Genomic DNA, 576,716 nt, shown 5'->3' on the forward strand with positions numbered 1-576,716 from the left:
GGCTTTGTACTGGAATCTCAAGCTTGATCTGATAATGATATGACCATCTATAGGGTCTGCACTCCCTTAGTAGCGTGGCTGAGGATGTAGTCCAGATGACGTCTAAGGTATGGACTTATCTTGAGTGGAGGTCTTCACAATTTGTTCCAACCCCAACATGGCCATCGCCTCTCCAAACCCACTGGCCATGTGATCTCTTGGCGTCAAATCCCAGTGGTAAATAAACTCCCCTAATATGAGAATCTGTTGATATTTTGAGCAGAGGTCACTTCATGGAACAGGTTGTAAAACAGCGGGGTTGACTATGGAGGATGATATACCACCACCACTATCAGGCAGGATGAGTTAAGCCCAAACTTGACACTAGGACCTCTGCCCAACCAAGGCTCTCCTCCACTATCTTCTCAGTGGTCAAGACCCTGCGGCAGAATACTGCAACCCCTTCCCCTCTTTTGTTCCTTTGCCGATTATAGGTCAAGACATCAGGGGGAAGGGAGGCCACTAAATCAGGGCCTGAAGCATTCTCTAGCCATGTCTCTGTTAACAGCAGGATATTGGGTTTCTCCTCCTGAAGAGGTGAGAAAATTTCAAAATGGTGTTTTTGAAGGGACAGAGGGGCATATTACCAACAACTAGCGATAATTATCGCTATGTTGGGTTAGCGGCGATATTTTTATCGCTTATGAGCCTTGCTATTATCAAGGTTTATCTCCTAAGCGATAAAAATCGGCTGAAATGCATGAATATCGCTGAAAAGTCAGCGATATTCATGCATTACCGAGCTAATGCTCTTAGCCATGTTATCCACCTATCATTGGATAACATAGCTAAGAACTGCTCAGGGGCAGGTGTTAGCTTTTGGAGATATTCGCGCTTAGCGCGAATATCTCTAAAAGTTGGTAATAGGAGATAGTGATGTTAGCGACTGTTTTCAGTCGCTAACATCTTGGCACGCCCACTTTGCATGTCATTAGAGATAAATATCACTGACATGCAAAGCGGGGCCCAAGATGGTCGCTATCTCCTACTAGCTGTAGCTAACTGGTGTTAGCGACAGCTAGGTAATAGGGAGATAATTTTATCTCTGCTTTCTTGGCTTTTAAAGCAAAAAAGCGGAGATAAACCCCCTTGATAATATGCCCCTGAGTATTTAGCAGAGAGGCCCTTAGGCAAAGGAGGTCATCCGACCCCATATCATTGGCCCTGTGGATCTGCATAGCACTTCTCTGTAGTTCCCCCCTGTCAGTTAGCAAGTTGTATGAGAGAATCTTCTCTAATAGTAGTTTAGAGAGCGCTAATTTAGATGGATAATTTAGTTGAAGGAGATCTTCCATTGAGTGCGTCCAGTTTTGACCAGGGTCCCCGGCCCTGGACCCGGCTGGGTGCAGACTGGCGCAGACTGGCTTGACTTAGGGGTGCCTTTGATGGGCCATCTGCGCACGTCCGTGCAGTGCGCTGGTTTATATGAATATGGGTGGCTCAGTAGAGCGCATCAGAGGGAAAGTGACATCGCTCAGTGCACCGACTACGGAGATTGCCGAGGGTCCTACCAAACTGGCAGTCACCTCTCCCAGGTGAGTTTTGCCCCAAGTTAAACACAGATGTATATGCATTCAAATTCAACAACACTGATAAAAAATATCACGTAGCAGCAGTTTTCAAGTAGTGACCAGCAGCAAGTCACTACTCACACACCGCCAGCCAAACGCCAATCTACGCACACCACCAGACAAGCACCAGACCACGCACACAGCCAGCCGAGTGCCAGTCCACGCACACCACCAGCCGAGTGCCGTTCCACGTACATCACTAGCCAAGCACCAGTCCACACACACACCACCAGCCAAATGGCAGTCCACGCACACCACCAGCCAACTGCCGGTCCACGCATACTGCCAGCCAAGCACCAATCCATACACACCACCAGCCAAGCGCCAGTCCACGCACACTGCCAGTCAAGCACCAGTCCACGCACACCACCAGCCAAGCGTAAGCCTACACCACGCCATCACATTTATGATTTTTTTATACAAAAAAGAAAACCCAAACAAATTGCAAATAGATACAAATCTACTAACACAAAATCTGAAATACATTGCACAAATGCCAACCTTGAAACTGAGCAAAAGAAAAATAAAACAATAGAGACCAGGCAGTTCACTTTACCACTCATGGGTGCTCCCAAAAATTATTTTACATGTGGTACATTCTAAAACAAGCAAGCACACACAGTGCAGGGTTAGAAGACACTCGGGGCTGTACATACGAGCCTCTTTCCGCACACCTCTTTGCCTACCAACTTCACATCTCCTACTGGGAAAGTCTTTTAAGGATGTGGGAGGAGTGTGATTAGGAAAGTGGCGATCTTTCAATCTAGCCACATATTCCACCATTCCAACTCTAGGAACACTTGCCTGTTCCACTACAACAAGGCTGCCTATTACAGACTCCTGAAACTTAGCAAAAGTCATCTTTCACTCGGGACAACAATCCTTGAATACAACAAAAGCATTAAAGGTTGCCAAGTGAAAAAGACGGATAGCCAACTTCTTATACCAAAGGTAAGCCTTACGAAGAGCAGTGTAAGCTTCTAACCTCTGATCTACTCTATCAACACCACCCATGTGCCTATTATACTCTAAAATGCACACAGGTTTCCGCGCTTCAGCAACCTGACCCCAAACAGTCACAGGTGAAGTGCTTTCATCATGGATGGTAGTCAGCATAGTTAGAAGTTCCACACAACCCAACACACTGCACTGTCCCAGCACAAGCTTTAGACAAACAAGTTCTTTTGGAAAACCTTAATGGTTAGAGCGGATTGTGCCACAAGCACCAGTGTCCACTTTGGGCAATTCCTTGAACAACTGCACACCATTGTGAAAGTTGTCTGCATATAAATGATGACCTTAGTTAAAACGTCCTCTACCAAGTCCCTACACAATTTTCTCAGTCACTCCAAAAGTGGACAGACAACCAGGGGTGTTAATCCTGGAATCCTTACCGGTGTACACCCTGAAATTAGAGACATACCCAGTCCTACTGTGACGCAGCATATACATCATAATTACATAGTGCTCCCTCTTACTAGGAATGTATTGCCTAAAAACCAGGCAGCCCTTGAAAAAGACCAAAGACTCATCCACTGCTAATTCTTTCCCTGGAGCATAGATCTCAGAAAGTCAATCTACAAAGTGATCACTGACAGGCCAAATCTTAAAAAGAACAGTCACAATCAGGGTGAGCTCGTGACAACGCTATACCATTATCGACAAAATGCAGCATCCGAAGCAGAAGCAAATACCTATCATGACTCATGACTGCCGGAAATATAGTCATTGCCATCGAGGGACTAGTAGACCAATATGAAGACATTGATGGCTTCCTTAGCAAGCCCATCAAAAAGTTAAACCCAAGAGCTTCTTCATCTCTTCCAGATTTCTGGGAGTCGACCGGGTAGCTCTTGAGTGGGGCCTAAGGCTAGCATTGTTGTCCCTCAAAAACTGTTCGGCATACAAATTAGTCTGATCAACAATCTCTGGCAAACAAATATCGCCCATAAACAACTGAAAAAATTTATCAGCAAAACATTTTCCATATTTACTCTACACCCTCGAACACCAGTAAAGTCTGCCAATGCTGACTGCACCATACCTGGGGCAACCCAGTGATCAGCACTTCCAATGGGAAGCCTTGCAGCCCCAGGCTGCAGTCCAGATGCCTCTTGTTGCACTATAGGCACATCAATGTCCTCCTCTAAAACAGGCACTTCATCCGCACTGAGAGTAGCTTCAACCGCACAGAGAGTAGCTTAATCATCTGATGATTCCTTTCAGACAGAAAACTCACTGCCTTAATCTTCCACTCCCTCCTCTGCCTCAGATGCAGAGTCAGTCTCTGAACCATGGTCAGAGGAAGACTCAAAAAGCATACCAACAACCTGCTGGCCAGTAATCCTGCGGCTAACCATTATCCTTACTAAGAAAGGAGACTGCACAAACAAGTCAACTGCAACCAACACTGTGCAAAATAGGTAAGTAAAAGAAATGTGTGTCTTTATCACATTTAAGGGGGGGGGGGAACTGCACTCCCATACCGATAGCGAACCAAGCTCCATCACCATGCAAATCTGATCCACCATATTGCTAAAAAAGTAAATGATGCGCATTTCGTATCCGACGGGTTCGTGACACCGCGTCCTGCAGAACATAATATACGCACGAAGTCTCCCCAGCTGCTACTTTGGAATCCGGCGGGTATGCAGCACCAAGCCACACGTTACGCGTTACGTCATGTACGTATGGGGTCGTACCCTCTGCGCGTAGGGCCTTGCGACGAGTGCATACCACCAGGCCCTGTGTTACGTCACAGATGTATGTTGTCACACCGGGTAAGCCATTCCCTCTTTTTTTTTGCCTATATAAACAGTATATGACAGCAAGCGATAATCTAAAATATTTAATACATTTATGTATTTCTAACTGTAATAAACTTATATTATGATAAATATATTTTCCCAAAATCGCGTCGGGTGCGTACTCCTTGCATGCTCGTTGCGCGATTGCCATGTGACCTTAAAAAAAAGCATTTGGTTGCTTCATAACATTTCCTATTGTAACAGGTGGACGACCCCACCCATTTTAGTCATTCTCTCAACAGCGTTTGATGAGAGACACCACTTCACCTCAAACAGCTTTTTTGAAAAGTTTTTTTTCTGTGTACACATATCTTATACTAGACACAACATGCAACCAGGATCTTGATCAATATTCATGGTCTGTACATTAAGCCTTCCACGTGTGATGGCCATGCATCTCAAACGTTACATCAAAAAACAAATGTGTGTTACACAATGCCCCTGGTGTGTGTGTGTGCATATTATTGTGATGCCTTATAGCCTGGGTATTGGTGGCTCCAAGGAGTATCATTAGCCATGGTCAGAGTGCACATCCTAGATCACATGTGACAAACAGTAATGTGTAGATTTCTATTTCTGTACGCTCTATTGTCAGGCTTTACCAATTTAGTAGTGTATCATATGTGAGACTTTCAGATTCACGTTTGACATACATTGCTTTGTAGTGTAGTTCCTATTTTCCCAATAGGCCCTGCGCATTGGAATAACATAAACAGCAGTGTAGACGTAGAAGTGCGGTCTTCCAGGTCTCTACTGACTATGCTAAACTTAATTGGGTTTGTTACCAACTAGCTCAGAGGTCACTGGCAACTTTCTTGACTGAATAGGAAGTGATCAGCTCCCCTGGCTCAGACAAGAAGGGAATCAGTTTTCCAACAACCGCATAAACATGAAAACTTTGCTCCTTAGAATAAGAGTCAATCTCTAGAGTCGTGTGAAACAATAGACAGCTATTTCACTCAGTCAGTTGTGCAGAATTACTTTCACCAGTTATGCAGAGAATAGAGAGACAGGCGTTTTCAATAAAAGGTATTATTTATTGAACAGTCTTTCTTCTCATGCAAGAGAAATGAATTGCCACAATTGCAAGACTTATTATTATAAAAAGTGCGTACAGTAAAATGAGGATTGAGAAATAATACTGTAAAAGCATTGATATGGTTTCTTAGCCATACAATGGTTAAAATGAATAAAATATATACATTCATATATACATTTAGCTAACGTACTCAACTGGTGCTTCCAACTACGCCTACACCAGTGTACCTGACCTAGGCCTAATACTTGGGAGAGAGTAAGTAAGTAGCAGTTTTAGTTAAGTTGGTTTTGCCAAGGTTTGCTTCAAGAATTCTCTCTAAGCGTTTAGGCAACACCATACCTCTGGAATAGAATGTTGGAGGTCCTGTATCTCCTTTCAGGACTCGATATCCCAGTCACTCGCAAGAGTAGGCTGGAAACGCCGGAGCTGGATTTTCTAGGCAGGAGAAAAGACAGCGTCTCTCTCAGCGCGTCAAGGAGGAGGAGGGGCAGCGTCCGTCGGCTGCTTGCATCTGCTGGGCTCTGCAAGGGACAGCTGTTCTGCTCCTGTATTCACCACACCATCGATATCGTCGATGTCACGCTTGCTTAAGGCAACGTTGGTAATATTTATACCTGAAAGGTGCCTTGTTTGACATACGTTTTTGGACATAAGACGTCAATAAAGATGTCACTAGGAAGTGATCGTCCTTTCAGTGCTCATTAGAGTTCTATTACTAATCAAAACATAGCAAGCGGGGCTTTCCCAGGTTGCTGAGTTTTATCTTGTTGAAGAACTCGGAGTGTAATCTAGGAATCTAAGATAGTGGCTTCTGCTGTGTCATCTACTGTAATGAGCTGCAGAGGCGAGTTTCAGAAATATGGCTGAAATATGGCTCTGATCGTTTATGCCATTATAGGGGTATGAATGGATTATAGCCGTATAGGGGCATAAGGTCACAGTATTGATCGGGGTCCTAGATTAGAACACGACACGGTACACCCACTCCACGAATTTATGTCCATCAAATTGCTAAAAACTAAGCATGGGCGGAAAATCCGTTCCGCTCGCGGATTTTGCGGATTTTCGGGAAATTCGCAATCCGCGAGATTTGCGAATCTCCCGCAAAATCCGCAAATCCGCAAGCAGCGGATTTTGCTCGCACTGCTCGCACTGTTCGCGTGAGTTCGTGCCCCGCGAATAAGTGCAAAATTGCAGAAATACGATTTTAGCAAAACTGAAAGTAACTACTTACCAGGTTCAAAAGTTCAGGCTCATCATTAGTAGCCATTTCCTGTAGTGCTTCCTGAGGGGCCCCTCCAGAGTTCAGTTGCCAGTTGAAACTATTATGTGACCCTGCTCTGAACCTCAGAATAGTTACACATATGCCACAAAGGTCCTGAATTACAGCTAAGGGAGACAAGCAGGAGCCAGGCTGGAAGTTAAAATCCATTAATCAGCCCCTAATTCATTATTGTCAGTTGGGGCAGGGCAGGTGTTGTAACTAATTTTGCAACAATGAAAGCACTTAGCAAGTGCAAAAGATCACTAATCAGGGCGCACTAAGGAAGCAGGTGCCAGCTAAAAAAATATTCTGTGACACATTAATCAGCCCCAAATTAATTCAGGTCACTTGAGGCAGGGAAGGTGTGCTTTGCTTTGCCGAAAATAATGTACACTGGACAACCAGAGGGTGTGGTGATGAAACAGAGGGTGGCATGGGTGGGCCAGAGGGTGGCATGAGTAGTCAGAGAGTGGCAGTGGTGACAGAGAGTGGCAGTGATGAAGAAGAGTGTCCCAAACAGGCTGGACACGTAGAAACAACAAGTTCGCAAAACTTGCGACCCGACAGGTAAGTTCGCAAATTGTGAAATTGTAAAAACCTCGCGAACTGGCAGAAACACGGGCGAGATCCGCAAAATTCGCCCATGCTTACTAAAAACTAAAGCAATAAGATGCATGTGTAATATTACTCACCCCAAAATACATATTTGCATTTGAAATGGCGTATTTGAAATACATGGAAATATAGGTACTGTCGTCTTTAAGCATAGAAATCATTCAAAATTATAGTATATGTAATCAGTGAACGATTTTGCGAAAAAATTACACATGAAATATTTCTTTATACAGAAAAGAAGGGCGAGATAATTTCATCACATATAAATGCAATTGCTGTAACGTGACTAGAGGCTGATGTAAAGTTATTATGTCTCTAGATCTACCTAAAAATAGAAGTTCTGTTCTTTATGAATAGTTCAACTTTAAGGAAAGGTTTTCGTGCCAGAAAAAAGGTAAATATTTTGAAAAATTGTTCATGGTGAACGGGGGAATAGACTTCCAATGCTTTTCAATAGTTTTTGTTGATCAAAACTGAAGGCCGAATTCAGAGTTCATGGGAACGCTGTGTGTCGGAATGCTTTTCAAAAATTATTGTTGATGTTCAGGGGAGAACATCATATCAGACAGGCTCTCAAAGAATTGGTCTACAAAATCAGGTGACAGTTCGACCAAGTTCGATAATGCTGTAACTTGGCAGGTGTGAGAATGATTGCTATCATCGGTGTCTGGATCAGCAATGCTCACAGAAGGTCATACCTGGGTGAAGTTGCTTTTATTTCTCGCTCCACTGACACCACCTAGTCGTAGCATAGGAGTCTCAACGAATGCTGTCATCAGGATTGGTAGCCGCTGGGGACAACACAATGCGTGAGCCATTACATGACTTAGCAAAGTATCGGTATCCATTGGTACTGCTGATGGAAGTGCAAGGCAGGTGTCCAACACGCATTCATCTCCGCATAGCATACATCGAAGCACAGGTAAGATGCAGGTCTGCCATATAGGTCTGGATGAAAGAAACCAGGTCATGTTCAGATCACTCAGCCTGGCCAATCCTAGGACTCTAGTTATTCGGTCCCGGTAGCGTAATGCTAGGATCGTTTCTTCCATCCCTGCCGGAGTCATATCTGTATTTAGGCTTGCCATATCGGAGCAGGAGGGTCAAAAATAAAATGCCTGCTACAAGTCCCAAAATCAGGGGTATGCCGCCAAAGACTGAATGGACAAAATTAGGAATGATTCCTAGAATTGCTTTGAATGGTGTTAACAGTCCCGAAAAAATGGTCTTAAATACGCCTGGGATGCCTATGGCACTTGACATATTTAGAATTTCGCTAAGCATTTCTGGGAAATGCACGGGCCAATTTGTTGATAAAAGGTCATGTATCTCCGAAGCCGTCCTTGCAACTTGGAGATCATACGTCTCTTTTGATGACCTGATGGGCACTGTTGTCTGCAAAAGCACAGACTTCATTCTGCTTAAAGTATCAATTCGTATAGAAGAGACATTCAAACAAGGCCATATGGGAGTCTCGGAGTCTCCAGGGCCGTTTGGAAACAATGCTTGCATACAGCATTTGACCATGGAAGTTACTTGTACGAGGTATGCTTTCCCTGGCAAAAGGCCACAACAGCTGTGATCCGTTATTAGAATGTAACTCCTGTTTGAGAGTTGCTTAAAGAAAGGCTCTATCTGCGTTGCAGGTGTGACATATTGGTGGCATGAAAGGTTGTTTGAATTTCCTTCACAGGCCCCGTGTAAATTAATACCTTGGCACAAAAGTATAACGCTTAGTGAATGTTTGCAGTTTTCACCACCAAGAAATACATTTTTGTTGCTGTCACTATAGCATGTGTGTGTGTATGGTAATTTCCATGCTGACTTAATGTACCCTTTACCCAATCGTTCATACTGGCCAGTCGGTATGTATTCAAGGCAGTTTTAAAATGGGAAAGTTGTTATCGGAATTGTGATAATCCCGTGTATTATCCATTCAATGACAGGACTTTCTGACATTGTCAATGGTAATCTCTCAAGTTTTTCGATGCTCAGTATTGTATAGTCTGCTCCTTTCTGTGCCAAGCTGATTTGTTTATCAGTAAGGTTAAAGATGGAAAACAATGACGTTGTGTTGACTACACGCCAAAGCAAATAGCCTGAATGAAGATTTTGCAGCGTCCAGCCTAACTGTACAATAGAACGCAATTGTGACTGGCCATGCTGTAACATTAGCAAGTCTTTGTCTATTATATCTATGGCAGATTATACAATACTGTCCAGTGAATATATTCTGGAGGACAGACTCATTAACCCATTGTCCACAACAGAAAGTGATTTTTCCAAATGAATACGATCAATTTCTTGTATTTTTTCAGCTGTTTCAGTTTGTGTTACTTTCCAAGCCTCGTTGTAAGCCGCATATATACTGGTCGCTATGAAACGCTTTTGACGCTGTTTGCGTGGTCCCAGAATGAAATCGCGCAAATCAGCACCATCTTTAAGTAAAGATAACTGTTGCTTAATTTCTGCCAGTGTGGATGTTTCTAGCCATTCGAGGAATAGTTTCCCTACACTGTATGTTGTTACTATCCCTGGATGTTTTCTCTGGGAGTATCTAGGGTCTGGTCTGGTCATTGTTAACCCCTGTGTTTTATTCAGGAATCTATCTTGACAGTTATTCGTGTCAGTAGGCCAGATTAACCACTTTTTTCCAATCAGGATGTGTTCTGTTTAGATCTAAAATTTTAGATACGTCTATTTCAATAGCTGTGGTTGCATTATCAGGTATTGGTTTCGGAATAGACGGTTTGTTAAGGTCTTTAATCTTAGCTAGGCCAAGACAGGATGTTTGATGAATTGTGTCATTTAAGAACATTATTTGTTCTGGGATCATGCAGGCTCGAAATAATGCTTCTAGGCCTTGTACCTGCCAATCTTTTGTACCCCAGATTGTTTTTGTTTCAATGTTATTTTTCCAGAAATCAAAACCAAATGTCATAATTTTTTCATAAAATGCTTCTGAATATATCAATTTAGTATTTGTCAGCATTGTTTTCAACCCTGTTTTATCCAACAGTTTATAATAAAACGTTTCTGCATCACTGGTGTTAAACCCTGAGAAGTACTGGAATTTCTCATAGAATGTTTTAGAACTGCTTTTAGGTGGAGTTGCACAATGTTCCCATTGGTTATACTTTAAAACATTTCTAGGTTGTGCAGATTTATGTAAGTAATGGTCTCCGTAATGTGAGAAGCAATGCATTTGTTCATAATTAGACGAACCTTGTAAATAATCATGTTCTGTAAATCTCGCTGCCAACACTAAATCAGACCTTTGAAGAAGGACAAGGGGAACCCAGTAAATGGCTCAGGACCATGGGTATCAAGTATTTTTAAAGGAGACAAGTGGTCCTTAGCATATTAGAATAAGAGTAAACAAAGATATTATATAGACCACAATGGGCTGCTATATAGTTCACAGTCCCTTGTCCAGCCGGACAGGGAGTTTTTTTATTGATCTGGTAGATTGTTTAATGTAACGATACAACACATAACCAAAACAATAGGGTTACAGTAGGGCACAGTCCTTTATGAGTAATCCATACATGTGACCCCACTGTATTATTGTGTGTATGATTAACTTTAGGATACACTGTTAATTTAAATTCATATCAGTGACCTGCAAGCTCACTCTGTTTGCCTGATATTTCTTTCACTTACTGTCCTTTTCACTTCTTCCTATGTATGGCACAGGACTGTGCCCTACTGTAACCCTATTGTTTTGGTTATGTGTTGTATCGTTACATTAAACAATCTACCAGATCAATAAAAAACTCCCTGTCCGGCTGGACAAGGGACTGTGAACTATATAGCAGCCCATTGTTGTCTATATAATATCTTTGTTTACTCTTATTCTAATATGCTAAGGACCACTTGTCTCCTTTAAAAAAAACACTAAATCAGACATCATATTATTAATACTTTCAAAATCCCAATCATCAGAAAATGTACTTGGTTTTACAAAGTCACTTAAGGAAACCTTGAACTGGTGAGGATATTTCAGGATTTCGACCGGACCATATATTTCATAGTCAGTTTTGTCCCATACTACCCCGCCGGGTATTGGAATGGCTGTGACATTTACTCTTGATAGTTCTCTTTTCTTCACGTGGGATGATCTGTGTGGTTTCAGGACTAAGTTGATGTTCTGACTTGCTGTGTCCATTGAATTGTAATAATCTTTCCTAAAATTAAAACTAAAATTAGGCATAGTAGGAGTATAAGTACCCCTGAGATTATCCAATGCTCAATCAATGGTGCATCCAGATATACTTCTTTGATTTGATGAAAGAGTTGTGTTGCTTTTTCTTTAAAAGTCTTTGTTTCTGGCATCACTTCGGGGTCGTTTTGATCTTCCCAAAAGTTGTCGAAATTGATGAAGTAGCCAGAGGCAGTTCTGTCAATTGCTGGAATTGTTTTCTCAATTTGTCTTTCGGTAGCACATTCTGATGCCACATCATTGTAGACTGGTGTTTCTTGACGAACTGATTCAATCTGTGTTCCAAAGGGCACGAGTTCCATGGCATTATTGCATAGTCCCTCTCTGTGCACTGCAGGTTTATCCAATGTGATTAGTCTTTCAGTTTGAACCTCTTGGATTGTTGCAAATTTGGGTATTCTGTTGTTTCTTGGGAGTCCACGGGGCCTACTGTTGATTATAGGCCACATGCTTGTGGTTTTACCAGGTCGATTGATACAACTCTGTTCTCCTTTTTACCAGCAAGGGGCGGTAGTACTACTGATCTTGTTCCGTTGATTGCCAAGACAGGTACTGCTTTTCTGTAAGAAGGCCCAAATTCCTTCTTCACCGCTATTTTTTCTCTGACTAGATCCCCAATTTTTGGAATCCAGACAGGCCTTGCTGGGGCTGGTGGTGCCTCTTCAGTGGTAGTCGGCTGTTGCTTTAACTTTATGTTGCTTAAGGATTTTCTTGTTTCATTCAAGTCCTGTAAAACAGCCAAACGATCTTTGATGTAAAATTCTTTATTCTTATCTTCTACCACTGATACCTGACTATCTAAGTCCTGAATGTGAATTCTAGTTCCGAACAATAGTTCGTATGAGCTGAAACCTTTTAGAGAATTTCTTGGTAAATTGTTTAGACTGAGTTGGACACTTATTAAATGTTTGACCCACCCATCACCCGAACCTAATACCTTCGCTGTTATAGATCGCTTTATGTCTCGGTTTTTTCTTTCCACTACACTGTTCCCTTCGGGGTGTGATGGACAAGAGTATCGCAACCCAATGCCCATACTGGCCATGCTCGAGAGCTGAAAGCAGAACCCTGGTCAGAATGGAACATGGCAATTGCGTAAGTGCCGATAAAGACTCGCAGATCTTTTATAACCGTTCTGGCGTCAGCCAAGCCCTGGGGCCACATTTTTTATCGTCAGTTTTAGTCTAAGTGATTAATACGACGCTGCATGGCATGTAGACAGCATTACCCTGTCTATAAACGGTAACTGGGCAACAGACTTGACCGGTTAATTACTGCGATCCCTGTCACAGTCGGGACAGTTCTTTACATATATTTGATGTTGCACGCTCATCCCCGGCCACCAGTATACTGACTGTAATTCAGTCAGAGATTTCTTCATCTGTATGTGCTTTGGACCTTCACCCATGTGTGCGTCTGCTATTAATAACTTTGTCCGGTTCATGTTTGGAATTACCCTATCCCCCACTCCAGGGATTCGAGCAAAAGGAACGGAGTTTGCATCAATTACGTATGCATATTTGAGTGGATAGTTCACGGGTAGTGCTGCACAGCTGCCCTTTGAGGATGTTTTTACTGCCAGCATGGTTTCCCCGTCTATGTATTTTTATGAACGCTTTTTTGTGGCTACGGAAGCCGGTTTAGTTGCTTCCGTTATGGCTGTATTAGCCAATGAATTCCCTGCAACGTGAACGCCATCACGTTGATGACTCAGAGTGTGTATCACATGAGTCTTTTGTAGTTCTTTCTGTAAAAGAACTACCTGTTTCCAAAGCATTTTATGCTTGATTGTGGCACCTGTGTCATCTTTGTAATCATTTTGAACCCAGCTCTGTAACTTATTGTTGTAAGAGTTGACGCAAAAATGCGAATCGCACACAATTAGTGTCGGGAATTCACGTTCTGCATTTTCAAGCGCCATCTTTTAAGATCTTATTTCAGCTCGCTGAGCCGAACAGTTTCTCACTGATTCAGTTTTTGTTATTTTCGGTCTGAATTTACCGCACAGCCAGCGACCTTTAACAATCGCACAGGCTGCATCGTAGGATTTGTTTTCTATGTTGTAGTGCTGTACAAATCTGTCTGTGTAGATTATACAGGAGTATTGTTGGAGAGGCAGAATTTCTGTTGGCAGAGGATATTCTTGTTCATATTTTAAATCATTCAGTTTTTCGAATTGTGGAGCAAAATAGTATTTCACGTCGTCCTCAGCAAGAGAATTTTCCCACTGTATCCATTTCGGATCCAGTGACACTGAAGGCAGGTTTACTGGGCTGAATAGTGCCTCGAAGGCAGATTCTGCTGTGAGGACATTGATCCTTTTGCCGTGTGCTAGTTCTCGTTCATTAGTTATTGCAGGTAGTACTGCTTTCACAGTATTTTCTGTGAGACTGAATGTTTTTTCTGCTTGTGTGTACAAGTGAGATTTGTAAGCTATTGGTACCTTTTCTCCCTCATTAGAGGTCAGGTACGTGAATCCGCATCTTCCTGGGATGACTCGGATAACAAGGTTGCGTGTGTTGTCAGGTGTTTCGAATTTTGTTTTTGCTAACATGTCTGTTTGCAATGATCTCAAAATTTCTGTGTGTTTTTGAGTCCAGTTGATTGGTTTAAAATCAGGTTTAATTAGTTCGTAGAAAGGTTTAACCCTCTCCGCATAATTTAGAATGTAAGTTCTTCCGAAATTCAGGAAGCCTAGAATCGATTGTAGGTTCTTCAGCGTTTTTGGTACTTGGAGTACAGCGCACTTCTCTAAGAAGTTGTCCGCTAGGCTTTTCCCTTCACTTGATAATTCGTATCCTAAAAATAATACTGTCAGATGGGCAATTCGGGACTTTTTATAGTTGAATTTGTAACCCTCTGCTGCGAACCCAAGTATTATGGTGTTCACTCTTTTCAAGTGAGTCTCCAAGTCGTCGTCTGTTAGATAGATGTCATCGACATAAGATAATGCCTCATCATCATATATTTGTAGTAACTCTGTTACTCTGGCTGAGAATAGTCCTGGGCTGTTCTTGAATCCCTGGGAGAGCCTACAGAAATTTTCTGTGACCCCATTACTGAGAAAGCGGTCAAGTATCTGCTTTCTGGTGCAATATTTTGACGAAAGAAACCATTAGATATGTCTAATGTCGTTTTATATTTTTTACGAACTATGTTATTCATCAGTGCAGCACTATGCGAATTTTGTACTGCAAATGTTTTGCAACATGAGTTTAGGTGTCTGTAGTCCAAGACTAGACGATATGAATTGTCCGGTTTGGAGACAGGAAACAAAGGATTGTTCATTTGAGAGGTGCATGTTTCAATCACCCCCTGGTATTCAAGTTGATCTAAAATCTCCCTGACTTGTTTTTTAGCTTTTTGCTTAATGGGATACTGCCATTGTGCAGTCGATGGACTTTTTAACTGGATTTTGTGAGGAGGAGAATCCTCATCCCATCCTACACGATTTTTATATAGTGCTGATGCCTGGGCTACTGCCCATTTCCTTGCATATATATATTTAGTGTGAATCGGAATGTGATTCGAGAAGGCAGGCATAATCATTTCTTCGCCACGAGGGCACTCCCTGACAAACTCTGGGGGCCAATCTTTTTCAGCTATGAGGATATCATAGCTTTTTGAGAGTTTATCCCAAAATAGACCCCTTATTTTCTAGTCTTATCTCCCTCTATACGCAGTGTTATTTCGTATATTTTATGAGGTTCGCTAACTCTGGTGTCGGCAGTTTCTACTTGAATGTATTCATTCGTGTCCACTGTCTCCAGATGACTCATCAGGATCTTGCGAGCTATGGTGATTTCTGCTGCACTGTCTAGCATTGTCTGTGCCCACTCCCCGTTTTTCAACTGTGTCCTCAGTATTCTCGGCATGTTCGATTACTACTGGCTACCTTCTTTCTTGGAAATTGTGATTTTTTACTTTGAGCAGGTTCCTTGTCTTTGGACTTGGTGTGCTCTCCTGGGTCTGACCATCCTCTTCTCTCCGATTTCTGCGAAAAAGATCGAGAGGGATGTGTATCAATACTTTGACATCTATCAGGCTTCTTCAAATTATCCCTCTTTCTAAGGTTATATCTTTTCTCAGAGGGCTCCCTCTGGGGAGACTGGTGTTCTCGAGTCGGAGTTCTTTCCCTCCGTCGAGGAGACCTTCCTCTGGACTGGAAAACTTTTCCTTGGGAGTAGATTGTTTATTTCCATCCCAGTTCTTTTTAGGAGTGTTTGACTTATTTTTAATAAATAATTTTTCAGGATTTTCGAGTAGGTGGGGTTTCACTGGTTTCTCACCCAAGCTGTCTCTACCTAATTCTTCATAACATTTTTCTATAATTCTGGCAAGCTCAATTTGTTGATCTGTTATATCTGTTTCCTTCAATTTCTGACGGATCGCCACAGACGCTGCTTCTCCTTTTATATTGGCTAGTAATATAGCCGAGACCTGCTTAAAGTCTTTCAGTAATTTCATACCAAGAGTTAAAGCAGGTTCTGGACCGAATTCATTCTGAATCTATTTTAGCACATCCGGTATTACCGCCATTGATGGAACACCGTGTGTTTTTGTGTAAATGGAAGCAAAGACTGTACCCCAAGTGTCACAGTCCTCCACGTGTGGTGCGACCCCCATTGGAAGGCAGATGGTCAGGATTCTGTGTTTCTCAATAGGGGTAGTATTCGGAAATACTGCCTCTATTTGAGTAATTTTCTGCGCTAGCCAGAAAGGAATTTGTTCCCGTTTTATGGGTGTTTTACCAAGACATGATTGTATGTTCTGTGGTGTAATTTTATTTGTGTTCCCCTGATGAGGGGTCAGCTGTGGGACATTAACAGCTGTTTGGACTGTAGCAGACCGCATTACATATTGGACTAATTGTCTATGTATTTTAATTAATGTTTTTAGCTGTGCTAACAGCTCTTCTTTTGACATTTTTGCAATGTCCGGATGTGGTGTGTAGCTGGCTAGAACTGGCCACGTTGCTCCTGGTCTACCTACTGGACCGAGCCTGGTTATATGATCATTGTGTTTTAGGGCGCCTTTAAACCAGAGCAGGTGCTCTTAGTATTTTAATGGGATTTCAATCTCCTTGAAAGGAGCGTACTCTTCCGGTGGACCCCCTATTTTGTAATAGTGGAACTCATTTGTTGCAGCGTTTGCCGCTGGAAATTTTATCCATGAATAGAATACCTCTGTCTGCCGATATTCATGTGCCTCTATCACAAAGACGACTGTGCCACCTTGTGTTGGTCAGTCCATTTTCTATAAGTTTTAACGTTATAGTTTTTCTTATGTTAACCGGGATGATTTTCGCATCCGGTGGGTAAATCCTGTTTCATCGGAACTCTGCTGAGTCGCATTTACTGCGGCATCAACGGTTCCATTCTCTAAGTCTGACATTGTATGAAATGCAGGTTTTTTGCAGAGCAGGTCTCCAAGGAGACAAAGATTAGGTGCACAATATTTTGGAACACTGTATCCATCAACGTTGAATAAACCAGAGCTTTACATAGGAATCTCTTCCTACTAAGTTCGGGCGGATTTTAACCTTTCACCCACTCCAGACGTCTATTGGAGTATTTACGGGAGAAAGGGGTCTGTGTGAAAAATGCACGACTGAGTTACTCTAACGTCTTGCGTTAGTTTTATCGCCTTACCAAACGTTGGGCGCCATGTAGTGTAGTTCCTATTTTCCCAATAGGCCTTGCGCATTGGAATAACATAAACAGCAGTGTAGACGTAGAAGTGCGGTCTTCCAGGTCTCTACTGACTATGCTAAACTTAATTGGGTTTGTTACCAACTAGCTCAGAGGTCACTGGAAACTTTCTTGACTGAATAGGAAGTGATCAGCTCCCCTGGCTCAGACAAGAAGGGATTCAGTTTTCCAACAACCACATAAACATGACAACTTTGCTCCTTAGAATAAGAGTCAATCGCTAGAGTCGTGTGAAACGATAGACAGCTATTTCACTCAGTCAGTTGTGCAGAATTGCTTTCACCAGTTATGCAGAGAATAGAGAGACGGGCGTTTTCAATAAAAGGTATTATTTATTGAACAGTCTTTCTTCTCATGCAAGAGAAATGAATTGCAAGACTTATTATTATAAAAAGTGCGTACAGTAAAATGAGGATTGCGAAATAATGCTGTAAAAGCATTGATATGGTTTGTTAGCCATACAATGGTTAAAATGAATAAAATATATACATTCATATATACATTTAGCTAACGTACTCAACTGGTGCTTCTAACTACGCCTACCCCAGTGTACCTGACCTAGGCCTAATACTTGGGAGGGAGTAAGTAAGTAGCAGTTTTAGTTACGTTGGTTTTGCCAAGGTTTGCTTCAAGAATTCTCTCTAAGGGTTTAGTCAACACCATACCTCTGGAATAGAATGTTGGAGGTCTTGTATCTCCTTTCAGGACTCGATATCCCAGTCACTCGCAAGAGTAGGCTGGAAACGCCGGAGCTGGATTTTCTCGGCAGGAGAAAAGACAGCGTCTCTCTCAGTGCGTCAAGGAGGAGGAGGGGCAGCGTCCGTGGGCTGCTTGCATCTGCTGGGCTCTGCAAGGGACAGCTGTTCTGCTCCTGTATTCACCACACCATCGTTATCGTTGATGTCGCGCTTGCTTAAGGCAACGTTGGTAATATTTATACCTGAAAGGTGCCTTGTTTGACGTAAGTTTTTGGACATAAGACGTCAATAAAGATGTCACTAGGAAGTGATCGTCCTTTCAGTGCTCATTAGAGTTCTATTACTAATCAAAACATAGCAAGCGGGGCTTTCCCAGGTTGCTGAGTTTTATCTTGTTGAAGAACTCGGAGTGTAATCTAGGAATCTAAGATAGTGGCTTCTGCTGTGTCATCTACTGTAATGAGCTGCAGAGGCGAGTTTCAGAAATATGGCTGAAATATGGCTCAGATCGTTTATGCCATTATAGGGGTATGAATGGATTATAGCCGTATAGGGGCATAAGGTCACAGTATTGATCGGGTTCCTAGATTAGAACGCGACAGCTTGACTATAATGAGCGTTATCACTGTGTATGACGTAGCCTCAGTGTTGAATCTCCCTCCATCCGAGCACATTCACATGTGTACGTTTGACGATAGCAACACTTTCAATAATACCGCACACTATTGACATGCATGTCTTCACAGATCCACAACCTTGACAACGTCATGTAATGTTCGCCGTTCAATCTTTTCGAACAGCATCTCATTAGAGATAGTTGCCGCCCTCCCCATACATGCTACATTAATATAAATTGCGCATTCTGGGACGTCAAAACTGCAAAAGAAACACATGTATCTACACTGCCTGGCCAGGCAGGAACTGAACAACGCCCAGATCGCCGGAACAATTATTCACACCCCTACGTTGGCCTTACGTACAAAATCCCAGCCCTCTTTGCATACGTATAAATAGGATAACAATGACGCCACATGTCCCAGTTCTTCCACACTGCCTAAGATGATATGGCCACATCCACCTCGCATATCACAATGCGTAATAAAAAAAGGGATCCATGAGGTGTACACCATCCTGACAATCAACACTGGTTCCAAATTGTGAACCCTACTGCCCGTCGTGGTCCCAAAGGGATTCATGAGGTGTACACCATCCTGCAATCAACAATACAACTGAATTGTGAACACTGCTGCCCATAGTGTTTGCACACACAACAATGACAGCAGGTGAGCAGTGGGGCCTGGGTGCACAGGGGCTGCAATTGAGTGCTGTGCTGCGGGGGGGGTGGGGTGCATCAGCCTGGGTGCGCAGGTGCGAACAAGCGATGTTGCCGTGCGTAATGATGTGATCTCATTCAGTCCCCGACCGGAGACCTACTCTCCTACCCTACAAAAGGACCCCGGACTCAGAGCTTGCACCGGCACATCGTTGGACACACCGATGGTGGCAGGTGAGCAGTGAAGCCTTGTTTCGCAGGACCTACAATTGAGCAAAGTGTGGGGGAAGGGGCTGGGGTGCATCAGCCTGGGTGCGCTAGTGCAAACAAGCAATATGGCCGTCCGTAATGATGTGATCTGACCTCATTCAGTCACATCTCTGTCTCATTTTAATGACCTGCTGGACCATACTATAAGCCTGAACCAGTGGGTAGATATAACCTACAAACACGTGTAGAGCGCGGTGGTGCGGGAGGGGTAGGGTGCATCAGCCTGGGTACGCAGGTTCGAACAAGTGATGTTGCCGTGCATAATGATATGATCTCTGACCTGATTCAGTCTCATCTCTGTCTCATTTTAAGGACCTTTTGGGCCGTACTATAGGCCTGAGCCAGTAGGCAGCACTGCCCTACAGACATGTGGCGTTGGCTTTTAGGGCACCGTAGTGACCTCATTACTAAGTGAACATGCACACAGGCTTCCACCACTGCATTACACGCGTGCATTATGCTTCTAGCATGCTCTCTGTTCCTTTGTATGTAAACATTAGCATAACATATTATTTACCCTTGCGCATTCTCGTGCACTCCAACTCCTCTTTGAACCACGATTACCACTAACAGTTGGTAGATCGTACTTCAAAAATGAAGGATGCACTCAACTGTTTTTTTCTATTAAACTTGAAATAAAACTTCAATTACCTCCAGATGTTTCCACCATTACATTTTTTCTCCATTTTCAGACACTGAATTGACCGAAAATGGGTGGTGCGGTGGGTGCTCACCCCGTCATGATGCCCTCTGCATTTTGATGGCTTCCATCGTGGTATCAAGACACCGCCCCTGACCGGAGACCTGCTCTTCCATCCTACAAAGGTACCCCAGACTCGGAGCTTGCACCAACACTTCAATGGACACACCAATGGTGACAGGTGAGCAGTGAAGCCTCGATGCGTAGGACCTATATTTGAGCACAGTGCAGGGGAAGGTGCTGGGGTGCAGCACCCTGGGTGCACAGGTGCAGACAAGCGATGTTCCTATAGCTAATAATGTCATCTCTGGCCTCATTCATATGTTTCATTTTAATCCCTCCCATGCTCGTGGCAGAACCGTTCCGTCACGAGCCTCGGGTGGGCTGTGCTGGTGACGGAACGGTTCCGTCACGGCCCGCTCGCCCCGCCTGCGCGGCACGAATTCCACGCCTGCGCTGAAGTTCTAATGGGCGGGCAGGTCCGTGACGGAACCGTTCCGTCACAAGCACACCTCACTTTAGGGCCGTGACGGAGCGGTTCCGTCACAAGCATGGGACCGCCGCACGGCCCGGCCCCCCTAGCGCTGCGGCGGAATAGCCGCCGCAGCGAAGGGGTTAAGGACTTGCTCTTCTTTTTCTGACAACACTTGTCTGTAGTTTATTATGAAAATCCTCTGTTTATAGGAGGTTTAGAGAGAAAACATTTGTAATTTTGCAGTGCACCTACCAAATATAAACCAATAGACTTACATAAATGAAGCCTGCGTGGTTCTACAACTGCAAGGGTTCTATGCGTGTATCACTTTATAACACCATGAGTACTGCCTGTGTGATTACAGAACCAACAAGGCACTGCCTAGCACCACCGTGACTTCAGGGACTGCCAAGGCCCACCCTGCATATTTAAGTAAAGTCCCGGAGGGTGGCGATCCCCGGACTTCAGTTGGCATCAAAGCCCCCCAAACAATTAGTAAACAATACCAGAGAAAGTGGTGATCTCCTATGCTACGAAACATCTCTGTGCCCTTCTGCACCTAATTTACATGTGACATTAAGATCCCCAGTCCTACAGCGACCCCGCAATATAATATTAGGATTAGCCACGGAACATTACCCACCAGGAGCCTAATTTAAATCAATGAGTGAGACCCCGCTTTTTTTTCCCCATTTTTACCATCCAGATCCGCTCTATTAAAGCGATACAAGGTTTTCCTCCTCTCGCTTGAACTAGTCAAACAAGGATTTGCTATCACAGGGTGGTAGCCATGCACCCGCCCTCTAATAGCAAACTGAAATTTCCCGCGGATGCCCACCCCGGGACATTGTATGAGCTGCACCTGAGAGGTCCGCTCCCTAGGACCATGAATCATTGGTTAGTATAAACGCATACTAACACTACTTACACAGGTGTAGTACAGCGACCAGAGTGTAGTGAAGAAGCGCAAAATTTAAAAATATAAATCCTACCAGAGGTCGGATGACATACTTCAATGAGCCGAAGACCCTGGGATAAGTAGAAACAGCTACACGAAGAAATCGGGTCTTCAGCACAATGCAAGCAACTTTGAAGTATTGTTGAGTGCTGCCTTCTTTTTACCTTCTCCTGTTCATGTCAAATTTATGTAGTAAAGATACAGACAGCAGTGGATCCGATAAGTAGATTTATTGCAGGAAAACAAGACACCTTAAACACCCACCAACAGGAGCAGACAGCAAGGCAACCGTTTTCTCCAGCACCGTGTACAAACTCCATAAGGTTCCCCTCATGACAGCCATACATTCTAACATTCAACAGCCAAAGGGTATTAAGTACAGGAAAAATTGGCGCACAAACAAAAATTTGCGTGTATATCAAATACAAATGACAACAATCACTGGTGCTGGCAGGGAGGGGAAACCCCAAGAACCCCTCAATTTAAATGTGAGAGATCACATCTAAGAGTTAAGAAACAAAATACCGCACACACAGATTAAGTACAAGCAAGTAGAGTGCTGCTTGATATGATTAACAGTAACAAAAGTCCCACGTAGGTTCAATGAAGTATATCTCCTTTTATTTGGTCGTCACATAAGTAGACATTCACAGCCAGCCGACACGTGTTTCGTTATAGGTCCATACAAATCTAGACACTATAACTCTTCAGGGCTGGAAAGATACAGAAAAATCGAGTGACCAATAATCACTATACTACCAAGGTTGTTTGTACTAAATGTGTCAACATCAATGTGACATATCCAAATATCAAAAGATAACACCCATAATGTGGAACCCAAGAATGAAATCAAATCAAATTTTAAACAAAATGTACTCATATTTCGTCAAGTCTCAACCAATGCATAGTAATTTAAACAGCAATAGTAAATACCAACGTCAATGAGATCGCACAAGAAAGGAAAGACACCCGTGCTAGCTTGGAAAGATAAATCACATATTCATGGTAAATATAACATGAATACCTACAGTATTAAATAAAGCAAATTGTAACGTTCGTACATGAGCATAATCAGATTATATTTATAACCTGCACTAAGGCAAGTGAAAGAAAACAAAACGTGATGAATCCAGCGCATGCAATCCCATAAGTGCAATGCGTTTATACAGAAAGATAAAAAGAGGATGATAAGAAACTACCTCAATGACTGGATCATTATCTGTGAGGGCTGTGTGTACAGAGGTAAGTAAACAAAAGAAAAAGAAAACACAGGGAAAGTAGGGTTAAGTAAGTCACAGATAGCTGTAATGAGACAGATCCCAAATAAAGGGGAAAAAAGGCTAAGCATAGTATTTTACCCCTAATCCGGTGATAATTCCAACCCGTCAGGGTAACCTATTAGTAGGAGGATGACGGCGTAGTAATTCTGTAAGATTAATTAGAGGCCCCAATTAGGCTTTAAAAGATATATTTTTTTATTTTGTTTATTGCTTTAGGCTGGGAAGTTAAAAACCACTAGTTGTCTAAAAGTTAATTTTCAGGCAAGAGCACAAATTAAACGTCAACATATTAAGTCCAGTAAGATCATTGCGGTTCTGTAAGCCCCAAATAGGCATAGGAAATTTTGCATAGGAAGTTAAAAACAATATGTAGTCTAAAGGCTAAATTCTCAGACAAGTACACAAATACACCAATTAAGCGCAGACATATCTTGTTCAGTAAGATCAAGGATGTATAAATTAGAGCACCCACTCTCATGGGGACTACAGAAGTGAGTCAAAAATCCAAAAGCGAAGTCATGTCGTTGCTAAAAACAGCCCAAATTATAGCGTTAAAATAACCTGTCACATGGTATTTAAACTAAAACGTCCTCCCTAACACCAGACTCCTAAAGGTAATCTCTTACCAGATGAAAAGGTTCAATTCACTCTGTCTTGAAGGGACGCCAAACTGCAATGAGTCTCAAATCGCAAGGTGAAGAAAATATCCCACAGTGCAGCACACGGGTACCTGTAGAGTCCAGAATCTTCAAGTAAGAAAAAGAGCGCAATCTGTTAATAGATCGGTCCCAAACCTAATAACTGTCCGTGTCAAAAATTAAACCTTTCATCTTGTATCCCTTTCGGTTTAATTTTTGAATCGGGACCTCATATATCCCCAGTTGCGCCGGTGGGACTCATCCCTTTCGCTCTAATTTTTGAAACGGAACCTCATATATTCCCACTTGCGCTGGTGGGACGCGTTACTTCGAAGTGACACTATAGTCCTTTTTCTATCTGGCCTTATCGTACTAAGGTTCGCAGTCTAGGCATCTTACGCTTGAGGTGATTATAACTGTACCTTCCGGGTTAGTGTTAGCTACTTCCGGTTCGGGGACGCGAACAATACCTAGGGTGATTCGACCCAGGTAAGATCGGCTTTCTGTTTTACTGCGGACTCCTATATTTGAATCCCCGTGACACTGCGTTATTGACATGGACAGTTCTTAGGTTTGGGACCGATCTATTAACAGATCGCGCTCTTTTTCTTACTTGTAGATTCTGGACTTTACACGTACCCGTGTGCTGCACTGTGGAATATTTTCTTCACCTTGCGATTTGGTACCATTGATTGGTTTTTAAAACAGACTCATTGCAGTTTGGCGTCCCTTCAAGACAGAGTGAATTGAACCTTTTCATCTGGTAAGAGATTACCTTTAGAAGTCTGGATGTTACGGAGGACGTTTTAGTTTAAATACCATGTGACAGGTTATTTTAACGCTATAATTTGGGCTGTGTTAGCAACGACATGACATCGCTTTTGGATTTTTGACTCACTTCTGTAGTCCCCAAGAGAGTGGGTGCTCTAACTTATACATTCTTTTTCTTACTGAACAAGATATGTCTGCGCTTAATTGGTGTATTTGTGTACTTGTCTGAGAATTTAGCCTTTAGACTACATATTGTTTTTAACTTCCTATGCAAAATTTCCTATGCCTATTTGGGGCTTACAGAACCACCATGATCTTACTGGACTTAATATGTTGACGTTTAATTTGTGCTCTTGCCTGAAAATTAACTTTTAGACAACTAGTGGTTTTTAACTTCCCAGCCTAAAGCAATAAACAAAATTAAAAAATATATCTTTTAAAGCGTAATTGGGGCCTCTAATTAATCTTACACCTTCATCCTCCTACTAATAGGTTACCCTGCTGGGTTGGAATTATCACCGGATTAGGGGTAAAATACTATGCTTAGCCTTTTTTCCCCTTTATTTGGGATCTGTCTCATTACAGCTGTCTGTGACTTACTTAACCCTACTTTCCCTGTGTATTCCTTTTCTTTTGTTTACTTACCTCTGTACACACAGCCCTCACAGATAATGATCCAGTCATTGAGGTAGTTTCTTATCATCCTCTTTTTATCTTTCTGTATAAACGCATTGCACTGATGGGATTGCATGCGGTGGATTCATCACGTTTTGTTTTCTTTCACTTGCCTTAGTGCAGGTTATAAATATAATCTGATTATGCTCATGTACGAACCTTGCAATTTGCTTTATTTAATACTCTAGGTATTCATGTTATATTTACCATGAATATGTGATTTATCTTTCCAAGCTAGCACGGGTGTCTTTCCTTTCTTGTGCGATCTCATTGACGTTGGTATTTACTATTGCTGTTTAAATTACTATGCATTGGTTGAGACTTGACGAAATATGAGTACATTTCGTTTAAAATGTGATTTTATTTCATTCTTGGGTTCCACATTATGGGTGTTATCTTTTGATATTAGGATATGTCACATTGATGTTGACACATTTATTACAAACTACCTTGGTAGTATAGTGATTATTGGTCACTCGTTTTTTTTGTATCTTTCTAGCCCTGAAGAGTTATAGTGTCTAGATTTGTATAGACCTATAACGAAACACGTGTCGGCTGGCTGTGAATGTCTACTTATGTGATGACCAAATAAAAGGAGATATACTTCATTGAACCTACGTGGGACTTTTGTTACTGTTAATCATATCAAGCAGCACTCTACTTGCTTGTACTTAATCTGTGTGCGCGGGATTTTGTTTCTATACATTCTAACATTACATGCTTACATTCTAGTAGAATTACATACTAACATTCTACTATGTCTTACATTGGAATACTACGCAGAGCACCTGACTTTACAGCAATGAGCTCATGGTTTCATCCAGTAGTCTTCAGACCGGTAGGGGTGAGTAGTTCGCTTCCCACTCCTTGTATTATATAAACGCAAACTAACACTACTTCCACAGGTATACTACAGCACCTAGAGCACATCACTTTACAGCAATGAGCTCCCAATTTAGGCTCACGCTTTAATCCCAGAGTCTTCAGACCAGTAGGAGAAAGTAGTTTGCTACCCACTCCCTATATACTATAAACGCATACTAACACTACTTACACAGTTATACTACAGTGGTTAATATCCTACAGCTACCAGAGCCCATCACTTTACAGCAATCAGCTCGGTTTGATCCCAGAGTCTTCACACCGGTAGGCGTGAGCACTTCACTTCCAGTATAGTATAAACGCACGGTAACAGTCAGTAGTTCCCTTCCCACTCCCTGTATAGTATAAACACCTACTAACACTACTTGCACACATATACTACAGCGCCCAGAGCCCATCCCTTTACAGCAATCAACTTGGTTTGATCCCTGATTCTTCACACCAGTAGGCGTGAGTACTTTGCTTCCGGTATAGTATAAACACACAGTAGCGGTCAGAAGTTTGCTTCCCATTCCCTGTATGGTATAAACGTGTACTAACACTACTTGCAAACATATGCTACAAACACCAGAGCACATCACTTTACAACAATGAGCTCACGGTTTAGGCTCTCTGTTTCATACCCGAGTGTAGCAGCATATCATCTCAGCACCATGTCACTCTGAGCAACACCGTACTTTCAAACCAGTAGGAGTGACTACTTTGCTTCACACGCCCCCACAGAGCTTAACTGGTAAACTAACGCCTAATGCGTATTATTCATTTTAAATGTATACACCAAATGTATTATACTCCTATCAAATTGCATAGAATGGGGCTTAGAGAATCGGATTGCTGTAACCGGTGCGATCAAGAGGCAGCCAACTTTCTTCATCTGGCCTGGGGGTGCGGGGCTGTCTTGCACTACTGGGTGGAAGTTTTACAGAGGTTACATGCCATGACAGGTACTACTTGGTTATGTTCCTCAATTGAAGGGTACTTTGGGCAGATTCACCAGAGTGGCCCTCGTGATGGCCAAGCGGAGAATGACGTTCACATGGGAGAGCAAACGCAGTCCACAGATTGAGGGGTGGGTCACGGAGTTGGTGTACTGTTGCGACAACTTGGAATTATTTGCAGTGGTATTACCATCATCATTGAGACCTAAATACATCTGGGAACCATTGAGGCAATATCTGCTAACAAAGGCCCAAATGGACGACACACCACCTGAGTGAACCCTTATGTTGACAAGTTATCTTAAGTGTGCAATTACGAATATGTGTTGAGACCTAGACAAGAGTTGCTAACAAATGATCAATCACTGAAGTTACAATCAATATTTGGTTTTACTTTTGTATTCTATTTTTTTAATGCACTGCCCTGCGTGGCAGATATTGTCTTGGTGGTAATGAAAATCCAATAAAGAGAATAAAAATTAAAAAACGAGCACATGTGCCATTGATCACGTGCCCCACCGGCCCAGTCAGTCCTTCTGCCTGCATCCAAGTCCCTGCCAAGGAACACTGACCAAGGCAGGGGATAGCCAAGTTAGGATAAAGAGTGCAGAATCCATGATGTATTATCACAATAACCACTGCCTAGGTAAAGTGTTTCTATTTACACTATATCTATATACAGTTATTTAAACCTGGCATGCATTTAGATATTTTAGACCTGTGTTCTACACCTAGCAATAGGCACTCGAGCATCTATCTACCTCTAGACCATTTGGCACCTGACCCAAGACCCGAATTCCTACTGAAACCATGCCCCCTTCTACCATCAACATACTCCTCTGGATTCTACAACTCTCTCTTCTCAGGGTATGCTGGCATTAGACACTAACACTTACCTCCTCGTCTACCTTATCTCAATTTCCATCATCATCTACTTAACAATACATTCCTGCTCCTACCAATGCTCATGAACCTTCTTGGTCCCGGAACAACCTCTTCTTGTCACGACCGTGTATCCTCGGGATCAGGGCGTTGCTATATAGGGGTCCACCTCCAGACTGCCCTATACTCTGAAATCAAAATACACAGAGCATAAGGTAATCAGGTGAGGGAAAAAAGACCAGGAAGGGACTGGAACGGGACGGGAGGCTGAAATGAGAAAAACCAAGAAAACAACAAGCATTAGTAACACATTGCTGCTAACTACTCTCAGTAAGTCTCGCTAGTACACCACCTACCACGGGCACTAGCTACAATCTCCTCTTCTCCCTCTCGGTAGGTAGTGTAAAAACCTTCTTCCACTGTGACCCACAAATCTGGAATGCAAGAAACAGGGTCAGCATTCAATAAGGCCTTTCCACACCCCAAACACTCCTCCAATGGTAAATACACTCACACACGCCTTCCAGCCTTCCTGGGTAGCACCAAATGATATTCCCCAATAGTGTACTTTCTTAAATCCAAAAGAAAAAATGAATGTGCACAAAAATAACTTGATTATCCTTTGAAAGTTCCGAGAATGTTCCAAAACAGAATACAGTCTTGTAATCACAATGTTCAATAATCCAAAAGTCTAAGCGTTATCATTCCAGGATGTTTTGCCATCAAGCTCCAAAATACTAGAGTGCGTCTTTTAACTAAGCGCTAGAGCTCACTAGTTCGTTAATTACGCATAAGTCACGGAATCCTTTCTCTTCAGGAGAAGTCCAATCCGTATCAGCTTCGAAGGACTCCGCTAACACCAGCCGGTGCTAGAACCACGCTCAACAGCCGTTGAACGCTCTAAAGGGAAGCTGCCACACCCCGCTCGTTCGTTCTCTCAGCCGAGAAAACAGAGGCTTGTCAGAATGCCATTTAGGGTCACAGCCGCTTCACCCCTCGTGCAACGCCGGAAACTTTCCAGCCGGAATTGAGGGGAAAAATCCAACCGCAACACAGCAGAGGCACACGGCAGCCGCTGCACGCCTTCTTTTCGTCGGTCAAGAACTCCGCCTTGGCTGACTCGCAACCAACGCGGGGAAAACACAAGTTCCAAAGCTCCGGTAACAGGTCAAAATCACGTACACAGCGCGCCAGCAGTCAGGTAACTTTATAGAAGATGACGCCTCCCCCCTGCTAAGCATTCTGGTATTCGTAGTTCTTTTCTTATGTACAACCCCTCTAAGGAGGCAACCCATCCGGAATCCTACTCATGACACTTCTGCCTGAAACAAGGTCAGGTATTTCGACAACACTTCTTTCATCAATCACTTTGAATCCTACACCTTGTTTCACCATCATACAACCAGTGACTCAACCCTCATAGACAAAGTAACTGTGGCCTCCTTCTCACTAGGACACTAACTGCCTCACCACCTCACACTCCCAAACAATTCCACCCTCAACAACTACCACTCCTTTTGAACCCGCTTCCTTGCCAAACCAAGGCCTAGATGTAGGTAATTTTATTTTACCACTTCTTAAATACCGAATTTTACTGATTCGGTATTTAACCCCTTCGATGCTGATGACGAGCTCAGCTCGTCATCAGCTACGGGTGACGTGTGAGGATGACGAGCTGAGCTCGTCATGTAACGCGGTTATTCGAAAACAGCCGCACAGCGCAAAAATAACCGCAGCAGCGATGCGGTTAAGAAGTGGTAAAATAGGGGGGGGGGATGTAGGTATTACAGAATCGGTATATTTACTGATTCTGTAAATACCGATTCGGTAATGCCCATTGATTCCTATGGGCATTGAAGCCCATACGAATCAATGGGCATTACCGAATCGGTATTTACCGATTCGGTAAATACCGATTCCAGCAAGGGTGCAGGGGGTGTCACTTTGACACCCTCTAGCACCCCAAATACAGGCATGTGTGTAATGTGGCACACAGACATGCCCTAAGGGCATGTCTGTCTGTCACATGGCATAGGTGTGCATGCACACATGTGCATGCACACCTGGATTCGGTATTTTACCACCCAATTGGTTTGGGTGGTAAAATACCGAATCTGAAAGGCCTTTGGGACTCAGAAGAGTCCCACCTACATCTTGAAGTTACCGAATCGGTAAAAATACAGATTCGGTATTTTGCCGATTCGGTAAATTTACCGAATCGGTAAAATTGGCCCCCTACATCCCAAAAACCCATTTACTGGTCGGTAACGGCCGAAATCGGCCATTACCGGCCGGTAAATGGCCATCTACATCTGGCCCCAAGTGACCCCACTCCCATCTCAAGCTCAATATCACACTCTTCTTCCATCATCAACCATTCCACTTCTGAGCATGTGCTCGCACCCATATGCTCACCACCTTGCCTCCTACTTGCCAGTGCTCCCTTCTGCGCCAAAAAGGAGGCACTGATGAGCCGCCCCACTTAGGACAGTATTCATATCCGATTCTCTTAAAGGATTTCCAGTCCATAGCACGTAAATGAAGCATAAGTAGTAGGAAATCCTATGCCAAGAAGTCCAAAAGGCCTTGGCTGAACCCCCACCCTGTGCAAGCAAGAGGTGTGGGATGATAGTAGTCAGCATGGTGGGAGGGGGTATCAGGCTGTGTTTCCAAGAAGTGTAGAGTGGTGAGAGAGATGCATCAGGGCAAACAATGGAGAGTGTTGGAAAAAATACTAAACTTCGCCTACTGACAGGGGGCTGGAACAAGGGCAAGTGGACTGCAGCAGAGCCCTCCTCCTCGCCCCCCTACCACCCTCCTTGGTCTATTTCTTTTTAGGAGTGTTTTTTTAATGGGTAGGTTACGTAGCTATGCAATGGTCTCTGGTATAAACAAAACAGGAAGAATTACTAATTTGACTGCTTTTGGTGTTGTAAAATACAGCAATTACCAGGGTTGAATTGGCCTCTCAGAACTTTCGCCCTAGATGCCACTGTACCTGTTGCACCATTGGTAGCTACTCCTCTGAAATGGGCCCTGGAAGAGAACTTATAATTACACTACATTTATGGGGAGAATGATAGAACTACCTCAACAGCAGGCAATATAGCAATACCAGAGGAATGGAATAGAGAACAGTGGGCAGGCAATGTGCTCCACCAGGAGTCACCTTTATGGAAGAAAATATTACTAAAGAGAGCAGTTAAATTAGAGGGGTTGCAACAATGGGATTTTATTGGAATTCCAGACTTGGTCGTAGTCATCGGTTACAGGGAAATAAAGACATTCCTACAACTGAAGGAGGAATTTGAGTTAGCACAGAGTCAACAATTCAAATATGTCCTGCTCAAACATGCCTTAGCCAACACAACTGAATTGTCAGGCCTGCCAGATGCTACCCTTAAGGAGTGGCCACAACAGGGGCCAGATCGTGCATTTTAGATCATTAATGACTAATATGCTGATCCGACTGGGGGGGTCTTAGGAGATGATGGAAGAAAGATATGGCGCCACGGGGGGATATCAACTGGGAGGTCGCCTTGTTGTATCCCCAGAAGTGGCGATAAAAACCAGTATAAGCATTATTCAAATTCAGATCCTACCCAGGGTATACTGTAATGAGGCAGGCTCTACTTTCAGAGGCTGGTCCCAATATACCGCTGCATAAAATGGTGGGTGCATTCCTTCGTCTCTGTTAGGACCTTGATGTTAAATAGATGTCCTGCTGTGTCTTTGGTGCACTTCTACATCCACCGTGGTAATCATAGTATGGCCCACTGGCTGTGAGCGGCCAGGCAGGCCTTCATTGCCTCCTGCAGACCTTTCAGGTAATGTACTTGTGCCCCCCCCCCCCACCCCGGAGAGAGAGAGTGGAGAGGGGGAGAGAAAGAGGGAGAGAGGGAGAGAGTGAAGATAGAGAGAGAGAGAGTGGAGAGAGAGAGAGTGGAGAGAGAGAGTGGATAGAGTGGAGATAGAGAGGAGAGAGAGTAGAGAGAGAGAGACTGACTGACTGAGAAACTGACTGAATGAGAGACTAACTGATAGAGATAGAGATTGAAAGAGAGACAGAGACTGACTGAGAAAGAGAGTTACTGACTGAGAGAGAGAGAGAGATTGATTGACAGAGAGAGAGACTAACTGACTGACACTGACTGACTGACAGAGAGAAAGAGACTGACTGACTGAGGTAGAGACTGACTGACTGAGGTGGAGAGAGACTTACAGAGAGAGATAGACTGACAGAGAGAGACTGACTGACTGAGAGAGACTGATAGAGAGCGAGAGACTGACAGAGAGAGCGAGAGACTGACTGACTGAGAGAGACTGACTGACAGAGAGAGAGATTTACAGAGAGAGAGACTGACTGACAGAGAGAGACTGAATAAGAGAGACTAAGAGAAATACTGACTAAGAGAGAGAGACTGACAGAAAGAGGGACTGACAGAAAGAGACTGACTGATAGAAAGAGAGAGACTAACTGACAGAGAGTGAGAGACTGACTGACAGAGAGAGAGACTGACTGCCTGAGACTTACTGAGAGAGAGACTGACTGACTGAGAGAGAGACTGACTAACAGAGAGAGAGAGAGACAGAGAGAGAGAGACTGGCAGAGAGAGAGTGAGACTGACAGACTGACAAAAAGAGAGAGACTGATTGACAGGGACTCACTGAGAGAGAGCCTGACTGACTTAGAGAGAGACAGAATAGCAGAAAAAGAGACTGACTAGCAAAGAGAGAGACAGAGAAAGATACTGACAGAGAGAGAGACTGACAGAGAGAGAGAGAGCGAGAGAGGGACTGACTGACAGTGAGAGACTGACTGACAGAGAAAGAGAGATTGACTGACCGAGAGACTGACTGACTGAGAGAGCGAGACTGACAGAGAGAGAGACTGACTGACTGAGCGAGAGAGAATGACTGACTGGGAGAGCGACTGACTGACAGAAAGAGAGAGACTGACTGACTGAGAGAGACTGACTGAGACTCACTTAGAGAGATACTGACTGAAAGAGAGACTGACTGAGACTGAGAGAGAGAGAGTGACAGAGAGAGACTGACCGACCGACTGAGAGAAAGAGAGAGAGACTGACAGAGAGAGAGAGAGAGAAAGAGAGAGAGACTGACTGACAGAGAGAGAGAGACTGACTGACTGACAGGGAGAGACTGACTGACAGAGAAAGATTGACTGAGAGAGAGACTAACTGACTGACCAAGATTGACAGAGAAAGAGAGATAGAAAGAGAGAGAGAGACTGTGTTGGAATTGGGATCAAAGTGGGTATGAAGCTATGCAATGCCTCTTAAGATTGCTATTGTCTGCTAATAAAAATGTATTATCAAAATGTGCTCTTTGTAGTTACATCTGCTTTTTAAATACAGCATTGTCGCATTGTCTGTTTTTAAAGTTTGATTTTTTTTACTTTAGCCCCGCCCCCCACACTGACCCCACCCCTACCAGGGCGGCTCTCGACAACAAACCACAGTGTAATTTTGGCCCCGACAGAAAGTTTGTGAGTACCCAGAGTCTATATCCTAAACGATGCAGACATGCCCAGAAGGAACTCACTCTTTCCTAATTGGAATTGATGGTGGTCGTTTGAGATGTAAAGCAGGAACCAAGAAGCATACAGCGACCTACCAAGGAGAGATGGTACACGGGCATGGATTAATGCTTGGAGGCAGAAAGCAAGGTTTACAGGGGCAGGGGCTGCCTTGTAGGTTTCTGAAAATAGGGGGTCCATAGCTGACACTCTTTGAACTTTAATAAAATAGATGAGTATGAGCTTTGACATTTCCAAATCATAGTCTGAGGTTGCCTATCCCAGTAATATGAAGCCTTCATCTAACTGGGATTGGCAACATTGGACTTTGATTAAGGACACTAACACATGACCTTGTCGACAGGCCAAGCAAGGTTCTTCATTCTCTTCGTTGACATGCTCTTGAGAAACATGTGGCTTGCACTCAGACAAACTGACAGATTTCTATTAGTGTGGGCTGATTTGAAGGACCCTCGTGTGGTTGTTTTAAAGTTTATAGATGTGAATGTTCCTTTGTCCTTGAAGATAGTGTAAAAATGGCCCTTGGTTGTTACATGATTCCAGTGGGTTTATACCGTCCTCCTCGTGTGATAGGTCTGCAGTGTCAAAAAGAACATCCCGTTAATCAATTGTGTGTCTTTTGCTTTCTCGCCCTAAGTGCACCGTGTATGCCCAGACATGGGTCCCAGCCTGACTATGCCACTGGATACAAGCTAACCTGGTTGATGAGGGGTGAAACCCCATAACTGGTCCTATGATGCTTGTTTTCGGTCCAGGGAGGACCTGGCTTGGCAGTTTGGAATGGACTGTTCTCATGAGGTGCAGGGTCAAGACTGCTTTGCATATGGCCAGATCTAAACTGGGGTGGCGTGGTGAGCAAAAGAATGATGGATTTAACCCAGAGCTCTTGACTGGGGGTGAATGTTTTGATTTGTTCTTCATTCAGTCCATCAATTGTGTGTCTTTTGCTTTCTCGCCCTAAGTGCACCGGGTATGCCCAGACGTGGGTTTGTGAAAGTTGAAGAAATTGATGTACATAGACAGCATTCATTTCCCTTCTTCTCCCACTCCTCTCCCTGTGAACACCATGAATGCCATAGACTATTGACCGTATCACTCCGCCAGTGGGAGCCCACACCTATATGCATATGCACAGCCATTCTGGGCACCATGGCCCTTTTTACCCATTGGAATCCCCGGCTTCCCTCCTGCGCGTATCTTGCACCCCCTCTCTCATGTATAGACCATGAAACCCTCTCCCTTTGCGCGACCCTGATGTGAAAGGCAGCCCTCCTGCTTGACCCAGGCATTCCCCATTTCCCTCTCGAAGAAGCATCCTTCGCCTCAGCTGACATAGCCCCCCAGCTGTATCTGACTGCCCCTGTTCTCTCATGTACAGGTCATAGGATCTCTCTCTCTCTCTGTGCGACTCTGACCCTGCGCGCACCCTGACCCCCTCCCTCTCCTCACATGGGCAAGTCATAAACCTTCTTCTTCTGCAAGACCCTGTCCTTGGGAGTCACGGCCGCGCCTGACCAACACCTCCTTCCCTTCCATGAATGCCCCTCTGTTGACAAGCCTTCCTTCAGCGCTCGATTGTCCACGCGGCATGAATACCACTCCTTTGATGACCCCTTCCCCCGAGCCCGGCTGACCACACAGGTCCGAAGCCATCGCCTAAGCCGGAAGATACCATTTACTGCCCCCTTATTGTATAAGGTCCCTCTCCTTCAAAGGACCCTCTATTGATCCAAGGCCTCCCCACCCCCTGTGATATGATCAGGCGCACACATCCTAAGACTCGGCAGAACACTCAACTGCGTGATGACCCCTCCCCTCTTATCAGCAGGTCAAGGGTCCCTATTGTGAACGCATGTGGGGTAGGATTGGCACGAGGATTATAGGGATGTCTCTTCCTTTGCGTCATACTGTCCTGATTGTACTCTCAAGTGTTTTGTAAGATATAAAAGCCAGAGTCTCAGCTCACTTGTTAGAGCACCTCCCGAAAGACACTGTGTTTCGTGTCCGAAATGACTGGCTCTCCTCATGAGAATTAAACTCTGTTCTTGATTCCTGCTTCCAGCGCCCGTCTCTTTATTTGGTAATTATTCAACATGGGAACTAAGAGGCGGTTTGCGCCAGCAGCCTGGGCATCGATAGAATTATGGGCTCATTTTCCACAATTGGCGCCCAACGTGCGGCCCATCAGTGACATAGGGTTCGGTAAGAAAGATCCAGACGAAGAAGTGAACGTCTAAAATGATCGGAGTATACCTGCCTTGAGAGGGCCCTAGCCCGGCTGCCGATCAAGAGAACTTCACCAATTCTGAAAGGACCTCTCTTGAGTGACCTATTGTCCTGACTGGAATCCCACAGGAATGCTACATGGAGTAAGAGAACAATCAGGCGCTGGAGGAGGAAGACGAAGAACTGTCCGTATGGTCCGGTCCGGGTAAGATTAAGTAGGGTGTTTTTACGCCTGATTGGTAGGGTGGTTCTATCCACCTGATTGATTGATTGATTGTATTGAAATCGGTATTTGTATACTGATATTGTATTGGTTGGTATTGGTTCATTTAGCTTTGAAGGCTACTTGACATATTGGTTCTCTTCTGGAGAACGAGACATTCTCTGTTTGCAAACAGCGACGAATAGGAACGTCGTCCCTCTTTGCAGATAGAGAAGGGTAGGTAATGCAGACTTTTGTCCCCGTTGTAATCCGTCATGCCTACTTTTCTCCCCACTGATTGTTTTGAAGTCGATTAATAATCGATTGTTGCTCTTTGAGATCTTCCCTGTCCACAAACAGAGACGAATAGGAATATTCTGTTCCCTTTATGGATAGCGAAGGGCAGGTAATGCAGACATTTGTCCCCGTTGTAATCCGTCATGCCTGTTTTTCTCCCCATTGATTGGTTGGTTGCCTGGACATTGTTGTCCCAGGAATTGTTTCGTTTGAGGTATTTTCTATTTGCAAACAACGTGAAATAGAAATATTCTGTCTAGTCTTTGCAAGTAGAAAAGGGTAGGTTATGCCCCTTTGTGAATTCGTCAGTCCTACCCACTCCCCACTGGTTGGTTATTGGGGGGTAGCTCGCATGGTCCGCCCAGGAGACTACCCTTATGGAGGACATATGCTCTCCACTCATGGGCCATTTAGTAGAAATAGACCGACTGGTCCGTCCAGGAGGCTACCCTAGTAAGTGGAAGTACATCGCTCGGTCTGTCCAGGATGATACCCTGATGAAGGAATATATGTTCCCCTTTCTTTTTTTTTTTTTGATCGATAATCTCGTTCCACCCCGGACCATTTATTGGAGGGAACTCGTCTGGTCCGTCCAGAAGTACCCCCTAGTGAAAAGGACACATAAAAATATGAAGTGATCACCGTTCCCTACTAACAGAAGACTTTAGCTCGAAACACGCTAAGGAAAAGAAAGAAACTAAAAAGAAATCAGGCTAAGTCAGTAACCCCCTGATGAGCTTTTGACTTCACCAAAAATAAGAAACATTAGAAATAGTTCGTAATAAGAAATGTAAAATGGCGAAAAGGTTTGACAGTAAAAATTGTCACGAGGTAGCTAGGCTTCACTGCCTGTTCCTGCTCCCAACATGTCTGCCTCATTGCCCGCCACGCCCAAATAACGGTCACACGAAATAGAAACAATTCAATAGGTACCTACCCCCATTCCGGAAGCTCCCGAAGTACAACAGGTCCGCGGTTACGCCCATCCGGAAGGCGAGGCCTCGAGGCACGAGGGGCTCGCCTGGCCACGGTCGGTAGGAGGTGATGTTGGGCAGGCGGTCCAAAGGATGACAAGGACCTCTCCATCTTTTCTCTTCTGCCGCCCTGCAGGCCGCGGGGAGAGAGGGGGCTGTCTTGCCTCGGCCACCGACCACCCCTCTCTCTCACCCGACCCGGCTTTCGTCGAAGGCCGAAGCCAAGGCGAGGATGACGGCATTTCTTTGTGCTATAATGGCCGCAACTACACCCAACGCGTGATAATTGCAAGTAGTCCCGCCACATGCCATCGCCTGCATAGTGACAAGTAGTCCTGCCACGTGTCCACCCCTGGACAGTTCCAGGTAGTCCCGCCACATGTCAAGAGAAAAGAGGGGGGGCTGTCTTGCCTCAGCCGCCGACCCCCCCCCCCCCCCATCTTCAATGGCTGGCACGGCCAATATCGAAGCGACGGAGCCGAGGAACGGCGCGGGGTCGCTGGAAGGGGGAGGCGGCGCGAACGAGCCTCCCCCACCTCCCTCCAGGTGGAGGCTTCCAGCGACACCCCAATGCTCTTACTTAAAGAGGGTCAACATCAAAAAGCGGTCTTCTGCCCAGGACGGGCACACGCTCCATATCGTCTCTCCTCGACCTTGAAGATTCTATAAGAGCCGGGGGGCTCCCGACCCCCCCTGCATGGGTGCCCCCGCCCCTTCACTGGGAACCACGACATCGGTGCAACTCCTGCCGGCGCCAGCCTCGGATTGGAAATGGCTAAAATGCAGCCACGGCACAGACTTGTTCAGTTCCGGAGGAACACCAGAATGACCCGGTAGGAAAATTGTTGCCGCCCTCCCCACTCTTTGACTAATGGTCCATATTTGTTAGACTGTTAACCACATAGCACAAAACTTTTTGAACTGCCAACGGAAGGTTCTGGGCCAACCATGCGAGACTAGAGATATTCTGACTGTGTTGGAACTCGCCTGACCCCACCCAAAATGGCGCCGACACAAAATGAGACGTTTTGAATAAACTTTGTTGCACCCTGATTGCGCAAGCTTTTTGCCCCGAGATATATATAACGTTTTGGATAATGAAAGTAGATATGAAGGATATTGAGTATGTGCTTGGACAATGAATTGACTTAGGGTGGGTACTGATTATGAGTTGGAAAATGAATTGGTGTAATTTAGGTAATGAATGAACATTGGATAATGAATTTATGAATTTATTAAAGATGAATTACTGACATGCATCATGTTTGCTCTGTAGGGGAGTTTAATACGATTTTATTGCACTGCCGCACTTTATGCAATGAACTGCCACCAGCTTTGTTCTTCCTATGTACAGTTCCAATCTGCTCCGTGGCCAGTCCACTGGGTTGTAGGCCTGTATTTATACATCAACACTTTTTATTAAAAGTATTTTGAAAACGAAAGCATAGTTGTAGCGGTTGCATTAATGAGTTTTGAATGTATTACTACTGTGAGCAACGAGAAAGTATGATGAAGGCTAAAGGTTAAAAAGGACCCGATATTTAGCAGCCACACTATGTGTCACAGGCAGCCGGAAAAGTGCTTTAGAAGCTTTACACGACACCACAGAAATACCACCTGACCGCCACCCTTGCACGCAACCTAAAGGGGTTACGACCAAGTAACTCATGTAGATACGCAGATCGTCAATGATTATCTATCTGACGTTACTGGTCCCTCTGGGCTTAAACGCCGTGATGGTAGAGAAATGCACTACGTGGAGATAGGTCGAGTATGTGGTAGGTAAAAACATTTCCGGATTACTGCATGCTGATGAGGTTTGAATATTGCCCCCCCCACCCCTTCTTTCTCCTCCCTTCTGCAGGTCACGTCGGAACCTTGGCTGATGTATGGAAGGACGATGACCGAACCGCCAATGAGAAGGGGAAGAAGGGAATATGAGCATGGTCCTTATGACAAATAAAAGTTTTTAAAAGACGTAGACTTAAACATGACTGTTCCTCCTTAGAACATAGCAACTGGGAGGATGGACTGACATAGAAACTGGACAGGTACTGAATGACGAAAAATTGACTAGAAACGACGCGTTAAATAATGTAACTGGACGTTTTGACTAGGTAGGGAAAGGACAAAGAAAAATATACGGGTAAGGGTTATCACGGCACCACCCGTCTGGGAAGTTAGAAATGTTGCTGGTGTTCAAAATGCACTGCCCCCCCTTTTTCGCACTCTTATAGATGTAGCCAAGCTGTCCGACTGTTCTCCCGATCAATACTTGCCGTTGCCTCAGCCCGGAGAACTTCCCACCAAAGGAAGGAACTGAAAAATGGTTTAAAATCCAACCATGGGTAAATAGCACGACCAGGCTAATTTCTGACCGACCAACGACTGAGGTGTAAGTATTGGCAATTGGGAACGCTGGCCGACATAACTGGCGAGAAGGAAAAAGAGGGAAGGGTAGAAAGAGCTAAGCACATAGATAAATAAGATAATAAAGATACGTAGGATATAATATGGATTTTGTTGGCCACCTGTTGTTTCCTGTCCTGTCGTGAATGTCTTATATATGTGTAATGCATGTGCCGTCTTCCCTGTCTGAGTTTGTGTGTGTGTAATGTACGGATTTATGTCTTTCCTCTGTCTGTATTTGCGTGTTACCTGACCTTTGCTGTTCTGTGTTGTGAGCGCACTAAATGACCTATTTTCGTACACGTCTCTCTCTCTCTCTCGCCACCCCCTTATCTCTCTCTCTCTCTCTCTCTCTCTCTCTCTCTCTCTCCCTCTCTCTCTCTCTCTCTACATGTCATACGTGTACTGAATGGCTCGTTTAGATTACGGACGACTCTCACTCTCTATGAGAGTCTCCCTATTTTCTCTCCCTCTTTTTGGTAAAATTGTGCCCCACCGGCACCAGCCTGATTTGATACTTATTGAACGCGGAGGTGTTCAGCGAAATTGACCAAAATAAAAATGATTGTACCTCGCCATATTACTACCTCTCCTTTCTACAAAAATAAATGAACTTGAATTGGCTGAAAAGGAAAGGACAGGTAAGACAGCTAAGGTCCCCCAAATCTGGCCATTCATAGGGGAACTGTATGTCAATGGCACCTTATGTCTGTTCTTCAGAGACGAACGCCAACGTCTAGATTGACACCCAATGCCCAGATTGCCCCACCCCTTCGCACCCAAGCGCGAGCGCCCGAAGTATACCCTCCCCATTTGATAGACCCCAGCTGCTGTCCCGGATATAAACATGATGACCATGAGTAGCTGTTGACCCTCGAGAAAACCTTGTTTTTCCCGACTCTCGACGATAGCGCCCCCGCCCTGTGTGAAAAGGTTAGCCAGTCCTGAAGGGAAATGCTCCGCAAATGTTGAATATGATGTAATGCACAGTTGATGGAAATATTATTTTGTCCTCACTTGAATTCTAAATGGGACGATGAATAAACCTGCCATAAACTCAGTAGGAATGCTGACACATGCACTGCTTGGTAATAGACCTCTGACTGTGACCGATGAGCATAAACTCTCAAATGCGTAGAATTGAGGGAGGAATTCACATGCGTAGATATCTTCTTCTGCCATTTCTCTAAAACGTTGTCTTGTACCTATTCAAAGATTCACGATCACCGAAGGAGGTGGGTCAGATGTGACATACAGCCTGGCTGCAGATCTTGGGACACGTATGACATCGACCAAAGGTGGAGCTGCAGAGCAACAAGATACGGGACGAGACCGCAATTTCAACGTGGAAAATGAAAAATGACGGGCCGCCTTGAAGCCCTCCGACTGCTAACCCACGTGTGCCTGGAGTCTCCGTCCGCCTTCTTTGGGCCCGATTGATGGGCCTGCCTGCTTGTTATCCTTTGCTCCCTTGGTCCCTTTTGTGTGTCCCAGGAACTCTGACCCAACTCCGCTCTCTCTCTCTCTCCTATCGACTATTTGAACCACATTCACCCTCTTTCCCACGTGACTTTTTGCCAAAGGAAAGAACTGCATTCATATGGGAATAGGGTGTTGCCACAGAACTATAGGTGCCGAGCATAAGGCGCCGCCAAACGGATTGTTTAGGGAACAGGACTGTGGTCTAACAGCAGAGGACTGACCGCACCCTGCAACGCGTAAGGATAGAACCGAGCTGGACCTATAGCTCCACCGCCGGTGCTCAACAGCGCCAACGAAAGTACCCGGATTAGAGCCTACCAGTGATGGCTCGCTGATAAAAAGACACTGTGACGAAGAAATCTTGTGTATTGAACTGAATTCCGCTCTCAACTACCTGGTCAAAACTGTTCATTGGTCACATTTTTAAGTTAGACAGATTTATGCTATGTAGTGTGTTTAATTGTCAGGAACACAACGAAATGCAATTTCCTATGTGCTGCATTCTGCCCATCACCTCGACTGTCTATGATTGTACGTCAAATGTTAGTATCGACAAAATGCTAATTCATCAGCGATGCCTGTCTATCTGTAAACCCATCGATTGCAAAAATGACTGCTGTTATGTAAAAAGGGGCGACTGTGAAAGTTGAAGAAATTGATGTACATAGACAGCATTCATGTCCCTTCTTCTCCCACTCCTCTCCCTGTGAACACCATGAATGCCATAGACTATTGACCGTATCACTCCGCCAGTGGGAGCCCACACCTATATGCATATGCACAGCCATTCTGGGCACCATGGCCCTTTTTACCCATTGGAATCCCCGGCTTCCCTCCTGCGCGTATCTTGCACCCCCTCTCTCATGTATAGACCATGAAACCCTCTCCCTTTGCGCGACCCTGATGTGAAAGGCAGCCCTCCTGCTTGACCCAGGCATTCCCCATTTCCCTCTCGAAGAAGCATCCTTCGCCTCAGCTGACATAGCCCCCCAGCTGTATCTGACTGCCCCTGTTCTCTCATGTACAGGTCATAGGATCTCTCTCTCTCTCTGTGCGACTCTGACCCTGCGCGCACCCTGACCCCCTCCCTCTCCTCACATGGGCAAGTCATAAACCTTCTTCTTCTGAAAGACCCTGTCCTTGGGAGTCACGGCCGCGCCTGACCAACACCTCCTTCCCTTCCATGAATGCCCCTCTGTTGACAAGCCTACCTTCAGCGCTCGATTGTCCACGCGGCATGAATACCACTCCTTTGATGACCCCTTCCCCCGAGCCCGGCTGACCACACAGGTCCGAAGCCATCGCCTAAGCCGGAAGATACCATTTACTGCCCCCTTATTGTATAAGGTCCCTCTCCTTCAAAGGACCCTCTATTGATCCAAGGCCTCCCCACCCCCTGTGATATGATCAGGCGCACACATCCTAAGACTCGGCAGAACACTCAACTGCGTGATGACCCCTCCCCTCTTATCAGCAGGTCAAGGGTCCCTATTGTGAACGCATGTGGGGTAGGATTGGCACGAGGATTATAGGGATGTCTCTTCCTTTGCGTCATACTGTCCTGATTGTACTCTCAAGTGTTTTGTAAGATATAAAAGCCAGAGTCTCAGCTCACTTGTTAGAGCACCTCCCGAAAGACACTGTGTTTCGTGTCCGAAATGACTGGCTCTCCTCATGAGAATTAAACTCTGTTCTTGATTCCTGCTTCCAGCGCCCGTCTCTTTATTTGGTAATTATTCAACATGGGAACTAAGAGGCGGTTTGCGCCAGCAGCCTGGGCATCGATAGAATTATGGGCTCATTTTCCACAGGTTCCCAGCTCTCCATGCCAGTGAATTTGAAGCTGGCCTGGCTGATGAAGGGTAAAACCCCGAAACCGGTCCTAGGAAGCTTTTTTCCGCTTCAGGGAGGACCTGGCATGCAGGTCGGGCTGGACTGTTCCCATGAGGCAAAGGGTCAAGACTGATTTGCATATGGCCAAGTCTAAACTGGGGAGGCATGGTGAGCAAAAGAATGATGGATTTAACCCAGTTCTCTTGACTGGGGGTGAATGTTTTGATTGGTTCTGCATTCCGTCCATCAGTTGTGTGTCTTAAGCACGTAATGTCGGCTCCTTTGTCTATCCTACGCCTACTCTCCCTCCTCCTTACTTATGTTTAGCCTTGTGGATCTACTGGGCAGAAAGTCCTATTCCTCTGGGTGTATTATTGTGTTACTAACAGTAAGAAGCCTACTAGGCTGTGTTCTTGCTGGGGTCTTCATCTCAACAATTAGGACTGGGCTCGGAAGGTAAGAGGCCTCTCTCTGCATCCTTTTGCCCCTCAAATCTCTTGTCTCACTTCTGGCTGACTGTATTAAGGTTCACACAAAATATTAAATACATCCCCAGAAAATTGGAAATCTCTCGTATTCGACAGCTACCATGCATAATACATGCGCTCCTAGGGAGGTACACAATATTTCGAATGATGTATTTTACTGGCGTGGCCTTTGATCAGGGTGATTCCACCAGCCCCCCTCGTCCCCCATGCTCGGTCTGAAGCTCTTCCCTGAACAGCCGCGTGGGGGATTTCATGATATTTGTACGCCTGCCACCTCACTGGCTGACGAATGCCAACACAATATGTCAAGTGCAACGTGCGGCTTGAATCCAAGACAACGGTCGTGCTGTCGAAAATGTAATAACGCTTGTTCCCGAGAATTTATTTTCCATAGTGGTAACCCAGCTGTGACCCATAAAGTAAGTGGAAATAATGCTACCGTTGCGAGGAAAACAGGCAGCACATTAAATGTATGTCAGCGGGAGTTTTTTTTTATATATTTCATTTCTATGTACTGCGATTTGTATAATTCGGTTCTCGTGCGATTTCACACTGGATGCAGGAACATTGCTCGTTGACTCAAGGACCAATTTTATAATTTTGCAGTGACCTCTATAATTTGTTGCTTAAACACGCACTAAAGTGTTTACGGATTAGACTGAAACACAATAACATGTATTCCCAAACATTCAGCCAGTTCTATTTTGGACTGGCTCTGATAACCCCTCTCCCATCTACAATGAAGGCTAAGGGGCTCCCGAGAATGACAATCAATTTTTCTCTTAACCACAGCTACATTTATAAAAATAAACAACCCACTGAGCAACAACATAGTTTATTCTTGACTAGTAAATTATGGCAAATCACAAGGGTCTTATTTCCTGCCTGGCTTCATCCTATTGGCAGGCCCAATTGCATGTCACAATTAGGCGACTTGCTTGAGTGGATGTATGCAGCCAGAAGAATAGAGTCTGGTAGATCTAGAAGTGTTATGTTGTTCTCTCAAATAAATGCAGGTTCAATATGTTTTTCCTGAATTTCAAGTCATCTATGTTTTCCAGAAGGATTGTAGGACATTTTCTATTCAGCATGTGCCTCCATCTGCAATTCAGTGTTTCTGAAACTTTAAAAAATGTTAGCAGGCTGCAGAAAAATCTACACGTGTACCCTGCAATGATCCTTCAAAGATATATAGTCCCTTCTTTCCAGAACTATCTATGAACTATGCAAAGGGTTTCCAAATTGAAAACAATCCAACACTGGCAAACAATGGAGTCTCTTTAGAATATGTTTGACAGCATCATCACAGCTGAAGCCTTTCGCTATGGCCTTAGGGGTATAACCTTAAATAAATATGAGTCCACCCTTGATAGTGTCACTAAATCTCTGGCTAATCAAGTCAAGGAAACCGGCTATGCTCCTGTCGCCAGGATCAACTTGAGGAAATCTCACAATGCCATTGTAAAATGGTCCAAGTACGGTCTGTTTCTGCTTCGCAAGATTAATCATCTTATTTCTGATAACAATGTTATGGTAGTGCACATCCTGGTTTGATATAAACATTGTGATTCTGTCTGGTCTACAAAGGGCATTTCTAGGTACTCTCTTGCCTGTTATCCCTGATGTCACCTGGTTAATTAAGGAAACTGCCTTCTGGGTGCGAGGCTATGTGTTTTGGTGGGCAGGTCACAGCACAGGGTTTCCTTTTGCCCACCACAGTTGGGTGTATCCCAGAGGTGAAGCCAAATGCCACATGCTTGCTATCATCTATTTGCCCTGTCCTATAAATTATGAAGCAAAGCATTCGCTTAGTCTATTTAAGTGGAGATGTAGCCATAAGCAGATATAAAGAGGGTGATGGAGAATCTAAAAGAAAGAGTTAGGAACATCAAGGACCTTGTAAAGTGGTGGACATCAGTAAGGGATTGAGAAAGGTCATAATAAACTGAATAGGAGTGAACACATGGGGGCATATTCTCAAGGAGTTATCGCCAAGTTGTTGGCCCTTTATCGCAGCCAAAGTCGCGATAACATTATTACCACATTCACAAGCAGGTGCTGCGATAGCAGCCACAAAAAACATCGCCACAGATGACCTCCGCAACTATCGCTAATGAGGTACAGAGTAGGTTTCCCCGTGCCAGAAGCTGTGACAACACCACTCAGCAACATTCTCAATGACCAGGCAGATCGGGGATACAACCACAAAACATGCGATAAGGCGTGTTAGCAGCAGGAAATTAACACCTGCTCTGACATGGTGTAAAGTCGGACCACAGCCTGCACCACAAAAGGGGGCCCAGCCCAAAGCCACACCTGAAGGGCAACAGATGCCATGGATCCACTGATCATGAAGCTGGGAGCCCCAACAGGACCACAACACCCACCGCCACAACCCCCAGGACCTCCCCTCCCCCGGCACTGCCCCCCTGGCCAAAGACATGCCACATCAACTACATGGAATCATGTACCAAATAATCCGCCTGATGTCGCACAATCACATTTGGTGACATGCATGTGTCGTCACACATTCACCTTCAAATTAACAAATGAAACTGTATTCAAATAAACACAGAACAGAAATGAAGACACATGGCGGCTCCCCTTGGGACAATCCGTAGGTCACAGCCTGCAAGACAAAAAGCATGATGAGAAGGTGTGTCTTGAGCACATCAAAGGACAGAGAGAGAGCGAAGGAGAGAGAGAGATACAGAGAGAGAAAGAGGGTGCGAGAAAAAGACATACAGAGAGAGGGAAAGACAGATAGACGGACAGAGCGGGGAGAGAGACACAGATAACAGAAGAGATGGACAGGGAGAGAGAGTGCCGACGCTGCGCACCCACACCGGTGTCAGCTCACCTGCTGACACTGGTGTGTCTCCCACCATGTGCCAGTATGTAGTGCAGTTCACCAGGTATTGTATTGTATTGTATATTGGATTTATATAGCGCTTATCACCCAGGGGTCTCTAAGCGCTTGCCTTGGGAACCCGTCCTGGCTTTTCCCTGTGAGATAGCCCCTACAGGGCATCCCCAAGGTGAAAGCCAGGCATCCCGCCGCGGGGGCCGTTGTGGAGATTAAGCAAGCTTAATGCCCAGAGTTGCAGAGTGTGAACCCATGATTAGGTCAGGCACCGAAGCGAGAATTATCGAGTCCGTGGACATTTGAGCTCAAGACCCTGCCGCGTCGGGGATTGAACCCTGGTCCCGGGTCTGACCTCTGCTTCAGGGTCTGCCTGCTCTAACCAGTGAGCCACACTTCTCCACATCAGAAACAGATCTGTCATCTGAAACTGAGTCCAGATACATGAATGGCAAAGTACAAACAATTGCACACAACATGATCGCCTGTCTGCCCCTGCGCACCCAGGCAGATGCACCACAGCCCCTCCCGCCACCCAGCGGTGCATGCCCACCCCTGTGCACCAATGCAGATGCGCAACAGCCCCTCCCGCCACCCAACGGTGCATGCCCGCCCCTGCGCACCCAGGCAGATGCACCGCAGCCCCTCCCACCACCCAGTGGTGCATGCCCGCCCCTGCGCACCCAGGCATATGCACCCCAGCCCGTCGCGCCACCAGGCCTCACTGCTCACCTAGCACCACAACTGTGTCACATTGAGGGCCCACCACGTGTTGGTGCAAGCCCCAAATCCGGGGCCCGGAACAAGGCACCCTCCACATCATGCAGCCCTGCTCTGCAGGCCACCAGGTCTCACATTTGAATCTGAGTCTTGATTTCGCCATGGCAGAGGACATAACACTGCACAGGGCAACATAGCAGTCCGCACCACTTCTCATCACTTGATGTGTCACTAACCCTGTGATCCGTGAGGTCATGCCACGTGGCGGTAAGCCCTCGCTGCCCACTGGCTCATGTCTACACTGTGGTCCAACAGGGCACACAAATCCTGAGCAGTCCGGACCGCCGGAATGGGGCATCATCACGGGCTGCACACCAGCTCAGCACTTAAGGTGCCCCTACCTCAGTGCACCAACAGTCACCGTCCCGTGGTGGTGTGCCTGTGCCAGAAGCAATGTATCCGGTTCCACCAAGTCTGTCCACCGCAAGTCATGGACCCTCTATGATTGAGTATCGTGGTGCAGACGCCATCTGGTCACCTTTGGCCCAGGGGAATGTGACGTTGCAGGGCCCTAGGTCCTAATGCATAAATGATAACCACACGATACACCCAGAGAGACAGTGGAAATGGCTTCAAGCACATGCGCCCAGCTTTTTTTATTGGCAGGGTCACATGTCCTGTGACACGTGTGCTGGATAGGTGTGGTGTGGGTGTAAACCAGCCATGAGGGATTGGCTGTGGCATGCTGACAACTAGACCTGTGACCAGCAGATCACTACCGGGAAGACCTGAGTCATGTAGCGTTGTCCTTCCCCCTGTGAGCGTAAGCTGAGTGGGATGGCGTGGCATATGCCAGTCCAGCGTAAGGGTGTGAACAATGACCCCGGGGCCCTGGGCATGGTTTTGTACTGGGCTGGACAAGGAAGTAACTCATGCGTGTGTCCCTGTTGTTGTGTCAGCGCCACTCGGACCACATTCGGCAATGTGTAACCCTGTGACCCCTGTTCTACGACATGAGCCACATGGATGTAAGGGAAGTCCAGTGAGCCTACATTCAGCCATACTTCCACACTTGAAAGACCTTAGACTTGACACATCTGTATGATTATGAATGTTTAATGCACATTCAGTGGAGTGTTGCGTCTGGAGGAGTACAGGGCCATGCAAACTCCACATGAAGATGTTGGCCCGCGGAGGGCCAGCCAATGTCCTTCAGGGAATGACAAGTCCAAAGGGAGAGGAAGAGTTCAGTCTGCAGTCAGATTGCTGTGTCATTGGCAATAAAACAGCATGTGGCAGTCCATTTCGAGGTCCAAGGTGAGTGTCACAGAGTGCATCTGGGGACAGTGGAAGGTGATGATGCAGAGGGCAGAAACAAGTTGAAGCCGGCCCTATGGTTGAGATGCTTGCTACTGCGTCCTTACCACAAGGGCAGATTCATCTGCATCTTCATCCTCTGCTGTGTCATGTGCCTCACGTGTGGGTGGTGGTGTTTTGTCTCCAACACTGTGTGGCAGTGACAATTCAGGGGGTGGAGATGTGGATGTAGTGATAGCAGCAGCATGCATCAGTGCCAGGCCTTGTGGCAACAATGCCATGAGGATGGTCCTGAGGTCATTGAGGAACCCAGCTACCACTCGCTGATGTGCAGCCTTGTCAGCCGCTCTATCCATATTCGCCCGCTCCATGGTCTCCATTAACCTCCGCATGTTTCCTAACTCCTGTGTGACATCACTAGAGCCACTCTGACTGGACAGTTGTTCTATTCTCTGAGTCAGGGCTCCAGCAATGTCAGCCATGGTCCATTTGAGAGCATGGAGCTGACTGTGGGTGTCCTTTAGGGACCCTGAGTGGTCTCTCATTGGAGTCAGACACCCACGTATCGCATCTAGTTTGTCTGCCATGCGGTCGAAGCCCATACACACCTGTTCAGCAGCTGGCACCCCAGCACACGGCATTGGGAGGCAGCCATGGTGGTGGGTGCTGCCTGCTGTGTGCTCTGTGCAGGGGGTGGGGTCTCCTCATAGCTGCTGGGCTGCCCTGCTCCTGGAAGAGGGCTGCGTAGGCTCTCCACAAGCTGTTGGAGGGCTTCGGAGTCGAAGCTGTGGTGGTCCTCTTCGTCATCAGAGAAGAGAGGGTCGGGCTGCTCTGCAGGAGGTGTTGATTCTCCCTCTGCAATGTGAAGGGGAGATACCGTTTAACAATGTGTCCACATGTATGTTGTCGCATTGTACACGTTTTCATACAGGCTGCTTGACTGTGTACATTGTGGCTGTTTGGGAAGAGCTGCCTATCTGATGGGGGGCAGTGAACATTTTGACGACAGATGTGTGTGTTTTTGTACTTGTACATTATCAACTCACATTTCCCTGCAATGTCATAAGTGATTGGCCAGTGTCTACACTGAAGCGGCACCAGTAGTGTCCTGTGTTCTATTGTAGGTGTTTTTGCGGTTTGTACCACATTGTTGTCAGTGTTGGTGTGATCTGCATTTTATGTGTGTCTGCTACATTTTGGGGGAGATGCCCCTGCAGCTCTAATTTTGCTACCCCTTAATCCTTTCATGCTGTGTGCCTTTGACTTCTGCGCTTTTACAGTGCTGAGATGTTGCATACTTGGGTACATTGGTCTCTTGGTGGGAGTAGGTAGTCTGGGGCATGGTTTGTCCACAGATGTGCTCTGCTTGATTGTTCATGTGTGCCATTGTGCCATCTCCCCCGTCCCCCCAGTCCCTGGTCGTTACTCACCCTGGTGCTGTTGTGTCTGGTCATGTTGAGCAGTGTCCGGTCCCCCGAATCCTGCCACCATCTCCCCACTGTTGACTGTGGACGCCATTTCCTCCATATCGTGCAGCTACTCCTGTGGCACAGGACTCCACCTCCAGTCTGCATTGCTGCCTTGCAGTTGTTGGCGAGTTTCAGCATGGTTTTGCACTTGACATCATTCCAGTGCCTCTCGACCTCTTCTATTGTCCTCTTCAGCACTCGCACTGCATTCACCTTGTCCACGATTGGCTGCCATAGACCATTTTTGGTTGCCAATGACACAGTGGAGGTGACAAACAGTTTTTGGTGTTGTTCCTCCACCTCCGTTATCAGGATCTTGTTTTCCTGCGGACTGAATCGCTTCTTCCTACTCTTCTTCTACTAGGTCTTCCCTGACCCCAAGGTCCCAGGCTGGTCTTCGGGGGGCTTGTGGGGTTCAGGCTGTCCTCCGTACTTGCTCCGGCAACGACCATAACACTTCACTGTTGTTAGGCATTTGTTTGTCTGTTTTTTCCTACTTTTATGGTGATTGATCCCGCTTGATGCGTGTGAATTGCAGGCCTGTCACTGATTTTCACTGATTTTTGCATCGCAATTGGCCTCATTGCAGCTTTTCTTGCATTAGTGTTTCGCATTTTTGTTGCGTGGCCTTGATTTTATTGCGGTCATTTCACATGTGATCTGGAGACTATCGCATGGTATCACCATGTTGCGAATACTTAGTTAAAACAGCATAATTTTCCCACGATGGACTGCGATGATGAGAGTTGCATTAAGTTACTTTTGCGATGGTTATCACATGTTCATGAGAATATACCCCATGATGTTTTATATGTGTGGTTCACAGGAAAAGGGATCATAGCAGATACCATACCTGGCAGCACTTCCAGAAGCAGTCAATCAGGCCTTGGACTGGTCCATGGGCAGGATCTTTACAGCATTTTCCAAAACCTGCCACTTGCTTTCCACTACTGGATTGCATAGGGGACTCCTATAAGGGGCAATAGACAAGAAACTTTGAAGGGGTATAGAGGCCATATTGTGAACCAGAGGATCTCTGACAGAACAGTACAAAAGGTTAAATGTGTGAACCAGGCACAAGGTCAACAACTTCTTCTAGCCAGGCATAAGTAGAGTGCCATAATCTAGTGTCAGTCATCCTGGAGTTTGGTGATTTTAATACCAGCATCCCAACATGATCACCAGATATAAAGCCTGGCTCAACAAGTGCCATATCTTGCATTCTCATACTTTTTAGTTTTATCCCAATTTTCATTCCCTTTACAGCACCATATGCACCCAAAGTGCATGGTCCCACAAAAGTGCTGTCTAAGCATACTGAATCTATTATTCCAATCCCGAATTCTCTGAACCACAAGGTGTCGAAAATAGACCTGTGCTTTCAGGGGCTATGATTTATTCAGCAGCTAGCAGTGTATCCCCATCCCCCCCAAAAACACACACACACACCCACGCACACAGGGAATCCGAAAATTTGCAGGCATCAGGCACATTTCTCTCTCTTTTTTAAAGAGTTTTATATACCACGAACTGGACCCAAAGATATCAGGTATCAGAGCACTTTACATGAACACCAGTTTCATTACAGATGGACACATTCATTTTTGTTAGGCATGGGGAGATTCAGTGATTTGCCTCAAATCACAGGATGTTGAGCGTCCTTGTCAAGACTCAAACCCGGTTTGCCAGCTTCGAGGTCGACTGCTCTAGCCCTAAGGGTACATCCGCTACCTCCCTTTTTTAATAACACCTCTCCTCAACTTTGAATCTCAACTCTTATTTGAAAAATACCCGTCCTTTCCCACTAGATCATATGGCAAATGCAGAACACTTGACCGCATAGCTACAAATTGCAGACTCTGGAGAAGAATGCTAATATTATGAGCCATTTTAGTATTCACAGGGCTGGTGGCTCTACTTACTACCTAATTTTCTCCAGTTTGGTTGAAATGTTGGGGTTTAGACAAAAGAAATAGAATCCAACTCAAATGGCAGGACATCTTTTAGACTTATTTTGATAGCTCCATGTTCATATTGATAATTTAATATTACTACTAGTGTCTTGATCTGACTCATGCAACGTCCCCTTCCAACATGAGTATCAATCTGAATCATAATATTCACAAAATAGCCAATAAACCCTTAATTGGATAGTTTGTGCCTATTGAGATTTGCTAAACAAAATTCACAACATTAATTGCGATACTGAGAAGTGCAAATCAAATAATTCCAGCTATAGAAGTCTTTAAGACAAATGAATTATGTGGCATCCAAATAACATTCTCTACCTCAGAACCTGCCCCTTAAAACAGCTCATCAAATGCAAATGTTGTTGGTTACCCAAAAGAGAACTAGAATTACCCTATTTCTTGTAGGAGAACCCAGAGCCCTTTTTAGTCATCACGTAAATGCTCCAATCAATTGCACTAAATCAGGGAATTCCACAGCTGATTTAACATTGCTAGATATTGATCTATCCACTGATGGGTAGTAACTATTTTAGTGATTGCTAGTGCCTTGATAGTAAGCTTCATGCATAAGTGTGTAATATCACCAATCCAACTGTGACCAAAAGAAGGAATTGGTCGATTGACACTTGAAAAATACAAATACTTGTGTCTTCCTAGGTGATAAATAAAAGGTAGACAATACAATGAGCACCAAAGTGCTACTTTATTTTGATGTGTGAAACAGCTGACAGTAAACACATGTAGGATCCCAAGGTTAGCTCGTGCTATCTTTTTAAGAGTTATAGCCATGTAGCTTTTAGTTCTATCCAACCCAATCCAAATGGCATCAAATGACCCATTATCACCTCAAACTGACAACATGAGTAGGGAATAATGTAGGCTAATTGAGGTCTCAGATCAAATAGTTGTATTTTAGGTGGAGTCAAAGCCAGGGCAAACCTTTCAGCCAGGGGTAATTACGGACCATACCTACAAATATTTGAGGAAGGAAGGCGATTTAATGCATATCAAACTCCCCACTCTAACCCTCAAATATTTTATAGAAGATGCTCTAAAATGGATAGAGATTGTCAATGTCTGCTGCCTCCAAAACATGCTCTATGTGGTCAGTGATGTCAAAAAATACCTAACGATTTTTCCACGTCATGGTGTATGGGAGTATCTTATGCGGCTGAAATTCTCAAGTGATTTCTTCTCGGTGATGAATGATGGCTTCCACTGTCTTCAACTTAGAATGCTCAAAGTAACAAAGGCTATAGAAATTCAATAGATGACTTTTACCATAATACTGGCTGTACACGATGAAGGAAATTGATGGTAACGTGTTATCAACAGAGTTTAAGTGGTTCTTGCTCCATGGCCGTTCATTGATAAACCTTGGAATCAAGAAGGTGAAGTCGGCCTCTGCTTCGTGGAAGCTGAAGTGCTCACCAAAATCCTTTGTTCAGCAAAGAGTCAGAGAGGTATATCCTGAGCTAAACAAGTACATCAGTAAGAGCAAACAAGTTTAAAAAAGATGAGCAATCTTCATATCTTCTTTCGTTTCAAGCTTTATTCTTCAACAGACACACTAGCCGCCGCCAACACGTGTTTCGTCTTGGTATGTTTAACCATGGTCTTCTTCAGGGCTAGAATATTATAACACACATAATCTAACCAACAAAGTTTGTAATACGTACATTTAAAAATTTGCTATTCATAATGGCTGATATACACATGAGTGGTACTCAGTTCTTATTATAATCGTGACTGAAAGCAACAAGAATTCCCAATAGCACACTTAGACAGTAAAAACAAAATCAGAAAATAATAATATTAATAGTATCCCATGATTACTATTCATGTCTGGAAACTTATAAATGAGAACTAATTAGGTTCGAGAAGGAAAGAAATAAACATGAAACAGAAGGATTCATTTCATGTGTAAAATACGTTCAGAAAACCCCATAAGTGAGATGAGTCCATACGTTAGGTGGTGAGAACAAGAGACCGCACCCGACACCATAGTGCATAGTCCTATGTCCTAAATATTGTCACATCCCAGCGCAAATATTGCTCAGTCACCCCTCTTTTTGTATTTCCCTTATTCACCAAAACAATTATGCGACTGCTGCCCTAATTCTTTTATATTTGAGAAAATGGGGAATATATGACTATTTAGAGCATGAAACAGAAAGCAACGCGTGGAAACTTGATCACTTTAATGGGATTTAAATTGTCATCCAATGGCAGATGAATAATATCCCATATTCTAAAAATGAATAGAGGACTCTTTTTTGCTGACATATATCCTAATTATTAAAGGATAATTTGACATCATGGTACTGAACAACTGAGCATTAGTATGACGGATTACAACTATTAGAGTTTATTGACAAATCTCTATGTTTTCCTGATTGATTTTATATTAAGAATGCTGTTCAATCATTTAAATGACAGGAAATTATTTTATTCCATTGACTTCGCCACATTAGTTTAGAAAATTGAGATATCATCAGCAATCATTGTAAAATGCTAAACTGAGTCACCTACCTGGTAAGGAATGATGGCCCTGCCCTTCGTTCCTAAATGAATGAAAAAGTGGCACAAAATAAACAGGAACAAATATTGTAAAAAGTCCACTTGATATTTTAATGCAATTTGGCAGGAAAACCGATTCTTCTTGACATCACATTGATAACAAAAGTTGCAAAAAACATTCTTCTGTAAAAGGAAGCGAAACAACCTTGTTTTTCGCTTTCAACATCATCAATTAAAGAACGTGGTGAAGATTAGAGTGCAAGTATCGGAATTCCTAATGATACAAATATGAAGCATCTTAAAAACATTAAATAGGCAACAAATAGCAATCATGCAAGCAAAGAACCATTGGGATTAGAAAAACTACAGACAATAGCCAATTGTCCAAGCAGTATTCCAAATATATATAAACAAAAATCCATTAAAACAGAGAGAGTAAATTGTAATTGGTCTTATTAACGCGTGAGTTCTTAGCAGGCCTTTTCAGCAAGAAAAATGTTTGTAATAAAGCAGCAAGGGGGACCATGCTACCGCAATTTTACCCATCCAACTTCACGTTTCAGATCAATCATTGTTCTGTTTTGCTATGCTATACACTAATGTTGTTATTCAAAGTGGAAAAGCAATAAGAGCCTCTGCTCTCAATATTACTTTTGACATGCTTTTCTGCATAGCAATTGAAAGTTTAAGCAAGTGGATTATTATTTGGGCTGGCTAATTGTCCACCTCAAAGTACCAGGCCACCACCTGCTAGACCTCACTCAAATTAAATAAAATTAATCTGTTCTCAATTCCTTGTAACTGTGCACAAAGCAGTCAGGCTTAAATCAAACTCATTCTGCAAAGTAAAGTATTTAAGCAGCAAGAAACATATAAAACAAACAAACTTCACCGCCAATTTTCAAAATATATATTTTTATTGTTTACACATGTACAGAGAGCATAGGCACATATAACCAACAAAGCTCCCCAGGTACAGGATGGATCATCACAATATTTAGATACAGATGGATACAATAGTGAAAAAAACAATCACAATAAAAAAAAACATAAGCAGCAAGCTGTTGTCATGAGAGTAATTGATGAGTCAAGAGAGGTACAGAGAGAGGATATCCTAGGTTCCAGGGCACACATTTGGTCATGAGTAGTACTTTAACTTCTTTCTTAAAAGAAACAGTTGAGGGGTTTAATCTGATTTCAGGGGGCAAGGAGGTCTAAATTCTCTGGACGATCCCAGAGAAAGCTCAGTTGTAGGTTTTGTTTTTAAAGAATCTCTGTGGTTTCAGCAGTAAGGTTCTGGAGCTTCTGGAGGATCTGCAGCTGCCAGAAAGTTCCAATTTCCGAGCAAAGTTTCTTGGGGTATTGAAGTGTGGGGCTTTATGGGTCATGCAGGTGATTTATAATCAAATTCTTGCCTCATAAGTAAGCCAGTTGAGGGATTTCAACTCAGGGTGATGTGCTTGTTTCTTTTTGATCCCATGATGATTCTTACAGCAGAGTTAAGGGAGGCCCTTAGAGGAGTCGTTTTAGATCTGAGCAGGCCGCAGAGGGTTGGACTTCTGCAGTCTAACCTGGGAATTACTGGGGCTTGCACCACTAATTTGAAGTCATTGGGGGGAGGAAGGGTTTTAATTATTTTCTTAAGATGTTCAATTAAAGAATCACTCCTTTTGTGGCAGCACTGATGTGCTTCTGCATGTTCAGGTTCTTGTTGAGATATAATCCCAGTGATCTCACTGAACCAATAACTTGGGGCAAGCAATTGAGGGCTGTTAGTTGTTTTAACCATTCCTCACTGATTTGTGACTGGTTGGATAGATTGATTAAGAGTAATTGGTTTTGAGAGTATTTATTTTGAGGTGGATGTCTGCCAGCCAGCTTTGAGTTTTCATGAGTAGTAAGGTGAGGGATCTGATGTCTTTGGGGAAGGAGACTTATAGGCATAATTGGGGGTCGTCAGCGTATATATGATAGTGGATGTTAGATGAACTCAGAATTTTGGTTAGAGGGTCCATGAACACGTTAAAGAGAGTGGGTGAGAGAGAGTAACCCTGTTGACCCCTAGTGTGACTGGAGCGGTCTAAGATCGGGACTGATTAACCTTGAATCTTTGAGTTTTGCTTTGGAGAAACAAGGAAAACCAGTTTAGGACATATCTTGATAAGCACATTCTGTGTTCCAGCAAGTCTAGTAAGGTATTGTGCCTAACCATATTGAATGCTGAAGCTAGTTCAATTGGAGGGTAGAGGGTATTTGAAGTGAATTTAGGGTTTAAGAGCTGCTAGAAGTTTGAGAATGAAGCACTCCTGCAAGGTTTTGAAAGAAGTACATGAAGCGTTGTTTTTGAGGATGTGTGCCAGGTGACATAAGGGCACAACAGTCAGGGAGGGGCAGAGGCTGGATTGTGGTAGGAGGGAACCATGCTCCAGAGCCATCATTCCTCAAGTTTTCTGTCTTCTCAAGGAAGAGGGAGGCAAATTCCTCACAGTTTGGTGATTGACCGGATCCAGCTGGGGAGGGTTGGGCGGGCCAATTGATTGTAGTTTAATGAGTTCAAATAGTTTTTTTGTTCTCTTTCTGGCTTGATCTAGCTGGTTTCCAAATAAATTCGATTTTGAGCTTCTGATGCATTTGTAATATGAGTTCCTCAGTGTTTTCAAGTGCTTGAGGTGTTCAAGGGACAGAGAGGATCTCCACCATCATTTGGTTAGTCTCAGGTTACATCTGTTTGTATTGAGGCTAGCATTGTTCCATTGTCTTGAGTCTTTGGTGGACCATATTTTTAGGTGTAGTGGTGCAGTGGAATCTATACTAGTCTTCATGAAACTTGTGTTAAAGTTTTTAAGATCCTGGATATCTGACATGTCTCTGAGAGGAGGCAGAATTTTATTACTGAGAGATGTCAATTCATGGAGGTTAATGTTTCACATGTTCCTTTTCCAGTTTTTTTTTATTACTTGAGCTGTATTTGTACTCACTGGTTGAGTAATGTGGAATGTGTTGCAGTGGTGGTCAGACCTGTCACAGGGGAGGATAAATTCAAGTTGAATGGAGTTGGTTTTAGCAATGAATAGATCTGGGGGTGCTCCCTTGTTGAGTGTGGGGCTGTTGCAGATTTGAATCAGGGCGAGGTCTGTGGTAAATATTTTACCGTATCATTTTTCCATATAATTACAAGTTCAAGAATAGCTCAATAAAATGAAAGGCAGAGTCCGGGGTGTCTGAGTCTTAAAGGGCTTTAATTCAGAATATGACTCGAGTCAATGGAGATCTATTCCATCAATACAAGGGTTCGGGCATGCAAGGGAAGATGTCAGGAAAGATGTCAACGATTTATTCACAGTATATGACATATATAGTAAAATGACACAATAGCATTGCATTACAGTAGGCGTGACTAGTGAAATGTATATGATAAGAACACATGTGCGTAGCAAAAAGGCGTGAACATGGGTGTGCACAGAGGCGTGAACTAGAAACGTCACAGAAAAGTGTCATAAGGGTGGATGCTTAGTGAATTCTTGCAGAGTCAGCTGAAACCTATGGCCAGGATGCGCGCGCAGCTACCATGACGTGTGATTGACGTATGCCTGGAGGAAACTAAGAGTCTGACTTTTAACACTAGTAGAAGAGACATAAGTCTGGCATGTCAGATCGACCTGTTCCTAAAACATATCTGATATCTTGTGTTTGGAGGATGTTTATACTGGAGGAAAAGGTCTTTCGGGCAGAGGCTATTCTATACTGTATGTATGCGTGTCTAGGTGCAGATGCGCGGAGCCAGGGCCTACCATGGTAACGGGGGCAATGAATTACATGAGGAGGACAGGAAGGCTTTACCCTTTACTCTGCAGCCGGGGTGCTGTTTACTTATTTTACTAGACAGGAATGTGTTTTCGAGGAGGCTGAGCTGGCTACGCTGATATCTTGAAGGCAAAATATTGTTTTTTGGCAGGCAGAGCAGGCCGAGCCGGGCACCGCTCGCTTGGCAGGAAGTAAGGCAGAGGTCAGGGATGCATGTCATCTCCACGTTGCAGCTCTCGGAGACAGAGACGGGAGAAAGTGTTTCAATGGCAGGAATCAGGGCCTAACTCGGCAGAGCCAGGAAAACATGAAAGTGCACCATGTAAAGACGGTGGCACGGCATACTTAGGAACTGAATTATCAATCCATTCATGGTGGATCTGATAGAGGACATGTTAACGTTGGACGCAAATGTATTTGCGTCTTCAAATTCGGTTGCGGAGGGAAGTTACATGCACTTTAACTCGTACATGGAGACGATGGGGTACTCGTTAGGGGACATAACTAACCATAAAAATTCCAATTACCTCATTCCCTCCTTGTCCCCTACGGACCCATTAGGATATATCTATTTTCATGAGACCATCTATTTGTTCGTATAACATCATTTGTTCTTCTTTCTTTAATCTGGCATGGGAACGTGAACTCGAGCGGGGAACACAAGCTGTGGCGCACAAGCCGCAAATCGCTGGTCCACATTGAAGACATAAACAGCAACTGAATACAATGGCCAATATAATCCCTAGGAATGACAATAGCTTCCATCCCCAGGCTGTTACTACACTCCAGAGCCAACCGGACCAAGTCCAGGAGCCTGGGTTCTGGTGTATCTGATGGGCAATTTCGTGGAGTCTGGTAATGGCCTTATAGACCGAAGGCGCGTTATTAGGAATAAACACGCAACAACTGGATCCGATGACTCTACAAGCCCCGCCCCTATCGGCCAGGATCACGTCAAGGACAAGGCGGTTCTGAAGAACAACAAGTCTTATAGCAGACTGCTCTTCTGTTAAGTTGCCCAAAGCTGAAGTAGTCTCATTCACTACTGCTTCGAGAATTCTGGTTAATTTGCGTATCAATTTACTATTGGACACTGTGCCTAAATAGGGAAAGAATCCTTTATTGAAATCTGTATATTGTTCCCATGCGGTTTCAGTATAATCAACTAATGGAAGGTCTCTTTTGTGCCTAACTAGATCGAGGCGGGAATTTCTGTGATAATCAGATGGGGCTAGAAAAACAGGTGGCAGTAGGAATGCAATGTAACACGTACCATCCCAGTCTAGAGGTAGACGTATATAAGCTGTATGACCACAAATGAAATAGGAATGTCGGGAAGCTTTGAATGTAGACTTTGCCTTTATCACTGAACTCGACCACAGTAGTACATTCACTATGACCTAGGTGTACTGAACCATTCTTTCTGACGCATAATACACCTTTAGTTGGTAAAACTGATATGGATGGCAAGTCTGGACTAGTTTCTGACTGAACATTTAAAATCATGAGGTTGAGTGTAAAATTGCCTAATCCATATACTTCATTTTCTAGGTCGGTCCCTGTCCTTTGGGGAAGACCCTCCTTGTCTGGGAAACATGCCTTATTCATAACTGTGTTCAGATTTCCCCATACCCAATTGCCCTGGAAAACTATGGAATCAGCATCTACAGAATTAATTAAACTAAACCATGCACCACAGGAACCATTGTGTGTAAACGGGTAAGGAAAGAGGGGCAGAGCTCCCTTGTAGTTATGATAGGGTGGGAGACGGCCACATATCCAACAGTTAGTAGCATTGTTGATCTGGTGAGAATGGTGTAACATACGAATGAATGTATTGTTGCGCAGCGCAAGTCGATAAGACAGTTCGTGTGGAGGTAGTTCACTAAACGTGTGTTCTGCAGTGTCATTAGAAAAAGAATGTGCAATCGGAAAATACAGGTACAACATCAAGCTGATGCCAATTAACGTAAGACTCAGAAAAAAAATTAATAATCAGGGTGCAGATGCACCTACTACGGAGATTTTTACAGTAACGATTTCTTTTCATTATCTCCTGTCTATCTCTCTCTCTATTTGGATCTAGCTTGTACATTGTCAGAAACTGCCTAACCGCTTCACCCAGGAGGGGACTTAAACAATTAAACTGTCTGACTTACTAGACCTCAGTTTTTGTCTGTACTCCTCTTGGGGAGTTTTCTCTCGAAAAGGGAGTTTTGTATCTGTCTTTGGTAAGTGAGAGTTCTGGGAGTCAGGGCTTGGCGAAAGTCCATGAAATTTTTTCATGTGACTGGAGTGTACCCAGCCCTTCCTCCCCTCTAGCTTTACTGCAGTCCGGGTTGTTAACAAAACAATCTTCGGCTCCTTCCAGCGGGGCTCCAAGGGACTCGTCCTATCGAAGTTCCGAACAACAACAGTATCCCCCAGGACCAGTACATGTGGCTTCACCTCGGTGTTGTCTGGGAAGGCTGCAGCAACCTGTGAATGACAAGATTGTAGTGCAGACATCAAGGAAGCAAGGTAATCTGTCAGCATAGTACTTTCGACATCGGTGATTTTTCTCGGCAGAGGCGTCCCCCACATATTAGGAGGTCTACTGAAGACCACCTCATACGGAGATAGCCCTGTCCTAGAATGGGCTACCATCCTCATATAAAACAGTGCAACTGGTAATGCTACTATCCAATCTACGCCTTTCTCTTTACACACTTTAGCAAGGCGAGTTTTCAGAGTCTGATTGTGGCGCTCCACGAGACCTGCTGCCTCTGGATGCCGGACACAGTGAAACTTCCACTGGTACCCCAGTAGAAGCGAGACCTGCTTCATCAATTCAGACGAGAATGGCTGACCGTTGTCTGAATACACGACACGGGGCAAACCGTATCGAGGGAAAAATTCACGAACCAGCTGCCTGGCAGTGGTCGGGGCAGTGTAATCTGGAACGGGATATGCTTCTGTCCATCGGGATAGGGCACATACGACTACGAGGACATACTTGAATCCCCGGCATCTGTCCATCTGGATGTAATCCATCTGGAGGACTTCAAAAGGATAGTCAGGAGGATTAAATCCACCTTGTTCTACGGGAATCCCTTTTCCTGGATTGAACTGACAACAGATCATGCAGGTACGCACTTTCTGTTTTGCTGCTGCTCGTAAATGCTTGTTGAACCAGAGATTCTGTAAACTGTCTAACATGGCTTTTTCACCTAAATGTGCTGGGCTATGTGCAGTGTTGATGATAACTTGAACCATAGAGTCGGGGAGGAACCATGTGGTTTTTCCCCTCGTCATCCAACCTTGATCTGTCTGGACCCCTCCTTGTTCAGCCCATTTCTTGATTTCGTCTGGAGTAGCATGTGTCTGTATGTCAATGACATCTAGTGTGGGGTCCCTAACTGTCATGCTGTGTGTCAGTGATGATACATCAGTCTTTGTCATATCAGTCGTCTGTGTATGAGTCTGTGCTGTATATTTCGCTGTCTGATCTGCAAAGTCGTTACCCTGGGAAATCTTGTCTGTTACTTTCGTATGTGCCTTGCACTTCATGACGGCTATGGCTGTAGGCAAATGTATTGCTTCTAACAGTGCTTGAATGAGGGGACCACGCTGGATTTTGGCTCCGTGAGAGGTCAGGAAACCTCTCTCTTGCCAGAGGACACCGAAGTCGTGAACGACTCCGAATGCATAACGTGAATCAGTGTATATATTTACTTTCTTGTTCTTGGCTAGTATGCAGGCTTGTGTCAGAGCAATGAGCTCTGCTGCTTGGGCTGACAGGGTGTCAATACGATGTGTTTCTATGACTTCAGTTTCAGTGGTCACTGCATATGCGGCCACTAGCTCTCCTGTACTTGTTCTCATGCATGAACCATCCACATAAAGTGTCAGGTCTGGGTCGGGTAAGGCCACATCTGTCAAGTCTTGTCTGGGTTTCGTAACTGTGTCAACTACATCTACGCAGTCATGTGGAGTAGGATCTGTTGTGCTTGATGGTAGAAGTGTAGCAGGATTCAGTGTATTACAACGTCTGATTTCTATGTGTGGTTGGAATAATGTCAGTTCATAACCTGTCAGTCGTGCTATAGTCAAGTGTTGGGTCTGTGTTCTGTTTAGGAGAACTTCTACAGAATGAGGAACCTGTACTGTCATTTGGTGTCCCAATACAATGGAATCACTTTGTCTGATTGCTAGAGCTGTTGCTGCAACTGATTTCAAGCACGCAGGCAAGGCCTGGGCTACTGGGTCTAATGTGCTCGAAAAATAAGCACACGGTCTGTGTTTGTCTGCTTGAAGCTGAGTGAGAACCGACAACGCTGTGCCATCGCGTTCTGTGACAAAAAGTGTAAAAGGTTTGCTGTAACATGGTGTCGCTAAAACTGGTGCTTGACATAAAGCTTTCTTTAATTCGTCAAAAGCTTCAGTATGTTCCTGAGTCCAGGGGAGGACAGCCGAAGACGCTGCCTCCTGTGTTGTCAACTGTATAAGTGGTTTGGCTAGAAATGCATATTGTGGAATCCATTGTCTGCAATAAGAAGTGAGTCCAATAAAAGCTCGTACTTCTTTCTGTGTCTTGGGTTGTGGAAGATGCGCAATTAACTGTATACGATCTGGTGTCAGCTGTCTCTCCTCTTTGGACAGCAAGTGCCCAAGGTACACAACTTGCTGGGCACAGAATTGCAGCTTCGAAGGAGACACCTTGTGTCCCTTGTCCGCCAAGAAAAACAATACTGTCAGTGAGGCTTGTTCACATTCTGGTTCACTTCGGGTGGTGATCAAGAGATCATCGACGCACTGTAATAGGGCAGTAGTGGGAGGCATGTGAATATCATCGAGTTGTCGTTTCAGTGCTTGGCTGTAGATGCTGGGGCTTTCTGTGAATCCTTGAGGTGCGCATGCAAATTTGAAGCTTCGGCCATTTAAACAGAATTCGAAAAGATACTGGCTTTCCGGATCAATAGGAACACTAAAGAAGGCATTCTTCAGATTGATTACAGTAAAGAACGTCGCCTCTGAATCAATAGCTGTCAATAAGGAAGAGATATCCGGGACCACAGGGTACTGTGGTACCACACATTTATTCAATTCGCGTAAATCAATAATCAGTCGATAAACTGGGGGTGCATTTGGATCAGTACGTTTAAGAATCGGAATGATAGGAGAATTACAAACATTGGAGTCGGTTTCTACAACCACTCCTTGTGCAATGAGCTCGTCAATGATTTTCAGTAAAGCCACTACAGCATCTGGTGGTAACTTGTATTGTCGGATACGTGGTAGTATAACTCCTGGCTTGAGTGTAACACGGTACGGTGTAATGTGCATACAACCTACATCAGTAGGGCCTTTCGCCCATAAATGTGCAGGAACGTTCTGTAACCTGGGATCAAAATCTCTCAACACATAATGGCCCTTGAAGTCACGAAGGAACAGCCTGACTCCTTCCGGAGAACAACAAATTACAGCTCCTAGGGCTTTCAGAGTTTTTATACCAAGCAAGTTTTCTGGACATGATTTCGTGAGCAATAAATCTGTGGTTCGGGACAATGGACCAACTGCAAGGGGTACTGGTTTCGATACTTCATTAACAATAGGCTTTCCTGAAAATCCAAGGGAAACGTTCTGTGAGCCTGAGAGGGGTGCCCCTGGAACCTCTTCGTGACTGATGGTTGTCCTGCTTGCCCCTGTGTCAATCAAAAACTTTCTATCTTTCCCTAATACCTGACTATGTACATAAGGACCCTCTTGATCTACAGGAACCTCTATAAGGGGCAAGCCAACCTCCCTCTCTAGGCTGTTTCATGTGTATTGCTGATAATCGGGGTAATCAGATTGGGCATACTGGTACATCTGCTGTGTGACATGCTGAGTCGCGGCAATGGGTTGGGGCTGTGGTACCGCTACAGTCTGTTGTGGAACATGCATAGGCTGTACGTTTTGTGGAACATGTTGTTGGACCTGATCCTGTCTGGGCGGACGTGGTCTCTCTTTGGTTTTGCCTGTGGCGATATTGTGTTTCAAAACTGCGCAATCGTTTACATAGTGACCTGGCTGTTTACAATAGTTGCATGTCCCTTTAACGGGAGCTGCTGAATTATTAGAATGTGTCGCGCCTTTCTTCTGACCATCTGCTGGAACTGACTGAGCAACTAACATTTTCATTTTCGTGTCTTTCATACGTCTCTGTTCGTGATCATGTTCCTCTCTAATTCTGTTCTGGTGATATTGTAACATTTGTAACATTTGGGCTGGCGTATTGGCCTGCCATGTACTCTCGACTTTCAGTACATGGTTCTTAACCTGGGGCAGGGAATTCTCGACTAATTTTGACACAAAAAGATGTGGGTATGACTCACTACTTGTTTTCAGGCCACTGTTAATAGTAAAACATTTCTCGAATCTGGAATAAAAATCACTAGTGTCTTCATCGGGTTTCTGTTTACAGGCTGAGATTGCATCCCAATCCTCCTTTTTAGTTGCTAACAGTCTAGGCAAAACCTGTACTAATAAACCTGGTAATGCTTTAGTTTTATCCCCAAGGCCTACACCTGGGGTTCGACCAGTCTCTTCGTTTTCTAATGCAGCCCAATCAATCTTTTTGTCTCCCACCTCCCATTCTTTTTCTTTGAGTTTCTCGTAAATACCGGCAGGCAGTAACACTTTCAATATTTTCATAATATCGGGATAGGTGTAGTCACCCATGAGTAACATGTCTTTTATTTCACGGTGGAAACCTGCAGGGTCTTTATCGTGACTGGGCACTATTTTCTTCATTTCCAATAATTCCATTTTAGTAATGGGCGTGTAAACGAACACACGTTCAAGGGTATTATCGTCCTTCCTGACTGGATGTACTTCACGTAAAGGATTCTGTTTGTCTAAGTGATATGGCTGCCTGACTGGGGGTGGAACGGAAACAAGATGTGGAGTCAAGAAAGTTCTATATTTGTGACGTTGTTCTAGAATCGTTTCAATTAAATCGGTACCTAGACCTCTCCATCTTCTCAGGAGTAAGTCTTGCAATAAACTGTATAACGGACCTGGATCAGATGCTTGGTTTTCATACTGTATAATTAGGTGTTGTGTCATGTATATACCAGCTAGTCGCTGTTCTTCGGGAGTAAGACTTAAAAACGTTTGCACTACTGAATCGTCTTTATATATGCTGTCATCCCCGGCCCACTGTACTGCGGACCGGGCTAGTTCCTGATCACGTAGGGTATTGAGTTCTTGATAACCTATCCTTTCTTTTAGTATTTTGTCAGTCATCTGGAATACGTGTTCAAGGGTACATCGCTCTGGTATCGGACAAAGGTAACGTTTCTTGTTTTCGAACGTTTCTTGTTTACGAATGGGTCTATCGAAGGGCCTATCAAAAGGATACGGTCTAGGGAGTTTCTCTCTACCCACATATGCCATCATTTTTCTACCTGCCTGTTGCGAGGTTTTTGCTGGATTCTCTGATTCTTCCTCCTGCGAGGAGTCCTGATCGTCTGATTCAAGTGGCTCTTCAGATTCTCGACGGGCATGTATTGCTATTATTTCTTTACGGATCTTTCTAACCATAGCATGTACACATTTCTCTTTATCATGTTTACCCTCAGCAATATTCTGGCTCCATTTGTTCAATCTATCCATCTCATCTTGTGGAAAACCTACCTGATCTTGTTCCCTTATTAAACAATTAACCAAAAAGCGCATGATTAAACCTTTGTTCTCAACTTTCTGACATGACATGGCTTCACCAACACACTCCGGTCTTTCTCCCGTTCTAATAAAATGATACAATTTGTCTAGATGATCTGGCATTTCTGGCAGTAAAACTAAATAATCGGTAACACGTCTTAAACGTAGGGATGCTAATAACATGGGTCCTGTTCGTCCTGGCACTGTATCATATCTGCAAACAGTAAGCTGTTCTTGAAGTTTTTCGGCTGGAGCTCCTTTAGGTGTTCGTGACATTGCGAAATCTCTCATTGTCATACGTTGTAACTGTGGCGGGGTACGGAAACCTCCTCTAGCACCTCCTGAGGTGGAGGCTTGAGCATAACCTGACTGTAGGGTCGGTATTTGTAACGGGACTGGACCCTGAACAAAAGGATTAAGTGGATGAATACCACCAGGGGGAACTACCGGGGAAGTGACAACAGGTGTCGGAAGTGGTGCGGGGACAGGTGGAGGATGTGGAGCAGGATGTGGTGCGGGTGGTGTTTGCTGTTGCGGACCTGGGGGTAGATGATCGTGGGGTAGGTTAACGTCAGCAGGCGGTACGGGTACATGGGCAGGTGCATTAGTATATGCGGGAGCTATATCGTCTAAATAGGAAGAAAGGAAAATGTCCGCTGCGGTTTTATGACGTGATTTAGTCGGAACCAATGGAGGGGGCAGATCTTTCGGTATTTCCGGGGTCGCCTTGGGCAGGCCCTCGGCCAGAACTAGATACAGTCCTGTCATAATGGCATTACTCTGTCTGTCGTGTTGTTCCATTCTAACTCGTTCTCCTTCTTCTATAAGTTCATTTTCTTTGGCTTTTTCAGAATCTTCTCTACTTTTCTCTGCTTTTCTGAACGCTTTCTCTGTCCGTCTATGTGATTCTTTACGCCACAATTCAATGGCATCTTTCTGTGATTGTCTAGCTTTCTTCTTCCACAACGCTTCTTCTACTCTCATGATGCACTCGGCATCCCATGTCCCTGTAACGGGCCATCTCTGATTCTCTGACAAGTCCTTTGTGTAATCCACCCATAAATCTAGATATAATATGGCATCTAAGCCGTGCTTGTGGTACATAAAATGCCCAGGAGTGTCCCTGGGTGGGATGGGAACTGCTTCTTCAAGAATCCCTTTCCTAGTCCCTATCTGTCGTAACTTCGAGAACAAAGGCATGACTGCCTCTAAAATGGACACGAAAACAATGAACACAATATAATATGCAAACAGTCACTCATACCACGACATTAAAACATTTCGAACATAAATTGACAACCCACTAATTCTATAATGAGAACAAAATCGAACCGTTGAATACAGGAATTACTTGATATACTGCTAAACAGTACAGATACACTGCTAAAACAGTGCAGACCGGGTCTGTGTACCCAGACCCGTCTTGACCGGATACAAATCAATGCACCCATCTTGATGCGTCCCCAGCAACGGTACTCATCGGGAAGCACGGAACGGAAGGCCTTGGATACTCGACTGGACTGACGTCACCGCTTCTGCTGCGCACTACGCATGCGCCTCGACACTACAGGTGGGCCTCTCGACACCTCGGAGCTGCTCTCTCGGCTGGGCTCTGGTCGGGATCCTCCGCACTCCTCACCGCCTCGTCTGGATGTCGATCGCAGTCTCCGTCACCTCCGTGGGCCTGAGGGAGATACAGGAAATCCTGCAGATGCGCATGGGGTCCGTCACGGCCGTGGCAGGGGGCTAGGCCTGCGACGCATCTCCGGCGCATGGGGTGGGGGAGGTGTCCCTGTTCAGGCGCCAAATTATGTGGTAAATATTTTACCGTATCATTTTTCCATATAATTACAAGTTCAAGAATAGCTCAATAAAATGAAAGGCAGAGTCCGGGGTGTCTGAGTCTTAAAGGGCTTTAATTCAGAAAATGACTCGAGTCAATGGAGATCTATTCCATCAATACAAGGGTTCGGGCATGCAAGGGAAGATGTCAGGAAAGATGTCAACGATTTATTCACAGTATATGACATATATAGTAAAATGACACAATAGCATTGCATTACAGTAGGCGTGACTAGTGAAATGCATATGATAAGAACACATGTGCGTAGCAAAAAGGCGTGAACATGGGTGTGCACAGAGGCGTGAACTAAAAACGTCACAGAAAAGTGTCATAAGTGGGTGGATGCTTAGTGAATTCTTGCAGAGTCAGCTGACACCTATGGCCAGGATGCGCGCGCAGCTACCATGACGTGTGATTGACGTATGCCTGGAGGAAACTAAGAGTCTGACTTTTAACACTAGTAGAAGAGACATAAGTCTGGCATGTCAGATCGACCTGTTCCTAAAACATATCTGATATCTTGTGTTTGGAGGATGTTTATACTGGAGGAAAAGGTCTTTCGGGCAGAGGCTATTCTATACTGTATGTATGCGTGTCTAGGTGCAGATGCGCGGAGCCAGGGCCTACCATGGTAACGGGGGCAATGAATTACATGAGGAGGACAGGAAGGCTTTACCCTTTACTCTGCAGCCGGGGTGCTGTTTACTTATTTTACTAGACAGGAATGTGTTTTCGAGGAGGCTGAGCTGGCTACGCTGATATCTTGAAGGCAAAATACTGTTTTTTGGCAGGCAGAGCAGGCCGAGCCGGGCACCGCTCGCTTGGCAGGAAGTAAGGCAGAGGTCAGGGATGCATGTCATCTCCACGTTGCAGCTCTCGGAGACAGAGACGGGAGAAAGTGTTTCAATGGCAGGAATCAGGGGCTAACTCGGCAGAGCCAGGAAAACATGAAAGTGCACCATGTAAAGACGGTGGCACGGCATACTTAGGAACTGAATTATCAATCCATTCATGGTGGATCTGATAGAGGACATGTTAACGTTGGACGCAAATGTATTTGCGTCTTCAAATTCGGTTGCGGAGGGAAGTTACATGCACTTTAACTCGTACATGGAGACGATGGGGTACTCGTTAGGGGACATAACTAACCATAAAAATTCCAATTACCTCAGGTCAGTAAGAAATGTTTTAAAGCTCTTCCTGCAGAGTCATTCAAATCATACCAGTGGAGGCTGAAGTCTCTGAGGAATATTTGGATATTGAATAAAATAAAACCAAAACAACAACATCTAATAAAAGGACCTGGAGACACCAATTTTCTAAGAATTAAAGTGAAAGTGCACCAAGAATTAATAAAGGGCCCAATGTAAGTCAATAGGCCAACCACGATGGACCCCAGCTAGAATACACCACATGGATTTGCACTGGTGAAAGTGGAAATCAAAAAATTTCTAAGTCCCACTTCAGAAATCAATGTCACTTTCTTGAAGACATTTTTTGAAATTTCTTTTAAGTCTCAATGCAGATTGGGACTTTTTCACATTGTGAGAAGAAATACCCTCTCTGTGTCGGATGCCACTTATACTGTGGCTGCTGCCGTGAAACTGAAAGCTGGATACCTGAAGCAGTTGGTCCTGCTGGTGCACTGGAGCATTTGAGATTTCTCACTGCAAATTTCCTAGGACCCAACTCAGAACTGGATTTAGTCATTTTTTCAGAAGTGCAGAGATCTCCTTGTGGGACAAATGTGAAATCCAATCCATCACTGTTGAACTGTTGGTTGGATGCTTTTTCCAGCAGGATGTGCAGAAGCTCTAGAGAAAAAGTTGAAAAAAGTTTTAAAATGTTCTTCTCATGTCAAAACAACTACAAGAGTACTCTTACGTCCCCAAGGCAAAGCCTCATCCAAATCCAGCTTTCACTGGGCCACTGTGATTCTTCACTCAAATGTCCTCTTTAGCTTTTTATGTTCCCTGGGCCATCCATGTGATCAACCTCATAATCCTTTGAACTGTTTTTTTCATTGAATTTAAAGCAAGTGGGAGGAGGTCCAACTTCTAACAAATCAGAGATGCAAAATGCAGCAGGTTCAGTCTGCTTGGTATCCTTTCACAATTACAGTAGTGTTCTGAGGAAGGTTGGGTGAGCATTAGGCTTTATAAGGTAAATCCCGCCTGTGGGTGGGGGACATCATGAGTCACTGGTGGTCCCTCTCTGACCAATAGAGTAAATGTTCTCAGGCAGACCTTCTTTTCCGGAATATCCTGCTTGCATTACTACAAACAAATCTAAAATGCAAAGTGTCAAGACAAATCTTAAATGGCCAAAGGTTTCAACCTCACTAACCATAAGCTCTGAGAGCCTGGGGACATGTAGAAGGTGTACTATGAATATTACCAGTGCCTTCCCACATCTAACACTAAAATTCAGTTTGAAGCTGTCCCTGGACTACAGCATAAAATGAGACAGAAGTCTAGTAAGACACAATAGGTCCTTCAGTAGCCCTGCAGGGGGACACAAGAACTGTGATCTGGGCCTGTTTGCTCCATTTCAAAGGCGAAAAGGTTTTTAAAGGGCCTCAGAAAACCTGTCACACAGGAGTTTATGCTGTTGTGCTAACAGGAGGGAGAGCAGCCCCCTCCCGAATTCAACTGAGCTCATAGGAGTCATCCCTTCCCATTCAGGTCAAGCTGTCAATCAAATTGGTCTACTGTGCAGCTAATGGAAGGAATTTCACAACCTCATTACAGGTAAGGCAGAGCTGGCCAGTAGCTGCAGTCTAAGACTAATTACCCTTTTAGAGCTCAGGTAAGTCAATATAACTTTTCTGAAAATAATTGTTACCTAATTAAAGTCTGATTCTACCAATGATTATCAGGTACATGCATCAAGCTAGGATTTTATGAGTCCTTAATTGCGAATATAAATGATTCTCAATTAAGGACTTGCTAAATACTATGCATGTAGGAATCGCTATAATAATAGCGATTCCTACACATTCCTTATTTACAACTCAAAAATAGCAAGTCGCAGATAAGGAATAGCTTTCCATTCATTCCTATGTGCCTACAGGCCCATTGGAATGAATGGGAAATTGCAAGCGCAATTTGCGAGTACCAATTGGTACTCGCAAATAGCTCATGCAATTTCAAGGGTGCAAGGGTTTCAAAAGGAAACCCTGTTACACCCCTTAAATTGATCTGTGCACAAATGTTGCGCACACACATGCCCCAAGGACATGTGTGTGTATAGTAAACAACTTTGAACAATGCACTTTAGCGCATTTTTCAAAGTTTTTGCAAATTACCACGAAGTTGAACTTCATGGTAACTTGCCCCCCCCCCCCCTAGTAGCGAAATTGCTACTTCAAAGTGGTTCTTGCTTTGCATTTAAGGAATCGCAAAATGCAATTCCTTAAATGCAATCTCAATTTGAGAACTCACAATTAATTGTGAATTTTCAAATTGCAAGGGCCTTGACCCTTGATGCATCGCAAAAGCTAATTTTGCAATCACAAACGACTGTTTTGTACAAATCGCACCGTTTGCGATCGCAAAAATCTTTGATGCATGTGCCAGTTAGAGTTTTAAAAACAGGAAAATTTCATGAACATTTTTGGCATTTGTTTCCTACTTGATAATGCAGGAATACTGATCTAATCTGCTTTACCAGCATTTCTTATGGGAACAGCTAAACTCAATACAGGGAAAATAGCTTTTGGGGATTTACGCACAATAGGTACATTCTAACATTAATTTAGGTATGTATAATTTCTGGGCACTGTAAAAGATTTTATGTGGTTATATTTTCTTGCATCATTAAGAATGTGCAGTGTTTTTTACATTTTATTACACATGTATAACCTCATGTAGTATTTTTTTTTTAAACAAATTCTCTATAATGTGAGAAAATGTTATTTCCTGATATGTTTTACCCACACCTCAACCATATATAAATGCAATCTTTTCCAAGAAGGATGTCTCCCCTGTCAGTAATGTTCCCCCCCTGCCCATGTCTTTCCTCACAATTTCTGCAGCACACTGTCAAGCTGAAATGTACTGGTTTATTTTCAATTTCATTGCTTATTCTGCTCTCGATTAAATTTCTCTGGTTCAGTCAAAACTTGAAACTCTAGTTTCAAGGTCCTTCCGGTGGTTCTCTGTGCCCTATTTATTCATATAAAACATTATCGTTAATGTATCTAGTTTCTTCTAGCATCTTCAGATGACAGTAGCATAGAGGGTGCTGAACAATTTTTCATGTAGTGGGATAGTGCTGGTGCATTGCAATTTTGCCCACCCTTTAAACTTTATAATTATATCACGTCTTTATAACAAGTACATGATATGAATGTGTAGTTAGCACATGATTCTTCTTTGGTCTACCAAAACTTATATAAATGTTGCACTTGACATTGTTACAAAAAGCGCACTTACTGTAGGGCTAGTGAATTTACTCAAACTGCATGTTTAACCATATCAAATGAGAAATCAATAAACCATCCTTACTTAGTAGACATGTACTCACTATAAAGATAACATTCAACTTTGATAATATGTCCCTTAATACATTGAATAATGTTTACTGTTTAGATATTTGAATAGAAACCATCCTTTTTTTGTAGAATGTGATTACTCTAGAAATGAGAATGCGTTTATGTATTGTGTGCACTAATGTTTCATATATTGCATTCAAATGTAGTTTTTAGACATACTGATACATATAGATTTAAGATTTGCTTGTATGCCCCATGTAATATGAATTTAATGTACTGACCGTTCATATTCATTTGTGTTTAAATGTGCACACACATATTAAGGGGTTAATTCTGATTCGGGAAACAAATCAGTACGACGATTCGTATTCGTAGCCGTTTCCGTACGAATCATACAAATCCGTCTGAATCTCGTAGTACGATACGTAGGAAAATGATACGTATGAATGTGTGTGAACCGTAAAAAAAGCAAGGGAAAATACGTACGATACAGTACCCTCACGGTGAACAGTACGAATCGTAAACATGCTGTACGACCGACAAGTACGATCCGGACCAGGGAACGAGAACGTGATTCGTACGAAAACATCGTATGAGCGATTCGTACGGAGAACCACACATTCACATACGCATCGTACCCCTGCAATATTTGGGGTATGCATCGTACCCCTATGCACCATACACCTACGCACCGTACACCCATGCACCGTACCACGATGTACCATCTCCCTACGCACCGTACCCCTACTCACCATACCCCTACAATCATGGGGTGCACTCATGTACCCGGGGGGGTCCGTTTCGCATGCGGTTCGAGTCGAATTATGCTTTTACTGATGTTTTAAACTCCCATAGAAAAAAAGTCGTACGGAGTGTTGTCGTAACGAATCGTACTTGGTGGTTCGTGAAAAGCTGCTTCAATCCGTACAGACGTCGCATACTGCGTGTTCCGAATGTGATGTTTACATATTTTTAAGTCGTATGGTCTTTCGTACGATTAGTTTGGAGATCTGCTTTGGGTTCGGATCGTACTTCATCGTACGTACGGGGACGTTGAAGGTGTACGATTTTTACGGGAAAAATGCTCCGTACCGTGATTCGTAGGGAATTTTACTGAATCGGAATCGACCCCTAAATATGCACCATTGAGTTAATACTTGAGTTATCTTTGATAGGCCTAATCAACGTGCTGTGTACTGGTTTCTATTTCTGATAGCATGACATTTCTTGTAGGTATTCACATGCATTATGGGTTGAAGAATATATACACTTCTGTACTAGTGATAGAGAGAAAGAGCCTGAGAAAAAGACCTTGGTGAAAGAACAAGGAGAGCCAAAGCATTAATTGAAAAGCTTAATCAGCAATTTTGTAATCTGGCCTGTGTGTGAGAAGACAATGTTGTTTCCATGTCCAGTGTGGGATACTTTGCAAATGTTGCAATCTACAACCTGAGAAGTGAAGAAAGAATTTAGAATCCTGATGTTGCGTGCAAAGGGGTGTTATCCAGGAAACTTTTGTGTTTTATAACTTAGGGTTCACAAATTTGGAGAGCAGATCCCTTCCGATTCCCTTACGAACCTTCCAGACCTCTAAGCTTTCCATGATTATTTTGCTGACTATGGCTTAGGCTTACTTTCTTGACCTAACAGGGCTCTTGACCTAGCTTCTGAAATACTGGCACCATCCTATTCATTTTTTTCTTGGCTTAGTTCTATTTTTCTTTATGGAATTCCTTGATTATTGAGCTCCTTTAGACTTTAGAACCACACTTTTGTCTTGGACTTTATTTCAGGTGATTTAGATTTACCCATGCAGAGACGAGAAAACCTAAGACTATTGTCTGAGCTTCAAATTCTTTTGGTAATGTTTTGTATTGCTATGACTGAACATCTTGTTTGTCTAAAATTGGTCCGCCTCAATTTGTTCCGGAAGTTGGGCTTTCCTTTTGTTATTTTGTGACTTTGTAGCAGAGTTATGTATCTTAACTTTGGGCCTGATTACGATGACAGTCAGACTGGCTTCTGTGGTCCTGTTGGAGGCTGTCCAATTGCCGTGGTCTTGTCAGAAGCAGTTAGTCTGACCGCCAGATTACGATGCATGCCACCTGTACTCCAACCGACCACTGAAAGACCGCAGACTCCACAGGCTATTTACGCCTGTGGGATGGCAGTCGGAGAAAAACAGTATCCATAGGACATTACAGGGATTTTTGGCTGCCTTACGGGTTATGAAGCGGGTTTCCAAGACCCGACCGGGGTGGTCCAACCTCCTGCCTCAAGTTGTCAGAAACAATGTATTTAGGATGCATTCTCAACCACATCTGCTTCTCCCTGACAGTCTCTTGCATGTATCCCTTTCTCCAGGTCCCCCTTACACGGTGGCAGCTGAACCTGAAGACTATGACCCTCTGGGTTCCAGAATGCAGGTAAGTTCTTAGGTGCCACGTATTCCCATTGAATGGACTGGGCACTCTCCAGCAGTGGGGTACATAGTGTGCAAGGCATATCCCCACATATGTCATGCACGCACTTTCAGCAACATATTCAGGGGTATATGCACCACCATAGAAGAGACCTCAATGTTAGCAGCTGTTGCATTGTAATATGGCTGGCAGGGGGAACTTTCCTGGCCGCGACTGTCAGAATCGGATCACGGCCACGACACTTCGGCTGGTCGGTCCAACCATCATCATAAGAAGGCCCTAATTTCTTAATTTGTTATAAACCTTCTTTACCCTAGTTACTGATTCTTGGTCATTTTTGTGTAGACAAATGGGTTACTCTGTTAATTGAAATTCATTGATGTAAATTTTAACTCTCATCACCTCCCAGGTGGAAAATAATTAGTCCATCGGAGGACCAATGGTGAGAAATGGACCTAGAATACACTGGATAAAATCTGGTAGCACATCAGATGGTTTTCCACTGACATGAGGGAGCTAGATTATCCTATTTAAAAATTTCCCAAGCCCAGTCCAAACTCCTAAACTCCCTCGATTTGGTTGAAGGATTGATTGAGTGCCAGCAGTTTGGTAACAAATTGTAGCAGTAGAGGAGTGTCAGTATTAATAGTGTTGTGCTTTGCAATTGCTTCTGCTTAGATTGCAGTATTTACAGTGGCTGTGTGGTGTTCTGCCGAGATGATTTATGTTGATGTGTGATTGTGGAGCATAATACAGAGAAGTTGAAGTGGTTATTGGGTCAGTAGTGGCCTAAGATGCTGGTATACATACCTACAAGGTTGGTGTTTAAGTGTAGAAGACACTTGGTGTAGTTGTGTTGTGGTGCTCGACATGAGACATCATCAACAGCATTATTGAGATAGGCAGTTTATCTTTTTGTGATTGTGAGGTGTAGTTCATATAGTTGATCTCAATGCACAGGGAAGAACTGTATTAAATTGAGTGAGATCCCACTGTTTGAGGTTTCATTTGAAGTTAATGTAAAGATAGGTTGGAAAGCATTCCTCCGAACTGTCTCTTGTCTCTGGTGTGTGTAAAAAGCTGACATTTTCTTTAGAATAGCAGACAGTAAGTTGTTGAAATTCCTTATATTTGTTTTGAGTAAATTGTTAAGAGAACGCACTTGTAAAAGTTGTGAAGGAGGGTGAGATGCTGCAAGGAGTGAGAATGGCGTAACAGTGTGCCGCTCTGATATAGGTCAGTTGGTGTAGATCAATGCTGGTATTGGTTGGAAACAACATAGAGAGTCGCACTGGGATTGGTTTTCATCGCTGAACAGAGAATTGTGCGTGTAAAATCATTTCCTGGTTATAACGAAAAGTCATTTGTGAATATTGCATATTCTGATTGAAAATGAAATTCTTAAAAAACTTACAAAGCCTAATGAAGGGAGATGGAACTTTGCCTATTAGAAAGGAGGAATAGGCACAATCTGAAGGTATGCAAGGTTATATTATGGTGATAGACGTGGGTCTTCACACATGTGTTTGGCTCGCACAATAACATAAGTACACTGAGAGAACATTGACACTTTCTTGTTTTTGCACATTTAATTTGAGAATTGTTGAATATTTGAGAAGGACGCTGTATGACATGAAACCGCCTCGTATACCTACATAATATGAAGCACTTAATACTTGGGAACATACAGCTCATCTAAAGCAGAGAGAGAGATTTCAAGGAAAGGTCAAGGAGGCCACACGCACTTGGGTGGATGCTAGATTGGATGCAGAACAGAAATCCTGGAGAACTGGCATGATCGAGAAAGAGGGGAAAGGTAAATGAAAGATGAGAAAAAGAAGAAAGAGACCAAAGACACAGGGAACATAGCTGAGGACAGTGATAGTGATTCAACTGAGTATTTTATAACAGATTATTATTAAACCACCCATCCCCATACAAAGTGACTTAGACTGGTGGAGCGAATATTGTACCTATAAGTGAGACTTTGATGTGCCTATGGCACCGCTAAATATGAATCCAAATTCAATGGGAGAGAATTTGGGAATGATGGTTCCTTCAAGTTTGTATGCTCTAAAAACCCCAGGTGCAATGACCATTCCTGTCACCATTAGCCCTTCAGTTTCTTTGTATAAGCATGGATCAGTTGGAAATACTACACATATTTTGCCTGTTCATACTCAAATGAACAATATAGCTAGAAATTCAATGGGCTCGACAAAGAGACCAATTCCTCAGACTCCTATGGTTCTGGCACAAGGGAATCCCCCACATGCTGCAAGTGCTGACCCTACATTAAATCAGACAGGGTTTTACCCAACTAGAAGATTCCCTCAGAGATCATTACATTTTTTCCTGCCTAGAATGAAGGAGCTACCAATGTGAATTACAGTACCACTAGGGAGAGATTTCTGTGGGAACACAAACTTCTGCCATGTCCCTTTTGAATTCACCACTGTGCTGAGTGTAAGTAGGGGTACCTATAGCGGAGAGATAATTCTTAATACCCCAGCAGAGCAACCAGGTCTGACTGCCCAGGAATTTGATGATTGGCTTAGAGGCATAGGCACTCCAACTGGAAGTGGAAATCCTGGAACTAGTGGAGGGAATATTCAGGTCCTGAAGAGAGAAGGGTTCCTGGATGTGGTTTAATTGAAAGTAGAATCAGACGAAATAATAATTGGAACTCTTGACATCTCACAATTAAATGCTTACCAGGATGATGAACTATTGTTCCTGTGTAAATATATTACCAGATGTGCAGACATGAATAATTATCTGAATTGGCTCACAGATACGGAGTTGATTTTCAGAAATCTAAAGCTTTATAAAGAGGTTTCCGCTTAAGTGTTAGTGAAAGAGATCTGGCAAACATGAGACCATCAGGAATGAAATCACAGATCAAGGGATTAATTGTCTGTTTGAAAGTGGAGTGAGTTAGAAAATTGGAAGGTAAATGGTTAAAGAAAAAGGAACCGAAGAAAGTCAGGTTACAACTGCGTCCATCTGGAACAGAGGAGGAAGGAAAGGAAATAAACATGCGTCCCTTGAGAGAAGTGCCTCGTAGAGGGTATGCCCATATACCTTGGAGCAGGACTGATCTTGCTTAATTTGGAAATGATTTTTTCAAAATTGAAAGAGAACCCTTTGGAATAGGACAGAGAGGTCAATCGATTTGTAAAAGTATCAAACATTCCATGGGATTAATTGAAAAACTTATTTGAGATTGTGGTTCCAGGTGACTTGTGGGTTGAATGCAAAGTTGCTGTGATTTGGCCTGAAGTGGAGTCAACAAGACATCCTGAATCACATGCACTGTCACCACTGGTAATGAAAAAGCATAATCAGGTGATTACATTTCTAAAATTAAAAATCACTCCTAGAGAGATTATTTGTGTCAAGATTGACAAAACGACCCAAGAGTCCAAACAGTCTGCACCCGCTCACTATGAAATACTGTTACAGGTATTTAAATAGTTCAGTGGGACAGAAACTATTGAGGTGAAGGATATGGGAAATTTTGTTCACAGATTTGTGTATGGATTGAAATTTGAGTTTAGTTGCATGATGCAGCATTTGATTTGCGGGCAGAGTAAGCCCATTGACAAGATATTGAGATACGCTAAACTTTGCAGTGACAAATTGGAAATGAAACACATGAACTTTAAGGAGATGTTAATTGTAGCACATTTAAAAGCTGTACAGCAAGCTCAGAATCAACAGTTCTTAAGGAATGCTGGTCCCATGCAGGAAGTGTATCAGCAGGGAGGTCCGATGATGCAACATGGTAATGGGACTCAACAGCAAGTTAGAGGATGAGGTGTCCTGATTGTTCCAAGAACAGGTCTTGATGTAGCAGCTTAGTAGAAGACAAATACCTACCACGTGTGCCTTAGGCTGGGGCATTGGAAACGCAAATGTTGATTTTATACTGTTGACATAGATAATGGGAATCAAGTTCAGAATGGTGGATTTGTGCAATCACCAGGAACTAATATGTTTCAGACACAGCAAGTAGCGAGGGTATTCAGACAAAATATCAAATAGAATATAAAGGTACAGAAATATTGAGTTTGAAATTTCGTGATGCACAAATATCCTGTGCAAAAAAATTGCAGACAAAATATATCAATTTTGAGGTAAGTAATATCGATGCTAAAAGTATCTAAGTTGTAAATATCTATGTTCTTAACATTGTTTACAAAATCATTGTTATCAATAGTTTTACCATTTATTTTCTGTAATTTAATATAGATTTAATTTTAGATGTTATAAATTATTTGTATAATTATTGATGATGTGTTTTATTGTAGTTTGTAAATTTATACTTGTTGTTAAATATAATTGAATTCTTCATTTGTATTTTTAGTGCAGTAGTGGTTTTTTTTTTCTGCAGTTTATTGGGGCACAGGGGGAAAGTAAATTCATTGTGATTAATAATTATTTATTAATTCATAATTAATTGATAATTAATTATGTTCATTATGTAATACATTTGTATTTAATTATGTTACATTTTAGGAGTGGGTTTTGGAGTTTTTAGGGGTATAAGGTGGGAAGTAATTTAATTATAATTATTATTAATTAATTTTGAATTATTATTAATTATTTAATTCACAATTAATGAAGTAAATTGTGTAAATAATTGATCTTTTCATTAACATTTTTGGAGTCCATTGTGTTTTTTTGTAGGGAATAAGGGTGTGAAGGAAATTAATTAATTAATAATTAGTGTTAATTATTAATGATTATTTACTTGATTATTAATTTTGTAAATTGTGCAATTATGTTTTTTAGAGTTACATATGCGGTGCGAGTTGTTGTGTTTGTATGGGTAAAGAGAAGAAAGTTCCTTAAATATGATTACTTTATAATTAATTAATTTTGATTAATTGTTTAACTGATAATTAATTATGTAAATTATGTAATTAAGATATTTCTTATAAGATATATTAGTCACACGTTGTTGGGTTTCTGGGGATAAAGGGTGAGTAGTTAATGAAACATGATTATTTTATTATTTGTTAATTACTATTGATAATTAATCATGTAAAATTTCTAATTATTATAATTTCAAGATATATTTTTGGTTTATGTTGTTTACTTTGTAAAGGTAGAGGGTAGGAAATTATTGAAGTAATAAACATGAAAATTGTTATTTATTATTTAACCCGTGTTATTTATTATGTTATGTGTTACTTTTGATATTGGATTGTATTGTATTGTATTGTAATTGCATTTATATAGCGCTTCCTACCCCTGACGAGGCGTCGCAGCGCTTTTTCGGCAGGTAGCACGCTACTCCGGGACCCACAGAGCATTAGTGTTGAATTAGTATAGTGAAACATGCAAGTACATTTTAAGTGGTGGATAGGTTAGTCAGTTATTTGGATTTGGAATGATAGCAGAAGGATAGAGTAGAACAAAGGTTTGTATTTATTTATCGCTCGCTTGTTGACGCATGCTTTTCAGGGAGCCTATAAAGGATTAGTGGTGAATTAATATGGTGAAATATGAGGTAATGTCAGTGGTGGATATTAGTCTGTTACTTGGAGTGAGAAGGATAGCGGATGGATAAAAGGGGAAGAAAGATTTGCATTCATATAGCACTTGTTACCTCTGATAGGTGTTGAAGCGCTTTTTTGGCGAGTAGCTCGCCACTCCGGAACCCATAAGGATTAGTGTTGAAAATTAGTATAGTATAAATATGAAGTAATTTGAGTAGTAGATATGTTAATCAGTTATTTGGGCAGTATAATAGTATAGTTGAATATGGAATATGGAATTTGAGAAGTGAAACATGTTAGTCTGTTAATTTTGATTGAAAAAGCATAGTGGAGGGATAAAAGGTTGAAGAATATATATATATATTTTTTAAGTCATGGCAGTAGGATGAGTAAAAAGGAGTTTTGGAGGGAAGGAGTCAGAGGGGAGAGTTTAGAAATGTTTGTTTTAGGGGATCGGTGTAGTAAAAAGAGGTGTCAGATGATGCAAGGAGGGGTAGAGCAGGAGAGAGTCTAGAAAAGGTTATTTTGACGATCATAGTAGTGGTATGGGGTTTGGGATAAATGAGAAAGTGGATGTAGAGGATATTTTGATAGATCTATAGGATGAGAGATAGGGTAGTGCATTAGAAGGAGTAGTAGAAAGACGTTTGAGATGAGTCAGAAAGGTTGGGCTAGAAGATATATTGAGCAAAGTATGGGCTGAGAAATAGGCTAGTGCATTGGAAATGCTAAATTAGAAGAAAGTGATAAATATATAGATCCATAAGTACATTGAAAGTATATAGATACATAAAAGAAGTAAGTATATTTAGATTAAATATATTGATAGAGGCACAGGATGAGAAATAGTGTGGTGCATTGGATATGCTTTTTCAGGAGAAAATTAACAGACACACAGATCCAAGTACATGGAAGGTACATAGATCTACAATGGAAGTATGTACATGCAGACCAAAAATGATTTTTATTTATTGATGAATATTATTATGTTTTTTATTTTTTTTCTTAACAACATAATTGTTTAACATGTTTTATAAAGTAATACACAAAGATAGGTACATATCTATGGTGAAAACAAATGCTTATATACAGAGGGATATGCTATAAATTTCTCTTTCCGTATGGTGCTTATGTGGGGAAGAGCCAGATCTTGAGTAGTTTTCTGAAGATAAGGTGGTTGTCGGTGGATCTTATGTTGGGGGGTAAAGATGCTTTTTATTTTAAATAACATTATATTTAGTGGTTGTTATGATATTGAAAATATAGTGCAGTGTTTTATTTATATTATTATTATTTGTTTTAATTTAAAATATGTTCTAAATATTGTAATAGGAAATTTATTTAATTGAAAAATATTTAGGTATTTTCAATTTAAATATTTATATTTGTTGTTATTTAATGTAGTTGTTAAAGTATTTTGTTTGAAGTGAACTACTCTCTTTCTACTGTTGCACAGACTGGAGTGGGAATAGGACATTTTACCCTCCGCCATCCAACCCTTTCCTTACTGTTGTACTGACTGTAGTGGGAATATTAAATGTTACTCCTCCGCAATCCAACATTTTCCATACAGTTGCACAGATGTTTCTTTGTAGGTAACATTATATTATTTGTAATTATTAATATTTGTAATATGAAATATATTTAAAAAAAATTGTATTTGTTATTTTGTTTACTCTTTTGTGTGTATTAAAAGTGGCAAGTTTCTTAGAATTCTTTTCAATGTATTTGTTACAGTTTGAAATGTATTGTGTGTATGTATATAAATACATATATATATATTTGTTTTCTTTTTAAAGTAAAAAAAATGTAAATTGTTACATTCATTTTATTTGTTATTTTAATAATAGTTTTAATGTATATATGTTTAAATGAACATACACATATATATGAGTTTTTTTTAAATATGTTCAAATATGTAATGTTTTCTATGTTAGTTTAACTATGTTCATATTAAAAAATTATATTTCTGTGTTTGATATTAGAGTGTAGCAATATTTTTCCTGATATTTTTGTTATTTACAATATATGTATAGGCTAATGATATTTTTGCACTCAATATCTTTGACACAATATTTATGTCTCACGATATTTCTGGGTCTGATATTTTGTCGTGAACTAGTACAGAGACAGAGTTCATAATCCCCATGTACCCTAAGCTCAGTTGATGCAGGTACCACAAGCCCCAATGCCACAACAAAACACAAATGTCCAGAGATTTATTTATTTTATTTTTTTGCAAAGTTTTATATAGAGCTGGCTAGACCCGGAGGTATAAGAGCGCTTTACATAAGGATCAGCAAGTAACAGGATACATAGTTACATCAGTTTGAATCAAAGAAACACAGAGGGAGAAGAAGGAGGGGGAGGGTAAGGAGACACGGACAGGGAGATGATGAAAACAATGTCAGACGACCGGCTGGGTAGGTGATGGCCAAGAGGCCAGACTCCTCTATATCTGCATAGGACAGCTCCACCGGGCACCGCCATGGTTGCTTGGGCTCCACTGTAGGTATCTACATGAGAATGAAATTCCCAATGTAAACATCAATCCTTTTGTGGATCAAGAAACATCTAATCAGTACTCTGTGATACAAGCACATGATGATTCCTGCTCAGACCTGTTGCTATGACGAGGCATGAGAGGGGAGGAGGATTGCGTACTTGGTGCAACCTTACAGGTAGATTGAGTTGTCCATTAGTGGATGGTGAGGTAAATGGGAATACCGTCTCATTCCTCAATGACACTGGTACTACCCGCTCTACTGTGAGCACTGCAGAGGGTCACAATCTACCCCTCTTGGGACAAGGAAACCAAGTTGTAGGAGATGCAAATAAACAAATAACTAATCAAGTTTTTGAAGTGGTACCTGTCAAAATAGGGTCCTTTGAGGAAAATCTCTGATTTGTGGTGTTGAATTCAAGTCCTGTCAATCTGCTTGGACAAAACCTCTTGGGCAAGCTGAATTCTTCCATTTATTGTATTCCAAATGGAATCGAGTTTCAAACTCATAATGAGGATATGGTCTTTCAACTTATCAGACAGAGATAAGACATTGGACTGTTCCCTATGTTGACAAAAGATGATATGCTCCTAGGGCTGAGAGATATAATGTCACCTGAAATTTGGAACTTTTCAGGGAAAGATTTTGGTCTCGTCAAAAGTGTTGAGCCAGGGCACATTAACATGAATTCCAATGCTGAGTTCCAAAAAATCCCCCAACACAATCTGAACCTGAAAATATTGCTAGGATTATTCCTGTGAGTGACTCAATGACTGAGCAAGGCATTCTGAAGGAGATTATGGGGAGTCCATGTAACCCAACCATCATCGGATTGCAGAAACCCAATGCAAAGTACTGCATCGTACAAGATTTAAGAAAGGTTAACTCTATTGTCATTCCTTGTTGTTCTGTGGTATTGAAATCATCTTATATTTTGTTTCAGATTCCATGTAATGCTGAGTGGTTTTCTGTCATTGAATTGTGACAAGCCTTCTTTTCTATACTATTGCATGAGGATAGCCAGTTTCTTTTCCCTTTCCATTTCGGAAGTCATGTTATGGCATGGTGCCAAGTCCCACAAGGGAATATAGAGTTCCCATCAGTTTTCAATCAGATACTCAAAATTAATCTGGAGTCTCTGGTGATGTCATATCACTCAGTCTCATTCCAGTACATTGATGACATATTGGTGGTATCAAATAAACAAGAGACTTGCAAAAGAGGCACAATTGCTCTGTTGAGCTACTTAGCTGTGAATGGACATAAAGTGTTCCTAACCAAATTGCAGTACTGAAAGAAAGAAGTCCTGTACCCAGGACATCACATTAAAAAAAAGAGCAAGGATGGTGTCTCAAGAGAGAATGTCTGTGATTCTGAAAACGAATCCGCCAACGACTGAGAAAGAAGTCAGAATGTTCTTGAGAATGGTGGGCTACTGTCAACAGTGGATACCTGTTAGACCTGGCACCATTGACATTGGTCTCCCTTTCATTTCTGCTGTTGCCTCAAGTATTTTTACTGGTGTTAGATGCATTGGGTACTGTGCCACTGCTGTCCAGTGCCACAGTGCAAGTGCTCCCTACTGTAAATTAATGTATTGATTAGTAATTCCATGATTGGCTTGTTTGGTTTACTTGTCAGACCCTAGTATAGTACACTGAGTGTGCCCAGGGATTGTAAATCCAAATGCTGCTGGTGGGCTTGCAGCACTGGTTGTGCCACCCACTGAACAGCATTGTAAAATGTGTCTAAGTTCTGCCATTGCAGAGCCTGTATGCAGTCTGGTACTGCCATGCTGACTGGGCAAGTGCACCTACTTGCCAGTCCCTAACCCTTCCCTTTTCTTCATATTAGACACCCCTATGGTAGGCCCAATGGCAGGGTGCATTGTAAGTATAAGGTAAGACAAGCCCTGATGTTTGTGGCATGTCCTAATAGTGAATTACAGCCATGTTCGTTTTCACTATTGCAAGGCAACCTGTTCTCCATAGGCCAGAATGGGCAGTTGGATTATTACATCTTATGATCCTAACTGACTCAGGAAACACAGTAGAAATTTGAGTTTAGTATGCCTGGACTCAGAATGATAAAATGCATCCTTTAGTGAAGTTGGTTTTAACATTCTTTGGTTGAAAATACCACTTTTAGAAAGAAGGTGTTTACTTGTCTAACTATCCAAAGCCTGCCTCTGCTAGGTTGTGTATTCATTGTTTGGAGTTTGAGTGACAGGGCTGGGGGATTCCAAGAGACAAAATGAGTCAGCCCAGTGGTGAATAGGGAGATCTGCATCTAGATGGGTGGGAGGAGTTGCACCTGGGACCTGAATAGGGCTATGCCTGCCTTCCACAATGCTGGCTCCACCTCCTGGGGTGCGGCTGATGTCTCTGTCCTGCACTGTGAAAGAAGAGAAGGAATGATGTCAACAAAGTGCTCCTGGGCTGTGCTTTCCCTTCACAATCCTGGCTCCACCTCCTGTGGGGTGTCTGATGTTTTTGCCCTACACTGTGAAAGGAAAGAAGGAGTCTTGTAAACAGAGTGCTTCGGAACTGGTTTGGACTGGGCAAAGGACCCTCTGCCCTGAGAGGACAGAGAATTTTGGGGTATAAATATTGGGAGTCTGATTCCAAGAAATTAGATCACTTTTGGACTACAAGAAGAAACATCTGCTGAGAAGAGGAACCTGAATAACCTGAGGAGAGACTATTCCTAAGCTGAAGTGCTGTTTAGGGGATTGGCCTGCAGTGGTTGCCTGACTGCCAAAGAGAGGAGAAAGAAGTTTGTGTGCTTTACTTTCAACTTGTGAAGGATCTCCAAAGGCTTGGAAAAGAGCTTGCCTCCTGATGAAGTCTCAGGGACAACAGACTTCACCCCCTAGCTCCCCAGGGTTCTTTGGAACTGCCTGCTGCTGTTTTGGGCCTTCTGAGGGACTGCGTGTCGCAAGGAGCTGGAAGCGCAACTCAACGAGGAAGAAGCGTGTCGCCGTCGCTGCCGGCGCATCTCTGAACAAGGGTGTCGCCGATGGAGCAGTCGTATTGCACCGCATCAAGAGAAGTGTCTTGCAACGAGGAAGAAGTGTGTTGCCGTCCCTGCTGCTGCCGTCGCCTTTCTGAACAAGGGTGTCGCCGTTGTAGCTGTCATATTGCACTGCATCGAGGAAAGCGCCTCGCATCCCCAGAGAAGCGTGCCTCCATCGGAGCTGCTGCCATCGCATTTCTGAACAAGGATGTCGCCGCTGTAGTTGTTGCATTGTGCGGAAGCTTTCTCGCAAACGTCGAGAAGAGTGTCGCAGCTGAAGCTGTTGCCGTCGCATCACTTAACAAGGGTGTCGCCGCTGCAGCTGATGCATCGAATCGAGACTTCTCGCATCATCGGAGAAGCGTGCCACATCTGGAAGATCTTCACATCTTTATTTATTTGCACCAGAACTTTGCCGCATTTCCATCGCTGCAACATTGCTTGTTGTGGAAGCGCAACGCAGCATAGGGTACATTGGCGCAAAGTGTCACTTCTTAAGAACTGAACAGAACTAAGTTAAATCCAATCCAATCCAAAAATCTTTATTTCAGCCATTTAGGCCATAAAAGATGCATAAAAAAACACAACGATATTAAAATCAGCATTGGAATGCATACAAAAACAAGTAACAACATTTCTTGACATTTAAAATAGGGTATATAAAGTGCATAAAAGAAGGAGCAACAACAATACATGTGATTGAGAATAAAATAGACAGTGTGATGGAAGGCATTATCAACGGGAGCAGAAGGTTGCAATGAGACAGTGGCGAAGGCATTCATCCTATGATGATTTAGCCTTAATCAACTTGGACCTAATGCGCCACATGGCGAAGAGATATTTTGAGACTGCGAAAACGATGTGGGGGGAGGAATCAGATTTCAGTATTCTGTAAGATGTTAAACAGTTCCTTATTGCCATGTTCCTACATAGGGGCACCAACCAGTATTTCCTTGGAGACTTGTAGGTGGGGCAAAAAAACAGAACATGGATTTCCTCCTCATCGCACAAATTACAGCCAGGGCATAGTTTGTCCCCTCCATTGGTCCATTTGCTAGTGAAGGATTTGATAGGTAGGGTGCCAAACCGCCACTGTATGAAAAGCTTCCTTGCCGTAATCGGGTAGATGAAGTCCATAAAAGTTTCAAACTTATAAGAATTTTTGGATTGAGTAAAACGATGAGTTAAGGTGCCGATGCTGGGTGCAGTCATGTGGGAGACAAGATTTTGTTCCTTGTATGCTTCCACAAGTCTTTTCCGAGGGACCTTGTAACAGCCTATTTCTGGGGCCACCCACAGCTCATTGAAACCAAGCCGGAACAATTCTTTTTTAACAAAGGCTAGCCAAGGGATCTTATCATTGTGGTTTAAATTCATGACATGCACAAGATCTTGCCTGTAGTGACTAAGCTCCTTTGTTGACCAGAGTCTATGCCAGAATCTTATAGGTTTGGATTCAAGGTTCTCCCTAATGGACGGTAAACCCAAATCTAGACGTAAGGGAAACAGAGGAGTTGCAGTTGGGAGGGCCAGAAGACGCCTCATGAAGTTATTTTCAACACGTACCAACTCAGTTGCAGCTTGGTGTCCCCATAATTCACTACCGTAAAGTGCAGCAGATTTCGCTTGTGTTTTGTACATCTCAACTGCAGAAGCTATAGGTTTGTATGATGAGGTGTTTGTAACCTTTAAAATAGCCCCTGAGAGTTGAGAAAGCCTTATTCGCGAGCTTGAGATCTGAGGTCCCCAGGAAAGGTTCTCTTGGAGGGTTACGCCCAGGTACTGAAATGTTTTGACCCTCTCTAGAACCGTGGAATTTAGGGATGGATTAGGTCTAGTTGTGGAGGAGGGGTTAAAGATCATGTACTTGGTCTTCCCTGCGTTGATCTCAAGGCCATACTGCCTGCAGAAAAGACCGAAACCATCAAGGATTCTCTGAATTCCCATGGGTGATTTGGAAAGCAGGAGGGTGTCATCAGCAAACATAATTGCCGGCACCCTCGTGCCTGCCAAGACCGGGGCGTCATTGTCCCTAACGTCAACTAAGTGTGAAATGACACTGTTCACGTAAAGACAGAAAAGAGTAGGGGCAAGGACGCATCCCTGCCTAACCCCCCGGGAAACAGGAAACCTTTTTGACAAAACTCCACCCCGCCCACATCGTACCTGGGCAAAGTTGCCCTGATGGAGTCTAATTATGGCCTGGAGTAGATTGGTGGGCACTCCCATCTCCTTCAGGACCTCCCAGAGTTTTTTCCGTGGTACCAAATCGAATGCTGACTTCAGGTCTACGAACACCATGTACAATCTCCCGCCCTCGATGGTCACCGATTTCCAGAAAAGGAGGACGAGGCGGAAGATTTGATCCATGGTGGACGTATTTTTCCGGAAGCCAGCCTGGAGGGGACTTAAGATTTCATTTTCCTCCATCCAGTCCAAGAGTTGGTCCAATAAGAGTCGGGAATAAATCTTTTGGGGGACGTCTATCAGGCTGATTGGCCTGTAGTTGGATGGGAGCAGAGGACAGCCCTTCTTAAAGATTGGGACTATCTCTGCCCCCAGCCAAGTACAGGGGATCGCCATTCCACGTGCAAGTGAATTGAAAAGAATGTGAAGATAAGGCGCCCAGATCTCTGGATGGGACCTAAAAAGGTCACCTGGTAATTTATCAAGGCCAGGGGCCTTGCCCAACGCTAGACCATCTATTGCGGTAACCACTTCCCCTAGCGTAAACTCCAAGGTGTCTCCAGGAAGGGAGAGGAGTGTTGCAACAACGGCATGAGTATTCTCTAGGGTATCTGCATAGAGTTTACTGAAATGTTCTTCCCATCAGTTTGGGTCAGTTTGGGCACTCCAATCAATGTTTATCTATGCGAATGAAGCCTCTCTTGTACGTTCCGTCAAAGACAATGCAAGTAATAATGCCTTGATACGGGGGTTAGTTGATATGATTAGAGATCGATGCGTATAACGCTATCCCTAAAGATGAGGTACGAGCATATGTCGGTTGGAATAAGACGACATATAGTGTTAGCTTGACTGGGAAAGAAAGGCAGCGAAGGTCTCCTCCTATTTGGATTATACCCCACAGAGGTCATCTGTGTTTGCAAGGTAATGGTCAGAATCCGTGAGCTCAGCTTGGTTAGAGTATGTGTGTTCACACATACGTTTATACGTCCCAGAAATCTCCTCCGTTTGTGCCAGCTGAAGGCAGGTAGTTTGTTTGTCACGATAGAGCATACACATGGTTGCCATCTGATTTTTCCGGCACATGTTACGTGGCATTTTTGCTTCCCCCTACATACACTGCTGTTTTCGATTACCATAAGACAATATATGGTAGAGGTATAATCGATGCGAAAGATACTGTCGCACAAGAAGCTGGAGACTTCTTCAAGGGTTTCCTACCGTTTTGGGGTCCTATGGCTAATAGTAGGAATATTCGTCAGCTTACGAGAGTGGTTGAGGCCACTATAAATGAGACTGCAGGTGCCCTTAGCAATTTTACAGCTGAGCTTCAAGCGGATCGCCTTATGACATTACAGAACCGTTTTGTTTTAGATAATATACTTGCAGATAGAGGTGGGGTATGCAAATTGATTAGATCTAGTTGCTGCGGTTTCATACCAGATAATGCCCGACAGTGTACCAAGCCATCTCTAGACTATATAAGATCTCTGAGTCTATTCATGTGGACGAAGGTAACTGGTCGTTGACGGGATGGTTATGGGAATCGCTGTCCAAATGGGGACGGAAGATTCTGATGTTCCTTGGTATGGCATTAGCTATCCTTTTCTCCTGTTGTTTATGCATCCAGTGTGGTCCCGCAATTTGTAGTCTTTGTGCTACGATCTGTGTGAGAAGACCAGTCCCGAGAGAAGTGAAGGATAATAAGATGATGTTTCAGCAACACCTTGATGACCTGATGAGAATAGATATAGACCTAGATTCAGATTGACATGAGTTTAGGTTATTGCCTACGTAATGGCAAAAGGAGGTTCTGTGGTTCTGTAATTCTCAAACCTGACTCCATTTTAGTTTTGCCCTCACGTAGGCCTGTGAAGTAGACCCAACGAATAAGTGGCCTGGCCTTCTGAGTTCGGGCATATATTAACTTGGGTTTTTCTGACTCTGAATGAACTGCAGAGAGAGTGACCCTTTTTCACCTGAAACTGACCTTTTGCAAAACCAGTTTCACTAGCTGATCGTTGTATGAGTTTTTCAATCACTGTTCAGGACCTCGTTAACCTTTAGTTTCCATGCACACATCTTATCCTAATCAATATCTAAATTGTTTCTTTCCTTCGACTTTCTTTTCTAAACATGGGTTTTTGCCATGCGTTGTGACTGCCATCTGGTGTTGCCTTTTACGTAGGCCTCAGAAGTTAGTCTACGAGCAAAGCAGTCTGACCTTTTGTGGGTCATGTATACATTAACTAAGGTTTTCTTCGTGCACTGGAGTTATTTTCAGAAGCTGGCATTTCACCTGGAATTGACCCTGCCAAGCCAATTTCCCTGCAAGATCGTTATCCACTTTCCCAATCACCATTCAAGACATTTGTTAACTTTTAAGTTTCTTTACGTTTCTGTTATCTGAAACTACTTTTCTTTATTGTTTCTTCATTTCATGGGTTACGCTTTCAATTAAGGGTTTGTCCGGGCCTTCCAGATTATTATTTAGATATGCCTAAATATTAACTTGTGGGTTGGGACACTGTAAAATGAGCTTTACTGTATGATGCTGTGTGATGTCATATATTTTCTATTGGTTGAATTTTGGTGCAGGGGCGTGCATTTTAAATGTACCTTTTTGTGTATAAATAGGGATGTCTCGCCTTAGTAAAATTGAGTAGTTTCTTGACTTGTACACCGTGTTGTATTGCTGGGATTTCTGATACTAGCTGCAGCTAATAAATTTTATCTCTGACGCCACCTAGAAGTATTCCGTGTCTCTGTGCACCAAGGCAAGGAACCCAGAGGACTTTGGGCGTGTCCCTGACGCTGATGGGTATTTGACATCCCAGTTCTTCACTACCAGATACTAGTCCAGATGCCGTGCCAGGCCTGACCGGCTTAACAGTTAAGGACAAGATCTAAGGGTGCAGTGTCATAATCTTGCAATTACCCCTCTGTTTGAAACCATAGTCAGAACAAATCTAAGTCTCAATGAGGAACCTCTGTTAGCTTTTGATCCATCCCCTGTAGCAATCTTGGAGCCTTATGCCCAACTGGCAATTTCAATTAATGGCATTTTGAGGGAATTGTTGGGTTAATGCCCAGTTGTACAACTTGGCTGATTTGACAAAACCTGTTGGTTAGCCAATAAGCAACTCAGGGACGCACTTAATATTAGGCCACCGTGACCCCTGGGATCCTATGGGCTTTGGGCCATTGTCAATGGTAGACAGCTTACCTTGGCTTCACCAGATAAAATAGGCTCCTCCATTAGACCCGAGCATTGGGTGACCCATTTCACAAAGGGTTTGTGCCTTTGGTACTGATGAATTCCCGACAGTGAATGAGGAAAGTCATTTGTACCCACTGGAGATTAGGTTTGCCCTTGAAGAGGTAAAGAAGGCAATCCAGTCCAGTCCATCCAATAAAGCTCCCAGTCCGGAAAGGATACCTGTAAGCCTCTATAAAGCTGAGACCTATTTTTGATCACCCGTTCTAACTAATTTACTTAATGCTGCTGGGCAGGTAGGACTTCCCTTGAATTGGAAATCAGCAGAAATAGTGCCCGTCTTTAAAAAATGGAATAGACAAGATCCTATATGCTACAGACCTATCTCCATGCTAAACTCCGTAGTGAAGGTGTTGGGCCTTATTATAATACAGAGCATGGAAACTTGGGCCCAATCTCACAACATTCCCAGCCCAATTCAGTATGGGTTCAGGGAAGATAAAGGCACTATGGAATAGTGTCTCAATCTAATGTTTTTTATCGGAAAATATGTAATAACAAAGCAAGGGAGCATTTGTCTTGCATTCATGGACTTGATCAGTGCCTTTGACCAGACGAATGAGTCAAAGCTATTTAATAACTTGATTAGGGCTGTCTATTTCATTGGTCAACTTCTTAAGGGCTCTGCACTTGGATGTAAATGCGTCAGTGAGATGCGAACTAGGTAAAATATGTTCAGAATCATTTGGCCTCCCTTAGGTGTCTGACAGTGATGTGAGCTGGCACCTATATTCTTTGATATTGTATGTTAATGGTTTGAATACTTACTTGGCCGCACATGGGAAAGATTTGCCCAAGTTAAGACAGCTCTTGTTCCTTCGCTACTCTACACAGATGATGCAGTGTTGATAGTCCGAACAGCCAATAGGCTCAAAATACTTGTTACCCTTTTTTTCAACTCCATTGGTGAGTTGGATGTGAATAGTAGCAAAACACAGTATATAGTGTGTGGGAGGAAATCCTCCCAAACCAGACTAATTTCCTCCATATAGGGGAATACAGTTACTAGGGTGCCTGATTTTCCCCGTTTAGGGATAACATTTGAGCAGCAGAACAATTGGCTCACATGTATATCCAAGCAGTGCTCCTGATTTTCCCTGGCTTGCATTGCCCTTTTTAGACTTTCAAAATTGATCAGCAATAGACCTATCTTACCTCTTTTGCAGATCTACAAAATGAAATGCCTTCCAGTACTTCTGTATGGTGCAGCCATTTGGGGATATTGGAATTGTAAGGTAATTCAGCAAGAATAAAATCGTTTTTGTAGGCAACTGTTGGGCTTTTCCCCTAATAGCTCATCGTTATTTATTCACAAGGAGCTGGGCCTTGAATATGTGGACGACTGTCCAAAATTGGCACCAGTGTTACTGTGGTTCTCAGTGAGGTGTGGCGAACACACAGGATTCAACAGGGATGTGATCGAGGACTGCCATGGGTTCGCATACGGTCTCAAAATACCATGGCTGCGTTGCATCAAGTCCCCTGCCAGTTTCTTAGGCTTCCCCGACTTGTTTCATACCCGTCTCTTCATAGCAAATTTGATAGGATAGCACAACCACTAAATCACTCTTACTTATGCAAAATGTTGGAGGCCAAGAGCCTTGCCTCCTTGCTGTAAGACATTAATGGTAAAGATCCCTCTTGATTAAATTTCAGTTGTGGTCTATAGGCTCACTTATTTGTTTTCCGCCCGGTCAGTTCCACCATAAAAGGATTGAGGTATGCCCTTGTGATGGCTGCTCTTAAAAGACACTGGAACACCCGGTGCTGTTTCGTACATTTTATGAGTTTTTACAACATAAGTAATTAATATCACTTTTAAAGTCTAGGGGATTGCAAGCTTTTTTATATTTACAGTTACTATTTGATCATGCAGTAATGATGGCTGTTTCCTCTTTTCTGAAGAGTGCACTACACTGGAACAAGATTATAAATTCATAATATTTTATTGTAAACTTGTGGGTTGCAGTTTAGGGTGCAACATGCTGGAATGTTTTAGAATCAATCAGTACTGTAGTATTGTCAGAATTATGATTTTCACATTGTAAATTCATGAATTGTGATTTTTTATGCTTTTTACTCTTCTCTTTTATGATTACGTCATATATTCGAAAAAATATTTATTCAATCATTCATTCCTTCAAATGATACTGAAACAACTTATGTGAATATGATGTTGAATATATGTATATGAAAAAAATTAAGAAATGTTAAAACAATGTTAAATAGTTAAAGACCTAGATAATGTACAACATTTAGTACTATTTAAATATGATTTAGACTGTTTATTTAATAATAAAAACACATCAATTATTAAATGCATCTATATATAAATGTTTATTTTTAATTAAAAATATTTTTAATTAAAAATATCTTTGTTTATAAATCTAAAAATATGTATTAAATAAACTTTGATAAAAAAATATAAATAAAAAAATGTGTTGCATGTCATTGTACGACAATGTCATTAGTAATGATATTTATTACAGATATACAACTATCACTTTTTATTTATCTTTCTAAACATCAACAATACTAATTATATTAAATAAACTACTCTCACTACATGGACATACAATTAAAAAAAATTAATTTCACACTAAAATGATTAGATTAAATAATCACACTCCAGCCAAAACCATTTTTAAGAAAGAGGTGGACACTGAAGGGGTAAAATGTAAGATTGCTACTACAACGTAAGCCATTTTGAAGAAAGTGTTTTGCACTAAAGGGGTGAGATTTACTATTCCCACTCCATTTTATTGCAATTTGGTAAGGTGTTGGACACTAAAAGGATGATGGTTACCTTTCCTACTCTACAATATCAACTATTTTGACAAATGTGTTGGAAACTAAAGGGGTGACATTTACCATTCCCACTCTAATCTAAAACAATTTGAGGAAATTATTGGACAATAAAGGAGTGACAGTTAGTATTCCTACTCTAATCAAAACCAATTTAGGGAATGTGTTTGACACTAAAAGGGCAAAATTTACTATATCCACTACAATCTAAAACATTTTATGCAAGGTGATGTACACTAAAATATATGTAAGCACAAGTAATTCTCCATAATCGCACAAACTTTTTGATCTATAAAATAAAATACAAATTCTTAAACACACATTAACACAAACTAAAAACCTATATATTTATTTTTAAACATTAACATATAAAATAATATATTTATCACTATTTAAAGTTAATATATTCCATTAATATTTACTAATATTTGTAAAATTTGAACCATAACATACAAACAATTCATATTGAATGCTTCAATTAGTCTTGGTAATTATTCAAACTACATTCTAGTCCATCAATTTTTTTTCCACTGTGCCACTCCAAAGCAAAACCAGCCATGAGAGATTCAGGTTTGGTTGTGCTGCAATCGGAACAGTCTAGCCCAACTATCAGGGCTATACCCCCCACACACATTGATGGGGACAAAAGCAATGATGAACTGAATTGCAGCCTAAGAGATTGACAACGCCAGATGCTAATTTAAGCATCTCTTCCTGAATTCTTTTGATTTGATTTTGCTTAGTATTATAGCCAGTTAATTCAGATTCAGAAAACCTCAATTTCTTAACATTCTGCATAGTATCCTCCTGGTCAGTCTTACAGCTCCCAGACTGCTAGGACAGCTTCCAGGAAGGAGGGGGGAGGGGATGTCAGATCACAAACAGAAATGGAAGGCAGACTTGAACACTGCCAGGGTTCCATCCCATTCCAGTATACTGTTTAGTAGTTTCTTAGGCAAGATGACCACTCTGTCCTTTGTGACCATGGGACTAAAGATGTCAGCTGTTCTGAATCTTGAGAAGCATTTCAAAGGTTTGTGTACAAGAGAAAGCAAAGTCCAAGTCCTCTGTTCTTCCAATGCAAACATGAGGTTCTATCATTTCATATCACCTCCATGTCAAGGCATGTTCTGAAGTGCTGGTGATTATGCTGCACCATAGAGAGGAGACAAAAGCGGAAAATCTACGTACTCAGGGCGCAGTAAGGAAACTGCAAAATAACCTAAGAAAAGTGATGAAACTATCTAATGATACAGTTGTCAGAGTAACAGAGACAGAAAATAGGATCTCACAAATAGAAGACTCAATGGTTCAGCAGAACTCTCAACTAAAATCAATGGAGGGTTTGAAGGAAGAGATCAATTGGAAACTCGTTGATTTAGAAAATAGGTCACGCAGGAACAATCTTCAAATCCTTGGTGTGCCGGAAGGGGAGGAAGATTCAAATCCGCGGCAATATGTGATAGAACTATTTTCAGAGGCCTTCCCGGAGTTAAATCATTGGAGATGGGAAACCGAAGTACAGAGGGCTCATAGATTTCCGTTTCGAAAAACTCGACAAGACTCTGTCCTCAAACCACGAGCTATCCTGATCTCCTTTAACAACTTCTTGGCTAGAGAAGCCCTCTATGATTTGGCCAGGCCTAATAGAAAACGCAAGGATAAAGGCGTGGAATTTTTTGTGCGCCCTGACTATTGTCATGTTACAGTTCAACTACATTGGCAGCTTCGTCAGCTCATCCCCTTATTCCAGGCTAAGGGAGCACAGGCATTTCTTCTATACCCTGCTAAACTCAAAATAATCCATAAAGAGCGCTCTTACTTTCTAACCTCAGAGAGAGCGGCCAATTTTGAAAAAGAAAAGGGTACTGTTATTCTTTAAAAAACAATGACTAAGTATGGACTATGCGGTTCTTTAAGCTTAACGTTCCGATGTTTTTCAATAAGAGTGCAATATAGTGCAAGTACGTTCTTGTGTTACAGGGGTTGGAGAAAATATAAACTATTTCTGTTTGTATTTGCGCTTATTGCCTTAACCAGGATCTGCAATTGATTGATATTGGCTGGTTGGCCATTTTTTTCTTTGTCCCTGTCTAGTATTCGGGATACTGGATTTAGACCAATTATGTTTTGGGATGGAACAATAATTATGGAGTAGAGCCGTATGACGGGAACCACTTAGCGCCTATCACATCATCAATGCGAGGGACTAATGAGTCCCTCTGCCCCGATAGCTTGGGGGAGTTGGAGGGGGTGGGAGGGTTCGGGTTGAGCTCGGGGAGGACGGGGGGGGAAATGGGGTTGCAAACAAAAGCAGAAAAACTCCTAATTTGGCCTTTAGAAAATTTCTTCTTGCTTTAATTTGTTCTCTTAATATCTATGATATGTTGAGATATATGACTTATTGTTGGACTGTATTGATGTATTTGTTATCCATCTTGACTCAACTTAGGTTCTACACTAGGGGGTAAACAAAAAAAGAGGGGGGACAAAAATAAACTTAGTTAAATGGAGAAAATATGAATTTGCTCATGAAATATCTGTGGGCTGAACAATAAAAAAACGGGGGGATTGCTGCACAAATTATACAGTCTATGAAACTTGATATCCTTTGTATTCAAGAATCGCATATCACGTGGAATGATAGACACCTATATAAAGATCTGGGTATGAATTTAGCTGTTTGTACTTCTCAAGGGACAACGACAAAAGGAGTGGCAATTCTATTGCGAAGAGGCTTGGGAACTCCGATCTGGAGTAAAGCAGATCAATATGGTAGATAGGCAATTGCAGAATTTAGTATTAGTAACACAGTTTGGACTGTCTGTGCTGTATATGCTCCAAATTCAGATGATCCATCTATATTGAACTTTTTAAATTTTGAATTAGCCAACTGGACTAGGTATGGGCGGAAAATCCGTTCCGCTCGCGGATTTTGCGGATTTTCGGGAAATTCGCAATCCGCGAGATTCGCGAATCTCACGCAAAATCCGCAAATCCGCGAGCAGCGGATTTTGCTCGCACTGCTCGCACTGTTCGCGTGAGTTCGCGCCCCGCGAATAAGTGCAAAATTGCAGAAATACGATCTTAGCAAAACTGAAAGTAACTACTTACCAGGTTCAAAAGTTCAGGCTCATCATTAGTAGCCATTTCCTGTAGTGCTTCCTGAGGGGCCCCTCCAGAGTTCAGTTGCCAGTTGAAACTATTATGTGACCCTGCTCTGAACCTCAGAATAGTTACACATATGCCACAAAGGTCCTGAATTACAGCTAAGGGAGACAAGCAGGAGCCAGGCTGGAAGTTAAAATCCATTAATCAGCCCCTAATTCATTATTGTCAGTTGGGGCAAGGCAGGTGTTGTAACTAATTTTGCAACAATGAAAGCACTTAGCAAGTGCAAAAGATCACTAATCAGGGCGCACTAAGGAAGCAGGTGCCAGCTAAAAAAATATTCTGTGACACATTAATCAGCCCCAAATTAATTCAGGTCAGGTGTGCTTTGCTTTGCCGAAAATAATGTACACTGGACAACCAGAGGGTGGCATGGGTGGGCCAGAGGGTGGCATGAGTAGTCAGAGAGTGGCAGTGGTGACAGAGAGTGGCAGTGATGAAGAAGAGTGTCCCAAACAGGCTGGACACGTAGAAACAACAAGTTCGCAAAACTTGCGACCCGACAGGTAAGTTCGCAAAATTGCAAAATTGTAAAAACCCTCGCGAACTGGCAGAAACACGGGCGAACACAAACAAAAAAAATCCGCAAATTCGCGGGAATTCGCGGATTTTGCGGATTGCGAGTTCGCAAATCCGCAAAATTCGCGAACGCGAGATCCGCAAAATTCGCCCATGCTTAAACTGGACTCCATCGTTAATATTATGTGGAGATCTAAATCTTCATCTAGACTCTAATTTGAATGTATGTGATACTTTTTGTTACCAAGGGCTTAAAAAGAAATCATTCAAGGCTCTACGCTCTTTGATATTGGATCATGGTATATTTGATGTAGCCTATGAAAAAAAATTATCATCACCTGGGTTTACTTTTTTTTTTTTCCCCTTAAAAAGTTTGTTCGCTTGGACTACTTTTTCATTAGGAAGGCATTTCTTTACGACACCAAATTCGATTTATATCCACGCATAATTTCGGATCATAACCCAATACTGATTGAAATTAAAACTAATATATCAATATCTCAAGTAAGGCCTTGGACTTTTCATCGTAAATTACTAGCCGATTTCGAATATGTAGATATGATGGCAAAATGGATAAAAGAATTCTTTAATATTAACAGAGCAACGGCTTCCGTTCAAATCGTCTGGGATTCCTTTAAATCAGGGATTAGGGGAGAGTCACTATCGTATGTTATTAAGAAACAAAAAATTATTTGTGAAAAGGTGGAACAAGGGTATAAAAATGTATTATTTTGGGAAAAGAAATTAGTAACAGCAAATGCCCAAAAGCAACTAAGATCAGATATTGAAACAAATCTAGCGATTCATAACGCCTGTTGCTATGAATCCTTCGCATCTAAATCAGCACAACAGATGGCAACCTTTAGATCTCAATCATATGAAATGGGTGAAAACGCAGGGAAAATCCTTGCAAAGAGAACCAGGCAAAAAGAATTGTTCAATACTATAAATTCAATACAGGATGAAACAGGACAGATACATATTAAACCTGAATCAATTCTGGAAGTTTTTCATCAATTCTATCTTAAGTTATATCAACATGATAATGACTCCTATTCATTAGAATTGTGTACGAATTTTGCCAGGGCAAATATCTTACCATCTCTGTCCAATGATCAAAAAGCATTTTTAGAATCAGAAATCACTTGGGAAGAAGTTGAAAATGCATTAATTTTGCTAGCAATAGGCAAAGCAACGGGAACTGACAATATTCCATTGGAATTTTACAAGATTTTTAGGAACATCATAAGACAAGATATGCTTACCACCTTTCTTGAGGCACAGAGAGGTTTACCACTGGAGTCCTGGGCCCAATCGGTAATCATGACATTTCTTAAAAAAGATAAGGACCCAGTTAACCCTTCATCTTATAGACCAATATCATTAATAAATGCCGATAGTAAGGTATATTCTAAAATACTAGCCACACGATTGTCAAAAATAATATCTTTAATTGTGTCCCGATGGCAACATGGGTTTATCCCAAATAGAGACACAGCAGACCATGTAAGGAGAATTATTGCCATGACGGACTGGGCAGAGGCCTCTAAGACAGCCATTGGGATCACCCTATTGGATGCCGAAAAAGCATTCGATAGGGTGGCAAGGCCCTATCTTTGGGATCTGCTGTCTATGAAGGGCTTTGGTCCAGGCATAATAACCGCAATTAAAGTTCTATATAAAAACCCGATGTCAGCTGTAAAATTGGAACTACTAAATCTGCTTTATTTCCTATCCAACAAGAAACCCATCAGGGATGCCCATCTTCACCTCTCCTTTTTGCCATCTATATTGACATTTTTCTCAATCAATTAAATCAAGATGAGAATATACTACCGGTTGAGTTAGGTGGCATCACTTATAGAGCTCTTGCCTATGCAGATGATCTAGTAGTAGTTTTCAGGATACAAATTAAACCTATCTAAAACACAAATTCTATTTGTAGGTCAAAACCCTCCACCTCTCAACAATGTAGTTTCCGAAGCAATTTATTTGGGGATCAAACTAAACACACCAATTTTGAAGATTCCAAGTTTAAATTACGTACGGATCCTGAAGAAAGCCAATTCAACCTTGGAAAGAATAGATCACCTACACTTATCGCTTCATGGCAGGAACAATGTGTTAAAGATGCTGATCCACCCAAAATTTATATACTTATTTAGAACAATCCCATTGGAATTCCCGTTAGTTTTTTTTTAAAGAATTTGAAAAAATGTCAGGAAGATTCTGATGGGGATATAAAGGCATTAGGAGAGCTTATATAAAGATGATCATATCAAGAGATAGAGGAGGTTGGGCTGTTCCACACTTTTTATTTCATTATTTAGCAGCCGTACTACAATACATATCCCCTCTGATTGCTGGCAAAAAAAAAACTATATCACTAGCACATTCTCCATCGATATACGAATTACTGTTAGGTACTGAAGCTAATAACCATCTCTTAAGAATAATAGAACCAAGCTATTATAAAAAAACAAAATTTAAGATTATATTGGCTGCATATAAAGCATGGAGAATCATAAAAAAATTGGTTGGGATTACAAAGATTGTAAGATACACTCCATTAAACTCACCACACTGTTTTCCCCCTATATTTAGAGATCAGGTGATGAAAAGGTGGAATCTTAAGGGTATTTGCTATCTATCTGATCTATATTCAGCTCATTCTACTTCTTTATCTACTTTCTCTGAACTACAGCACAAATTAAAACTCTCTCCTCATGACTATTTCAAATATTTACAGATCTATAGCTTTTTAAATTCCCTCTCTATTAATGATCGACAAGGTTTAAAAACGATTCTGGTAATAGATAGTCTGTATATCGAAAGAAAAATATGGGATTTCTATAATATATTTATGACCTACCTTTCGGATGATCTTTCTATGATTTATCATAAATTGGAGGAGAAATTAGGAATAAACCATCTGTTGATAAAAGAATCAATCAAGACAGCTAACTCCATATTGTTTTCGGGGCGATCACGAACTCAACAATATATGGCTATGTGTGATCTCTATTACACACCAGCCAAAGTTATGAAATGGGGGGTCACTGTTGGTATAAGTTGCAATCGTTGTACTCTGAGGGGAGCAGATGCAATACACATGTTTTTTTCTTGTACTAAATTAGCTAATATAATTTCAGAAATTCTGAAATTTATTGAAAGAATTACAGGAAAAACAATATTTCTCTCTCCTGATTTGATATTATTTGGTCTATCTACAGACTCTATAGAAATAGAACAACAATATTTGATATTTATTATGATGTCTGAATTTCGTGCATGTATCACTCAGGAATGGATAAACTCGGAACCGCCATTGTTTTGTATGTGGAGGGCTCGTCTATTAGCCAGACATAAATTTGAACTTGCTATCTATGCAACAAAAGGAAGAAAAAAGAAACAACTAGACATGAAAATCTGGACTCCAATACAACAATGGATCAATGGGGAAATGGTTTAAATATATATGTGATATAAGTTAAGTTAAATATTTATTGTTTACCCTCAGAAATTTATGTTATTTCGTTGCTTTATTTCTTTGTACCTATTGGAGAACGTGTACTTGTGTGTTCTGAATATGTGATATGTAATGAAACAATCTGCTTTGTTTGCAACAAAAAATGAATAAAATTTTTGGGGGAAAAATGAAGTGCTGGTGATTATAAACCTTATTATCGGGGTTACTAAAAGAAAGTTCACACTCAAAACAGCCTTCTCTTTCATTTCTTCCTGTCATTTTATTGTAAGCAATCCTGAACAACCTTGTATTACAGACCATTCTGGATGACAGGATCTAGTATGGGTGTGTAGGGCTCTAAATTACTGCTCAGTGACTTTTGTATAAAAATAAGTAAATTCATGTAAAGCAAACATTGTCTGTTTCTGAGGTTATGTTCCCTCTTGTTGTGAGTGGAAACAGATTGGCTGGAATCAAGCCCCCCTCAATGGCTGTCCTCACACTAAGGCCCTGTTCACAATAAACATGTGAAATAATAGGCCTGAGCCTATTCTTTATGATATAATCTGCTGTTCCTGCCATTCATATCTCCCACATTCCAGGGTAACTAGCCTTGTACATACATCTTACCTGTCGCCTTCCAGGGAACAGCTGGAAGCCAAACTCAGCTGTTCTTTCCCAGATATGTATTGCAGACTTGATTGCAGAATTAATCACTGCTAGTGGAGAAGGAGGAGTCTGGAATAACTGAATTAGATGCTGTCCAGGCTTTCGAGCAGCGAGAAGAACATTTTAATCCAAGTATTTTTTGCAAAACGTTTCACAGAAATCTATGCACATTACTGAATTCGATTTTTGATAAATATTATAAGATGTGTGGGTAAGTACTGTATCTATTTCTTAAGACAAGTTCTGAAGCTTATTGATAAATGCGTTTTTTCTCTTGGAACAAATCTATCTATTTCTATGGATTTAAAATTAAATCAAATTTGTATCATTCTAATGCAGGATAAACCAATTTAAATATTTGACTTGTCTTACTTTTGCACAGTTTTCCCTCATACCTTTTAGGCTTTAAGACAGTACTTATAGAGATGACTAAACTAACATAAGGTGTATGGTTTCTTTTATACATTTACACAACGAAGTCTTTTGACATCTGCTGGCTATCATTCTGGCTACAGCCTATGAGGCCTATATTGGCAGTCCCAAGCCGTGCTTTTTTAAGTCACACATGCAGTTCATGTAAGTCTAAACTGAAGCCTACATGTGGTATTTAACTCTTGTCCCACTGATGCACTTCTGCACCTTACTGTAGTCGCCTTGGCGGAAAGCTAAATGTGCCATTTGTGGTTAGATAATATTTCACTATGTTTATAGTTCAGAGTATATATAATAGGAACTGAGTAAACAAATCCTACACCATACAGTCCTATAAAAGCAAATAACACAGGGAGACTACACAACAACACCTTTTAACAAGGTATCAATGCCCTTTTATGTGTCAGAATAAACTTTCTGGCTCATAAAAGAGCTTTTTCGAGCAATTAGTGGGGAGGGTGAAATGGGCACACCCCTCCTATTTAGGAGTTTCAATGAACTGATTCAACGCTTTTGCTGCAATTATAGTCACAAACTATTCATCATACAGTGACACCACAAAATGTACGAAATTCAGATTCACAAAGGTGAAGCAGTCCTATGGAACAGCTTCTCCTTTGGGATTTATGTCAGATAGCTTCATGGAGAGCAGGTAGTGGCCCAGAGCACCATTGCCAGTTCCCCACCCTATTTGTTACCAAACATGATTTATTTATTTTTTTAAAGCCGCACCTTACCTTTAATGGACAGAGGCTGTGTTTTTTAAATGTAACCATTTGGGAAAGCAAAGGCAAAGATGGTGGTCAGCTGCCCTTTGTAGGCCACCATTCCTGTACCCAATGTCATTCACAGGGTGTCACAAATTGCTACCAGCCAAATTAACACAAGTTTAGCAGATTTATTGTGACTCTCTGAGAATGGGCAATTTGCGATGTGTTGTATTAGCACATAGATCACATTGCAAATTGCATACCCATTTGCAAACCAGTTGGCGTGCAATTTGCACATCTAGGTTGGTACTGGGTCTTTGTACATAAGGCCCGAGCTTTCTGCTGTTGCTCAAAACTAGCATGCTGAGGGCCTCATTTACAAGCCCATTGCGCCACCAACGCATCACTTTTTTCAACGCACCGGCGGCGCAAAAGTCTTGCTCATATTTACAAGGCCATGTAAAATCTCCCTATGTGACTATTCATGGCCTTGTAAATATGGGCCCCTTTCACGCATTGCGTGAAAGGGGCATTCCGTGGGTGTTGCTGTGGGTGTTCCCACGCAACATCCATGGAACCTGACACATTCACAGATTTACAACATTTTGCAAAGCTGGGAATGCATTAATTTCCTCCTCCTGGAGTGGCACAATAGGGAGAAATACTTGTATTCCTCCTCCTTTTTTCCTCTTTAATTGTGCAGCACACACAGAGAGAGGAAAATGCCATCAATGATTGTTTTTGTGTAGGAAGATGTCCTTTCCTGCATAAAGACAATAATTCCTGCATTGCAGGCACCCTTGCAGCATGACGCAGAGGTGCCTATGCTGGCGCATGGCAGCCAATTGTGCATCAGCACAGAGGAAATGGCATACATGTGTTCCATTGCTCTTAATACGACACATCCCTGTGCTTTTAAAATGATGCAGCTCAGGGCAGCAAAATGACATGTGGAACTGCGCTGCATCAGCAAAAGAGCCCTTAGTACACATATAGGGTAATGTTAGATCCAGGCCAGAACATTTACTTCTAGTGTAGCTCACTTGGACGTTCATTTTTCAATGCCTGACGAAACAAGCGCAAATGAATTGGAAAATCGTAACTCTAACTTTTCAGACACTGTGTCATTTTTCGCTGCTTCATTAGTTTGCTCGGTGCCCAAAAGGCTACTTCAAAGTACTATGCCAGAACACTAGTCACCAATGAAAAACACAAATAAAACCTTATTTTAACCCGTCTAAAGCTGAACAGCTGATTGGCTACTGCACTCTTTTATTGAATGTAACGCTTCAGAGCTGCATTGTATCGACTTAAGAGAGCCCTCTCATGCACACAAAATAGCGTGAAGGCAAAACCATTTAAAAAACAGGACATTCACTGCTGTGAAATCTCTGACAGCCCGCCTGACCGCTCTGTCTCGGCGTGTTTCAGTTGAGCCATGCGTGACATGGATGAAATTTCATTCCATTCAGTGGAAAGAATCTGAAATCCTACTGACATTTTCATGGTCTGTTCTCTGGATAATTTGCTCAGAGTTTCCGCAATTTAGCTTATAAACCTTTGAAGATAAGAAGAAGGCGCTGTGGAGAGAAACCCTGTGACTTTCCAATTTACTTTGCTGTGATATGAATACATCCGTAATGGGCTTGGAGTGTTAAAGGGCGGTAATTACAAAAACCATAGGTCATCTTGGAATGACCGTATGTTGGGTTCTAAGGTTGAGCAGTTGAAGTAGGAGAGATGGTGGGAAAGGCTGCTCTTCCTGGTTGGTACCTGTATGGAATAAAGATCCTGTTGAAACCCGTCAAGACTGGTGGATCTTCACTTATTTTAACACTGGTGACGAGCGCCTGAGAGGAGATAGGCATCTTTGGCCCCAACCTCTCCGGCACCTATTGCTTTTATTTTGGTTTTGCGACCTCCTTGCGGGGTACAATTCTTCCCTGCTTGTTTGCATAGTTTTTTCGGTCGATTTTCTCAACTTCCCATATGAATGCTGCCTCCCACAAGGATTTTTTTTATTGGGTATTCACAGTGCTTGGATTTTGGGTGGACTGGGTAACTGCCAGTTACCTTCTAACAGTCACTGTAGCTCAAGGGTAAAGTCATCATGGAACCTGGGTGACGTGTATCCATCATCACAACGCTGAATGGCAGAGGACTACAGCAGAAGGGAAATTAGAAATTCCAATAGACGCACAACTTCTGTGACTTTTGATGCCAGCAAAGTCCATCGCCTGCAAACACAGGACCTGAGCAACGTGGAGAGAACAAGCCTAAATTCCTGCAAAGAATTATGCAGAACAATGTTTGTCAGCTATTTTGTATCATTGTGCTACTTCACACTGAATTCCATTAGCGTTATGCTATTGTTATAGTGTTTCAAATGAAGTATCTGTTCCCTCATTTTCAAACAGCGATTCAACTCATCAGGTTTTTCAGCGGAAAGCCCCAACATGTGACATCTTGGGCGATCACAGTTGTATCCAGATTTCTATTGTGATTGCCACACCTTACTGTATGATTGCACAGTGATAGGAACATCTGGGACCTTTGTGCCTTACACCAGGCTGATTTTAAATTGATTGACCTAACTGAGTGAGCCTTAGCTTAATTTTCACCTCTGTCAATGCGCCGAAGAGCACACCGTTGTGCTAGTGCTGCCTTGCATTTATCTGTGCCACGCATCTTTTAGGCAATACATCCGTTGTTTGGAATGTTAAACTGTCAACATGACATCGAATTACGGGGCATATTACCAAGCAATGTATGTATGTATGTATGTATAGGCATTTATATAGCGCACTACTTACCCGGAGGGTCCCAAGTCGCTTCGACCGCTGCGAAACCCTTCCTGGCTTCCCTGAGAGATGGTCCCTTAATGGGTATCTCCAGGGTGAGACCAGGCATCCCCTGCGGTCTGGTGGGGCCGTTAGTGAAGATGAGGCAAGCTAATGCCCAGAGTTGCCGAGTGTGATCGCTGATCAGAGTGGGCACCGAGGCGAGAGAATTATCGAGTCCGCTGACCCTGGTCCAGAAACCTGCCGCGCCGGGAATCGAACCCTGGTCCCGGGCCGTCCTCTGTTCTCGGGTCTGCCGCCTCTAACCAGTGAGCCACACTACTTATCGCTATTGCTTGGTTAGAGACAAAAATTTACTGCAGAGCTGCGGCAATTTTTACCGCAAATAAACCTTGGTATTACCAAGGTTTATCGCAAATGCGATAAAAATCGCCGCAATGCATGAATATCGCTGAAAAGTCAGCGATATTCATGCATTACCGAGCTAATGCTCTTAGCCATGTTATCCACCTCCCATTGGATAACATGGCTAAGAACTTCTCAGGGCAGGTGTTAGCTTTTGGGGATATTCGCGCTTAGCGCGAATATCTCCAAAAGTTGGTAATAGGAGATAGTGATGTTAGCGACTGTTTTCAGTCGCTAACATCTTGGCACGCCCACTTTGCATGTCATTAGTGATAAATATCACTGACATGCAAAGTGGGGCCCAAGATGGTAGCTATCTCCTACTAGCTGTAGCTAACTGGTGTTAGCGACAGCTAGGTAATAGGGAGATAATTTTATCTCCTCTTTCTTGGCTTTTAAAGCCAAAAAAGCGGAGATAAGCCCCCTTGATAATATGCCCCTACATTCTTTCTCCCCCAGCTTTTCTCTTGGATAGGGGTGAACTAATAATTCCACGAAAGAGGGGGAAGAGACTTTTTGATTGGTATTTGGTTGCAATTGGGTAGAAAGAAGTTTACTGCAGCCAGGAAACAAGCAATTTTGCTTCACAATTGGGGGTTGGACAGTTGCAATGTTTATGACAGTTTGGAAACCATTACTGTTGACAATAGTGAAGGAGATGCTTATTATGTATTTGATATGTCAGTTCTTATATTGGGAAACATTTTGAGGCACAGATGAATGTTGTGTTGGAGTGCCATGCGTTTTATTCCCAGAACACAAGGGAAGAGTGAAAGTGTTGGGAATTTACAAACCTTAGCACGTACTTGTGAATTTGACCCTTTAACTGATTCCCTTATTAAGGATCAGTTACTAAGATGTACAAATAATGTAAGGTTCCAAGAGAAGTTGTTGGCCAAGAATCCCGATTTAAAAGTAGCTGTTGCCATTGTTGAGGGTATGGAGAGTAGGAACATTTTGGTCAGAGAGATGCAGGTGATTCCCTCCACATCCTTGGGTGATGCAAAGGTGTCTGCTGTGTGTGAAGTTGTAGACAAAGGTGCTGTGAAAGCTAAGATGGAGGGAGAGAAAGCTAAGAGTGAAATGAGACAGAATAGTGGTAGCAAAGAGGGCACGTTTTTGAGAATGAAATGCTAGTGTTGTGGTAATAGAGGTCATTCTGCAAACGGCATGAAATGTAATGCTGGGAATTCAGTGTGTCATAAAAAAACGACAAGAAGGGTCATTATGCCTGGATATGCAAAGGTGAGGGAAGTCAATTCCATAATGTGGATTTAGTAGAAGAGGATATGAGTAGAATGGTGCTGACCATAAAATTTGACGCTAGTGGAGTGGATGTGGATCCCTTGAAGATGCCAGAGTGTCATATCAAATTTGATTATAAGGATTTGTTGGTATAGTATAGTATGGTACAGTGGTGGGCAATAGGAATTGGGAGAGAGATTTTGATGGTGAGAGATTAAGCCTACTTCCATTTGGTATCAGTCCTGTGAGTTATGGGGAGATGAAAAATGGTGTGTTGGGTTATGCTCTTATGAGGATCATTTTTTAGGAAAAAGAAACTGTTGGCACAGTGCACATTGCAAAATGTGCAGGCAAGTTGTTGGGGAGGTGACACCATTATGACATGGGAATCCCAATGCTGCACATCCAATTGTGTTGGTCTCGCCGGAACTGGGAAATGAAGACATTGTCTCAAAAGTTCACGGGGTATTTCATGACAAGTTAGGCCTTCTTAAAAACTTTAAGCACAAGCTTGTTCTTAAAGGGATCTCATTTCCTTGTGTTCATAACATGAGGAAGTTCCCTAATCTTGTGCTTGAACTTCGGAAGTTTGAGATTGACAGGTTGTTGAAAGAAGAAATACTTGAGGAGATTAAATCCTCTGAGTAGCTTGCTCCAATTATTCCGGCACCTAAAGATGATGGGAAACACATTTGCAATTGTGTGAACCTTTGTGATCTTAACAAAAATATTTGGGTTGATCACCAGTCAATCCCAAATATTTCAGAGGCCCTGACCATGCTGGGAGAGGAGAACATTTTAGGCGTGGTAGATATTTTGTCTGCCTATCAACAATTCAAACTGCACAATGAGACTAGGCACCTAACTTCTTCTGTAACACCTTTGGGGCTTACCCTTTTGTGAGGATGCCTTTTGGGTGGTCATCCACCGTGGGTGCTTCCAGAGGATAATGAAGAAGGTGCTGGAGGGGGTCAACAACACACTTTTCTTTCTGGATGATATCATGATGTTGAGGAACATGATGGAACCCTGTTCGGGGTGTTGAAGTGGTTGGTTGGAGATGGTTTTATGTTAAAAAAGAGAAAATGCAAGTTCCGAGTCACATCTGTTTCGTATTTGGGCCACACTATATTGGCATAGGGAATCAAACATACAGCTGATGGTTGACTCCATTTTTAAGACAGCCGCACCATTGGACAAGAATCAAGTGAGATCTTTCCTTGGTCTGGCTGAGTTTTATTCTAAATTCATACCCAATTTCAGTGTTGGCCCAGCCCATTAGAATGGTATTGAAAAAGGCTGCAAAATTCGAATGATCATATGTCTGTAGCAGAGCTTTCGAATCCATCAAATTGATATCAGTGGTTTGCCTACTCTGGGGCATTTTCATACCACAAAAAGACTTTAAAACCTATCTAGAGTAAGAACTTGTAAATTTAGATTACGGGCATATAACAATAACCTAGTGATTTGATTCAAGAATGCATGATCGATATAATTCAAACAATGTCAAAATCTACTTTAGATTGTGGTCCAAGTTGCAAAATATTTGTCTTATATACAATTAAGAATAATACTAAAATATCATTCGAAAACTTTCCACTCAGCTATATAAACTCTTCTTTTGTGGTAAATCTGACAGATATTCATTTCTGAGACAATAAACAGTGAATCATGATTTTGATACAATGTAATGTTGCTAACAGCTAGACATGTTCACAATTTGACATGATTTTCACTATAGATATGAATGTTAGTGTAATGATTTTGATTAATCAATAGGTGGTAGCCATACAACAGTTTGTGGAAGGCCTAAAGAAGTAACTATTATGCACATTTTGGTGAAATGCCTTCATCAGGAAGCCATCATAAAGTAGCCCTGGTGAATTGTAGATCGTTGGTTAAACACGCCATTGACATCAGGCAGTCCCTTCGGGACAATAACTGGGACCTTCTTTTTCTCACTGAAACGTGGCTGAATAGTACCACTAACCCTACTGTTTCCCTTGCCATCCCAGAAGGTTATAATATTATCTGTTCCAATAGACCTAATGATAAACAGGGGGGGGGGGGAGGGTCGCTCTTATCCACAAATCCGAATGGACGGTCACAATCCCTCTATATGACCAAATAGATTGCATTGAGGGATTGCCTTTCAATATCAAACTATCCCCCTCCATCTCTTGCTCTGGAGTATTGATCTACCGTCCCCCTCACTCCAGTACGACCCATCTGCCAGTTCTGGCGGACTATATTGTTCAGACTAGCTCACACTATGCCAATTTTACTGCTCTGGGGGACTTCAATCTCCATGTGGATGATGAGTCCTGCCTCCATAGCAATAGTTTTATCTCTATGCTGGCGGCTTGCAGCTTAGCCCAAAAAGTTGATCTACCCACGCATAAAGCTGGACATATTCTGGACTTGATCTGTTCCAACTTGACAAATATCCAGGTAGCTAATCCAGTACCAGTCACATGGTCAGATCATTTTCTCATCCCCTTTAAGATTGATATACCTTATCCTGTTAGGCCCTCACTGCTTCCTAAGGCATCAGGAAGAAACTGGAGCCGCATCACCCTAGAATCACTCCAGGAACACCTAAAAAACTTGCAGCCTATCCCTGCCTCTGATCTTGATAGACGCAATGACAACCTGGATAGGCCAGGCCATGGAGGCATTGGCCCCACTGAAGCCTATTAAAACCTTCAGGGCTGCACCTTCTGCTCCTTGGTATTCCAACGAGCTTCGCCAGAAAAAAGCCTCGTGCAAAACCCTTGAACGTATTTAGAGGCAGAAGTATTCCTTGGAAAGCAAAGTTACCTACAAGATGGCCCTCAAGGAATACCGTAGACTGATTGTAGAGCACAAAAGAGACTATCTGGCCTCTCGAATCAACAAAGCCAATCATAGCTCCCGGGAGATTTTCAGCATTGTCAGATCCTTTACGGATCCCCACGCGCTGACCCGGAGTCAGCCTGCCACCCAGTCTTTTTGTGACAAACTATCGGAATGTTTTGAGGAAAAAATTGAGAGCATATATGCCTCCTTTCCCTCCTCCAACGATATAGAACAGGAGAAAGAGCATATTCTTCAGAATACACGGTCCCCTCTCCTCTTAGAATTCACAGCTATCTCTGAAGCTGACACCATTGTAGAATTACTTAATTGTAAATCTGGATCACCAAATGATCCCTGGCCGGCGAAGCAATACAAGAGATTGGCAGTGTTTCTTAATCCCTTTCTCAACCATATCTGGAATGACTCGTTGAGAACGGGTAGGTTCCCGGCCAAATGGAAGCACGCTTCCTTAGTTCCCATCCTGAAAAAGCCCAACTCGGATCCAGACAATCCGAGTAATTACAGGCCAATATCTCTTTTGCCTGCCCCAGCTAAAATCCTGGAAAAATTGGCTCATTTCCAACTTGCCAATTATATTGAATCTCATGGGCTTCTTCATGACTCTAGCATGGCTTCCGGTCTGGCCACAGCACGGAGTCAGCCCTTATTGAAATGGCTGACTCGGTGAGATGGACGCTAGACTGGGGGTCGAGGGCGGTGTTAGTGCTGCTGGACCTCTCAGCAGCATTTGACACCGTCTCTCACAAGACTCTGCTGAGGAGACTGGAGGATCTGGGTATAGGTGGCACTGTGCTGAAATGGATCTCTTCCTATTTAGCGGACCGCACACAGCAGGTTTACACCCCTCCTTTCACCTCCCCCACTAGACCACTTAAATGGGGTGTTCCTCAGGGCTCTTCTCTGAGCCCGCTCCTATTTAATGTCTATTTCCCCCCCCCTGGCCGATATGATTGCACGAACTGGGATCAAAACCACCTCCTACGCTGATGACATCCAGCTTCTTTTTACCTTTGATGAGCCTTCTGCCTCTGCATTCGACCCTTTGAAATCCTGCCTCAGGTATATCTCTAAGTGGATGAACTCTAATTCCTTAAAATTGAATGCAGGTAAAACGGAGATCCTGTTTTTTAATTCTCCGTCTCCTCTTGATTCCAGCCTCTGGTGGCCTGGAGACTTGAGTCAAGCCCCCATACCCAAAGACTCTGTAAAGAACCTGGGGGTCCATAGGGATAACCATCTTACTTTCAACACCCAGGTCCAATCAGTAGCAGCATCTTGTTTTTCTAAGATTAAAACAGTAAACAGGCTCATCAACTACCTGCCTTCTGACTGCCGTAAGACTGTGGTTCACACATTGATAACCTCCCACCTCGACTACGCCAATGCGCTGTACATAGGCATTACAGCTGGCTTATGTAAAAAACTCCAGACTGTTCAAAACGCTGTGGCACGTCTGGTGGAGAGAACTCCTCCCAGACAACAGATCTCTCCGCTTCTCCGCAGATTGCACTGGCTACCCATTGCCAAACGATGTGTATACAAGTCCATGACTCTAGCTCATAGAGCCTCCAAGAGCAAAGGACCAGCCCACTTGAAAAGTAGCTTACGTCCATACCAAAACGCCAGAACTCTGCGCTCCAACTCCCAATTTCTCCTTGCCACTCCTAGATTCAAAAGGACACGTGCAGGAGGGAAGACCTTTGAAGTCTGTGCTAGTCAGCACTGGAATAAACTCCTGATTGCCCTTCGTGCCTGCCAGACAGAAGCCGCATTTTGAAAATCCCTTAAGACCCATCTTTTCTGCCTATAATCCACCTCCCTCTCCTATAGCATCCCTGCTACCAAATTTACTAGCACCGGGACGCCCCGTTGGGGCAGCTGTGAGCTCTATAAATGACACAAATAAATAAATAAAATCTGTAGAGGAAGAGCAAATGAGGGAATAGTCTTAATTTGTAATATGCCTGCAAAGGATTAATGGATATGTCTTCATAAGTGATTCATTTTGTTTAAAAATAGTCAGTGTACTTACAACCAAGTTGACCGGCATAAGAAATGTTGTGTGCAATGGAAGATTATTTGTGACCATAAGACAGAGAAAATGGAAAGTCAAGGAATTAGTACCCAGTGCACAATTAGTGGATATTAATCACTGGAAAAAGTCAATATAGGTCAGACATGTGAGCCTTCATGCTGAAAATATGCTAAGCCCGTAGCATGCTGTTTCATAAGTAGAGGGCATAGAACACCATGGAAAAATAAGGGGATACCTGTATGTGAACACTGGTGATATGCATAGTGGCCCGATGCCACAAGCATGCCACGCACGAGTTAAGCCTGAAGATGAATATTGATATTGATATGCCCTTGCAAAGGAGATGACGAGAAATGTCAGTAGGCACACTGTAAAATACGATAAGTAGGAGGATGGCTTTGTCATTAAGTATAGGCAGCAAACTTCATAAGATATTGTGTGAACTGCCCCTTGCTGTGCTTCTTACTGAAGTAAGGTGCCTGACTTGCTCGTTTGTATGATGATGGACGTAGACGAAGCGTACTGGTTCTGCATATGAGGATAAGGGCCTCTCAATAAACAGTAGACTTAGCGAGTGAATGCCACAGCAAGAATGGTCCCTAGAGCAAAGTTAAAATCACAATGAGGCCACTGAACAAAATTGTTTGGTTGTTTGTTTGTATCAAGACTGTGGCTGCATGGCTGTATTGACTAGTTCTGTAAATGGTGATATGGGCTTCTTAGAATGTACCTGGGCTCGACATAAAGAAGTTCTTTAAAACGATTGCCAGCCGCTCATATGAGTGTTCTTCAGTGGTCTGCAATGCAAAGAATGTCGAAATGTAAAGACTGTCTATGCGAAGAGTGTAAGCCTCTGATGTTGTCCCTACTTGACTTACCGATAGACCGACTACAGAGGTTACAGTTATAGTGGGTGGTCCAGGGGTGTGGCCGCACTCTTGCGGCCCCGGCTTGAGTCAGGGGAGGAAATATCATTGTTGGGAGCATGGCCCAGAAGTAGAAGCAGGATATAATGACTAGGAAGGTGGACTCCATTTTGGAACAGATACAGCTTACTAATAAAGAATGAGTTGAATGAAATCTTGTTGGTATATAGAACGACAGACTAGATGTTTGAGATGGATAAGCTCCTATGATTACTACTTCCAAATCTGTTCATACGCATATTAATTGAACTATGATCAAGTAATGAAGTCAGAGTAAACCAATTGCACTGATAGTTATCAGAGGTATAGCATAATTATGGAAATGTGAAATATAAAAAAAATATAAACAGGGTCAATATAGATGATCTTACAGTTGAACGATCTTACAAAGAGATGGAATTAAAAGACCACAAGAACTTTATGTAAAATATGGAAAAAGATCCTAGAGAGTGAGGTATTCAAACTCTCTACTTAAGTGTAAGATGAACTTAAGTGGTACAGCAGAACTAATAAAAAGACCACAACAGTTGGAAAGTGCAATCGTAGCAGAAGAAAGAAAGTAAAAAATTAACCCTGAGATGTAAGGGGGGCTTATGTGTAGGCCCAAGGTGGAGGGACCAAGCTAAAGGGCCCGGCAAATTGAGATGAAAATAACTTTATTCTCAGAGGCTATCCCAAGAAATTAGTCTTGCAGAGAGATAGTGAGGTGCTCTTTGCATTATAAGTGCTGAGGGGTGCAGAGGAAAACTACTCTGCGATAGAGAGGGAGGCATTGGCATGTGAGCTTGGGCAATTAAAGAATGTAGGTTTTATCTGTGTTGAATACCATTTACTGTTCAGTCTGACCATATGCCAATGGCTCATGTCTTTTCCACTCACAAAAATGATGAGCTTACCTTTCGGATTAAAAAGTGGATGGAGAGTCTGAGTGAGTTTAATTTCCAGGTGGAGTAAATTCTGGGTTCAAATACTGTGGTTGCTGATTGCTTATCCCGGCTACTAATGGACGGGTGCTAGATAATGAGTTGTTGGAGGTAGAGGTTGATTTGTGAGAGTACCAACAGAAGAGTGAGTGGGAAGGTGCTAGAGAGATTAATAGCATTGTGAAGGAGCTCATCAAATTGTTTGTCAAGGGTTGGTCAGATTATAAAGCTCACTCAGGAGATTTGAGTGTGTTTTCGAATGTAGGGAATGAACTCAGTTGGACTGGTGGTGAATTTTACAGAAGCAACAAGTGGGTTCCGCCCACGGCGGTTAGAAGTAAAATAGTAAATCTTGCACAAGATGTTCACATGGCGAGAACCCTCACCAAATCCAGAGTGAGAGAGTGGTATTGGTGACCTGGTTTGGACAGACAAGTGGAGAGTGTTCTCAAAGACTGTGGTGAGTGAGTTAGAAGGGATAAAACCAAAGGGATAAAAGCAAAGTTGTTTCCCATGGTGGTTCCCATGGAACTTTGCAAAAAGTTGTTTTTAAGCTTTGCTGGCCCTTTCCATCTTTTCCCTCACTCTTATGGTGGATTACATGTCTAAGTGCATGGTGACGACGTGTGTGAGCTTTAGTGACACCAGGGTAGTGGTCAGCTTCTTGAGGGAGGAATTCTTTTGTGAGGGTGTGTCTCAGGAACATATAACAGACAATGGTGTTCAGTTAACATCTCATGATATGAAAGAGTTTTTAAGCAGTCTGTCCATCACACATTTAAAGATGGAGCTATATTCTCCACTAGCCAATGGTCTCGTGGAGCGGATAAACAGTGTGGTCAAGTCCTGGGTGCAGAGAGCGATTGTGACAAGCAGACCTTTAGAAAAGGTTCTGAATGAGGTGTGGTGAGTCCACCGGAATAGACCTAATTCAATCACATTCAAATCGCTGTTTTTCTAGGGAAGAGATCGTGCTGGCAATAGCAAGTTGAACATGGCATGGTTGTTTGAGAACGGTCAAAGGGTGTAACAGGTGCGAGGTGAAGAGTTGATTCAACTCAAAAGGATGGGTTGGTGGCTCAGAAAATCGAACCAGGGGGACTAAAAGCATTTTTATGATCTGAAGAACTACACTGAGGACAAAGTATGGGATGCTGGTAAAGAAGTTCTGGTTACGAAAGTTATGAAAAATGTCAGGTTCACCAATGAAGATGTTTGGAGCATGTCCCATTTGGTGAAATCTAATGCCCTTGATTCTAGGCTGTTGGGGACACAACTAGCCAGGGTTGTCAACATGACAGTGTAGCTGCTGACCCAGCATGCTGACACACTGGTAAGGGGCCGGTTAAACCAGAGTGGTGGTATGATTATGTGTGACCGTTATTTCTGACCAATTGAAAAGGGGGGGCTCTTGGCCCCCCCGCCCGCATGGCGGTGCGGCGACCGCCTCCTCCTCCGTGCTTCTCGGTGGTGGGGCGTGCCCTCCTGGGCGCGCCCCACCACCGATTGGTTGGCGCCCTCCCTGATCCGGATGGCATTGTAGGACATCCGGATCAGGGGGGGGGGCGCGTAAGGGGCTGGGTGGGGGGCGTAGCACCCCCCATCGGGCCCCTCATGGATAAAGAAGCGGGGAGCGCCCGGGAAACCCTCTTGTTCCCTGGACACCCCCCCCCCACATCGTGTCGTGCCCCGCGCTCGGGGCTTCTTGTTTGTGTAAATTTCTCTTTTTTGTTTTCCAGGTATCGACGGAGATCGCGGGAGAAGGTCGTCGCGATTGGTGCGTGCAGATGATATCGTGGTGTTTTTGCAAGAATTGGCGGCGGTACAGGAGCAAGACGTACGGCGCAAGGAGAGTCGGAGGGAGAGCCCAGACGAAGTTGAGAGCTGCTCGGCGTTCCCGGGAACACAACTAGCCAGGGTTGTCAACATGACAGTGTAGCTGCTGACCCAGCATGCTGACACACTGGTAAGGGGCCGGTTAAACCAGAGTGGTGGTATGATTATGTGTGACCGTTATTTCTGACCAATATGGTTATGACTGTTGGTTATACCAGCACCCATCATCCCAGATGTTGAGATTATCTGCAGTTTTCTTGTGTTCCCTAGCACATTTCAACATTTATGTTTTCCATCTTATTTGTTTTAGGAAGGGATATGTATTGTAATGGGCTTGGAGTGTTGGTGTTTTCAATTACCATAGGTCATCCTGGAATGACCATATTTAAGGGTTCTAAGGTTGAGCAGTTGAAGTAGGATAGATGGAGGGAAAGGCTGCTCTTCATGGCCGGTGCCTGAAAAAAATAAAAATTCTGATCAAACCCATCAAGACCGGTGGATATTTACTTTTTTTTTAACACATACAGTACTTCATACAGCCATGGTTTGCTAATGGAAAGGGGCGACCAATCGGTCCCCCCGAACGTATGGTCGAGTACCACGATCCCCCCGGGAAGCCATCTTGGGCGGGAGGCGAGTCTCGGCTGGTATGCCCGAAGCGGCGTAGCCGGGGCGCGCCTTTTTCCCGCCCTAGAGTGGGCTGGCCTAGACACCAACACGGCCGGCCACGCCCTTGGAGGCAGGCGGGGGCGGGTTCACGCCCACCCTGAAGATGGATAAAAGGAGCGGAAGCTAACAAAGCATCCTCTTGTTCCTGTGCTCTGAAGCTGCACCTCCCCGCTGCACGTGAGCTCGAGACGGAACGAAGAGCAATTTTGAGCGTTGTAATCCCTCTTTTTGTCTTACAGATATCCCGTCTAAGAATGCCCAAGAAGGTCGGAAAGCGCGTCGGTACCGATGAGATGCTCCGTATGCTCATGAAGGAGATAGCCGATCTGAAGAGGAAGGTTGAGGCTAAGGACGGGGAGGGAGGACCGAAACGGCCTTTACAGGGAACAATTCCCGGTGGAAAGAGCAAGAGGCCCAGAAGGGGAGCACTTGGGGGGGAGACCCCGGTTCCCGAAGCGCCACGAGAGGAGCCAACCCCGGCGCCAAAGGAGGGGAACCCAATCCCTGTGGTGGTCACCCCTGCGAACAGGGAGGATATTCCCCCCGAGTTAGCGGCGCAATTGGCAGCGTGGTTGGGAAACGATAGCGAGGGCGCCACGGCTGACGACGCCCGGGCAGTGATGAGACAACTGCGGGAATCTAGGGAGGCTGCGAAAACTCCATCTCCTGTTCCCCCGCAGGTCCCAGCGGTTGGAAGTACAGCAGGCCCAAGTTCGGCGACAAGCGTGGGGTCTACTTCAGGTAAGCGGCCATTGCCGATTGCGGGGGGGGACTCTGCACCTTCTCGAAAGGAGAAGATTGCCCAGCACGTCCCACTAGAAGTCAAGGAATTGATTTGGGCGGACAAATATGTAAACATGTTTTCATTGCTTACCGACCATTACGAGATCGAGCATGTAAAGAGTCAAAAGGAGCTCATGCATCCGAGTGTTTGGCGCGCTAAAATGGCCGCCTTTAAGGTTGATGAGACCATTGGTACTTGGGGCAGAGCATGGGGAATTTTTACTTCCATCATGGGGGAACGCAGACCTGAGTTGTTGACCGAGTTACCCATCTATCAGTCACGTATTATGGAGTATTCTGTGGCATATGGGGGCAATCAGTGGTTCTGCTATGATAATCTGTTTAGGAAAGCTAAGGAACACAACCCGTTGTTGTCCTGGGACTGTTACGACTCTGTGTCTTGGCAAAAAATGGAGAGTACAGGGATGTTGAAGGTGCCATTAGTAGGGAGTAACGGGGGGGAATCCTCCCGCCAAAACTCTGGGACGCCCTTTCGGACAGGTACAGGTAACGAGTCCCACACGAAGCCGAGTGGCAACACAGGTAAAAGGGGGATCTGTTGGAATTTTAACAGGGGCAAATATACCAGGCCCCAGGGGTCATGCAAATTCAGACATGAGTGTGGGGGATGCGGGCAGCCATCCCATCCTGAGTCCATGTGCAGAGCCAAAACGGGTGATAACGGTGGTAAGGGAGGCGCCAAACAGGTCTAATATAGTCCGAGGGGCGCCTTTACCGACCCCGATTGATACCATGGCAATGATTCCTTGGCTCAGCGAATACCCAGATTATGCTTCCACTGGGGTGTTGCGGAACGGGTTTTCATATGGTTTCCGCATCCCAGTGGGGGATTTTCAGGGGGTACCGGACTGTAAGAATCAAATGTCGGTCTTACAGCACACGGCGGTGGTGCAGGTAAAGATTAGGAAAGAGGTGACTCGAGGTCGTGTCGCCGGTCCATTCGATTTGCCGCCAGTTGCTAATTTTGTGTGTTCTCCTCTAGGGGTGGTTCCCAAGAAGGACCCGGGTGAGTTTCGGCTGATACACAATTTGTCAGCCCCACATGGTCTTTCCGTAAATGATGCGATAGATCCGGAAGTATGTTCGGTGCGGTACACATCTTTCGATGAGGCCGTTGCCATGTTGAATCGCCTGGGGCCCGGGACGCTGATGGCCAAATCGGACATCGAGTCAGCGTTCCGGTTGCTCCCGGTACACCCAGACGATCAGCGTCTCCTTGGTTTCCAGTTTCAGGGTCGCTATTACATGGATAAATGTATGCCAATGGGATGCTCGATTTCATGTGCCTATTTCGAGAAATTCAGTTGTTTTCTGCAGTGGGTGTTCACGAGGAAGACAGGTTTTCAACATGTTATGCACTATCTCGATGACTTTCTGTTTCTGGGGGCAGCCGGGGATGCTGAGTGTGGACAGGCCTTACATGAATTTTGTGTCCTAATGAATCAATTTGGTGTGCCATTGGCGCCAGGTAAGACGGTGGGTCCCTCGACCTTAATCGAGTTTCTGGGGATCGAGCTCGACTCAGTGGAAGGTTGTTTTCGTTTACCTAAAGAAAAGGTGTTAAGATTCAGGTTATCCCTTGAGACATGTATTCGTGCAACGAAGGTGAACTTGCATCAATTGCAACAGGTGGTGGGTCAGTTGAATTTTGCCCTAAGAGTAATGCCGATGGCGCGCCCCTTTTCTCGCTCGATTGCACAGTCCATGGTCGGCTTGAAGGAAGGACATCATCGTACGAGACTCTCGGCAGAGGTTCGCCAGGACATGCGCATTTGGATTGCATTCCTGGCGGATTTCAATGGTCGAATTGTCTGGAATAAACCAGCAGTGTCTTCCGAGGAGTTGGGACTATGGACAGACTCGGCGGGGAGTGTGGGTTTTGGCGCCATATTGGGTACACAATGGTCGGCTCAAAAATGGCCGCCATGGTGGCATGAGTGCGGGTTGACGAGTAACATTGCTTTTCTCGAACTATTCCCTATTCTGGTGGCCTTGAGAACATGGCCAGAAGGGTTTAGGGGTCACTCTGTGGTTTTCTGGTCTGATAACATGACCGTGGTTGAGTGTATCAATAGTCAGGCAGCACGTTGCAAATTGATTCTCCGACTACTCAAGGAAATTGTGTTGTTGTGCATGCAACTAAATGTACTGTTTAGGGCGCGGCACGTGCCGGGGGTGATGAACCAAGCGGCTGATGCGCTCTCTCGTTTCCGTATGCAGGCCTTCTGGGGTTTTCTGCCCACAGCGGACCCGGTGGCGGCACCCTTTCCCGAAGCTCTCTGGTCTCTCGGTGCCCCGAACTACAAGACCTCGTGGGAGAGAGTTTAGCACCCAGGACGAGGAAGGCATATGAAGGGGCGTTCCGTTCCTATTGGGCCTTTTTGGGTACTTCCGGGAGGGAGCTTTGGGGTCTGGAAGAGTCTGTTGTAAGATTCCTGCTCTCTTTACGTCACGCAGGCAAGTCAGTAGCTACGGCCCAGAGGCATCGGGCCGCCATTTCCTTCATGGCAAAGGCTCATGGGATCCAGGACCCGACAGCGTCTTTCGTTGTGCAGAAAGCGCTACGGGGGTGGCAACGCCTTGAGGGTCGCAGAGTAGACGATAGGCACCCGATAGGTTTGGATAGGTTGGCCCTGTTATTATCCGTGCTACCGGTAACATGTTCATCCCAGTACGAAGCAGTGTTGTTCCGAGCCGCATTTGCATTAGCATTCCATGGGGCTATGCGGGTAAGCGAATTAGTGGCAAAGAACAAGCAGGATACGATGGGGGGATTGTGCCGGGAACACATTCAGGTCAGAGAGGAGACGATGACGGTCTCGTTTGTAAAGTCCAAATCCGATCAGGATGCAATCGGGGACTGTTAATCATCCAGAGGATCCCCGGGTCCGCCATGTGCCCTGTTGGGTGCGTAGAAGCATATTTAGCGCAGAGGGTGGCAGCATGGGGGGGGACCTTGTTAAGACACGCTGACGCCACCCCACTGACGAGGTTTCAGTTTCAGCGGGTGCTTGCGATGTCGATTTCTGCCGCGGGCTTGAACCCCGGCGACTTTGGGACCCATTCCTTTCGGATAGGGGCTGCTACGGAAGCTACAGCCAGGGGTCTGAATGTTGATCAAATAAAACGTGTGGGGCGTTGGTCCTCGAATTGTTATAAGAGGTATGTACGGTTGCACATGTTGTGAAGCTGTAACGATGTACTCACGCTTCTTGTTTTTTGTTTGGTTTTCAGTTGCGCAAGCCTACGAGGCGGGGCGGACTGTCCAGTCGACCCAACACCGGGGGGCCAGCGGTCAGTCATTACCGGCTGTGAAAAAGGAGGTGTGGGTCGTGGGCCACTCATACGTGAGGCGTGCCGCGGACGTATTCAAAGCAGGTGACATGACTCACGTGGCTGGGGAATACGGGTACAGTGTGTCCTTCTACGGAAAGGGCGGGCTCTGTATTGACCAGTTTCAAGCATTTTTCGAGGTTTTGTTAGGGCGGACAAGGTCACCGCCGTCTGTAGTCATAGTACATCTTGGGGGCAATGATTTGGTGACCACTGGTAGACGACTTCTTCTTGAGGCGATGCTTTCCACGGTAAGTTGGTTAGCGAGAAGAGTTCCAGGGTGCACAATTGCATGGTCCCATATGATCCCACGGAAAGTGTGGCGGGGGGCTATTTCTGTTTCTGCACTGAATCATTCAGTAAGGAAAATTAATAATAAAATGAGTAGATTGTTTCGTTCAAGTACACTGCATTCTGTTTCGCATGGTTGTATTACAGGGGACAGTATGTATTTGGGGGACGGTGTTCATTTGTCCCGGGTGGGGAACGAATTACTCATAGGAGACTTCATAGCATGGTTAAGGAGTTTACAGCATGACCTTTAGGTCATGGGGAGGGGGTTTACGCTACCTTTTAGACACCTCACACGAGTCCTCGAACGACCGTTAAATGGCGTCGAGTTTATTTGGGCCCCCGTCAAGTACAAAGGGAAATTGGTAAATGCACTTGAGGTACGCCTCGGTGCGGTCGCCCCTCTCACAAGTGAGGGGGGTATTTCTGGTTTAGGGATCTGACACCGGTTACGACCTTGCCGTTGGCCCTTAACGTTAGGATGTACAATTTCAAGTCAAATGTTTTGTAGGATGTTAGTTCGGCTAGGAGAACCTTTGTATTAGAGATCTGTTAAGGTTAGCCAACATCGTAATGTGGAAATGAAATTGTACATTATATGAAACTGTTATTTTAATGTTTTCTTTTGTTTCATATTTTAATAAATACGGCCGGGAAGGGTGACTCCCTTCCCGCCTTCCAAAAGTTCAAGAACTGTTTCCGGTTTCCCAATTCTTGGGGATTGTGTTGAGAGGGGGTGGCGGGTATCTCGGCCATGGTTTGCTAATTACAACAGTTGAAAAAATGCTGTGATCTACATTAGGGTAGTTTAGTATTGCATTATAGCCTACTTCTGAGATCAACACCAATCATTAAAGGCTGTCTACAAAAGTAACAGTCGAGTTGCAGGTGAGGGCCTATAACAACGTAGAGCTCCATTAATGACTGCAGTGGCTCAGTAACAAAAGTGGCGGAGCAGCACATGGGAAAGTGGGGAAAACGCGGGGGAGAAAACTACAAAGAAATACCCTTTAAAACAAACTTACCTGCTGGCCACAGCCTCAATTCTCTCTCTGCACCTCTCCACTTAACTCACAGGAGTCCATGCGAGGCTCCTTGTCCCCTATGCCTGTCCAGATGCGGCTTTCATGCTGGTGATACTATTTACCAGCATGAAAGCAGTGCTGTTATTGGGCTGAGTAGGCTAGTATGACACTCAGTTAGGGCCTGGGAGTCTGTGATTGGTCAACAGCCAGCTGTGCTGCTCACGTTTGGCTGCAGAGATTTAAGTGCACATGCGGTTTTGGCCATCCTAAGACAGCCGGTCAGACCAACCTGCGCACGTGCAGCAGTGCTCACCACTCCTCCCCCCTGCTGCAGCTGCTGTCCACCAGGATGGCCCATCCCGCCGTGCCCTTGACTCTACTCATCAAGGAAAAATCAACTTATCATAACCTATGTTTATTATCATTTTATTTTTCATGTGCTCACTGCTGAAAGAGCTTAACAGAGGAGCCACTGCTGAATGATTGGTTTGTCTGAGAAAGAATGATTATTATGCAATTGCATCATTACACACAGGCAAGGTAGAATGTTATAAAATGAACAGGGATAAACAGAAAGACACATATTAGAGTCTTAAAACAACAGGTCCATATAAGTCACTATTTGCCCAGAGCCATTCTGTTATCCTCAGTAGGGCTGTGCCAAATTTGTGTCATTTTCTCTTGAATAAATTTGCAAAAGTGGAAAAATAATATAAAATTCCACTCATATCTTTGTGCCGATTTTGGATGTGATTGCATACTTCTGACTAAAAACTTGGATCAAAAAGGGGGCGTGGCATAGCCAGCTGCAAGATGGCTGCACTCTAAGTGGGGTCTGCCGGCCAAGCCCATCATCTACCAGAATCTTGCAGACCACCTCTCTTAAACCGCCTAGCTCCTGGTTATCCTGACTCACCTTGTCCTGGGGCACCGCCTGATACCTTTTTCGGTCCACCAGGCTGCTCTTGGGCCGAGTTTTGTTTCTGTGCCAGCTCCTCATGACCAGGCTTCTCTGCTGGTGCGGCCTGGCTTCCTGACTCTCCTCTGCTGCAGCACACCGCACCCGGACCGCCTCCCTCTGCTGCCTGGACGTGCCGGTGAGTGCTACCGCTGCTGGGGGCTTCTTGTGGTTGGTCAGGGGGCACGCAAGCTGCACTGTCTGTCCGGGACTAATTCACTACGCGGGCTCTGCTTTCCTATGTGCCAGCGCCCGCCGCGATGGCCCTTCTCAACCGGGTCGGGTGACGTGGGCAGCACGCCCCCCTCAACTCCCCGCTGCTGGTCACCTCCTGGTGATGTGCCCCCCGGCTCACTGACGGGCCCTTGCCGGGCTTCGGACCCAGCCATCCTGCTGCCTGCACGCCTTCGCTGCTTCGCAGCCGGCCAACGGTAGCTGCTCATCAGCTCTGAACACTGCCTACATTCCGACTCTGCGGTGCCGGCCCCCTTTTGCCTCCTCGTACTTGGGGCCGTACCCAAACTTTGCTTCAGCCCTCTGCTGGGTCCAGCGCCGACTGGGATTTTATCCTGGTGGGGGCCTCGGCCCTTGATGGCTTGATTTTGACCTGGACGGCCCTACTTCTTTCTGCATTCCACCTCCTGTGTATGCCTGCTGGGGCCTGTTTGCTGCCTGTCTCCTGCCGCTTGGGGTGAGCGCTTTTGCTGCGGGTGCTCCCACAGCTGGGTTGAGGGTATGCATGCCATACTGCGGGCCCCACTCCTAACCGCCAGTGCAGGATTGCCTTGCTGCTCCATAGCCCTCCGGCCCCATGGATTTGTCCCCGCGATGGAGGCAGCACGCCCTCTCTGCCTCCCTGCTGCCCAGTCCCCATGGCTGTGCTCTCCTCTGCGACAACCTCACCTGGACCAACACCGCTGCAGCCGCCCCCGCTGGGTTGCACCAGGTTCTGCTGACCTTTTGCTCTTGTTTGTTCGACCCACCAGGGCTGAGGTGCAATTATCTTGCACGCTCTTCTGTATGACCTCACAGTCCTAACCGAGACCTGCCATTGGCGGGGGCGTAACCTACTATTTCTCCTTGCACCCTATGACTTACCTGTCCGTCGCCAATGCCCCGTGGACCTCTTTGCCCTACCTGCCTTATTCATCAACTCCCACCTAGGAACAGCCCCCTCACACCCACGGACACTGCTACCTTGCCTCCCAGTCACGCTCTCCTCTCGCTCCCTTGGCTGCTTCTCTCTACTGGCTTTGCCTGCCATGGGTAAGACTGACCCCAAACAACCTAAAATCGCATTCGACCAGTGTCGACAGACGTGCAAGGACGGCGCAGTCACCGAAGGGGTGACTCAGCCACCCCCGCAGTGATGGCTTCCTCTCAAGAGGACCATCTCAAGCCCATCATGCTGGAGGTCAAGTCCGTAGTCTCGGGCATAACAGCCCAGCTGGAACAGCTGTCGTATCGTTTGGACGTGGTCAACTCTCAGGTGGACTCGCATGATACTCGCCTGCTGCACTTTAAAAGGAGGGTTTCTGATGCCGAAGACGCCGCCACTCATGATCAACAAAAGCTTCTTGAAATGGACAAGATACTGGAATTGATACATAATAAAAACGAGGATTTGGAGGCGCATTCCCGCAGAAGCAACCTCCGCATCACGGGTGTGCCAGAATCCACTAATATCTTGTGGATGGAAAACTTTGTGGAACAACTTGTAGGCGAACTGTTTGGCAACGTCCTTTCTCCTGTTTTTATCGTCGAGCGGGCCCACCGCTCCCTCGGCCCCCGCCCTGGCCCTGGACTGCCAGCTTGCCCAATCATTGCCAAAATCCTCAATTTCAGGGACTGTGACCCAATTCTTTGAAAGGCTAGGGAGAAAGGTGAGATCCGTCATCAGGGCAACTTCCTGTTGTTTTATTCCGATTACAACCTAACGTTACAGGCTGCCCCTGCAAGTTCGCATTTCTCTCTGCACCTACTCGAGGTTCCTCCCTCACGTACCACAGTCCTTGACACTACTTTCATTAATACAGCACCATGACGAACACCAACTTCTGGACCTGGAATGTCCGCGGTCTTAACGACCATCGGAAGGCACGCCTGGTCCACTCCCACCATATCAGACATGGGGTGGACATTTTTGTTTTTTACAAGAAACTCACCTACTGCCTGCGATTTCCTCTAGACCACTTTCCCGGCCCTGGGGTGAAATACACTTTTCCTTCTATTGTAATTCTTCTCAGGGGGTTTCCATCCTTATGCGCAGAGGGCTCCCTTGGCAGACTTCCCAGGTGAATATTGATCCTGGGGGGCATTTTGTGTTCCTCCATGGCACCCTTCAGGCCCTCCCTTCAGAGGCAAAATAATACAGTGCTTATGATACATCAACGATATCTGGCTCCTGTGGCAGGGGAGCCAGATAGAATTGACATTGTTCCTTGAATGGCTGAATGCCCGACTTGAGCACATTAAGTTTTCATTACAGTCTAGTAAAACTAAAATGGCTTTCCTAGACGTTGTGATCATGCCAGTAGCGAATCTGCTGAAAAGATCTCTCTATAAAAAAGAGACAGATAAAAATACAATTCTACACCACAAAAGTGCTCATCCCGGAAGCCTTAATGAGAACCTATGTACGGGCAGTTATTAAGAATAAGGAGGAACTGTACTGAGATTAGGGACTTTGAAGAACATGCAGCTACCTTTTGCAAAGAAATGACCAAAAGAAGCTACCCAAAAATACTATTAAAGCACTCTACAAAAAGAGCTCGGTTCACACCCCGAGAAAGTCTCCTTCAAGTGAAAGAGAAAAAAGACCTTGCTAGACTAGTGTAACAACATTTGGTTCAGACACAAATAACTTTAGACAAATCATACTCAAAAAATGGCACCTACTAGAGAATCTTGAATGCCCTTTTCTAAAACCAATATTCACTAGGATAAAAACCAGAGCATAGGACAACAAATAGTCCGTGCGGACATTTCCTTACCCAAACCAAAAAGTGACCTATTATCACAATGGAACTTAAAAACAGTTGAGGGCCATCACAAGTGTGGCAATTGTGTGGCCTGCAACAGTACTATAGATGGTACAGAATTTAACCATAATAGCATAAAATGGAAAAATTCTGACTTTATTAATTGTAAAACCAAAAATGTTGTCTAAGCAATAATATGCCCCTGCCAAAAAATCTACATAGGTAAGACAAACCAACAGGTAAATACCAGAATCACACAACACAGATCGCGAATAAAAAAGAAGGTTGCCACTGCTCCAATGGTCGAGCATTTCAATGAAAAAACCCATGGAGAGAATAATTTTAAATGGACTATTCTAGCAGTTATTAATGCAGCCAAACACTCGATTGACATTGAAAGTGCGTTGCTTCAAAAAGAGGCATATCTAATTTTGAAGTTCAATAGTGCCATTTCAGGATTGAACAGCATGACTGAGCTGACTAAAACATATAGACTTCATAGCCCACAATGCACTACGGTGGTATACTGTATGAGGCCTGCCTCAATTGGTTAACATTAATAGAACCACAAATCCCATAATTCCCAAACAAACCGTTAGAGGAGAACAAAATGTCTACTGACAAAAATGGCATCTTGGAATCCCACATGAAATGCGGTTAAACCGATATTGAGGTAAGCACAAGATGATAACAAGAGCAACGGACAGACTAGTAAGGGAATACAAATCAGAATAGGTAATTGGATTTACACATTACATTACAGAAAGCACGCACGCGTAACAAGAGAAACAATGTTACAAGGGAATATTTGGTAAATTAAGTCTATTCCACTGCAGATACACACACACTGGTACAGAAATATCCCAGCGGCACGAGCAGTCCAAGAAGAGATCGCTGCTTAAAGAGGTACTGGTAAATGTTAATATTTTAAAACGGGTGCACAAGGGAAACACAAATCTTATGCTAAAAGACCCCAACATATATACATGTCTTTCAGGGTGCGATATAAATGATAAAGCACAGAACAAAGAGGCAGTCCACTAGGTAGGACACAGTTATTGAAAATTCCCACGTCATTGAGACGCTCCGTATGAATATCACTGAGAAGCTTTTCCGTTTTCAAACAGAAAAGCTCCAAGCAAGAGACAACCTGCAGTACAGCCCCTGATCAATCGACACTTCTCAGGTACAATCGAAAGAATGATGACAAAGTGTTAGGAAATTCAAAGTAGTAAAGGAAGGAGCCCCTAAAATTTGTCGTTTATGTCACATATCCCCCACAGAAAATCGAAAAGCCCTGATGAGAATCCTGGTAGTGAATGCCTAGGATTAGAAACGCGTCTGCACACCATTTAAGCACAGAGGAATGACAATTTAAATTCCTGTCTGTGAATCAAGAATTGGTTTCTATTTTTCAAACTCTGAATGGTCTCCCTGTACAATTACGGATATCAGATATAGACATTAAAAGAAAATCTAGAATTATTAACGTATCCACCATAATTGGTGGTAAAAAGATGTTTTGATGTTTTGCCTATTTTTTGGTCTTGTGTGTAAAATTGTATTGTGATGTAATATGTATAGTACGTTTTATAATTCATGTGAATTTGAATGTTTATTTTTGAAAATGTTTGTATTTGTGTTTGTATAGGTAATCTAGATATGATTGGACAATTCTCTTTTTAATATTAAAATGTATCAATGAAAACTATAAAAGAAAAAAGTCAAAGGTATAAATTAAATACCAGTACAATACAAAAAAAGTGTGTTTGGCCATCAAATGAAAATTGGAAATGCTTCTAAAAAACATGAGGTATAGGCATACCCCCATTTTGTTCACATTTTCGGAAAGTGGCATTTTCCAACACACAATTTAAAAACCACCTCTACTAAAAGGTGTGCTATTAAATTCTGAATTCAGGGAGCCTAAATATTAAGTGTTACAGTACAGCTCCAATGATAGCCTATGGGAGAGATAGTCCTTGCAATTGTGAAAAACGAAATGCACAGTATTTCACTATCAGGACATGTAACACCCACTAGTACATGTTCTACCTTTAACATACACTGTATCCTGCTCATGGTGGTACCTTGAGCCTACCTTAGGTGTGACTTACATGTAAGAAAAGGGAAGGTTAGGGCTGGGCAAGTGGGTACATTTGCCAGGTCGACATGGCAGATAACACTGCACGCAGACACTGCAGTGGCAGGTCTGAGTCACATTTGAAAGGCTAATTGTGTGGGTGGTACAATCAGTGCTGCAGGCTAGCATTTGATGTACAGGCCATTGGCACACATAGTGTACTATACTAGGGGCTGAAAAGTAAATCAAATATGCCAATCATGGATAACCAATAATAATCACAATTTTCACAGGAAGCAATTGTACTTTGACACTGATCATCAGTGGCAAAGTGCTCAAAGCATCTAAGCAAGCAAAATGAAATCCAGCACGCAGTCAACAAAATGCTGGAGGTAGAGGCAAAAGGTCAGGGCCACCCCCACCAAGGATGCTAAGTCTAAAACATATTCATTGTGTTGTTTTTGTGTGAATGTCAAGCTACATATGTTTTTTACTTATATCTTATCCGCTAGATTACGGCATTAACATGTATGAATCTTATTTTTTAGTTGTTAAAAAATATGGGAGCATATTTAAAAAAAACATGCAAAGCAACGCAGCAAGCCAACTTGCTGTACTGCACTACTTGAAAGGAAGAGGGCAGGAATGGCCCATATTTAGGTAGATGATGGAGCACGCAGGTCACCTGACTATACATTTACCATACTCACCAGGGCCCATAATCAATAACACATTTACCCAGTCAGGTAACCATTGCGCTGACTACCAGATATTTTGTTCTACTAAGCCCTATACCATTGACTTACCAATCCTTGTCACTGGTATCTATAACCTATTGGATCAGGGAGTTAGTTTAAAGATAGTTAGATAAACAAATAGCATTTGCACTCATACAATGACCACAGACTCAGAAAGTTTTAAAACTCTTTAACTAAATTTCATCAATCGTCATGATCCAAAGATTAACAGCAATAACACTATCAATAATCAAAATCAGAAATAGTGTATAACTATGCAAAAGATATATTACGCCAATCATTTAGCAAAAGAATAATGGGAAGGTAAGAACAATGAACAATCTATTTAATTAAACGGACTTCGCACAATTTTCTAAAGGTAGGGAAAAGAAGGAGCATACTAATTTCACAGATTTACACAATTATCAAAGGTTGAGTAAAAATGGGAACATAATGTCTAATGACAAAACCAAGTTGACCATATAACTAAAAGGGAAGGTAAAAATGGAACACACTATTAAATCAAAATAACCAAGTTTAGTTACTTTAATGGGAGGGGAAAGAAAATGGAAACATCTATGTAATCATGAAAAAACATTTAGCATTCAGCTACAAGGAGGGTAAGAAGTGGAACAAGCTATTAAACAGCAAAAACATGAATTTATAATTTATCCAAAAGGAGGGGAAGAAAAAGGAACATATGCAAATGAAACTTTAGCAAAATTAGGGAGAGTAAAGAAAAGGATGCAAATTATACTGACAATTACCCACACAGATTTATATTTACCTAGAATGGTGTGAAGACCATGCCGGCCACGGGTCAGTTGAAAGGACAAAAGAACCCCAAAGGTTGCAGTGCCAGTAAGCCAGCAGGTGCAGATCAGAATCAGGACAGGAAAAATCAGATTTGGATCAGGACAGAACCACCAAAGTTTAAGACCAGCACCCGCAGTTCGGTTGCAACGCCTGCGCTACTCCCTCTCGCAAGCCAACAGTCAGAAACCCGATTGGGTTATCAATTCACCGACAAAGTGCTTCGCCAGCACCTCAGCTTCCCAGAACCCCGATTGGGTCAGCAAATCTTCTGACAGAGTGCTCCACAGCCCTATGCTCTTAATCACCTATTGAGTGCGTTGGGTCAGTGACAGGTCAGCTATTCGGACAAGTCGGACAAATTAACTGGCTAAACCTACTCTAGTTATACTATTTTTCAGGGCAGTGTAACACCCCCCAATGTTGCAAGTGTAAGGATCCCCAATTTCGATTGGACAAAGGAGGAGGACAGGTAATCACACCACCCCAAATTCTATTACTTCTGTGTTGAATATTAATTTCGGGCTCCTGCCCATCAATTTTACTTTCACATGACATCTGCATTTCACCTAACAATGGTTGTTCTATTGACAAATACATTGTAATAATTCTGAGTTCACAAGTGCCCTTTCCCAGGAGTATCTTCTAGACAGTCAGCTCCTTGGCTATAGTCCAGAGGTCACTGTTCCCGAGACTTGAGAACTTTGTGCAGCCTCAGTTTCAACAAAGATGGAGTACAGCGGTACAAGCCAGGCCCGTTTTCAAAGTGTAACATGAAATGGAAAAGAAACAGTTTTAGAACACAGAATAAATGAATACACTGTATACCATGTATTTCTACTCTATACCCATTACTTTATAAAAAACTATAGCATTAGGATTAGGCAGAACGAACAGCTTAGCAAAAGCAGCAGTGCAAGCTTCTCGCATGTGAGAACACAGAGCAGCCATATTAGCACTAGTGCACAGATGCGAGAAATTCCCTCCAAAGCTAAGAGTACGTCATGTCATGTGAGTATGACAGACGCACGCGCAGTAGAAACCCTCGCGTAGCAGCAGCCATATTAGATGCAAGCGTATTATGGTTAGTAAGACACATAAGCAAGCTTCACTCGAACACCCGATGTCGATGTAAACGGTGCAAAATTAGTAAAACAAACAGGTTGGTTACATAATTAGCGTTATTCAAGATTCATGAATACGAGCAAGTCGCTTCTCGTGCGAATCCTTGCTCCATCAAGATACGGAGCATTCCTCTCCTTTCTCTTTTATGCAACTTGCTCCAATACACAGGTAGCATGTTATGTATGTACAAGGATTCATAAACCTGGAAATGTGTCAGTATGCTACGCCACCCTACGGGTGGCAAAGCGAAGCGCAACGAGGAGAAATGTTTTCATTTCTCCTCGTTTTTTACCTATTTCAAAGCATGCTGCATTCTCCAGCACACATTGAAAGGGGAAAATGCCTGTAGTGACTGCTTTTGTGCAGGAAGGTGCCCCTTCCTGCACAAAAACAATCTCCACATGATTCAGGCATCCTTGCACCATGGTGCAGGGGTGCCTGCAGCTGTGCATGGCAGCTGTTTGTGCGCCAGCGCAGAGTGAAGCACAGAGATGCGACATATAGTTGTAAATATGTTGCATTCCTGTGCTCTGAAAGTGCTGCAGTGCGGCACAGCCAAAGGGCTTGCGGTGCCGCGCTTGCGTACCTTCTTGTAAATCTGCCCCTCAGTTTCACATCCCTTAGTGTTTGGTGCTTGCTGGTTGTGTATTGAGGTGTTCGTGGATTTTGGAGAGCTTTGTGGAGAATGTGCATTGTAAGTTGTGCGCAGTTTGTCTCTTATTTGTCTATGTGTGTTTCCTGTGTCTTATTTGTTTCTCAATAAGTGTCATTTTGAACAGTTTGTATTTATCTGTCTGTCTGTGAAAGTTTGGGATTTAATTATTTTAGGTGTGTTCAGTTGCATTAAATGTTGTTAATTTTTCTGTTCATAGTTATTGGAAGTGTCTGGGAAGGGTAGAGGGAGCCATTTTGAGGGGAGGGAGGTAGGAGCATTGATTTGGTTCATCGTCCACTACTTCCCTCAAATGTTTGGGGCTGGAGGCTGAGCGATCCAAGGCTAGTTTGTAAGAGAGATGTGTGAGTCAGTGAACACTCTTGTTCTGTGTCACATTCATGGAGTGCAGCATCGAGTAGCTGCAGCACCAATGGGCTGATGTTATTGACAGGGAGACCGATGTTTTGGACCTCCTTGGCCTTGAAATTGGAGGACCTGTAGGTATGCATGAGTTTTTTTCACGATATAAGGTAATACATTTGCTAGAATTGTTTGATTAAAAATACATTATGTTCATACACGATACCTTACAAGTAACTGATAGTATAACAGCGAGATAGTGACTGATTCCAGGACACGTTTAGTACATTGTGCCCTGGGAGTACAAATAATGTGTGTGGCATCGTGTTAAAGACCCTTGCCACAAAGGGTTACAGAATATGATTCAGATGCTTGTGCAACTCCTTATTTAATCACCATATTTGTGTACGTATTTGTTCATCATCCTATAATGAGAGGGTCTTCCCTCTATTCCATGTGTTCTAGGCCCGAGGGGGAAGAGGAAATGACTATGAGCAGTCATACATGCCTTGAGGATGTGCACTGAACATACACATACTAACATCTCCTGCATTTTGTCTGTACATTATACAGGCATACCTTTGGAGTGCTGAAAGGGACGTCACAAACGTTACCCTGCAGACAGGAGCAGTTATTGACCTGGCTGCAAGGGAGTCTCTTTCCCCTCCTTAAAGTAAAAGCATCTTGCCAGCTGCAGTGTGAAAATCTGTTTTACACTTAAGTAGTCACTCTTTATTTCTATGTGACTGGCCTGTCAAAATGCTATTTGAGTAGTCAGTCAAAATTGCTTTATTCGATCCATTAAAATCATAAAAGCATACAAAGATATGCAGTGTTCTATTTGAGTATTTTGCTGCCCTAGGGGTAATGATAATGTGTTTTTTAAAGGATACACTCCATCTGTTAGCACAAGACACACCTTGTAAGAAGTGTTCTGTGATGCAAACAGTCAAACTGTCAAATAGGAATATTTCTTACCCATAATGGCAAAAATAGGTAATTGTATTGTGATTACTCCTTCTATCACATGGCAATCAACAGGATTCATAAATAGGAGCTTTACTTCTAATCATAGACTGATCAGAATTTGCCCATATATAATGTGCATGTCCTGTAGACATTACCCCAACATTAACCCCTTCGCTGCGGTGGGAATTCCGCCGCAGCGCTAAGGGGGCGGGGGGGCCGAGCGGCGCTCGCATGCTTGTGATGGAGCTGCTCCGTCACAAGTCGCGGTTGAGCTGTGCTCATGACGGAGCGGGTCCGTCATGGCCCCACCCTCTCAATGGAACGTCCAGCGCAGGCGCGGAATTCGCGTCGCGCAGGCGCGCCTAGCGGGCCATGACGGAACCGCTCCATCATGAGCACTGCTCAACCGAGGCTCATGACGGAGCGGCTCCGTCATGAGCATAGAAGGGGTTAATGAAGACGTCAAAACCTAGTACTCTTACAACTTTGTGTTGTATGGCATAGTTACTAATGCCCATCAATACATGCAAATGAAAATAGTGAAATAGTAAAAACTAAGGGGCAGATTTATGAGGCCCTTGTGCCACGTTTACCCCGCTGTTGCGTCACGCAAGGCGGCGTAAACGTGGCGCAACCCTACGAACGATTTACAACGTGACGCATCTAGGCAGATGCTTTACATTGTAAAGCCCTGCGCCGCTTGTGGGCGTTCCGGCGCAGGGTGGGCGTTCCGGGGCAGGTGCGCCTCGCAAAAGTGGCTGAGTGAAATCTATGAGATTTCACTCAGTCACTTTTAAGCCAATGCTGCGTCAAAAGCCTGCGTCTGCTTGAAGCAGGCGTAGGTCTTGACGCAGCATTGTTAAAATGGGGCACCCCCGAGCCTTGCTGGAGCTGCGTCGCGCTTGCGACGCAACTCCAGCAATGCGCCACATTACCGGCACAGATGCGTGACGCATCTGTGCCGTTTTTGCACCATGGTGCGCCGCATTATAAATGCGGCGCACCATGGCTGGCGGAGCTGTGGCGCACTGTGGCGCATGTTAACTGGCGCATCCCTGGGGATGCGCCAGTTAACATAAATCTGCCCCTTAATATTTATATCCATTGACATGTTACCAATGTCACACATTGTTGTTGGAGATGAATATAGTGACTCTGCATGTTGTATATTCACCTAATATGTAACGTTTTACACATATATCTTTCAGATGGACACCATCCATTCGAATATGCCAAAGTAGGAAGTTTCTCTGACCCTAATGCTGAAGGTATGTGCCATGTTTACATTAGTAGATGAGTATCCTAAATTGTTATGTGCTGCTTGTGTGGAACTATCTATGGACTATAAGCTCCATAGCTAGTACACAGTGACTGCATGCTATGCATCAAGGGAAATATATGGGTGTAGGGCTGTGCTATAAGGTCAAACAAACAAATGTTATTTATACCAATGGCACCCCTGCAACATGTTGATTGGTTAGCCATCTTAGTGCAACGCAGCACAGTAAACATGTTTTAGAAGACATAAACATTAGTGCGTATATATGTTTATTTGTGAACATTTATGTTATAGTGTAGTGATATAACAGATAAATGCAATGTAACAATATCACCTACAAAGCTCCAACAATACATACAGTGTAATAAAAACTGACACAAGGGAAAGCCAAGGCTCATGACTGATATACCAAGCCACTCCAACCCACCTACAAAGTCTCAGTGATTTCTACAACCTTGCCACAACAAGATCTAAATTGTTTTGCCTTGAACTGTAGCACTGCCCAAGTGCAGTGGGCTCAGTGTGCTGTTGGTGTTTCAGTAGAGACCGTGCTTTTGGCCTTGCATTTAACTTTTCCCTGCAGAGTCGTTCCAGGAAAGGAGCAGTACTCTATCCTGGGTGATGCTAAGTGACACATTTGAGAAATTGTTGCTTTCCTGCCTCCAGTGCACGTGAAGCACGTTCTATCGTAAGTGACCTAGTGGGTACGGAGTATTCCTTAGACCCTGCAGAATCAGCAGCTCTACACCACACTGAAGCCAGTGCATATAACGCTGCATCATCTCTTGACTCCAGCGTGTGTAGTGCTGCATTGCCTCCCCACATCAACCCATGCGTAGGGCTTCAGCAATAGCATCACCACACCGAAGGCAGTTTCCCTGATGGGTTGTTTGATTGTACGGCACCCCAACAACATAGTCTACTGCCAGATTTACACCGAGCCAGGCTGTCTCAGAGGTCGCACTGCACCTCTCACAGCTCAGCACCTTCAGTTCAGAGGTACTTGCGGCATCACACTGTGTCCCACACCTCTGAGTACACACCAGTTGTTGAGTTTACTTGGACTCGGCTCGCAGTTTGAGGGAAGATCCTAAGCACCTCACCCCTTATTCGAGGCTGGGGTGAAGCTGACCTGGGCAATACCATGAAGACAATCCTTGTAAGAAATTGCTGAATTATCGTAGAGGTTCTAAAACGAGCCCTGCTGATTTTATAGCACAGTTTTGACATATACAAAAGTAAAGATCTCTTGACCTATTCATTAGATTTTTGTCTTTTTGGTCTTATTTTGTTAATATAAAAGTCTATTATTTTTCTAAGCCTTTGCGGAGTCTTTTTGTGTGCGTTATGTTGCTGTGTGTGTGTGTTGCACACATTCCTTACACATTGCCTCTGATTATAAACCTGACTACTCTTTGCTAGGCTACCAGAAGGTGAGCACAGGTTATCTTTGGTGTGTCACTTACTTGCCCTGAGTCGAGTGGTGGGTTCTGCCTGGCTTATGTGCATAGCCTAGCCAACCAGCAACCCCATTTCTAACAAACATGTACAGATGTCAGTAGAGTGTTACACGTTGGAATTGGTAAACATGGTGCAACTTACGTTGAAAGGCATTTGTTCCATTCAAATAAATGAATTATACTGCCTGTTAACCACCCACACTTGCAACATGCCACAAGTGTATATGTGTTGTCACTAGTGTATATGTGTTGTATATTGTGCCATCAACAGCTACATATGGGTCTTTCCACCACTCTCCTTTTTACACAGCACCCTGCAACTATGAATCTGGCTGTATTGCATTGGGTCGACCAATATTACCCCTGGCCCTTCAAATCAATCTGTAATACAAACAAGGTCACATAATAGTGTTTTGGGAAAGTTCAGTTCATGTGATGTATGCATGAGTTTGTCACTTATGACTAGATATTAGCAGTGGATGCAGCAGCAGTTGATACACCAAAGCGAATTTTAAGCTTGTTAGGATGGTCATATATTACACACAGGATTAGTGCATGTCCTTTGCAAAGTTTTTTCACTGGTGTATGTGTTGTGGTTTGAATAAACTAGTGCACCCATGTTGGTTTCCTCAAGAAAGTCAACATTTATGTGAGAGAACCTCTCGATTGTACATAGATGCTCTCTTCCAGTAGCAAATGATGACATTGAAGTGCTTATAGCATAAGGGCAGAAATGCATGTGGACTCATTCCATGATGTACACTTATTTGTAGATCAAGCTTCCCTTGCAGTATTCATCAAAACAATATTTTCGTTTTCCTCACATGTAGCCAATATGAATGCAGATGAAAGGAAAAAATATGCTTCGTGTAATAGAAAAGCCCTATAAAACAAAATCTGCAAAGTGTCTAACGCTTTTCAGGGGATGGGTCGTTTTTATGAAGAGGAGAAGGCAAAAGGCACATGGACCCAAAAAACACCACCCACAATGTCTTAAACATCCACTGGCATTATCACATCCCAGGGACAGAAACAAAGCACAAAGAAGAGAAGCCACATAACAGCTAGATACGTTGACTTAAAACTAATTGGAATGGCCAAAGGATCGAACTGGCAAAGATGCGTTATCTGAAGATGAACCAAGGGAGTTTGCAGCACATAAGTGTACAATTTGAGAAACCTAATATGTAAATGCGAAAAAATCATAGATGCTGCAGGAGGGTCTCTAAGACCTGGGGCACACAATAGTAGGCCTACTGCCTCGCACTCTTTTGAGCTCCCTCATTTCTTTCCTCTTTTTGTACAAAGCACATTTTTATATATAGGTTTTATGTGTACTGTCGATGTAGTATAGATATAGTGTGAGGCAGTTAGGTGTAAGTAGTATACATTTAGTATTGAATATTTATGTAGACTAATTAGTTCGTTGGAGGGGATTATGTTAAATGTGTATAAAAATATGAATAAAAACAACAAATATGTATTAATATTTATGTATTAATGTAGTATATGTGTAGGATATAGTATATGTAGGTCTTGAGTCTATTAATGTATTGTAAGTTGGGGGTGGAGGGCTGCTGTTTATTATGTCTTGTGTCTTAGATAGTTAAGCTTCATGTAGATAGTTATATAGAGGACAATCTAGATTAGAGTACGTAGTATAGTGTTAGCTTTAGATGGGTTAATTTTTCATACTGTGTGAAAGTTTGTGTCAATAAATGTACTTCAACTTTACATCGGTGGTTGGTATGTTTCTAGAAGGAAAAATAATATCCAGTTTATCATTGATGGAAAGGAACATTATTTCTAAGGATTTATACGTCGATTTGTGATGACTGATAAGTTTTCATGCAAGTCTGCAGACACATCATCACACTATGACATTTACTTCTATAGTACTTAAAGTGATGTATACTCACTGACTGTGATATTTGTTGTAGGTGAAATGTATTTACATAACTCAAATGTTAAACACATTTTTGCACACATTATTTAACCCCTCCCATGCTCATGACAGAGCCGCTCGGCCCTTCCCCCGCCCCCCCCTAGCGCTGCGGCGGAATCGCCACTGCAGCGAAGGGGTTAAGTATCACATTCAATAATGAAAAGTTGGCGGTAGAGGACGAAATCAAAAACCAAAATAAATGATGCATATCAAACAAATCCAAAATGAGGAGCTCTATAATGTGACTCCATGGCATTACCATTAGGTAAGAAGGATGCTGAATGACAAGAATAGATGGCCAAGAACAACTTTATGTCACCAATTGAAGACTGTTCTGGCTTTATAATAGGGTGTCATGATGATAAACACATACCAATAGAATGATTTAGCCAGAACACACTTATCAATGTTCACATGGATGATCAACTTTGTACTAAAAGAAACTGCACCTCTTCATCCTCTGATGGGTGTCCACCCTTCATTTGTTGTTGTGGCGGTGGAGTAGGAGGCTGAGGAGTAAAGGTTGTTGTTTCCACACCACAGACATCAGATTATTAGGACATATAGCCCATTTTCCGTATGACGTCAGTGAATGCCAGTAAGGCTGCATGATAATCCCTAGCAAGGGCTTCCTGGTTTTCCAACACATCAAGGACGTTGCTGTTGAGGGCAATACTTACTGATATGTAGGAGTCCATATTGGCTTCCAATCACTCCCCCAGTCTCAATTTCTCTTTATTCGATTCATGAATTCAAACCAAAAAGAACATATTCATAAAAACATTCAAAAGTCTTTTGTTAAAAAAAAGAAAATATTTAAAATACAGATAACAGACATAGAGGAACATTGCCAAAGTGGAGAGTACAAACAAGATAATAAACAGCATACTGATCATTAGCAAAAACAACTAGACTAGCATCAAATTTACATACAGCTTTTCAAAGAGGGCACAGGGGCAGACCAACGCTCTCTAAAAGTTACAATAAAAATCAAAACAGCTGCAGCAATAAGGTTTGTCTATGCCGAAGGGTACACTTCAGAAAATAAACCACTCCTAGGAATACATCCAGAGATGGGAGATTCTGTATGAATAGAAGGGCCTCAATGTGTCTGGTAACTGAGGCTCTTTTGAAAAGGGAGATAAGAAAACTTTTGGTAAAACAACAATAGAACCTACGAAAATTACAACATATGCCAACATTTGCAGGGAATGCTCATCTTAGGGACTGACCAACATACAGTTTTAATTATACTGGCCCAAAGGAAAAGAGAGCTGGCTCCTGTTGAGACCCAGTCTAAATATTACCAGTAATATCCTATCCCAGGTTTTAGGCACCAACTCCAAATATGGTTTCAAACCTAATGAGGTTTGGAACAACAGTTACTCCCACAAGCTCCAACAATACTCTTTTTTTCCCTTCTTAGGTCCCTAAACCTGAATCTGACCACATTTTTATCCCTGATTGAAATGTTAGCTGGCTGAAGAAATGTATCTGATCTGGCTAACATGTAGCAAATGCCCTTAATGTGTGTTATGTGCGTTATCCAGGGGATTCAAGAGCACTGATCACATGATAAGCAAACCAATATGATCATCTTGTTAAAAATATTTTCAGGGTTGCTCCAAATAGAACACCCTAACATCAACAGTGCCAAATTGATTTAATCACCAACGTAAGATAGACCTGTTCCTCGCGTAGAGCGTATGTCGGCTACCTTGGTGGGACAACTAGGATATGTCTGCAATCTGTATTCTCCTCATCCAGTAAGAACTAAGGGACCTATTAAGACATTTGCACGCGATCGCAACCTGGAAAACCGCCGGTCCCATTAGCATGACGGTGACGACCGCAGCAGTGAGATTTTCTGCCCGCCACATTTCCGCCTTTACCAGTCCGCACGTCTGCCTAGCGGGTGGAAGTGGACCGCTAAAATGGTGCCAGTGCAGGGTCAGGCTTTGAAGGCTTAATTATGATGCCGGCGGTAGCCAACCTTTCTGCAGCGGTGAGACCGCCATGGAAAGGCATGCAGAGAATGCCTCCGGGGGCCCATTAGCATGACAGTAATGACCGCAGCGGTGAGATGTGTAGGGGGGTATGGTGCTCTGGGGGGTACCCTCCACATGTCCCTGTACCAGGTGGCAGGCACTGTGTAGTGCCTGCCACTCAGTGCAGTGATATGCATGACATGCTCCTTTTCACATCGCAGAGGTGCTGGTGGCAGCAGCAACCGCCGCAATGTTAATGTCTGTGATCGTACCGCCGCGGTCGGATTTTGACTGCGGAGCATGCTAAACGGGCCGGCGGTTATGCCGTGGTCCTTGCGGGTGGTCTTTTCCTGTTGGTATGGCGGTTGGGCTGATATTCCGACCACCACCCTAATAGACCCTTCAATTTCTTTATGGCCCCACAAGTTAGGATGGATAGGCACCTCCTCTTGTAAATCTCAGCAATAGGCTTCTTACGGATTTTGGATACTAAATAATAAATAACCAATTGAACTGCATAATTTTAGTCTCCTCTGTCTCAAATGCAGGCCCCAAGACCCCTGGAAGTCAAGTATGACCTCCAGATAAGGAAAATTATGTGTTCTGGTAATGGGGATTTCCCACAACATGAGGATTTACACCTTCAAATTTTTGAGACCACAAGCCATAACAAAAGATTTAGCTGAGGTTCTAACCAGGTCTAGTCCATCCATAAAATTTGCAAAAGTATCTCAAAGAAGCTGGAGGCGATTATGTGTTCCAGACAGTAGCACAGTGGCATTCGTATACAGGAAGACAGGGATGATCTGCCCATTCACATTTAGCATATCCTTTCCCTTACTGACTAAAATAGAGTCCACATCATTAAATATACATAAATAACAAAACTGGCGCTAAAACGCAACCTTGCCAGACCCCATGGCCCAGAACAAAACTCTTGCTACTTTCGCCATCTGGCCTTAATCTGATAGTGCCATTCAGATATGTATGGAGAACTCTCAGAAAGGACACCAGATCGACATCTAACCCCTTTGATTTTATTACCTCCCAGAGTTTAGACCTGGCCACACTATCAAATGCGCATGCCAGATTCATAAATGCCAGATATACGTGACCAATTTTAATGAGGGTATGTTTGTTAATTAGCAGATGAATTTTGAGACCCTGCCCTTGGTTGCCTAAGCCTGTTCTAAAACCACATTGGACATTAGGGATAATACGATTTTCCGTAGACCAGGATATGATTCTGTCGAGAACCATCCCGCCAATTGTTATTTACCATAGAATCAAGGAGGGAGATAGGTCTATAGCAAATAGGGGAGGTCCTGATACAATTTTGAAAATTGGTAACAAAATTGTTGCACTCCAAGACTTCGGAATGCAACTCTTGCCTACAGCATTGGGAAAATTGATGATAACGGGTGTCCATAAACCCACCTCCAGTTTGTAGAGGTCCATAGAGACCCCAGCAGGTCCCTAGGATTTGAGCTTGGGGCTTTCTCCGATTGTCTCTGCAACTTGTTCTGTGGTAAATTCAATACCCAAAGGCTACATGGGCATATTTGAGTCAAGTGCCCTGCTAACAGGCTGAGTGGTACACCTGGCTAAAGTGCTTAACCCAAAGATCTGCACTAATATTCACACAAACAATATCAGTATCAGTTTGCTGAATTTTGCTATTGTTGACTGTGTTCTAAAACAGACTGGTATCTCTTGCCCTCTAGACCAAGCTTTTGCTCTCAATTCGGCCTTCCTCTTAGTAATTGCCAGCTAGTAGCACCTTTTGCTAGCAACAATAGCCAATGCATCCCTGGGGGCTGCTGTTAAACTGCTATAGAGACACCTCTGGGCCTCTCTGCTTGACATATCAAACAAAGAATGCACACATTTCTTATTGCAGGTTATAGGTTAAAGAAATAGGATGTAATTGTATGACCTTAGGTAACAAAGGTATCCAAGCTGCAATTTTATTTACCGATGAGTCTGAGACAATCAAAAAACAGGGTCAGATGTTTAGCACAAAGTCTGTGTTGGACTTCATTCAGGTTGGTGGACCTCCACACTAGACTAAGTCCCCCATTTCGTGGGAGTAAATTGGAGCCTCTCACAGCGATGTCCCAAGCATGGGTGCCTGGCATGCAAACATATTAGAGAGTGGATTATGGTCACTGAAAGGACCAGGGATAAATGTATAAATGTTTTGTCCTTGATTTGATCTGGCAAATTCCTGCCAGCAAAGCTATAATTGACGGTAACAAGCCAGCCCCGCCATAAAGGGGGAATTGAAAGACACCCAGGCGCAGCCTATTCAAATGTTTTGCCGAGGTTGTGCTTGAGCAGATAAGGAATTCATAATGTACCTCTGTACCCCTAATCCATTTCCCAGAGAGATAAGATTGGCATTAAAGCCCCATGCTAAAATGATATTCAGGCCTATGTGTCTGAATAGGTCAGACTAGATTCCAGCTCACCTACAAAATCAAAAAGAGATACAAAATGTGTCCAAGGACTGGATCGAGGAATTGATGGCTCCTAGTTGCTGTTCTTCATCCCTGGTGTGAGAGGTATAAGTATTTTGGTCTTTGTCCCTTAATATCATCACATTGGCAATCTCTGCTCAGGAGTCAGCTATTCCATGGAGACTTGAATGGGTGTTTCTTATAGCCCCTACCAAGCTCCTAATGCAGCTGAGGCACGTCTGGACTCCTTCAAGTGTGTCCAATATGTTCTCCATCCCCAACTTGACAGTTTACATCATACAGTGCTGGACCCCTACCACTCTCCTTTGAAGCATGACTTGGGGGTGATCAGAGTCCATGCTGCCAGTATGGTGAACAGCGGGATGATGCACAGTTTGGGTTGTAATGTCCAGCAGTTGATTGAAGGTGTATTTGTCCATAGGGGGCAATGTGAAGGCATGGCCAGTTTGATCATCAAAAGGCTACTCTACAGGATATGATGTAGGTTCCTTTGTAAGATGATGAGATAAACGTAACCATTCTTCATTTGCTGATAGGTATTTTAAAGAACAGACATCATTTATGACAGACTAACATAAGACAGTCACTTTATCATCAATATGTTAAATCATATCAATATGTTCAAATTGTAGTGTGTGCAATATATTACCCAAGTGCACTGTCATCACACCATCAATTTCAATGTTTACATTTTTGATTGTAAGATTTGACATCCTTGGTGTGTTTTCATAGAAAGATTTTCACTTACAGTCTCCTGTTGTTTTTACTTATTGTGCATGCTCTGAGGATTCAGCGAACTTTACCTGTGCTAAGCAATGATAACGTGCCTGTGCTCCCTCATTTCGACGTAGTTACATATGCTTACAATCAAATTTCAATTTATAATTAGGGTGTAAGTCTCTATAAAAGTAGTACTACATGTAACCAAGGCATGTCAATTACTTGCTGCTTGTGTCTATCCAGCACTCATACACTTATGTAGACCTTTACCCATGACTGTGGCCTATCAGTGCAGCCAGGGTGTGTATATTTACACAGCCATTTGGACTGGACATGATATGCCTCTTGGAAGGCCCACATTTCACTTTGTACTACATACAACACACCCCTGCGTTGTGCCAAAACAGGCCTGAAGGTAGGGTGCAGTCTATTTAAATCGTTCCACATGTACTTTAACATTTGATATGGTCTGGTTGTGAAAAAATGATTTTTGCATCTCCCTGAGGAAGACATTGGCTTACCATATGGCATATCATAAGTGTGAAATATAAACTGGGATAAAGTAGGAAAGTAGATTTGATTATGTAAGGAACTGAATGATAGAACACTAGGCAATGGAAACGTTGATTTTGGAGTGGCATATCTGTATTTACCACTTTTTTATGAATGGAACATTATGTTGTCCTGACCATTGCCTTATCTTATATCACATGTCCATGTGTAGCTTTGTGCTTGTCTTTGTGTTTTGTTCTCAGGAAGTGAGACAAAGGCCTATAGATGCTGGCATGACTGTCCAGCTCAGATTTCATAAGCTAGAGAAGGTATCACCTGGCACACTTGCACATCACATACACTCTGCCTGAGCTGAGTCACAAATGATTTGAGAACAGTGTTTTGTCACCCCAGACAAGCTTGGCCCAGGACAGCCTGGCCCAATAACAACAACACATCGGAGGAGGGGGGGGGGAATTCAAGTACTTTATCCTTTTATAAAGAGACAATATATAGGTACCTCATGCCCAACTGTTGATTCAATCTCTGGAGATGTGGAAGACTGAGAAACACTGCGGTGGTGCTTTGCAAGAAGGGCTACTACTCTGTTGCCCTGACAAACTGCTGCCAGCTTGAAAAAAGTGGACACGGTTCTTCAACCCTGAACCAACAGAGTGGCCTCAAAAGCTAGTTGGCTTGGCTCTTGATCAGGGCTTCAGGGACCGAAAGACCTCAGAAAACATTTCAAAAAGCACCTGGCCTGTGCCTGCTGTGAGTCATACTCCCACGTGGTCATACAACAAACCTGGACCTTGGAAAGTGAGCCTGCAATGCTAGGCCACCTATGCAATGCTAGGCCACCTATGGTCCAGTGCAGCAGAACCTACTCAGCTCAACATGTTTCCTCACATCCACATCTGAAACCCTGCAGCACAACACATACCCAGCACAGGGACTCCCTACACCCAGCAAACCTGGATTTAACTTAATACATACATTTGTGCAAGTCTCAATATTTCCTGCATTGGGCCCACACTCCTTTCCAGTAGTCCTATATTTTTGATTTAGTCGCAAACCCACACGACAAAATGACCACAGTTGTCATTTTTTGGCATTTCCCAATTATTTGGCAAGGAACTTTTAAGTTGCATGTCTCCGGTTCTCGACATTGGTTATTTACAACTTTTGTACTCAAATACCTGTTTGACTTTACTCTATTTATCAATATTGTTGTTTCATTGTTATTGTTTTGTGTTTTAATTGAATTACAGTTTGAAGAACTGCAAAAATACTTTACACGTTGCCCCTTTGGTTTATGACATGATACTACAGTGTCTGGCGTGGGACGGTTACTTGCGTTACATGTCATATGCCTAATCTCAAATTATACCAACATTTGACATGCAATCTGTTCAGGCTCACCCTTTATATCTCGTTGGTCCTCTATGTCAGCACCGTCCTGGCCCTCGACTCCAGCAAGCAACTCCATTGGAATGATGGACACCATCTGCTCCTTCAAAAATGTTAACTCCTCTTGGACATATGGTCCTCCTCCAGTCCTCATAGAAATCTTAAGGATCCTGGCTAGTTTTTCTTTGGTCTTGCATTTGTGGTCATGACAGTGCTTTTTACATGAAAGAAACAAGAATTGTTATGCAGTTCCAAGAGGGATAAAAGCATACCAATTCTTGTTGCTTTCAGTACTTGGGCATGTATACTGGACCTGTGTTAAAATAGCCCACCCCTGTCTCTCCCTCTCTCCCTATTTTCAAACAGTCCTTCTTGTTGTTGCCAGGCAATTGATCTTGTCATTATTGTTTGCGATAAAGCATCCTTTTTTGCAAATGGTAATTTTGAAGTGAAAACTATGCAAATGTTCTTCCTCAGTGAAATTGGTCTTCCTCTTCTTTTACCAGCTACTTCAGGTACATCTTGTGGATTGATGGTGTTGCAGTGTTCTGTTGCTCCTTCCATGGTGCAAAATTTACATAAGTACTACCGAGATTTGCATCGCGCATCATGACTTTTTCTATCTTTCAGCCATGCATTGAACTCCTGCCTGACACAATGTTGACTTGCAGCACGTAAAGGTGTCTCAGGGCATGCAATTCAACTTTGCATCACATTGGGTGAAGTTGCGTTATGGTGCACTGCTACCAAACAACAACTTTGTGTCCCACTGCATGACCCACTTCTGGGCCCTGTGCCATGATGCACCGCATGGTTAATATGGTGCATTCATGATAACGTAGCATTGCGTGATGAATTATAATTCTGGGCTTTAGTGTACAATATAATCCTCTATTTCAAAGGCAGGTGGAACCAGGGCACAACATGTCAATTTACCACTGCATTATTCATATCTGCATAGAACTGGTGGGTCGAAGCCTCACTCCTACCCCTTTTAGAGAAAGTTATCATGCTGCTATCATACTTCAACAACAGTGACACCCTCACAGCTAATTTTGCAACTTCTTCCTCTCTCATCATCACATATAGTACTTCAAACCCCCCAGCCTTCGCCACGGTTTTTCTGAGTTCACTCTCTCCCAAAAGTAAAATAAAACCTATCATTCAAGAAATCTTAGACTTCATCTGACATCTTAAACAAAAATGTTGGCAATATCAGCAGACATCCATTCACACTTTTTAAGTCCGCCACAAGCTTAAACATGCTATAATCACTTTTCTCATAAATCCAAATTATGATCCAGCATACTGCCTAATTAATTAACCTCGTCTCTGATTCGCTGGGATATCTTAACCTCAAAGGCAGGAGATTTTTCCATCGATACTAACAACTCCAATGAAGCATGCATGGATTTGAGCATCCCACACGATCTGCACTTTAGTTGCACTACTTGAGATATTCCTTATACACTTCTATCAAAATGTGACAGAAATGTGTCATGCAGCAATCTAAGCATCCTTTAAATTGAAATAATTTGTTTGTCAGGTGATCTAAAAGATCAACTCCTTCGAATGGTTGCATTTCTATTAATTCTATAAATAACCTTGTTCTATAACAGTAGTATGGAAAAAAATTTCAAATAAAGAACTCTATAAAATGCTCAGTAACAACCACAGGCCTCATTTATAATATTTTGATGAACAGCAGCGCAGCAAGCCTTCCTGTTGCACTGCCGTGTGTTAAAGGAAAAGGGCAAGAATGCTCTGTATTTGATTTGATTTAGAATTTGTAGAGCACAACAATTACGCAAGGCATTAAGGCGGCGCTATAGACAACCGTCCGGAGGAGGTCTGCTATACCTCAGATGCAAAAAGGGTCTAGAGAGGGTAAGACCAGGTCTTAAGAGCCTTCCTAGAAGGCAGGAACAGCGAAATAGCCCTAAGGCTTTGTGGAAGAGTGTTCCAGAGTCTGCTCACGGCCGTTGAGAATGCTCTGTCGCCCCATTTCTCCTTTGTAGTTCTTGGCACCATGAGCTGGAATTGATGTGATGAACAAACGTATCTGCCTGGGGTCTACCAACTATACATAACCTTTAATCTTGTTGGATATGGGAGATAGAGGTCTTTATGCACAATCCATAAAGATTTGAACACAATGTGCTTTCGGATTGGTAGCCAATGAAGGGCCTCCAATCCCATGGAGACCGACTGACACCTGGGGATATCTAGTATTATGCAAAAAGAACTACTGATGGACAGAATGCAGAGCAATGTCATACATTCACCTAAGTACAGAGATCTTGGCCTAAACCCATCGTTTTTTTGCTCACCATACCATTCCAGTTTGGACCTAGCCATATGCAAATCAGTCTTGACCCTGAGTCCAATGTGAACAGTCCAGCTCGAACTGCCAGGCCAGGTCCTCCCTGGACTGGAAACAAGCATCCTAGGACCGGTTTTGGGGTTTCACCCCTCTGAAGCCAGGATAGCTTGATTCCAGTGGCATGGAGAGCACGAGACTCACATCTGAGCATAATTGTCCCACTCGGGGTAACAAATGCAAAAAGAACTATTGATGGACAGAATGCAGAACAATGCCATACATTCACCCCAGTACAGAGATCTGGGCCTAAATCCATCGTTTTTTTGCTCATCATGCCATTCCAGGTTGGACCCAGCCATATGCAAATCAGTCTTGACCCTGCGCCAAATGGGAACAGTCCAGCCCGAACTGCCAGGCCAGGTCCTCCATGGACTGAAACAAGCATCTTAGGACCGGTTTTGTGGTTTCACCCCTCTTCAGCCAGGATAGCTTGATTGCAATGGCATGGAGAGCACGGGGCTCACGTCTGAGCATACCTGTCCCACTCAGGGTGACAAATTCAAAAAGAACATTTGATGGACAGAATGCAGAACAATGTCATAAATTCACCCCAGTACAGAAATCTGGATCTAAATCCGTCTTTTTTTGCTCACCATGCCATTCCAGTTTGGACCCAGCCATATGCAAATCAGTCTTGACCCTGTGCCCAATGGGAACAGTCCAGCCCGAACTGCCAGGCCAGGCCGGGTCCTCCCTGGGCTGGAAAAAATAAGCATCCTAGGACCAGTTTCGGGGTTTCACCCCTCTTCAGCCAGGATAGCTTGATTCCAGTGGCATGGAGAGCACGGGACTCACGTCTGAGCATACCCGCCCCACTCGGGGTGACAAATGCAAAAAATGATGATGGATTAAACCCAGATCAGTTGACTGGAGGTGAGTGCTTGAATTGTTCAAGACTCCATCCATCATCACCTTTGGTATTGCTTTGTTCGCCATAAGTTGGCAGGGTATGCCTAGACGTGGGTCCCTTGCTCACTTTGTCTCTGGATTCAAGCTAGCCTGGCTGATGATGGCTGATTTGCCAGAAACCGGTCCCAGGATGCTTGTTTCTGGACCAGGAAAGACATGGCTTGGCAGTTCATGCTGGACTGTTCCCATGAGGCACAGGGTCAGACTGATTTGCATATGGCCATGTTTGAACTGGGGTGGCGGAGTGAGCTAAAGAATGATGATGGATTAAACCCAGATCAGTTGACTGGGGGGGAGTGCTTGCATTGTTTAAGACTCAGTCCATCATCCCCTTTGGTATTGCTTTGATATCTAGTATTAGTCTGTCCAGTGCATTTTGTACTAGCTGGAGGCTGTGCTACATGTTCTTCTGTGAGTCCAGGTACAATGAGTTGCAATAGTCCAGTATGGACATTACCAGGGCAAGAGCAACCTGCTTATGGGCAGACTGCTAAATAAGCAGAAAGATTTTCATAAGCACCCTTATAATCCAGGTGCAGGTTTATAAGATATATCACCATTCTCTCCTTTTCCCATGCGCTGGCGCACTATGGGCTGCCGTGGCGTGCACCAATGCAGGCACCCTTGCGCCATGTTGCAACGGTGTCTGCATTCTAGGGGTGATTGTTTTTGTCCAGGAAGGAGCACCATCCTGCACAAAAACAATCATAAGAGGTGTAGTTTTCTTTCTCACGCATAGAAAAATGAAAAACAAGGAGAAATAAAGGTATTTTGCCTCATTGCGCCTCCCTTATCTGACGCATTTCAAGGTCTACTAAACCTTGTAAATCTGGGAATACGTCAGGTTCCATGGTTGTTGTGGGAATACCCAGAGCAACACCCAAGGAATGCACCTTTCAAGCAGAGTAATGCATGAAAAGGGGCCGTATTTACAAGACCTTACATGGCCTTGATAATATGGCCAGGCAAACTGCACCGCTGGTGCGTTGAAAAAAGTGGCGCACTGGTGGTGTAATGGGCTTGTAAATAAGCCCCAAACGTTCTTTGTGAGGTCTGCTTCTGCTGGGCTTTACACTTGTGGTGTTTTTTGGATATATGCAGTGGCATAGCAAACCCAACGGAGCCCCCCTGCACAGATCATGTGGGGGCCCCCCTATGCTTGGACACAGGCAGGAGATCTGGGGCCAGCCTCCTGTGCACAGTGCTAGAAGGGGTCCCCCAGCTGCTCGTGAGCCCCCTGCACTGTGAGGGCCGCAGGTGCTATTGTTACACTACTGGCTAGATGCACAGTTGGTTGAACTTTCTCCCCTTAATGTAACCCATTCAGAATTGCTTCATGCTTAGAAATTACTTAAGTGGTAGCTGCCGACCTGCACTGTTATCATTTGTTTTGCAGTGCTGGCTTGATGTTTTTTTGTACTCATATCACCTTTCGTACCATTCTGGTGGAGGGATTAGTCACTGCCACTCATAAGAAGCCTTGATCATTTGTACCCATTCAGGTCTTGTGTGACATGTTTTGTCAGCCTTTTTGCTGGGTGCTCACCCATGCAATTAGCATTGTGTAATCAATGGATTCACAGAGTTCCATTGCATAGTGCATTAGGTTGTGACATTCACGCTGATTTTCTGTAATAGGGGGCAGATTTACAATAACTGGCTCATCCCCAGGGATGCACCAGTTATTGTGCGCCGCAGCTCCGCCACCCTTGGTGCGCCGCATTTACAATGCGATTCAGAAAAGGGGGTGGTGATGGACAGAGTATATGAATTAAGCAGAACACTCATACCCAGTCAACAGATCAGAGCTTGATCCATCACCGTTTTTTAGCTCACTGCACCATCCCAGCTCAGAACCTGGCTACATGCAAATTAGTCTGTCCCTGGCCCAGTGTATCATGGGAACAGGGCAGACCAAACTACCAAGCCAATTCTTTTACTGGAAAGGAAACAAGCTTCCGGGGACCGGTTTCTGGCATTACAGCCGTCTTCGGCCCGGCTTGCTTGAATCCTGATGCTGCAGTGAGCAAGGGACTAATGTCTGAGCATACCCTGCTTGTTTCCTTCCCAGTGTAAGAATACATATAGCCAGGTTCTGAGCTGGGATGGTGCAGTGAGCTAAAAAACGGTGTTGGATTTAGCCCTGATCTCTTGACTGGGTGAGAGTATTCTGCTTAATTCAGAAACTCTGTCCATCACCACCCCTTGTTGTTACATATTTTGTCCACCATAAGCGTTGAAGGGTATACTCAGATGTGAGTCCCTTGCTCATTGCACCATCAGGATTCAAGAAAGCCGGGCCGAAGACGGCTGAAATGCAAGAAACCGGTCCCCGGAAGCTTGTTTCCTTCCCAGTGTAAGAATTGGCTTGGTAGTTTGGTTTTCCCTGTTCCCATCATGCACTGGGACAGGAACAGACTAATTTGCATTTAGCCAGGTTCTGAGCTGGGATGGTGCAGTGAGCTAAAAAACGGAGTTGGATCTAGCCCTGATCTCTTGACTGGGTGAGAGTATTCTGCTTGATTCAGAAACTCTGTCCATCACCACCCCTTGTTGTTAAATATTTTGTCCACCATAAGCGTGGAAGGGTATACTCAGATGTGAGTCCCTTGCTCATTGCACCATCAGGATTCAAGCAAGCCGGGCCGAAGACGGCTGAAATGCCAGAAACCGGTCCACGGAAGCTTGTTTCCTTCCGAGTGTAAGAATTGGCTTGGTAGTTTGGTTTTCCCTGTTCCCATCATGCACTGGGACAGGAACAGACTAATTTGCATATAGCCAGGTTCTGAGCTGGGATGGTGCAGTGAGCTAAAAAACGGTGTTGGATCTAGCCCTGATCTCTTGACTGGGTGAGAGTATTCTGCTTGATTCAGAAACTCTGTCCATCACCACCCCTTGTTGTTAAATATTTTGTCCACCATAAGCGTGGAAGGGTATACTCAGATGTGAGTCCCTTGCTCATTGCACCATCAGGATTCAAGAAAGCCGGGCCGAAGACGGCTGAAATGCAAGAAACCGGTCCCCGGAAGCTTGTTTCCTTCCCAGTGTAAGAATTGGCTTGGTAGTTTGGTTTTCCCTGTTCCCATCATGCACTGGGACAGGAACAGACTAATTTGCATTTAGCCAGGTTCTGAGCTGGGATGGTGCAGTGAGCTAAAAAACGGTGTTGGATCTAGCCCTGATCTCTTGACTGGGTGAGAGTATTCTGCTTGATTCAGAAACTCTGTCCATCACCACCCCTTGTTGTTAAATATTTTGTCCACCATAAACGTGGAAGGGTATACTCAGATGTGAGTCCCTTGCTCATTGCACCATCAGGATTCAAGCAAGCCGGGCCGAAGACGGCTGAAATGCCACAAACCGGTCCACGGAAGCTTGTTTCCTTCCGAGTGTAAGAATTGGCTTGGTAGTTTGTTTTTCCCTGTTCCCATCATGCACTGGGACAGGAACAGACTAATTTGCATATAGCCAGGTTCTGAGCTGGGATGGTGCAGTGAGCTAAAAAACGGTGTTGGATCTAGCCCTGATCTCTTGACTGGGTGAGAGTATTCTGCTTGATTCAGAAACTCTGTCCATCACCACCCCTTGTTGTTAAATATTTTGTCCACCATAAGCGTGGAAGGGTATACTCAGATGTGAGTCCCTTGCTCATTGCACCATCAGGATTCAAGCAAGCCGGGCCGAAGACGGCTGAAATGCCAGAAACCGGTCCCCGGAAGCTTGTTTCCTTCCCAGTGTAAGAATTGGCTTGGTAGTTTGGTTTTCCCTGTTCCCATCATGCACTGGGACAGGAACAGACTAATTTGCATATAGCCAGGTTCTGAGCTGGGATGGTGCAGTGAGCTAAAAAACGGTGTTGGATCTAGCCCTGATCTCTTGACTGGGTGAGACTATTCTGCTTAATTCAGAAACTCTGTCCATCACCACCCCTTGTTGTTAAATATTTTGTCCACCATAAGCGTGGAAGGGTATACTCAGATGTGAGTCCCTTGCTCATTGCACCATCAGGATTCAAGCAAGCCGGGCCGAAGATGGCTGAAATGCCAGAAACCGGTCCCCGGAAGCTTGTTTCCTTCCCAGTGTAAGAATTGGCTTGGTAGTTTGGTTTTCCCTGTTCCCATCATGCACTGGGACAGGAACAGACTAATTTGCATATAGCCAGGTTCTGAGCTGGGATGGTGCAGTGAGCTAAAAAACGGTGTTGGATCTAGCCCTGATCTCTTGACTGAGTGAGAGTATTCTGCTTAATTCGGAAATTCTGTCCATCACCACCCCTTGTTGTTAAATATTTTGTCCACCATAAGCGTGGAAGGGTATACTCAGATGTGAGTCCCTTGCTCATTGCACCATCAGGATTCAAGCAAGCCGGGCCGAAGACGGCTGAAATGCAAGAAACCGGTCCCCGGAAGCTTATTTCCTTCCCAGTGTAAGAATTGGCTTGGTAGTTTGGTTTTCCCTGTTCCCATCATGCACTGGGACAGGAACAGACTAATTTGCATATAGCCAGGTTCTGAGCTGGGATGGTGCAGTGAGCTAAAAAACGGTGTTGGATCTCGCCCTGATCTCTTGACTGGGTGAGAGTATTCTGCTTAATTCAGAAACTCTGTCCATCACCACCCCTTGTTGTTAAGCATTTGAAATGCGGCGCACAATGGGGCAAAACCGGCACAGATGCGTGACGCATCTGTGCCGTAAAGGTGGCGCATTGCTGGGGTTGCGTCGCAAGCGCGACGCAGCTCCAGCAAAGCTCGGGGGTGCCCTATCTTTCCAATGCTGTGTCAAGCCTTACGCCTGCTTCAAGCAGGCGCAGGGTTTTGATGCAGCATTGGCCTAAAAGTGACTGAGTGAAATCTTGTAGATTTCACTCAGCCACTTTTGCGAGGCGCACCTGCCCCGGAACGCCCACCCTGAGCCGGAACTTCCACATGTGGCGCAGGGCTTTACAACGTGACGCATCTGCCTAGATGCGTCACGTTGTAAATAGGTCGCAGGGATGCGCCACGTTTACGCCGCCGTTGCGTGACGCAAACGTGGCGCAAGTTCAACATAAATCTGCCCCTAGGTGTTTTACAGCGCAAACAGCACCAGGTCTAGTGCAAGAGGGTGCTGCTTCTTTCTGCTTCCTCAGCGTGATGGAAGGTTTTTCAATGCAAGCTGTGATGGCCATGCACAACCGTCCACCTTGAGAAAGTCTCTCCAGGAGGTTGCCTGGAGTAAGATTTTCCTTGCTCGCACTCATCAACTAAATGCTGGTGAGAGCGAGCGAGGAAACCATTCTGTTCTGCTACCCGGAGCAGTGTTTTTCATAACTCCATATGCTACGTGGAGTGCCTAGTGGGAAAATTGTACAAACATACTGAACAGAGCAAAAGTTCACATCTAGGCCTAATTATAGGTGGATGAGTGATCTTTGGTGTTAATCACTTTGTGAGTGCTAGCAAAATCTGCGCTTTTTTTTACACTGGAGCAACGACCATCAAGGCTAATTATGTATTTTAAACAGTCTTGCCAGCTCGTATACTGGGGAGGTGTTGGCTGGACCCAGTTCTTACAGATTTCCCTCCAGTCAAATGTATCTTATAGAACAGGAACTTACTTTGGTTTGACTTGAATGTCAATCTCTCCTTATCTTTTTTTTTCTAAGATCCTAAAGATAATAAAAGTGGAGCTTACCTCTAACATTTTCTGGAATATTCAGACATTGCCTTGGCCACATTTTGCCAATATTTTTACAGTATCTTGCAAGAGAGAAACATATGTATGTTGTCTGCCACATTATCTCTGCATTTGGAACTTCCATCATTCAGCCATATCCCAAATGTCACTAACTTCACAGGACTCTAAAGAACCTGTGGAGAGCAAAGAGGTGGTTTCTCGTTAAAGGCTGCACTTACACTGTAGTATATAAAGTAATAAGAGATACTTCCCACACGTTTTCTTGACCCCTTTTTGGCAAGTATCCATTCCATGTACTCATTTGGGCTTTCCAAGCCACGTCCACTACATCCACTAATCTCCAATACCACCTTGCCACCTCCGATTCCTTAGGTGTTATACTTTGCCACTTTAGTTTGCTCTGGGTCAATTCCTTTTTTTATAGTTTGGTGCACTTAAATCCATTTAACCCCTTCAATGCTCATAACGTGCTGAGCTCGTCATGAGGCACGGTTGAGCTGTGCTCATGACGAGCTGAGCTCATCATGAACAATGGGAATTCAGGGAATGCAGCACAGGAGGAAAATATCTCAAGTACCCAAGGTGTTAAGGAGTTGATGGTGATGGTATCTAGAGATCCTATTCAAGTTCTCCGACAGATCTTACCATGGCAATAATATTTCTCAATCCATCAGATGAGATGATCCCAAATCTAAATACTGGTTTACTTTAATGGACACAATAACTGATTCTTCATGCACTCGGATGTGCCTGTGGAGTCCCATATTGGGTTGAGCCTTGTATACTATGGGATTTCTAGTTTAGTTCTTATATCATACCATAGTTTAGCTCTGGACTGGAGTATCTTCAGCCATACTTTCTTGAAGAATTTCGATGCCCCGAACTTATTGAAAATGCATTTCCACCTCCCCCATCGACCTGCATTGCACAGAACATATTTTCAAGTATCAGCACAGCTATGTCCTTTATCAGCACTCAGCACATGTTTTAACTGAATTGCCCAACAATAATATTGTACTTCGGTCCTGTTAGACCTCCTTCCTCCCTTCCAGGTGATTCTGATTTCCTGTGATGCCAGCATGAAACTACTTATCTTGCCCTGTAGTTTCTCTACTTCCTTCTTATCAAAAGATAAAGGCATAATTAGGGGTGGGCGTAAAATTCGTTTCGCGGGCGAATTTGCGGATTTTCTGCGATTTCGCAATCCGCGAATCTCGCGAAATCGCGGTAAAATCCGCAAATCAGCGGGGACGAATTTTCAGCCAAGCAAGGGTTACAGCAGCAGGTCCAAAAGTTGAACCTAATTTCTTTGTAACCTTTTACAAAAGGGTTACAAACGAATTAACTTCAACTTGGACACCTGCTGCTAATTGCTTCCTGGCGCCTCGTTGCCTACTTGCAACTATTCTCTGACCTTGCTCTGACCCTTGAAGCAGGGTCAGAGAATAGTTACAAGTAGGCAACGAGGCACCTGTCCAAGGAATTAAACCTCATCAGGAAGCACTTACAGATATAAAAAACAGGAAGAAGGGAGAGGTTGGCAAATACACCCATTTTGAGTTGTCAGGAGGGGTTAAACTAAAAGAGACCTTTACAGCACAATTTTCATATGCATTTTGCTAAAAATAAAAAGCTGTATGTTCTGTAGGGGCAACTCAGGAATCTGGCCCTTCAGAGATCCGGCCTCTCTTTCTTTCTCTCGTTCTCTCTCTCCCTCTCTCTTTCCCTCTCTTTCTCTCTCTATCTATCTATCTATCTATCTATCTATCTATCTATCTATCTATCTATCTATCTATCTATCTATCTATCTATCTATCTCTATCTCTCCCACTCCCATAAAAGACTGCATGGGTAATTTCGCTATGCAAGGGGCTCGCGAAGACGCAAAAGCCCCGCGAACACGCAAAAAAACCAGCGAACAAGCAAAAAACCCCGCGAACACGCAAAAAAACAAAAATCTGTGAATTTTGCGGATCCCGAATTCGCAAATCCGCAATTTTGCGGATCGCGAATTCGCAAAATTCGCCCATGCTTACGCATAATATCCCATAAAAAATGTCATTTGGTCAAGTCTATCAGCTTGGCCAGGTTCACACTACCATAGATGGCTAGCAGTAAATTGTTTCAAAGTCTCATTGATTGTTCTGATACTGAAACCATTTTAAGGAGTTTAACCTCAGTGATCGCTTTCAGGTCTTGTAATAAAATTATTCCCTTTTAATGCATTTCCTTTTTGACTAACTCACTATTATGAGACATATTGGATGTCATAGTTTCGGTCTTTGATCAATTGACTGCGTAGCCGGATACTTGGCCAAAATCATACATTGCTTATTCAATGAAAGGTTCTGACCTATCTATGTCTGAAGTATAAATCATAAGGTCGTCCGCATACGAAGCATAGCTTTTTCTCAAACCCTTTATAGCAAATGGGACTATATCTTTATCATCTTTAAGTTGTTCGGCTAGTGTCTCCATATATATGTTGAAAAGCAACAAAGAAAGGGGAAACCATTGTCTAGTGCCTCAACTTATCTTCAATGTAGGTGAAAGATTTCCATTTACCAACACTTTGGCAATAGGTGTGTCATAAATTTGCTGGATTGTTCATAAAATCCCCTTTTGCAATCTGAAGCAAGCCAAAGTACCCATTAAAAATGTCAAACTCGCCCAACAAAGTCTTTCATTGCGTCAAATATAATGAGTTCTAGGGATAGATTGTGTGTTGTGGCCAGGTCTGTTGATCCTTATAAGGGTATAGTACAGCTCATATAAATGCCTCCCTGATATAAATCCTCTTGATCTTGATGGATCGAGGATTTACCACCCTCCTCAACCTGTTTGCTAAAATAATGGAAACATTATGTAGCAGTGCTGTCTTGATGATTTGCCAATACATTCCACATTATTCAATATGACAGTGGCCATCATTTTATGACATCAATTGTTTTCTGCATCGAGGTTATTTGGCATCTCTACTAGCAATCAGACCTTTGCTCAATCAGTAGCAAAGTTTTAACAATGAAATCGGCAAAAAAATGCAAAGTCCTTTTATTTTGTCGACAAAGCGAAACACATGGTTAACAGAAAACCATGTGATGAAGGGAGGGAATCAAGTGCCGGTACAGACATTTAGAAATGCAAATTTCATGAAATTGCCTCCGATTGTCAACTTTGTTTAAATCAATCATGGGAGAAGGCAGCACAAATACTTGTACAGGAGGAATGACTTTCAAGAAAAGCAAAATACCCTGCAAACTGATTTTAGTGAGTTTAGAATTTGCATCTGTACAAATTCTGTTTAGAAAGATGTAACTTTTTATGTTTCTTTTTGTATAATCATTGCAGGAATATATCATAATGTGTTTAAATAATGAAATGCAGAAATATGGTCTTTTACAGTAATTAGTAACGAAAACTCCTCTCTTAACCATGTTCTTCTCCTAGAGCTTCTCCAGCACACGGAAATGGTGTTCATTCAAAATGGCTGACAGGTTTATGTTCGGCAGAGGGTAGGATAGTAATTAGCCTTTCACATCCAATTTGTGAGCTATTCCTGTTTTTGTCTGAGTATAATACCCCCCCCCCACACACACACACTCTTTTATCTTTTGTGAAGGCAGGATATTCACCATCCTTATTAGGAAATAGATTTTTTTGTGTTAATATAGAACGTTAAAAAGTGACAATTCTGCAGACAACCATGTTCTCTTTAGAGATTCTGGGAAGAGATCATTGTACAGTGTCCTATTGCCTTTGCTATAGATGCCTTGACGGTAGTAATATTCACAAGCAAAACATACTCTGCGTCTTGTTTATCAGGCTATATAAAACTAAAACCAAATACATTGAGAAATTGAAATTCAACACATCGAATACTCTTTTCAAAGGATTTGGGAATATTTATTACCTAATGGCTCTTCAAACAAGAAGGTATTGCTAAGGTGTTGAATCCCAGCTTGTGCATGGATCAAGGTGCTCAATATAAAATACCTGGGACCCTACGTGTAGAGTGGTGATCCAAAGGCCTCATAAGGGCGGATAAGCTGCTGATGGATAGCCAAAATTAATACCACAGTTATGACACCTTACTCAGTAGTTATAGTCAGGATGGAGGATAACTGCTCCAGTCCCTTTGAGTTATGCCAGTCCCTTTTATGTATGCCTTCCACCCCGCTCAGATGCAGGGTTGGTTGGATGTCTGTCTATTTCATACGTATCAGCTGAGTGGCGCACTTCATTCTTTCACAAGTCGAAAAGAAACTTAAATGTAACTATTAAACAGACGATTGTTCCTGTTGTCAAGGTCACATACATCAGGCTTAATCAAGAGTTTGGTGCATGAGCCATTGTTTCTTGCCATGGAGGGATTGATCCATCTGTAAGACAAGTGGCTAAGTGACTGCTGTATTTAAGGTTTTGGCTGACAGACTGCCATCTGCCATGGCAGGGCAAGGTCCGCCATTCAGTCCTCAATCATTAGTTTCCACATCCTCCATTAACAGACCACTCTCTGTCAATGTTGGTATGCAGTAATTTATCTCCAAATGTAGATTTATCCTCCATCACAGTGAGATGGAAAGACCCACATTTCAGAGGACATCCATGGCAAATTGGGTTTACTGTGGCAGATGCATCAGTCAATGTTGACGGACACCTCTGCCAACATTCAACTGGTCAAAATTAACTCATCAACAACACCTGCAGCTTATACTGCGAAAGAGGGTACGGAAGCCACACAAAATATTTACCACTCACAATATGCAGCAGCATCTACACTACTGTTTGGAACCTTCCTAAAATACGACTGGCAACAGACAACTCGGAATCTCAGAAAATGAGCTAACTGTGATGGTAAATTATATAATTAGAGTTGAGCCCAGTTATTTGGTACACTGATGTGGACAAAAACCATGGGCCAGAGAAGAGAAATGTGGACCAAAATCACAGATAAGATGAATGGCAACTCAGTACCAAACACACACAGTGGAATGACCTGCAGGTGAAAGACCTTTCCTAACCTTCCAGGGCACACCAAATGCCCTGGCATTTATTGGTGAGGATCAAGGCTACTCAATCTCATGCCCATAGAGGAGAAGGTGTCGTCATACTCCTCAGTGAAGGGATCATTGAAATTCCAGGTGGAGTTGATACTAGTAAGTAGAAACAGTATAACCCTTATTCAAAATGTTCCTGAAGAGGAGCATCTTCCAAAAAGCAATGGATATTCTGTTGTAGGACAGTGCCTCTTTTGCCTGTTTACCCCATAAATATTTGCCAGATACCTCATGTCTACTTGACTGAGTGTGTGCTGGAATCCTGCTAACCAAACCACAGAGCATGTGTTCCTTTCCCAAAACTGTACCTTTATAACCCCAATTGGCACATCTCTGGTCACAGATAAGACCCTTGTCACCAAGGGCACTGTGACCAGGGGAGGCCTTTAAGGTCTACAGCACCTATTGTGTCAGCCGTAGAGACCCTGCACCATAACACCCACACACTTCTACTGCAGGCTGTCTCTTCTGGTGCATAGAGAAGTGAAGAGTCAACATGGCACACATCCCTGTATGCCATGCTTGCAGTCCACTGCCTGTGGCCTAGATAAGCCACCCCTCTAGCAGGGTGCCCTAGACCACAGGTGAGGGTACAGTGGCATGAGCCCTACAGTTTCTAACTCAATTTTTCGACATTATTAGTGCAGCAAACCCATAAAGAATATATGGTTCGGGAGTTGGTCAGTACAAACTCTACAGCTCCGTAATGGCTTTAGTGAAACCTAGGTAGTTTGGTAGCAAACGTCTCATCACACTAAACCCATACTGATGCCAGTGGGGAATTTATTATAAAATGCATTGGGAGGGCATCCCAGAGATGCCCCATGAATAACGACCAGCCCTGGTGTGGTTCCTGAATGTCTACCTGCCATTTGGCACTACCAGACAGGTTTCTGAGCCCCTGGGCAGAGGGCCTCTGCTCTCTGGGTCTAGAAACGAAGCCCATCCTCTGCAAAGATGTCATGCCTCCAACCCCAGGACGGGTTGGGCCCATGAAGGGGAAGCTTCAAAGGCCCACCACCTTTGTTAGCTGGCCATGCCTTTTTCTACCCACAGCAACTGGCTCCCACCAGTTCTGACCTCCAATTTGGTTGTGAGAATTGGTGGAAAAACCAAGTGAAGAAGAGAGGTGTGCCCACCATTGCGAACCCCACCCCTCAGGTGGGGGAGGCGAGGTGAAGCACACATCTCAGTCCGCTCCATCTTGAAGATGAGGGGACACAGCTAATCAGAGAGAGGCACATTGCACCCTCCCACTAGAGGGTGGCATAATAGGGTTGTAGTCACCTCAAGGAAGGGCCCCATAGGTCCCAGTCTGCACAACCCTGTAACACCCAAAGATTTAGGGGCATATTATCAAGGAAGGCGTTCAAATTATCACTGGTTTGGCGGCAGAAAACTGCCGCTAAAGCAGCGATAATGGGCTTGATAATATGCCCTGAAGAATTCCAATATAAGCCCATGTTCACACCAGAACATGAATTTCTATTGGAATTCTCAAGGGCATATTATCAAGCCCATTATTGCTGCTGTCGCTAAACCGGCGACCATTTTTAACGCCGACCTTGATAATATAACCTTTAGTATTTAGAGGTGACCCTGAACCTTGCCTACTCAGATTCGAGAAGAAGAAACAAGAAGGACTGAAGATCCAGGATGAACGAGGAAGAAGAGGACAACAATTGCTTTGGCCCCAGCCCTACTGGCCTGTCTCAACTCCAACCTTGCCCCCAGCAAAACCTCAGCACGTCCTGCAGCCAGCAGCCATCTAGAACCTGGATGACCTGCCTTGCCTTCACCAAAAAGACTGTCTTCTGTGAACACCAGATTTACCTGATCAAAGACTCCAAGACAGACCCAGGATCCAGCCAGCTCCATGGTTCTGAACCACTCTGTACCCAAGTTAGGGTTGCCCAAAACCACGAGGCAGTCTCTCCAGTGATCCTGACCTGGGATCTGGTGATCCCCGACCTACCTTGATCTTCTACCAGACACCTGCAGCCTCAACTTGAGGAGTCCTCCCGACCGTGACCGGAGCTGGTAAGAAAACCCGGCGCAAAGACACCTCTGCACCTGACACCTCATGGCCTTAGGTGGCCCATCCAATGGTGTCCAGGCATCTCTCAACAATCCAACTTACCTTTCTAGCTGGTCGTCTCCATCAGTAAATCTCCTCGACCGGGTCTGCAGCATTTTTTGAACCGGAGATCTCCATTGGAAGCAATAGGGATTCCGACGTCTCATTGGCCCCTGCATGCGGCTGTCTCCGTGCTGTTGTTGTTTTGCAGCTCCTGTGCCGATTGTTGGCCCCTGCAATGCTGATCTTATCCCCAGGAGCTGTGCTCACACAACCCTGTGGTGTGCTCGTGAGTAGCCCTTATTGAAGGCCCACTGGCCCCATTGTCTAACATTATGCCTCTACACGATGCACCCAGCCGCACTAGTGCCGCTGATGGTGCAAATCGATGGCATTCTTGAACCTTGGTTCTACCCCAGACTCCCAGAAATGTAAGTTGTTTACTTATTTGCAAACAGATAACATTCTTTATCTCCATAGGAACCCATGTTATTATTTTTCCTCTGAAATGTTCTGTGTTGCCCTGCTTTTTGTATGGAAGAAAAGCAACTGTGTTTTGATTTTTTTCAATTAATCTTTGTTAATGCTTTTACATATTTCATAGTTACATAGTCTGGTGAAGGTTGTTAAGAAGTGGTAAAATGAGATTACAAAATATATAATAAGATTGTGCTCGATCATGTTTCAACCTCCATTAAAAAAACACAGAATAAATATAAATCAAATATCACACAAAATTCATATTAATATATATTAATATACAGTACATTCCTGCTTGCATCGCGCTGCCTGTGGACCCAGCGCGTCATCACCCTCTGACCTCTGATCTTTGTTGTGCTCCCAGCCGGCAAGAACCTCGCCGGACCCGCTACGCGGGTCCCGCATCGCCCTCTGACTTAGGCGATTGTGCAGCGGACTCTCCTGGGAACACCTGCAGGCAACCGGCAGGGCTGCGAGCACCAGCAGGGACTCCAAGGACCAGGAGTCCCTGCTCGCCCTTCGAACCAGCTGGGCTGCTCTCCCTGCCAGCACCGCCCGCCCGCTTAGGAATAAAAATCGGCCGCACCTGGGACTCGCTGCATTCCTGCTTGCATCGCGCTGCCTGTGGACCCAGCGCGTCATCACCCTTTGACCTCTGATCTTTGTTGTGCTCCCAGCCGGCAAGAACCTCGCCGGACCCGCTACGCGGGTCCCGCATTGCCCTCTGACTTAGGCGATTGCGCAGCGGACTCTCCTGGGAACACCTGCAGGCAACCGGCAGGGCTGCGAGCACCAGCAGGGACTCCAAGGACCAGGAGTCCCTGCGCGCCCTTCGAACCAGCTGGGCTGCTCTCCCTGCCGGCACCGCCCGCCCGCTTAGGAATAAAAATCGGCCGCACCTGGGACTCGCTGCATTCCTGCTTGCATCGCGCTGCCTGTGGACCCAGCGCGTCATCACCCTCTGACCTCTGATGTTTGTTGTGCTCCCAGCCGGCAAGAACCTCGCCGGACCCGCTACGTGGGTCCCGCATCGCCCTCTGACTTAGGCGATTGCGCAGCGGACTCTCCTGGGAACACCTGCAGGCAACCGGCAGGGCTGCGAGCACCAGCAGGGACTCCAAGGACCAGGAGTCCCTGCGCGCCCTTCGAACCAGCTGGGCTGCTCTCCCTGCCGGCACCGCCCGCCCGCTGAGGAATAAAAATCGGCCGCACCTGGGACTCGCTGCATTCCTGCTTGCATCGCGCTGCCTGTGGACCCAGCGCGTCATCACCCTCTGACCTCTGATCTTTGTTGTTCTCCCAGCCGGCAAGAACCTCGCCGGACCCGCTACGCGGGTCCCGCATCGCCCTCTGACTTAGGCGATTGCGCAGGGGACTCTCCTGGGAACACCTGCAGGCAACCGGCAGGGCTGCGAGCACCAGCAGGGACTCCAAGGACCAGGAGTCCCTGCGCGCCCTTCGAACCAGCTGGGCTGCTCTCCCTGCCGGCACCGCCCGCCCGCTTAGGAATAAAAATCGGCCGCACCTGGGACTCACTGCATTCCTGCTTGCATCACGCTGCCTGTGGACCCAGCGCGTCATCGACCTCTGATCTTTGTTGTGCTCCCAGCCGGCAATAACCTCGCCGGACCCGCTACGTGGGTCACGCATCGCCCTCTGACTTAGACGATTGCGCAGCGGACTCTCCTGGGAACACCTGCAGGCAACCGGCAGGGCTGCGAGCACCAGCAGGGACTCCAAGGACCAGGAGTCCCTGCGCGCCCTTCGAACCAGCTGGGCTGCTCTCCCTGCCGGCACCGCCCGCCCGCTTAGGAATAAAAATCGGCCGCACCTGGGACTCGCTGCATTCCTGCTTGCATCGCGCTGCCTGTGGACCCAGCGTGTCATCACCCTCTGACCTCTGATCTTTGTTGTGCTCCCAGCCGGCAAGAACCTCGCCGGACCCGCTACGCGGGTCCCGCATCGCCCTCTGACTTAGGCGATTGCGCAGCGGACTCTCCTGGGAACACCTGCAGGCAACCGGCAGGGCTGCGAGCACCAGCAGGGACTCCAAGGACCAGGAGTCCCTGCGCGCCCATCGAACCAGCTGGGCTGCTCTCCCTGCCGGCACCGCCCACCCACTAGATTTCCCTCCACGGAGCTACTTAAAGGAGGCTCATACCCCGCAGCGCGGGAGTGCGCGGGAGGGCGCCGGGAGAAGCCCGGGACAAGGGCGAGTCCGTCTGTGGCCGTCAGGCGCCGACAGAGGCTGGGCTGGGCCTACTCTCTTCGCCCCTGCGGCCCCAAAACCGGACCTTCTTGCACGACTTTGTTTTTCTTATAGTGGTACGCCTATTTGAAACATAGGTTCGTGTTTTGTTATCACAGTGTCCCCTACCTGCTCACATAATCCGTGACTGCCAATTCTGCCCCCTGTTTCATTCGCCCACTGAGATGTCTACCTCTGAGGCAACTCAGGTGTTAGCTACGCCAGGGTCTCCTATTTTAGGACCACTGGATACATTTTTTGCTAAAATAAAGAGCAAAGTCGACAGGGAGCTCACACTTGCAGAGAAACGAGCAGGGCGACGTCTCTCCATCGAAAAGTTAAAGCTAAGACCTCCTCAGCCCCACGATGCAGCTATAACATCCCTAATGGATCTAACTACACCTATAGATCACACTAACACTTCTTCCCTTATAGAAGACATCCCCCTCATTTTTCAGACGAAATCCCCTGACCAGAAGGACATTATTATTATTTCCGACTCCATTCACTCCCAGGCAACTGACACTCAGACTATAGACTACACTCCGGTAGACGTGTACAAAGCCGAACCAGACTTCTGGGCTCCCCTGCTTACAAACGTGTTGAATAAGGGTAATCAAAAGGGGTTTATTGAAACCTGGTCGGACGCAATAGTGGTCCCCATTTTTAAAAAGGGTAGCCGAGACAACCCGACCTGCTACAGGCCAATATACCTACTATATGGTCTAATGAAGGTAGCAGGTAGGATTATTTTAAAGAGACTTCTAGAATGGGAGGAAGACCATAATGTTGTGTCACACCTCCAATATGGGTTTAGGAAAGGCATAGGGACCGCCGAGCAGTGTTTAAACTTGGCCCTTTTATGTGCTAAATATACTCAGGCTAGAGGTGGATCGCTTTTTATAACTTTCGTTGATTTAAGTTCCGCTTTTGATTGCGCGGACCACATGTTATTATGGTCCACGCTGGGCGAGATGGGCATTGACGCCCGTATAATCACCTTCATTAGAGAGCTGTACCACAACTGCGGGGCAAGAGTGAGATATGGCAAGCAGGGGGAATGTACCGATAAATTTGCCCTTTCAAGAGGGGTGAGACAAGGATGTATTTTGGCCCCAAGGCTATTTACAAATTACATAAACTCAGCAGGTCAATACCTTTCCCTCTTCTCAAATGATTACCCCATCGTGAAAGGCTCACCAGTGCCAATCCTCCTGTACGCCAACGATGCGGCCATAATGTCCCAGACTCAAGTGGGACTGCAGAGGGCGGTGACTAAATTTGCAGGTTATATGCAGGATAGAGGACTTAAAGTGAACATCTCCAAAACATATACTATGCCATGTACCAATACGCTTAAGAGGGCTCCCTGTAGTGTATTCCTGGATAAACAAAAAATAGTCACTATAGATAAGTTCTGCTACCTGGGAGTTCTGTTTGACAGGCAGTGCCATTGGAAACAGGCGATTGAAGCTAGGAAACTGGCTTTTATCCGCGCGATAGGCGCTCTGCGCGCTTTTTCCAACAGAGTTGGTGGCAAACCAATCAAAGAGTTGACCCAGATATATCGGGCTAAATGCGTTTCCACAGCCACCTATGGGGCGGGATTATGGGGCATCGAGAAGGATCAATCCCTGCAGGGCTGTGAAAATCAATTTATCTGCTATCTTTTGAGCGTACCTAAAACCACATCTTCATTTATGACGCATATCGAGACAGGAGTTAAACACCTGAGCAACATAATTAAGATGGCCCCTATTCTTTTATGGCACAAGGTATGGACTACAAGTGAAGCCAGTTTCAACAGGGACCTTTTAGAAGACTGCCTAGCCCTACATGGGGTTGCAAATTTCAGATGGCTATCATATGTAAGAACTTTACTTACCGAGATAGGTCACCCAGAATATTATGGTAACCCGAGATCTTTGGATGGTGTTTTAAGATCAGTTTTCAAAAAAACACTAACCACCCATCTGGAAACTTTGAGATGGAATTCTGAAAAACACAAACAAACCATCTTAAACTTTCAGGAAATCACCCCCAACGAAGGCTTGCAAATGTACCTAAATGTTGATCCTAGTCCGTATCACAGAATGCTTCTGTCCCGTTTACGCCTTGGGACTTTTTATCGCATGGTAACTTTACCTGACATGAACAATTGGTCAACCACTAAGCTGTTCTGCACATGCGACAATATCGCAGTGCAATCTAATTTGCATATAATGTTCTTTTGCACATTTTATTCTAACCCCAGAAAACTTTATTTGAAACCTCTACTAAAACGTTGGGGTATAAGAAATTGCAGGCCAGCTTTTTTAAGACTGTTAAGATTTGAGGATGAGCATGTGATCTTTGCGGTATCATGTGTTTTAAGATCTGTCATGAAGTTGCGGAAATCCATGTGGTAAAATATCCCTCCTTTGGGTCCCAGGTCGCTTATTGGGTCCCACGTCGCTCATTGTTGCAGATAGTAGATATTGCACTTTAAAATGTATAACAACTGAAATTCTTTTATCCGGTCGACTATCACATTTGTTTTTAATTGTATGTGCATATGTAAGCATTTATTAACTGTGATTATGATTTGATGTATGTGTTGTGCTTTTATGATTTTATATGAAAATCGAATAAAGCTATATTTACTTACTTACTACTTACAGTACAGTAACTAGAAAAGGTGAAAGTTCAATGAGAGCTACCTAATTTGCCCCAAACAATCCCTCTCATTTAATATTCCGTTCTGTTCCCGGGCCCAATCCAGGTGCTACTAGAGGATTCTATCACTCCAAATTCCAGCATTTTAGAGACCTTACTCTTAATGCTGGCTCTCACCTTATCTAACAACCTGTAAGATTTATTCTTAATAGAGAGGTTGGCCCCTGTGTCCACATCATGGGTAGATAGATGGGTAATCCTAGGAATAAAGGAGAACAGAGAGGAGTACTGTCCCAACACTGGGTGGCTGCTTAGAAGTTAGAGTGGAGGAAAGGATTACTCCCTCCGCAGACCCATCTTTCTCCTTGGAGACTAAAAAGTCAGGTAGAGAGCCAATCTGCTCCTCCTGCTCTTCTCCATCTGTCACCAACAGCATGTGCATTTGATATGGAGCACCCTGTGGGATTCCCTGGGGGTCTCGAAGCCCACCGGGTAGATGGCTGTACTCTGCCTCTCAATCACCTCATAGGGGCCACTACAACAGTACTGGAGGGCCCTGGGTTCCACAGGTTACAAAACCCACACTTTCTTCCCATGCTGCAATTTCACAGTGGTTGAATTTTGGTAATTCCGAAAGTCTGTGGTGCGCCACCTACAAGTCGCACAGCCCTATGCGCAGCATACACAAGAAACCAGTTTTATTCTTTTAATGCATTTTAATCCACTTTTAATCCATATTGTATTTCAAATTTCTTCTATACTTTCTCTATTCATATGAAAGGTAAAATGATTCCACTTTTTTTTTAATGCTAAAGAATTGCCCATCCCGCCTTATTCTCTGGCATGTAGGAATACCCAGTTCATCCAGGACAGCCACAACCGAATTCACCCATCAGGCGATTCTAAAATATTACCTTTCCCGAGGTGTTTGAAACAACGTGGGAGTAAATCCTGTTTTCCGCCTGGTGACCGCCTGCTGACCACTGCTCGCCGCTTCGCCATTGTGTGGAGCAACGGACCTGCCGACGCTGACTGCACTAGCCGGTTTTGAGGGAGACCAACATCAGAGGAGGCTGCAGGGGTAAGCGCGCAGGGACTCACTATCCCAGGAGTCCCTGCATGACCACGTGACATCGGTCAGCGCCCCCCTGCGTGCCCGCCCCCACCGGCAAACTGTTGAAAGCAACGCTGGGTCTTGGCTGTTTGTGACCCTTTCCCGAGGTGTTTGAAACAACGTGGGAGTAATTGCTGTTTTCCGCCTGGTGACCGCCTGCTGACCACTGCTCGCCGCTCCCGCTGCGCGGGAGCCGCTTCGCCATTGTGTGGAGCAACGGACCTGCCGACGCTGACTGCACTAGCCGGTTTTGAGGGAGACCAACATGAGAGGAGGCTGCAGGGGTAAGCGCGCAGGGACTCACTATCCCAGGAGTCCCTGCATGACCACGTGACATCGGTCAGCGCCCCCCTACGTGCCCGCCCCCACCGGCAAACTGTTGAAAGCAACGCTGGGTCTTGGCTGTTTGTGACCCTTTCCCGAGGTGTTTGAAACAACGTGGGAGTAATTGCTGTTTTCCGCCTGGTGACCGCCTGCTGACCACTGCTCGCTGCTCCCGCTGCGCGGGAGCCGCTTCGCCATTGTGTGGAGCAACGGACCTGCCGACGCTGACTGCACTAGCCGGTTTTGAGGGAGACCAACATCAGAGGAGGCTGCAGGGGTAAGCGCGCAGGGACTCACTATCCCAGGAGTCCCTGCATGACCACGTGACATCGGTCAGCGCCCCCCTGCGTGCCCGCCCCCACTGCCATCCTATAACATCAAAGGAGAGTCCGTCTTGCGGGACGCAAGCGGGACGCCGGGCTAAGCCCGTGCAAAGGGCGGGCCGTCTGTGGCCGTCCGGGGCCAGCAGGGACCGGGACGGACCACCCCCCTAACAACTAAGGTAAACTTATCAACTGTTGGCTGTGGATGATATAAAACTATATTGTAATCACGTATGTCTTCATATTCGCCAATGACTACTCGTTCAGGTAGAAGCTCCAGACGAGGGGGGAACTCAACAATATGTACGATGGATAACTTTATCACCCGAGCAGTGTCTGTAGTAGAAAAGGAAATTATCCTGGCAGAACGCAGACTATCACGGGAATACTTGGCACACAAACGCTCCTCTTTAGGACCACTAGTCCATGCTACATCCCCAGTTAACACTACTCCGGCTGAACCCTTGTTATCTGTATCAACTGGTCTCTTGCAACCTTGTGTCGTTGACTTAAGACACGATAATGGAGCTTTTGATATCGTTCCGGACCCTGCACCCACAGACAGAACTCAAGGCGGTACTGGTACAATCAATTGTCTGACTAATAAAACAGTTGATCCACCTATACTACCTGTAATTCTGGTGCATGATACACCCCCAGGGTCAGCCCTTACACTACCGTCGCCAAAAAAAAGTCGAGTTGCTGTTAAAAGGAAGAGAGTGGTTACCCCGAGAAAAGCTTATAGACTAAAAACACTCAAGAGAATTCGCAGGAACTACATAAATGGAGGCACCTCCTGTAAATCCGTAGAGCAAGAAGCTATAAACATGAGGCCAGAAATAAATAAATCTCACGCGGGAGATGACCATAATGCTATACTTGGGCAAGAGCAGATTTTGGAATGTCCAAAGAACTCACCAGCCAAGAACCCGTTGCTTGACCAGATGCAAGCACTCATGTCAACTCTGCTCTCACCAGTTTTCGAAAAATTAAAAGGGCTAACAGAGCGACTAGACAAATTTGAACAAACCTCATTGGACAATTTTTTCGCCTTAAAATCCTTGGTGAAATTACACTCCAAGATTGGTGGAGAGACTACAAGGGTGGAACCCAGCCCCACAGCTACTAAACCAATACAACAATCCCGACAACCTAGGAGAGATAATGGGACTGAGCAGAATAGACTCAACAACGACTCAAGGAAAAGTCAATCTGAATCTGCCAAAGCACACTCAAATAATGGAGGCATACAGCTGGCTGTTCCCCCGAAACCTGCACCACGGAAAGTAAACCAGGTCAATACAACTACTACCCCTCAAGCCCTGGCACCATCCAAGCCGGACGATGGGATTAAATCTACTACTTGTTCTACTAACTGTGGCTCGGACAATAATGCTAAAGGAACTGACCATAACAGAGACAAATCAGTATTGAAAAAGACCCCAAATGCACACCTTCCGCCGGGATGCCAACCGTACGTAGTTGTGCTTACCGGGGTCCCTCCCTTGAAACCTAACAAAAGGGAGTCTTATGATGAGCTGAAAAATAAGACGTTGTTTTGGCTTAAAGAAAATAGACCCTTGCCATACTCTGTTAATTGCCAGGTCATCCAAGTCCGAAGAATTAGCTGGTTGGGTACAAGGCAGAAGGACATAGCAGGGGATTGTATTCTGGTCAATTTCAAGGACCCCTCTGTTGCTCAACTTGTGTATAGCCAGAATCAACGAGGTGGTTCTTTAGGAATTGGTACCTACGACCTTAGTTACTTTTATCCTATGCAGCGGCCCCAAGAGATTAGAGATTCATCTCGGTTAGGCCTGATGAATAACAGGTATTTTTTTTTTGATCCTCCAACCCCAGTAGGAAGAATGTTTCCAGGAACTATGGATGGGGATAAAAATTGGTCATGGTGGGGTAATTGACAGGAAGGAAAAAGTGGCACACATGGATCTTCGCCCTCCTTGCCTAATAGTTACAAAGGGAACCCCTGTATAAAACCAATTGTAAATACTGGTGTAATGCTTCCTATATCTGACAACTCTGAAACCAAACAGGTCATAGCTCTGCCCATTAGCCCCCCCAAAGACCACCAAGGAGAGGTCTTAATGAATAGCGGCCATGTACTTAATATGGATAAGTTACTAGTGGTACTTAATGAGCCGCAGGATTTGACACCTCCCCATGAGACCTCTGATGATCCCAACGAAGGGGTAATATTACATATTCCTAGTGTAGGCAATAATTGCCCCAGCATTCCAGTACAATGTAAACCAAACCGTGATTTAAAAATCTTGTCATGGAACATAGCGGGGCTGTCTAGGAACTTATGTGATAGGAATTGGAGTTCCTTTTTGGAAGAGCATGATATTATTCTCCTACAAGAAACATGGGCAATTAACATGGTGCATAGACTCGGATACAAAGCATACCATTGCGGGGCCATTGCTTCTGTGAGAGGCAGACCATCAGGGGGCTTGTTAATTTGGATAAAAGTATGTTTGAATGTTACTGTATCACCCTGCAATATTGGTTCTAAAGACTTGCTTGGGGTGAAGATCACTACGAAGGATATTGGGGACATTTATTTGATAAATATCTATAATAGACCTAATCCACATAAAAGGGAATCAGTGGTTGTGAAACAGTTAAGCATGTTTTTGAACACCCTGGAGCAGGACCCGAAAATAATTATAGGTGGGGACTTCAACTGTCAGTTCGAGCCTGTGTTGGGATTAGAAAATTTATTAGAAAACGAGGATAGGGCCAACAATATACCTTGCCTAGACAGTGTAAAAGCAGTTAAAAGCTCGATGGCAGTTATGCAGATATACGAGCTGACGGTATCTTACAATCTAAGAGCCTGTAATGGTAGAGTGGACCCGGATAAGCCATCTAACTACACCTATAACAAAGGGAACTCAAAGTCACTTATTGATTTTGTATTAATCACCACTAACTTGTGGTATTTGCTGTTGACCTTTTCTGTTGTGAATAGACCAGAAAGCGATCACTTCCCCCTTCAGGTAGGGCTGCTTCCAAAACCATTCCAATCATTAGACGGTGGAATGGAATCAAATAATGAGGTGGGTGAGGATGAAGTTTCAAATAATAGGAAAGCCATAAAATGGCCGCATATTCTGGCAAAAGAGGATGCACTTATAGGTATCTATAATATCTTCACAAACACTGTCTCCTCATACAATAAGTTGACCATGGGATCCCACGAAGTGCTTGAAATGCAGTATCAACTAGTAGAAGAGCGAATCCCCCTTTTGAGCAAAACGTGTAACAACAGGGATAGTAATATCAAACGGCAATTGGAACTGGAGACACCGTGGTACAACAAACAGTGTCGTCTAGCCAAAGGTAATCTTATTAAAGCCGTAAAATCCAAAGACCAAAAGAAGGTAAAAGAGTGTAGAATTGAATATAATAACCTCCTCTCTAGAGCGAAAAAAGAGTGGGACGATTCAATCTGGGAAGACCTCTTAAATGCCGCTAGGAAGCATGATCAATGCACCTTTTGGAGCCTAATATCCAAAAACAATAAAAAAGGGAGCTCCAATAGAGATTTCTTTCTGGATGAAAACATTTGGTATGACCATTTCTCAAAACTATATGATGCAACTGTGATGCCCTCAGAGGACACTTGCATTGGATCCCGTTCTCCCCACCCTAATCTGGAAAAATTCACCACTGAAGAGACATTGTGTGCTATAAAGGCAGTTAAGGCAGTTAAGGCAGGTAAGGCGCCAGGACCTGATAAATTACCGGGCGACCTATTTACACATAACATTGAAGTATGGTGCCCCTACATAAACTTTTTGTGCAATTCCATTTTGCTTGGTACTCCGATCCCCGAATCATGGAAGGGGGCGGAAATAGTAACCATTTATAAAAAAGGAGACCGTTACAATCCTGGTAACTACAGACCTATAAGTTTAATAGATATATTACAATAAATCTTTGCCAGACATATTTTAAACCGCCTTTTAGACTGGGTAGAGGAAACTAAAATCCTCTCAAAATATCAAGCAGGTTTTAGAATTAGGACAAGTACTGTAGATCAGGTACATAGGTTCATGTGTATTTGTTGGAAGTATGTCCAAATAAAGAAGTGCAGTATATATGTAGCATTCATGGATCTACGCTCAGCGTTTGATCTCGTCCCCCGCTCATTGTTATGGAATACCTTAGGGCAAATGGGTGTCCCGGAAGAACTGCTGTTTAATCTCATAAAACTTCATACAGACAATTTTGCAAAAATAAGATGGGGAAGAAATGGTGAACTCACCCAAGCCATCCCAGTCAGACGGGGGGTACGACAAGGGTGCGTGCTGGCCCCGACCCTTTTTTCTTTATTTGTAAATGATATCCCCCCTTTTCTGGCACAGTGTAACCATGATTCCCCTAAATTATGCAATGAGGCAATTACAGCGCTGCTTTTTGCAGACGACACCATTTTAATATCCCAAACTCCCAAAGGTTTACAAAACTTAATAAATCAATTTGATAGTTATTGCGAAGAGAAGGGGCTAGAAATTAACTCAAATAAAACTAAATATATGGCCATTAACCCTCCAAAATCTTTTAAGAAAAATCTGGCCCTAAACAACACAAAACTTGAATATGTGGAATCATTCGATTACCTGGGCATCAGGTTTGATAGTAAATTGTCCTGGTTAAATCAGCTAGAAAAAAGTAGATTGACACTAAAACAGAACTCCCTCCCCATTTAAAAAATTCATGGAAGGAGTACTTCAAAAGCCATAACTCCTGCGATTGAAGTGTTCAAAGCTAAAGCTCAATCTGCGGCCCTATATGGTGCCGAGATTTGGGGTCCTTATGCTAATCAAACATTCCATATTGTGGAGAATACGTTCTGCAGGCGGTTGTTAAGGCTACCAATACAAACACCTTTAGTACCTGTTTTTCTAGATATAAACTTAAAACGTACAGACTATCTATGCTGGTTGAGGCCATTGATTTACTGGGTAAGAATATGGTCCACCCCGGAACTTGCAGACTATAGAGCGGGATTGCAGGAAATCATGGAATTGGACACTTACACCTCAATCAAGTGGCTGAGACATATATCTACTTGGCTCACTAAATTGGGTCTCTCACACTTTTGGAAAAACCCAACATCCATGCAACCTAACTGTAAAGATCAGGTAAAATCTGCCTTCTGGTATTATATGAACACCAATATACATGATCATGTCACAGGTTCATTATCAATTAAGTTTCTGCAATTTAAGGATATCCCCATATTCGAGCAATTTATGGATGAAGTGGAACCACCCCTGGCTAAAACTCTGTATCTTCAATTCAGGTACGGGGTTCTTCAAATAAACGCCAATACTTCCCGGTGGGGAAATTCTAATCCTAACAGAAATGATACATTTTGCAAACTGTGTGACCTGAAGCAAAGGGAAGATGAGGCACATATCCTTTTTTTTGTCCATTGTATAAAGTTCAACGTACAAAATGGATCAAACCCCTTTGTAAAAATTTGGGTATACGTTCATATAAAGAGGCGGAAAGATTACTTAGATCCTCGACTATTAGCCTGATAATTTTTGGAGTCAGTCGATTCCTTCTCAGTATCTGCTTGATAAGAAAAAAGTATGGTTTTAAAACATAGACACTAAGTCTTTTTTAACTCTGGCTTTTAATTATTTAAAACATTTTTATAACTGTTTTTAATATGAGGTCTGTAAATTCCCATGAATGTAAAATGTAAATGCTTCTCTTATGAATTGCAAACAACCTAATGTGAATTGTAAATAATTGGATCTTGTATGGGGACTGTACATCCATTTGCACTGTATTTTTCTAAATAGATGTAACCTTGTTTTTATGAATTATGTTAAATGTATTTTTATGCTGGCTTTATGGCAAAATGCCGAATAAAAGCTTTACAACCAAAATATTAAAGTAAACATCCACCTTGTTTGGTTAGCATGGAACTCACTACTAATTTAGATCACAACCCCTTCATAATGTATCCAATAAAAATCAAACAATAATCAAAGCAATTTCCACCCACACCCTGCACCAACAGCTAACATCAAAAAAAAGTGCTCAATGAGCCCCTCCTCTCACGATAAAAACGTATGGAACAAAATACCTCTGTTTCAGTGCTTACCATGCTTGTCCAAATTTAAACCCACTTTAAGCACCCAAACCCATGTCTTAAACTCAAACACACTCCCAAAAACCACTAAATATCTGTTTTATTTTAATGCTGTAACTGGTATAATGTCCACCTCATCCACACTCCATGAAGACTGATTTAAACGTATGTGCCACACAACTTAACTACTACAATCCGCCAAGTGAAAGCCATTTATTTAAACATCCTAGATACATTGTGACCCACCCTGTAAGTGCTGATTCATACAATAAACTTAAAGGAATGTGAAACCCCTCCCTCAAAATTGTCATGCTGTGGTATGCTGCAAGCTAGAGGTTTGGAATGTTATGAGGTCACTGGAGCTTCATGTTCTATTTGTCAGTTGCTCCAGTGCCCCTTTCATGGATGGATGTACTTTCATGGAATAAACCACTATTGACTCTACTTCAACCTGCTTAGTTTCATCATTACATAATTGGCGACGTTTTGGGATTCGATTGCCTAGCGGAACTCCAATCCAATTAATTGGCAATAAGGATCAGAAGGGGCCAGAGAGCAGCTCGTTTTTTCCGTACAATGTACAGAAGTGCCAACTGTCGATTTCACTTGTAAGTGAACACTTAAGGTGAGATTTCTTTTTTTTGCTATTTTACGTCGCATATATTCAACAGAAAATGGAAAAGTTTTGCGCTACTGTCTGTCGCACTTGTTGCCAAGCAACAGTTCAAATTTACTGTTTCCCTATGCACATTGCTTGTTGATGATTGAAAACGAAAAAGCTTACAATAACTTTTATTTCTACAGGATTTAACAAGCACGACTATTGCCTAGCTATCGCTCATTTGAAAAACGTCCTCGTTTGTGCTGCCTGCCCATGATCTATTTCAGGCTTTACCAGGCAACATGTTCCCTGGCTCGAGCGCAGTTAAGCTTGTGGTTTAACAAAGAACACAGCTTCCAGCTCCAGCAGAGTGCAATTTACAACTGAACAAAGGCTGACATTTCTTCCGAGAACTCACAACGCTTCAAATTTCAAGCTCAAGCTTACCTTATGTTGCGAGCAATTTCTGCATTCTACTGAGCATCCCGGACTTCCGGTTCATCATACAGTTCCACTCTTTCATCGGTTATCTCGCATAGTTTTAGCCATGAAAAGGACAGGCAAAATCAGGATGTGTGTGGATTGAAGAAGTATTAATGAGGCCCTTTGGTGGACAATTTTCCCTTACCCAGAATAGAAGACCTAATCACAAAGATTAGCCACTCTAGTTGGTTTACCAAATTGGATATTAGATCAGCTTATCACCAAGTCGAAACAGACAAAGCCTCCTGTCATCTCACTGCTTTCGTATTCTTAGAGGGCACTTTCCAATTTTTGCAGGATGCCTTTCAGCATAGCTTCAGCAGCAGCAGTTTTTCAAAGATTGGTGACTGAAATGTTTCATAGTTTCACACAAGTAGCTATATTTCAAGATGATATAGTGTTTACTAAAAATGAGTTGGAACATGATAACATACTCAGTAAAGTCTTGAGCATACTTGAGTCTAGAGAGGTTACCTTGCGGAAAGACAAATGCATTTTCAAGACCAGGGAAATTGAGTATTTAAGTCATGTCTTCTCTGCTCAAGGAGTAAAACTCAAGCCATGCCTTGTGAAAAGCATTTTAGACACACCTGCTCCTAAAAATAAAGAACAATTACTTTCCATTTTAGGCCTGTGTGAATTGCATGCTTAGTTTTTAAAGAATTATGCACATTTGACAGAGTGTTTCAGAGTACTTTTAAAGGAAACTACTAAATTTGTCTGGTCAGATTCTTGTAAACGCACATTTAAAATCAACAATGACAAAACTGTGAATGCTCCTGCACTACAACCATTTCTTGAAGGCAGTACCACAGTGGTAACAGTTGATGCATGTGAATATGGTCTTGGTGCAGTTCTCACTCAAATCGATAAGAGACGTGAGATTACTGTAGGTTTTGCGTCTAGGACGTTAAGACCAGCAGAAAGTAAATATTCAGTGATTGATAAAGAACTTTTATTGTGTGTTTGGAGTGTGGAAAAATTCAAAGCTTATGTGTGGGGTAGGCCTTTTGTACTAAAATCTAACCACTGTCCTTTATTGAACATACTTTCTGGCAAAAAGATTAAATACACCACAACCAGAATTTCTAGATTAGCAGCAAAATTACTGGAATTCACCTTCTCGATTGACTACATCCCAGTTGGAAAAAAACTCTTGTGCAGACTGTTTGTCTAGACTCTCCATTGAAGAACCTGAGAGTTCAGAATGGGAAACAGAAATTGAAGAATGTTTTATTGCCTATGTAGGAGATGTCACCATTTCTGAGAAAGACTGGATTTCAGCCATTGAAAACAACTGCATTCTTAGTAAAGTAGTTGCTTTTGTGAAATCCGGCTGGCCAAAAGAGACTCAATTGCAGTATGAATTGCAAAAGTTTTGGAAAGTTTTAGATGAGATATGCTTAGAGAGTTATGTCTTGAAGGGGGCGTGGCCAAGATGGCGGAGTAGGTGGACGCGACTTCGGCGACCTCCTCCGACCCGGGCCCTTCAGCTGCATTTACACTGCCGATCTCCCCCCACCGCTGATAGCCATTGGCGGCGGAGGAGGTGGGAAACCTGTGGGCACCGCTTGGAGGTCTTTTGAAGTGCCGGGGGGCATTTTTGACGATTCCTGGAGGCGAGGCCGGGAGCCGCGGAGGCAGCGACCACGGCCGGAAGTGCTACCTGTCCTGCCCTCTTCCGCTACTTCAGCCCGGGCGCGAAGAGGAGGCCGCGGTAACTGCGGCAGAGGAGACGGGGCTGTGTTCGACCCGTCGTTGCTGCGGCACAGGTCGGTGGACAGTGTCGAGACCTTGGTGCACGCAGAGCGGTGAGGGAGCCGGGACATTGCAGCGGAGGAAGACCGAGCCGCGGCCTCAGGTGGGTCTGTGGTGGCGCGGTGGGGACCGGGAGCCTGCCTGGATCGCCGCAGAGAGCGGAGCCGCCCGGTCTCCTTGGACCACAACGTCGGTAGCAGGTCCCCAACGGGGCGGTTGAGCCCGGCTTGGCAGTAAACAAAGACGCTACTGGTGCGGCTGGCCCTGTTGATCCGCAGGCCCCAAGGCTTGGAGCCGAGTGGGGGGAGCCCGGAGCCTGCCTGCGCTGGGTGTGTGAACTGGCCTGCTCCTGTCCGGAGGTGCTGCCCGAGACTGAAACCCGCACCTGGACTGGTGTTGCCGGGGGCCGGCAGTCGGAAGCCTGAGAGGGTCGGGGGCCGGCGTGCGCCCTGGTGACCAGTGCGATGAGTGGCCTGTGAGCGCGTTGGCTGGAGGGGTGCCACTACAGCGGAGACGCAAGATCCGGCCCCCTTGTGGTACGGTGAGGGGCAACGTGGACTGCGGGTGATCTACAGGCCGAGAACCCAGCGGGGCACGCCGGACGTAGTTGGTGAGCCCTGAGTGATTGACATTTCAGTGGTGCCCGGCCGCAGCGGGGGGGTTGACCTTTCCCGCTCCCCCATTGACAAGACCTTGGAACGGAGGGGGACGCTGCGTGGAGCCACACGATTGGGGTTGCACACCTGGTCTATCGGAGACTACGTAGCGGACACTGTCTTCCCCTGAGCCTTGGCTGGTCGTGCCTTTTAGAGTTTGGCTTTTGGCCCTAAGGGGATCTGGCGGAGGCTGGGAGCAGCTGGGAGTTTTGTGTCCAAGGGGGCTCTACCACAGGAGTCTGGACCTACCCCTATTGTGCGAAAGCCGGGACTGGCACAAGTGACTGGTCCTCTCTGTTCGCTTGGATTTGTAGGCCTCAGTTGGCAACTGGCGGAGTGAACACACAACGGGCCCGGACTACTGGGGCTGGACGACCACTAGGCGGCTCGGAGACGGAGCATACGCTGCTGGCACTGGTGGTGACTGACACCTCGCCCACTACCCGAAATGGCTGGCCAGAGAGGGAGCAAGAAGGGGGACCGTACCCTACCGGAAATGCTGAACAGAGGCCCCGCATGGCAGGACCGTGGTCCAAGTTCTCCAGGTCAGTCAAGGAGCTCACAGGGGGCGAGCGGGGGGGAGCCGCCGGTCACTAGATCATTCCTTGAGTCGCTTTTCAGCTCCCTACGAGAGGACTTCCAGACGCTCAAGCAGGAGGTAGCGGGGGAGGTCAGAGAGGTCCGGAGAGAGGTTGATAGCCTGGGAGAGAGGGTCTCCTCGGTGGAGGAGGCGGGCCACGCCCGCGATGAGGAGATCACGCAGCTCCAGCAAGAAGTGATCAGGAACAACATCAGGGTCCGGGGTGTTCCTCTCGGAGAAGAAGGGGAAGACGCAGCAGGTTACCTGCAAGACTTGTTCCGGTATATCCTAGATGAACCAACCGATTTTCCTCTCAGGATCGACAGGGCACACAGGGTGGGCCCGCGGCGCAGGGCCCCGGCTCCCCCTCCCGACCTTTTAGCCTATCTGCCAGACTTTCCTCTGAAGGAGAGAATCCAGCGAGTGGCCCGCACCAAGCCTTCTCTGGAATTCAGAGGTCATAGGGTGGCCCTCTATCAGGATCTTTCAGTGGTCACTCTACAGAAACGGAAGTCCTTTAAAATAGTGATTGACTTCTTGCGGAACATGGTGCTCAATACTCGTGGGGTCATCCTTTTCGTATTATCTTCCGCTGAAATGGTACACTGCATCAGCTGTGTTCCATCCTGGACATCTGTGTTGTGCTGGGCATCACAGCGACCGACGAGGATGCCCCAACGCCGCGCCGCCGACGGATCACCAGGGATGGCTGGCAATCGGTCCCTGGCCGCAGGAGCTCGACCTCTTCGGTGCGACCTGACTCGCCTACTATTCGGGCGGAAATGGACAATGCTGTGAGAGAGGTCGCCAGAGAGACAGCGGCTGGAGAGGTCGCCTTAACAGCCTAGAAGTTCTCCGGGGGGAGATCGTCATCGCTTTTTTTCTGAGCTGCAGGTTTGAGGGCCTGGGGGGGGGGGAGCGGGGGTTGTGTGGTGGCTGGACGTCCACTTCTGAGACTTTCCATAGACTCGCCTGTTTGGGCTAGGCTTGGACAATGTTTCCTTCGACTCCATTTATCGGGGGTCGGGGACAGAGTTCTGGGACTGAGGGGGGTTGTGTTGGGGTGTTGGGGAACCGGGAGGGGTTGAGGGAGTTGGGAATGGGAGTAGGGGTTGTCCAGTGCGCTGTGCTAAGATTTCTTGCTTTGTTTGTTTTTCTTCACCTGGTCCTGCCTAGTAGGGGAGGGGAGGCGAGAGTGGCAGTGGAGCTGGGGGATGGTTGGGGTGGGGGGGAGACGGGGTGGCATCAGAGGCCCGGGCGGATGCTAGGCTGCGCGGCGCAAGGGGGACCGGCTCTGCTTGTGGTTTTTGGCAGGATGTTCTGTTGTTCAGGGAGGGGGGGTCTGCTCGCCCACTATGACCACCACGCAGGACGCTACCGCCTGTACCTACTTTAACCAGTATGCCTCCACACATTTTTAAAGTTGTGACCCTGAACGTCCGGGGCCTGAACAATCCTGTTAAGCGGCAGGCAGTGCTGTCCTTGTTAGAAAATACCCAGGCGGACATATGCCTTCTTCAGGAAACACACTTGTTACCACAAGACACACATAGGTTGCGCTCCTGTAAATTCCCGATGCAATTCTTTTCCTCTGGTTCCACCAAGACAGCGGGGGTGGCGATTCTGGTAGCTCGACACTTCAGAGGAGAACACATTCACAAATTTGCGGAAATGAAAGGGAGATTGCTGGCACACAGGTTCAAGGTAGGGGGCACTACATTCACAATAGGTTCCCTTTATAGCCCGAACGATAAACAGGAGCGGTTCTTGCAGTCTGCGATAGAAGACATCACCGCTTCGCCGGATATGCATATTATCCTCGGGGGCGATTTAATATGGTCTTTGACTCGGCTGTGGATAGATCGGCACAGCTCTCCCCGCAGGTCGGGGAATTCTCGGCGGGTTGTAAGGCTAGGCTGGCGGAGGTGGACCTCCTGGACCTTTGGCGCCACCTGCATCCAGTAGACAGGGACTACTCCTACTATTCTCACGCGCATAAGACCTACGCAAGGCTTGATCATCTTCTGGTCACCTCCCCAGTGCAGGCTTCGGCGTCAACCGTGGACATGGGGGTCATTTCCTTGTCGGATCACGCTCCGGTTGGGGCTTCTTTCTGCATGCCGCCCACTGCGAGCCCGGCAGGGACTTGGTGCCTCAGGGACACTTTACTGCATAGGAAAACAGTGACGGACCGTATTGAGCTGGTGCTCCGTGACTACTTGGCTCACAATGATAACACGAACACCACCCGGGCCACGCAGTGGACGGCTTTGAAGGCTGTCCTCAGGGGAGAGTTTCTATCGATTTCCGCAGCCGAAAACAAGGAGAGCAAGATAAAGGGAGGGGAACTCACTGACAGAGTCCGGGATTTGGAGTTAATCCGCCGTAGGACTGGGGCTCCTAGGATTTGGCGACAGCTTAAAGAAGCAAGGAAACTTCTTGCCGCCTTGGATATGGACCGAGTGGAGTACGCAGCCCTCGGCCTGCGCCAGGCCTTTTATACCGGGGGGGATCGCTGTGGCAAACTTTTGGCCAATAGACTTCGAGCCACTAGGCAGAGTCAGTTGGTGAAAGAGCTCTCTGACCCTGCGGGCACGGCAGTAACGGACGACGTCCGTATCTCGGCCGTTTTCCGAAGATTTTATGGCGACCTATACGCCGGTGACCCATCGGATGTGCCGGCTATGACCTCCTATTTGGACTCAGTCAATCTGCCCTCTTTGGAGCCTTTGCAGGTGGATCACCTGAACAGGGACATTAGCATAGAGGAAGTGGTGTCGGCCATTGCCAGACTCAAGCACGGCAAGGCCCCGGGCTTGGATGGCTACTCTGCCCTCTTTTATAAGACTTTTTGCGGATCATTGGCCACGATCCTCACCCGCCTTTTCAACTCTTTCGCGGAACCAGGAGCCATCCCGCCGGACCTCCTGAGGGCCTCTATCACGGTCATCCCCAAACCGGGGAAAGATCCTAAACATTGTGGGTCCTATAGACCGATATTCCTCTTGAATGTTGATTTGAAGCTCTATACCGGAATTTTGGCCAATCGTCTTGCGCTTTACCTACCCGGTCTTATCGATCCGGATCAGGTGGGGTTTGTTCCTGGTCGGCAGACGGTAGATAACACGAAGCGGGTAGTCCAATTGCTGCAAAAGGCCTCCCGGATCCCAGGTGAAGGGATGTTCCTCGCGGTTGACGCAGAGAAGGCATTTTACCTCGTGCATTGGCCCTTCCTGGAACAGGTGCTGGTGAAGGCGGGTATTGGGGAGAAGTTTCGCACTATGATTCTCAACTGCTATAAGGACCCTTCAGTGGTGGTACGAGTGAACGGCCACACCTCCGCGGCCTTCACCATTGAGAGAGGTACCAGGCAGGGCTGCCCACTCTCGCCCTTGCTCTTCGCGTTATATATGGAACCGTTCGCTCAGAGGGTACGGGCACGACCGGCGGTGGAGGGGATTCGGATGGGTGGATTTACTCATACAATCAGTCTTTACGCTGATGATGTCATCTTTACGTTGTCCAATCCCCGGATAGCTCTGCCGGCCTGTATGGAAGAACTGGAGTCATTCGGTGCGGTCTCGGGTTTCAAGGTAAATATGGGGAAGTCAGTGGCCTTGGACATTTCCCTGGCACCTGACACTAAAACGTACTTGCAGAATAGATTTCCATTACTTTGGTCCTCGGAAGCGATACAATATTTGGGGATTCAGATAGCCCCGACGCTGCCAGCTATGGTCTCGGCTAACTACCTAGCCCTGGGAGTTAAGATCAAGCACGAACTGGGCCGATGGAACCGTGGCATCCTCTCCTGGTTGGGTAGGATTGCTGCCGTCAAGATGACGATTATGCCGCAGGTGCTCTACTTGTTCAGGGCCCTGCCTCTTCAACCACCGACGGGCTGGATTCAGCAGTTGCAGTCGGATGTGTCCCGCTTCATCTGGCAGGGGAAAAAACCTAGATTACGCAGGACTCTCTCCCTCTTGTCCCCTGAGGCCGGAGGTCTGGGTATTCCGGACTTCCGTAAATACTTTCAGGCGGCGCAAATGAGGTATTTGGTCGAGTGGTGCAGGTGGGAGTCGGATAAGCACTGGCTCTTCCAGGACCAGGCGGTGGCAGGGCGGCCTCTACAGAAGATACCGTTCTTGCACCGAACCCACCGGCCTAAGAATCTCTACGCCTCCTATATTACTAGGGTGCCTTTGCGGGTTTGGGACGCGACTTGCCTCCGGTATGACCTCACTACCTTCCCTTCGCCACTCTCGCCACTGGTGGATAACCCTGCCTTCGCTCCCGGAATGGAGAGGGGAGCCTTCACCCATTGGCGACCGGCAGGGTGCAGGGCGTTGTGTCACCTGTATGGCCCCGAGGGGGTCATTCCGTTCACGCAATTCCGACAGGAATTCTCTTTCCCTGAAATGGAGCGACATCGTTATATGCAGGCCCGACACTGGGGTCTTCAGCCCCAGGTGAGGGAGGTGGCGGATAGGAAGCTTTCGCCGTGCAAGAGATGGCCATTGTCCCGTAAATCAGATTCGAAACTAATCTCGGACTTGTATAAGTTCTTACAATTCCCCTCGACACACTTTCATAATCCCGGGAGGGCTAGATGGGAACCGGAACTTGGGTGGACACTGAGCCCCAAGGAGTGGGACCACATATCATATAGGGCACGCCATTCTGGATACCACATGGGCCTCACTAATACCTTCACCAAAGTGTCCACTTACTGGTACTATACGCCTGAGCGAATCCACGAGTTTGACCATAGCAAGACTGATACATGCTGGCGAGGGTGCGGACACCGGGGTACACTTACGCACATTCTCTGGGATTGTCCCCTTTTAACTGGTTACTGGAAGGAAGTACTGGATGAAATTGATTCTAATTTTGGCATAGAGCTCCCGCGCTTCCCGGCGTATACCCTGCTAGGACTCCCGAATGATCTAATGTATCCCCTCAGATCTAGAAGAGGTAGGCAGATCGCCATCACCCTTGGCTCTGCCGTACAGAACATCTTGATATATTGGCGCACTGACACGACGCCCACGGTCACGGGCTGGCTCCATAGACTGTGGCACGTGCTGGGTATGGAGAAAATGTCTTTAGTGGCGGCCGGGGATGTAACGCAATTTAATGATCTATGGCAACCATTTCACTCACTGCTGCTTACAGAGTTCAGGGAACTCACTTGCCCAAGATACCTGCGTCTCCTGCGGCTCACGAGCCCGTTAGCGACGAACCACTGAGTAGGGGGAGGCCCTCTTCTCCAATTACTTGGAACTTTTGGGTATAGGTTACTGGTTTGCAGCGCACTGGACAGTGGGTGGGGTGGGTGGGGGGGAGAGTTGGGTGGGGTATTGGAGTGTTGGGGTGGGGGGAGGGGCGTTTGCATTAATATGTTGTGTCATGCCGATTCTTGCTTTTTTCCATTTGCCGATCCCATGTTGCTGTATACCTATTTTGGTGTGTCACTACATGAATAAAAATACTTTAAACCTAGAGAGTGATGTCTTAGTATGTGAAAACAAGCTTGTGGCACCCTCTTGTTTTCGGCAACGAATTATGGAATTATGGAATTAGCACATTGTGGTCATCTGGGTTCCACTTTACCTAAAAGAAAGATCAGGGAAAGGTTCTAGTTGCCACGTATGGACAGTGAATTTGAAGAATTTGTGTCCAATTGTGTCAAATGCAAACTGAGTGACAAAGTTTTAATAGCAGAACGTCAGGTAGAATCAATAAGTTATTGTCCCAAAAAAGCTTGGCAGCATAGTAGTGTAGATTATTTGGGATCCTTATGAAATTTTGCCCAGTTGTATGAGATACTTCATTGTCATGGTGGATCATCTTTCAAGGTGGGTCTAGGTTGAACTAGTCTCTGAACCTACCACCAAGAAGAGTGCTTTCAGAAAGGTTTTTCAAGAGAAGGATTACCAGAAGAGATCTTTACTGACAATGGAGTTCAGTTCACTTCCACAGAAATGTCCTCAGTCTTAAACAACTATGCCATAAAACATCCATGAACACCTCTATATCACCCTCAAAGCAATGGAAAAGTTGAAAGCTTCAATAAAGTACTTGTAGAGTGTATACAAGCCTCCACCAAAAGCAATATGAATGTTAACAAATCTATACAAGACTTGGTCCGGTCCCACCGCACTACACCTCATTCTGTGACTGGGAAATCCATGTTTGAGTTGATTAGGGGTAGGGAAGCTGCCACTTAACCTTGCCATTATTGGGTTAATAAGACAACACCAAACCATGAGAAAGTTGAAAGTTGGTGGAAATCCGCTGAAATGAATTTCAACTTGGTCAATCTAAAAAGGATTGTTAAAGCGGACACAGGTTTAAGGAGAGAATGTAGATTAAAAGTAGGAGACTAAGTATGTGTAAAAAATCCAGTTCTTGTAGGAAAAGGTTTACAGAAATTTAAAGATCCTGCTCAGGTGTGCGAATTAAGAAAGAATTCTGTGAAACTTTCTGTTGGGAATTGGTGAGGCATCACTCGTGTGGCCTCGATTCATCATAATCTCCTCATGCATAACAAAACCAAGAAATGTTCAAAGAGTGGTACATTGGCTAAAACTACAAGAAGGAGTGGCAGCACTAAAATAAGACCAAAAAAAGGAATGATTTTGTTTCACATTAAGTTGTTTTGATGCATTCTTTTTTTAATTCAAGGTTTGCTTTTGTTTTTTTCTTCTTCGCATCTCTTTTGAAATAAGAGGGTGTACTTGTGCGCTTACTCATTTTGGTATTCACAGAAGGCACTTACACATTAATGAGTAAGTGCCTTTGGTGAATACCAAAATGAGTAAGGGCCTTCTGTGAATACCAAAATGAGTAAATGGTAGTAAGTTTAGGAGTTTGTCTTAAGTTACTTCTGTGAATCGGGCCCACACTGTGTACCCTACAGAACTCTTCCTTGGTGGCTCCTCTTTCTACATTCCATCTAGCAAGTACAGGCAGGTCACCAACGGGAGCAAATGCACTCTTTAGTGGACGCCAGAGCTGCCAACGCAGGCGCCCCATCCATCTCACTTGTATATTCAGGGGATGGTTTTCCACGCACTCTGTATCTCCTCTTCTTAGCATCTGGCTGGGCCATTGTTCCAGGCTCCAGATCTTTTTGACTCCCATCCTGGGCAGCCATAGATATTCTTGTAGCACAGATCCAGTCAGTTATCCGTGACATCTCCACATGAGCCTTGAACTCCACATCCTTCCAGGTAGTGTTCTCAAGGTAATTACCAACAAACAGTCCACAGGCATGGCAGAGCTCACAGATGCCTCCAGAACCCCAGAACCCCTCTTCCCCCTCTCAAATGGAACAAGGGCCACAGGATAGTGACCCTCTCTGTTGTCGGCCACCACAACCTAGTGGAATGCATTGGAAATGTCCTGATCTGGGGACACCAGCTGACTCCTTAATATCCCTCAGAGCCTCAAAACATAGCCTTTTGATGGTGACCCATGTTATGTTATGCTATTTTAATTTGATATGGTGCACAAATCACCTCAATGCAGTATCTCGGCACAGCAGGAGGTCACAACAACAAGGCCAGAAATAGAAGCGTTAAAATAAAAAAATGTCAGTAATTTCTTACATTTGGGTATTCAGAGCATATACAGATATAAAAAGGTGAACGATTCTAGTAGGTAGGGGCCATGTGAGAGAAAGATCTGCCTCCACGCCTTGAACATTGAATGCGGGGAATAGTAAGTAGCTCTTTGTCCTTAGATTGCAGATTCCTGACAGAGATAATGTTTACGTATTTGATGTAAGTATCTTGGTCCTTTTCCCACTAGAGCTCTGTGGGTAAGGCATCAGATCTTGAATATAATTATCTTTCTGATTGGTAGCCAGTGTAGTGCTCTTAAAAGTGGGAGTGATGTAGATCTGGAAGCAAACGTCGAAGTCAAACCCCTTTACAATGCAGAGGTGATGCATGATCGTTGAGCCAAGCTGTCCATTGTTGTTGAGCCGAGCAGTCTGTCAAAGTGATGTTGTCAATCAGCTCCTGTGTCGGCAGGCAATGTGTCAGTTCCGATCGGCTCGAAGTCACCACTGCATCAATTTATATATTTAATATATAGCGCTGGCTGGACCCGGAGGTTTCAGAGCACTTTACATGAGAAAAGGATAGTAAAGGCAAACAACAATTATTCGACTGTATGGATTATCAAAACAGGAGAACAGAAGTGAAACAGCCAGAGTTAACACATATCAAAAAGACAATTACGAGGAGCAGGGAACATGACCAAATATAGCATGTATAGGGAGATCAAACTATTGTATAAAGATGTCAGACAGGAGAATGAAGCTAATAAGCCGTACAAACAAAATGTAAGAATCCTGGAGAATCAATAGGATTAATAGAAGAGAAACAGTTTGGTCTAACAAATAATGGAAAAGCAGAAAATTAGAGAAGTTCAGGTGCAGTAGGAGAGTAGGGGAGGAACAGATTAGAAGACGGTGGGCGGGTGAAATAAGGGCTTAGGTTAAGATCCCCAATATTTGTTGAGGAGGTGAATTTTAAGCTCTTTACTAAAGCTGGTGTAGGAAGGGTTACATTGTAGGTCTATGAGTTTTATGGCATTTCCTGAGAAGGAGCGGGATTGTGTGGATTTCTTTTTGCGCAGGGGTGGAACTAGTAGTAGGGTGCTGGTGCTTCTCATTGGCCATGCGCTACCAGCTTTGCAGAGTTTGTTGGCGAGGTACAACAGTGAGTTTTGATGGAGGGCTTTGTGTTTTATACATGCAGTTTTGTAGGAGGATCTAACTTCAATGGGAGCCATTTAAGACTTTTGAGGGCTGGGGAGATGTGGTCGAAATGTTTGCCATCGGTATTGAGCCTGGCTGCAAGATTAAGAACAGATTTGAGAGGAGCAAGGTGGACCTTGGGGATTCCAGAGAGGATGGCGTGAGAAATATTTTGATTTCTCGTTGTTGTTTCGTCTTACTAAGTGTGCTGCAGAATGCTTCTGAAGATAGTTTTTGTGCAGGAAGAGGACTCTCCCTGCACAAAAACAAACCAGCGTACAATGCTGGCACCTTTGCACCATGGTACAAGGGCCTGCTTTGGTGCTAGACAGCATTGTATGCGCCAGAGCAGGCAGAGAGAAGGAAGGTGCAGTATGATGTTAAATAAGCACTCACGCAAGTGCAGCGCAGCAAGGTGGCTTGCTTTGTTGCATTGTCTGAATATTTGGTAACTATGACCCTCAGTCTTTACTGAGAATGAAACTCAATTGATGTCACAGAAAACAATGATCATGTGAGGCTAAATGTTCCAAAATCTTTTTAATGTAGATTTTTGTGAACCACCACAATGTATTACCAACAGATTAGACAGCTGACAGACAATAACAAGGCTAGAATACACTTTGCTTGGAGACACTATGCACAAAAAGAACACTGTTAAAAATTATAACTTAAGAGGGTCTGTGGCCTTTTTTTTGAAAAGTGGAAAAGGGCAGCTAATCAGTTTTTGTTCAATAGAATTTTGAAAGAAGGTTGTGGAAACTAAACGTTTAACATTTGGAAAGCAGCCTTTTGCAACTAATGCTTCAAATTTCAGTTTGTTTCACTTTAGAGACTGATAGGAAGCAATCACGCAGTATACAATGGGCAAATGGAAAATTGAAAAGGAGGGTTCCCCATGAGTTAGCCTGGGGGCCAGGTCTAGGTTCTATTGCCCAAAGCAGGGAAGTCCATCAAGGGATTGATTAGTCTAACCTGGCTTTAGGCTGGAAAGGGGTTGTGTTAGTCATAGCTTTTTCAGCGGGATTATCCACAGACTTTTTGGCCTCCTGTTCTTGACCCTGTTTTTGTTAGTTTTAGGACTTTGAGCTTTTTACCACTGCTAATCAGTTCTAAAGTGCATATGCTCTCTGTGTAAATTGTTATTATGGATTGGTGTTTCCATGATTGGCTTGTTTGACTTACTACTAAGTGCCTAGTGCAGTGCACTGTCTGTGTCCAGGGCCTGTACACCAAATACTGCACGTGGGCCTGCAGCACTGATTGTGACACCCACATAAGCAGCCTTTCAAAGGGTTCTCAGACCAGTCACCGCAAAGTCTGTGCACAGTGTTTACTGCCATGTCGAACTGGCAAGTGCACCCACTTGCCAGGCCCTAATCTTCCCTTTTATTACATGTGAGGCACCACTAAAGTAGGCCCAAGGTACCCCTATGGGCAGGGTGCAGTGTACGTGAAAGTTAGGGCATGTACTGGTGAGTGTGAGATGTCCTGATAGTGAAATACAGGGTATTTTGTTTTTCACTATTGAAAGGCGATCTGTCCCAGAGGATAGAATGGGAGTTTATTTATAACATCTTATAAGTATAAGTTTCCATTGGAACAAAATAGGAAGTTGGTATTTAGTATGCCTGAACTCAGCATATAAAAATGTATCTTTTACTAAAGATGATTTTTAAATTGTGGGTTTGAAAATACCACTTTTAGAAAGTAGGTATTTTCTTGCCTAGCCATACTGTGTGCCTCTGCTGGTTTGTGGATTGACTGTCTGTTTGGAGTGACAGGGGCTGGGGATGTGCATTCACTGAAGACAACCACTGGGGGGGTTGAGGTGTGTCCTGACGTTCCTGGATGAGTCAGGGCTGGGCTGAATGGACCTGGGCTGCATATAGAGTAGTGGGAGGAGATTTCCTTGCACCTGAACGGGCCTGGTCTGACTTACACCATGCTGTCTTCACCTCCTGCCAGGAAGCTGGTCCAGGGAGGCCAGAACTGGTTTTGACTGAGCACAGAGCCTCTTTGCCACCATAAAACAAAGAAAAACACTGTATAAATATTGGGGATCACAACTTTAGAATACTTCTGGACTCAAGAGGAACCACTGCCGAGGAAAAGAGCTAGGAAAACTGAAGGAGAAGTGCTGTCCCTTTGCTGTGTGCTGTGTGGGGTTGGCCTGCAGTGGCTCTTTCTGCCAAAGAAACGATAATGACTTTGCTGTATGCTGTGTATTCTACTTGAAGAAGAGCTTCAATGGCTTGAAGTAGAGCTTGCCTCCTGTTCCGAAGTCTCAGGGACACAAAGACTTCACCACCAGCTCCCCTGAACCTCCTTGCTGGGAGTTCTGACTTGCCAAGGGGTGCCTGTTCCTGTGTTGGGCCTCTGGAGGTTGTTTCTGCTTCTGGGAGCTGAGAAAAGAGATTCAACTAAAGAAGCATGACGCAACTGCACCCATTTACGACGCATCACCGCCGTGCCGCTGAAGAAACAGACGCACACTGAATCTTGTGCAACAATCTCTGTAGTCAGAGATCACCGCACTTATCCCGACGCAGGCCCTGCTGTGCAACTTCAAGAACCTCCGCATCATGGGACCGCAGCTGGAGATATCAAAGCAGTGTCGTTACTGCTGCCACCACATCAAGAACTGACTCATCCCAAATCCCCAAGCATCATACAACAACGCTGGGGCTGCAGCAATAAACTGACTCATCACCTCCCTGCACAGTCAATGATTTTGCCCTTGATGTTTTGGCTACATCATTACATTATTACGATTTTCCCCTACTCAATAGTTTTCACGTCTGTCCTATAAATGTCTTTATACATAGTGCTTTAAAGAAGGGTAAGTACACCTGTATTTAGCAGATGATGGACCCACGGCAAAGGTAGCCTTCTGTGTCTTTAGTGAGGATCACATGATTTGTTCAGGTGAAGGAGCTGGAATGGAAACTCCAAAGTCCTGATTCTGCAGCCGGGCTAATGGCTCGATGGCAGATTTCCTGAAGGACTGTTATAATATGTGAGATGGTTTTGCTGATATTGAGGAATGATCATTAAAGATAGGGTTCCTGAGAGTTAAATCAAAGTGCAGCTTCGGACCCAGTTTTTAATAGATTGTGTTTGGGAAGGTGACCACCCAGGGCTGGCCCTGCTAGCACTGCTCCTATAACAAAATGTGAGGCCGATATTGCAAAACTTCAAATGCTAGGTTTGGGTCTCATTGGTCAATCTTTAGACAATGCTATAAAAAAATCTTCCCTAAGGTAGTGCATGATTATTGCACTTCCTATTCTTATAAATGGCATGACTAGGAAATTAAAGCTAAAACGCCCAGAAGAGCATAATTTTTGCTGGTTCCATCTGATCTTGATTCAGGTGGCTCAACATGATGGAAAATGTGACATCGATTTTAATATACAGAATACATTATTGACCCAATCAGTTTACCTTATTTCCTGTCTTCCCTCACCTATTTTCAACAATTTCCCATTGCACCTTATTTGACGTGCAGGATTTGTTGCTGCGATTTCCTCGTATGATGACATTTTCATGCTTGCTCATACTGTTTCTGTGTCGTAGTCCCATACCATAATGGCTTATTACGGTTGCCCAATTTCCTGATCTGCTAGGCCTCAAAAAAACTATTGAGGTCCTAAAAGACAGTTATGCGGGCACCATCAGGGTCTCTGAGTAATGAATTGGGACCAATTTTGGCTAGTGGAACTGGTGGCACCTAGTAGTGGCCTGATTTTAGCAGCCACGCTGTGAATATATCACAAATGCAGGCTAAATCTGTTCTGTCCACATACATTTAGAAGTGGCATTTTGGTGCCCTGAAAAGAGTGAGGCTTGGGGCAAACATCATCAACTTCTGACCGTTTAACGGCCTTCGTTCTGCCCTTTCTCATATTGCTTGAATATCTGTATACTGTTCCCCCCTGACACTTTCAAAGACTTTGCCATCTGTATTTATTTTTTCCTTTTATCCTGCATTCTCTCTCCGCATTCTGTCCCATTTCCTGTGCCACCATATTTGCAATATCAATTGCGTTTCCCCTTGAGGCTCAGTCGCTTTCACGGTCTCAGCATTGAAAGATTATGGTGCTAGCATAACAAGAAAGAACAACGTTTTTCTGATCAAGCATAAGTAATTGTTCTAATATCAAAAGCAGCTGGTGAAACAAAAACTGCATTATATGATCAGAAACAATAAGCCAACCTAACAAAATAAAGATACAATATCCTGACCCTTCAAAGGATCCTTGTTGGTTAGTATGTTATTGAATGAAACACTCAAATTCATGAACATTAAATGATTGGTGCTATAATACGTATTATATTTTCCAATATAGAACACCCTTAGGATGGTCTTACACTAGGAAAGATCTTAGTAAAATAGGCTTATGTTTTTCTGGATTTAGACAATAATAAAATGCACTCAAGCCCAGGGACAATCTGAGGCAAATCAACCCTTAAGGGTGGGATATATGAAGAGATAGTTATCAAACAGTGGTGGCAAACTGATCTATGGACACATAGGTCACACTGCAATAGCTCTAGTTGCAGCTGGTCAGAGAATGACCTGCATATTAAATATTATGAAGAAGCTTGTAGTAGACTATCATCCCTGTTTTTGTATTTCCAAATGGGAAACAATGTCTTGAAAGCATCCTGTGCTTCTTAAAAGAATCAGTGCAGCTTTAAAAAAATGGGGCAAATACTCAAGAACGTGTGATAAGCATTGCAAGCGTAACAACGCAACTGTGCATATCGTAGTCTATCACGAGAAAATAACACAGTCTTAACATCCAATTCCCAACCCGGCCACACCATGCGATAGTAGCATGACAATGCGCCAAATGACTATGCAAAATCCAACGTGACAAACAAAAATTGCGAAACACAAACACTAAAAAAGTTGCGATGCCCCAAAGTGCAATACCAAAATCAACGATAACCAGCGACAGTCCTGCAAAACCTATGCATAATGCTGGTAAACGCACTATAAAAGCCAAAACAAAAAAAACCACTCCAAAACCAATTCAAACTACCTAGCACCATGGATGCAACCGGACCGAGTTCAGAGGAGAATCCCAACCCCACAAGCCCCACGGAGGACCAGCGAGGAACCCCATGTTCAGGGAAGGGCAAGGAGAAGAGGAAGAGGAAGCAGAAGAGGAAGGTGGGGTTCAGTCCGCAGGAAGATCGGATCATCGTCACAGAGGTGATAGAACACTACCAACAACTGTTTGTCATCTCCACTGTGGCACTGGCAACACAAACGTAAATATGGCAGACCATCGTCACCAATGTCAATGCAGTCGTAGTGGCGAAGAGGTCAATGGAGGAGGTCAAGAGACTCTGGCATGATGTGCAAAGGCAGACCAAATAGAAACTCACTGCCAACAGAAAGGCAGCAATGGCCACTGGAGGTGGGAGGCCAGCACCACAGGACTAAGTATGGGTGAAATGTGCGAATTTTGCGGTCCGTGAATTCGCGCAAAATCGAATTTGCGATCTGCAGAATCCGCGAATTTGTGCAAATTTGTGTTTTTTTTTTGCTTGTTCGCTGAGGTTTTTGTGTATTCGCGGCCCGCTTGCAGCGCACCAACCACAAAGTTACCCATGCGGTCGTACATGGGCGTGGCCAACTTGTGCGCATTGCGTATTTCCGTTTCCGGGCGCAATTGGCAAGCTCGCGTTGTGTGCGGCGCGCTATTACGAGTTCACGTGTGTTTTTGCGTGCTCGCGGGGGAAATATCGTGCAAACTTACCCACACGGTCCTCAATGGGCACGGCCATCTTGTTTTTCATTCATTGGTATGGTTCTGGGCATACTTTTCCTATCCTCCCCTAATCTCTGCAATCCTTTGTTTCTTTGAACTTTTTTTTAATCTTTTTTACTCATTATCTATCCTCTATTTTTCTACATCTATATTTTGTTTTTTTCAACTTGTGTTACTTTTAAAGCTACTTTTTTAAACTCTTTTCTTTTCTTTACTTTTTCCCTATTCTTTCATATTTTTTTTCTTCAGCTGTCCAGGACCATGCCGAGGGAGCCGGGAAGAATAAGGGGAAGGGTCCCGCACCCCGCACTCGGCTCCCATGCGGGCGTTTGAGGGGGCAGCAAGTGGTGGCCAGGGAGATTTTCACCGCGGTGGAGGTGGCCGCCCTTATATTTTTTGTTCTGCGCCACCTCCCTAAGACCATGTCAGCAGGGGGCAGACCCGGTCAAGGGTATGGCCTCTGGGAGCGTCGACAGCAGTGGGATAAGGTGTGCCGGGCCATGCAGAGGGAGTCGGGGGTCCGGCACACCTACGACCAAGCGACGCACAGGTGGGTGACGTCCTTGACCGGGAGCAGGACCTGCTCCACCTACTAGGCGTGGAGATCCCTGGCCTTGGTCAGTAGCTATTTAATAACTACTTTGTATTCTTCTGCTCTGTGTTATATTGCTAATATATGTTTTTCCCGTAGAGCAAGAATGCTGCCTATTCGATTACATTGCAGGTAAAATAGTGTTTAAATAGCTTCTGTGTTTGCAGGTGCTCGCCTCCTCAGTGGCGTTGCTACTATGCTTACTTGTTTGCAACTTTGTGCTCATTTGGGCTGAATATGTATGAGTGTGGTACTTTACAGAACTGCGTAATGCTAGAGAGACTAGAGACTCAAGTCAATTCCTTCCTTTGTACTCCTGCTGCCACTAAGAAGAAGAGATAGTGATGGATTGATAGGCTGAGTATATTATGTCTTGTCATTAGTAGTAGGACATTTTTTAGTGCTCTGCAATCATGATGACAGACTCTGTCTGTCACGTCGCGTGCTGCTGAGTGCTGGCAGTCGTAGTAGAACCTTTCATCCATGTTTGTGTTTATTTCATGATCATCAGCCCCTCCCAGGGGGAAGGCAGCAACATCCCAGACTCCAAAGGAACAATGTGGGCAGGAACGGTCCTCTGCAGGCTCTTTTGCAGGCCCCAGTAAGTTGTTCTGTTGTTAATATAATTATACTTCCCTAACTTTTACAGCTCCTTTTCATTCCAAACTGTTTCCCAATTCTATTTTTTACAAAATAGTCTTTGATCTTCTTGTAGACTGTTTCTACTTTCTTATCCTGCCTCTCTACCATCACTCTCTGTGCTACTACCATTTACTATTATTTATGAGTCGGTCTGTTTAGGTAGCTAAGCTTGCCCAGTCGGCAAACAGTGTTAAACAAAACTCTGATCCAGCAATAGCTCTGGAGGCACTCAGTGCAGTCCTCTGGGTTGCCCTTGCTGTCTATTCCAGTCTTCCTAATGTTAGTGCTTTGACAATTCCCAACAACAAAACGTCAATTTCCACCAAGAATAAGCTAGTAGTTCTTTTTGATTTGATAGTAGCACATACCATACCGCTAGTGTTTCAGGGACTATTCTGCACATTCAGAAGTATGGACAAGAGAAATAAGACATTGTTGATGATAGGTGCAGTTCAACTTTCCACATACCTCAGTCAGAAGTAAATGTGCGGGACTCGGGAGCCCTCACCTTGTTGGAACTTCAAGTCCTCCTGGTGGAGATGAGGAGTAGTTGGTTCTGTTTGTAATTATAAAAATGTTGCACTTTAAAGAGCAAGCATTCATCAGTTGTGCCAAAAAGAGTTGTATGTTATGGCAAGGCATATAAGTTAACACCCTCCCCAAAACCGTGACTTCTTTTCAGTGCCAATAATTAAAAATTGTTTAACATTTTCTCTTCCATTACGAGACGAAGTAGGGGGAGGTGTATGGCATCTAAAAATATGACATGTTTTTTCTAGGCGTCACAACATCGGATGCAGCACTTGCCACCACCAGTGCTGGGGACAGCAGCGCGGAGGGGTCCACTCAAGCGGCGTATGCGGCGGCGCCACCAGGAGGAGCTGTGAGGGATGGCTCAGCAGCGGCTGACGGTGGTAAGTTATTATTATACTCCTTACTTATTGGCATTTTAGAGTAGGCTCGCAAAGGAGTGTATGATGTACTGTACAGTAGACAGTACACTACTACAAGTACACTGTACTGTTCAGAACAGTTACTGTTTTAGAACTACATTTTTTTAGCCAATCACGGAGAAGACAGTCACCCTTGACTTAGCAATAGCATTAGCGGCGGTAGTTCTTGAGTAAGCAATGGCCCTCTCTAATTGACTTCAAATCAGCTGGGAAACTTTTATCGTGAAGCGAAGTCATATCAGATGAACTTGAGGGATGTGATGAACGAAAAGGGAAAGAACTTAGGGGCAGATGTATCAAGATTCCATTTTGCGATTTCTAAATAGTGATTTTCAAGGAATCGCTATTTAGAAATCGCAAAATGGGATGTATGTAAAAAATCTCTATTTTTTAGCGATTTCTTAATCTTCCTTATTTGCGAATTCACAATATGCGAATTCGCAATTAAGGAATAATTTCCCATTCATTCCTATGGGCCAGGAGGCCCATAGGAATGATTGTGTAATTAATCTCTATTTGCGATTAGCAATTTGCTAATCGCAAATTGAGAATAATTTCAAGGGTGCAGGGGTGACTCAAGGACACCCTGCTGCACCCCTGAAAAGTAAATGTGTGCGCATATGGCTCACATACATGCCCTATGGGCATGTGTGTGCGTCACATGCCACCTTCAAAAATGACAAATTGTGCATTTTTAAAAGAATTCGCAAATTAACATCAACTACAAGTTGGTGTTAATTTGCGATTTCTTAACCAAAATTCACAATTGAAAAATGCTACATACATAGCATTTAAGGAATCGCAAAATTGCAATTCCTTAAATGCTATGGCAAAATAAGGAAATGCTAATTTTTGCAATTCCTTAATTTGCGAATTTTTGATGCATGCCAAAACATGCAAATAGACCGTTTGCGATTCGTAAAGGCCAAATTTCGGCCTTTGCGATTCGCAAACGGCTTGATATATCTAGGTCTTAGGGTCAATGGAAGGACGAGCGAGTCGTAACATTTATGACTAAAGAATGACAGTGTTTTTGAATTCAGGCAGAGGTGGCTGATAGGAAAGAATCAGATGCATGGCTACTTGAAGCAAGGATGGTAGGAGGAAAAAGAAAAAATGACTGCCTCTGTGGGTCAATCAGAAAATTGGTGCGTGGTGTATATTGCAGTATATCATTTTGGTGAAACTCAAATGCAAGTCAAGACGGTGGTTTACCAAATAAAATGAAAAAGGGTGTTATTTGGTTGTTGAGAAAAAGTAAAGTTGTTACAGTTGAGACATTAAGAAGAATGATAGACGTTTACTTTGGAAGCCTGGATGGTATATTGTTCCTCATACATAGCAGAGGTGTATGTAGAGGAGAAGCTCAGTGCATGAAGAGTGTTACTTTGTTCGAACAGCATGTCCGTGCCAGAGTAGCAAAGCAGAGGAAATCCAAATACTACAGGTTGGGATTGTTCAGAAACTCTCCCTTGTCCAAAGTAACAGTATAGTAGTTTACTTTGCAAGCACAGCATATATTGTGTATGTATTGTATAGTTGACAATTATATCAAGTCAAGTAAGTCCCTTCCTCCGGCAATTATGGTTACCACACTCACTCCCTATGTTCATAATTTTCTTTCTGCTGTGTTAATCATGGGTGGACTATCGCTGTTGTTCACTCAATCTATCACAACAAAGCACCTAAAGTCATCCATCACATAAACAAAGAGATCATGGGATCGGCTGGACACATGATCAGAAATGAATAATCTTCATTTTCCTTTTGTAGTACTGAAGGCCCAGGGGGGGCAGTGTGAAATTTAAATTACATTGAGCAGTAGCCCTTGATGTAACCGAGTATGGCCAGTGCCACCCATATACAAATGTAAGAGCTTCCCTATCCCCACCTGCATGTACTGCTTAAAGTAATGCATGCAAGTCTGCGTCATCATGGCTTGTGTCTCTTTTTCTTGGGTGCAAGCTGACTGAGCTGGCATTATGCCGGCTACCACAAGTTCACGTACAAGTAATTTCTTTCGCAAAACTAGAGAAAAAAAGAAGAATACTGGTGTACTCTCTCACTCTCTGACTATGTATTGAGTCCATAGTGCTGCATGGTAGTAGAATTCCTGCAACTCCCACTGTTACAGGCCTACAAAGACGGCGGAAAGATACATGCCAAAATGTTATGCTGTGCTTGCAAATTAATAGTGTTACTGTGAGACAACTTTCTGTTGAATTATTTTGTCTTATTGTTAAAGAGTATTGGTTACATTATTTTTCTTTCTTTCTTCATATAGGTGCTCCCAAAAACCTCACCAGAAGGGAGATGGCTGTCCGGGACAGGGCCCAGAAGATGCAGGCCATTCGGGTGGAATATTCCCGGCTGTGGGCTCGGGAACAGGAGGAGGGGGTGTCAACAACCTCCTCCAGCACTACCCCGTGTCCACCAGCCTCCATCACGTCGCTGTGCTCGGACAGCCCCGCCGCCGCTGCTCACCTGCAAGAACACCAGCAGCTGGCCCCCCCAGAGCCTGGAAGGCACGCATGCGTCGCCTATACCTAAGAGTGGACTACCTGGAGCGCAAGGTGGACGACCTTGAAAAACAGCTCCGGGACCTCCACAAGGAGCGGCGGGACCACCTGTCCAGACACCGCCGGAAGTGACTGTATCCCTTGCCTCTTTTTTAAAGACTGTTGGGGGGTGGGAATCGGGAGTTGGGGATTATTTGGGACTACTGGACTATTTGAAATGGACAATTGTTTGGGGTAGGAAGGGGTGGCACTAGTTTATTTTTGTTAGGGGAAATATATCATTATTTATTTTACATACTTCAACATAGTGTACGCGCTGATCTTATTTTGTGGGGTGTTGGGCGGGGGTTACGGCATGTTTGGTTTCCTCAAACTTACCAACATGAATGATCTAAAACATCCAAAAATGTTCAAATGTGCCAGTAACAGAGTTAGTGAATTCAATTGGCCTACTAGTACTTTACTAGTACTAGCCCATTATTCTACATTCCCAAATGCTTATCTTACCTGTGATTCGTGTTTGAGAATAGAGCTAGGCACAGCGCTGGCTGCATGGCAAATGGTGATTACGCCATCCCGGACGGAAATTCCGTTGTTGTGGTGTTAGTAAGAGTGGTACCACAATAGCAGTAGCAGCATATGAAAAACAAAGTAAAACAATTAGACATTGAGTGGCCTGAGAGTAGTATTAGAAGGAACAGTAGCCTAAGCAATGCTGAAGATAAGTATGGGGAAAAAAGAATTGCATGGATGATTATGGCTACAACAAGAACAGTGACACAGCAGCGTAACAACAAGTCTTCTTGACATGTAGGAGGATGATGTTGACGATGGATCCAATCGATGGTGGGCATGAAATTCAGAATTTATTTTAAAATACTCATTTTTGGTGTTTTCACCTGAATTACAATATCCTAGGATTCCTCTAGCTGCCTTAAAATTGATTTGAGGAGGTTTCTTGCACCCTATCCTCCCCTGCAAGTGTGTGGAATTATTGTTGTAATTTACTCACACCTCAATGAAAACCACACAGCCCGGTGGAAGAGGGTTAGGGTTTGAAACTTGGATGGGAATGGGGCTTGTGGGGAAAGTTTTGTGAAGAGAGCAAAAAAAAACACAGCATGTACAAACAACAAATGAAGATAAACAAATCTTTGGATACAAATCTATCCATAAATCTTTTAAGGGACATAAAGGAAGTGCATGCACTACTGCATGCATGAAGTTTTTTCTAAATGGATAAGTTACTGAAAAGTAAGTAGTACTTTCTACAATGTACTAACTATAAAGAAACAATGTGACAGTACAGGGCTGCAGTAATTACGCAATTTCACTTGCCTATCTGCCCTCAGAGAGAAGAACCACTTTTTTTTATTGAAATACATGAGTTATTAGGAAGCGAGTCATTATAACACATCACATGTACACTTGATGACAATTGATACAAAAACATGAAAAAGAAAAAAAATCAGCACACAGGAGTTAATAGCCATAAGACATTGGCATAACATACCGGTCTTCAAGAAGGGGCAAAGAGGAGACCCTAGGTGCTACAGGCCCATATCGCTCCTTGACTCATCAGTTAAAATTCTAGGGAAGGTAATTTTAGCTAGAATTGAAGATTGGGCTGCTAAAAATTCCATTCTCTCTAATGCCCAATATGGGTTTAGAAGGGGGAGGGGGACCGGAGATCAGTGCCTTAATTTACACCTCATTCTGAACAAATACACGGTGGCAACAGGGGGATCGATCTATCTCGGGTTCATGGACTTGTCCACAGCCTTTGACCTGGTCAACCGGTCCAGGCTGTGGACTATTCTCCTGGACTTAGGGCTGGATCAATCCCTGGTCTATTTTCTGGCAGAGGGTCACCGGGACTTAGACGCTTCCATCAGAATGACTCAAGAGGGAGCCTGCACTGCTAGTTTTAAGTCCACTAGAGGGGTACGTCAAGGATGTATTCTTGCCCCGATGTTATTCACACTATACATAAATCGTCTGGAAGAATCATTGGGCAGGACAACTCTAAATACACCGCGTTTTGGAGGATCGTCCATCCCAGTCCTCCTCTACGCGGACGAAGCCGCTTTAATGGCACGGACACCCCTAGGCTTACAAAGAGTACTGACTGCTTTTGACGAATTCACATCTTCACTTGACATAAAAATAAATACAGGAAAGTCACACGGTATGGCAGTGGGGGGTCTAAAAAACAAACTCAACACCTTCTATTGCAACCAGACAGCAATCACTAGAGTCAAGGTCTTTACTTACTTAGGGGTGGTATTTGACGACTAGGGCACCTGGCCACCCCAAATCTCGGCCAAGGTTAGCGCAATGAAAAGATCCTCAGCTGCCATGATAGGCTTCGCTAAACGCCGAGGCGGTAAACCAACTGAAGCCATCCTATCCTTATACAGAGCCAAGTCAGTCGCAATTGCTAGGTATGGGGCCACAATATGGGGTTACAATCATTCGGAGGCAGTCCAAAGAGAGGAGGATACATTTTTACGCACACTCCTAGGGTTACCACAGTCAACAGCCATATTCTCCACCCACCAGGAGCTTGGGCAGGGGTACATCAGTGATATTATTAAGTTGGCCCCTATTTTGATGTGGTTAAAAACCTGGCTTAATCCCCAGTTGTCCCTGAGTCACGCGATTATAAGGGACTGTGTGACCCTGGACAACATGAAAAGAATCCAGTGGCTGTCCTATATCAAAAACACACTAAGTGATCTGGGTCGCCCAGAACTATTTTCAAACCCGGAGGGTATAGTTAAAGCTGATTTGGTGTGGGCCAAAACCTCCTTTATTAAGTATAGAGAATTGGAGCGGGAGGCGGAAGAACTAAGGAAGCCCACTGTGAGGGAGCATTATTTATCTATATCATCTTTAACTATTCAACCATACCTCACTGTTGTGTCAATCCCGTTTCATTGCAGGTTATTGACTAAATTTAAATTTAACCAAATTCATTTTTTGCTAACTGACTCTAATGTTTGGGCAAAGCCCGAGGACGTGGCCCTATGTAAGTGCGATGGATACTCCCTGCAGGATACCTTGCATTTTACTTTCTTCTGCTCCTACTATTCCTTACCCGGAAAAAAGTTCATTATTCCCCTGATAAAATGTAAGGGGTTTGTACAAGCGAAACCAGCACTGTTATTCTTAAAATATTTGGAATCCCCATTCATAATGTTTGGAGTCGCTAACTTTTTTGTCACTGCTATTCGCCTTAGGAAACGTATTATGATGAGCCACTTAAGTTTAGCAGGTGTTGATTAAGGAATTTATATTGACTCAAAAATGTTTTAAAAACTGTAAATATTATGTCTTTTGTATCATGTCCATGTACCCCCAATTTGCTCTATATAATGTACTTTTTATGATTTTAATTATTCGAAATAAAGTGGTTTTGAATTGAATTAATAACATAGAAGACAAGTTAAACTTTAAATCCAATAATCATAAATTCAATTAATTACGATGGAACAATAAAAAAAAGTAAGGCTTTGGAGGATAGAAATGATTAACCTCCAAACATGGGATAGGGGATCAAATTACTGACTCGAGGTAAGCGGTAACACTGACTCAGGTTTGCTCGCCCAGCTTCTTTTTTCGATGCCCTTTAAGGGCATATAGGTTATGCTCCATATTGTATACTGCAAAGAAACGTGCCCTCCATATTTCACAAGAAGGTGGTTCCTGCTGCAACCAAAAAGAGGCTATAATAAGCCTATACATAGCTGTAGCTAAGAATATTAAATTAACATGTTGCTGTGATATACCAGTTGCTACTGACCCCATTTCTACACCTAATAAAATCCACTTAGTACATTAAATTAGTTTAAAAATAGCAAAGACAAAGGTATACAATGGCTGGAGGGATGAATTGAAGCAGAGAGCAAAAAAATGCACAGAGTCACACTCATAGAAGTTCAGAGCAATAACATTACTTAAAAGATAAGTAAAAATTAAAATGGATACTGTAACTGTATGTTGTTGTAAATGTCCTGTTGAATTTGGAAAGTTGCATGCATCCAGCCATTCCTCTTTTTCGCGGTACTCCTCCATTCCATCTGACGCTCTGTTGATCGATGTTGAGGACCAGACGACACCTTGTCCATTGCCTGCCTGGCGGATGCTGAATTGCGGGTCGCTAATTGTAAGCCTGAGTTCATCCTTTTTGCCATTGCACAGGGTAAAAGCCGGCCTGTAATTGTTGATTGAAAAACAGGAAGTTGAATAAAAACACCACGTAGAAAAAAATATAAGGTACGCTGTGTAGTGTAAAAATAACACAGTATTACAATACATACAAGCATCATTTTGAAAGTGCGTACTCTGAGTCTCCCATCTTCAAGGATAAATAAGTTTGCGGATCTTTCCTCTCAAGCTAGGTGTAAAGTGTAAACTGCCACTTTAGAACAAAATTAGACCTTCCCAGCAGTGCTCCCAGACCCCCAAACCAACCCCCAAAAACTTAGAACCCCCCCAAACAGCCCCCCAAACACACGCAAGCAAGCTAAAAAGGAAAAACTTTTTCACCATGTATTTTCTCCAAACCACTTGCATCCGATATAAGACCTTCCCATAAATGCCCCCAGACCCCTCAACCCACCCGCAAAAAAGTAGAACACCCCCAAACAGGCCAAAAGCAAAAATAGAAAATGCGGACTACCTCTAAAATCACTCCAAACGCGCTCTGCAGCTAGGCCATAACTCCCCTTTTCCACCATGGATTTTCTTCATACCACTTGCAATCAAAATTAGACTTTCTCAGCAGTGCTCCCAGACCCCTAGACCTCCCCAAAAACCTAGAACCCCCCAAACAGCCCCTCAAAAACACGCAATACTGCTAGACCTCAGTTTAAATCGTGCCAAAACGCTGTCTGCAACAAAGCTAAAACCCTCCTTTTCCACAATGGATTTTCTGGAAACTACTTGCAATCAAAATGAGACTTTCCCAGCATTGCTGCCAGACCCCCAAACTCACCCGCTACAAACCTAGAACCCCTCCAAACAGCCCCCCAAAAACACGCAATGCTGCTAGGCCTCAGTTTAAATCGTGCCAAAACACCGTTTCTTGAAACCACTTGCAATCACAATTAGACCTCCCCAGCAGTGCTCCAAGACCCCCCAACCCACCCCCACAAATCTAGAACACCCCCAAACAGCCCCCCAAAAACATGCAATACTGCTATGTACAAAACATGGCAAATTGCGCTGTTCACAAACAATTGCTGTTTTTAGCACTTCCACTACTTTGATCCTCTTGAAACTTACCTGGACACTTGTTCCAGCAATTCCCAAGAATCTCAGCAAGGGAGAACAAAATCGAACCACTGCGCTCTTTGAAGAAGAAGAAAAAGAAGGTCTACGACTAGTTTTCACTTTTCACCCAAACATACGCGACCGCAAAACACCCAAAAAGGCAAAAATTCTGCCAATTCTGGACCTAAGAACGCCAAACCTCCCTAAAACCTTGCCAACATCATTATGAACGAGCCTGCATCGGGCCCTGAGCCCTAGACTCAGCGGGAACCCTACCAACTTAAACCCAAAAACCCTAGTACATCGCACTGAACCCTGAACCCTAGATATGCTTTGTCTGTCTGTGTCAAAGAGCATAGGTATGCTACATCAGGATGCTTCACTCAGTGGCGCCTGCCTTGACCGTCTGCATGGCCCTGCCGCAAGCAAGGGCCAAAAATCCGTTCCGCTCAAGAAATTGCGAATTTTTGGTAATTTCGCGAGATTCGCGAAAAACCGAAAAACAGCACATTTCGCAAACATAACGGATGTTTGGCCCAAGCTTGAGGCAGGGCCATGCAGACGGTCAAGGCAGGCACCACTGAGTGAAGCAACCTGATGTAGCATACCTCAGCTCTTTGTCCGACAGACAAAGCATATCTAATTGTATGCAGCAAGCCAAATAGCCCCAATTTTACATGAACTGCTGTCTGGAGTGGAGTGGACTCTGCCTGGCATAACAACAACAGTACACTGCCTCGCCCTCGACGACTACAACCATGAATAGACAGACATGCAGTTCTGCTGTAGTAGTTGTTGTAGACTGGTTTACCTGTTTGCCACTTGCTTATGGACCATAGTTCTTCCATAAACCGACACTGATGATCCATCCATCCCAGTGAGTGACTGCAAAAAAATAAGATATAATATTTAATTAATCATCATGGTATATTGGTAAGTGAGTCCACTCCAAGGACATTTTGGAAAATGCAAAATAGTGGCCCCTGAAGTTGAAGTACCATTTGAATTAAACAAGGTAAAAAAAACAGAGTAGGAGACATGAGTTATAATTACTGTGTAAAAGATTAAATAATAACTAAGACAAGACATATGATTCATTTCATGCACAAAAAACAAACATCAATCAGTTTCATCAAAGCCAGACAGCCATTGCTATCCACTGCATGCCATCTTCTCATTATTCATTACCTGTTCTACTTTTTTTCCGCATCATCTTCGGAAAATGAGGGCCCACAGGGCAGCCTCTCCTGTCAATTTCAGAAGTAACTCTGTCAGCAATCAGCAAGCATGTAGTCAGTCAGTAATTTCAGTCCCACTTGAGGGGAGTCGTGTACAAAGACAAAGTTTCTTTATTCTTCGTAATCCATCCATCTGCCTTGAGGGAAATGGATAAGGGGAGTCTGGCGGAGGAGGATAGAGGAGCATGATTGAGTTGTGAACTTGTGAACCTCAGGAATGCAGACTGCGGCACCTTCAAATCAATAAGGAAAATAAGATGAAGACAGTGCTGCTGATGGACTTGTTGTGATTAGGTGATTAGAGTTTTTTTGTGGTAAAAGTTGCAAAACAAAGAAGGACACACAGGAATAAAAGTGAATAAGGAGGAAAAAAAAGGAAGTCATTTTAAGGCCTCGGTGTCAGGAAAGTAGAGCTCGTCCTCAAACTCTATGAATCGAGACGGGAGTAGGTCAGCTAACAGAGAAGAACTTCGGTCACCTCAGTCGGTGTCCTCTTCTTCCTGCGTGCATTCACATATTTTGTAATCTGGTGGTATGAAGTGCTGATTCATCTTGATCAGTGTTAACCTCTCCACATTTTTGGGCGAGAGGCTGGCCCTTTTTGAAATTACAATGCCACCAGCAGCACTGAAAACACGTTCAGAAGACACGCTTGCGAGTGGGCAAGATGAATAATTTAGAGCCAGGTTGGTAATCAGTGGCCATAGAGCCCTTTACTTATACCAATACAGCAATGGGTTCTGATTAACAAAGACCTCTGTTGGGTCATCCAAATAGGCCTGCACCATCCACTCAAGGTTCTCCATGGTTGTTCCACTTTGCATACCATCTGTGGCCTTTGCAGCACTGGAACGAGCAAACCCTTGATGAGTTAGCCAATCCGCTTCCAACAATATTATTGCTGGGCCTGGTGCAGGTGAGGATGATGATACAGTTGCTGGTGTCGTTAACCGCTGTGAGCGAAAGTGACTCCCTTCGGCCACAGATTCAGAAGTGGAACTTAACGCCGGATAGCCTGCTGATTCAGTTGTACTTCTGCCAGCTCCTTGAATTTTCTGCCACTCTTTTTCGAACCGAGTGGCTGATACAGTTAACCAATGTTTGTACTTTAAAACATCTGCTTTATCAAAAGGAATGCATGCTTTGCTGGCTACTGCCTTTTTGTACAGTGGATCCAGAATAGTGGCACAAATATAATGTTGTTCTGTATATATGTTTTTAAGCCTTTTATTGGGAACTAGGTGGCTTAATAACCTCTCTGCCAACTGATATGCGTCTTGCTTTTCAGCATCATCTCGGAACGTTGAAGACACCGCCTTCAGTTTGTGCTCTAGCATGCACAACAATGGGATAGATTTGCCCAAAGAACAGTCCTCCCTGCTGACTTCACGCGTGAAGACCTCAAAGGGACGAAGCATGTCTGTCAGGCTTGCAACTAGCTTCCATTCCTCCAACTCTAGCCTCATGTCTTTCATAGTAGAACCCAGTTTATAGACATAATCATTTATTACCCCCCACTGCTCAGACTGACGCTCAAGCATGTAAAAGGTTGAGTTCCAACGTGTTGCCACCTCCTGGATGAGTGCTTTGACTGGCAGTCTTGAGGTTCCGTGACAATTGTAAGTGGTGTTTTTAACTCGCACGAATATGGTCGAGTCTAGTATCTATGAACCGCAAATGACGAGTTTTGTAAGTGTGCGCAGTTTCGCTGTGCTAACTTAAACCGTTCGTTTGTTATGTGGGTTTGTCATCTGTACCCACGGGTTCCATCTTAGATACGGCATCCATTTTGTCTCTTGCCCTCAAGTAGCCAGCGAACGGACGCTGTCCGCTTCGCGACCCTGGGACTCCCAAGATATGGCGGAAGACGCATGTTCTTTGTAAGTGTCTTTATGACGAGGGGGATGCTACTGTAAGGCAGATGGCGCCGCTCGAGGCTCATCTTGCCGCACGGGCTTATTGTCTCAGTCGTGCATCTCATTAGGCACGTCCCTTTGATGCCTGTATCTCGTGCTTCTCGACACTCCCCTTTTACACCCTTTCCGATCTCCCTACTGTCTCCGTCTTCCTCTGCACCTGTCTTCGTTCCTATTTCGATCTACTTTACTGCTGATTGGAATTTGCTAATGGTGGGAAGATGGGTTTTTACAGTTGGGAACCGCCAAATGTTTCCGCACTTATGTTCCGGATCTTGTGTGTTTCAAAGTGATCTAAGCGACCCCTCTGAGAGCGACTTGTGGGAACCAGGTTGTAAACTATTGTGTATCATGTTATCCTATGGGTAAAAACTGTATAAAAGGAGCGATCCACAAATACAATTTGAAGCAGTCTCCCCGAACTACACTCGATGTACTTCCTGTGACTTCTGTGTTCCCTGCAGTAAATAAACCTTGACTCTTTGACGCCGAAGGAAGTGTCCCGTGTCTCTGTGACTTGTACGCCGGAGCAGGTTACCCACGAAGGTTTCAGGTGTTGTGCCCTGGCACCCTGAGTCCAAAGAACCCAGTCCTTCAGTTGGCGCCCAACGTGGGGCTGCATCAGTGGTACCGGTCCAAGCCCGACGATCGTGAGGAACTTCGTGTGAAATCTCCGAGGGAAGGTGCACCCCGCTTCATCGATCCTGTTGTCGAAATAAGTGGCCCGAAGACTTTTCCCGCGAAGATTCCCGCCTCCTAACGGCTGCGACGGACTGCTGCCCTGACTGTAGACCTGTTTTGGCGCCTGGCGTAGACCTTGGTATAGCGAGACGATTGACGGGCCTTCCTGAGGACGCCATTGATCTTTGAGTTAAGTATTTGTGGGTCGCTCCCAGAGTTCTTGGTTGTAGACACTTTAGCGAGTGTCTTTGTTGTAAACACTTTAGCGAGTGTTTTTGTTGTAGACACTTTAGCGGGTGTCTTTGTTGTACACGCTGTGTGAGTGTTTTTGTCGGTGACACTTTGCTAGCGTACTTTGTTGTTGTTGTATTTGTTTGACGACTGCAGCCGCCAAAGACCGAGGGTTTAGTTCTTTGCTGGGACTTGGTAAATCCCGAAATCCCGTAACCCTTGAAGTTTGTGAAACTCGGCTAGTGTGCAAGATGCCTGGTCGCAGTACTTTGTTCAGTTGCTTTAGACCTTGTGGTGCGGATTCCCTGCTGGAGGACTCGTGTCCGATACCTCCGGTTGGAACTCCTACATATGACTTATATAGCAAACATGGGCTAGGCCCGATTGCTTTTAACGATTATTGGATCAAATATACAATGAAAGACGGCGATCTTCGTTGGCCACCTCACGGTAGCTTCGAAGCGTCGATCTTAGATAATTTGGAAATAAAGTTGTTCGAACGTAAATCAAGGCCGGCCATGTTTGATGCCTTTCGGTTCTGGCGCAAAGAAGCCCGACAGAAAGAGATCAGACAAAATAAACGTAGTCAGCGAGATACTGTTGCTACTATAGTGAAGAAAGCTGAGCAGTTTCAGCGTGATAAGGAGGATAAGGATAAGGAAGTGTTTGAGAGATTACAGCGTATGTCCATAGACAAATGCTATCCTGTTTTGCCTACGGAGTCGGATAAGAAGGAAGAGGCAGTTGAGGATTCTTTAATGTCCTATCTTATGAAGTCGCCACCTCCGTACGTACAGGGTACCGCAGCTCCTGTGGTCCCTGCCGTACCTGTTCTTCCACCTGTTATTCCTCCACCAGTTCCTCAACCTGCACCTGCTCTTCCGACTGTTCCTGCTCCTTTGCCTATTTCTATTCCTACTGCTCCTCCGCTTCCACATACTCCTGTTCCCGCTACTGCTCACGCTACTGCTCCTGTGTTGTTAACCCCTGTTGCTGCTAACGTCTCTACTCCTTCTCTTGTTAGTCCTGTGTCTTACTCTTCTCCCTCTACTCGTAATCGTGATTCTCCCCTTGCGACAAACTTCTTTCAGTCGCTCGGACCTGTTTTTGGGTCTGCAGGTTCTGATGGTCCACAGAGACGTAGCCAGCTTCCTGGTAATAGAGAACGTGTTGCGCTATACAATATGGCGATGGGTTGGATGATAAACCCTGTTAGAAATCCACCTCGTGTTGTCCTCGAAACGTTTGATCAATTCAACATACCTACTCAGAGATATGTGTTTGATGAAATGTGCAAGTTCTTACATGATCAGATAGCGGCCAATGCGCCTGACGAGGTGCTGACCGCCCTGTCTGAACTCCGGCTTCAGTTCGCAACTGGACTGATAGTCGACACTAATGTCCGACGTGCTATTGAGCGGTTGCTATCTCTTCGTCCCGCTCCTATTCCTCATGCATTGTTCGTTGAGGACATTGAACAACGAGATGGGTCTGGCCAATATCCTATGCGTGAAGTTCCGCCAGTTTGGGTACCCGCTGATAATACTAATGCTAATGCTCCAATACCAGCACATTTCCAGAGAGTGTGGATACACCTCCCTTGGAAACGATCGGAAGTGCTTCAGGTGAAACAAACTTTGCCTGATCCTCGCAAAAATCCTGCGGGGTATTACAAAGAATTATCGCAGCTCGTAGACGCTACGATAATGAATCTGGCCGATATCGACATGTTGTTTGGCAATGTCGTACCGCAACCGGTATGGGCCAAGATTCGTCACCAAGATCACGCGAATGAATTAGGTGGTGATTGGGCTGCCATTACAGCGGCAGACGCTGGACAAGTGGCTGCTACTAAACCCGATCAGTTGATTGAACTTCTTCCCCAGCGAATCATTACATTAATGAAAACGCTTATGCCAGCTATGAGGGTAAATTGGGACAAGTTGTCAGCCTGTAAGCAGAAGAAAGATGAGAGTGTTTCAGACTTCTTTACGAGGTTCGAGGAAACATTCGTCGATCATAGTGGGCAGGATATGGGTACTGAGGGTGGACAGAGGTTGTTTGTGGATAAATTCGTATCGAACTTATTGCCCGACTTGAGCCATAAATTGAAAAATTCAGAAAGTTCATGGGCCGTTTCTACCTCAGCTCAGATATTGGCTACGGCACAATATTACGAAAATAGAGAAAAAGAGGAAAATGACCGTGCCGATAAAAAGACGAAAGAGCTGAAAACTAAAGTGTTGTTACAACAAGCATATCCGCCGCGTTCTAATCAGAATGCGCCTCAGCAGAATAGATCGCAGTCGCAATCGAATCGATCGCAGCCGCGTAATGATTCATCTTTTCAGAGATCTTCATTAGGGTACAATCAATGTGCTTATTGTAGACAGGAGGGACACATTAAATTCAATTGTCCTGCTTTAAATGACCGTAGTGGTGGTAATTCGTCTAGAGGAGGTCGTGGTGGTGCACAGCACGCATCACGTGGTAGAGGTCGTGGTGCTCAGAATGATCGCTCTGACCATTCATCAAATTCTAATAACTGTTTCGATCAACGTGGATCATCGCAAGGACGATCTGCGCAGTACAATGTAGACGATTATTACGTCGATCAGGGACCTGACGATAGTAATTACTAGGACAGCCAAAGACAAGGAGAGGGAGTGGTATCAGTTCCGGTTGATCAGAGAGGGCCTTACGTCGCAGTTGCTACATCGGGCGTCGTTGAGCCTTTTCTGTTGGACACTGGTGCAGCGAAAAGTTCTATCATGCATTCGAAACTCCCTGGCGCACCTTTGTCTGGCTTAACAAATGTTTCCGTTGGATTCTCTGGCGCCCCCGTTAGCAATCCAGTTTCGCGCCCTTTGCCCCTTAAAATTGGGCCACGTGAGCTCGAAGCTCCATTGATTTTGTCTACTGGTTGTGGCGAAAATCTTTTGGGTCTGGATTTGCTTAAACGCTTGTATGCGACTTTGTATTGTTCTCCTGCGGGTGTAAAGCTTACGTTAGGAGAGAGGGTAGTCTCTCCCATGTACTTGTCCCTCGATAAGCTTCCACCGGAATTGAGTTCTCTTCCTGCATCTTTGTGGGCGACGGGTCCAAATGACGTGGGCCTACTTGATATCTCCCCTTATGTTGTTCAGTTGAAATCGAATGTGCGATTGCCACGTATTCCCCAATATCGTATCTCCCTTGATGGTGAACGAGCTTTGTTAGCGATCATCTATGATTTGATCGAGAAAGATGTCATTGAAGAAACTCGGGGAAACGTGTGCAATAGTCCTGTACTGCCCATTCTTAAACGTACTGATCCTACCAAACCGCCTGTTTATCGTTTTGTTATCGATTTACGGGAGGTGAATAAAATTGTGGTTCCTCAATTCCCTGTTGTGCCTGACATTACGGCGCTACTGACTCTGATTCCAGCTACAGCTTCATGGTTTTCGGTGATTGATTTGAAAAATGCGTTTTTCAGCATCCCGATTGCCGAAGAGAGCAGGGACCTTTTCGGTTTCTCTCTTGGTGGACGTAGCTTCCGGTTCAAACGCGCTCCTCAGGGCTACTGTGAAAGTCCATCGATTTACAGTCAAGCTTTGAAGGGTCAACTAGATGCGTTTAGGTTGCCGGTTGGTGCGGCTTTAATCCAATACGTCGACGACTTATTGGTGGCTGCTGATACTCAGGACATTTGCAAAATTGCTACAGTGTCGTTGCTGCAACATCTCTGTGAGTTAAATCACAAGGTGTCACCTTCTAAACTCCAATATTGTTGTCAAGAAGTAACCTACCTAGGTCACTTATTGTCAAAGGAGGGAAGGAGATTGACCCCAGAGAGAATTGCAGCGATTGCGCGCATGGCTGTGCCACAAACCCAAAGAGATGTGCGTGCCTTTCTAGGTATCACATCGTACTGCAGGCAGTGGATTCCTAATTTTTCATTGCTAGCGAAACCATTGGTGGCTCTTACGTGCAAGGATGTTTCGACTCCTTTACCATGGACGGAAGAATGTCAGAAAAGTTTTTCTGAATTACGTGATTCATTGTGTTCGGCTCCTGTGTTAGGTACCCCTGATTACAGTAAACCGTTCACGTTATATGTTCACGAGAGGGAAGGTTGTGCTTTAAGCGTCTTAACGCAACCTTTTGGTGGTAAGCAACGTCCATGTGCATATTTTTCCTCGACCTTAGACCCAGTAGCTAGAGCATTGCCGAGTTGTTTGAGAGCAACTGCGGCAGCTGCGGTCTCCATCCGACAATCAGCAGGATTGGTCATGGATAATATGCTTACGGTGATGGTTCCGCATGCAGTCGATACTCTTTTGAACCGTACGAAAACTCAGCACTTGACGAGTGCGAGGTTATCTGGGTACGAATTGACGCTCTTGGCAAGCCACATTCAGATAAAACGTTGTAATGTCCTAAATCCGGCAACTTTGTTACCAATTAGTGCAGAGTCAGATGCAGTAACAGAACATGACTGTTACTTGCGGACAGAGGAGGAAACAAAAGGTCGTGTGGACCTTAAAAACACCCCATTGGAAGACCCGGATGGCATCCTGTATGTGGATGGGTCATGTTTTAAATTGCCGAATGGTGATGTGACTACTGCTTATGCTGTGGTGACATTGAATACTGTTGTTGAGACTGCGAGATTGAATCAGAATTCTGCCCAAGCTGCAGAGCTGATCGCTCTTACTAGAGCATGTGTATTAGCAAAAGGTAAACGTGTGAATGTGTACACCGATAGTCAGTATGCTTTCGGTGTAGCGCATAGTTTCGGACGATTGTGGCGAGAACGTGGTTTCTTGACGTCACATGGCACGAAAATACAGCATGGCCAGCTTGTGAACGATCTTTTGGATGCATTGACTTTGCCTGCTCAAGTTGCAATTGTTAAATGTAGTGCGCATCGTAAAGTGACGGATGATGTTGGTCGTGGTAATGCGTTTGCAGATGAGATTGCTAAGGAGACTGCCCGGAACCTTAGCACTCGAATGTATGTGACGAATTCGGTTAGGTGGCCTACAGAATCAAGTATGTGTGAGAATACTATAGAGAGTGTGAAAGCAATTCAGAATGAGGCCACCGACACTGAAAAGATGAAGTGGAAAGAAAGTACGGGAAGGTTGGATGTGAATGGTTGCTGGATTGATTTGTCAGATCAGAAAAGATGGATGTTGCCTGATGCGTATGTACTGGCCGTTGTGCAAATGGCACATGGGTTAGCACATATTAGCGCGAAAGGTATTTGCAAGTTGTTGGCTGATGTGTGGAAGAATGATGGAATTACTAAGTGTGCTGAACGTTTGGTGAAGAATTGTATGGTGTGTATAATGTACAATCCTGGCAAAGGAACCCCAACTCCCCCTGGCAGTTTTGCTCCTCCTTTGTATCCCTTTGAGGTGATCCAATTGGACTTCATCCATATGGAGCGATGCAATAACCTGAAATACGTTTTGGTTGTGGTTTGCGCATTCTCCCGATGGATCGAGGCCTATCCCCTCAAAGACAATACTGCTTTGTCTACTGCGAAAATCCTACTGAAGGAATACTTTCCTCGGTATGGAATGCCTAGAGTCGTGTGGTCAGATAACGGAAGTGAGTTTGTTGGAAGTGTGATGAAGAGTGTGTGTAAGGGCCTTGGAATAAATCAGAAATTCCATAGCGCCAATCATCCCCAGTCAGCTGGATTGGTTGAAGGGTACAATGGCACCCTTAAACTAAAATTAGCGAAGATTCAAGCTACGACTGGACTTTCGTGGCCTGATGCTTTGCCTCTAGCATTACTGTCAACTAGGGCGACTGTACACTCCCGAATAGGGCTCAGTCCCTATGAAATAGTGTTCGGCCGTCCTGCGAATGTGTGGGGGGTTCCTAGGCCAGGAATATTCTCTGATCTTGAGTTTCCGATGTTGATTGATTACTTACATGACTTGACTGCTAAACTGAGGTTAATTCATCAACAGGTTTACGACGCCTTGCCGACGCAGACGGAGGGTCCAGGCCACCAGCTCCAGCCCGGAGATTGGGTGGTTACCCGAAATTTTTCACGAAAAAACAATCTGGACCCTCGCTTCACCGGACCTTACCAGGTGCTCCTGGCCACGAGGACTGCCGTTCGTCTTGAGGGGCGGAAAAATTGGGTACATGCTACCCATTGTAAGCGAGTCCCTATTCCTTTGTCGGCAGACCCGTGGGTAAGGAAAGGCATTGCGTCAACAGAAACAGAAACATTGCCGGCGTTTGTACCTTTTAGCGACGCACAGCTTGTTGGAGAACCCTCAGCGCAGCAGAAAGCCACTGTTGAACATTTGTCAGCAAGAGACTCAAGACCAGACCAACGAACTGATCAGCAGGACGCTGTCTCTTCGACAGATCCTTTGTTCGACGTGCAGACACGTCCCGGGAAACATCGATATTCTTTGCGATCTCACACTAAGGACAAATAAAAATTTGCTTGCTTTGCTGAAATTGATAACTGCAATATCTTCGTTTCCCATGATCAACTTTGAACATTCGTATCATTGAAAATTGTTTTGTATATATATATATATCAAGCTTCTTCCTTGTATCTTTTTCTTCCACAGCTGAGAAATATTGTGCTAATATATACATATTGTGTATTGAGGGCCGTAGGGCCGCGCGCGTACTTCCTTCTGGACAGTAGGTCTTGACACTAGGTTAAAGACCGTCGGTTCCTAGGAACTCCTGGGGATTGACTATTGCTGCACAGAACGAAGTGCGTCAAGAAACGTTGCGGACGGTCGTAGGGAAATGGCATTTTCGAAGCTGAATGATTTGGAAGGAGCTCAGGCATATAGAGTCAAGCTGCAGAAACTTAGTCGTACGAAATGTTTTGTATCCCAGTTGTTTGTTTTGTTTTTAACTGCTTCTGCATTTTTGGCGGGTGGGGTGTATTACACTATGTCTTACTTCTTACTTCCTACCCCTACTCCTACTCCTTACCCTAACATTACTTCTACTGCTTCTCCTCATTCCTTTCATATGTTACCAGAACACGAACAGGCTAGACGTGTAGAATTCCGCAACAATTCCTTTATCCAGCTCCTCCATCAGCATCAGTTAGTGGTTAACACTACTAATTGTTGGGTGTGTGGGTTGATGCCACATACTACGGGTAAGGGAATTCCATATCTGGTGTTACCGTATAGTTCCCAAGGGTCAGCTCGAGCATTCCAAACAATGCTTCGAAGCGCACTGGGTTTCCACCCCACTCCAGAACAACGTTCCCCCAACGCTGGTCCTACCTCGTATCAGTGGGTGCTATCGATGGCAATAGAGGAGATGGAAGATGAGATCCATGATCCTTTTCTTATCCCTAAAGAAGAGGTACAAGCCTATAGGGTCCTAAGTAGAGGGGAATATAGTATGTTCATTAATGAAAAGCAGCTTAAAAGCTCGTCTCCAATATGGGTCGTACCCCACACTGGTAATCTTTGTCTTGTGGGTCGTGGCTCGCAAGCCTCACTTGGAGTAAGTGCTTGCACTGAAAGTTACGTTTTGCCAATGTCCCCGTCCCCTGTGTTTCTGGCTGCCAAGGGTACATACTTTATCTGTCATGATCGTGCATACACATGGTTGCCCGCAGACTTCATGGGCTCATGTTTTGTTGCAAATCTGTTGCCTCCGACGTTTACTGTAGATGCCGATTATCATAAGACTAGAGTTGTACGAGGCGTAATTAGCGAAGAGGATACTGCCGGTCAAGAGGCAGGAGACTTTTTCAAGGGTTTCCTCCCGTTTTGGGGACCTATGGTTAATAGTAGGAACCTGAGACATTTGACTCGAGTGGTAGAATCGACAGCTAACATTACTGCCAGTGCCCTTGGTAATATCACCACAGAACTTCAGGCGGAGAGACTTATGACATTACAAAACCGTATGGTTTTAGATGTTGTCTTAGCAGATCGCGGTGGGGTATGTAAAGTGATCCATTCGAGCTGTTGCATTTTCATTCCAGATAATGCTCCTACTGTCTATCAAGCCATCTCGAAGTTGCACAAGATCTCCGAATCCATACACGTGGATGTAGGGGATTGGACGCTACTTGGTTGGTTTTGGGGCCTGGTGTCGACTTGGGGTTGGAAGATTCTGACGATCATCGGGGTTGTGGTAGTGTTCCTGTTCACGTGTTGCCTTTGTGTGCAGTGTGGTCCTGCCTTATGTGGCCTCTGTGCTACAACGTGTATGAGACAACCATCTGTTACCAAGGGGACTCGGTTGGACAGAGCTATGCTACAACGACATCTTGATGGTCTGATGAATATCGAGTATGATTCCGACTAGTGCTTGCCTACATGAGGGCAAAAGGAGCGTCTGAGGTTCCGTGACAATTGTAAGTGGTGTTTTTAACTCGCACGAATATGGTCGAGTCTAGTATCTATGAACCGCAAATGACGAGTTTTGTAAGTGTGCGCAGTTTCGCTGTGCTAACTTAAACCGTTCGTTTGTTATGTGGGTTTGTCATCTGTACCCACGGGTTCCATCTTAGATACGGCATCCATTTTGTCTCTTGCCCTCAAGTAGCCAGCGAACGGACGCTGTCCGCTTCGCGACCCTGGGACTCCCAAGATATGGCGGAAGACGCATGTTCTTTGTAAGTGTCTTTATGACGAGGGGGATGCTACTGTAAGGCAGATGGCGCCGCTCGAGGCTCATCTTGCCGCACGGGCTTATTGTCTCAGTCGTGCATCTCATTAGGCACGTCCCTTTGATGCCTGTATCTCGTGCTTCTCGACACTCCCCTTTTACACCCTTTCCGATCTCCCTACTGTCTCCGTCTTCCTCTGCACCTGTCTTCGTTCCTATTTCGATCTACTTTACTGCTGATTGGAATTTGCTAATGGTGGGAAGATGGGTTTTTACAGTTGGGAACCGCCAAATGTTTCCGCACTTATGTTCCGGATCTTGTGTGTTTCAAAGTGATCTAAGCGACCCCTCTGAGAGCGACTTGTGGGAACCAGGTTGTAAACTATTGTGTATCATGTTATCCTATGGGTAAAAACTGTATAAAAGGAGCGATCCACAAATACAATTTGAAGCAGTCTCCCCGAACTACACTCGATGTACTTCCTGTGACTTCTGTGTTCCCTGCAGTAAATAAACCTTGACTCTTTGACGCCGAAGGAAGTGTCCCGTGTCTCTGTGACTTGTACGCCGGAGCAGGTTACCCACGAAGGTTTCAGGTGTTGTGCCCTGGCACCGCTGGGTCCAAAGAACCCAGTCCTTCAGTCTATGTTCATGTTGAATGCTCCTCAGCTACTTCCGGACCTTAAAAGAATGGCTGAAATGTGTACAGATTCTTCGGCAGGTGGTGAGTAACTTGCTGACTGTGTTTTCTTTTTTCAAGAAATCTTGCACCACGATGTTAATACTGTGCGCCAAACACGGCACTCTGAAATAGTCACCTTGCTGCATGGCCTTAACTATATTACTGCCATTATCTGTGGAAACATATCCAACTATGCGATTTCTTGGATGCAGCCATTCATAGACCTTCCTATTAAACTCCTCCAAAAGGTTAGGTGCAGTGTGAGTTTTCTCCATGACAAAGATGGCTACTGTTGCATGTTTCCGACTAGCTTGAAAAAGTGTGGCAAGGTCAACACCTGCAGACATCTTTTCTCTAACCCCTGCAAAAGACACCCAGTGTGCAGTGATGCACATGTAATCAAGGGCTTGGCAACTGGTCCACATGTCTGTTGTCAGGTGGATAGTGTGAACAGCACTCTTCTGCAAAGCTGTCCCAATCACCTCCAGCACATCTTGATGTAGTGTTGGAACCGCAACTCTGACAAAATAGGACCGGCTAGGAACCTTCCATTTAGGGCAGACTGTTGCCACAAATTCTAGAAAACCCACCCCTTCCACCAAAGAAAAAGGGAGAAGGTCCAGCGCTAACATTTTAGCCAGATTTGCGTTATACAGATGTGCCATTGGGTGGTTGCTTTCAAATGGAGCCTCCGACCAAAACATTCTGCTAATGGTGGGCTGGACCGTTTTACGTGATGATGATGATGACTTCTTCAAACCAGTTAGGCCCAGTGATGTACTGTTTCGCATAAATGTCTCCCCCAGACTCTTAGTGTGCCTCATACATGTTGCAGGGGTAGAGGGTGTGGACGCTACCACTGCAGTGCTGCTGCCAGGGTACTGGGTGTACCAGAAAAAATGTCTGTCGCTTCTTCACTTCCCCCCTGCACGATCTGCCCCTCGTCATTATCAGATGCAATATCCATGGATACATTTGGATGTGTTTTTCTTTTGGCTTCCTGGATCTTACTTAGGTGTGCCTCCCACTCAATAATGTGGTGTTTTTTGAGATGACCTCTCTGGTCTCCGGTACCAAAGTTGGTACCAAGCTTACCCCGACTAACTAATGTTTAATACATCAAACAAACGACCATGTTTTCCGCCTTGTGGCTAACAGTAAAGAAGTCCCAAACTTCTTCTGCTCCTTCAAACTGGCAGTGGCACTGGCAACTTTTTTCGCTGAGGAGCTATGGCCACCTTTCTTTGGGCCCATCTTCTTCAGATGTCAGAACAGCAGGCCGCAGTTGCACGTGTTGCAGAGTTGTCTTGTCTGTGGCCACACGTGATGTCATGTGACAATGTGCTGCACACACCGCTGCAGGACTTCTTCCTGGCACTGGTGGTTCTCTTGTGCACTTAAAAGCAATGGAAGCCAGAGGAACATCAGTGAAACACCCCAGAAAGTCGATAAACACACAAAAATCACCAGAATCCAATGCCATCCATGCCCTCAATGATGTTTAAATTCAAGACGCCACACAGAAAGACTTGGTCCATGCACCACTCACTACCCCTGGGCCTAATGGAAGAAAGCAAGGCAAACTGGGTGCAGGCCTGAGCACACTTCCTGGCTTCAAAATGGCCCCTTGACCCCCAGCCACATGGCCAGGCCCTGCATGGACCAGGCCTCAAAATTGCCCCCACCCACACGGCCTGGTCCCAACAACACCCCAAAAAGTTGAAAAACACACAAAAATCACCACAATCCAAAGCCATCCATGCCCTCAATGATGTTTAAATTCAAGAGGTCCCACACAAAGCCTTGGTCCATGCGCCACTCACTACCCCTGGGCATAATGGCTGAAAGCAGGGCAGGCTTGGTGCAGGATAATGGCTCAAAGCACACTGCCTGGCTTCAAAATTGCCCCTTGTCCCCCAGTCTCATGGTCAGGCCCTGCCTGGACCAGGCCTCAAAATGGCCCCCACCCACATGGCCAGACCCCAACAACACCCCAAAAAGTCGAAAAACACACAAAAATCACCACAATCCAATCCCATCCATGCCCTCAATGATGTTTACATTCAAGAGACCCAACACAAAGCCTTGGTCCAGGCACCACTCACTACCCCTGGGCATAATGGGTGAAAGCAGGGCAGGCTGAGTGCAGGCCTATGTCTCAAAGCACGCTGCCTGGCTTCAAACTGGCCCCTTGACCCCCACCCACATGGCCAGGCCCTGCCTGGACCAGGCCTCAAAATGGCCCCCACCCACATGGCCAGGCCCCAACAACACCCCACAAAGTCGAAAAACACACAAAAATCACCACAATCCGATGCCATCCATGCCCTCAATGATGTCTAAATTAAAGACACCCCACAGAAAGACTTGGTCCATGCACCACTCACTACCCCTGGGCCTAGTGGCTAGTGAGGCTTTACAGACACCCCAACATAAATGAGAATTAGGCACAAAAAAATCACAGAAACAGCTGTATCATGCACCCATGACTAGCCCTGGGCCTACTGGATGCTGTGGCTACCCACAATATATATATTTTTTAAGTTGTGAAAAAAGTTCTAAAACTGTAGTTGCAGCAACTGCAATGCCCCATACAAACAACACCAACTTACATGTAAAATCTCAAGTCCAAAAGTGATCCAAAGTCCAAAAAGTCCTCAAATACAAATATCCAGCAGCAGCCACAAAAAGTAATCCTTCCAGCTCCAGTTCCAAATGAAAAGTGACCAGGACATGGACAAAGCACTGGGAGGAGCCTACTGGACAGGAACAGGAAATTGGAGTCATTGGGGCACTTCCTTCCTCCCACCCCCCCCCCCCCCAAAAATGGACTCCTTGCACCAAAAAGTGCAGCCAAATGTCAATCTACTGAGTTATTCTGATCAAAATCATAATTTTCAGAAGGTTTATGCTGCCTGCGGTGGATTTCTTGTGCAGAATTGCAATTTTGGGACAGCAAGCAGTTCAAATCTCTCGCCGGAAGTCAGCTGCGCGCCGCATCTACGTGCTCGACATTGTTTACTCCCGCGATGCGTGATCGCGGGCCCTTATGACGTACTTGTGTTGTCAAACTCTCGCTGTGCAAGATGGCGGGCCGCGATGACGTAATCGCGGTTGAACACGCGGCAAGTTCCCAAATGGCGCAGCAAACGCAAACCGGAAGAAAAACAACTCGGCGGACTCAGAATCACGGTAAGTCAACGCAGCGCGCGCGATGTCCACAAATTTCACAAACAAAATGGATTTTACCCCCACGCTTTCACAGGACGAGCTGGATGAGTTGGAGGAAATGGTGGCCACATTCACCAGTGTGGAGATGGTGACAGGAGTCGGAGGCCTGGACACAGCACGATATGACCTGAGCCAACAGCAACAGGGTGAGTTAGTCTGATGGACTGGGGGGATGGCGGGAGATGGGCACAATGGCACACGTGCACAATCATGTGAAGCACACTGCACACCCACAATAACAGTGGAACATGTCCCTGATACACTTGGCACAGTGCAGCACAAATAGAAACACCAAGTAGGCCCCTGTCCACCATGTGCACAAATGGGCCCCCTCTGAATGACCAACAACACTACCAATCCATGCACATGTGATGAAACCAGAAAAGCAGCAGCTGTGTGAGCCACACTGCCTAAGTAAGTGACACTGCATGACCGACAGCACGGCAGCAGATCAAAAATATGCACTTGGGCACAAATAAACATGAAGGTGGCCCAGTGTGGATCACACCCATAAAGCAGCAGGCCACACTCTGACACATCCACGTGCACCTACAACCCATGCCGTCCAAAACATGCAGCAGACATACAAAGCACAAGGGCAGAAAATCTGTGCAAGAGCATAAATGTCCCAAGTCACAAACATCCCTGCCCCTAAAAAGCACACAATTCAAAGGCACACCACCTCAAAGGGACAATGGTCCACAAAATCAGAGCAGTAGGGCCAACTCCCCCACAATGCTGCACTCACACATAGCAACCACAGAACATCACCAATGACGGCAATGTGGGACAAAGTGCCTACACCACAGGACAGAGGACACAACAGGTTACGCTTGTGCATAGTAACTGGCCACTCACATCTGGCATTGCCTGACCTGGCATTGCCTGACACTGTGTAATGACAATGTATGGGTACCACCACACATCCGTCATGTACTCGGAAAACCTACTATTTGCCATAAAATAGCCAGCTCCACCAAAACAGTCAGAATGGAATGGGGCGACCACTCGGTCCCCCCGAACGTATGGTTGGGTGCCCCGATCCCCCCGGGAAGCCATTTTGGGTGGGGGGCGTGGCCCGGCTGGTATGCCCGAAGCGGCGTAGCCGGGGCGCGCCTTTTCCCGCCCAAGAGGGGTTGTCCTAGACACCTACACCGAAGACCACGCCCAGTAGGCGTACTGGAGGAGGGTATACGCCCTCCCGCAGAAGAATAAATTGAGCGGGAATCCGAAGAAGCGTCCTCTTGTTCCTGTGCTCTGAAGGCTGCACCCACTCGTTGCTTGTGAGCCCTCGACGGAACAAGCAGCAATTTTGAGAACTTGTAATCTTGTTGTTTCTCTTTCAGTTACTTGGAGTTCGAAGAGTCCGGAACCTCGTCGATCGGCTGGGAGCAGAATACTCGACATCATGGCCGGCAAGAAAGCGGGAAAGAATTCCGAGACGGACAAGGTGTTACGCCTATTATCGAACCGGATGGCTTGCATGGACCGAAAACTCGGACAAGTCCAATCGATCGGTAGAGGTTTGACGGAGGTCAAAAAACAGCTGGCTTCACTGAGCAACCCGGGTCACCCTAAGAAGGTAATAGGCCCGGCCTTGCCGGGAGTCGTCCCTGAGGGTAGAGGGAAACGGGTCAAGAAGAGGGCAGTTTCGGGGAAGGTCCCGGTCCCAGAGGTACGCCCAGTCGCCCCCCTCATGCCGGTAGACAACCCGGTACCAAATCCTGATATGGGGCAGCCAATCCCGGTTGTAATTACTCCCGATAATGATGAGGATATGCCTCCCGAATTGGCCATCGAGTTGGCAGCATGGCTCAAGAAGAAAGCAGGGGGGGCAGTGGCCCCTGGAGATCCGGCCGAGGAGGCCAGACTACTAATCGAGCAATTGCGGCAGTCAAGAGATGTCGCAAAGGCGAATGTTCCTCGTGTTTCCCCACAGGTAGCACCGGTAGGACCTGCAGTTGGTCACGAGAAAACGGCGGTAACAACGGCCGAACCGGGTAAGCTCGCATTGCCAATGGTGGGGGAGGGTTCATTACCCTCGAGGCGGGAGAAGGTGGCACAGCACATCCCTTTGGCCACGAAAGAGTTAATATGGGGGGACAAATATGTTAACATGTTTTCCTTATTAACTGACCATCGCGAGATGGAGTATGCTAAAACCCAGAAGGATTTGTGGCACCCGAGCGTCTGGCGCGCCAAGATGGCGGAATTCAGGGTGGATGAGACAGTAACGAATTGGGTTAAGGCCTTTTCTATATTTACTGCAGTTATGGGGGAACGTAAACCCGAGGTGATGACTGAGTTGACTTGCTATCAAAATCGTATTATGGATTTTTATTCTATGTATGAGGGGGAGGAATGGAAAGGTTATGACATGAAATTCCGGAAAGGGAAAGAATAAGATGCTACTTTGACTTGGGATTGCCTGCACTCGGTGTCATGGCACAAGCAGCTCCTGCCAGGGGCGGCAGGTTCGTCCTCGCCTGGCGGGAGTGGGTCGGGGGTCGTCCGCCAAAAGCCCGCGGTGCCCTTTCGAGCGGGCACCGGTGGGGATTACCAGCCTAAGACCGGCGGGAATGGCGGAAAGCGGGGGGTCTGTTGGGGCTTCAATCGAGGCAACTGTAACAGACCGCAGGGAACATGTAGGTTCAAGCATGTATGTGCGGACTGTGGGAACTCCTCACACCCGGAGAGTTCATGTAAATCTAAGAATAGCGGGACGGGAGGAAGAGGAGGCTCTACGCAGGAGTGAGGTAAAACGTTGAGACCGAATGCCTACACCCGTTGATCTCATGGCTATGACTCCTTGGTTGAACAGATACCCTGATCATGTATCCGCTGGGGTGTTGAGGAACGGATTCTCACATGGCTTCCACATCCCGGCGGGGGATTTTCGGGGGGACTCCTTCTGTAAAAACCAGTTATCGGTACAGCACAACCCAAGCGTGGCAGAGAAGAAAATAGCAAAAGAAGTTAGCTTCGGGCGAGTGGCAGGGCCTTTCCATCGCCCGCCAGTGGCGGAGTTCATCTGTTCCCCGTTAGGGGTTGTCCCGAAGAAAGACCCGGGAGAGTTTAGACTTATTCATAACCTGTCTGCTCCTAGGGGTTCCTCGGTGAACGAGGCCATTGACCCAGAAGTCTGTTTGGTACGGTACGCATCGTTCGATGATGCCGTGGCCATGTTAAATCGCCTGGGCCCCGGGGCGCTGATGGCGAAATCAGATATCGAATCGGCGTTCCGGTTGCTCCCGGTACACCCACAGGATCAGCGCTTGCTAGGTTTTGCATTTCAAGGGAGTTATTACATGGATAAATGCATGCCTATGGGTTGCTCCATTTCTTGTGCCTATTTTGAAATGTTCAGTTGTTTTTTGGAGTGGGCATTCACCGAGGCCACAGGGCATAGGCATGTTATGCACTATCTTGATGACTTCCTGTTCTTGGGAGCAGCCGGCGATACGAGATGTGCGCAGGCGCTGCACGACTTCTGCATCCTCATGAGGGAGTTTGGAGTCCCATTGGCACCAGGTAAGACGGTTGGACAATCTACTTCACTGGAGTTTCTGGGAATCGAGCTCGATTCTGTGGAGGGATGTTTCCGTTTACTGATGGAAAAGGTGGCCAAGTTTAGGGCTTCCTTGACGCAATGCCTGCGCAAGGAGAAAGTGACCCTGCACCAGTTACAGCAAACAGTGGGTCAGCTTAAATTTGCTTTGAGGGTAATACCAATGGCCCGCCCCTTCTCACGCTCTATTGCACAAGCTATGGTCGGTCTCAAGAAGGGGCACCACCGGACGAGACTGTCGGCAGAGGTTCGCCAGGATATGCGCATTTGGTTGGCATTTCTGGCGGACTTCAACGGTCGAGTCATGTGGAACAAGCTGCCAGCGTCTTCAGATGAACTAGGCCTGTGGACTGACTCAGCGGGGAGCGTGGGATTTGGCGCCATCTTAGGTAATCGATGGTCGGCGCAAACATGGCCGGCTTGGTGGCACTCCAGCGGTCTCACAGGTAACATTGGGTTCTTGGAGTTATTCCCCATTTGGGTTGCTCTGATGGCATGGCCTGACGACTTCAGGGACCGCTCAGTGGTGTTTTGGTCTGATAATATGACTGTGGTCGAATGCATTAACCAACAGGCAGCACGCTGCAAATGGATCTTGAGATTGTTGAAAGAAGTTGTGCTGCTTTGCATGAGACTGAATGTACAGTTCAGGGCGAAACATGTGCCAGGCGTACTGAATCATGCAGCTGATGCACTCTCTCGTTCACATATGCAGGCGTTCAGGGGTTATCTACCTACAGCGGACCTAGTGGTGGCACCATTCCCCGAAGCACTATGGCTAATCGGTGCCCCGGATTACAAGACCTCGTGGCAGCAAGCTTAGCCCCCAGGACAAGGAAGGCATACGAAGGAGCGTTTCGTTCCTATTGCACATTTTTGGGTCCAACAGGGAGTCAGAGCTGGGGTCAGGAGGAATCCTTCCTGGGGTTCCTGGTAGCGCTGCATAGAGAAACAGAGAAGGCCGATCAGCGGCAACAGCCAGTAGGCATAGGGCGGCCATTTCATTCATGGCGCAGGTGCATGGCATAAGAGACCCAACGGGTTCCTTTCTGGTTAAGAAGGCCCTTCGCGGCTGGCAGCGCCTCGAGGGTCGCAAGCAAGATGTGAGACGCCCGATTGGCTTACACAGGTTGTCTCTACTGGTAGCGAAACTAGACGAGACGTGCTCCTCCCATTTCGAAGCAGTTCTGTTCCGGGCAGCTTTCACATTGGCATTCCATGGGGCTATGCGGGTGAGCGAACTGGTTGCAAGGAATAAGAAAGACGTTGAGGGAGGCTTGTGCAGGGATCACGTCCAAATTAGGGGGGATTCGATGGTGGTCTTGATAGCCAGGTCCAAGACCGACCAGGGGGCTATGGGGAATAGTGTTGTCGTGCAGCGCGCGCGAGGGTCCCCCACGTGCCCAATAAAGTGTATAGAGGAATTCTTGGCACTAAGAGCTGCTACATGGGGGGGGAGTTTGCTGAGGCACAAGGATGGCACCCCACTGACGAGGTTTCAGTTCCAGAGGGTGCTAGCACTGACAATTGCTGCTGTGGGCATGGACCCGTGCGATTTTGGGACCCACTCCTTTATGATAGGGGCTGCTACTGAGGCTACAGCCAGGGGTCAGAGTGAGGAGGAAGTGAAACAGTTGGGACGATGGTCCTCGAATTGCTTCAAAAGGTATGTGCGATTGCACATGTTGTAAAGATCAATTGACATGCACTCACGCTTCTTGTCTTTTGTTTGAATTACAGTTTCGCGAGCCTGTCACGCGGGGCGGAATGTGCAGTCGACCCAGCACCAGGAGACCAGCGGTCAAGGATCACCATCTGGAGAGAGAGTGGTATGGGTCGTGGGCCACTCATATGTGAGGCGCGCAAGGGACGTATTCAAAGCAGGTGACACGACTCACGCAGCTCGGGTATACGGGTACAGAGTGGCCTTCCATGGGAAGGGCGGGATCTGTTTTGACCAATTCGAATCATTTGTTGAGGGTCTCCTAGGGCGGAAAAGGTCACCGCCATCTGTAGTCATAGTACACCTGGGGGGCAATGACTTGGTGACACTGGGTAGACGAGTATTGTTCGAACGAATTTTGTCTGCTGTTAGCTGGTTGGCTAAAAGAATCCCGGGGTGCACGATTGCCTGGTCCCACATGATTCCCAGGAAGGTATGGCGGGGGGGCCTTTCAGTGTCAGCACTGAACCATTCGGTCAAAAGGGTTAATAATAAAATTGGTAAATTGTTTCGCTCTTCGCAGTTGCATAGCATTCCTCACGGGTGTATTCGGGGTGATCTCATGTATCTGAATGATGGGGTTCACCTGTCCAGGGAGGGGAATGATTTACTCATAGGAGACTTCATAGCATGGCTAAGGGGTTTGAGGAAGCATGACCTTTAGGAGGAGTTGGGGGGGCCAGATAGTCGGTCAACTATCCGGCCTGTGGTGGTAAGGTCATGATCGGTGAGCAGTGGAGGGGAGGCGGCCACTGCTCACGGGGAGGCGGCCACTGCCCACGGGGAGGCGGCACCCACTAAGGATGGGTCGCCTAGGGGGAGACGGCCATAGGCCCCTCCCAGGGGGGGAGGCGGCTAGATGCCCCTCCTACTAATTTCCCGGGGGCCGGATATCCGCGACGGCGGATAGAGAGTGTGGGGATGGGGGGAGTCCACGCTGTCCTTCCTACAGATACCTCACACGGGAACTCGGACGACCTTTAAGATGGCGTCGAGTGGAAAGGGGGCCCCCACCAAGACAAGGGAAGTTACAGTTGGCAACGAGGGTAGAGTCCTCGGCGCATGCGCCACTCACACGGTGAGGGCGAGAGTTTTGGTAGTAGGGATCTGACACCGGTTAAGACCTTGCCGTTGGCCCTTAATGCTAGGATGTACAATTTTAATTTAGAATGTTTGCATTTGCAGGATGTTAGACTCGGCTAGGAAACCTTTGTATTAGAGATCTGTTAAGGTTAGCCAAAGAACATGTCTTCATCGAAATGTAATAAATGTAAAATTGTACATAATTATGAAACTTTCATTTAATGTTTTAAATTTTGTTTCATATTTTAAATACGGCCGGGAGGGTGACTCCCTCCCGCCTTCCAAAAGTTCAAACTTGTGTCCGACTTCACCCATCCTTGGGGATTGTGTTGAGAGGGGGTGGCGGGCATCCCGGCCATATGGAAAGGGACGACCACTCGGTCCCCCCGAACGTATGGTTGGGTGCCCCGATCCCCCCGGGAAGCCATTTTGGGCGGGGGGCGTGGCCCGGCTAGTATGCCCGAAGCGGCGTAGCTGGGGCGCGCCTTTTCCCGCCCAAGAGGGGTTGTCCTAGACACCTACACCGAAGACCACGCCCAGTAGGCGTACTGGAGGAGGGTACACGCCCTCCCGCAGAAGAATAAATAGAGCGGGAATCCGAAGAAGCGTCCTCTTGTTCCTGTGCTCTGAAGGCTGCACCCACTCGTTGCTTGTGAGCCCTCGACGGAACAAGCAGCAATTTTGACCCACCCAACAGCCCCTTATGGCAATGTTTGTTTTAAATAAAGTTTTGCTGAGTAGGCCTTTTTTCCATTGTAGAAAAGTAAAGGAATGTTGATGATAAGGATGTGACTTCTGCCTGTAGGATAATGTTTTTCTTGGTAGGAGTGAGCAGTCGATGACGCATCGAGAATGTCAGAATTTTTTCCCTTTAGTAGGTAAACAACTGTCGTATTTATTTTGGTCGGGCGGTAAGGTCATGATCGGTGAGCAGTAATTTCAAGGTCCCTAGAGGGGGGCGCCACCCACAATGGATGGGAGCGCCCGAGGGGAGGCGGCCATTGGCCCCTCCCACGGGGAGGCGGCACCCACTAAGGATGTGTCGCCTAGGGGGAGACGGCCATAGGCCCCTCCCGGGGGGTGGAGGCGGCTAGATGCCCCTCCTACTAATTTCCCGGGGGCCGGATATCCGCGACGGCGGATAGAGAGTGTGGGGATGGGGGGGGAGTCCACGCTGTCCTTCCTACAGATACCTCACACGGGAACTCGGCGACGACCTTTAAGATGGCGTCGAGTGGAAAGGGGGCCCCCACCACGACAAGGGAAGTTACAGTTGGCAACGAGGGTAGAGTCCTCGGCGCATGCGCCACTCACACGGTGAGGGCGAGAGTTTTGGTAGTAGGGATCTGACACCGGTTAAGACCTTGCCGTTGGCCCTTAATGCTAGGATGTACAATTTTAATTTAGAATGTTTGCATTTGCAGGATGTTAGACTCAGCTGGGAAACCTTTGTATTAGAGATCTGTTAAGGTTAGCCAAAGAACATGTCTTCATCGAAATGTAATAAATGTAAAATTGTACATAATTATGAAACTTTTATTTAATGTTTTAAATTTTGGTTCATATTTTAATAAATAGGGCCGGGAGGGTGACTCCCTCCCGCCTTCCAAAAGTTCAAACTTGTGTCCGACTTCACCCATCCTTGGGGATTGTGTTGAGAGGGGGTGGCGGGCATCCCGGCCATATGTGCATTGTCATGCAGTCTGCGTAAACATCTGCAAAGCGGCAACATACATGGGTCCCTCCATTAACATGCATCTCCCCTTAACATTGCAGGGGGACAAACAACACTTACTGCAGAGCAGACCACTAATCCCATCAGTGATGATGCAGAGGACAACCTGCACATCTGTTCAGATGCCCTACAACAGATAATGGACAGCCTCCGCACCCCACCCCCAGGAGCAGGGCAGCCCAGCTGCCTCGACCCCACCACCTGCACAGACCACACAGCAGGAAACACACACCACCACAGCAGTCTCCCAGGACCCCCACGAACAACACATGGAAATTCATAGCCATGTGTTGGGTTGCCAGGTGGATTGGCTGATCAGCTGCGGGTGGGTTTCGAGCTCGTGGAATCCAAACTTGATGCCATGTATAGGTGTCTGAGTCCCACAGGGACCACTTACAGTCCATAACGGACACACACTGTCCGCACCATGCTCCACGACAATCCTTGGCTGACATTGCTGGGGCCATTTCTCGGATACAAGAACTGTCTAGTCAGACAGGCACCAGCGATGACAGCACAGAGTTGGCACAGATGTGCAGGACAATTGAGACCATGGAGCAGATGCAGGCTGGAAGTATGGCTGCCATGGCTGAACACCAGCATGCTGTGGCTGACATCTTCCATGCCTTGCAGGTCATCATCTTGCCATTGCTGCCACTGAGCCGGGCCCAGATGACTCTAGTGAGAACTACGACACACACCTCAACAACTCCTGATCTGTCAGTGGCGCCCAGTGATGCAGCCATTACCCTGCCACACACACTGGACACTGAGGAAGTATCAGAGAACTAAGATGGTGATGGTAATTAGTATGTCAGGAAGGAGGTAGTAGCCTCCATCACCGCCATATGACCTGTCCCTGGCTGGTTGTGCCCTATGCATCAAGTACAGCTCCAGCTCCGGAATGCACCAGAATGTGAATAATACATTTGAAATCACATAGATGTGTCATGACTATGTTCACTCAAGTGTGAAAGTATGTATGTATGGACAATGATTACACAATAAGTTATACCTGTGTAAATGACATCAATGTGCATGTTGAACCCTGAGCCACATGGCCAGTTGGATGTCTGTGAAGGTGAGTACTTGCTGTGGCCTTGTTGCACAATAACAAAAATATTGCAACACCCCAACATAGGCACACGTCCATGTATTGAATAGAGCTGTGTGTAGGAATGACCAAATCGGTAGCAGGGCAGAAGTGGTGTCCTACAACACATGTAGCACCAGAACTTCACGTCGCATACCTACTCACACACATCTGTGTGGAAACAATCTGTTTTGATTCATAGCATTGCACCACATGGTCAGAGGTTGGACACCATACTCACATTGCTGAAGACACGTAAGTGTACAGGCCTGTCAGCAACAATCCCGAACACAGTGTTTGGCTCACAGAGGTGGAGCAGGCAATAGGGACCCACCCCCATTGTACACAGGTGTCACTCGGTCTCTCCCTGTGTAGAGACGATGCTCACTGTGGCACATGATTTGTACATCTGATCAACACATCACATTTGGACAGTTGTGAAGTTGTGGGGACTTTATTGGCATGTCCGTGCCAGTACGGATAAGGCAAGGCCACAACATGCAGAGAAATGCTTGAGACACTTACACGCAGCAGGGGACATGTCGAGGTGCAAGACATGGTAGTGCAAAAAGGTATACCAATTGTTACGGATGGCAATGGTCTCAGCCCACCTTGCCTTGCTGGACGAATCATGTGATGTTTGGTGTCTGCTCATTGCCTTGTGTCAGGGGACATGACTCAGCCCATGGGTCTGCATAGTGCTGTGCCACCGGACTGCGCCGACTGTCTGCTCTGCTGACAGTGATCAGGTGGGAGGGTCCGACAAGGTCACATGTTGTGCTACATTGCCATGTGTGTACTCTCCCCAGCAGTATGTTCGATTTGTGAACGTTGTCAAACGACGCTGTGCTGCTCCGACCATGGAAGGGCCTCACCTTGCACAAGTGTGTGTACACATGCCTAGTTCCTGGCACATGCATTCTGAGTCCAGATGAAGGCAGACATGTCCACTGCTGTGGTGGGATATGTGAGCATTCTCCACGATGCAACAAGGTGTTGGGACCTGTGCTGTGGGTGACAATCTGATGTTGCTGCAGGAACATACTTACTCGTCCATGAATGCCAGCGCAGCTTCAGGGACAATGTGTTCCAATAGTATGCCGTTGTCGGGTTCAAGGACACCAGGGTGACCCAATCCAATAACTCATCTGGGCAGATATGCTCAGTCCACAACGTTTCCCCAATCCGCAGCACAGCCAAATAAGGTAGTGCCTCGATGTGGTCACTACACACACGAAGTTGTGCAATCTTCCATTCACAACTGCCGGCACACTGCCCGGCCAAAGATCAGTGCATCCCATGCTTGGTTATCCCGGTGACACTCCTGTTCATCGACCAACAGGGGGTGAACTGTCAGGTCATAATCCAATTCAGCTACCATTGCGTTGGATAGGCAGACCTCCATGGGCCACTCGAATGTGCATGTTCGACAGTGGAACCAGGGCTGGGCGCAGGTGACGTAGGCAAGACGGAAACTCAGACAGTAACGGATTCGCAACACTGCTATTGGCACAGATTCCAACAGATACAGCATTCGTGCACGGTACAGTTCGACGTGACAGGGGTTGTGCATGTGCCCAGGAATGTCTTCCATTGCATTTGTTGGTCTTGCAGCACTGGCACTCCTCAGACGGGCAGCAGTTCTGTGGACGATATGCCACAGCTCTGGGCAATGAGTCGTATGTGTGTGCAACGTTTGGACGTATGAATAGTTATTGACCCAGGTGTCAAGGGCATCCCTTGCAGGTGTAAATCATGCAGGGACAAGTGTGTGTGGGGTGTGGGCATGTTGGTTTTTCATTAGCGCTGTTCATGGTGAGGGAGTCGTCAGAGGCTGGTTTGGTATCTTACGCAGGGTGTGCCAGCCACATTCAGGACCCAGGTCAGAGGGTGGGTTGGACTTCCCCCTTGTGTGTATGAACAATGGAGCTTTCATTCCTGGTTTCAGTCTGACTACTGCTTGCATTTCGGAGATGTGATGTGGCCTTCACCCTGACTTTGATGCCAGGCCTGTGATTGTGGGTGCACGAATTTTGAGACACACACATCTGTTTGCATGGGCCAAGGGTACGATTGACATTGCGCTCCTTGTTCAGTCTCTCTCTTACTCTCTCTTTCTCTCTCCCTGTCCTTTGCTGAGTGCCTGACACACCTTCTTATCTTGGATATTGTCTTGCAGGCTGTGACTCACAGATTGTCCAGGGATGCCCTGCCATGACTCTTCACAATAGTTGTTTTGAGACAAATTAGTATGTGGCATTTTGTTTGGTCTTTCAATGGTGCATGAATGACTCAGGATTTCTGTACTCACATGTGTGTTGATTGCTGCAATTGTGCGACATCAGGTGGGTGCTTTTTCCCATGTTTTCCAGACATGGTGGTGGTGGGGTGTGCCCGGGGTGGGTGCCCGGACGGGATGGGTCTGGTCATGGGTTTGGTGGCAGTGGGTGTTGTGGCCCTCTTGGGTGTCCGGGCCGCATGTTCAGTGGCTCCATAGCATCTGTTGATCTTCAGGTGTGGCTCTGGGCTGGGCTGGGCTACCTTTTGTGGTGCAGGCTGTCATCTGACTTTGCACCAGGTCAGAGCAGGTGTTCGTTTCCTGTTGCTAAAGCACCTTATTGCATGTTTTGTGTTCTTATCGCCTATCTGGCTGGTTGTTGAGAATGTTTGGGAGTGGTGTTGTCGCGGCTTTTGGCAAGGGAACTCCAACTCTGCATCTCATTAGCGATAGTTGCGGGGGTCATCTGTGGCAATGTTTTTTGCGGCTGCTATCGCAGGTAAACGGTACGAAAATAGATAATCCTGGAAATATGAAAACCCCAACATCAATTCGCTCTATAATTAGACATTATTATTCACATCTACAGGCAATAACAATGGTTAATTACTCTTCCGGCTATTATGGGACCAAGCCACATGTTGGGGCAAATAAAAAGGTAAGTTATCAACATCTGTACTGCTTTGCATAAAAAGGCAATACTGCTGTTAGCACTTCATCCTCCAAAAGTAGGGAGTAGTGAGACAGCAGGATCTTCCTCATAGCTGAGAGGTTGGAAAAAAGACGTCATTCTTCTGCGAAACTGCCATTTGGGCTCCTTCCTTTCTTTTGCTGAGAGAGCACCTCAATAAACCTAAAACAGAAACTAGAGCATTTGCATACTTTTTTCGATGACTGGGCTTCCCTCTCAACAGATTTAAGGGAGGCTGCCAGGACAGCGCCGTCTCAACTGGCTGCTGCAAGAGAGGCTGTGGGAGCAGCAGAGGATGATGTAGTCATTTTTCAAAAAGTCTTTCAGTCAAGAGCTCCTGCTCCTACACCGCACCACTGGTAACTAGTCAAAGTATCGAGTTTTTAATTTCGACTAGACATAATATTGAATTAAAAATATAGAATAGACATAATATCGACTAGACATAATATAGTCTACAAAAATATCGACTAGAAAAAATTAATATTGACTAGAATAGCAATAATATCGAATCAAACATATAGAATGGATATAATATCGACTAGACAGAATATAGACATCAGAAATATCGAATTTAAGGTAAGTTAATATTAATATTTAATTTTTGTGTAATATAATTCTATAGCGGGTTGTGGGTTTATAGGGGAATAGTGTGGGAAGTAATTTAATTATAATACATTAAATATGTTATTTTAGTTATTGGCATTTATTTAGAATTATTTGTTAATTAATTAAAAAATGGTAATTAAATAAAATATAATTGGTAATTAATTTTAATTGATTAATTGATAAATATGTTAATGTTATTAATTTTTTTCTGTAGTGGATTGTGGGTTTATAGGGAATAGGGTGGGAAGTAATTTTATTAAAATTAAATAAATATGTAATTTAATTTGTGGGTATTTATTTAGAATTAATTGATAAATAGTTATTGATTGGCAATTAATTAAAATGTAATTGGTAATTAAATTTAATTGAATAACTGATAAATATGTTAATTTTAGAAATGTATTTCCTGTAGCGGGTTGCATGTTTATAGGGGAATAGGGTGGGAAGTAATTTCATTATAATTATTTAAATATGTTATTTTAATTATTGGTATTTATTTAGAATTCATTGTTTTTTTTTTGTTTTAACTTTTTTTATTGTTTTGCATCAACGGGGTAAATTAAACACATTATACAACAAGATATAGACAGTAAACAAAAAGCAAAAGCAGTTACAGGAGAGAAAAAAAAAAGATAAAAAGGAGAAACAATTTTATGACATAATTAGGCCCCATATTTTGGCCACTTTTTGCTTAGCCTGTATACCCCTAGTATTTGCCAGAGCATATTCCATATTATATATTTCTTTAACAAGGCTCCACCACTCAAAAACCTTTGGTGGATTTTGTTGAATCCATGCTCTGGCAATAGTCAATCGTGCGCAAGCAACTAAAATATTTAATAAATCACAAAATACAGTGTTTACCCCTGAGGTACCTATAAATACATCTCTTAGTGTAAACGTGATAGGAATACCAAGTTTAGTAGAAATAATTTTAGTTACTCTATTCCAAAATTCGCCAAGATTTGGGCACCCAAAAAACATATGAATAATATCAGCTCCTTGCAAGTCACATTTAGGACAGTTTGTACGATCGCTGAAATTATTATTGTTCGATGCCCATTTAAGAATCCGGTCTGGTGTATGATATAAATGACATATGGTTTTAAATAACTGTAACTTAAGATTTGAGGATTGAACCGCAAGATTAAGACTGTTAAAAGAAGAAGTAATAAAGTCTGGTGTTATTTCCATTGTAAGCTTATTAGTCCATTTTTCAGCCAGTTTATGTATATCATTGATATTATATCCTGATAATAATTTATACCCTCTACTAATCATTGCTTTATCCTCTTCCTTATATATACAGTTCCATATTTCAGATTCAGTCAGATTAGGAAGTTCTATCTTCTTCAGAAGATAATCCCTGATTTGATAGTATTTAAATCTTGCCCCTTCTTGTAATTTATAGCAGACTTTCAATCTTTCAAACGAAAGTAATCCCCTATGATCATACAAATCTCCAAGTAAATTAATGCCAGAATTAGAAAATACACCACCTATCATATCTCGAAATATTTCTGGGAGACCAGGATTAGACCATAGTGGAGTTTTATCATGAAACATAGATATCTTACTCTTAGTAAGAATGGAGCGCCAGATATAAGTGGTATCCCGCACCGTCTTGAATTTAACACGTTTGAAGTAATTGGGGTCGTTCAGTCTATAAAAAAACATAGTTGCATTTGTTCCCAACAGAAATTTATGAAAATACAAACATTGGTCAGGGATCAACAGGCTGCGAATACGAGTCATAAAGGAGGACCAATAATAATATTTATTATCTGGAAGACCCAATCCACCTTGATCATAAGGAGCTTTAAGAAGAGAAATAGCTTGTCGTGCTTTTTTATAGCCCCAGATAAAACTACTAATAATACCCTCTAATCTACTACAGTAAGAATTATTTACCCTTAAAGGAATAGAATGAAAAAGATAAAGATATTTAGGTAATATTTTCATTTTAACTAAGTTAATCCGGCCAATAATACTAAGTGGGAGTTTATGCCATTTCTTAAATATTACAGCAGTTTCCTTCAATAGTGGTTCATAATTTATTGCCACAATTTCATCTATATTTGACGAGATTTTTACCCCTAAGTAAGTTGCTACCGCACATATACCTGTCATCGGTGATGGTAATTGATGGTTCAGAATAACTTGAGTCTTACTAGTATTCAAGCGATACCCAGATACTAAACCATACTTCCCCGCATCCACCAAGATGCCTGCCATAGTTTCAGGTATATTCGTAGAAAAGACAGCAATGTCATCCGCATATACTGTTATATCCAAAGAGTTCAAACCATTTACAAAGGGCTTAATCAAAGCTTGTTTTTGAAGAGCAATTAAAAAAGGTTCCATACCTAAAGCAAATAATAAGGGTGAAAGGGGGCACCCTTGTCGTGTCCCTCTTCCAATCATAAAAGTAGCAGAGTATTTGCCCATATAAGAAACTTTACACAGCGGCAAATCATATAATGCTTAGATCCATTTCAAATATTTACCCCTTATGCCAAATGCTTGTAACACTGCCCAGATAAAATCCCACCCCACTCGATCAAATGCTTTTTCAGCATCTAGTAAAATCATACCGAGTGGGGTGGATTCCATCTTTGCCAGGTCAAATGCAGAGATAGCCATATTGATGTGTGCCGTAGTATCTCTTTTGGGTATAAACCCGTGCTGTTGAGGTGAAACCATATAGGACATTAGAGGTGCAAGTCGAGTCGCCAATATTTTTGCATATATTTTGGCATCGCTGTTAATAAGCGAGATTGGGCGATAGGAACCTCTTTCCTGAGATGGTTTACCCTTCTTCAAAAAAAAGATAATTTGGGTAAGATTCCAAGACTTTGGGGCTTGCTCTCCGTTACCGATTGCATGGATAACCTTAGTTAGTAATGGAATTAGCTCTTCCATACAGTTTTTGTATAGCTCTAGTGGGACACAATCCTCCCTACAGCTTTGCCATTTGCAAGTGAATTAATTGCATTTCTAATTTCTGTTGCTGTAATATCCATATCTAGCTGATCATATTGTTCCACCGCCAGTGATTTAACTTTATTTATTAGTATGTAGTTTTTAATATTATCTTCCTTAACTACAGCTTCCGGTGTATAGAGCTCTTGATAGTAAGATGCGAATTGCTGTAGTATGAGCTTAGGATCTTGAAAAATCTGATTATTATCCCCTTTAATCTCTTTAATAACATTTTGAGCACGATCTTCAGCCACTCTATAAGCTAATATTTTGCCAATTTTTTCCCCATTTTCATATTGGCTAAGTTGGTATTTTTTTAATTTAATAATGCTTTTTTCCCTAAATTTATTTTTCATCACTGCCTTCAGTTCAATTAATTTGAAATTTAAAGTCTCTAAATTTTCTGCCCCTGTTAATAAAGTTTCAGAGAGTTGTTGTTCAAGATTAAGTATTTCGGCGATCAATTGCTCATTTCCAGATTGAAGTTCATTATTTTGTCGCCAGATATATTGCTGTGTAAATCCACGTATGCTGGCCTTACAAGCATCCCAGACTATTGAGGGCGAAGCTGAGCAGATATTTATATCTATAAATTCCTTTATTTGACCCTTTACTTGCCTAATAAAATCAGCATTTGTGCATAAGTATCTAGGAAACGAAAAAGACCGAGGTGGTGGTCACTCTGTAGCTATTTTAAAAGTCAAAATAATTGGATTATGGTCCGAGGTGACTCTTGGACATATAGTGATAGTACTGGTTTCCAGAATAGAGTCTGTAACCCATATCATATCTATTCTTGAGCATAGTTTATGTGCTGCCGAATAGTAAGTGTAGCCCGGCACTCTAGGATGTAAGCATCTCCATGCATCCTTAAGTAAATGAATTGAAGCTAGATCTCGAATTGCTGCCCTAGTTTTTTTCATTCTCTGAAATGAGTTTTTTCTCGTTGTATCTAAATCATAGTTCATAATACAATTAAAATCACCAAGTACAATATATTCCCCACCCCATGATAATAATTCTAAGTTCACCTGATCTATAACATATGGTTCGTCTTGATTTGATGCATACACCCCACATATAGTAAATTTGTGACCTTCCCATGTTATTTGTGCTATTGCCCACCTACCAGCCTTATCCGTTAATGTTTTATTTATCTCAGCTTTAAAGTGTCTATGCTTTAGTATTGCCACCCCCCGAATAGCAGCATTAAATTCCGTACTGACCAAAGTGTCATAGCCAAGTTGTTTTAGTAGTTTTCTATCTTTATAGGCTATGTGAGTTTCCATAATAACCACAATCTGTGGATTATACATCCTAAGCTCTTCATATACTAGATTTCTTTTATTTCTACTATTTAGGCCCCCCACATTCCATACTAAACATTTTAACATATGCATTGAAAAAGGTATATATCTCCATTCTTAACACATGCAAAAAAAATCATATCCATCTTGTTGTATCTCCGAGTAATGTAGTCTTTTAACCCCATGATGCAATTTTTCCCCCCCATTGATCCCCTCCCACCCAGACCTTACCAGGCCATAGCCTGTCCCAACCCGCCCCCCCCCTACTTACGGCCCCCCCAGTTGATCTGCTGCCGTTCTATTGGCAGCTTTAGTGCGAAGCTAGCCGCCTCGAGGCCTGAGCATTCAAATAATCAATAGAATTTTTGAAACACCATGTCTACTTTTGCCTAGGTTTTCCCTAAGGAAAAAAAATATATATATATATTTTGGGAGAAAGAAAGAGAGATTAAGAAAAATAGAAGAGTTATTCAGTAACTGCTTGCTTTTCCCTTTTCCATTCCGCCAATGCCCTTTCTATTTCATTTTCTTCCATGAAATAAAATGTTCGACCGTTTTTAAGCACTTTCAATTTAGCAGGTTCTTGTAAATAGGCCTGACCACCTAGCTCTTTTATGGGGTCTATATATTGCTTCAATTTCCATCTTCGCTCCATAGAAAGTTTACTTAAATCCGATCTTACAAAAAAAGTAGTTGAGTCGATAGTGACTGGACTATTTGGTCTTGCTTTTAGTGAGATAGCCTGACGCAGCAGGAAGTTACCAATGTATATCAAGATTGGGCGAGGGTATTTACTATTTTTATTTGCTTGAGAGACAGGGAGTCGATGGGCGCGCTGAATTTGTGAATCCCAATCCCAATCAGATAATTCAGGAAAAGCTTTCTGAAGCAAACGGACAGTATATGCCCTAGCGTCAGCTCCCTCGGCCCCTTCCGCAATTCAAAATATGCGTAAATTTTGTCGACGTTGACGATTTTCCAAATCTTCAACTTTGGCCTGCATTTGACATAGCTGAGATTCATGTCTATTTACCGCTATTTCGGAGCGGGTTGATTTTTCTTCCGTCAGCACAAATCTTTGTTGTAGCTCTTCCATCTCTTGAGAAATCGTTCCAAGTTTGAGTGACATTTCCAGTAGGGAGGATTGAGTCTTATTACTATCTTCCCTCATCTGTTGATAGTGAGATTGAGCCTCTTGTTTTTGCTCATTTAACAGTTTTAGTATCATCTGAAATGAAGAGGACACCTCCCCTTGGGGCATCCAGTCTGTTGAGGATGCGTTGTTTTGGGGCTCATTAGTTAAATGTCCGTCATTGTTACTCTGTGCATCATTGGCTCCAGCACTCATTGTATCATTTGGGAGTCCTATACTGGATGCTGTGTTGGCTGCTGTCTCACATAATACTGCTATGGTTGAAGCAGGCACATTAGGATTCTCCGAAATCTTTTCATTAGAAATAGAAGAAAGAGGGAGTGAAGTTTCCCCCTGTGGATTTAACTCAATATTCCTCTTTGAAATATCAGCAGAGGCACAGGAAGGAGTAGTTGATATGATCTGTACCATCTGATTTTGAGTATCACCATCCGTTATCTCTACTGCTGAGACCTTATTGATAGTCAAATCCATCATAGTATTAGAATCATCAGTATCAGCTACAATGTTGATTAACTCAGCTGGACTGTTTCCAGATAGTCGTAATGCCATTGATTTCACACCACCTTTAGACTGTACCCATTGTCTAATCGGGCTATTTTCTGCGATTGATTTCATGGTAGCGTAAATTAATTATTAATTTGTAATTAATTAAAATGTATTTTGTAATTTATTATAATTGATTAATTGATTATTTTGTTACATTTATTAAATTTATTTCGGTAATGGGTTGTGTGTTTTTAGGGGACTAGCTTGTGAAATAATTTAATTGTGAGTAATTAAATTTTTGAATAAAAAATTTATTGAGTTAAGTTTTTCAAAATACTTTTACATTGTTTCATTATTTTATTATTACTAGGTAAGTAATTAGCATTAGTAGGTAACTTTTATTATTAAATCATTTTTATTTGTATTTTAAATTGATTATTTAATATATTTAACGCAATTGTAAAATATTTTAATTAATTTGTATTTGGTGTTACTATTGATATTATTTATATTTAAATAAGAAGTATTTACTTGCCCTACTATTGCACTCACTGTAGTTGGAATAGTAATTTTACCCCTACGCTATCCAACGCTTTCCCTACTGTTGCACTCACTGGAGTTGGAATAGTAATTTTTACCCCTACACTATCCAACGCTTTCCCTACTGTTGCACTCACTGGAGTGGGAATAGTAATTTTTACCCCTACGCTATCCAATGCTTTCCCTACTGTTCCACTCTCTGGAGTGGGAATAGTAATTTTTATCCCTATGCTATCCAACGCTTACCCTACTGTTACACTCACTGGAGTTGGAATAGTAATTTAAACCCCTACTGTTGCACTCTCTGGAGTGGTAATAATAATTTTTACCCCTACGCTATCCAATGTTTTCCCTACTGTTGCACTCTCTGCAGTTGGAATAGTAATTTTTATCCCTACGCTATCCAACGCTTACCCTACTGTTGCACTTACTGTAGTTGGAATAGTAATTTTAACCCCTACGCTATCCAACACTTTCCCCACTGGAGTTCGAATAGTAATGTCAACCCCTACGATATCCAACGCTTTACCTACTGTTGCACTCACTGGAGTGGGAATAGTAATTTTTACTCCTACTCTATCCAGCGCTTTCCCTACTATTGCACTCTCTCGAGTGGTAATAGTAATTTTTACCCCTACGCTATCCAATATTATCCCTACTATTGCACTCGCTGGAGTGGGAATAGTAATTTTTACCCCTACGCTATCCAACGCTTTCCCTACTGTTGCACTCTCTGGAGTGGTAATAGTAATTTTTACCCCAATGCTATCCAACACTTTCCCTACTGTTGCACTCACTGGAGTGGGAATAGTAATTTTTAACGCTACGCTATCCAATTCTTTCCCTACTGTTCCACTCTCTGGAGTGGAAATAGAAATTTTTAACCCTATGCTATCCAACGCTTTTCCTACTGTTACACTGACTGGAGTTGGAATAGTAATTTAAACCCCTACGCTATCCAACGCTTTCCCTACTGTTGCACTCACTGGAGTTGGAATAGTAATTTTTACCCCTACCCTATACAACGCTTTCCCTACTGTTGCACTCTCTGGAGTGGTAATAGTAATTTGTACCCTTATGCTATCCAATGTTTTGCCCACTGTTGCACTCTCTGGAGTGGTAATAGTAATTTTTACCCCTATGCTATCCAATGTTTTCCCTACTGTTGCACTCGCTGGAGTGGGAATAGTATTTTTTACCCCTACGCTATCCAACGCTTTCCCTACTGTTGCACTCTCTGGAGTGGTAATAGTAATTTTTACCCCTACGCTATCCAATGTTTTCCCTACTTTTGTACTCGCTGGAGTGGGAATAGTAATTTTTACCCCTACGCTATCCAACGCTTTCCCTACTTTTGCACACTCTGGAGTGGGAATAATAATTTTTACCTCTACGCTATCCAACGCTTTCCCTACTGTTGCACTCTCTGGAGTGAGAATAGTAATTTTTACCCCTACGCTATCCAACATTTTCCCTACTGTTGCACTCTCTGGAGTTGGAATAGTAATTTTTACCCCTACGCTATCCAACACTTTCCCTACTGTTGCACTTACTGTAGTTGGAATAGTAATTTTAACCCCTACGCTATCCAACACTTTCCCTACTGTTGCAGTCACTGGAGTGGGAATAGTAATTTTTATCCCTACGCTATCCAACGCTTTCCCTACTGTTGCACTCTTCGGAGTAGGAATAGTAATTTTCACCCCTACGCTATCCAATGCTTTCTCTACTGTTGCACTCTCTGGAGTGGGAATAGTATTTGTTACCCCTACGCTATCCAACGCTTTCCTACTGTTGCACTCACTGGAGTGGGAATAGTAATTTTTACAGCTACGCTATCCAACGCTTTCCCTACTGGTCCACTCTCTGGAGTGGAAATAGACATTTTTAACCCTATGCTATCCAACGCTTTTCCTACTGTTACACTGACTGGAGTTGGAATAGTAATTTCTACCCCTACGCTATCCAACACTTTCCCTACTGTTGCACTCTCTGGAGTGGTAATAGTAATTTTTACCCCTATGCTATCCAATGTTTTGCCTACTGTTGCACTCTCTGGAGTGGTAATAATAATTTTTACCCCTACGCTATTCAATGTTTTCCTTACTGTTGCACTCGCTGGAGTGGGAATAGTAATTTTTACCCCTACGCTATCCAACGCTTTCCCTACTGTTGCACTCTCTGGAGTGGTAATAGTAATTTTTACCCCTACGCTATCCAATGTGTTCCCTACTTTTGCACTCGCTGGAGTGGGAATAGTAATTTTTACCCCTACGCTATCCAACGCTTTCCCTACTTTTGCCATCTCTGGAGTGGGAATAGTAATTTTTACCTCTACGCTATCCAACGCTTTCCCTACTGTTTCACTCTCTGAAGTGAGAATAGTAATTTTTCACCCCTACGCTATGCAACGTTTTCCCTACTGTTGCACTCTCTGGAGTTGGAATAGTAATTTTTACCCCTACGCTATCCAACGCTTTCCCTACTGTTGCACTTACTGTAGTTGGAATAGTAATTTTAACCCCTACGCTATCCAACACTTTCCCTACTGTTGCAGTCACTGGAGTGGGAATAGTAATTTTTATCCCTACGCTATCCAACGCTTTCCCTACTGTTGCACTCTTCGGAGTAGGAATAGTAATTTTTACCCCTACGCTATCCAATGCTTTCCCTACTGTTGCACTCTCTGGAGTGGGAATAGTAATTTTCACCCCTACGCTATCCAACGCTTTCCCTACTGTTGCACTCGCTGGAGTGGGAATAGTACATTTTTTCCCCTACGCTATCCAATACTTTCCCTACTGTTGCACTCACTGGAGTCGTTACAGTAAATTTAACCCTTTCGCTATCCTACGGTAAAAATATTGTATATGTTTTGTAAATAATATGTATATATGTATGTATTTAAAATATATCTTTTTTTAGTTACATTAATTATTTCTCAATTTTACGTTTATTTAAGTATTTTAAATATGTTTAAATTAATTTAATTTATTATTATATTACTTTTAATTTACTTTTAAGACATTTAAAAAATTCGATATTTTGACAGTTTATATTTTTTACACTCGATATTTTGAAGTCGATATTTTTGTACTTACCTGTTTGAAGATAGGAAGACGATATTTTTGCAGTCAATATTTTTACCTCGATATTTTGTCCTCTCGATATTTTGACTATCGATGTTGTGTCAGTGATCCGCACCACTACTGGGCCCCCACACACTGGAGAGACACTAGAAGCCATTAGCACATAATGCTACCTTTGTGGGACTGCAGTAATAGCTGCTAAGAGACAATTCTGCTTGGCTGGCCTACTCCCAATGTTCTTTTTTAGGGTGCTAATATAGACTCGAGCCCGAGGCAGCAGGCTCTACAGGTCGTTAAAGGCCCATTCCAGCGTTAAACGCCCGAGCTGAAGGCGAGGGCCTTTAACAAGGGAGCAGGCATTTAATGGCCTGGTAGAGAACTCTACAGAGGGCTCTAAGGCTATTAAACCATTCCACCCCTTGAGGTCAGAATCTTCTAGTTTGTAAAGCAAAGGCTTCACAGAGCTTAGGGACTGAAATCCCCTTGGACTCCGTGGAGCTTTTGTTAAACATTGGATTGTTGATGCTCTCTGCTTCTGCCGGCAATTAGAAGCCCAGAGCACTCCATTGTTTTCAATGGAGCATGCAAAATTTCAAAGTTATATCATTAAAGGCTTCATTTGAAACCCCTTGTTGTCTCTGCAGCGGGATGCTGTGGTCTGATGTAACAATTCCAACCAGAATCTCCCCATAAGATGTCAGGGAAAAACATTTTCTCCCAGAATGGGGAGTAAAGTGTGATTCACTAATATTGGGGACAATTCTATGTGTTGTTTCCTTGTGGTGGGAAGCAACGGTTCAAAATCTGCAAACATTTACCATTAAATGTTGCATGGGCGTTTTTCTCTGCCTTGGCATGGGTGCCTGGGGCTGGTGGAGTACACAGTGAGGGAAAAGATCATTTCACTTTAGCAGGGCAGAGATTGTACTTGTCCCCTAGCGGAAGTGTGGTGGTAGACAGGGGTCCTGACTCAGGGATACCTCTCTGGCTAGCTGTATTGGGGAGCTTAAAACACTTTTTAAGTGGGGAGAAGAGGCAGTTTTCTACCCTTTACCCACCACCATCTTGCTAAAAGAGTGAATTTATTGTTGGAATATAGACAAAGGAAACTTACAACTTATTATCCTACTGGAGGAGAGCTAACACTTTTGGCACAGAACATACAGGCTGAAGGCTTAGACAACATAGGAGCTTATTTACAGGCGCATTGCACCACTTTTGCGTCCTTTTTAACATGGGAAAAGTGACGTACTGGTGGTGCAAGGGGCTTGTAAATCTGCCCCACAGTTGTCTCTCAGGCCTCCGGTGGTAGTGCAATATGTCAAATTAAACTTAGGGGTATTTTTCAGCCTGTACTGCTCCTATCACATGTAATTAAACATAACGTCGATAAACCCAATAGGTTGCTTAATCTTAAGAGCATCAGCAAGGCAGCCCAGCACACTTCTGACACTGGGCGCTCTTCATCCAATCACAGTTAATGTCAGGTGGATCCTGCATAGTGCGATGAGGGTTTCAAAAGCTGTTTTTAGTTTTTGTCAGTGAATTAATCTCATAGAGCCACCAACCTACATGGTGTGTTAACCTTTGTGCGCAGGTTTACACTCACTTTATCTCTTTTTTGTTCTACTTGCTCGCGTCCACTCTATTTCTTTGACCCTCATACACCCCCAAGCAAACGACATTCAGTAACAGAATCCTGGCACATACTGAGAGACTTAACAAGCTACAAAGTAGTGTGGGAAAGGGTCACCTGCCCACTAAGATGCGCGCTCAATTTCCTTTAAAACAGTTGGTTTCTTCACAATCTTCAACTGATTAATGCGACATTAATCATAAAATCTTTCAAACTGATTTCCATCAATTTACTGTTCAAATATTCGATGTGTTCATAATAATGTTCTTATGATACATATCCTCATTTGATAACTGTCTTTTAAAGCACCCAATGCATTTCGGGTCTATCAAATGAGACCCTTCGTCAGGGGTCTGTAAAGTAAGTAATACAGGACCAAATTAGAAACTCCATCTTCTAATCAACAACAATAGACAATTTGTTCATGAAATTTACGCGCGAACAGAAAGAAAAAATGCACAAAGCAAATGTGTATACCAAAGCTCCAAAACAGGTGCGTCCACAAAGAAACTGGTCAATTATAGTGATTGAAAAGAACAGAAGTTGGAAGAGGAAAGCTCCCAAAGGCTCCCGACATAACATATGTGCTGAGGTAAACATCGCGTGTTACAGTGCCGAACTCTCAATGCGGAAAATATCAACCCAGGGTGCTATTAAGCTAAACTCAAAACCTTTACCGTGAAGGAAAAAAGAAGAAACAAGGGTGTAATCTGACGTGACAACATTCAAAATCTAAATTACGGGAAACTTACAGCAAGACCGTGCAAGCCCCGTCTAGGCGTCCGCGATAGTAATCAGGCATACGGAAGTACAACAAACGTTAGCGAATAGGATTTAACGTGAATGCGTGAGTCCCAAGTCATGTGATATGGGCATTTCGGCTTCAAGGAAGTAAGTAACGGATGAAGTGTTGAGAAAAGGTGAGAACGAAGAAAAGAAAGCGTACACGTTAAAGACATAATAAAGAATCACCATAAGCGCTTTGTACAAAGAACAGAATAAATATAAAAAGAGAAGAGAGATAAGTGAATAAAGTGAGTAGATCGCTTAAAGGTATTTTAGAGCATCACAAACTTTCAAAAATACGTACAACAAAATAAAGGCTAAGTGACACACAATAGGTGGACAACAATTAGAATAACATCGTAGATGGGAACAAGAATATAGAATCAGCCAATGTCAGAAAGGTACACTAATTTACAAAAAACAAACATATTCGATCCGGTCATTCATCCCCATCGGTTGTAGGGAATTCAATTTTTTGATCCAGAAGTATTCCGCTCTCAGTCTGAATTTTGTCGGATCTATATCACGGCGTTGAGGAAGCACCTCCAATACCGTGAATCTCAGTTGAGAAATTTGATGTCGAGCTTCCTGCCAATGACTGGCAATGGTAGATTTCATGTTCAATAGCCAGATATTGCTTTTATGTTCAGTGATCCGAACTTTGATTTTGCGTTCAGTTTGGCCCACATATATTTTGCCACATGGGCATTTAATGGCATATATACAGTTAGTTGTGTGGCAAGTGCTCGTGTGTTTCAGTTCGATTGAAGTTCCTTTAGTTGGGTGGGTGAATTTGTTGCCAACAATCACATTGTTGTAATGTCTACAGTTCTGGCATTTCAACATGCCTTTATTAGTCGTTTTGTCTCTGTTCGGAGTGTTCAAGATTTCTTTTAGGTTTTTAGACCTTTGAAATGCAAAAGTGATTCTATCGTTGTAAAGACCTTTGAGGTCTGGTTCCATGTGAATCAAAGACCAATGTCTTTTAAGAATGTTTTTAATTTGGAATGATTCAGTCGAGTTTTTGAGAACACAAACTGTTTTTTTTTGTTGTCTCGAGTCTTAATTTGTTCTTTGAGTAATTCTTTTCTGGGTATTACTGTGACTTTTTAAAGAGATTCATCCAAAATATCTTGTGGATATCCTCGTTGACGATATTTATTGGTTTGCTCTCTGAATGATTCAAATAGATTTCGTCGTTAGTAGTGATCCTTTTTAATCTGATGTACTGTGAAGTTGCTAATGTTTTTTTAATTGCTCAGGATGGAAACTTTGGAACAAAATGCTTGAGTTTCTGTCTGTCTTTTTAATATGTACTTTCGTACTGAGGGTATTGTTGTACAACGTAACTCTCACATCCAGAAAGGCTATAGATTCTTTCTCTATGGCATAGGTGAATTTGATCCGATCATTGTGTTTGTTAATTAATGCTATGTTCTTTTCCAGTTGTGATTTCGTGCCTTTCCATATCAAAAATATATCTTCAATGTACCGTTTAAAGGCCACGAGGCCCTCAGTCCATGTAGGATTATTCAGAATGTAATCAATCTCGAATTTCGACATGTAGATGTTGGCATATGAGGGGGCCCCCCCAAAGCCCATCGAAGTACCATTGCATTGGTTAAAATATTTACCCTGCCATTCAAAGTAGCTGTAGTATAATGCAAATTGCATGAGTTCCATGATAAAAATCTTTTTGGTCTCTTCCAAGTCAGTATTAAGGAGGCTCCATTCAAGAGCTTCGATACCTTCATTGTGGGGAATGGAGGTATAGAGTGCAGTTACATCAATCGTACATAACCAAATGTTTCATGAGCTTCTAACTTGATGGTATCCAACAGGTTCAAAAAAGCAGTGGTGTCTTTAATATGTGTTATACTTTTCTGTACAATTGGTTGAAGAAACTTATCAACAAATTTTCCAATCGGTTCGGAGATGGAACCGCAGGCCGATACTATGGGTCTGAAAGGAGGGTTGATTGGATCCTGATGAATTTTAGGCAACATGTATAGTTGCGGTCTTCTTGGATACTTTCTTTCAAAAAATGTTTGCGTTTTCTCACTGATCCAGTTCATGTCTAAAGAGTGATCCAAAATCTTTTGTAGAATGGATTGATATTCTTGTGTGGGATCAGTCTCAAGTGGTAAATAAATGTTTTCATCAGACACAGGATTGTTAACACTTTTGACATAGAAGTCCGTGTCCATCACGATGAGTGCGCCCCCTTTGTCAGCTTTCTGGAATGTTAAATTCTGTTCAAGACTCAAATTTTTTTGTGTGTTCCATTCTTTAGCTGATAGATTATATCTCTTAGGTTTAGTGAACGGGATTCTTTGTACTTCAGATAGTACTGATCTCTTGAAAGCATCAATAGTTTTGTGCGAGAAGGGTGAGCAGAAATTGCTTTTGGGTCTGAAGTCAGTGTTCCATGGATCATCCTCTTTGATTTCTTGGGTATCTTTAAAAAAGAATCTTAATTCGAGGGTTCTGAAGAACTTGAAAAGTGCTATTTCAGTTTCTGCAAGATTGGTGCGGTATGTAGGGACAAAAGTGATGCCTTTAATGAGAATCTTCATTTGAGGGTCTGTGAGTTTTTTCGAAGAAATATTAATGACTAGGTGACTTTCAACATTTGGCTCCTGGTCCTTCTGGCTATTTCTTCCTCTGTTTCCTTGACCCCTTCTTGTTCTTCTGTTTGAGGTGAGGCATTTGCTGCCGGGCTGATCCCCAAAAAAGACAATTGCTGTGTGGACTGACTCAGTATTTGTTTTGCAATGGGTTTCACTGTCGTCTTCACTGGCCCTCTTGATTGGGCAATATCTGAATCTGAAACAACGCTTTCTTGTGAGGAGGTTGTGTTAGATTTCTGAGGTTGGGGTTGCCATTTCTTTTGGTTATATATCTCGGCCCAAGTGTAAACTTCCTCAAGTTTATAATCTAATGTATCTCTACGATATTTTCGTACTTTCCGCTCATTTACTTCCTTCGTATACCGTTCTAATGTACTGTTGATGTCTTCTAGTGTTTGTTGTAAATCAGGGATTTTCTTGATTTCTGTTTGTAATGTTTCAATTTCATCTTCTAATTCCAAAAGTACTTTAGAGAGTTCTTCAACGATTAATAATATAAGATCTAATGAGCATTTATTCAAAACTTGATACCATTTCTCGACGAATTTCTTGTTATTTTTACACAGCATTGGCTTCAGGGCTATTCTTAATCCCCTTGGAATCCTTTGATTCTTATGATAGTGGATCAAAGTGGTTGCATGCAACCTTTGATTAATCTCTTTTTTACTAATGTATTCCAATTGTCGCAAGAGTTGTGCTACCATGCAACACTAACATTTATCAAAAAGAGGCCGGCATTTCATTATATATTTGTCTCCGAGCAGTGTTAAGCCTTGAAAAAGCTCCAAGAAAACTAGTTTTTGGGTGGAAAACTGTTTTCATGGAAAATTACTTTATTCTAAATGTGAAAATATTCCTCCGCAAAAACATTTTTTAATGGAATTTTCATCCACTGGTGAAGTTTTACTAAGATGAAAAACTGTTCCACGTTTTACATTGCAAAGTTTTTCACTTCATTAAACCTTACTGGCAAAAGTATAATTTCATGTCGGTCAAGAAAATGTTGAAACTATTGTGTGGTATACTAGATTCATAGAGCCAATATGTTAAAACCCCCCAAAAAAACATGGAATACACAATTCTTGAAGTATATATGCGTCTGCATTTAAATAGTCAATTATTTGGTTAGTGATATTTTTACATGTCTCCTAAATTCAACAACCCTAATTTTGTGATGGGCTCATTTACAAATAAGGTGGGCTTTTTGTTAATTTCAATGTTTCCAGATTTATCCACTGTCCCTCCACAAATATCTATCTATAGTGTACTGTGATCCGCTGTAGGAAGAATTTGTTTAGGTTTGCAGTCTCAATCTGTACTCTAGTAAGAAATATAGACCAAAGTCGATAATCACTAGTCTTTTGTGGGACTCGAGCACTCCGGACACAACTGTCTGCGACTTTTGCATTTAAGCCTCCCTTTCCCTGTTTAGGTGCCATGTTACATTTAGGGTTGTCTTGCTATAGTTATATTTGGGATTGTCTTGTTATGTTCTGTTTATTTATTCATACCGAGCTTTCCTTCAAAGAAGTTTGCATGTCATAGAAGTTTTTCAATAGCGACAGGTACCTGTTCAAGCTGTGTTTTTCATTCACAGACAGCCTCAAGATCGACAGATTCCATTTATATAGTTCATTAGATATGAAAAAAGGCCTCTATACATTTGTCTTTGTAGCAGGTGGTGGGCACAACAAGGGAATACTTGGTGGCAAACAGGAGTTTCTCATTTGCCATCTTCATTTTCAGTGTCTTGTCCTGGCTGATGACGGGATGCGACCAAAGTTTTGCTTTGAGGCAATGGATTTTGTCTAAGTGAGTCATATGAGTTTGCACAAGTTTCCATTGAGCCAACCCTGAGAGTGATTTCCCTGATTTACAGATATGGCCAACGATGTTGTCCAGCATATAAGAGGTACCTAGCAAGTATGTTACTCAGCCACTGAAGAATATTAGGGGTGGGCAAAAAATTCTGCTCTGCCGGCGGAATTCACAGAGGTTTGCCCACTCTTCGCTCCGTGCGGTGTTTTGTAAAACTCTGCAAAGTGGAGCAAAGCAGAAATATTTTTGTCGACCGTCTCACAAACAACACTAAAAGTCAGTGCGAGCAGCGGGACTTAACAGACTCCGCCGCTGGTGGAACTCCGTGGAGTGCAAAGGAGTTATTACGCCACTTCGCGGAGTTCCACGGAGTAGAACTCTGAGAACTCAGAACAGGCCTAGAGAATATGCTTCTCAGGAGCAGTCAGCAACTGATCCAGGTTCCAAGGATCAGGAAGGCAAGACAGGGAGGTCGAGCTCTTTCATATAAAGGCCCTATTTTATGGAACTCACTTCCCCACACACTGAAACAAACTACTAACCTTCTGTCATTAAAGGAAGACCTTAAAAACATTTCTTTTTTCGGCTCCATAAATATAGTAACACATAGTCTACTACAGCTATGCTCAATATTTGGCTTCTCTGGAAAAAGCGTAAGCGTGGAGATACCCCTCTGGGGGTTGATTCCTGCGCTCTATAAGAAAATAAATAAATAAATAAATATTTAGACTTTGCTCTGCTTTCTCACCAAACCTCTTCAACTTTGAGCGCCTGAAGCATGCATGCTCCCATGTCCCGAAGGAGCAAGCATGCATACAGTCTGCATCTGGCTGTTGATTTTTAGAAAGATTGCAAAAACGTCACTTAGTTGTCTTCTTTTCAACAGAGAGCTTGAAGATAAACTACCATCCTCATCTAATGGGAAAATGGACACCAACCTTTCGTATGCTTCACTTCACCTGGACTGCCAGTCCGACTTCCACATTCCCCTTGCTTCCTATGAAGCACTTGAATTGGATTAGCGGTATCTAGCCAGTGGAGGAGACATTATCAGCCAGACCATTTATTTTTGTTTTTTAAGAGTTTTATATAGCGCAAACTAGACCAGAGATATCAGGTATCAGAGCGCTTTACACAAGCACAAGTTTCGTTACAGATGTACACATTCATTTTTGTTGTTGTTGTAAGGCACCAAGATGCTTAGATCATAGATAGATCAAGCGAATCTGCGATCGCAATCGCTGCGAAACAGCAATTGCGATCGCAAATTCCACTTCCGCAATGCATCAAGTGGAAAAGCAACAATTTGCGAATTCGCAAAACAAAGAATCGCTAAACCCGTAGAAACTCCCACTGCGATTCCTTAATCCTTAAAAGCGATTCTCCACATATTCTGTGAATTTAATAGCGAATTCGCAGTCAAATAGCGAATTAGAAAACACAAATCGCTATCCACATGCATCAGCAATCGCAAATAGCGAAAACACCATATTTTGCAAAATACCAGTCGTAATTTAAGGAGAAGCTAAACCAGGTGGTAACCATGAAGTCAAAGTGGCAAAAAAAAAAATGTTGGAAATAACAAACAGGTATAGGCTAAATCAAACACACTTAAGGAGACTCATTAGGAGCATGAGGAAACTCACAATGGCAGGTCTATACATAGTGGCAAGGCCGCTGAGGCTCCAGGCTGCAGCCCAGAACAGACGCAGGATCCATGAACGCATCTTCTGGCTGTGGATTACACTACTGGGACAGACTGAAGATGAGATCTACTCTAAATACAGGCACAATGGGGCGATGATCCTAAAGCTCATCAGAGACCTTGAGCCCCTGATGCAGCACCCAACACGGAGGACCAATGCCGTACACACTCATGTCCAGGTCCTGTGCAGCCTGCACCTCCTGGCCTCAGGCAGCTTCCAGGGGATAGTCGCAGTTGCAGGGGGTGTATACCAAAGTACACTTTCACGCTGCCTACAAAGTTTCCTGGACGCCATGCTGAGCCGGATCCATAACCACATCACCTTCCCAACAACCCAACAGGACTTAATGCAAACTAAACAGGGCTTCTATCAAACCGCCCATTTCCCACATGTAATTGGCTGCATCGACTGCACCCACATACACATCTGTCCACCCGCAGAGACCGAATACATGTACCGGAATCGCAAGTCATATCCCTCCCTCAACATTCAGGTGGTCTGCAATGCGAAGACCATCATTACAGACATTTTGCACAATACCCAGGGAGCACGCATGATTCATTTATCTTCCGGCACAGCGGCATACACACCAACTTGGTCAGGGGTGAATTTGGTGAGGGACATCTGCTAGGTAAGTACACATTCCCACATACAATATGTTAAGACCATGTTGCCGTGCATAACAATCACTGACCTTCTGCTCCTCCCTTCAGGTGACAGCACCTACGCCCTCTGTGAATACCTCCTCACCCCATACCTCAACCCAGCAACACCACAGGAACCAAGGTACAATGGTGCACATATACACACTAGAAATATGATTGAGCGAATGTTTGGCATGTGAAAGAGTAGATTCCGCATCCTCCACAAGACTGGCGGGGCCCTCAAATACCGGCCCGAGATCTGCTGCCGCATCATGGCTGTGTGCGCCATGCTGCACAATATTGCCACCAAGCAGAGGATACCTGTTGTGGTGTCTGGTAGTGAGTCGGAGGGGGACGGCCTGCCACCTGCACATGTGCATCATGCACACGGGGAGAATCTTGCTGAAGGTCACAGGCACAGCGCGCACATCACACAGAACTATTTCTAGTGCAGCCATACCCCTCACACAACACTGCACTCATGCAAGCCACATCAATGATTGACATGAGGAAGATTTGTTGTCAAAATAAAGCTTTTGTTTATTTCACAAGGTCTCAATGTGCTTCCATCAGCAACAGATAATGGTACCGCTTTTAAACATACGTGGTCATGTAACCTGAGCTGGCGTGCATGGTTGCCTCACCACGGCACAGCCTGAAATGTAATTCAACTAGCGCCTCCTGCCGCACGCACCCTGTCGCCTCTCACCCTCCACGTTAGGCTGGCTCTGTCGGGATGCAGAGTTGGGCCGGGCACTGCGCCTCCTGTCTGTTTGCACCGGCACAGACAGGCTGCTAAGGCTAGATGCCCTTTCACTGGCATCATCCCCCCCCTTGCATTGCTATGGTCTGCCGCCTCTTGGTGCTCCACAGCGTTGGTGACCTGCTCCAGGGCCCTTGCTACGTCAGCACAGCATTGGACCATCTGGATTTGCATGGCCAATGATCTTCGCGAGAGCTGGGATGTGGCGTTCCCGGTCAGGTGATTGGAACGGGTGTAGGCTGACAGCCGTTTGAGCAGCTGCCTGTGGCATCTGCGGGTGATGTCCTGCTGCGCTACAATCAGCTGGTTGCTCTCCTTGACCGCTGTGATCAGTTCCGGCACACTCTTTGTGAGGAGACTGATGTTGCGTGCTGTGTTGTATAGCTGCAGCTGCATGGCTGCCCTGTGCTGCACCTGTTTGCGGTGCACGCGCAGCATCTGAGCCTCAATGCCCAGGCCCACATTGTGTGCGTGTTGCTCCATGGCGGCTGTGTTGGGCACGGAGCGCTACTGCCTTGACCTCCTGCTGGTGTGCACCCGCACACTTGCTGTAATTCGTGTCTGCCTCCTGGGTGGGGGTGGGGTCTGCTCCACTGCCATATGTGCCGAGACATGATGTTGTACTCTGCCTGTAGCTGCAGTGGTGGCCCTGGGTCTCGGTGCAGGTGCTGGTGCAGGCTGCCTCTCCCCCTACATCTCTTCAGGTGTCTCCGCGATATGGAGGATGTCACTGTTGGACGAGTCAGGATCCACAGCACCTGTGATGTGGATGAGTACATGATTACTGATATGATTCAGGCACCTGGGATGTTGCAACATGCATGCAGGCTCGCTATTGGTTAATGTCTGCATTCCCTGGCTGGCTTTAGGGGTCTGTGTATCTTGACTATTCTGGCTGTGTGTGGCTATCAAGGCACATTTACACACTACAGGTTCCACAATGCATTTGGGCGTTTGGGAAGAGCAGGGACTGGAATACTGTGGTCACAAATATGGATTGCACTGGGGGCATGGGCACTGTTAGGGTACGGGGTCGCAGTAACATGCCTCTTACCTTGAATTTGGTGTGTGGTGCGGGAGGTGTCCAGTTGGGTAATGCCACGCAGGCTTCAGGGTGTATGGTGTCCTCCACTTGGTCCTCCATGGGGGTGTTTTCAAGGACTGTGGAGTGTCCCCCTCCCATACCCCTTGTCTCCCCCAGTCTCTCAGCTATTCTCTCCTTGGCACGGCTTCTGAGGTCGTACCAAATCTTTTTTAAGTCACCGATGGTCCGGTGAGTGACTCCCACCGCATTCACCTTTGCCTTAAAGCGCACCCAGATGCTCCTCTTGGTTGCCTCGGGCACCTTCCGGGACAGCTTCCCAAACAGTTGATCAAGGTCCCTGCTCACTCCTTCAATCAGGTACTCAAGTTCTTTTTCACTGAACTTAATTTTGCGCTGGCAGGGTTTTTCACTTGATCCTGCAGCTTCCTGGGACATTGTGGTTTAATTTCCTCTCCTGTATGGGCACTGCAGGGTGTGGCTCCTGGATCTCAGTGCTCTGCCTCCTCCTGTATCCAGCTCTGTGGTCCGAATGAAGCATGGAGCAGGCTACTTCCTGGTAGTGATGTTATCATTGGGCTCCAAATGGGACTTCACCTTTTTGAGAACTTGCAATGTGCGAGATCACTATTTGCGTAATCGGTAATTGCGGATCTGCAATTAGGAGGTTGGAAATAGCCGACTGCGATTTTGTAGGGATTTTTGCGGAGTCACATTTGTTGATTGCGGGTGGGTGCGAATCTCAGATATTTCACAATTTGGATGATGCATCCCATTCTGCGATTTCTAAATAGCGATTCGTTATTTTTCGCTATTTAGGATTCGCAGAATGGATGCTTGATACATCTATAAGAGGGTGATTATGTGATTTGCTCAGAATCACAGGATGTTGAGCGTTGTTGCCGAGAAACAAACACGGTTGGCCAGCTTCGAGGTCAACCTCTCTTGCCATAAGGCTACAATCTCTCCATCCATAACCCATCAAACCTTCTGGATGTTATCGCTCTCAAGGAAGAGCTTCGACTGTTGGTACCATCTGCAATCACTTTGCAGCTTTACCATCTGTCTATCTAAATTGTTCAGTGCAGAAACCTACATCATCTTCAGCTTCTAAAGAAATGTCCTCATTTATGGACCCAAAGATTGTATACCAACAAGTGTGTTGTGAGTGGGAAGGCTTCCAGGTACAGGGGAAGCGCTCTCTTAAAACTGTTTCTAACAGGCAAAGGGGCTAAACCTATATTTTGTCATATTTCTATGATGAGGGTTTTTATAGTGATAAATCATGTTCAGTGTAGAATGCACAGGCCAAGTTTCCTGTAGCCAGTAGATAATTCATGCAAATGGCTTCAAGTAGGGACCCTGCACTCGTTTTGTTTTTGGGGCATATCTTTCATCATCTGACTTTGAAACAGAGCGAGGTGGAAAAAGGCAGAAAAAAAGAGTAACGAGGGGAAGACAAAGGTAGGAAAAACGGACAAAGGTTGGAAGCAGAGATGAAAAAACATGCAGGAGTGAGATAGAGACCGGAAGTGTGTGGCGGTGAAAGAAGAGGCATGAGATGGACTCAAATCTAGGAATCCCTAATATTTGGAAACTCTGACATTCAGCAGCACCACTGGCAGGCTCCTGAGAAACGTTTCGGGCCCTTGCGCTTATCCTTTCACAAATTTTGAACCTCCTCCATCACAGAGATTGTTACACTAGAGCCTGGTGGTTCCAGTGTTTCTAAACCTGCAGATCAAGAACACTCATCAACACCTGCTAACATATCGAGACAGATCCACATGGGCTAGGGTAAGCCACAAATTGATACAACATATGTATGCTTAGGGAAAATCCTTCTTTGAGTCCATTTATTCAGGCTTTAGTGTCCCTTATCTAGGGAATGATAATTATCCATAGGTGTCATTCTCACATTACAAAAGGACTAGCTTAAGTGGCCCCTTGCAGTCTATCTTCATGTTCATTCAATATTAGCTCCCTTCCTCACTCCCTCCACCCCAGCCTCTCTGACAGCCCCTCTTGTAGCGGTCATGCTGCCAGATTCATGAAAACCGAAATCTGCGAATTCTAAATTGCGATTAATACCGAATCGCAATTTAGAATTCGCAGAACTGGATTCATTAAAAACTGTGAGAAAATAAAGCGAATCGCAACCGTCCGCAAAAGGCGATAGCGATTGTTCAAAATTGCAGAAAAATCGCTAAATCCGTCCATTTCCGTGGAGGAATAGCGATCTCGCAATTAGCGAGATCGCAAATTACGATCTTGCTAATAGCGAGATCGCAAAAACGGGAAGTCGCATTTCGAGCACAGTGATGCCATCAAAACCAGGAAGCAGGCAGTTCCCTCCCCCATTGAGAACACTGAGGCAGAGATTGAAGCAGCACCACTCAGAGCTCCTCTCAAAACACCTCCAGACTTGGATATTTTGGATATTGCAGACTGCAGCTATGCCACAGGATGCAGCAGCAGGGCCCAGTGACACCGGGCGCAAGCGCAAGATAAAATTCTCAGAGCAAGAGCTGGAGCATCTAATCGATGGAGTTTGCCAAGACCACACCAAACTTTTCGGCAAGGACTCCAGGAGGGTGCCTGAGGCCGACAAACGGCGACTGTGGCTGTGCATCCGCCCCAGAGTTAACGCAGTGGGAGTAACAACAGAGGTCCATAGACAACCTCAAAAAGAGGAGGTATGACCTCCAATGTCGTGCCAAGGAGAGGGTGGCTGAGAGGCTGGGTGAGAGCCTTGCAACTGGAGGGGGCGATCCAACAGTCCCTCCCAACACCCCCTTGGAGGATCGTGTGGAGGACACACTGCAGCGTGAGGCATGTGTTGGCGTTATCTCTCTGGACTCCCGAGCCACCCAAGACAGCCAAGGCAAGTGGCATGCGACTGCGACCCTGTCCCCTAACAATGGCCATGACCCTATAGCCTCCCATAATCAACCCCAGTCATGCAGCCCATGCACATCAGAACATGCCCTATTGCATTGTGGGACATGTAGTCTGCCCACAATGTACAAAAACTCCAATTCAGCCAGACATGTCCCAATGTACACAATGCAACAGCCAGTCAGGAAATGGTAGCCAGTATGCATGTAGCAACTGCACATGTCAAAGATACATGCAATTAATCTACGTCCACTTTCCATCACAGGTGGCGCAGATAACACCAGCAGTGACAGCGAGAGGCTGCAGATAGATGACGCACCAGAGGAGCCTGAGGGTGAGCAGGAGCAAACATTCACACAACCAGCTCTATCAGGCCCAGCACCAGTGCCACCATGCAGACCACCACCAGCAACGCCAGCTACATCAGGCACAGCACCATTGCTACCATGCAGACCATCACCAGCAACGCCAGCTACATCAGGCACAGCACCATTGCCAGCTGCAAGACCCATTCCAGTGGCACCATCAACATCAGGTGCTGCTAGACCTGCGACACAGCGCACACCCACTGTGCCCAGCCAGCACAGCAGGCATGTCAGGGAGCCGCAGCAGAGTACACCACGCACCAGCAGGAGGGCGATGGCTGTGCATGTGCCAGGGCTCAGTATTGAGCGCTGCATGCTGCGCGTGCACCAATTGCAGGCACGACGCCAAGGTGCCATACAACTGCAGCTGCACAACATAGGCAGGAATGTTGCCAATGTGTCTGATCGAATTGACCGGATGACCACTGCCATAGAGGCAAACACTGCGACCATCATCAGCCAGTGCAACATCAGCCACCGCCAGCTACTCACGTGCCTCTCGGCCTACACGCGTTCCAATTACGTGATAGGAAATGCCACCTCCCAGCTGTCCCGTAGGTCTCTGGCAATGCAGCTGCAGATGGTACAATGCTGCAAGGACGTGGCACGTGTACTTGAGCAGGTGACCAGTGCTGTCCGGGCTCTAAAACCAACTCGCCCAGCCAATGCTGGAGGGGATGACACAAGCGAGGGGACATCGAGTGTCAGCAGCCTGTCTGCGACAGAGGTAGGTGTTCTACGCCGCAGCAGCAGGCCCAGTGCGGGATCACGTGCCCTGCCGGAGGAGGAGCCTGAGAGGCGACTGGGTGCTGCACGCAGGTGGCGCACATGACATTTCAATCCATAAGTAGGGACATGCTGCAGACATAAGCATGTCCTGTTTAAAACATTGAGCAGTATGGCACAATACTCCTCACATGTAATTCATACCAATTATTCCTTATTATTGTGCAATCCACAATAATATTTATTCAAGCATTGAACATCGGACTCCTGTCATTATTTCCATTGTCATGCATTTGTGAAGTGTTGGGTGAGGGGAGTGGGTGCACTAGAAACAGTTCATTGTGATGTGGTTGCGCCGTCTGTGTCCTTCAGCAGGATGTTCCCCGCGTGCATGACGCGCATGTGCAGGTGGCCGGTCATCCCATTCTGACTCACTGCCAGATATCTCTACAGGAATCCGGCGCTTGGTAGCAATGTTCTGTAGTATTGCACACACAGCCACAATGCGGCAGCAGGCATCAGGAGTGTAGTACATGGCCCCACCAGTCTTGTGAAGTATGCAGAATCTGCTCTTCAGTAGGCCAAATGTCCTCTCTATGCAATTCCTTGTGCGTATGTGTGCTACATTGTAATGCCGTTGCTGTGGTGTAGCAGGGTTGAGGTATGGGGTGAGGAGGTATTCACGGAGAGCGTATCCACTGTCACCTGAATGAGAGGAGCATAGGGTGAGTGCCTGTGCAGCGCAGCTACTTCATCACAGTGTAACATTGTGGGGCAAGTGTACTTACCATTGTAGGTGTCCTTCACCAAAGTCTCCCCTGGCCAGTCGTGTGTGGAGGCCGCAGTGCGGGAATATGAAGGAGTCATGTGTGCTCCCTGTGTACTGTGCCACTATGTCCGTGATGTATGTCTTAGCATTGCACACCATCTGGATGTTGAGGGAGTGGTAGGACTTGCGGTTGCGGTACATGTATTCCGTTTGTGCTAGTGGGCAGATGTGGATGTGGGTACAGTCAATGCTTCCTATCACATGTGGAAATTGCTCAACATTGTAGAATTGATGCTTGGTCTCATCCAAGTCCTGTTGGCTGGTGGGGAATTTTATGTGGTGGTGTAGCTGGGTCAGCATTGCATCTAGGAAACTCCTTAGGCAGCGGGACATGGTGGGCTGGGATATCCCCCCAGCAGCGGCAACTATCCCCTGGAAGCTTCCGGAGGCCAGAAGGTGCAGGCTGCACAATACCTGGAGATGTGTGGGCACGGCATTGGTCCACCTTGTTGGGTGCTGCATCAAGGGGTCCAGGTCCTGGATTAGCTTCATGATCATTGGCCCATTCAGGCGGTATTTAGCGTATATTTGCTCTCTGGTTTGGCCCAGCAGGGCGACCCGCTGGCGGAATATCCTCTCCTGGATCCTACGTCTGTTCCGTGCAGCTCGCTGTAGCCTTCGCCGCCTGACCACCATGTAGAGTCCTGGCATTGTGAGAGTCCTAATACTGCAGCTGCATCTCCTTAAGTGTGTTTGGTCAGGCCAGCACATGTTGCTGATTGGGAAACGGTTTTTACTTTGATGGTTACCACCTGGTTTGGGTTCTCCTTAAATTGCGCCTCGCAAAAAGCAATTTTCGGGTTTTTCGCAAATTGCGATATTTCTTGAATAGCAATTGCGATTGAATTGCGATTTCTCATTTTTATTCGCAGAATCCGTGGTTTCTCACATTTCCTGATTCGCTATTGGGCTACTACCGGGATTCTGCGAATTCTATTGCGAATTCGCAATTATGTCTTAGCGAAATCGCTAATTTTATTCTTGAATACCTTTTTTTTGAATTGCGATCGCAATAGCTTTTTCGCAGCTATTGCGATCGCAATTTAGCTTCATGAATGTGGCTGATGGTTCGCTCACTCGTCTAGCATCCTGTGCAACACAATCTGACACCAGACAACACTTGCCAGCGCTGCCCTGGACCCGGCCCACTGAAGTCGTCAGTAGCGCGTGTTCTCCCCCTCCAATACTCCTGTGACCAGGCGTAGCATCAGATATCGGTACCCTGAAGGACACATCTCTTTTCGATTCTATTTAGATTAGGATGTGAAAATAAATAGGACGATTGACAGATCCGAATGCGGCAACACATGCAAATGTTTGTGCTGCGAGCACCGAATGGAAAAGGCAGAATGCGGGCAGGAAGGCTACATTGGTGGAGAGACACCATTGCGTCCCTAACTCTTCATACCGAGTGAGGTGTTTCAAACTCACTGCTTGCAGCGAGGCAGGTCCTTCCACTTCCACGTGCTCCCCAGACAACACAGCTCCAGATTTCACGCTCTACTCCCAGCACCTCTGCTTCCTCGGCTCTAATTGTGCAATTATGTTTAATTGAGCATTCATTTTGCTAAGACACTTTGCAGGAACATGGCAATGGCATTCACACACTATGCACATTCATCTTTTCACCACTTAATAGACCAAGTGCTGGTAATTTGGCCACGTGTTACAGTAAATGGCACAAAACAAAATGTATGTATTTATATAACTACCATTAGCGGTAGCAATGGTCTGTGGACCTTCTAACTCAAGTACAATAGAGCTAGGCCGCAGAGTCAATTATGCCTACACTAGGACTAGAGCGCCAGCTAATGAAAATACTGTAGATCTGTGCTACTGCAGAGTCTGTGATGCTGAGGTGAATCGTGGAAATTGTTTGCAAACTCAAATACATCTGTGATACCAGGACAAGTCTCGTGACAACTTGGAAAGGTACTTTTGTGCCAGAGAGATCTAGCAGTGTTTTATTAGAGCACCGTTTTCCCTCCAAAGAAAACAGATATTTGTTTGGAAGGTGTGAAGTTACACCCACGTCGACTCCGATAATACTACTATCAAAAAAGGTTCATATCTACTCCAGACAAGTAAGGGAATGAGTTTAAACACCAAACATTGCACGCACAAGTACTGCGAGGGACTCACACTTACATCAACAGAGGTAAAAAAAAAAAAACTACCAGAACATTGCTCACTTAGAATTGAAAGTAGTAGTAAATGGTTGCATTTTGAGTTGTAAATATCACCATGACCTCACGAAAGGAATAGGGACATGTATGCCTACTACTAATTGGTGTAAATCTTTTACCAGAGGTTGCTGAATAGCAGGTAGGTGGAGTTTTCCACCCATGCTTAGACATACATCTGGTATGGAGCAGTGGCATATCTAGGTCAGGTGGTACCCGGTGTGGAAAATTTCTTGTCACACCCGGCTTGACAAAATTGGAAAAATATGTGCTTAAAACGCTTATTTTTGCAATTTTGTCACCCCCTCAGTGATGACACCCGGGCAGCAAGCAGCCACCACACCCCTTTCATACGCCACTGGTGTAGAGCTCTCAGCCGTCCAGATTTCCTAAAGTGACAATGATGAGCAGTAGTCTGCATCCTGTGTCCTACCTGACTTCCCAACCTTTAATACAATTTTTTCGGATTTCGACTTGGAACTGATTCTGCGTGCTTCATGTTGTATATAGTAGAGGATTCCTTTAGGTGATTACCTAATTCGGGCTTCTGCTTGACCTGATTGACATAATATATATGTCGAGCAGTGGTCAGTTTGGTCCAAAAGAAGTTCAATGCTTGAAGTGCCCCAAGAAAATCAAGTTACCATTTCCATTTTTGCAATACAAAGTTGGTTGTACATTTGATTCAGAACCTCCAAGTGTATTAAAGTATGTTCTTCTATAAATTGTTAGATACATTGTTTTTCCAACTAAGAAACACTTTATTACATCAGAACCCTGATGAAGGACGGTACATGGGATTTCCAAAATGCGCGTTGGCGCAATTGTGTGGTTTGATTTGTTATTAATGTTCAAAGTTGTTACGTATTGTCAATATTGTTAGTCTTTGTTAAATTTGTGATATCTGAATATATGTTTTGTTTCGTTTATGTGTATTGACTGTTTTATGTGGAGACATGTACCACAACTAAGCTACTTTCTCCCCCTTTATGTGTCTGGGCCTTCTTAGTCTGGGACTAATTTTAAAGAAAAATATTGTATATATGAAATGAAATACATGTGATGTACAATATATTTATATCAGTGAATATTAAAACATTAAAAAATATATAATATATCTTCATCATTTTTATTAATAAAAATGTAAATTTGAAAGAGAACTTGTAATGTTTCTCATTAGGACATATCTTTATGAACTAATGTAGGATGTGATTATTTCATTAGGGGTTTAGTGTTGTATAATAGGTTGTTTCTCCCTGGTTTTCCCCTTACATTTTCGCATAGCAGGCACCCTCGTATGTATATTTTGTACTAGACTCAGAACAGTCGAGGATCCTTTTAGCTATGTGAGTGGTTGGCAGGGCCTATTAACATCCTTAAGAGCACTCCATGAAATGGAATACTTCTGTCCCCCTAGAAGTCGCGACCTAGGAAGCAGAAAGGGAGTGTGCAAACGTGTTCCAGCTCTAAATCCCAGCTCCTCCTCTTCAGATGGTTGTCTGCACAGGTGAATCTATAACTCAGAGAGAGGCAAGTGACTGTGGTTTGAGTCCAGCCTCCTCTTGAGAAGTCAAAGGCCACATTACCCAGTGTGTCTCCATGATGCCCACCCCTTGTCAGCACCGACTCTCTATTCCTAACGACAAGTACGCGCAGAGTGGTAAGAAGGGGAAAGAATTATGAGGGCAGTAGTGTTGGTAGGGGGTTCTGCAAGAGAAGAACAAGTCCTTATAACTGATACATTATATATTGTTGTCCTATCAACCCCTCATCATATCCCAACATACCTTCATCATTAAATATCCCATCCATCAAGCTGGTACTATACAATGAGAACAAGTATGTTTGGTGCTTCACTTCTTCTTAGGAACAACACTGATTCCTAACATGCCTGCCAACTTACTGTAAACAAAATTCATCCTTGATGTTAATGTCAAGGTCTGTCCTTTCTTTTGCCTCACAGGCAATGAGCCCTGCATTCATGAAAGACAGCAGTGTCTGTTCATGGTGTCTTTCCTCATCAATGCACAAATAAGTGCAACAATATTCTGAAATTCTGAGGAAGAGAACTAACAAAACAGAGTCACAGAAAAAACTGGGCTAGAACCAGTGCGTAATTTGTAAAAAAAAAAAACATAAGTGCCAGGGCCCAAAGTTTTGCTCACAAACCCACAACGGCGATATCGAATATCAGGGGTGTTGAATAGCATGGTTGTGTAGTCTTGATTCCACCTCATGCCTTTTTGATCCACCACCAGGCACTCCCTGCACATTTATCTCACTCTCACAGGTTCCTTTTTCATTCCTGCTTCCTTTCTTGCCCCTGCTTTTCCCGAGTTGCAGAGTCTTCCCATGGTAAATAATAGTGAAAAAGAAATGTAATGAAAATGAAAGGTTTACTTAAGTTGATAAACAATTGTAAAATTATTTTTATGTTATATACTAAATGTAAATGTATTTTATATATTTATTTTGTATTTAGAACAAAATAAAACAAATGTACAGAACTAATAATTATTTTTTAATACAAGCTTTGACTAATTTAAATATAGTAAATTAAATTAAAATTATTTACTAACAAATTCCCACCTAATGTAAAATATTTTAATATTTTTAATATGCAATATGCTTATTAAAAACGATACATCAAATTATTAAAAACGTTATTTATTCATGTTTAAATGCATATTAATGTTACCTTCATTTTTAATAATAAATATGCATTATTTGTAGATTTTTTATATGAAATTATATTTATTTACATGTTTAATTATTTTAAAATATTTCAATTAAATTTAAAAATATTTAGTAGGGAGTTTAATGATACGTCCCTATATACATTATTTTCTGTATGAGGGTGCTGCAATTACAGTGGTTGGCCATGTGTGGTGCTGGTGTAACTCTCTCTCTGAGCTGGAGTAATTTACTTCTGTTTTGGATCTTGTTTTGCCTGCAGCTGCTTTTGAAGTGCAGCTCGTGAATTTCAATGGGCTTACTCTCTTGTGGGGGGTGTACTCCCTTCCCTAAATCTCTCCCTAAACCTCTATTTTCTCCTTTCTAAAACCCCTCTCATTTGGTAGTAATTTGCTCCGTTTTCCAGCCACCCGGTCCCTCCCACATACCACAGATAGGACCACCTCTAAATTCCTAGACCTTGCACTGCAGCTGACGAAATGCATGACATCCATGAAGTGGAAAACCTCAAGGGTCCCCCATTTATAGGCTGGCTATTATAACTCCATAAATGGGCAGTAGCCGAAACGATATTATTACACAAAATAAATTAAAGGCTTTCAGAAAGTGTCAGACAAATGGGACATGTTAATGACCAAAATAGATGAAATTACTAAAGATGATATGTTGCCTCCAAATCATTTAGGTTATCCGTATGAACTTTGAAATGTTAGACATTAAAACTAAATGTATGAAAATATGTAGTGTAATGTAAAATGCATTTAGATGGCGCATAAATCACTCGAAGGTCTCGGAGCGCTAGCAGATCCACAAGACAGAAACAGTGAGCAGGTGGCTAGAAAAGCCAGGTTTTAAGGTTCTTACGGAATCTCAGGTGGTTGAGTTCTGTCTTGATATAAAGTGCAGGGTATTCCATGCTTCAGGGGCTGTTTTACTGAAGGCTCTGTCTCCATTTCTGACAGTGCAAACTTTAGGTACAGTTAGAAGGAGCTTGCTAGAAGATCTAAGGGTTCTGGCCAGACTATGTAATTTAAGCTTTTTTTCCAGATATAACGGTACTTGTCCGTGGATGGTTCTGTGGACTAGGCAGCATAATTTGAATTTTATGTGTTTCTTTATAGGGAGCCAGTGCAAGGTCTTGAGGCAGGGCAGTGATGGGGTGCGGGGAGGGAGGTTAAGCACCAGTCTGGCTGCGGTGTTTTGTAGTACCTGAAGTTTTGCCAGAAGATTTTCATTAATAGAGGACAGCAGGGCATTCCCCTAATCTATACAGCTGATGACGAGACCTTGGACTAAGGGCATGCGTGATGGAAGGGGAATCCATATGAAAATGTTCTTCAAACTGTGCATTAGTCCAAAGCTTGTGTGCACCACTTTGTTGACATGTTCAGTCATGGACAACCTGTTGCCAACGGTTACCCCCAAATTCCGAACTGAGGATTTGAGAGAGGGGCAGGGTCCTAGAGTTGGTGGCCACCATTCATCTGACCAGAGCTTGTCGGCTTTTCCGAAGAGCACAATCTCCGTTTTTCTAGCATTCAGCATTAAAAAGTTGTTGGTCATCCAATCGTGAATTGCAATCATGCACTTTTGGAACCTCAATTTGTTTTCGGCAGGATCTGGGCCGACGGTGATCAGTAACTGAGTGTCGTCGACGTAGGATACGGTTCCAAATCTGTTAGCTCTAATCACCTTCCACAATGGGGATAGATATAGATTAAAGAGCGTAGGGCTCAAATTGACACCTGGGGTACACCTTTGTCGTTTTCCTGGTAGCTAGAGGAGTATATTCCCGCTTGGACCTTTGAGCGCCTCTTTGTCAGGTAGCTTTTGATCCAAAGTAGCTCGGGCCCTCAACACCAATCTCTGCAAGACGCACTAAGAGAATGTGATGCAAGATGGTGTCGAAGGCCGCCGACAGATCAAGCAGGACCAATATGGCAGACTGCCCTGTATCCAGAGTCATCCTGATATTATCTACTATTTCAAGCAGGGCTGTCTCATTGCTGAGGGATGCCCTGAGTTATCCTGTTGCCTAGATATACTTTTTTGCCGTAGCGATTTCTTTCATGTAGGATCTGTGTGTTGTTTTATATTGTTGTCTGTGAGTTTGGCCTTTGGTTTGACGCCATTTCCTTTCAGCTGTAATGACAGAGAGTTTTACCTTTGGACATGTATAATAAATAGCGTGTGACCTCAATACTAAAGTGTTGTCACTATCTGCAACATGTAACCAGGGCTACTGGAATTATGCGATTGTGTGGCTACAGCAGTTTTGGCATAATTATAGATCCATCCACATTTGCCACATAATCCTTCATCTGCTGTATAATCCCAAAAATGATTTTGAGTTCAAACCTTTCAATGGTTACTAAAAACGCAGTGACACATGTTACTGCAAAGTGGAAGGCCATTTCAAAAGGTTCACTGGTTGCCTATTGCTATATCTGGGGGTTAAACCGAGGTGCAACCAATGCCAAGTCCTAATAACTGTACAAATGTCAAAACAACAAAGTAATACTGTCACAGAATGTGCTGCATTACAACATATATTTCGCCTTTTCTTGCTGAATAATTTACTCAATCCTGCCACATAATTTGGCCCTCCCCTTCCACATAATTTAGTGACCCTGCATGTATCTTACACCTGAATTTTAAATATGACCTTAACATATGCACACACCGATGTTCATCAGAAAAATCAACATTGTAAGAGTCATAGCCGCAACTTTGGGGTTAGATCGGTTTTATCTAATTTGTTGTTTCATGGGTTTACGACACCAGATGGAAAAAGCAGAGAGTTTATCATGGATAGAGCTTAAACAAATTCCCTGTTCACGTTAAGGTACATAATTCATATACAAAGTATCACAAAATGTTATTGAATCTTAGATAATCCATAGAGCAGTACATAAAATATATGTGCATTGGGTAAATTATACTAAGGGTGAATTGAACCTGTGATTGAGTAAGGCACACACAATTGCTGTGGCATGTTAAGATCTGCGTTTGCCACTGTCACGTCATTATAAAAAACTTAATTAAGAGGATGTTAAAAAAGTAGTAAACATACATGCGTGAAATCTTCCCACAGAAAATGTGAGCTAGGTGGAGGTGGAGATTTACAATCATAGGTATGTGAATAACATTTTGTAGTACCTTAATAGTATACTATAGTGATGCTGTTAAATGTACTACACAATGCAGTTTGTGCATGATCCCCCAAGTCTTTATATCATATTTAAGTGGCCTTATATTTAATCCTTGAAAACTGTAAGTAGTGAGTTTAGTGATCACAGTTGGTTAATTGTGATCATCTGTTAGACCTTAACCCACCTTCTCACCCGATAAATAAGGGCTATACATCACATTTGTGACAAAGTAACCTGTCTAATAACTCTACATCAGGCCCTAAATTCTAACACAATATAGCTGTTGTAATTTCCAAGATGTTAGCTGGAGTAATAATCAATCCTTCATTGAATAGACCACTTCTAGGGAGGAAGATGTAGCATCAAGGACTGAGTCTGATTTTAATTTTAGTGATGAGATAAAATGGGATTATCAACATCTCTTGAAGCAGACACATCTCAATGTAATCAATATAAACTGAAATAATAAACGGGCAAGTAGATACATGCAACTTCCTTTTAAATGTGATTTAAAAAGGCATAAATAAAATCTGGAGGCCATCTGAAATTGTTCCCCATTCTGTAATTCTTAAAGAAAAAGTAACCCCACAGATCAATTCCAGAAACACTAAGTGAAAAGGAGATGCAAATTATACCTGCTGCAAGTGACTAGTGACACTTGTCTTCCTATTTCGCATGATTATATAACAAACAAAACAATATATTAATTAAATAAGCATGAACAAAAAAACTGGACATTCCAAACTTTGTATACTTAAATCATTTACTTTGCATACTTAAAACAATTACAGTCACACAGATAGTTAAGGTACTCAGTATGAACGCCTCAATAGCCCTTAGACCTGACAGAGTTCCAACTGTTATTTGCATACCAAACCCTGTCCCTTTGACCTACATCTTTCATACATAATGATTGATTTCTGAACCACCAAATCCCGATATCTTGACATGAGACTCACATTGTTCCATTAGATAATAAGCATTTGCAATGCAATAGGTCTCACATTGAAGCGAATTTGAGCTATTGGCATTGTAAATGACACTACCTTTTATTTATGGTTTGGGTTTTAATACATAAATAAAAGGCATTGCCATTTACAATACTAATAGCTTAAACTCTTGCAAATGTGAGACCTATTATTGCATTTTAATAAAGGGCCTTCTCGACCACTTATTAGATTGTAAATATCATAGGAAGAGCCCGGCCTGTGACATCTACAAAGTAGTGATACATAGTGCAGTGAAGAAGATGTGTAAGTGTTGTAAATTACACAGACACAAAGTGTGATCTGAGAGTTACATATGATCCAAGATATAAACACTAACAAAGCACTCCAACACCTTTCACTCTATGATTACACTGTCGCGGCTCAGGAGGAAGAACAGGAGGGGGTGCTATATGTTGCCTTTCTTGTGATTTTAGTGAGTATTGTGGCACTGCGTAATGTCATTGCTATCTTTGGCATAATATAAACACTACAGCTGTAGTAGGGCCCTGGCATTACCTCCTGGTGCAGGGCAGGCTGTGCTCTATGGCAGGCATGGAGGTAAGGAGGGAGGGAGGGAGGGAGGGATGGTCTAGGCTGCAGCTCAGTGCTTGCACTGTGCCCCTGATATTACTAATGAGCGAGAGGCATTGAGGTGGTGGTATTGGTATGGGTGGTGGTGGTAGTATTGGTGGTATTGGTGGTGGTGGTGGTGGTACTGGTATTGCTGATGGTATTGGTGGTGGTACTAGTATTGGTACTGGTGGTATTGGTATAGGTGGTGGTGGTATTGGTGGTGGTGGTATTGGTGGTGGAGGTGGTGGTATTTGTGGTGGTATTGGTGGTGGTGGTGTTGGTGGGGGTTGTATGGTTGGTGGTAGTGGTGGTATTGGTGGTGGTGGTATTGATGTTGGCGGTGATGATATTGGAGGTGGTATTGGTGCTGGTAAAGGTGGTGGTATTGGTGGTGGTGGTAGTATTAGTGGAGGTGGTGGTATTTGTGCTGGTATTGCTGCTGGTGTCATTGGTTTTGGTGGTGGTGGGGGTATTGGTGGTAGCGGTAGTTGTATTGGTGGTGATGGTATTGGTATTGGTAGTGGTATTGGTATTGGTGGTGGCAGTATTGGTGGTATTGTTGGCGGTATTGGTATTGGAGGTGGCATTGGTATTGATGGTGGTATTGGTACTAGTGGTGGTATGGATGGCATTGGTGGTGGTGGTACTGGTGGTGGATTTGGTGGTGGTATTGGGTATTGATGGTAGTGGTATTGGTGGTAGTGGTATTGTTGGTGGTGGTAATGGTGGTGGTGGTATTGGTGGTGGTGGTATAGTTGGTGGTAGTATTGGTGGTGGTATCGGTGGTATTGGGGGTGGTAGTTGTGGTGATGTGGTATTGGCGGTGGTGGTATTGGTGATGGTGTTGGTGGTGGTGGTATTGGTGGCAATGGTATTGCTGGTGATATTGCTGGTGGTATTGGTGGTGGAGGTCTTAGGGGAGGAGGTGGTGGTATTGGTGGTATCAGTGGTGGTGATGTTGGGATTGGTGGTGATGGCATTGGTATTGCTGGTGGTATTAGTGGTGGTGGTGGTTTTGGTGGTGGTGGTGGTGGTATTAGCGGAGGTGGTGGTGATGTTGATGGTGGTATTTGTGGTGATATTGGTGGTATTGCTGGTGGTATTGGTGGTGGTGGTATTGGATTGGTGGTATTTGTGGTAGTGGTGGTATTAGTGGTGATATTGGCATTGGTATTGGCGTTGGTATTAGTATTGGTAGTGGTGGTATTAGGTTGGTGGTAGTGGTATTGGTGGTGGTGGAATTAGTGGTTGTGGTATTGGTGGGGTGGTATTGGTGGTGGTGGTATTGGTGGTTTTGGAAGCAGAATTGGTGGTATTGACAGTGGTATTGGCATTGGTGGTGGTGGTATTGGATTGGCAGTGGTGGTATTGGTGGTGGTGGTATTGGATTGGCAGTGGTGGTATTGGTGGTGGTGGTATTAGTGGTTGTGGTGGTATTAGTGGTGGTATTGGTGGTATTGGTGGTGGAGGTTTTGGTGGTGGTTTTGGCGTTGGTATTTGTGGTGGTGGCATTGGATTGGTGGTGGTGCCATTGGTGGTGGTAGTGGTATTGGTGGTGGTGGTGGTATTGGTAGTGGTGGTATTCATGGTTGTGATATTGGTGGTGGTATTGGTATTGGTGGTGGTATTGGTACTGGTGGTGGTGGCATTGGATTGGTGGTGGTGGTATTGGTGGTGGTGGTATTGGTGGTGATGGTATTGGTGGTGTTATTGGTTGTGGTGGAGGTATTGAGGATAATTGTATTGGTGGTGGTGGTATTGGTGATGTTGGTACTGGTGGGGGTGGTGGTACTGTTGATAATGATGGTGGTTTTGGTGGAGCTGGTATTGGTGGTGGTGGAGGTGGTGTTATTAATGGTGGAGGTATTGGTGGTGGTGGAGGTATTGGGGATAGTTGTATTGGTGTTGGTGGTATTGATGGTGTTGGTATTGGTTGGTAGTGGTATTGTTGGTAGTGGTGGAGGTGGTGGAGGTTGTGCTATTGATGGTGGAGGTTTTGGTGGTGATGGTATTGGTGGTGGTGTTATAGGTGGTGGTATTGGAGGTAGTTGTGGTGGTATTGGTGTGGCATTGATGCTGGTGGTATTAGTGGTGCTGGTGGTATTGGTGGTGGTATTGATATTGGCGGTTATACTGGTGGTTGTAGTGGTATTGTTGGTGTTAGTATTGGTGGTGGTGGTATTGCGGTGATGGTATTGGCAGTGACGGTGTTGTTGGTGGTGGTGGTATTGATGGTGGTATTGCTGGTGGTGGTATTGCTGGTGATATATATTGTGGTGGTGGTATTGGTTGCGAAATTGGTGGTGGTATTGGTGATGGTGGTATTGGAGGTGGTGGCGGTATTGCTGGTGGTGGTATTGCTGGTGGAGGTGGTGGTATTGATGGTGGTGGTATTGGTATTGGTAGTGGTGGTGGTATTGGTGGGATGGTGGTATTGGTGGTGGTGGTAGTATTGGTGGTGGTGGTATTGGTGGTGGTATAAGTGGTGGTATTGATGGTGGTCGTGGTGGTATTGGTGGTCGTGGTGGTATAGGTGGTGGTGGTATAGGTGGGATTGGTGGTGATATTGGTGGTGGTGGTATTGCAGGCAGCCGCCGCCAGCAGTGGGAGTACCTGCAGGGCGGTGACGTGGGGAGGGGACGTGGGGAGGGGGAGGGTCTGGGTAGGGGGTACTAATATATGGATTATGGAGTTTTACAGGTAAGTAAACATTTAAATAAATAAACCGAATTTTGTTGCACGCACTGCATTGCATTTGGGGATGCAGTGCACTCAACGAAATTCGTTTTATTTATTTAAATGTTTACTTACCAGTAAAACTCCCTTATCCATACATTACTGTCCCCCACCCTGCTCCTCCTCCTCCCCATGTCACCGCCCTGCAGGTACTCCCACTGCTGGCTGTGGCTGATTACAGGTGGTAGTATTGGTGGTGGTATTGGTGGTGGTGGTGTGGTTGGTGGTGGTGTTGGTGGCTGTGGTGTAGATGGTGGTGGTGTTGGTGGTGATGATATTGGTGGTGGTATTGGTGGGGGTATTGGTGGTGGTTGTGGTATTGGTTATGGTATTCTTAGTGGTGGTATTGATTGTGGTGGTATTGGTTGTGATGGTGGTATTGATGGTGGTATTGGATTGACAGTGGTGGTATTGGTGGTGGTGGTGGTATTAGTGTTAGTATTGGTGGTGTTATTGGTGGTAATGGTGGTGTTGACATTAGATTGGTGGTGGTGGTGGTGGTGGTAGTAGTGGTGGTGGTATTGGTGGTGGTATTGGTAGTTGTGATATTAGTGGTGGTATTGGTGGTGGTGGTATTGGTGGTGGTACTGGTGGTAGTGATTTGGTGGTAGTGGTATTGGTGGTGGTGGTATTGGTGGTGGTATTGGTAGTTGTGATATTGGTGGTGGTATTGGTGGTGGTGGTTATGGTGGTGGTATTGTTAGTTGTGATATTGGTAGTGATATCGGTGGTGGTGTTAATGGTGGTGGTGGTGGTGTTTGTGGTACTATTGGTATTGGCAGTGGTATTGGTAATGGTGGTGGTGGTATTTGCGATGGTATTCACAGTGGTGGTGGTATTGGTGGAGGTGGTGGTATATATGGTGGTGGTATTGGTTGTGATGGTGGTATTGATGGTGGTGGTATTGGATTGGCAGTGGTGGTATTGGATTGGAAGTGGTGGTATTGGTGGTGGTGGTATTAATTATGGTGGTGCTATTAGTGGTGGCATTGGTGGTGATATTTTTGGTATTGGTATTGGTGGTAGTATTTGTATTGGCAATGGTAGTGGTGGCATTAGATTGGTGGTGGGGGTATTGGTGGTGGTGGTGGTGGTATTGGTGGTTGTGATATTGGTGGTGGTATTGGTGGTGGTGGTAGTGTTATTGGTGGTGGTAATGGTGGTATGGTCTGTGGTATTGGTATTGGTATTGGTGTTGGCATTGGTAGTGGTGGCATTAGATTGGTGGTGGGGGTATTGGTGGTGGTGGTTATGGTGGTATTGGTGGTTGTGATATTGGTGGTGTTAGTGGTATTGGTGGTGTTTGTGGTAGTGGTGGTATTGGCGGTGGTATTGGTATTGTTGGTGGTGGTATTGGATTGATGGTGTTGGTGGTGGTATTGGATTGGCAGTGGTTATATTGGATTGGAAGTGGTGGTATTGGTGGTGGTGGTATTAATGATGGTGGTGGTATTAGTGGTGGCATTGGTGGTGATATTTTTGGTATTGGTATTGGTGGTAGTATTTGTAATGGCAATGGTAGTGGTGGCATTAGATTGGTGGTGGTGGTGGTGTTGGTATTGGTGGGGGTGGTATTGGTGGTTGTGATATTGGTGGTGGTATTGGTGGTGGTGGTAGTGGTATTGGTAGTGGTGGTGGTAATGGGGGTATTGTCTGTGGTATTGGTATTGGTGTTGGCATTGGTAGCGGTGGCATTAGATTGGTGGTGGGGGTATTGGTGGTGGTGGTTATGGTGGTATTGGTGGTTGTGATATTGGTGGTGGTGGTAGTGGTATTGGTGGTGGTTTTGGTATTGGTGGTATTGGCGGTGGTATTGGTATTGTTGGTGGTGGTATTGGATTGATGGTGTTGTTATTGGTGGTGGTGGTGGTATTAGTAGTTGTGGCGGTGTTGGGGATGATTGTTTTGGTTGTGGTGGTATTGGTGGTGTTATTTGTGGTGGTATTGGTGGTGGTGGTATTGGTGATAGTGATATTGTTGGTGGTGGTATTGATATTGATGGTGGTATTGGTGGTTGTGGTGGTATTGGTGGAGGTCAATCAATCAATCGATCATGACATTTGTATAGCACACTACTCACCCGGATGGGTCTCAAGGCGCTGGGGGGAGAGGGGTTCGTTACTGCTCGAACAGCCAGGTCTTGAGTTGCTTCCTGATGGAGAGATGGTCCTGGGTTAGCCGAAGGTGGATGAGGAGGGAGTTCCACGTCTTGGCTGCCAAGTAGGAGAAGGATCTTCCTCCGGCGGTGGCTCTGCGGATGCGTGGAACGGCGGTGAGGGCAAGGCTGGTCGACCGTAGCTGGCGGGTGGAAGGACAGGCGGTTGTTGAGGTACTTGGGGCCCTGGTCGTGGAGACCCTTGTGTGCGTGGGTGAGGAGTCTGAACGTGATCCTCTTGCTGACGGGGAGCCAGTGCAGGTCTCTCAGGTGGCCGGAGATGTGGCTGTGTCAGGGGATGTCCAGGACGAGTCGTGCAGAGGCGTTCTGGATACGTTGGAGTCTTTTCTGAAGTTTGGCTGTGGTTCCGGCATAGAGGGTGTTTCCGTAGTCCAGTCGTCTGGTGACCAGTGCCTGGGTGACCGTCTTCCTGGTTTCGGTGGGGATCCATCGGAAGATCTTTCGGAGCATGCGCAGGATGTTGAAGCACGATGATGAGACGGCGGTGACTTGTCTGGTCATCGAGAGGGAGGAGTCCAGGATGAAGCCCAGATTCCGTGCGTGGTCCGTTGGCTTGGGAGTGGTGCCCAGGGCGATGACCCCAGGATGAGGACTTCCGTCTTGTCTGAGTTCAGTTTCAGGCGGCTGTTCTTCATCCACTCAGCGACGTCTTTCATCCCTTTGTGTAGGCTGGTTCCGGCGGTGGCTGGGTCGTTGGTGAGGGAGAGGATCAGCTGGGTGTCGTCGGCGTAGGAGATGATGTTGAGGTTGAGTTGGCGTGCGATGGCTGCGAGGGGGCTCATAAAGACGTTGAAGAGGGTGGGGCTGAGCGATGATCCCTGTGGTATGCCGCAGATGACTTTGGTGGCCTCGGATCTGAACGGGGGAGGTGGACTCACTGGGTTCTTCCAGCGAAGAACGAAATGATCCACTCCAGTGCCTTCTCTTGGATTCCGATGTTGCTGAGGCGCTGCACTAGGGTGCGGTGGCAGACAGTGTCGAACGCTGCAGAGACGTCCAGGAGGATGAGGGCCGCTGTTTCCCCGTTGTCGAGCAGGGATCTTATGTCGTCAGTGGCTGCGATGAGGGCGGTCTCTGTGCTGTGGTTGGCTCTGAAGCCGGATTGCGAATAGTCGAGGGATTTGTTCGTCTCAAGAAAGGCGGCAAGCTGTCTGTTGACGGTCTTCTCGATGACTTTGGCAGGAAAAGGGAGGAGTGAGATGGGGCGGAAGCTCTTGAGGTCGCTAGGGTCCGCTGTTGGCTTCTTCAGGAGGGCGCTGAGCTCAGCGTGCTTCCAGCTTTCCGGGAAGGTGGCGGTGTTGAAGGAGGCGTTAATGATGTCCCGGAGTTGGGGTGCGATGATGGAGTCGGCCTTGTTGAAGATGTGGTGGGGGCAGGGGTCGGTTGGGGATCCGGAGTGGATGGTGTTCATCGTGCGGGTGGTGTCTTCGGGGCTGACCGGGGTCCAGGCACAGAGGTTTGGTGGTTGGGTGCGTGGTTGGTGCGCCGAAGCTGTTGTGTATTTCGGCGATCTTGCGGTGGAAGAACGAGGCGAGTGAGTCGCAGAGGTCTTGCGAGGGAGTGATGTCGTTGTTTCCGGCGCTGGGGTTAGAGAGCTCTTTGACGATGCCGAAGAGTTCCTTGCTGTTGTGGGCGTTGTTGTTCAGACGTTCTTTGAATGCTGTCTTCTTGGTGGTGCGGATCTGCTGTGGTGTTTGCGGGTGGCGGCTTGAGGGCGGTCATGTTGTCTGTGGTCTTGTCATTGCACCAGGCTTTCTCGAGGGTGCAGCAGTTCTTCTTGGAGTTCTTAAGTTCGTCGGTGAACCAAGAGGCTTTCTTGCTGCCGTGTCTGCTGGGAGGGGTCTTCAGTGGTGCGAGGTCGTCTGCTCAGTTGGTGATCCACTGTGTGAGGTTGCTGGTTGCTTCGTTGGGGTCCGTTTTGCTGGCTGGAGGGTTCTGGCTGAGGGAGGTGGTGAGCTGGTTGGCGGTGATCTTGTTCCAGTTCCTGCGAGGAACCTGTTGCGGGTGGTGGTGAGTCGTGGTTCTTCTGAAGCTGAAGTGGACGCAGCTGTGGTCAGTCCAATGAAGTCCGGTGGAGTGGCTGAAGGAGATGTACTTGCTGGAGGAGAAGACTGGGTCAAGCGTGTGGCTGACGTAGTGGGTGGGGGTGTTCACCAGTTGCTTGAGACCGAGGTTGGCGAGGTTGTCCAGCAGGGTGGTGGTGTTGCTGTCCTTGTTGTTCTCCAGGTGGAAGTTCCCCTAGGAGGATGTAGTCAGCGGAGGGGAGGGCGTGCAGGCTAATGAAGTCTGTGATGTCATCGCTGAATTGTGTGCGTGGTCCCGGGGGTCTGTAGATGAGGGTGCCTCTGAGTGTGGTCTTGGGGTCGGTGTGTATCTGGAAGTGAGGTGTTCGGCGGCGGTGAAGGTGTCGTCGGAGCTGGTCGAGATGCGGATGGCGTCCTTGTGTATGATGGCGATGCCGCCTCTAGTCTGGTTGACGCGGTCCCTCCGGGTGATCTTGTATCCGTCCGGGATGGCGATGGCGATGTCGAGCGCTGAGTAGGCGTTCATCCAGGTTTCCGTAAGGAAGGCAACGTCTGGTGATGTTGTGTCGAGTAGGTTCCAGAGTTCGATGGCGTGTCTGTGGACGGAGCGGGTGTTGAGCAGGATGCACTTGAGGTGGTTGCAGCTGGTGCTCGGCTTGGCGGGTGCGGTGCAAGTCCGGAGGCAGGGGAATTTGCAGGCTTGGCAGGTGAAGGGTCCGTGGGTGCGTTTTGGGTGGCTCGGTAGCAGGCGGGGTTTGGCCGGTGTTGAGTGAGTTGAGGGTGGCGGCGTCGTAGGTCCGTTGTGTGGTCTGGCATCGACGGGGGCCTGGGGTCCTGGCGCTGGGCGCGGGCCGGGTGCGGATGGGTGTAGACGGGTTTGCCTTGGGAGCGCCTTCGGCGCACAATCAGCGCACCCGCTGCGCACGTCCGCTGCAGGTCCACCGTGCGGCCTCCATATGAGGGGCTGAGGGAGGGAGGAGCAGCTGGGAGGCGGGAGCGGGGTGGCGAATGGGAACGGCGGGGGGCGGGGCCACAGGGTGCAGGGAATCAGAGGGCGAGGCGGGAAGCGGGAGAGCACAAAAGGCAAAAGGGGAGCGAGGGGCAGAATAACAATTAAGTTACAGAAGGCAAAGGGGAATGACGAATCACCGCCACATGCACAAGGATACAATGGGGATAAAAATGAAGAATTACAAAAGGCAAAAGGGGAATGACAATTTTACAGGCACAAGCACAAGGATACAATGGGGAGAAAATGAAGAATTACAAAAGGCAAAAGGGGAATGACGAATTTACAGGCACAAGCACAAGGATACAATGGGGGAAAAACCGAAATAATTACAGAGAAAAAGGGGGAATGACGAAATTACAGGGACAAGATCCGATGGAAAACGAAGGAAGTACAGCACCACAGCTCACGGGCACAAGCCGGTCAGGGCGCAACAGCACAGCACGGGGAGGACCACGTGGTGGCTAGGGGGGCAACCTATCTGGTGACAGGGTCAAGGGTCGCATTTTTGTAGTGTTGGTATTGGTGATGGTGGTAGTATTGGTGGGGTAGTGGTGGTGGTATTGCGGGTGGTGGTATTGGTGGTATCAATCGTGGTGGTGGTATTGGTGGTGAAATTGGTGGTGGTATTGCTGTTGGTGGTGGTATTGGTGGTGGTGGGATTGATGGTGGTATTGATGGTGGTGGTTGTATTGGTGGTGGTGGTATTGGCAGTGGTATTGGTATGGGTAGTGGTGGTGGTGTTAGTGGGGTGGTGGTATTAGTGGTGGTGGTAGTATTGGTGGTGGTGGTATTGGTGGTGGTGGTATTGGTGGTGGTATAGGTGGTGATATTGATGGTGGTCATGGAGGTATTGGCGGTGGTAGTGGTATAGGTGGTGGTGGTACTGGTGGTATCAGCCGCGGCCCGTGGAGGGAGTTAAGGTGGGGCAGGGAGGTGAAGCGGGGCAGGGGCAGGGTGGGGGATGCTAAAAAACGGAATATGGATAATTGGAGGTAAGAAAACAATTTAATTAATAAAACAAATTTCGTAGCGCGCATTGCATCGCATTTTGTGATGCAGGGCGCGCTACAAAATTCATTTTATTCATTAAGTTGTTTACTTACCTCCAATTATCCATATTCTGTTTTTTAGCATCCCCCACCCTGCCCCTCTCCCGCCCCACCTTCCTGCCCAACCGTAAGTCCCTCCACGGGCCGCGGCTGGGTGGTATTGGTGATGGTGGTATTGGTGGTGGTGGTATTGGTGATGGTATTGGTGGTAGTGGTGAGGATGGTTGTGGTGTTGGTGGTGTAGATGGTGGTGGTGTTGGTGGTATTGGTGATAGTATTGGCGGTGGTGGTGGTATTGGTGGTGGTGGTGTTGTTAATAATACAGGCTTTTGAAAACAACCAGTTAGGTGGTTTTAGATGTGCTGTTGTCAGCTTCAGCCCATTAGCACATTATTATGTGCTACCTGGAATTCCCTTGACTTAATTCACAAATCATTTCTAAATCCATTTTACCTGAGGGGGGGGTTGAAACAGACAGGAGATAATGCTGGGTTAAAGTGATTAAAAGTGGGCGCCTGTGTTACCGCGCGGCCGTGCTGCTTAAAATAACACATATCGGTTTCAGCTGAAGCAGCTCATGTTTAGCCTGCAGTAAGAGAAACTCAATATAGTCAAATGGGCTTACAGACTAAATAACAGGTCCCGTGTAACAACTCAAGTAAAACGACAAGTTGCCTTGGGAGGGTTCAAATGAAGACAAGGCTGTACGCATCCAAAGGTATCATTTACGAAAGACAATGACACAAGCCAATGAAAAATATGGGAGGAGAGAGGGCGCGGCTTCTCTCCCATACTCCACTACAGCAGTCTCACAGAGCGTGAAGCACATGCGCGTTGCCGCTAGGCTCGACCTAAAAAGGAGGCTGTATTAGTCCATCTAAGTACCATCCCTTTGTACTATATGATTCAGCCTGAACAATGTAGGCAAAGATTCTATTTTAAGCTTTGGAAACCTCTATAAATTAAACCATCATACTACCCCTGAAGCGAGCAGGTTTTCGTACCTCTTTCGTTAGGTTATGTGAAAAATAAGTACTTGGGAAACATCACAAACCGTACACCACCTCCCGGAATTCTCAAGTTCAATTAATAGTGTTGACCGTGGCGCGCTCTGGAACAAACTCCAGCAAATGAACATCCCTGACCCTCTTTTGAAATCCAAAAGGAAATTGCACTCTGATAATTGAATTAGAATCGTGCTCAGCTTGAGTAATGCATTGTCAAATCCTCAGTATTGAATGGCCTCAAACAGGGTTGAGTAATGACACCGACACCTTTCTCGTATACATTGCTCACCTCATTTTCAGCCTGATTCATGAAGCAAAATTGCACTCGCAATAGCTGCGAATATGCTATTGCGAGCGCAATTTACAAAATCGGTATTCACCACGAAAATTGCGAAATCGCAAACACAGAATAGCGAAATCACTAAAAGATTCACAGGAACCCGGCAGTAGACCATTAGCAAATCGGAATTTGCGAAAAACCATGGATTCTGCGAATAAAATAGCGATTTCGCAATCCAATCGCAATAGGTAATCATGAAAAATCGCAAATAGCGAAAAAAAAACAAATCGCTGTTTGCGAGGCGCAAATTAAGGACAACCCAAAGCAGGTGGTAACCATCAAAGCCATTGAAATTTTTTTGAAAATCCATTGCCCAATCAGTAACAGGTGCAGGCCTGACCAAACACATTTAAGGAGATGCAGCTTATCATAAGGAGTCTCACAATGCCAGGACTCTACATGGTGGTCAGGTGGCGAAGGCTACAGCGAGCAGCACGGAGGAGACGCAGAATCCAGGACAGGATATTCCGCCAGCGGGTCACCCTGCTGGGCCAAACCAGAGAGCAAATATACGCCAAGTACCGCCTGGATGGGCCAATGATCATCAAGCTAATTCAGGACCTTGACCCCCTGATGCAGCACCCAACAAGGCAGACCAATGCCGTGCCCACACATGTCCAGGTATTGTGTAGCCTGCACCTCCTGGCCTCCGGGAGCTTCCAGGGGATAGTTGCGGCTGCTGGGGGGATATCCCAGCCCACCATGTCCCGCTGCCTAGGGAGTTTCCTTGACGCAATGCTGACCCAGCTACACCACCACATCAAATTTCCCACCAGCCTAAAGGATTTGGATGAGACCAAGCATCAATTCTACAATGTTGCGCATTTCCCACATGTGATAGGATGCATTGACTGTACCCACATCCACATCTGGCCACCAGCTGCAACGGAGTACATGTACCGCAATCGCAAGTCATACCACTCCCTCAACATCCAGATGGTCTGCAATGCTAAGACATACATCAAGGACATAGTGGCACAGTACCCGGGGAGTACACATGACTCCTTCATATTCCGGCACTGCGGCCTCCACACACGACTGGCCAGGGGAGACTTTGGTGAAGGACACCTACTTGGTAAGTACACTTTGCCCACAATGTTACACTGCGATGAAGTAGCTGCGCTGCACAGGCACTCACCCTCTGCTCCTCTCATTCAGGTGACAGTGGCTGATTCTGCATACTTCACAAGACTGGTGGGGCCATGTACTACAGTCCTGATGTGTGCTGCCGCATTGTGGCGGTGTGTGCAATACTACACAACATTGCTACCAAGCGCCGGATACCTGTAGAGACCTCTGGCAGTGAGTCGGAAGGGGACGACCGGCCACCTGCACATGTGCGTCATGCACACGGGGAGAACCCAGCTGAAGGACACAGAGGCCGCAACCACATCACAATTAACAATTTCTAGTGCACCCACTCCCCTCACCCAACAAATCACATTTGCATGCCAATGGAAATAATGACAGGAGGCCGATGTATGATGCTAGATTAAATATTATTGTTGAGGCACAATAATAATGTTATGTTTCAATTATTCAAATGCAAGCAGTATTGCGCCATACTGCTCCTAACAAAACACAGGACATGCTTGTGTCATCATCATGTCCTAGCAAATGTACATGAGAGTCAAGTGCGCCTCCGGCGCGCAGCACCCAATCTCCTCTCAGGCTCTTCCTCTGGGACGGCACGTGTCCCTGCAGTGGGCCTGGTGCTGCGGCGTAACACACCAACCTGTGAGGTAGACAGGCTGCTGACACTGGAGGTGCCCTCACTGGTGTCCTCCCCTCTGACATTGCCTGGCCCAGTAGGATGGAATGCCAGTACGGCAGTGGTGACCTGCTCCAACACTCGTGCAACATCCTCGCAGCATTGGATCATCTGCTGCTGCTGCGCCAGGGACCGTCGTGAGAGCTGGGAGGTGGCATTCCCAACTATATAGTTAGAGCGGGTGTATGCTGTCAGCCGCGTAAGTAGCTGCCGGTGGCGGCGGTGGGCGGTGTTGCGCTGCGATATGAGCGCAGCAGTGTTGGCTTCCATGGCTGTCGTCATGCGCTCAATCCTGTCGGCCACATTAGCCACATTGCGGCCAATGTTATGGAGCTGCAGCTGGATCGCCCCTTGCCGTCGTGCCTGCAGTTGGTGGATGCGTAGCATCCAGCGCTCAATGCTCAGGCCCGGCACGCGCACAGCCATCCCCCTCCTGCCGCTGCGTGCTGTGTTCTGCTGGCGAGCCCTGCCATGCCTGCTCTGCTGGCTGGCCACAGTGTGTGTGGGCACTGTCACCGCAGTAGCTGCACCAGATGTAGAGGGTCCAGCTGGTGGTGGAGTTGTGGTTGTCAAAGGTGCAGCGCCTGATGGTGGTGGCGCAGATGGTCTTGGCATGGCTGCGGGGATAGGTGCTGCGCCTGATGGTGGGGCGCAGATGGTCTTGCCCTGGCTGCGGGGATAGGTGCTGCGCCTGATGGTGGTGGCGCAGATGGTCTTGCCCTGGCTGCGGGGATAGGTGCTGCGCCTGATGGTGTTGGTGCAGATGGTGCTGCCCTGGCTGCGGGGATAGGTGCTGCGCCTGATGGTGTTGGCGCAGATGGTGTTGCCCTGACTGCTGGGATAGGTGCAGCATTTGTTGGTGCAGGATGTGTCGCTGTTGGCACCTCCTCGGCATCCTCTGGTTGCTCGTCAATGAGCAGCCTGTCGCTGTCGCTGCTGTTGTCAGCGCCACCTGTGAGGGGAAGTGGACGTACATTAGTTGCATGTATCTCTCACACGTGCAGTTGCTACATGCATGCTGGATGACATTCCCTGACTGGCTGTGACATTGCGTACTTTGGGACATGTCTGGCTGCATTGGGGTTCTTGTACATTGTGGGCAGACTACATGTCCCACAATGCTTTTGGGCATGACCTAATGTGCATGGATTGCATGACTTTGGATGATTATGGGAGGCTATAGGGTCATGGCCATTGATAAGGGACAGGGTCGCAGTCGCATGCCACTTCCCTTGGCTCTCTTGGGTGGGGTGGGATGAGTCCAGATGGATGACCCCAATGCACGCCTCTGGCTCTAGAGTATCCTCCACGCGGTCCTCCAAGGGGGTGTTGGGAGGGACTGTAAGATCACCGCCTCCAGTAGCCAGGGTCTCGCCCAGCCTCTCTGCCACCCTCTCTTTGGCACGACCTCGGAGGTCGTACCACCTCTTCTTCAGATCCTCAAGCGACCTGTCTGCCACGCCCACAGAGTTGACTTTTGCCGCTATCCCAAGCCAGATTCGGTGTTTCTCCGCCTCAGGCACCTTCCTGGACTCTTTTCCAAAAAGTTTTGGGTGGTTATCAACCACCCCATCAATCAGGTGCTCCAGCTCCTGCTCAGAGAATTTGAGCTTCCGCTTGCCCCCTTGGTCGCTGGGCCCTGGTACAGCTTCCTCTGCCATTGCTGCAGTAAGATTAGATGAGGATTTGCAAGTTTGCAGGTGTCCTGGATGGAGCTCAGTGAGATGCAGCCTCAAGATCAGCCTCACTGTTCTCAATGGGGGTGGGAACTGGCTGCTTCCTGGTTCTGATGTCATCACTGTGCTCGAAATGCGACTTCCCGTTTTTCCGATCTCCCAATTTTGCGAGATCGCATTTTGCGATCTCGCAATTAGCGATATCGCAATTTGCGATATCGCAATTCCTACTCGGATGTTGACGGTAATAGAGATTATTCAGCAATTTTAGAAAATCGCTAACGCTTTTTGCGGCCGCATGCGAATCGCTTTATTTTTTCGGTCATTTTGATGAATGCCGATCTGCGATTTCTAAATTGCGTTTCTCTGTAAATCGCAATTTACAAATCGCAGAATTCGGTTTTCATGAATCAGGCTGTTTGTTTTTAGAAACGTTAAATTAAATTACCCCCAAAAAGTCGAGTGAATCCACCTGCTGAGTTTTTGATAATATTTCACAGAAAAACGGAGGTAAAAATAAACATGTTGGTTCTTCATTTCGTTAGGTTGGAGACAGGATTTGAATTGTATGATTTTTCTTCTCCAGAATTATTAAGCATTCAATTAAGATATATAAGTCCAGGGATGCATTTTACAGAATTCCAAAGGCTGTCAGTCAGATTCATGAAGCAAAAATCGGCTCGCAAAGGGCCAGATTCTGCAAATCTGGCCCTTTGCGAGCGCTTTTTTTGCATTTGGGATTCATCATCCCAAATGCAAAAATCGCAAAATTTGAAATCGCTAAATTGCGAGGAATTGCATTTAAGTGCAATTCATGAACCATTTTAGAATTGCAAATTCCCAATTTTTGGCTGCTATTTACCACGAAGTCTGACTTTGTGGTAAATAGCGAAAACTTAGAAAAATGCACTTTAGTGCAATTTTCTAAGTTGGATATTACACACACACATGTCCTTTGGACATGTGTGTGCGCAACACCAGTGTAAATCACCATTTTAGGGGGGGTGCTACAGGGTGTCCTTTGGACACCCTAGTACCCTTGAAATTGCATCCTTATTTGTGATTCGCTAATTGCTAATCGCAAAAATGGATTGACTCCCCATTCATTCCTATGGGCCTTTGGCCCATAGGAATGAATGGGGAGTCATTCCTTATTTGCGATTCGCAATTAGCGAATCGCAAATAAGGAAGCAGTAGAAATCGCTATATATTTTGCGAGTTCTACATGCATCCCGTTTTGCGAGTCTTTAATAGCAATTCCTTAATAATCGCTATTAAGGACTCGCAAAAGAGGAGCATGATGAATCTGAGGGTGTGTTCTTTAAAAGCTTCTGGAATAGCGAAAATATTTTTGTGCTTTTGTGTATTTTGCACTGGTCAGTCAGTTTTTGGGAGAAAGGTAGAGGATACAACTAGTCAGTACTGTTTCACCATTGTAATAAAATCACCCAAAAAGCCACACCAGAGGCACCTGCCTCTCCTATCTTGATAGATCAGGGTGAGCCAGAATAGGACATAAAACGCTTTTTCTTTTCAGTAAGGTAATTAAAAGTGGCCATCAAATGGGAACACTGATTGATAAACCATATCTAAAAGTTGCCACAACACAAAAAAACAGTGGACATGGTATGTGGTTTGGGGGGTTGGTCAGTTTATCGTTGCTTATATATTTATCTCAGTTGTTTGTAATCCCTGGGCATAAAAGGTGAACCCTAGGAACACAGCGTACATCAAATGGAATTCACATAGTGACTGTTTACAGAACAAGGGATTCCTTGGCAGCAGAGTCAAAATAATTTTCACATGGGTCTTGTGTTCTTATTCCATGTTTGAATAAATCAAGATTTCACCAGTGTACACCAACACAAATCTATCCAGGTGGTATTGCAGATCTTCATTGATAAAGAATTTAGGGGCATATTAGCAAGGGCCAGCGATAATTATCACTGGCCGTGCTTAGCGATAAGTAGATTGTCGCAAGCTGTCTCTGCTTTTTATCGCGCTGGTAGCACGTAATTAACAACGCGTTACTCCAGGGCAATAAAAATTCCAGAGATAGCGTGGTTATCTCCCTTTTGCAGGGAACATCGCTGGTTTTCATATTAGGACCCTCTTGTAAATAGGGCGGTATTTTTATCTCCCCTTTATTGGCTTTTTAAGCCAAAAAAGTGGAGATAAAGTCCTTGTAAACATGCCCCTGAAATACTGTGGAGGACTACTAAAGACAAAAGACAAGCCATAATATTTGAAAATGAGATAGTGTTTGCCAAATGTGGTCCTACACTTCTCACCTTGCTGAATACGGCCAAGATGGTGACCACCATGTAGATCTAGTTCGCTGTATACCCATGCTGATCTTAAATAATTCAGTGATACATGAATCCACTGCAATTAGTATTTTTTTTGGTCTAATCTTATTATAAGCTATATAATCAGTACAAGCCGAATCACTTTATTTGCATTGGGGATAAAAAACAACGAGAACTCTCTAAGGAATTTGATGGCTTCATGTAACCTGTACTTGTCGACATATGCTCTCAGTGTTGGGCTTTTTAGCAAAGAGCAGATCCTTCCACGAGGTAACTGTTATTCTGGAAACTAAATATCTCTGACATTGACGAGGCTTGTGTGGTGGTAATCTCGCCTTTTGCGAGTCAAAGATCACTTGAAATGAGCAGTACTAATTTGCCAAAGACATATCTTTTGCTGCTATTGTTTCAATAATTAATGAGTCAGCTAAGCAGTTCTTTTGACATGATTTGGAAATAAACCATATTCCGAGCTTTCCAGCCAGTGAAAGGACTGTGGTGTCCCAGCAATATTCATCCACATATAAGTCGGAATTGGAGAGCATCAGTGATATTGAACGTAATGAGCTCTCTCTGAAATTCTTCTTCTGATTTGTACTAACAATACATTTGTGATGTTTGCATACTTATAGGATTGACAGACTGTGGTTTTCAATCCACTGCTTGAATGGTGCCAGACTCTGCCTTCCTTTCATATTGAATACCTAGTTTACTTGCCCAGCATTGAAATAGATCCACGAGGCCCCAGAGATTATCATGCTAACTAGTAGGAGTCGAGGAATTCAAGAAAATCCTTTTTATTAAAATTTGGGAAAATAATGTACAAACTAGTGAAAAGTACTTGTTTTTATTTTGTGTAGAAAAGTACAAGGGCATAGCTCACACTCAAAGGTGCTGCAAGACATGGGTAGGAGACTGTGTTGAGAAGAATTTCTCTCTTGCCATGGTTGCTCCTAGGGCGACATCATGTAACATTTTACACTTATGAAATGTTGCATACATTTGGGACTTGTTTAAAAAGTGCAGCTTATCAAGTTTTCCTGTGAAATGACCTGGGCTTAAAAAATACTTGATGTTCTTGTTCATAAGGGCAGGTTATTGCACTGGCTCCCTGAATGTGATGGCTGTGGCACCTGCAGATCCAAAGTCAATTTGCTCAAGACAAGCATTTGTCTTGTGCTTTCTGGTTTTCCTCCATTCACTCTTTCCACTGTGTTTCTAACGACATGCGTAAAGTAAATGTACATTCTTGCCACAATACAGACATTGCCCATTTTTCCCTCAGGCCTATTGTTGACTTTTTTTTTTGACAAGGCTCGTGGTTGTATTTCTATAGGTTCATGTTGCTTTGTTGGGCTAGTCTGTTTCTTTGATCTTTCTTGTTTTTTGAAATGACAAAGGTTCTCATTTCTTCCAAGCACCCTGCCTTTCACTAAGATCGTGATCTATCTGTAAAATGAGATTGATAAGGCCAGAACAGTTTATAACAAAAATACAACAGAGTATTGGGGGGTCCTAGGGGAGTTAGTTTATAGACAATGTGAGTACCTTGTCCCCCAACTACTACTACAAAAAACAAGAGAGGTACTGAGAGTCTGTGAAATGAAGAAATGACAGGACCAGGTTGTGTCCAGTATAAGTGTTCAGATCAAACCATTGATCTTGAGCACATGACACTATTATGTCATAGAGGTGAGGATAGGAAGATACAGGGTTTAGAAAGTAAGAACATAGTACCCATCCGCCCACTCATCAGTGGAATTTCGTCATCTGGGTTGGTGAAAAGAAAGGTGTCCTATGGGCTTCTCCTCAGGGAGAGTCTGAGGTAGCCAGAGGTTGGACCCTTAAGAACCACATCCAACCAGCAGAGGATAGTGTGTGAGTGGAAGGGGCAAATAAATTTGCAGTGCTCAGAAAAGAAAAAGGAAACTAATCCTAGTGATTAAAAATACCTACTTTGATGACATAAGAAGACTTTTATTCGGTGTGACCATCAAAGTGGTATCGTTAAAAACAGTAAGCTGATAGCATGTAAGGAATTGCTATCTATCACGTGTATTAATCGGTCGACATGTTTCAGCCTATACCGGCTTTCTTCAGGACCTATGATAAGCTACTGCAACATATACTTATCGTGAGTTGGAGCTTGAACATGAACAATCTCCAACAATTGAAGGTGTATCTCCTCCCCAATTGTAGGGAGAAAAAACCTCACCTCGCCTGGCAACAGCTCAGGTTGGAAGGAGGCCACGCACTCTCCGTCGTTACCTCGGGTAGAATCCTGAGCCCCTCGGATTCTACCCGAGGTAACGACGGAGAGTGCGTGGCCTCCTTCCAACCTGAGCTGTTGCCAGGCGAGGTGAGGTTTTTTCTCCCTACAATTGGGGAGGAGATACACCTTCAATTGTTGGAGATTGTTCATGTTCAAGCTCCAACTCACGATAAGTATATGTTGCAGTAGCTTATCATAGGTCCTGAAGAAAGCCGGTATAGGCTGAAACATGTCGACCGATTAATACACGTGATAGATAGCAATTCCTTACATGCTATCAGCTTACTGTTTTTAACGATACCACTTTGATGGTCACACCGAATAAAAGTCTTCTTATGTCATCAAAGTAGGTATTTTTAATCACTAGGATTAGTTTCCTTTTTCTTTTCTGAGCACTGCAAATTTATTTGCCCCTTCCACTCACACACTATCCTCTGCTGGTTGGATGTGGTTCTTAAGGGTCCAACCTCTGGCTACCTCAGACTCTCCCTGAGGAGAAGCCCATAGGACACCTTTCTTTTCACCAACCCAGATGACGAAATTCCACTGATGAGGGGGCGGATGGGTACTATGTTCTTACTTTCTAAACCCTGTATCTTCCTATCCTCACCTCTATGACATAATAGTGTCATGTGCTCAAGATCAATGGTTTGATCTGAACACTTATACTGGACACAACCTGGTCCTGTCATTTCTTCATTTCACAGACTCTCAGTACCTCTCTTGTTTTTTGCAGAACAGTTTATAGACAGAGGTTCTATTAGCGCCTATAGGCCTGCCCTATCTATATTTGTGCGTAGGTCTCCACCCCGACTGACGAATCTCCACAGTCATAAACTTAGATTTAATCATGAGTTTGTGAATAGCAAAAAAATAGACAGCAAAAAAGTAAATTTACCACTGTGAATCATGTCCACAAAGAGCAAAAACAATGGAATCAATACCAAAATCTGAATAACACTTAATATCGGCCGAAGTAAGGGGCATATTATCAAGGGGGTTTATCTCCGCTTTCTTGGCTTTAAAAGCCAAGAAATCGGAGATAAAATTATCTCCCTATTACCTAGCTGTCACTAACACCAGTTAGCGACAGCTAGTAGGAGATAGCGACCATCTTGGGCCCCACTTTGCATGTCAGTGATATTTATCACTAATGACATGCAAAGTGGGCGTGCCAAGATGTTAGCGACTGAAAACGGTCGCTAACATCGCTATCTCCTATTACCAACTTTTGGAGATATTCGCGCTAAGCGCGAATATCTCCAAAAGCTAACACCTGCCCTGAGCAGTTCTTAGCCATGTTATCCAATGGGAGGTGGATAACATGGCTAAGAGCATTAGCTCGGTAATGCCTGAATATCGCTGACTTTCCAGCGATATTCATGCATTGCGGCGATTTTTTTCTCATTTGCGATAAAACTTGGTAATACCAAGGTTTATTTGCGGTAAAAATCGCCGCAGCTCAGCGGTAATTTTTTCGTCTCTAACTAAGCAATAGCGATAATTATCGCTATTGCTTGGTAATATGCCCCTACATTCCATAGCACATAAACCCATTATCAAGCAGCTGCTCCAAATATGTTAAGATTGGACCTAAAACAGTAACATTGGGGCAGACTTATCATAGTGTTGTGTTGCTCTTGCTTCATGCAAGATAATGCAAGGGCAATGCAACACTAAAGTTAGATTTACCAATGAATGCAAGGCCACATTGCAAGGCCCTGCAGTGCTTGCCTTACTACTTTCCACTGAGGCATTTTCGCGAATCCACCCATGGATTTTGGTGCATTCCCAGATTTACCATGATTGGCAGACCAAGGAATGCGTCAGAATGCTATGCCTTCCTGCACAAAATACAGTCCTGCCCACAACACAGGGACCCTTGCACCATGGTGCACATTGTGCGCCTGTGCAAGGAGAACACAAAATGTACCACATAACATTTAATATGGTGGATACCAGCCCCCTCACGTTCATGCAGCACAGCACAGCAAGGATTTGTTGCATGAAAGTTTGATAATTATGGGCATTTAATACATTCATTTGGCAGATGGAAAGTGGGGAAAGGGGGGAATATGAACATTTGTTGTGTGATAATTATGTGTGATAATTATGTAAAGTAGACGTTTTGGCAGTGAAAGATTTTGAATATTTTGGTAGCATTTTGTTTTTTAAGTGCATGTTTTCACACTTAATTTCATTTGCTGTATTATCTTGTCCATGACAGAAACTTGATCGGATACTCTTGGGTTTCCATTGTTGACAATCAGCAACAATTGTTCATAACATTGGTTCATAACCTGTGTAACCGTGGGGGCCTGGAAAGCCTATTCAGCATGTCTGGGACTGCTTAGAAAATAAAATCATATTAACAGATATAATGTGTTAGACCTGACATCCTTGATGTGGCTTTCCCCTACCTTTATGCCTTTAGATCTCCTGTGTATGCTGGTATAGTTTTTGCTGGCCTAATGGCTATGCACACTTGATCACTGCTAAACAGTGCTAAAGTGCTTGTGCTCTCTTCCTAAATAAAATATGGTAAATTGGCTTGTCCCCAATTGACAAATGTAATTTACTTTTAGGTCCGTACTCCAGTGGCACTACCTGTGTCAGGAACTGTAAATAAAATTCTACTAGTGGGCCTGCAGCACTGTTTGTGCTACCCACTTAAGCAGTATTTTAATTGTCTCTGTACTGCCTTTGCAGCCTGTATATGTGAAGTTTAAACTCCTATTTACACTTGGCTAAATAAACCTTTTGTCAGGCCCAAACCTTTCTTTTTAATACATATGTCACCCCTGGGGTAGCCCCTGGACAGCCAGTGGACAGGATGCAATGTATTTAAAAAGGAGGACATGCTCTTTTAAGTTTTGCATGTCGTGGTAGTGAAAAACTCTTACATTAGTTTTTCACTACAACAAGGCCAACCTCTCTCATAGGATGACATTGGAGTTACTTTAATACATCTTATAAGTGTAATTTCCAAATTGGAACAGATAATCCATTCATGTTCAGTGCCTCTGGAATTAGAATTTTAAATCCTAACTTACAGTGAAGTTGGAATTTAGATTGCAATTTTGAAAATACCACTTTTAAAAAGTTGGTATTTTCTTGCTTTAGTCATTGGGTGTCTGCACACTGTCTCTGGATCACATGACTGGGAGTAATTGACAGTTGGGATTTGCGTATTCCTCCTAGACTCCCGCACACAATGGGGAGTTAAGGTGTGACTGGATGGGCCACCACAGGCAGGATGGGAGGGAGGAGCTTGGCCCAGCCCCACATACACTTGAATAGACTGTGTACTCTCTCCACACAAAGAGCTGCATACCCATTGTAGTTAGTCTGTAGATAAGGCCTGGAAGGCAGGCACATGTGCACTTCAAAGGCATGCCTCTAGAGGCTTCTCCCCACTTTAATGGCACAAATGGGTAGAAATAATGGACCTGAGACATCACCACTTTGACACACTTCTGGGCCTGTGGCTACACTGCCAGGAAGAAGGACTGCTGTGCTGCTGAAATTACTGCCGCTCTGCTTGACTGCTGCTCTGAAGAAACTGCTGCCCTGCTGTGCTGACCTGCTAACTGCTGCCCTCTTGCCTGGGTGAACAGAGAACTGGACCTGCAACTTCATCCTTGAATTCAGGACACCAGAGTGACTCCAAGGACTAATCTGCTGGCTGCCTGATCTGAGACTAAGGGATGTAAAAGCCTATCCAGCATTCTGCACCAACTACTGGACCCAGCTGCAGTGAGCTTCTGACTAGGCCTTGGTGTAAACTTCCTCTCCACGTATTGGTGCAGAGCAGAGTCTTTCATCTCTTTTGGCTCGCCAATGTTAAGTTGGAAGCCTAAACTCCTATTTACACCTGGCTAAATAAACCTTTTGTCAGGACCAAACCTTTCTTTTTAATACATATAAGTCACCCCTGGGGTAGCCCCTGGACAACCAGTGGACAGGATGCAATGTATTTAAAAAGGAGAACATGCTCTTTTAAGTTTTGCATGTGGTGGTTGTGAAAAACTCTTACATTAGTTTTTCACTACAACAAGGCCAACCTCTCTTAAATGATGACATTGGAGTTACTTTAATGCATCTTATAAGTGTAATTTCCAAATTGGAACAGATAATCAATTCATGTTCAGTGCCTCTGAAATTAGAATTTTAAATCCTAACTTACAGTGAAGTTGGATTTTAGATTGCAATTTTGAAAATACCACTTTTAGAAAGTTGGTATTTTCTTGCTTTAATAATAATAATAATAATAATAATACAGCATTTTGTAAAGCGCGAACAGCTACCTCGCTAGGAGGTGTCCCGGCGCTAGTAGAACACAGTTGACCTGGGGGTGAGAAGTGAGAGAGTTAGCGGGGTTGAGTGAAGAGCCAAGTCTTTAGCAGCTTCTTGAAGCACGGTTCGGAGGGGGCTTGCTGGATTGCTGGTGGTAAGGCGTTCCATAATGTTGTAACATTTGCCGAAAAAGTTCGACCTCCTAGTTGAGCCCTTCTAGTTCGTGGGACAGCCAATTGAACGTGACAATTGGAGTGCAGCGCGCGGGCTTGGGAGTATCTCGGGAGCCGGCTTTTCAGGTACTCCGGGCAGGTACCATACAGAGATTTGAAGGCCAGCGTAAGTGCCTTAAATTTGATTCTGCTGGCAACTGGAAGCCAGTGCAGTGATCGCAGATGCGGAGAGACTGACTGCTTGAAAGGGATTCGCAGCAGCAGTCTCGCAGCCACATTTTGGACCCCCTGAAGTTTTTGCGTCAGGTATTTTGGTAGGACCAGATAGAGTCCGTTGGCGTAATCCAGCCTAGATGTAACAGTGGCATGAATTACAGTTTTTCGGCAGCTCTCCGGGAGGAGTCTCAGGATCTTACAGAGGTTCCTCAGTTTACTCAAACAACAGCCGGCCACTTGTTGAATATGCAAGGTACAGGACAGGCCCACCTCACTCCAAGATTTTTTGCCGTGCGACTGGGTAAGGGGGCTTGGCCCATTTCCGTAGGCCACTATAGTTCTGAGGGAGGAGTAGGGCCTTTTCCAAAGAAGATCACTTCAGTCTTATTGGCATTTAATTTTAATTTGTTCGTATTAATCCAACAGGCTATATCTTTAAGACAACCTTTGAAGTTCGAGAGGGACTCCTGCGACACCTCTGAATACGGTAATACCAACTGGGTGTCATCGGCATAAGAGATTGCCTTGACACCCCAGTTGGCAATCAACGTAAAGAGAGGAGCGAGGTAGATGTTGAACAAAAGGGGGCTGAGTGCCGACCCTTGCGGGACTCCACAACTGAGGACTTTGGGTGCTGAAGAGACCGTCCCTAGTGCCACCTTCTGTGTTCTCTGGGACAGATACGAGTGTATCCACCCCAGAGCTTTGTCATGGATACCTGTCTTGGCCAGACGCATCAGAAGTCTGGCGTGGTCCACCGTGTCGAAGGCGGCCTACAGATCCAGGAGTACCAGCATCGCTGAGTTGCCTGCATCCATCGACCACCTTACTGACTCGGCTACCTCAATTAGCGCTGTCTCCGTACTAAAGCCGGGACGAAAGCCTGATTGTGTCTCATGAAGTATCTTATTTACTTCTATGAATTTACTCAGCTGACGCTGTATTACTTTCTCAAAAATTTTTCCAGGGGCAGCTAATAGCGAGATCGGGTGAAGATTACTGAGGTCATCTGGATCTCCATTTGGTTTTTCTTTCAGCGGGAGGAGAGTAGCATGTTTCCAGACGTTCTGGAATACTCCCGATGCGGTGGATGAGTTCCAGATTTGTTGTATTGTAGGGGCTACAAACTCAGCTAAGGGGCCCCATTGTTTGGCTGGACATGGGTCGTCTGGAGAGCCGGATTTGCACCGGGTAAGTTCTTGTCTCACCTCACTCAGGGATATAGTCTTGAATTGGGTGAGGGTTTCACCCATCTCATCTTTAATCACAAGGTCCAATTTCACAGTTTTTGTTTCTGGCCTAAAGGATTCGTACACTTTTTTGATTTTTTGGTCGAAGAACTCAGAGATGTTTTCGCATAGAGTAGGTGACGGAGGGACCTCCCTCTCGATGCACTTGGGTTTTAAAAAAGACTGTACCACCTTAAAGATCTGTTTGCTTGACTGTTCTGCCTGTTGAATAGAGTCTGCATAAAATTGTTTTTTGGTTTTTCTAATAGCTTTCCGAAGTTTTTTGGATGCTTCCTTATATTTGGCTTTTTCTTCCATCCCGTAGTTTGCTCTCCATAGTCTTTCCAGCTTTTTTACAGGCTGCTTTCTCTTTTCTCAGATCCTGCGAGAACCAGGGGGCTGAGGGGGAGTCTCTCTTTGATAGCGCTCGTGAGGCCGGTGCAATGGAAGAAACCATCTTCCCGACCCACTCATTAAGAAGCTGTGCGTCTGTGTTCGCATTGGCGGTTAGAGACGGGGTGTTCTGTGCCAGGACAGGGCCCATAATATCGGGAATCAGTTTTTTCCATTGTCTCTTCAAGAAAGAGCATTCGCTTGAAGCCGGACTGTCATATGCCAGGTTCAGTTTAAATGGGACCAATGAGTGGTCTGACCATGTCAGAGGTAGTGGTGCCTCTGGCTGCACATCCTTAATATTAGAAAAGATGAGATCGAGCAAGTGGCCCGCTGTATGCGTGGGGCCATCATTAATCAGCCTAAGCTTGGCCGTATTTAATGTAGATCTGAGCAGCTCTGCCACAGCACAGTCTGTTTTGTCCATATGGATGTTAAAATCTCCTACCACAATGAATTGAGGGTGGAGGAGGGAGCTCTGAACAATCGTATCTAGCAGAGCGAGTAAATTGGGGTCCTCACCGCCTGGAGGGCGATAAATCACTAATCCTGCTAACGATAGCTGAGGTCTTACCTGAAAACAGAAGTGAAGGCCCTCAATTCCCTGAATTATGGTGGGGGCCGAGGATGTTAGTGTTAGCTGCTCTTTAAAAATAATAGCTACACCTCCACCTCTTTTTGCGCCTGGGCGGTTGGCGAGACATATTTTAAATCCCAGAGGGACTGCTAGCGCAATAGCGGTCATGTTATCCTCCTTGATCCAAGTTTCTGTTAAAAACACAACGTCCCACTCCTGCTCTTCTAGTAATAGCCAGACATCGTCTGTATGTTTGACTAGGGATCTGCAGTTCAGTAGGCCTGCTCTGAGGCCTTTATGAATTAAAGGTTTGGGTTTGGGGAGCCTCACAGTGTCTCTAAGACCAAGAGATACCCCACAGGTCCCACAGATATGGAGGGGACGAAGGTCTGAGGGTTTATTTCGTGAATGCAACACTCAGATGTGGGATTAAGAGCCCTTAAGTCCTCACCTGACCACACTATCCTTCCTCCATGTACTCCTTTACAGGCAGCATGTCTAGCCCCGGCCGCAGTCTGGTCGCGGACGGGCGCAGACGGGCTTGCCTTAGGCGCGCCTTCAGCACGCAAACGGCGGTCCCGCTGCGCTTCCGGAGGAAGCACATACTAAATAGGAGGAGGGGGAAGGGGCGTGGCCTGACCGGTAGTGGGCGTGGCCTGCGTGTCCCAGCGGGGGCGTCAACACCAAGAAGTGTCCTGCGGCAGCGTTCCTGCAGCTGCGCGGGAGAGCCCAGGGGAGAGAGGTAGGTTTGTATCACATCACAAATTACACTCAAAGAAGTAAAACCTGTATTAAAATCACAGCAATTACACAAATTTAAAAAAATTGCGAGGATCGACTCTCCCGGCTTCCGCCTCAGGAGGTCAGTATGTTCAGACTTGCGCTACGCTTGGCGCGCTATTTATCAGCTTGAGAAAAAGGGGCGTGGCCTGACCGGTGGTGGGCGTGGCCTGCGTGTCCCAGGGGGGGCGTCAACACCAAGAAGTGTCCCGCGGCAGCGTTCCTGCAGCTGCGCGGGAGAGCCCAGGGGAGAGAGGTAGGTTTGTATCACATCACAAATTACACTCAAAGAAGAACCTGTATTAAAATCACAGTAATTACACAAATGAAAAAAAAAAATAGCGAGGATCGACTCTCCCGGCTTCCGCCTCAGGAGGTCAGTATGTTCAGACTCGCGCTACGCTTAGTCATTGGGTGTCTGCACACTGTCTCTGGATCACATGCCCTGCTGTGCTGACCTGCTAACTGCTGCCCTCTTGCCTGGGTGAACAGAGAACTGGACCTGCAACTTCATCCTTGAATCCAGGACACCTGAGTGACTCCAATGACTAATCTGCTGGCTGCTTGATATGAGACTCAGGGATGTAAAAGCCTATCCAGCATTCTGCACCAACCACTGGACCCAGCTGCAGTGAGCTTCTGACTAGGCCTTGGTATAAACTTCCGCTCCATGTATTGGTGCATAGCAGAGTCTTTCATCTCTTGTGGCTCGCCAATGTTAAGTTGGAAAACGAGAGGGAGGAAAATTCAATTGTAGACCACTTCCTGGTGAGATTTCTCAATGTGGGCAGTCATGGTAGGTTGCTACTATTCGCGTTGAGAAACCTGCTGTTCATGTTGTGGAAACTACCACTTGAGTAGAACATCATCGCAGGTTTTGGAAAGTGGTGAATGCCGTTTCTAAAGATGGAAGCAAGCCAAGCCTCGATGTTTACTTTGAGAAAATATTCAGGGATCTAGAGGGTATTTTAATCTTCAACATGTCAGAGACAAAGTGAGTGTGGGCCCAGTGTAGTAGTGTGATGGCCCCTGACCTTGATAGGGTTCCAGTGGATTATTTCTTGGAGTATAAAGACCTCTGGGCCCCAATATTGATGAACGCCTTTCATGATATAGCCAAGAAGGGCTATCCAACATCTTGAAAGCAATCAATATTAGTATCCATTCATAAGAAATGGGATACAGTGTTCCAACAAATTTATAGACCCTTCTCCTTGATTGACAGTGAGCCCAAGCTGATGGGACAATTGCTGTAAAGTAGGTTGGAGAAATGAGTAGAGGAGAGGAATATTTTAACAAGGGCAAGGTGACCATTGTCTAGTGCCTCAACTTGAATATGGTAATTGCTAAGTACGGTGGACAACAAAGGCCACATTTTTATGGCCTTTATGGATCTCTTGGCTGGATTTGATTGCTTCTCCCATTCCAAACTTTGGGCCATTATGAAGAGTATAGGCATTGATGTTCCTATAATTGGCTTCATAAGGCAACTACATGTGTCCGCTATGGCAGAGAGGGGGAGTGTACCAGACCTTTTGAGACTGAGCGGGGTGTTAGACAGGGCTGTGTCCTCGCACCATTCCTGTTTTCTCTATACCAACAGGGTAGAAGCAGTTCTGGTGGGGTCCATTAATGATGTATCCTACATTGATTTAGCCCCTATCCTGATACTCCTCTATGCAGACGATGCACTGCTCATAGCTAGAACTGTCCAAGTGCTGCAGAGACTCGTCGAGAAGGATACTAGCTTCATTGATCATTCAGATCTCCATGTAAATGAAGCTATGTCCTGGGTACTTGTTGCTGAACGGCCAAAGAAACTTCCAGCTTTCCACTTAGACATGCAAAGGATGGAGGTGATGGAAGCATTCTCATATTTGGGATTATTTTTGATGGGAAGTTACACATGGAAACAAATGGTGTCAAATAGAGCCCTCTTATTGGAAAAAAGTATAGTGGCCATCTTTAACTTCACGAAGAAGTCGGCATCAATCCCTTAAATAGTTACTGCATACACAGCTAAATCCATTACTAGTGACACGTATGGGACAGAAATATGGGGAATGGTCGATATCGACAGCCTTCAGTGTATCGAGGATGTGTTTATAATTTTTTTTTATCTCTACCCAATAGCGGCTCCAACTTCATATACCACAGTTAACTGGGTGTACCTTATATTTCTAATATTATTCGGCTTGCACCAGTTTTACTGTTGCATTCAATATGGAGGAAGGATATTGTAAACTTGAATCAAGCCATATTGAGGAACTGTTTAATACTGGATGTTGTTCACCAGGTCCTATGGTTGCAGTACGTTAAGCGGTCGTTGATAGATTCAGGTATTACATGAATTATTAAAGACCCCAGTCACTTGTGCACATATTACTAAGGCAAGGCTTAAAGAGACTTTCCCCGCAAAGGCCACCATAGATAGAAGGGAGTTAAACAGAGATAAATCCACTGTCAGATTATACCAAGTGTCACCCCCTCCACCCCATCAAACAGGGTGTACAATCGTATTTCGCCTCAGTGCTTAATTTACAGCATCTGTTTATCCTGACAAATTATATTCATCTGATGCTTGGTTTTCCAGCTAATGCCTATACAGTAATGGAGCTGACCCTATGCTTCCATATTGGGGTGTCAAAGCAGTTGAATTTGCACATATAATTTTTTTGTTCTTTTTATATATCAACAAGAAAAACATTCATTGTGCCAATATTAAGTAGATTCAATTTGATCCAATTCTGAGCTTCATTATTTTACATTCATCAGCTGGGTGACCCTCTAGTGTGTCACACTGTAGCATCCTTCCTTTGGCCCTCTTTAAAGAGCAGTCAATTTCATTTGTATTGTGTGCAAAAATATGAATTGATAGTTCGAACTGCTTTCTGGAGGATAAATTATAATACCTATGATTACCTCTGAGTGGATCATGTACTTAACTTGTAACCTTTTACTAATTTAAGACGCATGGGCCTCATGAAACAATTGGATGGACCCATGTGACGTTTTGCATTTTATACACTGGTACATCGCTAGTTTTAAAGGGAGTATTATTTTGCACAATTTTGTAGCTTGAGTTGATGACAATGTACTAAATTCTTCTTTTTTAATTCGGTTTTAGAATGGGTTTTAAGTTTGTTTCGCTATTAGGTGCACTGTGCTATGTATTTATGTACTTTCTATGCTACAGAAAACAAGCGAAATAAAGTTTTTTACATTAGAGTTTGACTTTGATCTACTAAAGCAGCAGAAAGAAGCTGCACCCTCTTGCACTGTGCATGGTGCTATTTGCACTGATTTTACAGTGATGGACAAACTCCTGGCACTAAAAACCAGCACAAGCAGCACAACTCACCTCACTCCACTGCTTGCGGAACTCCCTGGAGCACAGCAGAGTTTTCTCGGATCTCTCTCCAGGCCCATTTTTGATCACCAAGTGGTTCCCCTCAGGTCCTAAACCCTAGTTGTGTCTCGGGGAGCCGAATTCAAGCTTTTGGGCTCTTCACAACCATGAACGGCCCGCTTGCAGCGACACATCACCACCGGGATTTAACGTGAAGCTCTGGCATCCACCCCTTTGCGGGACAGCACTGACTGCTAGTGGAGGACGGTCAAAGCGAAGTTCGAGCACTGCCTGCCCTGGTCTTTGCAATACAACAACAGCCTCCGCCTATGCTCTGCCGGCTGCTCGCAATCCTCTCTAATGTGAACTGGAATCTTTGCAGAATTTTCAGAGTTTGCAGAAACTTCAGCATGCCTAACCTGGTAAATGTAGCCAACCTGTGCTCTATCATGGTCAGTCTGAAACTGTGACCATGACTTGGTCCAGTGCAAAAAGATCACCCTAGTTCGAGCTTTGGGCTTTTTGGGAATAGTTTCAATAAAATCTTTAAAAATGTATAACTCTGGTTCTACTGATTGAATTGTTGTCATTTTGGTCTTGTTGTATTCATTAAATTGTACTCCATTCCTCTAACTTGTGTAGGATCCTTTCTGTGTGGTGTTCTCACTGTATTAATGTTTGACATTTTGCATAAATACCTTACACATAAGCTTGGCTGCTCTGTCCAAATCTATAAGAGGGTTGAGCACGGGGTTGGCTTGTGCTTCACCCTGATAAGGATTGTGGTTGATGCTTGACAAGGACTCGCAACCCAGTCAGCCAGCAACCCAATTTCTGTCATTGATCAGTTTTGAGGATTAGGACTGTGTCTGTACAGTGCCATATAGTGATTTGGTGTACACTACAATTGCATATCTGAAATCAATTCTCCCTGATTGGCCATTTTGCTTTTTCTAAATTCTCTCTGACTGTGTGCCTAAATCCCCCTCTTCAAGTATGGGCTTGGAGCTGGTTAATACAGAGTGCTACACAGTGGCCCAGCTGATGGTGTTATGTACAGAGAGGGTACTTCCAGCAAAGAGCACAACAGGGAGGATGGCACTGCAAAGGTGATGAGGGCCTCCGGGGAAGTGTATCAATCACTGGCTACAGTAACAGGGGATGATGATGTAGACCAGCTAGGTACCAGTTCTGAGAGGCAACAGTCTTATGAGTGGGAGTATGTACCCACTGTGTTGGAGCTCCCTGCCACAGTAAGGAGCAGTGCGTCTTCCCACAGCCTATCCCCAGATGAGCTGATGGAAAGGAGAGTTCAGGCTGAAGATGGTTACAATCATGATAGAGGATAGTGTAGTGTAGTTCCTATATTCCCAATAGGCTCTGCGCATTGGAATAACATAAACGGTAGTTTAGACGTAGGACTGAGGTCGACTAGGTCTCTACTGAATATGTTAGACTTAATTATGAATGCCAGCTAGCTCAGAGGTCACTAGAAACTTTCTTGAGTGAACAGGAAGGAGTTAAATTTCCTGAATAGTCAAGAAGGGATTAGCTTCTGACAACCGCATACTCCCTCCAGAATAAGGAGTATATCTCCAGAGTTGTGTGAAAACAATATATAGCTATTTCACTCAGTCAATCGTGCATGCTTAGTTTCACCAGAGTGCAGAGAAATAGACAGACGGGCGTTTTCAATAAAAGTGGTTATTTATTGAGCAGTCTTCTTTCTCATGCAAGAGAAATGAATTGCCACAATTGCAATACTCATCATAAAGTAAAGTGCGTACAGTAAAAGGAGTACTATGAAATAATACTGTAAAAGCATTTATATGATTTCTGAGCCATATGATACTTAAAACGGATAAAATATATACAATACATACAATGATTAAGTTGACTGAACGTACTCAACTGGTGCTTCTAAAATACGCCTACCCTGGTGTACCTAACCTAAGCCTAGTACCTGGGAAGGAGTAATTGAGCTGCAGATTAAGTTAAGTTAGTTTTGCCAAGAATCTGAATCAAGAATTCTCTAAGGATCTAATCAGCTCCGTACCTTGGTTTTAGAATGAAGGAGGTCTTGTATCTCTTTCTCAGGACTCGATCTCCCAGCGACCCGCAAGGGTGACTGGAAACACTGTAGCTGGATTTCTCGGCAGGAGAAAAGACAGCGTCTCTCTCAGTGCGTCAATAGGAGGGTAGGCTTCCTTCGGCACTCGCATCAGCTGGGCTTTGGGTAAGTAGATAGCCGCTCTGCTCCAAACCACAGTGTGTTTGCTTAAGGCAAATGCTGGTATATTTATACCTGGAAGGTGCCGTGTTTGACGTAAGGTTGGACATAAGACGTCACTAAGAACTGTCACTAAGAACTGGCAGTTCTTTCAGGACTCCCAGGAGTTCTAGGACAAATCAAAACAGAAGCAGGGGGAATTCATGGCTGCTGGGGGCGTGGTTTGTTTAAAGAACGCCTTGAACTTTCTAGGAGTCTAGGGAAGTAGCCTTGCCGTATTTGGACTGCATTGGCTATGACTAAATATGGATATGGTTCTTATGCCTTTATAAGGATATGATTTGTTATGACCATATAAGGGCATAAATTGGAAATATTTAATTAGGGTCCTAGATACGTTCACAACAATAGGAAGTGGGCCATGGAAGACAAACTGTCCTTAGGATGACTGGTTCACGAAAGGAGCCCCAAGGAGGTGAACCTCAAAACCACAGTGTCCTCTGGAGACAGGAGAGTTCACATTCCCAAAGGACTGGTCCTTGATTTTGTTGTGGGGAATGACTTTGGCAAGTGGTTTGAAGTATTTGAGGTGGCTTTACAGATGCACATGATCCCTGAGGAGGATGTGGTATTCCCCCTTGAAGGGACCCCTTGTTAGGTAGTATGACCTTACCCCAGCAAAATATAGGCAGACATTTTTGGACAGCCAGAAGCTGCCCCAGCATCCCTGGATGTATTATGTGGACTTTTCTTTGCAAGGCACTGGATGGTTGGGTGAAGGGCAGTGAAGTTAAGGAGTATCAGGGTCGGTACACTTTTATTGCAGGAGAGCATATGTTCAGTCTTTGTTTTGCAGATCTGTGCCAGTACCTTATTGATAGTAAGTTCACTGACTGTAGCTTACTAAGGAGGCGTATCATGGAATCTGCACCGAGTCCCCAAGAAGGTGCCTGAGGAGAGTCATTACAAGGGTGGGCAGGATCCTCACCAGTAGAAGGAGGGGGGAGAAAAACTAAAAAAACAAGGAGTTCTTTAAAGGTCTGCAAAGTAATCCTGCATGTGGTTGATGAATCCCACACTGCAGGATTACAAGCCGCAGTGCTGGCTTCATGGAACTGAGATGCCAGCATAGATTCCAGCAATAGACTTAATTAAGGCCTAGTACCACATCTCCATAAAATGTATTAAATATTGCATGTTGACCTAATAGGGTGAGGGAATCTACTTAGATTGCATAGCACATACACAGCCCCTCAATATTTGAGACAGCTGAATCCTCCGGTCCTGAAGATAGCCATGTGACACATATGGACGACTAAGGCTGAAACATGTTGATTGACCAGTCACCAGGTGCATTGAACCTATAACCATCCAATAAAGCACTGCCCACCTTTTTACCCTTATCTCCCCCTGTGAAAATAAAAACAAACTACACAGGAGAGAAGACATTTTAAATATCTTTTTATTCAAACACTCTTCCCATTCACGATTATTACATACCAGACAATCTCCCTCCTGGTGGAGGATGATAAACACCTGGAGAACGGGTCACTCAGTTTCCAAGATCCTATGGTGATTCAGCCCACTTAATCAAATAAGTAGAGAAACACAATATACTGCTGTTGTGGCTGAGTTGCTGAGGGTCTTCATCAAAAAAGTTCAAAGAGACTCCGGAAAATGACCTAAGTGATTCATTCATCTTGAATATTTAACTACACGGGGGATGCCAAGTGTCTCAAACATTTTTTTTTAAACAAAGAGAATCCACTCTTTCGAAGACGGGTCTATTCTTCAGTGGTGGGGAACACCCTAGTTGTTTTGATACCCCTCACACACCAACAGGCCCCTTGGTGTCATGCTTCATCATCGGGGCCCTCGCACCCCTCTCCGGGATGCGGCGTGCTGCAACCTACGACTACGCGGGAGCACTTACAATGGAAAGGGGAGACCTCCCGGTCACCCCGAACGAATGGCTGGGTGCCCCAATCCCCTGGGAAGCCTTTGCAGGCGGGGGCATGTCCCGGACGGTATGCCCATAGTGGTGTGGTTGGAGCACGCCCCCGCCGCCTACAAAGGTTGTCCTAACACTCACCCGGAAGTCCGTGCACTTCTGGGCGGGATGGGGATGCTGACCCGCATTCCCGCTGCAAGATAAAAGGTGCGGGAATCCAGGCAGGCGTCCACTCGCCGCTCGTGAGCCCTCAAGGGTAACAAGCTGCAGTTTTAGAACGTGTAATCGTTGTTTTTTCTGTTTCAGTCATCCAGGCGTAGCTGGAGTTCGAGTCGCTACTGGAAAACAGGCAGAAACAGAACAGAACGCAGATATGCCTGGTGAGAAGAGTGGAGAGAGCTCCGAGATGGAACAAATGCTGCTCACACTAGTGAACCAAGTGTCGGCGATGGACAGGAAATTCGGTAAAGTAGACCAGCTGGGTCGAGGCCTAGCGGCCCACCGGAAACAAGTGGAGGCCCAAGCGGGGCCCTCAGGGCGACCTAAGAGGATCGTGGGGCCTGCTTTGCCAAACATTATCCCAGGGGGGGATAAGGGGAAAAAGAGGAAGGGGAAAGTGGGTCCTAGCGAGGCCCCAGTCCCGATGGAGGTCCTGCTGGTCCCAGTAGCACCAGCGTCCAGCCCGATACCTGCACCGGATGGGGGATTGCCAATCCCCGTGGTTATCACACCGCTGGATAACGACCAAATGTCTCCCGAACTATCGCTTCAGTTGGCAGCTGTGTTACCCTGCTTGAAGAAGGGAGCGGGGGGATCCGCGGCTGTGGAAGACCCAGCCGAAGAAGCTAGGCAGATTGTCGAGCAGCTCAGGCAGACAAGGGGCGCTGGGACAGCAAACGTGCCTTCTATTTCTCCACAGGTGGCGAACCTGGCCGCGGTCGAAAACCGGAATAAGTCGACGGACATGACCGGAGGTACAACAGAGACCGGTAAGAGATCGCTCCCAATAATGGGTGAGGGCGCTGTACCCTCAAGGTGGAAAACTTGGCGCAACATGTTCCTATGGCAACTAAAGAAGTGGTGTGGGCAAAAAAGTATATCAATATGTTTTCATTGTTGACAGACAATCGTGAGTTAGAATATGCCAAGACTCAGAAGGATTTATGGCACCCCAGTGTATGGAGGGCAAAAATGGCAGAATTCAGGGTTGAAGAGTCTATGATGAACTGGATCAGGGCTTTTTCTATTTTTGTAGCAATTATGGGTGAGCGAACACCAGAACTCTTGGGAGACCTTGCTTGCTACCAGAGCAGGATCACGGGCTTCCATGAGAAGTATGGAGGAGAGGAATGGAAAGGGTATGACATGGCATTTAGAAAAGCGAAAGAGTTTAACGAAACATTGACTTGGGATTGTTTGGATACTGTATCTTGGCATGCGCAGTTCTTGCCGGGCTCAGTGGGTGGATCAGGGTCGAGTGCAAATGGCTCCAGGGCCTTTCAGCAGAAGCATCCACAGCCCTTTCGACCAACCTAGGGGCGAGATACTCAGTCTAGATCGGGCGGGAATGGGAATAAGCGAGGGGTATGTTGGGGTTTCAACAAGGGAACGTGTAGCAGGCCGCAGGGAACATGCAGGTTCAGGCATGCCTGCGCAGGTTGTGGTAACACCTCCCACCCTGAGACTAGCTGCCGATCCACAGGCAATAGTACAGGAGGGAAAGGGGGTACCAAACAGGATTGACACAGTGCCTCGGAGGTCCAAACAATCGCCCGTGGATATTCTGGCTTTGACTCCCTGGCTGAATAAATACCCTGATCATGTGTCTGCTGGGATCCTGCGAGATGGCTTCTCGTATGGCTTCAGGATCCCGGCGGGTGATTTTCGGGGGGCCCCCTCATGCAGAAACCAACTGTCCGTTAAGCACAACCCGGCGGTGGCCGCCACAAAAACCGCTAAAGAGGTTCGCTTGGGGCGGGTTGCAGGACCGTTCGGTGAACCACCAACGGCCAATTTTGTGTGTTCCCCATTAGGGGTAGTTCCCAAGAAGGAGCCGGGAGAATTCAGGCTCATTCAAAATTTATCTGCACCAAGGGGAGCTTCCGTTAATGAGGCGATCGATGCAGACATTTGCAGTGTGAAGTATGCATCATTCGATGACGCAGTAGTAATGTTGAATCGCCTATGCCCCGGTGCATTGTTAGCGAAAACAGACATTGAATCCGCATTTAGGTTGCTTCCGGTGCATCCCCAGGATCAGCACCTGTTGGGTTTTGCATTTCAGGGGAAGTACTACATGGATATGTGCCTGCCGATGGGTTGTTCAATTTCGTGTGTCTATTTTGAAATGTTTAGCTCATTTCTGGAGTGGCTATTCTCGAAGGCCTCAGGGCACCAACATGTGATGCATTATCTCGATGATTTCCTGTTTCTCGGCCCAGCGGGCTCTCGGGACTCTGCACGGGCATTGCGGGATTTCTGCGTGCTCATGCGGGGTTTCGGGGTACCATTGGCGCCAGGTAAGACGGTGGGTCCAACTACCTCCCTGGAGTTTCTGGGTATCGAACTAGACTCCATAGAGGGTTGCTTCCGTTTGCCGGTGGAGAAGATCGCCAAATTCAGGGCCTCCTTGTTGCAATGTCTCCGGAACGACAATGTGACACTGCGCCAACTACAGCAAACAGTGGGTCAGCTTAACTTTGCATTGGGGGTTATACCGATGGCTCGTCCCTTCTCCCGATCGATTGCCCAGGCCATGATTGGCCTAAAGGAAGGGCACCATCGTACAAGGCTGTCGGCAGAGGTTCGCCAGGACATGCTCATTTGGCTGGCATTCCTGGCGGATTTCAACGGCCGAGTAGTCTGGAGAAAAGCCTCGTCAGCAGAATTAGGTTTATGGACTGACTCTGCGGGCAGTGTGGGGTTTGGCGCGATCCTTGGTAACCTATGGTCGGCCCAGAAATGGCCAGCATGGTGGGAAACAAGTGGTTTGACGAGCAACATTGGTTTTCTAGAGCTATTCCCCATCTGGGTAGCGTTGTCGGCAAGGCCAGAAGAGTTACGAAACCGCTCGGTGATATTTTGGTCTGATAACATGACTGTAGTCGAGTGAATTAACCAGCAGGCAGCACGCTGCAAGTGGATATTGTGATTGTTGAAAGAGATTGTGTTGGAATGCTTGAGACTAAATGTACAATTCAGGGCAAAACATGTGCCGGGAGTACTGAATAATGCAGCGGATGCGCTCTCTCGTTTTAAAATGCAGGCTTTCAGGGAGTGTTTACCCTCAGTGGAGCTAGTGGCAGCGCCATTTCCCGAAGCACTATGGCAAATCGGCGCCCCGGACTACAAAACCTCGTGGCAGCCAGTTTAGTGCCCAGGACAAGAAAAGCTTATGAAGGGGCGTTCCTGGGAGCATAGATGGGGTCAGGAGGGGTCCTTTACCCGATTTGTAGTGGCACTTCATGAGGAGGGCCGGTCGGTGGCAACCGCCAGACGGTATAAGGCCGCCATATCGTTTATGGCTCAGATCCAGGGGATTAGGGACCCGACGGATTCCTTCATAGTCAGCTCTGCGCGGCTGGCGGCGTCTAGAGGGTCGCAAAAAGGATACCAGGCACCCGATAGGTTTTGACAGATTGACCTCCTTGTTGGCTAAACTAGAGGAGACGAATTCCTCATCTAGTGAGGTCGTCCTATTCAGGGCAGCATTTGCGTTGGCGTTCTTTGGGGTCCTGCGGGTAAGCGAACTAGTGGCTGCCAACAAAAGGGATATCGATGGGGGTCTGCGCAGGAACCACACGCAAGTGAGGGGGATTCCCTGCTGATCACGATAGCCAGGTCAAAGACAGACCAGGAAGCCCAGGGGAATAGCATTGTGTTGCAGCGCGCTCAGGGTAGTCCCTGTTGTCCAGTAAGGCATGTTGAGGCCTACCTAAAACAAAGGTTGAAGACATGGGGGGGGGCCTTGCTGCGACATGCTGACGGCACCCCGTTAACAAAGTTTCAGTTCCAGAGGGTGCTGGCAATCACGATTGCAGCTGCGGGCTTGAACCCGAGTGATTTTGGGACTCATTCATTCAGGATAGGAGCCGCTACAGAAGCAATGGCTGGGGGTCTGCAGGTGGACAATGTGAAGCAATTAGGCTGCTGGTCGTCGAGTTGTTTCAAACGGTACGTGCGGCTGCACATGTTGTAAGTTACTGAAGAAGTGCACTCACGCTTGTTGTCTTTTTGTTTGGATTACAGTTTCACGAGCCTGTGACACAGGGCGGAAATTGGGACCGGCCCAGTATCAGCTAACCACTACTTCAGGAACAAGGAATGGAAGGCGAGTGGTCTGGGTCGTGGGCCACTCATACGTGAGGCGTGCCGCGGACATATTCAAGACAGGTGATGCGATCCACACATCTGAGGAATATGGTTTCAGGGTGTCCTTTCATGGGAAGGGCGGCCTATGTATTGACCGACTGCAAAGTTTTGTGGAAGAATTGTTAGGGCGGCACAGGTCACCGCCATCAGTAGTCATAGTGCACGTTGGGGGCAATGACTTGGTAAGGTTGGGCAGACGAGCTTTAATCGAGCACATACTTTCAGCAGTTAGTTGGTTAGCAAGACGCTCCCGGGGTGCACAATAGCGTCGTCACACATGATCCCGAGGAGGGTATGGAGGGGTGGATTGTCCACGACAGCGTTGAACCATTCAGTAAAGAGGGTCAACAATAAAATGGAGAAATTGTTTCGCTCTGCTCATCTTCAAAGCATACCTCATGGGTGCATCTTAGGGGACCACTGTTATTCAGACGATGGGGTACACCTGTCCAGGGTGGGGAATGACTTATTGATAGGGGACATGATAGCTTGGTTAGTGGGATTGAGGAGACATGACCTATAGGAGGTGTGGGGGGGCCAGATAGTCGGTCAACTATCTGTCCTGTGGCGGTAAGGTCATGATCGGTGAGCAGTGATTTCAAGGTCCCTAGTGGGGGCGCCACCCATTATGGATGGAAGCGCCCGGGGGGAGGTGGCCATTGGCCCCTCCCATGGGGGGGCGGCACCTATTACGGATGGGTCGCCCAGGGGGGGACGGCCATAAGCCCCTCCCAGGGGGAGACGGCTATATGCCCCTCCCACGAATTTCCCGGGGGCCGGATATCCGCTCCGGCGGAAGAGAGTGCGGGGAAAGGGGGAGAGTCCACGCTGTCCTTCTTACAGATACCCCGCACTGGAACTCAGACGACCTTAAGATGGCACCGAGTGAAAGGGGGTCCCCATGACAAGGGAAGTTACAGTTGGCTGCGAGGGTAAAGCCCTCTGCGCATGCGCCACTCACACGTGAGGGCGGGAATTTGGTGATAGGGATCTGACACTGGTTAAGACCTTGCAGTTGGCCCCTAACAATAGGATGTACAAAATTCGTATGCAATGCATTATGTCATGATGTTAGACTCGGTTAGGAAAATCTTTGTATTAGAGATTTGTTAAGGTTAGCCTGGATACCTGTCTTCATCAAGTGTAATGAAAGTTGAATTTTGTACATGATACATGAAACGTTTTTAATTTAAAGTTTTACATTTTTTTTCATATTTTAATAAATACGCCCGGGGGGGTCGTGAGGCCCCACTGCCTTCCAAAAGTTCAAACTGTGTCTGTCTCCTACCATTGGGATTGGTGGTGGAAGGGGTGGCGGGCATCCCTGACCATATGGAAAGGGGAGACCTCTCGGTCACCCCGAATGTATGGCTGGGTGCCCCGATCCCTAGGGAAGCCTTTGCGGGTGAGGGGGTGTCCCGGCCGGTATGCCCATAGTGGCGTGGTTAGAGCACGCCCGCTGCCTAAAAAGGTTGTCCTAACACTCACCCGGAAGTCCGTGCACTTCTGGGCGGGATGGGGATGCTGCCCCGCCTTCCCGCTGCAAGATAAAAGGCGCGGGAATTCAGGCAGGCGACCTCTTGTTCCTGCGCTCTGAAGGCTGCACCACTCGTCGCTCGTGAGCCCTCAAGGGAACAAGCTGCAGTTTTTGACCCACCCACCAGCCCCTGTTGCAAAAGTTTGGGAGTAAACAAAGTTCTAATTTGCAATTTGATTGTAATGAATAAGCGTATTGTTGGAATCGTTTCTCTCATCTTCAATTGATGCCAAGAACGTGCATGCAACTGAATACTTGCCTATAGCCCTTTTTTCCTTTGTAGAAATGTAATGAACTGTATGCAATAAAAGCGTTCTCTGTTATGGGACCTTTTTTCCTTTGTAGCAATGTTATAGTTCATTGGATATATCTAGCTGTAATTTGAGATTAAGCATAGGTTTTTGCCCCTAGTAGGTAACTAACTGTCGTATTTATTTAGTCTTCGGTCGGTCGATAAGGTCATGATCGGTGAGCAGTGATTTCAAGGTCCCTAGTGGGGGCGCCACCCATTATGGATGGGAGCGCCCGGGGGGAGGCGGCCATTGGCCCCTCCCACGGGGGGGCGGCACCCATTACGGATGGGTCGCCCAGGTGGAGACGGCCATAGGCTCCTCCCAGGGGGAGACGGCTATACGCCCCTCCCACGAAGTTCCCGGGGGCCAGATATCCACTCTGGCGGAAGAGAGTGCGGGGAAAGGGGGGAGTCCACTCTATCCTTCTTACGGATACCCCGCACGGGAACTCGGACGACCTTAAGATGGCGCTGAGTGAACGGGGGCCCCCATGACAAGGGAAGTTACAGTTGGCTGCGAGGGTAAAGCCCTCTGCGCATGCGCCACTCACACGTGAGGGCGGGAATTTGGTGATAGGGATCTGACACCGGTTAAGACCTTGCCGTTGGCCCCTAACGATAGGATGTACAAAATTCGTATGCAATGCATTATGTCATGATGTTAGACTCGGCTAGGCAAATCTTTGTATTAGAGATTTGTTAAGGTTAGCCTGGATACCTGTCTTCATCAAGTGTAATGAAAGTTGAATTTTGTACATGATACATGAAACGTTTTTAATTTAAAGTTTTAAATTTTGTTTCATATTTTAATAAATACGGCCGGAGGGGTCGGGAGGCCCCCCTGCCTTCCAAAAGTTCAAACTGTGTCTGTCTCCTACCATTGGGATTGGTGGTGGAAGGGGTGGCAGGCATCCCTGACCATAAGACTATGTGTGGTGTGAGTGAGGATTTTCTATGTGAGTGCGTGGTGAGGTTTTATTTTTAAGTGAGTGACATTAAAAAGTACCTGGCTCGTGGGTTGACAAAAAAACTTTATTGGGACCCCGAGCTGGTGCTATTAAAATTAAGTGTAGGAAGTATAATATGCAAAACAATGAATATCACCTCCTATTTGTGTGTGTCAACATGTTTCGGTTTAAACAAACCTTCTTCAGGACTGGGTACACAAATCCCCACCTTACTCACGTTTTTCTACTTTTTGGCAATATTATTAAACAAAAAGTGAATTATACAGTGCAGGTAAATCAATGTACCTAACAAAACGCCGCTTGATAGCTGACCTGTAAAGGGAGGAGGATAACATTTTTTTGTTGTGTTGGTCCGCTTCTTCCAAAAAAGCGCAGGTATGGTGACCAGTGGGTACAGGTAACAGGGTGCGGTTTTATAACTGTAAAAAATATCATACTACAGGTGCAAATTGTGCCTATAGTGACTTATAGTTAAAAACAGACAGACTCACAAACATTTAACATAAAACACACACACTAGGTTATGTCGAGTTCATAAAGTGTCAATTGTTGTGGTCAAAGGGCTGCACCACCGCTGTTAAAATGGAGTGAAAGTGAAGCATTTAGGTAGCTCTCCATTCATGTAACATACTGTTTTGAAAGGGTTCAGTTGCCTCATGAGCCAAAGTCCAAACAAAGAGGTCCCTCGTGCGAATCTGCTACCTGAGAGAGAAGCTTGATTAGAGCATTTGCAGTTACTTACATTCTCGTAGTGATGGTTGCGCTGTTCAGGCTATCAATACTCACTAGTTCTGCAAGGAAATATCTCCTGACCGACCCTTCCGCGGCTCTGCTGAAAGTGCCAGGTTGGTCGCTAGGCGGGCTTTTTATACCCTTTCCGGCTACAAAACTAATTAGTTGATTTGTTAATTAGGGTATCCGGTATAGCCCTATATGGGTTTTTGTCGGTTTTGCTCGCGTCTCCCGGATAGTGCATCCCGCCAGTGCGCATGCGTCTAGCGCGTGTCTCTGCACTGCGCATGCGTGCCGGTCGAACACATCAAGTGCTGCTCTCTGGGATGCAAGTTCATTTGTGAACATTTAACAAGTAAAAACGATGTCATCTGAACCTGAATAATCCAGAACGTTGCCTCGTCTTAATTTCAATGTGTAGTTGTGATAGATAACGTTGATTCAGTGTCGATTTCACCATTTCGTTCATTATAATATAGGGCTGGTATTGGTTCTTATGTAGTTGAGAGAGATAACGTTAATTCAGTATCGATTTTTACCATTTAGTTCATTTTAACGTAGGGCTAGTATTGTTTCTGGAAACCTCGTATGGTATCTACCATTGACAAAGTTATGGGCTATGGCTCATTGTTAATGCCCAATTCCCCTCTGAGGATTATATTAAGGGGTGCTGGTGTCCTAAATAACCAAATTACGGAAGTGATCTGGGGCTTTGCATCGTGTTTCAATTTAAAGAGTTCTACACGAGTTGCCCCCAGGGAATGGCATCATTGAGGCCTCGTATGTGGGTTCCCAGACGGAACACCCACCTTTGTTCTTTTTCAAAGAGGCCTTGTTCCGAAGGCATTCGCTCGATTACTGTCCACCTTAATTCATTGACGCAGTGTTGTTGTTCCAAAAAATGTGCAGCTATTTTGGTGGTACTTTTTTTGCAACAGATGTTGCTTTTGTGTTCATTCAGTCGTGTTTTCACTGGTCTGGTGGTCATGCATATGTATTCAAGTTTACAGGGGCAGGTGATTATGTAGATGGCGTTTCTGCTGTTGCAGTTTGTCCGTTTCCGCTGTTCCCATTTGGTTCCATTGGCGAAAATCAACTCTTTGCTCTTCTGTGTCAGATGGCAACAAGCGCAATTTCCACATGGGAAATGGCCCCCCAGGCCATGTTTTCAAAACTGTGGTTGTGGTTGAGGTTTTGGTCGGGTATGAACCAATATGTCTTTGAGGTTCTTTCCTCGTTTGTGAGCGAACATAGGTTTTTCAATGCTCAATGTTCCACTTGTCAGAATACGCCAGTGCTTATTCACAATTTTTGACACTTCGTTGGAGTGGGTGCTATATGTGGTGACGCATATAGGTCTGGTGGGTCTCTGGTCAGTACAGATCTTGTTCTCTAGCAAAGCCTCCCTGTTGTTGTTTCTGGCCCTCTTCATGGCAGCATTGATAATCCTGTCCGGATATTGTCTTCTTCGCAGCTTAGTTTGTCCTCCGCCTGAGAAGAAATTGCACACAAGTGAAAGACTATCTGTTTGTGAATTAAATTAAATGTTTAATTGTTTTTTAATTTGTTTGCAAATGCTCGTTTCTGGGGTTTTTCCCCATAGTTTTGGATTTCAGTAATGTTTCAGAGGGGGATCCCTGGGTTCCAGCAATGATTAAGTGGGCGCCACGAAAGACAAAAGTTGGAACCAAAGGTCTATGGTGTTTTTAATTTCAGCTGTTCTGTAATCAAAAGTGGAGCCTCAGGGACTGATAATAGAATGCCCAATGCATCTTTGGGTTGAGATCAAAATAATGTAGCACCTTCAAATTTGAGGATGTGACGACACAACCATGGAAGCATGTAAGTTCCTTACTAGAGTAGAGATTAAAAGGCCTGTGCTCCGTTTCTCTTCACGGGGGTCCTTTGACAGAAGACATTCTAAGTGCATTTCAATTGGGAATTCCAAATGGAAAGAAAAGCTGGGGTGGAGAGGGACTTAGGAAAAGAGAGACAATACAACATGGTGGGTTCTAATTAGAAAGAAGTACAAGAAAACATATATGAAGGGATAAACACATGAAACAGTGGTTTCATTCCTTCTGGAGAGGGAATAATTTGCTGTTAGTTTTCTACCCTCAGCTGGGCTCACTCCAAAGTCCAGGCAGCACAATGCTGGAAAACACAGTTAGTGGCTGTTAACAAGTGACTGCATTTGGGAAATGCAGAAATTTGCGTCTTCTCTCATCACATGTCAATCGCCAACTGTCTGTCTTCTTTAAGTACCTGCGACTCAACTTAGAATGCAGCCAAACAATCGTATTTGGTACCAGCATCCTAAGCGTTCAGATTAGATGACCCAATCTTAGCATTTGATGCAGAGTACTTATTAGAATTATCTTATGACCCTGGTCTGTCAGTGGAATATCACGACAGAAAATTGGCCGAATTCATCAAAGGTCATTCCTTCAAAGTGGAATTCGTAATGTTTCCTTTCAAAGCATGCAAAGGGTTGACAACGTTGGTTAGGGCATCCGCCCGATGATCTAATGCCATTTTAATAACGTTTTTGCTGGATGGTATATCTATAAAAATCCGACTGACTCAATGAGATGTAAAACTGATGCCTGCTTCTATCAAAATGTTTAACACATGCCTTTTTGGGCACACACATAAGTACAGATAAATTGGTCATAGAAACCATGCACCTTCATTAAAATTACAAAAGCGCGAGGTGTGCATCAAACCCATTTGTGACACAACCGGTAGTTGCCTTAATGCTCTCATAACATATGTGTGGGGCAGATTTACAAGCCCCTTGATCCACTTTTACGTCACTTTTAACATGGGAAAAGTAACGCAAAAGTGGCGCAAGGGGCTTGTAAATCTGCCCCATGTGTCTTTAGGAGGCACAGTCCTGCTGTAAATATGTCACTTTGCAATGTCACTAGTCAATGGATATTTAACAGCTGATGTAATATGGAGAGCTCTAAAGCCTCGCTGTATGGCCTCTAGGTGGCAGTGACACGATGAGCATGAGAGAGTTGGTCATATCGCCCAGGCCTTGTAGGTTAGGGTGCTTTTAGAGAATTATTTAGCTGATATGTTATCTTTGTTTATTTTTTTGAATATATGTGTGGATATATATTTTCTATCAACTTCACGTTGGGTATCCTTGCACAGCTGTTATGTCTTACCCCCTCTCATCATTTGGTGACATATCTTTGCTACATTCCCCTTGTATTTTTCTTTTCTCTTTGTCATGCTATTTCTTTCTTTCTATCTTTCTCTTTTTTCACAACTCACTATATAATATTTTTCTCTCTCTCTCTGCTTTTTCTCTCTCTATTCTCTTCTATCGATTATCTCTCTTTTCCTATATGCACCTTTTTTATCACCACCTTTTTCTCTTCCCTCTCACTTTTTTCACTTTCTCCTCTTTTCTCCTAATTTTATATTTTTTACTTTCTTCTGCATTCTACAGTGGCTTTCCTCACCCCCTTTTCTCTTACTCTTCCTTTCACTGTTTCCTATTTCTGTTCTTTTTGTCTACTCCCAATGCATGTTATTAGCATGACAGTTACAAGATTCTCCTGGCGTGGACGTCGATTTTAAATTAATCAGTTCAACCACTAACTTACAAGCGTGGACTTTGACTCCTCACCTTGTCCTTCCTCAGGCGCATTGCTCTTTTCCACCATTTTAGAATGGAGCATAAGTCAAACACATTTCAGTAGGCATCATCATTACAGTTATTTAGAATAGCCAATGAGGAGAGTTTTAGGATAGGTTCAAAACTTGTATTCTTCATTAAAGGTTTAGTAGATGTGTTTTTGTCTTTTTATTCAATTATTAAGTCAGATAAATCCATTTATAGGAATATCAAGAAAAATCATTGGCTCAAGTCAATAAAATGCATACATTTTACCAGCAGGTACCAGAAAGGAATTAGTCCCTATTCTATACCAAGGGTCTTATTACGATTTTGGTGGTCTGACTGCCGTGGGACCATGTCCGCCCCTGCTGGCAGCCCATGCTGCTGGCAATCCAAAGCCTGCCCTATTATGAGTAGCCCTTATGTGTGAAGGTGGGGTCCTTGCAGCAGCATTTTTTTGCAAATATATTGATGCTTTGTGTGCATTTTGACTGCAGATGTGTCGGATACATACATATGCATGATATATGTGGAAAAATACCATATAGCAATTACCACGGGTCAGCCCATATTTGGGCAGTCCTGGCAATGGGTATATGGTTTGAAAAGGACTCGACTGTAGATTGCCACAAACAGGGTCATAATCTTTGGGGTGAAGATCCTGCTGTGAAGTGGGGGGTCTGGAAAACCTGATCCATGTCAGAATCTGCCTGGAAGAAGAAGAAGAAAGGTATGAGTACACCCTCCAGATACTCGGTCACTGGCACCTTGAAGCAGGCAATCGGACTGCCTTGGTCAGCTTGTGGAACAGGCAACTCGTAATACAGATGGTGATGCAGCTCCCCTGAACTGCCCTATGGTGGCTGCCTTTCCCCAACTGTGCACTTGGTGGTCGGCAATCTGCTGGCTGTCTCAGCGGTCCAGCAGCGGTTTTTCAAAAGCTGATATGCCCAGCTAGTAATACGGCGGTCGGACCACCGAGCTCTTTGTGCTTAGACCGGTACCACTGACACGCCGGTCAACAGAACTGCCAAATTAGTAATAAGGCCCTAAATCAGATTCAGGGTTGAAGTAGAATCCATGAAGAGTTTCATAAAAGAGCAAGAGCAGAGGAGCATTCAAAAAGTTGAACTCCTCATAAAGATCAGTTCAGGACAAGTCAGCCAAGTCTCCCTATTCAAGCAACGGGTGTGGCACTGGATACACTCATGGAATCATAAATAAAAAGGTAACCCAGGAGAAATCACTGCCAAAGTGGAAAGAAACAAAAATCTGTCGACAGTAGCATACAGCCAGAGTCTATAGTGAAAGACTCGGTGATATGAAAGTCCAAATAGGTCTGAGCATCTAAGTCTCATGAGAGTGAATGTTGCAAGTGGCAAAAGTGTCTGGAAGTCGTTGAAAAAGGTGACATGAGTGGTTGCTCTAAGAAGGAATCTTGCACTAATATAAAACAGAAAACATGTACCAATCCATTTCAGTGTTAGATAATCTTGGGCCAATGAAAAGCAATCGACCGATTGTCTGCAGCTTCTCCCTTCGTTCCCACGGTAAACTCACAATTTCGACATGGAATAATCTAAAAGTATAATTTCATTGCTAAACAGTTTATACTTGTTGTTCCTGTGGGAACTTCAGCCAGTCTGAGCTATCAGTTATTCAATGTTCCAATGTGTAACAATGAACTCCTCTATAACATCCTGGCTAAGTCTTGAGATTCACGTCTTCGTGTAAGCATTATTTGTTTTAATATATTCACTATTCAGCATTGTACGTGTGGTGGCTGAAACCATCTATATTAGACGAGAACATGTAGTTTAGGAAGAGGAGACATATATTTCATAAAGTCAGCACATTCTGCAGCAATGACAAGTTTAAGCATGCCAAGTTGGGGTCATCTAACAAGTATATTTTTGCATGGCTCAGCATTTCTAAAAAGCATGTATTTATTAACAAGAGAAAATAGTAAAAATAGGAAAAGGATGAGGCCTAATCTGGCCCATGCAATGAAATTATGATAGAAATTAAGACTTTGTGCAAATAAACAAGCTGCACGTTAATTTAGCATGTCTTTTAAAGGGCACCATTTCCTTTTCACATTAATGGGCTCAAACTTCCAGCTCTATCATTAGATTTATTTAACTTAAAAGTTCCTGCTCTATCAGTTCCAAATGTATCGAGGACCACGATTCTACACCTCTCTCTCTGGAGCCACTCTTCATTTTCAACAATGCTCAGAAACAATGCCTGTTCTAAACTTAGAAGCACACTGCACCAAACATGTGGTAAATATTTCCCAAGCGGTTTACAACCTCTGTAAGTATTTACTTATTTTTGAGTAAATATTTGCAATAAAACTGCAAAACAATGTGGTTAGTTTTATTTTCCGTTTAAAAGTTAAAACATAGAATTCCTGTCCTTCTGTGGAAGAAAACGTCATTAATTGCTGAAGAATAACATTTTAAATAAGATTTGCTAGATATGTCTATAATTTCTTTTCTCAAGAGATCCCTGTCCCTTTTAGCACTGTATTCAGTTTTGTGTCAACCTGCAATAAAAAAGTTAAAATAACTACATAATAAAGCCTCTGAATGTGCCACACAGGTTAGTCAACCACGCAACACAATTTGGTCAACCTCTGCTGCGGATTTTAGGTGTCTCTGGTTATCAAAGAGAATCTTCCTGTAAGGGGTACGATAAGAAGACAAAATGCTTGGGGACATATTTGCAAGGAGCTAGCACTACGGCAGCGTCATTTTTTTTTTTGATGCAGCGGCACTGCAATCAGTGCTCCTCCCGCTCAATGTTTACAAACTGACCCATTGGGCCCAATGTATCAGTTTGTAGAGGCCTATGTCACATTATACCTGCACCAGGTATAATGTATGCTGGGTAGGCGTTACTATTGTAAAAGCCATGGAGAACTGACACAGTGAAATTTACAACTTTTCACTTCCTCAATCTACGACATGACTGCATCAAAATTCCTACACCTTCTCGAACCAGGCATAAAGATTGAAACAGGGCTTTTAGCATGGGACTCGCCTCTGTGTTCTGACGCAATGCTGGAGTTGAGTCAGTCGTACGACCAACTCCTGCAATGCATCACTTTAGCTTCAAAAGATGTGTCAGAGTTTCTGACGCATCCATGATTCCTCCTTGGGCCAAGGAGCACTGTCATGTAAATATAGTACATCCCTGGCTTTGTTAGGGCATTTGCGTCAGGCGCAAGAAATCTGGTGCATGGATGCCGATGTGTCAGTTCTTGTAAATATGCCCCTAGATATTAGATTACAGAGATCCTGCCAATTATAAGACATATCCCGTAGGTTACACTCATCTTGCAGGTCCAGGTCGCAGACATCAGTAGTAGTTATAATGCTGCTAAAAGCAAAAACACTTTATCAGTGTAGATAAAGATATGTCATGAAATAACAGCCATCACAGCAAATGATGGCTGTTATTTTACGAAAAACATCAGAATTAAGTTTATCACTTCTGCACAAATTATGATGCAACTATCAGTTTTGAACATAATACAGAATGCCATGATTCAGTTGGCCGGGCCTGTGTCTGACACTCCCTGTGTACACAGTAGAATTTATGCCTGAAAAAATGCTGACTGCATTTAAATGGTTATAGTCCCTTTGGTGGGTGCTTGTCTCTCTTTATTTACTGGTGTAGATTTTGGATCTGGGGTGTGAATATGTTGTGAGTTCTCATAGTATACTTATTGTCTGGTGGTCATTGGGTGATTTTCTGGGTTGCACACTTTGGCATATTAATGGGTGTGTTTGAACTAGGTGAGATATTGCGAGGGGGTGTCTGCAATTCAGTGGACATCACTGAACTTGATGGTGAATCCTGAGGGGGAGATGCTGATTTTTTTTGACTGATTGGTTGGGTTGGGAGCCGGGTGTTTGAGGCCGTATTCTTGTTGGATGGGGCAGGGATGCTGTCTTGGTGTTGGCACATGATTTGGATGGACATGGGTAGCTATAATGTGACATTCTGTTTGTCCGGGGGTTGGGAGAGTTTTCTGCTACTGTTATGTTGTTCTGGAGTGAGTTATTGCAGCTACAATGGGTGTCACTGCATTCCAGGCCATAGGATGGTTAACTTTGCTCGTGAATTCCACGCATGAGAGATAAGTACAGATTTTTCACATGGAATGTCCAGGGTTTGTGCTTCTCCACCAAACAGTACAGGGTGCTCTCTTTCCTGAAGCACCATAAAATCTGCATTGCCTGCCTTCAGGAGACGCACTTGGATGATGCTAAAGGTGAGAAAGTCACTAAAAAACAAAGGAGACAGGTTTACCACACTTCTAACTCTATGTACGCTAGGAGAGTGTTGATTTGGGTGGCACCAGGGATGCCACTCTTCCTTATTTATTCAGAGGCTGATGTTGAGGGCTGATATGTGCTCATCTAAGGCCTGCTGGATACTTTTACTCCCAACATGGATGAACCAGATTTTTCAATGTCATACAAGATTTGATTAGCCAGAATGTGACCCTTCTTTGGTTTTCGATTCTACCTGTGTGTTTGACAGGGAACTTGACAGGCTTCCCCCTGGTCTGGGCACAAAACCATAAATGTCTGCTGCATTGAGGGGGGTGGTGCATAATTTGGGGATGTCCGCTATTTGGAGGTTGCATCATCCACTACATAGGGAATACACATGTCATGCCCTCACGCATACCATCTATAGAATTCTGGATCGAGTTTTGATGGCTGGGATTTCCTGGGATTAACAGGTGACTGTCTCATACCTGGCTCGGTTTCTGTCTGATAATACCTTTGTCTGTTGCAAATGGAGACGGAATGAGGCTGTGGTGAAGGACTGGGTTCTTTTGGACCCAGCGGTGCCAGGGCACAACACCTGAAACCTTCGTGGGTAACCTGCTCCGGCGTACAAGTCACAGAGACACGGGACACTTCCTCTGACGTCAAAGATTCAAGGTTTATTTTCTGCAGGGAACGCAGAAGTCACAGGAAGTACATCGAGTGTAGTTCGGGGAGACTGCTTCAAATTGGTTCTGTGGATCGCTCCTTTTATACAGTTTTTACCCATAGGATAATATTGAACACAAAAGTTTACAACCCGGTTCCCACATTTAACTCCCAGTGGGGTCACTTTGGTCACTTAGAAACACATAAGGTCCGGAACATAAGTGCGGAAACATTTGGCGGTTCCCAACTGTAAAAACCCATCTTCCCACCATCAACGAATTCCAATCGACAGTAGAATAGATCAAAATAGGAACAAAGACAGGTGCAGAGAAAGACGGAGACAGTGGGGAGATCGGAAAGGGTGTAAAAGGGGAGGTATCGGAAAGCACGAGATACAGGCATCAAAGGGACGTGCCTAATGAGATGCACAGCTGAGACAATAAGTCTGTGCGGCAAGATGAGCCTCGAGCGGCGCCACCTGCCTTACAGCAGCAACCTCCTCGTCATAAAGACACTTACAAAGAACATGTGTCTTCCGCAAATATCTTAGGAGTCCCGGGGTCGCGAAGCGGACAGCGTCCGTTCGCTGGCTACTTGAGGGCAAGAGACAAAATGGATGCCGTATCTAAGATGGAACCCGTGGGTACAGATGAAAAACCCACATAACAAACGAACGGTTTAAGTTAGCACAGCAAAACTGGGCACACTTACTAAACTCGTCATTTGCGGTTCATAGATACCAGACTCGACCATATTCGTGCGAGTCGAAAGCATCGCTTACAATTGTCACGGAACCTCAGACGCTCCTTTTGCCCTCATGTAGGCAAGCACTAGTCGGAATCGTAATCAATATTCATCAGACCATCGAGATGTTGTTGTAGCATAGCTCTGTCCAACCGAGTCCCCTTGGTAACAGATGGTTGTCTCATACACGTTGTAGCACAGAGGCCACATAAGGCAGGACCACACTGCACACAAAGGCAACACGTGAACAGGAACACTACCACAACTCCGATGATCATCAGAATCTTCCAACCCCAAGTCGACATCAGGCCCCAAAACCATCCAAGTAGCGTCCAATCCCCTACATCCACGTGTATGGATTCGGAGATCTTATGCAACTTCGAGATGGCTTGATAGACAGTGGGAGCATTATCTGGGATGAAAATGCAGCAGCTCGAATGGATCACTTTACATACCCCACCGCGATCTGCTAAGACGACATCTAAAACCATACGGTTTTGTAACGTCATAAGTCTCTCCGCCTGAAGTTCTGTGGTGATATTACCAAGGGCACTGGCAGTAACATTAGCTGTCGATTCTACCACTCGAGTCAACTGTCTCAGGTTCCTACTATTAACCATAGGTCCCCAAAACGGGAGGAAACCCTTGAAAAAGTCTCCTGCCTCTTGACCGGCAGTATCTTCTTCGCTAATTATGCCTCGTACAACTCTAGTCTTATGATAATCGGCATCTGCAGTGAACGTCGGAGGCAACAGATTTGCAATGAAACATGTACCCATAAAGTCTGTGGGCAACCATGTGTATGCACGATCATGACAGATAAAGTATGTACCCTTGGCAGCCAGAAACACAGGGGACGGGGTCATCGGCACAACGTAGGTTTCAGTGCAAGCACTGTCTCCAAATCGGGCTTGCGGACCTTGGCCACGACCCATGAGACACAAATTACCAGTGTGGGGTACGACCCATATTGGTGGCGAGCTTTTAAGCTGCTTTCCACTAGTGAACAAACTATATTCCCCTCTACTTAGGACCTTATAAGCTCGTACCTCTTCTTCAGGGATAAGAAAAGGATCATGGATCTCATCTTCCATATCCTCTATTGCCATTGATAGCAGCTTCTGATACGAGGTAGGACCAGAGTTGGGGGAACGTGGTTCTCGATTGGGGTGGAAACCCAGTGCGCTTCGAAACATTGTTTGAAATGCTCGAGCTGACCCTTGGGAACTATACGGTAACACCAAATATGGAATTCCCTTACCCGTAGTATGTGGCATCAACCCACACACCCAACAATTAGTAGTGTTAACCACTAACTGATGCTGATGGAGGAGCTGAATAAAGGAATTGTTGCGGAATTCTACACGTCTAGCCTGCTCGTGTTCCGGTAACATGTGAAAGGAATGGGGAGAAGCAGTAGTGGTAATATTAGGGTGAGGAGTAGGAGTAGGGGTAGCAGGTAAGAAGTAAGACATAGTGTAATACACCCCACCTGTCAAAAATGCAGAAGCAGTCAGAAATAACATAAACAATTGAAATATAAGACATTTGGTACGACTGAGTTGCTGCAGCTTGAATCTGTAGACTTGAGCTCCTTCCAAATCATTTAGCTTTGAGAATGCCATTCCCTACGACCGTCCGCAACGTTTCTTGACGCACTTCGTTCCGTGCAGCAATAGTCAATCCCCAGGAGTTCCTAGGAACCGACGGCCTTTAACCTAGCGTCAAGACCCACTGTCCAGAAGGAAGTACGCGCGCGGCCCTACGGCCTTTGATACACAATATGTATATATAGGCACAAATGTCTCTCAGCTATGAAAGTAAAAAGATACAAAGAAAAAGCTTGACATATGCACAGAAGATTTTCAATGTTACGAATGTTCAAAGTTGATCATGGGAAACGAGAATATTGCAGTTATCAATTTCAACAAAACAAGGAAATTTTATTTGTCCTTAGTGTGAGATCGCAAAGAATATCGATGTTTCCCGGGACGTGTCTGCTCGTCGAACAAAGGATCTGTTGAAGAGACAGCGTCCTGCTGATCAGTTCGTTGATCTGGTCTTGAGTCTTTTGCTGACAAATGTTCAACAGTGGCTTTCTGCTGCGCTGAGGGTTCTCCAACAAGCTGTGCGTCGCTAAACGGGACAAACGCCGGCAATGTTTCTGTTTCTGTTGACGCAATGCCTTTCCTTACCCACGGGTCTGCCGGCAGAGGAATAGGGACTCGCTTACAATGGGTAGCATGTACCCAATTTTTCCGCCCCTCGAGACGAACGGCAGTCCTCGTGGCCAGTAGTATCTGGTAAGGTCCGGTGAATCGGGGGTCCAGATTATTCTTGCGTGAAAAGTTACGGGTAACCACCCAATCCCCGGGCTGGAGCTGGTGGCCTAGACCCTCCGTCTGCGTTGGCAAGGCGTCGTAAACCTGTTGGTGAATTAACCTCAGTTTAGCAGTCAAGTCATGTAAGTAGTCAATCAACATCGGATACTCAAGATCAGAGAATATTCCTGGCCTAGGAACCCCCCACACATTCGCAGGACGGCCGAACACTATCTCATAGGGACTGAGCCCTATTCGGGAGTGTACAGTCGCCCTAGTTGACAGTAATGCTATAGGCAAAGCATCAGGCCACGAAAGTCCAGTCGTAGCCTGAACCTTCGCTAGCTTTAGTTTAAGGGTACCATTGTAACCCTCAACCAATCCAGCTGACTGGGGATGATTGGCGCTATGGAATTTCTGATTAATTCCAAGGCCCTTACACACACTCTTCATCACACTTCCGACAAACTCACTTCCGTTATCTGACCACACGACTCTAGGCATTCCATACCGAGGAAAGTATTCCTTCAGTAGGATTTTCGCAGTAGACAAAGCAGTATTATCTTTGAGGGGATAGGCCTCGATCCATCGGGAGAATGCGCAAACCACAACCAAAACGTATTTTAGGTTATTGCACCGCTCCATATGGATGAAGTCCAATTGGATCACCTCAAAGGGATACAAAGGAGGAGCAAAACTGCCAGGGGGAGTTGGGGTTCCTTTGCCAGGATTGTACATTATACACACCATACAATTCTTCACCAGACGTTCAGCACATTTTGTAATTCCATCATTCTTCCACACAGGCGACAACAACTTACAAATACCTTTCGCGCTAATATGTGCCAATCCATGTGACATTGTCACAACATCCAGTACATACGCGTCGGGCAACATCCATCTTTTCTGATCCGACAAATCAATCCAGCAACCACTCGCATCTAACTTTCCCGTACTCTCTTTCCACTTCATCTTTTCAGCGTCGGTGGCCTCATTCTGAATTGCTTTCACGCTCTCAACAGTATCTTCACACATACTTGATTCTGTAGGCCACCTAACCGAACTCGTCACATACATTCGAGTGCTAAGGTTCCGGGCAGTCTCCTTAGCAATCTCATCTGCAAACGCATTACCACGACCAACATCATCCGTCACTTTACGATGCGCACTACACTTAACAATCGCAACTTGTGCAGGCAAAGTCAATGCATCCAAAAGATCGTTCACAAGCTGGCCATGCTGGATTTTCACGCCATGCGACGTCAAGAAACCACGCTCTCGCCACAATCGTCCAAAACTATGCGCTACACCGAAAGCGTACTGGCTATCGGTGTACACATTCACACGTTTCCCTTTTGCTAACACACATGCTCTGGTGAGAGCAATCAATTCTGCAGCTTGGGCAGAATTCTGATTCAATCTCGCAGTCTCAACAACAGTATTCAATGTTACCACAGCATAAGCAGTGGTCACATCGCCATTCGACAACTTAAAACATGACCCATCCACATACAGAGTGCCATCCGGGTCTTCCAATGGGGTGTTTTTAAGGTCCACTCGACCTTTTGTTTCCTCTTCTGTCCGCAAGTAACAGTCATGTTCTGCTACTTCATCTGACTCTGAGCTAATCGGTAACAAAGTTGCCGGATTTAGGACATTACAACGCTTTATCTGAATATGGCTTGCCAAGAGCGTCAACTCGTACCCAGACAACCTCGCACTCGTCAAGTGCTGAGTTTTCGTACGATTCAACAGAGTATCGACTGCATGCGGAACCATCACCGTAAGCATATTATCCATGACCAATCCCGCTGATTGTCGGATAGAGACCGCAGCTGCCGCAGTCGCTCTCAAACAACTCGGCAATGCTCTAGCTACTGGGTCTAAGGTCGAGGAAAAATATGCACTTGGACGTTGCTTACCACCAAAAGGTTGCGTTAAGACACTCAAAGCACAACCTTCCCTCTCGTGAACATATAACGTGAACGGTTTACTGTAATCAGGGGTACCTAACACAGGGGCCGAACACAATGAATCACGTAATTCAGAAAAACTTCTCTGACATTCGTCCGTCCATGGTAAAGGAGTTAGAACATCCTTGCACGTAAGAGCCACCAATGGTTTCGCTAGTAATGAAAAATTAGGAATCCACTGCCTGCAGTACGATGTGATACCTAGGAAGGCACGCACATCTCTTTGGGTTTTTGGCACAGCCATTCGCGCAATCGCTGCAATTCTCTCTGGGGTCAATCTCCTTCCCTCCTTTGACAATAAGTGACCTAGATAGGTTACTTCTTGACAACAATATTGGAGTTTAGAAGGTGACACCTTGTGATTTAACTCACAGAGATGTTGCAGCAACGACACCGTAGCAATTTTGCAAATGTCCTGAGTATCAGCAGCCACCAATAAGTCATCGACGTATTGGATTAAGGCCGCACCAACCGGCAACCTAAACGCATCCAGTTGACCCTTCAAGGCTTGACTGTAAATCGATGGACTTTCACAGTAGCCCTGAGGAGCGCGTTTGAACCGGAAGCTACGCCCACCGAGAGAGAAACCGAAAAGGTCCCTACTCTCTTCGGCAATCGGGATGCTGAAAAACGCATTCTTCAAATCAATCACCGAAAACCATGAAGCAGTAGCTGGAATCAGAGTTAGTAGCGCCGTGATGTCAGGCACAACAGGAAATTGAGGAACCACAATTTTATTTACCTCCCGTAAATCGATAACAAAACGATAAACAGGCGGTTTTGTAGGATCAGTACGTTTAAGAATGGGCAGTACAGGGCTGTTGCACACGTTTCCCCGAGTCTCCTCAATAACATCTTTCTCGATCAAATCATAAATGATCGCCAACAAAGCTCGCTCACCATCAAGGGAGATACGGTATTGGGGAATACGTGGCAATCGCACATTCTTTTTCAACTGAACAACATAAGGGGAGATATCAAGTAGGCCCACGTCATTTGGACCCGTCGCCCACAAAGACGCAGGAAGAGAACTCAATTCCGGTGGAAGCCTATCGAGAGACAAATACATAGGAGAGACAACCCTTTCTCCTAACGTAAGCTTTACACCCGCAGGAGAACAATACAAAGTTGCATACAGACGTTTAAGCAAATCCAGACCCAAAAGATTTTCGCCACAACCAGTGGTCAAAATCAGCGGAGCTTCGAGCTCACGTGGCCCAATTTGAAGGGGCAAAGGGCGAGAAACTGGATTGCTAACGGGGGCGCCAGAGAATCCAACGGACACATTTGTTAAGCCAGACAAAGGTGCGCCAGGGAGTTTCGAATGCATGATAGAACTTTTCGCTGCACCAGTGTCCAACAGAAAAGGCTCAACGACGCCCGATGTAGCAACTGCGACGTAAGGCCCTCTCTGATCAACCGGAACTGATACCACTCCCTCCCCTTGTCTTTGGCTGTCCTAGTAATTACTGTCGTCAGTCCCCTGATCGACGTAATAATCGTCTACATTGTACTGCGCAGATCGTCCTTGCGACGATCCACGTTGATCGAAACAATTATTAGAATTTGATGAATTGTCAGAGCGATCATTCTGAGCACCACGACCTCTACCACGTGATGCGTGCTGTGAACCACCACGGCCTCCTTTGGATGAGTTACCACTATTACGTTCGTTTAAAGCGGGACAATTGAATTTAATGTGTCCCTCCTGTCTACAATAAGCACATTGATTATACCCTAACGAGGATCTTTGGAAGGAGGAATCGTTACGCGACTGCGATCGATTCGATTGCGACTGCGATCTATTCTGCTGGGACGCATTCTGATTAGAACGCGGCGGATACGCTTGTTGCAACAACACTTTAGTTTTTAACTCTTTCGTCTTTTTGTCAGCACGGTCATTCTCTTCTTTCTCCCTATTTTCGTAATATTGTGCCGTAGCCAATATCTGAGCTGAAGTAGAAACGGCCCATGCACTTTCCGAATTCTTTAATTTATAGCCCAAATCGGGCAACAAGTTCGACACAAATTTGTCCACAAACAACCTCTGTCCACCCTCAGTACCCATATCCTGTCCACTATGATCAATGAATGCTTCCTCGAACCTCGTGAAGAAGTCGGAAACACTCTCATCCTTCTTTTGTTTACAAGCTGACAACTTATCCCAATTTACCCTCATAGCTGGCATAAGAGTCTTCATTAACGTTATTATCCGCTGAGGAAGAGCAGCAATCAATTGATCGGGCTTGGTAGCAGCCACTTGTCCAGCATCTGCCGCTGTAAGGGCAGCCCAATCACCACCTAATTCATTCGCGTGATCTTGGTGGCGAATCTTAGCCCATACCGGTTGCGGTACGACGTTGCCAAACAACATATCGATATCGGCAAGATTCATCACTGTAGCATCTACGAGCTGCGATAATTCCTTATAATACCCAGTAGGATTTTTACGAGGATCGGGCAAAGATTGTTTCACCTGAAGCACTTCCGAACGTTTCCATGGAAGGTGTATCCATACTCTCTCAAAATGCGCCGGTACTGGGTGGCCAGCATTAGTGTTATCAGCTGGTACCCAAACCGGCGGAACTTCGCGCATAGGATATTGGCCAGACTCGTCTTGTTTTTCAATATCTTCAACAAACAGTGCATAAGGAATGGGAGCGGGACGAAGGGATAACAACTGCTCAATAGCACGTCGGACATTAGTATCTACTATTAGTCCAGTTGCGAACTGAAGCCGGAGGTTAGACAGGGCGGTCAGCACCTCGTCAGGCGCATTGGCCGCTATCTGATCATGTAGTAACTTGCACATTTCGTCAAACACATATCTCTGAGTTGGTATGTTGAATTGACTAAACGTTTCAAGGACAACTCGGGGTGGATTTCTCTGCGGATTGTCCATCCAACCCATCGCCATATTATATAGCGCAGCGCGTTCCCTGTTACCAGGAAGCTGGCTACGTCTCTGAGGACCATCAGAACCAGCAGACCCAAAAACAGGTCCAAGCGACTGGAAAAAACTTGGTGCAATAGGAGAATTACGACTACGAGTAGAGGGAGAGAGATAAGACACAGGACTAACAAGAGAAGGAGTAGAAACAGTAGCGGCAACAGGGGTTAACAAAACAGGAGCAGTAGCGGGAGCAGGAGTATGTGGAAGCGGAGGAGCAGTAGGAATAGAAACAGACAAAGGAGCAGGAATAGTTGGAAGAGCGGGTGCAGGTTGAGGAACTGGTGGAGGAATAACAGGTGGGAGAACAGGTACGGCAGGGGCCACAGGAGCTGCGGTACCCTGAACGTACGGAGGTGGCGATTTCATTAGGTAGGACAGTAAAGGATCCTCAACTGCCTCTTCCTTCTTATCCGACTCCGTAGGTAAAGCAGGATAACATTTATCTATGGTCATACGCTGTAGTCTCTCAAACACTTCCTTATCCTTATCCTCCTTATCACGCTGAAACTGCTCAGCTTTCTTTACAATGGTAGCAACATTATCTCGCTGACTACGTCTATTTTGTCTGATTTCTTTCTGTCGGGCTTCTTTACGCCACAACCGAAAGGCATCAAACATGGCCGGCCTTGATTTACGTTCGAACAACTTCATTTCTAGATTATCTAAGATCGACGCCTCGAAGCTACCGTGAGGTGGCCAACGAAGGTCGCCGTCTTTCTTTGTATATTTAATCCAATAATCGTTAAAAGCAATCGGGCCTAGCCCATGTTTGCTATATAAGTCATAAGTAGGAGTTCCAACTGGAGGTATCGGACACGAGTCCTCCAGCAGGGAATCCGCACCACAAGGTCTGAAACAACTAAACAAAGTACTGCGACCAGGCATCTTGCACACTAGCCGAGTTTCACAAACTTCAAGGGTTACGGGATTTACCAAGTCCCAGCAAAGAACAAAACCCTCGGTTTTTGGCGGCTGCAGTCGTCAAACAACACAACAACAAAGTACGCTAGCAAAGTGTCACCGACAAAAACACTCACACAGCGTGCACAACAAAGACACTCGCTAAAGTGTCAACAACCAAGAACTCTGGGAGCGACCCACAAATACTTAACTCAAAGATCGATGGCGTCACCAGGAAGGCCCGTCTATCGTCTCGCTATACCAAGGTCTACGCCAGGCGCCAAAACAGGTCTACAGTCAGGGCAGCAGTCCGTCGCAGCCGTCAGGAGGCGGGAATCTTCGCGGGAAAAGTCTTCGGGCCACTTATTTCGACAACAGGATCGATGAAGCGGAGTGCACCTTCCCTCGGAGATTTCACACGAAGTTCCTCACGATCGTCGGGCTTGGACCGGTACCACTGATGCAGCCCCACGTTGGGCGCCAACTGAAGGACTGGGTTCTTTTGGACCCAGCGGTGCCAGGGCACAACACCTGAAACCTTCGTGGGTAACCTGCTCCGGCGTACAAGTCACAGAGACACGGGACACTTCCTCTGACGTCAAAGATTCAAGGTTTATTTTCTGCAGGGAACGCAGAAGTCACAGGAAGTACATCGAGTGTAGTTCGGGGAGACTGCTTCAAATTGGTTCTGTGGATCGCTCCTTTTATACAGTTTTTACCCATAGGATAATATTGAACACAAAAGTTTACAACCCGGTTCCCACATTTAACTCCCAGTGGGGTCACTTTGGTCACTTAGAAACACATAAGGTCCGGAACATAAGTGCGGAAACATTTGGCGGTTCCCAACTGTAAAAACCCATCTTCCCACCATCAACGAATTCCAATCGACAGTAGAATAGATCAAAATAGGAACAAAGACAGGTGCAGAGAAAGACGGAGACAGTGGGGAGATCGGAAAGGGTGTAAAAGGGGAGGTATCGGAAAGCACGAGATACAGGCATCAAAGGGACGTGCCTAATGAGATGCACAGCTGAGACAATAAGTCTGTGCGGCAAGATGAGCCTCGAGCGGCGCCACCTGCCTTACAGCAGCAACCTCCTCGTCATAAAGACACTTACAAAGAACATGTGTCTTCCGCAAATATCTTAGGAGTCCCGGGGTCGCGAAGCGGACAGCGTCCGTTCGCTGGCTACTTGAGGGCAAGAGACAAAATGGATGCCGTATCTAAGATGGAACCCGTGGGTACAGATGAAAAACCCACATAACAAACGAACGGTTTAAGTTAGCACAGCAAAACTGGGCACACTTACTAAACTCGTCATTTGCGGTTCATAGATACCAGACTCGACCATATTCGTGCGAGTCGAAAGCATCGCTTACAATTGTCACGGAACCTCAGTGGCACAAAACAAAGTGGATGATCTGACAGATTTCCCCCTTCCCAGCCAAGGTCCTTGAGAAGGCCATCAACGCACAATGCTCTGAGTTCATCTAAGCCAACCACATCCTTGGCTCCTCTCAATCCGGCTTCCAAAGCAACCATAGCATTGAGACCACCCTCGTCACTGCCATCGATGACATCTTCTCCTTCCTCAAACTAGGAGAATCAGCAGCCTTCATCCTCCTGGACATCTCAGTCCCCTTTAACACTGTGTCCCACTGCACCCTAAGCCCAAGACTCCATGACGCCGGCCTCAATGTCAAAGCCCTGGAATGGATCAGTTCCTCCCTCACCGGTAGAACAGTCAGTCAGACTACCACCGTTCTTTTCAGAACCAACAGAGATTGGCTTTGGAGTCCCCCAGGACTCTCCCTGACCCCCACCCTCTTCATCATCTACATGGCCACACTCACATCTATAGCCAGGACCTACAGATTCCACGTGGTCTTATTTGCTGACAACACCTAGCTGATCCTCTCCCTCACCAATGAACTCCAACATCTTCAGAAACTACTTCTGATTCCAGAACGTTCTGGATGCAGGTAAATACACTTAACAAAAAATCTGATTCCAGAGCGTTCTGGATGCAAGTAAATACACTTAACAGATCATCTAGCCCTATATGCATGACCTGCATTACTGAAAAGGCATGGACACAGCATCTAGTTGATACCTTCTCAATAAATCCTATGAAATCTCCTCCACTAACAGAAATTTCTGCATTTGAAAGATCCAATGCAGATACAACAGCGCTTGATCTTATTAACATCAATCAGCAAGATCCAGAACCATATGAGGAAGCGGACATACTACAAATAATAAAGAAAAGCAGGAAAGATAGTGCACCAGGACCGAACGGCGTTCCTCAGGCAATTTACAAGGAGGATCCTCACTTCTGGGCCAGCAATTTTTATAAATTGTTTCGGATAATAAACATCTGTGGTCGGATTCCGGAAAGCTGGCGAGGGGCGATCATCAACCCAATCTATAAAGGTGGTGACTGAAAAAATCCTGTAAATTACCGCCTGATAGCGCTCATTGACGCCGAGGCAAAGTATTACGCCTCACTGGTGTTAGCCAACCTTACAAAATGGTCTAACAATAACAACAAAATACCTGTAAACCAGTCAGGGTTCCGCTGTGGCATAGGTACCATGGCAAATGCCGTAGCGATAAGCCTGATTGCCGAAAAAAGCCTCCAAAATCCACAAGTACTACACTTATGATTCATGGATTTTAAGGCGGCTTTTGACCGTGTCAGCCAGCAATTACTCTGGGCAAAATTGAAGCAGCATGGCCTGCCGGACGCGATCCTAAACCCAATAATGGACCTATACACCAACACCTGGATGCAGGTAAAGATTGATAATGGCAATCGGCTCACGAGGAAGATCGGCACCTGTGAAGGTCTAAAGCAAGGCTGTGTCTAGGCCCCACATCTGTTTAACTTATTCATGGCCGACCTGACACCAAGGCTTGATGGGTTCAATGCACACCCTACACGATTAGGAATAATGCCCCTCATGCACCTCTCCTACGCTGATGACCTTGTTCTCCTTAGTCAGACGAAAATAGGACAGCAACATCTCATAAATGAACTGGATGAATACGCCAAACAGAAGGTCATGATTATAACTCACCGTCGTACAAAAGTACTGAATTATACAATTGACAATAACAAACTGGAAGTAGTGGACAATTATAAGTACTTGGGAATATACTTGGATAGACGGCTCACCTTCTCCGCGCACTTCAATGACATCGAGAAGAAAGGAACAGCGCTACTCCATGCTTTCAGCAGTTTATCTAAGTCGCTTAAGGTCCCCCTGTTCACCCCCCTCTTAACAGTTATCAAAGCCAAGCTACTTCCAACCATAGCTTATGGCAGTGTGGTATATTGTGGAAAGAGCGCACCACTCTTGGACAAAATCCGAACAAGGGTGTATAAACGCATATTCAGATTGCCATGCGAAGCCTCACCCGCCCAGGCTTGGCTTGAATTTGGATTGAAGTGTCAAACATTGCAAAAAAAATATGACACAGTTAGATTCTGGTACAATGTGTGGCTGAACCGTGAGACACAAATTAACCTTGCTATCTGGAAAGCCATGCAAAGCAATCCTAACTCCCAGCACGCAAAGTATTTAAAATCCTCCCTAGAAATCACAGCGCTGGCGTCATTGTGGCAAAAGAAGTTACCAGTGTCTTCATTCAAACAGGCTGCAAAAAAGGCAGCTAATTGGCACTCGTTGATTGATGATAAAACAATCCCGAGACAACGCTCACACTCCTGGATGATAATCCAATCATATAAGAAGCTGGCCCCGGCACCCTATCTAGGGCTAGTCTTTTCCTCACATCTGAAATCCAAATACCTATCCCTACGAATGGGTAATTTGCCAACAAATGCTGACCAACCGGGCTGGAGGACACCAGGCGCAAAGGAGTGTAACTTATGATTGCGCTGTGGTACAAGACCTCATTCATCCGATCTGCATTTGCCCGCAACTAGACAGTGAACGTCGGCACCTGCTCAAGGCAAAATTCAATAAACTAGGAATTCGCACATGCCGCTCAGCCATAGTCCAAGTGTTAGACTCAGCGGACCCTCAATTTATCTGTCGAACAATTAAATATGTTATCAATTTTGAAAAAAAATAGAAATTGTGTCAAGACCAACTACAAATTTGATTTTCCTGAACTTTTTAACCTGTACTTTATTGAACTTTGAATTAGCACTTACAATTTTTTTTTAATATATCAGTACCATCATTATGTTTACCTTTTAAATCAATGTTCGTTTTATTATTTTATTAGAAAGTGCTTTTTCCGATCCTTTTTTAATCAATGTTGCATCTCATATTGTAATGGTTTTTATTACCTACACAATAAAGAATTTTTACTTACTTACTTCCATGACAGGATGAAGGCCATTGTTACCTTGATGAGAGAAAGCTACTTCAAGCTCAACTCAGACAAGGGCAAAGTCCTCATCCTAGGATCCGACATCTCCACTTTGGAAAACTCCTGGTTGCCCACTGCGTTAGAAACCCACCACACCCACGGACCATACACGAAGCCTCTGCATCATACTGGACTCCTCACTCATGATGAACTGCCAGATCAATGCCATCTCCTCATCATGCTTCCACATTCTTCACCGGCTTTGAAAGAATTTCAGATGGATCCCTACTGAGGACAGAAAGATGGTCACCCACACACTCATCAGCAGCAGACTTGACTACGGCAACACAGTCTATGCAGAAGTCACCCTGAAACTATAAAACATTCAGAGTGCCGCAGCCAAACTGGCCCAAAACTTTCCCGGTTGTAGCCACATCTCCGAACACCTGTGAGAACTCCACTGACTCCCAGTCAACAGAAGAGTCACGTTGAAGCTCCTCACATACGCCTACAAGGCCCTCCATGATGCCGGACCAGCATACCTGAACCACCGCCTCTCATTCCACGTACATACCAGACACATCTGCTCTGCAGAACTGGCCCTGGCCACTGTCCCTTAGATCTACAAGACTGGGCCTGAAGGAAGATCCTTTTCTCACCTTGCCACCAAAACCTGCAATACCCTGCCTCTTCACCTCAGGCTACCCCGTCGCTCACCCAATTCAGGGAGGATTTCAAGACCTGGCTCTTAGAGTGAGCCTCTGCTCCAAGTAGGACCGGTTGCACCCCCCACAGCCCTCCCAGCACCTTGAACACCTTGCAGGTGAGTTGTCATGCTTAACAATCACTGAGTGATTGATTGATTGATTGATTGATGTGGAAGATAGGGGGTTGCTATCACAGCATTGACTGCATACATGGGGCATAATTTGGGGATCGACTTCCTGTAGAGACATTGAATGGGAGGCCATGAAGGTGGTGCTATGTGACCAGTGTATGGGTCTGATATGTGGGGTACATAGAGGCCTCCAGAAGGAGGAGGCTGGGCTGGATGACTTATAGAAGCAGGAGTTATTTGCCCAGCGGCTTTGGAGGGAGGAGACTGATGTGCACTGCCATATTGCAGACACATAGGATGTGTTGGATAGACACGCTTTGAAGCAGTATCGTCAATAGTTGAATAGGAAGGGTCATTAGTCAAGAAGACTGTTGGCCTACATTCTACATAGTAAGATGACCGGTGCCCTTATTACAAACTTGATTGAAACAGATGGTATATTGGTGGCCTCTCAGGCAGTGGTTATAGCCACCTTTCAGCAACACTTAAAGGGGGACGGTACAGGGGGAACCCAGACATTATGGAGTCACGGATCCAGGCATTTTTTGGGTGAGAGGGGAGATGGATACTGACTTGGATATTGACTTGGAGTCTGACCTCACACTTGATGAGTTGAGGGAAGCACCAAGGATGTGTTTTATGAATATGGCTCCTGGGGGATAGGTTCCCGACAGAACTTTATCAGGATTATTAAGCTGCACTCACAAATGGGGTATGTTGCAAAAGCCAAGTAGGGATAGGAAGGACCCAGCAGGGTATCTTCCACTCACAATGATAAATAAGGATGTAAAAATCCTATGCAAAATGCGTACTAAACGACTGAGCCCTGTCACAAGGGATCTGGTGTACGAGGACAAATGCAGGTTTATCTCAGTTTGCAACACAGGGATGAATTTGAGGAGGCTTACTCACATCTTTCATGAAGTAGAATGTATGGACAAGGAAATTACACTGGTTTCTATTGACATTAAAAAAACTTTTTATACTTTGGACAGGGTGTACCTTCTGGACGTCTTGAGAGTCCTGGGATTTGGGCCCCATTTTTGTTCTTGGGCCTGCATGCTCTATACACGCTGCAGATCCATGGTTCAAGTGGGACAGCAATGGTTGGATAGTTGGAAATTCGGGAGAAGCAACAGGCAAGGGTGTGCCCCTGTTGTTTGCATTGGCACTATAGGCTATGGCGATCTGGGTCTGCCAGGAACTGCATGAGTGGGGCATAGAACTGGGAGAGATGTGGCACCTCTTGTCGCTATATGCAGTTGATGTGCTGTTTTATCATAGAGTGTGTAGATAGTCTTGGTGTACTGCTACGCCTATTGGATGAGTTTTGGGAGGTCTCCGGGCTTTGCCTGAATTGTAGGAAATCATTACTATTCCTGCTGGCGGTATTGGTAGGGCTCTCGGAGGGTAGCTTCCAGCACTAGGGCTCCGGTGAGAGCTGAATCACTTTCTCTACCTAACAGTGTTGGCTGCTCTCTCAAAGTAGAACCAGTTACCATACCATTTTGGCTGGCTACTGGATTTGTTACGATCTTCAGTGCAGTTTTGGAATCCCTTGCCACTTTTCCTTATGGGCAGAAATGCTGTCTCTAAGGTGCCAGTTCTCCCTTCGTTGTCTTTATACAATCCAAAATGCCCTATGTCCCCTGCATCTAGTATTTTTCCGGCAACTGGATTTATTGCTTATTCCACTTCTTCGGGCAGGTAAACGCCACAATTGGCCCGGGACACTTTGATGAGGAGATACGAGGAGGGGATCTAGAGATTCTGAGGCTAGAGTATCATTATTTTGCAGCTAATATGCAGCATGAGGCCCGGTGGTTGGCCGACGTCAGTAATTGAGAAAAGCAGTTGGTGGCAGGATCAGTAGGGAGAATTTCCTAGCGTTGTTGATGGAAGGGTGGGTATATCAACGGACTTGCCGTATATGGTCTGACACACTGCATGTGTGTGGCAGAGGCTGGTGTCAGTGGTACTTTGTAGGCTGCTATTTCACCATAAGCTGCAATATGGATCCATGTTCCACTTCGGCGTGTGGATGCCAATATGTCCTTCCAAACGTGATGGGATGGGGCATGTGCTTTACTGGAGAATTTATAACCTAATGAGCATTTCATCTCCTTTGAGCGCGCCTGGACCGCGCCCAGCGCCAGACCCCCTGCCCCTCGCGCTGCCCAGCCCCCCCGCGTTACCTACGATGCCGCCACCCTCCTAGCCCTTAACCCCGGTCGCGCCCCCAACTGCGTCCAAGCCACCCCTGGACACACCCATGGGCCTTTCTCCTGCTACTCCTGCAAATTCAGCGGCACCGACAACATCTCCGCTACGACTACACCACAGATTCCCGACCCCAACCACCTACAATGCATCCTTCTCAACACCCGATCGGTGCACAGGCACGCCATTGACCTATGGAACCTACTAGACACCTTCTCTCCAGACGTCGCCTTCCTTACAGAAACATGGATGAATGCTTCCTCCGCACCAGACATCACCATTGCCATCCCTGAAGACTATAAGATCACTCGCAAAGACCGTACCAGCCACACAGGAGGAGGAATCGCTATCGTCCATAAGAAATCTATCCGCATCTCAACCAGCTCTGACACCAACCTCGCCAACTCCGAACACCTTCACTTCCAGATCCACATCGACCCCAAAACCACACTCAGAGGCACTCTCCTCTACAGACCACCAGGACCCCGCGCAAAATTCAGTGAAGACATCACGGACTTCATCTCTCCACACGCGCTCCCCTCCAAAGACTATATTCTTCTGGGAGACCTCAACTTTCACCTTGAAAAGATAAACGACCACAACACCGCCACCCTCGTGGACAACCTCGCCAACCTCGGACTTAAACAACTAGTCACTTCCCCCACCCACATCGCAGGTCACACACTCGACCCCATTTTCACTTCCAGCAATCATGTCTCCTTCAGCCACACTACGGATCTCCTATGGACCGACCACAGCTGCGTTCACTTCACCTACAACAAGCCGAAACCCATCAACCACTCCCAACCTACCCTGCAAAGAAACTGGAACAAAATCACCACAGACCAAATCTCCGCATCGCTCCTTCGAAACTCCCCAGCCCTCTCTTCTAACACCAACGAAGCCACCGCCAACCTCACCCTATGGTTATCCAACACCGCCGACACCTTAGCACCACTGAAAAAACGTCAAAGCAAACCTGGCAGCAAGAAGGCCTCATGGTTCAACGATGATCTTAAGAAATCCAAGAAACTCTGCCGCTCCCTTGAAAAGGCCTGGAAAAAAGACCCAACCACCAGCACCAAGGACGCCTTCAAAAGCGCCACCCGCACTCACCACCAACTGATCCGAAAAGCCAAGAAAACAGCATTCAAGGATCGTCTTGACAACAACGCCAACAACAGCAAGGAACTTTTCAACATCGTCAAGGAATTTTCCAACCCCTCGGCCAACTCCAACGACATCACCCCCTCTCAAACCCTCTGCGACTCCCTAGCCTCTTTTTTCCACAACAAGATTGCAGACATCCACAACAGCTTTGACAACCAACCCGGAAACCAACCCACCCTACCATCTGCTGACCATCTTCCCCCTGTAAACACCCTTAACGCCTGGAACCCAATCTCCACTGAGGACACCATCCGCCTGATGAATTCCATCCACTCTGGATCCCCCACAGACCCATGCCCTCACCACATCTTCAACAAAGCAGACTCCGTCATAGCACCGCACCTCCGAGACGTCATCAACTGCTCCTTCAACTCCGCTACCTTCCCAGAAGACTGGAAACACGCTGAACTCACCGCCCTTCTGAAAAAACCAACAGCGGACCCCACCGAACTCAAAAATTACCGCCCCATCTCGCTTCTTCCATTCCCGGCCAAAGTCATCGAGAAAGCCGTCAACAACCAGCTCGCCGCCTTCCTCGAAGCCAACAAATCCCTCGACCCCTCACAATCTGGCTTCCGAGCAAAACACAGCACTGAGACCGCCCTCATCGCAGCAACAGACGACATTCGAACTCTACTGGACAATGGAGACACAGTCGCCCTCATCCTCCTCGACCTCTCTGCAGCATTCGACACAGTCTGCCACAGCACCCTTCTACAACGCCTCAATAACATCGGAATCCAAGGAAAAGCACTTGAATGGATCACCTCGTTCCTCACCGGAAGAACCCAGAGAGTCCGCCTTCCTCCATTCAAGTCCGAGGCCTCTGAAGTCATCTGCGGCGTACCTCAAGGATCCTCACTCAGTCCCACCCTCTTCAACGTATACATGAGCCCCCTCGCGGCCATCGCCCGCCAACACAACCTCAACATCATCTCTTACGCGGATGACACTCAACTGATCCTTTCTCTCACCAAGGACCCCAGCACCACCAAAACTAACCTACACGAAGGAATGAAAGAAGTCGCCGAATGGATGAAACAAAGCCGTCTGAAACTGAACTCAGACAAAACAGAAGTCCTCATCTTAGGTACATCCCCCTCTGCTTGGGACGACTCCTGGTGGCCGGAAGCCCTCGGAAAAGCACCCATCCCGACAGACCACGCACGGAACCTTGGTGTCATCCTGGATTCTTCACTCTCAATGAACAGACAAGTCAGCGCCGTATCCTCTTCCTGCTTCAACATTCTTCGCATGCTCAGAAAAACATTTCGCTGGATCCCCTCCGAAACAAGGAAAACAGTCACCCACGCTCTGGTCACGAGCCGACTGGACTACGGAAACACCCTCTACGCAGGTACCACCGCTAAACTCCAGAAGAAACTCCAACGAATCCAAAACGCCTCAGCCAGGCTCATATTAGACATCCCACGCAACGAACACATCTCTGGTCACCTTAAAGACCTCCACTGGCTACCCGTCAATAAGAGGATCACTTTCCGACTGCTTACCCACGCACACAAATCACTCTACGACATCGGACCAGATTGCCTCAACTCTCGACTGTCCTTCTACACCCCCTCCCGCCAACTACGTTCTTCCAGCCAAGCCTTCGCCACTGTACCTCGCATCAACAAGACCACCATGGGAGGCAGATCCTTTTCATACCTGGCTGCTAAAACATGGAACTCACTCCCCGCTTACCTTCGCCTCACCCAGAACCACCTAGCGTTCAGAAAGCAGCTTAAAACGTGGATATTTGACAAATAATCCTCCTCCCCTTCCTAAGCGCCTTGAAACCCTCTGGGTATGTAGTGCGCTATACAAATTTTATGACTTGACTTGACTTGACTTGGCCACTTTCTCCAATATGATGGCTTGGTGGAGTTTTCCTGGAAGGCCTGGGCAGCGTACCCTCTGGTGCCTGCCATGTCCAGCACACTAGGGCTGCTTGTTGTCTGGTGGGTTGGGCGGCACTTAACATTATTGCTGTAAAAAGCCATGGTAGCGTATGTTGCTCACCGGCAACTGCAGGCTCGGTTGGCATGGGAATATGAACTCAGAGACAAACGTTTGGATGAGGACTGGGCATGGGTGTGTGCCCTCACAAAGTCAGTTTCTGGCAATGCTTGTTTCAAGTTGATTCATTTTATATTTCTCCATTGTACATACATGACGCTCCTTGCATTGAACAGTATATCTCTGGATCATGCTGATGTTTGTCCTTGCTTTAGCTTTGTGGGGCATACTTTGTGCATTTGGCCTTGGGTTGCCTGCCGGACCATAGTGGTAGACAGGCTGGCACTTACCACTGTGTTGTGGGTTGTCTTAACACTGCAGTTCTGTCTGATGGGGATTATTGTGAGACCCGAGGGGCAGATAATGGCTTACAAGTTTTTGCAGCTGGCCCTGGTGTTGGCCAGAGGGTCGGTGGATATATTCTGGATGGGGAAGGAGGTGCCTTGGTAGATCGCTGGGATGGGTATGTTGCGGAATGGATGTTGGCAGAGAAGCATCACAGTAGAAAAGATGTGAAGTTTCAGAATGACTTGGATTCATAGGCGACCCTATGCAAACGCTTTGTGTCCCCTGATGGGCTAGGTTTGAGTGCTGTGGGTACTAACTCAGATTCGTAAAGGTGTTTTCATCTCTACTAGAACAGTCACTACTTGTATTTCTGTGCTGTATCATTATTTTCTTCTCAGATATTTGTCTCCTGAATAATGTTGTGTTATGCTATTTATTATTTTATTTTATTTTATGTATTTGTATGGCGCTCAGCTACCCAACAAGGGTTTCCCGGCGCCTATGACATATGGATGGTCAAGGAAAATACTGTATTAATAGTTTAACACAGTTGTTTCTGAAACAACCAGGTTTTTACATGTTTCCGGAATTTTGTGTAGCTGTCCTCTTTCCGGATATGAAGGGGGAGTGAGTTCCATAATACCGGTCCTCTAACAGAAAAGGATTTTCCACCGGATCTTTGTAGTTTGAAACGGGGGACGACAAAATTCGAGGCTGTTTGAGAGCGAAGACTTCTTTGTGGCAGGTAGGGAGAGGCTAAGGCTTGTAGGTAGGAGGATGCTGTTTTGTTTTTTATTTTAAACATGTAACTCAATGTTTTGAAGTTTATCCGATGTTCAACCCTGAGCCAGTGCAATTCGTTCAGATGTTTTGAAACGCTTTCGGACTTTTTAATCCTACACAGGAGTCTTGCAGCGGCGTTTTGAATTAGTTGGAGTCGCTTGATTACAGCTAAGTTGGAACCAAGGTAGAGGACATTTCCGTAGTCAATACGTGAAGTTATTAAAGCGTTGACCACAGTTTTTTGCGTATCTAGGGGCAGCATCCAGATGATTTTTTTTAGCCACTTGATTATGGTGAAACAGAGTCCAGTGACTTTGTTTGCCTGCTGTTTCATAGACAGGGTATTGTCCAAGATGACCCCTAGGTTTCTTACCTGGGAGGCTGGCGGGGGAATGTTGCCCAGCTCATGCGGCCAGTGGAGAGGGGTCCAGAGCTCCTTATTTCTTCCCAGTAGAAGAACCTCCGTTTTGTCTCCGTTTAGTTTCAACTGGTTGGTGGTCATCCAGTTGAAAATCTCTTGGAGGCCATATTTCAGCAGGGAAGGGGTTAACGTGTTTGCTTCAGAAAGAGAAAAGATAATTTGTGAGTCGTCAGCGTAGGTCATCAAGGTCAGGCCTACGCGGTCGGCCAGGTCTGCCAGTGGTCTGAGGTAAAGATTGAAAAACAGTGGGCTTAGGATGGAGCCTTGTGGAACTCCATGTGGCCGGGGGAAGATGTCTGAACTAGCGATGTTGGATTTGATCTGGAAAGTTCTTCCGGATAGAAAGGACTTGATCCATTTGAGGGCATTGTTACGAATGCCATTTTCCTCTAGGGTAGATAAAAGGGTTTTGTGTGATATGGTGTCAAACGCCGCACTCAAATCCAGAAGAATGAGTGCGACTGTTTGACCTCCATCCAGGAGTTGGCGAATTTTTTCTGTCACACCTAGTAGAGCGGTCTCCGTGGAGTAGCCTGCTCTGAAGCCTGACTGGGAGGGGTGAAGAAGATTGTTATCTTCAGAAAAAGAGGTGAGGGCGGAGTGAATGTGCCATGAGCTTGGAAAAGGCCGGGAGCAGGGAAATAGGTCGGTAATTGGAGAGAACTGTGGGGTCGGATGACGGTTTCTTCAGTAGTGGAGTCACCACTGCGTGCTTCCAGCAGGAAGGAACAGTGGAGGTTTGAAGGGAAGCATTTAGGATAGCTGTTATGGCAGACAGGGGTGTAGATTCAAGCTGTTTTAAAACACTCACAGGGAGGGGGTCACAAGGGGAGCCTGATGTAATGGATTTTAGGGCAGATTGTAAGGAATTGCTGGTTATTGGAGGAAAATTATCCAAGGTGTTTTTTTTGTCAGGTGCCGAGGGCAGGTCCTGGCAAGGGCAGACGCGATGGGGTCTGGACGCAATATTTGTAATTATGTTTTCAATCTTGTCATTGAAAAATGTCGCAAGGTCCTGACATTGTTTTTTGGTTAGGGGGTGGGCAGCAGCGGTTGTTTGGGCCCCAGCTAGATCCTTTACAGTGTTAAACAACGTCCTGGCTTTGTTTGAAGCATTTTTGATGGAGTTTGCCTCATATAAGGCACGTGCTTTTGCGCAGGAGGAGTGGTAGGCATTTCTCGCCTTATTGTAAGCGATCTTTTTTGCCGGGTCGTAGTCTTTGCGCCATTTTCTTTCTAGCGCTTTGCACTTGGATTTTTCTTCTTTGAGAAGTTCATTGAACCAAGGGGCCGGGGGGTGGTGGAATTTTTTATTTGCCGTTTGTAGGGGGAGGCACTGATTGACAGCGGATGCCAGCCACTGATTAGTGGTTACAGCAAACTTTTCCACATTTTGGTCCTGGTGAGGTATGCTAATGGATAGCGTTTGATTAAGTTTATCGACGTCTAATCGCTTCCAATTTCGCGTGGGGTTTAAGGACCGGGTGATAATTCTGGGGGGGGGGAGTACAAAGTAGGTGAAAACTAATAAGGTAATGGTCTGACCAGCCTATAGGGCTGGTTTGAGTCCATTTTAGATCTGGAAGATTTGAGATTACGGGGTCTAGTAAGTGTCCCGCCTTGTGCGTGGGACCGGAGTTGAGGAGTGACAGGTTTAGGGCATTTAGGTCATCTAATAAACTGCAACACGCCAGGTTTAAGGGCTCCTCTAGATGCAAGTTTAGGTCCCCTAGGAGTGTAAAGTTTTTGTAGTCTAATAGGAATGGTGAGATATAGCTTGCTAGGGTGGCTGCCCAGGTAGTAGCGTTCCCTGGAGGTCTATAAATTAAGAGACCGGAGAGAGTAAAATTGGGGTTCAAAGTGATTTGGAAGGAGGCAGCTTCACAGTCTGGGATGTTCACTGGGAGCATGTTACAGGTAAAATCTTTGCGATAAATGATCGCAATTCCCCCGCCCATTTGACCTTGACGGTCGTGCCTCGCTATAGCGTAGTTGGCAGGGAGGGCTGTGGCTACATCAGGGCCTGAGCTGTCATGCAGCCATGTTTCTGTGAGGAAAAGAGCACTAGGTGCTTCATCTGTTAGGAGGGTGAAAATGTCCATTTTGTGCTGGGGCAGGGATCTGCAGTTTACCGAGAAGAAGGAGTAGTCACCTCTCTAGTGTTTGGGGCGTTGTGAAGGAGAAGGCGTATTCCGCATAGAGTCTGGGTAGGGTTGGATATTTGTGATTTGGAAATTGCAGTTTGGGCATTTTTTGGCAGCGGAAGGAGTCAATACTAGACAATTGTGTAGTAGGGCGGGGCGCAAGGCAGTGAGTTGTGAAGAGCTCATACCTGGAACTTTGTCTGAGAAGCGTTTCGTGCCCCCTGCCCCTTCCTGTCCCGGACGGGCCCAGACGGGCATGTCTTAGGCTGGTCTTTGGCGCAGCTTTGGCGCGGCTGCTGCGCGTCCTCGCTGCGCGTCATGCAGAGGGCCTGGGTTTTGAAGAGCTCGGGCTTTTGGTCAGCTCCGCCTCTCAAGCTCCGTTCTCCAATCGGTGCCTGCCCCAGCCAGGAAGCCGGAACAAGGTACCTCCCTGCACCCTCCCCACAATCAAGCCTAACGCTTGCGGAGGACCGGGGCTACAGGTAACCTATGTATTTCTAGCAGTTTTTCGGGTCTAGGCACAGTCAATTTCCCAACATAAACAGCGTGCAATTTATAAAATCAAATCGGCGCAGTGGGGTTTTTTAAAATATGGTGATTCTGCTCGAACCTAAGCTCGATGTTCTGTGTTGCCCAGATGAGGTATTAGATAGGGGATTAGCGCGCACAGTGACTCTTACTCAGTCACGCAGCTCTAGTTTAGCAGTATGCAGTATCAGCATTACCTTCAATCATCACTAGTCATGCTAATGGTTGGTTTTGTGCAATGTGTACGTTCCACAGTACCCAATGTTAATCACTCTGCATATTTTGTTTTTTGCTGCTACTAAACAGAATTAAAAAAAAGTTTGAAAAAAAGAAAGTGCTAAAAAATTGTCCACCTTTCTCAACAGTATGAGTTAATAGATATTCAGTGATGGAAAATTGTCCCCAACAATATTTTACTGAACACTATGTTTAGGTTTAGGTTTATTTGTATACATGTTCATCTAAATGTAAATGTAAATTGATACTTGTATAGCGCACTACTCACCCGCAAGGGTCTCAATATGCTTGTACGAATACCGCTGTGGAACCCATCCTGGCTTTCCCTGTGAGGCGTCCACTCCTGGGCACCCCCAAGGTGGAGGACAGGCATCCTTAGCATTGTGGGGGCCGTTGTGGAGATTAAGCAAGCTATTGCCCAGAGTTGCAGGGTGGGACTCCATGATTGGAATAGTCACCGAGGCGAGAATTATCAGGTCCGTGGAATATTGAGCCCAAGACCCGGCGAGGCGGGGAATTGAACCCTGGTCCCGGGCTAGACCTCTGCATCAGGGTCTGACGCTCTAATCATTGAGCCACACTTCTCCATGAAATCATTGCATTATAACACATTTAACTATTAAAATGACAGAGCATCAGAGGCGTGGCTTAGCAGGCCATCATGGCGGACATGTGCTAAGTGTGCTTTGTCCAGCCTCGATCTACACCCTGCATTTCTCTACTTCTCCAGCCTGAATATCCTCTTCCAGATTACTTCAGGGGTGTAGCAACCTGACACTGCCTGTTTGAGGCGAGTCTCGACCCACGACATGTCCTGGGGTGGTGGAACGACGACTGCCACAGTTAGGGCCTGTAAGCAGTGTGGAAGCCACGACATTGCATGCAACATTGTCTACATTCCCTGGTGGGGGGCGGAGTGGCGGCGGCTGGACTGGCCCGCTGTCTGGAGGAGGCGGGCTGATTCCAGGGTGTCTCCTGTTGGAGCTCGGGTACCTGCAAGCGCCTTGAGTGCTATAGGGCAGGTCTCCCACAATTGGCGGTCGAGTCGGGTAGTGAGGGAGAGGCATGGGGGGTGCACGCTGCGATACCGGTGAGTCGCTGACCCTTCGCGGAACCTTGAACTGTGCTGGGCCTGGCCGCCTCTGCAGGATAGCAGCATGTGCCTGCCCCCCCGCCACCCAGTGAATCTCTCCCCCGGAGGCTTGGGTGCCCCAGGAGCAACACCCGGGGCCCTCGGAGACATGGGGCCTTGCATTGACCGGCACCCGCTCTGCTAGCTGAGTTCCTCCTTTTGCCCCCTGCCTGCATAGGCTTGTCCGGGGGTCCGTCTGCATTGTACGGTTGTGGGGGAGAGTGGACAGGGGGTCCATGCGGGGACAGAGTTTCGCTTCTCTCCTGTTGCCCCGGGAGCGCTCGTCTTGACGGACTGCGGACTTTGGTGGCGCATCCCTTCCTTTTCCCCCCAGCCAACCATCGTCGGCCTGGCAAGCTGGGCGGATAGCCTCTGCGGCCCTCGGAGGACAGTGCCTCTTAATTGCCTACACCTCTCCTGCTCTTCAGATGTCTCCACTTCTCTTTTCCCCCTGCACGAGTTGACTCCAGGGATTCGGAGGTCTTGCTGGGAAGCATAGGGGCGCCGCCTGGAGGTGCTCTGGGGCAACTACAGATCCCCTAAGGCTGCTGGAGGGAATGTGTCCACTCGCACACAGTGCTGCCCGGTGGGTGGCTGGCGCTGTGCCTTATCCCTTCCATGGTGCAGAACGCCACCATCGGCACTCTGTTGGCCTGCGGGAGCACTCACTGTGATAACTGGCAGAGGGCCTGTTTGGCTGTGTCCCTTGGGGCATGTGTGGAGGTTCTGGAGTCTGTGTCGCGCCCCTGTGCTATTCATTGACAGTGGTGAGATTGGCAGTCGGATCGGGCTGCCTGAGCCGCGGCCCCACACCTGTGCAGCATCTGCATTAACCAAACAGACCCCACTACCAGAGCGGAAGTGCGCTGGTGACTAGCAGACCGTCCTCTGGGTCAGGGATTGACGCATGGCCCGCCATGACGAGAGATAAGCCTGGGGAAGGATCGACTAAGCAGAGCATGATGGACAAATTCACTGGCCCAGGGGCCTCCGCGCAGCATCAGGAGGACACATGGAGACATGCTCTCATGGCAGCCATCACACAGTCCAGGGACGTCCTCGATGCCAAGATCGGGGCGGTAGGATCCAATGTTATGCTTCTGTGGCAGGACCTACAGAATGCGGTCACACGCATCACGGAGACCGAACCAAGAATCTCGAGGGTGTATGACGTAGTTACTACCCTGCAACAGCGAGTGACCTCCTTGAAGACTGCCCAACCAGGTCTGGCACTGAGAGTGGAAGACACAGAGGGGAGGGTGTGGCGCAACAATTTACGCTTTGTTGGATTTCAAGAGGGATGTGAGGCTGGAGACATGGAGCGGTTCCTTACTCAGTGGCTGGAGAGCTGGCTTCCCTCGGAATCCTTGTCCAAATGCTTTGCTGTGGAGCGCGCCCACAGGGCCTTGATGCAGAAACCTCCAGTGGGAGCTCGTTCGAGGCCCATAATTGCAAAATAACTCAATTATCATGATCGTGACGCTATCCTGAAACAGGCTAGGGCCAAGGAACTGCTGCTTTATGACAATGCCCACATTCTGATCTTTCCCGATTACACAACATTAGTTCAGCAGCAGAGGCAATTCTTCCTAGCATCTAAAGCCCGCCTCCGAGAGCTCAAACTTCCCTCTGCATTGCTTTTTCATCCAGGTTGCGATTTTGTATCGCTCTCGTAACCACTTCTTTGATTCACCGGGAGAGGTGTTCCTGATGAGACGGGGAGCCTACGTCTGGGAGGGACTCTTATTCATCTTTGAGTGGGGTGGCCCGGAATCTGCCCAAAGTAAAGGGGAGAAGCTCCATGCGCTCCAGGTCCAGACGGCGATTCAAATCCTGTGATGCCTCGTCTCAGGAGGGGTCTGCCTCACAACAGAACGCGTCAGCGGACTAGACGATACTTGGAATGATTGTCTCGGGGTCTCAGGTATACCGAGTTGGCCGGAGAAGAATGAAGAAGACTGGTACCTCAACAGACTTTAACGGGCAGAGAAAGAGCCAGTAGACAAAGGGCTGTAAGTTGGGGATCCATTGGCTGGTGAGGGGTGGGCCCTCCTGTTAGGGTCAGGCTGCTCTGCCTGCCGCGACATGTATTTCACTGTTTACGAGGTATAGGGTGGGGGGGGGACCTTGTTGGGTTGTTCCGGGGAGTTTTCATTCTGTGATCGCACTGTCCTGTCCTAAGTCAGAGCCATTCCGTGCTTCCTTTATTGTGTCATCTGTGTCTTTAGACTCTATGAAGCCCCTCAATGGCGGATATGTTGGGTAGTTCACCAGAAACCCTGGGTCCCTGTGGATAATCAGTTGAAACATTAGAGGGGGCTAGAGAAGGTTAAACGTGAGGCTATCCTTAAACAGGCCAAGCGCGCCTTTGCAGATGTATTAATGCTGCAGGAGACACACCTTATGGGGACAAAGGCAATGTGTTTTCAACGCTTTGGCTACATACATGTGTTCCACTCAGGGTTTTTGAGGGGGTCTCTGGGAGTTGCAGTTCTGATCCATTACTGGGTCCCGTACATACATGTAAAGATGTGGGGGGACGCAGGGCAGGTACCTTTTCTTGCAGGGCACAGTAGGTGGTGTAACTATGATACTGGATAGTGTATATGCCCCACACCTCTGTCCTGGGGCTGGTTGAAAAACTTGTGACCCTGTGCTGGATGTGGCTAGGGATTGATGGAGGCCGGGGGGTGCCCTGGAGGCCCGATACCCCACCAAGCTTCACTCCCTGGGGATGGGCTTGGACTGAGTGGACCCCTGGCGCAGGTTACATGGCACTACACAGGGATACGCTTACCTTTCGGCGGTTCATGACTCGTTTTCTCGCATTGATTACATAATTGTCTCTCTGGTGGTAGATAACAGGGTGGTGTCAGCTGATATTCTTCCTCATGGGCTCTCGGACCATTCGCCGGTGGCTATTACTCTACATGCTGGGATGGTACACAGGCCCTTTCGGTGGCGCCTCTCACCCTGGAACCTCCAGAGAGAACAATACAGAGAACATATGGAAGAGGCCCATGATCAATACTTATTGTTCAATGTTGAGTCGGTGCAGGGGCTTAATCTCTCTGGGAGGCTATGAAGCCCACACTTCGTGGAGTGGACATCTCCTTCTGTCCTGCGGCCCGCAGGATGTGCAGGGAATCCCTTATACGAGTGGAGGCTGAAACTCTCGGCCTAGAGGAGTGTAGCAGGGAGGAGCGGGGCAGCTGGTCCACCGCCAATTGCTGTTTGCGCAACAGGGCTATTCACATCTCTTGATAGACAGGGCACACCAGGCTTGGTTGGTGACCCGGAGCAGGATTTATCAGAGGGTGGATAAGTTAAGAAACCTGCTGCACATATTGTGTCAGGGATCGCTGGGCTCCCTGGCTCTCTCGGGTATTGTGGGACTGGATGGGTCACCTGTTTTGGACCCCTCGGCTATTGCTGACATCTTTTCGACGTACTATTCAGATCTCTATGCCCCCAAGGAATGCTTATCGGCAGAGGTGATAGGCCACTTCTTAGATGACCTCCCGCCTAAGGCCCTTTCAGATGATGCTTGCACGGAGTTGGATCACCGTCTTACGGAGGACAAATTGGGTGCCACCCTTGGGGAACTACACCCAGGAAAGCCCCGGGACGAACGGTTTCCCACAAGAATTTCTAAAGCATTTTTTCTGCAGCTGGGTTCCCACTAGCGCAAAGTGGTGGAGGAGGCTAGGGAACGGGGTTGCTTGCCTAGCGACTGGAGGCATGCAGAAGTGGTCATATTCCACAAGCCCTGTGGACCCCCGAACATGATGCATCATATCGCCCTATTTCCCTTCTCAATGCTAAAGAAAAGGTTCTGACCAAGGCGTTGGCCAACCGCCTCCGGCCCCAAATTTCCTCCTTAGGTCATCCCGATCAAGCCGGGTTTATCCCCCAGTGGACAACCCGCCATAACATGCGCGTGCACACGTGGTCATTGCGACTGTAAGGGGCTTGGGGGAGCATGCAGCGCTTTTGCTGGTGGATTTGGATCAGGCATTTGATTCTCTGAGTTGGATGTATCTACTTGCACTTCTGCATAGACTGAACATAGGGCCTCGCTTTCTATCTAATCTAACCCTACTGCATACCGACCTAACCGCGTCTGTACGCATGGCGGGCTCTGTCTCCTCTGTTTTTTCCATCTGTTGGGCACCAGACAGGGGAGCCCACTGTCTCCCTACTTGTTTGCATTAGTCATGGAGCCTCTGGCTGCCTGGGTGCAAATCGACGCTCAAGTGAACGGTCTTGAATGGGTGCCCTGTATGCTGATGATGTATTGTTCTTCCTTACCAACTTGGACAGGACGGGCCTGCGGCTGTTGTGCATCATGCAGGTCTTCGGGGAACCTCCGGCCTCTACATGAACCCACGTAAGTGTACTCTCTGGATCCTGGGTGAGGAGGACTATCTTGGCGCCTGGGCATCCACGGTGCAGGTTGTGTATGAGGGGATGAAATATCTGGGTGTGTTCCTATCGGATTCGCCCACCACATCATGGAACAGAAATTTGGCGCCGGTGTGGGATCGTGTACACAAGGACATTAGAACTTGGTCCCACATGCCCTTGTCTATGGTCGCTCGGCCATCTTCAAGATGGTCTTGCTCAAGTGCTTACTTTATCAGTTGAAAAACCATTCATAACCGATTCCTCCTATATGGTTCTAGCAGATTAACGCAGTCCTGGACAGTTTTTCTGGAGTGGTGGGGCGGCTAGGGTGGCCCTAAGGACCTGCTTTCAGTCCACATACTGTGTGGGGTTGGCGACCTCCGATATTTTTTCGTACTATATGGCTTCACATCTGAGGGTCCTCAATAAATGGTGGTACCGGGATAGGTCTGATTTGGCGTATGCTGTCGAACGCGGTGCATGGGAGAGCATACCTTAAATACGATTCTCTATTCTGCGCCACTGAGGCGCTCCCTCCCATCTGCCACACATTGTCTTTCAGATCTGGAGGCAGGCATTACGGAGGATAGGTTGGTGGAACAGGTTGACTTGGTAGACCCCTCTATGGCACAAAGGATGCCTTCTGCAGCTGGCGACCTTGCCTGGATTTCGCGACTGGGACACTATCGGGATCTCTACTTTGGGGGATGTTATGCTGGTACTTGTGTTGAAATCCTTTCAAGAAATGCAAAAAGATTTATTATTGCAGAAAACCCAATTTTCTTTAATATTTGCAATTACCACATGCCATTTACCCTACCTTGGAGGGGCTGGAGGCACTGGTGGAGTTCAGGTCTGTGGAAGCAAAGATGTTCATGGGGTATCTCCGGTAACCACAAGATCTCCAAAATCTACAAGTCCCTGGTGATGCATAGCTCCCCGTCTCTGCATCATCTTCGGGAGGTATGGGAGGGAGATGTGGGCCCGATGGAGGAGGAAGATTGGACAGAGGCTCTAGCCTGCCCACGTGGGGCAGCCATTGCAATGATCCTTCAGCTTACCCAGTTTAAATACCTTCTTAGGGTATATTACACCCGGGTCAGACTGTGGAGGGCGGGTTTGGTGGCATCTCTGGTGTGTCTTCGATGTGCACATGCGGAGGGTACCCTGTTGCTTACCGTGTGGCACTGTTCGGAGCTAGCATGGTTTTGGAGGGGGGTACTGGTCTGCCTTTCAGAAGTTCTGGGTTGGGATCTTTCCTGTTCACCCAAATTGGTGCTCTTGCACGTTATGGAGGGCATTGGGGGCAATGTTTATAAACGCCATCTTATGTTTTTAGGCTTTACTCTAGCCAAAAGGGATATTGCCAGGGCCTGGAAGGCAGCAGTGGTGCCCTCTGTCTCTGTCTCTGCATGGAAGGATGGCCTTAACTTTTGTATAGGCTTAGAGGCTCCTATTTTTGTGGCAAGTGGGTTTCCTCGTAAGCACTTCAAAATCTGGAAGCGCTGGGAGGATTATTGTGGCCTGGAGCAAGAACATGCACCAAACCCAGTGCCCAGACCGGGCTTAATCTCTCCCCTCTCTTCTAGTGTGCCTTTTTCATGTGTATGTGGTGGCAAAGATGCCTATTGGTATTGACACATTGTGAACATATGTCTATAGTATTTGCTGGTTATGTTGCTCTGGAATGTTTGACAGTGCAATGGGGTGGGGGGTGGTTCTTTTGTTTTGTTTCATCTGTATTGATTTTCATTTCTTACTGTGCTCACGAGAAAATTGTCGAAGTCAAAATGATGTATGTTGATGCTGCGGAAGTCTCTGGTACACATTAATTAACATTATGTAAATCCACACAGATTCTTAAATTCTTTTCTGATATCTCTGTGATAACAATAGGAGAAATCCAATTAAGTTTCAATTGGTTCTATCATCCTCGATTGAACAATGTCCTGTACCACTTTCTGTACCTCTTTTCTGGCCATAATTAGAACCCTCCTCAGTTTATGCTAAACAGGAACTGCATCAGGCTTTACTACAATCTGTGTACATAAACTTTCAATGTACCCAATTTATATGTAAACACATGTTTGGCCTCTTCAACGATTTCATCTACATAGGTGCCCTCTATCACCATAACTTGGTGAGGGGCCCTCAAATCGAATGTAATATGCAGCTCATATTGTTGTTTCTTACCCAAAATCGAGGGGCCATTCACTTCTACCTGAACCTTCTACTCTACATGTTGCTCTTGAAATTAGATCGGAGTTGTCATATATCCAATAATTTTATTTTTTCAACCAGGGATTACACCTTTGGGCAACAAACGAATATTGGGCCACTGAGATAGAAACATGGTTCATGTATAATGATATATATCAAAACTGAATGAATCATGAGGTGTACATTTCTAAATTCTGCCATCGGTCAACATTATCTATCTGCACTTTTCCCATTATCACCTACGCATAAACCTCATACATATTCTTATACTCCTGAGAATTCTCAAGTCCAATGGCAACTCTGTTTTTGAGATTCTCTCTAGGGCTGGGCGTAGTTTTTGAAGTAGCACTACGCGTAGCTACGCGAACTGCGTAGTACCCTATTTGCACTGTGCAAGATGCCGTTTTCAATGATTGCACAGTGTGGACAAGCATCTGGCACTGTGCAATCATTGAAAACGGCATCTTGCATAGTGCGAGCTGTAGTTTTGGGCCACTCGAGTAGATTTTTACTCAAGCTGCAGCTTCATCACACGGACTAGTAGTTTCTCATCGTGAGCGGTCGCAAGCATACGAGATCACTTGCAATGAGAAATCTGACCTCCCCGTGCTGAGAATCTCGCCGGGAGGTTTATTTTCCACGCTTGCGATCGGAAACTTGATGTTGCTGATCGCGAACGAGGAAAAAGGCTCGCCAGGATGGTATTTTGCTTGCTCGCGGTCGCCATCTTGACGTTGAGGACTGCGAGCAAGCAAAATACCATCTCGGTGAGACTTTTTCCTCGCTATGCTAAGCTATGCATGTTTGCAGTATGCTATGTGCTGTTCGCGTAGTGCGAAGTAGCACAAACTTCGCATACTACCCGAGCGTAGCGTAGTGCTTTGCCCAGGGTTACTTCACATGTACCCATAAAGTGTCCTTTGCATTCACATTTCCTGCACTCCTTGTGTATAGCATAGCAGTATTTTAAAATCTGAATTGTGGTAGCTACTCTCGCATTTTCTGCAAATCCTATTACTTTGTTTGAGAGGAAATACTCCTTTAGTTGGTTTAGTGCTATTTCTTGTGGCAAGTACCACTGTATCTTCCTTATCAACACAAAACACTTCTACTACTTTGACTATCTCTACCTCATCTTTTAATGATGGATTATTTGCCACCAAGGCTCCCTGTACGATCAGTTGATCACATATCAACTCATCCCTCATTGTACCAAATTGACTTTTGACGGATAATCCACGCAACAAAGACACTAATTCATCAACTGACTCACTTTTCTGTGTGGTTGTATATAGAAATGTAATCTAGTTACAACTAAATTTGTATCTTTAGCAAACCCATTTTCGAGTTCTTTTTTGCCTCTCTATATGTGACTTAAATTTGTGGACCCTCTTGATCGAACAGAACTCTCTATGGGTAAGTAATTTAAAGCATGTTGTTCCTCGTCAACAGTACAAAGTAAAATTTGAGTTATGGTCCAATACTTTGACATAAACAAACAAGGTTATTGTTCTTTCATAGGCATGGTAAGTAACCTGTAGTAAAGAATGAATTTCAGTCAACATTCTCTGTGAGAGAAGTGATCCCTGAGCCAGGTTAATTGAAGGGGCATGTGAAGATGGTTGTGCATCTTCCCAATCGTGCAACTTAGATTTGAATGTTGCTCTGTAACTGCATAGCTTGCTGTATAAATACACATGTTGTTGTTATGTGCTGGCTATATAATTCTTCAAACTGGCTGTGATGAAAGTTTTAAATACAGTCTTCAGTTATGCATCACCAGACAGCACAAACAATAGCAGGTAATGCATGTTAGAGTGTCCAGTCTCAACAGTCATCCAAGTTTCACATAAACACAACTCTTCCAATCGCTGGGACCGATTCACAGAACTAACTTAAGACAAAATCCTAAACGTACTACCATTTTGGTATTCGGAGAAGGCACTTACTCATTTTGGTATTCACAGAAGGCACTTACTCATTTTGGTATTTGCAGTAAGTTACTCAAAATGAGTAAGTCACTCAAAATAAGTAAGTTACTCATTTTGGTCTTCACAGAAGGCACTTACTCATCAATGGTTAAGTGCCTTCCGTGAATACCAAAATGAGTAAGTTACTCATTTTGGTATTTACTGAAGTGAGGTTTTGTAATTCTCGAGTCTGACTCCATTTTGTTCTGTGCCATCATTTTGTGTTGCCCTCACGTAGGCCTGTGAAGGTAGCCTGGCGAACAAAGTGGCCTGGCCTTCTTAGTTCATGTATACATTAACTAGGTTTCTTTTTGACTCTAAAATGAACTGTAAGAAACTGACCTCGTCACCTGAAACTGACCTCGCAAAGCCAATTTCCCTGATCGATCTTTGTCTGAGATTGCCAATCAATGTTCAGGACATCGTTAACTTTTAGTTTCCTTGCACATGCCTTATCTTGTTCAGCATCTGTTACTGTTTCTTTTTTATGTTTCTTTATTACATGGGTTATGCTTTCAATTATAGGTTTGTCCGGCTTGTGGAGATTGAATTTGGGACATTCCTAATAATTAACTTTTGGGTTGGGATACAGTAAATTGAGTTTTTGTTATGTGATACTTTGTTTGAAAATGTACCTTATTGGCTAGAATTTTGTGCAGTGGGTGTACATTTATAATGTGAATATTGGGTATAAAAGGAGACGTCTCGCCTTAGTAAAATGAGCAGTCTCCTGAGAATTTACATTGTGATGTATTTCTAGGATCACTGTTACTAGCTGCAGCTAATAAACTTGGTCTCTCATGCCATCCAGAAGTATTCCGTGTCTCTGTATACCAAGACAGGTGAACTCGAAGATCTTTGGCGTGCCCCTGACGCCGCTGGGTTAAACCCCGGTTCTTCAACTGGCGCCCAACGTAGGGCGACTTCAGCGGTACTGGTCCAAGCCCGAAGATTGAGAGGAGCCCCGTGAGGAAATTCTGGAGGACGGCCGCCACTTCATCGACCCCTGCTTATCGACGTGGACTGAAGGTTTTTTTCTGCGAGGCTTCCCCTTTCCGACAGCTGCGAAGGACTGCTGCCCTGACTTTCGCCCTGTCTTGGACCCTCTTGTGATGATTTGTAAGGCGAGACGTTAGACGGTCTTCTGGTGGCGTGACAGACATTTTGGTTAAGTATAAGTGGGTCTCTCCCACAACTTTGTTTTGTTTCTTGGTTTTGATTCGGCCATTGCAATAGTCGAAGCCGAGGGGTTTGTATATTTGCGAGTGTATCATTTTTGATAACCCCTTGAAGTTTGAAGCAAGACTAGTGAGCTAAAAGATGCCTGGTTTTAGCAAATTTAGGAAATGGTTTTGTTGTAGTTGTAATAGGGATTCCCGATTGGAGGACTCGTGTCCGATACCTCCGGTTGGAACTCCAACTTATGAGCTCTATTCAAAGCATGGTGTAGGTCCCATTACCTTTAATGAAGTATGGGTCCGTTATACAAGGAAAGATGGTGTTTTACGATGGCCCCAACATGGTAGTTTTGAATCAGATGTTTTAGATAACCTAGAAGTTGAGCTATTTAAGAAGAAAGCCCGGCCGGCAATGTTTGACTCTTTCCGCCTTTGGTGTAAGGAAGCCAAACAGTGAGAAATTAAGCAAGCTAAGAGAGATAGGAAGGAAAGGAATATATCGGTAATGCAAGCTACTAGGCAGTTTAAGTAAGATGAAGAAGATTGTGCGATTGAAGTGTCAGATAGACAACATTGCATGGCCATTGACAAATGTTATCCGGCTTTGCCACCCCCCCTTTCAAATGTGACTGAAGACCCTGAAAAGGATCCTTTGATGTCACATTTACTGAGATTACCACCCCCTTATGTGCAGGGTGCTACTGCACCTCCGTTACCTCCAGTTGTTGCACCCCTTGTTGTTGTTCAACCCCCTGTTGTTGCTCAGCCACCCGTTGCTTCACAGGTGGTTCTTCCTCCCCTGGCGCAGCCCCGTCCAAGGCCACCAGCCTTGCCTCAAACTCCTTTGCCTTACACTCCTTTATCTTCGACTTCTCTTATTTCTGTCCCAACGTCTCTGTCGCCTCAAAATACTTTGTCTCCTGTCCTCATGTCAACTTCTTCTCCTTCTGCTCGGCAACGAATGACTGAGACTGTCACTAGTCTTTTGTCTCCTTTCTTTGGGTCACTGAATATGACCCCTGTTTCTGAACGTAAGCAGAGACGTAGTCAGCTCCCTGGTCCGGGCAGTGTTAGATCTCCTTGCTCGTAGATGGGTTTCGAATACCTCCAAGTACAGTCCACAAGTGGTTATGGATATCTTCCTACAGTGGGAGGCACCAAAACAAAGGTATGTTTTGGATGTCATGTGTACCTTCCTTCGCCAGGAGTGGGAAGATAATGAGTTGGGTTCAATTCCACTGGAATTGCTTAATGTTAAGTCTGAATTTACTAAAGGGACGATAGTGGGTTCCGATGTTGAGGAAGCGGTAGAGACACTACTCACTGTTAGGTCTAGACTTCCACCTCAGTCATTGTTCGAACCTGACCCTTCTGTTAGGAGAAAAGTGAAGCAGTATCCTATGAGAGAGGTTCCCCCTGTAAGGAGAGAGGCAGTTGTGGCTGATGCCGCTCATGGTATTGCGGCTGCACCGGCTCATTTTCAGCGAGTGTGGGTGGATGTCCCTTGGAAGAGAGCTGAGGTCCTGGCTCTTAAGCAGACCTTGCCTGAACCCCGTAAAAATCCTGCTGGTTATTACAAGGAGTTTTCTCAGACAGTTGATGCATGTGTTATGAATTTAGCTGACATAGATATGTTGATGGGTAATGTAGTTCCTCAACCCTTGTGGGCGAAGATCCGTCACGAGGATCATGCGCCAGAGTTAGGAGATACGTGGGTTAATATTACTGCTGTCGATGGTCGGCAGGTAGGAGGTGCCAAACCTGAACCCTTAGTTGCAGAACTACCTGGTAGGATTATTAATTTAATGAAAACTATGATGCCTCCTCTGCGGGAGAATTGGGACAAGTTAGCAGCATGCAAACAAAAGAAAGACGAGAGTGTATCTGATTTCTTCACTAGGTTTGAGGAAACATTCATTGATCACAGTGGTCAGGACATGAGTACAGAAGGTGGTTAGAGGTTGTTTGTAGATACGTTTGTTTTTAATTTACTTCCTAAACTTTCTAATAAGTTAATTGACTCTGAGAGTTCATGGGCTGTTTCTTCTTCGTCCCAGAATTTGGCTACTGCACAATACTATGAGAATAGAGATAAAGATGAGAAGGATAAAGTAGAGAAGAAGACTAGAGAATTAAAAACGAAATTTCTTCTGCAGCAGGCTTATCCGCCTCGACCTAATCACCGTCAGTTTCAGCAACCTTCCCAGTTTCAGCAACCCCCACAGTTTCAGAAACTATTGCAGAAGTTTGAGTCTTTTGCTTTGCGACTCCCGCTAGGCCCTAATCAGTGTGCTTATTGTAAAGAAGAAGGTCACTTCAAGAATAGTTGCCCGATGTTGCTACAGTGTGCGAATGGTATGTCTGGTCTGAGAGGTCGTGGTTGTTTCCAACAAGTACCAAGGCGTAGGGGACGTGGTACGTTTCCCCAGAATGAACATTCCTTTTCCCCTCCGAATTCTATGAATTATTTTGACCAACAGAATGTTCCGACCGTCCAGTCCGCTCAGTACTACACTGATGATTATTATGTCGGAAGTGAGAGTGCTGGTTTTACTGATAGTTAGGACAGCCATGGACAAAGGGAGGGAGTAGTGTCAGTTCCAGTAGACCAGAGTGGACCTTATGTTGAAGTGATTACATCAGGTGTGGCAGAACCTTTTCTTTTGGATACTGGTGCTACTGGGTCTATCATGCACTCTAAACTCCCTGGCGCACCTTTGTCTGGCTTGACCAATGTTTCAGTAGGATTTTCTGGCGCCCCAGTTCGTAACCCGGTTTCTTGTCCTTTGCCCTGTTCTATTGGTCCCTGTGAATTGGAGGCTCCCCTTATTCTAACGAATGGCTGTGGCGAGAATCTGTTGGGTTTGGACTTGTTGAAAAGATTGCATGCAACAATACATTGTTCTCCTTCAGGAGTACATCTTACGGTGGGTAAGAAAGTGATTTCCCCGATGTATCTGTCTAAGGATTGCCTTCCTCTGGAACTGCGTTCTCTCCCTGATACACTTTAGGCTACAGGTCCCAATGATGTTGGTCTCTTGCAGATCCCACCCTAGGTTGTTACCCTTAAGTCAAATGCTGAGTTACCTCGCATTCCTCAGTACAAAATTTCCAGTGATGGCGAAAGAGCTCTTTTAGCGATTATCCATGATTTGGTTGAGAAAGGTGTGGTTGAAGAAACGAGAGGTAATGTGTGTAACAGTCCTGTTCTGCCTGTCCTTAAGCGTACTGGCTCTTCTCAGCCACCTGTGTATCGGTTTGTGATCGACCTTCGAGAGGTCAATAAGATCGTTGTGCCACAGCTTCCTGTTGTCCTGGGCATTACTGCTTTATTGACTATGATCCCTGCCTCAGCTGCTTGGTTTTCTGTTATTGATCTGAAAAACGCTTTCTTCAGTATTCCGATTGCTGAGGAAAGTAGGGATATTTTTGGCTTCTCTTTAGGAGGCTGTAGTTTCCGGTTTAAGCACGCTCCTCAAGATTATTGTGAGAGTCCCTCCATTTGTAGTCAGGCTTTGAAAACTCAGCTTGATACTCTTGCATTGCCTTCTGGTGCTACTCTTATCCAGTATGTCGAAGATCTGTTGGTTGCTGCTGATGATGAAGAGATTTGTAAAGAAGTTACTCTTTCTTTGTTGCGACACCTGTCTGACCTTCATCATAAAGTGTCACCTTCGAAGTTGCAGTATTGCCGCCAAGAAGTGACCTACTCAGGTCATCTCTTGTCGAAGGAGGGAAGACGATTGACCCCAGAGCGTATTCAAGCGATTGCCCAAATGACTGTGCCATGCACACAGAGAGAGGTGCGTGCCTTCTTAGGTATCACCTCGTATTGTAGACAGTGGATTCTGAATTATTCTTTGCTAGCGAAACCTTTATTGGCACTTACTCTTAAGGACACACCACACCCTCTTCCTTGGTCTGACGAATGTCAGAAGAGTTTTTCTGAATTGCGTGATGCATTGTGTTCTGCTCCGGTGTTGGGTACCCCCGACTACAGTAAACCTTTTACACTTACTGTACAGGAGGGAGAAGGTTGTGCGTTGTCAGTGTTGACGTAACAATTTGGAGACAAACAGCGCCCATGTGCGTATTTTTCAGCTACTTTAGATCTGGTAGCTAGGGAGTTGCCTAGTTGTCTAAGAGCTACAGCGGCAGCGGCTGTTTCTATCCGACAGTCTGCTGGTTTGGTATTGGATAATACATTGATTGTGATGGTCGCACATGCAGTGGATACCCTATTGAATAGAACGAAGACTCAACATCTTACCAGTGCGTGTTTGTCAGGTTATGAGTTGACGCTTTTGGCTAGCCATGTGCACATCAAGCGGTGGAACACATTGAATCGGGCTACATTGTTGCCGATTTTTGTAGAGACGGATGCTCAGGAACAGCATGATTGTTTTCTCCGGACAGAGGAGGAAACGAAGGGAAGAGTTGATCTGAAAGATACTCCTCTTTTGAATCCGAATGGTACCATATGGGTAGATGGTTTGTGCTTTAAGCTTCCGAATGGAGAGTCAACTGCAGCATATGCTGTCACAACTTTGCACACTATTGTTGAAACAGCACGTATTGCACAGAATTCAGCGCAAGCAGCTGAGTTGATAGCATTGACTAGAGTGTGTGTGTTGTCAAAAGGAAATAGAGTGAATGTTTATACTCATAGCCAATACGCATTTGGTGTGGCTCACAGTTTTGGTCGCTTGTGGAAAGAGAGAGGATTTCTTACTTTCCATTGTACGAAAATTCAGCATGGACAATTAGTGAGTGAACTTCTTAAATCACTTACTTTGCCGACCCAAATTGGGATAGTGAATTGTAGTGCGCACAAGAAGGTTACGGATGATGTGGGTCGAGGGAATGCGTTTGCAGATGAAGTAGCGAGAGAAACGGCGAAATATATGACGAGTCGGATGTATGTTGCAGGTCCTGCCAGATGGGTTGTGGAAGGAGGAATGTGTGAAGATACAACAGAAAGTGTGAAGATGATTCAGGCAAAAGCTACTGAGAAAGAATTGAGTATGTGGAGAGAGAGTACGGGAATGTTGGATTCAACAGGCTGTTGGGTTGAGTTGTCAGAGCACCAGCGATGGTTGTTGCTGGATGCATCTGTGCTTCCGGTGGTTACTATGGCTCATGGGTTGGCTCACATTAGTTCAAAAGGGACATGTAAGTTGTTGGCTCCGGTATGGCAGAATGGTGGAATTCCTAGGTGTGCTGAGAATTTGGTCAAACACTGCATGATTTGCTTGATGCACAATCCCGGAAAGGGAACCCCAACTCCAGCGGGTCATTTTGCTCCTCCAACATATCCGTTCGAGGTGCTGCAGATAGACTACATTCATGTGGAAAGATGCAATAACTTGAAGTATGTCCTTGTGGTTGTTTGTGCCTTTTCCAGAAGGATAGAGGCCTACCCCCTAAAGGATAATACTGCCTTGTCTACAGCCAAGGTTTTGCTCAAAGAATTCTTTCCCAGATATGGCTTGCCAAGGATGGTATGGAGTGATAATGGAAGTAAATTTGTGGGTCAGATTATGAAGAAAGTATGTGCGGGTCTGGGTATCAAACAGAAATTTCACGCTGCGAATCACCAACAATCAGCAGGCCTGGTCGAGTGCTATAATGGCACTCTGAAGCTGAAGTTGGCCAAGGTGCAAGCGAGCTCTGGTCTTACATGGCCCAATGCCTTACCATTGGCACTTTTGTCTATGAGAACAACAGTACATTCTCGCGTGGGACTTAGCTCATACAAGATTGTTTTTGGACGTCCAGCGAATGTCTGGGGTGTGCCAAGGCCTAAGAAGTACAGTGATATCGAGTACCCTGTGTTGGTTGACTACTTACATGATTTGACTGCTAAATTGCGTGTTCTTCACCAACAGGTCCATGACACTTTGCCTTTAGTTTCTGTAGACGCAGGCCACATGATTCAACCTGGCGACTAGATTCTAACCAGAAATTTCCAGAGGTCAAAGAACTTGGAACCAAGATGGACCGGTCCATACAAAGTCCTGTTATCAACTCCGACTGCTATTAAGGTGTTCGGCAAGAAAAACTGAGTACATGGTACCCATTGCAAGAAGATACCTTTGCCCTTACGGTACGATAAGTGGGTCCGGGAAGGTGTTGCCGATTCCGAGAATGAATTCCGAGATTCCGAGATTTGTACCATTTAGCGATGCACATCTGGAATGGACTCAGTCAGAACATGCGGATGATGAAGTCTTGCAAGAAGCTGTGCCGCCGTGTTTGAGACTTGATACTAGGCACCCAGAGACACTCTTTCAGGATCAAACTGTGCCTGATAAAGAACGCTACAACTTAAGGTCTAAAAAGGACAAATAAAATCTGAATTTTTGTGTGAATTACACTCTTTCAAACAAGAGACTATTTTTCTTTTTCTTTTTCGAACCACCATCCGGGTACAGCTGCAGGGTCGCGGTATACGACTTAAGGGGTGGCTCGCGTATTGACAAAAGGTCTGCGGTTCTAGGGACGTCTAGGACGCCTGGACGCACACTTGAGTGAAGAAGGAAAATTGCCGCGAGCAGCACGTTAGAGGATGGAGTCTGTTGTAACTGAAAGAGATGTTGAGAGAATAGATCTTAAGACAAGATTTTGTCCATTGATACATAGCAAATGTTTTATAATATTGTGCTTTTTGATGTTTTTAAGTATCACATTAGCTGTGTGGGTTGGACTGTCTATGCTACACAACAGACATCTGCACCCACCTCCCAACCTATGCTTTCTTTCACTACTGTTTCTTTGCACCAGTTTTATACATTGCCTCAACATGAACAGACAAGGAGATCAGAATTTGTCAACAATTCGTTCATACAGTTGTTGCATCAGCATCAGTTAGTAGTAAATACCACTAATTGTTGGGTTTGTGGTCTTATGCCTCATACGACTTATTCGATAATTGTGACATTTCTATCATGTATATTTTTGGGAATTACCATTGTGCATGTATTTTTAATTTTTTTGTGGTTATCAGGTTTCCGTGTTTACCATTAGCGGATTACCATTTAGGTTCTGTTCATTATTGGTACACTTTCACTATTTCTTGACCCTTCCAATATGGCGCTCGCTTTTTTACCATTCCTTAGTCCTTTGTTTATGATTAGTCAACACGCAGCACGTTTACTAACCACCCCAACACACTGGCGGCCACTCTGTTCAAGCAGGTTACCTTATGAGGGAGCTCACGCAGCCGAATAATCGTAAGTACCTCTACCGAGGACTGCTGAAATAGAGAAGCGTTCAGGCTCGTTTAACACTTGGGTTTTCAATGCGCTTTTACGTTTTTGCAGGTTCTGGTGACCTGGTTGTTACTTGGTTGAGATCATCCCCGTGAGTAGTGCTTACATAGGTTCAGCGTTTGTGGGGCATGTGGAACACTGTTTTGTATATTTTTGAACACATGGGTTTATGAGACTGTTGGCATGTTTTCATTGCCGCACCGCGCATTGTTTATTTTATCATCAGTTAATTCCCCCGTGCTATTAACACACTTACACGTCCTTAGTTTGTGAATGGATGGCACCTCTTTAGGTTCTTTCACTTGGTTGCTTTTTGAGCATGATAGTATGTTTTCACCTACACCAGTTGATGTAACTGCGTATTATGGCGTTCCGATGAACTGTTTAGTGACAGATTGATGTCTTCTTTTATGTTGTAGAGCATGGCCCTGAAGAAGGGCTAGTCATCAGCCCCAAATGCATTGGGACTGTTAATGATGGATGATACATTGTTGGAACATGTTTATGAAACCCATTTTCAAACATGTATGAAGTACTCATGAAGCTAATTAGTTTGGATTAAAACAAGTGGAAACTTTCAACTGTGTGAAGTTTACTTTACAATGAACTGTGCATAGACATTTAGACTTTACAGTCACTTGAGCGCTGTGCACCGGGGAGTCTTCCTCCAAGTTGGGGAAGCTTTGTAGTAGAGATTGAATTTGGGACATTCCCAATGATTAACTTTTGGGTGGGTGTACATTTATAATGTGAATATTGGGTATAAACGGAGACGTCTCGCCTTAGTAAAATCAGCAGTCTCTGGAGAATTTACACTGTGATGTATTTCTAGGATCACTGTTACTAGCTGCAGCTAATAAACTTGGTCTCTGATGCCATCCAGAAGTATTCCGTGTCTCTGTATACCAAGACAGGTGAACTCGAAGATCTTAGGCGTGCCCCTGACGCCGCTGGGTTAAACCCTGGTTCTTCAAAAGGCACTTACTCATCAATGAGTAAGTGCCTTTTGTGACTACCAAAATGAGTAAGTGTCTTCTGTGAATACCAAAATAGTAGTAAGTTTAGTATTTTGTCTTCAGTTAGCTTTGTGAATTGGGCCCTTACTCACCATACAAGCAACTACCATGAATTGTGTAGAATCACACCGTCCCAGATGTTTTTGGCTGATGGCATGACTGTGTTCTTTGCAGGATAATGCAGGCTCCTTGGTTAGCAGTGGTTTCTCAATACACCACCTACAGAGTTGTTTCGGCCTCCGGTCTGGTACTCGTCACCAAATTTATGAAGTCAAGGTTCCACTGAAGAGAGCATAGGAAGATGTACTCAGAAAATAGAAAACAGCCTGAGTGTGGTGCTCCCACACCAACCAGTGGACAAATGACAAGCCCAGAATCTCCAGAATCAAGGCATAACATGGAATGCAGACCATTGATGAAATCACATTCTTAGGTTTGGTAAACCTAGCCAAGTTTAAATGCATAACAAAGACACTCAGAGTAGCATTCTAAACCATGGTTGTTCACGGACTGTGCCATCTAGTACTGCAGCCCTGGGAAAATACTGGTGGCTGATATTAGTAAAAGCATTCCTTCCATCAAGATGTTGTTTTTGCATTTTGTACCAAGGCAGTGAGATGGTTGAAAAAGCAGCAGTCGGCTAGGCAACAGATCTGTCATTGATAGAATTACTTTTCACCAGTTTTTTGGTGATTTTAGATTTGTGGTGCAACACTGAATTGGCCTGATTGGATGTATGACATTACAACGCATGCTTTTACCACGCATGCCTTTGCAACCCGGTTTTTACAACGCATGCCTTTGCAACTCATAGTGCTTTGGGGCGCTGGATAGTGAATAGTTTAATTTACTATTCCAACTCCAGTCCCCGTGGATAGTAGGGAAGGTGTTGGATAGTAAATTAAACCTATTCCCTATCCTAGAGCGCCCCCCAGCGCAATGCGTTGTAAAGGCACTGCGTGGTAAAAGTTGCGTTGTAAAGGTTGTGTACCGGCATGATGATGTGGGTTTGAAAGTAAAGACACAGTACCTGTCCTTGAAATCATTGCCTGGAAGTTGCTGGCAGCACACATTGTTGGGAGAGGCATGTCTAAAATGTACTACATCATCTGGAGGAGTCTTATCATTGCCTATCAATGATATCACATCATGATCTGCAGAGAAAGCACGTTGTGAAGCTCCTTAACTCACTGTTTGCTGTGCATTACATAGTGGTTAAATGCTTCATAAAATGAGAAATAAGGACCATTATCTCCAAGCGTATAAATAGAAAGGAAGTAATATCTTGACTGATAAGAAAAAAGTATGTTAAAATTGCAGAGGTGAATGAGATGGATGAGTCCGAGACTTTTGTATTGTATTTCTTTTTAAGTAGGTGAGAATAAGAATGACGGTCCTTATTGTTACATTTTTGATTGCGCAAACAAATCCAAAGTCTTGGCAGATGATCTTTTATATATTTAACAACATAAATTTGAAATCCTCTGATATAAAATTACTTGGACATAAGAATCTTATAGATTAGGGGCAATGTTTTGACACCACTTTCAAATTCCGAGAAATTATTAGTCAAGTCAAAGATTATGTTGTCAAATATGGTTCTTATTTATTGGGGTGGCCACAGCACAAAAACTGTTAATGAAATTGGACCCTGTCACAAACACATTTTTGGGTACAATTACATTTTGATTAATTTAGGTGAGAAGATCAATGGCATAATTAGTTTCCAAAGATATTTCCAAGACCTTCGGTTTATTAAAAGGTTTAGCTCATCAGGTTGTGCTTAGGAAAACGTGGTACCGACATTGCACAAAGCAAGGATTGTTCCCAAATATATGAGGGTGGATTTAAGGAAAACACTTGAAATAGTTAGAAGATAATGGAGTGAAACAGGTCATTGAATTCTCCAAGTTGTTGTTACCTGTTTTGGGGGATTGCAACTCTAATGGTTGTATGAGAGTTTGCACTGAGATCTAAACAGGAGTGTGTAAATAGATGGTCATCCATTACCAGATATTTAAAAAAATGCTGCCAACTTTGAGAGATCCTACAGATTTTAACAGATTGGGTTTACTCTCTACTTACTGCTAGCTTGCTTTTCATGAAGTTTCTATGGCTGTTAACATTCGCTGTTTCTGATGGTGCGTATAGATACAAACAAATGTTGTTTGCTCTAATTTCTGACTCTAGAGTGTTTAATGAGCCATAAATTATTTCATTTTAAGATAAGTTGAATGTGTCCTATATTCAAGAAGCAATTTGATTCATTTTGAAAATGATTTTTTTTATGAGCATCTTTTGAAGAAAATGGAAAAACATCGTTTCATGGTTTATTTATTATTGATGAACATGGTCTAAAAAATTCCCTGAGAGAAATATGAAATTACAAAGTAGATGTTGAGTAATTGCGATAGTGCTTAAGTCGTGAAGGTATTGCACCAAAGCAAAAAAACATTACTGCAATGCTGGAAGCTCCTAGGTACAACAACCATTTAAAACGGTTCTTTGGAATTGCTGAGTACTTTTTGAATGTGTTCCTGAATTTTCAGGAAAACAAATCACATGTGAGATAAAAAAAAATACAATTTGTGTGGACTGATGTGTATGAAAGTGAATCTTTTGCTTGAAAAACTTAATTGCTAGTGCTCCTGCTTTGCTGATTTTTGACGATCCTGTTGGAATAACTGATTACTGCTTACTTTGGGATAGGGATGGGAAATTGGAGACAGTGGCAATTGCTTCTGACCAATTGAGAGAATTAGACTTTCAACATGGGTATGGTGAGTATGCTTTATTGTGAGATTATATCACAGGCGACTGGTGGATGTATTCACAACCAAAAGATGTAGTAAAGCTACACCAAGAATTTCCAGGCCTCTATATAGACTTTTGAAAGACAATTTTTAATGGAATATGCTTCAGGGATCAATAAGATTTTAGCTGGTTGTCTTTCCAAACTTCCTGCACCTGAGTGTAATGAAGAACAATGTAGAGAGCAGGGGTCTTCCACCTTTTCAATCACAAGACATACTTATGATAAATGGAAGTATTTCCATGATACTAATAACACAAACAATTAGTGGCAATTAGTGGCAACCATATGCAAGATGCAAGCAGTGGTCCACGGGAAGGGCTGCAGGTAGTAAGGTAACAATGGCTTTGTCAATGTGAAATAACTATATGTGGGCAATACATAGCAGCTGCAGTGCCCGCGGAACCAAGGTAATATTAGCAATAGGTCTCCCTTGTTTTAGGTGGTTTACAAAATATGCTCATGTGGGTGTAGATCATTTTTCTCGGTGGCCAGAAGTTTGTTGTGTTTCTAATGTTTACAACGATAGAGTAATACGTTAATAGCATTTTTGTGTGATGATTTTTAGAGATAGATTTGCAAAAGAGTTAGTAACCAATAGTGCTGTACACCTGGTAGCATATCAAATGAAATGCTTCTTAAAGCAAAATAGTATCAATCATGTTCCCACCTCCGTATATTTTCTACAAAGCAATGGTGTTGGAAGCAGATTTGGAAGGAGTGCATGGGTATGATTTTGTGTTTGTTCCTTTCTCATTATTTTAGAATGGGAGCTGTGCTTTGTCCTGTCAAAGATCTGAACATCTTGTTAGGTTGTTGTGTTCTGTTAGGAGGTGTGTGAGGATTCTAATGCTGACCTACTGGTGGATCCCCTCCTCTATAGGTCGTAACTCTCAGAATAAATGTTCATATTGTATACCTACCATTTACTCCAGCATGAAGAGGTAATATCATTGTCCTGAGGGCATTTTGGTAACTGCAGTTCAGGACATTCTATAATTCACACTTTTGCTGTTGTTGCTTAGGGGTTGAAGTGCATCCATTGCAGTTTAGGCTTTGACACCAGTAATTGGTGAGTCTGTTGTGTTAGGGGAACCTGACCAACTGCTTAGAGTATGTGGATGGGTGCAAAATATGTATCTGATGTGAACATCTGACTCCTGAAAGCAACCACCAGCTCCATGTTAGACCTGATATCCTTGGTGTGGTAGTCCAATAGACGTTTTTCCCTTCACCCCCCACCCCCTATTTTTGCTGAATTAATTTTTGATGACTTTAGGACTCTGTGCAGTTTACACCAACTAACAAGAGGTAAAGTGCTTGTATTCTCTCCTTTAAAACATGGTAAAATGGACACCACCTAATTGGCACTTTTAATTTACTGATAAGTCTCTAGTAAACTGTACTACGTGTACCTAGAGCATATCAATGAAATGCTACTAGTGGGTTGAAACACTTATTATGCCATCAAAATAGAGCTGTAAAACATGTCTTAGGCACCCCACTGGAGACTGTAGTGCAGTTTTAAACTGCTATTTGGCCTGGCAAAAAAAACCTATTTCCAGGCCTAACCCTTCCTTTTTAATACTTGTATGTCACCCCAAGGGTAGAATTTAAAGGCTCATAGGGCAGGGCGTGTGGTATTTAAAATGTAGAACATGTTTTCTCAAAGTTTACATGTCCTGGCAGTGAAAAACTCTTAAAGTCAGTTTTCGTTGTCGTAAGGCTGTCTCTCCCACAGACTTGTTGCCTGCTGCTGGTTGGGGACTCTAAACACCAGAATCCTGTATTTCCAAACTCCCAGGAGTTAGGAGCCAACTCTCGCTTGTATAGCGCCAATGGGAGCCGCGGCGCGGGACGCTGCTTGTTGCCTGCTGCTGGTTGGGGACTCTAAACCCCAGAATCTTGTATTTCCAAACTCCCTGGAGGGAGGAGCCAACTTGTGCTTGTATAACCCCAACGGGAGCCAAGGCGGGCCCTTCCTATGCCCGTCAGTAACAGGAAGAGGCATGGACACCCCCCTTGGTACTTTCTTCCAGATCTGTTCCAGCGCACGGTGACCCTTAAGCATTTAGCACATACTAAGCCTGCAGCCAAGGTTGGTCCTCATTTGCACTGCCTTTGACTTTACTGTCCGATATTGAATAGTATCTATAGGACGCTGTAGAAATTTGACTTTTTGGATTTCGGGACATGGGGGACTTGCAGTGTCCTTACTGACTTACTGATCTATTGATGTAATTTTGTCTATTTTTATTCGTACAGCGGACTTCCTACTGTCTTTATTTATACACATCATTCTAGGGGCGGGCTATTCCGATTAAGTTAGCTATGGCAAAAAGAAAGCATCCGGGGGGGCCACCCAGTCGTCCTCTTCTATCTTGAATTATATTACGGGGGCAATAGGAGTGTTGGAAAAACAAATTATCAGTGTTGAGGAATACCTAGCCAATTGTAGTAATAATATCTCTGGTAAATCGGGCTTGATTCCAACTGCCCTTTATGCAGTCCCCATTATTATCCCCAGCAGCTCATTAGACAAGGGGCAATAAAAAGCAGAGAAGCTTGACAAGTGTATCCCAAAATCCCCCCTTATTGTTCTACCAGACACCAAACCTCCTAGGAAACGTTTTAAAACACTATAAACACTCAGACTGCATCCTTGTTTGGGGGAGCTGGTGCTGCAGGTAAGCGTTCCAAGACACTACTGTATCAAAGCCACCTTCGATCGTTAAATCCTCCACAACTTTGGTAAATCATTCTCACACAGATCATGTCTTCCTAACTGCTCTAGTACAGACTCTTTCTGATGCTGTCATAAATGCACTTATTGTCTTGTGGAGCAATTAAAAGTATTCAAGAGGAACGTGCTATCCCGTTTGGATATTTTGGGAACGACTCAGACAATACCAGTACGCCCTCCTTATTCTAGAAACTCCATAGCCCTGACCCAACACTCTACTTTGTTGATACCTGTGCAAAATCTCCAAGACATTAATCCCCCTCCCTTCTCAGTCTCAGCAAGTTCTGGGGGTACGAATAGTGCCTCTCTGCCCACCACACAAGGCGTGCATCACCCTTCCTTCATATCTCTAGCGAGGACAGGAGCTATAGATCAATCATTGGGGCCTAGTTATAATCTTGCCCATTGCCCCCGCCACTCCTAACAGTTCCTAGTAATCTTCCCCCTACATCATTTACCAACCCTCAAAGTTATATATTTACGAACCACATGGCCGTAGAGACATCACGAATCTTGCCCACCTTAGAGGTGGCTCATATCGATCATATGGAACTTCTGCCTTGCAGCCACACCCTATGTGGTAATTTTGGCCAATGCCCCAAAGTTTATTGCTCAATACATGAATCATGGGAGTACATTCTGAATAAAAGTTTAAACTGGTTGAATGCAAGGGTAGGTCTTGGTGGAGTACTTTTTGCTGACCTAAAAATGATAAGGAGTGTTACATGGGTGGGTACAGGAAGTAAAACGTTGAGGGCTGATCGTGTGGTACTCACTTATATAGTGAGATTAATACTTGAAAAAGCTAGCTTACCATCTCTTACCACAAAGAAGATTGCTGTTCTACCTCTTAGTTTTTTTTACCAGCCCCCAGCCCCTTCCCTAATAGCATCCCGCACACACCATCAGGTACACATCCCCACGCCTCAATATCCCCTGATCGAAACTTCTAACAGTTTGATTGTCTTTCAACTCTCTGTGGTGTGGATTGACTGAGGGTCCCTAACAACGATGGTAAACCATGTGGATCTGTTATCCTTCCAGAGCCTGCAAAGGTCCTTTGCCCGGATATTGATAAGGTGTGTATGTTTAAAAAACCGTGTACTGCTGTGCGCCTGAAGCCTTGTATTGCAGTTGACCCTATATCTGCGAGCGCAACCCCTTCTGTGGAAGCCAATACTTTTTTGTACTGGAATGTGGCTGGCTTATGCAGCAAAAGCTCTATGACTGAGTGGTTTCATTTTATCTCCAAATTTCATGTTTTATGTAAACTTGATTAGTGGACCCAATCCGTATAACTGGTTTTTAAAACGTATCACTGTCCACCTATCCAATCCACTAGGGGTCACTTAAAAAGGGGCTTTTGCATTTATGAATCAAATCTGCTGACACCCTTAAATACAATTGTGATTATACCAGCGCATTTTAAATGTTATTTTTCAGATGTCCATACATACCTCTATTGCCATCATAAACTTTTACAATAATGCTTGCACCCAGGAAATCATTACAGCTCTTAATTGCCTAGGCCACAATTTGGAAACAGCCTTTCCAATAGATTGCAAAAACCTAATTATTTTATGGGGCGGTGATATTAACATATGTGCATGCGCATATCCATCTAATAAAGTATGTGGCATAACGTCTCCTGACAACAGCGTAATTATCCATTTTTTCCACTCAGTATATGGGGATACCTTAAGCGACCTCCTTTTTAAACACAACCTGACTATTTGCAATGAGCTCACTAGCACTCCTGTTACAGTAAACTGCACTTACAACGGTAGAGGCGAGGGCAGTGGGATTGACTTTTTACTTTTTTTCCAGCATCATGTGTATCTGGTGTTAGGATTCTTCATACACAGTATTGCAATCAGTGATCATTTCTCCCAAAGTGTTGTCCTGAATATCAAACTTATGAATCAGAGGGAGGCTGCACATAGAGTGACTACACTGGAGAATATTGATATTGCCCGTTGTAATGGGTATGCACTGAGATGGTCCCTGGTGGATCCACCTAACTTTCTAACAAAGCTAATTTGGAAAGAGAGGTTTTTTTTTTAACAGTGCCTTGATGAGAATACAGAGGCCCATGAGCTCATACAAGAGTTTAACCTTATAAAAAAGGGTATTGGTGAAGGACTCTATGTTAATCAGAGCAAAGCCAGGGCACATCATCCTCGTTGGTTCGACACATCATGTACTAAATCCCTCAGAAATTTGAAACTGGCCCTACCTAAAAAACCGCAACAGGTTTCGAAGGTCCGGGAATGCAGAACTGCATATAAATTGGCTACTAGCCAACGGAAAAAAGTTTAGAGGAGGATACTTGGAACCGTTTACTTGAAGCCAGTCTGCCTAATGACAACATGTTCTGGGGTATTATTAATTCTCCTTTATATGATCCTGCGGACTGCCCCCAACCTGAGATAGCCATTACTGAGGCTGCTTGGCTATCCCACTTTTCAGATCTTTATTCTTTCACGAACAACAATGCGATTCCCTTGCTCACTGCCTCCCCTATCAGTGAGCCAGCCACTATCCTACCACTAAGCAATAGGAATTATACAGTATTCACCCTGGATGAGGTTGTTATGGCACTGAAGACAAGGGTGGTAAAGCCCCAGGTCCGGATGGGATCCCAATCGTCCTGTTTAAGTCCAACATTGACTTGTGGGGCCCCATTATTACCCTTCTCTTTAGAGCCTGTCGAGATATAGGTTTTCTGCAAACTTGGCGTGAGTCTCTCATTGTACTCATATATAAAAAGGTGATTGTACAAGCCCAGCACAATACAGGCCAATCCCGCTACTAGATTCCCTAGTGAAGGTGGCTGTGCACATTCTCCTCAACTGACTGCAGGTCTTGGCAGAGCCGTACAATATTCTCTCAGACGTGGTATGGATTTCGGTCTGGTTTGGGGACCATGGAACAGGCGAGCTATTTGGACTTCCTCATTAAAAAATACATGTGCATTAAGAAAGGCATTTATCTTATGCTTTTTTGTGGTACATGAGAAACGATGGTCCATCATGATTAGCCTGGGAGTTGACTGCACCAATATTCATTTTCTTAGACATTTGTATGCTTTAGGTCATGTTAGAGTGTACTACGGCGCTAACGGTGATTGTACTCAGCCGTTTAATGTAAAGAGGGGGGTACGACAAGGCTGTGTGCTACCCCCTTTCCTGTTCAATCTCTATCTTAACAGTTTAGTTGATATACTGGGAAGTAAGTGTGCCCACTTACTACAAGTAGGCCATCGCCCAATGCAGGCACTTTACGCCGACGACCCTGTTTTAATGACTTGTACTCCCCTTGGATTTCAGCGTCTAGTCAATGAGTTTGCCAATTTTATGCAGAACCACGGTCTAAAAATCAACATCGGCAAAACCTTTGCTGTGAAAATTGGGCATTCGACCATGTGACATTTTATTGAGGGCGCTATAATTCAGTATACCAGTACTTTTTCCTATTTGGGGATTGTATTTAGCCACACTGGGAAGTGACAGCGGACTATTAAGGCAACGTCAGTTTGTTATAACTACAAGGACCCTGCTGCAAATTGCTTGATGTCAAGGAATTAAACACCCGAGGGAATTGTTGACTATCTATAAAGCCATATATAGACCCACTGCATGAATGGGTCTGAACAATGGGGCCATGGGCAGATAGACAGCCTCCAATTGGAGGAAAAAATTGGAGGAAAATGCATTTCTAAGTAACCTTCTTGCTGTTCCGAAAAGTAGCGCAACTCACGTCTGCCATAAAGAACTGGGAGTCCTGCATATTGCAGACCTGATTAAGATCCACCCAGTACACTATGGCATAGCATTTGGTGATCAGTACACACTACACTCAACCGAGTGATTATAACTGATTGCCTCAGATCAATGTCAACCCTTAAAATTCCCTGGCTTAAAAACTTGCATAACTTTCTCTCAGATATCAGTCACTCCGAGTACTTTGAACATACAAATAGCCTGGCATCTGTACCAACAAAGGTACTCAAAAGAAATGCTTATCTCTTTGGAGGAAACAAGACTAGCATCTGAAATTTAAAAACCATCTGTAATGAGGAATCAGACTATATTGACTAGCTTTAATATGAAATTTTACTTAGCTAATGTGTTTAATGCTCATCACAGGTTTATGCTGCCTCAGTTTCGTTTGAACATCTTTCATCACTCAATCAGCTCCCCCACTATTAATAACTGGTCATCTGACATGGGGAAATGTACTTGTGATGACATCTCCTTGCAGTCCACAATGCACACTGTTTTGTTCTGTAAACATTTCTCTAGGTTGAGGAAGAAAAATATTATCCCTCTGCTATTGCAGCTTGGCTTTGTACAATGTCACCCACCTTTTCTGTACCTGCAAATGCTATCGAACATTTATATATGTGCTGTAATGTCTCGATTTTTGTCAGCAGTTATTAATTGCAGGAAGCAATTGTTGTCAGTAACTTAAATGAAAATTGATTTCAAATGTGTATTTGACTTTACCTGTAGTTATGTACCACTGCTTTTATCTTTTTTAATCTGCGCTAACTTTTTTATTGATTTTTTATTGTTTTAGATACAACTGTTGTTCTGTAGCATTTATGAATCATTTGTGAATTCGAATAAAGCTTGCTTTGATTAATTAGACCAGCACTGGGTTACCTTATTACACCTAATATGTGATACCTTCAGTTTGGGATCAACTAGAGTAATTATTTTTCTACTCATTTGAATTGAAATCTAAAATCCTCTTTAATAGAAAAGTTGAATTTTTATTTACCATTTTGAAAATGCCACTTTCAGAAAGTTTATATGTTCCTGCCCTAAACCAAATGTGCCTTTCTGCCAGCATCTAGATTCACATGCCTGTGAACGGCTCTTTTGAGGTGTATTGTGTATTCCTTCCAGACATGGGGACAAAAGGGGCCTGGGTGTAGAGAGAGGGTGTGTCTATCTGATAGGATGGCTGGCACGGAGTTGTGCCCTACTCTGATTACACTTGAAAGGATCCTGCCTGTGGCACTCACAATAGAGCCTGACATCACCACTGTGGTCCGAGAATGCCTGGGGTCCTAGAAGCCAAAATCAGGGGGCCCACAACCATGTTAACAATTATATTATTAAAATTAACTCATTAAATTAATAAAGTATACATAACTGAAATATATAAGTGAAGACGCAAAATCAAAATGTTAAACTGTATTTGACTGTGAATTAAACAAAATATTTCAATATTTGACCATTTGTTTGGTGTATACATTTTTTTAATTTTTGTTTATTGTTTTGAGGTTCAAATCAAAGAAATTGCTCAGGCTGGGGGTTCCCAGCTTCCAATAATGACTCGGTGGGGGTCCCTGGATTTCAGTTTGATTCGGTGAGAGTCTACAGAATTCAAAAGGTTAAGAACTGCTGCCCTAGAAAATCGTCCCACTCATGGGAAGTGAAGGAACTGACCAGAAACAGTTCGGGAGTAGGTCAGAGATTTCCCCCACACAAAGGCTGGCACCAGGTATAAAAGCGGCACCATCAGAACTTATCATCAGAACACTCCTGAACTTGTTAAAGATTCGGAACATGGACTGTTCTACTATCTGAAGAAGGAAGACTAGACTTGCTTGCCTTGGACCCAGGACTCCTAGGAGTGACACCAACAGGTAACTGTCTGACTTCCTGTTTGGGCTAAAGGGACACAAAACGTTTCCAGAGGCCTCCCTGCAGTTGTCCAGCTGAGCAGCACCACCTGGCCCTGCCTCAATCTGCCTGAGCCCTCCTTCTGACCTCTTCTGTAGTGAGTCCGGATCCCCAAGAGGTGCCCCAAGGTCATGAACGCTTGGCTAACATAAGAGTGTACTCCTCCTGCCTCAAATCAGAAATCAAGCTTCAGGTGAAAATGTAGAAGTTTGGGATGTTTTGTGACCCTGAGCCACCTCCTTGCTTCAGCAAAGGTCACTGTATAGACTGCTAATGCAAATCTCCAATAGCAGCCAGCTCTTCGCACAGACACTGAACAGCATCAACCACCAATACAAAGCTCCAGCAACAACCAATCCTGCACCAACATTGACCTCCTCGCTAATCCTGCCAATGCATAGCTCCAGCTGAGGCTTCTATCATGGACTTGGACTTTGAAAAGGTTCACTCTTCACCGGGATTAACCTGGTCACTGTACCTGACCTGCACTTCATTGCAGTTGGCATGAACTTATGTCTTTGACCAAGTTCAGCACAACCAGATAACCAAAAATTGCGTTTTGTACTTCTAGGTTCGATTTAATTGGAAACTTTAAAAATTCATAACTCAGGTTCTACTAATTGGATTTTTTTCATTTTGGTCTAGTTCTATCTATTAACATGAACTCTGTTATTTTTTATTTGGTTTGATATTTTTTCTTGTGTTGTGTTGTCAAGTAATGACTGCTTGAGTGCTGCATAAATAATTTACGCATTGACTCTATATTAAGGCTGACTGCTTTTGTGCCAAGCTACCAGAGGATTAAGCACAGGATGATTTAGTTATTTTTGTGCTTCACCATGAAAAGGATGCTGTTTATTACTGGGGGGGAGAACACTTGCGGAGTTTCAAACTGCGGAATTCTGCAGAATTAAATAAAAACTCAACGAGATTCTGCTGAGGTCTGCCAATGTAGGTTTAGTGTACAAGGGAACCCAAAATAATGGCCAAGGACCATGGGTTGAGCTACTAATTTTATATTACAAAGGTCCTAGGTTTTTAATGATATTTAGAGGATTAATTTGCACAGGCTAAAAATAAAGACAGTCTTTATTTTTAGCCTGTGCAAATTAATCCTCTAAATTTCATTAAAAACCTAGGACCTTTGTAATATAAAATTAGAGGTCTGCCAATGGCCAGAAAATATGCAGCTCATGCTGCTTGCACTGCAATTTAGATCCAGTAGTGTAGCAGTGCTGAAAATCAGCGCAATCAGCACCATGCATTGGACAAGAGAGTATGGCCATTTAAATAGATTTTTTTGCCACTTGAGTAGAAATGCTAAACAAGCAAATATACTCGAATGTCAGCCGTGGCTGTGGCCCGCATTTGAAAATCACGCTAGGGGACGCCACATCGTGTTCGCGCTCGCCGGTTCTCATTTGCTGGAGCCTCACAAGAGAAAATTTCTGTCACGCTGATTGGCAGAATTTGACCACAACTCTGTGTTAAATAGTAATGCGGAGTGACAAAAATTCCACCAATTCCACAGGCATATCAAAACATTCCACCAACTCCCATTCATTACTCGAGTGAGGCTTGCATGCCACTCAACTAAGAACCCAATTTCTTAAACTCCCCAAATGACACAAGCTGTTAGGGGGAGTCAAAGGTTATACACCACTGACTGACTGCACATCAAGATTCAAGCAATAATTAAGAGCTGCAACTAAGAACTACCATGTACTACGTATACCACAATGCATTGCCTGGGAAGAACTGGGCGAGCTTTCTCAAGAGTGGGCAAATCAATCTTCTGATAAGGAATAGAACAATGTCTGCCATGAATGTTATTCTGACAGGATTGGCAATTTTTATGCCACAGGTTTCAACCATAATTACAAGAATGCTGCCTCTACACACAGACGTTTAAAACAGTCACACACTCACTGTACTCTGACATCCTCACTATGGCTTAAGCAGGAGTTTTGTGGGGGGTCCGGATAGCCGGTCAACTATCCGGCCTGTGGCGGTAAGGTCATGATTGGTGAGCAGTAATTGGAAGATCCCTAGAGGTGGGGCGTCACCCATTATGGATGGGAGCGCCCGGGGGGAGGCGGCCATTGGCCCCTCAAACGGGGAGGCGGTCCCCTCTAAGGATGGGGACGCCGAAAGGGAAGGCGGTCATAGGCCCCTCCCTGGGGAGGAGGGGCTACGGGCCCCTCATGGGAATTTCCCGGGGCCAGGACATCTGCGACGGCAGATGTGGTAAGCAGTGTGGGGTGGGAGGGGGGTCTACGCTACCTCCTAGACACCTCACACGAGTCCTCGGACGACCACTAAGATGGCGTCGAGTTAACAGGGGCCCCCGCTAAGACAAGGGAAATTGGAAGTGGGCACAGAGGTACAGTCCTCTGTGCGCCCGCCCCTCACAAGTGAGGGGGGAGTTCTGGTATTAGGGATCTGACACCGGTTACGACCTTGCCGTTGGCCCGTAATGTTAGGATGTACAATTTCAATTTTGAGAAATGCATTTACAGGGTGTTTAGTATCGGCTAGGAGAACCTTTGTATTAGAGATGTGTTAAGGTCAGCCAAGAACATCGTAATGTGTAAATGAAATTGTACGTGATATGAAACTGTTATTTTAATGTTTTAATTTTGTTTCATATTTTTAATAAATACGGCCGGGAGGGTAACTCCCTCCCGCCTTCCAAAAGTTCAGAACCGTTTCCGTCTTCCCATTCTTGGGGATTGTGTTGAGAGGGGGTGGCGGGTATCTCAGCCATATGAAAAGGGGCGACCACTCGGTCCCCCCGAACGTATGGTGGAGTGCCCCGATCCCCCCGGGAAGCCATTTTGGGCGGGAGGCGAGTCTCGGCTGGTATGCCCGAAGCGGCGTAGCCGGGGCGCGCCTTTTTCCCGCCCAAGAGGGGGTTGTCCTAGACACCTACACCGCTGGCCACGCCCCGGAGGCGGATTGGAGGAGGGTTCACGCCCGCCCGAAGAAGGATAAAAGGAGCAACAAGCCAAGGAAGCATCCTCTTGTTCCTGTGCTCTGAAGCTGCACCTCCCCGTTGCACATGAGCTTGAGACGGAACAAAGAGCCAATTTTGACCCACCCACCAGCCCCTGATGACAGCGATTTGTTTGAATAAAGTCGAGTGACGTGATATTGTTTTCTTTTACAGGATGTTGTGAATAAAGTTGGTAATTTGGTATGTAATAAAGTGGTTGCTGATTCAGCATGTTTTTCGGCAAAGTAGTTGCACCAGAGTTAAACAGTGATGCTTAGTGGAAGTTATACTTTGAATTGCTCAGTATAATTGTCTTTTTTATCCTCTTTAGTTTTAAATGTCGTATTTATTTTGGTCGGGCGGTAAGGTCATGATCGGGGGGGACCATATGTATCTAGAGGATGGGGTCCATTTGTCCCGGGTGGGGAATACTTTACTCATAGGAGACTTCGTAGCTTGGTTAAAGAGTTTATGCAGCCATGACCTTTGAATTGGAAGACGTGAAGATTAGAAAGAAAGTTCTGGATGGAAAGAGTACACTTGTGGTAAAGGAGCAGGCAAGAGAAAGGAGTACCTTACGTGATTGGAGGATAGATAAAAAAAAAGAGACAGTGAGATCAAGGATGGCGAAAAGGTGAGAAGTAGAGAATTTTGTGTGTGCATGTGCATAAAAGAGGAAGAGGGAGAAATAAGAAAAAGAGGAGTGACACCATATGCCTCACTAGCTGTGCTTCCTGGGGGTGTACAACTGGTATGCTTCAATTGTTGGTGATACAAGCTCTGCTGCTGGGACCTGTTTATCGGTAGTGTGTATTTGTAGAGGACAGACAAATGCCTTTGTTAAGCACTTCACTTTTAATTTTTGTAAGCACTGTCTGTAGAAGTGTCACTTTCATCCAAATGAAAAGTACTCAAAATGCCAACCTCAGAAGGATGCTTTAGTTTTGCCTTCATTGGAACACTTCACCTGCAGGTCACAGCAGATGTCATCAACAGCCGCAACTAAATGAACACTGTTTAAAACCACTGACCTTGCGCTCGGTGATGCGGCGAGCGCAAGGTAAGTGTTTTTATTTATTTATTTATTTTACATTCCCTATCCCTTCGTTTGTCACTTTCACATCCCCATGCCCTGCCCCATCGCCCACTGTGCTTACCTGCACGGGCCGCTTCTGGATATAATGATAAACACAATTCTAATGTACCAGTGATGTGCATGTTTTCTGTAGAAGAAATTATTGACAGTAAACCTGGAAAGGTTCAATGGCCCCACAGGTTTAGAAGTATGTCATGGAAAGGAAAGTTGATGGAAGAATTTGGCCTGAATTAAATAGCACTATTAACTACTTTCCAAGACTTAACTTTAATTACATTGTACTCATAGGGGCAAATGTTAAAGCCTCTATCGCCATAGGTGCATCACTTTTTGTGACAGTTCCGTGGCAATAAGGTTTTCGCCTTATTTACAAGGCATCGTTAAGCCACTTAACGTGGTTTAACGCTGCCTTGTAAATAAGGCCCCCTTTCACACTATTCTTAGTGTGAAAGGGGTGGACAGTGGGTGTTGCGGTGGGCATTCTACTGCAACACCCATTGATTTTGATGCTGCTCCCTATTTACAAGGAAGAATCAGGAACTAGGGTGTATTGGGTCCCAATCCCTTGCAATCCATAGTTATTAGATGCAAAAAGTAGTATTTTACTCGTCCTTGAAAATAGTAGACAATTTTCCAACTATAGAAGCTATGTTTGAGGTCAAGATCGTCACTTACTTCCAGGAACAAGTTCCAATAAAAAGCTTATGCCGACCTATACCGATGGGACGCCAATGACCAGTCGACCTTCATTTAAAAATATCCTTGTTTACGCCACGCCAATCTTAGGACTACATTCAATCCTTTATCTATTTTTACACCCCAAGGAAACCCTAGGCCGGACGGCCGGATGGCCGCCTTAAGGGGTGAAACACATGTTGGCTGTAACTCTAGCTCATTGATCCTTCATGTGCACATGACTCAGAGTCCTGGAAAGAGTCATGCTTCATAAAAAGTCTTACAAAAACCTTCTATTGGAATTTGTTCCGGGAAAACAGTGACAATCTTGACTTGTCCTTACAAACCTTCAACCCTATTTACCAGGGCAGCATAAATAGGAGGCAGTGCCAAAATTCAGACCAGGGAAAACCTGGTCTTATGTTGGCGAAACAAGGAGAAATGCTGTATTTCTCCTCGCTTTTGTTTTTCCCATGTGTGCTGCTTTGTGCAGCACACATGGAAAACGCCGAAAGCCTTTTTATCGTTTATTTACAGGAAGGTCCCCCTTCCTGCACATAAAAAATCTTTAAAAAAAGGAAATTTTGTGACCTCCATGTATGCTGCATTAAGCAGCACACATACAAGTGACAAAAGCTCTTCATGTACATAAAAAAATCTTTCCCCTGCATGCAGAGACACCCTTGCACCATGGTGCAAGGGGGCCTGCGTTGGTGCAACACTGCTAAGTGTACTGCCAACGTGGGGGAAATATCAAGGCTGAACTATATTGTTGTAAATATGGTGCAGCCTTGCGTTTCTGAAGTGGCGGAGTAAGGCGTTAAGCCATAAAGGATAACATAAAGGATAACATCTCACTTTGCTACTTCTGTTGTACAAATCCCCCTTAGTTTCAAAAACAAATGATCTGGAATAACAAATAAAAGAGCATTTTGGCAGATATTAGTCCTATGAGTTTGAGCTGGGTTTTTTTTTTTTTTTTTTTTCCCCAGTTCCAATGATTACGAAGCCATGATACACTTCTTCTGCTAACACATCTTCGCTCTTTATTTAGCGATCAGGTGGCAAAAGCAATGGTGGTAACTGGCTATTGGTAAATATCTGTCTAACGCAAACATAATGGGGTTTTAAGGTGAATAGTTCAAATGACATTGCTGAGGGGTGTAGACGGAATTGCACATCGAACATGGCCCCTTCCAGCCTTTGGCTGAGGCAGCGTGTCAGTCATACTATGAGCCAGATAACCCTGTCCGAATATCTTGACAGATTAGTACCATGGTGGAGATGAGGAACAAAGAAAAAAACAAAAAAAAAAAAAAAAAAAAAACAAATGATAACTTGAACTTGTTTTGAACATTTAAGGCCAATCAACTTTCCCATTTTATGAGTTATTTGATATTGATAATGGCTGATTAAAAAACTTGGCTAGTGTATTCTCCAGTTCTGTACACTATTTGATGGATTCTTATTCAATGCTACAGTATCTTAATTATATATCTGAAGATACTACCTGAAACAATGTATGCAGTTGCATGTGCAACAGGATTTGAAGTATTTCTATTTATAGGGTACTTCTTTTGTATCTGTAGAGATTTTCCAGCCTCTGTGTTTGATACAAGTAACCAAAATTAGATGCTTCACTTCCTGTGACAGCACCAAATGAAAGGTCATTTAATGTCACTTTCTTTGATTTTACGTGTGTCTAAAGGGCAGGTGATTTCACTTCCTGTGATGTCACTTCCTGTGACATCATTGGGTGAGCCACATAGCAGATATGTCACTTCCTGTGATGTCATCAAATCAAAGCTCATGTGAAGTCACTTTCTGTGACACTAGGCAGGGGGTCACATGGCTAGTGATGTCACTTCAGCTACCCCTGGAATTCTGATGAATCAACGTCCATGAATGTATCGGGTGACTTCGAGTAATTCTCTTTTGCAAATAGAGCTTAATGTGTTACTGTTCTTGCTACAAACACCCATGTGTTTTTTACTGCTGGTGCAGGTTAGAATGCAGAGTGGGACAACTAACCTTTTCATCATTCCAAGTCGATGTTAAGAACAAAGTAACAGTTATTAATAAAAGTGCCTAGAGAACAGATATTTGTTCAACCAAGATTTATAGTTTGAACGACAGGGCCAGGCCTAATCTTTGTTTAACTCACTAAACTGAGAAAAAAAGTGATCGTTCTCTAAGAGGTATTTGTCAACATGTACTCATATTTAGAAGCACTGCCTCCTCTTTTTTCTGCAATTTCGCGGCCGTCATTGAGCTGTGATTATGATTTGATGAGCGTGGCTGGTTTTGTTCCCATAGCCTGGATTAGGGTGTCAGACGTAGAGCCAGATCCATGCCAGGGTTCAGCATAGCCATAAACGTTACATTAATTATTCGGAAAGGGAGCTCGATTACAAAGAGTTCTATTTGAAAATCCAGCATGTGTCACGTCTTCCATTGCTGGATACCCCACTGACTGGATATTCTGCGATATCAGACCCTAGGCTTTTTTTGTGTGGTTTCCTTGCCTAGAAATTCTGTGAATTCGTGTCCCTTTTTTGGGCTAGAAGTTTACTTCTGATTGCTTGACAATCAGAGCTTTCCTTTTCTGTTTTCCATCGCCTTTCTCTTTCCCGAGGATTTTATCTTGTCCATGCATCATTCTTTAATTTCACGTGTTCTCTGTATATCCATTCTTCTAATGTAATCTCGCACCTCTTTCTCCTTTTTTACATTTAATTTTATTAGTAATCCCATCGTCTTCTCTGTCAAGTATCCTTTCCACATCAGTTTCCTATCTGCCTCTCAACCATACCACCATCTCTTTCTTCCCGTTTTTCTCTCTACTTCTCTTTCATTTTCTTTTTCATATTGTCATTCTCTTTTCCTGTTTCCCATTCAAAAACCTTCAGTGTGTCTTTCCCATTCGCTCTTTTTCAAAATCTTCCTCTTTCTCCTGCAATCTCTTTCGTAATGTCTCTACTATTTTGGTTCATTCTGTTCCTTGTTCGTCCTTTCTCTACCTTTCTGTGTCTTTCCCTTTTCATTCTCTCTTCCTTTCTCTGATTCCCTTCCTTTCTCCCTATCTCTTTCTTTCTCTACATTTATGTTTCTTGTTTCTCTGTCTCTTTTGCTACATTTTTCAATCTCTTCCTCATCCTCTCTTTCTCTTCCTTTTGCTTCATTTCACTTGTTCTTTCCCTTTTTCTCTGTACCGTTCTCTCCTGTGTTCTTTTCGTGCACTCTTCGCTTTTGCCTGCCTGAGTACATCTTCCCTCTTTTGTTTTTCACTATTTCTCTATTCTCCCTCTCTCTTCCCTTCTGTGTCTCTATTTTTCATTTATTGACCTCTTTCCAGTGAGACTTTCTTTTTCCTAAACTTTCTTGCTCATTTTCTCCTAGATTTGTCTCTCTCGGTTTCTTTCCATTTTTCCTTCAACTTCTTCATTGCCCTCTCACTAGCTTTCTCCTTCACTCCTGATAAAAAAGCAAAAACTCCCTTCTACCAGTTTGACATTTCAAACTCCACATCCTCCTGAACGCATGTTGTGGAAAACAATTGGAGGCCACACTTTTTGTCGGAACTTTGTAAGACTTGATTGCAATTAGTAGCGCGCCTCCCAGATACGAACTAATCATGTTCTCCCGCCTTCGAGTTCCCCAAGGCGGTGGGGAGGATATAGGAATACAGTCTCCTAATGAATGCGATAAATAGAGCTCAACATGGGGGAGCGAACTCTGCTGGGGGCTTTGCGAGTCTTTCTTCATGGTGCCTTTTCTGAGAATTGCAAAGATCTCTGAGAATTTCTTCGTCTGTGAGTTTCTCGCTGGCCTGTGTTCCAAATTGGCAGAAACAGGGGTTGTGTCAGATTTTTCGATTCCATATGATACAGAAACTTTTAATAATTTGCAAAATTCCCCTTACGAAAAAATTGCCAGCTAATACCAAGTCTTGTATTACATTAAGGGCACACTGTCCATGGTTGCGCCACGGAACACATTTAACCCGATGTGCTAGGCACAAACAGGGTAAGTGCGCCCTACTACTGAAAATGCTCTGCCGCAAGGCAACCATGAACTCTCACTGCAAGACAAGACGGGCAGGACATTAGTGAAAGACAGACTGTTAGACTTGGCTTTTTGAGCAGGTTAATCCTCAGACTTTTGTTTTTGACCCTGTTTATGTTAGTTTTAAGACTCTGGGTATTTTACCACTGCTCTCTGTGTAAATTGTTATTATGGATTGGTGTTTCCATGATTGGCTTGTTTGACTTACTACTAAACCCCTAGTGCTGTGCACTGTTTGTGCCCAGGTCCTGTAAGTCAAATGCTGCTAGTGGACCTGCAGCACTGATTGTGCCACCCACACAAGCAGCCTTTGAAGGGGTCTCAAACCTGGAACTGCAGTCTGCATGTAGTCTCTAGTGCCATATCTACCTGGCAAGTGTGCCCACTTGCCAGGCCCTAACCTACCCTTTTATTACATGTGAGTCACCCCTAAGATAGGTCCATGGTACCTTTGTGGGCAGGGTGCAGTTTATGTGAAAGTTAGGACCTGCACTTGTGTGTGTGACATGTCCTGATAGTGAAATCCAGTGTATTTCGTTTTTTAAATTTGGTAAGGCTATCTCTCTTATAGAATATAACGGAGAATAATTTGTAACATCTTACAAGTTTAACTTCCCATGGGGACATGTTAGGAAGATGGAGTTTAGAATGCCTGAACTCAGAATACAAAAATGCAACTTTTAGTGAAGATGTTTTTTTACATTATGTGTTTGAAAATACCACTTTTAGAAAGTAAGTATTTTTTTGCTTAGCCATCCTGTGTGCCTTTGCTGGTTAGTGGATTGACTATCTGACTTTGGAGTGACAGGGGCTGCTTCAGACAGCTACTGGGGATAAGATGTGTCATGCCTTACCTGGATGAGTTAGGAGTAGGCTCAGGACCGGACTGGCCGTAGCGGCCACCGGGCATTTCCCCGGTGGGCCGCCAACTTGGGTTCCAGTTTTAGGCCTCTGGGGTGCCATTTTTGTTACCGTGGCCGGCAATATCGGCTCCCAGTAACAAAATTGGCTGAAACAGGCTGTTAGAAATGGGGGTCTCTAGTTGGCAGAGGTAGGTACCTTTGTCCAAATAGTGGCCCTTGCTTCTAGTCAGGGTAAGGGGGATGCACTCCTAAAATAACCCCTGCCCACCTCCTTGGTAGCTTGGCATGAGCAGACAGGCTTATCTCAGAGGCTGTATGTAAAGCATTTGTGAACACATACAGTAATACAGTGAAACCAATACAAATGGACACCACACCAGGTTAGCAAAACAAGTAATCTTTATCTAAACCAAAACAAGACCAAACAACAAAGATCCACAATCCATTATTAAAAATAAGGCTTTCAAATGGTAGAAATAGTTCAGTTCAATGCAAGTTGTAAATGCAACACTTTCCTCACAAATTACCTTGTTTGCGTCACGCAAAACAAACAAAATGGCCACAGGGAAGGTGATGTATTGGTTCCTTACACTCAGGGGAGTTGATGCGTCGGTTCCTTACTGCAGCTCAGAGGAGTTAATGCGTTGATTCCTTACTGCGTGAGGAGTTGATGCGTATGTTTTTTACTGTAGCCCCCAACGATGCAACAGTCTTGGCGCCTCAATGTGTTGTGTCAAACTGGTACAATGCGTGGTTTCATGTAGCCGCACAGCAGGCTTGTGTCAGAATCAGTTCGGCGATCTCGGACTTCAAAGACGTTACAACCGATGCGTCATGAAGCGATTTCTCGAGCCGCGGCAGGGGCTGCAACGGTTTCTTCAACGATGCATCAGAAACAGGTATGGATGCGTCATGCTTCTTCAATTTCCCAGCTCCCAGCGACAAACAGTCTCCAGAGGTCCAAAACAGCAGCAGGCACCACTGTGCAGGTTGTTTTTGCCAGCAAGGAAATTCAGGGGAGCTGGTGGTGAAGTCTTTGTGTCCCTGAGACTTCAGAACAGGAGGCAAGCTCAGTTTCAAGCCCTTGGAGATATTCCTCAAGATGACAAAGCAAACATCAATGCCCTTTTCTCCTTTCCTTGGCAGCAAACAACCACTGCAGACCAACCCAAGACAGCAAACAGCAAAGGGGCAGTATTCCTCCTCAGCTTATCCGGCTCTTCTCCTTGGCAAAGGTTTCTCTTGGTTCCCAGAAGTGATCTAAAAGTCTGGGGTCTGGGCCCCTCTTTTTATACCCAAAAAATATTTGTTCTATGAAGGCAGAGAGTGACTGTACCCAGCCAAAACCAGTTCTGTGGGGCACTTTGCAAATGTACAACAAGTTCCAGTGTCACTGTGAGCCCTGGCTCCAGACACACCACAGGGGGTCAGAGCTGTCATTGTGGAAGGCAGGCACAGCCCTATTCAGGCGCAGGTGATATCCTCCCACCATTCCAAATGCAGATCAGGCCGATTCAGCCCAGCCATGACTCATCAGACTTCTTGAGCCCCTTCTCCTCTCCAGTCCCTGTCATCCAAAAGCCATACATGCAATACACACACTTAGCAGAGGCACACTGGATGGTTAGGCAAGAAAATAGCTACTTTCTAAAAGTGGTATTTTCAAACACAGAAGGTAAAAATCACCCTCACTAAAAGATGAGTTCAGGCATATTAAACTTTAACTTCTTACCTTGCTCCCAGGGCCACTTGTGTTTATAAGATGATATAAATAAACTCCCTATTCTGTCCTGTGGGAACAGGTAGCCTTGCAATAGTGAAAAAGAAAATTGGCAGTAATTCACTATCAGGACATGCCACACACAAAAGGGCATGGCCAACCTTTAACATGCATCGCACCCGGCCCGCAGGGGTACCTTGGGCCTATCTTAGGGGTGACTAATATGTAGAAAAGGGAAGGTTTTAGGGACTGACAAGTGTGTGCACTTGCCGAGTCGACAGGCAGTCCCAAACTGCACACAGGCTCTACAATGGCAGGACAGAGTTACATTTTACAGGCTGCTTCTGTGTATGGCACAATCAGTGCTGCAGGTCACTAGCAGCATTTGATTTACAGGCCCTTGGCACACACAATGCACTATACTAGCGTCTGCCAAGTAAATCAAATATGCCAATCATGGAATCACTAATCCATAACATCAAATTACAACGGGGGCACTTGCACTTTGGCACTGAACAGCAGTGGGAACGTGGCCAAAGCTTCTAAACCAGCAAAACAGAGTGCAAAACATATCAAAAACATAGGAGGCAAAAGCAAAAAATGGAAGGGAGACCCACGCCAATGGTGCCAGGTCTAACACCGGCACCTGGCTGGGTTGAATAGACCTGGGCTGCCTTTAGAGTCGGGGGAGGAGATTTCCTTGCACCTGAATAGGCCTGGTCTGCCTCACACAATGCTGCCTCAACCTCCTGCCAGGAAACTAGACCAGAGAGGACAGAACTCGTTTTGACTGAGCACAGAACCTCTCTGCCACAAGAGAACAAAGAGAACTTTGGTATAAATATTGGGGTCCAGACCCCAGAACTGTAGAATACTTCTAAAAAAGAGGAACCTCTGTCATGGAGAAGAGCTGGCAAAGCTGAAGGAGAAGTACTGCCCCTTTGCTGTGTGCTGTCTGGGTTTGGCCTAAAGTGGCTTTTTCTGCCAAGGACAGGACAACACATTTTCTGTATGCAGTGGATCCTGCTTGATGAAGATCTCCAAGGGCTGAAGTCTCAAGGACACAAAGACTTCACCCCCAACTCCCCTGAACTTCCTTGCTTGGAGTTCTGTCCTGTCAAGAGGTGCCTGTTTCTGTGTTAGGCCTCTGGATTTTGTCTCTGCCCCTGGGGACTGAGAAAAGAGAAGCAACTAAAGAAGCGTGACACATCTGCATCTGTTTCTGATGCCACATTGCCATGTGGGAAGGATTCTCATGCATCGCCATTGTGCTGCTGAAGAAACCGACGTAGTGCCTGCCCGCGGCAGAAGAAATCACTGCACGCTGAGTCTTGTGCACTGATCTCCGAAGTCCGAGATCACCGCACCGACTCCAACACAGGCCCTGCTGTGTGAATGCAAGAACCAACGAATCGTGGGACCGCGGCTGGAGAGGTCCACTCAGTGCAGTTGCCACCACAACTGCATCGAGAACCAACGCATCTCTGAATCCCCATGCATTGCATAGGGCGGCAAGTCTAAAACAACGGGGACGCAGTAAGAAACCAACGCATTACCTCTCGCACAGTAAGAAACCGACGCATCACCTCTCACACAGTAAGGAACTGACGCAACACCTTCCCTGCGTGGCAGTAAAGAACTGACACATCACCTTCCGTGGAGCAAGGAAGCGACACATCACCTTTCCTGTGCATAAGAAACAAACGCATCACCTTCCCTGAGGCTGTTATTGCTTATGAATTTGACACATCCAAGGTACTTTGTGTTGAAAGTGTTACAACTCTTACTTTCTATGGACAGAATAGGTTTTTACCTTTTAAAAGTCATATCTTAGTAAATGTATGTTGGATTTTTGCAGTTTTGGTCTTGCTTTATTTAGATAAAGATTAGTTATTTTTCTAAACTGGTGTGGTGCCCATTTGTAGTGGTTTTGCTGTATTACTGTATTTGTGCACAAATGCTTTACACACTGCCTCTGAGATAAGCCTGCCTACTTGAGCCAAGCTACCAAGGGGATGGACAGGGGTTGTCTAAGGGCATACCTCCATTACCTGCCTAGAAGCAAGGGTCCCTACTTAGACATAGGTGCAAGCCATTGCCAACTAGAGACCCCCATTTCTAACACAGGCCAACTGATTGCAGCAGCCACTCTGCATTTCACATTGGAGGTGGCACCAAACTGGCACTTTCAAGGGAGAAAGAGATCCCCCTGCAGGTGGGGAAAATGAGAGACTGCACCCACCCGCACCTCCAGAAGGGTGACTTTGGGAAATAAACCGACCGAGCTCCTCCTGAAGGCCTCCACTGTGCTTCCTGATTGCTTCTTTGGCTCTGCACCCGGACCGTAGTAAGACATTTCTTTATTGAAGATGTTGGCCAGAGATTTTTTATTAAAAATGTTGTACATAAGAACACTGGAAGTAATTAGAGACAAATGAGAATGGACGAGATAGACCAGAAACTGAGCCATAGCAATGAGGATGCCATCAGTATGTGAAGAAGAACAGGCAATGACTATTGATATCTAGATGAGCTATGATAGGCAGTAATGACAATTCTTCAATGAGTCACAGCAAAAGCAGTGGGTGATCATTAGACATGGGTGAAATTTAAATTATGCTTGCATAACATGTATAAATTTATGATTTGAACATTATGCTTGCTATGCAAACTTGTCGAAATTACACTATGGTGCTTGGGAAGAGAGAACATGAGGGGTTATTGCATGTGGTCCTTCTGTTTTGTTGCACCTTGTATAAAAAATTTATGAAAGTATGCATTTCACGCTAAAACATAGTGCAGTGATGTATTTGCATTGTGCATAATTATGTGTAATTCCCATAATTATGCTGAACATTTACATATTTGTTTATGTAGTTTATGTTCCTGCTAGTTTCTCCAACCTGCTCAGTGTGCAACCCTGCCAATGTAGCTATTTTAAGCAATACACCAAGAAGAGAAAATTCCCATATTAGTAGAAAGCTTGCACACTTTCACTATAATAACATTGTATTATAACATGGGAATCAAATTTGCACCTATTTTATATTTGTATTTTTGTTGATATGTTGACAACAATATTTTTCGTGCCACAATATTTTTACAGTCAAAGTTCTGAGATACAACTCCAAATTCCTCTGGTCGAATTCCAATTTAGGTTTCTATAAACATGATTTGGTATATGTGTTTCTGCAACAACAGTAAGCATCCTAATGGTTTACTTGAGATATCCTCTCCCTATAGATTATGCAGCTTTAAATGCAGTTGTCTTTCTCTTAAGCCTAAAGTTCCATACTACCCCATACAGAATGCAGCATCGAAACATAAAACCACTTTACTACCCCTGTACACTACCCAACCCTGAACCCCAAAGATTTCTCACTACATCAATGCACCCTAAATACCCCTTACTATCTCTATGCAGGTAGGAGGAGTGCCCACCAGACCAGCAGACATTTCTTGCATTTGCATTAGCAAGAACCACCATAATGGTGGTTAATATCAATGTATTACAAGATTGACAGACGTCTCCGCGTACATGGCGTAGCCTTAAGGCAAGCATATATATTTGTTTTGTTTAAAAAAAATCAAACTCAAAAGTGTTTTTTTTAACTAAAAAAAACAATGCCCTCCCACCCCCCCCCCCCCCCACCCCCTTGCCATGGGATTTCACTCCCATGGCGAGGGGTGCATTTATAACTTTTGAATACCCCTTACCCCTAGGATTTTCCTATTGGTGATGGGGTTTAAAAGTAGACTGCATGCCTGCCCATCTATATTAGGTGGGAGGACATAGAGTCAAACCTGAGAAGGCCCTTATTCAGTTGGGCTTTCAGAGGGGTTTGCCAACGGAGGGGATGGAGTAGTCTCCACTGTCGTCAAATCTATGGTCAACCCAATACTAAATTGGGTGAGCAGACCATAATCTTGGTTGGGAGAGAACTCTATTGACATTGCAACAGTGTTCCCTCTCTACCAAGATTTAAATCAGGCCCAAAACCTCCGAAGTCAGAGTACACCCTGGACACACAGAATCTCCAGCAATCTTTCCAAATAACTGTCTGTATCTATCCAACCTTTCAAGACTCTGCAAGGTACTCCAGCACACAGATGAAGACAACATCATTTCAGCATCAGCAGTGGCAACCATCTTCCCTGACATAAAGCACTCCTTAACATCATCATTTTCCTCACCGAGGCATTTCTCTGAATACCCAAAAAATACAAATCTTGCCCCTTTTTAAAAACCTAACTTTGCTTGAATAACTGAGCCACATACCTATCACTCCAAAAATATCTGTGGGTAAGATCATTGAAAAGGCAAGAATAACTGATTTCCCTGGAATAATCAAGAACATCCTCCTAAAGGATCTCCAAGGTGAACTTTAGATGATAATGTAGCACTTATATAGCTGACAAAAACACATTCCAGATCCCCATCTGTGCCTTATGTCTGCTTACACTGTTGTACTTCTCTGTGTCCATCAACACCATCAAACATTACGTCCTATTCAGCATATTCTCCTCAACGATGAGCTCAAAGGAACCCTAATAACAGATCACAGCTTGCTCAGATGAGCATCTCCAGATCTTTCCTCACCCGCAATGACCGGTAAATTCCAGAAAGGATCTATCAGCAATTTTCAACTATTGAAGGGAATCTATGGGAGCCTTTTTAGCCCACAAGAGCATCAAGATCCACCAGTACCCAACTGCACATAAAAATAGCAATTGGCTTTGCACTGCTATAAGAAAGTCATTTGTGTGGCTTTAGAAGAAGTGTAAATTATAAATCCACTGATGCAGCTAAGTATATGTACCTATTTTTATAAGAGGCAGGTCATATCTCTGTACAATGTAAGGATGTACCACAAATAGGAGTCTACCATTTCATTGCAGGCAGCTGACTGCTTAGAAGCTCAGCTAAGGTGCAGCTACAAATGTTATACCAATACTGAGCCACTGCTTTGTTGTAACTGCTTGGTTACTTATGACACAGTGCATTCCAGTATTTGCACACGACATTGCCCAACATTCTAATTTGCCATTTCCCTTATTCAATTTCTTTCCTTTGCCTAGAATCACTGAATTGCAAAAAACAGTTGGCATACTCCCTAAAGCAGGTGAATAGCTTACCAAACGTTGCAATTTGAAATCCTCTGGGCCTCATTTATGAGAAGTGTTGCATTGCTGCGTGAAAGCAGTGATACAACACTTCTCAGTTCGCCCTCCTTGAGACACGAATGATGCATCGCATTTACTGTATGGTGTATCATGTCTCAAGGAATGACATAAACATCAGTATTACTGCGCAAAAGGGGTGCATTGTTGGAGTCGCATCGTAAGCGTGATGCAACTCCAGCAATGTTCCTTTCACATGGGGTAAGCCCCATGTGAAAGGGCCATCGTCACCATTTTACCTGCCATGAGGGAGGCATAAGATTTTGACACATTTATGTCCTGGAAGTGGTGCAGCGAATTCTCATAGATTTCACTGTGGCACTCCTACAACCCTTTCTTGTGGGGGAACATTCACCATGCATACATTATACCTGAGGCAGGTATAATGTAGCGCAGGGGTTTACTAAGCGGCACTTCTGCCTAGAAGTGTCACTTCGTAGAAATGTTGCAACAAGGGGAATTATTTACACAGCCGCTGGGTCTCTAAAAATGACGCAACAGCGGCACAAAAATGACGCAGGCCTTCTTAAATAAGGCCCTCTGTATGTAAAATTGCCTTAGTACTAAGTTGGAAGAGAAGCAATGTCTTGTTTTACCGTTAATGGATGACAGGTACACTAAAGCTCGGAGAACAATCCTGCAGCCAGCAATCCTTGTCAATTCACATTCTTTTCATTATCCACAGCGATTAGGTCATAATCACCAAACACTTAAAACAAAGTGATGTTAAATTAGGACTTGAGTTTCGCTATTACCCGAAGTACATTGGATAAGAAGAGGTTGACTTCAAGAAGGGCTTATGGAGGTTGGATCCTGGCTGCTTGGCACCCAGTTCTGCCGTGAGGACAGAATACTTTTTTTCTCATAGACTTTGTGCCTCCCAAGGGCCTGATACCCTTGGCCATGGTCACTTATGAGAAATATATGAACACCAATTGCTGTCAGCAAGATCGGTCTCAAAGTCAAACGACCTAATATATACAGGGGAGCATGGTTGTATACAGGCCCAATTCACATATTGAATTGAAAATATAGGGGCATATTATCAAGAACGGCGTTAAAATTATCGCCACTTTAGCGGCAAAACACTGCCGCCAAAGCGTTGAAAATGGGCTTGATAATATGCCCTTGTGAATTCCCATAGAAGCCCAGGTTCCCTCCAGAACCTGGGCTTATATGGGAATTCACAAGGGCATATTATCAAGCCCATTATCGCCGCTTTAGCAGCAGTTTCCTGCTGCTAAAACTGAGATAATTGTAACGCCGTTCTTGATAATATGCCCCTTAGTCCCATTTGCAATGGCATATCAAGGGTGCTTTTGACTCAAATGCTAACAAGCATCACAGACCTTCATTGCTAGTTAGGTAGTAAAATAAAGCCGTAATTAGAGTAAGAGAGGGACATCAGTGTCGCTGCACCTGCTGAACCACCCATAGCTACACCACTGGCCACACGTTTGCACCCACATTTGTAGTGAATTAACTTTCTTTAATAATGTTCCCAAAAAATCCAGGTCTACTCATCCGAAGAAGTGACATTCACAGCTTTTCAGGAGTGCTCATATGCTTAAGAATTTATATGTGTAAAAAAGTATAAATGCGAAGGGGAAGTGCTCTTCCATATTTCTTTTTCACCAATGGGAAAATAGTTTTCCGTATAGAAAAAACCCTTCTCCAACAACATTAACATTCTCAGTAGTGTTCCTTCCCCCATTCTAATACTCTATATAGATTCCCTCTTGCACTGGAAAAAAGTACTTCTTCGATCGTACACAGATAATAACATCATGTGTGAGCTAATCTATTTATGAACGTGAAATCAAGACCATAAGTACGTGTTTCGAATTATGAGGCCAAATACATTTTCTATTGTCTGGCTTAGCAGCACAGCTGTCGCCAGACAATTTTGTGAGCCTAACTAGAGAGGAGCTTTGGCTCCGCCCACATGTCGGGAGACAGGGGTACAAGATTTATTTGAGAAGAAGCTGTGTGCTCCCACAAAAAAGTGCTTGCCCTCCATCAGCTGTGATCGTTTTGGTTATTTATCCAGTTGCCTGAGCTTTAATTTTCAGGGACATACATGACATTGTAATGATATTAAAGGGTTTTGGATATATAGCTACTTTATTGATACTGTATGGCTTTTCTCTGGCAGCTGCACAGAAGGGAGGAGGGCAGGTTTTAACCTACATGGATGTTTATGTCTGGCTTCACAGTGCAACTGTCACTTTACCTTTTAACCTACACCAAAATGATTCAACATATATTTGAATCCACTCAAATATATAGCCATTCCCATGCAAGTTGATGGTAATGCATTACATTACCATACAACATTCCTTTAAAGCTAGACCTATTAGCATTGCAAATGCATGTTTTAAATATTTAACAAAAACTATTCTCTCCTCTTTGTTCCTGTAATTACTAGTCTATAGTTCCATGTGTAAAATGGATTTTGTCATCATAATGACATCCAGCACACCACTCTGCAGAGCCTTTCCATTGGCAGGTCTATGAGGATTATGGGAGATGGAGAACCGAATCATGCATCAAGGTTATCTACATTAGGGTACTATTCTCGTTCTGTGTGTGTGTGTATATATATATATATATATATATATATATATATATATATATATATATATATATATATATATATATATATATATATATATATATATATATATATATATATATATATATAATGTGGCTGAAACCTATGTTTGTTCCAGTGAAAAAAAAAAAAAAAAATATATATATATATATATATATATATATATATATATATTTCAATGGTTTTGTATGACTGAAATGTCAGGCTAACTATAATGTGGCTGAAACCTATGTTTTTTCCAGTGAATATATATATATATATATATATATATTCACTGGAAAAAACATAGGTTTCAGCCACATTATAGTTAGCCTGACATTTCAGTCATTCAAAACCATTGAAATTCCCCCGTTATAGTTAGTTCAGCTAACTATAACTCGTGCGCCCGCAATGCACTGCTGATGACGTCAGATATTACATCACTCATGACATGGTCAGTGACATCACTCATGACATCACTGATGACATCTCAAATGACATCACTGATGACATCACTGATGATATCATTCTTGTGACAGAGTGGCAGACTTTCTCTCAGTGTAATATAACCTTTTAAACACACTTTGAAAAATAGAAACTCAAATTTTCAAAAAATGGAGATACCAATACCAGTTACAACAACCTATTCAGTAATTCCAACATCTACATACACATCCACTCATTCATCAAACACCTATACATCCTGTTACACATCGATACCCATCCATAGAAGCGTATTCGTAGCGCATGCGTGAGTACATGCTGAGAATGATTAGCAATACAAACTATGATGCAATCACTCTTGCATGTCAAATCAGAGGACAAGGTGCGCTATGACAATAGTTACAAGTGGTCACTCATTGGAGATCGGATTCTGAGTCTGCAACTGCCACACGAAAACCCCGCCCATCTCTCTCTGTTGTTAATTATTAGTGCACACACTCACACTTGCGCAGTGCATGCCTGCCCACACTTTCCCACATATCACCACGTACCTTTCTTGCTATTACTAAGCCTGGAACCCAATACATTAGCCAATGGAAGGTCCCCCAGGTCCGTCATTCTTCTAGACCGCAAAAACGCTACCAATAACGACCCTGGACTTACTTTGGTCAGCCCCTGTGGTTCCCATATAAAACGGATAGTGACCTAACCACGCTCTCTTTTGCCTCCACTGCGGTGACAGACAGACTCTCATCGTCGTCGATTGTCCTACGAACATTTTGCTCGAGCGGAGGAGGACTTGTGACACTCGATGTGGTGTCACTGCTGCTGCCTTCCAGCCAGGCCATCATAGCCACAGTGTCGGCCACGCCCACCCACCCAGACCCAGCCAAAGCCCCAGCCTTTTAAGACAAGACAAGAGACGACAAAAGCAAAGGTAGGAGAAGCCATTGTAAATTGTACCTCCATAATAGTATTTTAATTTTGTTTTTTTTACTGTCACGTGACCCTCAAAGCTCTGGTTTTTGTGCAACACATACTTTGTACTTAATTGTATTTGCTCCCTCCTAATCCTCCCATGACTTTTAATGCTTATTGGTACCTCATGTGGCCTTCCCAGGCCTCTAATATTATTCATCAAATATAATTGATCATAATATTTCCTTCTTAATAATAAAGAGCTTATAGAGCGCTCAGTAACGCCATCACGGCGTGTCCCCGCGCTAAGCTACCGGTGAAACAGCAAAGAAAACCCAGACTCTATGCAGTATATAGGTGTGTTTTGAGCAAAGCCCTAAACCGCAGTTCATTGCCCTCTAATCTTAACACAGGAGGTAGTTTGTTCCAATTTTGAGCTGCTAGTAGCGCGAAGGAACGTCCACCTATTCTCGCCTTCCTGATCCTAGGGACTGTCAGCAAACCGGTACCCTCTGAGCGGAGGGCCCTAGTAGGTTCATATCGGCTAACTAGCTCCTTCAGATATGTCGGTGCCTTGTCCCAGACAATACGGTGGCAAAAAAGGAGGCACTTAAATAGCACACGCTTCTTCACCGGCAGCCAATGAAGCGCATCCAGCGCCAATTTCGAGCTAGCTCTCCTGGGTCTTCTTAACACCAGTCTGGCGGCGGAGTTCTGTATGACTTGTAGGCGACCCATGCTGCCCTCGGTTGCCCCAAGGAACAGAATGTTGCCATAATCTAACCGCGAGGTCACCAGTGCCTGCGTTAGTGTTCTTCTGGCCGATAAAGGGAGGAGGTCTAGGGTCTTGTTTAAGGTCTTTAGGACTCCAAAACATTTGCCCACAAGGCGCCTTATGTGGCCTTCGTATGAGAGCGAGGGATTCATCCAAATTCCCAGATTCTTGGCCTCCTGACATGGTATGGGGGTAGGGCCAAGACATGAAGGCCACCACTCATCCGACCATTTTTTCGCTTTTACCCCCTACCACCAGCACCTCTGTTTTAGAGCCATTTAGCTTTAGGCAATGGGCATCCATCCACTCTGCTAGTGCCTGCATACAGGATTTAAAATTTTTTGGGGTGTTGGAGGTACTCTGCGATAGGGAGATCAGCAGCTGAGTATCGTCAGCGTACGACACTAATTCCACCCCAAAAGAGTGTACAACTTTCGCCAGAGAGGCCATGTATAAGTTAAAAAGAGTAGGGCTCAGAGCAGAGCCCTGAGGCACTCCCTGGTCTAGTGACAACTCCCCTGAGCGGCAGGTCCCCTGCTGAACCTGGAAACATCTCTCCGTAAGGAAAGATTGCAGCCAGCCCAGCGCAGGACCAACGACCCCAGCTTCGTTCAGACACCATAGCAAGATGGAGTGTGCTACGGTGTCAAAAGCCGCGCTTAGGTCGAGCATGATCAGGGCCATTGTATGACCAGCATCTGCCCCTGCTCTTAGAGTCTCAGTGGCTCTTAGGAGGGCCGTCTCCGTAGAGTAGCCCGCCCTAAATCCTGATTGAGAGGAATGGAGTAAGTTAAATTTTTCCAGGTGCTCCGTGAGCTGAGCATTAACCACCTTCTGCGTCAAGGATCCCTCCTTGGCCTTTCTAAATAAATTGTATGTGCATGAATTTCTGTGTACCGTATATTTGAAGTGTCACATGCTTTAGTCTGTATTCCTATAAATTTTGCATTCATAATAGTATTATTTTTTGACTGCGTAATGTGGCCCTCCCAGCTGTGTTTTGCTTTATTTTTTTGCTCCATGTGCTTTGCACTTCATTGTATTTCTTCCCTCCTAATCGTCCTGTAACTTTTAATAATTATTGCTACCTCACGTGGCCTTCCGGGGCCTCTATTGTTATTGATCGTACATGGTTGATCGTAATAGTTCCTCGGCGTCACAGGGCCCTATTAAGCCTTTTCTAAATAAATTGTGCGTCCATAAATTTCTGTGTCATGTTTTTGAACTGTGCCCCGTGCTTTAGCCTATATTGGTCCAATTTGTGCATTCATATTAGTATTATTTTTTTACTGCGTCACGTGTCACTCCAAGCTCTATTTTCCTTTTTTTCTCCCATGAATTTTAATATTTATTACTGCCTCACATGGCCTTCCCAGGCCTGTTTTCTCACATATTGTGCTTTCATAAATACATGTCACATTTTTGTGCTACGCCACGTGCTTTGTGTTTCAATATACGTACTCGCTCGTAATCATCATATTTGCTCCCTTTTAATCCTCCACTGACTTAACATTTCTTGCTTTCTCACATGACCTATAGTTGTTTTTTTTCTGTGCTCTAGTTGACCTATGAAAGTTTTGCCTCCTCAGATTACCATAGATTTAATTCATAATAATTGTTGGGTTATAACTATGACACTACAGTGTTGTACTGGCCCTTTATTTCCCTCTCTCGTACAACTTTTTATAACATGCTTTCTCCAAAATACATGTTTTCAACACTTCACTACGTCATGATCAGTCTTTAAGTGCAATTGCTGCCTTTTTTGAAAGTGTAATGGTAATTGTTTGTCCATGATTAAAATGTTACTCTTGATAGTTACACGTATACCAAGACTGCTCATGTACATGCTACTATTGGATTTACAACAGTAACTGTGCCACCCACACAAGAAACTCTAAATATAAAAATCAAGCCTATCACTGCAGGGCCAGAGCGCCCTTTGTTAAACTGTCATGTTTTCAAACTGCATTGATTTGACAGACCTTACCTCTGTATTTGTATAGACTGTACTCTGTATCCCTCGCTTAAACTTTCTACACAAGACATATTTTTCAAACTACATTAATATAAGAAAGCTATTTTGTATTAACTGTGTGTAAGAAACTTTCTGCTAGGTTGTTAAACTAATTTCTTCTTTAAGAAATGTTACTTTTTCTTAATTAATTTGCAGGAAGAATAACCAGTGATAATTCACCAGCACATGATCAATCTCCACAACGTGATCAAACTTCACAACGTGATCAATCTTCACAACCTGTACCAGGTACACCACATTCTACTACATGTAAATTGTGTATACTATACCTAATAGTGTATGATATACATATTGGTTCCTCTTTAGAAGCTTGTGTGCTTTCATATATTTTTACAACAAATCAATACCTTCCTCTCAAACATGTCTCTCAACACCAAATTTATGTATATTTCCATTCCTATTACAGTTACATATCCTTAGGTAACAATTTCCCAGCAATATGTGTACTGAAATTCTCTACTCTGAAACCTATGATTGGTATGACATTCAGGTTCGAATTTTGCTCAACATATACGTTTGTTATAATTTTTTCAGTTTGCAGAATACTACCCAACTCAGCATCCAGTAGCCCAGATTTTTACTAATGTAATATTTTTTAACAATTATGGAATGACAATTGCAATGAACCTAATGGAGTCATCACGTTTGACTTTAAACAATAATATGACAAAAGTTGTGGATTTGCTGTATGGTCTCCACATCTTGGAACATTCTAAGTCTATATATCCATGGTATAATCCTATTGGTTGGAGGTGGTCAAAAGATGGTGTTTACGTACCCACCCACCAGGGTAACAATAATGTTCAACGCCCAGAACAAAAAATCTATGTTTACCATGTAAATACATATAAAGTTTTCATATAAAAAAGCTATTGACCTTTAAACAAATCTTAATAGCAAGTTACTTTTCACTATCTTCCCAACAGGCCCAATGTTTGGAATGCAGCAGATGACTCCACCTTTACTTTCTAAAAGCAAATGTAAATCTTACTTTCCTTTTACTGGTTACATGTCAAAAATGTATCTTTTTATGTAACATGATCGCATGCAACATGTCTAAGTAGACATTTGCACACTCCTGCAATCCAGTGTTGTGTTTGAATTATGTTAAAAAGTAATGTAGAGACTAACCTCTTTCAGCTGTCACTATTTGCACAATCCTTTTAGAGTTGGACCAGACTTCCTCTAACATTCCTACTTAATTTTCTTTTTGAAATTCATCAATTATTTTGTTTAGGTGTTGAAATATAAATGTAAATCTTCCGCCTCTTTGAAAGTCAAGAAGCAATACCGCCTCTCTACATATGATTGTTCAATTGTACTCTAAAAAGTAGTAGTAATTCCACTATCACTGTGATAGATATCTGACAATAGAAACTATGATATAGTTACACCACTATTCCATGGTCCTAATCAAAAAGGGGTGTTTACACGCAACAAAAAGAACAATTGAGCACTTTTTAAGCAGGACAGTATTGTTTCTAAACACCCTTTCACTGCTTTCTTCCATACCTTCAAAAAATATGTCATGCATTGACATGCATATTCGTTCAGGTCTGTATATCTCTAATGCACAACAAGCGTACTTGTTTTCCTTTTCGCACTGACATTTATAAACTCATCAGTCACTCCTATTGCAAGCTTTTACAATCCTGAATACTGAGTACTACATTTTGTGTGAGAGGGTGCCCATGCATAACCAAGTTTTTCTTTACCTGCATGGACCTGTAGTGGAGGAGTAGCACTTGTGGTGAAGAAGTCTGTTGCATGCTCAATTATCCCCACTGAGGCTATTAAAGGGTCTGAATCCCTTGCCTTTTCTCTGTCATTGGCGCCGCATCAGGCTGTGAAAGGGCTGCTAGTGTATAGACCCCCCAGCCCAGTCGGTTCCTTTTTTGATGAGCTTCAGTCTGTCATGTCAACGTTGGTCTTGAGAGCTGACCATTGCATTTTGGCTGGAGATCTCAACTTTCATATGGATGAGGCTTCGGACCCAGATGTGATTAAACTGTCCGACATCATGGCCCCTCTGGGTCTGGCCCCCTATCTCTTTGAACCAACGCATGATAAAGGCCATACTTTGGATAAGATCTTCTCTACAGCTCCTATTGAGGTAACGGCACTTCTGCCGGTCCTTTGGACAGATCATTGGTTGGTCAATTTCCATATACGGGGCAATAAGAAACCCCTGAGCAATGCCCCCAGACCCCAGAAATGTTGGCGCAGGCATTGCGCGAACACCCGTGCCCTCTCACGGGGGTTTTAGATCGGGACCTGGAGTCTCTGCAGGTCTGGCTTGTGGACAGGCTGAATGAAGTGGCCCCTTTGAGGGCTCCTCGTTCGCTCCCTAAACGGGTTTCTGCTCCCTGGTTCACCGAAGCGCTGCTTGCTTCCCGCAGGCAATGCAAGGTGGCTGAAAGGGCCTTTCGGGCTCAGTATGATCCTGCTGCCAGACTCAATTATAGAACTATGGTCAAGGCCTACCATCGGGATATCCTCCTTGAGAAGAAGAGCTACTTTGCTAGGAAGATTGAGGCCGCCTCTAACTCCTGCAAGGAGATCTTCTTGATCGTTAGGGAATTTGTTGCCCCTCGGTCGAATGCGACCCAGTCCGCCCCCCTCCGAGACTTGGGCGTCGGATCTCGCCAGCTTTTTCACCACAAAGATTAAGCTGATTCAGGACTCTTTTCTATTGAGGCCGGCGGTTGTCGCCCCTTGTTCTCAGGACGGACCAGTTCCATCGGTCCCCTTAGGGCCAGTCCTGACTGACTTTCCACCTATTTCAGCTTCTTCGTCATTGACACTTATGGCCAGTCTTAAATCGGGTTCGCCGCTCGACCCATGTCCGGCCAAATTTCTGGCGTAGATGGCGGCAGTGGTGAATCCGCTGGTGAATCCCCTTTTGAATCTCTCTCTGAGCCAGGGTGTGGTTCCACCGGCCTGGAAACAGGCTTTGATCATTTCCCTTATTAAGAAGCCTGGTTTAGATCCCGAGGTCTTGGCCAATTACAGGCCTATTTCTCTCTTGCCTGCAGTGGCAAAGATCGTGGAGAAGCATGTGCACATTGCGCTTTTCAATTTCTTTGAATCACACGATCTGCTTCATTCCACTCAATCAGGCTTTCGCCCTAATCTTAGCACTGAGACGGCGCTGCTGGAGGTGTCCGAGGCTATCAAGGAGACGCTGGATTCGGGTGGCAGAGCCATGCTGATAATGCTTGACTTGTCGGCGGCCTTTGACACCGTCCACCATGAGGGTCTGCTTGGCAGACTTTATGAGATTGGTCTGAGGGGGGCGGTGCTAAGCTGGTTTACATCTTTTTTGGCTGGCCGCCGACAAACGGTCTGGGCCTCTTTCAGCTCTGCTGAGATGCCGCCATTGGGAGTCGGAGTCCCGCAGGGCTCTGTGTTGAGCCCGACTCTCTTATGGGGCCAGATCGTATCCTATGCCGACGATACCCAGCTGCTCTTTACCTGTGGGAAAGGAGAGGATTTTGATGGAGAGAGTATCCAAGAGTGCCTTGGGGCTGTTTTCAAATGGCTCCAACTGAACAGCCTCAAGTGCAACTCAGATAAATCTGAGGTACTCTTCTTCGGTTGTCAATCCGATCCAGACTGGCAGGTATGGTGGCCCGCGGACATGTCTCCTCTGGTGCGATCGTCTCAGTTGGCTGATAATTTGGGGATCAAAATTGACAACGGCCTGACTTTAAGATCTCAGATTCTTGCCCTCACCGGCACCTGCTTTGGTCTCCTCCGCATGCTTCGGAAGTTTTTCCCTCTGCTATCCGAGGACCATAGGAGGACTACTGTGCAGGCCTTAATCGGTTCAAGATTGGACTACTCCAACTTCCTTTATCTTGGCCTGCCGAAATATCTCCTGCAACGGATGCAGGCGGTCCAGAATGCGGCAGCGCGAGCCTTTTTTGGCCTGCACAGGCGAGTCAGAGTTTCTGGCTTGTTGCAGTCTCTTCATTGGCTGCCTATCCGGAAGTGGATAGTTTTTAAAGCCTTAACTCTTGCACATAAGGCCCTTTATGCCTTGGGGGCTAAATACCTTCAAAGGAGGCTCACCTTCTATCGTCCATCACGATCTCTGAGATCAGAGTCGATGTTTCTTGCCATTGTCCCTGGTGTAAAAAAGGCCTGTATCGGAGGTCGCTCCTTTATGTCTCGGGCTCCACAGTTGTAGAACTCGCTGCCCCTGACACTGCGCAGTACCTCAAATCTGCTGACCTTCAGGAAGGGGCTGAAAACTTGGCTTTATGCTTCTTAGACTTCCTCCTACTGCTGATCACGTTTCTCTTTTAATGTCTGTGTTGTGTTTGGCTTTCTCTCAGGTTGTCAATAAAGCGCCGGGACACTCTTTTGAGTAGCCGAGCGCTATAAAAGACATAAATAACATAACATAACATAACATGTACTGTAACCTGTCAAACACTTTAAAATGCAACCCTCCCACTACTCCTAAAGGCAGATGTAGAATTCGCCCGTTCATCATAAAATAGAATTGGATATCACTAAGTACAACGTATTTCTGTATTATGTAAGCCCTAATGTGTCCCTTAAAGATTCCAGCGAAGTCCAGACACATACTAACTGAAACACACCAACCACTAGTAACCTGTAAAATTTGCCAAACAATCCTTTATAGGTGTGATCAATCCAAAAAAGAATCCTTTGGCACAGCAAATATAGTGCAGCTTGCACCCCAACAACTTTCCTTGAGCTGGAACACTGAAATTGTAGGACAACCCACATCCTGCTGCACCAAGCACATCAACTGCTGCAACAGCATCTTCAGCAAACAGTCCATACTCACATATTGATCTTGAATTTGGTAAACTTACATTTCTATGCATTTATTGCGATCAACTTTTGTGTTACATGAAACATTTTATCAACCTCATAAAAAAAAACAGGACCATCACTGTCCTCAACATTAGTCATTAGACATTTAGCAAGCTTTTTTGTTGTAAGAACTACCCCGTCCAAAGGCAGTAAGAAATTTGCACATTTGCTACCTTTCTTGCGTCCTTTCTATCACACAGTGTATGTACTTTGTCCAGTTGCATTGGTTGCTTAGATGTGCTACCCATTTCTCAAGTTCCCACTGCAGAATCCGATGCACAGTCTGTGTAATGGCCTGGAAATCCAAATATCCACTTCCCTCACAGTCAAGTCAAGTCAAGTCAAGTCAAGTCGATTTATATAGCGCGCTACATACCCAGAGGGTCTCAAGGAGCTTGAGGAAGGGTGGGGGATTACTTGTCAAATATCCAAGTTTTAAGTTGCTTTCTGAATGCTAGGTGGTTCTGAGTGAGACGAAGGTGAGTGGGGAGTGAGTTCCAGGTTTTAGCTGCCAGGTAGGAGAAGGATCTACCTCCCATGGTGGTTTTATTGATGCAAGGTACGGTAGAAAGGGCTTGGTTGGAGGATTGTAGCTGGCGGGGGGGGGGTGTAGAAGGAAAGTCGTGTGTTGAGGCAGTCAGGTCCAAGTTCGTAAAGTGCTTTGTGTGCGTGGGTTAGGAGGCGGAAAGTAATCCTCTTATTGACGGGGAGCCAGTGGAGTTTTTTCAGGTGGCTGGAGATGTGGTCTTTACGCGGGATGTCTAGTATGAGTCTGGCTGATGCGTTCTGGTTGCGTTGGAGTTTTTTCTGGAGTTTTGCGGTGGTACCGGCGTATAGGGTGTTTCCGTAGTCCAGGCGGCTAGTAATCAGTGCATGGGTGACCGTTTTTCTGGTTTCGGTCGGGATCCAGCGAAATGTTTTTTTGAGCATGCGAAGAATGTTGAAGCAAGATGATGAAACGGCGTTGACTTGTCTGGTCATCGAGAGTGAGGAGTCTAGGATGACGCCCAGGTTCCGTGCGTGGTCCGTCGGGATGGGTGCTTTTCCAAGGGCCTCTGGCCACCAAGAGTCATCCCAGGTGGAGGGGGAGGTTCCTAAGATAAGGACTTCTGTTTTGTCTGAGTTCAGTTTCAGACGGCTATGCTTCATCCACTCGGCTACTTCTTTCATTCCTTCATGTAGGTTGGTTTTGGCGGTGTTAGGGTTTTTGGTGAGTGAGAGGATCAGTTGGGTGTCATCAGCGTAGGAGATGATGTTGAGGTTGTGTTGGCGTGCGATGGCTGCGAGGGGGCTCATGTATACATTGAAGAGGGTGGGGCTGAGTGAGGATCCTTGTGGTACGCCGCAGATGACTTCAGTGGCTTCTGACTTGAATGGTGGGAGGCCGACTCTCTGGGTTCCTCCGGTGAGGAACGAGGTGATCCATTCCAGTGCTTTTCCTTGGATTCCGATGTTTCTGAGGCGCTGTAGAAGGGTGCTATGGCAGACTGTGTCGAAGGCTGCGGAGAGGTCGAGGAGGATGAGGGCGACTGTGTCTCCATTGTCCAGTAGAGTTCGAATGTCGTCTGTTGCAGCGATGAGGGCGGTCTCGGTACTGTGTTTGGCTCGGAAGCCGGACTGTGAGGAGTCGAGGGATTTGTTGGTTTCGAGGAAGGCGGCGAGCTGGTTGTTGACAACTTTCTCGATGACTTTGGCTGGGAATGGAAGGAGCGAGATGGGGTGGTAGTTTTTGAGTTCGGTGGGGTCAGCTGTGGGTTTTTTCAGAAGGGCGCTGAGTTCGGCGTGTTTCCAGCTTTCCGGGAAGGTGGCGGAGTTGAGGGAGCAGTTGATGACGTCTCGGAGGTGTGGTGCTATGATGGAATCTGCCTTGTTGAAGATGTGGTGAGGACATGGGTCTGTGGGGGATCCTGAGTGGATGGAGTTCATCAGGCGGATGGTGTCCTCAGTGGAGATTGGGTTCCAGTTGTTAAGGATGTTCAATGGGGGTGCAGGTGCGGCAGAAGGTTGAGTGGGTTGGTCTCTGGATTGGTTGTCGAAGCTTTTGTGGATGTCTGCGATTTTGTTGTGGAAGAACGAAGCTAGGGAGTCGCAGAGGGCTTGAGAGGGGGTGATATCGTTGCAGTTGGCTGAGGGGTTGGTAAACTCTTTGACGATGTTGAATAATTCCTTGCTGTTGTGGGCGTTGTTGTCTAGTCGGTCTTTCAATGCGGCTTTCTTTGCAGTCCGGATCAGTTGGTGGTGTATGCGGGTGGCGTTTTTGAAGGCGTCCTTGGTGTTGTTGTTAGGGTCTTTTTTCCAGGCCTTCTCGAGGGAGCGACAGAGTTTCTTCAATTTCTTAAGATCATCGTTGAACCAGGAGGCGTTTTTGCTGCCCAGTTTGATTTGACGTTTTTTCAACGGTGCTAGGAGGTTGGCGCTGTTGGATAGCCATTGGGTGAAGTTAATGGCTGCTTGGTCGGAGTTTGAGGAGTGGACAAGGGGGTTTTGAAGCAGCGATGAGGAGATCTGGTCGATGGTGATTTTGTTCCAGTTTCTTCGTAGAGTAGGTTGAGGATGGTTGTGAGTTGTGGTCTTATTGTAGGTGAAGTGAACGCAGCTGTGGTCCGTCCAATGTAGAGTTGTGGTGTGACTGAAGGAGACATGTTTGCTGGAGGTGAAGATAGGGTCGAGTGTGTGACCTGCGATGTGGGTGGGGGTAGTGACAAGTTGTTTGAGTCCGAGGTTGGCGAGATTGTCCAGAAGGGTGGTGGCGTTGCTGTCATTGCTATTTTCCAGGTGAAAGTTGAGGTCTCCCAGTAGAATGTATTCCTCGGAGGGGAGGGCATGTGGGGTGATAAAGTCGGTGATGTCGTCGCTGAATTGTGCACGGGATCCTGGAGGTCAGTAGAGGAGGGTGCCTCTGAGTGTGGTCTTGGGGTCGGTGTGGATCTGGAAGTGAAGGTGTTCGGCGCTGGTAAGGTTGACGTCTGAGCTGGTTGAGATGCGGATGGAGTTCTTATGGACGATAGCGATGCCTCCTCCTGTTTGGTCGGTGCGGTCCTTACGGATGATTTTGTATCCTTCTGGGATGGCAATGGTGATGTCTGGGGCTGATGAGGCGTTCATCCATGTTTCTGTTAGGAAGGCGACGTCGGGAGAAGTGGTGTTTAGCAGGTTCCAGAGGTCAATGGCGTGTCTGTGGATAGAGCGGGTGTTGAGCAGGATGCATTTTAGGTGGTTGGTGTGTACTTTGCGCATCTGTAGCCTTTCTTATTTTTCACCTTTTTTATCTTCCACTCAATCAACACATAATCTCCACGGACACACGCCTACTTGCTGCCTTCCTTGGCTGGGGTTATCAATTATTCTTGAATTTCATATTATAATTCAAAGTCATGGCCCTTTATGAAGCCTTTTTATTGTAACTACTTCCCAGCTAAAGGCAGTGGTTATTTTACACACTTGCAGCCTTACTTATTTTTTACATTCTTCTTCTTCCACTCAATCAGCACATCATCTACACATACCTATTTGCTGCCTTTCTTGACTATGGTTATCAACTATTCTTCTATTTCATATTCGGATTCAAAGTACAGGCCCTTTATCGAGCCTTTTTGTTGCAACAACTACCCCGGCTGAACGCAGTAAGAAATTTGCACACTTGCTGCCTTTCTTGGCTGGGGTTATCAATTATTCTTGAATGTCATATTCTGATTAAAAGTCAAGGCCCTTTATCAAGCTACTATCCCGGCTAAAGGCAGAGGGAAATTGGCACACTTCCTGGTTTTCTTGGCTGAGGTTATCAATTCTTGAATTTCATATTTTGATTAAAAGCCAAAGCCCTTTATCAAGCCTTTTTGTTGCAGTTAATACCCCGGCCAAAGGCATTAGGACATTTTCACACTTGCTGCTTTTCTTGGCTGAGGTTATCCATTATTCTTCGAGTAATTCAAAGTTCAGACCCTTTATTAAACTTTCTTGGTAACTACTACCTGTGAATGGCAGTGGGTAATTTAAACACTTGCATCCTTTTTGCCGCAAAGTATGTGCACTTTGTGCACTTCCTTAACTCCTTAGATGAGATACCCATTTCTCAGGCTCCCACTGCAGAATCTGACTCACAGTCTGTAATGCACAAGAAAACCAAACACCCATTTTCTTTACAAGACAGTGGGTCTTTCCGCATCTGCTACCTTTCTTCCTTTTCACCTTATTCTGCATCCAGTACCTCAAACACACCTACCTGCTAACTTTCTTGCAGCCTTTGCCAAGTATTATTCTAATTCAAACTACATCCCTAAAATGGGCCCGGTGTTGTACTCACATTGTATCACATTGCTTCCTTCGATGTGGTAGCCATTTCTTAGCATCCCACTGCAAAACTCGACGTGCTATCCGTATAATAAGGTGGAAATCCAAAGATCCACTTCCCTGACAAGTCAGTGGATAGTTTGCACGTCTGCAGCCTTTCGAATTTTTCACCTTTTTTATCTTCCACTCAATCAATACACCATCTACACATAACACACACCAACTTGCTACTGTTTTTGGCTGGGCATATCAATAATTTTTAAATTTCATATTTCGATTCAAACTCGTGGCCTTTCATTGAGCCTTTTTGAAGTAGCTACTACCCCAGCCGAAGGCAGTGGTAAATTAGGACACTTACTGCCTTTCTTGGCTGGGGTTATCAATTATTGTTCAATTTCATATTCCGATTCAAAGTTAAGGCCCTTTATCGAGCCTTAGTGTTGTAGCTACTACCCCGTCCGAAGGCAGTGGGAAATTTGCACACTTGCTGCATTTCTTGGCTGGGGTTATCAATTATCCTTCTTGTAATACAAATTAAGTGCAGGCCTTTTATTGAGCCTTCTTGGTAACTACTACCCGTGAATGGCAGTAGATAATTTGGACACTTGCAGCCTTTCTTATTTTTTACATTATTCATCTACCACTCAATCAACACATCATTTACATGTACACACACCTACTTACTGCCTTTCTTGGCTATGGTTATCAACTATTCTTCTATTTCATATCTGTATTCAAACTGCAAGACTTGTATCGACCTTTTTATTGTGGGTACTAACCTGTCCGAAGGCAGTAGGAAATTTACACACTTGCTGCCTTTCTTCGCAAGGATTATCAACTATTGTTCAATTTCATATTCCAATTCAAAATGCGGACCATTTATCACACCTTGTTGTTGTATCAACTAGCCTGACCGAAGGCAATGGGAAATTTGTGCATTTGCAACCTTTCTTAGCAGAGGTTATGAACTATTGTTCAATGTCATATTTCTATTTAAACTGCAAGCCCTTTATCGAGCATTTTTGTTGTAGCTACTACCCCGGCCGAAGGCAATGGGATATGTGCACACTTGCTACCTCTCTTGTCTAGGGTTATCAATTATTGTTAAATTTCATATTCTGATTCAAAGTCATAACCCTTTATCTAGCCTTTTTGTTCTTCCTACTACCACAGACGAAGGTTAATACTGAAAAAGTAAATTTGCACACTTGCTACCTTTCTTGTCTAGGGTTATCAATTATTCTTAAATTTGATATTCTGATTCAAAGTCATAATCTTTTATCAAGTCTTTTTGTTATACCTACTACCCCAGCCAAAGGTTAATACTGCAAAAGTAATCTTTAAAAGTTGCTAAACAACTCTTTCAAAGGGTGATCCATCCAAAAAATATTTCTTTAGCACAGCAAATATAGTGCGACACGTGAACAACTCGCACCTCAACAACTTTGCTTCAGCTGCAAAACAAAGATTGAAGGGCAACCCACTTCCTGCAGCACCAAGTCAAGTCAAGTCAAGTCAGAAAATTTGTATAGCGCACTACATACCCAGAGGGTGTCAAGGCGCTTGAGGGGGGGTGGGGAATTACTTGTCGAATATCCACGTTTTAAGTTGCTTTCTGAATGCTAGGTGGTTCTGGGTAAGGCGAAGGTAAGTGGGAAGTGAGTTCCAGGATTTAGCTGCCAGGTAGGAGAAGGATCTACCTCCCGTGGTGGTTTTGTTGATGCGAGGTACAGTGGCAAGGGCTTGGTTGGATGATCGTAGCTGGCGGGAGGGGGTGTAGAAGGACAGTCGTGTTTTGAGGCATTCTGGTCCGATTTCGTAGAGTGCTTTGTGTGCGTGGGTTAGGAGCCGGAAAGTAATCCTCTTATTGACGGGGAGCCAGTGGAGGTTTTTCAGGTGATCAGAGATGTGTTCTTTACGCGGGATGTCTAATATGAGCCTGGCTGAGGCATTTTGGATTCGTTGGAGTTTTTTCTGGAGTTTAGCGGTAGTACCGGCGTAGAGGGTGTTTCCATAGTCCAGTCGGCTCGTGACCAGAGCATGGGTGACCGTTTTCCTAGTTTCGGTGGGGATCCAATGAAATGTTTTTTTGAGCATGCGAAGAATGTTGAAGCAGGATGAGGGGACGGCGTTGACTTGTCTGTTCATTGAAAGTGAGGAATCCAGGATGACGCCCAGGTTCCGTGCGTGGTCTGTCGGGATGGGTGCTTTTCCAAGGGCTTCTGGCCACCAAGAGTCGTCCCATGCGGAGGGGGAGGTACCTAAGATGAGGACTTCTGTTTTATCTGAGTTCAGTTTCAGACGGCTGTGTTTCATCCATTCGGCTACTTCTTTCATTCCTTCGTGTAGGTTAGTTTTGGCGGTGCTAGGGTCATTGGTGAGTGATAGGATCAGTTGAGTGTCATCCGCGTAGGAGATGATGTTGAGGTTGTGTTGGCGTGCGATGACCGCGAGGGGGCTCATGTACACGTTGAAGAGGGTGGGGCTGAGTGAAGATACTTGTGGTACGCCGCAGATGACTTCAGTGGCCTCTGACTTGAATGGTGGAAGGCGGACTCTCTGGGTTCTTCCGGTGAGGAACGAGGTGATCCATTCTAGTGCTTTTCCTTGGATTCTGATGTTTCTGAGGTGCTGTAGAAGGGTGCTATGGCAGACTGTGTCGAAGGCTGCGGAGAGGTCGAGGAGGATGAGGGCGACTGTGTCTCCATTGTCCAGTAGAGTTCGAATGTCGTCTGTTGCTGCAATGAGGGCGGTCTCAGTACTGTGTTTCGCTCGGAAGCCGGACTGTGAGGAGTCGAGGGATTTGTTGGCTTCGAGGAAGGCGGCGAGCTGGTTGTTGACAGCTTTTTCGATGACTTTGGCCGGGAATGGAAGGAGCGAGATGGGGCGGTAATTTTTGAGTTCGGTGGGGTCCGCTGTGGGTTTTTTCAGAAGGGCGCTGAGTTCAGCGTGTTTCCAGCTTTCCGGGAAGGTGGCGGAGTTGAAGGAGCAGTTGATGACGTCTCGGAGGTGCGGTGCTATGATGGAGTCTGCTTTGTTGAAGATGAGGTGAGGGCATGGGTCTGTGGGGGATCCTGATTGGATGGAGTTCATCAGGCGGATGGTGTCCTCAGTGGAGATTGGGTTCCAGTCATTAAGGATGTTCGAGGGGGGTGAAGGTCCAGCAAATGGTTGGGTGGGTTGGTCTCCGGGTTGGTTGTCGAAGCTGTTGTGGATGTCTGCAATTTTGTTGTGGAAGAATGAAGCTAGGGAGTCGCAGAGGGCTTGAGAGGGGGTGATGTCGTTAGAGTTGGCCGAGGGATTGGTAAATTCCTTGACAATGTTGAAAAGTTCCTTGCTGTTGTGGGCGTTGTTATCTAGTCGGTCCTTGAAGGCGGTTTTCTTGGCCTTTCGGATCAGTTGGTGGTGTATGCGGGTGGCGTTTTTGAAGGCGTCCTTGGTGCTGGTGGTTGGGTCTTTTTTCCAGGCCTTCTCAAGGGAGCGGCAGAGTTTCTTGGATTTCTTAAGATCATCGTTGAACCATGAGGCCTTCTTGCTGCCAAGTTTGCTTTGTCGTTTTTTCAGTGGTGCTAGGATGTCGGCGCTGTTGGATAACCATAGGGTGAGGTTGGTGGCGGCTTGGTCGGGGTTTGAGGAGTGGGCTGGGGGGTTTAGAAGAAGCGATGAGGAGATCTGGTCGATGGTGATTTTGTTCCAGTTTCTTTGCAGAGTTGGTAGGGGGTGGTTGTTGGGTTTGGGCTTGTTGTAGGTAAAGTGAACGCAGCTGTGGTCAGTCCAGAGGAGAGCCGTAGTGTGGCTGAAGGAGACATGATTGCTGGAGGTGAAGATAGGGTCGAGGGTGTGACCTGCGATGTGGGTGGAGGAAGTGACCAGTTGTTTAAGTCCGAGGTTGGCGAGGTTGTCCAAAAGGGTGGTGGAGTTGCGGTCGTTGTTCTTTTCAAGGTGAAAATTGAGGTCTCCCTGAAGGATGTAATCTTTGGAGGGGAGCGCGTGTGGAGTGATGAAGTCCGTGATGTCCTCACTAAATTGTGCGCGGGGTCCTGGTGGCCTGTAAAGGAGGGTGCCTCTGAGTGTGGTCTTGGGGTCGATGTGGATCTGAAAGTGAAGGTGTTCAGAGTTGGCGAGATTGACGTCAGAGCTGGTTGAGATGTGGATGGATTTCTTATGGACGATAGCGATTCCTCCTCCTGTGTGGCCGGTACGGTCCTTGCGTATGATCTTATAATCTTCTGGGATGGCAATGGTGATGTCTGGGGCAGAGGAGGTGTTCATCCATGTTTCTGTAAGGAAGGCGACATCCGGAGAGATGGTGTCTAGTAGATTCCATAGGTCAATGGCGTGCCTGTGGACCGATCGGGTGTTGAGCAAGATGCATTGTAGGTGGTTGGGGTCGGGAATCTGTGGTGTGGTCGTAGCGGAGTTGTTGTCGGTGCCGATGAATTTGCAGGAGTAGCATGAGAAAGGTCCATGGGTGTGTCCAGGAGCGGCTTGGACGCAGTTGGGGGAGCGGCCGGGGTTAAGGGCTAGGAGGGTGGGGGCATCGTAGGTAATGCGGGAGGGCTGTGCAATGCGAGGGCCAGGGGATCTGGCGCTGGGCGCGGTCCAGGTGCGGACGGGCGTAGACGGGCTTACCTTTGGCGCACCTTCGGCGCAGATTGGGCGCGGTCGCTGCGCGTGGACGCTGCGCGTGAAATCTTCTGTCATATATAGATAGTGGAGGGGGGCGGAGCGTGGGAGGAGCTGCTGGGAGGCGGGGAGCGGGGAGGAGACACGGTCCACGAGTGACCAAACCCAAAATGGACGGGCGTAAACCAAACAGGGATTCCAATCAGAGCGTCAAAAGTAAACAAATACACATTCAAAGCAGCGCAATATACAATGAGATGCCTTGCGTAGTAAAAACGATACCAGGCGCTATGTTCCCCTCTAGGCGCTCAGGGAATGCAGGCTACGTCGGAGTGCGATCACCCAGGCAGGCAGAGGGTGTTAGGAGCAGCAGCTGGGGCAGGCAGTCGTCAGAAGCAGCAAGCGGAGCAGGAGGAGTGCAGCAATCAGCCTGGAGATCGTGGCTGGGAGCGTGGGGGAGCGACCACAATGGAGCTAGTCCAGGTGGTCACAGAGGGGTGTGGGCAGGGTCGGGCTGCTTTGCTTGTGGTTGGGAGGGGCTGCTGGGAGGCGGGGAGCGGGGAGGAGACACGGTCCACGAGTGACCAAACCCAAAATGGACAAGCACATCAACTGCTGCAACAGCATCTTCAGCAAGCAGTCCATACTCACATATAAATCTTGATTTTGTTCAACTGAAATTTCTATGCATGTATTGCGATGAACATTTCTGTTACGTGAAACTGTCTATCAACCTCATCAAAAGCTAACAGGAGCATCGCTGTCCTCAACATTAGTCATTAGACATTTGTCAAGCTTTTTTGTTGTAAGAACTACCCCGTCCAAAGGCAATGGGAAGGGCACTGGGAAATTTCCACACTTGCTGCCTTTCTTGGCTGGAGTTGTCAATTATTGTTCAATTTGATATTCTGATTCAAAGTCAAGGCCCTTTATCAAGCCTTTTTCATGTAGATACTACCCCAGCACAAGCAAATTGGAAATTTGCACACTTTCAACCTTTATTGGCTGGGGTTATCAATTATTCTGGAATTTCATATTCTGATGAAAAATCAAGGCCTTTTATTGAGCCTTTTTGTTGCAACAACTACCCAGTCGAAAGGAAGTAACAAATTTACACATTTGTTGCCTTTCTTGGCTGGGGTTATCAATTACTCTTGAATTTAATATTTTGATTAAAAATCAAGGCCCTTTATCCAGCCTTTTTGTTGTAACTAATACCCCGGCCGAAAGCAGTAGCACATTTTCGCACTTGCTGCTTTTCTTGGCTGAAATTATCCATTATTCTTCAAGTAATTCAAAGTTCAGACCCTTTAATAAACCTTCTTGGTAACTACTACCCATGAAAGGCAGTGGGTAATTCAAACACTTGCGTCCTTTCCAACGCACAGTATGTGCACTTTGTGCACTTGCTTAACTCCTTATATGGGATACCCGTTTCTCAGGCTCCCACTACAGAATCCGACTCACAGTATGTAATGCACTAGAAAACCAAACTAGTGGGTTCTTTCTGTATCTGCTACTTTTCTTCATTTTCACCTTATTCTGCATCCACTACCTCAAACACACCTACCTGCTAACTGTCTTGCAGCCTTTGCCAAGTATTATTCTAATTCAAACTACAGTCCCTAAAATCTGCCTGGTGTTGTAATCTTTCAGCCCTACCACCCACAGTGGCAACTTAATGCACTCACATTGCTTCCTTTGATGTGGTAGCCATTTCTTAGCATCCCACTGCAAAATTCGACGCCCTATCCATATAATGAGGTGGAAATCCAAAGATCCACTTCCCTGACAAGTCAGTGGATAGTTTGCAGGTCGGCAGCCTTTCTAAATTTTAATACCCTGGCCGAAGGCAGTAGGATATTTTCACACTTGCTGCTTTTCTTCACTGTTGTTCTCAATTATTTTAAAAGTAGCTACCAGCTTAGGAACAATATTTTCTTTTGAAAACAAAAAAAAATTAAACAAAGTAATCGTCTCTGTGAAACGTCTTTGCCATGTTCAGTCATTTCTCCAATTTATATTTCTTGTAGAATAGTTCCATTTTCAACATCATTTCCTTGTTGCACATTTTTAATAAGTTCCTTATATTCAAAATATGACCAAATGTTAACATTTTCAATGCTACAAGACATTGTTTACTTATACTACCTGTGGAACATGACAACAAATTGGAATACCACAAGCAATCTGGAGAAGCTGCTTGTGAAGACTCTTGAAGAAAATGGAACTTCTCATTATTCATGACCTAAGCATTCCATCATACTTAATGCTTGCCTTTGTTCATTTAAGAATGCAACAAATTCTTAAAACAGAGTATGACATATGACTCTCGATTTATTTAAAGCAGAAACAATTGTACTATGTCCTCAGATTCTTATAACGGTACAAAATAGCATTCATCGATGTTTGTGTCGAGTAGAACCTTCAATCTACATTGCAGACAGCAGGATTCACACCTTCAAATCAGCTTTGGATGTAAATTTCTCTTCAGTATCGGTGCTTACAACAACTTTCAATCGTTTCAGCACTGAGTACAGTTAACAACTAGATACCAAGACCGCCAGCACTACAGAAAACATTTAATACAATCTTGATTTATTTCAAACAGAGACAATTGCACAATGTCCCTAGATTTTCTTAAACTTTTAACAGTAGTAAATTCAGCCTTCATTTAATGCAGATGAAATTCTACTATATGTATTCACATTTTCTTTAAATAACTCACAAACAGCATTCGTCTATCTCTGTGTCAACTGCCTTCAATCTACATTGCGCAAGGAACGTACAAGCTCAGCGCCAAAGATACTACTTACTCACTCCACCATAAATAATCACCAAGAAGAGTGAACACTTTTATGTTATAGTGAAACATACTATTCCTTTTAAATGGAATTGATGCAGAATTCAATTGACAGAAGACATTACTTCAATTACTGTTCCTCCCCCCAATCATGTATCATCAGAGGGCATGTTCAACCTCAGCGCCAAAGGTATTACTAACTCAGTGCACCAGAAATCATCAACACAGGACCGTTTTGAATAACATGACTTATTTACAAAAAAAAAACATATCCTACTTTTTGGAGATATAGTTCAACTTACTTCTGTGAATGAACAACCAACATTGATTAAAAGAACTTGATTTTAAAGACTTTGCTACCAATGAGTCCTGCTTGGACCACCAATAATCACAGACTTCACAGAACTTTGTTCCTTCAGGTGCTACTAACTCATTCCACCACTTATCATCCCTGCATTCACACGCACTAAATTACCAATATTGTGCAGCTGTAATCAATGACACGTAGTCATGAAGTCTTGGTAACCGCTACCTCCTCCCATCACAAGTCCATATTCAGCCAGAATTTAGCTGATTCTTCATTCATTACGTATAAAGCACTGTACCAAATAAAGTAATCTACCTCAAACCTACACAAAATTTCCAATTGCCCTTACTAAGCCAGAATTCACAAGACCAATACAAATTACTATTAGTACATCCTACCCAGAGCACACATCTTCGCAAGCTCCACAAACCTTGTTGTTTCAGGTACCACTAACTCAGTGGAAACTAAACTAAGTATAACAACTATTTCATATTCTGATACAAACTCAACACCATTTATCAAGCCTTTTTGGTGTAGCTATTACCCTGGCCGAAGGCTATGGCAAATTTGCACACTTCCTGCCTTTCTTGGCTGTGGTTATCAATTACACCTCAATTTCATATTCTAATTCAAAATCATGTCTCTTTATCAAGCCTTTTTCATGTAGATACTGCACTGGCAGAAAGCAATGGAAAATGTGCGCACTTCCTGCATTTCTTCACAGGGTTTATGAAATCTTGTTCAATTTCATATTCCTATTCAAAGTGCATGCCCTTTATCAAGCCCTTTTTGTTCTATTAACTACCGTGACTGTAGGCAGTGACAAATTTGCATACTTGCTGCCTTTCAAAGACAATTTCACAATGTCCTCAGATTTTCTCAAACTTTGAACAGTAGGAAATTCAGCCTTCATTGTTTTAATTTAGAGATGCTTCTACTGCAGGTCTTAAGATTTTGTTTAAATAAGTGACAAAAAGCATTCCTCCATGTCTCTGTCAACTACTGCCTTTGATCCACACTACGGACAGCAGGGTTCAAAATGTGAATTCAGCTTTCCATCTACACTATCCACAGCATTCGAATTAGCCTTCATTTATGTAAGGCAGACACAATTTTATTAACCCCTTCGATGCTGATGACAGAACGGTTCCGTCATCAGCATCGGCTGAGCTGTGCTGATGACGGAACCGTTCCGTCATGACTCCGCCCGCGCAAGGCGGAGTCAGCATGGGCGGGGAATTCGCGCCGCACGGATGCGGTTAATAGATGGCACAATAATCATTCCTCAATGTCTATACTAAGTACTACCTTCAAATGTACAATACGAACAACAGAGTTTACCTCTTCATACCACGAGCACATCAGTACCACAGAAAACATTGAATCCAGCCTTCCTTTATTTAAGGTAGAGACTAATTTATTTAAGGTAGAGATTCTATATCTTCCGATTTTGTAAAAGAATTTGACAAATAGTATTCATCTATAACTGCTCACTAAACCCTTCAATCTATACTGCGGACAGTAGGGTTGACAACTTGAATTCACCTTTCCATCTACACTAAGGACAACATTGAATCTAGCCTTGCTTTACTTAAGACAGACAATTGTACTGTGTCCTCAGATTCTGTTAACTGTGACAAAAGAGCACTCATTGATCTTTGTGTCAACAACTGCCTTCAATCGACACTGCGGACAGCTGGGTTTACAACTTAAATTCAACTTTGGAAATAAATTTGTCTTCAGTAACTGTGCTGACAACTGCCTTCAATATATTCTGTGGCCAGTAAAAACTGAAAACTTGACAGCAGGACCTCCACTACTACAGAAAACATTCAATTCAACCATGCTTTATTTAAGGTGGAGAGTAATGGATTTTATGTCTTCCGATTTTGTAAAACAATCTCACAAATAGCATTCATCTATAACTGTGCTCACTAGAGCCTTCAATCTACACTGTGGACAGTAGAGTTCACAACTTGAATTCACCTTTCCATCTACACTAAGGACAACATTGAATCTAGCCTTGCTTTATTTAAGACAGACAATTGTACTGTGTACTCACATTCTGTTAACTGTGACAAAACAGCATTCATCGGTCTTTGTATCAACAACTGCCTTCAATCTACACTGCGGACAGCTGGGTTCACAACTTGAATTGAACTTTCCTTCTACATTAAGTACAGCATTGTATTCAGCCTTGCTCTCCTTAAAGCAGAGACAAATATACTGTGTCCTCACATTCAGTTAACTGTACAAAATAGCATTAATCGATGTTTGTGTTAATTAGTACCTTCGATGTACATTACGGACAGCAGGGTTCACAACTTCAATTGAGTTTTGCATGTAAATTTCTCTTTATTATGTGTGCTTAGACATGTCTTCAATTAATCTGCACTCAGAAGAGTTCACAACTAGATACCAAGAGCGCCAGCACTACAGAAAACATTCAATACAATCTTGTTTACTTAAAACAGAAACAATTGCACAATGTCCTCAGATTTTCTTTAAGTTTGAACACTAGGAAATTCAGCCTTCATTTATTTAATGCAGACACAATTCTACTATATGTGTTCACATTTTGTTTAAATAAGTGACAAAAACAATTTGTTTATGTATGTTAACAACTGCTTTCAATCTACACTGCACAGGAAATGTACAAGCTCAACGCCAAAGGCACTACTTACTCAGTGTACCATAAATCATCACAAAGAAGAGTAAACAGTTTTATGTCACAGTGAGACATACTGTCTTTTTAAATGGATTTGATACAGAATTCAATCAACAAAAGACATTACTTCAATTACTGTACCTCCCCCCGACCACACATCATCACAAGGTTCATTCAAGCTCAGCACCAAAGGTATTACTAACTCAGTGCACCACAATTCATCACCATGTGACCGTATTGAATGAGATGACTTATTTAGAAAAAAATATATCATACTTTTTAAAGATCTACTTCAATTTCTGTGAATGGACAACAAATATTTATTAGAAAACTTGATTTTAAAGACTTTGCTACCAATGGGTCGTGCTTGGACCACGCATCAACACACTTCATAGAACTTTGTTCTTTAGATACACAATTGCTGCCCTTCTTGGCTCGGATTATCAATTATTCCTCAATTTCATATTCTAATAGAACATCAAGGCCCTTTATCGAACCTTTTTGTCATAGCTAAATCCCAGCCCAAAGTTAATACTCCAAAAGTAATCAGTAAAATTTGCCAAACAACTCTTTCAAAGAGTGATCCAAACAAAAAATACTTCTTTAGCACAGCAAATATAGTGCGACACATGAAGAACTTGCACCCCAACAACTTTGCTTGAGCTGCAACACAAAGATTGAAGGGCAACCAAGCTACTGCTACAAACCACATCAACTGCTGCAACAGCATCTTCGGCAACCAGTCCATAGTTGCCTTTTAATCTAGATTGTGGTAAACTTAAATTATTGTTCAATTTGATATTCTGATTCAAAGTCAAGGCCCTTCATCAAGCCTTTTTCATATACATACTACCACGGCAGAAGGCTGTGCGAAATGTGCGCATTTACTGCCTTTCTTCGCAGACGTTATGAACTATTGTTCAATTTGATATTCTGATTCAAAGTCAAGGCCCTTTATCTAGCCTTTTTGTTGTAACTACTTACCCACCTTAATATACTGATTAATTTGCACACTTGCAGCCTTTCTTATTTTTGACATAATTCATCTTCCACTCAATCAACACATCATCTACATACACCTACTCGCTACCTTTCTTAGCTACGGTTATCAATAATTTTTCTATTTCATACCCATATTCAAAGTACACGCCCTTTATCAAGCCTTTTTTATTGTAACAACTACCCCAGCCGAACGCAGTATAAAATTTGTACACTTACTGCCTCTCTTGGCTACGGTAATCAATTATTCTTGTATTTTATAATACAGTTGTGACGAATTTACTTAAGAGAGTGATTTTTTTAACGCATTTTATAAAAAAAAACTAGAAAATCTACTTGACAAGGCTTTCAAATGGAATTTTTTATTTATAGTAATCAATACAATTCGATCACTAGATAAACCAATCCCTTTACTAAAGGGCAAAAGTAAGTGCAAAAGAGTAACTAACAGAAGTAATTTTTCATATTCGGAATGAACGTCAAAGCCCTTTATTAAACCTTTTGTCATAGCTAATACTCCAGGCGATGGTTAATGCTCCAAAAGTTAATCCATCAAAAAAAGACTTCTTTCACACAGCAAATATAGTGTGACACGTGAAGAACTTGCACCACAACAACTTTGCTTGAGCTGCAACACAAAAATTGCAGGGCAACTCACCTGCTGCTGCACCAACCACATAAAGTGCTGCAGCAGCATCTTCGGCAAGCAGTCCATACTCACATATTAATCTTAATTTTAGCAAACTTACATTTCTATACATTTATTGCGATTAACTTTTCTGTTATGTGAAACAGTCTATCAACTTCATCAAAAACAGAAACATATCTGTCCTCAACATTACTCATTAGACATTTATCAACCTTTGTTGTTGTAACTACTCCCACCAAAAGCAGTTAGAAATATGCACACTTGCTGCCTTTCATGACTGGGGTTATAAATTCTTCATCTTCGAATACATATTCAAAGTACACACCCTTTATTCAGCCTTCTTGTTAACTACTTCCCGTAAATTGCAGTGCCTAATTTCTACACTTGCATCATTTCTTCCCACGCACAGTCTATAATGAGCTCCGTATCCAAATATCTACTTCCATGATAAGGCAATGCTTACTTTGCGCATCTTCAACATTTCTAACTTTTTACCTTATTCATCTTCCAAACAATGAACACATCATCCACATGTACACACATTTACTTGCTGCCTTTCTTGGCTGCGGTTATCAATTATTCTTGAATTTCATATTCTGATTCAAACTCATGGCCCTTTATCAAGCCTTTTTGTTATAGCTACTACCCCAACCGAAGGCAGTGGGAAATTTGCACACTTGCTGCCTTTCCTGGCTGGGGTTCTCAATTATTCTTCTTGTAATAAAAATTCAAAGTACAGGCCCTTTATTGAGCCTCCTTGCTAACTATTACTCGTGACTGGCAGTGGGTAATTTGGACACTTGCGTCCCTTCTTCCATCCTATTGACCGCACAGTGTGTGTACTTTGTGCACTTCCATTGCTTGCTTAGATATGGTACCCATTTGTCAGGCTCCCACTGCGGAATCCAACGCAAAGTCCGTGTAATGGACTTAAAATACAAACATCCACTTTCCTGACAAGACAGTGGGTACTTTGCGCATCTGCATCCTTTCTTATTTTTCACCTTTTTTATAATTCCAGAAAGGGTCCAATATTGTTATTTTTCAACATTAACACCCAGTGTCGGAAGTGTGTACTTTATGCACTTCCTTGCTTACTTACATGTGGAAGCAGTTTCTCAAGACTCTCACTACGGAATGCAACTCCCACTCTATGTAATGGACTGGAAATCCAAACATCCACTTCCCTGATAAGGCAGTAGGTATTGTGCGGGTCTGCTGCCTTTGTTATTTTTCACCTTATTCATCTTCCACTCAGTTAACACATCATCCACACATACACACACCTACTTACTCCCTTTTTGACAGGGGTTATCAATTATTGTTCAATGTCAAATGCCTATTCAAAGTGCAGGCCCTTTACCGAGCCTTGTTGTTGTAGCCACTACCTCGGCCGAAGGCACTGAGAAATTTGCACACTTGCTGCTTTTCTTGGCTGGGGTTATCAATTATTCTTCTTGTAATACAAATTCAAAGTACAGGCCCTTTATTGAGCCTTCTTGGTAACTATTACTCATGAATGGCAGTGGGTAATTCGCACACTTCCTGCCTTTCATGTATAATAAAAAGCTTAATAAAAGTCTACGAATATTAAAAAAGAGCCAGTATGGTATTTGATTATCAAATCTTCTGTTTGTTATTCTAATTCAAAGTACAGGCCTTTTATTGAGCCGTCTTGGTAACTACTACCTGTGAATGGCAGTGGGTAATTTGCACACTTGCAGCTTCACTTATTTTTTACATTATTCGTCTTCCACTCAATCAACACACCATCTACACATACACACACACACCTACTAGCTGCCTTTCTTGGCTATGGTTATCAACTATTCTATTTCATATTCGTATTCAAACTGCAGGCCCTTTATCGAGCATTTTTGTTTTAACAACGACCCAAGCTGAAGACAGTAAGAAATTTGCACACTTACTACCTTTCTAGAAGTGTATTATTGTTTCCTGGAAATGTAAGTAAACAGACTGGGCAATTAAAGGTATAAATGACAAATTTGCTGGTGCATGAAAAACTACATACATAGTCTATAGGGGTTTGAAGCAGTCCATGCCCTAAGGCCCACTTTGCAACATGAGTATTTCAGTACTAGCTGAATAATTACAATTCTGCAACAAGAATGTCTCAAACCACTTTAATAAATGTATTCCTATAACATCTCATAACTTAATAGAGCTTCTAAAATAATTTCATCATGTATTTCATATTCCTGATTATCAATTTCAAAACTCATACGATCCTACTCGATGTCATCTAATGCTTCCAGAAAATCAACATCTAAGGTTTAGTCTAGGAAAACACAGCTAATATCTGCGGCATTTATATCTTCCTCCTCATTCTCGCTACTTGTAAAAAGTATGTTCAGCTCTTCTATGACACCGTTACTAATTTCGAAACTGTCTTTCAAATTGTTTTGCTGATTTTCCATACAGAATTTCCTACGTTGTAGGTCCTTGTACGAAAACATAAACACTTCATTTTATCTTTACTGTAATAATGGAAAGGGAAGACCACTCGGTCCCCCCAAACGTATGGATGGGTGCCCTGCTCCCCCAGGGAAACCGTTTTGGGTGGGGGGTGTGGTTCGGCTGGTATGCCCAAAGCGGCGGTGCCGGAGCACGCCCTTCCCGCCCAGAAGGGGTTGTCCTAGACACCCGCCCGGAAGACCGCGCCCAGATGGGCGTACCCGAGGAGGGCCCCCGCCCTCCTACAGACGGATAAATAGAACGGGAATCCAAGGAAGCGTCCTCTTGTTCCAGTGCTCTGAAGGCCGCACCACTCGTTGCTCGTGAGCCCTCGACGGAACAAGCAGCAATTTTGAGAACTTGTAATCTTTGTTCTTTCTCTTTCAGTATCAGGCGTGTGTAGGATCTAGGACCTCGTCGATCAAGTCGAACGGAGTGAACTAAGTCATGTCCGGCAAAAAAGCGGGAAAGAGCTCCGAGTTGGAGAAGATACTACGCACTTTGACGAACCGAATGGCGGTCATGGACCGTAAACTGGGTAAAGTGGATTTGATCGGTTTGGGCTTAGCTGAGGTTAAAAAGCAGATAGCAGCCCAGAACAACCTCTCGGGGCGGCCTAAGAAGGTGATAGGACCGGCCTTGCCGGGATTCGCCCCTGAGGGTAGGGGGAAACATAGTAAGAAAAGGGCGGGCTCCGGGGAGGGCCCAGTTCCGGAGGTACCCCCAGCAGGCCCCGTCACACCGGTGGACAGCCCGGTACCGAGTCTGGATGTGGGTTTACCAATCCCTGTTGTAATAACGCCGGTTGAGGATGATCAGATGCCCCCAGAACTGGCCCTTCAGTTAGCGGCAGTGTTACCCTGGCTTAAGAAGAAAACAGGGGGGGCAGTGGCTGCGGGGGATCCGGCTGAGGAAGCCAGATTAATAATCGAGCAGTTACGGCAGTCAAGAGAAGCCGGGACGGCAAATGTTCCTTCTATTCCCCCACAGGTGGCACCGGGAGTGACGGCGGTTGGCCGAGAAAAGACAGCAGACACGGCGAGTGAACCGGGTAAGAACCCGTTGCCAATGGTAGGGGAGAGTTCAGTGCCTTCGAGGCGCGAAAGGTTGGCCCAGCACATCCCGGCGGCCACGAAGGAAATGATATGGGGGGACAAATATGTTAATATGTTTTCACTGTTGACCGACCATCGTGAGATAGAGTACGCAAAGACCCAGAAAGATTTATGGCACCCCAGCATATGGCGGGCCAAGATGGCGGAATTTAGGGTCGACGAGACCATAGCGAACTGGGTGAAGGCCTTCTCTATATTTACGGCAGTAATGGGGGAACGTAAACCTGAAGTGTTGCCCGATCTATCATGTTACCAGAACAGGATCATGGATTTTTTTGTTAACATGTACGGGGGGAATGAATGGAAAGGTTATGATGTTCACTTTCGAAAGTCTAAAGAGTTTGATGTAACTTTAACGTGGGATTGCCTCAACACGGTGTCATGGCACAAACAGCTCTTGCCTGGATCGGCGGGTACGTCCTCGCCGGGCGGGAGCGGGTCTGGGACAGTTCAACAAAGGCCGGCGCAGCCCTTTTGAGCAAGCGCCGGTGGGGAATCACAGCCCAAGCCCGGCGGAAATGGGGGCAAGCGCGGGGTTTGTTGGGGTTTCAACAGAGGTAACTGTAACAGGCCCCAGGGAACATGTAGGTTCCGGCATGCTTGTGCGGGCTGTGGGAACTCCTCACACCCGGAAAGTAGCTGTAGGTCCAAGAGCGGTAGTTCGGGAGGAAAGGGGGGATCCAAGCAGGATTGATGTGATGCTTGGGAAGCAAGCATCTTCCCCCATCGACATCATGGCTTTGACTCCCTGGCTGAACAAATACCCTGATCATGTATCCGCCGGGACTTTGAGGAATGGTTTCCTATATGGCTTCAACATCCCGGCGGGGAATTTTCGGGGGAGCCCCTTTTGTAAGAATCAGCTATCTGTTCAACACAACCCGGCAGTGGCAGCCAAGAAAATTTCCAAAGAGGTCAGCTTGGGACGGGTAGCAGGACCTTTTCCATGCCTGCCAGTGGCGGATTTCGTGTGTTCACCTCTAGGAGTGGTTCCGAAGAAAGACCCAGGGGAGTATAGACTCATTCACAATCTGGGCAACCAAGCTACTGCTACAAACCACATCAACTGCTGCAACAGCATCTTCGGCAACCAGTCCATAGTTGCCTTTTAATCTAGATTGTGGTAAACTTAAATTATTGTTCAATTTGATATTCTGATTCAAAGTCAAGGCCCTTCATCAAGCCTTTTTCATATACATACTACCACGGCAGAAGGCTGTGCGAAATGTGCGCATTTACTGCCTTTCTTCGCAGACGTTATGAACTATTGTTCAATTTGATATTCTGATTCAAAGTCAAGGCCCTTTATCTAGCCTTTTTGTTGTAACTACTTACCCACCTTAATATACTGATTAATTTGCACACTTGCAGCCTTTCTTATTTTTGACATAATTCATCTTCCACTCAATCAACACATCATCTACATACACCTACTCGCTACCTTTCTTAGCTACGGTTATCAATAATTTTTCTATTTCATACCCATATTCAAAGTACACGCCCTTTATCAAGCCTTTTTTATTGTAACAACTACCCCAGCCGAACGCAGTATGAAATTTGTACACTTACTGCCTCTCTTGGCTACGGTAATCAATTATTCTTGTATTTTATAATACAGTTGTGACGAATTTACTTAAGAAAGTGATTTTTTTAACGCATTTTATAAAAAAAAACTAGAAAATCTACTTGACAAGGCTTTCAAATGGAATTTTTTATTTATAGTAATCAATACAATTCGATCACTAGATAAACCAATCCCTTTACTAAAGGGCAAAAGTAAGTGCAAAAGAGTAACTAACAGAAGTAATTTTTCATATTCGGAATGAACGTCAAAGCCCTTTATTAAACCTTTTGTCATAGCTAATACTCCAGGCGATGGTTAATGCTCCAAAAGTTAATCCATCAAAAAAAGACTTCTTTCACACAGCAAATATAGTGTGACACGTGAAGAACTTGCACCACAACAACTTTGCTTGAGCTGCAACACAAAAATTGCAGGGCAACTCACCTGCTGCTGCACCAACCACATAAAGTGCTGCAGCAGCATCTTCGGCAAGCAGTCCATACTCACATATTAATCTTAATTTTAGCAAACTTACATTTCTATACATTTATTGCGATTAACTTTTCTGTTATGTGAAACAGTCTATCAACTTCATCAAAAACAGAAACATATCTGTCCTCAACATTACTCATTAGACATTTATCAACCTTTGTTGTTGTAACTACTCCCACCAAAAGCAGTTAGAAATATGCACACTTGCTGCCTTTCATGACTGGGGTTATAAATTCTTCATCTTCGAATACATATTCAAAGTACACACCCTTTATTCAGCCTTCTTGTTAACTACTTCCCGTAAATTGCAGTGCCTAATTTCTACACTTGCATCATTTCTTCCCACGCACAGTCTATAATGAGCTCCGTATCCAAATATCTACTTCCATGATAAGGCAATGCTTACTTTGCGCATCTTCAACATTTCTAACTTTTTACCTTATTCATCTTCCAAACAATGAACACATCATCCACATGTACACACATTTACTTGCTGCCTTTCTTGGCTGCGGTTATCAATTATTCTTGAATTTCATATTCTGATTCAAACTCATGGCCCTTTATCAAGCCTTTTTGTTATAGCTACTACCCCAACCGAAGGCAGTGGGAAATTTGCACACTTGCTGCCTTTCCTGGCTGGGGTTCTCAATTATTCTTCTTGTAATAAAAATTCAAAGTACAGGCCCTTTATTGAGCCTCCTTGCTAACTATTACTCGTGACTGGCAGTGGGTAATTTGGACACTTGCGTCCCTTCTTCCATCCTATCGACCGCACAGTGTGTGTACTTTGTGCACTTCCATTGCTTGCTTAGATATGGTACCCATTTGTCAGGCTCCCACTGCGGAATCCAACGCAAAGTCCGTGTAATGGACTTAAAATACAAACATCCACTTTCCTGACAAGACAGTGGGTACTTTGCGCATCTGCATCCTTTCTTATTTTTCACCTTTTTTATAATTCCAGAAAGGGTCCAATATTGTTATTTTTCAACATTAACACCCAGTGTCGGAAGTGTGTACTTTATGCACTTCCTTGCTTACTTACATGTGGAAGCAGTTTCTCAAGACTCTCACTACGGAATGCAACTCCCACTCTATGTAATGGACTGGAAATCCAAACATCCACTTCCCTGATAAGGCAGTAGGTATTGTGCGGGTCTGCTGCCTTTGTTATTTTTCACCTTATTCATCTTCCACTCAGTTAACACATCATCCACACATACACACACCTACTTACTCCCTTTTTGACAGGGGTTATCAATTATTGTTCAATGTCAAATGCCTATTCAAAGTGCAGGCCCTTTACCGAGCCTTGTTGTTGTAGCCACTACCTCGGCCGAAGGCACTGAGAAATTTGCACACTTGCTGCTTTTCTTGGCTGGGGTTATCAATTATTCTTCTTGTAATACAAATTCAAAGTACAGGCCCTTTATTGAGCCTTCTTGGTAACTATTACTCATGAATGGCAGTGGGTAATTCGCACACTTCCTGCCTTTCATGTATAATAAAAAGCTTAATAAAAGTCTACGAATATTAAAAAAGAGCCAGTATGGTATTTGATTATCAAATCTTCTGTTTGTTATTCTAATTCAAAGTACAGGCCTTTTATTGAGCCGTCTTGGTAACTACTACCTGTGAATGGCAGTGGGTAATTTGCACACTTGCAGCTTCACTTATTTTTTACATTATTCGTCTTCCACTCAATCAACACACCATCTACACATACACACACACACCTACTAGCTGCCTTTCTTGGCTATGGTTATCAACTATTCTATTTCATATTCGTATTCAAACTGCAGGCCCTTTATCGAGCATTTTTGTTTTAACAACGACCCAAGCTGAAGACAGTAAGAAATTTGCACACTTACTACCTTTCTAGAAGTGTATTATTGTTTCCTGGAAATGTAAGTAAACAGACTGGGCAATTAAAGGTATAAATGACAAATTTGCTGGTGCATGAAAAACTACATACATAGTCTATAGGGGTTTGAAGCAGTCCATGCCCTAAGGCCCACTTTGCAACATGAGTATTTCAGTACTAGCTGAATAATTACAATTCTGCAACAAGAATGTCTCAAACCACTTTAATAAATGTATTCCTATAACATCTCATAACTTAATAGAGCTTCTAAAATAATTTCATCATGTATTTCATATTCCTGATTATCAATTTCAAAACTCATACGATCCTACTCGATGTCATCTAATGCTTCCAGAAAATCAACATCTAAGGTTTAGTCTAGGAAAACACAGCTAATATCTGCGGCATTTATATCTTCCTCCTCATTCTCGCTACTTGTAAAAAGTATGTTCAGCTCTTCTATGACACCGTTACTAATTTCGAAACTGTCTTTCAAATTGTTTTGCTGATTTTCCATACAGAATTTCCTACGTTGTAGGTCCTTGTACGAAAACATAAACACTTCATTTTATCTTTACTGTAATAATGGAAAGGGAAGACCACTCGGTCCCCCCAAACGTATGGATGGGTGCCCTGCTCCCCCAGGGAAACCGTTTTGGGTGGGGGGTGTGGTTCGGCTGGTATGCCCAAAGCGGCGGTGCTGGAGCACGCCCTTCCCGCCCAGAAGGGGTTGTCCTAGACACCCGCCCGGAAGACCGCGCCCAGATGGGCGTACCCGAGGAGGGCCCCCGCCCTCCTACAGACGGATAAATAGAACGGGAATCCAAGGAAGCGTCCTCTTGTTCCAGTGCTCTGAAGGCCGCACCACTCGTTGCTCGTGAGCCCTCGACGGAACAAGCAGCAATTTTGAGAACTTGTAATCTTTGTTCTTTCTCTTTCAGTATCAGGCGTGTGTAGGATCTAGGACCTCGTTGATCAAGTCGAACGGAGTGAACTAAGTCATGTCCGGCAAAAAAGCGGGAAAGAGCTCCGAGTTGGAGAAGATACTACGCACTTTGTCGAACCGAATGGCGGTCATGGACCGTAAACTGGGTAAAGTGGATTTGATCGGTTTGGGCTTAGCTGAGGTTAAAAAGCAGATAGCAGCCCAGAACAACCTCTCGGGGCGGCCTAAGAAGGTGATAGGACCGGCCTTGCCGGGAGTCGCCCCTGAGGGTAGGGGGAAACATAGTAAGAAAAGGGCGGGCTCCGGGGAGGGCCCAGTTCCGGAGGTACCCCCAGCAGGCCCCGTCACACCGGTGGACAGCCCGGTACCGAGTCCGGATGTGGGTTTACCAATCCCTGTTGTAATAACGCCGGTTGAGGATGATCAGATGCCCCCAGAACTGGCCCTTCAGTTAGCGGCAGTGTTACCCTGGCTTAAGAAGAAAACAGGGGGGGCAGTGGCTGCGGGGGATCCGGCTGAGGAAGCCAGATTAATAATCGAGCAGTTACGGCAGTCAAGAGAAGCCGGGACGGCGAATGTTCCTTCTATTCCCCCACAGGTGGCACCGGGAGTGACGGCGGTTGGCCGAGAAAAGACAGCAGACACGGCGAGTGAACCGGGTAAGAACCCGTTGCCAATGGTAGGGGAGAGTTCAGTGCCTTCGAGGCGCGAAAGGTTGGCCCAGCACATCCTGGCGGCCACGAAGGAAATGATATGGGGGGACAAATATGTTAATATGTTTTCACTGTTGACCGACCATCGTGAGATAGAGTACGCAAAGACCCAGAAAGATTTATGGCACCCCAGCATATGGCGGGCCAAGATGGCGGAATTTAGGGTCGACGAGACCATAGCGAACTGGGTGAAGGCCTTCTCTATATTTACGGCAGTAATGGGGGAACGTAAACCTGAAGTGTTGCCCGATCTATCATGTTACCAGAACAGGATCATGGATTTTTTTGTTAACATGTACGGGGGGAATGAATGGAAAGGTTATGATGTTCACTTTCGAAAGTCTAAAGAGTTTGATGTAACTTTAACGTGGGATTGCCTCAACACGGTGTCATGGCACAAACAGCTCTTGCCTGGATCGGCGGGTACGTCCTCGCCGGGCGGGAGCGGGTCTGGGACAGTTCAACAAAGGCCGGCGCAGCCCTTTTGAGCAAGCGCCGGTGGGGAATCACAGCCCAAGCCCGGCGGAAATGGGGGCAAGCGCGGGGTTTGTTGGGGTTTCAACAGAGGTAACTGTAACAGGCCCCAGGGAACATGTAGGTTCCGGCATGCTTGTGCGGGCTGTGGGAACTCCTCACACCCGGAAAGTAGCTGTAGGTCCAAGAGCGGTAGTTCGGGAGGAAAGGGGGGATCCAAGCAGGATTGATGTGATGCTTGGGAAGCAAGCATCTTCCCCCATCGACATCATGGCTTTGACTCCCTGGCTGAACAAATACCCTGATCATGTATCCGCCGGGATTTTGAGGAATGGTTTCCTATATGGCTTCAACATCCCGGCGGGGAATTTTCGGGGGAGCCCCTTTTGTAAGAATCAGCTATCTGTTCAACACAACCCGGCAGTGGCAGCCAAGAAAATTTCCAAAGAGGTCAGCTTGGGACGGGTAGCAGGACCTTTTCCATGCCTGCCAGTGGCGGATTTCGTGTGTTCACCTCTAGGAGTGGTTCCGAAGAAAGACCCAGGGGAGTATAGACTCATTCACAATCTGTCGGCCCCGAGGGGGGCCTCGGTGAATGAAGCCATTGACCCGGAAGTCTGTTCAGTTCAATACGCTTCGTTCGACGATGCCATTGACCTACTGAATCACCTGGGCCCCGGTGCTCTGATGGCAAAATCAGACATCGAATCAGCATTCAGGTTGCTCCCGGTACACCCGTGGGACCAGCGCTTGCTAGGATTTATGTTCCAAGGGAAGTATTACATGGATAAATGCATGCCCATAGGCTGCTCAATTTCTTGTGCTCATTTTGAGATGTTCAGCTGTTTTTTAGAATGGGCGTTCACCGAGGCCACAGGGCATTTTCAGGTGATGCACTATTTAGACGACTTCCTGTTCTTAGGGCCGGCAGGCACTACGAAATGTGCACAGGCACTGCAGGACTTCTGCATTCTCATGCAGGAGTTTGGGGTCCCATTGGCATGTTATGTTATGTTATGTTACTTTATTTCTTTTATAGCGCACGGCTACTCCGGGGAGCATCCCGGCGCTTTAGCAAAGAATAACAGCATAAAACGGCAGTCACACAACAGAAAAAAACAGAGAAAGAAAAGGGTCTATTTCATGAATAGCCATGTTTTCAGGTCCTTTCTAAAGGCAAGAAGACAGGGAGCCTGTCTCAAGGACAGTGGTAGGTTGTTCCAAACTTTAGGTGTTAAATAGCGGAAAGACCGACCTCCCAATCGTGCGCGACGAATTACAGGAACAGTCATCATAGACAGACCAGATGACCTGAGAGTCCTGCTCGGTGCATACCGGGAAAGACGTTTCCCGATGTACTTGGGGCCAATACCATGAAGGGCCTTAAAGGCCACAGTCAGGCATTTGAAAGTAATTCGCTTGGCGATGGGTAGCCAATGAAGAGTGTTCAGTAAGGTAGAGGCACCAGCTCTCCTCGGGAGTCCAAAGATGGTACGGGCTGCCGAGTTCTGGACAACTTGCAAACGGGTCATAAGATATTTTGGAAGACCCAAAAAGAGAACGTTTGCGTAGTCCAGTCGTGAACCGATTAATGCCTGAACAACTGTTTTCCTGTGGTTAAGTGAGAGTAGAGGAAGAAATTTCCTCAACATCCGTAAAATGCCGAAGCATTTCCCAACAAGAGACAGGATGTGAGGTCTAAAGGATAGTTCACAATCTACTATCACTCCCAAATTCTTGGCCTTAAAAGAGACCTTGTCAGGAGGAAACATATCTTGTGGCCACCAAGATTTCCAATCAGGTTCAGGGGCGCAACCGAAAAAGAGAAGCTCTGACTTGTCTGAGTTGCATTTTAAGCCATGACATCTAAACCACTCAAACACCGCACCAAGGCAATCCCTGATCTGTCTGCCATTGAAAAGCCCACCCGTATCACATGTGAACAGGAGTTGGGTATCATCAGCATATGACACGATCTGGGCGCCAAATGATTCCGCGACTTCCGCTAGAGGGGCCATAAAGATGTTAAACAGCATAGGGCTGAGAATGGAGCCCTGTGGGACTCCCACCTCTAGCGGAGCCATATCAGCGGAAAAGGGAGGCGCCCAGATCGTTTGTCGGCGGTCGGCCAGAAAAGACTTTAGCCAATTCCACACCGTTCCGCGAAGGCCACACTCCCAGAGTCTTGCAAGGAGGACCTCATGAGGAACGGTGTCGAAAGCCGCCGACAAGTCAAGCATGACTAACACGGCCTTTCCCCCAGAGTCGAGTACTTCCCTGATGGCATCGGTGACCTCAAGCAGAGCCGACTCCGTGCTAAAATTAGCACGGAATCCGGACTGCGAGGCGTGCAACAGGTCGTTCCCTTCGATGAAACTGGAAATTGTCCTGTGCACGTATCGCTCGGCCACTTTCGCCAGAGCAGGGAGAAGGGAGATTGGCCTGTAATTGGCATGGATGAGGGGGTCCAAGGTGGGTTTCTTGAGCAGAGGTAGAATCATGGCACGCTTCCATGTCTGCGGCACCACCCCTGTCAACAAAGATGTATTCAGCAGGGGGTTCACCAAGATGTTAATGGCGGATGCCACTTTCCCCAAATATTTAGCCGGACATGGATCTAAAGGAGAGCCGGATTTCAAGCCTGACAAAAGCTCCAAAGATGTACTAAGATCCATGTTAGGGAATTCGGAGAGGAAAGGACCATGACATTCCACAGAGCATGGTGGCACTAGATGACTCAAGTCCGATTGAGCGCTGGAGAGAGAGGCCTGGATATCGGTGATCTTACTGACAAAAAAGATGGCTAGTTGTTGTATCCAAGAGTCCGTGTGAGTGTGTTTAGGGGTGCAGACAGCAGGAGAAGTAAAATCCTGAACCACTTTAAAAATTTCTTTGCAGACATTATCAGGTAAGACAGTGGGGCTATCTACTTCACTGGAGTTTCTGGGAATTGAGCTCGATTCTGTGGAAGGATGCTTCCGTCTGCCAATGCAGAAGGTGGCCAAGTTCAGGGCTTCCTTAATACAATGCCTGGATAAAGAAAAAGTGACCCTGCACCAGTTACAACAAACAGTGGGCCAGCTTAACTCTGCCTTGAGAGTAATACCGACGGCTCGCCCCTTCTCACGTTCCATTGCACAGGCTATGGCCGGCCTCAAGGAGGGACACCACCGCACGAGACTGTCGGCAGAGGTTCGCCAGGATATGCACATTTGGTTGGCATTCCTGGCGGACTTCAACGGTCGAGTGGCGTGGAACAAACCCCCAGCATCATCTGACGAACTGGGTTTGTGGACCGACTCAGAGCATGGGATTTGGCGCCATCTTTGGTAACCGATGGTCGGCGCAAGTATGGCCGACGTGGTGGCACTCCAGTGGCCTAGCAGGTAACATTGGGTTCTTGGAGCTATTTCCCATTTGGGTGGCTCTGTTGGCATGGCCAGAAGATTTTAGGGACCGCTCAGTAGTGTTTTGGTCTGACAATATGACAGTGGTCGAGTGCATTAATCAGCAGGCAGCACGCTGCAAGTGGATCTTGAGACTGTTGAAAGAAATTGCATTACGTTGCATGAGATTGAATGTACAGTTCAGGGCAAAACATGTGCCGGGTGTACTGAATAATGCAGCTGATGCACTCTCTCGTTCACACATGCAGGCTTTCAGGGGCTATCTACCTACAGCGGATCTAGTGGCGGCACCGTTCCCAGAAGCACTATGGCTGATCGGTGCCCCGGATTACAGGACCTCGTGGCAGCCAGCTTAGCGCCCAGGACGAGAAAAGCCTATGAGGGAGCGTTTCGTTCTTACTGCGCCTTTTTAGGCCCGGCAGGGAGACATAGCTGGGGGCAGGAGGAATCCTTCCTGGGGTTCTTAGTGGCGCTTCATAGAGAAGGCCGATCAGCCGCAACTGCCAACAGACATAGGGCGGCCATATCATTCATGGCACAGCTCCACGGGTTCCTTTTTAGTCAGGAAGGCGCTCCGCGGTTGGCAACGCCTGGAGGGTCGCAGACAAGATACAAGGCACCCGATTGGTTTAGAGAGATTGTCTCCGCTACTAGCAAAGCTGGATGAGACATGCTCCTCCCCTTTCGAGGCAGTTCTGTTCCGAGCGGCTTTCGCCTTGGCATTCCATGGGGCCATGCGGGTAAGCGAACTCGTGGCAAGGAACAAGAAGGATATGGAGGGAGGCCTATGCAGGGATCACGTTCAAATACGGGGTGATTCGATGCTAATCTCGATAGCCAGGTCCAAAACAGACCAGGAAACTATAGGGAGTAGTATTGTTGTGCAGCGCGCTCGAGGGAGCCCCAGTTGTCCGATAAGGTATTTAGAGGACTACCTGGCACAGAGGCCGGCAACATGGGGAGGGAGCCTGCTTAGACACAAGGATGGCACCCCGCTGACGAAATTTCAATTTCAGAGGGTGCTGGCACTTACGATTGCTGCGGCAGGCTTGAACCCGTGCGATTTTGGGACCCACTCATTCAGAATAGGGGCCGCTACTGAAGCTACGGCTCGGGGTCTGGATGCGGAAGAAGTAAAACAGTTAGGCCGTTGGTCCTCGAACTGTTTCAAGAGGTATGTGCGACTACACATGTTGTAAAAGACTGATGAAATGCACTCACGCTTGTTGTCTTTTGTTTGATTTACAGTTTCGCAAGCCTGTGACGCGGGGCGGAATCTGGGATCAACCCATCACCAGAGGACCAGCGGTCGAGGATCACCGACTAGAGAGCAAGTGGTATGGGTTGTGGGCCCCTCATACGTGAGGCGCGCCGGGGAAGTATTCATGGCAGGTGATGCGACTCACGCATCTGGGGAATACGGGTTCAGAGTAACCTTCCATGGGAAGGGAGGCCTCTGTTTTGACCAATTTCAATCATTTGTGGAGGGTCTCTTAGGGCGGCAAAGGTCACCGCCATTTGTAATCATAGTGCACTTGGGGGGCAATGACTTGGTAAGACTGGGAAGATGAGTGTTAGTGGAACACATATTGTCGGCAGTCAGCTGGTTGCTAGGAGGCTCCCGAGGTGCACAATTGCATGGTCCCACATGATCCCCAGGAGAGTTTGGCGGGGGGTTTCTCTGTGGCGGCGTTGAACCACTCGGTAAAGAGGGTCAACAATAAAATTGGGAAATTGTTTCGCTCCGCGCATTTGCAAAGCATTCCCCATGGTTGTATTCGGGGTGATCACTTTTACTTGAATGATGGGGTTGACCTGTCCAGGGCGGGGAATGATTTACTCATAGGAGACTTCATAACATGGCTAGTGGGTTTGAGGAGGCATGACCTTTAGGAGGTGTGGGGGGGCCGGATAGTCGGTCAACTATCCGAACCTGTGGCGGTAAGGTCATGATCGGTGAGCAGTAATTTCAAGGTCCCTAGGGGGGGCGCCACCCAGTATGGATGGGAGCGCCCGGGGGGAGGCGGCCATTGGCCCCTCCCACGGGGAGGCGGCACCCACGACGGATGGGTCGCCTAGGGGGAGACGGCCATAGGCCCCTCCCAGGGGGGAGACGGCTATATGCCCCTCCTACGAATTTCCCGGGGGCCGGAAATCTGCTCCGGCGGAAGAGAGTGTGGGGAAGGGGGGGGAGTCCACGCTGTCCTTCTTACAGATACTTCACACGGGAACTCGGACGACCTTTAAAATGGCGTCGAGTGAAAGGGGGCCCCCACGACAAGGGAAGTTACAGTTGGCAACGATGGTAAAGTCCTCTGCGCATGTGCCACTCACACCGTGAGGGCGGGAATTTGGTAGGAGGGATCTGACACCGGTTAAGACCTTGCCGTTGGCCCTTAATGCTAGGATGTAACAATTTTATTTTAGAATGTATGCATTTTCAGGATGCTAGACTCGGCTAGGAAACCTTTGTATTAGAGATCTGTTAAGGTTAGCCAAAAATGTAATGAAAGTAAAATTGTACATAATGTATGAAACGTTTTAATTTAAAGTTTTAAATTTTGTTTCATATTTTAATAAATACGGCCGGGGGGGTAACTCCCCCGCCTTCCAAAAGCTCAAACTTGTGTCTGTCTCCTCCCATGGGGAATTGGTGTTGGGAGGGGGTGGCGGGCATCCCGGCCATACAGCATATGTGGTGATTCATATGAATTATATTAAATATTTATATTACAAAAAAAGCAAAAATATTTTGTACATGACTGTAACTGTCTTCCAAATTGTTTTCTTGATATTCCATGCTAAATTTCTTATGTTGTATGTCCTTGTACAAAAACATAAACACTTCATTTTATCTTTGCTTTAATATCAGCATATGTGGTGATTGATATGAATTATATTAAATATTTATCTTTCAAATAAAGCAACAATATTTTGTACATGAGTGTAACTGTCTTCCAAATTGTTTTGTTGATTTTTCATACTGAATTTCTCATGTTGTAGCTCCTTGTACAAAAACATAAACACTTAATTTTATCTTTACTGAAATATCAGCATATGTGGTGATTCATATGAATTATATTAGAAATGTATCTTGCAAATAAAGCAACAATATTTTCTACATCAGTGTATTTTATTTTGAAAACATTTGAAAATGAAATACAATAAATAGTGTCACTCTGCATTGTGTCAAGTGCTTTATTTATTTATCCTACCTACTGTGTTGCAAACTTACAACAGTGACGACACCAGTGCCATGCTTTGACTCACCCCATTACATTGTCAATTAGGGTGGAGGGAAGCAAAGAAAAGGAGTAAATACATGTCTACACATGTACTGCTATATTCAGAACACTGGATTAAGCTCTGAATTAAAAAACTCAGTTTAAAAAAACATACACAAAAGAACGCTGCACAAAAGATACACAAAGGAAAGCTACACAAATAGGACACAAATCTTGAACACAAACTGGTAAGTAAGCAAAAGAATGAAAAAGCTAGAAACACTGCAACAGACGCTACACTGTGGAACTCATTCTTAAAAGCGGTAGAAACTTACTGTAAATAAAACGGAATTCAAATAAAGAAAAAGTATAAAACATACATGGATGACAAAGTCACTAGAGGAATACTCTGTTCCCCAATATTAAAAAAAAGGATTTTACAGAAATTAAATGTACGAATATTTAAGGAGCTGCACAGGAACCCATTCCCCGGGACTCAAAAAATATCATTAGGGATCGTGTAGGGAACACCAATACCCCCACTGTCCCAGCCGGCTCCCCGCGTCCTTCGAGAGCCGCATTGCTTTGTCAGAGAGAGCAGGTCATATGCTGCTCTCTCTAACAAAAAGCAATCGCTTTCCTACTTGAAAGACACAGCAGCATAACTTGCTCTCTCTTTCAAATAAGACACCGGTTTCCTGTGCTAAAGTGGGAGCTGCGACGCTCCCACCCTACTCTACCAAACAGCAGTGTCCTGGGGGTAGACACCCCGGGAAACTGCTGGAGCCGGCCCTGAGAGATGGTGGTCCCCAGAACCATCAAGAGCTCCAGGACGGAGACCACGCGACCCCCTCCCAACATTCAAAAGCCCTGGAAAATGGTAATCCCTGGGGCTCGGAGGTTCATGCCGTCAAGGACCCGCCTTTTTTAAATATTACTGCCCCAGGAAGGTGGTGGTCCCTGGGGCATGTACGATGGCCATGACCCCCCCAGCATACTTCATCAAAATATGACAGTCAACACCGGTTTCCTGTGCTAAAGTGGGAGCTGCGCCGCTCCCACCCTACTCTACCAAACAGCAGTGTCCTGGGGGTAGACACCCCGGGACACTGCTGGAGCCGGACCTGAGAGATGGTGGTCCCCAGAACCATCAAGAGCTCCAGGACGGAGACCACGCGACCCCCTCCCAACATTCAAAAGCCCTGAAAAATGGTAATCCCTGGGACTCCGAGGTCCATGCCGTCACGGACCCGCCTTTTTAAAATATTACCGCCCCAGGAAGGTGGTGGTCCCTGGGGCATGTACGATGGCCATGACCCCCCCAGCATACTTCATCAAAATATGACAGTCAACCCTTCCTAGATTGGAGCGTTGACAGCCAATCAGCATGCAGCTCGTGCTCTTATGGATTTCCATATGCGTATGCCGCGATTTTTCTATTTTAAAAAAAATGTGAGTAAATAGCCTAAAAATCCATAATCGAGCCCCTGAGCAACCCTAGAGGTTCAGGATGTGTCTACCCTGCCCCCTTTCCTTATTTCTCAACTTTGTTTTCCTATTTCCTTATGACTCGGTTCTTGCAACCAACAAAATGTCTGCCAACACTTCCTGGTTTGCAGTGTTGACAGACAGTTGACAGCCAATTAGCATACAGCTCGTGCTTGTAATTCTATGGATTTCTGTATGCGTACTCTGCGATTTTTCTATTTAAACAAATATATATATATACAATAGCCTAAAAATTCATGAACGACCCCCTGAGCAACCCTAGAGGTTCAGGATATTTCTACCCTGCCCCCTTTCCTTATTTCTCAACTTTATTTTCCTATTTTCTTATGACTCGATTCTTGCGACCAACAACATGGCTGCCAACACTTCCTGGTTTGCAGTGTTGACAGACAGTTGACAGCTAATCAGCATGCAGTTTGTGCTTGTAATTGTACAGATTTCTGTACGCATACCCCGCGATTTTTTTATTTAAAAAAAAATATATATATATGTAGCCTAAAAATTCATGAACAACCCCCTAAGCAAGCCTAGAGGGTCAGGATGTTTCTACCCTGCCCCCTTTCCCTATTTCTCAACTTTGTTTGACTGTTTTATTGTGACTCGGTTCTAGCTACGAACAACATGGCTGCCAACACTTTAGAATAAATAGCCGAAAAAAATCCATGAATGACCCCCTGAGCAACCCTAGAGGTTCAGGATATTTCTACCCTGCCCTGTATCCTTATTTCTCAACTTTGTTTTCCTATTTCCTTATGACTCGGTTCTTGCGGCCAACAACATGGCTACCAACACTTCCTGGTTTGCAGTGTTATTATTATTATTATTATTATTATTATTATTTATTTTTATAAAGCGCGTAGTCACCCGGAAGTATCCCAGCGCTGAGGAACCTTAGAGACATGACTGAGGACTGAGTTTACGGGAGGGGCAAAAAGGGCTAGGGGAAAAGATGTGTCTTTAGTCGTTTCCTAAAACGGAGGTATTGGGGTTCAAGACGAAGATCTCGCGGGAGGGAGTTCCAAAGACGGGCCGCATGGACCGAGAACCGTCGTCCTCCTGACCGTGCTTTCCTAAACCTTGGGGCATTGATAAGGTTTTCTGCATTAGAGCGAAGGGATCTTGGGGCTCTGTAAGGGGTAATGAAGTTTCGGAGAATTGGAGGGCCCTGGTTGTTCAGGGTTTTGTGCACCAAGCACAGGGCTTTAAATTTAATTCTCTCCCTTATGGGGAGCCAATGCAGGAGTTTGAGGGCAGGCTTGGCCGATGATCTGGCCGGGGTGTTGGTAATGATCCGAGCAGCGGTATTCTGGATCCTCTGCAATTTAGTCAATGTTGCTTCCGGTGCACCCAAATAGATCGCATTACTATAGTCCAGTCTAGATATAATAAGACCCTGGACCAAAAGTTTTTGCGATTTCGGAGGGAGAAGGGGCAGGACCTTCCTCAGGGATTTTAGCAGACCGAAACAGGTCCCTACGACCTTTTTTGCTTGTGGGGCGAAGGAGAGTTCTGAGTCGATCCAGACACCCAGACTTTTCACCTCTGTCTTTGGGTCTGGGGGAGGACCTAGACATGTTGGCCACATGTCCAAAGGAAGTGAGGTTCCTTTTGGGCCGAGTACAAGGACCTCGGTTTTTGCCCCGTTTAATTTTAGCGCTGATGTATTCATCCAGTGATGGACCTGCGTGAGGCAGTTAAGAAGATCGGCTTCCTGATGTTGAGGGTGGGACAAAGACACCACTAATTGAGTGTCATCAGCATAGTTGATGACACTCACTCCGAAAGGGGTGATGACTTCCTCCAATGTGGACATATATATGTTAAATAATGTAGGGCTCAGGGAGGAGCCCTGAGGCACACCACATTGGAGGGGCATTTCGGAGGAACGGGCGTCTTTCTCCCAGATCTGATAAGATCGTTGTGTCAAGAAGGACGAGAGCCAGGATATGGCTGTGCCTCCTAGACCAACTTTTGCCAGCCTTTCGATGAGGAGCTGGTGGTCCACGGTGTCGAACGCTGCACTAAGGTCGAGGAGGATCACTGCCACTGATCCTCCACCATCTAGCAGCGTTCTAGCTTCCTCTACCGCCGCCAGGAGGGCGATGTCCGTGCCCTGTCCTGGTCGAAAGCCCGTCTGGGAGTTTTTTAGCTTGTTGTTAGCTTCTAGATACTCGGAGAGTTTCTTATTGACGAGTTTTTCCGCAATTTTACTTACTCCTGGGAGTAAGGAAATGGGCCGATAATTCGCCAGGTTATCAGGGTCCAGAGTGGGTTTTTTTAATAAGGCCTTTACCACTGCCTTCTTCCAACTCTGGGGCACAACTCCCTGTTGAAATGATGTATTAATCAACTGAGTGAGGGCGGGGATGATGGAAGGGGCTACCTCTTTAAGAATCCGAAGAGGAGCAGGATCTCTGGGGGAACCACTTTTCATAGAGTTAAGCGTTGTTCGCACTTCATCTGAGGTGAACTGGCCCCATGTGGATAGGCCGGTGGGGGAGGTCGAATGTGGAGAAACGGTTTCTTCCCTCGGGTGCAAGGGAGGAATTGAATCCAGGATTAATCGGATTTTGTCCTGAAAAAAGTTAGCCAGTTGTTGGCATTTCTCTTGATCGGCTATAGGGTCAGAGGGGGGTCCATGATCTTGTACTGGTGGTTTTGAAAGTTCTTTCAGGATAGCGAATGATTCCTTCCCGGAGCCACCTGCTCTCTCTATTCTCTCCTGGAAGAACACGCTTTTGGTAATCCGGATAGCGGTTTTGTAATTGAGGAGAGAGATGGAGTAAATTTTTTTGTTCGCTCCTGTTTTCTCACGTCTCCATGAGCGGCCGGTCTTTTTACATTCTTGCCGTAAGGTTTTAAGCTCTGGAGTATACCACGGAGCAGGGGATATCTTTTTTGGTTGCTTAAAAGTGGTAATTTTTGGAAGCAGAGTGTCCAGAGACGACGTAATCCAGTCACTGAATTGTTTATCGGCCAGATTTGGGTCCGAGGAAAGCTTAGGGGTGGACTCGGTCAGAGAACGGGCCCAAGTATCCAATGACAATTTATGCCATTGGCGATCAGTAACCTGGGTTTTAGGAATAGAGTGATTAGACCTGGGAGTTTCCCAGAAAAAGGGGACCAGGAAATGGTCAGTCCATGGGAGGGTCACCGGAGGATTGGTGGTCATCGTTGGAATATTGGAAAAGATGGGATCCAATAGATGGCCCTTCTCGTGGGTGGGCTCGTTGTTCATCAGACCTACCTCTAAGGCTGTAAGGTCATGTCTAATGTCCACGGCCACACGATCCGTTGGGTCAAGGAAGTGGAGATTAAGGTCACCTAATAACAGGAAGTTGGAGGTGGAGGAGGCTAGTTGAGAAATGGCTTCAACTAAAGAGTTGGGGAAATTGCCAGGGGCCCCAGGGGGGCGATAAGTCAAAAGCCCCGCAACAGTGAGGGCTGGAGTGATTTGGATGGAAAACTGGCCGCACTCGCAATCCTCAATATCAGCGTTCGTCATCCTACAGACGTATCGTTGCCTGTGGATTATGGCTATCCCGCCTCCCCTCCCTTTAGGTCTATTTAACGTTTGGCAGAGATAGCCTGTGGGGAGAGCTGCGACGACATCCGGATCAGTGCAATCCGAGAGCCATGTCTCTGTAAGGAACATTAGGTCGTAATCGTGATCATGGATTAGGAGGTTTATTTCGGTGGCGTGTTTCGGAAGGGAACGGCAATTGAGAAGCCCGGCTTTCAACGCCGGAGTAGTGCTTTTAGGGGGAGGGATCGGATTGCAGTGTGGACAGGTCGAAGAGATCTTACCTTCCGTAACCGTGTGGTAACAGGGCAAGGTGGTTTTAGGACGCAGGGCTCGTAATGTGTCAGCTGTATACATCACTCGCTCCTGAGGGACACCTGGTAGAGTAACGGGGCCAAGGGCCGTCCGGGTCCGGACGGGCCCAGACGGGCTTGCCTTTGGCGCGCCTTCGGCGCGCTGACGGCGCGCCCGCTGCGCCCGTCCGCTGTGCGTCCGGTAATTGCACATTGCTTTATGGGGTTAAGGAGGGGAGTGGGCGTGGCCTCAGGTAGGCGTGGCCTTGCTTCCTCGCCGTAAATGGCGGCGGGAAATTGTTTGTCAGGGGTTTGCTCGTTGCAGCGAAGGAGTCGCTGTTTCAGCGTGTCTCTAGCCCGCTAAGCCTGTTTGCCGGGTGAGTGCGCTTTTTAAAAGATACAATTTACTAACGTGACACAAAATACAAAGTGATAGTTTTAAAATCAATTTTTCAGCGTGCTCCCGGCTTCCGCCTCAGGAGTGTTTCAGGTTCTGCCAATTACACGCTTCTAATCGCGTATATATGCTGAGGGGGGTGGGCGTGGCCTCAGGTAGGCGTGGCCTTGCTTCCTCGCCGTAAATGGCGGCGGGAAATTGTTTGTCAGGGGTTTGCTCGTTGCAGCGAAGGAGTCGCTGTTTCAGCGTGTCTCTAGCCCGCTAAGCCTGTTTGCCGGGTGAGTGCGCTTTTTAAAAGATACAATTTACTAACGTGACACAAAATACAAAGTGATAGTTTTAAAATCAATTTTTCAGCGTGCTCCCGGCTTCCGCCTCAGGAGTGTTTCAGGTTCAGTGAGTGTTGACAGACAGTTGACAGCCAATCAGCATCAGCTCGTGCTCGTAATTCTACGGATTTCTGTACGCGTACTCCGCGATTTTTTTATTTAAAAAATAAAATAAAAATATATAGCCTAAAAATTCGTGACTGACCCCCTGAGCAAGCCTAGAGGGTCAGGATGTTTCTACCCTGCCCCCTTTCCTTATTTCTCAACTTTGTTTTACTGTTTTCTTGTGACTCGGTTCTAGCGACGAACAAGATGGCTGCCAACACTTCCTGGTTTGCAGTGTTGACACACAGTTGACAGCCAATCAGCATGCAGCTCGTGCTCGTATTTGTATGGATTTCAGTACGCATACCCCGCAATTTTTTTATTTAAAAAAAAAATCTATATATGTAGCCTAAAAATTCATGAACAACCCCCTAAGCAAGCCAAGAGGGTCAGGATGTTTCTACCCTGCCCCCTTTCCCTATTTCTCAACTTTGTTTTAATGTTTTATTGTGACTCGGTTCTAGTGACGAACAAGATGGCTGCCAACACTTCCTGGTTTAGAGTGTTGACAAACAGTTGAAAACCAATCAGCATGTAGCTCGTGCTCGTAATTGAACGGATTTCCGTATGCGTGCCGTACTCGGTCTCTAGATATCGCTATGACTTTACTTGTAATTTTCTCAGAAACTACTGAACGGATTTACACCATTTAACAAAAAGCGCAATCTGTGAACCGAACTCTACCTCTCTGCCAAATTTGGTGTAATTCCGTTCAGCCGTTCGGGCTGTAGCCCTAGCTAAAGGTCCCTATAGAAAATTGCATTGGGATTTTGTCTCAGCCCTCACTTGGCGAATCACCCCCAAACTTTCAGAGAAGGAGCGGAACCGAGCAGGCCACTTTCTCGGTGAAATTTGCAAAGATTCGTCCACCAGCACCAAAGTTATTCCAAATAAAATGTTGTGGATTTCCTATGGAAAGTAGGTCCTAACTATAACTACCTACTGGCAACCGCCAGTAGGTAACATATGTATATACTAGCTTACCCATCACGCATTGCTGGGATCTCAGAAGAAAGGAAATTTAAGGAAACTTGTTATGATATCATTCAATTTACATTGTGTCATTTTTATTGAAACTTATTCATTTTAATATGGAAAACATTTTAAAGTGTTGTTTTAATTCTGTTTATTTATTTGAGTGCTTGTGGATACACAGTATTTTTTGTTTTTCCGTCTGGTGCGTACACAAATAAATCAGAAGGTTTTCCGAAGCGTGAGCTGGCCACATACAGTTCTCCATGTTTATATTTTTTAATTTTTTTTTTTATTTTGTGCCAGAAACCTTCGCGGGAGTGTACTCAACAACGTCCCAAAGTTTCATGCTGATCGGATCAATGGTGCAGTAATGCATGAAGGACAAACAGACAGACATACATTCGTTTTTATAAATATAGATATATATTTAAAACCCTCACCACTTCTATCTCCTTCAGGAGAGAAACGAGTGCAGACCCAATTCAGTGGAAATTTCTTTAGTTTTGATCACACCATTCCGCCATAACGCGTTTCGGCCATGACTGGCCTTGATCACATGATAACGCTGAAGTACTTGATCCCCTTTTTTAAAGTGATAGTGCTTATAACCAAAATATGGACATAGATAACATACTGCAATATCTGCGCAAATGCACACACAAATAAAAGTATAAATACCTTCCTAAAATAACCATTTTAAATCACATAGCATGGTAATTTTGTGTGTCGGACATGATTTTGCTATATTTGGATTTTATAAATGCTGAAATGCTTTTATCATCTCGATATCTGCTGCTATTTCATCATTAGGTTATACTAAAACTACAAAACTCGCTAACAAAAATTCAAAAACCCTTAACCACTACACAATAAGTATTTCCCCCTGCCATATTTCTACATTGTTGACAACATCTCCAAAATTGCTATGCATAAGGCGATTAATGCAAATGGCTTATTGCAATCTTTGAATTGTAGAGCTCAGACATCATTGTGACTGTCAGTAATAATATCCTTACCCTCATCCACTAATTCCTGTCCGTCCTCCATGCTATTACTTAAAAATAAATGTGCCTAAGTGTTCAAACCCATTGTACCCCGTTGGGTTGCAGTGCAAGATTTTAAACTAAAATGCTATGTGCTGTACACTCTTGGTAACTAGTAGTCTCAGTATTAATAAAATGCCTTTAAGGGCTACCGGCCACCAATCCTAAAGTGCATGAAGCATAATCATAAAGAATTATTTTGAAGTGCAATCGGATCATAGTTGTTAATACACCTAATTATACATTTCTAAAGAAGGGCCTCATTAGGATGGCGGTGAATCCGCATCCACCGGGCCTGCGGAAGCCACCACTGGCCCGGAGGATGCGGATTCACCGCCGTGGCCACAGGAAACACCCACCGCCAGATTAGGATGGCGGTGGGATGGTCGTGGGAACAGCGGCGGAGGGCAGGTCCGTCCGCTGCTGATCCGTGGGTTGATGAGCGCTATTTGGTGGCGGTGTCTGCAAGACACCGTCAGCCAAATCAGGATGTGTGTTGGAACATGCTTTTCCGCGGTGGCTTTTCCGCTGTGGAAAAGCATGTGGAATTTTGCTCCTGGGGGCCCCTTGCGGGCCCCCAGGGTGAAGGGTGGGTGGGTGTGCACATGGGGGGTACCTATGGTACCCCCCTGCATTTACATGCAAAAAGCATCAGGCACCGCGCAGTGCCTGCTGCTTTGTGCATGTAAATGCAAATCATGCATTTTTAACTTTGTGGCGGGTGCTGCTTCAAACAGCACAAAGGGACCCCCTGCGGACGGCCCCTCCACCTCGGAGGTGGCGGATGGACGCAGGTCCTTCCGCCATCCTAATGAGGCCCCAAATTCATAGAATCCCTCATGAATAGAATTATCTAATCCCCCACAGTTCATCTGGGTCTCCAACATAGTGAGATGCAAAAATAAATAAATAAAATATTAATCTCTACTCCAGTGTGATGTACATTTGCCTAAAACCAGATAGAATGCTAAAAAAACATGTCTAATGTATACTGTCATAGTGAATCCTCAACATTATGGATCTGACACATAAGTTTACCTATCCCCTTATTACAGGTCAGTATACAGATCGTCACTTGTGTTCAGGCCCCCAGGTGCTTAGTATCGAGTTCTAATATAAATCCTGTCTCTAGGCGTCTCAACATAACCTCGCCGTTATCACCTCATTTTTGTGCTGGCACTGCATCAAAATATTTTAAATCTTTAAGATTGCTATTGTACCACTCTCTGAAATGCCTCACCACTGGGAAACTTGCATAGTTGTTTACTATAGCCCTTATGTGCTGCAAAATCCTCTTGTGCACTGCCAAGTTTGTGCTTTGAATATACTTAAGATTACAGCTACACTCCAATATGTAAACTGAATACTCTCTTGTACAGGTTAGGCATTTGTCTAATAGCATTATTTTCCTTTTGAATGCTGTTTGATAGGAAGTCTTATTGATGCCAAATTGGCGGGTCTTGCAGCTTGTACATTTAAAAAAGCCTTTTCTGGCTGTGAGCTAGTTCCCTGGCACCTGATCTTCTGGACTGCTCTTGACCAGTGCATTGCCCATAGATTGGGCCTTCCTATATATAATCGCTGGCATTTTATGCAAGAGACAGCCTATGACGGAATCATTCAGCACAATGGGCCAGTTACGCCTGATGATTTCACTAAGCTGTTTCTCCTGCCTTGAGAATGTGAGGATTAATTTAGTAGGCTCATCAACTGGATCCACCACCTCAGTTTCTGATCCCTGTCGTTTGTACTGGAGGAGGTCCTTCCTACCTCGTTTTCTGGATTTCTTTATAGATGCATCTATAACCTCTGTTTGTACCCTCTTGCTAAAAAGTGTTCCTTACTTCCTGTTGTTTTGGTACATAAGTCTACCTCATCACTACAAATGCATCTTATGCAGAGCATTTCCCCATATGGGATGCTCTGAATGAGGTGAGGGGTGTGAGCTAGATGCATGAAACACTGTGATGCCGGCTGTTTGTTTGCGGTTTAAAGACATTGTTAATTTATTGCCCACAATCTCAATTTGCACATCCAAAAACGTTACCCTTTGTTTACTGATGGACGAGGTAAAGTTTAAATTCACATCATTAATATTAATCTGCGCAATAAATTCAGTTGCACTCTGCTCGTTGCCCTCCCACACAATGAACAAATCATCTATAAACCTTAACCAGGTAATGATCTTCTCTTGGTAGACTTGCTCAAAGTTCCTTCAGAGGGCCAGGTCCTCCCACCAGCCCATGAATAAACACTCATAGCTGAGAGAGAAGCTGGAACCTATTACTTCCCCCTGTACTTACTGATACATTTGATTTTTAAAGAGAAACAGGTTCCTTTCAAAGCAAAAAGATAGCATACAACTTTACATCATGCTGTGTTGCGCACATATCAGCATATATCTGAGTTATTTGTCCAAACGTCCTGACAACTGTTCTAGCCACAATCGTATGATTTTAGACATGTTGAAACTCTGCCTAGAACAGAACTATTTCATCTTTAATGGACAGATTTACCAACAGTTTTGCATGCCTGCATATGGGGCTGTGGGATGAGCAGGTCCTCATGGGCTTGCATGGTGATATTATGAGAACACATGTCATAATGTATATAAGATATATTGATGACCTCTTTCTGGTTTGGAATGGCTTAAAATCTGATGCAGAAAAATTTGTTAAACTGTTAAATATGAATTCGTTTAATTTGCAGTTTACTTCTCATATAGATGATGTTACTGTTTTTTGGACGTCCAGATTTTCATCAAGAATCATAAACTGGAGACTAGATTACACAGAAAAATAACTACAGGCAATACAGTTCTCCATGCCGCAAGTCAACATCCACGCCACTTGATTAACAGCATCCCCTATGGGGAGATGCTGAGACTGAGGAGAATTTGTAGCACGGATGTTGACTGTGAAATGGCCCAACAGGAAAGCAAAAAGCGCTTCCTGGAAAGGGGATACAAAGAGAGCATCCTTGATATAGCAATAAAGAAGACAAGAGCTAAAACAAGAGAAGAATCCCTTATACCTAAGGTCAAGGAACCCACAACCAATCTAGACAGCCTGCATGTTAATTCTAGAGTCATAGTTCCATTCTGCCAACAGCATTCAGACATCAAAAAGATTTTTTCGAAAAATTGGAACCTGATAAAGGGGGACCCAATAATTGGGGGTGATGTCTCAATTAGACCTGAGATCACTTTTCGCAAATCCCCATCGATGGAAAATGCCCTGGTTAGCAACAACCTTGAGACAACCATATCAGGGACGTGGGAGGCCCTGAGTAAAGGTTTCAGAAAATGTGCTTTTTGTAAAGCTTGTAAATACGGAGTAAACAAAACCCACTACACAAGTCCTTTTAGAGAGTGTCCCATACCCATCACTAAGAGACTGATGTGCAAAATGGAGTTTGTCGTTTATGTTCTGCAGTGCCCATGTGGCCTGAATTATGTGGGCAGCACACGACCTTTGGCACATAAACGCATTCTCCAGCACATTAGAGCCATAACCAGTAAGGACCAATTGTATCCGGTGGCGTGCACTTTGAGGCCATGCACAACAGCGACCCTAGTGGCCTCCAGTACTACTTAGTGGATACGATTTTGCCTTTGAAACGGGGAGGTGATAGAGAAGGCAAGCTCCGTCTCCTAGAAACAAGGTATATCCTGGAAATGAATAGTAAAAGTCCGGCTGGACTTAACGACCGGGAGGATTTATATACCTGTCTCAAAGAACTGTGAGACCCTGCCAACATGTTATGTTGAATAGGACGTTCTTGTTATCTTTCAAACTACCTGTGTTCACAATTGGCTTTTTCATTAGATTCCAATTCATCCCATCTTAGACACTGTGACGTTTCCCTTTTTCCCTGTTGGGAACTGACAGTCGCTCTTGGCCATTTCCTGGTCAGTGAGGTTTAGCATACCCCAGCTGACATATGAGTTCCATCTTATTACAGCAATTGAAATAGCCATAGGGTTTGTTTAATTATTCTGGTTCCCACGACTTCCTTTTTCCCTGTGAAACAATATTTCTTTTAAAATGACACTATTTTCCTTGTTTGAATTAACTATGTAGCACGAGCACTTTATATTATTTTTTGTAATAGATACAATTCACAGCTGATTCTGAGGGTCTTTTGCTTTTAAATGATATTATACTGTTAATTTAGGCATATCTCCGAAATATAACAAAAAACGACTTTTGCACATTTATCCAACAAAATCATACCAACCGGTGGATTACTAAATCCAAGTCAAACATGAGTGTACAGATATTTAGTGTATTCCCATAAGATATGTATGCATGATTAGACTTAATGTGTATATATGTAAATACTGGTATGATGTATGTATAGAGAGAGTTATATATTTATATATATATGTGTATTTTTTTTATATATATATATATTTTTGATACTTTTTTATATTTGTGATGGTGATATAATGAATATTTTTGGATAATAGTGTATATATAGATAGTTAATTATGAATGAATTGTTGATGATTGATATTTTAAATCATTTACAGGAATAATTAATTGTGTACATAAAGTGGGAATGAACCTACCTGTATGAAATTGAATAAGCGATGACATATGGAATTTAATACATTGGGCACTTGCCCTCAATTCTGTTTTTGTTTAACTTGACTAGAAATCCATGCACTGGTCACTTTAAATTAACATGATATGCCGCGCCTACAATGCCAAGTATTTAAGACCCTCGTTTGTTTCAACTTACGTCATGTGATCAAGCCTCGTTTGAGAGGTGAAACGTGTTATGACGGATGGCTGGTGTGATTGAAAAATAAATCACCGATGAATTTGCACGTATTCTGGGCTCACTCTCGTTATTCTTTAAGGAACTGGTGATGAATGGTGTTTTCGTAATATATATATATATATATATATATATATATATATATATATATATATATATATATATATATATATATATATATATATATATATATATTTATATATATATATATATATTCACTGAAAAAACCATAGGTTTGACACCAGTTATAGTAGTTAGCTGGAAATGTTACTAACATAAAACCATTGAAATTCCCACGTTATAGTTAGTTGGACTCACTATAACTTGCGCGCCTGCAATGCACTGCTGATGACGTCACATATTACATCATTCATAACATGGTCAGTGACATCACTCATGACATCACTGATGACACCATCCAGTGAATGTGTGTCTTTCTGAAAAATAAATATGTTTTATGTATGTATATGTAAAGGTCGATGGAAGAATAAATGTTTAAATAAGTGTCTTAATGGATGTTTAAAAAAAAAATGATTGGTTAACTGGCTTATTAAATGTATCTTAGTGAATACATATATTAGCGAGTATTGTTTAAATATTTAAATGTTTGTATCAGTGTTTCACTTTGTGTATAAGTGTCTGCATGGGTTGGTGAGTAGCTACATGGGTGTGTATATGGGTTATTAGATGTTTTTTTAGTATCAGTATGAGTGTCTGTATGGTTTGGTGGGGGTGTTACTTAGCACATAGATGCATCAATGACTGACTCACTGTTTGTATGTGTTTTGAAGACAGCATATGTGCAGGACTGTATGGGTGGATGAGTGTGTAAATGTGTGTGTTAGTGAGTGAATGACTGTCTCACTAGTGTCTTTATCAGTAACTATATATGTTTTAATCTAGTATATGTGAGTATTGATGTATATAAGTGAGTATATGTGAGAGTAAGAGATTGTAAAGAGTTCTTGTTTAAATAAGTATGTGTTTCTATAAGTGATTGTTTAAGAGAGTAAGTATGTGTAAGTTTCCTTAGAAGTAAGGTGGTAGTGTGTGTATATCAGTATATGCAAATAAATGGATGTTCAATAGTTTATTTGCATGTGTGATTATGTGTGTGAGTAACTTTTGGATGACTGTCGGTGTGTAACAGGATGTATAGGTGTTTCACTACATATGATGAGTGATTATATGAATGAGTGACTATATAGAACTGTTGGTGAATGAGTGGATGTGTATATAGATGGTGGTATTACTGAATTGGCTGTTGTAACTGGTATGGGTATCTCTATTATTTTGAAATTTTTAGTTTCTATTTTTGAATATGTGTTTCAAGGGTTATATTACACTGAAAGGAGGTCTGTCATTCTGTCACAAGGATGGTGTCATCAGTGATGTCATGAGTGATGTCACTGACCATGTCATGAGTGATGCAATATGTGATGTCATCAGCAGTGCATTGCAGGCGCGCAAGCTACAGTGAGTCCAACTAACTATAACGTGGGAATTTCAATGGTTTTATGTTAGTAATATTTCCAGCTAACTATAACTGCTGTCAAACCTATGGTTTTTTCAGTGAATTTAATAGGATTTTTAAATGCTAATTCCTCACTATAACTGGTGTGAAACCTATGATTTATTCGGTGAATTTCATAGGTTTTGTAAATGCTAATTCCTAACTATATTTAGTGCCTCAAACCTATGTTTTTTTCAGTGAATTTCAAAGGTTTTTTTAAAGCTAATTCCTAACTATATAAGACCTGAAAGCCCACCAGGAATCTCCAGTATGCGCCAGGGGACTGCATTGCAGAGAGGTGTAATGAAGCCACGCCCATTTTTACACCTCTCAGCAACGCAGAACCCGTGCATGTTTGAAGTGGGGAACACAATTCCCCTTGCATACTGGGGGCCCCTGGGGGCCAACTCGCCGACCTGGAACCTCCAGTATGCTCCAGGGGGCTGCATTGCAGTGGTGTAATGAGGCTATGCCCCTTGTTACACCTCTCTGCAATGCAGGCCCCTGCCGCGTTTGCAGAGGGGGAACTAATTACCCTTGCATACTGGGGGTCCCTGGGGGCCAACTAGCCCACCAGGAGCCTCCAGTATGCGCCAGGGGGCTGCATTGCAGAGAGGTGTAATGAGGCCACATCCTTTTTTACACCTCTCTGCAACGCAGCCCCCGTGCATGTTTGAAGAGGGGGAACTAATTCCTCTTGCATACTAGGGGTCCCTGGGGGCCAACTAGCCCACCTGGAACCTCCAGTATGCGCCAGGGAGCTGCATTGCACAGAGGTGTAATGAGGCTATGCCCCTTTTTACACCTCTCTGCAACACAGGCCACTGGCGCGTTTGCAGAAGGGGGACTAATTCCCCTCGCATACTAGGGGTCCCTGGGTCATATCTGCCCAAACACCGATATTCCGAACGATTGAAAATGACTTTTCTTGAGAAACATTTGGATTTGGATTATCATGTCCTATACTTTGGAATTTTTGAAAGACTGACTTTGAGGATGCTATAAATTACTCAAGTCTGACCAAATTGTGTGGGTAAAATTGATACCTAGTCACTTTGAATAACAATGTACTTACGTCTCGTCTAACATTTGGAAGAAATATCTAGTTATATGACAACAGGATACCAACATAACTTGAAGGAAATAAGAACGCCCTGAAGAAGTTCTGTTGTACAGAACAAAACGTTTCAGCTGGCTGTGGTACATAAACTTAAGGAAAATAAAAGCATTTGAATATACACCAAGATTCAGCGCTTCAATAAGGACTCTAAGTGATATGATTTGATTGGACTTATTGTGCAAGTGGTGCTGTGCCAAACTTTGGAATATTCTCCACTACTCTCTACTACTTACTTTCTCCTACTCCACTACTCTCAAATACTCACTCTCTACTACTCATTCTCTACTACTCATTCTCTACTACTCTACTACTCCCTACTACTCTCTCTCTACTACTCACTCCCTACTACTCACTATCTACTACTCTCTACTACTCACTCTCTACTACTCTCTCTCTACTACTCACTCTACTACTCACTCTCTACTACTCTCTACTACTCACTCTCTACTACTCTCTCACTACTAGTCTCTACTATTCACTCTACTACTCACTCTCTACTACTCTCTACTATTCTCTCTCCCTGCTACTCACTCTCTACTACTCACTCTCTACTACTCTCTCTTTACTACTCTCTACTACTCACTCTCTACTGCTCTCTACTACTCACTCTACTACTTACTCTCTACTACTCTCTACTACTCACTCTATACTACTCACTCTCTACTACTCTCTACTACTCACTCTACTATTCACTCTACTACTCTCTACTACTCACTCTCTGCTACTCTCTCTACTGCTCTCTACTACTCTCTACTACTCACTCTCTACTCTCTACCTCTCTCTACTTCTCTCTCTACTAGTCTCTACCTCTCTACCGCTACCTCTCTACCTCTACCTCTCTACCTCTACACCTCTACCTCTCTGTACACGCACACATATACACATATATATAAGCATATATATGCATATGCATTTATATATATGTATGTGTATGTATATATATATATACATACATACATAAACATATATAATCTGTATATCTATATAAATACAAATATAATGCATACATATACATATATGCATACAGATGCATGTTATTTACATGAAAGTTTAAAAAACACTAATAGAAGCAAAGCTAAAAAGCCACCTCAGTACACACAGAATGGTTTTAACTTATACGAGGGCGAGATCTATTGCATTTTCAATGCTTGTTTACGTTGGTTCCATCAAGAAGGCATTCAGATGTGTCGCACATTTGCCATGAATTCTGAATGTTAGCACTCTAGTTGCTTATTAGATCACTGTAGTAAAGCAACTGCTCACCAGGGAAGTCTGCTGCTGGTATTCAAAGTGCATGTTTCAGTCTGCATGTCAGAAGTTTTTTAATGAAATAGAAGAGGATTTGAGAAGTCACTCAAAATGATCCCTAATTTTTCTTTCTGAAGCACTAATCATACTTTGTACGGCAAAATGAACCCCCTCATTTTGTTTCTTTTTAAATTAAATGTTTTCAGACTCACCACTTCATTCCAATAAAGATGGCTTCTGGTGTGCCGTACTTTTGTCATAAGTAAGACTGTTAGCGCTCTAGTTGTTCTTTAGAACACTCCGTGACATTCTGTCATTGGGATATACTTGGGCTACATCTGGATGATATTTGGGCTACATTTAGGCTCTTTTGTCTCTGGTGGCCATCTTGGGAGACTGCATGTCAGAATTTTTTAATGAAATTGAAGAGGATTTGAGAAGTCACTCAAAATGTGCCCTCATTTTTCTTTCTGCATCACTAATCATACTTTCTATGGCATAATATACCCCCTTATGTTGTTCCTTTTTAAATTAAATGTTTTAAGAGTTACCACTTTATTCCCATCACGATTGAAATGAAGATAAATTCAGGATTTAAGTGAAGTAATCCTTTAATGAAGCGAAGAGCTCAATACATGTCATCCAGTAAGAATCTGCATCCAGGAACCACTGTCCCTTACAAAAGATGCACCATACATGACATATGTAACATTCCACATTCTGTAAGTGAACCTAACTAGAACAGGCTCAATTAAAGAAGTAGTACAATAAGAATACAAACACAACACATCCCCCTTTCCTAATAAATAAAACAAAAAAACAACATCAAGGATGTGAGTCAAACACAAAAAATAAAAAATAGAAAAGAAATAGATACAAATAACCAAAAGAAATAGATACAAATAACCACTTAATGGTTCTGGGCTGTGCTAACTACTTGTTACACATAATATAATCTTTAAGCCAAAGAGGAACCATCCTCCTCCTTGAGGAATGACAACATAACGAAGAATCCTCATCCACAGAAACAGAACTACTTTCTTCTTCAACAATATTACCACCTGAACTCCCACCAGAAGAAACAACAACATCACTAGTAGAAGGAACTTCATTACTACTAGGAACACTAGTAGAAGGAACTTCATTACTACTAGGACTACTAACAACATCAGAATCAAACTGAGAAACAACCTTCTCAGAAGAACTAACTTCATCCAAATCCTCCGGTTTCCAAAGAACTTGAGAAATACCAGGCTTACATTTCGCTATTCTACTCAGGTTCCAAACCTTTCCATCATTAAGTTTTACAGAGGTTCTCAAAACTTCCGCTACCATAAATGGTTCAGAGAATTGTGAATCACCCTTCTGGACCTTAAAAGGTTTCTTGACTCTAATCCAATCCCCAACCTTAATCTGAACTTCTTTAGAACCGTGCCTAGTGTCATGATATTTCTTACTTTTATCATGCATAAGTTCCATACGAGCTTTCACTAACTCTCTAGGACAAGATTCCACATCACTAGTAAATAACCAAGAAGGAATGCTCTTAGAACGTGGATTTCTACTTTTCATTAACACAAATGGTGAAACTCCAGTAGAGTCATTAATGGTGATGCGGTAATTCCAGACTACCTTTCCCACTTGCGTAGGCCAATCCAAATTATTACTCAAGGACAGTTGAATGGTATTCTTCAAAACCCTGTTAAAACGCTCAACAACACCATTTCCACTAGGGTTATAAAGCGATGTAGTCCTGTGTCTAATACCTAATTTTTTAAAGTACGTTTTAGCTTTGTTGGATAAGAATTGAACCCCATTGTCCGTGAGGATACAAGAAGGAATTCCCTCAGTGACAAAAGTCTCATCAAGAAAAGAAAGTACAGAGTCGGTGTCAGCCTTCTCAACTAACTTAACCACAGGCCATTTCGAGAAAAGGTCCATAAGAACAATTAAAAATTGATGGTTGTCATCTCCCCTTTGTACAGGACCCATAATAACGACAGCTACACATTCCCAAGGATGTTCAGGAAGGGAACACTCTAACATTGGAGGACGAAAGGTATGTAAAGTCTTATCTGCTGAAGCACAAATAACACAATCTCTAACCACTTTTTCCATCTGAGAATCATAACCAGGCCACCAAAACAAATGCTTAATCAAACACTTTGTTCACACAATACCTGGATGACCTTCGTGGCAGAGTTCAATAATCCCTTCACGTAAACTCACTGGAGGAATTATCCTTTCACCTCTCAAAAGTGTATCCTGCACAACAGAAAGTTCGGACCTAACTTCCCAAAAAGGTCTGATAGTTTCATCCAATAAATCCTTTTTACTAGGCCAACCATCCACAGTAAAAGAAATTACCTTCTGTAAAACAACATCAGTAGAATACTCCTTATTCCACTCCTCCTTACTGAAAGCTGAGTGGCCTTCATCATGGATAAAAGCAACTTGCAAACTATTCCACTCATTATTATCACACTCTTCTAACATAACAGGCATCCTTGACAAAAAATCCGCCAGAACATTACTTTTGCCTGGAACATATACAATTTTGTAAATAAAGTTTTGCAACCTCATTGAAATCCTAGCCAACCTTGCAGATGCATTAATCACACCTTCCGTTGTCAAAATTTTAACCAAAGGCTTGTGGTCACTGCGTAATAAACACATTTTCCCCCAAACAAAAGATTTAAAATGCTCTAATGCCCAAGCACACGCTAAGGCTTCCCTTTCTATTATTGGGTACTTCTCTTCACAAGGAGACAAAGATCTTGAAGCATAAGCAACAACTTTCTCCGTGCCTTTCTCATCTACTTGAGCCAAAACAGCACCAAGACCTCTGTTGCTAGCATCAGTTGTAATTATGCTTCCCAGAGATGGATCGAAATTTCGCAGGGAAGTAGCTTTAGCAATAGCAAGCTTAATATTCTTAAAGTCTTCATCACAAGCACCAGACCATTCAAATTTTATATTTTTCTTTAACAGTTGACGAATATTATAAGTGACATTTGCAAAATTTGAAACATATTTTGAGCAAAATTCAGCCATGCCTAAGAATGTTATAGTTACACCTATACAGACTTTAGGCGCAAAATACCTGTCTAAATGCAGTAACGCTAACATATACACGTTTAAATCACCAGGAAAGGAAGGTTTAGTCATAGTTTCATATACTTTCAATCCTACAGGACCTAAGGAATGTAAAAGTAATCTTTTCTTTTGAGCATAGGACATTTTACCATCCTCATCTAACGCATCAATGTAATTACAGAAATAAGGCTTCCACTCTAACCATTTGAGAGGGGGTTCACTGCCTGAAACTCAAAAAGCTTGAGGTGCACGTATGTTATAATTGGGCTGAGACATAATAAATTAAACAATCAAACTGGATGACTTATGTGAGAACAGGTACGCTAATTCCAATACAGTAGAATGAAAATAGTATAAATACTTAAAATAATCGAGTTAAAATCGATAAAAATAATAAAAATAATACTGAAGATAATTCACACTGGTGTGCGTATCACCGATGATAAAATCCAAGCCACTGGAAATAGCTGATGAAGATATCGCACAAGGTGTGTGAATCACCGTTGAAATAGCTGTTAAAGAAATGTTCGTCTTAAATGCTTCACACTTAACCAAAATGGCCGCCGATGCGTGTGATGTCACACGTAAGCATACCCACAATGCATTTGGAAGTCGTAGAGGCGAAGACGTCAGAGCGCCGAATCCAGGAACCAAGTAAGTTCCAAAAAATCGTTCGAAGATGGAACCGGGAAAGGATGATGCCTCGAGAAGTATGTCAGCAGTCACGAGAAGTCCGTCATGTGATTATTTTTGAAATATGGTGCGAGCTGTAACGTGCTAATGACCAATGCGAAAACGGTAAAGAGTTTCGTTTCCTTAACTTGAAAATAGCCACTCCAGAAATAGCTACGCCAGCAATCCAATTCAACTCGAGGAACAAAAGGTGATTTCGAAGTTAGCGATAACAGTTAATATCCAACAGGGTAACAGTCATTCCGAAATCCCTTGAAACAATTACGGTTAAAATCCAATTTGATATTCAAAGCGCTTGCAGCACACCACAAAGGGCCTCTGCACTCACAGAGAACCCCCTCAACACATGACACAGGGCCTCTATACTCACAGAGCACCCCTCCAACACATAACACAGGAACTCTGCACTCACAGAGCACCCCTCCAACACATCACATACGAACCCTGCACTCACAGAGCACCCCTCCAACACATCACACAGGGCCTTTGCAGTAACAGAGCACCCCTTCAACACATCACACAGTAACTCTGTACTCACAGAGCACACCTCCAAAACATCACACAGGGTCTCTGCACTCAGAGCACCCCTTCAGCACACCACACAGGGCCACTGTACTCACAGAGCACCCCCCAACACATCCCACAGGGCTTCTGTACTCACAGAGCACCCCTCCAAGACATCACATAGGATCTCTGCACTCACAGACCCCCCTTCCAACACATCACACAGGGCCTCTGCACTCACAGAGCAACCCTCAAACACATCCCACAGGGCCTCTGCACTCACAGAGCACCCCTCAAACACATCACACAGGGCCTCTGCACTCACAGAGCACTCCTTCAACACATGACACATGAACGCTATGAAATAGTTCAAATAAGCTGAAGCACTCATATGTTGATTCAAAAATAAAAAAAATAAAATCGCCAATGAAGTAATCAGTATATTTACCAAAGTAGGTATTAGGGTGGTTGCCAACGTCCTTTCCAGTCCACTTGAGGTAAAATAAAAAAAATATCCAAATACGGTTTAAATAAGTTTCCCTCGTAGGTTCTGCTCGTCGAATCCCGTCGCCATGAAATGAAGATAAATTCAGGATTTAAGTGAAGTAATTCTTTAATGAAGCGAAGGGCTGTCATCCAGTAAGAATCTGCATCCAGGAACCACTGTCCCTTACAAAAGATGCACCATACATGACATATGTAACATTCCACATTCTGTAAGTGAACCTAACTAGAACAGGCTCAATTAAAGAAGTAGTACAATAAGAATACAAACACAACAACGATGGCTTCGGGTGTGCTATACCTTTGTAATAAGTAGGACTGTTAGCGCTCTAGTTGTTCTTTAGAACACTGTAGGAGGCTGCAGTAGAACACAAGGAATCAACTGACAGTCTCTGTCCTTGTTGGATGTACATGTTTTACTGAGAATGTTAGACTTCATTCTCACATTACTGAGAAAGATAATGTGAATTTACAAAAAATATGCTTTCAGTTTAGCTTAAAGATCCCCTTCCAAACCACTATGGGAAAATCATGAGATATTAGTTTTCTTTCAAACATGATTCATGATATCACAGCAGAAGGCTTTTTACATGGTAAAATCACCTTGGAACACACCACAATTCCTAAAATGAGTAAGGTACCATCAACAAATGATTTATAATGTAACTAAAGTCCTAAAACCCTATATTATTAACTACAATGCTTTTTAATGAGGTGCTATCATGTATATTGGTCCCAAGATGGCTGCCAACACTTATTGGATGAAGTGCTGACAGCCAACCAGATCAGATGTGTGGTTAGGCTCCGCCCAGATATATATATTTTTTTTAACCTAAATTACTCGAAATCCACTGCAGCACATATCTTGAGACATAGCAAAGGCACATCAGGCTACCAGTCCCTACAATTTTGCCAAGTTTTGTGGAAATCCATTCAGCCGTTCGGGCTAAAAGTGAGTCCAACCGCCCTATGGAAATTAACATGGAGAAAACACGTTTTGGGACCCCCCTTTTATCTCGGCCCCCGCTCGATGAATCCCCCCACACCTTTAGGGCAGGAGCGGAGCGCAGCGATGCAAATTTAAGGAAAATTAAAAGTAGATTCCTCAACCGGCGCCAAAGTTATTCCCAATAGAATGTTGCGGATTTCCTATAGAAAACAATCCTAACTATAACTACCTACTGGCGACCGCCAGTAGGTAATATATATATATATATATATATATATATATATATATATATATATATATATATATATATATATATATATATATATATATATATATATATATATATATATATATATATATATATATATATATATATATATATATACATATATAAGCATATATAATCTGTATATCTACTATATAAATACAAATATAAATGCATGCATACGTGGATTAGTGTGGCTCACTGGTTAGAGCAGGCAGACCCTGAAGCAGAGTTCAGACCCGGGACCAGGGTTCAGTTCCCGACTCGGCAGGGTCTTGAGCTCAAATGTCCAAGGACTCGACAATTCTCGCTTCGGTGCCTGACCTAATCATGGGTTCAAACTCTGCAACTCTGGGCATTAAGCTTGCTTAATCTCCACAACGCCCCCCCCCCACGGCGGGATGCCTGGCTTTCACCTTGGGGATGCCCTGTAGGGGCTATCTCACAGGGAAAAGCCAGGACGGGTTCCCTAGGCAAGCGCCGAGATTCCTCCCCAGGTGATCGAGCGCTATATAAGAACATACAAAAAAAAATATATATATATACATAAATGCATACAGATGCATGTTATTTACATGAAAGTTTAAGAACACTAATAAAAGCAAAGCTAAAAAGCCACCTCATTACAAACAGAATGGCTTTAACTTAAACGAGGGCGAGATCTATTGCATTTTCAATGCTTGTTTACTTTGGTTCCATCAAGAAGGTATTCAGATGTGTCACACATTTGCCATAAATTCTGAATGTTAGCACTCTAGTTGCTCATTAGATCACTGTAGTAAAGCTACTGCTCACCAGGGAAGTCTGCTGCTGGTATTCAAAGTGCATGTTTCAGTCTGCATGTCAGAATTTTTTTAATGAAATAGAAGAGGATTTGAGAAGTCACTCAAAATGATCCCTAATTTTTCTTTCTGAAGCACTAATCATAATTTCTATGGCAAAATGAACCCCCTCATGTTGTTCCTTTTGAAATTAAATGTTTTCAGACTTACCACTTCATTCCAATCAAGATGGCTTCTGGTGTGCCATACTTTTGTCATAAGTAAGACTGTTAGCGCTCTAGTTGTTCTTTAGAACACTCTGGGACATTCTGTCATTGGGCTATACTTGAGCTACATCTGGGTGATATTTTGGCTACATTTAGGCTCTTTTGTCTTTGGTGGCCATCTTGGGAGACTGCATGTCAGAATGTTTATTGAAATTGAAGAGGATTTGAGAAGTCACTCAAAATGTGCCCTAATTTTTCTTTCTGCAGCACTAATCATACTTTCTATGGCAAAATATACCCCCTCATTTTGTTCCTTTTTAAATTAAATGTTTTAAGAGTTACCACTTTATTCCAATCAAGCTGGCTTCAGGTGTGCCATACCTTTGTAATAAGTAGGACTGTTAGCGCTCTAGTTGTTCTTTAGAACACTCTGGGACATTCTGTCATTGGGCTATACTTGGGCTACATCTGGGTGATATTTGGGCTACATTTGGGCTCCTTTGTCTCTGGTGGCCATCTTGGGAGACTGCATGTCAGAATTTTATAATGAAATAGAAGAGGATTTGAGAAGTCACTCAAAATGTGCCCTAATTTTTCTTTCTGCAGCACTAATCATACTTTCTATGGCAAAATATACCCCCTTATTTTGTTCCTTTTTAAATTAAATGTTTTAAGAGTTACCACTTTATTCCCATCACGATGGCTTCAGGTGTGCTATACCTTTGTAATAAGTAGGACAGTTAGCGCTCTAGTTGTTCTTTAGAACACTCTAGGAGGCTGCAGTAGAACACAAAGGAATCAACTGACAGTCTCTGTCCTTGTTGGATGTACATGTTTTACTGAGAATGGCAGACTTCATTCTCACATGACTGAGAAAGATAATGTGAATTTACAGAAAATATGTTTTCAGTTTAGCTTATAGATCCCCTTCCAAACCACTGTGGGAAAATCATGAGATATTAGTTTTCTTTCAAACATGATTCATGATATCACAGCAGAAGGCTTTTTCACATGGTAAAATCACCTTAGAGCACACCACAATTCCTAAAATGAGTATGGTACCATCAACAAATGATTTAAAATGTAACTAAAGTCCTAAAACACTCTATTAACTGTAATGCTTTTTAATGAGGTGCTATCATGTATATTGGTCCCAAGATGGCTGCCAACACTTCTTGGATGAAGTGCTGACATCCAATCAGATCAGATGTGTGGTTAGGCTCCGCCCAGATATATATATTTTTTTTAACCTAAATTACTCAAAATCCACTGGAGCACATATCTTGAGACATAGCAAAGGCACATCGGGCTACCAGTCCCTACAATTTTGCCAAGTTTTGTGGAAATCCATTCAGCCGTTCGGGCTAAAAGTGAGTCCAACCGCCCTATGGAAATTAACATGGGGAAAACACGTTTTGGGACCCCCCTGTTATCTCGGCCCCCGCTCGACGAATCCCCCCCCAAACCTTTAGGGCAGGAGCGGAGCGCAGCGATGCAAATTTAGGGAAAATTACAAGTAGATTCCTCAACCGGCGCCAAAGTTATTCCCGATAGAATGTTGCGGATTTCCTATAGAAAACAATACTAACTATAACTACCTACTGGCGACCGCCAGTAGGTAATATATATATATACATACATATATAAACATATATAATCTGTATATCTATATAAATACAAATATAAATGCATGCATACATATACATATATGCATACAGATGCATGTTATTTACATGAAAGTTTAAAAAACACAAATAAAAGCAAAGCTAAAAAGCCACCTCATTACAAACAGAATGGCTTTAACTTAAACGAGGGCGAGATCTATTGCATTTTCAATGCTTATTTACTTTGGTTCCATCAAGAAGGCATTCAGATGTGTCACACATTTGCCATAAATTCTGAATGTTAGCACTCTAGTTGCTCATTAGATCACTGTAGTAAAGCTACTGCTCACCAGGGAAGTCCGCTGCTGGTATTCAAAGTGCATGTTTCAGTCTGCATGTCAGAATTTTTTTAATGAAATAGAAGAGGATTTGAGAAGTCACTCAAAATGATCCCTAACTTTTTTTTCGGAAGCACTAATCATACTTTCTGTGGCAAAATGAACCCCCTCATTGTGTCCTTTTTAAATTAAATGTTTTCAGACTTACCACTTCATTCCAATTAAGATGGCTTCTGGTGTGCCATACTTTTGTCATAAGTAAGACTGTTTAGCGCTCTAGTTGTTCTTAAGAACACACTGGGACATTCTGTCATTGGGCTATACTTGGGCTACATCTGGGTGATATTTGGGCTACATTTAGGCTCTTTTGTCTCTGGTGGCCATCTTGGGAGACTGCATGTCAGAATTTTTTAATGAAATTAAAGAGGATTTGAGAAGTCACTCAAAATGTGCCCTAATTTTTCTTTCTGCACTACTAATCATACTTTCTATGGCAAAATATACCCCCTCATTTTGTTCCTTTTTAAATTAAATGTTTTAAGAGTTACCACTTTATTCCAATCAAGATGGCTTCAGGTGTGCCATACCTTGGAATAAGTAGGACTGTTAACGCACTAGTTGTTCTTCAGAGCACTCTGGGACATTCTGTCATTGGGCTATACTTGGGCTACATCTGGGTGATATTTGGGCTACATTTGGGCTCCTTTGTCTCTAGTGGCCATCTTGGGAGACTGCATGTCAGAATTTTTTAATGAAATAGAAGAGAATTTGAGAAGTCACTCAAAATGTGCCCTAATTTTTCTTTCTGCAGCACTAATAATACTTTATATGGCATAATATACCCCCTCACTTCGTTGCTTTTTAAATTAAATGTTTTAAGAGTTACCACTTTATTCCCATCACGATGGCTTCAGGTGTGCTATACCTTTGTAATAAGTAGGACTGTTAGCGCTCTAAATTCCTAAAATGAGTATGGTACCATCAACAAATGATTTATAATATAACTAAAGTCCTAAAACCCTCTATTAACTACAATGCTTTTTAATGAAGTGCTATCATGTATATTGGTCCCAAGATGGCTGCCAACACTTCTTGGATGAAGTGCTGACAGCCAATCAGATCAGATGTGTGGTTAGGCTCCGCCCAGATATATATATTTTTTTGAACCTAAATTACTCAAAATCCACTGGAGCACATATCTTGAAACATAGCAAAGGCACATCGGGCTACCAGTCCCTACAATTTTGCTAAGCTTTGTGGAAATCCATTTAGCCGTTCGGGCTAAAAGTGAGTCCAACCGCCCTATGGAAATTAACATGGGGAAAACACGTTTTGGGACCCCCCTTTTATATCGGCCCCCGCTTGACGAATCCCCCCATCTTTTCAGGGAAAGAGCGGAGCGCAGTGAGGCAAATTTAAGGAAAATTTCAGGCAGATTCCTCAACCGGCGCCAAAGTTATTCCCAATAGAATGTTGCGGATTTCCTATAGAAAACAATCCTAACTATAACTACCTACTGGCAACCGCCAGTAGGTAATATATATATATATATATATATATATATATATATATATATATATATATATATATATATATATATATATATATATATATATATATATATATATATATATATATATATATATATATATATACTGAAAAAAACAAAGGTTAAAAGGATGTTACAGTTAGGCTCGTGTTCACTCATACAAAACCACTAAAATTCAGCCGGTATAGTTAGCTGAGCTAACTATAACTTGCTCCCCCCACAAAGTACTGCTTATATGACCTCACATATAGGATCACTCATGACATAGTCAGTGACATCACTCATAACCTCACTGATGACATCATCCAGTAAATTTGAGTGTTTTTAAAAGTTTATGAGTATTAAATATATATACCAAGGTCTATTAGTGGATCAGTGGGTGTATGAGTGCCTGTATGTATGATTTAGTAGGTGTGTGACTGACTGTATAAGTAAGTAATTAGATGTCCCAGTGAATGTATGGGTGAGTGACTGGTTGCGTGACTGTTTAGATCAGTCTGTTAGTTGGTGTCTAAGTGGCTGTATGGGAGTGTGAGTGGCTGTATAGGTGATTGATTGGTTGTCTGCGTACCAATATGGGTGTCTGAGGGGGTGTGTGACTGCCTTTACGGATGATGAGTGGGTGAGTCAGTGACTGTATGGATTGGTGAGTGTGTATGTGTGAAGGGGTGTATGGGTGAATGAATGTGTGTATGGCTGTATGGATGAGTGGATGTGTCAGTGGTATATGGGTGAGTAACTGGGGATATGAAAGGCTGTATAGGTGAGTGATGGGGTGTATGAGTGACTGAATGGGTGAGTGACTGAATGTGAGAGTCACTGTATGTGTGAGTGTGTGCCTGTGTCAGTTACTTTATAGGTGAGTGAGTACGTAATAGTATCTGTAAGCAAGTGGTTATGTGTGCAAATGTATGGGTGAGTAAGTACCTGTGTGATTGACTGTATGGGTGAGTGAGTAGGTGTGGGAATAGCTCTATGGGTGACTGACTCAGTGTGTGAGTCGCTTTATGGGTATATGAGTGTATATGTCAGTGACTGTATTAGTGAGTGAATGAGTGTATAAGTGGCTGTATAGGTGAGTGAGTGAATGTGTGTGTAGGTTTATGAATCAGTGAGTGGGCGTGCAAGTACTGGGTTAGGTCTGTGAAGTGATTTGTGAATGGTTGTGTGAGAGTGGGTGTATGGAATGTTCTCTGAGGGTGTGAGTGGGTGCGTTAGTCATTTTCCGGGTGATTTAATCAGTGATGTCATCAGTGATGTCATTTGAGATGTCATCAGTGATGTCATCAGTGATGTCACTGACCATGTCATAAATGATGCAATATGTGAGGTCATTCACAGTGCATCAAGGGGGCGTGAGTTATGGTTAGCTCAGCTAACAATAACTGCTGAATTTCAGTTGTTTTGAATGAGTGAACCATAAGCCTAATTATAACTTCCCTGTAACCATTGTTTTTTTCAGTGAATTTTTAAGGATTTTTAAATGCTAATTCCTAACTATAACTAGGATTGGGCAAAGAATGGCCTTCCTCCGGTGATGTTCGCAGAGTTTTGCCCACTCTGCGCTCCATGCGGAGTTCTGAAAAAATCCATGAAGGTACGCAGAGAAGTGTTTTTTTTCTCAAGTGGCTCACCAATAGTATGTTGCAAAGCGATTGCAAGAAATAATGTTGCGTTAGAGCTCCTCCTTGCGAGATTTCTTATCTCAGGTGTTCACACAGGTGGTAACCTACTTGCTCGAGTAGAATGTCTACTTGAGCAGCAAAAAGCAGCAGCGCTCTCTGGCATGAAGCATAATGCTGTTCGTGCTGATTTTACAGTGCAAGGCAAACTCTTGGCAATAGAAATCAGTGCAAGCAGCATGACTTAACAGACTCTGCAGCGCGGCACTTTGCAGAGTTCCTCTTAGTAAAACTCTGTGAATTATGCCCAGTTTAACTATAATGTCCCTTTAACCTTCGGTTTTTCCAGTGAATTGGTAAGGTTTTTTAAATTCTATATCCTAAGTAAAACATCTCTATTTTTAATGAATTTCTGATTTTTTTTTAAATTCCATTTCCTAACTATAATGTCTCTGTAACCTTTGTTTTTTTCAGTGAATTTTTAATGTTTTTTTAATTTATTTAATAAATATACCATCCCAGTAACCTTTGTTTTTTTCAGGCACTTTATAAAGTTTCTTTTTAATTCTATTTTCCTAGCTATAACCTCCCTGTAACTTTCTATTTTTCCAACGAATTTTTTAAGTATTTTAAACTCTATTTCCTAACTTTAGCGTCTAAGTAACCTTTGTTTTTTTCAGTGAATTTGTATTTTTTTAAATCTTAATGTGTATAAGATTTTATTAATTAACTTTGATGTCCACTTTACCTTTGTTTTTTTTGCCTGAACTTGTAGAACTTTTCCATTTTTTTTCTATAATTAGATATTAAACTTTACATCTACATGGTGCACCAGTAAATAGTGCATTTGTCATCTATTTATTAAAAAAGTATATTAGTGTTCTTAATTCAAGATATTTTTGTTTTCTGCAACGACATTGCAATTGCCACTGACACACCGTGAGTACTGCATGTTTTTGAGAAAGAGTCAGATTATGATGTTGGACATACCTGAGTCCATTCGACATTGATTCGGTACTAGGAGCCACCAACCTTCCGTTGGCGGGCCCATCCCAGCAATACTGTTGGGATGCACTCCTATTCTTTACAATGGGAGCCTGCCTTCAAATCGGAATGCAAGCTCTCAATGTAAAGAGAAGAGGTGCACTTCATTCCTGCTCCCCGTGGCAGGCACCTCAAAGTGCCTGCAACGGGGGGCAGGAATCCACAGGGCCTCCAATCGGAGGCCTTGCTCCCATGGGGGCTATGCAGAAGGCCCCCAAAGTCCACTTCTGACAGCCTTTCTGTGTCAGAAAGGCTTGCACGGAAAGGCTGTAGGAATGATACATTGGAATCTCTTGGGTGGAAAGAACCTCCCTTGAGATTACCGGAGGCTTTCCGAATGGCAAACGAGCTCTCTGAGCCCGTCAGAAGCCATTCAGAAATCCAGTTTGGATTCTTTTCCGACTGACCCATCCAAATTGGTAAGCCGGAAATGAATCCAAGCAGCTGATTATGATGCCGTAGGAATGGCTCCGACCCAGGGTCGGCACCGTTTACTACAGCATCGTAATCAGCCCAAAAGTGTAAAAACCATATATATACATATTTTACATAAAGATTGAGTCTAGCTGTTAACTAGGATATTAATTTAACATTATCCTTTGTACCCCATTGTTGAAAAAACAACATTAAAAATGCTTTTTCCTTGTTCACAGCGACACAGGAGGTCGCGTTGACATAGGTAATTGCGAATACCACTTGTTTTTGATGAAGTGTAAAGCACATATATAGTCATTTTTTAAATAAAGTTTCAGTCTAGCAGTTTAGTATCCTATTGGTTTAACTCTATTTTCTCAATGCATTTGTCAAAAAGAACAGTTTCAAAAAACAACTTTCTTTTTTTCCTGCAAAGCTAGAAGTTGCGAAGGCATCGATGCTCACAATGAGCACGTGATGATGAAATCAGTAAGCTTCATTCATTTACACAGTTTCCTTTATGAAAAGGGGTACACATCCATTTCTCCATTTTTTAACTTTCCAGGTACCGATTAGTATATTACAGAAGCTGTCCCAAACTGATTTTGAAGATTGTGTGAGTTTTTTGCTTTTCTGGCTATTTTTACAAAAATAAAATTGCATCAGAAGAACCAGAGGAGGAAGTACACCTTGTTGAAGTTGTTGAAGAGCAGAAGGTTTCAGCTGCACATGAATAGTCTTCTGACGAAGAACCAAAAATGAAAAAACAAAGCATAGCTTGGGATTTACTATTCCATCTGGTGAATCGAAGACCACAGCTAAATTGATGACTTGCAGCATATGTGAGAAGATGTTATCTCTGGGCACAGTGCACAATAATTCATGTGATACAACAACCATGTTGTGCCACTTGAAAACATACTACAAGAAGCAACTTACAAGGTAAGGGCCTTGATGATAAATCCAAGTTGTTTTTTTATGCCATTTTGATTGCTCGGAGAGAAATCTGCAAATTATGGGTATCGCCAGACTCTCCGACAGATTTATTGTGGATCAGAGCTATGAGAGGCATAGCTAAGTTGGATATGGCCGGCCAATATAAAAGGAAGCACCAGTTTTGGACATTATTTCTAAATCACTTTGGGTAAGGGTAAGGGAAGCTCTAATAATAATAACAACAATATATGATAGATACGATGTGAGAATAAGTATTGGTCCAATGATTAAGTCACTTTTGAAGCTCTTGGAGGTTGATATAGTCTATATGCTTTGCTGCATTGGGCAAGGCAAGGTGGAAGTACCTCTCATCTGCCTAAAGCTTCAAGCCTGCAGCTCAAGCAGTAGGTAATAACCTCTCATAGTTGAGTTGAAAACCATCTAAGGGCGGTACAAGAAAAAAAGAGGTGGGAAGTGGCGTATGAGGACAAAAAAAAAAAAAAAAAAGCAACTTACAATCGCACAGAGAAAAAGAAGAAGATAGACCATCAGCCCCCACACTTCCATCCCCTGCTCCAGGTGGCAACGTTCCATCTGAAGTGGAGAGAAGATGCAGTGAAATGTCACCAGAACTTAAGCATTTTGCATCTTTCTGCATGGATTGTAACACCACCGTAACAGCAGTCTGTGGATGTAATGTTGCAGAATGTGACACACCATACATGATCATTTTTTCCCTTTTTTATTGAGCAGTTCAACAACTGTAAAAAAAACATAAACAGAGAAAAATGTCCACACCTGCCAGACCTGCACTACAAACCATATAAAAGCAGCACACAAACAAGGACCAGATTTGTACACATAGGGGCACATGCATCAACCTATTTAGGAAGTGCAAACGGTGCGAATCGGTAAATTCGGCCGTTTGCACTTCCTAAATATGTGTTTGGGATGCATCAAGCATTTTTGAGTAATTCTGTATTTTTACCGAATTCCAAAAATGCGATTGCTTTTAAGGAATTGCAAATTTGCGATTCCTTAAAAGCAATGCATCATTAAAAAAAAATTGCGATTATTCAAATTGGAAGTGCAAATTACCACGAGGTTCAACCTCGTGGTAATTTGCGAAATTGTTTAAAAATGCTTGAAAATGCATTTTTTAAACTGTCCAGTTACAGACACACATGTCCTTAGGACATGTGTGTGTGAAACATGCACTTTCAATTGCATTTCAGGGGTGCAGGGGGGGGGTCCTTTGGACCCCCCCCTGCACCCATGAAATTTTCTAAGTGCCACTCGCAATTTGCTACTGCCTTCCAATTGACTACATTGATTCCTATGGGCCTCTAGGCCCATAGGAATCAATGTAATGCCATTCCTTAATTGCACTTCGCAATTAAGGAATCGCAATTTCCGAAAATTAAGAAATCCTAAAAACTTTTAGGATTTCTTGATGCATAGCATTTTGCATTTCCTAAATAGCGATTCCTTAATTTTCGCTATTTAAGAAATGCAAAATCCTAGATTGATGCATGTGGGGGCTAGAGTTCCTGCTTGCCTGCTCTGCGCATTCCTTTAGGACAATGCTACCCAAGAGGAGGAAGAAAAATTATACAGAGGAGGAGACCACCAGGATATGGGAGTTTATTGTGAGGCACCACAAACGGCTCCATGGTTTTCCGCCTTACAGCACCAGTGGCACACAGAAGACAGCCCGATAGCAGCATTTAGCCACTGCAGTCACAGCACTGGGGAGGATGTTTGCACTGTCAATGTTATGTTATGTTAATTGTACTTATAAAGTGCACTGCTACCCTGGGGTGTCCTGGCGCTGAGTACTGGGTTACCTGGGAAAGCTGTGAGCTGTTATTGAGAGAAAAAACAGGTTTTCAGACCCTTGGGAAAGGCAATTAAATTAGGAGCATTTCTTAGTTGGATCTGGAGCTCGTTCCATGCTTTGGAGGCACAGTGAAAGAAACTTCTGCCTTCCAAATTTGTTTTCTTAAACATGGATGTTTGAACTAATTTGGCACCAGAGGAGCGCAAGGTTCTGCTAGGGACATACAATGTGAGTCTATGCTAAAGAAACTCCGGGCCAATACCATTCACTGCTTTAAAGACCACACAAAGGGCCTTAAACCGTGATCTAAGTAGGATTTGGAGCCAGTGTTGTTTCCTCAGCTCTCCTCTGACCGAGGCAAACCTAGCCGTTTCTGACAGCAATCTCACTGCCGTGTTCTGGACCAGTTGTAACTGGTACATGTGTTGTTTCTGTATATTAAGATAAATGCTGTTGCAATAGTCCAGACGGGACAAAATCAGGGCCGTAAAGACCGTCCTTAGGACATAAAGAAGTGGCAGGATGAGAGGATGAGAAGAGGCAGGTGCAGGAGATGTACGCAAGGATTGAAGTGGCCAAAATTCTCCCTGTAGTACAATCCAGACCTGCTTCCTTCTCACCACACTAGAGGAAGATGACCGCAATGCCATACACCCCCACATGCTCCATGGGCTGCCAGGGAGTGATGTCTGCAATGTGGTACCAGGTAAATGTGATGACAAAAACATGGTAATGAACTGTCTGTGTGCTGTGTTACACCACAATTGTGTCCAAAGCATGCAGAAAAAGCATAGTGAGTCAGAGTCTCATGTGTCTCCTGTGTGTTGCACCACAAGTCCCAGAATCATTTGACATGGAAATGGCAAATAACATTCCCACTATCAAACACATGTGCCCAGCACTGCTGCCGTATATACCTAACACTGGTAAATAGCAATAGACAATGTGCCCCTTCCATTTAGCCAGCCATGGTTGAGTAGGTTAGAGTGGTGGGGATGAAATCGAGAGACAATGTAATAGTGAAAATAAAATAAAAATATTAATCAAAACCATTTACCGCATCGCCGAGCACAAGGTCTGTGAATTTCTTTTTTTTATTGATTAACCCTATTTCATCATCTTTCTAATTCCCCCTTGCCCTGCCATGCTCCCCGCCAGCCCACAGCTGCACTTAGCATTACTCTTAGCCTGTAGATGCAGTGATGAAACTTCTGAGAAGTTGCACATGTACATTTTTGCTTAGCTGACTTTTCTCTTTTCTCCTTTATTGACACATTCAGCCAGAGTAGAGTCATCAACTGTAGCAGAGGTCCCTGCATCTTTCGGAAGAAAACAACATCATCCACAGCAAGCCATACTACCCTCACAAACAGGTAAGTAAAACTTGTCAAGAGAGGGTACATAAGCCTGCACTGTCAGCAGGCAACAAATGGACATACTGGGCCCGATTCACAAAGGTAAACTGAGATGAAAGTCTAACTGTATGACTTTCGGTAATCACAAAGGATATTTCGAAGTAGTAAATGCCCTTTGTGAATACCGAAAGTCGTAAAAGTTTGATTTTTCTTCTCAGTTTACCATTGTGAATTGGGCCCATTACATGTATTCCATGAACAGTGCCAGAACTCTAAAATCAAGTGCATCACATGTGTCAACTGGAGTGTTAACTGGCAAACACACATATCTTTGTCAGTCCAATGATGTTGTCCATAATTCCAGTCCCCCCTGAAACATCTGCTTCAAGGCTGGCTCTGAAATCTAGTCAGGAACCACACACTGGGCAGATCGGGACCCTGGTAAGTAAACCCAAGAATGATGTACCTGCATGCTCATGCTTATAAAATGTGGATTGTAAGTCAATGATATGAAACGCTCAACAAAAATCACAGTGCACAAAATGTATGGAAATTGGTGTGGATGAGAGTAGCACTGATGCCAGTTAGGTTGTGTTGTTTTGGGAGGGGTGTATGGGCTGCTTGGTAGATGTAGAGGAAGTGAAACATATATATTTTGGCTGTACTGCACAATGCAAATCCAGTGTAGGCATCAAACATCCAAGCTTCTACACTCTACCGCAATATGTATGTCATGATGTGCAAATGTGAAACTGTTCCGCATTATGATGTACACTCCTTTAGATTTCTCAACAGACAACATCATACTCATGAGGCATAATGGACCTAACAATGAAGGTGGAACACGAAAATTGGCGGAGGCATTCATCATAATTGTCCCCTTCCTTCAAGTATCAGATACCTTCTCATACACGGTTTTCAATGAATGTGTTATCTCATTGATGTGAGTGCTGTGTGGAGGTAACAGCTGGCAACAGCTGCTGGTGAGCAGGGGCCCACATGTAACATTCAGGAGGTAAACATGCAGTACACACTGCAAGAAATAACATATCAATGGTCTACAACAATAACATACACATTTAACTCATTGCTATCATCCTGTGCACTAAAATATGGACATGTATATCTCATAACAGCTGCTGGCCGGATACCATTAGTGCTGCAGGTTCCACCATCCGGGGTGCCAAAAAAGGTTTTCTCTATTATGGATTCCAAAATCATTCCAAAGATCCAAATCTCCTTCTGCATGGCATCTGTAATTGGTGTGTAAAAAGTTACATGCATACTATTTCAGTTATGTGAGTGTCAAGTGTGCCTGTTTGCATATTAGTCATGCAGATCATTAAATATGGTGTAATTTCCCTCTCCAGCTTCTGGATAATGGACCGCTTTTAAGAGCTACACCTATAAAGAGCCAGGTTCAGCAGCTGACATCAAGGGGGATTGCAAAGCAAAACAGAGCTGTGACTGGAACTGGTGAGTTTGCATGTGCATTGTACATCTTCATTCAACACCTTAGTGCTATGGTGTGAGCTGTCAATTGTAGGTGTAACCAAACCAGGTCACATGTCCATCATCGGTTGATGCAAAGTACAGTAGAGTTGAAGTACTGGGTTTTTAAGAACCCAGTGGTGCCAGGGAACACACCCTAAGACTTCGAGTCCTTCCTGTTTCAGACTACAGAAACACAGAGTCTTCTCGGTGAAGTCAAAAATCGTATTTATTGGCTGCAGCCAGTAACAGGTATCCTAGAAGTACAACACTGTATGTTCTCAGGAGACTGCTCAATCTTACAAAGCCAGCCTTCTCTTTTTATACAAAATATTATGCTTTAGGCAAACATTCCTTATTTTACAGTTGACCATTCACATATTTTCACTACAAAGAAAAAGCAGAGTCATGATGACAAGCCCATACTTCAGTTTGTTCAGCCCACAATCAATTACCAGGCAAGGCCCAGTATTTTCATCAGATATCGACGGACCCCCAATAAAAACGGGCACCTCCTCCTCGTAAAGCAAGTCAAAAAGAAAGAAACAGGGACAGGTGTGTGTAAGATTAGGCATGGTTTGTGTGCGATGAAAGGTTTATGATATGTTGTGCTTTGATGCTAATCTCATTCGGCCACTGAGAAAGGAACTGGCCGAACAGGTTTGGCTTCAGGCAGTGGAGTCAGCTTGCCCAGGTCACAGAGGAGTCAGCAAAGGTGTACGTGTCCTTCAACCTCGTTTTTGGCTTTAGTCATTTGGCCTATGTGAGGGCAATCACAAAATGGCTGCCGTTCACAAAATGGAACCCGAGGGTTCAGGACGGAAACTTTGATTTCAGAGTGATTTTGTCACCCGAATATGATGAAAATGCTTGTGCATAGCATTCTAATCATTCTCGGTCTGCTGATACCAAAATCGTCATGATACCCCGATGTTTATAACACGGGTCCAGAATTTTCAGTACCACAGAGTGGATCCTTGTTTTGCACCACTTCCTATACTAGGTCAATTACTTACCCTATTGCAACTTCTGTCTTCCAGGTGATGAGTACAATGAGGACAATAGACCTTCCACTAGTGGTGGGCGACGGGCAATCGAAGGGGAGAACCCACTACTCTTGCAAGCAGCAAATTCAGCTGCCAGGACTGCGCAACAGGAGGAGGAAGAGAAAGTACCAGAGGAGGCTTCTGAAATTGAGGATGATAGAGACTAACTGGCCCTTCTCACAGAGTATGAAGAATCAGATGCCCTAACCAAAACATTTGTTACACTGGCCAAAATGTGTAAGGCCTCCTTCATCTACCCAGTAAAGTTCCTCAACATCCAAAACCCATGACTGCCTGTACACAGCATAGCACTAACCAGCCACAGCTCTCACACACCCCAACACAGATATCACTCCTTCACAACCTTCATATCCAGGACAGACATGGTAGTTCCCTTAAACATTCCTCCCTATACTGTGCACCCCAGGTATTCTCTCCACCATTTAAGGGAGGTACCACCCCTGGTGCGGTACAGGTATCCCCTAGGCCCCAACCTCCTTTCCACCTTACCACCTGCCACCATCCATCCTGCTGGTGGACCTGGAAGTCATTTCCACTGCTGTACAATGCCGAGGGGGCTAGCAGATGGACATTATGGCCAGTGGGAGGATGACTTCTTCCAACAGCAGGCTGATGTGAAACAGGATATTTGTGCAATAGGAGCTACTCTGTCAGACATGTCAGAGGCACTGCAGGACATGAAAGAAATTCCTAAGGTGGTGGACAGGATGGATAGATCTTGGCAAGACATGTCCAAGAAGATTAATTACATTATATCCATCCATAGGGAAGAGAGTGCAAGGCACCATACCTTGGCCATGAAGATGATGGAGGGCATGCTAAAACGTATCCAAAGTCTCCCTTCAAGGTCAACCCAGGGAGGGGAGCCATCACATCTACCTGCAGCACATCACACCTACACACCTGTATCACAAACTGCACAGTATGCAGCAAGAGTACACATCCACCACAACCACCACCTGTCCTGGCAATCCACTCACCTGCACATCAACCACCCCTGTGCAGGTACTCCACCCACCTGCACATCTACCACCATCACCTGTCCAGGCACCATCCCACCTGCGTATCCACCACCACCCCCTGTCGAGGCACCCCCACCAACTGTACAGACACCATCAGCCCCTGTCCAGGAACTTCCCCCTGTACAGGGAGATGCACCACGCCAACCTGCACCGCGGCAACAACACACACTTACTCACAGCAATCCTCACCAACAACTTTGCGAAGTCGCAGGTATGATCCTTCTTGATCATAAGAAAAAATGTCATCCTGGGTGAAGACTAAGTTGCATTTTATGTAGTGATGGCCAAATGTTTACCCTTCTGGTGGCCTGGAGATGTGAGTATGAATATGAGTGAGTCACACATGTAAACGTGTAACCCCATCAATGCAACAAGCTATCATGTGCAGAGCAGTAATTACTCCCAATGTATATGTTCATACTGTGAACACTACATTTAAAATGACAAGATAGAGAAAGTTGGATTCACAATATGAGTTTATGTAAATTAAATAGATTTGCAAAAAAATCCAAATTCAGTCAGTTTCAAAGGGATAATATACAAGGAGCAAAGTATATAAATGTCCAAAACAAAGTCACAGTCCCAAAAAACAACTGCCCTTCTGGTCATCCTCAATCTCCACAATGTTCAAGTCACTCGACTCTAAAGCAGGCTCCTGGCTGGCTGGTGCAGGACCAGGCACCACACAGGGTTGGAACACACGAGGAGTATGGGGTCAAACAGTTTGAGGCAATGTACAGGGGGAAACAATGAGGGTGGTTTGGGAGAGACATTAGACTAGGGCAGACGACATTGCTACACCCAAGGAAGTGACACTGGCAGTGAGGGTGGCCATATATCTTGCAAGTTCCTCTCACATCCTATGCACCTAATCACAGAACTGAAGCATGATGCTAGAGGTCATGTCTGGCTGACCCTCGAATGCCCCCATCACTTCCTGGGATGCAACCACAGGAGTTACAATACAGAGAGTGGTTGAACATGAGGGATGTGGTGTCTCAGGTCAGAGCCTGGGTTAGAGTCTTCCTGGCAGCCACCTGGAGGGGGACTATTAGCAGGGGATGCAGCTGGGACCCCAATGGAATGGTGTCCTCTAGAGTCAGGGAGGGGCTGATGGCAGGCCAAGGTTGTGGTGTGGCCTGCTCTGGGGACACCTTGCCAAAAGAAAGTTATAGATAGTCGGGGGAGAGTAGATCTCCCCCCACACCGGCCAGAGGTGTCCAGTTCTTCACCCCTCCGGTCTGTAGCACTTGAGATGTAGGCTTGCTCAGTCCGGGTGGGGGCTATTTCCCTGCTCTCTGATATTGAAGGTCGCTCCTCCTCCTCCTCCTCCTCCTCCTCTTCCTCTTCAGTTGTGGGGAGAGGTTGTGGCCGCCAGTGCCCCAATGATGTCCTGCTCTGACTTGGTCCTTGCCCTCTTGGTCAGCTGAGCCCATAGAAATGTAAGACAAATCATGATGTAGTGATTGTGCATGTCAGAACGACACACACAACTACATGAAGCAAGGGCAGACATTGTTCACCTCTGATCAAACTACACAAATATGAGCGACTTGGAGGCTAAAGTACATGTATGTTCCCAGTGATGTTCTGATTGGACTCACACATAGACATCTTGCTTAAAATTTGATGGCTTACACTTCTGTACTGACCAACCCTCACATTCTGCATTCTTATAATCTGTGTTTCCTGTTGTTGCTACATGGGCATCTTTCAATTCCAGTCTAAAAAAATGAGATTAGAGACAGTCCGGATGGTATTGGAATGGACCTGTGATAGGGAGTCTCTGCACTCTTACACTTTCTAACAAATGTCATCTGCTGTGTAGCATTGTATGAGACAGCACAAGTGAAAATTTGGGTGTACATATCTAAATAGGAGTTGTGATATTAGCTTTGCAAGTGGGAAGTATAACATTTTGACATTCCTTTACAACAGCAAACAGTCTAGTGGCACATTTTCCCTTCAACAACTGCTTTGGTTGTGCCGTATCCTGGTGAACAGTTGTGGCAAATTGCTAAAGCTACCTTGACTGGACTATCTACATACCAGACACTTTTGAGAAGACATGCGTATGTGGACCCAGTTAGAGAAGTTGGTATCACTTAAGAATTAGGAAAGAGGCAAGGATCTCAAAGGCTGACTTAACTCCATGTTACACAATTATCTGTCTTAATCAGAACCCAATCCCACCAAAGACAATGCAAGACAGCATTCAACAACCAAAGGCCTCTCCACCACACACTGGGCAGTGTCTGGACCATTTGTCACCTAATGCACACATCAGTTATAAGGCCCTTAGTCAACTGGCGATGGTGCTGGCAATGCAATTGTTTATACAAACACAAGCGTGTGGCTCTATTTTCTGGTGGCATACAAAAACTACTGCTCCTAGTATGCAATCTGCTCAGGGCACTCTATTTGATACAGTGAGCCTTTGGCCTTATAATGTCTGCTGCATTTGCATAGAATAGGTAAATAGAGGCATGGGACAACAGATGGTACAGCTTTGTCATCCCTCACATCATACTTTCAGATACAGATTGCAATTAATTAAATTACCATCCCTCGGCTGCTCGACTCCTCCAGCTGAGCATCGAGGCTCAGCCAGGCTGACCTCAGGACCCTCCTGTACAGTGGTGCTGGGAAGACTGGCCCAAGATTTCCTGGGCCTAGATTCTGGGCCTGTGCTTTAGGTCCTCCCAATGTGTTTACAGCATGCCCTGCCCAACTGCTGCACTTCAGCACTCCCCAATAGTGGACCAGAGTCTGGCACAAGCTGCATTGCTCAGCTGGACTTCAGACCCCTCATACAGCGGAGGGAATTCTTCTACCACCCCCTTTGCAAGGATATCCAATTCCCTTTCAGTGGAAGTGGGTGCTTTCTCCTCAGGTCCCTCAGCCTTGTTGGAAGTACTTGGGCTGTACTGGGCAGCAGGATGGCAGAGGGTCTGATCTGTGACAGAGGATGACTCAAAATTAACAGAAAATGTCTGGCAGCAACTTCCTGTGATGTATTTCTTGCCTAAAACTTCCTGTATGTCATTTCCTGAATAAACCGATTTGGTTCAGGCCCATTTCTGAAATGTCTGGCCCAAGTGCGTACTCCCCATATGCGGAGCATAGGCACCATATGTGGAACTGAGTCGCCAAATACAGAGCCTGTGTTCCTAATCCTGATGTTAGATCATCTTTTATTTTTGTTGCAGGGTGGGGATTGGCTGTTTGATTACAGTGTTTCAGCTGGAGCACGGTGGGAGATGGGAAGCACTTGCACAGATGTTTTTCATTGAAGACAATGACGATCCAGTCCGAGTGCAGAGATTCCAGCCCGAGTGCAGAGATTCCGGCCGAGTGTGGAGAATCTGGCCCAGATACGAATATTCCGCCCCAAGTGCGGAGATTCTAGCCTGAGTGCAGAAATAAAGATACGAGTCAGGAAAGGCTTCTGTGAATACCAACATTCGTAAGTGACTTCTTTGAGAACAAAAAGTTGTAAAGTTAGACTTTTGGCTCCGTTTAGCTTTGTGAATCAGTCCCAATGTTTGTAATTTCAATTTCTAATTTAGTACCATCCCTCATTGTAGCATGACTATGACATATTTTCCATACCTTTGTATTTAAAATGTAGACCTAAGCTCTGATCTGCAGGTTGGGCAGGTGATACCTTGATGGGAGTTTTTGGTTACACTTTCAAAGGCCACAGGTTTACACTCTGGTAATGTCAAGTAGAGGAATCGTTCAGAATTGGTTTCAGTGCTAGAGGTAAATTCACAATGTTCACAGTTATGGTTCCATTTAGAAGTAAAAACAAATGATTCATTGATATTTACATCATCTTCCTCTAATAGTCCTAGCATTACAATTAAAAATTCTTGAGCATCCTGCTGAAGATTTTGAAAAAACACTACTAAACTATTATACTACTGTACCCTTTAGACCATTCTGCAGCTCTGTTGGTGATAACTTGCCTGTATTTGGCTCTATTCAGACTATAAACTGAAATGGATGTATACTTTGGATAAGAATTGACTCATAAACATTTAAACCTTGAAGTGGTTCTGGAATGGGATCCAGTTCTAACACATTATGCACAGCTCTAGTAGGCATTTTATTAGTCTCTAATGTATTGTAGTAGTACTTACATATAACTCGCCATGTGGATAAGTCAAAGCATCCCTCTACAAATAAGTATACAGCAACCGTTTGACAGTTATAATTATTTTCTTTTTCACTTTTTAAATACAAGACAATAGTCTGTGTTTGAAGCTAGTAGTGAGTGTGTCAACAACATATTTAAACTTAGGGGCAGATTAGGATTGCGGTTTTTCCGCATCTTCCGGGCCGGCGGAAGCCACCGCCGGCCCGGAGGATGCGGAAAAACCGCAGCGGACCCACCAAAGACCCAGCGCAACATTAGGATGGCTGGTGGGTCCTGGTTTCTGTCCGCAGCTTTTCCGCCGCGGTTTCCTTACAACCGCGGCGGAAAAGGCCTAATATGGTGGCAGTGTCTCTCAGACACCGCCAGCCATATTAGGATGCCCAAAAAGGAATGCTTTTCCACGGCGGGTTTTCCGCCGTGGAAAAGTATATGGAGCTTCACTGAGGGGGCCCGTTGCCAACCCCCTGGGTGAAGGGGGGATGGGGGGTGCACATGGGGGGTACCTATGGTACCCCCCTGCATTTGTATGCAGTAATCGGCAGACACCGCGTGGAGCCTGCCGCTTTCTGCATACAAATGCAATGTATGCATTTTTAACATTGCGGCGGGTGCAGCTTGAAGCCGCACGCGCCGCAATGTTAAAAATAGCGGATGTGACCGCCAGGGTGGCGGTCAAATCCTAATTGGACAGGAGGGAACTCCGCAGGCCATGCGGAGATTCCCCCCTCCTCAATGGTCGCGGACGGACTCAAGTCCATCCGCTATCATAATGAGCCCGATACTTTGGTTTTTCAGAGCATATTTTGTTACATTGTGTAATCTATTCTTCAAAACTCTAGACTATAGTACCTGTGTTCTGTTCTGCAACACCTCCTGTTATCAACTCTTCATTTTCCCTGGAGTCCTTTTCTGGACAAAAGAACGAAACTGCACATCATCACAAACCCTTTGTACCTCTACCACAGTGCTCTATTCATTTCTCCTAAACAAAAAGCTGATATTTTTACATAGTACAGCCTCCTAACAAAAGTTCGCATTGTTGAGTGGTGTACAACTAAAATCCTGAAATGATGAAAGATGTTTTAGCACAATGTGTTTAATTAAAAATGTAGTTCATGTCGCTCCAAATTTGTATGTATTCTAACTTTGCAGGGATCTAATCCTTGTAAAGTAGTTATTTTACGTTTTAAACTTTGCCTTGGAAATATAAGTAGAAATGTTCTTAATATATCAATGAATTGCTGTTGAATACTACAAACACTACTACAATTCCATTTGTATACAGGACCTGAATACACCTTCCCTGTACCTCTACTGCAAGGTACCATCACCTCTCTTGCTATAGGAGTGCCTTTCTTCATTTCATATCATTGTCCTTTTTCATCAATAGCGTGAACTAATCTATTATCCAGGAGATGGCTATCTTCATTAAATAAGCATCTGCACCAGAAGTGTGTATCCATTTTCCACTAAAAACTGTACAAAAATTACTTTTATTCACTAATCTTTTCTTCTGGTTTTGTCTTCTCATGTACAACACGATTTTGTCAGGGTCTTCATTCTATTTATAATCAAAATGAAAAGCTTCCTCTTTAAAGCAAAGACCTTATCAACTACTCCACCAACTTGTTCTTTCTGTTTCAGTGTTGCTCTTCTTTTTCTATACTTCTTTATAATTCTCAGTAGATTTACAACAACTCTACTATGAAAAATATCCTGGCTCTGATTTCCTTAAACTGATTCTGTCTCCTGGTTAAGTTGTGTCTATCTTTGTTACATTACTATCATGTTCTTCTAATATACATTTAGTCCAATTTTAAAAAAAATCTTTGCAGGAGTCCACATATATTTTTAAGAAATGTCTTTGTCCTCTTCCCCATAGCTCTTTTTTTGTTTCATCACTTTTTCTGCATGCTTCCCCTTTTGTATTTCAGTTCTGCATAGATACTGTAGTTGCTTATTCTGCTTTTTTCTCTGAGCTTTTGTAGGAGTTCTAAGTGTCAGGTTTGTAGATATTGTTCTGTTAAAAACGTATATTTTATATTTTACTATAGCCATCATACCAACAACTTTACTACTGACTTACACATAATAAAAAACAGTTTTTATCTTATGTTGCACTTTTAACTGTACAGATGGACCTAGGTATAGAACTATATGCACTTACTTCAATATACCAAACCCTAAGCAAATCACAAAATGTTATTTGTTAGTTACTTTTAACAGTATAGCACCCTCTCCAACAACACAGCTGCACCATACCTCAGTTCTCACTTGTAAATGGTAAAAGACCAGTTTATACCTTATATAGTACATTTTAAAATGAACATGAACCAAAGTGTAGAAGTACACAGTGTCTCAATACTGTAAATCGGAAAACTCAACATAAGAGCTATTTGTGTGCTTCTCTACCACTGTCTCACTAGTGGATTTAGTGTCTCAGTACTTCTTTACTTAGATGCATCAGATTACAATTTTGGGAAACTGTGCATATCAAAATCTGCATAGTAATCAATATCAGAGCATATACCTCACCATCTCTTCAGAGTACATGCAAAGAGCGTGTGACAGGTTGAATATATAATTCACCAGATGGTTCTAAAAAACTACATATTCCTCAATACAACTGTTAGATACATGTGTTTGTGGTTGCGTACATCAATATTCATTGGATGATTGGATGAGAGCATAGGTAGTACCTAGTTGAGTACTTGAGTATATAGGCAGTGCCTGGATGACTACCTGAGTATGTGGGAACTCCGTGTGTCATTCCATATCTGCATAGTTCCTGCCTGCATGTTTACATGGATATATATTATACTACTGTCTGCGTGTTTGGATGAGTGCATGCGTAGTGCCAGAATGATTAGATAAGTATATGACTAATGCCTCAAAAATGTAATGCATATATAGATAGTGCTTGGATGATTACATGGGTGCACTCTAGTGACTGGATAATTGCAGGAGTGCATGCATAGTATATAGGTGACATACAGAGTGCATGGATAGTCTACACATGAATAGCACTGACCAATACATTCACCCCAATACAGAGATCTGGGCCTATCCGTTGTTTTTTGCTCACCATGCCATTCCAGTTTGGAACCAGCCATATGTAAATCAGACTTGACCCTGCACCCAATGGGAACAGTCCAGCCCGAACTACCAGGCCAGGTCCTCCCTGGACTGAAAACAAGCATCTTAGGACTGGTTTTGGGTTTTCAGCCGTCATCAGCCAGGATATCTTGACTCTAGTGGCATGAAGAGCATGGAACCCACGTCTAGGCATACCCGTCGCACTCAGGGTGACAAATGCAAAAAGAAGAATTGATGGACAGAATGCCGAACAGTGTCATACATTCACCCCAGTACAGAAGTCTGGGCCTAAACCCATCGTTTTTTGCTCTCCTTGCCATTCCAGTTTGGAATAGCCATATGCAAATCAGTCTTGACCCTGCCCCAGTGGGAACAGTTGAGCCCAAACTGCCAGGCCAGTTCTCTCTGTACTGGAAACAAGCGAACTAGGATTGGTTTCAGGCTTTCAGCCCTCATCAGCCAGGATAGCTTGACTCCAGCGGCATGGAGAGCACAGGACCCACGTCTGGTCATACCTGCCCCACTCGAGTTGACAAATGCAAAAAGAACAATTGATGGACAGAATGCCGAACAATATCATACATTCACCACAGTGCAGAGATCTGGGCCTAAATCCATAATTTTTTTTGCTCACCTTGCCAATCTAGTTTGGACCCAGCAATATGGAAATCAGTTGACCCTGCGCCCAATGGGAGCAGTCCAGCCCGAACTGCCAGGCCAAGTCCTCCCTGAATTGGAAACAAGCGTCCTAGGACCAGTTTCGGGCTTTCAGCTTTCATCAGCCAGGATAGCTTGACTCCAGTGGCATGGAGAGCACGGGACCCATGTCTGGGCATACCAGTCCCACTCTGGGTGACAAATGCAAAAAGAACAATTGATGGACAGAATTCCAAACAATGTCATACAATCACCCCAGTACAGAGATGTGAGCCTTAATTCATCGTTTTTTTGCTCACCATGCCATTCCAGTTTGGGCTTAGCCATATGCAAATCAGTCTTTAGCGTGCGCCCAATGGGAGCAGTGCAGCCTGAACTGCCAGGCCAGGTTCTCGCTGGACTGTAAACAAGCGTCCTAGGACCGGTTTCGAGCTTTCAACCCTCATAATCCAGGTTAGCTTGCCTCCAGTGGCATGGAGAGCACGGGGCCCATGTTTGGGCATACCTGTCCTACTCGAGGTGACAAATGCAAACAGAACAATTGATGGACAGAATGCCAAACAATGTCTTACATTCAGCCCAGTACAGAGATCTGGGCCAAAATCCATCGTTTATTTGCTCACCATGCCATTCTGGCAATGGCCGCCGAGCCCGGGACTTAAAATGCAGGTGACTCCCTTGCAAAACCCATTCATTTTATGATTGATACTTTTTATGCCTCCACAATACATTTTGGGTAATTCCCTGTCGTAAGACACATCTCCCTGGACTTCTCTGGGCATCTAGTTTTCAGAAGTGTCTGGGTTTGGTAGGATTCCCTGGATGGTCGAGCCCGAGACCAACAAAGCAATTGACCCCCTCGCAACACCAGGTTATTTTGTGATCGACCCTTTTCAAGTTTCAAGTTTATTTTATTTGCATAGTTAGTTAAAACCATTGCAACACAAAAATATTTCATTACAAATCCATAAAATCTCCATAATTATAAAAAGGTAAAACATTCTATTAAAAAGACTGTACATTAAAAGTTCAGATATACGCAGACACTTGATCAGGCAGGTTATATCCAGGAATGCATATCGCAAATATTTACACCACGGTAATTCCTGGATATAATACTTTGTTTATAAATACATAGGTACATTTTAAAAGTTAGTTTTCAGTCAATGTTTTAAATTTCCGGCAATTTCTAGGTGCATGCTGTCAAAAATTTTACCAAGGCGCTGTTTAGTTGGGGATCACTTGGAGCAAGGCATGCCAGAACTGCTTGCCTCCTAGTCCGAATTCCCCGCTGGTTGAATTTTGCTTTTAATATTTGTTGCCGTTCTTGTGAGAGTTGTTTATAATAAATGCAACAGGTCTTCCGATGCTAACCCGCATAGGCGGCATCTAGGGTCCTCCTTCTCCTTCTGCCAGGGTGGAAAATGCTGAGTGCCGGGCAACAAGCCAAGTCTAAACTTCATAAACCTAATTTTTGTATGCTTGTCATACCCGTGTTAAAGTACTTCTGAGCTGCTTGCTCACAGTACTTATTTAGAGTCATCCAGCCGTGAGACCTTTCAGCAAGTGAAGCTTTATCCTCCAGCCACAATAGGTATTTGAACGATTTCCAGGTTAATTTCTTGAGTACACCGGAGCTAGTGGGAGTTTTCCACAGCTGGTTCAGTCCCAGTTTGTTTAGTCCTTCTTTGAGATATTCCGCTGCAGGTGAGGTATTATGTCTGCTTATCTCTTTCCACAGCTGTGCGTTTAATGACCCTGGAGTGGCTCTTTGTATTTTGTCCCACGTTATGATATATGCCCCATGTCTCGCAAGTGATTGCTTCTGGATACCAAACTCAAGCCTTATTTGCGAGGGGGAGGTATATTTGGGCAGTCCAAATATAATCCTAATCGTGTTTGTAACTGTGGAGTCCAGTAATTTGGCGTTTCTTGCTTTCTGGGCTTCACTTCCATAAGTTATTGCTGGCAGTAACTTTGCACGAATCACCTCCACTATAGGCAGAATGGACGGGCCAGTTAATTTGGAGTTCAAGGTTTTTAGAGAGATTGCCAGAGCGATAACTTTGCACCTGATGCTGTGTCTTTGTGCAAGGAATTGACCTCCTTTGTCAATCTTTACACCCAAGTATTTGTATTCCATGGTGCTCTCTATTCGGGTATTACCCCAATACCAAGTTGAGGAATGTTCCCTTTTTTTTGCTCACAGTGATGGTTTAAGTTTTGTCGAGGTTTATTGTTAGGCCATTTTCCTTTGAGTAATCATGAGTTGCATTTAAAAGATGTTGGAGGCCTACTCTTGTTTTACTGATCAAGACTATATCGTCTGCATATAGGAGACACGGTACTAAGATATCTTCCAGTTTTGGAGCGTGGAGGTGCAGGCATTTAATCTCGGTACAAGGTCAGCTACAAACAGATTGAAAAGTGTGGGTGCCAGAACGCAGCCTTGCTAAAACCCTTTGTCTGTTGGGATGAGTCTTGACAAGTGTGTTCCGTCACCCAGCTTTATCTGGACCCAGGTGTTAGTATGCAGGCTTATCAGGAGGTTTAGAAGGGGTTGGGGGAGCCCCCAGTTATTCAGTTTGGACACAATCTGTTTTACATGGTCGAAGGCAACTTTATAATCAATAAAGCACAAATGCAGGGAGCTCCCAGTCATTTCCCCTCTGTTGAAGAGCATTGTCATCGTTATTATATTTGTGGTCGTCCCCACATTCTTTGCAAAACCAGTCTGATTCAGGGGGATGATGAATTTTGCTTCAGCTGAGGCCTGTAGTTCTTCCAGGAGCGTTCCCGCAAAAACATTTGCCTCATTATCCTGTAATGCCACTAGCCGATAGTTCTGAGGCTCTGATCTATCACCTGCCTTATGGATTGGTGCAATGTTGGATCCCCTCCATGACTCTGGCAGAATATTTGTCGCCCTGATTTCCCAAAACAGTGGTTCTAATGCTTCATCCCAGAATGATTGCTTGTAGAGCACAGGCGGTATGCCGTTTGGGCCGGGGGCCCCTTCCCTCCTTCCCTTGCCTATTTGCCTTTTTATGATCATAGTTCGATTAGTTGAAGTATCAGCAGTTAAGCTATCATTATCAGTTTTGCTTTGTATGATCTGGTTAATTGTGCAGTGCTGATGAAAGCATCATGGGAAGTACCCGAGGGGTGTTCCCCTTTTATTCCTGATTCCATAGCTTCATGGAAGTTAGACTCGAGATATTTTGACCAGATTGCCTCAGAAATGTTAGAGGTAGTTCCCTGGTTATTTGGATGAACAAAGTTGATTATGGTTCTCCAAAAATGTGCACTGTTGTTTTGCTTTATATCAGCGTGTAGTTTCGCCCACATGGCATTCTCTTGGTCCCTTTTTCCATCCTTTTTCAGTTTTTTTAGCTGAGCCTTTTGCTTTCGCAGTGAATTTAGTAGTGTTAAATCTTGAGGGTTCCACCATAGTTGTGTCAATATGCGGTAGATAACTCTCTTGCTGTGCTTTATTTCTTTCAGCGCAAGTTGAGATATCAATTTCACGCTGCTTTGTTGAGTTTTTGGCTTGATGATCGTAGTGTAGGCTGCCATGGTTTCGGTGAAGCTTTCCCATTTTTTGACTTCATCTGATCTGACTCTCAGTTCAAAATGCTCCTTAGCAACTCCCATCATTCTGCAATGTGTCTCTGGCCCGAATTTGATTCTTTTAAGATTATTAGTATAGTCTACTCCTTGGGTGTTCCGGCAGTGCTCGAACATTTGGACTGTTGTTCTAAGCTCCATTTCTTGTGGCCGGTGATCACTATCCCCTTTGTCCCCTAGATGAAATAGGGTAATGGACTGGAACAGATCAAGGGAGACAAAAATGTAGTCCAGAATAGTATTGTTCCTGGATGAGCAGTATGTTGCTACAGGGGGATTGTCTCCTCTTGATCTACTGTTTAATGCTCTTAAATGTAAGTGTTCCAATTCTTCCAAGGCCGACAGCCCTGCTTTTGTTTGCTTGCTAGAAAGTGGCTCCCCTTGCGTTGGGATGTTCCAGATTGTGTTTTGTATCGACATTTCGGCATCCGCAGGGGACCCCATTATTATTTTATTGCGTAGGACAATAAAAGAAAACAACATTCTCAGATAATACCCTATGACCAATAAGGGGGACTAGAGAAATGTCACAAAGTACCTAAGCAAACGACAGCAAAGATCCTCTATGGCTAATGTCTGGTCTTAAGTAAAGAAGGTCACGTCTCTCACCTAGTAGCTGGTAACGAAGATGTGGTATGGGTGATTGCGGTAGTTCATAGGGTATTATCTGAGACTGTTGTTTTCTTTTATTGTCCTACGCAGATATAAAAACCATTGGTTATTTTGGAGACTCCCTGTGAAATTTATTTGTCTGCTTTAAGGGACTCCATCCATAAACCATTTTGGTGAGTTGACTCATCTGTACTTCTGTAAGTCCATGTGAATGACTGTGATAAGGAGTGTCCTAACTTGGGCAGTGTAATAGGTTTTTTTTAGCTAAGAGATTGGCTAGTGTCTGCTAGGTTCTCCTGTCATCCTTATCTCCTGCATTTTCGTTGTAGTGATACGCTTTGTGTTTTATTCTTCTTTGCTCTTACCTTTTTCTCTTATCACACAAATAGGGTTTAAACCTACCCACACTTTCCTTCCTTCTTTGCCTTTTTTGTTCTTTCATATTTTTGTTGCTTTCAAACCAGAAAAGCTTTGATGACTGCAAGCCCATTATGCTCTATATGTTATATGTTTTATGCATACTATTGTGCTTGAGGTGTTTGTAGTGGCTGTTATTTATATATTTCTATATATTATATGTGGATATATACATTTGTTCTCCCGTCCTGTTCATCCTTTTTTGAATTTCAGCAATGCTGTCGTATCCTGCCAAATTATACTGTTGGGTTCTGGTTCTTGCATATTTGATTGTGCTGCAGCATATATCTGGCGTACTCCTGTTTTCTATGAGTCCCGGCTGCTCCCATTATGTAATTTCCGGATTCCGGCAGTTGGCTCGTTGACTCTCGCTGAAGTTGTTCCATGCTGATGTGGTTATGCTCTGCAAGTGCCTCAAGATGTTGTCCCTGGCGGTGATCTATGTGTATGAAGGTGGGAATTGGTAAGACTGTCATGACCTTACTTTGGGATTGGCAAATGCTAATGTTCTTTGTTTCCCTAAGGTCCATGACCTGGTTGGTGTTGAGATCCGTCTTTGTGATCACAAGGTCTGTGCCTATTGTGCCCTGATTGTCTGAATTCACTTTGCTCCCCGCCATGACATGACTGTTGATGTTTGTATTTAGCACAGTTGTGATCGACCCTTTTGATTATGCCACAATCCTTTTTTGGCCTTTCTTTGTGGCCTGCACTTGCCCTCCCACACAAGTCAGGTAGCATTTTTATTGGGAAAGCCTGGGGGAATACAGGGCAAATGAAAATGTGTGCCCACACAGTGTTTCCAGTAAAAAATACAGGGAAAATATGCATTTGTTAGCCAAATTCGAGGTTTGCAGGGGATTCATAGTAAGAAAGCTCTGGGGATCCCTGTATGCCACATCTCCCTGGACTCCCTCAGGTGTCTACTTTTCAGAAGTGTCTGGGTTTGGTAGGTTTCCCTAGATAGCCACCGAGCCTGGGACTAAAAATGCAGGTGACCCTCTTACAAATCCATGTTGTTTTGTGAGTGATAATTCTGATGCCTCCAAAATACGTTTTGAGCCCTCCCACACAAGTGTGGTAGCAGTTTTTTCTGAAGACTTAGGGCAACACTATGTAATAGGAAATTTTTGCCAGCCGAGGGATCCCACAACTTTCCCACACATAAATGTGGGGGAAACGTAATTGGTTTAGCTAAATGTGCGATTTCCAATGGATTCTGACAAAAACATCTTTGGGGGATCCAGACAAGCCACACCTCCCTGGGCTCCCCCTTGTGTCTAGTTTTCAGAAATGTCTGGTTCTCGTAGTTTTCCCTAGATGGCCATTGAGCCCAGGACCACAAACACAGGTGTCCCCTTTTGTAAAAACCAATTTGTTTTGTGATAAATAATTTGATGCCTCCACAATAAGTTTTGGTTCATTCCTTTTGTGGGCACTTGGCCCACCCACACAAGTGAGGAAACATTTTCATCAGGAGACTTAGGGGAACACTGAGTGGTAGAGAATTTGTGCTGGCCCAGTAATCCCACAATTTTCCTGGAAAAAAACAAGGAAAATGTGATTTGTTTAGCTAACTTTGAGGTTTGCAGGGGATTCTAGGTAGGAAAAGGTTGGGGATCCATGCAAGCCACACCTATGTGTACTCCCCCAGGGGTTAGTTTTCAAAAATTCCTTAGGTTGGTACGTTTCCCACTGATCTCGAGACCAAAAACGCAACTGGCCCCCTTGCAAAACCAGCTCGTTTTGTGATCTATAATTTTGATGCATCTAAGTATGGTTTTGGGCCCTTTTGCGGGCACTTGGCTCCCCCACACAAGTCAGGTAGCATTTTGATCGGGAGACACAAGGAATTGCTGGGTGGTTGGAAATTTTCTACTGGCCCATGAGCCCACAGCATTTCCACTCAGAAATGTGAGTAAAATTAGTTTTTTATAGCTAAATTTGAGCTTTTCAAGGAATTCTGGGCAGGAATACTTCGGGGAATCCACACAAGCCACACCTCACTGTCATAAATGTCTGCGGTTGGTAGACACAAGTGAGGCACCATTTTTATTGGGAGACTTGGGGAAACTCTATGTGGTAGGAAATTTGTGCTGACCCAATGATCCCACAACTTTCTCACACAGAAATGTGAAGAATTGTGATTGATAATTTTGATGCCTCCACAATTCATTTTAGGCCCTTCCCTGTCATGGGTTCAGTTTTGAGTGGAAAAATTTGATGTGCTCACGTTCTGTTTTGGGCCATTTCCTGTTGCAGACACTAGGCCTACCCACACAAGTGAGGTGCCATTTTTATGGAGTGACATGAGGGAATGCTGGGTGGGTGGAAGTTTGTGGCTCCCTACAATTTCCAGAATTTTCCATCACACAAATGTGAGAAAAAAGTGTTTTTTAGACAAATTTTGAGGTTTGTAAGGGAATCTGGGTAACAGAACCTGGTAAGAGCCAAACAAGTCACTCCATCCTGGATTTCCCTGCGTGTTTTTCAAACATATACAGGTTTGCTAGGTTTCCCTAGGTTTCCCTGGGAGCCGGCTGAGCTAACACACAAAATCCACAGCTAGGCCCTTTGCAAAAAAGGGTCAGTATTTAGTGAAAAAAATATGATGGGTCAAAGTTGCGTTTTGGGCCATTTCCTGTCACAGGCACTCACGGACACAAGTAAGGTACCGTTTTTTTTGGGAGACTTAGGGAAACACAGACTAGTACAACAAGTGTTATTACAGATTGTGTTTCTCTTCAGAATTTTTTCCTTCGTAATGTAAGCTATTGTGTAAAAAAGAAGTCATTTAGAAAAATGCCCTCTAATTCTCATGCTAGTATGGGTACTCATAAATTTAGAGATATGGAAATAGCCACCGCTTCTAAACTCCATGTCTTGTTCCCATTCCGAAAATACATGGAGTGGAGAGGTGTGGCTCACTGGTTAGAGGCGGAAGACCTGTAAGCAGAGAACGGCCCGGGATCAGGGTTTAATTCCCGACGCGGCAGGGTCGTGGACCAGGGGTCAACGGACTCGATCATTCTTGCCTCAGTGCCTACTCTAACCAGGGAACACACTCGGTAACTCTGGGCATTAAGCTTGCCTCATCTCTACAACGGCCCCCCACAGACGCCGGGGATGCCTGGTTTCACCCTGGAGATACCCAGAAAGGGACCATCTCACAGGGAAGACCAGGACGGGTTCCCCAGCGGTCTGCAGCGCCAGGACACTCGGTTAGAGTAACAGTGCTCTTTACAAATGCCCCACATTTAAATTTACATATGTTTCATTGATATCTATTTTGCATTCTTTATATTTCACCAAATGAATTTCTGTGTATACGGTACACAATTAAAAAACATTACACTGTGCAGTTCACTTACTGGCTCTGGGTACCCCAGATTCTTGGTGAACATGCATATATATCCCCGCAACTAGGAAGGGCCAGCAGATGTAACAGTATATTGCTTTTGAAAATACACCATTGTTAGAAGAAGATAAAGGTAAAAATATAGGCCCAAATGACCTCCTGTACAGACTATGGCTAGTCATCCTGTAATCCCTTACCACGACATGAATTTTGGAGCGAGGATTAAATCACCGCTTTTTATCCAGAATCATAAGCCCTTTGTAAATCACATGAACAGCCACAATTTGCGGAACCAGCCACTAATGTCAATTCCCGCCCCTCACTTTCCTCGCTATCCACAGTTCCCAGCCATGCACCAACAAAATTATAGAGAAAGGTCCCATCCAGCTCCTGATCCCTATCAGTTCACACCAACAACATTCAACATTCCAACCTACAATCGTTTTGAATACTTTTCCAATTTAGATGATCAGGACTGACTGGGAACAGCGGACAACAATGAAACACATGTATATGGACAGGCTGCAACTATTACATTGGAGGGATCTCCGGTTCTAGATGCAGTTCGTCGTGACCTGATTGATCTTACAGTAATTACGCCTACCAACAGCATTTTGCCCATTTCGCCCACCTCAAATAAGCCAATTCATCACAAAATTGGGAATACTGGGAATCGATTGGGTAAATGTTGCAGCGCCTATGGTTTATCGATTTTAAGTTGGAATGTTGCAGGGCTGCAAGCTAAGTTGTTGGACCCAGCATGGATTGAGGTGATTAATGATGTGGATATCCTTATGTTTCAAGAAACATGGGCTGTGGGGAATTTGCATATTGAGGGCTACCACTGTTTCAGCTTAACATCACCCAAACCTAGGTTTGGCCGAGCAGTGGGTGGCCTATTCATAGGGATTAGAATTCTGGCAGGTGGTATAATCAGAGATTTGCAGATCGATAACTCTGACAATCCCAACATACAAATTCTCGAATACAAGTTAAAGTCAAAGACCTTGATTTATTTAATTAATTTTTATAATAATGATTTTTATTGTGTACCGAACAAAACTTTTTTGGCTTTATCAAAGGTCTTAAGTATGCTTGAATGTTCCTCAGTAGTAGACACTAATACTGGTAATCTAATAGGGGGCGATTTTAATGTGAAATTAACAAAGAACTACGGGTTTGATGTTCTCATTTGCTCTGACTCAACAGATCGCAGGGGATTAGAACTGTCTAAAATACTAACTGAATTTAACCTTGCTGACGCTATGAGGAAAGGGCATAATACGAATTTCCCCCATGTTCCCACATTTATCAGTGGGAATAGTAGTTCTACTATAGATTATGTATTTACATCACCATTCTTAACTGATCGTTTAGCAAATACTTCTGTGGTGCAAACTTCCTTTAGTGACCATAATCCTTTGTTGGTGATTTTAAATTTTGTATCTAGCCCAATTTACATGAATTTAAACGGGGCAAGGGATATCACACCCTCAATTGACGGTCTTCGATTGAAATGGAGAGGAGTTGATTGTGGGGCTATTTTAGATAGCGTACAAACGTCATACCCACATTTGATAAAATCTTGCTTGTCCCCCACTGGTAACAATGAGAAACTAATAACAGATTTTGAAACATTATGTCAGACCATCAAAACTCTTCTTTCAGTCCCACTCCCTAAAGAATGCAAAGAGCCTAGGTGGTTTGACGCGTCTTGCTCCATGGCTAACAGAGAGTTAAGAAAGGTACTCTCTGCCAAACCAAGGTGTAGAGTTGCTGTGCAAGCCGCCAGGAAAAACTATAAAGATAAAATATCGGCTAGGAAGGTTAATTTATTGTCCGATCATTGGGACTCCCTGATTATTAGTGCGAATCTGGGTGGCAGCGGTCCATTCTGGTCCGCTGTCCGAAAAACGAGGGAAATGGGTAAAGAGCTCACCCAAATAAGCTGCAATATAACTAGTGCAGCGTGGGAGAGCCATTTCTCCAAAATATATGAAGCCCCTCCTGAAGAGCTTGATGAGCATTTTCTCCACAAATCAGATCAATTAGATGGTCTAAAGATCTTAGACCACGAAGTCAAAAAAGCCATAAGGGAAAGCCTAGGAAATAAAGCTCCCGGACCAGATGGTCTCCCTATTGATATTATTAAACACAATGCTGACTTGTGGACACCGATATTTCTTAACATCTTTAATAGTCTTCCCCAAGCAGCCATGCCATCTACTTGGGCCACTAGTATCATTGTCCCAATTTATAAAAAGGGAGACAGGACAGATCCAGCAAACTACCGCCCAATCTCCCTTTTGGACAATACCCTAAAAGTCCTTGGACGCATAATTTACAATAGGGTATTGGAATGGGCGATGGATACTGACTTTTTGGACCCATGCCAGATAGGGTTCAGGAGCGGGGTAGGAACAGTGGAGCAATGTTTAAATTTGAAGCTGATAATTGATAAATATTGCATTGCCCGCTCATCCCCTACTATCTTGCTTTCATGGATCTTTCATCCGCTTTTGATCTCGTAAATAGATCTAGCCTATCTCCATACTGACCTGAAAGCACGGGTACGTATTGGGATGGGTGGAGAGGTCTCGGGAGCCATCAAGATAGGAAGGGGGGTGAGACAGAGTTGCGTTTTAGCACCCCTGTTGTTTATCATTTACATTAATGGCTTATCCAATTGCCTGAAAAAAGCTACACCAGATGTCCCAATGATTTTAGGAAATCCTTTACCCGTGCTTTTATACGCAGACGATGCGGTGCTTATGGCTAGGACTCCAAATGCCCTTCGTCTGCTGGTACACTGCTTTGTAAAATTCATGGAGGGTCTGGACCTAAAGGTAAATTTTAAAAAATCTTTTATTATGTCCTGTGGCCCGGGTAAAAGGAAGCTAAACACAATTCGAATAGGCTCAGACAAATTGGAATCTGTCCCTAATTTTCCTTACTTAGGGTTGGTTTTCGCTGCGAACAGCTCTTGGAGTGGGCATTTGGCCCACGCCACGAGCAAGTTCTCGAAAGCCAACAATTCTGTGTTGAGCCTCCCTCGCCCAAAGAAAATTGGTGCCACTAAGGCTATTTTAAAGATTTTTAAATTGCAGTGCTCACCTGTTGCCACGTATGGAGCAGAGGTGTTGGGGTTGGGAAGCAGTACATGTATCCAAAGAGAGGAAAACCGCTTTTGTAGAAAATTGCTGGGCGCCCCGATCTCCTCATCTGATTTCATCTGTCATAAAGAACTAAATCTTCCATTTATAAGTGATTTTATCAGAGCCAGACCGGCTCTTTTCTGGATCAGGATCTGGAGAAATGAAGCTGCTGTTCTCACACAAAATATTATCAAGGACTGCCTAAATTGTGAACACGATTTACAAAAGGGGGTGGTGATGAACAGAGTGTCTGAATTGAGCAGACCACTCTTACCCAGTCCAAAGATCAGGGCTTGATCCATCACCGTTATTTATCTCACTGCCCCATCCCAGCTCAGAACCTGGCTATATGCAAATCAGTCTGTCCCTGGCCCAGTGCATCATGGGAACAGGGCAGACTAAACTACCAAGCCAATTCTTTACCAGAAAGGAGACAAGCTACCGGGGACCGGTTTCTGGCATTTCAGCCTCTTCGGCCCGGCTTGCTTGAATCCTGATGGAAATTGTGAACACGGCATGAACATTCCCTGGCTTACAGAAGTTTTTAAATCACTTAATGACATTGACAGAGGTACCTTGTTTATTGACCCAATGTCAATTGAACCAAAGGACAAGGTGGAGGTTCAAAAAGCACTCTATGCACTTTACAGAAATGGCCGCTTGGAAAGAGAATCCCAGAAATCAAGTGTTACGAAATATATTGGAAATGGACTGTGTGGGCAAACCCTCCCGCCCTATCTCTCCCTCCCTATGTCCAGTTGGGAGAGAGCTTTATTATTCCGATTGAGGGTGGGAACTGTTAAATTCTTGTTGTCATTTCCTCTGGGGTATCGACATAGTGCTGATCTCACCCCATGTCCCTGTGATGGAATGAGTACTCAAGATGATTTGCACTTCTTGTTTTTCTGTAAATTTTATATGAGATTCATCAAATGGCTTTTAACCCCCTATTTTAAAAAATACAGACCACTCACCCTCAAAGATTCATATATAATGCTGCTTACTTTGGACACTGAAGAATTGACTTTTCGCACCAGCACTTTCTTAAGAATGGCTATACGAGCACGTAAGACGATGGAAAACCCCTGATATCAGTAATTCTCGATAACAGGTGTCACCTTGCACTTTGTATATAATGTAATGAAATGAAATTTATTGTACTGTACAAAATTCTGGGACGTTCCTTTGCACAAAAACTTCTTTTTCTATCTGTTTGTATGTACCTTATTTTAATGAATTGTTGTTGTAATCGGTACTTTTATGGATTTTATGAAATTCGAATAAAGGTTTTTTGAACTTGAACTTGACTGTTTATTTTAATTCAATTTCAATATTTTATTATTTCAACTGTTATTTTCCATAGGAAGACAAATGGGCCGTTGCTGAATTCAGTAATTTGGTCTACTCTTCAGAAATGTATAGCTTTTTGTAATCCACCAATTCCTACCACTAACTGGAAGGAGGTTGAAAGCATAAAAATAGGATAAATGGGCTATGTCCCAGTATAATGCCAAAATTGTGTTGAAAACTTAGTTTTTCTGCCTGTTATTAAAAGCTAGGAAGATGTTACTTTTAGCACCACAAACCTTTCATTGATACCATTTGTAGTGGATAAAACAGAAGCTTTCTTCTACAGCACTTTTTTCCAATTTTGTCCCAAAATACCTAAAATGTAGCTGTATTTTATCTAATTTCTCAGTTCCCTCCAGGGTAATCCATAAACCCTGAGTACCTTTAGAATCTCTGCAGTGTTAGAAAACATGACACACTTTTGGCTGGATACCTTATGTAGTAAAATCTATCTATCTATCTATCTATCTATCTATCTATCTATCTATCTATCTATCTATCTATCTATCTATCTATCTTTCTATCTACCTATCTATCCATCCATGTTGTGGCAGTAAAAACAACACTCCTAGTAGTTACTTGATTACTTGCTGCGCAAATATAACACTATCTCAATTTTGGTTAAATACATGTTGTAAAAAAACACAATAAAATTGCCATGCAAGAAATAAAATATGCAGATACACAAAGTGTTATGCGCTATTTATTATAATTATTGAGATAGGAGAGGAACATCATGACTAACATGCCTCTTGTGAATCCTGCTCACTCACTACACACAACAATGTTAATAAATAGCATATTGAAGACAGCACATCAGTATCTACCCTCTCTCTGTCTGTCTCGCTCTTTCTATTCACACACTCATATGTATATATAAGTAAATACATATATATTTATACATAAATATATATATATATATTCACTGAAAAAAACACAGGTTTATAGTTAGGTTGACATTTCACTTTTACAAAACTCAAGAAATTCAGCTGTTATAGTTAGATGAGCTCATTATAACTTGCGCCCCCGCAATACACTGCTGATGACGTCACATATTACATCACTCATGACATGGTCAGTGACATTACTCATGACATATCAAATGACATCACTGATTACATCATCCAGTGTCTGAGTGTTTATATATATATATATATATATATATATATATATATATATATATATATATATATATATATATATATATACACTAAGGTGTATTGAAGAATGAGTGGGTGTATGAGTGTGTGAATTGATGATTTACTGGGTGGGGGATTGACTGTATAAGTGAGTGATTAAATGTGTCTTAGTGAATGCATGGGTGAATGACTAATCCGTGTGGATGTCTGTATCAGTCTGTCAGTTGGTGTGAAAGTGGCTGAATGGGTTGGTGAGTAGCTACATGAGTGTCTATATGGGTTAATGATTGGTTGTCTAAGTACCTCTATGGGTGCCTGAGCGTCAGTGTGGGTGGATGAGGGGATGTGTGACTCTCCGTTTGGATATGTGGGTGATTCACTAGCTATATGGAGTCATGACTGCATCTGCGAGGGGCTGTATGGGTGAGTGAGTGTGCATATTGCTCTGTTGTTGAGTAGATGGATATCTTAGGGGAAACAGCGTTTATAATGCTGCCATTATATTGCGTTCCTTTTACAATGCGGTTGTTACAACAACTGCTTTGTTAGATTGCGATGCCTTTACATCACAGGTCATTAGATTGAATTGCTGTAGGGGGCGCTCTAACCTAAGGAATAGTACAATTCACTATTCCAACACCTTCCCTACTGTTGCGCAGGGTGTCGTTAGAATAGTAAATTATACTATTCTTAAGTCCAGCACGCCCCCTACAGCAAATTGATCTAATGACTTGCGATGTAAAGGTATCGCGTTCTAACAACGCAGTCATTGTAACGACAGTGTTTTAACAGAACGTGATGTAATAGCATGCAATGTAACATGCTATATTAATATCTTTGTGGCATATGGGTCAGTAACTGCATATGCCTAAGACAGTATATGTGAGTGTTGGAGTATATAAGTGACTGTATGTGAGAGTGAGTGATTGTGAGGGCACTTGTATGGATGAGTGTGTGCTTGTGGCAGTGATTGTATAAGAGAATAAGTATGTGTTAGTATATGTATCAATAAGTGAGGTGGTGTGTATATAACTGTAAAGGTGAGTAAATGGCAGTGTGGTTGACTCTTTGGGTGACTGACTAGGTGTGTGAGTAACTCTATGGGTGAGTGGCAGTGTGTGAGTGTCTGTATGGGTGTATGAGTGCATATATCAGTGGCGGTATTGATGAGAGACTGCATGTATGAGTGACTGTATGGGTGAGTGAGTGGATGTGAGTGTAGACCTATAAATTAGTGAGTGGGTATGTACTATCTGTTATTGGTGGGTCTATGATTCCAAGAATGGTTGTCTATATTTTAGAGTGGGTGTATGAAATATTATAAAAGGGTGTGAGGAGGTGCATAAGAGATTAAGTGGATGATGTCATCAAAGATGTCATCAGTGATGTCATTTGAGATATCATCAGTGATGTCACTGACCATGTCATGAGTGATGTAATATGTGACATCATCAGCAGTGTATTGCAGGGGCACAAGTTATAGTTATCTCAGCTAACTATAACAGCTGAATTTCTTGGCTTTTGGACGAGTGAAATGTCAGCCTAACTATAACGTCCCTGAAACCTGTGTTATTTTTCAGTGAATTCATGAGGCTTTTTAAATACTAAATTCTAACTGAAAAGTCTCTGAAACCTGTGTTTTTTTCATCGAATTTCTAAAGTATTTTAACTAGTGGTTGAATTTTCAGAGTGGAACAGAAACAAGCTCAACCATTTCTGAAGAATTGCAGTGTGTACAAGAGACAGTACATCTTAAGAAGGCTTGTTAACAAAATTTTAACTTTGCTAAAGTTAACATCATTTTTTTTGCTCTTTTATATATATATATTTACTAATTTATAATTTAAAAAAAGGAACTGTGAGAATCATGTACCGATCGCATACCAGTCGTGATAGGTGCAGGAATCCGGGCATCATACAGGCATATTTTTATGTTGAAGTAGAGTGCAAGTAGGGTGCGCGATTTGTGCGTGGTTCTCAAATTTAAATACATGATATACACTTTATCATTTTTTAATTAATCGTATGTATTTTATGGAAAGAGTCATAAAAGTGGCATTAATATAAATATTTTGAATATTTAACTTCTTCTGATGAAGTTACAGAAGCCGTGACGCTCCTGCGTACCCTCCCACACGTATTTTCAGGTGCGGGATAGGTTTGTGACTCCAGCACAAATTATGTAGTTCTAAAAATATATATATATATATATATATATATATATATATATATATATATATATATATATATATATATATATATATATATATATATATATATATAATTTTATATCACACATTATACCAATAGATTTACTTTCATATTTGTAAATAAACTATATTTGTAACTAGAATAAATATACAATATTGTTTACACATATTTTCCAGATTTGTGTCCGGTGCGTGGTAGCTACGTGTCTGCTATGCGAATCCCATGTGACTTCAAAAGAAATCATTTCAGTGGTTAAGAACATTTCTATCCTACTATTTGGAGGGCCCCACCCAATCTTTTGTTCCTTTCAGGAGCTTCTTAACACCTTGGCTGCTATGGCTTTTCCCCTCCGGTGCTGAAAGATCCAGATCTGCACTGTTCATGACGAGCTCAGCTCGTCATAAGCACATGAGCAGTGAAGGGGTTAAGAATAAACACCTCTTGTGTTCTCTCTTAGTATTAGATTTATTTTTGGGGTGTTTCAACTCACTTCAAATGGCATCTGTAAATCCACCCACAGATGAAGTTGAAGATGTGGAGGAGCAGGAGGAGCCTGTATATAAAAGAAAAGAAAGTATTTTCTGAACCTTTTCCTCAACTCCACAAGGGGAGAAAAAAGTAAATGCATGCAAAGTGACTTGTACATTGTGTGATAAAGTTTTATCTCGGGCTCCGAGAAAAAGCATCTGCAGACAATACATCCTAACCGTCTCACCAGAGAGCAGCACCAGTGAGAACTGCAACAACAATCACAGGATGCTGAAGTTCCCAGATCCAGTACATCCACAACTTCTACTTTAACTGCTGACACAACCTTGCTTGTACCTGAGTTTGATGGTTTAGAGCAACTCTGCTCAAAGTGTAAGAAGCTTTTTTGTGCTGGAGAGCAGTCTATTAGAGCAGTTATTCTTGCTGCCAAAAATCACAAATGCTAGTTTTTTTCTGTCTTTACAATACTTTCTAATTGCAAAATATTTTTACTGCTTTGCAGCAGTTTATTGCCTTGTTTTTCAGATTACGATTCTTTTTTTAAAAAAGACCTAAAAATAAATAAAAGAGTTAGAAAAAAAAGAAACCGCCTATTTGGTTGAAGATAGACAAACTTGTATTTGTTGTATGGATGAGTGCAAAGGTAATAATAATCCACATTTGTAAAGCGCGAACATTCCCCCGTAAGGGTCTCCAGGTGCTGGGGTCCGTTGGGAAGATTAAGCAAGCTATTGCCCAGAGTCACATGGTGCTGGGCTAATCTGCCGCCGGCGCAGGGGATCGAACTGTGATCCCCAGATTCCAGTGTCAGTCGCCAGTCGCTCTGGCAGTGGGGCCACACCTCTCCCCAAGGGTAGTGCCTGGATTATTGGATGAGTGTCTGGATAGTTAGTGGATGATTGGGTGAGAACATGGATGGTGCCTGGGTGATTGGAATAAAGCCTGGGTGGGGCCTGGGTGAATGGATGTGTGTATGGAGAGTGCCTGGAAGAATGGTGAGTACAAGAGCAGTGCCTGGATGATTCCATGAGTGCATGGGTAGTGCCTGGGTGATTGGATGAGTGCATGGGTAGTGCCTCGAGCACTGCATGAGTCTGTTGGCAGTATGTGAGTAAATGATGTGTGAATGGGTAGTGCCTGAATGAGTGGGTAAGTGCAAGAGCAGTATCTTGGTGATTCCATGAGTGCATGGAAAGTAGCTGGGTAAATGAATGAGTGTATGGATAGTGCCTGAGTGATTGGATGTGTGCATGGGTAGCGCCTGGGTGATTGGATAACTGCATGAGTACTGCCTGAGTACATGCATTAGTGCATGAGTAATGCATGACTGAATGGTTAACTTGAAGAATAGTGCCTTAGTAATTGGACGAGTGCAAGGAGTGTCTGAGTGAATAGAGGAATGCATGGGTTGTCTCTCGGTGAATGGCTGAGTGAATGAATAGTGCCTGAGTGATTGTATGACTGTATGGGTATTGCCTGAGTGAATGGATTAGTGTAAGGGTAGTACCTAGCTCATTATATGACTGTATGGGCAGTGGCTGATTGCATGGATGAGTGCATGGGTAGAACCTGGATGAATGAGTGACTATAAGAGCATTGTCTCAGTGATTCCATGAGTGTATGGATAGGACGTGGGTGAATGGATGAGTGCATTGGTAGTGCCTGGGAAATTGGATGAGTGCATGGGTATTGCCTCAATGACTGCATGAGTCCGTTGGCAGTGAGTGAGGAAATGGATGAGGGCATGGGTTGTGCCTGAATGAAAGGTTCAGTGCAAGGGTAGTGCCTCAGTGAATTCATGAGTGCATGGGAAGTGCCTGAGTGAATGGATTAGTGCAAGGGTAGTGTCTGGCTCATTGGATGAGCGCATGGGTAGTGTCTGGGTGATTGCATGAATGCATGGGCAGTACCTCGATGGCTACATGGGCAGTGCCTGACAGAATCTATGAGTGCATGGGTAGTGCCTGGGTGAATAAATGACTGTAACAACAGTGCTTGGGTGATTTCATGAGTGTATGTGTAGTGCCTGTGTGATTGGAACAGTGCATGCATAGTGCCTGTTTGATTGCATGAGTTCATGGGTAGTCCCTGGGAAATTCCATGAGTGAATAGGTAGTGTCTAGGTGAATAGATGGGTGTATGGGTAATCCATGGATGATTGAAAGAGTGCAAGACTAGTGTCTAGGTGATTGTGTGAGTGTTTGAGTATTATCTTGGTCATTGGATGGGTATATGCACAGTGCCTGTGCAAATGAATGAGTGGAAGGATAGTGTTTGAATCATTGAATGAGTGTATGGGTTGTGCCATATACAGTAGATGCCATCCTTTAAAACATAGACCTAGTAGCTCTGTAATATGTCTTGAAGTACTTCTTAAAATGAGGAGATACAGTATACTTCAAAACAGTTAAATTTTCAAATATAACAAAAAGCACTTTTAATACCCACCTGCCGTTTAAAAGGAGGAGGAAGTAATGGATGTATGACATTACAACGCATGCTTTTACCACGCATGCCTTTACAACGCAGTTTTTACAACGCATAGTGCTTTGGGGCGCTGGATAGTGAATAGTTTAATTTACTATTCCAACTCCAGTCCCCGTGGATAGTAGGGAAGGTGTTGGATAGTAAATTAAACCTATTCCCTATCCTAGAGCACCCCTAGCGCAATGCGTTGCAATGGTTTGCGTTGTAAAAGTTGCGTCTTAAAGGCACTGCATGGTAAAAGTTGCGTTATAAAGGATGTTTCCCGGAAGTAATACATTCATCTTCTTGAACACACTTTTTTTAAAAGAAGAGGTGTGAATCAGACATATTCTAGTATGTGTAGGCTTCTACATGTATTCTGAAATATGTTGTGCATCTGATAACTAACTTCAAAACTATGTAGTTTATTATACAGGTGCACAGATCTTAGCAGTTCTACTACAGTTTTTACTCACAGAAGTATACATCTGTAATCTATGTATACATGTCAGAAGTCTTTGGATAGAGACTTCAATACATATCTGTGTGGTATAATGAGGAGTAAATAACTTGCAATCAATCAACCAATCAATCAATCAATCACAGCATTTATATAGCGCACTACTCACCCGGAGGGTCTCAAGGCGCTAGGGGAGGGGGGTCCTCTACTGCTCGAACAGCCAGGTCTTGAGCTGCTTCCTGAAGGCGAGGTGGTCCTGGGTCAGGCGGAGGTGGGTCGGGAGGGAGTTCCAAGTCTTGGCGGCCAGGTAAGAGAAGGGCCTTCCTCCTGTGGTGGCTCTTCGGATCCGGGGGACGGCGGCAAGGGCGTGGCCGGTCGATCGAAGTTGGCGTGTGGGAGCGTAGAAGTTGAGGCGGCTGTTGAGGTATCCTGGGCCTAGGTTGTGTAGGGCCTTGTGTGCGTGGGTGAGGAGACGGAAGGTGATTCTCTTGTTGACCGGGAGCCAGTGCAGGTCTCTCAGGTGTCCGGAGAAGTGGCTGCGACGGGGGATGTCCAGGATGAGTCGCGCTGAGGCGTTCTGGATCCGCTGGAGTCTCTTCTGGAGTTTGGCGGTGGTTCCGGCGTAGAGAGAGTTGCCGTAGTCCAGACGGCTGGTGATGAGGGGCTGGGTGACCGTCTTCCTGGTCTCGGTGGGGATCCACCGGAAGATCTTGCATAGCATGCGCAGGATGTTGAAGCATGACGAGGAGATGGCGTTGACTTGTCTGGTCATGGAGAGAGAGGAGTCCAGGTTGAAGCCCAGGTTGCGTGCGTGGTCTGTTGGTTTGGGTGCGCTGCCCAGGGCGGGGGGCCACCAGGAGTCATCCCAGGCGGAGGGTGAAGATCCCAGGATGAGGACTTCCGTCTTGTCCGAGTTCAGTTTCAGGCGGCTGTTCATCATCCACTTGGCTACGTCTGTCATCCCTTCGTGTAGGTTGGCTCTGGCGGTGGCGGGGCCGTTGGTGAGGGAGAGGATCAGCTGGGTGTCGTCGGCGTGGGAGATGATGTTGAGGTTGTGTTGGCGTGCGATGGCTGCGAGGGGCACTTTTATTAGTCTATGTTCTTTTGTGAAAAGTAAATGTGATACTGCTCCACTGCAATATGATCATACTTTTTAAAAAGTCTAAACGATGAACATTATTTATATTGGAAACAAAGAACATATAATTACATTTTACATTTGTTTCCAAGTTATCGTGCATAGTATATTATGTATTCTAACCTTTCAAGCAATTTACACACAACAATCAGAAAAACTATTTCATAGTAGCAATATGCTTATTAGCATTAACAGTTTTCAAACTTCAAAAGTAGCTACTATAAAGAAGAAAAATAAAAACTGTTATTTAATGATGATATATTCAAAAATGTACAATATTATAGTTTTAAGAACACAACATAAATTGAGAATTACAGAACATTCTCAGTTTTCCTTTTTTGCTGTTCTCAGATTCCACTTCAAATCACCATACACAATGATTTCAATGTAGCATAATCAATGAACGGCGGGGAAAAAAACAATCAAATTGAAGAAAAATAAAACCAATCAGGATATAACTTCATTGTCAATATTTGTAACTATACGTGTTCCTATCTGCACTTTGTTAATTACTTCCTTCATCTACATTAACTCTAATATTTATCTCAAATACATTTGCCAACATGTACTCTCTCATTTACATCTGGTACAATATAGACAACACATATATAAACTGTTTGCATTTAAACACAATTTATAAAATGTATTATCAATTATTATTATAATGTATTAATTACATTTGTTAGATGCAGGAATCATCCCTGCAGGGATCTCTAGGTGCTGTTGCAGTGTAGGAGGAAAGAGGAGTTAGACTACTGAGTGAAGAGCCAAGTTTTCAAATGTTTTTTTAATGTGGTAAAGTCTGTACATGCTTGGATAGATAAAGTCAACCTATTCCAATTGTAAGGGGCCACGAATGAGAAGCCGCCACCTCTGAGCCTCGTTGTTGTGATGCATTTTGGACATGGGAGAAATAAATCAGTCAATCTGAGCTGCCTGCTGGGATATATGGTTGGAGTTTCTGCCTCAGGTAGAGAAGACCCTCCCCTGCAGGATCTTATACACGAGGCATACAAGTTTGAAGAGGGTGTGTTTTATAATTGGGAGCCATTGATGGGAATATAGAGAGGGCTCCGAGGGGGGAACAGAATGGAAGATTTCGTATCTATCTGGCAGCCAAGTTCTGCACCACTTGGAGCCAGGCTAAAAGGCCTTCACTATTACCCCCTAGGAGGGCATTGCCGGAGTACAGGCGGCTCATTATCAGTGCTTGTACCAGTGTCTTCCTAGGCTGCAAAGGAGTCCATTGCAAAACTTTTTTAAGGGTTTGCAGGATGCAAAAACAGGTTCCAGGTACTGTTTTTGCATGCTCCTTCATGGAGAGCTTGTCATCCATCATTATTCCAAGATTCCTTGCATATTTATTAGGCGTAGGTGGAGAGTCTAGCTCCGGAGGCCACCAATCTTCTGCCAAAGCCATCTATGCCTTATCAAACTGGAGGATCTCTGTTTCGGTAGTGTTCAGTTGAAGACAGTTCTTGGACATCCACATAGCTGGGGTTATGGTCCATGGTGATGATCAATTGTGTATCATCAGCATAGGAAATAGTTTCAAAACCATAAGATTTGATGAGTTGTACCAAGGGGGCCATATAAACATTGAACAGTGTTGGGCTCAGAATTGAGTGCTGTGGCACCCCCTTATCAAAAGATGAAGATGCTGATGTGTACTCGCCCAACTGGACCTGGTTTGTATGTTCTGACAAGAAGTTGATCAGCCATTCGAGTGCTTTGCCTTTAATAGTAAAATCCAAAAGTCTATGCATTAAGATCTGATGGGGGATGGTATTGAATGCGGCTGAAAGGTCTAAAAGAACCAACACGGTCACCAATCCCTGATCTAATGCCAGTTTGATAGTGTCTGTGACTACCACAAGTGCAGCCTCAGTACTGAGTGAGGCATGAAAGCCAGATTGTGAGGGATCGAGCAAACGATTTGATTTGAAGTTTGATGATAGTTTGTCATTCACAGTTGATTCTAAGATTTTGGACAAAAAAGGAAGAAGGGAAATGGGTCTGTAGTTTTCAAAGTTAGGAGAGACTGCTGTACCTTTTTTAAGAAGGGGCTTAATGTATGCTGCCTTTCATTTGCAAGGTATACTAGCCGATTGTAGGGAGAGGTTACATAGATCTGTGATTGGGATGCACAGAATAGGGGCTTAAGTAGTAATCACATGGGGAGGTGCTGGGTCTATCGGGGACCTTGATTTTATAGAATTTATAGAGGCTAGGGTCTGATCCTCAGTCATTGGGCTAAAGGTTTCCAATGTGCAGACATCCGGTACTTCCTGGGCTTCCTGCGTGATGGAGCCTACTGGGTTTGAGAATGTGATAGAGATTAAGTGAATTTTTGTTTAAAGTAGGCTTCAAGATTATCACATTGTGATAGCCACTATAGTGATTGCCACTATTAGGGTTTGTGAATTCTTTGAGGAGTATGAACAACTACTTAGATGAGTTTTTTGCAGAGTTGATTCTCTCTGCCATATGGGTTCTTCTGGCCAGACTACAATGTTTGAGATAAATTCTCAAAGCGACTTTATAGGCCAGTTTGCCCTCATTGGTTTTATCCTTCCTCCAGATCTGTTTTAGTTTCCGTACTTTGTAGCCTATAAGATTCTCAAGGGATCCCCTGCCTTGATTCTTTCTAACCTTTTGTCCCGTTATGTCCCGGTCTGTGCCTTAAGATCTTCGGACCTAGAACTTGCGGTCGTCCCCCGTTTCAAGCGCTGCCGGGCTGGCGGCCGCTCATTTCAAGTACGCGCCGCAGTGTTGTGGAATTCCCTTCCCCGTGAGATTCGTGCCCTCAGGGATTTGCTCTCTTTTCGTCGAGCTGTTAAAACTTTCTTGTTTCCTTAATCCTTCCTTTTGTTCTGTCCAGTTGTGTTGTGTTGCTACCTTGTCGGGCGCCAGGACGCTCCTTTGCTGGAGCATCTGTGCGCGTAATAAATGACTTTAACATAACATAACATAACATACTATGGTTTTCTCCTTCCTTAGCGTTTCAGACTACCAAAAAGCAGGGGGATGTTCACCTTGGGATTTTGGTTTTCTTAGCAGTGCAATTAAGTCTTGGGCCTTTACGAGTGAAACTTCAAAGGCAGTCGGGACCAGATTATTATTGTTGCCATCAATAATAGATGGAGGACTAAAAACCGGGAGAAGTGTGTGAAGGCACAACCTTCCTCTAGTGTCTTGTGAACTTGGGTTCATGGCTGTGGTTCATGGCTGTGAGCCACTTTGTCGAACTTGATATCTAAGTTACAATTATTTGAGAAGTGGTCAGTCCATGTCTGCTCTATGGGAGTGTCTACTGCTAAGTTCTCAGCCTCAGTAAAGGTTAAATCTAGTGTGTGCCCTCTTCTGTGGGTGGGGCCAGATCCCAGTTGGTGGAGACCAAGAGACTCTATATCCACCAGTAGTTGGATAGTGTCCAGATCCGTTTGAATATCTATGTGGAAGTTAAAATCTTAGGAAATGATCTGCTGCAAGCTGTTCCATCAGCTTGGCGCTGAAGTCCTTTTTCCAATCCGGAGGGTGGTAAACAAGGGCTCCCTTCCAAGTTATACTATTTGATGCCTTTAGTTGAAAAATTTGCATGTCCACCATGGGTGATGAATAAGAGTCTAAAGTATCTATTCTTAGAAGGATTTTAGTTGCTGGCTACCACATCCCCCCTTGTATGTTGTCTGCCAAATCTAGTTAGGGTGTACCCTTGTGGAAGTGCTAGGGCTATAGCAGGGGAGGAGGACTACGTTAGCCAGGTTTCTGTAGTAAAGCATAGGCTAGTCTTGTTGAGTCAAGGAGCTCCCATAATTCTGCTGTGTGCTTGGGGATCAAGCAAAAACAATAATCAAAACACTTATTGTAAATACTAAAAGTTTGCACTGCTGTCTACTTTCTGTTCACATCTTCCCTATAGGCCGCATGATGTACTCAAAACTTTGGCTGGAGAAATAACATATAAGAATTTGGTAATTGAAAAGGCAATCTAGCTTTATTACAGGTGGGCATAATTGCATGGTGTCCATTCATTGTTACACTTTAAATAAGCAGAATAGTGTCCTGATGTTGCAGAAACTCATTCATGGAAAGTAATACCTGCTGTTGTATAAGTTCTTCCTGAAATAGATATTTGACTTGATTTAAAATTAGTAATTTTTGTTTCCAATTTTCTTCCATTTGCTCTACAACTCCGTAACAATAAAATGAGATATTTTCCAAATATTTCAATATGTAATGTAGACAACATCTCTGATCTACAATGTGAAGATGTCATATCCCGGTTTGGTGTTTTTATCAACTTGGTTAAATGGACTGATTTGCACGCTGGTAATGTTAAATCTAGGAACCGTTCTGTTTATATTTGTGTGGTTAAAGGAAATGAACACTTTTCAGACTTATAGTCCCATCTGTAAGTTAGTCCAAATAAGTTATCAATCTGTATCCCTTCATCTTTTAATACTCTAAGCATAACCATTATAAATTCTTGTGCATCTTGTTGCATGTTGAGAGTAAATGTCACTGCACCACTACATACATCTAAAAGATGCCGTATACCCCATGCACTATACATTTTACTTCTGTCACTTACCAACTGTTGAAATATATCATGTAGTGCCGAATAGTATCTTTTTTCAAGATTTTCTATGATTTCATGAAGTGGTAGATGAAACACAATATTTAGAATCAAATGTTTTCTAACTGGTATCCTACAATATCATTAACACTTTCTATTTTTTTTACTTTATACTTACAACTTTTTCTTCAGTTGCTTTCTTATTTTGAACCTCTGTTGCATCTTTTTTTTTTCAAAACCGTATTTATTGAGAGTGCAGGCAAGCATCAATACAGTTCTCCACAATCAGGAGGATACTGTCAATAATATGCAGGTAGTAGCATGACTATGAACCCAAATTTTAGGAAACAATCCCCACCCCACCCCCTGCCCCACCAACCCCCGGAAATACCCCCCAACACCCTTCCCCAACTACCCACCGCTTATCCCACCCTAACCCAGTGCACGTGTTCACAAAATAGCAACAATAGATGTAAGGCAATGCAGGTGTCGGTCAACAACCTAAATCACAGGGTCCACATCTGGAGGTAGCACATCATCAATGTCAATCGGGGGATCGAGAGTAAGCCCCCTGTAGTCCGCCCACCGTTTCCAGATTTTATAGTGTTTCTGGGGACACCCCCTGGCTTCGAATACAGGTAATTCCAGCCCCATGAGAAAGTCTAATCCCGCCTTCCAGGCGCTGAGTGGGGGGGCATGTTCACTTTTCTAAGCCTGAGCCAGATCCTGTTTAGCCACCACCAGCCCCAATAGCAAAAGATATCGTTGTAAATGTTGCCCCCAACGTTCTCCAGGACATGGAGGAGGCCCAGTCTAGGTGTACGGGGGAGGTCCCACCCCAGCACCTCCGATAGGCAGTCCCAGACCCCAGTCCAGAATCTGGTCAGGCCCCCACAAGACCACACCGTGTGGAAGAGTGTCCCCCTTTCAGCTCCACACCTCAGGCACTCCGGGGCGGCAATAAGGCCCGCTCTCCACAATCGTTCCCTAGTGTAGTATGCCCTGTGAAGGTATTTAAACTGAATAAACCTGAGGCGGACAGCTATAGCAGCCCCACGGGGGGATTCAAGGGCCTCACGCCAGTCATCCTCATCCAAGGGGCCAACATCAGTCTCCCAGGAGGCCTTCAGTGTCAAGAGGGAAGAGGAGCAGTGCGTAACCAGGGAGCAGTATATTTGAGAAACCTTCTTGTCGCCCAGGTCCCCCATAAAGAGTTTCGCTTCAATGGGGCTAAAGTCAGGGAGTTGATCTAAACCCACCAGGCTAGGGCCGAGGGCATGGCGGAACTGGAGGTACCTGAAAAATTGGGACTTGGGCATATTGAATTCGGAGCTAAGGTCCTGGAAGGACTTAAGTGTAGTCCCAGTGAGGACATGACCGAGGGATGAAATTCCGATCGCGTCCCAGCCTCCAAAACCCGACAGGGAAGCTAGTGCCGGAAGCAAACCATTATTCCACAGCGAAGTCTCAGCGGTCAATCTGCCCCACCAACCCATGCGGCGCAAAGCTTGTCTCCAGATCGCGAAGACCACCTGGGTAACCCTCGGCAGCGTCCTCCTCCGCCCGGCCGAGTACAGTAATGTATGGAGCATGGCACCTCCCATCAGAGAGTGCTCTAATGCATACGCCGGATCACTACGGTCTCCATACCACCACTCATTGAGCACCAGAAGGTGGGTGGCCTGGTAATAGGACAGAAGATCCGTGGAAGCTAGTCCGCCACAGTATGTGGAGAGAAAGCATGTCCGCAGTGCCACCCTGGAAGCACCCCCGGCCCACAAAAAACGGCCAAGCACTGAGTTGACGCGACGGAACCACTGCGGGTCAATTCTATACCGGTGATTCTGCAGTTGATAGAGAAGCTGTGGCAGGGCCACCATCTTGAAAATGGCGGATCTACCATGGATATTGAGGGGCATGCGCGTCCAAGTCTTAACATCCATCTGAACCCTGTCCCACACTGGCTGCACGTTCCGATCCCATGCCACCATAGCCGAGGCCGATAGGAAGACGCCCAGATATTTCAGGCCATCGACTGCCACTTGAAGGGTCGCGGCCCATGGGCATGTCACTGGTTCACCCCCCAGCACCCACAGGGTCGACTTGCGTGGATTAAGAAAGAGCCCCGACGCCTCACCAAACTCCCGCATCATATCCAGTATGCGAGGGCCCGTGCGGTGCAGATCGGTCATGAAGAAGAGAACATCGTCCGCATACAAGGCTATGCGATCTGAGAGGTCCGCCCCCCACACAAAGCCCCGATAAAGTGCTTCCCGGCGCACTCGGCGGCCAAAAAGGTATGGGGAGAGGGGACACCCCTGACGAGTGCCCCTGGCAATGGGGAACCGCTCGGAGATCGCCCCAGAGACACGTACCGAGGCAGTTATGTCTGTATAAAGCAATTTCACATAGGAGATGAACACCGGCCCCAAGTTGAGAAGCGGCAGAAGGGCAAAGAGAAAGGTCCAGCTGACCGAATCGAACGCCCTATCAATGTCAGCGAGCAACACCGAAGAGTAGGATTGCTGCGCTTGTAGAAGCAGTTGCAGCGCCTTGTCATCACCCCCTCCCCGGTACTGCGTCTCCAGCACCTCCACCCGCTCTGCCGCTGTAACAATATTTTCCTGCCGAGTCCGGCGGGCAGAAGCACACCAGGCGATGTCAACACTCCTCAGGGCGGGCTTCATGGCCTCCCAGACCGTCACCACGTCCACTCCTTCCGTGAGGTTGTCCTGCCAGTAGCGGGCAATTGCACTGCGGATATGCTGGGTGGTGAACAGACAAAATATCGACTCCAAAATATCAACTGGACATAATATCGAGTTTTAAATATAGACTGGACAAAATATCGACTGGACATAATATCGACTACAAAAATATCGTTTTTCAGGTAAGTGAAGTAATATCGACTGTTTAAAATATAGATAGCAAAAATATCGAATTTTTAATAATATATAATATTTTATAGTGTATTTTTATGTAATAATATGTGTGAAAAGTGTGTATTAATATAATAAAATATTTTATTAAATGGAATTAGTTTTTTTAATAATTGCGTTATGTAATTCTGTAGCGGGTTGTGGGTTTATAGGGGAATAGGGTGGGAAGTAATTTAATAATAATGAATTAATTAATATATGTTTGTAAATATTTATAATTAATAATTAATTGATAATTAATAATAATTAGTTAATTAATTAATATAATTGTGTACATATTTTGAATTAGTAATTAATTGGTAATTGATTAATTGTAATTAGTTAATTACATTAATTAGAGTACATTTTAATATATATAATTTTGTGTTATTGTTAAGTAATTAATTGGGAAAAATAATATTAATTAATAAAATAATTACAGCTAATGTGCTAATATATTTACTTTATTGTTATTGTTAATTAATAATTAATTGGTAATTAAATAATATTGATAAATTTTGGGTAAAGGAGTATTTTTAGGGTTCAGGGTCAGTTTTTAGTTTTTGGGTAAAGGGGCATTTTTAGGGTTCAGGGTCAGTTTTCAGTTTTTGGGTAAAGGGGCATTTTTAGGGTTCACGGTCAGTTTTCAGTTTTTGGGTAAAGGAGTATTTTTAGGGTTCAGGGTCAGTTTTTAGTTTTTGGGTAAAGGGGCATTTTTAGGGTTCAGGGTCAGTTTTCAGTTTTTGGGTAAAGGGGCATTTTTTGGGTTCAGGGTCAGTTTTCAGTTTTTGGGTAAAGGGGCATTTTTAGGGTTCACGGTCAGTTTTCAGTTTTTGGGTAAAGGAGTATTTTTAGGGTTCAGGGTCAGTTTTTAGTTTTTGGGTAAAGGGGCATTTTTAGGGTTCAAGGTCAGTTTTCAGTTTTTGGGTAAAGGGGCATTTTTAGGGTTCAGGGTCAGTTTTCAGTTTTTGGGTAAAGGGGCATTTTTAGGGTTCAGGGTCAGTTTTCAGTTTTTGGGTAAAGGGGCATTTTTATGGTTCAGGGTCAGTTTTTAGTTTTTGGGTAAAGGGGTATTTTTAGGGTTCAGGGTCAGTTTTGGGTTTTTGGGTAAAGGGGTATATTTTAGGGTTCAGGGTCAACAAATAAGATTGTAATTTTTTTTTTATTATTTTCATTTATTATTTAATTATTATAATTTAATGTAAGTATTTTTAAGTATATTTTAGTCATTAAAATTTAATATTAATTTAATTTAACACTGTTTTTAATAAAGTCGATATTTTTTACATCTATATTATTGTTAACGATATTTTGTACTCAATATTTTTGTACTTACCTGTTTGTAGATAGAAAGTCGATATTTTGTCTGTCGATATTTTGTCAACGATATTTTTGCAGGTCGATATTTTGGCAGTCTATATTATTTCAGTGATCCATGCTGGGTGTAGGCCGGTCGCTGCAGATGCCATGAGGACATTCACCACCGGAACGGTTGGCGTGCCTTGCACAGGTCAATCTGTACCGCTACGGGGGAGTGGTCGGACAGCCCGTGAGGCCGGATTGCAGCCCCCTTCACCCTGTCAAGGAAGGCCCCCGGCACGAACACACAATCCAAACGTGAGAGGGAGCCATACACTGCTGAAACATACGTGTATTCCCCCTTCCCGGCATGAAGATGCCTCCACACGTCCACCCATCCCAGTCCATCGATCATTGCATTCAGCCGCGTAGGCGAGGCCGCAGCCGCGACCCCCTGCACCCTCTGCCTGTCCAGACTCACGTCCACAACATCATTCCAGTCACCTCCAATCACCGCCAGGGAGTGGGGAATCTCAGTCCACAAGTCAAACAGTTTCTCCGCCAGGGACCACTGCAGCGGGGGAGGGGCATACACACTACCAAGCACTACTGGTTCTGCTCCAATCTTCCCCTGCACAAACACAAACCGACCCTGGGGATCGAGCCAGTGACGCTCATGAGTATAGGACAGCCGCCTGTGAACAAGAATGGCCATCCCTCTCGAGCCCCTGGTAAACCCGGCATGAAACACCTGATGGAAGCCAAACCGCTGTAGACCCAATGCTTTAGTACCCAACATGTGCATTTCCTGAAGGAGTAGCACATCAGCCAAATCCCTTTTGGCCCAGCGAAGCACAGCCCCACGCTTGATCTTGTCCAATAGCCCCCGGACATTCCAGCTCAAAATCCGCATAGAGGTACTAGCAAGTACCGGTCGTGGGACTTCAGCCATTGTCTTGATGAGCAAGTCTCTGCGACCCCCAGGACCCGACCCAGGTCTCCAACACCACAGTTGCAAATATCGTAAGAATCACGTGCACCCCATACAGAACAGCCCCGACCCCCTCCACCCCCTCAACCAGCCCCGAGCCCCAAACAACCAAACGCCACAGTCCCACCCCCACCCCTATACCTCAGAGAACAGTGAAGTATCTGTCGCGGCATGGGTTGCTTCAGGCCCAGAACAGAGCGCCTAAAGCCAGCCATACCAATGGATCCCAACTATTCCCCCCACTAACTAACAGGGCACGCCCCCAGAACCACCCCCCAACCCCAAAAAGGATTAGGCAGCCCACAAACCGTGCCCCGAACCCCAATCCCACAAGCATCTGGTTCATAAGTAAGGCACAGCATATATATACCAGCCCTCGAGGGCCCCAGACACTGCCAAAACATAAGTGTATACTGCACCAGTCAATGTCTGCTCCACCATCCAGGCCCAGTCAGCCCCAATGTACAGCAATGGACCAAAGGCAATCATCAAGTGTCAATGTCGTGGGATGATCAGGATTCCTTGCCAGATTGGTCCGTGTCGGGCTGTGTGTCCCCCAAAAGGGGGTCTCGGGACAAGGACCTCCGTTGTGAGCGGGACTTCCGATGACGCTTTCCTTTACCTGGCGGGTCGCTCCTTTCTTGGAATGAACTGCGCGAGGGCCCGGAGCTCAGCCCCGGCTGGGCGTTCGGTCGGATCTTGACCGTCTCATCCATCCACTGGAAGACGGCCTCCGGCGGGTCGAAGAAGTGAGTCCTGGAATTGAAGATCACCCGGAGGCGGGCCGGATAGAGCAGCGAGTACTGGATTTTTAGGCCACGCAGCTTGGCCTTCGAAGCCAGGAATGAGTGTCGCTGCTGCTGGACCTGCTTGGTGTAGTCCGGGAAAATCATAATTTTATGGTTGTCGTACAGCAAAGTCTCTTTGAGCCGTGCTTCCCGGAGTATGACGTCTCTGTCATGAAAGTTCAGGATTTTGGCGATGATCGGACGAGGCCGCTCTCCCGCCGGTGGTTTTTGCGTCAGGGCTCTGTGTGCGTGCTCCACCACAAAGCAGCGCAACAGGGTGTTCGGGGGAAGCCAGCCCTCCAACCATCGTGCCAGGAAGGCATCCATAGGTCTCTTTTCGCAATCCTCCGGAAAACCGACAAAACGCAGGTTATTCCGTCGCGCCCGCCCCTCTGCATCCTCTACGCGAAGCGCCAGGCCCTTCTGAATCCTCTCCATGTCCGCCACTTTCTTCTTAAGGGTGCCAATGTCGCCTTCCACCTCCGTGACCCTGGTCTCAGTTTCTGTGATGCGGGCGACCGCGTTGCAGAGATCTTGACGCAGCAGCATCACATCGGCACCGACCGCGCCAATCTTTGCATCCAACATGTCGCAGGACTGCGTGATGGCCGCCATCAAAGCCGCGTTGCCCGGTCCGGCACTCTGGCCTCCTCCGGCAGTCCCGGCACCTCCTCCGGGGCCAGTGAACTTATCGATGGGCCCCTGCTTGGTGGCGTTCGTGCCACCCCCGCCTCTAGTCATGGCTCCGGCAGTGGCGACGAGGCGGCACACGCCCAGATAGGGGTTCATGACACCACACACCTAGATTGTCCGCCACTCGGGCCCAGACTGGGGTATCCGGGTCACACCTGGCACCGCGCTTCACCCACCTGCCACCAGCACGCCAAGTTACAAGCAGGCACCCCGGGCAAGGCCGCTCCTCCAAGGCGCAGTAGCCGCCAATCTCGGGCTTAGAGTCAAGGGGGCTAGAAGGGCGCCGACACTCCGCCGTCCACGCCGCCGATTCGGCACAGCCAATCCGCCGGATCAGCACCCCTGGGCCTCACCACAGGGCCCGCTGCTGTCCACCCACCGGGCCGGGCTCTTCCCTTCCCCCGCAGGCAGGACACCGTCGGCTCCGCAATCACCCCGCCACCGGCAGTCTGGCAGATACTGAGTGGCCTCCGGATCCGTGAAGTCTTCTCATAGGGTCGCCGCCCCGCAGGATGTACCAGCGGCAGGGTGCTCCGTCGTCCCTCTTCCGGCGACTCAGCAGCAGTCACACGGGCTCAGCCGCATGCAGCCCGCCTGGCGCCCAGAGCCAGCCGGCGGGCGGGGCAAAAATTGAGATCCCGGCTCACCACGCGGTGAGCAGGCCCGGCGGGCACCGCCACCAAACGCCGCTCCAGGCGCGGTCCGGGGCCCCAATGACCACACCAACGGGCACCCCCGGTCTCCAGCAGTCACCACCACTTCTGCAAGGGGAGTGAAGGGTTCGGGGCCAGGATAATTAGGCGGATAAGTAGCGGGCTGGCAGGAGCTCTACAGAGCCGCGTCCGCCATCTTCGCCCTCGAAGCCACGCCCTCTGTTGCATCTTTGACCTATTTTCATTTTTTACACACTATACGTTTCTCAGATATGGGGTATTCACCTAAATCAGGAGCATACATTCTTCTTAAACGATTGTACGCTCTTACACAATTTGCATCAGCACTAACCTTTTTCTCATCAAAATCTATCAAATACAAACCAGACAATGTTCTTACTCAAGACAATGCAACGTATGCCATTCCCTCTTTCAACACTGTACTTCCAATATTTTCAAAAGCTCTGTCTATACTCAAACCTTAAGTTTATGAATAGTTACTGCATATGACAAAGTCAGACTGAACTGTTGTCTGTGAACGGTTCAAATCTTTTACAAGCAAAAACGTATAACAGAATACCCAATCTGTTTTACCTCCTTAATCTGATAACATTTTATAATCAAAAATTCAATTTCATCTCTATTGTGAAAATTTACAAAATCAACAACTTTTCCCATTGCTTCATTTACTAAACCTTTTTCTATATTCAAATTACGCCGCAAAATTACCCGACAGTTTATACATACATGTAAAGTCTTTTCGAAGCCTGCAGTTTTAGATACAGACTTTTCCAAACAATGCAATTTATCCTGTCATATCCACAATTTGTTGTTTTCTAGTTTCAGAAGCTGTTGATTAAATGTAGAACACTCTTTCGGTGTATGCAAACTATGGACTTGCTTTCTGCAAGCATATTATACATTACTTCAACTGCTGTGTTTCCAGTTGTAAACAAGTTCCTTAGTAGCTGAGTTTCTAAAACTTGTTACCATGTTCCGCAAAGACACCAATTCTTATGTCTTGAAGAATATTTCTATAATCTTCATCACTTGCTTCGGATATTCTTAACAACTCATTTATATTAAAAAGGTAACGAAATGTTCGCATTTGCAATAATTCCCAAAGATTTCCTTGAGTCTTCATGGACAATTGTTTTAAAACAGGTTGTCCTTTTACAGAACTAAGTTGTAGTAGGTCTCAGAATACAATTAGATATTTTACTCCTAACAGAACATCTTAGTCTCTTTTTAAAATCTGTTGCATTCTTAAATGTAGAAAGGCAAGCATGAAGTTTGAGACCATGCTCCCCTCACCAATGATTAAAGGTTTCATTTTCTTCAGTACTCTTGAGACTTCATCACAAGCTTCTCCAGATAGCTTCTGATATTCCAATGTATTATTATGTTCAACAGGTAGCATAAGTAATGGATGTAAAGTAATCCCTTTAATGCTGTGTGCTGCTAATCCAGAAGGAGCTGTTACAACACAAGTTTTGTGTAGATAACTGGTCAAAACTTTAATTAAGAAACGTTTTCCTATTTCAGCTTGACCACTGACATACAATAGAATAGGTTTAAATGATGAACATTGGTATTCTTCTTTTTCGTGCAGCAAACCATGCGTACCTGCTGTTTGACTTGTAGATATATTTCTTTTTGCTCAATATTTAGTTGTTCTTCTAACTTTTCCAACTGAATAATATCCTGTTGTGCATGTTGCATTGCAGTTCTTACCTCATTCATGGCTCTTGCTGCTTCAGTTTCAATAATTGGTTGTCCCAGTGGATCTTGACTCAGTGGACCAGTACTTTGACTACTTTGGGAACTTTCTCTAGCTATTTCAGCTGCAATAGTACATTCTTGTTCAATCTCATCATTTAACATTTGTAGATAATTTGGGAAAATTGTGCACTGAATGCTGTCTTTACTTGCATTAAAAGAATCTTCATAGCGGGCAACGTCTCAAAGTCATTCTGTTACACTACACCAAGGCTTGAACAGTTGCAGAAGTGCTAAAATGAAAAATTCTCTCTTATCTGGACCTTCGCAACTGAGTTTTCTATGGCTAATAAGATTTTCTTTGGCATGTTTTACTAAACATCCATAACATCCAATTACTGCATATTTCTTTTCTTTTATATTTTCTGTAACATTCCTTTTAAACCTGTAATGTTGAAGTTTTTCATACAGACATAGAGTTTCGAGATGTGGACTCCTTTTGGGATAGTATGTATCCAACATATTAGTTTTAACAATATCCGTACTTTCTCGTTCATTCTGTGCTAAGTATTTGATTTTTTGTAAAGATTTCAATGCTCTAGACCATGTGGAGCATGACCTAGACTTACCCAAATGATTCCTTTTGACTTTGAATATACACTGACTTAGCTCAAGCGATCTGAACATTCATAGGATCCCGTCTCTTGATGGGAAAGCATTTTCAAGCTGAAGCTGTACAATTTCTTGCTAAGACTCCTCTCTACTGAAATTTTTTACCACATTTCTTTCAGCTCTGTCTATTCGGATTTGGTTACATATGATGTAACATAGTGAGCAACTGCAATTGAATTATCAACACATTGAATATCCATGTTTGCACTCCACATTTTAAAAATAACTGGGTTGTAGTCATTAATGTACTTTGAAGCTTCTGTTCTTTTTAAGTTGCATGTATTCTTGGGAGATTTCCAAGTTATTGTATTTCTTACTGCTGACTATTCTTCCTTTAGAAATCATAGGAAATAAAGGAATAGAGGGCAGTGGTTCCCAGCCTGTGGTCCGGGTACCCCTGGGGGGCCGCAAAGCCTCCTCATTGGGTCCTGCATAGAAATCTATTAATAATAACAGATTATTAAGGTGTACATAAATAATGTGGCAAAATGTCCAACTGAAATGTTTTTAATGTCCTGGAAATGACAAGGCATTTGAAGTGGAATGCAAAAAATGTAATTAGTATCCTCAGATTTATTCTTGGAAGCAGTGCAGGTGCAATAAACAGAATATAGTACCGACAATGCAAGGCTTCAATTGAATGTAGAAAAGCTTCAACCCTCCTATTAAAATTCTTTATATAGATTTGTTTGGAAATCAAATAAAATGTGTTATCATGAATGTATATGTTTGATAAATGCTTGTTGTTGTATTTTTATGTGTATTGTTTTGCGTTTCAAATCATCAACAATGGCTTACAATCATGGCTCATTGGTGGGGTCCCAGATTCCAATAATGATTTAATGGGTGTCCCCAAGTTCCAGGAATTATACATTTGGAGATCCGTTTGAGAGGGCAAAAAAGGAGATGCCACTAAAGTGACTTTTTCCATTCCAATTCCATATATATGGGCACTTTGTGATCTTTAATACTCAGTTGACTAGTTGCTGGTCCGTACAGCAATAAATGTCTTGTCCTTTCTCCAGGATATTTTAATTAATCAGCCATGTGGAAAATATTAGAATGGCATACACCAATGCTCCATCATGAGTCTCTTTTAATGTTTAAAGCTTGAACTTGGGAACCTGTTCAATTGTTGACACCTGATTTACAGGAGACTTGATCCAGAAACAGCATAGGACCTATTTTCTTACTTTCTGTTGCAATCTTATGATGCGATGTGCTCACTGAAAGAAAAACATGCTTTATTAATTTTCTTTGAAGCCTCCTGCCACTCCGTGGCAGTTGCTTTTCTCTTTACCTAGCTTTGTAGCAGAGAAAGATAGTTGCTTTTTATGCCAGCTTGTTGGAGTATAATCTACTTCCAATTCCATCCATGTGTGAAGTGCAGTGGCAAGCACAGCATAGACAATAGAGGTAGAGGATGCAGGCAGTCACAGGATGAATGAATGCTCAGAAAAGGTGTGGTCAGATTTCATGCAAGTCAGTGTTTGATCTTCTAGGCCTCACACTTGACACTCGCACCTGGGTTGGTCGCACACAGTTGCAGCCATGAAACAATTTCAGCCCCTCTTCTAGGAGCAGGCCTGCCTATTCACATGGTGCCTCCATGCAACACACTATTTCTTCCCTCATCGCACACCCACTTGGTGAACAGGCACAATCACATGGTGAGCTGGAAACACTTGCACAGAATGACTTTCCAGCTCAGGTGTGTACACTCTAAACAGCAGGGTTCCAGCCAAAATCTCGTCTCCACAAGGGAACTGGTGCTTGATTAGCTCATTATTGATGTGGGAAGGTGTAGCTGTGGGGGGCAGATTGAAGGCCAAATTTATGAGGACCTACCGGTACTATTGTGCCACCTGAACATCACTTTTTTGACTTTCAGTGGCGCAATGTGCCACTGGCCTATTTATAAGCTCATGTAAAGCCATGTTACGTGGTTTTTCATGTGCCAGAAAACTGCATTAAAAGGACATTCCATGGGAGTTGCTGGGGGCATTTCCAGCAACATCCATGGCTTTTTGACACTGCTCCAGATTTATGGGAAATTGTAAGTCTGAAGCAGCGCTAAACTTATGGTAAGGGAGGTACAACAAGCAGAAATATCTTTACTTCTCCTTGTTTTTCCTTTTTCTGCAGCACACATTGAAAGAGGAAAAGCCCCTTGCGATTGTTTTTCTACAGGAAGGTTTCCCTTCCTGCACAAAAATAATCATACCCGCAACGCAATCACCCTTGCACCATGGTGCAAAGGTGCCTGCTTTGGCACACAATAGCCCATTGCATGGCGTGCAGGGGAAAAGGACAAGAATGCACCATATTTGATAGATACAAAATGAATGAAAGAAAATGTGGATTTATAACGTGTGTTAATACCCAGGGGTGTCTGGGTTCGGCGGCTCATCCTGATGTGTGAGCCTTCATGGGGAATGCGAGGAGGCGGCGCAGCTTGTTGTTAAACAGCAGAGTTTCTAAGGTTTTACGGAAAGCCAGAAGGATGCTTTCTGTCATCAGTCCAATTGGGAGTGAATTCCATAATCCGGCTGTACCTTCAACGAAACGTCTCCACCCAAGATGCCACTTTGGCCCTGAGGACTACAAGTTTTGCAGAAGTGGCGGAGAGAAACTCCCTCCCTGGAAGGTACCACTTGAACTTGTTTGCCAAGAAGTCATGGCTGAGTCCATGAGGTGCCATAAAGTCGAAACAGGGAGCCTTGAATTCGATCCTTCTTTTAACCAGTAGCCAATGTTAGTAAGGCATGTGCTACTGATTGATGTTTTGGGATATCAAGCAGCTGGGGGGCCGCTTAATTCTGCAGGACCTGCACTTTATTGAGAAAGTGTGTATGGATGTTAAGAAACAGCCCACTGCCATAATCCAGTCTGAACAACATGAGCGCTGTTACCACCGCTTTCTGAAGCTCTAGTGGGATAAAAGGAAGCATGTTTCTGATGGTTTTGAATGTGAAAAAGCATTACGAGGTAATTGCATTGATTTGCCCCTCGAAGGATAGCTTGGAATCAAAATAGACTCCAAAGTTTTATACCTTAGAGACGGGAGTTGGAGTTTTGCCGATTTCCTCAGGCCACGAGCTAGGTTGCCAGAAAGAGGTGTCATCCCCAAAATGCGTTTAGTTTGAGGCAGTTTTACGACATCCACTGTCCGACTTTGTGCAGACAGTCCAGGAATCTTCGTTAGGTAATACAGCACATTCCTGCCCTTTTCTTTTGCCGTAGAGCAGTGCAGCAGGAGGGCCTGCGGCTCTGCCCCATGACAAAACCTCATAAATGAGGCCTTGAATGTTTATGGACAAATTGATTATCCACTACTGCCACCTCTAACATGTGAACAGACATGCTGGTTTACAAGCAGGATTACAAGGCTATACACACAATGTAAGCCTTCCTGAACCATTTGGAGTGTCTAATGACTTGCAGTCAAATGTATTCCACCACACAGACATCCAAATCACAGAATTGTAATGATGAATCTTGCCACAGATTTCAAGTCCCCAAACTAGATTGCTCACATACCTTTAACTGTACGATCTACAGGCATGTCATTTCACATAAACAACCATGAAAATATGTTGTATTTCACGTTAAGCAGTGAAACTTTGTAGCCTGTTATACTCACAGAAACTGGGAATCTCATTAATTTTAATCTGGATAAAAGAGGCTAATTGAGGGCACAGTCAGAGCCTAGCTTTTAATTTATGGATGATCTCAGAACATGAGGTATCTCTTATGCAATAATAATTGAATCACATCCTGGACAGAGAGGAGGGATTGCAGTTTAGTAGCTCTACCCCACCAACGATTTAACAAACATAGGGTTTCATTTGATTTAGAAAAGACAAGATGGTGGCCAGACCACTCGCCAATAGGCCAATGGTGAGGGTGAGACCACTGACAGTCTTTCAATCCAACCACCAGATTACAATGCCTGCGGTCAGACCCACTGCTGTCGGAGGGAAGACTGCCACCTCCAACAGGATCTGTTATCCCGTCGGGCGGTGGTTGGATTCATATCCCTGAATGGCGAAAGTGAGCTCTGCTTACCACGGTAACCACCTAAACCCAGCCATTTTGGAAAACTAGACATCTAGGGGACTTCAGGGTGCTGTGCCTTGCATGGGTCCCACAATGCCCTGCAAACCCCAAACTTTATCTAAAATCATGCATTTGCCTCACTTTTCTGTGATGGGAAATGCTATAATTATAATCCACCCACCATTCCCCCAGGTGTCTTGATGAAAACGGTACTTCACGGGTGTCGCTGACCCTACCACATGGCACCCAAAAGGCCCCAAAATAAAACATGGAGAAATCGGCAATAGGGGTAGCAGCGGAATTTCGGGTGACGCTGGATGGCCACCAAGGAATACCTAACTAACCCAGACAATTCTGAAAACTAGACATGCGGGGGAGTGCAGGGTAGTGTGCCTCATGTGGACTCCTTGGGGGGTTTCTTACCCATGATCACATTGGTGGCTAGCCAGCCATGGCCCAAATAATCACAGCTAACCCCATTGCCAAATCAGGTAATTTATTTTACAGGAAATGTTGCTATCTTCACATTGCATTTTGGGCTGTGTCCTGTTGTCGGCACTATTCCCATCCACACAAGCAAGGTGCTATTTTGATAAGGAGACATGGGGAAATGCTGGATGGTAGGAAATGTGTTGCTCCCTGCAGATTTCAGAACTTTTTGTCACAGAAATGTAGGAAATTGTGGTTTGCAAGGATGTCTGGGTAAATTCATGCCACCCTAGACAAACCTGTGTATCTACTTTTCAGGAAATGTCTTGGTATAGTATGTTTTCACAGGTGGTGGCTGAGCTAGGCCTCAAAATCCACAGCTACCCACATTGTAGAAAAATGTATGTTATGTTATTAAATGTATTAAGCGCACAAACACCGAAATGTGTCTTGGCGCTGGTGTCCGTAGTAAGCAAGGGCCTCTATTTATTAAATAACCAGGATTTCAGGGCCTTCCTAAAAGCAGACAGGGTCAAAAGTTTTCTGATGGGAAAGGAAAGATCGTTCCAGAGTTTAGTGGCTGCTATCCTTAAGCTTCTGCCACCCCAGCTTGTTTTGCTAAATCTGGGAGTTGCTATCAATTTTGGTACTCCTGAGCGAAAAGGCCTTTTTGGGCATACCAATGAAGCAGGCGTCTCAGGAACTGAAGACCAGTGCCATAAAGTGCCCTATAGATAATGCAATGGATCTTAAAATTGATACGGCTCTTAACTGGGAGCCAGTGCAAATTTTGCTAGTATTTTCTGGCTGATTAAAACTTGGGTATTCCCAACAAGAGCCTAGCGGCCGCATTCTGAATCTTTTGTCACTTATATAGTTGTTTCTCAGGCATATCAAGATAGAGACTGTTGCAGTAGTCTAGTTTAGCAAGGAACAGTGAAGTAACTACTGTTGTTTTGCTGTCTGTAGGGTTAAAAGGTAAGATTTTTTCTATTACCTTAAGTAGAAAAAAGGTAGATGGACAGACAGCATTAACTTGTGCCTCAAAATGTTGTTAATTATCAATAATCAACAAGGTTCTTTGCCTTTGCAGCTGGGATGGGTGCTGTCCCCAGTTCATCTGCCCACCAGCTATGTGACCAGCTCAGCAAAAAATTGCCAAAAATGACTATTTCAGTTGTATCTGAATTTAATCTATGACAATATGAGCTCAGCCAGGAGCTGACTGCCAACAAACACTCTCCATCTGTGGCAGATTATTTTTTAAAACAGACAAGACAATTTGTGTATCGTCTACATATGATGTTAATGCCAATGCGAAAGATCTGATAAGTATCGCTAATTCAGATACATGAATATTAAAAAGAGTGGGACTCCAGGAAGATCCCTGTGGGACCCGACATGGAAGGACAAAGGAAGGAGAATCGTAGCTACCCAAGGCTACTGATTGTATTCTTCCGAACAGAAAGGTAGTTAACCAATGGGAAAGCTTTGTCAGAAATGCCAATAGAATTCAGACAACTAAATAGCAGATTGTGATCAACAGTGTTGAAGGCCACCTACAGGTCGAGCAGAATCTGAACAGCAGCAACATCTGCTTCCTAAACTGCTGTAATTTCATCTGTGGCTTTAAATGGGTAGATTCTGTACTGTGTTTAGCCCTAAAACCAAACTGGGTTTTGTCTACACAGTTGTTGTACAAATATAGAGTTAACTGTTCATTCATAACTTTTTCCACCAGTTTACCTGGGATTGGAAGACGTGATATTGGTCTGTAATTATTTGGTTCAGTGAGATCAAGGCTAGGTTTTTTCAGCTGTGGCAAAATGGATGTCATTTTCCAAATGGAGAGAATCACACCCTGTATGAACATGGAGTTAGAAATGGTGGTAAGACCCAAGGTCTCAGGGGCTTGCTTAAACATACTGGGGTATGGGTTCTAATGGGTAAAATATGATGTCACCAGGTTATGCTTTGGGGTGTATTGAGTCACAGACACTGGGCCAAGCCACTTAAGTGAGATAACAGAGAATAGTAGAACATTAGTTGTTACAAATTGGATTTTTCTACATTTTTGGCTTTCAAATGTAAGCTAGTGTGCAAGAAGAAACATAGGGGCATATTACCAAGCAATAGCAATAATTATCGCTATTACTTCGTTAGAGACAAAAATTTACCGCTGAGCTGCGGCGATTTTTATCGCAGAAAAACCTTGGTATTACCAAGGTTTATCTCAAATGCGATAAAAATCATCCGCAATGCATGAATATCTCTGAAAAGTCAGCGATATTCATGCATTACCGAGCTAATGCTCGTAGCCATGTTATCCACCTCCCATTGGATAACATGGCTAAGAACTGCTCAGGGCAGGTGTTAGCTTTTGGAGATATTCGTGCTTAGCGCGAATATCTCCAAAAGTTGGTAATAGGAGATAGCGATGTTAGCGACTGTTTCCAGTCGCTAACATCTTGGCACGCCCACTTTGCATGTCATTAGTGATAAATATCTCTGACATGCAAAGTGGGGCCCAAGATGGTCGCTATCTCCTACTAGCTGTCGCTAACTGGTGTTAGCGACAGCTAGGTAATAGGGAGATAATTTTGTCTTCGCTTTCTTGGCTTTTAAAGCCAAAAAAGCTGAGATAAACCCCCTTGATAATATGCCCCATAGTTGGCAAAATGACCTCTTAAATTCTTGCTCTTTCTCATGGGTCCCTATAAATTGAATGATGTACGAATAACTATTGCATCTAAAGTCAGTAACTGGTGTGCATTCCCAGAAATCCATAGGTTTATTTCATACCCATTTTTCTGTCTTTTTTACATTGCAATATCAATTGCTCTATACTCTTTACACAATGAAAAACCATTAAGAGATGCAGCTCAATAGCTGGCTCTGTGTACCTCAGATTCTTAAAGAACCTATAAACTCTACGTATCCCCATAACCAGAAGGTTCTAGCAGACGCAACAATATACTTCTGTAGCAAATAGGTTGACAATGTTGGGACAAAAGTCTGTTATTTCCTGCTCATTTTCAATATTTGTTTTATTTCCACAGGTTCTTGGGCAAACAACTTGAAGAATCTACACAAAAGACCTCTTGCTAATTTCAGAATTGGCCCTACTTTTCAGAAACAGATAGCTTGTCAGGATCACTCATATGTTACCACAAACAGGGAGTAGGTTAAAGCAGAAAAAGTAGGAAAAATGGGCTACCTATTAGAGAAATGCCAGACCTATGATATAAAAAGTTTTGCCTTGATTCCGCTCCGTTTGTTCTTGAAGGATGGTGATAGAGTGGAGATCTTATTTCATTTGTAGGGGTGCATTATATTCACATTAAGCGCACACCCGCATATAATCATTTGCTGTATAAACATGAAGTGTTAGAATTGTGAAATGTATTAACATGGATATGTGACGTTTTTTAGATCATTGACAAGTAACTTGGGGATTCAACTTGGAAAATGACTGTAACTGGCAGATGACGTTAACATGAAGAACTTGTGTTGTGAAACTTACAATTATTTGTGTATTAACTGTGCTTATTAATTATTTCATATGTAGGTAAATGTATTACATGAAATTGAATTGATGTAATGTGAATTCGTAAAGCTTATATGATGTTTCTTATGTTGGCTGAACCTCCTAGGCCTGAAATGCACGTTTCTGAAAACTCTTGCTTAAGAATTAACAGTTTGAATTTCATGTATGCTGGGAAATTTGTTCTTTCTCACGGTTTGTGTTGCAGATGAAGAGCGCTCTTTTAGGCAGAATAATGTCTTTGTTTTATTAGTTAGGTAAGAAGAGAAGAAGTTACAATTGTTTGGCTTGAGTCGGAAAAAAGGAAGGTCATTACGCTTCACACTGGAGAAGGCCTGAGAAGAACCAAGGACAAATTGCAAGAAAGGCACATAGTCGATATCATGGAAAAATACCTTTAGAACTGTACCCATGGCTGATGGCGTGATTCGAAATGCACCATGGGAGCACTTATTGTGGTTAACTGGTTGATGGAATTAGGGATATTGCACCACTTTTCCATTGCCTTCAGAGAGAGAGAGCATCCTATGAAGAGCTCTGTCTTTAGTAGCTTAATGCTGCTTGACCCATTGATCATGGAGAGACTTCTTAGGAAGACTCCACGTGTTCATACCTGTTATCCTTTCTTCTGAAAATGCTTAAGTAAGGATGTCCCCTTGTGTTAGAGTAGGGATGGATTTAATAATTTCCACTCACCAACCATCGATGCAGGAACATTTAGACTCATGCTTCCTGATTTTCTCTATCCTACTTTTTGAACTATTTGTGTTGCTTATGCTGCACCCTCTAGACTGGAAGGGCGGATTTGTCTTCATAATAATACCTTTGTATTTCTGTACCCTCAAGTTGACGTGTCTCCATGTTCAGTAATTTTTGGCTTTGTAACAAACAAAATGAACTTAAGCAGTTGTCTGTGGGTTATTATGTATCTAAGAGAAGTATTGGTTAGTTGATTGTTACTTTACACATTTTCTCCCTTTAAACTTGCATGCTGCCAAAAAGAACCATCAGTCTGACTCTAGAACTTGTCTAAAACGTATGGGCCCAGCCCATTCAGTTGGCATCAGAGGATGGTTCACAAATGAAGTAATAGGAGAATCTGGAAGTAGTCTAGAATAGATGTAACCTAGAACCCCAAATCCCCGAGCCCAATGATCGAGAGCGAAGGCGACAAAATCAGACGGAGAGTTTGACGGTGCGGCGAGAACAGCGGTGGAAAGAGAAGTGAGTATCAATAGGGTATATGTGGTGTGTTAGATTGCAGGAATGATTTTATTGTGTGATGTCTTGTGGAGTTCAGAGTGAGAGTCAAGTGAATATGGTTTCGGAATGGACGTGGTCCAAGAATAGATATCTGAGTTGCGGGTCCAAAAGTGGCATAAGATTCTGGGATATTAAAGGGTGTTGAAGACACAAAGATTATGATTGTCTGACTGAAGAACTAAGGAGTTGTTGTAATACATCACCAGCAGTTCCACCTAAGACAGGGAACTTTGTGTGAATAGGATGTATGGGAATCATTTAGTGAATGTCGTGTACACAGGCTAACTTTACTGATTTCGGTGGTCCACGCTGGGAGAGGGTCATCGCCGGTGAATGTTCTTGAGTGGGTGAATTCTATCGATCATTTTAGATGGCAGATTATTGCAGATTTAAAGTGACTGTGTGAGCGAATGCATATAAAGAAATTGTGATGGAAGGTGAGCTGTTGCGAGGAGTGAAAGTGACATCAAAGTGTGTCGCACTCTGATGGGTCGGTTGGTGTAACGCCGCTCTGGGATTGGTTGGTAGTCATCAGAAAGTTTATGATTGAAAAAGATTGTTCTGTAGTAACTTGGTGAACAGCAAATTGCTATTTGGAATCATGTGATGTTTTAGGGTGTTGCAAGATCTTTGCAGTGGTGATGATGGGTTTCTTACTCAAGTGGGCGAAGAGGCGCTACGTGAGGATACTCCAGCACACTATATGACAACAAAACTTAATCTTCACAATATATTTTGGCTTCAAAATTGGCATAAGATCACTGGGGTGAATTATTATTTCCATAACAACAACACTCGCACATACCTGGGCAGTACGTGGACCTGCTGGACGGCGCTTGGATCGCCATTGCCTTTGCCTCTGACCTCACGCCTCGCGGAACCTGCTGCGCGGGTCCCGCTTCGCCAAGGGGCGCCTGGAACTTGGGAGCTGCCGTTGTTGGGACAGACCAGGGCTAAGGGCTGTGAGGGCTGCGAGCAGGAGGGGCTGGACTCAGTTTCCCAAGAGTCACAGCTCAGCTCCGCCCGCAACACCTGGGCCGCTCTCCCTCATCGCCCCGCCCTCAGCTGACCAGTGAAAGCTGCCGGATTCCTCCCTCTACGTGGGACAACACTCGCACATACCTGGGCAGTACGTGGACCTGCTGGACGGCGTTTGGATCGCCATTGCCTTTGCCTCTGACCTCACGCCTCGCGGAACCCGCTGCGCGGGTCCCGCTTCGCCAAGGGGCGCCTGGAACTTGGGAGCTGCCGTTGTTGGGACAGACCAGGGCTAAGGGCTGTGAGGGCTGCGAGCAGGAGGGGCTGGACTCAGTTTCCCAAGAGTCACAGCTCAGCTCAGCCCGCAACACCTGGGCCGCTCTCCCTCATCGCCCCGCCCTCAGCTGACCAGTGAAAGCTGCCGGATTCCTCCCTCTACGTGGGACAACACTCGCACATACCTGGGCAGTACGTGGACCTGCTGGACGGCGTTTGGATCGCCATTGCCTTTGCCTCTGACCTCACGCCTCGCGGAACCCGCTGCGCGGGTCCCGCTTCGCCAAGGGGCGCCTGGAACTTGGGAGCTGCCGTTGTTGGGACAGACCAGGGCTAAGGGCTGTGAGGGCTGCGAGCAGGAGGGGCTGGACTCAGTTTCCCAAGAGTCACAGCTCAGCTCCGCCCGCAACACCTGGGCCGCTCTCCCTCATCGCCACGCCCTTACCCATTACCCAATTGTATCCTAGGCCATAAGTAAGTGCACGAACACCGCTGCGCGGGAGCGCACGGGAGCGTCCCGGGAGAAGCCCGGGACAAGGGCGGGACCGTCTTTGGCCGTCAGTGGCCGAAGGAGGCTGGGCTGGGCCCACTCTCTTGATCCCCCTTTGTGTTACAATTAAGGCAATGCCTTCGCCCCCACCACGGGAAACCCCCTCAAGGGATGGCGCCTCCAGCTCTGGGACTTTGGATAATTACTTTAAACCCACTAAAGAAGAAGTGGACAAGGAAAGCTCGCTTGAGAAGCGTAGGGTGGAGCGCAGGCGCTCCATTGAATCTATGAAAACCAGGCCCTTGACCGATATCATTCCTTATCCCACCACTCAAGAGGAAGGCACTCCACCCAGCAGTCTGATTAAATCGACACTCGAGGACTTCCCCGTCTTACTAAGGGAAATTCCTTCTACTCCAGGGATAGCGCTTGGAAAAAACACAGAGCCAGCCCCTCTTGAGCTCTCCCATACCCCTGTTAACCTGGTAACTCAAACCCCACCTACGCAATTGGCTAATAAGAGCAAGTCCAAATTAAATGTAGTGGCGGAGTTACATAGGCCCCCACCCAGTAAACGTGCTCGGAAAACAGTGGGGGGGCGGGGGAAATCCAAAATATCACATCTTGACTTTGGCAAGAAACGCACTAACACCGCTCTATCGGGGAAGCCTACGGAGATAGTGCCTACCATTCCACTGCCCACGCCCCCAAACCCCAGTATAACGGCCACCACTAAAGAACCAGAGGTAATTTCTTCAAACTTAAACCTCCCACCCTCTGCCAAAGGGAGCATTGAATTCCTACTCCGCTCCCTTTTGCAGCCCATTACCGACAGTTTAAAAAAAGTCGAGATCAGGCTCACCCTACTAGAAACTTCTCTTACCACTTTGAACACTCTAGTAAGTAAGCAGACAAAGCTAGTGGGAACCCATTCCTTTGTTGGGGATCCTTCCAAAGCAGAAGCTGCAACTAATGCCAATAAAGCCCCCCCCAGAAACCCACCGCCTGCCCCCCCTCTGCAACCCCTTATGGCCATCCAACTCCAGGCACGGCACAATAACCAAAGCAACAGACCTACCCACCCCGTGGACTTAGCCTCCCATAGCTCTCAAATAGAGTCCTCTGGAATACATCAAGATCAGGTTAACGCCCCCCCACCCACGCCCATTTGCCCAACTCCCAGACCACGAAGGCCAGACCTCCCGCCTGAAGCTAATAGATTAATGGTGGTCTTAGCTGGTGCCCCCACTTAAGATCTGGGGAAAATGAGGACTACCAATCCCTTAAGAAAAAGGTAATCAAATGGCTTAACTGGAACCGACCCTTGCCATCCCATTTTAATAACGAAATCATCATGGTGAGAAGGGTTCCATGGCTAGGGAAGACCAGGAAAACCATAGTGGGGGACTGTATTATGGTAACCTTTAAGGATCCGGGAACGGTACGACACATTTGTGGAGGAATGAACCGATCCCTTGATTCCACCATACAGACCCTCCCAGTATCTTTTTTCTTCCCCCCGATTCCCAGGCACCAGGTCCCAACACACGATGACTGGACAAGGGTGGAACACAGACGTAAACACAAAGGCTTTCTACAACGCCCGTACTTCCAACCGCCTGAAACACCTTTTTGCGATTTTAATCGCTTTAACTGCCTGAACGGTTTGGATGGGGTCGACTGACTTACCGTCTGTAAGACAGTGCCAGGGGTCTCGGGCTCCCCCGCTGTGTCCTCCGGTTCAATTTCTGGCCCCCTGAATGATCCAGCTGCTTCAGACCATGGCAGAACCGAATCTTTTCACCAAGTCACTGATGGGGTAGTTGTTGCTGAGGGGATAACTACGGTTCCTTTCCTTGTGGGCAATGGTGCGCCAAGACCACCAGTGCCACATGCATCTTCTGCTGCCCCTACTATAGGTCCCGCATTTGAAGTGGGGCATGGACTCACCTCCTCCAACCCTCATGGTATGGCATCTGCCACCTCCGAACATTTGAAGATAATTTCCTGGAACATCGCGGGATTAGCTAACAAACTGGAAGACCGGGCTTGGGCAAAGTACATAGAAACTGGTGACATATGCATGTTTCAGGAAACCTGGGCCAGAGAGGACTATGGACATCAAGGCTATTCGTCATTTTTCATCCCAGCAAGGTGGGAAGGCAAAGGCCGCCCATCAGGGGGCCTTACGACGTGGGTTGCTGCGCACCTGGGCTGTGTGGCCACACGGCTCCCATTCAACTCTGATGACATCCTTGCGGTCTTATTAACATGGCCAAACAAAGCTAACCTCCTGCTGGTCAACATCTATTCCAGGCCGATGGGAATGGCAAAAGAATCATCGACCTTTGATGAATTCTCGAACTTCTTATCTGAACTGTCGATTGATTCATATTATGTGGTGGGTGGGGACTTTAACTCTCACTTTGAGCCACTCCCCGGCCTCCAGGAAGGGTTCTTATCAGAAGAAGAAGTTAGGTGGGCAGTACCATGGGTTGATGTGCCATCTCCGAAAGCTTGGACCCCACTGGCACTGCAAATCACTGCCCTTACGTTAAGGTTTGGACTCAGAGCGTGTAATGGGCGAATTAAATCTGATATACCAGGCAAAAATACTTACAATCGGCGGGGAAGAGAGTCTCATTTGGACTATGTCCTGGTCCAATTGGCGAGATGGTCAACAATACAGGACTTCAGGGTAATAGACAGGTTGGACAGTGACCACAATGCCCTCGAGTTAGACCTTGCTCATCCAGCACCTCAGGCCCCAGTGACCCATGAGGAAGGGAATCGCCCCACGCTCCTCCTAGATAACAGTAGAAGAAGAATTAGGTGGGAGCATATGGTCACAAGCAAGGATAAACTCCCACTGCTTTATGCAGAGATTACTCCCATCCTGGAAACTGTTGGGGATCTTGACAGTGTGGCAAATAAAATAGATATAAGGAGCAAACTGTTTGTTGCCCATGAGGAACTTATAAAAGTTGCGGCACCCCACTTTACTCGTAACATACGAAAGCCAAGGGAGAGGTGCCAAGGTAAAACACAATGGTATAATGTAGCCTGTAGACGGGCCAAAACAGAACTCCTTGGAGCAATTAAGGAGGGCACAGGAGGGGAACGCCTTAAGCAACGCAGGCAAGCTTACAAGAAGCTTCTTGCTCAGGCCAAAATAGAATGGGAGGAAAATCAGTGGGAAGAACTTACAAAGGCCCTAGCAATTCAAGATCAACGCCTGTTCTGGAGAATTGTGAATGGGGGATCAGGGAGTCTACACTCGGCAGTGGAGCCTAACATAGCTCCTGGAGTGTGGCAGGCCCACTTCCAGTCCCTATATAGCGCTGAGTCTGGAGAACTCCCTGCGCCAATCGAACCGGAGAGGCTGGGCCCTCAGGCGGATCCAATAACACTGAGTGAGGTCACTGCTGCTATTTCAGGCCTGGCTTCGGGGAAGGCGCCTGGACTGGATGGGCTACCGGGAGACCTGTTCAAGCAGGAGCCCACCGTCTGGGCGCCTTACCTCGCTGCTCTTTTTAACGGTATCCTCGGTGGGATGGAAATCCCTAGTACTTGGCTGGGGGCTGAGGTGGTCCCGATTTTCAAAAAGGGATCCCCCCTCCTCCCAGCCAACTACAGACCGATTAGTCTGATAGACGTAGCGCAGAAGCTGTTCGGCAGGGTTCTCCTTAATAGGCTCCAGGACTGGATAGAGGAGGTGGGCGCCCTCAGTCCCTATCAGGCAGGATTTAGGAAAGGGGTATCGACTGTGGACCAGGTTTTTAGATTGAATCTGGTCTATTGGAGGACAGTGAGGTTCGAGGGCGGTAGTTTGTACACGATTTTCGTGGACCTACGGCCGCCTTCGACCTCGTGCCCAGGGGAAAACTTTGGATCATCTTGGCAGGGATGGGCGTACCACCAGATATTTTATTGACCTTGCAGAGGTTGCATCATAACAATTATGCCCAGGTGAGGTGTGGGAGGTCGGGGGAACTGACTGACAGATTCCCCGTTGGCAGAGGGGTAAGACAGGGCTGTGTGCTGGTGCCGACCCTGTTTTGCCTCTTTGTCAACGGGGTAATCGCCCATCTTAACGCCACCGACTACACAGATGCCCCCAAATTAAATGGCAACAGTGTGCCCGCAATAATGTTCGCGGACGACACATTGTTAATATCTAAAACACCCATGGGCATCCAAAGGATACTCGATGCCTTTGTGGCCTTCTGCCAGGATAGAGGGTTGGAAATCAATGCCACAAAAACCAAATATATGGTATTGAATCCGAGCCCCAAACAGCGCCCGAATCCCCAACTGGGAGCAGTGCGGCTGGAAAGAGTAGCCACGTTTGAATATCTCGGCATAACGCTCAACGAAAATATGACCTGGGGGACCCATCAGAGCAGGGCTAACCTTAAATTAGTGCAAATTACCGGGGGTATATCCCGGATGATGATTGGTTCGACCTACCGCCCACTGGGGGCCTTAATTCAGATATATAAAGCCCAGGCCAGGGGGGCGATCTTGTACGGGGCTGAATTGTGGGGCCACATTCCATGTCGGAACCTGTCTTCCACGGAAAATAGGTTTATAAGACAAATAACCGCACTTCCCCCTAGCACTCCACTTCTTCCTCTGAGGCTTGATCTAGGGCTACGGCCACTTGCCGACGAGATAAGTCTAAGACCCATTGCCTTCTGGCGCAGGCTATGGAGCGGCGATGATCTCGCCAACTATAGGGCGGAATTGGCCGAACTATTAAAGCACCCCAAGGCGCTCAGTATTCCCTGGGTCAAAAACATCCAGTCAATTTGCACCGATCTGGGGCTCCCTGAATTGTGGACCGAACCAGCGAATGCAGCACCAGGAATCTCTAAGAGATCCCTGGCGAATCTGTATCACGAACACAAAAGGGCAAGGGCCTTAGCTACCCAGACAGAGGGGTCCCTCTCTTCCATATTCCTGCAAACTAAGGATCTCTACAGATTTGAGAAGGCTTTCGATCCCATATATCCCATACTCACCAGAAAGTTATTTCTCCAGTGGAGATACGGTACATTGCCTTTTCGGTCCTTTTCAAGCACCTGGTTACAAGTCCCTTCCACCAAATACTGTCCTCTTTGCGTTGATAAAGAGGAAAATGATTTGCATGTGATCTTTTTCTGCCCAGCCTACAAGGCAGCCAGAAAGCATTGGCTGCTTCCCTTGATTAAGAATTTGGGTGGCAGGGAATATACACCTATGTACAGGATTTTAAAATCCGATGTTTCTGGCCCAACCGTTTTTGCACTTTCCAAATTCTTTACGAATGTTTGGTATACGCGTATTCGTCTTTTAAAAAATGCTGGGTAGACTTTAGAATCACTTCAATTCTTAATAACTGTTTTTATTGTCTGTGTTGATCTTAAAATCATGTATTGATGTTTTAACAAATCTGACAGAATTCATGTGATTTTTTTGTATGTGCATCTTTTATGACCAAATGGTCGAAATAAAGATTGGAAAATGAAAAAAAAAAATGAAAATTTCCATGATTTGGCTCATTTCGGTTGGATGTATTGAATTAACTCAGAAGAGCAATGTTTGTGCTGTGACCTTTGCCTTGACCCATGGTACTCATAGTATGGCCTGCGGCCCGGCAGGCCTTCCTTGGCTGTTTGCAGGTAATGTACCTATGGCCCCCCGGAGAGAGAGAGGGAAAGTGGGGAGGGAGAGAGTGGAGAGAGAGAGAAAGTGAAAAGAGAGAGATAGTGGCGAGAGAGTGGAGAGAGAGCGGAGTGAAAGAGAGAGTGGAGAGAGTGGAGAAAGAGAGTAGAGAGAGAAAGTGGAAAGAGAGAGAGAGTGGAGAGCGTGAGAGAGTGGAGAAAGAGAAAGTGGAGAGCGAGAGAGCGAGGTGAGAGAGAGAGAGCTAGAGAGAGACAGTGGAGAGAGAAAGATAGTGGAGAGAGAGAGCAGAGAGTAGAGAAAGAGAGACTAACTGACAGAGAGACTGACTGACAGAGAGAATGACAGAGAGAGAGAGAGAGAGAGAGAGAGAGAGAGAGAGAGAGACTAACAGAGACTGACTGACTGACTGAGAGAAAGAGAGACTGACAGAGAGAGAGAGTCTGACAGAGCGACTGACTGACAGAGAGAATGACTGAGAGAGAGAGACTAACAGAGACTGACTGACTGAGAGAGAGAGACTGACAGAGAGAGAGACTGTCTGACAGAGAGAGAGAGACTGACAGAGAGAGAGAGTCTGACAGAGACTGACTGACAGAGAGAGAGATTGACTGACAGAGAGAATGACTAAGAAAGAAAGAGAGAGAGAGAGATAGCGAGACTGCTTGACTGACAGAGGGAGATAGAGGCTGGCCTACTGACTGAGGGAGATAGAAACTGACCTACTGACAAAGACTGACAATGACTGACTGACATAGAGAGAGAGAGACAGACAGAGAGAGACAGAGAGACTGACTAAATGAAAGAGAGGCTGACTGACAAAGAGAGAGAGACTGACTGAGAGAAAGACTGACAGGGCGAGAGACTGAGAGAGAGAGAGAGAGAGAGAGAGAGAGAGAGAGAGAGAGACTGACTGACTGAGAGAATGACTGACTGAGAGAGAAAGAGAGAGAGAGAAACTCACTGACGGAGAGAAAGAAACTGACTGACAGAGAGAGACGGACTGAGAGACTGCCTGAGAGAGAAAGAGAGAGAGAGAGACTTACTGACTGACCGTCTGTTCTATTTTTCCAGCTTACAGTGACAACGAGAAAAACCATGTTTATTTTTTGCTCTCCTGAGATAATTATAGATGTGTTTAGTGTTGCACTGGAAGATCTGTTTTTATTTTTCATGTTTGCAAACATGTCCTCTCTTTCATATGAAGGAGCTATGCACTATGGTTTTAAGTGGTTTGTGGGAAAGGTCATTGTGTGACCATGTATTAAATGGGATTTAGTTTCCCTGTCATACATGATAAAGATATTGCAAGTCACCTCGGAGTTCCATAACCTTATAAAGGAACTCGGCCTTCAGCCTTGTTCCTCTTTATATTAATGTTACTCCTTGCAATATCCTTATAATGAAGCCCATGAACTGTCTAGTTACTATACTACGGTCTCAGTCCATTTGTGAGTTCTGCATATCTGAATGGACTAGCAATGATGACTGTAAATAAGTGCCTGGCATGAATTCAGAAACTGGTGCTGGTTTGTTTGCATTCAAGAATGTAAGATTCAATAACAGTCTTCCCACATAGGAAAATTACAGGATCATTATATCTCGACAAAGGATGCTGTAATGATGATACTTGCTCTAAAAGTCTTTTTTCACTGTTTATAGCATAACCATGTATTTATGTCTACTGCTTCAGCACTAGGTAATGTTTGACAATGTAAGGGTGTGTGTATGCTAAAAAATCACACAATTTTAAGTACTTGATTATTTTAAGATGTAATCGTGAATTTAATGCAACATTCATGTATATTAAAAAGTAACATACACTTAAAGCCATCATTTTAAGTAACTTCACTAAATACTAAATAAAAACAGAAATGCTATGAGTTTTTAGATAAAAATGTAATTTTTATCAATAAAAAAATTGATTAACCATTTATTATGACCAGGTAGTGTGCTGTAACATTTTAATTTAATTAGTTCTAGGTTAAAAGAAATTATTTTGCATTTATAATTTAATATGTTAAATGTAATAAACGGTATCAATTTCCTCCATATTTTCCCTTAAGAAGCTCTCTACCATAAAGACGTTCTACCTGTGAGTGAAAAGTTGCTAGTAGTAACTTTAAACTCATAAATTCAATCCTAAATGAATGCAGCCGCCTGAACTGAGGGTGTGAAGCCATTTAAAACTACACTCTAAACAAGGCTCTTTTTCTACTCATAAAATGACTCCCGACCTAAATTACATTGTTTTGATTCATTTGCTACAACATTAATGTTTGGTAGCCATGCCTGGTAACATTTCCGTTTCGCCGGTGCAATCTGACCTCGCTTAATTTCCGTACTTTTGTGTAAGTGAAAAGATGCTGTTACGCTCTGTCGTGTAATTATTTGCCATTTATGGCAAAAGAACTTTAGTGCTGGAGCAGAGGAACAACATGAATGGCCAGAATATAAGTGGCTGCTATTTGCAGTGCTTGTTTTTGTGCTTTTATGAAGAACGCAATGTGCCCTTCCATTGGAAATAGGCACAAGGACGCCTTTTGTGTTAAAATGCAGCACTGAATGCAGGCTTTGTGTTTTGCATGATTTCGCCTAATGTTCACAAAATGTCACTGAAATCCCACGTAAGACACTTACGCATATTACACTAATTTAGCACACCAATAATATTGACCCACTTATAAAAATTGCAAAGTCGCCTTCTGTTTGCTTCTCATGTCCAGGGTCATTCTGGGATGCAGCCCTTTTGCTGTACAATGAGAGAAAATGTCAAAAAAAACACGGCCTACTCGCAGTAACCAACTAACCATTGGGTCTAGAGACTGGGCCCTGCCGCTTCAGTCTCTGCAAGTCTACTCACAGGGTCAGCCATTAAGCAAAGAGAAGTAGATGGTCATTATAGCAGAGGTGTGTCCGTTGGCCTCTTCCTGGAGGCAATGCATGCAGCTCTGAAATAACACTACACATACAAACATTTCTGTGTGGCTTTGCTTTCCTCTTCCATGATGGGAGGGGTTGCTATTGACTAGTCATTTATTTGTTTCTTTATCTAGGGGGTGCATAAAGTGTTAAATTGACACCTGGCGGGTGCTTCAGCATGCTCCTTCTCCTGAATTCCGTGGTAGTTCATGGCGAAGTCCAAAGACTTGTTCATGGCCCATAATGTTCTGCCATATCCGCAGAGGGAGGGGTGTCAGATGGTTGTGGTTCCGAGCACCATCGCTGAGGGGGGTTCTCGCATGGTTTGTTTGTTGGCTGCTTTAGGCAGTAGCGTCACGAAAACGAATAGGGCCCTCCTTCATAATGGTTTGAGGGACCCTGAGGCTCCCACATCTTTCAGATATTTACAGGATGTACACAAGATGGGTGTTCCCTTAGGGGTGAAGCCCCCCTCCCCAACACCACAGGTGCAGCAGGGACCTGCATTAAGCCTCTTGTTTTAAGGCAATCTGAACAGAATAGGTGGCTCCCAAGAAGAGTGCAATGAACGAGCTGTATTCCGAGCACCTTAGATCATTCTATCCAACACTGGCAGAGAGATTTGTAAAATTCATACAGGCATTCGAGAAGTTATTGTGCAATGCAGCCCCTTGTGCTTTTTATGTTAACCATACACTTTAAGATAGTCCGATGTTGGCATTTATAGACGATTGTTTACAAACCGTGGGGCATATTATCAAGCGGGTTTATCTCCGCTTTTTTGGCTTTAAAAGCCAAGAAAGGTTTGCAATGATGAGCTAGTAGAGAAACAGTAATAGCAGGAGATGAGTCTTGAGTGGATTGTTTCATTCCTATTTATAAAGCCCCAATTCAGGTGTATAAAGTGATTGACATGCAGTCGAAAGCAGGAGATCATTTTGAGGGTTAGTAATAGCTAAAGATGAAATGAAATGTAATTGCATAATGTTGCTTGTACAACCTTGAAAGCATGAGATTCTGTTTGTCTGATGACCAATGGAAAAAAATAGGGGAGGCTTAATGCAGTAAATGGTTTGACCTTTAAGGCGCATATTTATGACTTTTGTGTTGCAGAGCAGCACAGCAAGCCATCTTACTGTGCTGTCCTGCATCACAGCGAAAGGGATGACATGTTTTATCCAATACGGAGTATTTCTGTCCTTTACCTTTGCACTGGTGCCATTGAGGCAGCCTACTGTCAACAGAGGCATCCTTACACCATGGTGCAAGGGTGCCTGTGTTGCGGTCAGGATTGCGTTTGTGCAGAAAGGGGAATCTTCTGCATAAAAACAACCCTGAGAGGCTTTTTCCTTTTTCTATGAAAACAACAAGGAGAAATACAGAGATTTCTTCTCGTTACACCTCTCCTGCGAAGGCAAAAAGATTTTGGGGTATTCCCAGGTTTGCAAGTCCTTGTAAATGTGGAAATACATCAACGACTACCCAGTGCAGAGAAGCGCAATGCAGCGATTTGTGCTGCGTTACTCTACCCCAGATTTATGAGCCCACTCAGAGACATGCAAAGTGGCTTTGTGTGGCCTTGATGTTTGCGTCACGCATGTATGGTGCACACGTGTTACAAGCCCTTCCATAAGTATGCCCCTAAGTAACTAAGGCCATGTATCGTATTCAATATTTAATAGGACTGCATTCCAATTTATCTGCTTCATAATAAGACAGGGCCTATGGTTTGATTATCTTGTAATTTTAACTTGAAAGTGTTCTACTTAAACCTTATCCAGAGAATCTCATGAATTTTGTCAGAAAAAAAACATGTTTAGGACACCCTACAAATATATATTACAATAGTGAAATATGTTTGTAGTTTGAGATGTAGCAATTCGGATTTATATTCTCTATGCAAGTTTTGCGAATCAACAGTTTTTATGATGACAGCCTGGACATACTTGCTTGAAAAGGATAGAGATGTAGGTTCCGTTATATTTTTGAACTGTGAATTGAAAGTGTTTTGCTGTACATGTTTACTTTGTGAACACAATTTATTTTGTGGAAGGGACAGCTAATCATGTCATAATGGCTTCATGTTTTAACTGATAGATAAGATTTAAATTGAACCACACTGTTTTTATTACGAGAACAAATTAAATTGTGTAATGGGTTTTGTTATCCATACGAATAAAGCATTGAACATCATGATATCAGCAAAATTAGTGTTGTAGTCAATGCTTACTTGAGAAGTACTCAGACCCAGAAGTCCATTGAGAGCGCCTGGTTGTAATTGAGGTGCTTGCATGATTGCACTGCCTTTGCTGTGACCAGAAAGTTGTAAATTTACTGTGAAGGAAGGTTTGCTGTTGCAGCAATGCTCGTCATTGAGAGTTAATTCCATATTGTTTTTTCAGGAATGGCTTTACACCTACAGCAAAGGGGCTCAGCAGCAGTGCCACAAAAGGCCTCTCCAAAGCTCCACCAGCAGGGAGAGCCTTGGGCCAAGCAGCGCTCTCCTTCCCACAGACTTCCGGAGGAATTATTCATTTTTGTGGGACAGCTGGCTGGGGTGGCACTGGCATGGTCTGATTTGGATTGTACATCCAGTAACCCGCCAAAGCAAATATCATGTCAAGATGACCAAGGATACACTGGAAACCTATCCGGAGTTTTACAGGGCTGGACGGGCTACCAGGCGTTTTTGTGTGCTGCCCAGCTGGGGCCGATTTCACTGCGGTGGGGGCTGATTTCATTGATGGGGACCTGCGTATGGTTCAAAATGAAGCAAAACAAATGTTGTTCAGCACACGCAGGTCCCCATCAACGAAATCAGCCCCCAGCTTGGCAGCACACCAAAACACCTGATAGCCTGTCCTGGGCTCTTTGTGTGCTTCTGAGCTGGGGCTGATTTCCCAGCAGTGGGGGCTGATTTAGTTGATGGGGACATTCGTGTGCTTTGAAATAAACAAAGCAAAACAAATGTTGGTTAGCACAGCAGGTCTCCATCAACGAAATCAGCCCTCAGCTCGGCAGCACACCAAAATGCCCGGTAGCCAGTCTGGCCCTGGAGTTTTATATAGTGCGAACTCTACCTGAAGGTATCAGAGCGCTTTATATAAGCATCAGTGTTGTTAAAGATGAACACAATCATGAATTGTTAGGCACCGGTATAATAAGTGATTTGCCCAGAATTCCAGGATGCTGAGGATGTCGACACTCAAAACCCGTTCCCCAGCTTCCAGGTCGACCGCTCTAGTTATTAGGCTGCAAATATCATCATGCAAAAAGTAAATTGCACTGGACAAGTTTCTTAAACCAGGCTTGTTCCAACTCTGCACATTTTATTTGCAGGAAAGAGCATTTTGACCAAAATGTGCTTTTCAGGTGAAAAGAGCACAACTTGCATTTACAGATGTAAAACTAATTCTGAATAAAATGAGGCTAATATGAGCTAATATTCTATCTGGCAAAAACAAGTGGCCTATCCTTAGTGAAAGGGGCCCGTCAACCCACACATGCTGAGGTTGTCCTGATTTGGATGACAAGTTGAGAACCAGTAGTTTTCAACTTTTCCCTAAAGTGGTTATCTTCACTATTTGGGCTCGGTTCCAGTGCATTCACAGGAACATGCTCGGAGACAGTGTGAAATTTATTGATCAAGCATGCTTTCTGGTATATGGCATGTAAAACTCTTGACCTATTAGGGCAATGCTCATTTTTGTCTAGAAGGTGAGAAGTCCCTCTGGATCAACTTTACTTCCTATCACTACATATCACAGGCACCAGTAATATTGCAGTGATAATTTGAGTGATTTCCCAGATCCTGAAGACATGGTTAATCCCTTGTATTACACTGCTGATGGTGTGCACACATTTTTAACACAAGGAATGGTCTAGAATCTTCCAGATCGAGTGAACAAGTGAGGGGAATCCCTGGTGGACACTAATCCTACTGTGGAGAAGGTGATTGAGTGGGGTAGGGATGGCTATTCCACCCGTCGTCTCAGGCTGGCATTTTTCTTCTTTGTTCCCATTGATTGCCCACAGAAATAGAAGTGGAGTGGGGGGCGTGGCCAACACCATGGCGTGCGGCTCCGGAGCTCCCGGCGAGCTGCCTAGAAATCCGACTTTAAAACTACCCAAATTGCCATCTACCTACTAGAGACTGATCAGGGACACCTTGTGCCCTTCGGGAGCGAAGAATTGAGAGAAAAATCTGTTCGCAGAGCTTCCTACACGGATTTTCTGACACCGCTCTGAGCGCCAAGCTGAAGGCAAGATGGCGGCCGTGACCCGCGGAGATCGGCGGAGGAGCTGAAGCTCGACCTCCTAACCCGGCGACAGAGCCCCACTACAGGGAAGGAGGGCAACGTTGCCAGGTCATCAACCACTGGGCCCGGACGCCCCCGATCTTGGCGCTAGAGGCTCCAAAGAAGATCCCCTGCCCTCCCCGCCAAGATGGTGGCGGCGGAGCCCGTGAAGTGACACGAGTTATCGAGCGCCTATCGACGCTTTGCTGAAGGGGCCGTTATGGTGAGGAGCGGTGACACTAGAGGTGCCGGCGGGGCTGGTGACTGAGCTTGAGTGGGAGGCCCCCCTAGGGAGCCGCTGCAAAGCCGCGTGGAACCCAAGACCCCACCAAGGTGGCGGCCGGGGCCGCTTACCGGGACTGGAGGAGTCCCTGACTGGGCCTGATATCCTGCTACAGCCGTGACCACCCCACATAGGTGGCCATCTGGCGAGGCACCTCTGCGGAGCAGCCCCATGGACACGGCCACGAGCACTGCCGCTCGCTGCTTGGCACCCGGAGGCCCATTGCCTGGTTGCGACCGGTGGAGGAGGAGCGCTAGGCGGACCTTCCTGGCATCATCCGTCAGTGATCTGACTGACACGAACGGCAGAGTGGAGAGGACAGTGGCCCGCGGAACCCACGAGGCGAGGTTCTCCGACCCGGCGCACCAACAGAGGTACGGACCATCCTTGAGTCCGCGGCCAACACTCGGGAGGCAGGGTGCTCTCTGTTTGGCCAGCGGGCCCTACGCAATACTCCGGCAGAACATGGGAAAGAAGGACATACCGCCCAAAGGGCCCAAGCAGGGACCGATGGACAATTTTGCTGCGCCGCGGCTACTGGCGGAGGGCCTTCCTGCCGCACCGGGCCCGTGCTCGGACACCGAATTGCTGATGGGGGCCATTCAGGCCTTGCGAACTGATATCCAGGAATCCCGAGCGGCCCTGGAGGTCAAGATAGGCGAGGTGTGCTCGGAAGTGACACTCCTGAGGCAGGACTTCCGAAATTTATCGGACAGGGTTACCTCCGCAGAGACGCGGATGGGCGAGGCCGAAGATTCAATTACAACCCTTCGAAATGACATGACGGAACTCAAGGCGTCCCATCGCCAACTGCTATGGAAGGTGGATGACGCCGAAAAAAAAGCACGACGAAACAACCTCCGCTTTGTCGGCTTTAGGGAAGGGATCGAGAAATCAGATATGGTGTCCTTCCTCCACGCGTGGCTAATGGAAACCTTCCCAGCGGCACAGGGCCCTTCTTGCAAAACCTCCAGAGGGGGCGAGACCTCGACCGGTCATTGCGCGTTTTCTAAACTTCACAGATAGAGACTTGAGTCTGAGAGAGGCAAGGAAGATGGGAGAGATCCGACTAGAAAATTCTTACATCATTTGATATTTGATATTTATTGATTTTTATATAGCGCGACTATCGCTCCGGAAGGAGCATCTTGGCGCTGAGCAATCAGAAGCAATCAGAAGGGACCAGCTTGGTGGGAACAGGAATCATATGGCTGCAAGGACCAAAGAGTCGGGCTGAAGGAAAATCCATGTCTTCAGGAGTTTCCTGAAAAGGCTTTCTGAGGGGGCGTGCCTGAGGTCAAAGGGAAGGCCGTTCCATGCCTTAGCCGCCAGAAATGAAAAGGTTTTTCCACCTTTCGTTTTGAGCTTAAACCTGGGTATGATAACCAGATTGGCTCCTGATGACCTTAGGCAGCGCGATGGAATGTACTGAGGGAAGCGCTTGGCAAGGTAGGAGGGGCCTGTGTTCTTGGTGGCTTTAAAGACAGTAACAAGGAGTTTAAAAAGGATCCTTTTGTGAAGGGGCAGCCAATGGAGGGTATTGAGGGCCGCAGAGGCCGAGGACCTTCTCGGGAGTCCAAGAACGAGCCTTGCCGCCGCATGCTGGACGCTCTGTAGCTTCTTGAAGGTGGACTTCTTTATGCCTGCCAGGAGACCATTACAATAATCAAGCCTGGACAAGATCAGAGCCACGGCAACTGATTTTCTGGCAGAGATAGGGAGAAAGTCAAAGAATTTCTTTAGCTGTCTAATGAGATTAAAACAGCACCCTGCAGTGATGCGCACATGGTCGTCAAAACTGAGAGACGAGTCAAATTGGACACCCAGATTGCGGGCCGATGAGACTGCATTAGGGGGTGCTTCAGAGTGTTGAGGCCACCAATCTTTAGGAGAGAAGAGGGTGTCTTTGCCTAAGGGTATAATTTCAGTTTTGGCGCTATTGCACTTAAGATGGTTATTATTGAGCCACGCAAAGACTTGGGAAAGGCAATTCTGGAATCTAAGGGCGGCATCGGGAAGTTTTTTGTCTAAGGTGACGACAAGTTGGGTGTCGTCCGCGTAAGATGTTACGAGGATGCCGTGGGATTCAATCAGGGTGAGCAGGGGGGCCATGTAAATATTAAAGAAAAGAGGGCTAAGAATGGACCCCTGGGGCACACCTGATGGAATAATTCTTTCGCTAGAGAAAAGGGCCAAGTGAAACTGTTTGTGTTCTGTTGGATAGAAATGAAGATATCCATTATAGAGCAGTATCCGACACACCAATTTCTCGCATTCTGTGGATAAGGATTGCATGAGAGATGGTATCAAATGCTGCGGTTAAGTCGAGCAGGATGAGTACAGCGTGTTTCCCCTCATCCTGCAGGAACTTAATGGTGTCGGATAACTCGATCAAAGCGGTTTCAGTGGAATGGCCAGGGCGGAAACCATCATGATATTCCCGGATTACAGCCAGGAGGTCCAGAAACAGAGACGCTCTTTTGATGCGGTAAAGGCTAAACTCAGAGAATTAAAGATCGCATACATGCTCCACTTCCCGGCGAAACTTAAGGTACTATACAAGGAACAGTCCCTCTTCTTCACACACCCGGAGGACGCCTGGCAATGGCTAGAAGAGCGTCTGATCCTCAAAAGCAGAGAAACCGCTGGACGAGACCTGCTGGACAGATCCCTGCGAAATACAACTCACTGGGAAATACCGAAGGCGCAAAGATTGAAATCCAGGAGGTCCAAGAGGCAGGCCCCAGCGACGCCTTACAGAGGCCGAGGCACTGGAAACACGGGGAAAGGACGTTCGGCCTCCCCAAAAGGTGCGGCCGCAACAGGGTCGAGATTTGCCGCTCTACAATCCACTGCTCGCTCGGAGGGTGAGGACGAGGAAGGACTCGACAGCCGCACATCTGGAGGCGAAGAAGAGGAGGACGGAGGTCAATCTGTTCATCCGTTGGTGAATGAGATCCGAGTGTTGGAACAAGACCTATCTGGACAACACACCTGAATCAGAAAGTCAAGGCTCCAAATCTTAATTGATAGTGGTTCGGGTCACTGAGCATGCAACATGAGGCTGGGACACAAGCGAGCTGATACCCCCTCTGAGCAATGGTGAATTTGGAAAATGGAACTTTGGACAACATAGTGCACCCGAATCAGAAACTCAAAACTCCAAATCTTAATTGATAGTGGTTCGGGTCACTGAGCATGCAACACGAGGTTGGGACACATGCAAGCTGATACCTCCTCTGAACAATGGTGAATTTGGAGAATGGAAGTGGCAGCCCGACATAGGGAAGCACGCAAGTTGACACGCCTCCCTGTTTTACAAGTTTTACTGTTTTTGGTGCTTGTAGGGAGGGTTCGGTGGGTGGGCGACAGGCCTACTCTTACGAGAAGTTATGTCCTGTCCCAGGATAAGACTGGAAGGGGAGGGAGGTGGGGAGCGGGGTGGGAGAAGGGGTCCTCAAGTTTGTTCGGATAAGGGACCGGGTGGGAACAGTTGGGGGGGGAAACTTTAGATGGAAAAATGCAGCAACATGCATTGAGCCTCCACACCACTTACACATGCCAGAGTCTTACCACATGTAGCCAACACATCTTCCAATGGCAAGTACCGTAGTCACCCCACAGGAGGGAGGTAGGAGATTGAGCATCCTGACATGAAATGTCAATGGTCTAGGTTCTAAGATCAAGAGAGGCCTGGTGAACGCCTTCATTAAAAAGGTGGACCCGGACATCACCTTCTTGCAGGAAACACACCTCAAAGGCACTCAGTGCGCCTTCATTGCTAGAGGTCAACACAGGGTTCTGGCTCATGCGGGATACACATCTGACTCCAGAGGGGTAGCAGTCATTGTTAAAATGTCCTCACCATTCTCCATCACCTGGACCTGGGTTGACCCACAGGGAACATACGCTGGTGTACAGGGCACCTGGAACAGATGCACTTATACGCTAATCTCGGTCTATGCTCCACCTAAACTACAATCCCGTACACTCACAGCACTTGCTAACATACTCCTGGATACAGCAGACACTGTACAAGTGATGAGAGGCGACTTTAACGACGTTATGAACATCAGACTCGATAGATCTGGAGACACAGTGAGAGACGAGCCCCAGACCACACTGTGCAATCAGATGTCCGCTATAGGACTTACAGATATATGGAGGTGGCTCCACCCAACACAACAAACCTACTCATACTACTCTGGGGCACACAGGGTGTTCTCGTGACTCGATTATATTTTCATGTCCCGCCAGTATCTGAGGGCTGACGATATTGCAGAATACAGGGCCAGGGGCATATCGGATCACTCGCCATTATATGTGAGGGTGGGGCAGGACCAGGGTAGAGACACGGGTTCCTGGCGTTTGGCGGCCTGGGATCTACAAAACGCAGCCATACTGAGAGGCATTCGGACAGACATTAGGGTATATAGTGCAGAAAATGAGCGTTCGGTAGACTCGGGTGTTACCCTCTGGGAAGCCCTAAAGCCAGTACTGAGAGACAGAATTAAGTCCAGATTGGGAGAGGAAAGACGGGGACTCCAGACCGCGGTAGCTGCCCTAGAACAGGCTATCTTGGGATGGGAGAGGGACTATCTGACCCATAAAAACACTGAGACTCTCAGAAGGCTACTTGATGCCCAGAAACAATATAGGGAACTGGTAACCAATGAAGCGAAGACCCAATCCCTCGCCATCCTCCACAGGTTATATGATGTAGGAGACAAGTCGGGAAAACTCTTGGCTTGGCTCATCAAAAAAGAGCGAGCCGCGAGGTGGATAGACAGTATAGGTAACATAGGGACTACTGTTAACACCGATGCTAAGATAGCAGAAACATTTGCTACTCATTATGGAAAGTTCTATGCAGCTCGTAACCTTGCAAATCATGAGGAAGCTCTATAATATCTAGACACCACGGCCCTACCGGTCCTGCCCCCTAAGACCCTAGAAGCCCTGGAGGCAGACATAACGGTTGATGACATCACGGACGCCATCGCCAAGTTGAGACCGGGCAAAACCTCAAGCCCAAATGGTTTCCCAGCGGAGCTCTTTAAGCGTGCGGCGGACCTTCTGACCCGCCATCTTAAAGGCCTCTTTACGGGTGCCTTAAAGGAGGGAGAGCTCCCTCCAGATCTCGCTATGGCCACGATTGTCCCAATATATAAGGATGGCAAACCACAAGAGTCTTGTGCCTCCTACCGGCCTATCTCCCTACTGAATACGGAAGTAAAACTGTTAGCAACCATATTGGCGGTCCGCTTAAGAGCGGTTAATATAGACCTTGTTCATTTGGACCAATCAGGCTTCCTACCTGATAGAGCAACTAAACTGAACCTTAGAAGAACCCATAACTGTCTTCAATAAGTGAGGGGGCGAAGCGATCCACATTGGTTCCTCTCCCTGGATGCCGAAAAGGCGTTTGACGCAGTACACTGGTCCTTCCTATTTGCAGTGCTCCATAAGTTTAGTTTCGGACCAAATTTTATCAAGTGGGTCCAACTTCTCTATACTGCTCCGAGGGCCAGGGTAAGGGTGAATGGGATACTATAACGTGAGTTCCAGATTCAGAGGGGCACTCGACGCGGATGTCCCCTCTCCCCCCTCCTCTTTACGTTCACCATTGAGGTGCTCGCAGCCAGGATCCGGCAAAACAAAGAAATTCACGGCTTTACGAGCAACGACACAGACCCGACACCAGAAAAGATTTCGCTGTACGCAGATGATGTCTTGCTCTACATAACCAAAACAGAAACCTCAGTCCCGGAGCTCTTTCAAGAACTAGAACGGTATGGCGGGAAGGCGGGGCACAAAATAAACTGGCACAAATCCATACTCTGACCCTGGGCGACGCAACCAGTGGGGGAGGCTGCCAGAAAACCTATTGACAACCACAGATGGTGTCCAATACCTCGGGATCTATATAACCACAAGCCCTCTCGTTCCATAGAAACTTGGAACGGATCATAACTAATGCGGTGGCAGATATGGACCGATGGAGACAGCTCCCATTGACACTCCTGGGCAGAGCGGCCATGTACAAAATGATCACTCTGCCGAAATTCCTCTTCGCTCTACAAAATGAATACTATCCAATACCTACGGCGGTCTTCCACAGGATCCATGCGGATCTGCGATCTTTCCTTTGGCTAGGCAAACATGCCAGGGTGGCTCTGTCCAAGCTTCAGAGACACCAATATAGTGGAGGGATCTCGCTTCCTAACCTAGAGGCCAACTACTAGGCAGAACATCTAACACCAATTAATGACTGGTTCCATGCCCCGGCAGACCACCCGACCTACGCCCTGGAGAGAACAAAAATGTCGTCGAAAAACTATTGTGCTATCTTTATGGGACGATAAAGGCATCTCCACTGTAGGGGATGTGATAGCCAAAGGGGAGCTAAAATCTTTCCAAGTCCTTAAATCAGAATTCGGGCTACATAACACACAACAGTTCAAATATATCCAACTACGACACGCTTGGAAGGCCCAAAACATCACACTCACAGATATCCCAGAGTATGCACCACTAGAGGGGAGGCTCCTTCAAGAACAGATACCGGGAAAGGCGGTCTCCCTGATGTATAAAACATTAACCAATCATATGCTAGGGGATCTGGCAAGACTCAGGGCCACGTGGGAGGCTGAGGTGGTGAGATGGAAGACCTGGACTGGGAAATAGTGTTGATGCATCCCCGGGAGGTGGCCATTAAGTCAAGACTACGACTTATTCAATGTAATGTACTCCATAGAACCTATTACGACAGACTACGTCTAAGCAAAATGGGGAAGGTAGAGGACCCACGATGCCTTAGATGCCATCAGGGAGAGGGGGATTTCTATCATACAATATGGACATGTGGCGTAATACAAACATACTGGACCCAGGTATTCACGGAATTGGAGGAGGTCCTAGGGGGTTCGATCCCGCAGGATCCCAAACTGGCACTGCTGGGCATGACTAACGAGGTAGACCTGACTCGCCCACTTATGACATTTCTGGTCCTTGCATTGGTTGTTGCGAAAAGGGACATCACAAAACATTGGGGAGCGCCTGAACCTCCGGATCTGGAGGAGTGGAGGAGAGGGTTAGATCTATATATGGCAGCCGAGAGGGTAACTTATAAGGCTAGGGGATGTCCCAAAAAAGTACGCAGAGTTTGGTCTAAGTGGAGACACTATCATGGGCTGGACGAGGGCTGTGAGGGGGGGCTTCCTAAGATGGACATAGGACGGGACACGGGGATAAATGGGACATCTGTACAAAGGGTACGATGAAACATACTGAACTTGCAGAATACCGTGCGACACCTGCGATTTATGGCTCAGAACTGTGGAAGACTATGCTGACATTAGAGGGACAAGGGGGGGAATGGAAGTGTAATTGCTGCTAATTCTCGTATACATATTGTTGAAGATATGAAACTTGTGTTTATTGTTCATCGGGTGGTGGGAAGGGTTCAGCAAAAAGAAAAAGCAGATACTCAGAATGCCTATTGAATGCTCACATTTGTATATGAGTTTGTACCTACAGCGCTCTAATGAAACTCGCCGCCCAACCTCCGGGGTGTGGGCTAAATGGCCGTGTATCATTCTGTCAGAGGAGAGATGTGCTACTCGTGATGAATACTTGGAATACCTGATTGATTGTTAGTGGTTTCCTGTGAATCTGAAATAAAAATAATAAAAAAAAAAAATAGAAGTGGAGTGGTGGGTGATCACCTGAAATATCTTGGAGCAGCACAGATGTATTTTTATTAAAACTGGGCTGCTGCTATTGTCATCCCCTGTGCTGGTGCACAAATAGTTTGTCTATTAATGCCACACACAGCCTTAGCACAGAGGAGTATGTGTGATGTCTAGCTTAGATTTTATACTGGAAGCATTTCTTTCCAGTGCAATGTCCTATTCCTAGACAAATTCTAATACATTTCATACATTGGTTGTGTGCTTTGCAGTGCAGCATATATGCAACGTCCAAAATGTTTGTAGAAATAAAAAAACATTTCTCCAAAATAGCACCAGCTTCAAGTAAGGATTATTTTTGATGGAAGATACCCTGTTCCCACCGATGATGACGTCTGCCACCAAACCGCTGTTTGCACTGTGACCTGTGGGCACCCCCCTCTGCACTGCCTTGCTTCACCTCCCGCCCTGGTCTCCCCTACGATAAAGCAGTCAGCTGACATCACTGCTACTGTCTGCATTGTGGTTTGGGGGCACCTCTCATAAGTTACCCGAAGGACCGACCCATCCCACACTGAAGTCTCGACTAACTGATGCCAGCCCCAGTGATGGCTGATCCTCGACGGACACTTGCTTGAACCGTTACAATCACCACCCACCTTCACACCGCAGTCCTGGTCTCACAGACACAGCTGGATGACCGCCAATGACCCAATGCCTGCACTGCAACCTGAGGGCACTGCAAGCTGCACCACTCTGCTTCACACCACAACCTTGGTGCCTGCCACAGCCAGCCCATACCGCCCTTGTCCAGAGCAAAATGTACCTCAGTGGTCAGCCGGAACCTTAGGATTTGTTGGTCCACATTGCCTTGGTAGCCCCTTATGGAGCTTTCCACTTTAAGGAAATACTTCTTAAGTCTATTTTTGTATCATTGATATTTTGAAAAACTGTGTGTTGGATTTTTATCCTTTTGGTCTTCATTTACACGGATACATTTTGGCTACTTTTCTAAAACTGTTGTGGTGCCCTTTTGCAGTGTTCTCACTGTATTACTGAATGTTATTTGAAAATGCTTTATACACTGCCTAATATGAGCCTGACTGCTCATGCCATGCTACCAAGGGGATGAGCAGGGGTAATTTTAAAAGTGTAACACCCTTATCCTGACTAGGAAAAAGGGTACCTACTTGGACAGGATAACAACCTGCCAACTAAAGACGCCCATTTCTAAAAACAGTTTTTCTGACTCTGCACTGGTGCAAAGTCTTTTGTGAATCTGCCCCATTGTGTCTCAGAAGTGGACTGTTAAGGGAAATTACTGGCAGGGCCCACTGCCACTCTTCTGCATTCCAGATGCCCCTCTGGCATTTTTAAAATAAGGTTGTGGTAGTCATAGAATAGTTTACTTCAAGTGCAATGATAAGCGGTGTGAGGGAGTCAGCCGCCTGCTTAGCAGGACCCTCGTCCATATTTCTGACTATAAGTTAGGCAGCTGGGATTCAGTGTGAGGTGGTAGTTTGTTGAGTGGGGCCAACATTCTCTATTAGAAATGGGGTCTTTAGTTGGCAGAGGTTTGCACCCTGTCCAAGTAGGGACAACAATCATAGTCAGGGTAATCTTGATACACACTTTAGATTAACCTGTGCACACCCTCTGGTAGCTTGGCACAAAGCAGGCAGGCTTAACCTATGATGCAATGGGTAATGGATTTGTGCAACACACACAGTAACACAAAGAAAACACCACAAAAGGACTCCACACAGGTTTAGAACAATAGCGAATATTTGAGTGAAACAAGACCAAAGGGACAAAACTTCAATCAGTAGAAGTCGAGATATGAATTTTTAAAGAATAAATAAATGCAAGAATAATGCTTAGAAGCCACTAGCAGTGAAAAGGTTACTTGAGGTCACGCGGGACCTGTACAAATTCAAAGTTCTGGCACACTGCGATGGAGAGCAGGTTGGCTACAGGACCCAGACAGGTCCAACTGAAGAAATACCTTGTCTGGAGCAAGGGTCGATGTCGAGAGCTTACTGCGTTGCCGTCAGGCCAAGCAGAGTGGGTCCTGCTCCGTTGTCGAGCTCCAATGACGTGAATACAATGCACCTTCATCGAGCCACAAAGAGCGACATCATTGAGCCATGTCTGCTGTGGATCTGCTGTCATCGAGCAATCTCTGTGCCAGCGCTGAAGGGCAATGAGGCTCAATTTCTAACACAGTTGGGGCGATGCATCAGTCTTTGCAGTAATCATCTGCAGAGCCCACTTCTGAGGCCCAGGATGGGAGGGGCACCTCAGGCAAGGGAACGATTCACAGATTGCAGATTCCAGCAGCACCAGTAAGTGTGCAGAAACTCTTTTGAGTCCCTGAGACTTCAGAAAACAGGAGGCAAGCCAGAAAGCCCTTGGAGTCACTCTACGATCAAGTGGGATGGGTACGCTCCTTGTCATCCTCAGACAGCAGAGCAGCTAAGCAAAGCATAGAAGCAGTTCCTCAGAACTGTCAGTGTCAAACCTTACAGCTCAGCAGGCGTTACTTCAATGGAGTTATTCCCAGGTCCAGAGGTGTACTGATTTGGTCGGGTCAGAGCCCCAGTACTTATACCCAACAGCACCTTTGATGTAAGGGTTGACTTCAAAGCAACTCTCTGGAGTACACAAGGAGCCCTTTTGTCAAGCCCTGTCTGCCAGGCTATCTGTGGGTGTGAATCAGTGCTTTGTGTGTGGACAAGACACTACCTATTGAAGTGTAAGTGTCAGCCCCTCTCATTTCTCCTTGACCAGGTAGACCCATCACGATGCGGATTAATGAAAATGAGTGCTCAGAATGCAGATGAGGCTCATCTTCCTGTTTTTGTGGCTGCCTAGAAGGAATGCACAAAGTATCGCTGTCACCCAGCCCGGACATGTATTAGAGACAGGCTGCAGGCACACAGAACAAAGGGGCATATTATTAAGAAAGCTCGATACATTATCGCCGCTTTTATAAAGCGGCAATAATGGGCTTGATAATATGCTCTATGGAATTCCAATCGAAGCCCAGGTTAGATGTCTTCCCATCTAACATGGGCTTCGATTGGAATTACATAGAGCAGATTATCAAGCCCATTATCGCCGCTTTATCAGCAGTTTCCTGCCGATAAAAGTGGCGATAATGTATAGAGCTTTCTTGATAATATGCCCAAAGGTTTAGAGCAGGGAAATGTCCACTTTCTAAAAGAAGGATTTGTATAATAGCAATACCAAATCTAACTTTACCAGTAAAGAGGATGTTTTTATTGCCATTAAAAATATATGAAACATAATTTAGATTCTCTTTCTAATCAGGAGTTACAACTTAAAGGTGATTTATGGAATTCCCAATGCTACACTACAAGAGGAATAGGCCTCACAGTAGTAAAAAACCAATTTAGCAGTTTGTCACTACCAGAATATGTAAAAATTAAAAGCACATTTCTTACCTTTTAGTTAGATAGCTCCTTGCCATTAGGGCTACTTAGGGCCTACCTCAGGGGTGACCTACGTGTAATAAGAGGTGCTTTGAAGACTTGACAAGTTATTTAACCGACAAGTCAAAATGGCAGTAGACTGCACACATAGGCCTTGCAACGGCAGGCCTGAAACAGGTTTGAAAGGCTACTTATGTGGGTGGCTCAATCAGTGCTGCAGGCCCACTAGTAGCATCTTGTTTGCAGCCCATGGGTATATGTTATGCCACTTTACAAGGGACATATAGGTAAACTAAATATGCCAATCAGGTGTATACAACTATCACCATGTTTTAGAGGTGCACCACAAGCACGTTAGCTCTAGTTAGCAGCAGTGGCGGCTGGTGCCATTTGAAATTGGTAGGGTGTAAAACAATTGTTGTACTTCATTGCGGCGAGCGAGAGTAGGGAGCGAGCCTGAACCACCTATGGAGGGAAAATAGTAGGAAAACGGTGCTTTTTCAAGCAAATTTGAGAAAGCAGGACAGTGTCAACCACTCTGAGGTCTGATGACAAGGCACCAGAGCCAGACAGCAGGCAAAGCACTGCAAGCTCAACAAACAGTACGTGTCCTTGAACGAACCAACTTAAACGGGCAGCTTGAACATTATGTCACCCACTTTGCGGCACAGTACTGCATCACTGCTAGAGAGACTCAGAAAGAGATGCTGTGGGGAAAGTACCTGCAAAGGCCGGAAATAGACAACTGACCACCCAGCACAGCAACAACAGCACAGTCCTGTGGAGCGCTCATCCTTACACACAGCAAAAAACAAAGACGTTTATCTGGGACGACTTTCTTGTAATTTGACATTAAAAATTATGATCCATTAGCACTGCTGACAAACTGCCGAGATCTGAGTGCAAATGTGTTCACTCATTGTTACAATGCATTCAATCCTGCACCAAAAGTTATACAACTTTTCTGTCACTTTGGAAGCCGCAATCCATTATATCCAATCAGCAATGTACAAACAACCATTCAATAAACAAATGCCTTATTTCATGTAACTGCAAGTAAACACCTTGGATTTCATGGGGGCAGTGAGCAGACATCATTTGACTTTCTGTTGGTAGTTCATAGCAGATTATAGTCCTATGTGGGGGGTTAGATTGCAGGTTATGCGTGATGAATTGTGTCTGGTGGTATGCAGAGAGCGTGAGCTGTTTGTGTGCTGGGGTGTAGTGGCAATGTATATAGTCTTAGCTTCATGCATTCTGTGTGCACTGGGTTTGGCTTGTGCATTTTTTAGCAGGTCTGTGCACAGCGCGTTCATAGTGTGTTTGCTGTTGGTAGGCACAGGTTGGGTGATGCTGTCATGGGCATAACTAGTATCTCATTGCATTGCAAATGCTTGTTTCAGTTGTTATCAACTAAAACAATACCCATTTTAGGCATTGAGGAGGGGGTATAATGGAATTAAAAGAAAACAAATAACACAGTATTAAACTCTGTTCACGGTCTGTCAACAAGGAAGCCATCTTAAAATAAAAGTGTGACATTTCTTTTGAAAAGACTCAGGATAATCAGAAGAAACGCATCTCTCTGACGTTAATCCAATAGTTCTTATTTACATTATTTGAAGTGTTGCTCTGCGCCAGGACATTACAAATTACTTTGGAATGATAAATCTGTTATTACAAATGTATGCTAAGCGAGCGCTACTGTAGTGTGTACATCTTATTGTACAGTGAGAAATCACTGCCCAAGAGAAGCTAAAAGGCCTGGAGAAGAAGCAGAGAGCAAGTAATGCCACGCAAACAATCCACTCGTCCAGCTAAAAAGAAAGTCTGCCTAATGTATCCATGCAGGAATGATCGCGCATGCACACTTTATACCGCTGGGTCTTGTGCTGCAAATGGAAAGGGGCGACCACTCGGTCCCCCCGAACGTATGGTTGGGTGCCCCGATCCCCCCGGGAAACCATTTTGGGCGGGAGGCGTGGCTCGGCTGGTATGCCCGAAGTGGCGTAGCCGGGGCGCGCCCTTTCCCGCCCAGGAGGGGTATTCCTAGACACCCGCATAGAAGACCACGCCCAGTAGGCGTACCGGAGGAGGGTCCCCGCCCTCCCGCAGATGAATAAATAGAGCGGGAATCCGAAGAAGCGTCCTCTTGTTCCTGTGCTCTGAAGGCTGCACCAACTCGTTGCTAGTGAGCCCTCGACGGAACAAGCGGCAATTTTGACCCACCCACCAGCCCCTTATGGCAATGTTTTGTTTAAATAATGTTTGATTAGATAGAAATGTATAGGCCTTTTTCCTTTGTAGAGAAGTAAGGGAATGTGTCATATGATGATGTGGCTTCTGTTTTTAGGATAGTGTTTCCCTTTGCAGGAAAATGAAGTTGATGACTCATCAAGGCTATGTCAGAATTTTTTCTTCCTCTAGTAGGTAAAACAACTGTCGTATTTATTTTTTGGTCGGGCGGTAAGGTCATGATCGGTGAGCAGTAATTTCAAGGTCCCTAGAGGGGGACGCCACCCAGAATGGATGGGAGCGCCCGGGGGGAGGCGGCCATTGGCCCCTTCCACGGGGAGGCAGCACCCACTAAGGATGGGTCGCCTAGGGGAGACGGCAATAGGCCCCTCCCAAAGGGGGAGACGGCTAGATGCCCCTCCTACGAATTTCCCGGGGGCCGGATATCCGCGACGGCGGATAGAGAGTGTGGGATGGGGAGGAGTCCACGCTGTCCTTCCTACAGATACCTCACACGGGAACTCGGACGACCTTTAAGATGGCGTCGAGTGAAAAGGGGGCCCCCACGACAAGGGAAGTTACAGGTGGCAATGAGGGTAAAGTCCTCTGCGCATGCGCCACTCACACCGTGAGGGCGGGATTTTGGTAGTAGGGATCTGACACCGGTTAAGACCTTGCCGTTGGCCCTTAATGCTAGGATGTACAATTTTAATTTAGAATGTATGCATTTTCAGGATGCTAGACTCGGCTAGGAAACCTTTGTATTAGAGATCTGTTAAGGTTAGCCAAAGAACATGTCTTCATCGAAATGTAATAAATGTAAAATTGTACATAATTCATGAAACTTTTATTCAATGTTTTAAATTTTGTTTCATATTTTAATAAATACGGCCGGGGGGTGACTCCCCCCCGCCTTCCAAAAGTTCAAACCTGTGTCTGTCTACTCCCATTGGGAATTGGTGTTGGGAGGGGGTGGCGGGCATCCCGGCCATATGTGAGCCTCGCCTCACTCTTTCGAGAGACGCAACAAATGTGTTTAGAACCAATAAAAACATTGAAGTCACACATTTTTGGTAAAATGAGGAGCGGAGACATAATAACAAAGCAAAGGTCTCTTGTTTATTGGCTCTGCTGAAAGCTAATCCCACATTGAACCCAAATATAAAATATTAGCAGCACCATACATGTCAAATAAATATATAACTACTAGTTAAATTAACCACAGTAAACTTCCTCCAGCGACAACTTGCTTTGTCAAGCGCTCCCTCTTCTAAAGTGAGTGACTCCCATAGTTAAGCGTCCTGTTGTGCCACCGAATGGTGACACTCGGCGCTTTATAAAAATACTAAATGAAAACATTATTATGCACTCCTATAAACGCAGGAGAAACTCCATTTGTGTCATGGTTCCTGCCCTGGGTAGGGTATCGGGCAGACCACAGACATTTCCTCCCTCCGGGCCGCAAGACTTTACCGAATGTTGACAAGCGGAGGGGATCACAATGAGAGGGATTTTGCTCTGGGCTTGGGTTGCTGAAAAAGAAATAGCTGTTCTAATGCAGTCCGTGCTTAAAATTAAGGCCCGTATTTATCATGTTTCCCCGCAGCAATGACTGGGTTCAACAAGCGCTCTGCTGCCAGGCTGAGGCCTGTGGTGCACCAATCTAATCCCACTTACAACATTTACCATAAATCAAAAAAACTTTGCAAGTTTGCAAACCTGCTAAGTTTGCCACCCACACCATATGTCTTTAAAAAGCAATTGTTTTTTTCGTGAAACAGAATCACTTTTGCAGTATTTTTCACCTTCTAGTTTGTATTTCGCACAGCTTGCACAGGTGCCGAAATTTGAAAATTGTTAGTTCTGAAAATCCCGCCAATGAGTGTCAGAGATTCACACCCCCTAGTTGTCAGTTCGAGAGATTTTGCATTTTTTAGTCATAAAATTAGCTAGGCGACAGATTTGTACAGCTTTTTCAAACCGCTGCTGTTCTAAAACCCGTGTCGACTCTGCCCCGTCATCAGAGTCATCCAAATAAACAGTTATTCATTACTTTTATTAAAAAGACCACGTCAGATGTCTTGGAATGCACTCTTGTGAGACGCTCTCTCATGACTTATGCAAACTACTCACCATCCTGTCCTCGTGCAACTGTAAGGGATTCATTACTTAGTGTGTAGGTAACTTACAGGTCTGGCACTGGCAGCGGGCAGCAGGAGGTGTTGAGGTCCGTTCTGGCGGCGCCTGATTATTCGCCGCAATGAATCGTCCTAGGCCTACCTGTTGAGAATGTATTAGTAATATGTTGTTGTTTCCTATGACTAGTGTGTTTTCTATGTCATTCATAGCGCGTCACATAGCGTCATGTCCGCATGTTCGGACATTACTTATGTGACGTCACTGTGTTCTATGGGGAGACGCTGTTAGCTCTTTGCGGAGCGCACCCTTTTCTTCTGGCTCCATGTGAGCCCTTGTTATTTCTATAATAAATTTATCTTTTATCTAATCTCGGTGTCATTGTCACTTCCCACAACAATTGGCGACGAGGGTCAAGGACGACGATGGCTCACGAACGTTTATATGAATCATCGAGGAGAGGCGGTATTGTCAAAGGAACATACTAAGGGGATGCCGGTATTTGACTAAGAAGGAAAAAATATTGAGCTTAAGTTAGTGGAAAATCCTACCATATGTGCTGCATGACGACAGTATAACGGCGCGAAAGGAATCCAGTCAGCTGAAACGCGTGAGGCATGCTGGGAAGACGAAGGCTCGAACTCTGACTAACTATTGGAGCAGAGCACATTACGTCAATAAGCGCTGTATACGTGCGGCCATATTGAATAGGAAATCGCACCCTGACAGAGAACACCATGAGGAAATACAGTGCGATAAAGCAAGCTGACAGAAAGCGGCGCTTCTGAAATTGAACTGAAATATAATTGCACGCATAACGCTACACGCAGGGACAGCGAGAATTAATGACAATATAGTATTATATGTGGAAATGGTGGACGGAAAAATAAAAGGTCTGGTAGGTGAGGTAAAAATAGGTGATGTTGAATTGCAGTTCACAGCCGACTCAGGATCTTCGCTCACAATTATACCCGACAAACTATTTGATGAGAAATGGCAGAATGTGGAACTAAATGAAACGGATATAAATACAAAGGCTTTTGGGGAACAGGATATAGACATGGTTGGATATTTTTGTGACTCTGTTACATTCAAAGGAAGAGTGATAAACATGAAAGTCTATGTAGCAAAAAGAGGTAGAATTTTAGTAGGATGGAAAGATCTGGCGAGCTATGAGTAATTTTGCAACCAGGGGCAAAAGATCCAATAATACTAAACGAGGATCTAATAAACAGTATATGTATGGAGAAAAATAATAAAAGTGTTGAGAAAACATTGGAAAAGTATAAAGAAGTATTTGGAAATGAAATTGGATGTGTAAAAGATTTCACGCACGATATAAAGCTAAAAGAAGGTGTGGAGCCAGTGAAACATAAAGTGTCCCATTGTCAATTAAAGGAGATTTGAGAAAAGGTCTTGAAAAGATAAGCAAGGAAGGGGTGATTGAGGAAGCAGATGAGTCAGAATGGGTGTCGGTGATCGTAGTTTCCAAAAAGAAGTCAAGTGAGATAAGATTGTGTGTGGTTCTCAGGTCCCTGAACAAAAACATCCTGATTAACTGCCATCCACTCCTGAGAATACAAGAGATCCTACAGTCTGTCACGGTGTCAAAATAGTTCACCTTGAAAGATTTAAAAGCAGCGTACCATCAAGTATGTTTAACAGAGGAGTCCAAAAGGTTGACCACCTTCATAACACAATTTGGGGCGTACAGATACATCAGATTGCCATTTGGTCTGGCCTCTTTATCTGGTGTATTCCAAAAATTAATGGACATCTTATTCAGGGAGTTGAAAGGGGTCGAGGCATTCCAGGACGACATCCTTATACATTCAAAAACAGAACAGGAACAGCTGGAGATTCTGGATAAGGTGTTGAATATACTAAAGAGTAGAGGAATGACAGTTTCTAAAGATAAGTGCAAGTTCATGGTAAGAAAAATAGAATATCTAGGTCATGTTTTAACCTCTGAAGGAATAACACCTAAAGACGATCTGGTGGAAGCCATAGGAGAAGCTCCTGAACCAAAAGACAAGGAGACTTTAAAATCATTTCTGGGTCTCAGTGAGTATTATTCCAAATTTATACAGGGGTATGTGAGCAAGGTTGAGTCTTTAAGGAAACGTCTAAGAAAGAATTTAAGTTACAAGTGCTCAGATGAACAAGTACAGGCCTTTGCAACCGTAAAAAAATAAATTGCTGAAGCACTTGCATTGAAACCTTATGATCCGGAACTGGAAAATGTCATCACGGTGGATGCCAGTGCCAAAGGAATAGGTGCAGTGTTCTGCCAACTTCAGGGCAAGGAAGAGAATACTATTGCATTCATATCCAGGAGGTCAAATGACTTGGAGAAAAACTATAGCACAATCGAACGTGAGGCGCTCGCGTGTGTTTGGGCAGTGCAGAAACTAAAAGACTACCTATGGGGAAAAAATTCATGATAGTTACAGATCACAAACCCTTGGTCTACATGATGGATGGTGAAGGGCGAGGAAATGTCAAGGCTAGTTCCAGGTTAATAAGTCTGCTCTCCAAACTTCAAGAATATACCTTTAGCATTCGGCACATAAAAGGTGGTAAGAAGTGCAGAGCTGACTGTTTGTCTTGCCTGCCTGTGAGCAATCAACCTGAGGAGTTACTAGATGATACTGAGTGTGTGGTAGCTTGGGTTGACGCCACTGCAAAGTGTTGTGGGTCAATAACGGAAGAAGAATGGTTGAAAAGTCAGGAGAATGACAGAGTGATGGGGAAAGTAATTAACCATGTAAGAACAAAATGGCCTCCCATAAGAAATTTTGAACATTTGTTAAAAAGCTACCAACAAATTGATGACGAACTGACCATAGAAAGTGAATTTTTGAAAAGAGGTGATCTACTCATACCGCCTGAAGGATTAAGAATGAAAATAATAAGGCTGGCCCATTCTGAGAATGCACTACTGGTGGCCATGAATGGACAATGATGTAAAGAATTACATTGACAGTTGTGAACAGTGTTTAAAAGCAGACAAACATTGGAAACTCAGTAAAGGAGAGCTACAAATCGTAGAGATTCCAAATGGAGTGTGGACAAAGATTGCAATAGACTGCAGGGCCATTCAATGTATTACAGGATGATTGTAAATATATAATTGTACTAACTGATTATTATTCTAAATGGGTACATTATAAGTTTGTAAATACAGTGACAACAAATGTAGTGATAAAGTTTTTGGAAAGAGTGTTTGCTATAGAAGGTCAGCCAAAAATCATTGTCTCTGACAACGGTACCCAATTGGTGTCCAAACAAATGATGAATTTTTAGAACGTGCAGGGGTCAAACAAGAAAATACACTATTTTATAGCCCTAAAAGTAATGGTCAGGTGGAGAGAATGAACAAGTTTATAAAAGAGGGTACTCAGCCAGCAGTTGCTTCCAAAATTAATGTAAAAGAGTTTCTGCGTGAGAAAATAAACACATACAACACACCTAACGAGACAACTAAACACACACCATTTTTCCAAATGAGGTGGAGAAAATGTAACAATGTGCTTACCCCTAAATTCAATAAATGGTACAAAGATGAGGCCACACAAGAAGTGATAAATGATAATGCACTCAGAGTCAAAGAGTGAATTGTTGATAAACAGGCAAAGAGAAAGAGATATTCTGATGTGTCCAACAAAGCAAAAGAAAAAGAAATAGAACAAGGTGATTGGATTCTGGTTAAGAAACCTTTTAAGGTAGCAAAAGGAGAATCAGTATTTTGCGACCCAGTTAGAGTGTGTGGAGCATCCAGGGAAGCGTATGTATTGAAGGAAAGGTTGGCAGAGCAAAGACGATGTAATCAAACTGAAAAAAGGTCAAGAAAAGATTATAATGAGAGGGAAGGACGAACATGAGAGAGGCCTTGATGATAGCATACTGGTATGGGAAAATATATCAGAGAACCAAAGTTACCCTGACTTAGGTGATAGTCTAAGTATGACTATGGGAAAAGGTGTGAATTCTAAGGAATGTGGTATGGAGTCCACTACTGTAGAGACAGACCTTAATGATGATATCCCAGCCAGGCCCAGTGGTGGGGAACAATCCATGAAAGGACAATGTCTCAGTGGCAGTAATTCCAATGCCAAATATGCTCAATCCAGTTCAGGAAGAGAAATCAGAATGCCTAAACGTTTTGAAGATTACGTAATTGAATAATTTATTTCTTATACATGTATGGTTTCACCTCATGTGTTTCAATGGGGAAAAGGGGGATGTTGAGAATGTATTAGAAATATGTTGTTGTTTCCTATGACTAGTGTGTTTTCTATGTCCATCATAGCGCTTCACATAGCGTCTTGTCCGAATGTTCGGACATGACTTATGTGACGTCACTTTGTTCTAAGGGGAGACGCTGTTAGCTCTTTGCGGTGCGCACCCTTATCTTCTGGCTCCCTGTGAGCCCTTGTTATTTCTATAATAAATGTATCTTTTATCTAATCTCTGTGTCATCGTCACTTCCCACAACACTACCCAACCAGGAAAATAATTTATAAACTTAATTAAGGGCACACGCCGCCCCCACCCAGCTGAGCAGCGGACTCAAAGTCTGTGACTCAGTGACTTCTACTACTTCTTCGTTCTTACTTTTTAACTCGCGTCGAACGATGATCTCATCAGGTCAATCAATTATGTGTGCACGAGCGGAGCGAGCAGTAGGCTCTAGGCAGGCACTAGTAGTAGGCACTGGCTGGGCTGCTGGGCAGTAGGGAGGACACCAGCACGCCACAGGTCTCGCTGGCGCAATGATGTCTGCTGCGTTGCAACGTCACACGAGCGAGGCACGTCACGAACAAAATGGCCAATCACTGTCTGCTTGGCTTCACTTAAGCCACAGTGATTGGCCTAACAGTTTTTACCCAACGGAGGTAGTGAATACTTTTCATGCCTTCTCTCAGGCTCAAGGCTGCACGGTGTTTCAGCCAATCCAGGCACTGCACTAGAAGTACAACAAACAAAAGAGGGGCCTGGTCAGAAACCTGTTCGTGTGCCGCAACTGAGCCAGTTACCAGAAACCATTAGAAGCACTAGAAGTGATAGCCCAGGTATGTTAGAAAAATTCCCATCAGCCCACCCATGTGGCGGAATGTCGTCATGTGGGAGATGTCACCAATCCAATTCTCAAACAGTGCACCTAGTCATGGTGCAGAGTTGGATGGATTAACCATGGTGTAGATACAGACCAATGGGCTTCACTGGTGATGCTAATGGAGTGCAGTGCAAAAATGAAAATGATAAACGTGAAAATAAAATTGACTACGAGGGCCAAAAGTAGTTTAATCAGTATGGCGCTTGGGTCAAGATTAAAATTCTGCCAAGATAGTTTGAAATTATAACTATGTGTGGGCAGAGTAAGTGAAGGTCGACATGTTTCAGCTGTACTGACTATTGGTCTAAGCTTTCTTCAGGACCATTAAGGAAACTGCGACTGCAAAATAAAGATTACAAAATCAGTGATGCACGCTGATGTACAATGGATAAATCCTACCAGTTCCTCTGAGCCCAGATGGATGCTGCAGGAAGTCCAAAACTGTATGTATCTCCCAGCATTGTGTGGGAGTACGCCTCACCTCACCCGGAACCCACTCGGGAAAAAGGGGAGGCCCGCTCTATCCGTCGGTACCTCGCTGCAGACGTCCGAGTGGGAACACTAGAAGTGCCAGGATTGGCTAGAGCAGGTGTGCTCTCTGCCCTCCCCCCCGGCTGCTCGCCGAGTCCCTGGCTCAGTGGCTCTCCTAAGGGGAGTAGTAGGCTGACTGTGCGCGCATGTTTGAGCTAGGAATAAATAGAATTAGCCCTAACTTGAGCATGCGCACTACTGCTGCTGCTGCTCTTAGTGCTGTCAGTGACACAATCTGTCACTCACACCCTCTGCTGGTGCGGCCCCACCCCCTTCAGCTCCGATTGCCTCGGGCGTGTCCAGGTGCAATTTAGCGTGAGCTGATGACGAACATTACAGTTGCAGGAATTGGCGTGTCGCCGCGTGAATGGGGGCACGTGGCATTAGTGGGGCAACGCCCCAGCGCCCCCAATGGACGCACCAAACTGTTCAGAGTCCTATGGTCAACATTAAGAATTCTGCAAAAAGAGTAGGAGGAAGGAAAAATGTTTGGGGTAACTGTGCAAAAATGGTAATTTCCAACATTCTCCCACTGAAATACAATCTGGGGCATAACTGTCATGTACCTTGATGTCCAGAATTTTGCTCCGTTTACTAATCAAACAAACCATATAAGTCCCTTATGGGGGTTTTCAATCTGTTGGCAGAGCAGTTCCTCCCCATCTCATCCACTGTGAATTGCCATCGCGAGAGATGCGCCTGCAACTGCTGATGGCTGTCAAGGTCTCACCCTGTGAGAAAAATGTCCATCAATTCATCAACTTCTTCTGCAATGCTTGCTACATCCCATAAATACGTGTGTGCGAAAATACAATTTTGCGGAAAAACTATATGGCACGAATTACCTTAAAAAATATCTTTCTGTGTGATTTTCCTCCAGGAGAAATGCTAAGCAAGACAATGGGGCAGATTTATGTTAACTGGCGCATCCCCAGGGATGCGCCGGTTAACATGCGCCACAGCTCCCCCAGCCATGGTGCGCCGCATTTATAATGAGGCGCACCATGGTGCAAAAACGGCACAGATGTGTGACGCATCTGTGCCGGAAATGTGGCGCATTGCTGGAGCTGCGTCGCAAGCGCGACGCAGCTCCAGCAAGGCTCGGGGGTGCCCCATTTTAACAATGCTGCGTCAAGACCTACGCTTGCTTCAAGCAGGCGCAGGCTTTTGACGCAGCATTGGCTTAAAAGTGACTGAGTGAAATCTCATAGATTTCACTCAGCCACTTTTGCGAGGAGCACCTGCCCCGGAACGCCCACCCTGCGCCGGAACGCCCACAAGCGGCGCAGGGCTTTACAACGTGACGCATCTGCCTAGATGCGTCACGTTGTAAATCGTTCGTAGGGATGCGCCACGTTTACGCCGCCTTGCGTGACGCAACAGCGGCGTAAACGTGGCGCAAGGGCCTCATAAATCTGCCCCAATATGTTTTGAATATTTCTTTCTCCTGTAAAACTTATTCCTGAGGTTTTTATGAACCCGTCATCTTCACATGTTGAGCACACTCCTGCTTGTAACAAATGCTTGCATATTGTACTTTATTCCAAACGGTTCTCTTACTGCATCGGCAAGAACGGACATAATTTGAGATGAAAAGTAAAGTGCAAAATCACTTGGTATTTAATAGGAGAGAGAAAACTCTTAAACCCACACTCTAAATTGATGTTTAATTAGTTTCAGGCATTTTTATTTTCTTCTAATGCACTTAGACAAGTTTTTGCTTCTCGAAAGACACTTTAGTGAATGTAACAAGATCACTCATACAATTCGATCAAATTAGTCTCTTCACCTGCTAATTAGAAGGTTAATTATAAACCTTTTAGAAGTTTCATAAGAATGTACTGCTTTTTGATAAAACTGGTGTCACCTGAATAATTTGTGAATATAGCATGATTACAAAGCGAACAAAATTTGAGCCAAGAAATTGTTTCTTTTTAACGGAGTTGTCCAGTTTTTTTGGTTTTGTTTTCATTTGTTTTGGTTGGCTACATTGAACACCTACGCTGTCTCCTCAGTCTGGGTATCATTAGTGTGGAATTCGTGTCTTGAAGTTGTATTGTTTGCCTGCTCACAGTTAGTTTTTTTCCTATCTCTTTATTGGCATTTTTAGAGCAGAAAACAACAATACAAAACAAGATGAGGACTGCAGAGTTTCCCGATTCTGATATTCAAGGACATAATACAATACAATACACTCTAATTCCAAGGAAAGGAATCATATGATTATAGGGGCGGCGCAGGGTGGGAAAAGGTGCATAAAGAAACAGCATACATAATGATATAATGTCCATAGTCATGTGGGGATAGGGGAACTCAGCCATCAAACTCTATAAAAGGTCCTCTTCGGGGAACCTCGAGGGTCCAGTGGCACCCCCGGCAGCATGTGCCTATCGATCATCTCTCAACGTCACAGTAATTGTACTATTTTATCTCAGGGCAGGAAACACTCACATGCTTTCCATCTCTCTGATCATAGGGGCTGAGGGACCGCCCGCCATAGGTGCGGCGATCCCACAATACTAATTACGATGTCCCGTATTTTTACATTGCGGCCGGCGGCAGCACCCGCCACAATGTAAAAAGACATGTACAGCATATGTATGTACAAAGTGACAGGCACTGTGCGGTGCCTGCCACCTTGTACAAGCATATGTAGGGGGGTACCATAGGTACCCCCCACGTGCACCCCCTACCCTCCGGGGGCCCACAACGGGCCCCCAAAGGCATTCACCGCTTGTCTTTTTGCAGCGGAATCTCCACCCAAAAAGACAGGCATGCAAATGCACATGGCGGTGCCTGCAAGGCACCACCAGTATAGCCCCCTAGTACCGTGTCCCGCAAGGCAGGCAGAAAAGGACCGCCTTGCGGACCACGGTGGACGGTCTTTCCGTCCGCTGCGGTACCAATCCCATTCCCACCGCCATCCTGATGTGGTGGTGGGAATATTTAAGTTGATGGCGGGTGGTCCGCCACCGCCGGGCTGACGGTCCTCACCGCCAGCTCGGCAGTGGCGGACCACCCGCCATCGTAATCGGCCCCATAGTTTGAGGGAAGCAGTGGAGTGCCTAGGTCCCACTGGGGCCTAAGACCAGCTCGCATCAGAGTCCAGTGATCATGGTTTCCCCGATGCATCAATCATTATGTTTCATAGGTCTAGATCCCTTTCTGCATTTTCACCTGAGCAGACCCTACTAAGAGTACCGCTCATCTGATGAGCACTAGGGACAGTAATGTCTGCTCTCTTCTCCTTGCCAAGCACAGACTGTGCATTGGCAATATTGGCAAATCATTTGCTCTGTTGTAAGAATGCGGTCAGCAAAGTGCCACCAATCCTGCAGCCTTGCAAAGTCCACCTCAGAAGAGGAAGTAGAGGTTACTGATTTTACAGCAGTAAGGCTTTCAATAACAGCCACTGAAAGTCAAGGAAGAACATCAATCTTTCTGTGGTAGTATTCTGACATATGCATTGTATGGTGCCAATTGAATAAGGTGCATAGCCAACTTCTTGTATCATGTGCGAGTTTTACAACTCGTATTATAAGGATGAAGAACCTGGGTCATTTTGATCCACTCCACACATGCAGCTGTTGTAATTAAGTATACATGTGGGTTTGTGGCCTTTTGAATGTAGTGAGTACATATACTTCCCACCTCTCTGAAAATTTGACAGGGAGCAGTTCATTGTAACGCAATGTACTGACAGCTTTTTTGATATTTTTTACAAACAAGCTTATGAGGAAATCCTTTAAGGTGCTTTCTAATGGTACCACAAGCGCCAGTGCCAGCTTTGTACAGTTTACTAAACAGCTTGACTCCTCTATAGGTTAGGACCTTTATTAGGGAGAGATTCAGCAAACTTCCATGTGGTCTTTTCTTTGACTTCTAGCGCGAAAGGACAACCTGCAAGATTCTTTGTAGAGGCCTTCTCAATGTATACTCTCAGTCTCTGCACATAACTAATAGAGCACTCTAATAGTACACACCTGTACTTCTTGATCTTGTAAAAGGCAGCTGGCCACTTTGAGTTGAAAATACCTGGTGGAACCCTTTGACAAATGTGTAACTACATAGACCAATTAAAAGGGAAATAGGAGCACTCTATTGTTAATCAAATATTCTTAATTATGCAAGGTAAACCAAGGGTGCAAACTGCTAAACTGTGCTGGCTACACAGTGTGTGAACAACATGAGGTAAATGTAAGCTAAACCTACATGCAGGATGCACTGTTCCTAGAGAATATAAATTCTTAACAACTTAAATATTGTATACCGACTCTAAGAAATGAATAGTCTGTCAACTTCTCTTACGTTTAGTACATTTATTATTCAACATAGATTTTCAAGAAAACAATACTATGCTACTGCATAATATTATCATAATACATCACAAACACAAGGTATGTGTATATTATTTTTGAAAATGAGTCTTGTGGAGATCATACATATATTCATATATTTATATACATAGCTATCTTTGAGAAATAATTGTTTAAATAGCACAATGACACCAAAGATGATGAAGCAGTGTCGCCCGATGCATTTCGGGAAGCCCTGTTCCCTTCTTCAGAGGCGAATACCTATGTCTTGCTATCCTCACGGACGATCGGATGCGTTCTCACAACTATTGGATAGAACTACTCTATTCGTTCACTGCTGTAACTAAACGAACACGCAGGTCGTCACTGTCAGTTATTACGTATGTGTTTAAACTAGATATAGTTGCAGTTATGTCCGTCGAAACACGATGGTGTCCTACTGTTCAAGATGTAGTGGCTTATGGCAGGGCTGAAGGGAGATTTCTATGTCGATTTAACAAGATAGAAGACTTAACTTGCTGTAGGTATCGTTTTAATGTCAATAATTCTCGTGTCTATCTCCTGCCCGTTCCTTCCAATAAGTCTTATCGGAATGAACGGGCAGGAGATAGACACGACACATTGTTAAATAGCAATAGTTGTAAGAACGCATCCGATCGTCCGTTGGGCATCCTATCTTATTTTTAATCTTACCAAAGAGTGATTTTTTTTTTTGTTTTTGACATTTTTTTATTGTCAAAAAGAAATACATTAAACAATTCTGACCCACAATAATACAAAATAGAAAAAAATACAGAGGTGGTAACAATGTATAAGATAACGGTACAGCATAAGTATAAGTTAAAATATACAGGTACAGTATGCAAAATAATATCTGAAAATTAATGCTTTACAGGTTCAGTGACTATATATCGAGGGACATAAAATAGAATGCCCAAAATATCAACTCCAAAATATCGAAGTACAGAATATAGAATCCCTATCTACAAACAGGTAAGTACTAAAATATCGAATCCAAAATATAGATTGTCAAAATATAGTTAACTAAAATATCGAAGTTTTTAAATGTATTTAAAATAATATAAAAGTATTTAAATATTAAAAAGAATAAAATATGCAACTCATGGTGGTTGGGACAATGTCGGCATGCTCTGGAATTGGTACTGATGTCCCCTCTACGACCCCAGTGCCTTGACCTTACTTACCTTGAAAATTCATGGTCTGGGGATAGGATCAAAAGAGGTCTAGTGTTGCAATACCTGGGACGTTGCGCGCCAGCTGTGGCACTATTACAAAAAATACACCTGATGGGTTCAACATGTAAAGCTATGGACCGCTGGGGATACAGAATGATAGTGCATTCTGAGTTCTCTTCGGGCTCTAGAGGGGTGGGCATTCTGGTATGTAAGCAATTTCCACTGATCATACATCACACTTGGAAAGATACTCAGGGGAGGTTTGCGGCCATATCATGTCAATGGGAGGGGAAACAGTTCAATATTGTGTCGGTATACATCCCCCCAGCCCTCCACTCTGTGGCCTTTCCGGCGCTTAGCACGTTCCTACTGGGACTACCGGAGGGAGAACTGCTTATGGGGGGTGACTTTAATACAGTCATGGGTGGCGAGAGGGACCGGTACCCTTGTAGGACAACAGGGACAGGTGGTTCCCGTATGAGAGGGTTTATTGATGCCCTGTGTCTCACAGATGCTTGTGCAGATATAGACACCCCATGGAACAACACTACACTTTTCAATCAGGAGTACATAATAGCCTCTCCCGTATAGACTACTTTCTTATTTCTGCGATCAGCCTGTCCCACTTGGATGAAGCTGAGATACGTCCTCCGGGCATATGACCACTCGGCCGTCTTCCTGACTTATACAATGCACATTAGAGTGAGAAAGCGAATTTTCCCTATTGCTCCTGGTTACTTGCAGGTTCCAAAGATCCGCAAGGATATAGTCATGTCTACAAAGCACTATTTCCAGGACAATATGAACTCTGTACAGTCCCCTGGTGTCTTGTGGGTAGCATGCAAGGCTGTGGTGGGAGGACAGGCACTCGACTCCATAACGGGCCATAGACATGCGGCAAGAGGTGAGTTAGATGTGCTTGAGGCTGAACTGGCTGTGCTTCAGGCACAGTATGAACAGAACCCCTCTTCGGAGACAGCGCAAAGCCTACGTCTCAAATAGTGCACACTTGAAGAATACCAAGGTGAACAGGTTAAATTGCGGCTCCAAGCTACTCTGCATACTGTCTATGAGGTAGGAGACCAGGCGGGCAAGCTCTTGGCATGGTCAGACAGGAGAGACAGAGCGCAGAGAACAATAGCTCAACTCCGCACTTCGACTGGCCCGATCGTTACTACCCCCGACTAAATAGTAAATATCTTGGCTGAATATTTTCAACAAGTTTACATTTCGAACTCTCGCATTACAACGGAGGAGGCGCAAACATACATTAAGGATATCCAAATGCCGGCTCTGTCAGAAGACGCGGCCCTATCTCTAGAGGCTGATTTCACGACAGATGATATCCTGTCCGCCATCCACTCTCTACAGTCTGGAAAGGCTGTGGGGCCTAATGGGATCCCCATTGAACTTTATAAACGCACATCTGACCTAACGGCCCGCATCTCCTGACAATGTTTCTAAACAGCTTGGAAGCAGGGAAACTGCCGCGTGACCAGCGCATGGCTACTATAGTTGCAGTGCCGAAACCTGGCAAACCCCCAGATGAGTGTTCATCATACCATCCAATATCCTTGCTCAACGCAGAAGCTAAGATTCTGGCTAAAATGATTGCCGTCCAACTCACCCCACATCTCAAGAATCTGATCCATCCGGATCAGTCTGGGTTTATGCCCAATAGGAACACCGCACTTAACTTGCGGAGGGTACACGCAGTAGTGGCATGTATGCCGTGTCTTCAGGAGCCCACAGTCATCCTTTCCTTAGATGCTCGAATGGCATTTGATATGGTGGAATGGCCTTATTTGTTCACGGTCCTCAGACATCGAGGCTTTGGTTCCAAATTGTGTGCATGGGTGAAATTGCTATACTCATATCCTCTGGCACACGTAGTTGCCAACGGCCATATTTCTAGGGACTTCTCATTGGGTCATGGTACTCGCCAGGGCTGCCCGCTGTCTCCTTTGCTCTGTGCTGGCATTGGAGCCATTGGTGGACTGGATACGAAGGGACCCCATGATTAGAGGGCTAAATTGGACTGCAACATGGGAGGACCGCATTTCTCTTTATGCAGATGATGTACTTCTCTATTTGACTTCCCCCAGACCATCTATCATATTGCTCTTGAATATTTGTGAAGTTTTTAGAAGGGCATCCGGCTATAACATGAATTGGTCCAAATTTGTCTTATTCGTTCTTAAAGGCCCGTCCCCCTGCTCCCGGCAGATTGCCCCTTGAAGGTTACGGAAGAGTCCTTTAAATATCTCAGTGTATGGGTAACGCCTAATCCGAGTTCCTTCCTTCTTCCAAATTTAGAGACCCCCCTTGAGCGATTCCGGAGTGATGTGAAACATTGGCATAATCTACCCCTGACCCTTCTGGGCAAGGCGGCCCTTTATAAAATGATGACGCTTCCCCGACTGTTGTATATATTGGAAAATACTCCATTTCCTGTACCTATAAAGTATTTTAAAATGATAGATGCGTTAGTCTCTGGCCTGCTCTGGGGTAATTAGCCAGTGCGCATATCGCGTGGCAAGTTAATTAGGGGCTGGTATGACGGGGGTGTTGCCCTTCCGGATATCCAATTATATTTCTGGGCTGCCCAATTAAAAATTATAAACCAATGGTTACACATGCCCCAAACAGAACCAGCATTCCAAGCAGACAGGTTTGAGTTGGGAGAGGCAGGAATTCTAGACGCACTGTATGATAAGGGGGGCACCTCATCCCTCCTGGGCCCGACGGCGCACACAGTGGGCATTTGGTATGAAGCGCAGACCCGTCTTAAATGCAAGGACACTATTACTCAAATGACTCAGCTTTGGTCCACACGATGACTGGGCAGACTTCGCAATAGCAAGGGTTTCAGAGCGTGGGTCCTGATAGGTATCTCCACGTGGGGGACCTATGGAAGGGAGGGGCTGTAATATCCCTCGACCTGCTTTAGATCCAGTATGATTTGGCACCCACTGAGAAATTCAGGTATTTGCAGATTAGTCATGCCCTAGGGTCGGTTATCCCACCAGGTACTGATGTGCCTAAATCCACCCCGTTGGAAGACAGACTACTTACTGAGTACATGCCCAAAAAAGCAACTTCCTTCACATATCGCAAGAGAGTCAATAACTTGCCGGACACAACACTGAAACTAAAGAGCAGTTGGTCTACTGATTTGGGAGAATTAAATGAGGCGGACTGGCAAACAGCACTATCTTCCCCGCTGGAGGTGGCCATACCCTCTAGACTCCATCTGGTACAGCTGAAGATACTTTATCGAGTGTATTACACTAGGGTCACCTTATACACCATAGGGCGAGCTGCGAGCTGCGCACCGCCTTTGTCTGAGAGGTTGCGGGGGGGAGGGTACATTCTTTCACACCATAAGGCAATGCCCCTAGATAGCAGCGTATTGGGCTAAGGTCTTGAGAACAATGTCACAGGTGGCGAAGGAATCTATGGTACCGGAGCCATGCTGAACATCTGGGAGCGGAACAACCTTACCCATCCTGTCCAGGATTGGGTAACACTGGGTGTAATGTACACCAAACGAAATATAGCCAAATATTGGGGATCCGGGGAGGTACCCGCGCTTGTAGACTGGGGCAGAGATCTTGATGCAGTAATGTTGGCGGAAAGAGTGGTGTACCAGCACCCGGGGTGCCTTCAGAAATGGGATACAATTTGGGGTAACTGGAATGAGTATAGAGGGTATCTGTGCGATTCACCACTGCCAGATGGGGCGAGTGATTCTGATTAGAAGGCGGGAGGGAGTAGGGGACTCTAGAGATGTACCAATGGAGATGGAATAATGTAATTTTATTATCTTGCAGAATGTACTGACATTGCTATTTATAATGCTCTGCCATAACCAATGTATGTACCTATTATCTATCTTATGCCCTGCTAAAGTTATTAATAAAAATGTACCCATCGTACATGGGGTACGGCTCGTACACCCATCGTACAAGGGGTACGGCTCGTACAACCATCGTACATGGTGTACTGCTCGTACACCCATCGTACATGGGGTACGGCTCGTACAGCCCATGATCGCAGGGGTACGCACCGTACCCCTGCGACCATGGGGTGTACGGACCGTGCGGTGTGTATGTGTTTGTGTGCTTTTCAGTACGACTGCCCTTACCTGACGTGGACCGTACGAATCGCGTCTTTATACCCCGTTCCGGATCGTACTCGTCGGGTCATACGGCAGGTGTACGAGTCGTATGGTTCACGGTTTCAGCCTTGCAATACGTACGGATCGCGACGATTCGGACAGATTCACAGAATACGGATCGTACTACGCGACTCGGACGGAAGGGTACGATTCGTACGGAGAGGGCTCCGGATACAAATTGTATGGACTTTTTTCCCGAATCGGAATCGACCCCCTTCTGTTTACCAGGTAGAACACATGTGGATGACTAACAGCCTGATTCATCAAAGGCAATTGCGCTCGCAAAGGGCCAGATTCTGAGAATCTGGCCCTTTGCGAGTGCGATTTTTGCATTTGGGATTCATCATCCCAAATGCAAAAATCGCTATTACCAAAATCGCATATTTGCGAGGAATTGGATTTAAGGAATCTCTAATAGAGATTCCTTAAATGCAATTGATCAACCGATTAGAAATTGCGAAATTGCTATATTTGGTCGCAATTTACCACCAAATCTGACTTGGTGGTAAATTGCGAAAAAAGAATAAAAAGCACTTTAGTGCATTTTTTTCATTTGCATGTTACACACACACATGTCCTTTGGACATGTGTGTGCGCAACACCTGTTCAAATGAGCATTTAAGGGGTGCTACAGGGTGTCCTTTGGACACCCTGGCACCCTTCAAATCGCTATCTTATTTGCGATTAGCAAATTGCTAATCGCAAATAAGGAATACTCCCCAATCTTTCCTATGGGCCTTTTGGCCCATAGGAATGAATGGGGAGTTTTTCCTTATTTGCGATTAGCAATTTGCTAATCGCAAATAAGGAATGTGTAGGAATCGCATTTTTTTTTGCGATTCCTACATGAATACCGTTTTGCGAGTCTGGAATAGCGATTCCTTATGAATCGCTATTTCAGACTCGCAAAACGGCCCAATGATGAATCAGGCTGAAAGGTCCCTACACGAGGACTCAGGAAGAAGCAAACCTCTGGTTGTGGGTGAGAGTCCTATACAAACACCAGATATAACTTTTTATGCACCTGTAATAGATAACAGTCAAGCAGCGAGTCAGTAACACTTGGAAAATCTAGTCAATGTAATATAAGCCTTGATGATGACAATAATGTGCCGTGCACACTCTAACTTAAATCTATTGCTTGACTTTACACAGAAAAAACTTAGGGGCCCATTCTGATGTGGGGCGGATTGCCCCCGCCAGGCTGGCTGTAGCCACCGCCGGCAAGGCTGGGGCAATCTGCCCGACATCATCACCAGAATTCCCCCCGCCATATTAGGATGGCGGGGGGGACCGTGGCGGACGGAAAGACCGTCTGCCGCTTTTCCGCCCGGTCGCCTTGCGGCTGGGGCGGAAAAGAACTAACATGGTGGGTGGCCCCCAGAGTGAAGGTGAGTAGGGGGGTGCACATTGGGGGTACCTGTGGTACCCCCTAGCATTTGAATACAAGAAGTCAGTCAGTCAGTCAAAATACTTTATTTCGATAAATCAATATCATAAAAAGACAACAATACTATACAAAATATACATTATTTACAAAAATAGAGTAAGAAAAAGAGAATTTTATAACCATTTAAAAGAAGAAATTTTACAAAGGATTTCATAAAATGTAATAAAATCACATAAAATTACATCAACCAATTTAGTTACCCTCACTATCAATATTACAGGGTAAACTAGCATCATTCTAATTTACAACATCCAAATTCATTTAAGTACAGTTAATCCTTTTCCTGGTCCGGGCAGCTCCCACTAAAAAACTAGCAACATGGAAAATAATATGATGGCTAATTAATAGTTGTAGATACAAGAGAGCAGGCTTAACTTGCAAGAACCCTGCCTCTTTAAGTATAGGAACCAAAAATGTCATCCTTTATTCCGTATAATGTCCACAGAACATCAGGAAATGCATTGTGTTCTGAGTAGAAAAATTGTCGCAGCTACAAGGTGTTGCATTTTCCGGGGTACTCCAATTAGGGAAGTAGCCTAGATTCAGGTGGATCAGGTTAAAACGAAAGCGAGTTAGCAGGAACCTATGATAGGGGTGATTCACCATATAAAGGTAAAGTTCAAGTCCTGATGAGTTAGCTACAATGAGGTTGGCCCTTACAGTGGGTTTTCTGAGTTCTACGTCCTCTCTCTCCAGTGCCATCATCTGTGACATAGCACCCTTAATTTGTGGAATATCCCTAGATGTTATTAACTCTGGTGAGGAGAAAAGTTCTGGTCTCCCCAATTTGTAGAAGCTGTTTTTAATGTATGTCAACCACTGTATCTTACTGACATTTTCTAAAAGGAGACAATCTTTCATGAGATTATGGTTCAAGGAGATTTCCTGGTTCAGCCAGGTCTTCATCCAGCATATTAAGGGAGCCATTTTTATCATGTCAGAAATGAAGCCTGCGCCCAGCTCAGAGTGAATGGTATATGAGGGATTGGACTATGGCACTGCTAGAACAGATCTCATCAATTTCTTTTCAGTCACCTGTAAACAATCTGGGGCACTGTACCCCCATATTGAGCTACCATATGTGGCAACTGCAGGGGCATTTAGCTTTGTAAATCTTCATTATTGCTTCTATAGGTCTTGCCCCCATTTTTTTGTGAAGCCCTGAAGTGCAGAGGTTGTTCTTGCAAAGGCAATGTTTCTATTTTTAAGTTGCAGGCCCCAATTCCCTCTCTCATCAAAGGTAATCCCCAAATAAGGAAATATGGGCACACTCTGCAGAGTTCTTCCTCACAACAAAAAAAGGTTTTAACTTCTTTCTTCCTGAAACTCCTCCCCATGATCATGACTTGTGACTTTTTTGCGTTAATTTTAAGATCCAAGGACCTCATAAAGTTCCCAAAGGTGTCTAGCAGTCGTTGTAATACAACCCCCATCCGGGAAAGAAGGACAGCGTCATCCGCGTAGAGGAGAACTGGAATACCAAGTTCCCCTATACGCGGTGTGTCAAGAGTTGCCTCCTTTAACGCCGGCTCCAGAGCATTTATATATACCGTAAAAAGAAGGGGGGCCAGGATACACCCTTGCCTGACCCCCTCTCTGAATTAAAATGGGTAGAACAGCGCCCCTCAGCAGTGACTCGGACCGAAGCCAATAGGCCAGAGTGTAAATCCGCCAGAAGGTTAACCAAGGCTTGGTCAAGTCCCATGTTAAGCAGGATTTGCCATAGCGTTGTCCGATTTACAAGATCAAATGCCGAGGAGAGGTCCATGAACCCCAGATACATAGACCCCTCCTTAGCCTTAGTGTACTTGTCTATTAATAGTTGTAGATTAAGGCATTGGTCTAAAGTGCTCCTTTTGGATCTAAAGCCATATTGTACATTCGACAATACCGCTCTATCGTCAAGCCAATCCTTTATTTTATGCAAAATGACCCATCCCAGGATTCTAACTGATTAATCTATTAGGGAGATAGGCCTATAGCAGGAGGGGTCCTGCCTATCTTCCTTTTTAAAGACTGGAATAATAATGGATTTCTTCCAGGACGCCGGTATGTTATTTTGGTGCAGAGCGTTAAAGACACTGCACAAGATCTTAGACCAAAATTTTGGTGTGCATTTAAATATGTCTGCAGGAACCCCATCAGGGCCTGGTGCCTTATTTTTTAGGGTCTGTTCAATTGCTCTTTCCACCTCTATGTCCTCGAAGATCACAGGGGAACCCTCAGTTCTGGGAGGGACACTAATAGTGTGATTCTCCAAACCTAGGGTGGAATATATTTGCCCAAAATGCGCTATCCAGCCCTCGTCTAGAATGTTGGACTCAAGGGGCGAATTCTCATCACCCGAGAACAACGGTTGATTTATAATTTTCCAAAACTGCCCACTGTTTTTTAAAACCTCAGGGGCAAGTAATTGTGTCCAGGCCTCTTCTTTCAACTCTTTTTTCCTATCCTGAATAGCTATTTTATAAGCAGTCCTTGTGCTCGCTATTAACACTCTATCTTTCGGGGTGGCTTTCAAGGCTTTAAGTAGAACTGCATGTGCCCTAGAACAATTTTTATTAAACCATCTCTTACCATAATATCTAGCCTGTCTTGTTCCTGCGTGTAGACTATGGTTGATTTGTCTGCAAATGTTATCAAAGGCAATGACCACAAATGTGCTTTGAGCCTGCTTCTCTAGGCAAATAGCCACATCATCCTTAACCCTGTTCAATACTTCCTGCAAGAAGGTTTCAGGAACTATTTTTTACCATTTTAGCCTACGTCCATGATCTTTAACAATCACATTTGAGCTGCCCTTATGTGTTACAGTTTTGAAGGTCAACAGGTCTGCAGACAACATCTCTATTAAAACTGGATTGTGGTCACTAAAAACCGAGACCTCAGTCTTATACCATAAAACCTCCTGGACCCTGTCGCCGACTTGAAACAGAGCGACTGCCAGCGCTTCTTCCCCCGACGAGTCCTGCCTGCGGAGGCCACCACCGGCCCCCGGCCGCACTCCTCGCTGAGTTTCCCGAAGTTCCCATGGACGTCTCGGCAAAATCTTCGTAACGAAGTGACCGCCAGCGCTATTTTTGCCCGACTAGTCTGCCTGCAGAAGTCAGCACAACCTCCAGCCTGCCCTCCCTGCCGAAGTCCAGAGGAGTCCCGTCGGACGTCTCGGCACAGAAATCAAGGACATCTCAGCACGAGGACTCACGGTAAGGGTGGCCCCCTGCCCCACCTCCCGCTCCCGAAAGACTGTCTGCCTCCTGACTGCCTTTGCGGCGGCCCGCACGACCCTCCCACCTCTGCCAGTGCTACCGTGGCCATTACTAGGAATAAGGGATTGAGGTGCAACTTTTCGTGCCTGCCTGCCACTCTCTCTCCCTCTCTGCACTGCCACCTGGACTCAGAGTGCTCTCAGAGCCGTCCGTCGGCATCTCCGCTTATCGGTCACTCTCTGGGGCAGACGACAAGCAAATTCGGTGCAAGGCACACTCACTCACCCTGACACCTCGTGTGTGTTTCGTGACTATTGGCTTAAAGGACTTTTGGCTTAAATGAAACAAAGAAGACAAACTAATTGGTTGATGGCTTCACACTAACTTTCAGCCAAGTGAAATTGGGGGTGATCATCTTCTGCTCGAAGTCACCATGTTGTTGTTGTTTTTTTTGTAAGCCCATCTCGAGTCAAAATGGCTGCCCCCTAATCAGTGCCCATAGAAAGAGGACGGCGCTGTTTAGGCAAACCCCCTCCACAGAAAGAAGCCTGCACAAACCCTAACTGCAGCAACAGCGACCAAAACAGAAAGAGGACTGCCTATTCACCTTCTCACTGCAACTGAAAGAGGACTACTCCTTCCTCTACCTCTGTGGCGGCCATCGTACAGTGGCACTAACCCAACCTACAGCCTCAAAGGACGACAGGCATCCTCACCAATCACTACCCACCGCAACAGGAAAATTACCGCTCTCTACCTCTCCTCAATCTGAAAGTGGTCTACTCACTCTTATCTAATCATTAAGACTACTTTTTCACATAACAGCTGTTTGATGATGACCCCAATGTCGGATGCTCACTGATCCAGTTCGCTTGTGCATACCCATCCCTGGCCATCATGGTTGGCCCTGCTTTAACCGCCTACGGCCCAAACGGCTTCACACTGGTCTACCCTCCAAACCTCCCCAAAAATGCCTCAAAAGCCTTAAAACACCTCACCTTGAAAAACCATCCCGAGACAATGATTGCGGACCTAAGTTTTTGTGCGGACTTAGGCACTGTCACCAATGACCTGTTTTTTTACTCCAGAAGAATCCCTGCTTGGCGTAACACTTTCTCCCTTTTCCTTAATGTCCACTCATCCAGGATAATTCCCTACGGCACTAAGCTCACAATAGCGCCTTCAACGACTTTTCGAGCTGACCTTACCATCACCCTCTACAAAAGCGGCATTGTACTGGCCCAAGCCTCACCTAAAAACCTTGACAAATTCTCAGAGATTTTCATTACTCTCCGAAACTTTGTGCAAGACACAGGGTCACCGACCAACACCCGGTCAAACCGTACACCTACCCCCTTGCCCAATACAGAACACCCGAACCCCATTATTACTCCTACAATCTTCCCTAACGCCATGGACCTGAGTCCACCCCTCCACACTAGCCCACCCTCTGACGCTTCCCACTCTGAATCCACGGCCCCCATCACACTGCACCTAAACCCCATCAGGCCGCTGTCAACTGCCTGAGTAAACCCAACACTGAACCTTTGACCCCCTCCCCCCGTCCTCCCCCCTAGATATCCAGGACCACTACCTCTACGTCACCAGGGACCGCGGCTATAGCAGGTCAAACCCGCCCCGCTAACACCCAAGCCACTCCCTCTATGACCCCACACACAATCCATCCTAGCCACCAAGCCCCACACCCCTCAAGGACTCCTACGGTACCAGTTCAGGGCAACACATCTAACACTCAAGCCACCTCTCTTACGACTCCCAGTTCAGTCCACCCAGGCCCTCCTACACCCCACTCCGCAGACATCTTTTCCTTACACTCCAGAGCGTCCATAATAATTCAGAACCTCCATTCCTCCTTCCTCGATCCTACAAAACTCCTCCAGCTCGCTGAACTCTCCTTCGCAAAGCTCATGCCCCAGACTGCCTCCCTTCTTATTAAAGAGCTCCCTAAACGACCACTACCGACAACCTCTAGACATCTGCGCCCTCACAAGCATTCTAGCTACCTGTCCGAGGAGGAAACTCTTGACCTTGCCCTCTCCTACAACTTCTCCCTCACCACAACTAATCCACTAGATCTCACCGAAAAGGAAATCCAGGACCTCCTTCTGGACCTTAACACAGCCCCTATTTCCCCCTGTCTACCTATGGTGAGTGATGTGAGTGCCGCACACCCCATCCACACGGTAGCCATCGACCCACACAGATCAGCCCCCCGAGCAATAGAAGAATGCTCAGAAGCAACCTCACGCCAGTGCCCTTGTCCATCCCGACCCTTGCCACCACTCCTCTCCCTGCCCTGACGGGCTTCTTAATCAACTGTCGCTCGGCAGTAAAGCATGCTGCTGATGTCGCCGCACTCATCCTGAACAACAACACTGACATAGCCATTCTTACAGAATCATGGCTTAATGAATCCTCATCCCCATGCCTCGACCTCTTAATCCCCCCTAACTTCAACATTGTCAGGCTCGACAGACCACACAACAAAAAAGGAGGCGGAATTGCCTGCATCCATCGCGCTAACCTCCTTGTCACTGAGCTTGCAACGAATACTATGGACTCCTGTGAATATCTAGCCCTCTCAGTCTTTAGTAGCACCATCCACATATGTAACCTACACATCTTTTATCACCCCCCAGGCACAAACGAGCTTTTCCCTGACTACCTCATGGAAGTTATTACGGCTAAGAACTCCCCTAACTTCAAGGACATCTTCCTCGGCGACTTCAACCTGCACTGGAATGATCTTAAGGATCCCAATGTCAACGCCATTAAATACCTCCTGGCTGAGCTAGCCCTGACCCAAGCTTGCCCTCTCCCAACCCACTCAAAAGGAGCCACTCTTGACTGGATCACCTCCAAGGAAACCACCGTCAAGCTCACCTCGATAGAGTCCTGCGACTGGTCTGACCACCATACCATCGCCTTTCAGTTACCTAGCACACGCAAAACAAGGACACCACAACAGGTACTCCCAAAGCGCTGGGTCAGAGACACCAAAAACCTAGACATCAACATGCTTGAGATCAAAACAGACCTACCACCCCCCCTCCCCACATCACCTCGGTCAGTGACCTCAAAGATCATTACTCAGCTACTATGTCAAGCATCTTGGATGACCTTGCCCCTCTTAAACTTAAAAGAACTCAAGTCAGAGATAAAAATCCATGGTTCACTGGTTCCCTCAACGACGAGAGAAGATCCCTCCGACAGCATGAAAGAACCTGGAGACAGCACCCCTCAACAGACCACCTAAAACTCCTTCGCCAGGCCAGAAATTCTACAACAAGAACATCGTCATCTCTAAAAAATAATTCTTCAGAGCGGAACTAGGAAACGCCCAGAATAGACCTCGCAATTTATTTGAGATGGTTAAACTTCAATCGAACAAACTATCCAAAACAGTGAAAGAAAACCCTAAGTCTCTCATCTCCTCTGAGGCTTTCTCCTCATTTTTCGCAAACAATAACAAAACCTTAGATACTGAACTCAAGGCTGCCTCCTTCCCCCCTCCGAACTTTGACCCTTTGCCTCCTCCTTCCTTGCCGTCACAATACCTACCAAAGAATATAGCTCACTGGTCCGAATTTGCATCCTATGGCGAAGTCACTGTCGCGAAAAATCCTGGCCTCCCTGAACCCCATCAACCACTTCAATGACCCGCTCCCTTCAAACTGTCTTGCGACCGTTACCAAATCCATCATCCCTAGCTGGACTGCAATCATTATTGCCTCCCTACGACAGGGATCAATACCTACCTCACTGAAAACAGGCCAAGTCCTACCCATTCTGAAAAAAACGTCGCTGGACCCAGCCTCCCCAGAAAACTTCACACCAATCTCCAACATTCCGCTCCTGGCGAAAGTGCTGGAAAACTGTGTACAACTACAGCTAAGTCATCACATCAACAACTACCACCTACTCGACGACTGTCAATCAGGTTTCCGACCCGGGCACAGCACTGAAACCACCATGCTCCACATCGTTGATGACGCTCTTCAAGCCCTTGACCAAGACAAAACCTGTCTCCTGATCCTCCTCGATCTATCATCGGCCTTTGACACGGTCAACCATGCGATGCTACTCGAACGCCTTAAACTCAGGATGGGATTAGAAGGCACAGTCCTCGACTGGTTCAGATCCTACCTCCAGAACCGATCTCAGAGATTCCTAGTCAATGGCGAACTGTCCGCTCCCTCCGCTGTCACGGTGGGAGTCCCTCAGGGATCAACATTGTCCCCTACCCTCTTCAATCTCTATCTGGAACCCCTTGCTGAAGTCCGGCGCAATGCAAATATCTCCTTTCATATGTACGCTGATGACACTCAGAACTACATAAAAATCTCATCTCTGGCAGAGATCCTCCCCCTGAATGAAGCCCTGAAGCTGACCGTCGGATGGCTCTCCTCCAATCAACTAAAACTTAATGCCAAGAAAACTGAGTTCCTTCTA

The sequence above is a fragment of the Lissotriton vulgaris genome, chromosome 2_1 (genome assembly GCF_964263255.1).
Source record: "Lissotriton vulgaris chromosome 2_1, aLisVul1.2, whole genome shotgun sequence".
Lineage (NCBI taxonomy): Eukaryota > Metazoa > Chordata > Amphibia > Caudata > Salamandridae > Lissotriton > Lissotriton vulgaris.